This window comes from Pseudophryne corroboree, chromosome 11, assembly GCF_028390025.1.
Source record: "Pseudophryne corroboree isolate aPseCor3 chromosome 11, aPseCor3.hap2, whole genome shotgun sequence".
Taxonomy (NCBI): domain Eukaryota; kingdom Metazoa; phylum Chordata; class Amphibia; order Anura; family Myobatrachidae; genus Pseudophryne; species Pseudophryne corroboree.
Genome location: NC_086454.1, coordinates 142579116 through 143155831, shown reverse-complemented (window position 1 = coordinate 143155831; position 576716 = coordinate 142579116). Strand labels below are relative to the sequence as shown.

At 46.3% G+C, this 576716-nt stretch overlaps 1 protein-coding gene and 2 pseudogenes across 2 annotated transcripts; 2 read left to right on the top strand and 1 right to left on the bottom strand.

Annotated features, from left to right (window-relative positions):
- Window positions 1–68107: 68107 nt before the first annotated feature.
- On the bottom strand, window positions 68108–68226 carry LOC134971208 (5S ribosomal RNA; annotated as a pseudogene).
- A 75980-nt stretch (window positions 68227–144206) lies between these two features.
- Window positions 144207–515732, top strand: LOC134969144 (uncharacterized). 2 transcript variants are annotated; one of them, XM_063944895.1, is made up of 10 exons: window positions 144251–144281; window positions 209233–209330; window positions 233682–233736; window positions 242985–243084; window positions 307504–307763; window positions 311486–311588; window positions 354310–354560; window positions 406587–406686; window positions 442700–442959; window positions 515029–515732. In XM_063944895.1, exons 3-10 carry the CDS (start codon window positions 233725–233727, stop codon window positions 515578–515580), a joined length of 1638 nt encoding a protein of 545 aa, XP_063800965.1. In that variant the 5' UTR covers window positions 144251–144281; window positions 209233–209330; window positions 233682–233724; the 3' UTR covers window positions 515581–515732. The 2 variants fall into 2 exon arrangements, with proteins under 2 accessions (XP_063800964.1, XP_063800965.1); XM_063944894.1 differs by lacking the exon at window positions 209233–209330 and having other exon boundaries at window positions 144207–144281.
- On the top strand, window positions 426438–426556 carry LOC134971387 (5S ribosomal RNA; annotated as a pseudogene).
- Window positions 515733–576716: the final 60984 nt, after the last annotated feature.

Below are 576716 nucleotides of genomic sequence, written 5' to 3'. Positions count from 1 at the left end.
GTCAGTCGTTTAACCTGCTGGGGTTCTTTTGCTACTCTGTGAACCTAGCAAGTTTGCGGCTGTATTCTCAGACTTGCCTGCCAAAATCCTTTCTCACTGTGCAAGGTGTTCAGGTGTCAGTTTAGTGGCAGTAAGCTGAACCAGTGCACTGCAAGTGAAGACTAGGATTGTGGAGACTCTCCTTGTGTCTATTATTCCATCTCTGACCAAGGAGTTTACTGCCACACCCGTTGGTAACCCTTTAGGGTTTTGCTGTTGCCCTTAGCAACAGCATTTTGGGTTCTCTACGTATTAAATCACAACATCTCGCTTCTTTCCATCTGAGCATTCCTAATACTAGGGAGACACCCAGTTTCTTAGCCTTTGGGCTTCTCTGTTCACTTTGTGTTTATTTTGTTACCCTATCACCTTCTGTGTATGTAATGTCATATTCCCCAGTCTGTCTGTGAGTTCATTTGTTTTGCATCCCTCTCCGTTCAGACACCAGTACATTCCTGCAGGCACTGGTGTGCATAACAGTTCAAACACCAGTACATTCCTGCAGGCACTGGTGTGCATAACAATTCAAACACCAGTACATTCCTGCTGGCACTGGTGTGCATATCACTGACCTGGTTTGGGAGTGTTGTGGACTCGGGGCTTCTTCCGATGACCGGGAAGAGGAACCGCCACTGGGTCGTAGTAGAGATGGCCGGATGTAGGTCTTCCTCATGCAGAACTAAGACGGCAGGCGGGAGGCCCAGAGGAATTCTTGTAGGTCTCCTGTAAGACAAGACTTGTAGAAATAATGAAGGCTGGGGTACTGAGATATTGGAGACACTGTGGTATTGAAGGCACTGAGGTACTGGGAGTACAGGGAGTGCTGGGAGACCCTTGGAGGCACGGAGGTGTTTGGAGGCACGGAGGTGCTTGGAGGCACGGAGGTGTTTGGAGACACCGAGGTGTTTGGAGGGACGAGGTGCTTGGAGGCACGAGGTGCTTGGAGACACGGAGGTAACTGGAGGCACGGAGGTGCTTTGAGGCGCGGAGGTGCTTGGAGGCACGGAGGTGCTTGGAGGCACGAGGTGCTTGGAGACACGGAGGTAACTGGAGGCACGGAGGTGCTTGTAGGCACAGGATGCTTGGAAGCACAGGTTGCTTGTAGGCACAGGATGCTTGGAAGCACAGGTTGCTTGTAGGCACCGGATGCTTGGAAGCACAGGATGCTTGCAGGGACAGGATGCTTGGAAGCACAGGATGCTTGCAGGGACAGGATGCTTGGAAGCACAGGATGCTTGCAGGGACGAGGGAGCTCTGGATCATAGCTTCCACAGGAGAAACGAAGATACTCAGGCATCGGATCTCTGCCTGGTATCTGATTTTAAATTCCCCGCCCTAGCCTGATTGGCGGAGCAGGCAGGTGACGTCAGACCTGCTCCGCCTCCTTGCCCTTGCTTGTGATGGCGGCGCCCTTGCTTCCGGGAAGCCGCCGGAGAGCAGCGCCGACCCGCCGCTGAAGCCGGAGACTGACAGGGGAAGAGAGGCGCCGGGCAGACCAGGCCACCCGCAGGGACAAGCGCGGTCGCCGCTGCCCGAGGTTCGTGACAGTACCCCCTCCTCCAGGAGTGGCCCCTGGACACTTCCCGGGCTTAGTCGGATGTCTGGAGTGGAAGATCCGAATCAGACGAGGAGCCGTTACTTCAGTAGCCCCAATCCAACTTCTCTCCTCAGGTCCATAACCCTTCCAGTCCACCAAGTACTGTAATTTTTTATGAAGATAACGAGAGTCCAGAATAGCTTTGATTTCAAACTCCGCTCCAGCTTCTGCCACTACGGACGTTGGCCTTGGGAGTGCTGAGTGGAATCGATTCAGTATGAGGGGACGGAGTAGAGAAACATGGAAGGCGTTAGGTATGCGAAGATGGGCAGGCAAACCCAGTTTACAGACCACAGGATTTAAGACTTGTAGCACAGGGTAAGGACCGATGAACCTTGGAGCGAATTTCATGGTGGGCACCTTCAACCGGAGATTCCGTGTGGACAGCCATACCCTGTCCCCAACTTTATATTGAGGTGCGGCTTGCCGTTTCTTATCTGCAAAGAACTTGTACCGAACAGAAACCTGCTTAAGATTAGCATGAACCTTTCTCCAAATTTGTCCAAAGTGTCGTAGAGTGGACGCTACAGCAGGAACCTCTATTATCGGAAGGCTTGGAAATTCCGGAACACGGGGATGGAACCCGTAGTTGACGAAAAATGGTGATTCCCCAGTGGAAGAATGAAACAAATGGTTATGGGCAAACTCCGCCCAAGGCAACAACTCCACCCAGTTGTCCTGTGAAGGAGAGAGATACAACCGAAGAAAAGTCTCTAGATCTTGATTGACTCGTTCCGTTTGTCCATTTGTTTGGGGATGATAAGCCGACGAAAACTTAAGTTTAATGTGTAGAGTTGAACAAAGGGCTTTCCAAAACCTGGCGGTGAACTGTACTCCACGGTCAGAAACAATCTCTTGTGGCAACCCATGCAAACGAAAATGTTCTCGGATAAACAATAGAGCCAGTTTCGGTGCTGTCGGAAGACCAGTCAAGGGCACAAAGTGTGCCATCTTCGAAAAACGGTCAACGATAACCCAAACGGTGTTGCAACCCTTGGAACAGGGCAAGTCAGTGATGAAGTCCATGGAAATGTGAGTCCAGGGTCTCACAGGGATAGGCAGAGGACGAAGTAACCCTGCAGGAGGCAGACGAGGAGATTTATGTTGTGTACATTGGGGACATGAATTAACGCAATCTTGTACATCCTTCCTCATGGTGTTCCACCAGTAAGACCTTTGCAGAAACTTGTACATCTTCTGAGCGCCGGGATGACCGGAAAACTTGGAGTTATGGACCCACCGTAGTATTCCTGGGCGGAATCTAGCTGGTACGGACATTCTTCCAGGAGGAGGAGCTGGAGTAGTTAAAGCAGCAGAGACAGAAACTGGATTCAGAATTAAACCCCGCTCCGGAGGTTCATCCTCGTCTGTGGGAACCTGTGAACGGGAAAGCGCATCTGCTTTAATATTGAGAGTCCCGGCACGGTACTTGATAATGAACGAGAATCGGGAAAAGAAAAGTGCCCATCTCGCCTGGCGAGGATTCAAACATTGTGCGGATTTGATGTACAGTAAATTCTTGTGATCCGTGTAGATGGTAAACACATGTTTAGCCCCTTCTAGAAGATATCTCCATTCTTCCAAGGCAGATTTGATTGCCAAGAGTTCCTGGTCTCCAATAGAGTAATTTCGTTCGGCTGGAGAGAATTTACGAGAGTGGAAGCCACACGGATGTAATTTCTTATCAGAGGAATGCTGGGAGAGGACAGCCCCCACCCCGACTGAAGATGCATCAACTTCTAAGAAGAAGGGTTCCTCGAAATTTGGTTGTTGGAGAACTGGAGCCGTCGTGAAAGCTAACTTTAAGCGAGAAAAAGCTACAATGGCTTCCGGAGGCCACAAACTAGGATTAGAACCCTTTCTCGTCAGGGCAGTAATGGGTGCAACAATGGTGGAGAAACCTTTAATGAATTTCCTGTAGTAGTTCGCAAAGCCCAGGAACCTTTGTATTGCTTTCAGGGAAAGAGGCTGAGTCCAATCACGAATGGCCGACAACTTTTCCGGATCCATGCGAAGCTCCGTCCCCGAGATGACATAACCGAGGAACGGAATAGATGTTACTTCAAAGGTACATTTGGAAAGCTTGGCGTAGAGATGATTCTCTTGTAAACGGTGTAGCACCTCTTTGACTTGAGTCCTGTGTTCGACAAGATTCTTGGAAAAAATCAGTATGTCGTCCAGATATACCACAACGCTCTGATACAGCATATCACGAAAGATTTCGTTGACGAATCCCTGGAAAACCGCGGGAGCATTACTAAGACCAAACGGCATCACCAAGTATTCGTAATGCCCATCTCGGGTATTAAAGGCAGTCTTCCATTCATCCCCCTCTCGGATGCGTATAAGATTATAAGCTCCTCTCAAGTCGAGTTTTGAAAAAATGCGGGCACCACGAACCCTATCAAATAACTCTGTGATTAGTGGCAAGGGGTATTTATTCTTAATAGTAATGTCGTTTAGGCCGCGGTAGTCGATGCATGGTCTCAACCCCCCGTCCTTTTTCTTCACGAAAAAGAAGCCTGCACCAGCAGGGGAGGAAGAGGGGCGAATGAATCCCTTGAGCATATTGGACTTAATATACTCCGACATGGCTTGAGTCTCGGGAAGAGACAGAGGATATGTGCGACCACGAGGTGGCGTCTTCCCTGGGACAAGGTCAATAGGGCAGTCCCAAGGCCTGTGAGGTGGTAACAGGTCAGCAGCTTGTTCCGAAAATACGTCCTTGTACCCTTGATATGCCTCCGGAATGTGCTCTTCATCCGTTTTGGAGGTAACACGGAGCGGACAAACAGGAGTAAGACAATTAGTGTGACAAAAGGAACTCCAGGACAGAATTTGTGACGACTTCCAATCGATGTGGGGGTTATGACTTTTCAGCCAAGGCATTCCAAGAACCAGATCATGGGGCATTTCTGGGATTACCAAGAGTTCCAAATCTTCCTGATGTAGAGCCCCGACCCGCAGCTTAACTGGCCCCGTGCGCCACATTATGAGACCTTTGGAAATTCTAGTCCCGTTGATAGCCGTCAGTGAAATTGGCCGCTCGATAGGCCGTAACTTTAAACCCAAACTTTGGGCACAGAAGGAAGAAACGAAGTTCCCTGCAGCTCCGGAATCCAATAGGGCTTCACAAGACCTGGAGACTGAATTGGAGACTAGAGTTACTGGAAGCAAGCAGTCCGAAGTTGGAGAAGCTTTTGTCGTAACTCCCAGCTTGACTCCTCCGGAACAAGCTAGGTCTGCCCGTTTCCCGGACGGACTTTACAAGATTTAAGAAAATGATCTGCGGCTCCACAGTAAAGGCAGAGTTTACCCTCACGACGACGCTGTCGTTCTTCCGGAGACAGTCGGGAGCGGTTAATTTGCATGGGCTCATCTGAGCTAGGTGAGGCCACCGGCCTAGGAGTAGGATTCCGGAACCTGGAACGATCCGAACGGTTACGTTCTCTTCCACGCTCCTGCATCCGAAGATCCACCTTGACGCAAAGGGAAATCAAATCTTCTAATGGATCCGGCAGATCTCTAGTAACCAGCTCGTCTTTCAGCCGGTCGGAAAGACCGTTCCAGAAGGCAGCTCTCAGGGCATCATTATTCCAGCGTAGTTCGGAAGCAATGGTCTGGAAATGAACCACGTACTGGCCCACGGAACGGGCGCCCTGCCGAACACGGAGCAAATCGGAAGAAGCAGTGGTCATTCTGCCGGGCTCGTCGAAAATCCTTCGAAAGGACGAGATGAAGTTGGTGTAGTTGGAAACCATGGGATCAGATCGTTCCCATAATGGAGACACCCAATCCAAAGCAGAACCTTCCAACAGAGAAATAATATATGCTACCTTGGACCGGTCTGTAGGAAAGTTGTGTGCAAGTAGCTCGAAATGTACCTCGCACTGGTTCAAGAAACCACGACAATTTTTGGGATTCCCATTATAGCGGGACGGAGTAGGCAACTGAAGGCGTGGAGTGACACCGGCCGATGGTTGAACATTGCTGGCAACGGCAACTGGTGCGACTGCTGGAACAGGAGCCGGAATTACTGAGGCCAGAGACGCCTGAATCTGATCCAGACGCCCGGACAACTGCTGGAGGTACTGCATCACCTGACCTTGTGCTGCTTCCTGACTTTGCACTCGAGAAGCCAGGTTCTGGATGGCACTAGAGTCCGTGTTCCGATCCCCCGAGTCCATGAGGCCTGAGTATACTATCACTGACCTGGTTTGGGAGTGTTGTGGACTCGGGGCTTCTTCCGATGACCGGGAAGAGGAACCGCCACTGGGTCGTAGTAGAGATGGCCGGATGTAGGTCTTCCTCATGCAGAACTAAGACGGCAGGCGGGAGGCCCAGAGGAATTCTTGTAGGTCTCCTGTAAGACAAGACTTGTAGAAATAATGAAGGCTGGGGTACTGAGATATTGGAGACACTGTGGTATTGAAGGCACTGAGGTACTGGGAGTACAGGGAGTGCTGGGAGACCCTTGGAGGCACGGAGGTGTTTGGAGGCACGGAGGTGCTTGGAGGCACGGAGGTGTTTGGAGACACCGAGGTGTTTGGAGGGACGAGGTGCTTGGAGGCACGAGGTGCTTGGAGACACGGAGGTAACTGGAGGCACGGAGGTGCTTTGAGGCGCGGAGGTGCTTGGAGGCACGGGGTGCTTGGAGGCACGAGGTGCTTGGAGGCACGGAGGTGCTTGGAGGCACGGAGGTAACTGGAGGCACGGAGGTAACTGGAGGCACGGAGGTAACTGGAGGCACGGAGGTGCTTGAGGCGCGGAGGTGCTTGGAGGCACGAGGTGCTTGGAGGCACGAGGTGCTTGGAGGCACGGAGGTGCTTGGAGGCACGGAGGTGCTTGGAGGCACGAGGTGCTTGGAGACACGGAGGTAACTGGAGGCACGGAGGTGCTTGTAGGCACAGGATGCTTGGAAGCACAGGTTGCTTGTAGGCACAGGATGCTTGGAAGCACAGGTTGCTTGTAGGCACCGGATGCTTGGAAGCACAGGATGCTTGCAGGGACAGGATGCTTGGAAGCACAGGATGCTTGCAGGGACAGGATGCTTGGAAGCACAGGATGCTTGCAGGGACGAGGGAGCTCTGGATCATAGCTTCCACAGGAGAAACGAAGATACTCAGGCATCGGATCTCTGCCTGGTATCTGATTTTAAATTCCCCGCCCTAGCCTGATTGGCGGAGCAGGCAGGTGACGTCAGACCTGCTCCGCCTCCTTGCCCTTGCTTGTGATGGCGGCGCCCTTGCTTCCGGGAAGCCGCCGGAGAGCAGCGCCGACCCGCCGCTGAAGCCGGAGACTGACAGGGGAAGAGAGGCGCCGGGCAGACCAGGCCACCCGCAGGGACAAGCGCGGTCGCCGCTGCCCGAGGTTCGTGACAGTGCATAACACTCTGATGATCTGAAGTTCAGTCAATCAGTTCTGCAGGAGCCTCCGCGCTCTCCCTCCCGTTCTGGGAGCTTTGGTACATCCCCATGGTAGTAATGTGGACCTCAGCATCCTCTAGGACGTAAGAGAAAATAGGATTTTGGTTACCTACCGGTAAATCCTTTCCTCGTAGTCCGCAGAGGATGCTGGGCGCCCGCCCAGCACTTCGTTTTCCTGCAAATGTTATTTGGTTCAGTACAACTTTGTTTTAGTTGAGTACTGCATTGTTACTTGGTAAGTAATGTTTCAGCGGTTGCTGAGTGTTCAAGCTACGTTGGCTTTACATGCCTTGTATGTGTGAGCAGAGCCGGCCCTAAGCATAGGCAAACTAGGCAAATGCCTACGGCATTTGCTATGCCTAGGGGCACCAGCAGCTTCTGCTGATTAAAATGATATGCAGCATGCATACAGTATATTCTGTGTGAAGCATTTCGTATGCAGATACAGCCACAGTTGCACACAGAATATAGGCATGCCGCATATCATTTTAAACAGCAGAAGCTGCTTGTGTATCCTAGGAACATAGCAATGCAAATAAGATGCATTTTCATAAAAAAAAAGGCGCTCAACGTTAGCAGAGATGCCAGCTGACCCACGCCAGGCATTTCCTGCTGCATGGTGTATTGAGGCAAGATTTATGAGGACACATCTGTATCCAAGCAGAGGCAGAGGTCACAGAGTTAGCGGCCATGTGAGTGCTGTGTGTGAGTGGGTTGGTTGTGCAATAGTATTCGGCATATCTGTAAGGGGCATTATGCGTGTCATGTGTATTAATGCACTAATAATGCGCGGCATATATGTAAGGGGTACTATGTGTGTCATGTGTATAAGGGCATTAATAGGAGCGTCTTGGGCAGCATTTCTTAATTCTTCCCGGGCGGGGGAACATACCCGGACTCCGGGTGTATTCACCCCGCCAGGGCACCACAGCGTCCCCGCTGCGCTCCATCGATCCCACACACCAACGGTTTCCGTGGGTGTGGGGCGCGGGGGGGGGGGGCCTGGGCTGCGTTTTGTATATATAAAGGAATATACAGGGGATTAATCCCTGTATATAAGTCCCCAGCTCAATTTAAGATATGTTTGTGCGGGCTTAAGCGCGCCGGGAGGGGGCGGAGCTTAGCCCTTACACAGGAGTCGGCGCCATTTTCCTCCGGTCCCCGCCAAGATTTACTGTATGGTAAGAAGCAGGGGGGACACAGTGTTTTTTAATGCTATATGGGTGGAATATAGCATTATGTCAAATAATGGACGCATAATCCCTGTTGTGTTACATAAATTCACTGTTTCCCTGTTTATTTACCCACTATTGGTAAGTCGACATGTGTCGACAGGTGTGAGGGATTTGTCGTAAACTCCTGTGGGGATAACTGTCGGTTTCGCAGACGCTTGGCGGTACTTGATTCAAACAACTAAGTATTAGCAGGTTGCTTTTGTGTGCTTAAAAACGAGTAAACACTCTTGGGGAGACACGGTTATCTGATGTTGCCCTGTCGGCATCAACGGTATTTCCTGGGTAAAAGAATTAACAGGCGGTTATTGCCTTGTACCTGTATTTGTATATATATTTTTCTCTGACGTCCTAGTGGATGCTGGGAACTCCGTAAGGACCATGGGGAATAGCGGCTCCGCAGGAGACTGGGCACAAAAGTAAAGCTTTAGGACTACCTGGTGTGCACTGGCTCCTCCCCCTATGACCCTCCTCCAAGCCTCAGTTAGATTTTTGTGCCCGGCCGAAAAGGGTGCACACTAGGGGCTCTCCTGAGCTTCTTAGTGAAAGTTTAGTTTTAGGTTTTTTATTTTCAGTGAGACCTGCTGGCAACAGGCTCACTGCATCGAAGAACTAAGGGGAGAAGAAGCGAACTCACCTGCGTGCAGAGTGGATTGGGCTTCTTAGGCTACTGGACACCATTAGCTCCAGAGGGACCGAACACAGGCCCAGCCTCGGAGTCCGGTCCCAGAGCCGCGCCGCCGGCCCCCTTACAGAGCCAGAAGCAAGAAGAGGTCCGGAAAATCGGCGGCAGAAGACATCCTGTCTTCACCAAGGTAGCGCACAGCACTGCAGCTGTGCGCCATTGCTCCTCAGCACACTTCACACTTCGGTCACTGAGGGTGCAGGGCGCTAGGGGGGGGCGCCCTGAGCAGCAATAAAAACACCTTGGCTGGCGAAAATACATCACATATAGCCCCCAGGGCTATATGGATGAATTTTAACCCCTGCCAGATTCCACAGAAAAAACGGGAGAAAAGGCCGTCGAGAAGGGGGCGGAGCCTATCTCCTCAGCACACTGGCGCCATTTTCTCTCACAGCTCCGTTGGAGGGAAGCTCCCTGGCTCTCCCCTGCAGTTACTACACTACAGAAAGGGGTTAAAAAAGAGAGGGGGGCACTAATTAGGCGCAGTATAACAATACAGCAGCTATAAGGGGAAAAACACTTATATAAGTTGTAACACTGTAGGGGTGCAAGGCGCCTTTTCCTGGGGAATATGGTAGCACGCAGCAGCTGAGGAACAACACAAGTCCAGTTTCTGGTACAACTGACCCCGGCCAGTTTTATTGAAACAGAAAATAAAACAAACCCCAAAATAAAAATACCTTGCCTGTCCGGCACTAACTAAACATAAGATATTCCTAACTGTCACTAAACAAAACACAGAGTTCTTCAGTACATACTGTATAGCTTACTTGCATCAGAAAGCGTGTCTCTCACACACAGATCCCTCAGCCTTCCCAGGCAGTCTGCCCATACTAATCAGGTTAGCAGCACTATAACACACTTACACAGCTGAAACCCTGATTAGCCCTCTGTGAGGCCAAAGACCCGAACTGGGCCCAATGTCTAGAACTCGCCTTATCTCTCTCTCAGAGCCTTTACCCAGCTTTTACAGCAAACTGAAAAGGTTCAGACAAAACAAAAAGCATTTTTCCTAGAAGTTAACATTTTCTAAAACATGTAAGACAAGAACCTGGGACAAATATACCTGCCCTCAAACACTATCCCAGTGTTCTTGTCACATATCCCCCTCCCCTGTTTCGACCTAGGGGCCGGAACACTTGTAGCCCCCAAACAGAAGATGCGAGACAATGCATCTGCGTTGGCCAATTGTGTTCCCGGTCTATGTTCGACAGTAAACTTAAAGTCCTGCAACGCTAGAAACCATCTAGTTACACGAGCATTCTTGCCTCTATTTACATACATCCATTTTAAAGGGGCATGGTCTGTCACTAGTCTGAATTGTCTACCCAAGAGGTAATATCTCAAGGTATCTAGTGCCCACTTAATGGCCAAAGCCTCCTTTTCCACAATGGCATACCTTTTTTCATGCTCATTGAGTTTCCTACTCAAATAAATGATAGGGTGTTCGTCCCCATCTCTGGTTTGGGACAGCACAGCACCTATCCCTATCTCTGAGGCATCTGTCTGTACCACAAATTCTTTTGAAAAATCTGGTGTTATCAACACCGGTTGTGAACACAAAGCCACTTTTAACGCTTGGAACGCCTTTTCTGCATCAGGGTTCCATTTCACCACATTTGACTGCTTCCCTTTGGTAAGGTCTGACAACGGCACCGCTGTGGTCGCAAAATTAGGAATAAACCGTCTATAGTACCCAGTAATTCCCAAAAAAGCCCTTACCTGTTTTTTATTCACTGGACGAGGCCAGTTTTGAATAGCATCAACTTTATTCAATTGGGGCCTAATCAGACCTCTGCCTATGGTGAAGCCCAAGTATTTGACCTCCTCCATTGCGAGGCAGCACTTCTTTGGGTTAGCAGTTAACCCTGCCTCTCTGATTGAGTCCAGTACTGCTTGTACTTTAACCAAATGGGACCCCCAGTCTGTACTGTGAATTACCACATCATCCAAATAGGCAGCTGCATATTTTCTATGGGGCCTCAAAATTTTATCCATCGCCCGTTGAAAGGTTGCTGGAGCCCCATGCAACCCAAAGGGTAACATCTTATACTGGTACAGCCCCTCCGGAACCGAAAAGGCTGTTTTTTCTTTGGCGCTATCAGATAAAGGTATTTGCCAGTAACCTTTGGTCAGGTCCAATGTGGTGAGAAACCTGGCTGTTCCCAGCCTTTCTACAAGCTCATCCACACGGGGCATGGGGTATGCGTCAAACTTGGACACCTCATTTAACTTACGAAAGTCATTACAGAAGCGTATGCTACCGTCGGGCTTCGGGATGAGCACTATGGGACTGGACCACTCACTGTTAGACTCCTCTATGACTCCAAGTTCTAACATGGTTTTAACTTCCTTAGAAATAGCTTCTCGCTGAGCTTCAGGAATCCTATATGGCTTTAAATGAACCCTGACCCCTGGTTCTGTGACAATGTCATGTTTTATTATGGTCGTTCGGCCAGGCAGCTCTGAAAATACCTCCCTATTTTGGATGAGAAATTCTTTAACCTGATTGTTCTGATCAGCTGATAATGTCTCTGACACCTTCACTGCGGGAAGCAACCGGGGTGAAAACACCGAAGGGCAAGGCTCCGCTGACAGAGACAACCTATCTTTCCAGGGTTTGATTAAGTTAACATGGTAAATCTGTTCGGGTTTTCTCTTTCCCGGCTGGTATACTTTGTAATTAACCTCATTCACTTTTTCCCTAATCTCAAATGGACCCTGCCATTTAGCTAGGAATTTGCTTTCCACAGTGGGTACCAAAACAAGAACTCTATCTCCAGGAGCAAATTCCCGTATCTTGGCACTCCGGTTATAGACCCTCTGTTGAGCACTTTGGGCCTGTTCCATGTGCTCTCTGACAACAGGTACCACGGCTGCAATCCTATCCTGCATTTGTGTTACATGCTCAATAACGCTTCTATAAGGAGTGGGCTGTCCTTCCCACGTCTCTTTGGCAATATCCAACAACCCTCTGGGGTGTCTACCATACAACAAATCAAACGGAGAAAACCCCGTAGAGGACTGAGGAACTTCTCTGATGGCCATTAACAAGTAGGGCAACAAACAATCCCAGTTTTTCCCATCTCTCTCAACAACCTTTTTTAACATACTTTTTAATGTTTTATTAAACCTTTCCACCAACCCGTCAGTTTGGGGATGGTAGATGGACGTCCTGAGGTGAGTGACCTTAAATAACTTGCACAATTCTTTCATGATCCTTGACATAAATGGAGTACCTTGGTCAGTCAAAATTTCTTTTGGTATTCCCACTCTACTAAATACCTGCACCAGCTCCTTAGCTATCGCCTTGGTTGTGATAGTGCGTAAAGGGACACCCTCAGGATATCGAGTGGCATAGTCCATAATTACCAGGATATACTGATGGCCCCGAGCAGACTTTAACAAGGGCCCCACGAGATCCATGGCTATTCTGTCAAACGGGACCTCTATAATAGGCATGGGAACTAGTGGGCTCCTGAAATGGGGTCTAGGGGCATGATACTGGCATTCAGGACAGGAAGAACAATATTCAGACACTTCTTTATAAACCCCTGGCCAAAAGAACCTTTGTAAAACTCTTTCAGTGGTTTTTTCTGCCCCTAAATGTCCTGCGGTAACGTGACTATGAGCTAAATCTAGTACCGTTCTCCGATAAGGCTGGGGAACTACCAGCTGTTCTACCACATCCTCACCCCTTTTGACAATGTGGTACAAGAGCTCATTACAGATGGCCATGTGGGGATACGTAACCCTGTCACCTGGTACCACAGGTTCCCCATTAACAATCTTAACATTCTCTCTAGTCTTTATTAAGGTAGGATCCTTTAACTGTTCAGACGCAAACAGATCCTTCTTTACCTCCAGGTCAGGCACGCTTTCAGTTCTAACTACTATGTCTCTGTTCCCGGCAAGAGGGTCCTCACTGGACTCCCCATCTGTCACTTCCCCAGCCAAACTAGCAAAAGGCAAAGGGCCAGAAAGTTCCGAAGACCCACGTACATCCATAAAATCACCGGTATTATCAACTGGCTTTTTACTTCTCACATCTGTTGATAACCGTGATTCCCACAGTTTCCAAAAATGAGGAAAATCCCTCCCTATTATGGCCTCATGCACCAAGGTAGGGACCAGTCCCACTTTAACCATTGCTGACCCACAACAAGTTTCTATATTCACCTCAGCAGTGGCATAATGTTGGGTATCCCCATGTATGCAAGTTACCCCAATAGGTATTTGCTGGACCTTTAAGGGGTTCACTAACCCAGCTTTCACGAGGGTAACTAAACTTCCTGAATCTAGCAAGGCCTCTACCCGGTTACCCTCTAAGAACACATCACACATTTGTTTTTCCAGCTCAGGTGAAGGTACCACAGTACAGGCTAACCTAGCAAAGAAAGACATTCTGCGACATTCAAAGGCAGCATCACATTGCATGGGTTCTTGCATGACTGGGCAATTGGCAACAACATGACCTGGCATACCACATCTAAAACATTTAACCACACGATTATCAACCCGTTTGGGCAACATAGACCGTTCTAGCCCCATTGGCCTGTCTCCAGGGCCAGTGTTTACAGTCTCTCCAGCCTTGCGTTCTCTTAACCGCCCAGCAACGTTTTCCCACGGAACAGTCTTACCAGTCTTTACTGAAGGGCGCTGTCGAGGATCTATGGGTTGCTGGGTGGTCATCAGTAGTTCCTCTGCTGCCAAATACCGCTCTACCATGTCTACTAATTGGTCAGCAGTACCCGGGTTTCCATGGCTCACCCACTTGCGCAGGACCATGGGCAAAGATCTCAAGTAGCGGTCCATGACGACTCTTTCAACCATCTGGGGACCAGTTAATGTCTCTGGCTGTAGCCATTTTTTTGTTAGCTGAATAAGGTCGTGCATCTGAGAGCGCGGAGGCTTCTCCATGGCGTACACCCAACGGTGCACCCGTTGTGCTCGTACTGACAGCGTGACTCCCAGGCGGGTCAGGATCTCAGTCTTTAGTTTATCATAGTCCCGAGCCTCAGCAGGGCTTAAATCAAAGTACGCTTTTTGGGGCTCACCTGACAGAAAAGGTGCCAGCAGACTGGCCCACTGTGCTTTTGGCCAGTTCTCACGCTCTGCAGTCCTTTCAAACGTGGTCAAGTAGGCCTCCACATCGTCAGCCTCTGTCATTTTCTGCAAGAAGTGACTGGCCCGTATAGAACTAGAGCTGGTCGGAGCACTGACGGCCACATCTCCAATCCGGGCTGCAAGGCTCTGCACCACTTCTGTTAAGGCCTCTCTATCCTGACGCTGTTGCCGGTAAAGTTCGTCAATAGCCACCTGCTGCTGTCTCCTATTTTCCTCCATTGCCACCTGCTGCTGTCGGTTGGCCTCCTGCTGAGCCGCTGTAGCTTGCAGCAAGGCTTTAAGCAGATCCTCCATGTCGACAGATTTTTCAGGCGGCTTTGTAGCTGCTTTCACCCAAGACATATATCAAACCCTCAGAGGTGAGTCTCAGTAACTTCACACTGGGCTGTATCTGCATAAACCACCGTTTTCTGCAGGCCTCACAAAGCTGCTGCTTTCACTTATGCGCAGAACGGGTTGCTCGTATTCTCCACCAAGTTGTAACACTGTAGGGGTGCAAGGCGCCTTTTCCTGGGGAATATGGTAGCACGCAGCAGCTGAGGAACAACACAAGTCCAGTTTCTGGTACAACTGACCCCGGACAGTTTTATTGAAACAGAAAATAAAACAAACCCCAAAATAAAAATACCTTGCCTGTCCGGCACTAACTAAACATAAGATATTCCTAACTGTCACTAAACAAAACACAGAGTTCTTCAGTACATACTGTATAGCTTACTTGCATCAGAAAGCGTGTCTCTCACACACAGATCCCTCAGCCTTCCCAGGCAGTCTGCCCATACTAATCAGGTTAGCAGCACTATAACACACTTACACAGCTGAAACCCTGATTAGCCCTCTGTGAGGCCAAAGACCCGAACTGGGCCCAATGTCTAGAACTCGCCTTATCTCTCTCTCAGAGCCTTTACCCAGCTTTTACAGCAAACTGAAAAGGTTCAGACAAAACAAAAAGCATTTTTCCTAGAAGTTAACATTTTCTAAAACATGTAAGACAAGAACCTGGGACAAATATACCTGCCCTCAAACACTATCCCAGTGTTCTTGTCACAAAGGTTATCCCTGTATATATATATAGCGCTCTGGTGTGTGCTGGCATACTCTCCCTCTGTCTCCCCAAAGGGCTAGTGGGGTCCTGTCCTCTATCAGAGCATTCCCTGTGTGTGTGCTGTGTGTCGGTACGTTGTGTCGACATGTATGAGGAGGAAAATGAGGTGGAGGCGGAGCAATTGCCTGTAACAGAGATGTCACCCCCTAGGGAGTCGACACCTGAGTGGATGAGCTTATGGAAGGAATTATGTGACAGTGTCAGCTCTTTGCAAAAGATTGATGACATGAGACAGCCGGCGACTCAGCCTGTGCCTGTCCAGGTGTCTCAAAAGCCATCAGGGGCTCTAAAACGCCCGTTACCGCAGATGGCAGATACAGACGCCGACACGGATACTGACTCCAGTGTCGACGATTAAGAGACGAATGTGATTTCCAGTAGGGCCACACGTTACATGATTGAGGCTATGGAAAATGTTTTTACACATTTCTGATGATACCAGTACCACTAAAAAGGGTATTATGTTGGGTGAGAAAAAACTGCCTGTAGTTTTTCCTGCATCTGAGGAATTAAATGAAGTGTGTGATGATGCGTGGGTTTCCCCCGATAAAAACTGTTAATTCCTAAAAAGTTATTAGCATCATACCCCTTCCCGCCAGAGGATAGGGCACGTTGGGAAACACCCCCTAGGGTGAATAAAGCGCTCACACGCTTGTCTAAACTAGAGATGAGCGGGTTCGGTTCCTCGGAATCCGAACCCGCCCGAACTTCAGCTTTTTTTACACGGATCCGAGCGACTCGGATCTTCCCGCCTTGCTCGGTTAACCCGAGCGCGCCCGAACGTCATCATGACGCTGTCGGATTCTCGCGAGGCTCGGATTCTATTGCGAGACTCGGATTCTATATAAGGAGCCGCGCGTCGCCGCCATTTTCACACGTGCATTGAGATTGATAGGGAGAGGACGTGGCTGGCGTCCTCTCCATTTAGATTAGAAGAGAGAGAGTGAGATTGAGACAGAGACACTTAATTTACTGGAGCTTAGGAGTACTAGAGAGTGCAGAGTTTACTAGTGACTGACCACTGACCAGTGACCACCAGTGCAGTTTTATTTAATATAATCCGTTCTCTGCCTGAAAAAAACGATACACAGTGACTCAGTCACATACCATATCTGTGCTCAGCCCAGTGTGCTGCATCATCTATGTATAATATCTGACTGTGCTCACACAGCTTAATTGTGGGGGAGACTGGGGAGCAGTTATAGGTTATAGCAGGAGCCAGGAGTACATATTATTAAAATTAAACAGTGCACACTTTTGCTGCAGGAGTGCCACTGCCAGTGTGACTGACCAGTGACCTGACCACACTGACCACCAGTATAGTATACTATATTGTGATTGCCTGAAAAAGTTAAACACTCGTCGTGTGACTTGTGTGGTGTTTTTTTATTCTATAAAAAACTCATTCTGCTGACAGACAGTGTCCAGCAGGTCCGTCATTATATAATATATACCTGTCCGGCTGCAGTAGTGATATATATATATTTTTTATATCATTATTTATCATCCAGTCGCAGCAGACACAGTACGGTAGTTCACGGCTGTAGCTACCTCTGTGTCGGCACTCGGCAGTCCATCCATAATTGTATACCACCTACCCGTGGTTTTTTTTTTCTTTCTTCTTTATACATACTACATCTCATTATCATCCAGTCTATATTAGCAGCAGACACAGTACAGTACGGTAGTCCACGGCTGTAGCTACCTCTGTGTCGGCACTCGGCAGTACATCCATAATTGTATACCACCTACCCGTGGTTTTTTTTTTCTTCTTTATACATACTACATCTCATTATCATCCAGTCTATATTAGCAGCAGACACAGTACAGTACGGTAGTCCACGGCTGTAGCTACCTCTGTGTCGGCACTCGGCAGTCCATCCATAATTGTATACCACCTACCCGTGGTTTTTTTTTCTTTCTTCTTTATACATACTGCATCTCATTATCAACCAGTCTATATTAGCAGCAGACACAGTACAGTACGGTAGTCCACGGCTGTAGCTACCTCTGTGTCGGCACTCGGCAGTCCGTCCATAATTGTATACCACCTACCCGTGGTTTTTTTTTCTTTCTTCTTTATACATACTACATCTCATTATCATCCAGTCTATATTAGCAGCAGACACAGTACAGTACGGTAGTCCACGGCTGTAGCTACCTCTGTGTCGGCACTCGGCAGTCCATCCATAATTGTATACCACCTACCCGTGGTTTTTTTCTTCTTCTTTATACATACTACATCTCATTATCATCCAGTCTATATTAGCAGCAGACACAGTACAGTACGGTAGTCCACGGCTGTAGCTACCTCTGTGTCGGCACTCGGCAGTCCATCCATAATTGTATACCACCTACCCGTGGTTTTTTTTTCTTTCTTCTTTATACATACTACATCTCATTATCATCCAGTCTATATTAGCAGCAGACACAGTACAGTACGGTAGTCCACGGCTGTAGCTACCTCTGTGTCGGCACTCGGCAGTCCGTCCATAATTGTATACCACCTACCCGTGTTTTTTTTTCTTTCTTCTTTATACATACTACATCTCATTATCATCCAGTCTATATTAGCAGCAGACACAGTACAGTACGGTAGTCCACGGCTGTAGCTACCTCTGTGTCGGCACTCGGCAGTCCATCCATAATTGTATACCACCTACCCGTGGTTTTTTTTTCTTTCTTCTTTATACATACTACATCTCATTATCATCCAGTCTATATTAGCAGCAGACACAGTACAGTACGGTAGTCCACGGCTGTAGCTACCTCTGTGTCGGCACTCGGCAGTCCATCCATAATTGTATACCACCTACCCGTGGTTTTTTTTTCTTTCTTCTTTATACATACATACTACATCTCATTATCAACCAGTCTATATTAGCAGCAGACACAGTACAGTACGGTAGTCCACGGCTGTAGCTACCTCTGTGTCGGCACTCGGCAGGCCATCCATAATTGTATACCACCTACCCGTGGTTTTTTTTTCTTTCTTCTTTATACATACTACATCTCATTATCATCCAGTCTATATTAGCAGCAGACACAGTACAGTACGGTAGTCCACGGCTGTAGCTACCTCTGTGTCGGCACTCGGCAGTCCGTCCATAATTGTATACCACCTACCCGTGGTTTTTTTTTCTTTCTTCTTTATACATACATACTACATCTCTTTATCAACCAGTCTATATTAGCAGCAGACACAGTACAGTACGGTAGTCCACGGCTGTAGCTACCTCTGTGTCGGCACTCGGCAGTCCATCCATAATTGTATACTAGTATCCATCCATCTCCATTGTTTACCTGAGGTGCCTTTTAGTTGTGCCTATTAAAATATGGAGAACAAAAATGTTGAGGTTCCAAAATTAGGGAAAGATCAAGATCCACTTCCAGCTCGTGCTGAAGCTGCTGCCACTAGTCATGGCCGAGACGATGAAATGCCAGCAACGTCGTCTGCCAAGGCCGATGCCCAATGTCATAGTACAGAGCATGTCAAATCCAAAACACCAAATATCAGTAAAAAAAGGACTCCAAAACCTAAAATAAAATTGTCGGAGGAGAAGCGTAAACTTGCCAATATGCCATTTACCACACGGAGTGGCAAGGAACGGCTGAGGCCCTGGCCTATGTTCATGGCTAGTGGTTCAGCTTCACATGAGGATGGAAGCACTCAGCCTCTCGCTAGAAAAATGAAAAGACTCAAGCTGGCAAAAGCAGTAGCACCGCAAAGAACTGTGCGTTCTTCGAAATCCCAAATCCACAAGGAGAGTCCAATTGTGTCGGTTGCGATGCCTGACCTTCCCAACACTGGACGTGAAGAGCATGCGCCTTCCACCATTTGCACGCCCCCTGCAAGTGCTGGAAGGAGCACCCGCAGTCCAGTTCCTGATAGTCAGATTGAAGATGTCAGTGTTGAAGTACACCAGGATGAGGAGGATATGGGTGTTGCTGGCGCTGGGGAGGAAATTGACCAGGAGGATTCTGATGGTGAGGTGGTTTGTTTAAGTCAGGCACCCGGGGAGACACCTGTTGTCCGTGGGAGGAATATGGCCGTTGACATGCCTGGTGAAAATACCAAAAAAATCAGCTCTTCGGTGTGGAAGTATTTCAACAGAAATGCGGACAACAGGTGTCAAGCCGTGTGTTGCCTTTGTCAAGCTGTAATAAGTAGGGGTAAGGACGTTAACCACCTCGGAACATCCTCCCTTATACGTCACCTGCAGCGCATTCATAATAAGTCAGTGACAAGTTCAAAAACTTTGGGCGACAGCGGAAGCAGTCCACTGACCAGTAAATCCCTTCCTCTTGTAACCAAGCTCACGCAAACCACCCCACCAACTCCCTCAGTGTCAATTTCCTCCTTCCCCAGGAATGCCAATAGTCCTGCAGGCCATGTCACTGGCAATTCTGACGAGTCCTCTCCTGCCTGGGATTCCTCCGATGCATCCTTGCGTGTAACGCCTACTGCTGCTGGTGCTGCTGTTGTTGCTGCTGGTCATCCCAGAGGGGAAGTCGTAAGACCACTTTTACTACTTCCACCAAGCAATTGACTGTCCAACAGTCCTTTGCGAGGAAGATGAAATATCACAGCAGTCATCCTACTGCAAAGCGGATAACTGAGGCCTTGGCATCCTGGGTGGTGAGAAACGTGGTTCCGGTATCCATCACTACTGCAGAGCCAACTAGAGACTTGTTGGAGGTACTGTGTCCCCGGTACCAAATACCATCTAGGTTCCATTTCTCTAGGCAGGCGATACCGAAAATGTACACAGACCTCAGAAAAAGAGTCACCAGTGTCCTAAAAAATGCAGCTGTACCCAATGTCCACTTAACCACGGACATGTGGACAAGTGGAGCAGGGCAGGGTCAGGACTATATGACTGTGACAGCCCACTGGGTAGATGTATGGACTCCCGCCGCAAGAACAGCAGCGGCGGCACCAGTAGCAGCATCTCGCAAACGCCAACTCTTTCCTAGGCAGGCTACGCTTTGTATCACCGGTTTCCAGAATACGCACACAGCTGAAAACCTCTTACGGCAACTGAGGAAGATCATCGCGGAATGGCTTACCCCAATTGGACTCTCCTGTGGATTTGTGGCATCGGACAACGCCAGCAATATTGTGTGTGCATTAAATATGGGCAAATTCCAGCACGTCCCATGTTTTGCACATACCTTGAATTTGGTGGTGCAGAATTTTTTAAAAAACGACAGGGGCGTGCAAGAGATGCTGTCGGTGGCCAGAAGAATTGCGGGACACTTTCGGCGTACAGGCACCACGTACAGAAGACTGGAGCACCACCAAAAACTACTGAACCTGCCCTGCCATTATCTGAAGCAAGAAGTGGTAACGAGGTGGAATTCAACCCTCTATATGCTTCAGAGGTTGGAGGAGCAGCAAAAGGCCATTCAACCCTATACAATTGAGCACGATATAGGAGGTGGAATGCACCTGTCTCAAGCGCAGTGGAGAATGATTTCAACGTTGTGCAAGGTTCTGATGCCCTTTGAACTTGCCACACGTGAAGTCAGTTCAGACACTGCCAGCCTGAGTCAGGTCATTCCCCTCATCAGGCTTTTGCAGAAGAAGCTGGAGACATTGAAGGAGGAGCTAACACGGAGCGATTCCGCTAGGCATGTGGGACTTGTGGATGGAGCCCTTAATTCGCTTAACAAGGATTCACGGGTGGTCAATCTGTTGAAATCAGAGCACTACATTTTGGCCACCGTGCTCGATCCTAGATTTAAAGCCTACCTTGGATCTCTCTTTCTGGCAGACACAAGTCTGCTGGGGTTGAAAGACCTGCTGGTGACAAAATTGTCAAGTCAAGCGGAACGCGACCTGTCAACATCTCCTCCTTCACATTCTCCCGCAACTGGGGGTGCGAGGAAAAGGCTCAGAATTCCGAGCCCACCCGCTGGCGGTGATGCAGGGCAGTCTGGAGCGACTGCTGATGCTGACATCTGGTCCGGACTGAAGGACCTGACAACGATTACGGACATGTCGTCTACTGTCACTGCATATGATTCTCTCAACATTGAAAGAATGGTGGAGGATTATATGAGTGACCGCATCCAAGTAGGCACGTCACACAGTCCGTACTTATACTGGCAGGAAAAAGAGGCAATTTGGAGGCCCTTGCACAAACTGGCTTTATTCTACCTAAGTTGCCCTCCCACAAGTGTGTACTCCGAAAGAGTGTTTAGTGCCGCCGCTCACCTTGTCAGCAATCGGCGTACGAGGTTACATCCAGAAAATGTGGAGAAGATGATGTTCATTAAAATGAATTATAATCAATTCCTCCGCGGAGACATTGACCAGCAGCAATTGCCTCCACAAAGTACACAGGGAGCTGAGATGGTGGATTCCAGTGGGGACGAATTGATAATCTGTGAGGAGGGGGATGTACACGGTGATATATCGGAGGGTGATGATGAGGTGGACATCTTGCCTCTGTAGAGCCAGTTTGTGCAAGGAGAGATTAATTGCTTCTTTTTTGGGGGGGGTCCAAACCAACCCGTCATATCAGTCACAGTCGTGTGGCAGACCCTGTCACTGAAATGATGGGTTGGTTAAAGTGTGCATGTCCTGTTTATACAACATAAGGGTGGGTGGGAGGGCCCAAGGACAATTCCATCTTGCACCTCTTTTTTCTTTTCTTTTTCTTTGCGTCATGTGCTGTTTGGGGAGGGTTTTTTGGAAGGGCCATCCTGCGTGACACTGCAGTGCCACTCCTAGATGGGCCCGGTGTTTGTGTCGGCCACTAGGGTCGCTTATCTTACTCACACAGTCAGCTACCTCATTGCGCCTCTTTTTTTCTTTGCGTCATGTGCTGTTTGGGGAGGGTTTTTTGGAAGGGACATCCTGCGTGACACTGCAGTGCCACTCCTAGATGGGCCCGGTGTTTGTGTCGGCCACTAGGGTCGCTTATCTTACTCACACAGTCAGCTACCTCATTGCGCCTCTTTTTTTCTTTGCGTCATGTGCTGTTTGGGGAGGGTTTTTTGGAAGGGACATCCTGCGTGACACTGCAGTGCCACTCCTAGATGGGCCCGGTGTTTGTGTCGGCCACTAGGGTCGCTTATCTTACTCACACAGCTACCTCATTGCGCCTCTTTTTTTCTTTGCGTCATGTGCTGTTTGGGGAGGGTTTTTTGGAAGGGACATCCTGCGTGACACTGCAGTGCCACTCCTAGATGGGCCCGGTGTTTGTGTCGGCCACTAGGGTCGCTTATCTTACTCACACAGCGACCTCGGTGCAAATTTTAGGACTAAAAATAATATTGTGAGGTGTGAGGTATTCAGAATAGACTGAAAATGAGTGGAAATTATGGTTTTTGAGGTTAATAATACTTTGGGATCAAAATGACCCCCAAATTCTATGATTTAAGCTGTTTTTTAGGGTTTTTTGAAAAAAACACCCGAATCCAAAACACACCCGAATCCGACAAAAAAAATTCGGTGAGGTTTTGCCAAAACGCGGTCGAACCCAAAACACGGCCGCGGAACCGAACCCAAAACCAAAACACAAAACCCGAAAAATTTCCGGCGCTCATCTCTAGTCTAAACAGGTGGCACTACCGTCCCCGGATACGGCCGCCCTTAAGGAACCTGCTGACAGAAAGCAGTAAAATATCCTAAAATGTATATACACTCACACGGGTGTGATACTGCGACCAGCAATCGCCTCAGCCTGGATGTGCAGTGCTGGGGTGGCTTGGTCGGATTCCCTGACTGACAATATTGATACCCTAGATAGGGACAGTATATTACTGACTATAGAGCATTTAAAAGATGCATTTCTATATATGCGTGATGCACAGACGGATATTTGCCGACTGGCATCAAGAGTAAGTGCGCTGTCCATCTCTGCCAGAAGAGGGTTATGGACAAGACAGTGGTCAGGTGATGCTGATTCCAAAAGGCATATGGATGTATCGCCTTATAAAAGGGAGGAGTTATTTGGGGTAGGTCTAACAGACCTGGTGGCCACGGCAACGGCTGGGAAATCCACATTTTTACCCCAGGTAGCCTCTCAACATAAGAAGACGCCGTATTATCAGGCGCAGTCCTTTGGGCCCCATAAGGGCAAGCGGGCAAAAGGCTCCTCATTTCTGCCCCGTGGCAGAGGGAGAGGAAAAAGGCTGCAGCAAACAGCCAGTTCCCAGGAACAGAAGCCCTCTCCCGTTTTCTGCCAAGTCCTCAGCATGACGCTGGGGCTTTACAAGCGGACTCAGGCACGGTGGGGGCCCGTCTCAAAAATTTCAGCGTGCAGTGGGCTCACTCATAGGTGGACCCCTGGATCCTTCAGGTGGTATCTCAGGGGTACAAATTGGAATTCGAGACGTCTCCCCTTCGCCGTTTTCCTAAAGTCTGCTTTACCGACGTCTCCCTCCGACAGGGAGGCGGTATGGGAAGCCATTCACAAGCTGTATTCCCAGCAGGTGATAATCAAGGTACCCCTCCTACAACAGGGAAAGGGGTATTATTCCACGCTGTTTGTGGTACCGAAGCCGGACGGCTCGGTGAGACCTAATTTAAATCTGAAATCCTTGAACACTTACATACAAAGGTTCAAATTCAAGATGGAGTCACTCAGAGCGGTGATGGCAAACCTGGAAGAAGGGGATTATATGGTGTCTCTGGACATCAAGGATGCTTATCTCCATGTCCCAATTTACCCTTCTCACCAAGGGTACCTCAGGTTTGTGGTACAGAACTGTCACTATCAGTTTCAGACGCTGCCGTTTGGTTTGTCCACGGCACCCCGGGTCTTTACCAAAGTAATGGCCGAAATGATGATACTCCTTCGAAGGAAGGGAGTTTTAATTATCCCTTACTTGGACGATCTCCGGATAAGGGCAAGATCCAGGGAACGGTTGGTAGTCGGGGTAGCACTATCTCAAGTAGTGTTGCGGCAGCACGGTTGGATTCTTAATATTCCAAAATCGCAGCTGATCCCGACGACACGTCTTCTATTCCTAAGGATGATCCTGGACACAGTCCAGAAAAAGGTGTTTCTCCAGGAGGAGAAAGCCAGGGAGTTATCCGAACTAGTCAGAAACCTCCTAAAACCAGGCCAAGTGTCAGTGCAGCAGTGCACAAGGGTCCTGGGAAAAATGGTGGCTTCCTACGAAGCAATTCCATTCGGCAGATTCCACGCAAGAACTTTCCAGTGGGACCTGCTGGAAAAGTGGTCCGGATCGCATCTTCAGATGCATCAGTGGATAACCCTGTCACCAAAGACAAGGGTGTCTCTCCTGTGGTGGTTGCAGAGTGCTCATCTTCTAGAGGGCGCAGATTCGGCATTCAGGACTGGGTCCTGGTGACCACGGATGCCAGCCTGCGAGGCTGGGGAGCAGTCACACAGGGAAGAAATTTCCAGGGCTTGTGGTCAAGCCTGGAGACATATAAATATCTTGGAGCTAAGGGCCATTTACAATGCCCTAAGCCAAGCAAGACCTCTGCTTCAAGGTCAGCCGGTGCTGATCCAGTCGGACAACATCACGGCAGTCGCCCACGTAGACAGACAGGGCGGCACAAGAAGCAGGAGGGCAATGACAGAAGCTGCAAGGATTTTTCGCTGGGCGGAAAATCATGTGATAGCATTGTCAGCAGTGTTCATTCCGGGAGTGGACAACTGGGAAACAGACTTCCTCCGCAGAAGTCTTCCACATGATTGTAAACCGTTGGGAAAAACCAAAGGTGGACATGATGGCGTCCCGCCTAAACAAAAAATTGGACAGGTATTGCGCCATGTCAAGGGACCCTCAGGCAATAGCTGTGGACGCTCTGGTAACACCGTGGGTGTACCAGTCAGTGTATGTGTTCCCTCCTCTTCCTCTCTTACCAAAAGTATTGAGAATTATAAGACGGAGGGGAGTAAGAACTATACTCGTGGCTCCGGATTGGCCAAGAAGGACTTGGTACCCGGAACTTCAAGAGATGCTCACGGAGGACTCGTGGCCTCTACCTCTAAGAAGGGACCTGCTCCATCAAGGACTCTATCTATTCCAAGACTTACCGCGGCTGCGTTTGACGGCAGGGCGGTTGAACGCCGGATCCTGAAGGAAAAAGGCATTCCGGATGAAGTCATCCCTACCCTGATCAAAGCCAGGAAGGATGTAACCGCAAAGCATTATCACTGCATTAGGCGAAAATATGTTGCGTGGTGCGAGGCCAGTAAGGCCCCGATGGAGGAATTTCAACTAGGTCGATTCCTGCATTTCCTGCAAACAGGAGTGTCTATGGGCCTAAAATTGGGGTCCATTAAGGTTCAAATTTCGGCCCTGTCAATTTTCTTCCAGAAAGAACTAGCTTCAGTTCCTGAAGTTCAGACGTTTGTAAAAGGGGTACTGCATATACAGCCTCCTTTTGTGCCTCCAGTGGCACCTTGTGATCTCAATGTAGTTTTGGGGTTCCTAAAGTCACAATGGTTTGAACCACTTGAATCTGTGGAGTTAAAATATCTCACATGGAAAGTGGTCATGCTGTTGGCCCTGGCCTCGGCCAGGCGCGTGTCAGAATTGGCGGCTTTATCCTGTAAAAGCCCTTATCTGATCTTCCATTCAGACAGGGCGGAATTGAGGACTCGTCCTCATTTTCTCCCTAAGGTGGTTTCAGCGTTTCATCTGGACCAACCTATTGTGGTACCTGCGGCTACTAGTGACTTGGAGGACTCCAAGTTGTTGGACATAGTCAGGGCCCTGAAAATATATGTTTCCAGGACGGCTGGAGTCAGAAAATCTGACTCGCTGTTTATCCTGTATGCACCCAACAAGCTGGGTGCTCCTGCTTCTAAGCAGACTATTGCTCGTTGGATTTGTAATACAATTCAGCTTGCACATTCTGTGGCAGGCCTGCCACAGCCAAAATCTGTAAAAGCCCATTCCACAAGGAAGGTGGGCTCATCTTGGGCGGCTGCCCGAGGGGTCTCGGCTTTACAACTTTGCCGAGCAGCTATTTGGTCAGGGGCAAACACGTTTGCTAAATTCTACAAATTTGATACCCTGGCTGAGGAGGACCTGGAGTTCTCTCATTCGGTGCTGCAGAGTCATCCGCACTCTCCCGCCCGTTTGGGAGCTTTGGTATAATCCCCATGGTCCTTACGGAGTTCCCAGCATCCACTAGGACGTCAGAGAAAATAAGAATTTACTTACCGATAATTCTATTTCTCGTAGTCCGTAGTGGATGCTGGGCGCCCATCCCAAGTGCGGATTGTCTGCAATACTTGTACATAGTTATTGTTAACTAAATCGGGTTATTGTTGTTGTGAGCCATCTATCCAGAGGCTCCTCTGTTATCATGCTGTTAACTGGGTTCAGATCACAGGTTGTATGGTGTGATTGGTGTGGCTGGTATGAGTCTTACCCGGGATTCATAAATCCTTCCTTATTGTGTACGCTCGTGCGGGCACAGTATCCTAACTGAGGCTTGGAGGAGGGTCATAGGGGGAGGAGCCAGTGCACACCAGGTAGTCCTAAAGCTTTACTTTTGTGCCCAGTCTCCTGCGGAGCCGCTATTCCCCATGGTCCTTACGGAGTTCCCAGCATCCACTACGGACTACGAGAAATAGAATTATCGGTAAGTAAATTCTTATTATATATATTTAGAGGTATATGTGGGGGGAGTGTTATTACATTTGTATATGTATGCTTCCCTCAGACCCCTTGGGGTTCCAAGATTATTATTATTTTTGCCTGCTTACTATTCCGTGATGTCGACATTTACTCAGTTTCTGTCGGCCGTAACGTTCCTGGTAGATTCACATCGGGGGCACGTCAGTACATGGTCATACACATTCACAACACATTACTGTCACTAGGGACCTGACGGGTCTGGACTATCCACTTGCGTATAGGTTGTATCTATATGTATATATATATGTAGATATATTATATATGCATGGTTAGGATATGGGTGTTTTATTGTGTATTACATTATGTATATCCATGAATGCTGAAATAATGGTATTCTTCTCATGTGCTGATCGCTCTGTTGTTAAGCTCTAGATTGGCCGTGACGAGTTGATTTCGATTCTCTCAGGGAGTCCGAATATTATTCTCTTCACAACGCGGAGAGAAAATTATGACAGTCAACTCCTGGTCGACGCAGAGCCGGGTCGCAAAGGATCATACACAGGCAGCTAAGTGATATTTTATTTCTATACTTTGACCTTATTTGCACTGTATGCACTTGAGGGTGTGTGGTAGTCGGGTAGGCATCCGATAGAATTATCCTACCTAGAGTGGGTAGGCTTGCCTATGTTTATTTTTCCTTATAACATTACAGCAGGCTGCCACGTGACAGCAGGTGGTGTGACCGGAAATATGCGGAGGGGGTCTCCGGGAGTTGCTGGTGGGAGGTATACAGCTGTTTGGTGTGGCCTCTGTTCAGTCAATCTCGGAGGTTTCCGCTGGTAAGTCTGAATTCGTGAGTTAGCCTCCTTCACAACGGTTGGTGACGCATTCTTTGTGGGATGCAGTCCTTTTAACCGGTTCGATACCGTTCTTTTTTCCTTTTCTGTGTAGACAGTGGAAGGTGAAAAGGTAAGTGTTCTGCAGCCTTGTTAGGTTCGCAGAAGTGGACGTAGTTTTCTGTTTCCACTACATACACCACTTGTCACTGAGTCTATCTGGCTGGTCCCCACTCCGGTGACCAATTGTCTACTAATTTTCAGTTAGTCCAGGAATAGACTAGGACCTGTGAGTTATTTATAGAAGACAAAGGGGAACATTCTGAGTTACGGTTGTTGCCCCTTACTGTTTTTTCTAATAGATCTTGCCTTTCCCCTATGGTAGGGGAGGTAGTACGCAACGCCATACAGAGGTGCGTCACATTCAGGACATTGTCTGGTTGTCCCTGTATAAAGGTGCATATCGTTGTTTATCTGACTGTTCTTCGGCGCAGGAATTGGCTGTTGTTCCCAACGACGCAGATGTCGGAAGTGGGTTTCAGAGTAGATATTGCCCGGTTACGGTTCAGTGTTTTTTCGGTCTGAGGATCCAGAGTTGGATCGGCTTTGAGGTGACACCTCATCAATAGGTTCCGTTAATAAGACAGATGGGTGCGGCCTAAGAGGTTTTTTTTCGGTGAGCAGGTCTAATACCAGAGTGGTTTTCTAGGGACCAGTTGGAAATGTGGTCCGGGTCTCACCTGCGCATGCACCGGAATATAATCAAAACGGCCAGGACATCGCTCCTGTGGTGTCTGCTCGGTTCTTTCCTTATAGAGGAATGAAGGTTAGGGATCCAGGTTTAGATCCTGGTGTCCGTGCATACAGATCTCCGTAGCTGGGGAGCAGTCCTTTGCAAGGGACGTATTTCCAGAGGATGAGGTCAAGTTGGGAAACTTGTCTGCTGTAAGTTTTCTTGAATTAAGAGCTATTTTAGACGAACGTATTCTTCGTGTTCTGCCCGTGTTAATTCTGCCAGACGACTTGTCAGCAATGGCGTAAGTAAACCGCTAGGGTAGAACAAGGAGCAAAGCGGCAATGGCAGAAGATGCACACTTTGCAGTCGAGTGGGAAGTCTGGTAAACGCTATATTAGCAGTCTTCGTTCCGGAGGTAAACGACGGAGAAATAGATTTCCTCTGCTGACACGATGTCCAGCCGGGAAAAATTCTGTCATCATCGAGAAGCTTTCCCAGACGTGACAAGTCTTTGAGGAGTGTCGCAATTGGACATGTTGGCGTCTCGCCTCAACGAGAGGCCTCGAGGAGATTGTTCCAGGTCAAGGGACACTCAAGATATAGCGGTGGACATCCTCGTGACACTGTGGGTGTTTTTAATCGGTCTATGTGGCCTCTCCGCTTTCACTTTTTTGACAGTGGTAAGCGTAAGATGATCGAAGGTTCCGATGATCCTCTTAAATCCGGTCTAGCCAGCGAGGGTTGGCTATCCAGTTTTTCATGGTTTACTCATAGAAAATTACTGCCCTCTTCCTTTACGTGAGGTAATGTTACAACAAGATCAGGGCGTGTATCAGGACTTACCAAGCCTGCGTCTGACGGCGGGGCGGTTGAATGCCATGTCCTAAGCCGAACGGGAGTTCCCAGTGAAGTCGTTAATTCAATTCTTCAGGCTAGGAAAGAACTAACGGCACAGCATTACCACCGTTGTTGGAGTAATTATGTGTTTCGGTGGGTATCCAGGAAGGCTCCTATGGAGGACTTTCAGCTAGGTCGTGCTTATCCATGCTTTACAAGCCGATGTGGAGGCAAGCCTAATAAGTTTCTTTACGAAATTTCTCTCTTGGAAAGTGGTCAGGCTATTGACTTGACGTCCGTAAGGCGGGTGTCGGAAGTGGTGGTTTTTGTCTCACAAGAGCCTTGTTTGAACTTTCAGGTGGATAGAGAGGAATTGAGTACTAGGTTGGTAGTTCTACCAAGAGTGGTTTCTGGGTTTCGCAGAAATCGGCCTATTTTGATGCCGGTGGTTAATTAGGCATTAGCTGGTTCAAATTCCCTTGATCTAGTCAGGGATTTGAGTATGTAGGTCATCATTTTGGCTCAGTTTGGAGACACAGAGGCTCTGTTTGTCTGGTATGTTCCCAGCTTGGTTTGGGAGACTGCGTTATGCAGTCTGTTACATGCTGAATCTGTGATGCGGTTTGGCTTGTTCGTTCTACGGCTGATTTGCCGTCACCGAAGTCGGTGGAGGTTCCTTCTTTTGGGAAGATGGGTTTTTCTGGGGCGGATGCCCGAGGAGTCTCGGCGGTTCAACTTTGCCGAGCGGATTCTTGGTCGGGATCAAACGCTTTTGCTATGCTTTACAAGTTTGATACCCTGATTTTTGCGGACCTTATGTTTGCTCATTCGGTGCTGCAGAGTCGTCCGCACTCTCCCGCCCGTTTTGGAGCTTTGGTATAAACCCCATGGTCCTTTTGGAGTCCTCAGCATCCTCTAGGACGTATGAGAAAATAGGATTTTAGTACCTACCGGTAAATCCTTTTCTCTTAGTCCGTAGAGGATGCTGGGCGCCCGTCCCATTGCGTACGGTGTTTGCAGTTATTGCTTTTGGTTACACCCTGGTGGTGTGTTTTATCTGTCTGGCGGTTGCTACCGTTGTTCATAACATGGCATGCAGGGTCTTATTTTTGCTTCTGTGGACACACGGGTTGTGTTACATATTCTCTCAGCATGTGGCTGTGTTTTGTTCAGGTCGTTGGCTGGTATTCTACTGAATGCCATGTTCTACGGTGTTTTTGCGGTGTGAGCTGGTATGACACTTACTGTGTTTATAACAATAAATTCTTTCCTCGAAATTGTCCATCTCTCCTGGGCACAGTTTCTAACTGAGGTCTGGAGGAGGGGCATAGAGGGAGGAGCCAGTTCACACACAGTTTTAAGTCTTTATAGTGTGCCCAAGCTCCTGCGGATCCGTCTATACCCCATGGTCCTTTTGGAGTCCCCAGCATCCTCTACGGACTAAGAGAAAAGGATTTACCGGTAGGTACTAAAATCCTATTTAAAAACCCACAACATATAAAATGCTATATAGTATGAGCTTTTGTATATAACACCACTCCCCAGGAGGCTAATTCAAGGATTTGTCCATATAGCAGCAAATATTAATTCTCTAGTTCCAATTGATATTTCCCAGTAGAATTCGCAGTCAATTTCAGATAGGTATTCTCAGCTGACAACAGGTTGTTGATTTCCTTGTTGTAGTCTGTCTTGTCCATAATCACTAAACTTCTGCCTATGTCCGCGGGCTTGATGATTCTTGTTTTATATTTTTTTAGCTTCATTAGTGCTTCTTTTTCTTCTCTTGTCAAGTTGTATTTCAATTTTTATTTTCCTGTAGCTTTAGGTATATATCCTGTTCTACAAGTTTTTCAAAAGTCTCTATGTGAGGACCTTTGATGTTTGACAGAAAGAATGTGGATTTTGGTTTCAGGTTACTATGTTGGAAATTGTTGTCTTCTTTAGGTTTCTGTGTACCTTAACATAGAAACATAGAAACATAGAATTTGACGGCAGATAAGAACCACTTGGCCCATCTAGTCTGCCCCTTTTTTTTTTATCCTTTAGGTAACCTTAATTCTTTGTAAGGATATTCATATGCCTATCCCAAGCATGATTAAATTGCTCTACAGTCTTAGCCTCTACCATCTCTGATGGGAGGCTATTCCACTTATCCACTACCCTTTCTGTGAAGTAATTTTTCCTTAAATTTCCCCTGAACCTGCCTCCCTCCAGTTTCAGTGCATGTCCTCGAGTTCTAATACTTCTCTTCCTTTGAAGAATGTTTCCCTCCTGAACTTTGTTAAAACCTTTGGTATATGATTTGATTTAGAGAAAAATTTCTTTATGCACAGTTTCCTTACAAATCTCTGTGTATCTACGTATAGGTCAAATGAATTCAAATTAGAATGTGGGGAAAATTTTATTAATTTCTCTAACAGTGAAATTTATGCCTGTTAGTGGTTTGCTACTGCCATTTTCCTTGAGTTCAGATGTCTCTCTGGTGTTTTCTTCGGTTTTTACCTTTCTCTTACGTCCTAGAGGATGCTGGGGTCCACATTAGTACCATGGGGTATAGACAGGTCCACCAGGAGCCATAGGCACTTTAAGAGTTTGAGAGTGTGGGCTGGCTCCTCCCTCTATGCCCCTCCTACCAGACAGTTTAGAAAATGTGCCCAGAGGAGCCGGTCACAGCTAGGGGAGCTCTACAGAGCTTTATTAGTAAAAGTTTATTTTAGAGTTTTTATTTTACAGGGAGGCTGCTGGCAACAGCCTCCCTGCAGTGAGGGACTAAGGAGGGGAGTAGTGTCCGCCCTGCGGGGTCTGAGCCACTGTCTCCGCTGACTGGACACTGAGCTCCAGAGGGGTCTAATCGTTCTCCGCCACAGGGGACCGCTCACCACAGCAGCATGCCGCCAACCCCTTACAGAGCTGAAGAAGTGGTGAGTGAGACACCGACCCCCCTAGCAAGCGGGGGGGGGGGGGGGCGGTGTGAAGATAGCGGCAGCGGGGAGGGAGCGCAGTATTAACTGCGCTCCTGGGAAGGCTCAGCGGTACATGGTGCGGTGCTGTGAGGGGCGCCCTGGGCCAGCGCTTACCCCCACACTGGTCCAGAAGCCTGTCGGGGTCCTCGGATCTCAGCCAGCACTAATTCCTCAGGCCAGTATAATCCATGAAGAGCGGGAAGACAGCACCATTAAGGGGGCGGAGCTTCTCCTCAGAGCGGACCCAGCAGCGTTTCAGCGCCATTTTCCTGCCTGCACAGCGCTGAGAGGAAGAACAGGTTCCTCCATAGCAACTCCAGCTATCTGTACACGGTACCAGGGGGTTGTAGAAGGGGGGGGGGGGGAGAGGCTATAATATGACTGTGTGTCCTATTAAGGTGCACAGTCAGTGCTGACAAAGGGTCTCCCTTTGCTAAAAGCGCTGTGTGTGGGTTGGCTCCAATCTCTGTGTCTCTCTTGCCATTCTTAGGGGGGAAACTCTGTCTGCCCTCACCTGTGTGTGTGTAGAGTGTTTGGTGGTCTCCTTTAGCTAGGGACAGGGGCACTGTGTCATATGCTGCAGAGGATTTATCCTCCCAGGATGAGCCCATTCCATGTAATCAGGATAGCACTGGTTTAGCACAGATACCAGCAAGGGAACCACAGTGGTTTTCCTCTATCAAATCTTGGATTTCTCAGATTTCTGATAGGGTTGCAAGTAATGAATCTGCAACCCAGGTTCCGAGGTTCCACGCTCGGACCTTCCAACTGGATCTCCTGGACAAGTGGTCGGGATCTCATCTCCACATGCACCAGAGAATTCGTCTGTTGCCAAGAGCCAGGATTTTGCTCCTCTGGTGATTGCAATCACCTCACCTTCTGGAGGGCCGCAGGTTCGAGATTCAGGAATTGGTCCTTCTATCCACAGATGCGAGCCTTTGGGGTTGGGGAGCAGTAACTCAGGGAGTAACCTTCCAAGGACGGTGGTCAAGCCTTGAAGCCGGCCTGCCCATCAACATCCTGGAACAAAGAGCCGTCTACAACGGTCTTCTTCAGGCGGCCCCTCTTCTAAGAAATCGGGCCATTCAAGTGCAGTCGGACAACGTAACAACAGTGGCTTACATAAACCGACAGGTCGGAACAAAGAGCAGAGTGGCAATGTCAGAGGTCACAAGAATACTCCTCTGGACAGAAAAACACACGTTGGCGCTGTCAGCTATCTTCATTCTGGGAGTAGACAACTGGGAAGCAGATACGATCTCCATCCAGGGGAGTGGGGTCTCCATCCGGAGGTGTTCAAGGAAATAACAGACCTTTGGGGATTACCCCAAATAGACATGATAACCTCTCATCTCAACAAGAAGCCTTGGCGTTATTGTTCCAGGTCGAGGGACCCACAGGCAGTGACGGTGGACGCCTTGGTGTCTCTATGGGTGTTCCAGTCAGTGTACATGTTTCCACCACTCCCACTCATCCCAAGAATCCTAAAGCTCATAAGGAGAACAAGGGTTCAAGCGATCCTCGTTGCCCCAGACTGGCCGAGAAGAGCTTGGTACGCGGACCTCCTGAATCTACTGCAAGAAGAGCCGAGGCCTCTTCCTCTTCAGGAGGACCTGCTGCAGCAGGGGCCGTTCGTCTATCAAGACTTACCGCGGCTTCGTTTGATGGCATGGAAGTTGAGCGCCTGATACTTGCTCGTAAGGGCATTCAGAAGAAGGTCATTCCTACCCTCATACAGGCTAGGAAAGGGGTAACGTCTAAACATTACCATCGTATTTGGAAGAAATATGTCTCTTGGTGGGAATCCAAGGAGTTTCCTACGGTGGAGTTTCAACTTGGACGTTTTCTCCTCTTCCTGCAAACAGGAGTGGATATGGGCCTGAGGTTAGGATCTGTGAAGATCCAGATTTCGGCCCTATCCATTTTTTTTCAGAAACAATTCGCTGCCCTCCCTGAGGTTCAGACTTTTTTGAAGGGAGTTCTGCACATCCAACCTCCCTTTGTACCGCCTACAGCACTTTGGGACCTTAACTTGGTGTTGCAGTTCCTCCAGTCGGATTGGTTTGATCCTCTACAGTGTTATGATTCCAGCACTCTGGTCTGAGGTGGTCCTACTGCAAGGACCGGAGCACTGGAACGGAATGCTGGGGAAGGGAGCGGGAATAGAAAGTAGCCCCTGGCGCCCTAACTCCGTTGTCTCGCCGTGTTGTCAGAAATCCCCTGCGAGACTATGGTTGCTTGAGCCCATGGCAGCCGCGTTTGAAGGGCGGATTATGTCTGCCCAACTCCGATGCCCCCTCAGGTCTTAATGGGAGACAAAGGGAAATCCGAGACAGGGTGATAACAAGGGGCCCTCTGACTAAACAACCAGGCCAGGGGCTACAAGCTAACTGACTAAACCTGAGGTATGTGCGGTAACCCGCCAGGGAAAAGGACAACCAAAATCCACTAGTCCGTACTCCTACCCAGCACCGCTGGATACCAGAGTGGATCTGTGGGAGCGGAATCCTCTGCAAAAGCTCCGAAACACAAATAATAAATGACAAATAATAAAGCGGCCCAAGCCGCAACACACGGCTACGCCGTGACTCACGAACACCACTGGATGTTCAAAAGGTGCTCAGTCAGGACTCCAGGAACAGATGACGACTTCCGAGTACAGGACAACTGAGAACAGGAACGACCGGATACAGCAGGACTGGAAACACTCACAGCAAACAGATTCAGCATGCAGGAAGCTATTACCGGCGTCTGTGAGAAGCCCAGGAAGTGTATTTAACAGGGAGTCCTCCAATCAGCTGTTTGGAGGCTGATTGGATTAGATGCCATACAGCTGCCAAGCTGCATGGCCAGGAAAACAGATATCTATTAATTAAATTGAACCCAGCAACGGGGAAACGCAGTCCGTAAGTGGCGTCCCCGTTGCTAGGGTCCGTGCGGCTCCGTGCGCCCGGCGTCTAGCGTTGCCAGGGAGCCGGCGGCTGTACGCGCACGGCGTCCCTGATTGCTAGGCGCCGGGCCGCACCGACGAGCGGACCCCGGCGCCTAATAGTACCCCCCCCTTGAGGAGGGGTCAAGGAACCCCTAAAGCCAGGTTTCCGAGGAAATTCCCGAAAAAATGCCCTCTTGAGCCTCGGGGCATGGAGATCCTTATCCAGGACCCAAGACCTTTCCTCTGGACCATAGCCTCTCCAGTGCACCAGAAAATAAAGCCGACCCCGGGACAATTTGGAATCGAGAACCTTCTCCACCAAGAACTCCTGATGACCCTGTACATCTACTGGTGATTTCCCCTGAGAGATCTTCCGAGGAAATCTACTGGAAGAAACGTATGGTTTCAACAAGGAGCAATGGAACGTATTTCCGATCCGGAGAGCTCTTGGTAAACGTAACCGGAAAGCAACTGGATTGATTTTTTTAATAATATGAAATGGTCCAATAAATTTGGGGCCCAATCTAGCTGAGGTTTGTCGAAGTTTAATGTTACGAGTCGACAACCATACCCTATCTCCCACCTTAAAAGTGCAAGGCCGCCGGAGCCTGTCAGAAATTTTTTTCTCTCGAAATGCCGCTTTTCTGAGAGCAAGGTGCACTTTTCTCCAAATGAGTCTGAGATGAGAGGTTAAGGTTAGCGAGGAGACAGAGGAATGTTGAAAAAAAGAATTAGCTCTGGGGTGAAAACCAAAAACTGAAAAGAATGGAGACACATTAGTGGAGGAATGACAAGAATTGTTGTAAGCAAACTCCGCCAAAGGAAGAAACTCGGACCAATCATTCTGGAGTTTGGCTGAGTACAAACGCAAATACTGTTTTAATGATTGATTAACTCGCTCGGTCTGCCCGTTGGATTGGGGATGGTAGCCGGACGTTAAAGACAATTTCATCTTTAATGAGGCACAAAAAGACTTCCAAAATTGTGCAATGAATTGTGGACCCCGATCAGAAACAATATCAGTGGGTAACCCATGAAGTCTGAAAACAAGGCGGAGAAACAAAACTGCCAATTCCTGGGCAGATGGCAGTCGGGGAAGAGCAATGAAATGGGCCATCTTGCTAAAACGGTCCACTACCACCCATATGACTCGGAATCCGGCTGACAGAGGGAGGTCTACCACAAAATCCATGGAAATATGAGACCATGGCCTGAGAGGAACATTTCAGGGCATAAGTTGCCCGATGGGTAAGGAACGGGGAACTTTATGCTGTGCACAGACCTGACAAGAAAAAACAAACTCCTTAATGTCTTTAGAAAGACCAGGCCACCATACTGAGCGGGAGACTAATTCCAAAGTCTTAGAGGTCCCCGGATGCCCGGCAACTTTGCTATCATGAAACTCAGTCAAAACAGTAGCTCTCAAAAACTCAGGGACATAAAGACGACCAGCAGGAGTATTTCCAGGAGCTTGATGTTGAAGCTGCTTTAACTGGGTAAATAAATCTTGTGTGAGGCCTGCCCAAATGACTGAAGACGGAAGTATGGGAGTAACAGGACTGTTATTATGAACTGGAAGAAAACTGCGTGACAGGGCATCCGCCTTGGTATTCTTGGAACCTGGCCTGAAGGTGATAATAAACTTGAAACGAGTAAAAAATAAAGCCCAACGAGCCTGCCGGGCATTCAGCTGTTTAGCTGATTCGATGTACTGAAGATTTTTGTGGTCAGTCAATACTGAAATGGTATGTGTTGCTCCCTCAAGCCAATGCCTCCACTCCTCGAAAGCCCATTTAATAGCCAGTACCTCCCGGTTACCAACATCGTAGTTGGATTCAGCGGAAGAGAATTTCCTGGACATAAAGGCACAAGGATGTAATTCTAGAGAGTCCGGATCCTTCTGAGATAGGATAGCCCCCACTCCAACCTCCGAGGCATCAACCTCAACAATGAAGGGCAATTCTGGGTTGGGATGTCTGAGGACTGGGGCTGAGACGAAAGCTTGTTTCAAGGCCTGAAATGATAACTCAGCTTCACGTGACCAGTTGGTAGGATCCGCTCCCTTCCTAGTCAGTGCCACAATGGGAGCAACCAGGTCGGAAAAAGAATGAATAAATCTTCTATAATAATTCGCAAACCCTAAAAAGCGCTGAATTGCTTTTAAGTTGGTGGGTTGCGCCCAACTAAGGATGGCTTGGAGCCTCTTTGGTTCCATACAGAATCCCCGAGGGGAAATAATGTACCCTAAAAAGGATACCTCCGTGACATGAAACTCACACTTCTCCAGCTTGGCATAAAGGTGATTTTCACGTAATTTTTGAAGAACCTGACGCACCTGGGTAACATGTTGTTCTATAGAGTCAGAATAGATCAGGATATCGTCTAAGTAAACGACCACGAATCTTCCAAGAAAATCACGGAGCACATCGTTAATGAGATCCTGGAAAACTGCCGGAGCGTTAGACAAGCCGAACGGCATCACCAGATACTCGTAGTGACCCGACTGAGTACTGAACGCCGTTTTCCACTCATCTCCCGACTTGATTCGGATGAGGTTATACGCTCCCCTCAGGTCAATCTTAGAAAAAATCACAGCCGAACGCAGCTGATCAAAGAGGACAGAAATCAGCGGCAGAGGGTAAGTATTTTTAATTGAGATCTTATTCAGAGCTCTAAAGTCAATGCAAGGTCTGAGTGATCCATCTTTCTTCTCCACAAAGAAGAAGCCTGCACTTAAAGGGGATTTAGATGGCCTGATAAATCCTTTCCCTAGGCTCTCCTTAACATACTCATTCATGGCCGCAGTTTCTGGTCCGGACAATGCATATAACCTTCCCTTTGGCAATGTGGCACCAGGAATTAGCTCAATAGCACAATCATAAGGTCGATGGGGAGGCAGAATGTCCGCATTGCCCTTGGAAAATACATCAACAAAGTCCTGGTATTCCACGGGAATGGGTTCAGGAATGGCAGCAGCTATTCTGACGGGAAACGTAATACATTCCTTATTACAGATGGTAACCCATTGTGAGATCTCCCCCGACTGCCAATCAATGATGGGATTATGAAAGGCCAGCCAAGGGTGACCCAGAACCACTGGAACTGCTGGGCAATGGGTAAGGAAAAACTCAATCTTTTCGGAATGAAGAGCTCCTACCGTAAGTAGTACAGGGGGTGTACAGAGGGAAATAACCCCATTGGACAAGGGACTCCCATCTAAACCATGCATGGTGATACACCTACCCAAGGTTAACTGAGGAATACCTAAGGCCTTGGCCCACGTTAAGTCCATAAAGTTCCCTGCAGCTCCACTGTCAACAAAAGCCGACACCGAAGAACTGAGGCTGCCAAAGGAAACTTTAGCTGGGACTAACAGGGAGTTACTCGAGGAGATAAGCTGCAGACCAAAGTGAACCCCCTCACAATTCACTTGGTCGAGGCGTTTCCCGACTTGTTTGGACAATTACGGGCAAAATGTCCCTTACCCCCACAGTACAAACAAAGACCAGAGTTTTGCCTTCTGGCTCTTTCTTCTGGAGACAGCCTGGAGAGACCCATCTGCATGGGCTCCTCTATGTCTTCAGGAATGGAAAATACACAAGGAGTAGACCTGACAGGTGCTCCTTTTTCAGCCCTCCGCTCTCTGAGACGACGATCAATCTTAATAGAAAGCTCCATGAGTTTATCGAGCGTCTCAGGAGCGGGATACTGAAGGAGACTGTCTTTTATAGACTCAGATAAGCCGAGGCGAAACTGACTGCGCAGAGCTGGGTCATTCCAGCCACAGTCGTTCGACCAACGGCGAAACTCTGTACAATAAACCTCTGCAGGATCTCTACCTTGTCTGAGAGCGCGTAACTGACTCTCGGCGGATGCCTCCCTATCAGGGTCATCATACAAAAGCCCTAAAGACCCCAGAACGGCGTCTACTGACAACAATGCCGGATCCTCTGCTTTTAAACCAAAAGCCCAGGTCTGGGGATCCCCCTGGAGCAAAGAAATAATAATTCCGACCCGCTGAGATTCAGTACCTGAGGAGATTGGTCTTAAACGAAAATAAAGTTTACAGGACTCTTTAAAATTAAAAAAACTGCTTCCTATCACCAGAAAAACGGTCAGGCAAGTGCATTTTTGGTTCAGGGACTACCCTCGGGGAAGTTCGTAAAAGATCTTCCTGCGACTTCACCCGAAGGGAAAGATCCTGAACCATTTGAGTAAGTTCTTGAATCTGGCTAACTAGAAGCTGGCCAGGATTTGGCCCTAAACCAGTGGGATTCATGGGGCCGACAATTCTTACAAAACTGAATAAGGGAAAAAATCAAACCCTGTTTAATTTTAAGTTTTGGTTTGGCCGGTAATAATGTTATGATTCCAGCACTCTGGTCTGAGGTGGTCCTACTGCAAGGACCGGAGCACTGGAACGGAATGCTGGGGAAGGGAGCGGGAATAGAAAGTAGCCCCTGGCGCCCTAACTCCGTTGTCTCGCCCGTGTTGTCAGAAATCCCCTGCGAGACTATGGTTGCTTGAGCCCATGGCAGCCGCGTTTGAAGGGCGGATTATGTCTGCCCAACTCCGATGCCCCCTCAGGTCTTAATGGGAGACAAAGGGAAATCCAAGACAGTGTGATAACAAGGGGCCCTCTGACTAAACAACCAGGCCAGGGGCTACAAGCTAACTGACTAAACCTGAGGTATGTGCGGTAACCCGCCAGGGAAAAGGACAACCAAAATCCACTAGTCCGTACTCCTACCCAGCACCGCTGGATACCAGAGTGGATCTGTGGGAGCGGAATCCTCCGCAAAAGCTCCGAAACACAAATAATAAATGACAAATAATAAAGCGGCCCAAGCCGCAACACACGGCTACGCCGTGACTCACGAACACCACTGGATGTTCAAAAGGTGCTCAGTCAGGACTCCAGGAACAGATGACGACTTCCGAGTACAGGAAAACTGAGAACAGGAACGACCGGATACAGCAGGACTGGAAACACTCACAGCAAACAGATTCAGCATGCAGGAAGCTATTACCGGCGTCTGTGAGAAGCCCAGGAAGTGTATTTAACAGGGAGTCCTCCAATCAGCTGTTTGGAGGCTGATTGGATTAGATGCCATACAGCTGCCAAGCTGCATGGCCAGGAAAACAGATATCTATTAATTAAATTGAACCCAGCAACGGGGAAACGCAGTCCGTAAGTGGCGTCCCCGTTGCTAGGGTCCGTGCGGCTCCGTGCGCCCGGCGTCTAGCGTTGCCAGGGAGCCGGCGGCTGTACGCGCACGGCGTCCCTGGTTGCTAGGCGCCGGGCCGCACCGACGAGCGGACCCCGGCGCCTAACATACAGGAGGTTGAGGTCAAATTTCTTACATGGAAGGCGGTCACATTGTTGGCCTTAGCTTCTGCTAGATGCGTGTCCGAATTGGGGGCTTTATCCTGTAAAAGCCCTTACCTGATCTTCCATGAATATAGAGCTGAGCTCCGGACACGTCAGCAGTTTCTTCCGAAGATTGTGTTGACATTTCATATCAACCAACCTATTATGGTGCCAGTGGCTACTGACTCCTCAATTACATCAATGTTGTAAGGGCTCTGAAGATATATGTGAAGAGAACTTCTCATCACAGAAAGTCGGACTCTCTGTTTGTCCTATATGATCCAAAGAAAATTTGGTGTCCTGCTTCTAAGCAGACAATCTCTCGCTGGATCAGGTTCACTATCCAGCACACTTATTCTACGGCAGGACTACCGTGTCCAGAATCTGTTAAGGCCCACTCTACTCGTAAGGTGGGGTCTTCCTGGGCGGCTGCCCGGGGTGTCTCGGCAGTGCAGCTTTGCCGAGCTGCAACTTGGTCTGGGTCGAACACGTTTGCAAAGTTTTACAAGTTCGATAGTTTGGCCTCTGATGATCTGAAGTTCAGTCAATCAGTTCTGCAGGAGCCTCCGTGCTCTCCCTTCCGTTTTGGGAGCTTTGGTACATCCCCATGGTACTAATGTGGACCTCAGCATCCTCTAGGACGTAAGAGAAAATAGGATTTTGGTTACCTACCGGTAAATCCTTTCCTCGTAGTCCGCAGAGGATGCTGGGCGCCCGCCCTGCACTTCATTTTCCTGCAAATGTTATTTGGTTTAGTACAACTTCGTTTTAGTTGAGTACTGCATTGTTACTTGGTAAGTAATGTTTCAGCGGTTGCTGAGTGTTCAAGCTACGTTGGCTTTACATGCCTTGTATGTGTGAGCTGGTATGAATCTCGCCACTATCTGTGTATAATCCTTCTCTCGAAGATGTCCGTCTCCTCGGGCACAGTTTCTAGACTGTCTGGTAGGAGGGGCATAGAGGAAGGAGCCAGCCCACTCTCAAACTCTTAAAGTGCCTATGGTTCCTGGTGGACACTTCTATACCCCATGGTACTAATGTGGACCCAGCATCCTCTACGGACTACGAGTAAAGGATTTACCGGTAGGTAACCAAAATCCTATTTTTTCTTCTTTCCACCCCGGACCCACCTTCTCCTGGTGAGTTCTCTACCCGTGTCTTTTTTTGTGGGGCATTTTGCCATTCTGGGGGTTTCTCTGGTGCCAGAAGAAATTCTAAAAAATCCTCCTAATTTTCCTCAGATTCTTCTTCTCTGTACTGTATGTCCTTTTTCTTTGAGGCCCAGATATCTTGTTTTCAAAAGGTTTGGAGGTTGTATATTGTTTATCAATGTCCTTAATTCTTTTGAAGGTTTCTTCCTTTGCTGCAATTCTACCTTTCTCAAATGAGTCCTTCATGATTACCTGTGTGGTTTTCTTCTCATGTGTAAACTTCCGTGGGTTGTATGTTTGGAAATCGCTTCTTCTTGTTTGTCCTGTTGGTAATCTTTTAATGATCGGTTCCTTTTTCTTGGGTGGTATTCATGTGACCGGCGGTCGGGAGACCGACAGTCATAGGACTTCCTCTACCATCCCGACCCCTCACTACCCCGATGGTCGGCATGCCGACCAACAGGGACTATTTCCACTCGTGCGTGTCCACGACACCCATAGAGTGGGAATAGAACCCGTGGCGACCGCAGGTCGCTACCGAGCCCATAGCGTGGCGAGCGCAGCAAGCCCGCAAGGGGCTTGATGCACTCGCCCCTCCCCACCGGGGATCCCGGCGTCGGTAAGCTGACCGGCGGTCTCCTGACAGCTGTACTACACCCCGTTTTCTTGTATGTGTATTTATTTTGTTCTTTTACTGTATCCTTTCGCTTTTCTGTATATATTGGTTTGAAATGTTGTGTATTGGCATTGTGTCTGTATTGTTCCTGTTTTTTCCCCTTATTTTATTTGAGATTTCCCCATGTTCCGTCTTTCATGTTGTTTGATGTGCTTGTAGTCATTTATATCTCTGTGAAATTTTCTTTGCATTTGTTGTATAGTCTCCTCTTCTATTTCCTCCATCTTACTGTTAGTCATTTTCATTAAATTGTTATATTCTGACATCTTCTATAATGGTTTGAATCTTTTTTGTATAATGTTAATTTTTTCATTTAAATCGTTGAGAGATTTTTTCCTATCCCATATTATGAGTTTAATTAATTATTTGGAACAATTATCCAGTATAGTGTTCCATTTAAAATAAAACTCTATATTGGCAGGTTCAAAGGTGGGGTTCTTGTGGATTATCAAACCCCTTGGTATAATATTTTGTTCCAAATATTGAGAAAGTGTTTTGATTTCCCACCATTGTTTGATCTCCTGATTATAGTGTTTCTCCAATTTTAGTAATTGCTCACAAAATCTCTCTTCTTCTACCTGTATTTCAGGCGGTGGTTTCTCTATTGAAAAAAAAATCTCCTATATTCTGCCTTAATGAGTGTGTTATGTACCCAGTAATGCTTTTAGCTGCAGTTATTAAAAAACAAGATTAATATAGCTTTAAAATGTGTAAAAACCGCGCTGCAGCTGTGGTCCTGAGATCTACCTATGCCTGCAGCTCTGAGCATTTGCCCCTGCAACTTGTTGATCGTCAAACTACAGGCGCTTGACTGAAAAGGAAAATTGTTGGCGATAAGGGGTACACATAGTACAGTATAAACACAATGTCACCTGATCGGAACACCAACTTTCAGTGCTCCGAGTGTCAATCATTTTTTTTTCTTTATTACTCCTCTCCTGATGTCACATTGAGATCATGCATACCTCAGTTTCTTTCTCAGTCACTAAGCTATACAATAAAGGGCCTAATTCAGTAAGGATTGCAAATTCTGCTAATTAGCAGAATTTGCAATCCTTTAGATCGCATGCTGGGGGCCTCCCCTCGCTGGGCAAGGTCGCCCAGCACGCAGACCACCGCCTCCACCCGTTCAACAAGAAAAAATTGCAAACACATTGCAATTTCTGCTTGTTAGCAGAAACTAAGGATGGTTCCTGCCTGAGCAGCTTAACTGCGCCCGCAGGAGTCCTGCCGCTATGTTCTCGATCGCGGCGGCTGCGTGTGACGTCATGCAGCTGCCGTTATTACGCCTCCGACATGCCCCCGTTCGTGCCGCACAACCCTTATTTGTCCACCTCTGCCTCGCAACGCTTGTTCTTCCTGGAAATGGAGCGTTGCCCCCGCCCTGTGACCGCCTCTGCCTGATTGACAGGCAGAGGCGATCACATTTTCTGTAGCCCACTGCAGAGAATGCGGGCGCATGTGCAGGACAGGCACTGCGCATGCGCCCACATCTTTTTCTCAATATCTGCGGTTGGATCGCACACTGCGATCCAACCTGAATTAGCCTCCCGTGACTTACCAACAACCCTCAGGGACATTATGTCTCTTGTTAAGTTCGTTTAACTTACAGGAAGAAAAGCAATACCTTAAATACACTAATGTTCAGGCCGCTGCGACCATTAAGCGTATGTGTGAAACCCCTATCAAATGCGTACACGTTGCGTAAGCACGCAGTCACGCTGTAAGCACAAAGTAGCTACACGTGCGTCGGAATACACTTTATAACCCCTAACAGGAAAGGAAATGCGACACCAATTGTATATGTAATGTTGTGGTCCAACGCATCAACAACTATTTACTTAAAAAAGGGGCACAACAGAAATACCTTAACACAAGAGAAAAGATACAACCAATGTATACATACGTTTTGTTCGCCTGCGCCACCCAGATCCGGTCCTCAGTCAATCTGGCTTGATGACCTTCAGAGAATTAACCTGAGACCGTCCAGGAGGCCTTGTTTTTATATAATGGTCCAAAACACAATACAATGGGAAATGTGTGCTCTTCTTCCATTGGTCCGGGGTGGGACATATCTTGTGCACTGGAGATCATTGGTCAGCTCAAACGGTGGGCGATGGCTAAGGCCTGAGATGTGATTACTGTTGTTTACATCTGAGTTCCCGCCCCAAGACCAGTTAAACCCACCACATTAATCATACATAAATCCGGTATTACTAATGACTTATTGCCGCAATATGAGACAATATCCTCATACCCACCGGATTACTGCTTATGTGACCCTGAACAATATGATCCCACACATGATATATTTACTTATTCCCATCCTTGTGACATGTGTATGTGTGATATATATATATATATACTCCCAAACAACTGCCCCGGCACTCATCCAAAACAGCTTGCTGTGATGCCCTTCCTTGTGGACCTTGCCGGCCCACCTATGTATAGCAGAGGGAATTAGGTGGCACTCACAGACTTGTAGCTTGTGGAATCAAACTTCACACAGTGAAGATGTTTAATGAAAAAACAGTGACGTTTCGGGGACGTATCCCCTTCCTCAGACAGTGAGACAATGCAATAACAGTGAATAAATACCCTAAAATGACCCCACTTACCCCCATGATCACGACTCCCAGCTGCGTGTACCACGGCGTGTCTCGGTGTCCCCCGGCCCGCACTTCCGGCTTCGACGTCACCGCCTGACCGGAAGTGAGTCATACAGGCTTCGCCGGTCACCATGTCAACGCCCTGGGAGCGCTGCAATGTAAACAAAGCACAACACACTTGTATTATTAATGAAAAGGACTAACAAAGTGTAAAAAAAACACACACACATCTCAAAGATCGCTCGCCTGGAGCTGGAGTGTGTGGATAAAAACCATCATATCTGTGATAAAAAAACAATACATATATATTAGAGATGAGCGCCTGAAATTTTTCGGGTTTTGTGTTTTGGTTTTGGGTTCGGTTCCGCGGCCGTGTTTTGGGTTCGACCGCGTTTTGGCAAAACCTCACCGAATTTTTTTTGTCGGATTCGGGTGTGTTTTGGATTCGGGTGTTTTTTTCAAAAAACCCTAAAAAACAGCTTAAATCATAGAATTTGGGGGTCATTTTGATCCCATATTATTATTAACCTCAAAAACCATAATTTCCACTCATTTTCAGTCTATTCTGAATACCTCACACCTCACAATATTATTTTTAGTCCTAAAATTTGCACCAAGGTCGCTGGATGACTAAGCTAAGCGACACTAGTGGCCGACACAAACACCTGGCCCATCTAGGAGTGGCACTGCAGTGTCACGCAGGATGTCCCTTCCAAAAAACCCTCCCCAATCAGCACATGACGCAAAGAAAAAAAGAGGCGCAATGAGGTAGCTGACTGTGTGAGTAAGATAAGCGACCCTAGTGGCCGACACAAACACCGGGCCCATTTAGGAGTGGCACTGCAGTGTCACGCAGGATGTCCCTTCCAAAAAACCCTCCCCAATCAGCACATGACGCAAAGAAAAAAAGAGGCGCAATGAGGTAGCTGACTGTGTGAGTAAGATTAGCGACCCTAGTGGCCGACACAAACACCGGGCCCATTTAGGAGTGGCACTGCAGTGTCACGCAGGATGTCCCTTCCAAAAAACCCTCCCCAATCAGCACATGACGCAAAGAAAAAAAGAGGCGCAATGAGGTAGCTGACTGTGTGAGTAAGATTAGCGACCCTAGTGGCCGACACAAACACCGGGCCCATTTAGGAGTGGCACTGCAGTGTCACGCAGGATGTCCCTTCCAAAAAACCCTCCCCAATCAGCACATGACGCAAAGAAAAAAAGAGGCGCAATGAGGTAGCTGACTGTGTGAGTAAGATTAGCGACCCTAGTGGCCGACACAAACACCGGGCCCATTTAGGAGTGGCACTGCAGTGTCACGCAGGATGTCCCTTCCAAAAAACCCTCCCCAAACAGCACATGACGCAAAGAAAAATAAAAGAAAAAAGAGGTGCAAGATGGAATTGTCCTTGGGCCCTCCCACCCACCCTTATGTTGTATAAACAAAACAGGACATGCACACTTTAACCAACCCATCATTTCAGTGACAGGGTCTGCCACACGACTGTGACTGATATGACGGGTTGGTTTGGACCCCCCCCAAAAAAGAAGCAATTAATCTCTCCTTGCACAAACTGGCTCTACAGAGGCAAGATGTCCACCTCATCATCACCCTCCGATATATCACCGTGTACATCCCCCTCCTCACAGATTATCAATTCGTCCCCACTGGAATCCACCATCTCAGCTCCCTGTGTACTTTGTGGAGGCAATTGCTGCTGGTCAATGTCTCCGCGGAGGAATTGATTATAATTCATTTTAATGAACATCATCTTCTCCACATTTTCTGGATGTAACCTCGTACGCCGATTGCTGACAAGGTGAGCGGCGGCACTAAACACTCTTTCGGAGTACACACTTGTGGGAGGGCAACTTAGGTAGAATAAAGCCAGTTTGTGCAATGGCCTCCAAATTGCCTCTTTTTCCTGCCAGTATAAGTATGGACTGTGTGACGTGCCTACTTGGATGCGGTCACTCATATAATCCTCCACCATTCTTTCAATGGTGAGAGAATCATATGCAGTGACAGTAGACGACATGTCCGTAATCGTTGTCAGGTCCTTCAGTCCGGACCAGATGTCAGCATCAGCAGTCGCTCCAGACTGCCCTGCATCACCGCCAGCGGGTGGGCTCGGAATTCTGAGCCTTTTCCTCGCACCCCCAGTTGCGGGAGAATGTGAAGGAGGAGATGTTGACAGGTCGCGTTCCGCTTGACTTGACAATTTTCTCACCAGCAGGTCTTTCAACCCCAGCAGACTTGTGTCTGCCGGAAAGAGAGATCCAAGGTAGGCTTTAAATCTAGGATTGAGCACGGTGGCCAAAATGTAGTGCTCTGATTTCAACAGATTGACCACCCGTGAATCCTTGTTAAGCGAATTAAGGGCTCCATCCACAAGTCCCACATGCCTAGCGGAATCGCTCCGTGTTAGCTCCTCCTTCAATGTCTCCAGCTTCTTCTGCAAAAGCCTGATGAGGGGAATGACCTGAATCAGGCTGGCAGTGTCTGAACTGACTTCACGTGTGGCAAGTTCAAAGGGCATCAGAACCTTGCACAACGTTGAAATCATTCTCCACTGCGCTTGAGACAGGTGCATTCCACCTCCTATATCGTGCTCAATTGTATAGGCTTGAATGGCCTTTTGCTGCTCCTCCAACCTCTGAAGCATATAGAGGGTTGAATTCCACCTCGTTACCACTTCTTGCTTCAGATGATGGCAGGGCAGGTTCAGTAGTTTTTGGTGGTGCTCCAGTCTTCTGTACGTGGTGCCTGTACGCCGAAAGTGTCCCGCAATTTTTCTGGCCACCGACAGCATCTCTTGCACGCCCCTGTCGTTTTTTAAATAATTCTGCACCACCAAATTCAAGGTATGTGCAAAACATGGGACGTGCTGGAATTTGCCCATATTTAATGCACACACAATATTGCTGGCGTTGTCCGATGCCACAAATCCACAGGAGAGTCCAATTGGGGTAAGCCATTCCGCGATGATCTTCCTCAGTTGCCGTAAGAGGTTTTCAGCTGTGTGCGTATTCTGGAAACCGGTGATACAAAGCGTAGCCTGCCTAGGAAAGAGTTGGCGTTTGCGAGATGCTGCTACTGGTGCCGCCGCTGCTGTTCTTGCGGCGGGAGTCCATACATCTACCCAGTGGGCTGTCACAGTCATATAGTCCTGACCCTGCCCTGCTCCACTTGTCCACATGTCCGTGGTTAAGTGGACATTGGGTACAACTGCATTTTTTAGGACACTGGTGAGTCTTTTTCTGAGGTCTGTGTACACACTGCGATCCAACCTGAATTAGCCTCCCGTGACTTACCAACAACCCTCAGGGACATTATGTCTCTTGTTAAGTTCGTTTAACTTACAGGAAGAAAAGCAATACCTTAAATACACTAATGTTCAGGCCGCTGCGACCATTAAGCGTATGTGTGAAACCCCTATCAAATGCGTACACGTTGCGTAAGCACGCAGTCACGCTGTAAGCACAAAGTAGCTACACGTGCGTCGGAATACACTTTATAACCCCTAACAGGAAAGGAAATGCGACACCAATTGTATATGTAATGTTGTGGTCCAACGCATCAACAACTATTTACTTAAAAAAGGGGCACAACAGAAATACCTTAACACAAGAGAAAAGATACAACCAATGTATACATACGTTTTGTTCGCCTGCGCCACCCAGATCCGGTCCTCAGTCAATCTGGCTTGATGACCTTCAGAGAATTAACCTGAGACCGTCCAGGAGGCCTTGTTTTTATATAATGGTCCAAAACACAATACAATGGGAAATGTGTGCTCTTCTTCCATTGGTCCGGGGTGGGACATATCTTGTGCACTGGAGATCATTGGTCAGCTCAAACGGTGGGCGATGGCTAAGGCCTGAGATGTGATTACTGTTGTTTACATCTGAGTTCCCGCCCCAAGACCAGTTAAACCCACCACATTAATCATACATAAATCCGGTATTACTAATGACTTATTGCCGCAATATGAGACAATATCCTCATACCCACCGGATTACTGCTTATGTGACCCTGAACAATATGATCCCACACATGATATATTTACTTATTCCCATCCTTGTGACATGTGTATGTGTGATATATATATATATATACTCCCAAACAACTGCCCCGGCACTCATCCAAAACAGCTTGCTGTGATGCCCTTCCTTGTGGACCTTGCCGGCCCACCTATGTATAGCAGAGGGAATTAGGTGGCACTCACAGACTTGTAGCTTGTGGAATCAAACTTCACACAGTGAAGATGTTTAATGAAAAAACAGTGACGTTTCGGGGACGTATCCCCTTCCTCAGACAGTGAGACAATGCAATAACAGTGAATAAATACCCTAAAATGACCCCACTTACCCCCATGATCACGACTCCCAGCTGCGTGTACCACGGCGTGTCTCGGTGTCCCCCGGCCCGCACTTCCGGCTTCGACGTCACCGCCTGACCGGAAGTGAGTCATACAGGCTTCGCCGGTCACCATGTCAACGCCCTGGGAGCGCTGCAATGTAAACAAAGCACAACACACTTGTATTATTAATGAAAAGGACTAACAAAGTGTAAAAAAAACACACACACATCTCAAAGATCGCTCGCCTGGAGCTGGAGTGTGTGGATAAAAACCATCATATCTGTGATAAAAAAACAATACATATATATTAGAGATGAGCGCCTGAAATTTTTCGGGTTTTGTGTTTTGGTTTTGGGTTCGGTTCCGCGGCCGTGTTTTGGGTTCGACCGCGTTTTGGCAAAACCTCACCGAATTTTTTTTGTCGGATTCGGGTGTGTTTTGGATTCGGGTGTTTTTTTCAAAAAACCCTAAAAAACAGCTTAAATCATAGAATTTGGGGGTCATTTTGATCCCATATTATTATTAACCTCAAAAACCATAATTTCCACTCATTTTCAGTCTATTCTGAATACCTCACACCTCACAATATTATTTTTAGTCCTAAAATTTGCACCAAGGTCGCTGGATGACTAAGCTAAGCGACACTAGTGGCCGACACAAACACCTGGCCCATCTAGGAGTGGCACTGCAGTGTCACGCAGGATGTCCCTTCCAAAAAACCCTCCCCAATCAGCACATGACGCAAAGAAAAAAAGAGGCGCAATGAGGTAGCTGACTGTGTGAGTAAGATAAGCGACCCTAGTGGCCGACACAAACACCGGGCCCATTTAGGAGTGGCACTGCAGTGTCACGCAGGATGTCCCTTCCAAAAAACCCTCCCCAATCAGCACATGACGCAAAGAAAAAAAGAGGCGCAATGAGGTAGCTGACTGTGTGAGTAAGATTAGCGACCCTAGTGGCCGACACAAACACCGGGCCCATTTAGGAGTGGCACTGCAGTGTCACGCAGGATGTCCCTTCCAAAAAACCCTCCCCAATCAGCACATGACGCAAAGAAAAAAAGAGGCGCAATGAGGTAGCTGACTGTGTGAGTAAGATTAGCGACCCTAGTGGCCGACACAAACACCGGGCCCATTTAGGAGTGGCACTGCAGTGTCACGCAGGATGTCCCTTCCAAAAAACCCTCCCCAATCAGCACATGACGCAAAGAAAAAAAGAGGCGCAATGAGGTAGCTGACTGTGTGAGTAAGATTAGCGACCCTAGTGGCCGACACAAACACCGGGCCCATTTAGGAGTGGCACTGCAGTGTCACGCAGGATGTCCCTTCCAAAAAACCCTCCCCAAACAGCACATGACGCAAAGAAAAATAAAAGAAAAAAGAGGTGCAAGATGGAATTGTCCTTGGGCCCTCCCACCCACCCTTATGTTGTATAAACAAAACAGGACATGCACACTTTAACCAACCCATCATTTCAGTGACAGGGTCTGCCACACGACTGTGACTGATATGACGGGTTGGTTTGGACCCCCCCCAAAAAAGAAGCAATTAATCTCTCCTTGCACAAACTGGCTCTACAGAGGCAAGATGTCCACCTCATCATCACCCTCCGATATATCACCGTGTACATCCCCCTCCTCACAGATTATCAATTCGTCCCCACTGGAATCCACCATCTCAGCTCCCTGTGTACTTTGTGGAGGCAATTGCTGCTGGTCAATGTCTCCGCGGAGGAATTGATTATAATTCATTTTAATGAACATCATCTTCTCCACATTTTCTGGATGTAACCTCGTACGCCGATTGCTGACAAGGTGAGCGGCGGCACTAAACACTCTTTCGGAGTACACACTTGTGGGAGGGCAACTTAGGTAGAATAAAGCCAGTTTGTGCAATGGCCTCCAAATTGCCTCTTTTTCCTGCCAGTATAAGTATGGACTGTGTGACGTGCCTACTTGGATGAGGTCACTCATATAATCCTCCACCATTCTTTCAATGGTGAGAGAATCATATGCAGTGACAGTAGACGACATGTCCGTAATCGTTGTCAGGTCCTTCAGTCCGGACCAGATGTCAGCATCAGCAGTCGCTCCAGACTGCCCTGCATCACCGCCAGCGGGTGGGCTCGGAATTCTGAGCCTTTTCCTCGCACCCCCAGTTGCGGGAGAATGTGAAGGAGGAGATGTTGACAGGTCGCGTTCCGCTTGACTTGACAATTTTCTCACCAGCAGGTCTTTCAACCCCAGCAGACTTGTGTCTGCCGGAAAGAGAGATCCAAGGTAGGCTTTAAATCTAGGATTGAGCACGGTGGCCAAAATGTAGTGCTCTGATTTCAACAGATTGACCACCCGTGAATCCTTGTTAAGCGAATTAAGGGCTCCATCCACAAGTCCCACATGCCTAGCGGAATCGCTCCGTGTTAGCTCCTCCTTCAATGTCTCCAGCTTCTTCTGCAAAAGCCTGATGAGGGGAATGACCTGAATCAGGCTGGCAGTGTCTGAACTGACTTCACGTGTGGCAAGTTCAAAGGGCATCAGAACCTTGCACAACGTTGAAATCATTCTCCACTGCGCTTGAGACAGGTGCATTCCACCTCCTATATCGTGCTCAATTGTATAGGCTTGAATGGCCTTTTGCTGCTCCTCCAACCTCTGAAGCATATAGAGGGTTGAATTCCACCTCGTTACCACTTCTTGCTTCAGATGATGGCAGGGCAGGTTCAGTAGTTTTTGGTGGTGCTCCAGTCTTCTGTACGTGGTGCCTGTACGCCGAAAGTGTCCCGCAATTTTTCTGGCCACCGACAGCATCTCTTGCACGCCCCTGTCGTTTTTTAAATAATTCTGCACCACCAAATTCAAGGTATGTGCAAAACATGGGACGTGCTGGAATTTGCCCATATTTAATGCACACACAATATTGCTGGCGTTGTCCGATGCCACAAATCCACAGGAGAGTCCAATTGGGGTAAGCCATTCCGCGATGATCTTCCTCAGTTGCCGTAAGAGGTTTTCAGCTGTGTGCGTATTCTGGAAACCGGTGATACAAAGCGTAGCCTGCCTAGGAAAGAGTTGGCGTTTGCGAGATGCTGCTACTGGTGCCGCCGCTGCTGTTCTTGCGGCGGGAGTCCATACATCTACCCAGTGGGCTGTCACAGTCATATAGTCCTGACCCTGCCCTGCTCCACTTGTCCACATGTCCGTGGTTAAGTGGACATTGGGTACAACTGCATTTTTTAGGACACTGGTGAGTCTTTTTCTGAGGTCTGTGTACATTTTCGGTATCGCCTGCCTAGAGAAGTGGAACCTAGATGGTATTTGGTAACGGGGGCACACTGCCTCAATAAATTGTCTAGTTCCCTGTGAACTAACGGCGGATACCGGACGCACGTCTAACACCAACATAGTTGTCAAGGCCTCAGTTATCCGCTTTGCAGCAGGATGACTGCTGTGATATTTCATCTTCCTCGCAAAGGACTGTTGAACAGTCAATTGCTTACTGGAAGTAGTACAAGTGGGCTTACGACTTCCCCTCTGGGATGAACATCGACTCCCAGCAGCAACAACAGCAGCGCCAGCAGCAGTAGGCGTTACACGCAAGGATGCATCGGAGGAATCCCAGGCAGGAGAGGACTCGTCAGAATTGCCAGTGACATGGCCTGCAGGACTATTGGCATTCCTGGGGAAGGAGGAAATTGACACTGAGGGAGTTGGTGGGGTGGTTTGCGTGAGCTTGGTTACAAGAGGAAGGGATTTACTGGTCAGTGGACTGCTTCCGCTGTCACCCAAAGTTTTTGAACTTGTCACTGACTTATTATGAATGCGCTGCAGGTGACGTATAAGGGAGGATGTTCCGAGGTGGTTAACGTCCTTACCCCTACTTATTACAGCTTGACAAAGGGAACACACGGCTTGACACCTGTTGTCCGCATTTCTGTTGAAATAGTTCCACACCGAAGAGCTGATTTTTTTGGTATTTTCACCAGGCATGTCAACGGCCATATTCCTCCCACGGACAACAGGTGTCTCCCCGGGTGCCTGACTTAAACAAACCACCTCACCATCAGAATCCTCCTGGTCAATTTCCTCCCCAGCGCCAGCAACACCCATATCCTCCTCATCCTGGTGTACTTCAACACTGACATCTTCAATCTGACTATCAGGAACTGGACTGCGGGTGCTCCTTCCAGCACTTGCAGGGGGCGTGCAAATGGTGGAAGGCGCATGCTCTTCACGTCCAGTGTTGGGAAGGTCAGGCATCGCAACCGACACAATTGGACTCTCCTTGTGGATTTGGGATTTCGAAGAACGCACAGTTCTTTGCGGTGCTACTGCTTTTGCCAGCTTGAGTCTTTTCATTTTTCTAGCGAGAGGCTGAGTGCCTCCATCCTCATGTGAAGCTGAACCACTAGCCATGAACATAGGCCAGGGCCTCAGCCGTTCCTTGCCACTCCGTGTGGTAAATGGCATATTGGCAAGTTTACGCTTCTCCTCCGACAATTTTATTTTAGGTTTTGGAGTCCTTTTTTTACTGATATTTGGTGTTTTGGATTTGACATGCTCTGTACTATGACATTGGGCATCGGCCTTGGCAGACGACGTTGCTGGCATTTCATCGTCTCGGCCATGACTAGTGGCAGCAGCTTCAGCACGAGGTGGAAGTGGATCTTGATCTTTCCCTAATTTTGGAACCTCAACATTTTTGTTCTCCATATTTTAATAGGCACAACTAAAAGGCACCTCAGGTAAACAATGGAGATGGATGGATACTAGTATACAATTATGGACGGACTGCCGAGTGCCGACACAGAGGTAGCTACAGCCGTGAACTACCGTACTGTGTCTGCTGCTAATATAGACTGGTTGATAAAGAGATGTCGTAGTATGTATGTATGAAGAAGAAAGAAAAAAAAACCACGGTTAGGTGGTATACAATTATGGACGGACTGCCGAGTGCCGACACAGAGGTAGCCACAGCCGTGAACTACCGTACTGTACTGTGTCTGCTGCTAATATAGACTGGTTGATAAAGAGATGTCGTAGTATGTATGTATGAAGAAGAAAGAAAAAAAAACCACGGTTAGGTGGTATACAATTATGGACGGACTGCCGAGTGCCGACACAGAGGTAGCCACAGCTGTGAACTACCGTACTGTACTGTGTCTGCTGCTAATATAGACTGGTTGATAAAGAGATGTAGTAGTATGTATGTATAAAGAAGAAAGAAAAAAAAAACACGGGTAGGTGGTATACAATTATGGACGGACTGCCGAGTGCCGACACAGAGGCAGCCACAGCCGTGAACTACCGTACTGTACTGTGTCTGCTGCTAATATAGACTGGTTGATAAAGAGATGTCGTAGTATGTATGTATGAAGAAGAAAGAAAAAAAAACCACGGTTAGGTGGTATACAATTATGGACGGACTGCCGAGTGCCGACACAGAGGTAGCCACAGCCGTGAACTACCGTACTGTACTGTGTCTGCTGCTAATATAGACTGGTTGATAAAGAGATGTCGTAGTATGTATGTATAAAGAAGAAAGAAAAAAAAACCACGGTTAGGTGGTATACAATTATGGACGGACTGCCGAGTGCCGACACAGAGGTAGCCACAGCCGTGAACTACCGTACTGTACTGTGTCTGCTGCTAATATAGACTGGTTGATAAAGAGATGTCGTAGTATGTATGTATGAAGAAGAAAGAAAAAAAAACCACGGTTAGGTGGTATACAATTATGGACGGACTGCCGAGTGCCGACACAGAGGTAGCCACAGCCGTGAACTACCGTACTGTACTGTGTCTGCTGCTAATATAGACTGGTTGATAAAGAGATGTCGTAGTATGTATGTATAAAGAAGAAAGAAAAAAAAACCACGGTTAGGTGGTATACAATTATGGACGGACTGCCGAGTGCCGACACAGAGGTAGCCACAGCCGTGAACTACCGTACTGTACTGTGTCTGCTGCTAATATAGACTGGTTGATAAAGAGATGTAGTAGTATGTATGTATAAAGAAGAAAGAAAAAAAAACCACGGGTAGGTGGTATACAATTATGGATGGACTGCCGAGTGCCGACACAGAAGTAGCTACAGCCGTGAACTACCGTACTGTGTCTGCTGCGACTGGATGATAAATAATGATATAAAAAATATATATATATCACTACTGCAGCCGGACAGGTATATATATTATATAATGACGGACCTGCTGGACACTGTCTGTCAGCAGAATGAGTTTTTTATAGAATAAAAAAAAAAACACCACACAAGTGAAGTCACACGACGAGTGTTTAACTTTTTCAGGCAATCACAATATAGTATACTACTAACTATACTGGTGGTCAGTGTGGTCAGGTCACTGGTCAGTCACACTGGCAGTGGCACTCCTGCAGCAAAAGTGTGCACTGTTTAATTTTAATATAATATGTACTCCTGGCTCCTGCTATAACCTATAACTGGCACTGCAGTGCTCCCCAGTCTCCCCCACAATTATAAGCTGTGTGAGCTGAGCACAGTCAGATATATAATATATACATAGATGATGCAGCACACTGGGCTGAGCAGTGCACACAGATATGGTATGTGACTGTCTTGTACTCCTGGCTCCTGCTATAACCTATAACTGGCACTGCAGTGCTCCCCAGTCTCCCCCACAATTATAAGCTGTGTGAGCTGAGCACAGTCAGATATATAATATATACATAGATGATGCAGGCATGCAGCACACTGGGCTGAGCAGTGCACACAGATATGGTATGTGACTGAGTCACTGTGTGTACCGTTTTTTTCAGGCAGAGAACGGATATATTAAATAAAACAACTGCACTGCTGGTGGTCACTGTGGTCAGTCACTAAACTCTGCACTCTCTTCTACAGTATCAGCCTCAGGTCAATCTCTCTCTCTCTCTCCTAATCTAAATGGAGAGGACGCCAGCCACGTCCTCTCCCTATCAATCTCAATGCACGTGTGAAAATGGCGGCGACGCGCGGCTCCTTATATAGAATCCGAGTTTCGCGAGAATCCGACAGCGTCATGATGACGTTCGGGCGCGCTCGGGTTAACCGAGCAAGGCGGGAAGATCCGAGTCGCTCGGACCCGTGAAAAAAAACATGAAGTTCGTGCGGGTTCGGATTCAGAGAAACCGAACCCGCTCATCTCTAATATATATGTGCATACATGTTAAAAATTCTAATTTTACAACACCCAGTCTGACACATCTGAACCTGGACTATTCCAAACTCGCCAGTGTTGCTACTTTCTGAATAAAACAATAATGATATATATGGAATGAGAATAAGAATAAAAATCACTGGCGGTGGACAGGCATGGATGACTCTACTTTTGGAAAGATATATTTTATATGTTTATTAGCCAAAAGGTTTATTATGGGTGAATGGTTCTATTGCATGTTGAGTCTTATTATAAAGGCTGCTATTGTTAATCTAACTGCATTAGGCAATGAACCTGAAAAGGCTGACCCATAACGACAAGCACTTAAGAGTCTACAACAGAGGACTGACATCATTATTAGGGCCGCCGATAAAGGCGGCTCTGTTGTCATTCAGGACACTTCCTCATATGTCGCAGAATGCGACAGATTACTCAGTGATAGTAAAACCTATTGCCAGCTTGATCATGACCCTACATTGGTCTTCAAGCAGGATCTTGATTTGCTTTTGAAACGGGCAGTTGGTGAGGGGTTGATATCACAGGTAATTTGTGACAAGTTATCCACTAAATGGCCAGTGGTCCCATTGTTTTACACCCTCCCCAAGATCCACAAGGACGCACAGAGACCACTGGGCAGACCTATTATATCTGCCCGTGGGTCTCTGTGCGAGCCAGTAGCTGTGTTTCTTGATACGTTCCTGCAGCCATGTATTCAAGCTACATTTTCTTACCTCAAGGATACGAATATGCTGTTAGAGAGATTAGCAGGGTTGGGACCAGTGCCAGAGGTAACTACCATGGTCACGTTGGACGTGACCAGCCTCTATACATGCATCCCCCATGAGGCTGGTCTGGAGACGGTCAGACGGTTGATCACGGGCAATAGCCTTTACACGGGTCCAGATATAGATTTGTTTATTGAGTTGCTGACCTTCACATTGATACACAACTACTTTTTGTTTAACGGGAAGTTTTACAAACAACTCACGGGCTGCTCGATGGGGTCCCCAGTGGCCCCGTCATTCGCCAACAGCTTCATGTGGGAGGTGGAAAGGGACTTGTTTTTTCTGGATGGGAGCATTTCAAGTGCAATTCTTCTATATTTTCGTTACATTGACGATCTCTTGATGATGTGGAACGACGATATACAAAAATTGATTGGGCTCATTAATAAACATAATGATTCCAACAGTCCCATCAAATTGACCTTGGTATCTAGCAAATCAGACATCTGCTATCTGGATGTCTGCATTCAACTGATAGAGGGGAGAGTTGAGACATCCCTATATAAAAAACCTACGGACAGGAATACACTGCTCCGGGCAGAGAGCTCCCACCCTAAGGCAATGATACGCAGCTTGCCCTACTCCCAATTGCTCAGGGTCTGCAGGAATAATACTGACCCGAATATACGAGAGGAGCAACTTGAGGAGATGATTCTCAAATTTAGTGAGAGAGGGTATGAACTATCAGAACTCAAAAAAGCTAGAGAGAGAGCCCTCTGTAATTTTCAAAAACAGGCCAAGCAGCGACACCGAACCCTACCCAGGGAGATCATTCCATGGGTGACGGAGTACAATGCCAACAGCCCGGCACTGGTCAAGCAAGTCAGGGACACATGGCAAATGGTCACCTCGGACCCTGACCTGAAATGCTTCCAAAATAGCAAACTCATGGCGAGTTACGCCAGGGGCAAGAACTTGAAGGATTTAGTTGTCAAGACTGATATCACAGGTTTTGACGCCAGGAGTGCACCCAGGCATTTTTTAAGCAAGAAGAATGGCTGTTTTAAATGCCTGGGATGCACGACTTGTTCCTTCTTTATAGTCGGCGAGACCTTCCCCCACCCACACACGGGCCGACGCCTGAAAATTAGGTGGCCATAGACCTGTACTTCCCGATATGTGGTCTACATAATAGTGTGCCCTTGCGGGCTCTATTATGTGGGCAAAACTGAATGTCAATTGAAGATCCGTTTAACCCAACACCGGTCTGCCATCAGAGCAGCCCTGTCAACAGGGACTAGTGATCAACCAGTGGCCAGGCACTTTGCCACACAGCATCACACGTTGGCCAGTTTGAGATATAGGGCCATTGATCATGTTCCAGCATCCATAAGAGGTGGCGATAGGGGGAAAAAACTGCTGCAACTAGAATCCAGGTGGATTTTTCGCCTGGATTGTTTAGCCCCCAAAGGATTAAACGAGTCCTTAGGACTTAGTAACTTTTTGTAGGTCACTATACATTAATGACTAAAAGATATATAATAAAGGTTGTCACTTTTCAATATATCCTTCTTTTTGCAGGCGAGTCCCTATTTATGGGCCAGCCTTTTCAGGTTCATTGCCTAATGCAGTTAGATTAACAGTAGCAGAATTTATAATAAGACTCAACATGCAATAGAACCATTCACCCATAATAAACCTTTTGGCTAATAAACATATAAAATATATCTTTCCAAAAGTAGAGTCATCCATGCCTGTCCACCGCCAGTGATTTTTATTCTTATTCTCATTCCATATATATCATTATTGTTTTATTCAGAAAGTAGCAACACTGGCGGGTTTGGAATAGTCCAGGTTCAGATGTGTCAGACTGGGTGTTGTAAAATTAGAATTTTTAACATGTATGCACATATATATGTATTGTTTTTTTTATCACAGATATGATGGTTTTTATCCACACACTCCAGCTCCAGGCGAGCGATCTTTGAGATGTGTGTGTGTGTGTGTGTGTTTTTTTTACACTTTGTTAGTCCTTTTCATTAATAATACAAGTGTGTTGTGCTTTGTTTACATTGCAGCACTCCCAGGGCGTTGACATGGTGACCGGCGAAGCCTGTATGACTCACTTCCGGCCAGGCGGTGACGTCGAAGCCGGAAGTGCGGGCCGGGGGACGCCGAGACACGCCGTGATCCACGCAGCTGGGAGTCGTGATCATGGGTGTGAAGTTTGATTCCACAAGCTACAAGTCTGTGAGTGCCACCTAATTCCCTCTGCTATATATATATATATATATATATATATTTTTTTTTTTTTTTTTTCCTGCTACTACAATTAGTTATGAAATATATATATATAACCATGGGTTGGATGTATTTAGGCTATATGTATGAGACTATGAATGTTATACCTCTGATATATCATACATCAAATGTCTGGTCTGTAAATGTCTGGTATGTGGTTTTGTAAGTTGTTAATCAAGTTAGGGTTTGGCTTGTGTTCTTGTCTAGGATATATTGTTCTTTTGTTTGTCCTGACTTCTAGTGCAACAATGACAGTCCAGTATCTGTTGTCTCACCATACAACTCTAAAACAATGGGGGCAAACAAAGGTATTTACATTCCCCATAGATCAGGGTCTATTTTCCATAATTACAAAGCTTTGCGTAAACAAGACAGTCTGATACATTCAAGACACTGTTTATATTTGAGTTCTTGGAAGTATCGCCTTTAATTGTGTGTGAGAGTGATCTTATTATAATGTGTGCGCACAGTAACTTGCCATTGAAGAGTGTACAGACTGCGTGTAAATTATGCACTATATGGATAAAATATTGAATATGGCTTTGTGGCTTTTCTATGCAAATGCATATGTTACTGTATTTACTCATACCACGTGCTAATACGCAGGGCTTCACAAGCCAATGTACGCAGCTTGCAGGTATGCGCCCGCACAGAGGCCACTCTGAATAGTGTTTGTATGTGTAGAGTGTAGGTGTAATATTTTCAACTTCAACAGTCTACCCTTTGGCAGTAAACAATAACTGCCAAAATTATTAAAATACAGAAAATATTTGATATACAATATGTACAAAGTTCGGGTGACTGGGGAAGAGTTGTAGGTGGGAAATGTATATCCTAGTGGGATAGGAAAAAGCATGTATGTATGAATTAATGTCTGAGGGGCATGTATCTTTGTGCCGTATATGTTCTAAGTAGTGATGAGCGGGTTCGGTTCCTCGGAATCCGAACCCCCCCGAACTTCACCCTTTTTACATGGGTCCGGGGCAGACTCGGATCCTCCCGCCTTGCTTGGTTAACCCGAGCGCGCCCGAACGTCATCATCCCGCTGTCGGATTCTTGCGAGATTCGGATTCTATATAAGGAGCCTTGCGTCGCCGCCATTTTTCACTCGTGCATTGGAAATGACAGTGAGAGGACGTGGCTGGCATCCTCTCACTTTGTTTCAGGGGGCTGCAGTGCAAATATCTTTATTCTGGGGACCAGCAATATTATAGGAGGAGTACAGTGCCGAGTTTTGCTGACCAGTGACCACCAGTATTATACGTTGTCTGCCTGAAAAATGCTCCATATCTGTGCTCAATGTGCTGCATATATCTGTACTCACACTGCTTTATTGTGGGGACTGGGGACCAGCAGTATTATATAGGAGTACAGTGCAGAGTTTTGCTGACCAGTGACCACCGGTATTATACGTTGTCTGCCTGAAAAACGCTCCATATATGTGCTCAGTGTGCTGCATATATCTGTGCTCACACTGCTTTATTGTGGGGACTGGGGACCAGCAGTATTATATAGGAGGAGTACAGTGCAGAGTTTTGCTGACCAGTGACCACCAGTATTATACGTTCTCTGCCTGAAAAACGCTCCATATCTGTGCTCAGTGTGCTGCATATATCTGTGCTCACACTGCTTTATTGTGGGGACTGGGGACCAGCAGTATTATATAGGAGTACAGTGCAGAGTTTTGCTGACCAGTGACCACCAGTATTATACGTTGTCTGCCTGAAAAACGCTCCATATCTGTGCTGCATTGTAGTATATAGTAGGAGTACAGTGCATAATTTTGCTGACCACCAGTATATAATATATAGGAGTACGGTACAGAAGGCCACTGCTCTACCTACCTCTGTGTCGTCAAGTATACTATCCATCCATACCTGTGGTGCATTTCAGTTTTGCACAGTTTGCTGACCACCAGTATATAATATATAGCAGTACGGTACAGTAGGCCACTGCTCTACCTACCTCTGTGTCGTCAAGTATACTATCCATCCATACCTGTGGTGCATTTAAGTTTTGCACAGTTTGCTGACCACCAGTATATAATATATAGCAGTACGGTACAGTAGGCCACTGCTCTACCTACCTCAGTGTCGTCAAGTATACTATCCATCCATACCTGTGGTGCATTTCAGTTGTGCGCAATATATATAGTAGTAGGCCATTGCTATTGATACTGGCATATAATTCCACACATTAAAAAATGGAGAACAAAAATGTGGAAGGTAAAATAGGGAAAGGTCAAGATCCACTTCCACCTCGTGCTGAAGCTGCTGCCACTAGTCATGGCCGAGACGATGAAATGCCATCAACGTCGTCTGCCAAGGCCAATGCCCAATGTCATAGTAGAGAGCATGTAAAATCCAAAACACAAAAGTTCAGTAAAATGACCCAAAAATCAAAATTAAAAGCGTCTGAGGAGAAGCGTAAACTTGCCAATATGCCATTTACGACACGGCGTGGCAAGGAACGGCTGAGGCCCTGGCCTATGTTCATGGCTAGTGGTTTAGCTTCACATGAGGATGGAAGCACTCAACCTCTCGCTAGAAAAATGAAAAGACTTAAGCTGGCAAAAGCACAGCAAAGAACTGTGCGTTCTTCTAAATCACAAATCTCCAAGGAGAGTCCAATTGTGTCGGGTGCGATGCCTGACCTTCCCAATACTGGACGGGAAGAGGTGGCGCCTTCCACCATTTGCACGCCCCCTGTTAGTGCTGGAAGGAGCACCCGCAGTCCAGTTCCTGATAGTCAAATTGAAGATGTCACTGTTGAAGTACACCAGGATGAGGATATGGGTGTTGCTGGCGCTGAGGAGGAAATTGACAAGGAGGATTCTGATGGTGAGGTGGTTTGTTTAAGTCAGGCACCCAGGGAGACACCTGTTGTCCGTGGGACGAATATGGCCATTGACATGCCTGGTCAAATTGCAAAAAAAAAATTACCTCTTCGGTGTGGAATTATTTTAACACAAATGCGGACAACAGGTGTCAAGCCGTGTGTTGCCTTTGTCAAGCTGTAATAAGTAGGGGTAAGGACGTTAACCACCTCAGAACATCCTTCCTTATACATCACCTGCAGCGCATTCATCATAAGTCAGTGACAAGTTCAAAAACTTTGGATGACAGCAGAAGCAGTCCACTGACCACTAAATCTCTTCCTCTTGTAACCAAGCTCCTGCAAACCACACCACCAACTACCTCAGTGTCAATTTCCTCCTTACACAGGAAAGCCAATAGTCCTGCAGGCCATGTCACTGTCAAGTCTGACGAGTCCTCTCCTGCCTGGGATTCCTCTGATGCATCCTTGAGTGTAACGCCTCCTGCTGCTGGCGCTGCTGTTGTTGCTGCTGGGAGTCGATCGTCATCCCAGAGGGGAAGTCAGAAGACCACTTGTACTACTTCCAGTAAGCAATTGACTGTCCAACAGTCCTTTGCGAGGAAGATGAAATATCACAGCAGTCATCCTGCTGAAAAGCGGATAACTCAGGCCTTGGCAGCCTGGGCGGTGAGAAACGTGTTTCCGTTATCCACAGTTAATTCACAGGCAACTACAGACTTGATTGAGGTACTGTGTCCCCGGTACCAAATACCATCTAGGTTCCATTTCTCTAGGCAGGCGATACCGAAAATGTACACAGACATCAGAAAAAGAGTCACCAGTGTCCTAAAAAATGCAGTTGTACATGTGGACAAGTGGAGCAGGGCAGACTCAGGACTATATGATTGTGACAGCCCACTGGGTAGATGTATTGCCTCCCGCAGCAAGAACAGCAGCGGCGGCACCAGTAGCAGCATCTCGCAAACGCCAACTCGTTCCTAGGCAGGCTACGCTTTGTATCACCGCTTTCCAGAAGAGGCACACAGCTGACAACCTCTTACGGAAACTGGGGAACATCATCGCAGAATGGCTTACCCATAATGGACTCTCCTGGGGATTTGTGACATCGGACAACACCAGCAATATTGTGTGTGCATTACATCTGGGCAAATTCCAGCACGTCCCATGTTTTGCACATACATTGAATTTGGTGGTGCAGAATTATTTAAAAAACGACAGGGGCGTGCAAGAGATGCTGTCGGTGGCCCGAAGAATTGCGGGCCACTTTCTGCATTCAGCCACCGCGTGCCGAAGACTGGAGCACCAGCAAACAGTCCTGAACCTGCCCTGCCATCATCTGAAGCAAGAGGTGGTAACGAAGTGGAATTCAACCCTCTATATGCTTCAGAGGATGGAGGAGCAGCAAAAGGCCATTCAAGCCTATACATCTGCCTACGATATAGGCAAAGGAGGGGGAATGCACCTGACTCAAGTGCAGTGGAGAATGATTTCAACGTTGTGCAAGGTTCTGCAACCCTTTGAACTTGCCACACGTGAAGTCAGTTCAGACACTGCCAGCCTGAGTCAGGTCATTCCCCTCATCAGGCTTTTGCAGAAGAAGCTGGAGACATTGAAGGAGGAGCTAAAACAGAGCGATTCCGCTAGGCATGTGGGACTTGTGGATGGAGCCCTTAATTCGCTTAACCAGGATTCACGGGTGGTCAATCTGTTGAAATCAGAGCACTACATTTTGGCCACCGTGCTCAATCCTAGATTTCAAACCTACGTTGTATCTCTCTTTCCGGCAGACACAAGTCTGCAGAGGTTGAAAGACCTGCTGGTGAGAAAATTGTCAAGTCAAGCGGAACGTGACCCGTCAACAGCTCCTCCTTCACATTCTCCCGCAACTGGGGGAGCGAGGAAAAGGCTAAGAATTCCGAGCCCACCCGCTGGCGGTGATGCAGGTCAGTCTGGAGCGAGTGCTGACATCTGGTCCGGACTGAAGGACCTGCCAACGATTACTGACATGTCATCTACTGTCACTGCATATAATTCTCTCACCATTGAAAGAATGGTGGAGGATTATATGAGTGACCGCATCCAAGTAGGCACGTCAGACAGTCCGTACGTATACTGGCAGGAAAAAGAGGCAATTTGGAGGCCCTTGCAGAAACTGGCTTTATTTTACCTAAGTTGCCCACCATCCAGTGTGTACTCCGAAAGAGTGTTTAGTGCAGCCGCTCACCTTGTCAGCAATCGGCGTACGAGGTTACTTCCAGAAAATGTGGAGAAGATGATGTTCATCAAAATGAATTATAATCAATTCCTCCGTGGAGACATTTACCAGCAATTGCCTCCAGAAAGTACACAGGGACCTGAGATGGTGGATTCCAGTGGGGACGAATTAATAATCTGTGAGGAGGGGGATGTACACAGTGAAAGGGGTGAGGAATTGGACGATGAGGAGGAGGTGGACATCTTGCCTCTGTAGAGCCAGTTTGTGCAAGGAGAGATTGATTGCTTCTTTTTTGGTGGGGGCCCAAACCAACCAGTCATTTCAGTCACAGTTGTGTGGCAGACCCTGTCGCTGAAATGATGGGTTTGTTAAAGTGTGCATGTCCTGTTTATACAACATAAGGGTGGGTGGGAGGGCCCAAGGACAATTCCATCTTTCACCTCTTTTTTCTTTCATTTTTCTTTGCATCATGTGCTGTTTGGGGACTATTTTTTTGAAGTGCCATCCTGCCTGACACTGCAGTGCCACTCCTAGATGGGACAGGTGTTTGTGTCGGCCACTTGTGTCGCTTAGCTTAGCCATCCAGCGACCTTGGTGCACCTCTTTTTTTCTTTGCATCATGTGCTGTTTGGGGACTATTTTTTTGAAGTACCATCCTGTCTGACACTGCAGTGCCACTCCTAGATGGGCCAGGTGTTTGTGTCGGCCACTTGGGTCACTTAGCTTAGTCATCCAGCGACCTCGGTGCAAATTTTAGGACTAAAAATAATATTGTGAGGTGTTCAGAATAGACTGAAAATTAGTGTAAATTATGGTTATTGAGATTAATAATACTATGGGATCAAAATGACCCCCAAATTCTATGATTTAAGCTGTTTTTGAGGGGTTTTTGTAAAAAAAACACCCAAATCCAAAACACACCCGAATCCGACAAAAAAATTTTCAGGGAGGTTTTGCCAAAACGCGTCCGAATCCAAAACACGGCCGCGGAACCGAATCCAAAACCAAAACCCAAAACCCGAAAAATGTCCGGTGCACATCACTAGTTCTAAGTAAGCTTCGAGGTACTCCGAAGTATACATTAAATCTTTCTCATCCTGTATTAAGGGTCTGTACATGGGCAAACAAACACTACCCCGAGCTCTTTTCGGGCAAGGGCCATTAGCCCTCACCTTTCCTGCTTCTTATACCAACAAATGGGGAGCACATTTATCTGATGATACATGGAGGGGAAATGTATGTGTATGCTATGTGGGTAACATTTATCGACTATGTGTGCCATTAATTGAAGATTGCAGAGATGAGGGTAAGACATATAAAAATACATTTACATAAATTTGGGTATTGTTGAAGTCTTTTCCGGTTGGATGTTTCTGGGTAGAGGGGAAAACAGAATGATGGTGAAAGAAACAGGCCGTGAAATTCATTTATAATCCTTATCACAACACTGTTTCTACTGATGGGTCATAAAACAGATCTGCCGCTGTTATAACGCCCTTGCTCCTTAGACTCATCAAATATGTCCTGTGTTTGCGCCGCGACAAAATTCGAACATATCTGAATATCAGACCAATAATTATGACGACACCCAGGATACAGAGTAGAAACTTTCCCACACTTGCAATTACATTTTGCGCCCACTCTCCTAACCCAGAGAACCATTTGAGTGGGTTCAACCATGAGGCCCAGCCGGTCAATTCATTACCCACAGCCGCCAAGGTAAGGTTGTGTTTCCTTCTGAACTCCCACTTCAACTGCAAGATCTCGTCCATTTTTTGATCGATGATCTCCGTTGGGTCTTCGGTGCTGTTCGTAATGTAAGTACAGCACTTCACACCATATTGAGTTGCCAGAGTAACACAGTACCCACCTGTCACAGCCGTGACGTAATTCAAGACCATCCTGTGCTGGACCAGCTCCTTCTTGTAGGCCTGTAGCTCCCTACCCGTATACCTGAAGGTGTCATCATACATCTCGGTGATATTATCTATCAAGTTCGCCAGCGCATGGATGTACCTATAATTTATTATTCCTCTGGCAGTAAGGGTGATATCTAATGCGAGAAGAATTTGAATCCCGGTGGATTCATGGATCAAATCAGAGGCTGCGGGCTCTGTCCTATCTATAAGGTGTCTCTTGACAATGTGTTCATAATGTGTATGAGTATAAGGAGTCTGAGCGTTGCGGTGAATGTCTTTCATTTTGTCGTGTGCAATGGTCATAACCTCTGGTAGTACTCTGCCAATATAACACAACCCTTCAGAACTCGGAGTAAGCCACTTGTACGCTTTCCTTCCACATCTGGAAGAACATAGTGGACAAAATGTAACAAAACCATATCACAGATTTTTCTTATAAAAAAAACGGTCCCCAGTTCTCTCATTTGCTCAGTACAAGTATCAGGCTGGATGATGTGGGCACAATACCCCTGCAACACTTTTACAGCCCACATGGTTTTGATGCCACGTGTATACCTATATCGAAAATACTTCCCACTTGTGGCTATCTTACGTACAAGTTCGGAGTTGATGGGTACTTTATCAGCTCTATGTGAGAAGGTCATTATCTGGTTATTCCATGTCACTTCCCAATTTCCTGGTTTCTGGAAATTGGACACGTTAAAGCACAACAGTGACCTATCTACGTGGTACTGGTGGAGCTTCAAGCTAGGGGGCCTAGATATATTGAATTTCTTGTCCACCGGTCCCCCCCCCCCCCGTAATTCGAGTACCTCATCTATTGTTAAAGGGTATGGCACTAATCCCGACTTACTCTGTCCTTGAAGTACTTGTGAGCACACACAGCATTCTGTTTGGTTTAAGACCATACCCACTAATGAGTGGTAATCACTTAAAGGATGTCCGCTCATGTCAATATTACTGTTTGACTGACATCTCTGGATGCACCCATCTTTGACTATGTTATCGCAATACCTACATATGCAGTATTCCTCAGACAATAATCCTTCACATTGCCTCCGAGCTCCGTGACTACCAGATCTCTTACTGATACCAGCTTTGCAAGAAAGGGAGGGAATACCGCACAGGATATGGTAAGTATAAGCAAATGATATTATAAAACCAAAGTCAAATGATTACAAGAAAACAATGTTTTCTAATTCTAATATTGCTTGGTGGTGCACCCTGAGTCAGTATAAGAACATAGGATAATGTAGAGAAAAGAAGACTCTTTTGTGGGCGCACTCTTTAACTTGAAATGAATATAGAAATTAGTCCAAATAGATTAAAAATTCCAATTTTAATGATTCAACAAAATTAAGATAATAAGTGGTTCATAAAGAAAATAATGGTCAGAACGATAATACATTCAAATAGCACAGAGTGCTGATACAGGATGGAAACTAAATTCTGGCTGATGGAAGAAATTTTAAATGTTTATAAACAAATAGTTTGATTTTTTTGGGCGGTACGTTCTACTGATAAACAAAACACTGTAATATGTTCCCTGTAAGAGTATAATTAATACAAGTAAAGTAGTCTGGATGCTGGGCGTACTTATGGATAGTATAAGGGCGGAAAATAAGATGGCAGTGTGAATCTTCTGTCAGTGTTAGACACTGTATGGGCTAAACCAATAAGCTCTACTAAACTGAGTATTCCTCAATGGTCACCCACTTGAGTACTGACCCAGCCCAACACTGATTAGCTTCCGAGATCAGACGGCTTCGGGCGTTTCCAGTGTGGTATGATAGTAGAGGAAATGAAGAATAATTGGAAGCTCTGGAATCACTGATGAAAGTTCACAAAATTACATAGTTATTAAGATAGATATCAGAGGTAGAGGGAACCAGATGGATCTGCTGCCAATGTTAGACAGGGACGTGGCCCTGAATCAATGGTGAGAGTCCACGAAGTACAGAAAAGAAGGAAATAAGAAGACAGTGCTTGTAATTTTGACAGTATTGTAATTTGGACAGTATTGGAATAAATAGTAGCATCAATTCTTGTAAATGGCTGGATTCTAGTAGTATCGTAATCAGAAATTACCAAGACATAGAAATGTCTGAGATGAAGAAACAAAGAAATGAAAGAATGAAGAGGGATAACAAAATAACTACCCAACTATATTAAAGTATCCAGCTGCAGGATGTTGATATTGAAAGAAACAAAATAGATAACACAAAGACTGTAGCAAAATTACAATGGTGTGTCCTGACTTGAACAAGTCTAAAGGGATTTAGATTGAGTCATTCCCAATATCATAATACATGTATAGTAAATCGTAATATGGAATAAATGAGTGTTATAGATATTAATGTAGTTGAAAATGCTGGAACAAAACCAGCTAATAATCTGAAAAACCGCAAGTGTGACCTTTTTCAAACATAAATTAATACTAATTAAATGTGTAGCGATGGCGGGCCATTAACTGCTGATATGCATTTTGTAATAAAAAAGATATAGAGGTGAAAAAGAGAGAAAAAGGAGCTGATATTACCGCACTGGGTATTGAGCTGAAATGACCCCTTGTATAGTCTTGGACACCGTCTCATTATTGCGGGTGCCTCTGGCTTGGTAGAGCCCCTGATGTCTCGATTGGTGAGAGAGGGGAGGCGCCGGGCGCCGCCGGCCTGGCGGTGATGCTGGCGGGTGCGGGAAGCCGTCCACTACGGGTGCCACTGGCTTGGTAGAGCCCCTGATGTCTCGATTGGTGAGAGAGGGGAAGGCGCCGGGCGCCACCGGCCTGGCGGTAATGCTGGCGGGTGCAGGAAGCCGTCCACTGCTTCGACGGGGACGGGAAAGTCAGAGGAGGCGCTGGGCGCATACAGGTGCTAATGAACGTCCGTTGCTGCAGTCAGCCAGATGAAAAAAAGGGGTGATGTCGGAAAACACGTTTCACCCGTCCACCGGGCTTGATCACTTCCTGGTGAGGGCTGGATCCCAGCGGTGCTTATAAAAGCAGGTTAATCTGGATCATCAAATCAGGCGGACATGTGTTTATCCATTAATTAGCTGCTAGGATCATATGACTTGAGTCCTCCGGATAGATTGCAATAGCACTGGATCAATTGTTGATTGCCAGGAGACGCCATTATACATGTGAACAAAATAAAATGGAAAAAAGGGGGATTATAAAACACAACCAAAGTAATAAACTTAGACACTTTGATATATAAGTTGTAGATAATAACCGAAGAAATGCAAACTAAATTTAATGTACTGTAGGTAATTGCAGGTGATTGATTTGACACTGCAAATGTAAAGGCACAAATAAATCCTAAAAAGCGTGAAGGATGCTGCTTGTTGAATAAATGAGTTTATGGACACAATTCACGGATGGTGTCACCTAATTACGAGCAGTCCTGGTTCATTAAAAGGATTATTTAGTGGTCTAATTTACAGCTGTAGATTATCTCATTAAGGCTGGGTAATCTAGCTGACATCGGCTGATACTGAGACAGTTTTAATAACATTTTTAAAAACATTTAATTGATCCTGTAGAATGCCCTCAGTGGATAGTCTCAACAGGATGAATTTGGGCCGTGATTAGTTGCCAAACAATAGTATATACACGGTAAGTGAATAAAATAAACGCAGTCTGCAAAGAATATACATGCACTGCTTAAAGTTTGACATGAGGGTAGTAGACTCCAATCCGTAGCACTATTACCACACATTAGTTTATACCTGATTAAAATTGGCATAAATCTAGACAGTTCATCTAGTATAGTAATAAACTAGTTGTGCCCATGGCTTATTGTGATAAGGGAACGGCTCTGATATTCCCCTTCTGGGGCTGAGTGTGTCTGCTAATGATGTATTCCTAAATATTAATAATAAATGAATCTGAAAAGGAGGTAAGTATAAGGAAAATAGGGAAGGATTGATTGAGTAATGGACTGGAGCTAGGAGGATTTAAATGATGGCTTGGGTTAATTGATGTTTTAAGTCATAAAGACTACTGTATCTGGGACACGGTAAAGCTATAAATATTAGGGACACTAAAGATACTAAGAAATGCTAATAAACAATAGTTGAAAGAATTGTGAGTAAGTGCATAGGTGATGGTGGTGTCTAGTGGAATTTGGAACCATTTAACGATGAGATAGTGAAGGGTGTGTGCTGTGATGTGCAATAACACAAATGCAGTTGTTATGTATAGGCAATGGGGAATAGGAACAACTAAAGGTTAGTGAACACCTGGAACCTAATTGTGAGTAAAATACAATGGGGAAGGCGAGAATTGATGGTGGGCGATGGGAAGATACAAGGATGGGTCATCACGGTGTTAAGTGACAAAAATAATTATACATGTATAAAGTATGGAGTAATACAGGAATAAATGAAATTATATTGAGGGGGGGGGGGAGTGATTGAGGTGTGTAAGAGGAAGTGAGTAGGAGTGGGATTGTATGGTAATGCTGCCGGATGACCTAGTTAAAGCAGGGTGCATATACCGTAGAACCGTGTACAGGTTTGTCGAAAATATAAATAAAAAGGTTAAAGGTGTAGCCACATTATTGGCTCAATATGGGTGTCATAAGAATACACTATAATTGATATACTCATTTAGACCTGAAGGTTGTAGCCCTCCCAGCTTGAAGGTCCATTCACTTTCTTTCTTGATGAGTTCCTTACTTAGGTCACCCCCACGTATGCCTAAGTGAACTCTGTCAAGACCAAACGCTCGAATTTCACATGGAGAATCATGGTGATGAGCATGGAAATGCCTGGCTACCGATGTCAATTTTTTGCCTTTCTGAAGATCAGATGGGGCATTTCTGATGGTACCCATATGTTCCAGGATTCGGGTTTTAAATTTCCTTGTGGTCATACCGATGTAGCGTTGATTGCAGCTGCAGATTAAGCAATAGACCATTCCTTCTGTGTTACAGTTAAAGAAATGTCGTATTTGAATATCACGACCTAATCTATCTGTAACCTTGTCTGTAATCTGGATCTGAGGACAGGCTTTACACTGTCCACAGGGCAAGGACCCAGTTGTATTACTGATTTTGGTGGGATTACATGTAAAGTGGCTCTGCACGAGCATGTCCTTCACGTTATTTGCTCTCCTCCAGCTAATTTAGAGCGTGGAATCCAATAAAGGTGATAGGTCTGCATCAAGGTGCAGAACCGGTAAATGTTTATGGATTGCATTTTTTATCTGACGCCATTCTGGGCAAAAGGTACCTACAAAGCGAATTTTAGTTTCATCTTTTTCATCCTTTGGTTAGTCTTGGAAAATTAGGGTATCTCTTTTTGGGTTTTTTTTCCACCGTATAACAACAGTCCAGAGATCAAGGTCTTCTTGGATCTGGTGCGAGAGAATTCGATGAGATCCAAATGAACTCCAAGACAAGATGCTGTACTAAAAATCTGAAATATAGAGAGAGACTTGCTCTCAAAGAAATTCAGTCATGGAAGGATATAGTTCTGAAGCCCTCAGATAAAGAACTCATCAAGAAAGAAAGGGAATGGACCTTCAAGCTGGGAGGGCTAAAACCTTCAGGTCTAAATGAGTATATCAATTATAGTGTATTCTTATGACACCCATATTGACCCAATAATGTGGCTACACCTTTAACCTTTTTATTTATATTTTCGACAAACCTGTTCACGGTTCTACGGTATATGCACCCTGCTTTTACTAGGTCATCCGGCAGCATTACCATACAATCCCACTCCTACTCACTTCCTCTTACATATACTTACACACCTCAATCACTCCCCCCCCCCCTCAATATAATTTCATTTATTCCTGTATTACTCCATACTTTATACATGTATAATTATTTTTGTCACTTAACACCGTGATGACCCATCCTTGTATCTTCCCATCGCCCACCATCAATTCTCGCCTTCCCCATTGTATTTTACTCACAATTAGGTTCCAGGTGTTCACTAACCTTTAGTTGTTCCTATTCCCCATTGCCTATACATAACAACTGCATTTGTGTTATTGCACATCACAGCACACACCCTTCACTATCTCATCGTTAAATGGTTCCAAATTCCACTAGACACCACCATCACCTATGCACTTACTCACAATTCTTTCAACTATTGTTTATTAGCATTTCTTAGTATCTTTAGTGTCCCTAATATTTATAGCTTTACCGTGTCCCAGATACAGTAGTCTTTATGACTTAAAACATCAATTAACCCAAGCCATCATTTAAATCCTCCTAGCTCCAGTCCGTTACTCAATCAATCCTTCCCTATTTTCCTTATACTTACCTCCTTTTCAGATTCATTTATTATTAATATTTAGGAATACATCATGAGCAGACACACTCAGCCCCAGAAGGGGAATATCAGAGCCGTTCCCTTATCACAATAAGCCATGGGCACAACTAGTTTATTACTATACTAGATGAACTGTCTAGATTTATGCCAATTTTAATCAGGTATAAACTAATGTGTGGTAATAGTGCTACGGATTGGAGTCTACTACCCTCATGTCAAACTTTAAGCAGTGCATGTATATTCTTTGCAGACTGCGTTTATTTTATTCACTTACCGTGTATATACTATTGTTTGGCAACTAATCACGGCCCAAATTCATCCTGTTGAGACTATCCACTGAGGGCATTCTACAGGATCAATTAAATGTTTTTAAAAATGTTATTAAAACTGTCTCAGTATCAGCCGATGTCAGCTAGATTACCCAGCCTTAATGAGATAATCTACAGCTGTAAATTAGACCACTAAATAATCCTTTTAATGAACCAGGACTGCTCGTAATTAGGTGACACCATCCGTGAATTGTGTCCATAAACTCATTTATTCAACAAGCAGCATCCTTCACGCTTTTTAGGATTTATTTGTGCCTTTACATTTGTAGTGTCAAATCAATCACCTGCAATTACCTACAGTACATTTAATTTAGTTTGCATTTCTTCGGTTATTATCTACAACTTATATACCAAAGTGTCTAAATTTATTACTTTGGTTGTGTTTTATAATCCCCCTTTTTTCCATTTTATTTTGTTCACATGTATAATGGCGTCTCCTGGCAATCAACAATTGATCCAGTGCTATTGCAATCTATCCGGAGGACTCAAGTCATATGATCCTAGCAGCTAATTAATGGATAAACACATGTCCGCCTGATTTGATGATCCAGATTAACCTGCTTTTAAAAGCACCGCTGGGATCCAGCCCTCACCAGGAAGTGATCAAGCCCGGTGGATGGGACAGGATGTAACCCAACCATTCTATTCCTAATCGGCTCACTGTGAGGGGTTACTGTCTCTGCGTAATGAACAGTCTCACACTTACCGGTGGCTGTGATCTCACCCGTCCCTTCAGTGGGAGACACCGTCACTGTTCCTACTGGTTGGGCCATGCCCACCTGAGTTTCCTGCAAGGTGACTGCCTGGATGAGGGCTGAGATTAGGCTGGATCTTCCTCCGACCTATGACCTTTGAGGGAACTTAAGACAGGGTACAATACGTATGGGTTAGGGTTAATACAATTTACATGAATGTTCCTATCATTTGCCGATGTACCATTGGTTGTAGCTGTTTCCTCTTCATCGACATGTGTCGGTGATGGTGTGCTCGCAATCGCATTCCTGTCAGGTTTGGAACTTGCTGTGCGAGCTAGCTCCCTTTGCACATCTCCCTCTTGTTGCCACAGATTTAAACAGTCAGTATGTCTGATCCTTTGTTTCCTAGATTTGATCAGACATATTCTAATACTTACACTCTGCAGTACCTCTGGTTCAAAACTACCCGTCCTAGGGAATGATGCCCTATCATCAGCAGTCATACATACCCATTCGTCACAAAAAGTCTCTGCGTGTGGACCATACTTCCCACACATTATCAACCGAGCTGACCCCCTAGGCCGCAGTTCTGCAGCCTGAACCCTGCCTGCTGAACACCTCCCGCTTGTGCACTTGGCTCCCATTGCGGACTTTTTAAACACAATCCTCAAATGCACAATACGAGCAGACGGTGAAAGTCAACCTAGCGCTTTCACTCGCTCCTGCCTCCGCTGGCCGTACCATGACCCACTCTAATAGTGACCACCGCGTACCCAGTGAGGTTCCCATCAGCTTCTGGTTTCTATTCACTGGAATTTCTGTAGGATGAGAAATACCTTATCAATCACCATTTCCAGCGAATTTCTCACCTAGGAAGATTTTCCTGAGAGAGAAACAGCGAAAACTTCCTTCTACTATACACAGATCACGTTTGCGTATGCTTTACATGACACGTATGATGACGCAATTTACACAAAAGAACGCAAATGGTATCATGTTGCGCCACGTATCGCACACACAAATGCGCGGTCCAATCGCACAGCGTATAGATACTTGTTATCTATCCGCCCTACGATCACTGGAGTCGAATTCACAAGCTGCACTCCACAGCCGGAGCATAACACAAAAACCTTAAACTTCAATTACTTCACAATCTATACTCTATCACGCTCCTGTGCAAGTTTCCTCACTACTTGCGTATTTGTCTTATAACTTAAGGTAGCTGGCCTTACGCCACTGAGCCTCTGCTATCTCAATGTCTCCACGGGATCCCGACTTCCGGGGTTCAATACGTTCACTCCTACTTTCAGCTCACACACATACACAGTGTTTTTCTGTACAGAAAAATATCACTCCCTTTGACTGATAGCCTGTCCCAGAGGTAGTACAGTTTAAACAAAATATTATAATAATTTGCTTTTTAAAATTGGATAGTTATGTGCTATAGTATAAATGTATTCTATCCCGCCTTAAATTGAACTGGTATTGTGCGGTTATAACTTGCGCTCGCAACTCTACACAACCTTGCGTAAACACACGATCGTGCGTGTCCCTACACCACGTGTGCGCTCCTGTACGCTGTCCTCGTGTACCGTACCACGTGTACAAACGTGCGTTCGCAACTCAATAAACCACACTATCTCGATAAATGAGAGCAACAAAAATACTACTGCTCACTAACACAACACACAATTGTCCCGTACACTCGCCTGAAGTCACCCACACAGGCAATCCCCTTTTGAGTGTATACCTTAACGTTTAGGCTAGAACTGCATTTCGTGTTTTTGTTTTTTTTTATAATTACTCCCTTAACACACTATTTCAAATATATATATATATATATATATATATATATTTCAAATAAATGTATCCGATTTCACACAGATCTATAATGACTTTAATAACCTATGGCAACAATATGTGAGAATGTATGCAAAGTATCAGTACGTCTGTGTACGCTTTCGCACCAAAATTACACACAGATAATAAACGTCTTTTTTCCTGTTTGTCCCTCGGGTTACCCCAGCACCTCTAAGACTATACAGAACATATATAAATATTTTCACCCCATTTTATTGGAAAAGTTGTAACTCAATATTGTGTCTGTAATGAACAATAATACATTGTAAAAGTGTTTATCATCTCTTTTTAATGGAAATGAGAATTTAAAATAGTTTTTAGCAATAAAAAGGAACAATTGTTTTAAAGAAAAAGGGTGTTTGTGTAAAGTCATCCTCTCTTTATCAGTATCCAAATATAGGTGGTCATTCCGAGTTGTTCGCTCGTTGACGATTTTCGCTATATTGCGATTAGTCGCTTACTGCGCATGCGCCAGGTTCGCAGAGCGCATGCGGTTAGTTATTTTACACAAAAGTTAGGTATTTTACTCACGGCATAACGAGGATTTTTCATCGTTCTGGTGATTGTACTGTGATTGACAGGAAGTGGGTGTTCTGGGCGGAAACTGTCCGTTTTCTGGGCGTGTGTGAAAAAACGCTGGCGTTTCTGGGAAAAACGCGGGAGTGTCTGAAGAAACGGGGTAGTGTCTGGGCGAACGCTGGGTGTGTTTGTGACGTCAAACCAGGAACGAAACTGACTGAACTGATCGCAATGGCTGAGTAAGTCTGGAGCTACTTAGAAACTGTTAAGAAATTTCTATTCGCAATTCTGCGAAACTTTCGTTTGCAATTCTGCTAAGCTAAGATACACTCCCAGAGGGCGGCGGCTTAGAGTGTGCAATGCTGCTAAAAGCAGCTAGCGAGCGAACAACTCGGAATGAGGGCCATAATTATACCAAATTGTATCTAATCATCAGACAAAAATATATTAATTTATAGTTCAATAAGTGCGCTCCACAGAGATACACATTTTTCTTGGTTTCTATTTAATATTGGTCTCGTTCGACAGGGGATCATCTCTGTGTAGAAGCTTGCCCATCAATAAAAGTGTAGGTTTAAAATAATAATTTTACATTAAAAGGTACAGGTGGTCCAATTTCAGAGCGCAAATAGGGTTTGTTGGGTTTTATTTTATATATATATATATATACTTCTGCTACTACAATTAGTTATGAAATATCTATATATATATATATAACAATGGGTTGGAAGTATTTAGGCTATATGTATGAGACTATAAATGTTATACCTCTGATATATCATACATCAAATGTCTGGTCTGTAAATGTCTGGTATGTGGTTTTGTAAGTTGTTAATCAAGTTAGGGTTTGGCTTGTGTTCTTGTCTAGGATATATTGTTCTTTTGTTTGTCCTGACTTCTAGTGCAACAATGACAGTCCAGTATCTGTTGTCTCACTATACAACTGTAAAACAATGGGGGCAAACAAAGGTATTTACATTCCCCATAGATCATGGTCTATTTTCCATGATTACAAAGCTTTGCGTAAACAAGACAGTCTGATACATTCAAGGCACTGTTTATAATTGAGTTCTTGGAAGTATCACCTTTAATTGTGTGTGAGAGTGATCTTATTATAATGTGTGCGCACAGTAACTTGCCATTGAAGATTGTACAGACTGCGTGTAAATTATGCACTGTATGGACAAAATATTGAATATGGCTTTGTGGCTTTTCTATGAGAATGCGTATGTTACCGTATTTACTCATACCACGTGCTAATATGCATGGCTTCATGAGCCAATGTACACAGCTTGCAGGTATGCACCCGCACGGCGAGTACGCACCTGCACAGAGGCCACTCTGAATGGTGTTTGTATGTGTAGAGTGTAGGTGTAATATTTTCGACTTCGACACTCTTTTTCAATAAAATTGGTTTGCGCTTCCGAGAAAGGAATCACAAGAGATCTCTCCTTGAGAGGCCTAGGCCACTTTTGAATTGCAATATCTTTTAGAAGGAGCTCAATTCCCAATTACCGTCTATACAGATAATCAGAATCTCCTCTTCTTAAATAATTTACAGTGTAGCTCTCCTCGCCAGGCCTGATGGTATCAGTTCTTCTCCAGATTTATCTTCAAACTGACTTACCGATCAGTATCTCAGAATGGAAAAGCGGGTGCCCTTTCCCGCTACTTTTCTCAGGAGGATGTCTCTGAGGACCAAAGTTCTGTTCTCAATCCCACGGTTTTTGCTTTAGCTAAAACATCTCTAGTACTTTCTACAGGGAGGACCTTTGTTGCCCCTAATCTTCGAAAGGAACTTCTTCAATGGGCTCATTCATCTCTTTTTTTCTGGTCATTTAGGAGTACAGAAAACTCTGGAGTTCTTAAGCAGATCCTACTGGTGGCCATCCATTTGGCAAGACACTGAACATTTGTAGCATTCTGCATCAAGTGTGCCCAACACAAGTCCCCATGCCAGACTCCTGAAGGTCCGCTCCATCCATTGTCCATTCCTGTTCATCCATGGACTCACATATCAATGGACTTTGTTACGGATTTACCTGTCTCCCAGGGAAAAACTAATGTCTGGGTTATTGTGGATCTATTTTCTAAAATGGCGCACTTTGTTCCTCTCTCAGGTCTATCTTCTGCTCCTCAACTTGCCAAGTTGTTCATCTCTGAGATCTTTCGACTACATGGCCTTCCCAAAGAGATTGTATCCGACAGAGGAGTTCAATTTGTAGCAAAATTCTGGTGGTCTCTCTGATCTTCATTACAAGTTAAACTGAAGTTTTCTATGGCTTACCACCCTCAAAGTAATGGTCAAACAGAGTGAGTCAATCAAGACTTAGAGACATTTCTGAGTTTGTTCCTGTCTTCGTCTCAAGACAATTGGGTGGATCTTCTGCCGTGGGCTGAATTTTCACATAATACTTACCACTCTTCTTCTGAATCCACACCGTTTTTTACAGTATATGGGCTGCATCCACGAGTTCCAGAATTCCGTGCTGCTCCGCCATTGGATGTTCCAGCAGCACAAAGAACACTCAAAGACTTTATGTTCATTTGGAAAAAAAGTCTATTCTGCTCTAAAAAAGTCTTCCAAGCGCGAAATTTTTTTTGCAGACCAGAAAAGGAAAGCTGTTCCTCTCCATCAAGTTGGCGACACAGTGTGGCTGTCTACTCGTAATCTTCACCTCAGAGTAATAATATTAATAATAATAATAATAATAATAATTTTATTTTTATAGCGCTCTTTCTCCAATAGGACTCAAGGCGCTTAACAGATACATAGCATAATATAGTACAGAAAATAATGAAGTACATTTTCATAAAATACAGAAGCATGAAGATACTAAAAGGGACATTATGGAAATGCTTGAGTAAACAGGAAAGTCTTGAGTCTAATTTTGAAGGATTCTATAGTTGGGGCCTCTCGCACTGTGCGGGGAAGTGAGTTCCATAGAGTCGGAGCCGCATGACTAAAAGCTCGACCCCCAGATGAATTACGGGAGATTCTAGGTACTGCTAAAAATCCTTCATCTACAGATCACAGTAATCGAGTAGGGCAGTATGGGGTCAGAAGCTGTTTCAGGTACCTTGGGCCCTGGTCATGTAATGCTTTGAAACTCAGTAAGCCAATCTTGAAGATGATTCACCATCTTACAGGCAGCCAGTGAAGGGAGTAGAGGATGGGTGTTATGTGGCTAGAATGGGGCTGGTTGGTTAACAGCCTGGCAGCTGTGTTTTGCACCAACTGTAAGCGTTGCAATTCTTTTGCTGGGAGACCAAGGTAGAGGGAATTACAGTAGTCTAATCGAGCTGATACAAATGCATGTATGACTTTTGGCATATCATCTGAAGGAATTAAGTGCTTGATTCTGGCTATGTTCCTCAGGTGAAAGAATGAGGATTTGATTGTGGCTGATATCTGATGTTTAAGTGTCAAGCCACCATCCAGGACAACGCCAAGATTCCGCACACGATCACTGGTCTGTAATTCTGAATCCCCAAGTGTAAGTCCAGTTGGTTGGCTATGCTGCAGTCTTGTCCTTTGATGTTGCGGTCGTATCATAAGGACCTCTGTTTTATCCGGGTTCAGTCACAGCCAACTGGCGCTCATCCACTCCTGTAGATCAGCTAGACAGTCATTAAGGGTTGCTATTGGGTTATCAGTGCCCGGAGCAAAGGACAAGTACAGTTGTGTATCATCTGCATAGCAGTGGTAGACCAGGCCATGGCACCTGATTATTTCACCCAATGGGAGCATGTATACTGAAAAAAGCATGGGGGATAGTATAGAACCTTGTGGGACACCACATGGCAAGGGCACTGGGGGTGATGAGTATAATCCAGATGATACTCTCTGTGACCTGCCTGTGAGAAATGATTTGAACCAGCTTAGGACTGTGCCATCCAGACCACAGAAATGTATCAGTCGCTCAATCAGAAGCCCATGGTCCACGGTATCAAATGCTGCCGAGAGATCCAGAAGGATTAATATTGAACAGTCACCTCTGTCTCTTGCCATCAGATCATTTAACACACACACCAGGGCTGTTTCAGTGCTACGTCTTGTCCTGAATCCTGATTGGAATGGATCATAAATATCATGGGTTGTCAGGCGGGCTTCCAGTTGATTTGCAACCACTTTCTCAATAACCTTTCCTAGGAAAGGAAGGTTTGATAACGGTCTGTAGTTGGTCATGCAGTCGGGATCTAAATTAGTTTTTTTAAGAAGCGGTCTAACAATTGCTTCCTTTAGGGGTCCAGGAAAAATGCCTGTCTGCAAAGAGCATTGAACAATTTTTGCAAAGACAGGACCAATTATATCCATACAACCTATTAGAAGCTTGGTTGAAGCCGGGTCCAGATCACAGGTGGTGGGACGCAAAATCCGAGCAATTTCAGCAGTGTCCTTTACATCCACTGGGTCAAAGCTGGTCCATGAAGGCAGGTAGCTTATATTGGCAGGCTTTGTAGTTTGGCACTCCTTTGATGGCACTGTGGAGATTCCAGCCCGGATGGTGGATATTTTATCTGCAAAGAAGTTTGCAAACTTGTTGCATCTTGCCTGGGAGAGGGTTTCATCAGTCTGCAGGCATGCTGGCTTGCAAAGCATCTCCACTGTGCGGAAAAGTTGAGCTGGCCTATTGTTTGCTGCTGTGATCTCATTTGACAGGAACTGTGATTTCTTACGAGTGATTGTCGATTGATATTCTTCGTTATGCTTTATTAGTTTTATTTTGCCATCCACTAGGTTAGTCTTCCTCCATCGTCTTTCCAGTCTATGCCCCCTTTTCTTGAGCTCACTAACACTGTTGTCGAACCATGGAGCTTGACGTTGTGGTTTACGAGGTCTTATATGCACAGGGGCGATAATATCAATTGCAGCCATAACATCCCTATTATAATAACGGACTAGGGAACAGGGATCTTCACAGGCACCCAGTATAGCAGAGAGATCCAGATTTGCTGCAAGAGCCTGGGGAGTCATACCCCTCCTTGGACGACACCTGGTCAACTCCACGGGCAGAGATCTTATTTGAGGGGTTGCAACTGAGAACCAAAGGGAGTAGTGGTCTGACCAGATGACTGGGTTTATTTTTAGGTCAGTGACTTCTAATCCAATCTGAAAGACAAGATCGAGAGTGTGACCACTTTTATGTGTGGCCGAAGGAATAACCTGTGTGAAGCCCAGACCATTCATTGTGCACAGGAGGTCTTGGCCAAGGCGTGAGAGCTTATCATCCACCCATGCATTGAAATCCCCGAGGATGAGCCATCTTTGATGTTCCAGAACCAGGCCAGCAACAGTGTCTGCAATTTCTTGTAGAAATATCTTTCCATCTCCAGGGGGCCGGTAAATGAGAAGTACTCTGAAACCTAATCCTGTTGAACTCCGGGCAGCAATGCACTCGAATGAGCGAGTAATTTCAATAGGGTGGACCCTAAGTTTAAGTTCTTTTTTGAAGCAAATAGCCACCCCGCCACCCCTGCGGTCCAGTCTTGGGTTGTGGATGACAGAGTAGTTTGTTGGTACTGCAGCCTCCAATATAGGTGCTGCATTTTCATCTAGCCAGGTCTCTGTAATACAGGCTAGATCTGTAGATTCAATAAGGTCAGCAATTGTTGCAGTCTTGTTTCTTATAGATCTGGCATTACAAAGGACTGACCTGATTGGGCATAGCAGAGGGCCTTCAGTTTTCTTTATGTTAAGTGCAAGAGCGCTGGGTATGGGGGTCACAAAGCGAGAGTTGACAGTTCTGTTCTTCCAAGCACAGGGCTGTCTTTTGGGTATCACTTCTATTTGATTGTTCTTTGAATATGGGGGTGAGCAGGTGGGCAAAGGACTGAGGAGGTTACCGGGGGAAATAAATTTCCAGCCTGCTTGCTTCCCACGAATGCGCCTGTGTTTTCTTTTTAAAATGCCAAGGGATTGGAGAATAGAAGCCTGTGATGGTGTGATAGGAACTGCGGAACGTGATGGGCGGAGTGAAAGAATGAAGCTGGAGAAATACGTATACATTTGGTCATCAATGACAGATTACTATAAGTATGAGCTGCATATGATGATGAGAGAGGGAGAGAAAGCAGTGTTTTTTGTTTGTTTGTTTGTTTGTTTGTTTTGTTTTTTCCTTTTTGTGTTTTGTTTTCCCCCAATTCGGTATGTGATCCAAAATTATAATGGGTTTATGAACAAAGTTATTGCTATAACCTATTGGGTATATTTGAAGCAAGTGATAAATAAAATAGCTGCTGATTTAGTCAATTATCCTAGGAAAGTCAGTCTTGTGGAAAAGGTGTTAGAAGCCAATTCCTACTGTGTAGGTGTGAAAAGTCTCAGTGTGAGAGGCCTTTGAAGTAGATTTCTTGTGGGGGTAGTGATAACGTGTCCTGGGAAATGGATCCTGATTTGAAACAGTGAGCCTTCAGCAATTCAGAGCCTGAATATACCGATATTAGTTGGTTAATGCAATAAGTCAGTTATTTGTTGCTCAGAGTACAGTGGTGGATGATCTCTAAGTGAGGGGCTGGATGGAGCCAAAAATAGGTTGTAGTCCACAGTACCTTATCTGAGATGTCCAATGCAGAGTACAGCAGCTGCCAAACTGAAGGACTTGTCAGTGGAGGTATGCAGAGGATTCAATCCAGTGTGTATCTCAGCGTAGGAATGCAATCCGTTGGTTTTGATGAGATGTCCGCGTAGAGTAGTACAAGTTAAAGGTAAGTCCTTGGATATTTATGATGATTCATAGGTCAGTTGTGGTGAATTTAAGCTGATTTATGGAGATGATCAGGAGCATGCAAAAGCTGAGGCAGCCATCTTGGGTGCCATGAGTATCTTCTGTGAAATTTGTACCTCGGTACATTGGCCCGTTCATCATACAAAAGGTGATCAATCCGGTCGCCTATCAGCTGAAGCTTCCTTCATACCTCCGTATTCCGAACTCTTTTCACGTCTCTTTGCTCAAACCATTGATCCTCAATCAATTTTAGTCAGTTCTTTTTTCAGGCCCAAAAGTTCACACTCAACATGGAGTGGAATTTGAAAATGAGAAGATTCTTGACTCCAGTATCCGTTATGGGAGATTGCAGGATCTAATTGATTGAGGGGATATGGCCCAGAAGAGAGATCTTGGATCTTTGCTGGGGACGTACATGCACTTCTTCTGGTAAGAAGATTCCATTCCAGATTTTCTCGGAAACCAAATAGGCGTCCTGAGGCCGCTCCTAAAGGAGGGGGTACTGTTACAAAACGGAGGTTATCTGCGCTCCCTAGCTGCACTTAAGCTTACCTCTGCCACAAGCCTGGGCGCAATCCTTCATTTGGGCGCTCCACTGATGTGTCCCGTCGCTCGCCGCAGCACCTGTGACTGTGGGGCATATTTATTAAGCTCGGTGAAGTGATAAAGTGGAAGGTGATAAAGGACCAGCCAATCAGATCCTAACTGCCATGTCACAGGCTGGGTTTGAAAAATTACAGGATCTCATTGGCTGGTCCTTTATCACCTTCCCCTTTATCACTTCACCGAGCTTAATAAATCTGCCCCTGTGTACCTGCATCTCCCTGTCTGGCGGCTATAGCGGCTGGCTCTGGCCGAAGCACGCTGAAGTTCCTGCCGCTCTCCCCCATGAAGAGCGCCATGACAGTCTTCATCTGATCTCTCAGCAGCCAATCCGGATTCACTTCCGCATCATGGGAGCCACTCATCCACTCAGCTGTAAGCACTGGGTATAATTTCCAGGTCTCAGCACTAGCAAGCTGTCAGTGCTTTGGTGTCTCTCAGTCTGGAGTGAGCTCCAGAATCTCCTGCTGGTAATAGACTCAGTGCAGTTACCATCTACCACACTCCCTGACTTGCAGTCTTGGAACCCATAGGGAAAATCTGCCACTTAATAGGTCCCAAGTCTAAACACAGAATGCATTTATGTTTTATATACACCTTGTACACATAGAGGGTTATTTAGAGATGGACACAGATCCATGCATCCGTGCGTCCATCTCCTCACATGCTGGGGGCCGACCAGCAAAGGGCAAGGCCATCCAGCATGGGGTGGTCTTCAGTATGCCGACTGTCGGGATCCCGGCGCACAGTATACCGGTGCCAGAATCCTGACAGCCGGCATACCAACACTTTTTCTCCCTCGTTGGGGTCCACGAGCCCCCTGGAGGGAGAATAAAATAGCGTGGCGCGCATAGCACGCCACCATGCCCGCATAGCACGCCACCATGCCCGCAGCGTGGCGAGCACAGCGAGCCCGCAAGGGGCTCATTTGCGCTCACCATGCTGTTGGTATGTCGGCGGTCGGGCTCCCGGCGCCGGTATGCTGGTCACCGGGAGCCCGGCCCCGCCCGGCCGCCGGCATACCATACTACCCACCCAGCATGTGTAGCACCATCTCACGATGCATCTGCAATTAAGGTTGACCCCTGCCAGCGCAGTCAGGAAAAGTCAGGAATGGAGTGGGGAGGAGTCAGTATTAGAGAGGGGCGGAGTTGGTACTGGAGAGGGGAGGAGTCACAATTAAACAGTACACCGTCCCCCCTAAAGGAAAAGTCTAAATCCATCCCTGTGTGGACACACCCATTTTTCGGCACCCACCTTCAGCGTGTGGACATAGTTTCGGAGGGGGGTATGAGAGGTTGCCATTCACCATCTTGTCCTGTGTACCGAAGACCCTAGTTATGCCTCTGCCACTTATACCTCTATTAGCTGTAATGTTTGCGATAGTAATGTAGCCCATACACTTGTGAGATATCAGGTACAATCCTTCGATTTCGACCGCTTCTGTGAGAGAAATCAAAGGATTGTATGCACATTTAAGGTACCATGCAACGTGATGCGCGGGCGCGCCGCTCGAATATCGCATCTCATGATAGTACGTGCTAGACTTAATATTTATCACATCGCAGTGCGATCGCATGTGTTTTTAAAAACACATGCAATATATCGCCCTGCGATGCGCGATAGGCACCCGCCGAGATCGGCCAGAGGCCGCTCCCAATCGGCAGTGACGTGCCCATCACGTGATTAACATGTGATCTATTGAATGATCGCATGGTAATCACTTTGGCAGCGCAATGTCGCCTTGTGGGGCATCGCACAAGTGTATGGGCACCATTAGACAGATCATATCAAAACATTAGATACCTATATCCTCCCCCACCCTGAGTGAGTAGAAAACTGCCCTAATTGGAAATCCTTTACCAAAAACATTGAATGGCTTATACATTAAATGTTGAGAATGGTGTACTGGCATGTCACAAAGAGTGCTGCGAATATATTGAAAGTGTACCAGCTCAAACTCAAGGGAATATATGGAAAATGTTTGAAATTACGGAGTGGTTTATACTGTGACAATTCACCTAACATGTTATATACCCTCTTTTCTAGAGGCACGTATCTCACCCCTGCCCTCCCACGTTTTCTCCCTAGTGAAATCAGTTACATTTCTTTGACTATGGCCAGATGGGATTATAAGATTATATTTCACATTTTATATCGGACTGTGCTTTTGTTATGGGTCTTGTATTCAATCTGTGTTTGTCTTCTTACTTTATATTATTATTGCTTATTATATTTCTTTTACCTTATATCTCAATTTTTGCTTTTTTTCCCTTTTCAATTTATGTTTTAATCCTTGTCCCCCCCCCCCCCCGAGACAGTTCCAGCAATTATTGTTAACATGTGGAACAATTACAAATCACAGCCCTCTTGTTTTTGACACAAGCTGGGTACATACTAGACGATGTACCCAGCGTTATCGGGCGCGGTGGGTCCCGGCGGGCTGCCGGCATTGTCAAGTGCATACACACTTGCCGATGTAGTGAACGGGGGGAGTGAGCAACACTCCTCAATTACTGCAGCACTGCGCAAAAGAGCAACTGTATATGGAACTATAAGGGCGGCCTCCTGTTACCATGCACCCAAGATGATTGACCCATCCACCCTAATTTTAAGATAACTACTCCTCACAACAGAAATCACCACTCCGCAGTGTGAAATCTATATAAAAAAAATTGAAAACATTTTTCTGTTAACATATTTATTATATTATGTGTACACAAAGATACTACATTTATCCAGCTGCAGAGACAGCAGATAAATCCACTGTCATATTTCAAAGAGCCCAATATGAGGCTTTTTGTTTATCACTCTCAGCAGGTCCCCAAGTGCTTTAAGAACTGGAAGGAAGAACACAGCTTCTGCATGATACATTGCATTCTAAAAAAAAAAAAAAAAAAAAAAAAAGAACCTTTTATTTATATTTACTGCACAGTTTTAGTGATTTATATTATACAATGTTTCTATCCCAGTAAATGGGAGGAGACAGCTAAATGCCAACTTAAAAAATAATTGCTTTGGTTTAATCAAATAATATTAATTACATTACAAGCCTTAATAAATGGCTTACTATTATGTCATAATTGATTAATGTCTTTGCGGGGGCAGACAATGGTGAAAGTGAGACACAACGCGGTTAGGAATGTCTGGCCTTGGTGATTTCAGCTGCTCCATGACAACATTTCCCAAACATTGTTGATAATATATTAATGCCTCATGTGTAGATATAAAGTTCAGTTAAATATGTTCCAGTCCCAGTTTTCATTAAATGTTTTCTAGTCACAGTTTTCATAGAATGACAACTGAGCTTTTTATAATTGGAGATGCAATTTTTATTATTACAACTAGCTGTTCTACCCGTTCTTCGCACAGGAGTTTCTGATTTTCACGGTTGTACATATACGTGAATGCTAAGCTAACAGGGGCATAGCCAGAACTTTGTGGGTCCCATAGCAACATTTAGAAGGGCCCCCGTCCCAGTGCTTCTAGAGATACACTTCTGTGCAGCAGTTGTTAATTTTATGCACTATAAGTATATACAGGTTGAGTATCCCATATCCAAATATTCCGAAATACGGAATATTCCGAAATACGGACTTGTTTGAGTGAGAGTGAGATAGTGAAACCTTTGTTTTTTGATGGCTCAATGTACACAAACTTTGTTTAATATACAAAGTTATTAAACATATTGTATTAAATTACCTTCAGGCTGTGTGTATAAGGTGTATATGGAACATAAATGAATTGTGTGAATGTAGACAGTGTAACCTCCAAAGTGCGCCCAACATGGCTGCCCTTATGGTACACTTGTGGATGGGATGAAAAATACATAGGCCTGATGGTTTTGATGGAACCCTACTCTGAACTGTAGGACTCTGAAATCACCCCCATTTTGTGTCATCACTTCTAGGGGTGGACTATCCCACCCTGGGTAATCCTACGCCGAGCGCCTAAGATGGCTGCTGCACCTGGTACCTTGTGAGGGTGGAATACACAACCCTTGGAAGTTATTACCCAAAATGCCTGCACCAATCCTGCGTTATGCTTTCTGTGGGCTTAAGGTTTTCTTTTATGTCTGTTGCTTATCAATTGTTGTATTACTCAAATCCTCTGTATCATGTGCATTGTTTTTGATGTCTGTAAAGCGCCTTGAGTCCTGTTGGAGAAAGAGCGCTATATAAATAAAATTATTATTATTATTATTATTAGACACACTTTGTTTAATGCACAAAGTTCTAAAAAATATTGGCTAAAATGACCTTCAGGCTGTGTGTATAAGGTGTATATGTAACATAAATGAATGTTGTGCTTAGATTTAGGTCCCATAACCATAATATATCATTATGGTATGCAATTATTCCAAAATACGGAAAAATCCGATATCTAAAATACCTCTGGTCCCAAGCATTTTGGATAAGGGATACTCAACCTGTAATAGTGCCCTAGTTAATTTTCTGAACCATACTAGAGCCTTATTTAATGTTATGCCCCATAGTAGTACCCTAGTTTCTGCAGTGGGATACACTGGGGTTCCACAGGGATAACATTGGGGTGTAGAGTTGGATCTTGATCCAAGGCACCAACAGGCTAAAAGCTTTGACTGTTCCCAGGATGCTTAGCGCCGCCTCCTCTATAACCCTGCCTCCGTGCACAGGAGCTCAGTTTGTAAGTTGGTGCCTGCAGTGCAGGCAACTAATACCCCTTTCACACAGCCCAAAATTTCCCGGGTTATTGCACATGAACGCGCACCAATCCGGGAAATTTCTCGGTGTGAAAGGGTACAGGGTCAAAATCCCGGGATTCCTGCCCCGGCATTTCAACCCTGCAATCGACCAGGGTTGGTTCTGGGATCCTCCCGGGAACCTGGTCTGTGTGAACGGGAGCCGGGTCAATGCGCCCGGGCTCCCGTTCACTTTCTATGTAGCAGGCGGCGCTTGGAGATCATGTGATCTCTTGCGCCGCCCCCGCCGCGTCACCGCTGACGTCAGCAACCCGGCAATATGCCGGGCTACTGACTGCGGTATGCAAGGGGTCTTACCCGGGAATGTCCCTGCATGATCCAGGGACCGTATTCCCGGGTAAGACCCCTGCATATCTGGTGTGAAAGGGGTATCACAGGGAGGGCTGCACTGAGCAGCCCTGAAAAGAGCTTTTATGAAGATAGAAGACTTCAGGGGCCGCAGCATAGGCACTTAGAAGTGCTATATGTCATTATGACATATCATGCTGCAGATCCCTCACCTCCCCCGACGGCGCTGTATACTCTTGCGCCCTGGTTGCCGGGTACTTACAGCGGAGGGCTCCGGTTCTTCACCTAGGGCGCACACACCTGCCGCAGCTCTCCGGGATCGTGTGGCCGCTTCCAGGGAGGAGGTAAGAGGGTCCCCCAGGCGGGACCCGCTGGAAATCGCGATCCGGCGCGATCTTTAGAAGATGGACCGCACGCACTTGCGTGGAAACTGTGGCCATACAGGGACCCCACTAGACCACCAGGGCAAGGGCACAGGTCGGATTACCTCATAATCCATTTTACTAAGGCCCGCAGTACCCGGTGGAGAAGTCCTGCAAGGGGATAAGGCTCTGACCTGTAGCCCCTCCCCCATCCCCAGGCACCATTTACTGCTAATGTTCCCGCCCCGGAGCTGCTTCTCTCTGTCTCCCTCACTCCCTGTCAGCATTTGGGCGCCATTACACACATGCTGAGCTGACTTTGGGACTGCTGGGCAATGTCTCCTCTGTAAAGCTGCCTGCATCAACAGCGCTGTGCATTTACAGGACACTTAAGTATTCTACATGTCTTTGGACAGTGTTACTTAAGAACAAGAGCATGCATTCAGGGTTATTTAGTACAAGTACCCTATGATATACATCCAGTCTTTACTGTGCATTGTTATATCTCTATTTATACATAGCTTTACTTTGTAGTGCTGTTACTTAGTATTGCTAGTCCAGTGCAGTTTTATTGTTATTTGTGATAATTTCTGCATTGTACATGTGACTGTGTGTGTGTGCCAATAGCTGCTGTGTGATTTCCATTCCGTGTATCTCACATATACTGCTATCCAGGGGTGTATCTAGTGGTCCGAGCGCCTCTGGCAAACTAAGAAACTGGTGCCCTATTCCCCCCCCACATTTGATGTTTGGAAGGCCAAAAAAGGCGCATGGCCACACAATAGTACCCCCAATTCAAATTACACCACGCAGTAGTACCCCTCACTCACATTACACCACATCACACAGTAGTGTCCATTCAGTGCCGTAAACTATACATTTTGGTGCCCTGTGCAAGTCGGTGCCCCCTCCCCCCATATTTGTAGCAGGGATAGAAACAGGGTAGCAAGCACTACCGACATGTGCCAAAAATAAAGGGGTGCGGGGGAAGGGGAGCGAAAAACAATATAGTACCAATTCACCAGCGGTTAAAGTGAGCCTAAACGGGACGGAACTGCATTCTGTCAGTTCCACTTGGAGACGGAACACAGTTCCGCCTCCTCGGCTCACCTAACCCGATGTGTGCCCGGCGCCCGGCTCTTTTTCCACAGCGGAAACCGGCAGCAGGAGCTCACTACTGAGCTCCGGCTTCTGGCTCTGTCAGTGTGCGCTATGGGAGAGAAGTCATGACGTCTCTCCCATTGTGCCGAGGAGCGGACGCCAGGAGGACTGCAGCAGTCTGATGCGGGAGCGGGGCTTGGGTGAGTATGGTGTTTTTGTTTTGTTTTTTTACATATGTGTGATGTATTAGCGGCGTGTCTACAGGGGGCAAGCTACAGGTGGGCTATCTACTGGGGGCTAATTACAAGGGGCAAGCTACTGGGGCAAACTACAGGGGGCATTACTACTGGGGACTAAATTACAAGGGGGCAAACTACAGGGGGGGCTAAATTACTGGGGGCATTACTACAGGGGGGCTAAACTACTGGGGGCATAACTACAGGTGCTAAACTACAGGGGGGCTAAACTACTGGGGGCATTACTACAGGGGTGCTAAGCTGAGGGCATTACTAATGGGGGCAAACTACAGGTGCTAAACTACTGGTGACATAACTGCAGGGACTAAACTACAGGGGGAATTACCACTGGGGACTAAACTAAAGGTAAACTACTGGGGTCATAACTGCAGGAGTTTTACAAATGGGGGCATAACTACTGGGGCTAAACGACTGGGGGCATTACTACAAGCGACACTACTGGGGAAAATACTACACAGGGGCATTCCCATAAAGGGCATTACTAATGGGGGCACTACTAATGACGGCATTGTAAAGGGGGCACTCCATAAGGGGCATCACTCCTGGGGATATAAGGGGCACTACTACTAGGGGCATTGCGTAAGGGGCACCACTATAAGGGGCATTAACACTGTGGTCACTACCAGTACAGTGGACATTGCATAAGGAGCACTACTACTGTGGGCATTGTATAAGGGGTGCTACTACTGTGGGCCTTATGTGTATTAGGGGTGCTACTACTGTGGGCATTATTACTATTGTGTGACCACGCCCCTTTCTGTGGGGGAATACCTTTATTCCATGGACGTCAGGGGGAGAGGGTGTGAGTTCTGCCACCTCTCTAGGACCACTTTAAGCACTGCAATTCACATTACACTGCACAGTGTTACCATTTGTACACATTACACCTAACCACACAGTAGTGTCCATTGCACCACACAGTAGTCCCCTTGTACACAATGCGCATCAGTAGAGCTCCTCATCATCATTCCTCCTCCTCAATCATCATCATCATCATCACTCCATCTTCTCTCCTATCTTCATATAAATGTGGCACACCACTCCTAATCATTTTTACAGCATCTACTCCTGTCTCTTCTTTAAGGAACTATATCTTATTCCTTCGAGAGTTTTTTTTTTTTTTTTTTTACAAATATCGACACTGGCAACAAGCTAGCTTAACAATAGTATATTCCAGATTGTGTAGTAACAATAGTATATACCAGATTGTGTAGGTAACAATAGTATATACCAGATTGTGTAGGTAACAATAGTATATACCAGATTGTGTAGCATTCCATCTTATATTTTACTTAGGATATCCTCACAAAAACATAAAGGTAATATGTATGTTTTCTGGTCAGCAGAGTGAGCGATCTTACATACAGGGAAGGGGGACAACATTCCCATGGCCCCCTCAGGATCGTCTGAGAGCGCCTGCATGGTGACCCCTCACCCACTGGTTATCTTCTCCTGTGGATGTAGTGGTTGTCTTCACACCCTGCCGCTTGTGATGGTTGCCAGCATGGGGAATGGACCCTAGTGCATAGGTCAACCCCTCTGCACCCTTCTGCATTGGCTAACTGACTCAGCATGGCACTCTATGTTGAGATGCTGGTACCCCTCCATTCTGTTTGGGTTGCTGGATGGTTGGCAGGAGTCTTAAGGGGACCGCAGGAGAGGTGCTTCACAGCTTACTGCAAGGCAGTTAGCGTAGATTGAAATGAAGAAGCAGCAACTGTGTCCCCCTGGCTTCTGGCGGTTTTAAGAGACGGTGACTGTTGGGGGTGGAGCGGAGGATGGAATTCCCTGAGTGAGCGGCTGAAGGAAGTTAACAGAGGCTCCCCGCCCACCCAGAGAGGGTTCCAGAGGCAGCTTCATCCCGGAGTGACAGTACCAGACATACACGATCGCAGGTGGATGCGTCCGGTTCCACCCACAGTGAATGTGCAGAGCACCGGTCATACTGCTCAAGTTACGGCCCTGCGTCCATTATTCACGTTATACCACACAGTAATTTTTTTATTAAAAAAATGGAAAAAATTCAAATATAATTAAAATCATCCATCATAAGCAACTGATTGTGAAATAATCAAAACCACCCTGCAGTATCATACGCACCCAAGGTGGACATGCACATACAGTGACTAACACATATAAAAAGGGTACGCTCACATGATTTTAATGTGTAATCCATTTATATCCCTGAAAAAAAACAAATGTTGGATAGACCCATCTAGTGCATTATCTTCCACATTATTTATGTTACATACAAAAACTTATTATCAAAACGTCAATCCCCATAGGCAGTCCCTGTGTAGCACAGCAGATAGCAGCCACTGGAATTTGAGCCGGAGTCCAGCACAGCGCCCGCACTACAGTGAGGAAAGGAGACTCTAAATAAACTATAGTTCCCAGCAGCTAATGCTGCCAGGAGGTCGCGGAAGCAAGGGCTGCTGGGAACTGTAGTTTAAATCGAGTTTCTTCACTCTAGTTCGGCCGCGGTGCCGGACACCGACTCATGTTCCAGTGGCTGCTATCTGCTGTGCTACACAAGTAATGCCTCTATTAATTGATTCTACACCCTGGCTTAGGGGGCACCACTGGGTGGCGCCATTCCTCTCCCGGCGCCCCTGGTGAGTGCCATCCTGGCCAAGGCGTAGATACGCCCCTGCTGCTATCCCTATAGTCTGTACCCTGAGGGGCACTAAGTGCTTCAGGGTTTCATATAATATAGTGTTTCAAAGGATATACTCCTTTGGTATTTTTCTCTGTATTTTACAGTCACCATATATCTCTTAAATTCTCAGTGTGTGCTCTGATTGCAGTCACACTTTACAGGGGGATTTTTGTAAGGTACTTTGTCTGCTTATATTGTACTATTTCGCCCTACAGTTACGCTATCATATCATGTCAGCTACACAGGGTGATAATTCTATGGATAATCCTGCACCCTGCAGTGCTAATGCCATAGATGTCTCTGAGGAAAATATTGCAGCTGAGGGTTCAGGTACAGGGGGTTTTATACCCCTTGGTCAGTCCACAGCAACTGGGGCAAATCATGACCCGCCGTGGTCTACATTTTCTAATTTATTGACTACGCTTGTAACTAGACTTGCGCCCACTATGGGACCTCCTTTGCCATTACAGCCACATATTGGCCCTCATTCCGAGTTGATCGGTCGCAAGGCGAATTTAGCAGAGTTACACACGCTTAGTCTACGCCTACTGGGAGTGTATCTTAGCATCTTAAAAGTGCGAACGAAGTTTACGCAATATTGCGAACAAAAAAAACTTAGCAGTTTTAGAGTAGCTCCAGACTTACTCTGCCTGTGCGATCAGTTCAGTGCTTGTCGTTCCTGGTTTGACGTCACAAACACTCCCAGCGTTCGCCCAGACACTCCCCCGTTTCTCCGGCCACTCCTGCGTTTTTTCCGGAAACGGTAGCGTTTTCAGCCACACGCCCATAAAACGCCGTGTTTCCGCCCAGTAACACCCATTTCCTGTCAATCACACTACGTTCGCCGGTGCGAACAAAAAGCCGTGAGTAAAAATCCTTTCTTCATAGCAGAATTACTTAGCGCAGTCGCAGTGCGAACATTGCGCATGCGCTCTAAGCTGATTTTCACTGCGATGCGAAAAAAAAGAACGAGCGAACGACTCGGAATGAGGGCCATTGTCCCTGCTATTAATCCGCAATGGGCAGATACTCTGTCGTCTCAGATACAGCAATTAAATCAGTCTTTGACCAAGGGGTCGTCAAAATGGTCCATAACTTCCTCACAATCCACTCATGTTTCAGATACTTCATCTGATGAAGATGACGCACATACTGACCCCTCAGACACTGATGCAGATGCTTCTGATGGGGAGTCTACTACACAGGTGGATATTCCTGACCTTTTGGAGGCTATCAGGCTGATTCTTCAAATTGATGATGACGAAAAAGACCCAGCTACCTCTAAGAAACCAGATAAGTTTAAACGTCAGAAGATTACTAAATTAGTTTTACCTCATTCTGACCACTTAGTTGACATACGTCAGGAATCCAGGGAATATCCAGGGAAGAAATTCTCCCTGTCTAAGAAGATGCTAATTCGTTATCCCCTCGCTGCAGAGTTAAGTAGAAATTGGGAAACACAGCCGCCGGTGGACTCACAAGTCGCACGTCTGGTGGTGTCATCTGCTCTGCCTGTCACTACCATCACCTCCTTGAAGGAACCGACAGATAAACGAGTGGAGGGTTGCTTGAAATCTATTTACACTCTTGCTGGAGCTGTGCATAGGCCTACTATTGCGGCCTCTTAGGCTGCTAAAGCCATAGAGGCCTGGGTTCAGGAAGTTGAAGTGGAACTACCATCTAATTTTCCTGATAATGCTAGACAGTGTCTTTCATACATTATTACAGCCTCTCATTATATACAGGAGGCGGCATCTGATGCAGGTATCCTGGCGGTCAAAGCGTCTACTACGTATATTCTGGCTCACCGGATCCTCTGGTTGCGGTCCTGGTCTGTAGATCTGGACTCTAAAAAGACCTTGGAGGTGATCCCTTTTAAGGGAAATATTATTTTTGGGGAAGATCTCAATAAGATTGTTGCTGACTTAGCATCTGCTAAAACTGCATGTCTATCTAGTACTACTCCTTCAGCTCCAAAGGCTACGAGTACTTCCTTTCATTCCTTTTGACCTCCAGGTAAAGCAAAGGGTCAGGCGTACCCGAAACAGGCTTGCACTTCCAAATCCAGTAAGCCCAAACCTAAACGTGCCTGGGCTGCCCGTCTGCCTGCTTCCAAAACAGATAAGCCTGCTGCATGACAGGGTGGGAGGCCGACTTCTAAGGTTTGCTCAGGTATGGTTACAGACCACTTCAGACGCCTGGGTAAGGGAAGTCGTCACTCACGGATTTGCCATCTCTTTCAAGAAATGTCCCCCTCGCCAGTTTTGCTCAACAAACGTCCCTTCACACCCATCAAAAGCCAAAACTCTCCATCTGGTGGTACAATCCCTCCTGGACATGGGAGTGATAGTGCCGGTGCCTCTAACTCAGAGAGGCAGGGGTACTATTCAACGCTGTTCTTAGTTCCGAAGCCGAATGGATCTTCCCGACCTATTGTCAACCTCAAGTCTTTGAACAAATTTGTGAGAGTTTCAAAATTCCGTATGGAAACTCTTCGCTCTATTGGTCTGGCTTTGGAGCCCAAGGACTATATGGTATCCCTGGACATTCAGGATGCTTACCTGCATATACAGTACCTATTGCAGCGTCGCATCAGCAATACCTGCGGTTTTCTATTGGCAACCTACATTTTCAATTCCAAGCCTTACCTTTTGGTCTGACACGGCTCCACGGATCTTCACCAAGGTCATGGTGGTCATGACGGCTCTACTCCGCTGTCAGGGTGTCAGGATCCTGCCGTATCTGGATGACTTGTTGATCCTGGCGAATTCTCCAGAGGTTCTCCTGGAGCTGACGGTCCAATTCCTGCAAGCCCACGGGTGGCTCATCAACCGGAAGAAGTCTTCCCTTGTCCCTGCTCAGAGCATGGTGCACCTGGGAGCGCTATTGGACACCCACAACCAGCGGTTGTTTTTATCTCAGGAAAAGGTCCTGAAACTTCAGGAAAAGATAAGATGCTTCCTCTCTCGCCCACGTGTGTCGATGCAAGTACTAGGCCTCATGGTGTCAGCTTTCGACATGGTGGAGTATGCTCAATTTTAGTCCCGCCCTCTGCAGAAGTTGATACTCTCCGAGTGGGACGGCCTGCCTCACCGGATCAGGACTCACATGGTCTCCTTGATGCCGGAGGTCCGCCTGTCACTGAGCTGGTGGCTACAGGACCAGCAATTGAGCAGGGGTCGTCCCTTCTGGATCTCCAACTGGGTCCTCCTGACGATGGATGCTAGTCTGCGGAGCTGTGTGTGGTGTTGGAGCAACACTCTCTTCAGGGTCAGTGGACCAGGGAGGAATCTCTCCTCCCGATAAACATTCTAGAATTGCTGGCAGTGTTCAATGCGTTGACTCTAGCCCTGCCTCTGGTACAGAACAGGCCTGTTCAAGAACAGTCAGACAATGCCACCACGGTGACGTACATAAATCATCAAGGTGGCACTCGAAGCCGCATGGCAATGATGGAAGTATCAAAAATCCTTTGTTGGGTGGAACGCCATCTGCCAGCCATATCAGCAGTGTTCATTCCAGGAGTCCTCAACTGGGAAGCGGACTTCCTCAGTCATCAGGACGTACACGCAGGAGAGTGGAGCCTTCATCCGGAAGTCTTTCAACTCCTAGTGGACAAGTGGGGCCTACCAGATGTAGACCTGATGGCGTCTCGACACAATCATGAAGGTTCTGGTTTTCGGAGCAAGGACAAGTGGATCCTCAAGCAGCAATCGTGGACTTGCTGGCAATTCCATGGAAATTTCGGCTGCCGTATGTGTTCCCTCCAGTGTCACTCCTGCCCAGGGTTATAAGGAAGTTCAAGCAAGAAGGAGGAATACTACTTCTAATCGCTCCAGCGTGGCCCAGACGGCATTGGCTCTCAGACCTGCAGGGTCTCTCGATAGAGGGTCCTCTTCTACTTCCGCAACGCCCAGACCACCTCGTTCAGGGCCCTTGTGTCTACCAGGATTTGGCCCTGCTGGCTTTGACGGCGTGGCTCTTAAAGCTTCCGTACTGAGGGCCAAAGGATTTTCTGAGGCGGTCATTCAAACTATGTTAAAGGCCCGTAAACCGGCATCTGCTCGGATTTATTATAGGGTCTTGAATTCTTACTTCGCCTGGTGTGCAACTAACAATTATGATGCATATAAGTTTAGTACTGCCAAGCTTTTGGCTTTCCTGCAACAGTGCCTGGACTTAGGCCTTCGTCTGGCCTCCCTCAAGGTTCATATTTCTGCCTTGTCGATATGGTTTCAGAGAAAAATTGCGACATACATTCACTCAGGGGGTTTTTACGGATTCAACCTCCCTATGTGCCGCCTGTGGCTCCTTGGGATTTGTCGGTTGTTCTGGACGCCTTACAAGAGTCTCTGTTTGAACCTCTTGAGTCTGTGGACCTTAAGTGGCTTACTCTTAAGGTTTTGTACTTGCTGGCTATTGCCTTTGCTAGACGGGTTTCAGACTTGGGTGCCTTGTCCTGTCGGTCACCCGTTCTGATTTTTCACCGTGACCGGGCGGTTCTTAGAACTCGCCCTGGTTATTTGCCTAAGGTGGTGTCGTCTTTCCACCTTAACCAGGAGATTGTGGTTCCGGCATTTACCGCTCCATGTTTGTCCTCCATGGTACGGGCTCTCCGTATTTATGTGAAGAGAACAGCTTCTCTTAGGAGATCTGATTCTCTCTTTGTTCTGTTTGGTTTTCACAAACGTGGCTGGCCTGCTAATAAGCAGACCTTGGCCAGATGGATTAGAATGGTGATTGCACATGCTTATGTGAGGGCTGGTCTGTCAGCTCCTGCTCACATTACGGCCCATTCTATTCGGTCTGTTGAACAATTGTGCAAGGCGGCTATGTGGTCCTCAGTGAATATGTTCATAAGGTTCTATGTCTTCGATATTTCTGCCTCCCAGGATGCCTCCTTTGGACGCCGGGTTCTTGTGCCCACTACAGTGCATCCCCTCCCATGAGGAACTGCTTTAGCACATCCCCGATGTTATCCCTATGGAACCCCAGTGTACCCCGCTGCAGAAAAGGAGATTTATAGTAAGAACTTACCTTTGTTAAATCTCTTTCTGCGAGGTACACTGGGTTCCACAGGGAGCCCACCCTGACGCACTTAGCTTCTTTGGGTTTGTATGGCATTAGCCGCTGATACCTTCTCCTGTCGTGAGAATGTGGTGTATGTGGCTACTAACGGTTGTCGTCTCTTTTACCTGCCACTGCATTGGACTGGTTAACAAAACTGAGCTCCTGTGCACGGAAGCGGGTTTATAGAGGGTGTAGTACGGGTGACCAGCGGTCTCCTGACCGCCGGTCACCTTACTGACGCCGGGATCCCGGCAGCATACCGACGCCGGGGAGGGGCGAGTGCAGCAAGCCCCTTGCGGGCTCGCTGCGCTCGCCACGCTGCGGGCTCGGTGGTCGCCACGGGTTCTATTCCCACTCTATGGGTGTCGTGGACACCCACGAGTGGAAATAGTCCCTGTTGGTCGGCATGCCGACCATTGGGATAGTGAGCCGTCGGGCTCACGGAGGAGGTCATGTGACTGTCGGTCAGCCGACCGGCGGTCACATGACTACCACCCGTTATAGAGGAGGCGGCGCTAAGCATCCTGGGAACAGTTAAAGCTTTGAGCCTGCTGGTGCCTCGGATCAAGATCCAACTCTACACCCCGATGTTATCCCTGTGGAACCCAGTGTACCTCACAGAAAGAGATTTAACAAAGGTAAATTCTTACCATAAAACTCATTTTCTTTTGTGAATCGCAGTAGTGGTTAAGTTCACCCTACTGTATTTCAGAGCTGCCAGTACACATTATGCCGCACAGTATCCCCAATTCACATTATGATAAATAGTACTCCCCGTCAATGGCGGATCTAGACTTAACTTTTAGGGGGTGCGGTTTAAGAATTATGACTCCTCCCCCTAATCATAGCCCCTCCCACTTAGTAATGCCCTTCCCGTTCGCTTTTAAATTTCCTATTGTTGCCATTACTAATAAAATGTTGCCAGTTAGTGGAGAGAACCCTGCGCACTGGTGATACAGACTGGCGAATCGCCATTCCTTCCATCAGGGGTGGTAGAGGCTAAGACAGTAGGGCAATTTAAACATGCATGGGATAGACGTAAGGATATTCTTACAAAGAAATAAGGATCAGATAAGGTTAGAGATAAAAAATAATGTAAAAAAAAAAAAAAAAAGGGGCAGACTAGATGGGCCAAGTGGTTCTTATCTGCCGACAAATTCTGTTTCTACAGCACACAGAATGAGCCAAAATTCACATTATAGCACACTGTATGAGCCGAAATTCACATTATAGCACGCAGAATGAGACGAAATTCACATTATAGCACGCAGAATGAGCCAAAATTCACGTTATAGCACGCAGAATGAGCCGAAATTCACATCATAGCACACTGAATGAGCCGAAATGCACATCATAGCACACTGAATGAGCCGAAATGCACATCATAGCACGCAGAATGAGCCGAAATGCACATCATAGCACGCAGAATGAGCCGAAATGCACATTATATCACACTGAATGAGCCGAAATGCACATCATAGCACGCAGAATGAGCCGAAATGCACATCATAGCACGCAGAATGAGCCGAAATGCACATCATAGCACTCAGAATGAACCGAAATGCACATTATAGCACGCAGAATGAGCCAAAATTCACGTTATTGCACGCAGAATGAGCCAAAATTCACGTTATAGCACGCAGAATGAGCCAAAATTCACGTTATAGCACACTGAATGAGCCGAAATTCACATTATAGCACGCAGAATGAGCCGAAATTCACATCATAGCACGCAGAATGAGCCAAAATTCACATTATAGCACACTGACTGGGCCGAAATTCACATTATAGCACGCAAAATGAGCCAAAATTCACATTATAGCACGCAGAATGAGCCAAAATTCACATGATAGCACACTGAATGAGCCAAAATTCACATCATAGCACAATGTATGAGCCGAAATTCACATTACAGCATGTAGAATGAGCCGAAATTCACATTACAGTACACTGAATTAGCCAAAATAATGCAGAGACATATACACTTTAGCTAGGAGCGGAGGGGGGAGACAAGGAACACAGAGGGGGCACACACACACACACACACTTACTTTAGTTTGGAGGGTAGGAGACATGGCATACACACTGACAGTGACACCTGCTGCAGCCAGCAGCATCAGGAGTCGGATGGAGGCCGGGTGGGAACGAGGTGGAGAGCGGTGCAGCGCGGCGGGGGACGGGGATAGAGAGAGAGAGGAAGGAGGGGGCGTGGTCAGAACAGAGGCCGCTCAGCCGCTGTATGCGCGTCAGGACGCTCTCTCTCTCCCCTTCCCCCGCCGCGCTGCACCGCTCTCCACCTCGTTCCCAACACCGCGGCGGGACCCGGCCTCCATCCCGGTGCCGGTATGTGTAGGGGTGGCGTTCGCCCTAATCGCCCCCCCGCTAAATCCGCCACTGCTCCCCGTTCATATTGTGCCTCATTACAGTGCCCTGGTTCATATTATATAACATTAAAATGCCCTACAGTTCATTTTACGCAACACTACAATGAGCAGATCAATGGGCATACCTAGATATATTGCAGACCCCAAGGAAAATGTTTGAAAGGAACTCTACGTACCACCCAATGGCGATAAATGTATAAAACACATGTAACTTTGATAGGAAAGGTGGGACCCTCTCGGCTCTGGGCCACATAGCAGCTGCACTGCCTACACCTATGGTAGCTATGCCCTTGAGTGCTAATAATTTGGTAAATCTATAGAGATGTAAATTTGAGACCTCTTAATGTAAGTAAATATTAATCCATGGTTCTTGGCATTACCCGAGGAGCACCCATAGCATATATGATAAAAAGTGACAGGACCATTTTTGGAGTTCATTATATTCTACCCACTGGAGGTGCAATCCAAATATTGATCCGATTGTCTGGTTGGGCGTTATCATTCACGCAACGCAAGCTACACATCGGTAATGATGTCATTATGTCAAACCCATTTTCATCTCCTTAGGGGGGATTTATTAAAATTCAAATTACGTAGCTTTCCTATTTACCACCTGAAGAATACCTATGTTAAATTTAAGCTTCCTAACTTATCTGTAAGTAAGAGAATTAGTGATGAGTCAGTCAGTCAGTGAGTGAGTGAGTGAGTGAGTGAGGGCTTTCGCATTTATATATATAGATCAGATATAATTTAGAAGTAAATTGTTCAAATGTTGTGGACAAATCTACAAATACTATTGTTAATGGGTTGCAGTAACCCAATGTAGTCTACAGATGGCATAGGTTAGTCGTAGTATAGTGTGTCCTGATACCATTTTATGCCCCACACACAATAATGCCCCTTACAAATGATTCCACACAGTACGTCTTCTAATTACTTTTAAATTACCGCCTGTTGTCAGGGGTCTCGTGCTCGTTGCCAGGGGTCTCCAGCACGTTGGCAGGGGTTTCATGCACATTGTCAGGGGTCTCCTGCACATTGCCAGGGACTTAATGTCCATTGTGAGGGGTTTCATGTGCATTGCCAGGGTTTTCATGCGCATTACCAGTGGTTTAATGTCCGTTGCCAGGGGTTGCATGCGCTTTGCCAGGGGTTTCATTTGCGTTGCCAGGGGTTGAATGTCCATTGCCAGGGGTTGCATGCGCATTGCCAGGAGTTTAATGTGTGTTGCCAGGAGTTAAATGTCCATTGCCAGGGGTTTCATATCCGTGGCCAGGGGTTTAATGTCTGTTGCCACGGGTTTAATGTCCATTGTCAAGGGTTTCATGCGCGTTGCCAGGGGTTTAATGTGCATTGCCAGGTGTTTCATGCGCGTTGCCAGGGGTTTAATGTCTGTTGCCAGGAGTTTCATGTACATTGCCAAGGGTTAAATGTCCGTTGACAGGGGTTTCATGCGCGTTGACAGGGGTTTAATGTCCGTTGCCAGGGGCTTCATGCGTGTTGCCAGGGGTTAAATGTCCGTTACCAGGAGTCTCCTGAGTGCAGCCCCTGTAAAGTATGGAAGGGTGGGTGCATAATTAATTATACTGCTAGCCTCCACAGCCCCCGCAGTGGATTGAGATGCGCTGGGGGCTGCAGAAGCGCTTCCGTACATTGCAGTGTAAAACCCAAAACCTTAAAATGGCCGCCAAGGAGATAGGCGCTAGAGGTCAAATGTGACCTCTAGCGTATATGTCTCCTTCTTGGTGGTGCCCATTTTTGGTGGGTGTTTTAACGCAGCAATGTACGGAAGCGCTTCCGCAGGCCCCAGTGCATCTCAAACTACTGCGGGGGCTGCTGCAGCTACCATTACTGGGTGGCTGGTTCCGTGGGTGTTCCTCGTTGCCCGTGGGTGACAGGGCCGGGAGCACCCACGGATATATTAGCCCAGATCTGTGACTCTGAATCTGCCCAGCATTGTGACTCCACCCAGCTTATACACTGAGTCACAGATCTGGGGTAATATATAGGAGATAAGAGCACTGTATCCCAGCGATTGATAAACTTAAAATTACTGTATGCTAAAGAATGACCTAAACTGCAGGATGTATACTTCAAAATACTTCATATAAAATAATATTTGAATGACAACCTAGTTACCAAAACAAATGCAGTACATCTGTAAAAATATAGTAATATACACTCTTAGTTATCTTACTAAAGGCTGTGAATAAATAGTCAAATGTATCAAAAGAATAAAGGCTCTAATTTAGTACACCTAAAAACTTCTTTTCTCTAGCATCTTAGCTGGAAAAAAGGATTTTTTTTCTCTTCTTCCTAATGTAACTAAAAATTGGAAAACTGCAATGAAAGCCCCAATCTCACTGAGTTTTCATAGTACTTTGTCTACTGATGCAGCTCCCATAGGTCGCAATGGGGGCTGATCAATAATGCTATTTACAAAGAAGAGAAAATATTTCCTGCAAATGGATCTTCTAACCTAATGGTTCAAGCCTCTAATTCCAAAGGACTTTTTAATACATTTAAATCACTTCTCAACCCTCCCTCACCCAACCCACCAGCCACTATATAGGCGCAAGATCTTGCTACCTACTTAAGCACAAGATTGAAATGGTACAGATATGTCCACATACATCTTTGGTATATCCCGCCATGTATGGCACAGTTTTGCATGCCATAGACTCAGAGATTTAGCCATGCCCTGTCATTTTTCTTAATTTGCTTCTTTAATATGTTACTTTATATATATTCTATTATGGCAAACAAAAATTTTAAAATTCATCCACTCGCTACTTGTCAAAAGCAGCTTAGCCGTGTTTTGCATGTTGTGCCAAATTTGTAAAAAAAAGCAAAGATGTAAGTGGACACATCTGTATGCTCTTCCTCAGCTAGTGACCTACTCAATTCCCTACCTGAACCCTGTGGAACTTTCTCTTTGTTTGATTCCACAAATGAAGATGAAGTATCAACACTCTTCTCATCTTGCTGCTCTGCAACCTCTCCTCTTGATCCTATACCTTCACAAATAAGTAAGTTTCTGTCTCCTGTGCTCATCCCAACTTTAACTAACATCTGTAATCTCTCTCTCTACTGGTATCTTTCCTTCAATGTTCAAGCATGCAGTGATTACTCCCATTCTGAAATAAAGAAATTTGACCCTAACTGTCTCTCAAATTACCATCCCATCTCTCAGCTCCCTTGCCTCTCGAAGCTACTGTACTTGAGAAACTTTCCAACCCTTGTGTCACACACTTTCTTAACTCACAACTTATTAGACCCACACCAGTCAGGCTTTCATTTCCAACACTCCACAGAGACAGCACTGACTAATGTAGTAAACGAGCTGGTCACTGCTAAGTCTAAAGGCCATTACTCACTTCTTATTCTTTTAGATCTCTCTGCTGCTTTTGACAAACACTACAATCCCTAGGCCTTCAGCACACAGCCCTTTCCTGGTTCCTATCCTACCTATCTAGTCACTCCTTTAGTGTCCGCTTCTGTGAATCCACCTCCTTTTCGTTACCTCTTTCAGTTGGAGTACCGCAAGGCTCAGTCTTAGGTACTCTGTTTTTCTCAATCTATACCCTATCTCTTGGCAAACTAATCAGCTCTTTTGGATTTCAGAATCATCTGTACACTGATGATACTCAAATCTACCTATGCACCCCAGATTTGTCTCTATCTGTATTGGTCAGTGTCACTGAATGACTCTTCGCTGTTTCATCTTGGATGTCATCTCGCCGTCTCAAACTTAATATTTTCAAAACAGAGTTGATTATATTTCCACCAGCCAATAGTAGTTACCAACCTGATATCTCTTTCACTGTTGAGAACTCGACAATCAATCCTACCCCACAAGCTCACTGCCTAGGTTTCATCTTTGACTCTTAACTGTCCTTTGTTCCCCACATTCACATGTTACATGCATCTAAAAAACATATCCATAATACCACCATACAGTATCTTACACAAGACACTGCAAAAACTGTAATCCATGCTCTCATTATCTTCTGCACTGATTATTGCAAAAGTCTTCTTACTGGTGATGCCAAAAAAGAGACTCACCACTACAATCCATTCTGAATGCAGCTGCGAGGCTAATCTTCCTCGCCAGACGTTCATCAGCTGCAGATCCACTCTGTCAGTCTCTCCATTGGTTACCAGTATTCTTACCATCTAAAAGGCGCTTTCCGATGTATTAAAACCAGGACTTCACGGTTTAGAAATAGTTTTTTCCCTTCAGTAAGAATGAACCAGTTTGGGGAATTCTGATATTTAATCTATGCTGACTGATTTGCATATGCGTTGATCCGGTTGTAATTTCATTGTTCTGTACAAATTTTTGTTTGATCAATGACAAATAAAGTATTTATCTTAGCTTATCTTACTGTATTCAATACAAAATACTTTTACTCATACACAAGGCCATTAACCAAACTACACCTATGCACATATCTTTGCTTATCTCAAAATATCTCCCAACCCGACCTCTTTGCTCTTCACAAGATCTGCGTCTCTCATCCACACTCATTACTCGCTCCCATACATGATTGCAGGACTTTCTTCGGGCTGCACCCACTCTGTGGAATGCTCTACCACACACAATAAGACTCTCCTCTAGTCTATAAACCTTCAAGCGTTTCCTGAAAACTCATCTATTCATACAAGCTTATCAAATTCCAGAACCGCTCACATAATCTTCGTATCCTATCTTATATCCCCACTGTACAGTCGACACATATCCTCCACAAATTTTCTCTTTCATCACATTGCTTTCCTCCTGACCCTGGTTCCTCATTGCCGTGATGTGATCTCATGCAGCCCACTGAGAACCTTTGCAATCTGGTGGACAGCTATGCAATAGATAGCACCTATCCTTGTGTATCAATGCCTATTTCCCTATAGATTGTAAGCTTGTGAGAAGGGCCTTCCTACCTCTATGGCTGGTGCTACATTCTCTCTGTAAGGCTTGGTGTGGATTCTCACACTCTAATACCTATAATCCACTCAATGGTGGGAGACAAAAATTACATATCATTGTGCAGCTATATTTTCAACCTTTAACATTTTCTTCCACACTTCTATATATATTCGTACCAGAATGGATGAAGTATTTAATAGCAATAAACAAGTAAAAACAATTAAAACATAGAGGTAAACGATGGACTCTCACCAGAAAACGATGTCTACACACAGAGTAGACCATAGAGCATGTGCATAAATCTAACAGGCATCCCTGGGTAGATGTTAAATGCAGTCTGATGAGTCCAAACGATCCTTGCGACCTTCTAACAGCCAACTAGTTTCGATACCTACTGGTATCTTCCTCAAGGCATAAGGAGGATTGGCTCTGGGTACTGGTATTTATACCTCAATCCATATATTCATCCATACAATTAAAAATAACCTAATAGCAGACATGGAATCTCCTAACCAGCTAAATCACATAGACCTTATAACATTAATAGGTTCCGTATTCCATATCCGTACTTTCCCAACACGTGCCGCTTATTGGATTACTCACATGTTCATTAATTATGGTCTCCCATCCAGTGTCTGCCAGGAAGTTCCATGTTCTACACATGTTATCCTCCCCGCTTCTGTCTCTTTGGTTCCTGGTGTAACCCGGCCATGTCTCAGTACTCCCAATCATGTGACAATCTCTCGCGGCGTCATTTCCTGTGACGCACTTCCGGGATATGTTTAGATCTATCAAACAGATGGTATAGTCCCCCGTTTTATCACCGTGGCCATTTTGGAGTGGTAAGCTCATTTAAATGAAGTTGTAAATTTAGTTGTTCATTTTGGTGACCCTTGATGTTAGTTTTTCACGAATTTTGTTTTGTATTAATTTCACTAAATTTTCACTTTGAAAGCAAAATTAGTGAAAAGCTTGCATCAAGGGTCACCAAAAAGAAAACTAACTTTACAACAGGATTTCATAGGTTTGGGATGTGTGCTGGCTGTAAGAATGTACCAATACTTTTGGGAAGAAAGTGGTGGAGGTGGATATCAATAATAAGAAGCATACTATCAAGGAGTTCATAACTTGCAACTCAGCAAACATCATTTATGCAATAGAGCAGGGGTGGCCAACCAGACAGAGGCAAAGAGCAAAAAATCTTATTAGGTACGTCAAAGAGCCGGCATCGAGCCGAAGACAAGCATACAAAAATGGGGTGTTTCCTTGTGCCTGTTAGGCCACTCCCCTGGTATAAAATACATTTAAAATGCCAGATCCAACATAAAATACATTTTAAAAAGCCACTTCCACATAAAATAATTGAGGAAGAAAGATCCACATAAAATATATTGAAAAAGCCAGATTCACCTAATACACTCCAATTCCCCCATATGTCACTCCAGCCAGCTCCCTCAAGTGTCACTCCTGCTAGCACCCTCCTATGTCACTCCATCCAGCTCCCCCATGAGTCATTCCTGTCTGCACTCTCCTGTGTCACTCCTGCCAGGTCCCTCATGTGTCACTACAGCTCCCCCCCACCACACACACACCTTGTGCCATTGCAGCAGCCCCTTATGTGTCCTCTGTTTGCCAGTGGGTGTCTCACCTCTAGTATCAGGTTCCCTCAGTTCTCAGCCCCCGTAGTGCTGCTGCCTGTCTGGCTGAAGTGCAGCAGTTTCCGGATCTGTTGTGGTCATGTCAGGAGCCACATTTGAATAAAGAAAGAGCCACATGCGGCTCAAGAGCCACAGGTTGGCCACGGCTGCAATAGAGTGTACCTTCTCTAAGTATTATATTGACTGCACAAGTCGCCCCTTTAAAATCGGATTGGGTGAGCACATGTGGAATATACGGAAAGGGATGGAAACTCATGACCTTTCGTCCCATTTCAAACAGGTCCATAATTGTGACATTAAGTATATAAAGAACTTTTATGGACTTCGGAAAAAAAAAATGATGTGAGGCATCAAGATAGTACATCCAAATTAGCTAGAAATGAAATGCGGCTAATCTATAACTTTGACACACTTATTCCTTCAGGTCTTAATAAGGATTTTGAAATCAAATGGTTCCTGTGATGGTATGCTTTTTAGGGTGTTCCATTTAAAAGTAAAAAACTTTTTAGAATGTTTTTATTATGAATTGTATCTTTATAACGAATGTACTTTTTGTATTCTCATATTTGTATATTGCTAGATGGGTTCATGATGCTCCGTGAAAATAGCTGCCGCTATGTATTTAAAAGAGCTTACCGCTCCAAAATGGCCACGATGATAAAACGGGGGACTATACAATCTGTTTGAGAGATCTAAACATATCCCAGAAGTTTGTCACAGGAAATGATGCAGCGATAGATCGTCACATGACTGGGAGTGCTGAGACGTGGCCGGGTTACAACAGGAACCAAAGAGTGATAGAAGCGGGGAGGATAACAAGTGTAGAACATGGAACTTCCTGGCAGGCACTGGATGGGAAACCATAATTAATGGACATGTGAGGAATCCAATTAGCGACACTTGTTGGGAAAGTACGGATATGGAACACGGAACCCGTTAATGTTATAAGGTCTATGTGATTTTGATAGTTAGGAGATTTCATGTCTGCTATTAGATTTATTTTTAATTGTATGGCTGGATACATGGATTGAGGTATAAATACCAGTACCCAGAGCCCACTCTCCTTATGCCTTGAGGAAGATACCAGTAGTTATCGAAACTAGTTGGCTGTTAGGAGGTCGCAGGGATCGTTTGGACTCATCACACTGCATTTAACATCTACCTATGGACACCTGTTAGATTTATGCACATGCTCTATGGTCTACTTGTGTGTAGACATAGGGGGTAATTCAGACCTGATCACTCGCTAGCGTTTTTTGCAGCGCTCTGATCAGGTCAGAACTGCGCATGCGTATGCAACGCAATGCGCAGGCGCGTCGCACAGGTACAAAGTGGTTTGTTGCTCTGCGATGGATTTGTGCGAAGGATCCAATCGCACGTGCGATTGCAAGGTGATTGACATGAAGAAGGAGTTTGTGGGTGTCATCTGACCGTTTTCTGGGAGTGGTTGGAAAAACGCAGGCGTTCCCAAGCGTTTGCAGGGTTGGGTGTTTGATGTCAATTCCAGTCCCGGACAAGTTGAAGTGATCGCAGCAGCTGAGTAAGTCCTGGGCTACTCTGAAACTGCACAAAATCTTTTTGTACTGCTCGGCTGCATATGCGATCGCACACTTGCACAGTTAAAGTACACTCCCTGGTGGGCGGTGACTATGTGAATGCAGGACTGCAAAAAACAGCTAGCGAGCGATCAGGTCTGGATTAGCCCCATAGTTTTCTGGTGAGAGTCCATCGTTTACCTCTATGTTTTAATTTTTTTTACTTGTTTATTGCTATTAAATGCTTCACCATTGGAGCACCTTTCTCTTTTCTTTACTATGGGTCTTAACTGAATACCTACTGGATACTGATAAAAGGGAGAATCGAGTTTGGCAGTGTCCGCTCCTGTGGGTGTCTATTTGTTTACTTTTTAGTAGACCATCCATTCTGGTACAAATATATATATATATAGAAGTAGGGATGAGCAGGTTCGGTTCCCTGAGAACCGAACCCTACCGAACATCACGTCCCGAGCCTGGCTCAGGACTTCCCGCCAGACTCGGAAACCAGAACGAGGCAAAACATCATCATCCCGCTGTCGGATTCTTGCGGGTTTTGGATTCCATATAAGGAGCTGCGCGTCGCCGCCATCTTCACTCCAGTCCTGGAGAGTGTAGCGAGAGGATGTGTCTCCTCAGTGTCTTTGTGGGAAAGTGGCGTGGTGCATAGGGTGGCAACCTTCTCTTATGTGTCATTCCAGTGCTGTCTTGTGCTGCATCAGTCCAGTGGTGGTGTCTTGTGCTGCATCAGTCCAGTCACAGTGGTGGTGTCCTGTGCTGCCATAAGCCCAGTGCTGCTGTATAAGTCCAGTCCAATGGTGGTGTCCTGTGCTGCCATAAGTCCAGTGGTGGTGTCGTGTGCTGCCATAAGTCCAGTGGTGCTGCTGTAGAAGTCCAGTGCAGTGGTGCTGTGTTGTGCTGCATCAGTTCAGTGGTGGTGTTCTGTGCTGCCATAAGTCCAGTGGTGGTGTCTTGTGCTGCCATAAGTCCAGTGGTGCTGCTGTATAAGTCCAGTGCAGTGGTGCTGCATCAGTCCAATGGTGGTGTCCTGTGCTGCTATAAGTTCAGTGATGGTGTCCTGTGCTGCCTTAAGTCCAGGGGTACTGCTGTATAAGTCCAGGGGTACTGCTGTATAAGTCCAGTCCAGTGGTACAGCCATATAAGTCCAGGGGTACTGCCATATAAGTCCAGGGGTACTGCCGTATAAGTCCAGGGGTACTGCCGTATAAGTTCAGGGATACTGCCGTATAAGTTCAGGGATACTGCCGTATAAGTCCAGTGGTACTGCTGTATAAGTCCAGTCCAGTGGTGCTGCCATATAAGTTCAGGGGTACTGCCGTATAAGTCCAGTGGTACTGCCGTATAAGTCCAGGGGTACTGCCGTATAAGTCCAGGCCAGTGGTGCAGCTGTATAAGTTCAGGGGTACTGTCGTATAAGTACAGTGGTACTGCCATATAAGTCAACGGGTACTGCCATATAAGTCCACGGGTACTGCCGTATAAGTCCAGTCCAGTGGTGCAGCCATATAAGTTCAGGGGTACTGCCATATAAGTCCAGGGGTACTGCCGTATAAGTCCAGGGGTACTGCCATATAAGTCCAGTCCAGTGGTGCAGCCGTATAAGTTCAGAGGTACTGCCGTATAAGTCCACCAATATTGTGCTTGAATTACATCTGGGCAAATTCCAGCACGTCCCATGTTTTGCACATACAATTAATTTGGTGGTGCAGAATTTTTAGAAATTACAGGGGCATGCAGGAGATGCTGTCGGTGGCCCGAAAAATTGCGGGCCACTTTCGACATTCAGCCACTGCGTGACACTCTTAGATGGGCCAGGTGTTTGTGCCGCACACTTGTGTTGCTTAGCAAAGTCATCCAGCTACCTCATTGCACCTCTTTTGCTTATTTGCATGACATGCTGTTTGGGGCCTAGTTTTTGAAAAGTGCCATCCTGTCTGACACTGCAGTGCCACTCCTAGATAGGCTAGGTGTTTGTGCCGCACAATTGTGTCACTTAGCTTAGCCATCCAGCTACCTCATTGCACCTCTTTTTCTTCTTTGCATGATGTGCTGTTTGGGGCCTAGTTTTTGAAAAGTGCCACCCTGTCTGACACTGCAGTGTCACTCTTAGATGGGCCAGGTGTTTGTGCCGCACAATTGTGTCACTTAGCTTAGTCATACAGCTACCTCATTGCACCTTTTTCTTCTTTGCATGATGTGCTGTTTGGGGCCTAGTTTTTTAAAAGTGCCATCCTGTCTGACACTGCAGTGCCACTATTAGATGGGCCAGGTGTTTGTGCCGCACACTTGTGTCGCTTAGCTTAGTCATCTAGCTATCTCATTGCACCTCTTTTTCCTCTTTGCATGATGTGCTGTTTGGGGCCTAGTTTTTGAAAAGTGCCATCCTGTCTGACACTGCAGTGCCACTATTAGATGGGCCAGGTGTTTGTGCCGCACACTTGTGTCGCTTAGCTTAGTCATACAGCTATCTCATTGCACCTCTTTTTCTTCTTTGCATGATGTGCTGTTTGGGGCCTAGTTTTTGAAAAGCGCCATCCTGTCTTCCACTGCAGTGCCACACCTAGATGGGCCAGGTGTTTGTGCCGCACACTTGTGTCGCTTAGCTTAGTCATCCAGTTCAGCTTTTAGGCCTAAATACAATATTGTGAGGTGTATGGTGTTCAGAATAGACTGGAAATGAGTGGAAATGAATGTTATTGAGGTTAATAATACCATAGGATCAAAATTACCCCCAAATTCTGTGATTTTAGCTAGTTTTATTGGGGGTTTTCAAAAATCATCCAGATCCAAAACTAAAACCAAAACCCGAAAGGTTGGTTTTGGCAAAACCAATCCAGATCCGAAACACGAGCGGGGATCCAGATCCAAAACCAAAACACAAAAAGTGCCCGCCGCACATCTCTATGTAGTAGTGGGGAAAACAATGTTAAAGGTTGAAAACATAAGCTGCACTATGATATATAATTTTTGTCTCCCACCACTGAGTGAATTATAGGTATAAGAGTGTGAGCATTCACACCAAGCCTGTCATTAAGTGGTACTTTTTTCCAACTGTTGCTTATTAGGTGTGGGTGAAACCTGTTCCACCGCTGTAGGCTGCTTTCACACTTCACTAGCGCATATCCAAACCTTCCTACAATCTACTTTTATAGTAATACCTCTATGACTGTTTGTTACTACACAGTTTTGTCTGATCATTGTGTCAAATTGTAAATTATTTGCTGCTCTATAAAAGAAACTGTTGTTGTTATTAATAAATAATAATAAGGCCATATCTTGATGGTGTTATATGTAGGAGAGAGCAGTGGGTGCTGCAGCATGTGTTGACTCTTTCCTCTCGTATCAGCATCTGATTATGGGCCTAATTCAGAGTTGATCGCAGCAACAAATTTGTTAGCAGTTGGGCAAAACCATGGGGGTAATTCCAAGTTGATCGCAGCAGAAAACTTTTTAGCAGTTGGGCAAAACCATGGGGGTAATTCCAAGTTGATCGCAGCAGGAATTTGGTTAGCAGTTGGGCAAAACCATGTGCACTGCAGGGGAGGCAGATATAAGATGTGCAGAGAGAGTTAGATTTGGGTGGGGGGTGTTCAAACTGAAATTTAAATTGCAGTGTAAAAATAAAGCAGCCAGTATTTACCCTGCACAGAAACAAAATAGCCCACCCAAATCTAACTCTCTCTGCAAATGTTATATCTGCCCCACCTGCAGTGCACATGGGGGGTCATTCTGAGTTGATCGCTAGTGAAAAATGTTCGCAGCGCAGCGATTAAGTGAAAAAGCGGCACTTCTGCAAATGCGTATGCGGTGCAGTGCGCATGCACGACGTACTTTAACAACGGCTGATGTATTTTTACACAAGGTCTAGCGACGCATTTCAGTCGCAATGCCAGCCGCAAAGTGATTGACAAGAAAAGGGCGTTTCTGGGTGTCAACTGACCGTTTTCAGGGAGAGTTTGAAAAAATGCAGGCGTGCCAGGAAAAACGCAGGCGTGGCTGGCCGAACGCAGGGCGTGTTTGTGACGTCAAATCCGGTACTGAACAGTCTGAAGTGATCGCAAGCTAGGAGTAGGTCTGGAGCTACTCTGAAACTGCACATTTTTTTTTTGTAGCCGCTCTGCGATCCTTTCGTTTGCACTTCTGCTAAGCTAAAATACACTTCGAGGGCGGCGGCTTAGCATTTGCACGGCTGCTAAAAACTACTAGCGAGCTATCAACTCGGAATGACCCCCATGGTTTTGCCCAACTGCTAACAAATTTGCTGCTGCGATCAACTCTGAATTACCCCCTTTATGTGAGGTGAGTCACACAGCCCCCTGTGCATGTGTAGAGTAGCACGTGTTAATGTTAAATGATGTCTTTAGCTATTGTGAAAGACATCTCGCCTTGCTTGCAAGTGTTCGCCAGGACAGACCATTACCACTTGGGGGTAAATTTACTAAGATGGGAGTTCTATTTAAGATGGGATGCTGCCCATAGCAACCAATCATATTCCAGGTATTATCTTCTAGAGGGAGCTAAATAAATGAGAAGTAGAATCTGATTGGTTGCTATGGGCATCTTAAATAGAACTCCCATCTTAGTAAATTTACCCCTTGGTCTGTTCTGGAACTGTCAAATATATAAATAGCGCAGCAATTGAAAAGCTGTGAGTATCTGAGCTTTCTTATAAGCATATATCGCTATTGTCTATAAATTTGGCCCTAAGTGTGATGCACAGCCTAATATACGGATGTGTCCACGCTCATTCACATCTGTGCTGCTAATATTTGCGTCTCATTTTCAGAGATAATAGTGCTCGCAAACGTGTGCTGGGACTGCGTATACAACAGCGATCCATACATAGCCAGATTAAGGGAGGGATGCAGGGCATACTGTACCCCGGGCCCCCCTCTGTCAGGGGCCCCCCCGGCCAGAGCACACTGACACTGACATCACTAGCTTTCCCTCTTATGCAGCAGCAGAACCAGCCAGACAGAATGCGAGCAGGACAGTATGCAGTGCATGCAAAGACACAGGCGTATTAGATTTCATGAACTATGGATGGAGCTTCCCAACAAGAGGAGAGAAAGGAGGGTGGAGAGAGCTGGAAGTGACACAGGGTGGGATCCCTGTGTCACTTACAGCTCTCTCCACACCTGTGTGGGAGCCCTGTGTAACTTGTTATCTAATGAGGGTCTAGAGACACACACACACACACACACACACACACACACACACACACACACACACACACACACACACACACACACAGTCCTGTCCCAGAGTGTAAGTAGTACAGAGTAGGGAGGCCAATCCCGGGATCGGGCGGGTCCCGGGATTTGGGCCCAAAAATGCCGGGATTTGAATCCCGGGATTGGAGCTTCCAATCCCAGGATTCACGGGATTACATTGCGCATGATCGGGAGGGTGGGTGTAAGTAATATTTACTATTATTAGGCGGGCAGCAGCCATGGATACGCTGAACGCGGCGGCACTTCAAATGTAGCGCCGGCCGCCAGACAAACAGGAGCCACTGCTGCGGCTGCTTTCCTGATTGGCTGCCGGTCCGCCAGCTCTGGTTGGCTGGCGGCCGGCCCTTCATTTGAAATGCCGCCGCATTCAGTGTCCATGGCTGCCGCCCACCTAATAGTAAGTAGTATTACTTACACCCACCCTCCCTCCGTGCTAACACCCTCCCTCCCGCGTCCCACGCTGCTACCTACACCCTCCCGAGTCCCGCACCGCTACCTACACCCGCCCTCCCCACTACCTACCTACACCCTCCCTCCCGCACCGCTACCTACACCCTCCCTCCCCGCTACCTACACCCTCTCTCCCGCACCGCTACCTACATCCTCCCTCCAGCGCTGCTCCCTACACCCTTCACTGATCCCTACTGCAATCCCGGGATCCCGGGATTGAGCGTTTTTCAATCCCAAATCCCGCAATTGAAAAAATGGCCAGGGATTGGCCTCCCTAGTACAGAGGCTGCTGCTATTTTTGCATGTGACAAGATAAACATGCTCCCTACCTGGACTACTTAAGTTATGACTGCAATCGCCTGTGCTGAATTACCTTTCTTATCAATTAAATAGTTTAACACTGGTGACTACAATCCTATATTAAGATGGAAGTCCATGTACAGAGCATGTAGTCCCTCCTGGAATGGGTCATGTTGGGAGGCACAGTATGCACAATCTTATATACAGCCCACCCCCCCTTCCACTGGGGACCCCATGTCTAAACTGCCCTGGGCACCCCCAAGGCTTAATCCGGCCCTGGATCCATAGCTATGTAGCACGTGGACATAAACAATCGCACCCGTAATGCGTACGCGTATGCGTCGACCCCTTTCAAACAGAACCCGTGTCAGCCCTGCAATAGACTTGTGTGTCATAAAAAATGGACTGTTTTTATGGCACACAGAGATGAGGTCATGAAAGTGGGTGGTGACTGATCACAGCATTGCATTAGCCATGGCCGATGAGTTACTGCTGAGTAGCCCGAAGTTCATGGCTTAATGCTGTATTTTGTAGAGATGAGCGGGTTCGGTTTCTCTGAAACCGAACCCGCACGAACTTCATGTTTTTTTCACGGGTCCGAGCAGACTCGGATCCTCCCGCCTTGCTCGGTTAACCCGAGCGCGCCCGAACGTCATCATGACGCTGTCGGATTCTCGCGAGACTCGGATTCTATATAAGGAGCCGCGCGTCGCCGCCATTTTCACACGTGCATTGAGATTGATAGGGAGAGGACGTGGCTGGCGTCCTCTCCATTAGAAATTAGATTAGAAGAGAGAGAGAGATTGTGCAGAGTCAGACAGAGTTTACCACAGTGACCAGTGCAGTTGTTGTTAGTTAACTTTTATTTATTTTAATATAATATATCCGTTCTCTGCTATATCCGTTCTCTGCCTGAAAAAAAACGATACACAGCAGCAGCCAGTCACACAGTGTGACTCAGTCTGTGTGCACTCAGCTCAGCCCAGTGTGCTGCACATCAATGTATAAAAGGCAAAGCTTATAATAATTGTGGGGGAGACTGGGGAGCACTGCAGGTTGTTATAGCAGGAGCCCCCAGGAGTACATAATATTATATTAATTTAAAATTAAACAGTGCACACTTTTGCTGCAGGAGTGCCACTGCCAGTGTGACTAGTGGTGACCAGTGCCTGATCACCAGTATAGTAGTATATTGTTGTATGTATTGTATACTATCTCTTTATCAACCAGTCTATATTAGCAGCAGACACAGTACAGTGCGGTAGTTCACGGCTGTGGCTACCTCTGTGTCGGCAGTCGGAACTCGGCAGGCAGTCCGTCCATCCATAATTGTATTACAATATATACCACCTAACCGTGGTATTTTTTTTTTCTTTCTTTATACCGTCGTCATAGTGTCATACTAGTTGTTACGAGTATACTACTATCTCTTTATCAACCAGTGTACAGTGCGGTAGTTCACGGCTGTGGCTACCTCTGTGTCGGCAGTCGGCAGGCAGTCCGTCCATCCATAATTGTATTATTATTATAATATATACCACCTAACCGTGGTTTTTTTTTCATTCTTTATACCGTCATAGTGTCATACTAGTTGTTACGAGTATACTACTATCTCTTTATCAACCAGTGTACAGTGCGGTAGTTCACGGCTGTGGCTACCTCTGTGTCGGCAGTCGGCAGGCAGTCCGTCCATCCATAATTGTATTATTATTATAATATATACCACCTAACTGTGGTATTTTTTTTTCTTTCTTTATACCGTCGTCATAGTGTCATACTAGTTGTTACGAGTATACTACTATCTCTTTATCAACCAGTGTACAGTGCGGTAGTTCACGGCTGTGGCTACCTCTGTGTCGGAACTCGGCAGGCAGTCCGTCCATCCATAATTGTATTATTATTATAATATATACCACCTAACCGTGGTTTTTTTTTCATTCTTTATACCGTCGTCATAGTGTCATACTAGTTGTTACGAGTATACTACTATCTCTTTATCAACCAGTGTACAGTGCGGTAGTTCACGGCTGTGGCTACCTCTGTGTCGGCAGTCGGCAGGCAGTCCGTCCATCCATAATTGTATTATTATTATAATATATACCACCTAACCGTGGTTTTTTTTTCATTCTTTATACCGTCGTCATAGTGTCATACTAGTTGTTACGAGTATACTACTATCTCTTTATCAACCAGTGTACAGTGCGGTAGTTCACGGCTGTGGCTACCTCTGTGTCGGAACTCGGCAGGCAGTCCGTCCATCCATAATTGTATTATATACCACCTAACCGTGGTTTTTTTATACCACCTAACCGTGGCAGTCCGTCCATAATTGTATACTAGTATCCAATCCATCCATCTCCATTGTTTACCTGAGGTGCCTTTTAGTTCTGCCTATAAAATATGGAGAACAAAAAAGTTGAGGTTCCAAAATTAGGGAAAGATCAAGATCCACTTCCACCTCGTGCTGAAGCTGCTGCCACTAGTCATGGCCGAGACGATGAAATGCCAGCAACGTCGTCTGCCAAGGCCGATGCCCAATGTCATAGTACAGAGCATGTCAAATCCAAAACACCAAATATCAGAAAAAAAAGGACTCCAAAACCTAAAATAAAATTGTCGGAGGAGAAGCGTAAACTTGCCAATATGCCATTTACCACACGGAGTGGCAAGGAACGGCTGAGGCCCTGGCCTATGTTCATGGCTAGTGGTTCAGCTTCACATGAGGATGGAAGCACTCAGCCTCTCGCTAGAAAAATGAAAAGACTCAAGCTGGCAAAAGCAGCACAGCAAAGAACTGTGCATTCTTCGAAATCCCAAATCCGAATTCCGAGCCCACCCGCTGGCGGTGATGCAGGGCAGTCTGGAGCGACTGCTGATGCTGACATCTGGTCCGGACTGAAGGACCTGACAACCATTACGGACATGTCGTCTACTGTCACTGCATATGATTCTCTCACCATTGATAGAATGGTGGAGGATTATATGAGTGACCGCATCCAAGTAGGCACGTCACACAGTCCGTACTTATACTGGCAGGAAAAAGAGGCAATTTGGAGGCCCTTGCACAAACTGGCTTTATTCTACCTAAGTTGCCCTCCCACAAGTGTGTACTCCGAAAGAGTGTTTAGTGCCGCCGCTCACCTTGTCAGCAATCGGCGTACGAGGTTACATCCAGAAAATGTGGAGAAGATGATGTTCATTAAAATGAATTATAATCAATTCCTCCGCGGAGACATTGACCAGCAGCAATTGCCTCCACAAAGTACACAGGGAGCTGACATGGTGGATTCCAGTGGGGACGAATTGATAATCTGTGAGGAGGGGGATGTACACGGTGATATATCGGAGGATGATGATGAGGTGGACATCTTGCCTCTGTAGAGCCAGTTTGTGCAAGGAGAGATTAATTGCTTCTTTTTTGGTGGGGGTCCAAACCAACCCGTCATTTCAGTCACAGTCGTGTGGCAGACCCTGTCACTGAAATGATGGGTTGGTTAAAGTGTGCATGTCCTGTTTTGTTTATACAACATAAGGGTGGGTGGGAAGGGCCCAAGGACAATTCCATCTTGCACCTCTTTTTTCTTTTATTTTTCTTTGCGTCATGTGCTGTTTGGGGAGGGTTTTTTGGAAGGGACATCCTGCGTGACACTGCAGTGCCACTCCTAGATGGGCCCGGTGTTTGTGTCGGCCACTAGGGTCGCTTATCTTTCTCACACAGTCAGCTACCTCATTGCGCCTCTTTTTTTCTTTGCGTCATGTGCTGTTTGGGGAGGGTTTTTTGGAAGGGACATCCTGCGTGACACTGCAGTGCCACTCCTAGATGGGCCCGGTGTTTGTGTCGGCCACTAGGGTCGCTTATCTTTCTCACACAGTCAGCTACCTCATTGCGCCTCTTTTTTTCTTTGCGTCATGTGCTGTTTGGGGAGGGTTTTTTGGAAGGGACATCCTGCGTGACACTGCAGTGCCACTCCTAGATGGGCCAGGTGTTTGTGTCGGCCACTAGGGTCGCTAATCTTACTCACACAGCTACCTCATTGCGCCTCTTTTTTTCTTTGCGTCATGTGCTGTTTGGGGAGGGTTTTTTGGAAGGGACATCCTGCGTGACACTGCAGTGCCACTCCTAGATGGGCCCGGTGTTTGTGTCGGCCACTAGGGTCGCTTATCTTTCTCACACAGTCAGCTACCTCATTGCGCCTCTTTTTTTCTTTGCGTCATGTGCTGTTTGGGGAGGGTTTTTTGGAAGGGACATCCTGCGTGACACTGCAGTGCCACTCCTAGATGGGCCCGGTGTTTGTGTCGGCCACTAGGGTCGCTTATCTTTCTCACACAGTCAGCTACCTCATTGCGCCTCTTTTTTTCTTTGCGTCATGTGCTGTTTGGGGAGGGTTTTTTGGAAGGGACATCCTGCGTGACACTGCAGTGCCACTCCTAGATGGGCCCGGTGTTTGTGTCGGCCACTAGGGTCGCTAATCTTACTCACACAGCTACCTCATTGCGCCTCTTTTTTTCTTTGCGTCATGTGCTGTTTGGGGAGGGTTTTTTGGAAGGGACATCCTGCGTGACACTGCAGTGCCACTCCTAGATGGGCCCGGTGTTTGTGTCGGCCACTAGGGTCGCTGAGCTTAGTCATCCAGCGACCTCGGTGCAAATTTTAGGACTAAAAATAATATTGTGAGGTGTAAGGTGTTCAGAATAGACTGAAAATGAGTGTTAATTATGGTTATTGAGGTTAATAATACTATGGGATCAAAATGACCCCCAAATTCAATGTTTTAAGATGTTTTTTAGGGTTTTTTGAAAAAACCACCCGAATCCAAAACACACCCGAATCCGACAAAAAAAATTCGGTGAGGTTTTGCCAAAACGCGGTCGAACCCAAAACACGGCCGCGGAACCGAACCCAAAACCAAAACACAAAACCCGAAAAATTTCAGGCGCTCATCTCTAGTATTTTGCTGTTTCACACAGTAAATGAGAGCCTGATGCAGCTGCTAGCACTGTGCTACCTGTCAGAGAGGGCTAATACTCGACGCTGGTATTTGCACAGGAGGAGAGCCCTGATTTTGGGCAGCATTACATCTACCCTGAGGTTTACCAGCTCAAGTAATCGTTCGTTGTGGGCCAGGGACCGCAGGCATGGACAAGCTTTCTGGGCGACCGTGGAAGCTTATCAGCCAGAGGAGTGGATGGCACACTTTCGGATGTCGCGTGATACCTTTTACTACCTGCTGGAACTTCTCACTCCAGCACTCACCAGGGGAAATACAAACTACCGCAAGACCATCGAGCCGTGCAGGAGACTGGCGATTGTGTTGTGGTGGTATGCAACCCCGGGAGAATACCGCACCATCGCCTGCTTGTTCGGTGTTGGCATATCGACGGTGTGTGTGCTAGTGTGGGAAGTGACCCAGGCATTGCTGGATACCCTTTACCACCGCTTCATCTCCTTACCACAAGGTGCCCGGCTGGATGATACCATCAAAGCTTTCCAGAAACGTAAATATCCCCAGTGTGCTGGAGCCATAGATGGGACCCACATACCCATTATTGCCCCTAGAGACTGCCCAGCCGATTACTACAACCGAAAAAGCTGGTACTCCATCATCCTGCAGGCTGTAGTGGACCATATGTATTGGTAAGTAGTATGGTGTTTTAATGTGATTCATATGCTGGGCCCATGACGTGTATTGTTAAACACAGCTAGGGGGTAATTCCAAGTTGATCGCAGCAGGAATTTAGTTAGCAATTGGGCAAAACCATGTGCACTGCAGGGTAGGCAGATTTAACATGTGCAGAGAGAGTTAGATTTGGGTGGGTTATTTTATTTCTGTGCAGGGTAAATACTGGCTGCTTTATTTTTACACTGCAAATTAGATTGTAGATTGAACACACCACACCCAAATCTAACTCTCTCTGCACATGTTATATCTGCCTCCCCTGCAGTGCACATGGTTTTGCCCAATTGCTAAATAAATTCCTGCTGCGATCAACTTGGAATTACCCCCCTAATACGTATACTATTCTGTTTCACAGATGTCTTCATTGGCTGGCCGGGTCGTGCTCACGACTCCCGGGTACTTGGCAACTCGGAATTGTTCCAGATTGCAGAGGAGAACCAGCATGGCTGGTTGTTCCCTAGAGAGGTAAATATTTCTCTTTTGATGGGTAATATTTTTGGTATATGGGTAATATTACTGCAACTGTGGTAGACAGGGCATGCTGGCATGTCTAGTTCCACAACAGCTGGAGGCTCACAAGTTTCGGCTAGGATTAGGCTGCGGAAAGGGAGGGTTAGTTGTTAGGGGAGGGGTGGGAGGGTTTAGGATACTTATCTCACCCATGTCAGTATTAGATTGTTGGTATTCATAATTATTCCCTGTACTTTACTGAACATTATGTATGTCACCTATACTATATATTAATTTTTATTTCCCATTACAGAAATCAAAGTTTGTTGATGGGGTGGAGATCCCGGTGCACCTTATTGGAGATGCGGCATACCCTTTGAGGCGATGGCTCATCAAGGGCTTCACACAGCATCTGCCACTCTCTCCGGAACAGGAGCATTTCACACACACTCTCAGCTCGGCCAGGATGATGGTGGAGAACGCCTTTGGGAGACTGAAGGGGCGCTGGTGGTGTCTGCTAAAGTGCGATGACATTGCCATCACCCTGAATACACATAAACATCATTCCCAAAAACATTAAAGAAGAAAAAAAAGAGTATTTGCCACTGTAGGCACATAAATAGAGGGTATAATGCTTTTACATTTTGCTAAACTTACACTCCCATCTATAGAAGTGGCTGAGGTAATGGCCAGGTTAGGGCCAGATGGGTGTAGTACTGCTGACCGGCGGTCAGCTTACCGACGCCGGGATCCCGGCAGCATACCGACGCCGGGATCCCGGCGGGGAGGGGAGAGTGCAGCAAGCCCCTTGCGGGCTCGGTGGCGACCTGCGGTCGCCACGGGTTCAATTCCCACTCTATGGGTGTCGTGGACACCCACGAGTGGAAATAGTCCCTGTTGGTCGGTATGCCAACCATCGGGATAGTGACCCGTCGGGCTGGTGGAGGAGGTCATGTGACTGTCGGTCAGGTGACCGGTGGTCACATGAATACCACCCCGGCCAGACACTTGACAGGCCTGTAAAGTGCTAATTGAAGAAGAAAAAAAGAGTATTTGCCACTGTAGGCACATAAATAGAGGGCATAATGCTTGTACATTATGCTTAACTTACACCCCTATCTGTAGAAGTGGCTGAGGTAATGGCCAGCTATTGGCCGGACACTTGACAGGCCTGTAAAGTGCTGAATACACATGAACATTTGCAAAAACACTGAAGAAGAAAAAAGAGTATTTGCCACTGTAGGCACATAAATAGAGGGCATAATGCTTGTACATTTAGCTTAACTTACACCCCTATCTGTAGAAGTGGCTGAGGTAATGGCCAGCTATGGGCCGGACACTTGACTGGTCTCTAAAGTGCTGAATACACATGATTGTTTGCAAAAACATTGAAGAAGAAAATAAGATTTGAAACCTACCGGTAAATCTTTTCTCCTAGTCGGTAGAGGATGCTGGGGACTCCATAAGGACCAAGGGGGTATAGACGAGCTCCGCAGGAGACATGGGCACTCTATGACTTTAGATGGGTGTGAACTGGCTCCTCCCTCTATGCCCCTCCTCCAGACCTCAGTTATAGAACTGTGCCCAGAGGAAACGGACAGTACGAGGAAAGGATTTTTGTTAATCTAAGGGCGAGATACATACCAGCCCACACCATACAACATGGTATATACGAAACCAGTTAACAGTATGAACAAAACAGCATCAGCCAGAGACTGATCTCAACTGTAACATAACCCTTATGTAAGCAACAACTATATACAAGCCTTGCAGAATTTGTCCGCACTGGGACGGAGGCCCAGCATCCTCTACGGACTACGAGAAAAAGATTTACCGGTAGGTTTAAAATCTTATTTTCTCTTACGTCCTAGAGGATGCTGGGGACTCCGTAAGGACCATGGGGTTTATACCAAAGCTCCAGACCGGGCGGGAGAGGTGCGGATGACTCTGCAGCACCGATTGAGCAAACATGAGGTCCTCATCAGCCAGGGTATCAAACTTGACGAATTTTGCAAAAGTGTTTGAACCCGACCAAGTAGCTGCTCGGCAAAGCTGTAATGCCGAGACGCCTCGGGCAGCCGCCCAAGAAGAGCCCACCTTCCTAGTGGAATGGGCCTTTACCGAATTTGGGAACGGCAATCCAACCGTAGAATGAGCCTGCTGAATTGTGTTACAGATCCAGCGAGCAATAGTCTGCTTAGAAGCAGGAGCGCCAACCTTGTTGGCTGCATACAGGACAAACAGTGCCTCTGTTTTCCTAACCCGAGCCATCCTGGCTACATAAATTTTTAAGGCTCTGACTACATCAAGGGACTTGGAATCCTCTACGTCACCCGTAGCCACAGGCACCACAATAGATTGGTTCATATGAAACGATGAAACCACTTTAGGCAGAAATTGAGGACGAGTCCTCATGAGCGGATTCGGTTTTACTCGGTTTTACTCGGTTCTCAAAACCGAATCTTATTGGCTATCCAAAACACGTGACATCCGTGAGCCAATAAGATTCGGTTTTGAGAACCGAGTAAAACCGAGTAAAACCGAATCCGCTCATCTCTAGTCCTCAACTCTGCTCGATCCACATGGAAAATCCGATACGGGCTCTTGTGAGACAAAGCCGCCAATTCGGACACCCGCCTCACAGATGCCAAGGCCAACAACATGACCACTTTCCAAGTGAGAAATTTTAATTCAACTGTCTGAAGAGGTTCAAACCAGTGTGATTTAAGGAACTGTAACACCAAGTTAAGGTCCCACGGTGCCACTGGGGGCACAAAAGGAGGTTGGATGTGCAGCACTCTCTTTACAAAAGTCTGGACTTCTGGGAGAGAAGCCAATTCCTTCTGAAAGAATATAGATAAGGCCAAAATCTGCACCTTAATGGAGCCTAACTTTAGGCCCATATCCACTCCTGTCTGTAGAAAATGGAGAAAACGACCCAGCTGAAAATCTTCCGTAGGAGCATTCTTGGCTTCACACCAAGATACATATTTCCTCCAGATACGGTGATAGTGCTTCGCCGTTACCTCCTTCCTAGCTTTGATTAGAGTAGGGATGACTTCCCCTGGAATACCTTTCCTAGCTAGGATTCGGTGTTCAACCGCCATGCCGTCAAACGTAACTGCGGTAAGTCTTGGAACACACAGGGCCCCTGTTGCAACAGGTCCTCCCTGGGACGAAGAGGCCACGGATCTTCTGTGATCATTTCCTGAAGATCTGAATACCAGGCCCTTCGAGGCCAATCTGGGACAATGAGTATTGTCTGCACTCTTGTTTGTCTTATGATTCTCAATATTTTTGAGATAAGTGGAAGCGGAGGGAACACATAGACCGACTGAAACACCCACGGTGTCACCAGGGCATCCACCGCCACTGCCTGAGGGTCCCTCGACCTGGAACAATACGTCTGAAGCTTTCTGTTGAGGCGTGACGCCATCATGTCTATTTGAGGAAGTCCCCAACGACTTGTTACCTCTGCAAAGACCTATTGATGAAGTCCCCACTCTCCTGGATGGAGATCGTGCCTGCTGAGGAAGTCTGCCTCCCAGTTGTCTACTCCCAGAATGAAGACCGCTGACAGAGCTTACATGATTTTCTGCCCAGCGAAGAATCCTGGTGGCTTCTGCCATTGCTGCTCTGCTCCTTGTCCCGCCCTGGCGGTTTACATGCGCCACGGCTGTGACGTTGTCTGACTGGATCAGAACGGGTAGGTTGCGAAGAAGATTTTCCGCCTGTTGCAGGCCGTTGTATATGGCCCTTAATTCCAGCACATTGATGTGTAGACAAGCCTCCTGGCTTGACCATATTCCCTTAAAAATGTTTCCTTGTGTGACTGCTCCCCATCCTCGGAGGCTCGCGTCCGTGGTCACATGAACCCAATCTTGAATGCCGAACCTGCGACCCTCTAGAAGGTGAGCACTCTGGAGCCACCACAGGAGAGAGACCCTGGCTCTGAGGGACAGGCTTATCCGCCGATGCATCTGTAGATGGGACCCTGACCACTTGTCCAGAAAGTCCCACTGAAAAGTTCTTGCATGGAACCTGCCGAACGGAATGGCCTCGTAGGCCGCCACCATCTTTCCCAATACTCGAGTGCATTGATGAGCTGACACTCTTTTTGGTTTCAGCAGGTCCTTCACCATGTTCTGGAGTTTCTGGGCTTTTTCCATTGGGAGAAAAACCCTATTTGTTTCCGTGTCCAGAATCATGCCCAAAAATGACAGCCGAGTTGTCGGAACCAACTGCGACTTTGGTAGATTTAGAGTCCAGCCGTGTTGTTGTAGAACTCTCAGGGAGAGAGACACGCTTCTTAGTAACTGATCTCTTGATCTCGCCTTTATCAGGAGATCGTCCAAGTATGGGATAATTGTGACCCCCTGCTTGCGCAGGAGCACCATCATTACCGCCATTACCTTGGTGAAAATTCTCGGGGCCGTGGAAAGCCCAAACAGCAACGTCTGAAACTGGTAATGACAATCCTGTACAGCGAATCTCAGGTATGCCTGATGAGGATATATGGGGACATGAAGGTATGCATCCTTTATGTCTAGTGACACCATAAAATCCCCTCCTTCCAGGCTGGAGATCACTGCCCGGAGAGATTCCATCTTGAATTTGAACCTCTTCAAATATAGGTTTAGGGATTTTAGATTCAGAATTGGTCTGACCGAGCCATCCGGCTTCGGGACCACAAATAGGGTTGAATAAAACCCTTTCCCCTGTTGCACTAGGGGAACCCTGATAATCACTTGCTGTTGACACAGCTTTTGTACGGCAGCTGAAACTATTTCCCTCTCTGGTGGAGAAGCTGGCAAGGCCGATTTGAAAAATCAGTGTGGAGGCACATCTTCGCTTGTAGCCTTGGGATACAATTTCGACCACCCAAGGATCCAAATCCGACTGAACCCAGACTTGGCTGAAGAGTCGAAGACGTGCCCCCACCGGTGCGGACTCCCGCAGCGGAGCCCCAGCGTCATGCGGTGGATTTTGTAGAGGCCGGGGAGGATTTTTTTTCTTGGAAACTAGCCGTAGCTGGTGTTCTTTTCCCTCTACCTCTGGCGAGGAAGGAAGAGCCACTCCCCTTTCTGAACTTATGAGACCAAAAGGACTGCATCTGGTATTGAGGTGTTTTCTTCTGCTGTGGGGGAACGTAAGGCAAAAAAGAAGACTTACCTGCGGTAGCTGTGGAAACCAGGTCCGCAAGGCCCTCCCCAAATAAAACTTCACCCTTGTAAGGCAAAGCCTCCATATGTCTCTTTGAGTCAGCATCACCTGTCCATTGACGGGTCCACAGGGACCTTCTATCACAAACTGCCATGGCATTGGCTCTTGAACCCAAAAGCCCAATATCTCTCGCAGCCTCTCTCATATATAACGCTGCGTCCTTGATGTGACCTAAGGTCAACAAAATACTATCTTTATCTAGGGTGTCAATGTCAGATGACAAGTTATCTGCCCAAGCTGCAATTGCGCTACCCACCCATGCCGACGCTACTGCAGGTCTGAGCAGGGCTCCCGTAGTCGCATAAATTGATTTTAAGGTAGTTTCCTGCCTGCGATTCACAGGATCCTTTAGGACCGCCGTGTCCGGGGACGGTAGTGCCACCTTTTTGGACAAGCGCGTCAAGGCCTTTCCACCGTGGGCAAGGATTCCCACCGTACCCTGTCCTTTGAGGGGAAAGGATACGCCATAATAATTCTCTTGGGAACCTGCAGTCTCTTGTCTGGAGTTTCCCAAGCCTTTTCAAATAAAGCGTTCAGCTCATGAGATGGGGGAAACGTTACCTCAGGTTTCTATTCCTTAAACATGCAGACCCTCGTGTCAGGGACAGAGGGGTCCTCTGTGATATGCAAAACATCTTTTATTGCAATAATCATATATTGAACACTCTTGGGTGCAAACTTGCATCATCATAGTCGACACTGGAGTCGGAATCCGTGTCGGTATCAGTGTCTGCTATCTGGGAAAAGGGACGTTTATGGGACCCTGAAGGGTCTTGTGACACAGTAACAGCCATGGATTGACTCCCTGCTTTGTCCTTGGACTCTTCTTTGTCCAATCTCTTATGTAATAAAGCCACATTAGCATTTAAAACATTCCACATGTCCAACCAATCAGGTGTCGGCTGTGCCGACGGAGACACCACCACCATCTGCTCTGCTTCCTCCCTAAACGAGCCTTCCGCTTCAGACATGTACTGACACCCAGAGCCGGATTAAGGGGGGGGGGGTCCCGGGGAGACGTACCCCGGGCCCCCCTTTCCAAAAGGGCCCCCTGCCACACCACAGATCGGATCTCTCTTCAATCCGATCTGCGGTGCTGTGCTCACGAGCCCCGGCTCCCCGCTGCCCTGTCCCTCCTCCTCCTTCAGTTCAGTGTGCGGCGCACCAATGACTGAGCCGCAGGCTTGCTGAGCCGGACAGCAATTGGACAGCTGAGCCGTCGCTCAGCTGCGCTGACTACAGCTCTAAGAAGAGTGCTCTAACAGTTGTAGCCAGGGCAGCTGAGCGACGGTTCAGCTGTCCAATTGCTGTCCGGGTTAGCAAGCCTGCGGCTCGGTCATTGGCGCGCCGCACGCTGAACTGAAGGAGGATTCTTAGTGATGTGTATATATATATATATATATATATATATAATTATTTTTTTTTAGTCTATGGGGGCCCCCTGCTCTTTAGTGCCCCATGCCTCCCGTGGCCTTAATCCGGCTCTGCTGACACCCCCACACACACTGGGATATATGAATATGGGGACAGATCCACAATAAGGCCCTTTGGAGAGACAGAGAGAGAGCATGCCAGCACACACCCAGCGCCACTAGATACTGAAACAAAGTCCCAGCCTGTACAGCGCTTTATATATAGAATTAGCACCAAATAAATGTGCCCCCCTCTCGTTTTTGCCCCCTGTTACTTGTTCAGCAGGGGAGAGTCCGGGAGCAGCTTCTCTGCAGCATGCTGTGGAGAATATGGCGCTGGTTAGTGCTGGAAGATCAAGCTCCGCCCCCTCGGCAGCGCGCTTCGGTCCCGCTATTTTTAATATACTGGCAGGGGATGTATTATATACTGCCTCCGCAGTATCTATATACGTGTGCCAGTCTTATGTGAGGTAAAAATTGCTGCCCAGGGCAACCCCCCTGCGCCCTGCACCCTTGCTGTGCCTGTGTGTGTTGTGGGAGCAATGGCGCGCAGCGCAACAGCTGCATGGTACCTCATGAAGATCTGAAGTCTTCTGCCGCCTTTGAAGTCTTCTTGCTTCCTATCCTTACCCGGCTTCAATCTTCCGGCTCTGTGAGGAGGACGGCGGCGCGGCTCTGGGACGAACAGCAAGGACGACACCTGTGTTCCGACCCTCTGGAGCTAATGGTGTCCAGTAGCCTAAGAAGCAGAGCCCATCAGTCCAGGAAAGTGGGTCTGCTTCTCTGCCCTCAGTCCCACGAAGCAGGGAGCCTGTTGCCAGCAGTGCTCCCTGAAAATAAAAAACATAACAAAAGTCTTTTCAGAGAAACTCAGTAGAGCTCCCCTGTAGTGCATCCAGTCTCCTCTGGGCACAGGATCTAACTGGGGTCTGGAGGAGGGGCATAGAGGGAGGAGCCAGTTCACACCCATCTAAAGTCTTAGAGTGCCCATGTCTCCTGCGGAGCCCGTCTATACCCCCTTGGTCCTTACGGAGTCCCCAGCATCCTCTAGGACGTAAGAGAAAAAACAGTATTTGCAACTGCAAACACTCAAACGCAAACAACAGTAAAGGTGTACAAAAATTATTTACAACTGTCTGTACGAATTGCTGCCCAGTGGATGGGTGAGAGTTGTGACATCTGGATAATTATTCTCAGTGCCATGTGGAGTATTATTCACTGTGGCATCTGGATAGGTATACACAGTGCCATGTGTAGTATTATGCCATGTGCCATCTGGACTATTATGCACTCTTTCATGTGGACTGCTATGCATTGTAACACCAGGACTGGTCTGCATATTGACATGTGGACTGCTATGCGCTGGGTCGTGTGATAAATTATTTGCTGTGCCATCTAGATAACTATGCACTGCGCCATAGTTAGTAGTATTCACTGTGCCCTCTGGAATATTATGTGGAGTAGCAGTATGTTGATTTGATTGGTTTGTTGCCATAAACTGCATGCCTCTGCTATGATGCTGGTAGTTTGCAAAATTGCCCTCAGAATATTGAGGAGGAGTATACACTGGATAAGGGTGTGGAGGGTGCGTATTGTGTAATCTAGACACCAGACCGTTAAGAAAGAAAATTTGAGCCTTTCTGTTCTCCTTAGAAATGCGTTCATGCATACCCACAAGTTGTGTGAGAAATTAATTTTGTAACTCTTTCTCGTTGTCAAAAAAGCGTTGTAGTCGGTCATCCTCCTGTGCCTGCATTTCTGCATCGGATTCTCGCAGCTGATTGACTAGGATTCTTGTCATAACGTGCGTAGCTTGCTCCATCTTTGAAGTTTTTTTCTTCCGTTCTGGTACGTCAAAGACTAGAAATGGAAGTAAAACAACATTTTTAAAATAGCAAATAGCAGTGATGTCAGCATATATGTGCTTGAGGCCTTCTTCCTCATGCACACTAGCTTCACACTGCAACATTACATTTTTTAGTATTGGTCATGACTAGTGATGAGCGGGTTCGGTTCCTCGGAAACCGAACCCCCCGTACTTCACCCATTTTACACGGGTCCGTGGCATACTCGGATTCTCCCGTATGGCTCGGTTAACCCGAGCGCGCCCGAACGTCATCATCCCGCTGTCGGATTCTCGCGAGATTCGGATTCTATATAAGCAGCCGCGCGTCGCCGCCATTTTCACTCGTGCATTGGAAATGTTAAGGAGAGGACGTGGCTGGCGTCCTCTCCGTTTATTGTTGATTGTGCTTATTGCTTAATTGTGGGGACTGGGGAGCAGCTGTATAATATAGGAGGAGTACAGTGCAGAGTTTTGCTGATCAGTGACCACCAGTTTTATCCGTTCTCTGCCTGAAAAACGCTCCTTATCTGTGCTCAGTGTGCTGCATATATCTGTGCTCACACTGCTTAATTGTGGGGACTGGGGAGCAGCTGTATTATATAGGAGGAGTACAGTGCAGAGTTTTGCTGACAGTGACCACCAGTATACGTTGTCTGCCTGAAAAACACTCCATATCTGTGCTCAGTGTGCTGCATATATCTGTGCTCACACTGCTTTATTGTGGGGACTGGGGACCACCAGTATATTATATAGGAGGAGTACAGTGCAGAGTTTTGCTGACCAGTGACCACCAGTCTACGTTGTCTGCCTGAAAAACACTTCATATCTGTGCTGCATTGTAGTATATAGTAGGAGTACAGTGCATAATTTTGCTGACCACCAGTATATAATATATAGGAGTACGGTACAGAAGGCCACTGCTGTACCTACCTCTGTGTCGTCAAGTATACTGTCCATCCATACATGTGGTGCATTTAAGTTTTGCACAGTTTGCTGACCACCAGTATATAATATATAGCATTACGGTACAGTAGGCCACTGCTGTACCTACCTCTGTGTCGTCAAGTATACTATCCATCCATACCTGTGGTGCATTTAAGTTTTGCACAGTTTGCTGACCACCAGTATATAATATATAGCATTACGGTACAGTAGGCCACTGCTGTACCTACCTCTGTGTCGTCAAGTATACTATCCATCCATACCTGTGGTGCATTTAAGTTTTGCACAGTTTGCTGACCACCAGTATATAATATATAGCATTACGGTACAGTAGGCCACTGCTGTACCTACCTCTGTGTCGTCAAGTATACTATCCATCCATACCTGTGGTGCATTTAAGTTTTGCACAGTTTGCTGACCACCAGTATATAATATATAGCATTACGGTACAGTAGGCCACTGCTGTACCTACCTCTGTGTCGTCAAGTATACTATCCATCCATACCTGTGGTGCATTTAAGTTTTGCACAGTTTGCTGACCACCAGTATATAATATATAGCATTACGGTACAGTAGGCCACTGCTGTACCTACCTCTGTGTCGTCAAGTATACTATCCATCCATACCTGTGGTGCATTTAAGTTTTGCACAGTTTGCTGACCACCAGTATATAATATATAGCATTACGGTACAGTAGGCCACTGCTCTACCTACCTCTGTGTCGTCAAGTATACTATCCATCCATACCTGTGGTGCATTTCAGTTGTGCGCAGTATATATAGCAGTAGGCCATTGCTATTGATACTGGCATATAATTCCACACATTAAAAAATGGAGAACAAAAATGTGGAGGGTAAAATAGGGAAAGATCAAGATCCACTTCCACCTCGTGCTGAAGCTGCTGCCACTAGTCATGGCCGAGATGATGAAATGCCATCAACGTCGTCTGCCAAGGCCGATACCCAATGTCATAGTAGAGAACATATAAAATCCAAAACACAAAAGTTCAGTAAAATGACCCAAAAATCTAAATTAAAAGCGTCTGAGGAGAAGCGTAAACTTGCCAATATGCCATTTACGACACGGAGTGGCAAGGAACGGCTGAGGCCCTGGCCTATGTTCATGGCTAGTGGTTCAGCTTCACATGAGGATGGAAGCACTCATCCTCTCGCTAGAAAAATGAAAAGACTTAAGCTGGCAAAAGCACAGCAAAGAACTGTGCGTTCTTCGAAATCACAAATCCCCAAGGAGAGTCCAATTGTGTCGGCTGCGATGCCTGACCTTCCCAACACTGGACGGGAAGAGGTGGCACCTTCCACCATTTGCACGCCCCCTGCAAGTGCTGGAAGGAGCACCCGCAGTCCAGTTCCTGATAGTCAAATTGAAGATGTCACTGTTGAAGTACACCAGGAGGAGGATATGGGTGTTGCTGGCGCTGAGGAGGAAATTGACAAGGAGGATTCTGATGGTGAGGTGATTTGTTTAAGTCAGGCACCCGGGGAGACACCTGTTGTCCGTGGGACGAATATGGCCATTGACATGCCTGGTCAAATTACAAAAAAAATCACCTCTTCGGTGTGGAATTATTTTAACACAAATGCGGACAACAGGTGTCAAGCCGTGTGTTGCCTTTGTCAAGCTGTAATAAGTAGGGGTAAGGACGTTAACCACCTCGGAACATCCTCCCTTATACGTCACCTGCAGCGCATTCATCATAAGTCAGTGACAAGTTCAAAAACTTTGAATGACAGCGGAAGCAGTCCACTGACCACTAAATCCATTCCTCTTGTAACCAAGCTCCTGCAAACCACACCACCAACTCCCTCAGTGTCAATTTCCACCTTACACAGGAAAGCCAATAGTCCTGCAGGCCATGTCACTGGCAAGTCTGACGAGTCCTCTCCTGCCTGGGATTCCTCCGATGCATCCTTGAGTGTAACACCTACTGCTGCTGGCGCTGCTGTTGTTGCTGCTGGGAGTCGATCATCATCCCAAAGGGGAAGTCGGAAGACCACTTGTACTACTTCCAGTAAGCAATTGACTGTCAAACAGTCCTTTGCGAAGAAGATGAAATATCATAGCAGTCATCCTGCTGCAAAGCGGATAACTCAGGTCTTGGCAGCCTGGGTGGTGAGAAACGTGGTTCCGGTATCCACCGTTAATTCAGAGGCAACTAGAGACTTGTTTGAGGTACTGTGTCCCCGGTACCAAATACCATCTAGGTTCCATTTCTCAAGGCAGGCGATACCGAAAATGTACACAGACATCAGAAAAAGAGTCACCAGTGTCCTAAAAAATGCAGTTGTACCCAATGTCCACTTAACCACGGACATGTGGACAAGTGGAGCAGGGCAGACTCAGGACTATATGACTGTGACAGCCCACTGGGTAGATGTATTGCCTCCCGCAGCAAGAACAGCAGCGGCGGCACCAGTAGCAGCATCTCGCAAACGCCAACTCGTTCCTAGGCAGGCTACGCTTTGTATCACCGCTTTCCAGAAGAGGCACACAGCTGACAACCTTTTACGGAAACTGAGGAACATCATCGCAGAATGGCTTACCCCAATTGGACTCTCCTGGGGATTTGTGACATCGGACGCCAGCAATATTGTGCGTGCATTACATCTGGGCAAATTCCAGCACGTCCCATGTTTTGCACATACATTGAATTTGGTGGTGCAGAATTATTTAAAAAACAACAGGGGCGTGCAAGAGATGCTGTCAGTGGCCCGAAGAATTGCGGGCCACTTTCGGCATTCAGCCACCGCGTGCCGAAGACTGGAGCACCAGCAAACAGTCCTGAACCTGCCCTGCCATCATCTGAAGCAAGAGGTGGTAACGAGGTGGAATTCAACCCTCTATATGCTTCAGAGGATGGAGGAGCAGCAAAAGGCCATTCAAGCCTATACATCTGCCCCCGATATAGGCAAAGGAGGGGGAATGCACCTGACTCAAGCGCAGTGGAGAATGATTTCAACGTTGTGCAAGGTTCTGCAACCCTTTGAACTTGCCACACGTGAAGTCAGTTCAGACACTGCCAGCCTGAGTCAGGTCATTCCCCTCATCAGGCTTTTGCAGAAGAAGCTGGAGACATTGAAGGAGGAGCTAAAACAGAGCGATTCCGCTAGGCATGTGGGACTTGTGGATGGAGCCCTTAATTCGCTTAACCAGGATTCACGGGTGGTCAATCTGTTGAAATCAGAGCACTACATTTTGGCCACCGTGCTCGATCCTAGATTTAAAACCTACGTTGTATCTCTCTTTCCGGCAGACACAAGTCTGCAGAGGTTCAAAGACCTGCTGGTGAGAAAATTGCGGAACGTGACCCGTCAACAGCTCCTCCTTCACATTCTCCCGCAACTGGGGGTGTGAGGAAAAGGCTAAGAATTCCGAGCCCACCCGCTGGCGGTGATGCAGGGCAGTCTGGAGCGAGTGCTGACATCTGGTCCGGACTGAAGGACCTGGCAACGATTACTGACATGTCGTCTACTGTCACTGCATATGATTCTGTCACCATTGAAAGAATGGTGGAGGATTATATGAGTGACCGCATCCAAGTAGGCACGTCAGACAGTCCGTACGTATACTGGCAGGAAAAAGAGGCAATTTGGAGGCCCTTGCACAAACTGGCTTTATTCTACCTAAGTTGCACTCCCTCCAGTGTGTACTCCGAAAGAGTGTTTAGTGCAGCCGCTCACCTTGTCAGCAATCGGTGTACGAGGTTACTTCCAGAAAATGTGGAGAAGATGACGTTGATCAAAATAAATTATAATCAATTCCTCCGTGGAGACATTCACCAGCAATTGCCTCCAGAAAGTACACAGGGATCTGAGATGGTGGATTCCAGTGGGGACGAATTAATAATCTGTGAGGAGGGGGATGTACACAGGGAAAGGGGTGAGGAATCGGAGGATGATGATGAGGTGGACATCTTGCCTCTGTAGAGCCAGTTTGTGCAAGGAGAGATTGATTGCTTCTTTTTTGGTGGGGGCCCAAACCAACCAGTCATTTCAGTCACAGTCGTGTGGCAGACCCTGTTGCTGAAATGATGGGTTCGTTAAAGTGTGCATGTCCTGTTTATACAACATAAGGGTGGGTGGGAGGGCCCAAGGACAATTCCATCTTGCACCTCTTTTTTCTTTCATTTTTCTTTGCATCATGTGCTGTTTGGGGACAATTTTTTTGAAGTGCCATCCTGCCTGACACTGCAGTGCCACTCCTAGAGGGGCCAGGTGTTTGTGTCGGCCACTTGTGTCGCTTAGCTTAGTCAAACAGCGACCTTGGTGCGCCTCTTTTTTTCTTTGCATCATGTGCTGTTTGGGGACTATTTTTTTGAAGTGCAATCCTGTCTGACACTGCAGTGCCACTCCTAGATGGGCCAGGTGTTTGTGTCGGCCACTTGGGTTGCTTAGCTTAGCCATCCAGCGACCTCGGTGCAAATTTCAGGACTAAAAATAATATTGTGAGGTGTTCAGAATAGACTGAAAATTAGAGATGAGCGCCTGAAATTTTTCGGGTTTTGTGTTTTGGTTTTGGGTTCGGTTCCGCGGCCGTGTTTTGGGTTCGACCGCGTTTTGGCAAAACCTAACCGAATTTTTTTTGTCGGATTCGGGTGTGTTTTGGATTCGGGTGTTTTTTTAAAAAAACACTAAAAAACAGCTTAAATCATAGAATTTGGGGGTCATTTTGATCCCATATTATTATTAACCTCAAAAACCATAATTTCCACTCATTTTCAGTCTATTCTGAATACCTCACACCTCACAATATTATTTTTAGTCCTAAAATTTGCACCAAGGTCGCTGGATGACTAAGCTAAGCGACACTAGTGGCCGACACAAACACCTGGCCCATCTAGGAGTGGCACTGCAGTGTCACGCAGGATGTCCCTTCCAAAAAACCCTCCCCAATCAGCACATAACGCAAAGAAAAAAAGAGGCGCAATGAGGTAGCTGACTGTGTGAGTAAGATAAGCGACCCTAGTGGCCGACACAAACACCGGGCCCATTTAGGAGTGGCACTGCAGTGTCACGCAGGATGTCCCTTCCAAAAAACCCTCCCCAATCAGCACATGACGCAAAGAAAAAAAGAGGCGCAATGAGGTAGCTGACTGTGTGAGTAAGATTAGCGACCCTAGTGGCCGACACAAACACCGGGCCCATTTAGGAGTGGCACTGCAGTGTCACGCAGGATGTCCCTTCCAAAAAACCCTCCCCAATCAGCACATGACGCAAAGAAAAAAAGAGGCGCAATGAGGTAGCTGACTGTGTGAGTAAGATAAGCGACCCTAGTGGCCGACACAAACACCGGGCCCATTTAGGAGTGGCACTGCAGTGTCACGCAGGATGTCCCTTCCAAAAAACCCTCCCCAATCAGCACATGACGCAAAGAAAAAAAGAGGCGCAATGAGGTAGCTGACTGTGTGAGTAAGATTAGCGACCCTAGTGGCCGACACAAACACCGGGCCCATTTAGGAGTGGCACTGCAGTGTCACGCAGGATGTCCCTTCCAAAAAACCCTCCCCAAACAGCACATGACGCAAAGAAAAATAAAAGAAAAAAGAGGTGCAAGATGGAATTGTCCTTGGGCCCTCCCACCCACCCTTATGTTGTATAAACAAAACAGGACATGCACACTTTAACCAACCCATCATTTCAGTGACAGGGTCTGCCACACGACTGTGACTGATATGACGGGTTGGTTTGGACCCCCCCCAAAAAAGAAGCAATTAATCTCGCCTCTTTTTCCTGCCAGTATAAGTATGGACTGTGTGACGTGCCTACTTGGATGCGGTCACTCATATAATCCTCCACCATTCTTTCAATGGTGAGAGAATCATATGCAGTGACAGTAGACGACATGTCCGTAATCGTTGTCAGGTCCTTCAGTCCGGACCAGATGTCAGCATCAGCAGTCGCTCCAGACTGCCCTGCATCACCACCAGCGGGTGGGCTCGGAATTCTGAGCCTTTTCCTCGCACCCCCAGTTGCGGGAGAATGTGAAGGAGGAGATGTTGACAGGTCGCGTTCCGCTTGACTTGACAATTTTCTCACCAGCAGGTCTTTCAACCCCAGCAGACTTGTGTCTGCCGGAAAGAGAGATCCAAGGTAGGCTTTAAATCTAGGATCGAGCACGGTGGCCAAAATGTAGTGCTCTGATTTCAACAGATTGACCACCCGTGAATCCTTGTTAAGCGAATTAAGGGCTCCATCCACAAGTCCCACATGCCTAGCGGAATCGCTCCGTGTTAGCTCCTCCTTCAATGTCTCCAGCTTCTTCTGCAAAAGCCTGATGAGGGGAATGACCTGACTCAGGCTGGCAGTGTCTGAACTGACTTCACGTGTGGCAAGTTCAAAGGGCATCAGAACCTTGCACAACGTTGAAATCATTCTCCACTGCGCTTGAGACAGGTGCATTCCACCTCCTATATCGTGCTCAATTGTATAGGCTTGAATGGCCTTTTGCTGCTCCTCCAACCTCTGAAGCATATAGAGGGTTGAATTCCACCTCGTTACCACTTCTTGCTTCAGATGATGGCAGGGCAGGTTCAGTAGTTTTTGGTGGTGCTCCAGTCTTCTGTACGTGGTGCCTGTACGCCGAAAGTGTCCCGCAATTTTTCTGGCCACCGACAGCATCTCTTGCACGCCCCTGTCGTTTTTTAAATAATTCTGCACCACCAAATTCAAGGTATGTGCAAAACATGGGACGTGCTGGAATTTGCCCATATTTAATGCACACACAATATTGCTGGCGTTGTCCGATGCCACAAATCCACAGGAGAGTCCAATTGGGGTAAGCCATTCCGCGATGATCTTCCTCAGTTGCCGTAAGAGGTTTTCAGCTGTGTGCGTATTCTGGAAACCGGTGATACAAAGCGTAGCCTGCCTAGGAAAGAGTTGGCGTTTGCGAGATGCTGCTACTGGTGCCGCCGCTGCTGTTCTTGCGGCGGGAGTCCATACATCTACCCAGTGGGCTGTCACAGTCATAAAGTCCTGACCCTGCCCTGCTCCACTTGTCCACATGTCCGTGGTTAAGTGGACATTGGGTACAACTGCATTTTTTAGGACACTGGTGAGTCTTTTTCTGACGTCCGTGTACATTCTCGGTATCGCCTGCCTAGAGAAGTGGAACCTAGATGGTATTTGGTAACGGGGGCACACTGCCTCAATAAATTGTCTAGTTCCCTGTGAACTAACGGCGGATACCGGACGCACGTCTAACACCAACATAGTTGTCAAGGCCTCAGTTATCCGCTTTGCAGCAGGATGACTGCTGTGATATTTCATCTTCCTCGCAAAGGACTGTTGAACAGTCAATTGCTTACTGGAAGTAGTACAAGTGGGCTTACGACTTCCCCTCTGGGATGACCATCGACTCCCAGCAGCAACAACAGCAGCGCCAGCAGCAGTAGGCGTTACACGCAAGGATGCATCGGAGGAATCCCAGGCAGGAGAGGAATCGTCAGAATTGCCAGTGACATGGCCTGCAGGACTATTGGCATTCCTGGGGAAGGAGGAAATTGACACTGAGGGAGTTGGTGGGGTGGTTTGCGTGAGCTTGGTTACAAGAGGAAGGGATTTACTGGTCAGTGGACTGCTTCCGCTGTCACCCAAAGTTTTTGAACTTGTCACTGTCTTATTATGAATGCGCTGCAGGTGACGTATAAGGGAGGATGTTCCGAGGTGGTTAACGTCCTTACCCCTACTTATTACAGCTTGACAAAGGGAACACACGGCTTGACACCTGTTGTCCGCATTTCTGGTGAAATACCTCCACACCGAAGAGTTGATTTTTTTGGTATTTTCACCTGGCATGTCAACGGCCATATTCCTCCCACCGACAACAGGTGTCTCCCCGGGTGCCTGACTTAAACAAACCACCTCACCATCAGAATCCTCCTGGTCAATTTCCTCCCCAGCGCCAGCAACACCCATATCCTCCTCATCCTGGTGTACTTCAACACTGACATCTTCAATCTGACTATCAGGAACTGGACTGCGGGTGCTCCTTCCAGCACTTGCAGGGGGCGTGCAAATGGTGGAAGGCGCATGCTCTTCACGTCCAGTGTTGGGAAGGTCAGGCATCGCAACCGACACAATTGGACTCTCCTTGTGGATTTGGGATTTCGAAGAATGCACAGTTCTTTGCTGTGCTTTTGCCAGCTTGAGTCTTTTCATTTTTCTAGCGAGAGGCTGAGTGCTTCCATCCTCATGTGAAGCTGAACCACTAGCCATGAACATAGGCCAGGGCCTCAGCCGTTCCTTGCCACTCCGTGTGGTAAATGGCATATTGGCAAGTTTACGCTTCTCCTCCGACAATTTTATTTTAGGTTTTGGAGTCCTTTTTTTACTGATATTTGGTGTTTTGGATTTGACATGCTCTGTACTATGACATTGGGCATCGGCCTTGGCAGACGACGTTGCTGGCATTTCATCGTCTCGGCCATGACTAGTGGCAGCAGCTTCAGCACGAGGTGGAAGTGGATCTTGATCTTTCCCTAATTTTGGAACCTCAACATTTTTGTTCTCCATATTTTAATAGGCACAACTAAAAGGCACCTCAGGTAAACAATGGAGATGGATGGATACTAGTATACAATTATGGACGGACTGCCGAGTGCCGACACAGAGGTAGCCACAGCCGTGAACTACCGTACTGTACTGTGTCTGCTGCTAATATAGACTGGTTGATAAAGAGATGTCGTAGTATGTATGTATGAAGAAGAAAGAAAAAAAAACCACGGTTAGGTGGTATACAATTATGGACGGACTGCCGAGTGCCGACACAGAGGTAGCCACAGCCGTGAACTACCGTACTGTACTGTGTCTGCTGCTAATATAGACTGGTTGATAAAGAGATGTCGTAGTATGTATGTATGAAGAAGAAAGAAAAAAAAACCACGGGTAGGTGGTATACAATTATGGACGGACTGCCGAGTGCCGACACAGAGGTAGCCACAGCCGTGAACTACCGTACTGTACTGTGTCTGCTGCTAATATAGACTGGTTGATAAAGAGATGTAGTAGTATGTATGTATAAAGAAGAAAGAAAAAAAAACCACGGGTAGGTGGTATACAATTATGGACGGACTGCCGAGTGCCGACACAGAGGTAGCCACAGCCGTGAACTACCGTACTGTACTGTGTCTGCTGCTAATATAGACTGGTTGATAAAGAGATGTCGTAGTATGTATGTATAAAGAAGAAAGAAAAAAAAACCACGGTTAGGTGGTATACAATTATGGACGGACTGCCGAGTGCCGACACAGAGGTAGCCACAGCCGTGAACTACCGTACTGTACTGTGTCTGCTGCTAATATAGACTGGTTGATAAAGAGATGTCGTAGTATGTATGTATGAAGAAGAAAGAAAAAAAAACCACGGTTAGGTGGTATACAATTATGGACGGACTGCCGAGTGCCGACACAGAGGTAGCCACAGCCGTGAACTACCGTACTGTACTGTGTCTGCTGCTAATATAGACTGGTTGATAAAGAGATGTCGTAGTATGTATGTATAAAGAAGAAAGAAAAAAAAACCACGGTTAGGTGGTATACAATTATGGACGGACTGCCGAGTGCCGACACAGAGGTAGCCACAGCCGTGAACTACCGTACTGTACTGTGTCTGCTGCTAATATAGACTGGTTGATAAAGAGATGTAGTAGTATGTATGTATAAAGAAGAAAGAAAAAAAAACCACGGGTAGGTGGTATACAATTATGGATGGACTGCCGAGTGCCGACACAGAGGTAGCTACAGCCGTGAACTACCGTACTGTGTCTGCTGCGACTGGATGATAAATAATGATATAAAAAATATATATATATCACTACTGCAGCCGGACAGGTATATATATTATATAATGACGGACCTGCTGGACACTGTCTGTCAGCAGAATGAGTTTTTTATAGAATAAAAAAAAAAACACCACACAAGTGAAGTCACACGACGAGTGTTTAACTTTTTCAGGCAATCGCAATATAGTATACTACTAACTATACTGGTGGTCAGTGTGGTCAGGTCACTGGTCAGTCACACTGGCAGTGGCACTCCTGCAGCAAAAGTGTGCACTGTTTAATTTTAATATAATATGTACTCCTGGCTCCTGCTATAACCTATAACTGGCACTGCAGTGCTCCCCAGTCTCCCCCACAATTATAAGCTGTGTGAGCTGAGCACAGTCAGATATATAATATATACATAGATGATGCAGCACACTGGGCTGAGCAGTGCACACAGATATGGTATGTGACTGTCTTGTACTCCTGGCTCCTGCTATAACCTATAACTGGCACTGCAGTGCTCCCCAGTCTCCCCCACAATTATAAGCTGTGTGAGCTGAGCACAGTCAGATATATAATATATACATAGATGATGCAGGCATGCAGCACACTGGGCTGAGCAGTGCACACAGATATGGTATGTGACTGAGTCACTGTGTGTACCGTTTTTTTCAGGCAGAGAACGGATATATTAAATAAAACAACTGCACTGCTGGTGGTCACTGTGGTCAGTCACTAAACTCTGCACTCTCTTCTACAGTATCAGCCTCAGGTCAATCTCTCTCTCTCTCTCCTAATCTAAATGGAGAGGACGCCAGCCACGTCCTCTCCCTATCAATCTCAATGCACGTGTGAAAATGGCGGCGACGCGCGGCTCCTTATATAGAATCCGAGTCTCGCGAGAATCCGACAGCGTCATGATGACGTTCGGGCGCGCTCGGGTTAACCGAGCAAGGCGGGAAGATCCGAGTCGCTCGGACCCATGAAAAAAAACATGAAGTTCGTGCGGGTTCGGATTCAGAGAAACCGAACCCGCTCATCTCTACTGAAAATGAGTGTAAATTATAGTTATTGAGGTTAATAATACTATGGGATCAAAATGACCCCCAAATTCTATGATTTAAGCTGTTTTTGAAAAAAAAAAACCCGAATCCAAAACACACCCGAATCCGACAAAAAATTTTCAGGGAGGTTTTGCCAAAACGAATCCAAAACACGGCCGCGGAACCGAATCCAAAACCAAAACACAAAACCCGAAAAATTTCCGCTGCACATCACTAGTCATGACAAAGATATCATGCAGGGCGTAACTACGTGTGTGCCAAGGGGGCTTGGCACACAGCGCAGTTGCCCTGGGGGCGCAACGGCCAGCGGCATGTAATGAGTCAAATTGACTCATTACATGCCGCCGAAGTCTGCGCCGTGCGCCCCGCTGTGTAGGGAGAAGAGGACCAGCGCCGGGCAGCGGAGAGAAGGAGGAGGAGGGAGGGGGAGCAGGGAGCCGCAGCAGCGCTATTTGATTGGTAGTAAGTGCCGCTGCAGCATCCCCCTCTCCTCCTGTATTGGCTGCCCGGCGCTGCTAAGGATGCTGGGATGCGGTTCCCCAGCATCCACAGCAGCGCCAGGCAACCAATACAGGAGGAGAGGGGGATGCTGCAGCGGCGCTTACTACCAATCAAATAGCGCTGCTGCTGCTCCCCCTCCCTCCTCCTCCTTCTCACCTCACACAGCCTGCACCGAGAGGAAGCTGCACGAGGAGCCTGTCAGCGGGGAGAAGGTAAGTATATCCTCCCTCCCTCTCTCTCTCTCTCTCTCTCACACCGTCTGCCGCAATGTGTAAAATGGGGTCTCGTCTGCCACAATGTTTAAAATGGGGTCTCGTCTGCCGCAATGTGTAAAATGGGGTCCCGGCTGCCGCAATGTGTAAAATGGGGTCTCGTCTGCCGCAATGTGTAAAATGGGGTCCCGGCTGCCGCAATGTGTAAAATGGGGTCTCGTCTGCCGCAATGTGTAAAATGGGGTCCCGGCTGCCGCAATGTGTAAAATGGGGTCTCGTCTGCCGCAATGTGTAAAATGGGGTCCCGGCTGCCGCAATGTGTAAAAAGGGGTCCCGGCTGCCGCAATGTGTAAAATGGGGTCCCGGCTGCCGCAATGTGTAAAATGGGGTCCCGTCTGCCGCAATGTGTAAAAAGGGGTCCTGGATGCCGCAATGTGTAAAAAGGTGGACTGGCTGCCGTAATGTGTAAAAAGGGGGACTAGCTGCCGCAATGTGTAAAAAGGGGGACTGGCTGCCGTAATGTGTAAAAAGGGGGCCTGGATGCCGCAATGTGTAAAAAGGGGGACTGGCTGCCGCAATGTGTAAAAAGGGGGACTGGCTGCCGTAATGTGTAAAAAGGGGGCCTGGATGCCGCAATGTGTAAAAAGGGGGCCTGGCTGCCGCAATGTGTAAAAATAAAAAGGGGGACTAGCTGCCGCAATGTGTAAAAAGGGGGACTGGCTGCTGTAATGTGTAAAAAGGGGGACGCTGTCTATTGTAATGTATAAAAGGGGCTCTACCTGGTGTAGTGGTGCTACTGTGCAGCGTAATTTGAATAATGTAGACTACTGTACACCGTAGTATGAATTGCTATTATTTTGTGGCCACGCCCCTTCCCCATTAAGCCACGCCCCTATGATTTTTTTGCGCGCCTGCGGCGCGCACTGCCCCTGTCTTACATGGAGGGGGGGGGGGCACTATCGTTTCTTGCACACAGCGCTAAAATGCCTAGTTACGGCACTGATATCATGTGTGACTTATGGAAGTGCGCAATTGTACAAACACTGCATGCTATGCACGATGTCTCCTTTCTTTGTGCTATTAGCGTGCAGGTGTGGCCTATGATGTTGTTAGCAGTCGTTATTAGTCATAAATGGGGCAATAAGTAGTGTGGCCTTCTAATATTGTTGAAATACAGAAACAGACAGGAACTGAATGTGTAACGCAGCATTCAAAAATCATAACAAGTGCAAACAACATCATTGTGGAATACGGCCCATACTACAGTATATACTGGATTTTAAATATAAGAAAAATCTTAAGTGTGTGTAAAATAAAACAAAAACAACTTACTGTTCCTCCGCAACTTTGGCGCCTCAGTCTGCGCAGAAGTCGGTGTCCCAGCCGGAGTCACCATGCTGCTTCCACTGGCATCAACCTCGATAGTATTGGTGACTAGGTCCCCCACGGCAGCCATCGGATCGGTGTCACTGATCTCAGTGATGTCATCATACAGCATTGGTGGCGTCAGTGGGATGGATTGGCTGTTCTCTGGGGTAGCGCTTTGTGAGGACGCACAACTGGACGGTGAAATGGCAATGGGATTAACCAGTGCAGAATTGCCAAATACTTCATTGCACTGATCGTAGTAAAGCCACTCCATTCTAGCAGCACCACTTTTCCTCCTGTTGTGGTCGTGAACTTTGTTGTAATATTTTCTGAGAGCTTTCAATTTATTCACTACCTGCTGCTGTGTGCGCTCAATGCCCTTTGAGGTAAGTATCTTGGCAATATTGGTGTACACTGTGGCGTCCTTCACTCTCCCAGTGATCTGCTTCCGGATCGCCTCCTCCCCTCTAACAGAAAGCAGCTCCCTGATCTCTTCCTCCTTCCAATGCGCCATGCTGTCTCCCTCCGTCTCCCCTGCAGCATAAAGATGACCTCAGACACCAGCACCAGTGCCACGCCCGCTCAGCTAATCAGAGAGACCCTGCTGCTCAGCCAATCGCCAGTGCCCCGCCAGCTCAGCCAATAAGCGCTCTCAGCCGCGACCCGTTTCTAAAATACCGGGTCGGACCCTTTCAGACAGCCGGCAACCCGTGTAAGAGCCGGGAAAAACCTAGGTAAATTCCTGGGTCGAATTCCCGGGAACTCAGTCCCGTGTTGACCCTTTCAGACAGAAAAAAATCCCGGGTCGACCCTTCACGAGCCGGGAAATTACCGGGTTCTTTTCTCTATCTGAAAGGGTATTAGTAATATTATTCAGCTGAAGTTGTCTCCTGTGTATGTATGCAAGTGATAATTTAAGATATAAATAATTTAAATATAAATACAATAAATAAACATAAAGTAAACCATTGTCATACATACAAACAAATAAAAATAAACTTTTTTTTTTCTGAGTATCATTTTCCTATTGTGGCTCAGGAACCTCAGGAACATTACAGAAAACATGTTTTTTGTTTGTGAAAATATATTTATAGAAAGGTCAGCTGAGCTGTTCCTTTATACATTTTGCTTGAATAAATATACAAAATGTATGCAGTTGTGAGGAGTGTGGTGGAGAGAGCACAACTATTTATAGGGGATATTTATAGGAAACATATTATTCTTATATCTCAGCCCAGCACACTATTGTACTGTAGCCAATGTTACATAACACAGGGTGGAGTTTGTCCAGAAATGAAACTATGAACTGTATACCAAACGTGAACACACAGTGACACACAGTGTGCAAGAGATCCTGCCGTTACTCAGGTCAGTTCTAGCGTTATAACATTGGAATATTTCATATATTGCTGCAAAACATAATAGCAGAAATAGAAGTGTAACATATTGAATTTCTATGCCAATTACACCTCCCTTTCCTCTGCCCTTACCTGTTCTCTCTCCCTATACCTATCTTTCTCGCAATATTAATACATACATTACTGGGAATAGAACTGTAATATTCTTCTTCTTGTTCTTATATACTAATGTATTGTGTATATATATTTTTTGATTGCTTCACACTACTTTGTGCTGTTATTCAATTTCCTACTGTAGTCCTTTCTATATATTTTCTGATCTATATTTGTCTTGTAATCTATAAGTACATAATGGAGCTCATGTAGAGTTGGACAGAAATGCAATTTGCACTCCCCTTCCTCCCCCAATATACGATTTTTCCAAATGCTATTATGTACCAAAAATGACACACCCTTTCCTTTACCCACTGAGATGTATTTTGCACTTATGGCCAGTTATGTTTAGGGATGTGGAACAGATGATGACCCACCAGCAAAATGAGTCCTGTGAAGTCCCACAAGAAAGACACATTTAAGCGATCACTAGGGGTGCTGAACCACAGGTGCAAACTGTAATCAGATGATGATGACATTCCAAATCCCTCTAACATATGTTAATACTATTATAATATCGCTGCTGCAATCTATTTGTATTATTACAGGAATGCTTTTAAGCAGCAAACAGATTCCCCTTTGCACTTATAAAGAAATGGCAGGGGATTTGTGAATTGATTTAATCTTCATTAACACTTTACATTAATCTTTGCATCTTGCTCTGATTTTTGGGATGCCTAAATGTCCCGGTTTCATGGAGAGGGCGGCTGGAGGGGTTGTCAGATGACATAACCATGGCTATGGAGGCCGGTTGTATGTTATGACATCAACAGCGGCGGCTGTCTTTTACTTTCCACCAGTCGCGGCACACAGGCATTCTATTAGTAGTAGTCATTGGTCTGGAAGGATCAATCTTCCCAGTCCCAGCCAGTGTTAGACCCCAATACATCCCGTCACGTATCGCATGCATAACAGTGTTTATTAACACTATGGGGGGGAATGTGATATAGGGGGTCATTCCGAGTTGTTCGCTCGCTAGCAGATTTTAGCAGCATTGCACCCGCTAGGTCGGCGCCCTCTGGGAGTGTATCTTAGCTTAGCAGAATAGCGAACGAAAGATTAGCAGAATTGCGAATAGAAAATTCTTAGCAGTTTCTGAGTAGCTCGAGACTTACTCCTACACTGCGATCAGCTCAGCCCGTTTTGTTCCTGGTTTGATGTTACATACACGCCCTGCGTTTGGCCAGCCACTCCCCCGTTTCTCCAGACACTCCTGCGTTTTATCCTGGTATGCCTGCGTTTTTCCGCACACTCCCAGAAAACGGTCAGTTTCCGCCCAGAAACACCCACTTCCTGTCAATCACACTCCGATCACTTCAAAGATGAAAATTCTTCGTTCGGACGTGAGTAAATCTACTAAGTTTTGTGCTAAAATACTGCGTACCATGCGCATGCACATTTTTGCCTTAATCGCTATGTTGCGAAAATCGGCAACGAGCGAACAACTCGGAATGACCCCCAGGGTGTGAGAATCAGAAGGTGAGAGATTTTGAGAGAGTTCTCCTGTTTCTCTGACGTCCTAGTGGATGCTGGGAACTCCGTAAGGACCATGGGGAATAGCGGCTCCGCAGGAGACTGGGCACAACTAAAAAAAAAAAGCTTTTAGACTACCTGGTGTGCACTGGCTCCTCCCACTATGACCCTCCTCCAAGCCTCAGTTAGATTTCTGTGCCCGGCTGAGCTGGATGCACACTAGGGGCTCTCCTGAGCTCCTAGAAAGAAAGTTTATTTTAGGTTTTTTATTTTACAGTGAGACCTGCTGGCAACAGGCTCACTGCATCGAGGGACTAAGGGGTGAAGAAGCGAACCTACCTGCTTGCAGCTAGCTTGGGCTTCTTAGGCTACTGGACACCATTAGCTCCAGAGGGATCGACCGCATGGAACTGGCCTTGGTGTTCGTTCCCGGAGCCGCGCCGCCGTCCCCCTTACAGAGCCAGAAGCAAGAAGAGGTCCGGAAAATCGGCGGCAGAAGACATCAGTCTTCACCAAGGTAGCGCACAGCACTGCAGCTGTGCGCCATTGCTCCTCATACACACTTCACACTCCGGTCACTGAGGGTGCAGGGCGCTGGGGGGGGGGGGGGGGGGTGCCCTGAGCAGCAATAAATACACCTTGGCTGACAAATACATCACAATATATAGCCCCAGACGCTATATATGTGATAAATACCCCTGCCAGAATCCATAAAAAAGCGGGAGAAAAGTCAGCGAAAAAGGGGCGGAGCTATCTCCCTCAGCACACTGGCGCCATTTTCTCTTCACAGTGCAGCTGGAAGGCAGCTCCCCAGGCTCTCCCCTGTAGTTTGCAGGCTCAAAGGGTTAAAAAGAGAGGGGGGGCACTAAATTTAGGCGCAATATTGTATATACAAGCAGCTATTGGGAAAAATTCACTCAATATAGTGTTAATCCCTAAATTATATAGCGCTCTGGTGTGTGCTGGCATACTCTCTCTCTGTCTCCCCAAAGGGCTGTGTGGGGTCCTGTCCTCAGTCAGAGCATTCCCTGTGTGTGTGCGGTGTGTCGGTACGGCTGTGTCGACACGCTTGATGAGGAGGCTTATGTGGTGGCAGAGCAGATGCCGATAAATGTGATGTTGCCCCCTGTGGGGCCGACACCAGAGTGGATGGATAGGTGGAAGGTATAAACCGACAGTGTCAACTCCTTACATAAAAGGCTGGATGACGTAACAGCTGTGGGACAGCCGACTTCTCAGCCGCGCCTGCCCAGGCGTCTCAAAGGCCATCAGGGGCTCAAAAACGCCCGCTCCCTCAGATGGCAGACACGGATGTCGACACGGAGTCTGACTCCAGTGTCGACGAGGTTGAGACATATACACAATCCACTAGGAACATCCGTTACATGATCCCGGCAATAAAAAATGTGTTACACATTTCTGACATTAACCCAAGTACCACTAAAAAAGGGTTTTATGTGTGGGGAGAAAAAGCAGGCAGTGTTTTGTTCCCCCATCAAATGAGTGAATGAAGTGTGAAAAAGCGTGGGTTCCCCCGATAAGAAACTGGTAATTTCTAAAAAGTTACTGATGGAGTACCCTTTCCCGCCAGAGGATAAGTTACGCTGGGAGATATCCCCTAGGGTGGATAAGGCGCTCACACGTTTGTCAAAAAAGGTGGCACTGCCGTCTTAGGATACGGCCACTTTGAAGGTACCTGCTGATAAAAAGCAGGAGGCTATCCTGAAGTCTGTATTTACACACTCAGGTACTAGACTGAGACCTGCAGATAGTGCTGCTGCAGCGTGGTCTGTGACCCTGTCAAACAGGGATACTATTTTGCGAACATAAGAGCATATTAAAGACGTTGTCTTATATATGAGGGATGCACAGTGAGATATTTTGCCGGCTGGCATCCAGAATTAATGCAATGTCCATTCTGTCAGGAGGGTATTAGAGACCCGACACTGGACAGGTGATGCTGACTTTAAAAGGCACATAGAGCCTTATAAGGGTGAGGAATTGTTTGTGGATGGTCTCTGGGACCTCGTATCCACAGCAACAGCTGGGAAGAAAATTTTTTACCTCAGGTTTCCTCACAGCCTAAGAAAGCACTGTATTATCAGGTACAGTCCTTTCGGCTTCAGAAAAGCAAGCGGGTCAAAGGCGCTTCCTTTCTGCACAGAGACGAGGGAAGAGGGAAAAAGCTGCACCAGTCAGCCAGTTCCCAGAATCAAAATTCTTCCCCCGCTTCTTCTGAGTCCACCGCATGACGCGGGGGATCCACAGGCGTAGCCAGTTACGGTGGGGGGCCGCCTCAAAAATTTCAGCAATCAGTGGGCTCGCTCACAGGTGGATCCCTGGATCCTTCAAGTAGTATCTCAGGGGTACAAGCTGGAATTCGAGGCGTCTCCCCCCCGCCGTTTCCTCAAATCTGCCTTGCCGACAACTCCCTCAGGCAGGGAGGCTGTGCTAGAGGCAATTCACAAGCTGTATTCCCAGCAGGTGATAGTCACGGTGCCCCTACTTCAACAAGGACGGGGTTACTATTCCACACTGTTTGTGGTACCGAAACCGGACGGTTCGGTGAGACCCATGTTAAATTTGAAATCCTTGAACACATACATAAAAAAATTCAAGTTCAAGATGGAATCGCTCAGGGCGGTTATTGCAAGCCTGGAGGAGGGGGATTACATGGTATCCCTGGACATCAAGGATGCTTACCTACATGTCCCCATTTACCATCCTCACCAGGAGTACCTCAGAGTTGTGGTACAGGATTGCCATTACCAATTCCAAACACTGCCGTTTGGACTGTCCACGGCACCGAGGGTCTTTACCAAGGTAATGGCAGAAATGATGATACTCCTTCGAAAAAACTGAGTTTTAATTATCCTGTACTTGGACGATCTCCTTATAAAGGCGAGGTCCAAGGAGCAGTTGTTGGTCGGAGTAGCACTATCTCGGGAAGTGCTACAACAGCACGGATGGATTCTATACATTCCAAAGTCACAGCTGGTTCCTACCACACGCCTACTGTTCCTGGGGATGGTTCTGGACACAGAACAGAAAAAAGTATTTCTCCCGCAGGAGAAAGGCAAGGAGCTGTCATCTCTAGTCAGAGACCTCCTGAAACCAAAACAGGTATCGGTGCATCACTGCACACGAGTCCTGGGAAAAATGATAGCTTCTTACGAAGCAGAATTCCATTCGGCAGGTTCCATGCAAGAACCTTTCAGTGGGACCTCTTGGACAAGTGGTCGGGATCGCATCTTCAGATGCATCGGCTGATAACCCTGTCTCCAAGGACCAGGGTATCTCTACTGTGGTGGCTGCAGAGTGCTCATCTTCAAGAGGGCCGCAGATTCGGCATACAGGACTGGGTCCTGGTAACCACGGATGCCAGCCTTCGAGGCTGGGGGGCAGTCACACAGGGAAGAAATTTCCAAGGACTTTGGTCAAGTCAGGAGTCGTCCCTACACATAAATATTCTGGAACCGAGGGCCATTTACAATGCCCTAAGTCTGGCAAGGCCTCTGCTTCAAAACCAGCCGGTACTGATCCAATCAGACAACATCATGGCAGTCGCCCATGTAAACGGACAGGGCGGCACAAGAAGCAGGATGGCGATGGCAGAAGCCACAAGGATTCTCCGATGGGCGGAAAATCACGTCTTAGCACTGTCAGCAGTGTTCATTCCGGGAGTGGTCAACTGGGAAGCAGACTTCCTCAGCAGACACGACCTACACCCGGGAGAGTGGGGACTTCATCCAGAAGCCTTCCAACTGTTGGTAAACTGTTGGGAAAGGCCACAGGTGGACATGATGGCGTCCCGCCAAAACAAAAAACTAGATATTGCGCCAGGTCAAGGGACCCTCAGGCGATAGCGGTGGATGCTCTAGTGACACCGTGGGTGTACCAGTCGGTTTATGTGTTCCCTCCTCTGCCTCTCATACCAAAGGTACTGAGAATAATAAGAAGACGAGGAGTAAGAACGATACTCGTGGTTCCGGATGGGCCAAGAAGAGCTTGGTACCCAGAACTTCAAGAAATGATATCAGAGGACCCATGGCCTCTACCGCTCAGACAGGATCTGCTACAGCAGGGGCCCTGTCTGTTCCAAGACTTACCGCGGCTGCGTTTGACGGCATGGCGGTTGAATTCCGGATCCTAAAGGAAAAGGGCATTCCGGAGGAAGTCATTCCTACGCTGATAAAAGCCAGGAAAGAAGTAACCGCAAACCATTATCACCGTATTTGGCGAAAATATGTTGCGTGGTGTGAGGCCAGGAAGGCCCCAACAGAGGAATTTCAGCTGGGTCGTTTTCTGCACTTCCTACAGTCAGGAGTGACTATGGGCCTAAACTTGGGTTCCATTAAGGTCCAGATTTCGGCTCTGTCGATTTTCTTCCAGAAAGAACTGGCTTCACCGCCTGGAGTTCAGATATTTGTAAAGGGAGTGCTACATATTCAGCCCCCTTTTGTGCCTCCTGTGGCACCTTGGGATCTCAACGTGGTGTTGAGTTTCCTAAAATCACATTGGTTTGAGCCACTTAAAACTGTGGATTTGAAATATCTCACGTGGAAAGTGGTCATGTTATTGGCCTTGGCTTCGGCCAGGCGTGTGTCAGATTTGGCGGCTTTGTCATGTAAAAGCCCTTATCTGATTCTCCATATGGATAGGGCAGAATTGAGGACTCGTCCCCAGTTTCTCCCTAAGGTGGTATCAGCTTTTCACTTGAACCAACCTATTGTAGTGCCTGCGGCTACTAGGGACTTGGAAGATTCCAAGTTACTGGACGTAGTCAGGGCCTTAAAAATTTATATTTCCAGGACGGCTGGAGTCAGGAAAATTGACTCGCTTTTTATCCTGTAGGCACCCAACAAAATAGGTGCTCCTGCTTCTAAGCAGACTATTGCTCGCTGAATTTGTAGCACAATTCAGCTGGAGCATTCTGCGGCTGGATTGCCGCATCCTAAATCAGCAAAAGCCCATTCCACGAGGAAAGTGGGCTCATCTTGGGCGGCTGCCCGAGGGGTCTCGGCTTTACAACTTTGCCGAGCTGCAACTTGGTCAGGGGCAAACACGTTTGCAAAATTCTACAAATTTGATACCCTGGCTGAGGAGGACCTTGAGTTCTCTCATTCGGTGCTGCAGAGTCATCCGCACTCTCCCGCCCGTTTGGGAGCTTTGGTATAATCCCCATGGTCCTTACGGAGTTCCCAGCATCCACTAGGACATCAGAGAAAATAAGATTTTACTCACCGGTAAATCTATTTCTCGTAGTCCGTAGTGGATGCTGGGCGCCCATCCCAAGTGCGGATTGTCTGCAATACTTGTATGTAGTTATTGCCTAACTAAGGGTTATTGTTGAGCCATCTGTTGAGAGGCTCAGTTATATTTCATACTGTTAACTGGGTATAGTATCACAAGTTATACGGTGTGATTGGTGTGGCTGGTATGAGTCTTACCCGGGATTCAAAATCCTTCCTTATTGTGTCAGCTCTTCCGGGCACAGTATCCTGAGGCTTGGAGGAGGGTCATAGTGGGAGGAGCCAGTGCACACCAGGTAGTCTAAAAGCTTTTTTTTTTTAGTTGTGCCCAGTCTCCTGCGGAGCCGCTATTCCCCATGGTCCTTACGGAGTTCCCAGCATCCACTACGGACTACGAGAAATAGATTTACCGGTGAGTAAAATCTTATTTTTTTTTATTGTGGCAATCATTTACATGGTAAAATCAACCTGCTTTTGCCATGTAAACTACAAAGTAAAAAATTAACAAAGTAAAAATTACAAGTGCGCTGTCAACAGCAGCTGGTATAGGGATGGTCTAAAATCCCTTAATACATAGCAAATACAAGAAAACAGGTGAGTATACCAGCGCTGGCTGAATTATATAAATAATGAATGGACGGTTGGTTTAAAATTTAAATAATCTGATTTTATTATCTAAGATAACAAAGAGAATAAAATCCCTTCTCTAAAATATGCAGATGCAAAAATAATAAACAGTACATGGATTATTGCCACCAATAGAGATGTATATGTATATTGTAATACAAGAGAAGTTCCACTTCTGTACTCCTGAGTAGTTCAGGAAACTTGGGGGGTAATTCCAAGTTGATCGCAGCAGGAAATTTTTTAGCAGTTGGGCAAAACCATGTGCACTGCAGGGGGGCAGATATAACATTTGCAGAGAGAGTTAGATTTGGGTGGGTTATTTTGTTTCTGTGCAGGGTAAATACTGGCTGCTTTACTTTTACACTGCAATTTAGATTGCAGATTTAACTCACCACACTCAAATCTATCTCTCTCTGCACATGTTATATCTGCCTCCCCTGCAGTGCACATGGTTTTGCCCAACTGCTAAAAAATTTCCTGCTGCGATCAACTTGGAATTACCCCCTAGGTTAGGACACTATCCCGTGTAAACAGTCACTAGGTATGCAATGGGTTTACCGGACATGTTGAAGCATAGATCCCATGATGTAGCATCAGCCTTAGGTGGAGTCCAATTACGGTTGGAGGCAGCGGCGGAACTTGCGCCAGTGCAAGCGGTGCAGTGCACTGAGGCCCAGCGATGTGAAGGGGCCCATTGGCGGCAGCAGTATAATGAGTCAGACTGACTCATTACACGCTGCCACCGCTGAGCTGCGGATCCTAACTGAGGAAGTCTGTACGCGGTCCCCGGCACCAGTGATATGAGAAGGGTGATCAGTGATCACATCACCCTTCATCTCGGCTGCAGCTCTCAGCTTCCTGGACTGAGTCACTGCATACTGGACAGGGGGAGGGGGGGGGGGGAGAGGGGAGTCACGGCAGCAGTGTGTGTGTACACAGGGCCGGTTCAAGCCCGCTCTGCGCACAGTGCAGGAAATGGGGTGTGGCTTAATACAGGGGGCGTGGTCAGTTACGCCCCCTGTACATTAGTAGCACCGCTTGAAAGCTGAGCGGTGCGCGATGATGTCATCGCGCACCGCACAGCAAAAGGTCCTCTCCACGAAGGGAAACTAGACGCGTAGCATCTAGTTCCCTTCACAGGAGGCGGGGACACAGCGGGCAGCGGAGGCGGACGGGGGACACAGCGGGCAGCAGTGGCGGATCTTGCCATGGTGTGGCGCCCTCCGGATGGCGCCAGCGCCCTCCGGAAGGCGGCGCCCCGGGCAAAAGTCCTGCTTGCCCGTGGCAAGATCCGCTACTGTGTGTACAGAAGAGTGAGGACTGAGGAGACATCACGTCAGTGCACTCAGCCCCTGCAGTGAGGAGCCTTGCCGGAGCCAGAGCCAGGAGGTGCACAGTGTGGAACTTGTAGAAAATGAAAACATATGTAAAGTAAAGAGTGTGTGTTTTGCTGGCAATGTGTGTGTTTAGCTATGGGTGTGTTTCAGTGTATACTCTATATGTATTTTCCTCTGTCTGTTTTGCTGTGTGTGTGTTTCTGTATATTCTGTATATGTATTTTGCTATGTCTGTTTAGCTGTGTGTGTGTGTGTGTGTGTGTGTGTGTGTGTGTGTTTAGCTATGGGTGTGTGTTTCTGTGTATATACTGTATATGTATTTTGCTATGTGTGTTTAGCTGTATTTATGTGTTGTGTGTGTGTGTGTTTTCTGTGGATGTGTCTGTGTATATGTGTTTTGCTGTGCGTGTTTTACTATGTGTGTGTGTATATCCATATCTATAGATGTAGCCACACTCATCCAACCCACGATGAGATCGCATCACGGCATGGATGGCGCGACTAGTGTGCCCATGTCTATGAAGCGTGTGTGTGTGTGTACGCATGCAAGCCATAGACTTCTATGGAGTGAACGGAGGCTGCGACTAGCCACAGCACGGCGTTCACTGCAGCTTGCTGTGATGCGTATGCCAGTTCCAACACATCGCGGCAACGATGAGGCTGTCTTCATCTGTATCTGTCTCACATTCCTGGTAGTAAATGTTGACGTGTGCGTCGCTGTACTGTATGGCGTACCGTGTATAAGGCTCTCTACTGTGTGGTGTACCGTGTATAAGCCTCTCTACTGTTTTGCGTACCATGTATAAGGCTCTCTACTGTGTGGCGTACCGTGTATAAGCCTCTCTACTGTGTGGCGTAACGTGTATAAGCCTCTCTACTGTGTGGCGTAACGTGTATAAGCCTCTCTACTGTGTGTCGTAACGTGTATAAGCCTGTCTACTATGTGTCGTAACGTGTATAAGCCTGTCTACTGTGTGGCGTACCGTGTATAAGCCTGTCTACTGTGTGGCGTACCGTGTATAAGCCTCTCTACTGTGTGGCGTAACGTGTATAAAATGTCACGCTAGGCTGGTTTTGAGTTTCCGGCAGCTGAGACTTGCCCAAGGAAGTAGTTGTCTGCGGATGAAGATGTGGGGGCTGGATATAGGGGGTCATTCCGAGTTATTCGCTCGTTATTTTTTTCTCGCAACGGAGCGATTAGTCGCTAATGCGCATGCGCAATGTCCGCAGTGCGACTGCGCCAAGTAAATTTGCTATGCAGTTAGGTTTCTTACTCACGGCATTACGAGGTTTTTTCTTCGTTCTGGTGATCGTAATGTGATTGACAGGAAGTGGGTGTTTCTGGGCGGAAACTGGCCGTTTTATGGGAGTGTGCGAAAAAACGCTACCGTTTCTGGGAAAAACGCGGGAGTGGCTGGAGAAACGGAGGAGTGTCTGGGCGAACGCTGGGTGTGTTTGTGACGTCAAACCAGGAACGACAAGCACTGAACTGATCGCAGATGCCGAGTAAGTGTGGAGCTACTCAGAAACTGCTAAGAAGTGTCTATTCGCAATTCTGCTAATCTTTCGTTCGCAATTTTGATAAGCTAAGATTCACTCCCAGTAGGCGGCGGCTTCGCGTGTGCAAAGCTGCTAAAAGCAGCTTGCGAGCGAACAACTCGGAATGACCCCCATAGTTCCTTCTCATGGGACAGAGATCAATGGAGAACGTAGGCAGAGCAAAGAGCAGTGGGTAGTAGTTCTTGAGAATGAGACTGAGAGAAAAGAACTGGTTCGTGAACATTGACTTGAAGACAAGGTTTGAAGACAAAGAACTGTGGATTGTGACTTGAAAAGACGAGGCTGTGGATAATGAACTGCGGACTGTGAATGGTGGTTCAAAGACGTGGCTGGAGACAAAGAACTGCAGACTGTGGCTTGGAAGATGAGGCTGTAGAAAATGAACTGCGGACTGTGGATGGTGGTTTAAAGACGTGGCTGGAGACAAAGAACTGCGGACGGTGTCTTGAAAGGTGAGGCAGAAAGCCCAGGACCATCCATGCCCTAAGGCTCTTACTGGACCGGTGTTTCCAGGAGCGCTTCCACAGGCAGCAGTAGGCTAGGATCGGCAGGGCTGCAGCAGCAACTGAGACACGGCTAAGCAGAGTTAGGAGTAACCAGAACACGGCAAGAATCCTGGGAGCACAGGGCTAAAGCACCTACAACAGGGTTGTAACTTGAAGCACTGGCCTCCCTGTCATAAACCAGCCCCCTTTTATAAGGAGAACTTACTCTGGATTGGCTGGAAAAAACAGGAAGCCTGCTCTATGCTTCCAAACTTGGTCTCCAACATGGCGGCACCCAGTAAGGCAGACCTCCCTGCATAGCCACACAGCTCACTGCCCCTGGTCTCCTAGCAACCGCCAGGCTAGAGAGACCCGCTGCCGCCTACCGCTGCACATGGACCCGGCACGGCAGCCCTCCTCCGCCGCTGCCCACACGCCGCCTGTACAGCAAGCCCTGCGGCCCCCGGCGTACTGGTAAGACCCCGGACGCTGACAGTACCCCCCCCTTCGTGGGTGGACTCCGGACACCTATATGGTTTGGCTGGAAACTTGGCATGAAATGCCCGAAGAAGTCTTGGAGCATGGACATCTTCTGCTCCTACCCAAGACCTTTTCTCAGGTCCATATCCTTTCCAATCAACAAGGTACTGGAGGCGACCATATCGTCTGCGGGAGTCGAGGATCTTGTGAATCTCAAATTCGTCTCCTTGTGCTGATTGGATCTTGGGAGATTTGGGCAGAGCAGCTCTGAATCGATTAAGTACCAACGGTTTTAAAAGAGGAAATGTATATATATAGAAAAATTCACCCAGCGCCAGCTGATAATATTTAAATATCTGCAGCCTCTAAAGTGGGTTTACTCTTCCCACAATAGATGAAACAAAAAAAACTAAGTTTTTCCCACGAATGGGAAAGGATAGAGGCGCTGATATTAAAATATTATTAATAAATACACCATATACCAATATATATAATTTTTGGTTTATTATTCAAATCTAATAAAAAGATTATTTTTGTTATTACCGGCCGGTAAATATAATAAAATATATTCCACTGTTTAAACAATCACATGCATAAAAATAAGAAAATTAAAAAAACTTGTAGATTAATGAATAAAAATCTGCAATATAAAGTGTCCTTTAGAGTTGTAAAGTATCCAAATACTGATAGTTTGTTTCACCTATACGTGAGCCCAATATTGTTATTGTAGTCACTCTTCCCGTCCGCTGGTAGCAGTTCCTTTATATGCGGACATATCAGGAGGTCAGGTAAAGGCGTTTAGCTTATAGATGTTTAGAAGTTGCCAAAAAATAATACTGGCTCACCAAGTAATGTTTAGTTAATATTTAACTGAGGTGAAGCAGTCTCTTAATCAGTATATCATGGAGGGAACAGAGATTTTCTTTATACGAGGGGCTATTTAGCTGATGATGTGAGAGCTTTTCAGCAATATTTCCAATGGGGCGAGGTGTAATAATGAGTGCTCACCTCGTTCTCTGTGTTAGGCTACACGCCGCACATGGACTGTGCGGCCGGCGCTGCTTCAATCGCTTCTCTTTCCCCAAGCCGCCTCGTAACTTGCTCCCTCTGTGCTTTGTGTCGGGCTGCACGCTGCACATGAGCCGCACGACAGGCACTACTGCAGGTGCCGCTCTCTCCTTGGATACCCGGTAGCTTTCAGGGCATGCAGATCGAATTGATCTCCTCGGTGTAATAGAATGAAAAAAGCCGGCTTGTAATAAATAATTAAGAAGGTTTACGCGTTTCTCCGCCTTCAAATCAGATCGGCGGCTTCCTCAGAACGTTCTGAGGAAGCCGCCGATCTGATTTGAAGGCGGAGAAACGCGTAAACCTTCTTAATTATTTATTACAAGCCGGCTTTTTTAATTCTATTACACCGAGGAGATCAATTCGATCTGCATGCCCTGAAAGCTACCGGGTATCCAAGGAGAGAGCGGCACCTGCAGTAGTGCCTGTCGTGCGGCTCATGTGCGGCGTGCAGCCCGACACAAAGCACAGAGGGAGCAAGTTACGAAGCAGCTTGGGGAAAGAGAAGCGCTTGAAGCAGCGCCGGCCGCACAGTCCATGTGCGGCGTGTAGCCTAACACAGAGAACGAGGTGAGCACTCATTATTACACCTCGCCCCATTGGAAATATTGCTGAAAAGCTCTCACATCATCAGCTAAATAGCCCCTCGTATAAAGAAAATCTCTGTTCCCTCCATGATATACTGATTAAGAGACTGCTTCACCTCAGTTAAATATTAACTAAACATTACTTGGTGAGCCAGTATTATTTTTTCGGCAACTTCTAAACATCTATAAGCTAAACGCCTTTACCTGACCTCCTGATATGTCCGCATATAAAGGAACTGCTACCAGCGGACGGGAAGAGTGACTACAATAACAATATTGGGCTCACGTATAGGTGAAACAAACTATCAGTATTTGGATACTTGACAACTCTAAAGGACACTTTATATTGCAGATTTTTATTCATTATTCAACAAGTTTTTTTAATTTTCTTATTTTTATGCATGTGATTGTTTAAACAGTGGAATATATTTTATTATATTTACCGGCCGGTAATAACAAAAGTAATCTTTTTATTAGATTTGAATAATAAACCAAAAATTATATATATTGGTATATGGTGTATTTATTAATAATATTTTAATATCAGCGCCTCTATCCTTTCCCATCCGTGGGAAAAACTTAGTTTTTTTTGGTTTTAAAAGAGAGATATGAAATGCATTCGGGATTCTTAAATGCGGAGGTAACTTCACCTTGTAAGCCACAGGATTCAATACTTTCTCGATTGGGTAAGGCCCAATAAATCTGGGAGCAAACTTTTTAGTAGATACCTTCAACTTTAGGTTACGTGTGGAAACCCAAACCCGATCTCCCACCTTAAGGCTTGGTACAGCTTTCCGCTTCAGATCTGCATAGGTCTTATACTTCTTGGACATCTTAAGAAAGGCTTTGTGAACTTGTCTCAAAGTTTTAGTAAATTGCCGAAGTGCTGATTCTGCGGCAGGAACCTCGAGCGTAGGTAGAAGTTGGAAGTCAGGAACTTTTGGATGATAACCATAGTTTATGAAAAATGGAGAAGATTTTGTAGCAGAATGGTAGAGATTGTTATGGGCAATTTCTGCAAATGGGAGAAAGTCCAGCCAGTCGTCCTGAGAGGAGGACATGAATAAACTTAGAAATGTCTCCAGGTCCTGGTTCACTCTCTCCGTTTGACCATCTGTTTGGGGATGATATCTGGAGGAAAAATTCAGTTTCACCCCGAGAGCAGAATATAGGGATCTCCAAAACTTGGCTACAAACTGAGGACCGCTATCAGATACAATATCCTGTGGTAGACCATGGAGTCGGAAGATTTCTGTTATGAACAATTTTGCCAACTGGGATGCTGATGGAAGACCATCCAGAGGAACGAAGTGTGCCATTTTAGAGAACCGGTCAACTATGACCCACACGGTATTTCGTCCGCCAGAAGCAGGTAAATCGGTAATAAAGTCCATAGAGATATGCGTCCATGGTCTTTGCGGTACAGGTAACGGGTGGAGTAAACCAGCTGGAAGACTCTTGGGGCTTTTATGTTGGGCACACTTTGGACAAGCAGCCACAAATTCCTGAACATCAGTCCTGAGATGAGACCACCAGTAGGAACGCTGTGCAAATACCAAATTGCTTTCAAACAAATATTTAAAATGCCCGCTCTTATATTGTAGACGCCTGCACATCTTATTACTATGTGCCATGAATGTGCGTTATACATCGCAAAACACTGCATCCCATAAGAGAAAACAATACACCCACACATTATCTGAGTTCCAAAGCTCATTGTTGTATATATTTGTTATTAAAAGGATATGTATTCAATATATCACAATGTACAATATACATATAGTTACATGGTTACAATTCATACAGTAAGCAGTTAATACATACAGTTACATGCCAGCGATACAATTACCATATCTTTCTCATATAAAAGTCTTCCCTCCATATCACTCTCTCTCTCTCTCTGTAAATAAATACAGGAACTGGGCAGACAGCATCTCCATCATCGTCTGGGACAAAACAGCAACTCTCTCCTGTGTGTCTCTGTAATGTGTTATCTAGTTTGGGGGCGTGCACACATCTAGTCTAAGGGAGGGAACTTTCTCATTCATTATGAGTCACTGGTCTGTTCGTATGCTAAACAGGTTCAGCACTGAAGACATCAAAAGGGGCTGGCCTGAGTTTCCTGTCCACCACCTGTTTCTGTAAATGTCTATTGTCCTAATAAGAGTGATTTTAGCTTTTATACATTTAATCATAACTACTTGTTGCAATGTCCTACAACTTAACAAGTATCAAATTAATCTACACATTAATCTGGTTGCTTTAATACCAAATATGACAGGACTATCTTGCTTCGTTCCAATAATACACATTCATGACATTACTCCATTATATAATTTTAAATCATTATGATGTCTGGCGCTTGATATTATTATAATTATGTGCTGTATGAAATAAGTGTCAAATCCATCTCTGTGGCATGTCCGTGTAAATGCGTGTTACCATATATTGCTGTGCTCGCTGCATGTATTTGCAAGCATAGCGACTTATAATGTGTGTAGTCTGTATGTTCTCTCTATGTAATATTTTTGACTTCGACAGTCCACCCTTTGGCAGTAAACAATTATTAACATAAGAAAAAATATTTCAGTCAATAATCGGTGACCTAGACACAAGTATGTATTAATTTCGCAAATCAGACACTTGACTATATTTGGGGAAGACAGGGAGGAGGACGAGACATCCTCTATATGCACTCGGCGGTCACGGGACCACTGGTTGGGTGTGGGACAACATTCAACCTATAGAGTATGCTGGTACAGTGCTTTGGCCTATAATGTCTGATTTGCGACTAACATTTCACACATACATGTACCTACGTCTTTGTACACTGATGTTTGGATTCAATTGAGGTTCTGCTGGGCAGATGAAGAAGACACAAACAAATCGTGAAAGTGACATATAAAATTTTCATGATCTACATATTCCTATCCCTTTCTGAACATTGTTTCCATTTCTGGGACGTATGCTAGGTCTGTTTAATAATTGAACAAGGGTTATAAGTAGTGTCCTTCCTAAATAACATAAACCTTCGGAGTTCGGGGAGAGCCACTCATAAACCATTTTTCCACATATATTAATGAGCTCTTTATCTGCAATGTGTGAATAGCCATTGTCTGATTGTTCCTGATTACCTCCGAACTCCATAACTACTAGACCTTTGAATTTTCTCTGGCTTTAACAAACTGATCGGCTAATCCTGGGATCCTATAAGGAAATCACTCCTTCCTCCAGAACCAGTTCCAGTCCCACACTCGACTCCTCATAATAAAAACCCTCACAAAAATAGAATGTCCTGAAAAAAAATGTTTGTCAGTGGGAAAGAGAGAAAAGAGAAATAGAACAAAACAGCTCTTGTTCATAACAAATCAATTACAATGACTGGTCTTTCTGCAATCCTTTAGTACGCTCAGGTAGTGTTCAACAGTGCCGCCAGGGCCGTAACTACGTGTGTGCCAAGTGGGCTTGGCACACAGCGCAGTTGCCCTGAGGGCGCACGGCCAGCGGCATGTAATGAGTCAAATTGACTCATTACATGCCGCCTCTGCTGTGTGCGCCGTGCGCCGCGCTGGAGGGAGAAGAGACCAGCGCCGGGCAGCGGACAAGGAGGAGGAGGGAGGGGGAGCAGGGAGCCGCAGCAGCGCTATTTCATTGGTAGTAAGCGCCGCTGCAGCATCCCCCTCTCCTTCTGTATTGGCTGCCCGGCGCTGCTATGGATGCTGGGATGCGGTTCCTTCATCCCAGCATCCACAGCAGCGCCAGGCAGCTAATACGGAAGGAGAGGGGGATGCTGCAGCGGCGCTTACTACCAATGACATAGCGCTGCTGCGGCTCCCTGCTCCCCCTCCATCCTCCTCCTTCTCACCCCACTGCCTGCACCGAGAGGGAGATGCCAGCACGAGGAGCCTGTCAGCAGGGAGAAGGTAAGAATATCCCTCTCTCTCTCTCTCTCAGGGGGACACCGTCTGCCGCAATGTGTAAAAAGGGGGCCTGGCTGCCGCAATGTGTAAAAAGGGGTCCTGGCTGCCGCAATGTGTAAAAAGGGGTCCTGGCTGCCGCAATGTGTAAAAAGGGGTCCTGGCTGCCGCAATGTGTAAAGAGGGGGCCTGGCTGCCGCAATGTGTAAAAAGGGGGACTGGCTGCCGCAATGTGTAAAGAGGGGGCCTGGCTGCCGCAATGTGTAAAAAGAGGGACTGGCTGCCGCAATGTGTAAAAAGGGGTTCTGGCTGCCGCAATGTGTAAAAAGGGGTCCTGGCTGCCGCAATGTGTAAAGAGGGGGCCTGGCTGCCGCAATGTGTAAAAAGGGGTCCTGGCTGCCGCAATGTGTAAAGAGGGGGCCTGGCTGCCGCAATGTGTAAAAAGTCGGACTGGCTGCCGCAATGTGTAAAGAGGGGGCCTGGCTGCCGCAATGTGTAAAAAGGGGGACTGGCTGCCGCAATGTGTAAAAAGGGGTCCTGGCTGCCGCAATGTGTAAAAAGGGTTCCTGGCTGCGGCAATGTGTAAAGAGGGGCCCTGGCTGCCACAATGTGTAAAAAGGGGGACTGGCTGCCGCAATGTGTAAAGAGGGGGCATGGCTGCCGCAATGTGTAAAAAGGGGGACTGGCTGCCGCAATGTGTAAAAAGGGGGCCTGGCTGCTGCAATGTGTAAAAAGGGGGACTGGCTGCCGCAATGTGTAAAAAGGGGGACTGTCTGCTGTAATGTGTAAAAAGGGGGACGCTGTCTGCTGTAATGTATAAAAGGGGCTCTACCTGGTGTAGTGGCGCTACTGTGCAGCGTAATTTGAATAATGTAGACTACTGTGCACCGTAGTATGAATTGCTATTATTTTGTGGTCACGCCCCTTCCCCATGAAGCCACGCCCCTATAATTTGTTGGCGCGCCTATGGCGCGCACTGCCCCTATCTTACATGGGGGGGCGCCACTGTCGTTTCTTGCACACAGCGCTAAAATGCCTAGTTACGGCACTGAGTGCCGCCTCTCAGTCTTCACGGAACAGAGTCTCTAGTGATACGAGGTTCTCTTTGCCTTGCTCTTTGGACACACAGTTCACCTGGAACACACAGTTCACTTTGAACACACAGTTACCAAACTACTTTTGTCACGAGTTCTCTTCCGGGTCAGCGAGCTTCTTGCAGTGGGACGAGTGGACCCAAGTCTCTCTTTCGGCGACCTTTAGTGCTGTTGTGCTGGTATGGTCCTTCCCACCTATTAGGCAACCTGAGCGTAAGAACAATCACACAGTCTCTTGGTTCACAATCAAGACAGTTAGTATTTGGCATACCAGCAATCAACAATTTCAAGTTCTTTTGTCAAGTTCTCAAATGCTGGCTCATCTCGATAAAGTACTGTACTGTCACCTCATTGGTGTATTTCTGATCATTGTGCGGATCAATCATGACATGAGGTTGTCTTCCAAAAACAACACAAATACCAAAACAAAAACAAATTTCTAAGAGGGTGATTCGTCAAGTGAAGATCTGGGAGTGGTTCTGATGCTACATAATACTAGTGGCAGTATCTATGATCACAATAGTACAATTTCAAGCTTTGCTCCTACTTCTAGGGGTACCATTATCTACACACAAATTTCTGCGCAATTTGTTTTTTCTACGGTAAACACAGCAGCATCCGTGGCGGCAGGAAATGCCTCTACCCAGTTTGAGAAAACATCAGTGCACACCAATACATAACAATAATTCCTAAAGGGTGTTAACTGTACGAAGTCATTGTGTGTTTGCAATGTAGAGTACCATGAGCATAACTCAAAAAAAAAAGAAAAAGAAAAAAAAAACATCTCTAGAGGAGAGAAAGAAGAAGAAAATGAAAAAGAAAATGTCAGGTTTGCCATTCACCAACAGGCATATCAGTGTCTATACAAAATTTCCCTTCACCAGTATTCTCATCCTTCCTCCACCCTTTGTGCATGACAAGGCACACTGCAGTAATACTGCTGTTATCATGCTGTTGGGATATACTGGGTTTGGGCAGAAATTCTGAAGGACCTAGGCATGTGGAGTTTGAACTGTACTCGGGTCCATGTATTGTACCACCCTGTGTGAACGCAAAAGATGAAGAGGAAACTGTAGAGAAACAGAATAGAGGTTGGTGACAGGTGAGTTTGTAGAGGTGGAGAAGATTTTATAAAAATTTGACAACTGGATTGGGCACTACGGGGAAGTGGTTCTCTGCTTGGTCTACTCCCCTTAAAAAAAATTCTGTGTTTGTCGTATCGCTATTGGGACTATCCCAGCCATCAATCCAGTGTCCTGTCCATCCTAAATTCATAGGGAACCCGGTATCTGTGAGATCATTTCCTCTACCTGTGATGGACATGCATCTACAACAGTGATTTGTAACATTAGTCTTCGTGGGTATCCAACATACTTTCTACTTCCTGAGTGGGAGCACATTATATGTATATCATATCTAACTAAGCTCCTGTTAAGTTAATCATGGGCCATTTCTGCTAGGAAAAAGAAGCAAAAGTTTAGAGGCCCCATCTTAACCCCAGCAAGTTTTGTCAAAGGGTATTGTTGCAATTATTTTGTTCTCCCCATTAGCTGAATCTGTGTTTTCTATATGGCTTGTGATTCCTTACTATATGTCCCTTGGTCCCGTCTATGTGTTTAATAATGTGGCTTGTGTTTTCTGTCTAGGGGGTCTATATTGACTATGTGTCCTACTACTCCTACAATCGCTGGCAAAATGCCCTTCCTTCCTACAAGTGTAACATATTATTGACCATTAGGGATCTGGGGTTTGGACTGATGGGTCTTTCCTGTATGTGCTAGTATACTTACCGTCCTCAACCTCTCCACCTGTTGTTCTCTGCGCCTAGCACTATTCTTGTGATGTTCAATAGCACACTCTCTAAGATTAGCTACTGTGACCCCTTTCCAATTTTGCAAAGAAGTCTGCACCCTGCCCTCAATGCCTTATTGAGCCCGTCCATTAGCACAGAGACAGCCACCTCCCATTTGCTAAATTAGTGTTTACCAGTGATCTTATCCAGATGGAGAGTTTTCTATTACTGCAAAAGACAAAAAAAAAAAAAAGTTTAACAAGCTTCTAGGTCATGCGAAGTATTCATTCAATCCTTCTCCTCCCGTATTAAGGGTCTGTACATGGTCCAACTAACATTTCCGAGCTCATATTGACTAGGGGCATTACTAGGAATTAATACTTCTTATATGGTAACTGAAAGAAATACCCGGGGGTTACCCTGTCTCTTTCTGCTTTCCTACTGGCAAATACTAATGTGCAGACAGGTTTTTCTCCATTTCTGACGTTACTTTCTTGATTTTTGTTTTATTTTTGGGTTTTACTATATATGTACACGAATGATACCATACTTACCAGTTCCACTGGTCTCAGCCACTTCCCCCGCAGGCTACTGCTCTTCTTTTACCGGTTGGATACTCCTCTGAGTGCATGAGAAATGGCTGACAACAATCAGGTCACCTTCTCCTCCTAAATAAAACTTCAACATTCATTAGTACATATATAGGTTACAGTCATATTTTTCATATTTTTATTATTTTCTATAGTTAGTATGCTGGTCGTAACTGCTTCCACATCTACATAAGGTGGTGTACTTGCATTCTCTTTTTTTCTTCCTACTTGTTTATTGTTGCTACAAGTTCAAACAGTTCTTATATTTCCATTCTTGTCTTATATGACTTTGGTTAGACATACCACCTGCAATACCTTAGGATCAAACTCACCAACCCCTCTTGCTGCCACAGGTTAAAACAATTTGTATGTCTGACCTTTTGTTTTCTGGATTTTATCAGACATATTTTAATCTTTACGTTCTGCAGAACCTCTGGTTCAAAGCTGCCCACCCTAGGGAATGATGCCCTATCTTCCGCAGTCATACGTACCCATTCGTCACAGTAAAATTCAGCGTGTGGACCATATTTTCCACACATAATAAACCTTGCTGACCCTCTCGGCCGCAATTCTGACCTTCTCGGTCCCAACTCTTCTACCTGAACCCTGGCTACCATACGTCCCTTAGTTGAGCAATTGGCTCCCATAATTTGTGGGTCTTGCCTTCTCGGCTATTCCCACAAATACCAAAATACTCAATATAAGGCGACGGTGAATGTTCTCCGAGCGCTTCCACCCACTCTCGCCCACGTTGGCCGGTACTACCATACACTGTCGATAGCGAAGGCGATGTACCCAACTTAGGGCCCCTAATTGACCTATATTTACTGGAAGTTTTTATGAGTAACTTACCCTTTCCAGTAAATATCTGTCATTGGAGATTGTCCTGAGAGAGACCAGCGAAAACTCCCTATGCACTTTTTATACACAAATTACGCTTGCGTATGCTCTACACGACGCTAATGATACCGCGATTTTACGCAAAAACTCGTAAAAGGGGTATCAAGTTACGCTATGTATCGCACCCACAAACGCGCAGTCCAATCACACAGCGTATAGTTACTTGTTACCGATCCGCCCTACGACCACTGGAATCGAATTCCAAGCTGCGAAACCTCAGCCGGAGTGTATCAAAAACCTATATGGGTCACAAATTTCACAATTCCCTATCAAGCTCCTGTGTAAGTCTCCTCACGACTTACGGATTCCAATCTATACTAACGTGAGTCAGCCACCTCACGCCGCCAAGCCTCCACTCACTTGGTGTACCACAAGACGGGATCCCGAATTCCCGGGGTTCAATACGTTCACTCTTACTTTCACTCACTCAAATATGCTTTGTTTTTCTGTACAGAAAAATTGTTTTTCTTTTTCCTGAGAGAGACCAGCGAAAACTCCCTATGCACTTTTTATACACAAATTACGCTTGCGTATGCTCTACACGGCGCTAATGATACCGCGATTTTACGCAAAAACTCGTAAAAGGGGTATCAAGTTACGCTATGTATCGCACCCACAAACGCGCAGTCCAATCGCACAGCGTATATGTACTTGTTACCGATCCGCCCTACGACCACTGGAATCGAATCCCAAGCTGCGAAACCTCAGCCGGAGTGTATCAAAAACCTATATGGGTCACAAATTTCACAATTCTCTATCAAGCTCCTGTGTAAGTCTCCTCATGACTTACGGATTCCAATCTATACTAACGTGAGTCAGCCGCCTCATGCCGCCAAGCCTCCACTCACTTGGTGTACCACAAGACGGGATCCCGAATTCCCGGGGTTCAATACGTTCACTATTACTTTCACTCACTCAAATATGCTTTGTTTTTCTGTACAGAAAAATTGTTTTTCTTCCTTTAGGTCAGTAGCTTTATTCCAGAGGTGCTTACAGTTTTTAAACTAAATTTAGAGTAACCTGCTTTTGAAATCGGATAGTTATGTGCTATTGTATTAAATAACTACTATCCCACCTTAATTGAACAAATATCATGTGGTTTTGTTATGCGCACACAACCCTACGCAAGCTTGCGTAATTACGCAACCGTGCGTACCCCTATGCCACGTGTGCGGCCTTGCGCCACGTGCACATTTTTGTAAGCTGTCCTCACGTTCTGTACCACGTGTACCAATGTGCGTACGCAATAAAACAAATCACACAACTCTATAAATGTGAGCAATACTAACTATAATCGCTCACTTAACACAACACCCAGTTTTTTTCTTAACAACCAGGCCAGAACTGCGTTTCATGTCTATAATTACTCCCTTAAATACATTTAAAATTTATCTGTATAGCAAACAAATGTATCCGATTTCACACAGATCTATAATGACTGCAATAATCTATAATTTAAATGATATGATTCAGATTGGATAGCTATCTTGCAGAAAATACACTGATATAAATATACACATAATTACAATAATATTATATATATGTATCATTCACTGGCCTTCTATGAGACACCATAAAGATATGTGCTTTTCACTGCTAAAAAAAAAGCAGCTACACAGGTTAATTTGCATTTCAATGGCAATCCTCCCTAGTAAGCAGATTCTACAAGTCTTGGAAGAAAAAAAAAACAAAAAAAATCAAAACCACAACTCTTTCTTTTTTCTATCTGTGTGCAACCCCCAACTTTATGTAAAGTAATTACGCACAGACAAGAAGGAAAAAAGCAAAAAACACTTATGTCACCATTTACTCTCACTAGGCCCAATTAAAACTATTTGTAATTGACTATGGCATGGGTTAAATAAATTCATTGGTAACTCATAAATGGTGCTATGAATGTGACAAAGGAAACTGATTGTTCTGAGCAGACTGAAAATCAGCTATTTAGAAAGTGACCTTCCTAAAATGGCCACTGCTCCTCCCCCTTCCACATCCATGAGGTTTACACAAGATGGTGGACAGGCCATGTGGTTAGTCCAAAATGGAGGACAGACCATGCGGCTTCCTTTGTCACAAAGAAATGACAAATTATACAAGCACCAGAAGTTATTTTAGGCCTGAGTTTAAAAAAAACAAACTATATCAAGGCTATGCAGCAACTTTTAAATGTACTTTTAAATCTACTTAACAGATAAACAATCCAATCTGAATCAAACACAATATGACTTATTTGAACTTTGTTTTGCAACAATAAAAATATGCTTTAGCATCTTAAATATTATGAGAAACACATTGTCCCTTGAATTTTCATATCATCGGCTTACTGATAACACAACAGAACACACGGATATGATTTTCTCAGCGTCACGATGCGTCCACCACAAGCTGATTGACCACAGCGTCGCGTTTGTAATGTACAGTGCATCATTAAGACCGTGATATCGTGGACGAGCCCCCATCTGTAAATACCAAATTGCTTTCTAACAAATATTTAAAATGCCCGCTCTAATATATATTGTAGAAGCCTGCACATCTTATTACCATGTGCCATGAATGTGCGCTATACATCGCAAAACACTGCATCCCATAATGAAAACAATACACCCACACATTATCTGAGTTCCAAAGCTCATTGATGTATATATTTGTTATTAAAAGGATATGTATTCAATATATCACAATGTACAGTATACATATAGTTACATGGTTACAATTCATACAGTAAGCAGTTAATACATACAGTTACATGCCAGCGATACAATTACCATATCTTTCTCATATAAAAGTCTTCCCTCCATATCACTCTCTCTCTCTCTGTAAATAAATACAGGAACTGGGCAGACAGCATCTCCATCATCGTCTGGGACAAAACAGCAACTCTCTCCTGTGTGTCTCTGTAATGTGTTATCTAGTTTGGGGGCGTGCACACATCTAGTCTAAGGGAGGGAACTTTCTCATTCATGATAAGTCACTGGTCTGTTCGTATGCTAAACAGGTTCAGCCTTGAAGACATCAAAAGGGGCTGGCCTGAGTTTTCTCTATTATGTGGGGTATTCAATTTCGGCTAGCCGAAGAAACAGTACTAATTCGACCATGGGTATTTCATTGCCGGAGTTTTCGCCCATTTTTGAATCCCTTTTCGTCCATGACTTTTCACTTTTTTTTGTCGAATTGGAATGGGAGAAAACAGACCCAAAAAACGGGCAAACATGCCTGCAATTTCGTCAAAACACATGGCTCACCAGGAAATTCACAGATTCGCGTGGTTTTCGTTAGTGCTGGATTTTTCGACCAGTTGAAAAATCCTGCACAGTGTTATGATTCCCGTACTCCAGACCAGAGGAGATCTTTATGGCAGAGGTCTGAGTACTGGAAGGATATGCTGGTACGGGAGCAGGAAAGCCTAGTAACCCCTGGCGCCCTAACTCCGTTGTCTCGCCCGTGTTATCAGAAATCCCCTGCGAGACTATGGTTGCTTGAGCCCATGGCAGCCGCGTTCGAAGGGCGGATTATGTCTGCCCAACCCCGATGCCCCCTCAGGTCTTAATGGGAGACAAAGGGAAATCCGAGACAGGGTGATAACAAGGGGCCCTCTGACTAAGCAACCAGGCCAGGGGTTACAAGCTATCTAACTTAAACCAAAAGTATGTGCGGACAAACCGCCAGGGAAAAGGACAACCAAAGATCCACTGATCCGTTACTCCTATCCAGCACCGCTGGATACCAGAGTGGATTTGTGGGAGCGGAATCCTCCGCAAAAGCTCCAGAACACAATAAACTAAATAATAAATAGTAAGCGGTCAAGCCGCAACACACGGCTACGCCGCGACTCACGAACACCACAGGATGTTAAAGGTGCTCGGTCGGACTCCAGGAATAGATGACAAATTCCGAGTACTGGATCACTGAGGACAGGAACAACCGGGTTGAGCAGGACTGGAAACTCTCTGTAACTGACACAGCAAACAGGAAGCTATCACCGGCGTCTGTGAGAAGTCCTGAGAGTGCTTAAATTTGGGAGCCCTCCAATCATGATCCAGACAGGGTAATCACATAATGATGCCGTGCAGCTGCATGCTGCACGGCCAGAATACACAAGCACTGATTAATTAAGACCCAGCAACGGGGAACGCGGTCTGACCGTGGCGTCCCCGTTGCTAGGGTCTGAGCGGCTCCGTGCGCCCGGCGTCTAGCGTTGCTAGGGAGCCGGCGGCTGTCTGCCTGCGGCGTCCCTAGTTGCTAGGCGCCGGGCCGCACTGACGGGCGGACCCTCGGCGCCTAACAGTACCCCCCCCTTGAGGAGGGGTCAAGGAACCCCTAAGGCCAGGTTTCTGAGGAAATTCTCGAAAAAATGCCCTTTTGAGCCTCGGGGCATGGAGATCCTCATCCAGGACCCAAGACCTTTCTTCTGGACCATAACCTCTCCAATGTACCAAAAAATAAAGCCGACCCCGGGACAACTTGGAATCGAGAACCTTCTCCACTAAGAACTCCTGCTGACCCTGTACATCTATTGGTGATTTCCCCTGAGAGATCTTGCGAGGAAATCTACTGGACGAAACATATGGTTTTAACAAGGAGCAATGGAAGGTATTTCCGATCCGTAAAGTTTTTGGTAAACGTAACCGGAAAGCCACTGGATTGACTTTTTTGATAATATGAAATGGTCCAATAAATTTAGGACCCAATCTGGCTGAGGTTTGTCGAAGTTTAATGTTGCGAGTCGACAACCATACCCTATCTCCAACTTTAAAAGTGCACGGCCGCCGGAGCCTGTCAGAAATTTTTTTCTCCCGAAATGCCGCTTTTCTGAGAGCCAGGTGCACTTTTCTCCAAATGAGTTTGAGATGAGAGGTCAAGGTCAGTGAGGAGACAGAAGAATGTTGAAAAAAGGAATTAGCTCTGGGGTGAAAACCAAAAACTGTAAAAAATGGAGATACATTGGTGGAGGAATGACAGGCATTGTTGTAAGCAAACTCTGCAAACGGAAGAAACTCAGACCAGTCATTTTGGAGTTTGGCCGAGTACAAACGCAAATATTGTTTTAATGATTGATTAACTCGCTCAGTCTGCCCGTTGGATTGGGGATGGTAGCCAGACGTTAAAGATAATTTCATCTTTAATGAGGCACAAAAAGACTTCCAAAATTGTGCAATGAATTGTGGACCCCGATCAGAAACAATATCAGTGGGTAACCCATGGAGTCTGAAAACATGGCGGAGGAACAAGACTGCCAATCCCTGGGCAGATGGCAATCGGGGAAGAGCAATGAAATGGGCCATTTTGCTAAAACGGTCCACTACCACCCATATGACTCGGCATCCGGCTGACAGAGGGAGGTCCACCACAAAATCCATGGAAATATGAGACCATGGCCTAAGAGGAACATTCAAGGGCATAAGTTGACCGATAGGCAAGGAACGGGGAACCTTATGCTGTGCACAGACCTGACAAGAAAAAACAAACTCCTTAATGTCTTTGGAAAGACCAGGCCACCATACCGAGCGGGAAACTAATTCAAAAGTTTTAGCGATCCCCGGATGCCCGGCAACCTTGCTATCATGAAACTCCGTCAAAACCGTTGCTCTCAAAAACTCGGGGACAAAAAGACGACCAGCAGGAGTATTTCCAGGAGCTTGATGTTGAAGCTGCTTTAACTGGGTAAATAAATCTTGTGTGAGACCTGCCCGAATGACTGAAGACGGAAGTATGGGAGTAACAGGACTGTTGTCTTGAACTGGAAGAAAACTGCGTGACAGGGCATCTGCCTTGGTATTCTTGGAACCTGGCCTGAAGGTGATAATGAACTTGAAACGAGTAAAAAATAAAGCCCAACGAGCTTGCCGGGCATTCAGCCGTTTAGCTGATTCAATGTATTGAAGATTTTTGTGATCAGTCAAAACTGAAATGGTATGAGTGGCTCCTTCAAGCCAATGCCTCCACTCCTCAAAAGCCCATTTAATAGCCAGTAATTCCCGGTTACCAACATCGTAGTTGGATTCAGCAGATGAGAATTTCCTGGACATGAAGGCACAAGGATGTAATTCCAGGGAATCCGGATCCTTCTGAGATAGGATAGCCCCTACTCCAACCTCCGAGGCATCAACCTCAACAATGAAAGGCAATTCTGGGTTGGGATGTCTGAGGACCGGGGCTGAGACAAAGGCTTGTTTCAAGGCCTGAAAAGATAACTCCGCTTCACGTGACCAGTTGGTAGGATCTGCTCCCTTTTTAGTCAGTGCCACAATGGGAGCAACTAGGTCAGAGAAAGAGTGAATAAATCTTCTATAGTAATTCGCAAACCCTAAAAAGCGCTGAATTGCTTTTAAATTGGTGGGTTGCGCCCAACTAAGGATGGCTTGGAGCTTCTTTGGTTCCATACAGAATCCCCGAGGGGAAATAATGTACCCTAAAAAGGATACCTCCGTGACATGAAATTCACACTTCTCCAGCTTGGCATATAGGTGATTTTCACGTAATTTTTTTAGAACCTGACGCACCTGGGTAACATGTTGTTCAATAGAGTCAGAATATATCAAAATATCGTCTAAGTAGACTACAACGAATCTTCCAAGAAATTCACGGAGCACATCGTTAATGAGATCCTGGAAAACTGCCGGAGCGTTGGACAGGCCGAATGGCATAACCAGATACTCATAGTGGCCTGATTGAGTACTGAATGCCGTTTTCCACTCATCCCCTGACTTGATTCTGATGAGGTTATATGCTCCTCTCAGGTCAATCTTAGAAAAAATCACAGCCGAACGTAGCTGATCAAAGAGGACAGAAATCAGCGGCAAAGGGTAAATATTCTTTACTGAGATTTTATTCAAGGCTCTAAAGTCAATGCAAGGTCTGAGTGATCCATCCTTCTTCTCCACGAAGAAGAAGCCTGCACTTAAAGGGGATTTAGATGGCCTGATAAATCCTTTCCCTAGGCTTTCTTTAACATACTCATTCATGGCCACAGTTTCAGGTCCGGACAATGCATATAACCTTCCCTTAGGCAAAGTGGCACCAGGAATTAACTCGATAGCACAATCATAAGGCCTATGGGGAGGCAGAATATCCGCATTGCCCTTGGAAAATACATCAACAAAATCCTGGTATTCCACAGGAATGGGTGCGGGAATGACAGCTGCTATTCTGATGGGAAGCGTAATACATTCCTTATTACAGATGGTACCCCATTGTAAGATCTCCCCCGACTGCCAATCAATGATGGGATTATGAAAGGCCAGCCAAGGGTGACCCAGAACCACAGGAACTGCTGGGCAATGGGTAAGGAAAAACTCAATCTTTTCAGAATGCAGAGCTCCTACCGAAAGTAGAACAGGAGGTGTACAGAGAGAAATAACCCCATTGGACAAGGGACTCCCATCTAAACCATGCATGGTGATACACCTACCCAAGGCTAACTGAGGAATACCTAAGGCCTTAGCCCATGTTAAATCCATAAAGTTCCCTGCAGCTCCACTGTCCACAAAAGCCGAGACCGAGGAACAGAGGCTGCCAAAGGAAACTTTAGCTGGAACCAACAGTGAATTATTTGAGGAGATAAGCTGCAGACCAAAGTGAACCCCCTCACAACTCACTTGGTCGAGGCGTTTCCCGACTTGTTCGGACAACTACGGGCAAAATGTCCCTTACCCCCACAGTATAAACAAAACCAGAATTTTGCCTTCTGGTTCTTTCTTCAGGAGACAGTTTGGAGAGGCCTATCTGCATGGGCTCCTCTATGTCCACAGGAATGGAAAAAACACAAGGAGAAGACCCGACAGATGCTCCTTTTTCAGCCCTCCGCTCTCTGAGACGACGATCAATCTTAATAGAGAGCTCCATGAGTTTATCGAGAGTCTCAGGAGCGGGATACTGAAGGAGACTGTCTTTTATAGACTCGGATAAGCCGAGGCGAAACTGACTGCGCAGGGCTGGGTCATTCCATCCACAGTCGTTCGACCAACGGCGAAACTCCGTACAATAAATCTCTGCGGGATTCCTACCCTGTCTGAGAGCACGCAACTGACTCTCGGCGGATGCCTCTCTATCAGGGTCGTCATACAATAGCCCTAAAGACCCCAGAAAGGCGTCTACAGACAATAAAGCCGGATCGTCTGTCTTTAAGCCAAAAGCCCAGGTCTGAGGATCCCCCTGTAGCAAAGAAATAATAATTCCTACCCGCTGAGATTCCGTACCTGAGGAGACTGGTCTTAAACGAAAATACAGTTTACAAGACTCTTTAAAATTAAAAAACTGCTTTCTATCCCCAGAAAAACGGTCAGGCAGATGCATTTTTGGTTCAGGAATGACCCTCGGGGAAGTCCGTAAAAGATCTTCCTGTGACCTCACCCGAAGGGACAGATCTTGAACCATCTGAGTAAGCTCTTGAATCTGGCTAACTAAAAGCTGGCCAGGATTTGGCCCAACACCGGAGGGATTCATGAGGCTGACAAATCTCCCAACAGAATAAGGGAAAAAAAATTAACTCCTGTTTAATTTTAAATTTTAGTTGGGCCGGTGATAATGTTATGATTCCCGTACTCCAGACCAGAGGAGATCTTTATGGCAGAGGTCTGAGTACTGGAAGGATATGCTGGTACGGGAGCAGGAAAGCCTAGTAACCCCTGGCGCCCTAACTCCGTTGTCTCGCCCGTGTTATCAGAAATCCCCTGCGAGACTATGGTTGCTTGAGCCCATGGCAGCCGCGTTCGAAGGGCGGATTATGTCTGCCCAACCCCGATGCCCCCTCAGGTCTTAATGGGAGACAAAGGGAAATCCGAGACAGGGTGATAACAAGGGGCCCTCTGACTAAGCAACCAGGCCAGGGGTTACAAGCTATCTAACTTAAACCAAAAGTATGTGCGGACAAACCGCCAGGGAAAAGGACAACCAAAGATCCACTGATCCGTTACTCCTATCCAGCACCGCTGGATACCAGAGTGGATTTGTGGGAGCGGAATCCTCCGCAAAAGCTCCAGAACACAATAAACTAAATAATAAATAGTAAGCGGTCAAGCCGCAACACACGGCTACGCCGCGACTCACGAACACCACAGGATGTTAAAGGTGCTCGGTCGGACTCCAGGAATAGATGACAAATTCCGAGTACTGGATCACTGAGGACAGGAACAACCGGGTTGAGCAGGACTGGAAACTCTCTGTAACTGACACAGCAAACAGGAAGCTATCACCGGCGTCTGTGAGAAGTCCTGAGAGTGCTTAAATTTGGGAGCCCTCCAATCATGATCCAGACAGGGTAATCACATAATGATGCCGTGCAGCTGCATGCTGCACGGCCAGAATACACAAGCACTGATTAATTAAGACCCAGCAACGGGGAACGCGGTCTGACCGTGGCGTCCCCGTTGCTAGGGTCTGAGCGGCTCCGTGCGCCCGGCGTCTAGCGTTGCTAGGGAGACGGCGGCTGTCTGCCTGCGGCGTCCCTAGTTGCTAGGCGCCGGGCCGCACTGACGGGCGGACCCTCGGCGCCTAACACACAGGCATTGAATAGGGGGAATGTCATTCGCCCTAAAAATGACCAATAATTGACGATTTTTAGACTGGATGAAAAATCCGGCAATAATTGAATACCCCCCTATGTGTTGTAACATGTATAAGCTTCTCTACTGTGTGGCGTACCCTGTATAAGCTTCTCTACTGTGTGGCACACCCTGTATTAGGATCTCTACTGTGTGGCGTACCTTGTATAAGGCTCTCTACTGTGTGGCGTACCCTGTATAAGGCTCTCTACTGTGTGGCGTACCCTGTATAAGGCTCTCTACTGTGTGGCGTACCCTGTAGAAGGCTCTCTACTGTGTGGTGCAACATGTATAAGGCTCTTTACTGTGTGGCGTACCCTGTATAAGGCTCTCTACTGTGTGGTGCAACGTGTATAAGTCTCTCTACTGTGTGGCGCACCTTGTATAAGGCTCTCTACTGTGTGGTGCACCCTGTATAAGGCTCTCTACTGTGTGGAGTACCCTATATAAGGCTATCTACTGTCTGGCGTACCCTGTATAAGGCTTTCTACTGTGTGGCGTACCCTGTAGAAAGCTCTCTACTGTGTGGTGCAACGTGTATAAGGCTCTATACTGTGTGGCGTACCATGTATAAGCCTCTCTACTGTGTGGCGCACCCTGAATAAGGCTCTCTACTGTGTGGTGCAACGTGTATAAGTCTCTCTACTGTGTGTTCATCAGAAATGACCCATATGTTTGTTCCATAGTCCGGTCATGTGTCTGCATCACATGACTGGGAGTGATGGTGCACTGATTAGATAGTACAGATCATAGGTTCAGGGGGCTCGGTCATGTAGAGAGGCAATTCTAGAGCATAGGTCAGACAGCAAACAGAGACATCAATAAAGAATATATAGAAAATATAAACTTATGATCCTTGGACAGAAATGGTTGTTTTTATAATAAGCAAAATGAAACTTATTATGCATGAATTAATTATTCGATTATTCAGATGCATCCTGCATGTATGAATTGATGTTTTCTATACCAGGTGAAAATAAGATTTTACTTACCGGTAAATCTATTTCTCGTAGTCCGTAGAGGATGCTGGGACTCCGTAAGGACCATGGGGAATAGACGGGCTCCGCAGGAGATAGGGCACTTTAAGAAAGCTTTGGACTCTGGGTGTGCACTGGCTCCTCCCTCTATGCCCCTCCTCCAGACCTCAGTTAGGGAAACTGTGCCCAGAGGAGATGGACAGTACGAGGAAGGATTTCTGTAAATCTAAGGGCGAGATTCATACCAGCCACACCAATCACACCGTATAACTTGTGATAAACGTACCCAGTTAACAGTATGAACAACAACATAGCCACGGTACCACTGAAAACTATAACATAACCCTTATGTAAGCAATAACTATATACAAGTCTTGCAGAAGAAGTCCGCACTTGGGACGGGCGCCCAGCATCATCTACGGACTACGAGAAATAGATTTACCGGTAAGTAAAATCTTATTTTCTCTAACGTCCTTGAGGATGCTGGGACTCCGTAAGGACCATGGGGATTATACCAAAGCTCCCAAACAGGCGGGAGAGTGCGGATGACTCTGCAGCACCGATTGAGCAAACAGGAGGTACTCCTCAGCCAGGGTATCAAACTTATAGAACTTTGCAAAGGTGTTTGTCCCCGACCAAGTAGCTGCTCGGCACAACTGTAATGCCGAGACCCCTCAGGCAGCCGCCCAAGAAGAGCCCACTTTCCTAGTGGAGTGGGCCTTAACCGATTTCGGTAACGGCAATCCTGCCGTAGAATGTGCCTGCTGAATCGTGTTACAGATCCAGCGAGCAATAGTCTGCTTTGAAGCAGGAGCGCCAACCTTGTTGGCCGCATACAGAACGAACAAAGCTTCAGTCTTCCTGATTCTAGCCGTTCTGGTCACATAAATCTTCAAAGCCCTGACTACATCCAGGGACTCGGAATCCTCCAAGTCCCGTGTAGCCACAGGCACGACAATAGGTTGGTTCACATGAAAAGATGAGACCACTTTGGGCAGAAAGTGAGGGCGAGTCCTCAACTCTGCCCTATCCACATGAAAAACCAAGTATGGGCTTTTATGTGATAAAGCCACCAATTCGGAAACACGTCTTGCCGAAGCTAACGCCAGCAACATGACCACTTTCCACGTGAGGTATTTTAACTCCACAGTTTTGAGTGGTTCAAACCAAGGTGACTTGAGGAAACGTAACACCACGTTAAGATCCCAAGGCGCCACCGGAGGCACAAAAGGAGGCTGAATATGCAGCACTCCCTTCACAAAGGTCTGTACTTCAGGAATAGAGGCCAATTCTCTTTGAAAGAAAATGGATAAGGCCGAAATCTGGACCTTTATGGACCCTAATTTTAGGCCCATAGTCACTCCTGTTTGAAGGAAGTGGAGTAGACGGCCAAAAGGGAACTCCTCCGTAGGAGCAGCTCTGGCCTCACACCAAGCAACATATTTCCACCATATACGGTGATAATGTTTTAACGTCACATCTTTCCTAGCCCTAATCAGGGTAGGAATGACTTCCTCCGGAATCCCTTTTTCCGCTAGGATCCGGTGTTCAACCGCCATGCCGTCAAACGCAGCCGCGGTAAGTCTTGGAACAGACAGGGCCCCTGCCGCAGCAGGTCGTGCCTTAGAGGAAGAGGCCATGGATCCCCTGCGAGCAACTCCTGCAGCTCCGGATACCAAGTCCTCCGTGGCCAATCCGGAACAATGAGTATTGTCCTGACCCTGCTTCTTCGTATTATTCTCAACACCTTGGGTATGAGAGGAAGAGGAGGAAACACATAGACCGATCTGAACACCCAAGGTGTCACCAGAGCGTCTACCGCTACCGCCTGAGGGTCCCTTGACCTGGCGCAATACCGCTTTAGCTTTTTGTTGAGACGGGATGCCATCATGTCGATTTGAGGCAGTCCCCAACGATCCGTGATCTGTGCGAAGACTTCTTGATGAAGTCCCCACTCTCCCGGATGCAGGTCGTGCCTGCTGAGGAAGTCCGCCTCCCAGTTGTCCACCCCCGGGATGAACACCGCTGACAGCGCGCTTACATGGCCTTCCGCCCAGCGTAGAATCCTGGTCGCTTCTGCCATGGCCATTCTGCTCCTTGTTCCGCCTTGGCGGTTTATATGAGCCACTGCCGTGACATTGTCTGACTGAATCAGAACCGGTTTTCTCCAAAGCAATTCCTCCGCTTGACGCAGTGCGTTGTATATGGCCCTCAACTCCAGGACGTTGATGTGGAGACAAGACTCTAGGCTTGACCAGAGACCTTGGAAATTTCTTCCCAGTGTCACTGCTCCCCAGCCTCGGAGGCTTGCGTCCGTGGTCACCAGGACCCAGTCCTGAATGCCGAACCTGCGACCTTCTAGTAGGTGAGCACTGTTCAGCCACCACAGGAGAGATACCCTGGTCCTGGGAGACAGTGTGATCCTTTGATGCATTTGTAAATGGGACCCGGACCACTTGTCCAAGAGGTCCCATTGAAAAGTCCTTGCATGGAACCTGCCGAAAGGGATGGCCTCGTAGGAAGCCACCATCTTTCCCAGGACCCGCGTGCAATGAGGCACTGAAACCTTTTTTGGTTTTAATAGGTTCCTGACCATGGCTATGAGTTCCTGAACCTTTTCGATCGGATGAAAAAACCTTTTTCTGGTCTGTGTCTAGAATCAGTCCCAAAAAGGTCAGACGCGTTGTAGGGACTAGCTGGGACTTCGGTATATTGAGAATCCATCAGTGTATCTGCAACGTCTTCATGGACAGAGACACGCTGTCCAGCAACCTCTCCCGAGATCTCGCCTTTATGAGGAGATCGTCCAAGTAGGGGATAATTGTGACCCCCTGCCTGCGCAGGAGCACCATCATTTCCGCCATTACCTTGGTGAAGATTCTCGGGGCCGTGGAAAGCCCAAACGGCAACGTCTGAAATTGGTAGTGACAGTCCTGCACTGCAAATCTCAGGAACAATAAATTCATACGTGTGAGCGCACATGTATTAAAAATGTGGTTAATTAGACTGCTGGTTTGATAAATAAAAAATATTTTTATTAATATAAAACAGACTAAGTAAACATTTACAGAATAAAAACCATCATAGTGGAATTCGCAGAATGGATTTATGCATATATCCCCGCTATGGCCAATTGGACTTTGTATGATTAGTATTAAGCATGCATGCCTATAGAGTTAGCTGGTTAATTAGAACAAGTCATGGTCCTTAAATACAGTCTTGATCGTTTGTAACTGTTTAATCCCTCCAGGGGAATTTTAGTAGTGATGTTAGTATTTAGTTGATTAGACAAGAACCAGAAGTTGTCCCTTAATATGAATTAATGGCACAGTCCATTTAAGTGAAACGGCTTCCTCAGATGATATTATATAATGCCAGTTTGCACTGGTTAGAAGTGTGATGCTGATAGATTTTATAATCAGTTAGTCCCCCGTCGTGACACTCATATGGGCAATGCTTACCCTCCCACTCTGCGGCGGTTCTCGTGTCTACAGCTGGGCTATATCACACTGGAGGCAAGGACTTTGTCCGGCTAAGCGGTGACACGCTCCAAGCGTGTGGTGTAGCAGGGAGCGCTCGGCCGCACGTCGCGGCTTCCGGGTTGAGTGGGGCTTCCAATGCGCTCCACCTGCGTTCCACTTGACGTCATTGAGTCACCTGACGCGTTTCTCCGCCTTTTGTGGGTGGCGGTTTCTTCAGAGGTTTAAAGATCTCAAGGCACAGTCTCTATTTATCCCCCTCAGGGATGTTTCTCATTGGTCACAGAATTAGTGATCATTACTGATGGCGTCTGTATCGTCCTTCTCAGGGATACCCTGATTAGACCAGCTGTTTCTAATCATTTATACCACTTCTATGCATAAATCATATGAATAAAAAATGCAAATATATTTCTTTTTTTTTAAAAGACAGATATAAATATAAACATAATCCCTCATGACCACAATGAGGTGTTATCACATGCAAATAACATTTGCTCATATATATGTATATACTTAATTAAGACTCAGATAACTAAAAGCCGTTGTTTAGAAAAACTCTAATTGGTGTTGGGAAGAGATGGTTTTAAGACCCAATTAATTAATGGGATATATATCTCTCGAACCAATTTGGTTCCTAATATAAAGCCCCATATATAGAGAAGAGGAGATATATGATATGAACTTTTATGTGGAAACACACAGGTGTAATTAGAAAATAATAAATAAAATGTGCAATCTTTCTGATATAGAAATCTACTGAGAGGATAGTTATATATATGGAGATCATATTGTGAGTACGTATTCAACACTAAATCTATTCATATACTATATAGTGTAGAATAACTTATTTTCTTATATGGAAGGCTTACCATTTTTTAGAGGAAATATTATTTCATTATTAACGACCATCCTTTCTGGTTTTTCCCAGGGAATGGCATTATCCATAACAATTAGTATTTTCTATATATGGAATCAACATAGAACAACAGTACTTGGATTATAAATTACAAGGGCTACATTAGAAACAGACAATCATACTAAAAGGTTTGTTAGCCCAATATTTACATTCACAGGATTCTTGAGAATAAATCTCACATAAAGGGTCTCATCTTGAGAATAAATCTCACATAAAGGATCTCATCAGGGGGAGTCACTTATCCCTTCTTATTAAATGTTATTAAGTTCTATATTTTCATTTAAGCCCTGAGGTTCCAAAGTCTTCAAACGGAAGATCCAATAGGCTTCTCTTCTACACAGAGCGTTGAATCTGTCACCTCCCCTTTTTGTTAGCCCAACCTGTTCAAGAGCTTTTAGACGAATGTTGGAGATCTTTCCCTGTTCAAACTGATTTGTATGTCTGGATACGCTATGTATATTACTTTTATTTATGATGTTTCTTCTATGTTCAAGAAACCGCACCTTCAGCTTTCTGATGGTGCGTCCTACATATTGATACCCACAACCACACTCGACAAGATATACTACATAGGTGGATTCACAATTCAAGAAACCCTCTATCTCAAAAGATTCTCCCGTCACCCTTGATTTAAATGTCTCACTGCACGAATTGACATTCAGGCAAGTAAGACATTTGGTTCTGGCGCACCTGAAGAAACCCCTGGGTTTCTCACGCAGTCTATCTAGAGGATTAGTATTTGGTAATTCCGGCACCTTACTATTCCTCTGTGTTTTTTTCTTTTTATCAGGGTTGAACATACTTGGTGCTAATTTAACCTGTAATGTCTCCGATTTTTTATATACAGTTCTAATGTTTTTACCTATTACGGGTTCTAACAGAGGATCTATCAATAGAAGTGGGGTGTTTTTCTTTATTATTTGTTTAATTTTGGTAGCATGTGTGTTATACTGTGTTACAAAAATGCATTTTTCTTTAAAGGTACCTCCCTTATATATTTTTTGTTGTTGTTGCTTTTTGAGGGATTTTTTGGTCAAAAGACTATTTCTATCTTGTTTCTCTACATCTTTTAGTGCTTTCTGGAGGATATGGTCTGGGTAACCCTGTTGTTCGAAGGAGGAGTGTACTTTCATTACCTGTTCTTGGTATCTATATTCTCTCAAGCAATTTCTTTTCACTCTTAGAAATTGGCTCTTTGGGATGTTATCTCGCCAGGCCTTAAGGTGACTGCTACTATATTTCAAAAAATTATTTGTATCGACCGGTTTGAAATAGGTCTCTGTATGGATGTTCTCACCATCAGACAGTAAAGCAATATCCAGGAATGTGATAGAGTGAGGGTCGCAAGTATGAGTAAATTTTAATCCATAAGTGTTGGTGTTCAAATGTGATAAAAATGATGTTACAGAGTTGAGATCCCCATCCCAAATGAAAAATAGGTCATCTATATATCTGCCATAGAGGACCAGGCTCCCCCCGAGGTCTGCCCCCCAAATGAGTTCCTCCTCAAGGGCCCCCATATATAGGTTGGCATAACTCGGGGCGAACCTGGTCCCCATGGCAGTCCCCCGTGACTGTAAATAATATTTGTGATTAAACGTAAAATAATTGTGCTCCAATATAAATTTTATGGATGTCACCACCAGGGCCTTTAGATTGTCATCAACCGATTCGTCTTTTTTCAGGATATCGGTTATGACTTGTAGTCCTTTGTCATGTGGTATATTAGAGTAGAGGGATTCTACATCACATGTTAGGAAATGATATGTGTTTTTCCACCTGATTGTCTTCACCATATTTAGAAATTGCGTGGTGTCCTTAATGTATGATTTTAATTGTACTACGTATCCCTGGAGGTGAGCATCCACAAAGTGCGACAAATTAGAAGTGATAGATCCTATACCGGAAATGATTGGGCGCCCCAGGGGTGAAGTGAGTGACTTGTGCAGTTTGGGCAAATGATAATAAACCGGAGTGATGGGATAAGGTGTAAACAAAAATTGCCAGGTGTCCCTGGATATTGCTCCCCTGTCCAACGCCTCATCCAACATAACCTTTAGCTCACCTTGAAATTTTTCGATGGGGTTGGAGGACAAAACCTTATAAAAGAGAATGTTATTCAATTGTCTATTTGCCTCCTTAATGTAGTCTACTGTATCCTGCAGTACTACCCCACCCCCCTTATCTGCCATTTTTATGGTAAGATTTTCATCAGCCATTAAGATTTTTAGAGCTTTCCGTTCTTCATGGGATAAGTTATCTTTTAAGGGTTCTTTTTCTGCGGTCTCACATAATTTCCTAAAGTCCTCCATGGTTACGTTATAAAAACCTTCTATGGAAGGACCCCTGAACTGTAGAGGGTAAAAGTCTGATTTCTTTTTAAAGACTCTATCATTTTCTTGGGCTTTATCAATATTAAATAACTTAACAGTCCCATTAGTTGTACTCTCCAATCTTAACTCCTCCAGAATATTCAATGCACCCTTGTCCTCCTCGTCCAGAAATATAGGTATTAAATCCTCGCCATTAGACAACTTTTTTAATTTTTTACTTGCAAAATAGCGTTTACGGCATAAATTCCTTGTGAACCTATTAAGGTCAACAAACAATCCAAATAGATTTGGTTTTTTTGCAGGAGCATATTTCAGTCCTTTGCTAAGTAACTGTTTTTCTGCTGTTGTTAATTCTCTGGAAGACAGGTTAAAAATTCCCTTGTTGTTTATACTTTTCTTTGACTTTTTTCTTTTTTGTTGTAATCGTCCTCCCCTACATCCTCTAAATCTCTTTCCCTTCCTCTTTTCATATGATTGGTATTCAATCTGTTGGTATGATTGTGTTTCATTGGGCTTATCTCTAAAAAATGGTTTTGTTCATCATCTTTATATTTAGATTTAGCCCCTCTTCTTTCGAGGGTTTCTGGTGAATAATCTACCCTACTTTGTTTGTCATACTTACAATTATCCCAGTGGTGTAATTGTTTTTTAGGTTTGGCCCCTCCCTTTTCAATAGTTTCTGGTGAAAAGTCCTCCCTATGTAGACACTCATACCTATTTTGATGTACATAACCTCTAGGATCTTTCTGAGGGGTATTGCGCTGGGGGAGTCTTTTCCCAGTTGTAATCCATCTATTTTGCTTACTTCTTGATCTATTTCGTGTGTTACTATTCCATCTCTTATTAGAGCGTTCTCTATAGGGTTGTCTGTTTTGGGATCTTGAATAATCCCCTCTTTTCCTATTATAAATCCTCACTGAGTCTGTCTCATAATCTCCTCTATCCCTCTCAAGTTTTTGGTCTTTTGACTGTATGACTGTCTTCTCATACGCCTCTATCTTATTATTCACCCGCTGATCTCTTTCCCTATATTCAGCGGTATTTTCAAAAGGTTTCAAGAGTTCCTGGATTTTCTCTATTTCCAATTGTATATTCTTGACCTTAGTGGTTCTATATTCAAGCAGAAGCTCCATAAGATTGAAGGAGCACTTATCCAATATATTATTCCAATTATCCAGGAACTCTTTGTCATCCTTAAAGGAGGCCGATTTGAAAATACGTAGACCCCTGGGAATAAATTTATTCTTAATATATTTCTGAAGGGTCTGCTGATCCCACCAGTGTCTAGTCTCAGCCATACAGAGTGTTTCCAAATTGTTGAATAATTTATGTACATCACTAGTTTCACTATTTCTAACTTCACTTCCCTCTTTAAAAATGGGATCTTGTATATACCTATTTCTCCTTTCTAACCTTTCGGTTAGACACCTCAGAGTGGTCATTTTATCAAACAAGCAGCCACACAACCAGAACTCCCCCTAATAAGGAGGAACCTTAATAGCAATAAATAATATACAATGGGCGCTAAGTTTATTGTACTGTCGATTAAAATAATTGCAGCTCACATAGGGAGGATCTGGAAGTCCTCCTAAATAAAGGGACACTGTACCTAAACAATAAATTCATACGTGTGAGCGCACATGTATTAAAAATGTGGTTAATTAGACTGCTGGTTTGATAAATAAAAAATATTTTTATTAATATAAAACAGACTAAGTAAACATTTACAGAATAAAAACCATCATAGTGGAATTCGCAGAATGGATTTATGCATATATCCCCGCTATGGCCAATTGGACTTTGTATGATTAGTATTAAGCATGCATGCCTATAGAGTTAGCTGGTTAATTAGAACAAGTCATGGTCCTTAAATACAGTCTTGATCGTTTGTAACTGTTTAATCCCTCCAGGGGAATTTTAGTAGTGATGTTAGTATTTAGTTGATTAGACAAGAACCAGAAGTTGTCCCTTAATATGAATTAATGGCACAGTCCATTTAAGTGAAACGGCTTCCTCAGATGATATTATATAATGCCAGTTTGCACTGGTTAGAAGTGTGATGCTGATAGATTTTATAATCAGTTAGTCCCCCGTCGTGACACTCATATGGGCAATGCTTACCCTCCCACTCTGCGGCGGTTCTCGTGTCTACAGCTGGGCTATATCACACTGGAGGCAAGGACTTTGTTCGGCTAAGCGGTGACACGCTCCAAGCGTGTGGTGTAGCAGGGAGCGCTCGGCCGCACGTCACGGCTTCCGGGTTGAGCGGGGCTTCCGGCTTCCGATGCGCTCCACCTGCGTTCCACTTGACGTCGTTGAGTCACCTGACGCGTTTCTCCGCCTTTTGTGGGTGGCGGTTTCTTCAGAGGTTTAAAAATCTCAAGGCACAGTCTCTATTTATCCCCCTCAGGGATGTTTCTCATTGGTCACAGAATTAGTGATCATTACTGATGGCGTCTGTATCGTCCTTCTCAGGGATACCCTGATTAGACCAGCTGTTTCTAATCATTTATACCACTTCTATGCATAAATCATATGAATAAAAAATGCAAATATATTTCTTTTTTTAAAAAAGACAGATATAAATATAAACATAATCCCTCATGACCACAATGACCAAACAGCTGGTCTAATCAGGGTATCCCTGAGAAGGACGATACAGACGCCATCAGTAATGATCACTAATTCTGTGACCAATGAGAAACATCCCTGAGGGGGATAAATAGAGACTGTGCCTTGAGATCTTTAAACCTCTGAAGAAACCGCCACCCACAAAAGGCGGAGAAACGCGTCAGCTGACTCAACGACGTAAAGTGGAACGCAGGTGGAGCGCATCGGAAGCCCCGCTCAACCCGGAAGCCGCGACGTGCGGCCGAGCGCTCCCTGCTACACCACACGCTTGGAGCGTGTCACCGCTTAGCCGGACAAAGTCCTTGCCTCCAGTTTGATATAGCCCAGCTGTAGACACGAGAACCGCCGCAGAGTGGGAGGGTAAGCATTGCCCATATGAGTGTCACGACGGGGGACTAACTGATTATAAAATCTATCAGCATCACACTTCTAACCAGTGCAAACTGGCATTATATAATATCATCTGAGGAAGCCGTTTCACTTAAATGGACTGTGCCATTAATTCATATTAAGGGACAACTTCTGGTTCTTGTCTAATCAACTAAATACTAACATCACTACTAAAATTCCCCTGGAGGGATTAAACAGTTACAAACGATCAAGACTGTATTTAAGGACCATGACTTGTTCTAATTAACCAGCTAACTCTATAGGCATGCATGCTTAATACTAATCATACAAAGTCCAATTGGCCATAGCGGGGATATATGCATAAATCCATTCTGCGAATTCCACTATGATGGTTTTTATTCTGTAAATGTTTACTTAGTCTGTTTTATATTAATAAAAATATTTTTTATTTATCAAACCAGCAGTCTAATTAACCACATTTTTAATACATGTGCGCTCACACGTATGAATTTATTGTTTAGGTACAGTGTCCCTTTATTTAGGAGGACTTCCAGATCCTCCCTATGTGAGCTGCAATTATTTTAATCGACAGTACAATAAACTTAGCGCCCATTGTATATTATTTAAATCTCAGGAACGCCTGATGCGGGGGGAATATCGGAACATGAAGGTAAGCATCCTTTATGTCCAGGGACACCATCCAATCCCCCATCCCCCTCCAGGCTGGTGATGACGCCCTGAGTGATTCCATTTTGAACTTGAACCTCTTCAAGTACAGGTTCAGAGATTTCAGGTTTAAAATGGGTCTGACCGAACCGTCCGGTTTCGGGACCACAAACAGGGTTGAGTAATATCCCTCTCCTTGCTGGAGATGAGGAACTGTGACAATCACCTGTTGAATATACAATTTTTGGATTGCTGCCAACACTAGCTCCCTCTCTGATGGGGAAGCCGGCAGAGCCGATTTGAAAAATCGGCGAGGAGGAAAGTCTTCGAATTTCAGCCTGTATCCCTGAGAACCAATGTCTAATGCCCAGGGATCCACCTGCGAGTGAACCCAGACGTGGCTGAAAAATCGAAGACGAGCCCCCACCAGATCTGCATCCCCTCGGAAAGCCCCAGCGTCATGCGGTGGACTTTGCAGACGCAGGGGAGGACTTCTGCTCTTGGGAACTAGCTGTGTGCAGCTTTTTTCCCCTGCCTTTCCCTCTGGCAACAAAGGATGATCCACGTACCTTCTTGTTTTTATTGGAACGAAAGGACTGCATTTGATAATGAGGTGCCTTTTTTGTATGTTGCGGGGGGACATAAGGTAAGAAATTTGACTTACCAGCCGTAGCCGTAGAGACAAGATCCGAGAGGCCGTCTCCAAACAACTCCACCCCTTTGTAAGGCAACGACTCCATATGCCGCTTTGAATCGGCATCTCCCGTCCACTGTCGGGTCCACAAGAGCCGCCTAGCAGAAATAGACATAGCATTTATTCTGGAGCTTAATAAACAAATGTCTCTCTGAGCATCCCTCATATACAAGGCAGCATCTCTGATATGCTCTATGGTCATTTGAATGGCATCCCTATCTAAGGTGTCAATTTCCGTAGATAAGGAATCTGCCCATGCTACCACCGCACTACACACCCAGGCCGACGCCATAGCCGGTCGAGCAATAGTACCGGAATGATTGTAAATGTGCTTTAAGGTAATTTCCTGCCTGCGATCAGCAGGTTCCTTGAGGGAAGCCGTATCCTGAGAAGGCAGTGCCACCTTTTTGGACAAATGTGTCAGCGCCTTGTCAACTTTTGGCAAAGATTCCCAGCGTATCCTATCAGTTTGTGGAAAAGGATACGCCATGAGAATCCTTTTGGGAACTTGTGGTCTCCTATCCGGAGATTCCCAAGCCTTTTCGCATAAGTCACTTAATTCAAATGAGGATGGAAAAGTGACTTCAGGCTTTTTCCCTTTATACATGTGTACCCTCGTGTCAGGGACAGGGGGTTCCTCAGTAATATGCAAAACCTCTTTAATGGCCATAATCATGTACCGTATACCCTTAACCACCTTTGGCTGTAATTTTGCATCTTCATAGTCGACACTAGGGTCAGTATCTGTGCCGGTATCTGTGTCATCGATCTGGGATATGGTGCGCTTCTGAGACCCCGAAGGACCTGGCGCCCCAGGGACAGGCATGGACTGGCTACCTGACTGATCCCTAGCTTCTGCCTTGTCTAATCTTTTATGCAATAGATTGACATTTGCATTCAAGACATTCAGCATATCCACCCATTCCGGTGTCGGCGTTGCCGACGGCGACCTGACATTCAAGCACTCCCCCTCCACATTAAGCGAGCATTCCTCGTCAAACATGTCGACACACGCGTACCGACACACTTCACACACACACAGGGAACCCCTTTCCTGAAGACAGTATCCCTGTCAAGGCCCTTTGGAGAGACAGAGAGAGAGAGTATGCCAGCACACCCCCCAGCGCAATAACCATGGAGATCAACACCAATTGTTTTTCCCCAGCAGCGCTGTATAATATGTAAACTGCCAATTATGTGCCCCCCCCCCCACTCTCTTTTAAGCACCCTTTCACCGTGTGTAAGCAGAAGAGAGTCCGGGGAGCTTCCTCTCAGCAGTGCTATGGAGAGAAAATGGCGCTGGTGAGTGCTGAGGGAGAAGCCCCCCCCCCTCGGTGGCGGGCTTCTGTCCCGCTCAAACTTAGTAAAATATGGCGGGGGCTCTTTTATATACATGTACAGAGCCCACCTGTACATGTATATAGTCTTTTTGCCATGCAGAGGTTTATATTGCTGCCCAGGGCGCCCCCCCCCCCCCCTGCGCCCTGCACCCTTACAGTGACTGGAGTGTGTGAGGTGTATGGGAGCAATGACGCACAGCTGCAGTGCTGTGCGTTACCTCAGTGAAGCTGAAGGCTTCTGCCGCCTGACGACTTCTGTCTACTGTACTTCTAGCTCTGTGAGGAGAACGGCGGCGCGGCTCCGGGGGTGGACGCCCAGTAAGAACCTGCTTCACCCCCTCTGGAGCTAATGGTGTCCAGTAGCCGAGGAAGCAGAGCCTATCTTTGACAAGAAGGTCTGCTCCTCTCTCCTCAGTCCCTCGATGCAGGTAGCCTGTTGCCAGCAGTGCTCCCTGTGAAAAAGTAGTAAAAGGTAGAAAGAAAAAATCCAAACAAAAATGCTTCTAGGCAGAGAACTCTGGAGAGCTCTCTGCAGTGCACCCATCTTGCTCTGGGCACAGTGTAAAACTGAGGTCTGGAGGAGGGGCATAGAGGGAGGAGCCAGTGCACACCCAGAGTCCAAAGCTTTCTTAAAGTGCCCTATCTCCTGCAGAGCCCGTCTATTCCCCATGGTCCTTACGGAGTCCCAGCATCCTCAAGGACGTTAGAGAAATACAGATTCAGGAATCCAGATACCAAAGGGCACAATAGGAGGGAATCCCCACAAGAGAATCCCAACTCATTTTATATAATAGAGAAAGCAAGGAAATAATAAATAAATAAATAATTAATGATAATAATAATATATATATATATATATATATATATATATACACAGTATGTGTTATATATCACTCACATATATACTTCAACAGTTGTGAATACCACCAGAACACTGGTTCATATAAGGTGCCACTCATAAACTCCCCAATGGGAATTACCAGTTAGGCCCCATACACTTACGCGACATGTCCGTCTGACATGTCGCAGGTGATCACCCCGGCAGGCAGGTTCGCCTAAGATACATCGTATGCTGTCCTTTTGCATACAATGTATCTTGGGCGATTCCAGCCATGCCTGCGGGGTCAGACATGATTGAATGTGCAGCACATTCAATCTGCCGGATCCGATCCAATGCTCACGGGAACGCGCATCGGATCGGAAACACCTCCAAAATGCCAGATTTCATCCGATATATCGGGCCAAATGCCCAAAATCGTTTGAAATTGGGCATTATCGTCCTATTGTATGGGGCCCTTTAGCCTAATGTTACTGATAAAAGGCAGAGAATAAAGATCATATATTGAGGTGCACACTGAGGTTACAGAAATAGTCCCTGTTGTACTGATGGCTGCTCATTTCTGCTTTTCTTCCATCTCGCCCCAAGGTATAGGATAGAGAATGAGAGAGTAAGAACCAACACAGGAAAAGGATAAGCTAGAGCTGTCTAGCAAGCAGTGATCAGCACCAATGATCCTGTATGCATTGCAGGGCTCATGAGGTGTAATTCACACAGCACGCGGCATGCTCTTGAAAATCTGACATATACTGTGTAGACCTTACAGACATAAAGAAAATGTGCACATAACTAGTTAAAAAATGACCTTATTCAAGGGCAGAATGAGGTATCTTAGAATTGTATAGAGCTGTAGTTCTTTCACAGCAGGTACATATTCTTATCAATAGTCTATGTTTATCCTATTAGAGGTGTATATTGCACAGAGACAAGTGGCAGGTGTAAGTGATACTTACCTACTCTCCCAGAAGCTGCGGGATGGCTCCCGTTTTTTGGGGTAGCCCCCCACACCCCCGGAAGAGTGGGCAGGTCTCCCGCATCCTGCTCGCACCCTAGTGATGCGAGCAGGATGGAGAGATAATCTCCTGTTTTCGCAGGTCCGTCGGGTGGGGAAGGGGTTAAAATGATGCAAATTGCGTCATTTTATCCCCTTCCCGCGGCCCCGCGAATTGCGGCATTTGCCGATGTGGGGGCGGGGCTTGGTGATGTCTGGCATGCACCAGCGCACTGCGGCACATGCGCAGTTCTGACCCGATCGCACTGTTGCGATAAACTGCAGCGTGCGATCGGGTCAGAATGACCCCCTATAAGTAGCAGCTTTTGAATGTACAGCTGCGAAAGAACAAGTGCCCAATGTAACAATGGGCTGATATAACATCAGAGATGTAATTGGATTGTGAATATCCAATATAAAAAACGAGGCTGAAGTTAGCTTCTTATTCGGCCAGCTTCTTATTCACTTCTTATTCACTTCTTATTCAGCCTCCAGCTTTTTATTCATTTCTAATTCAAACTAGAGATGAGCGCCTGAAATTTTTCGGGTTTTGTGTTTTGGTTTTGGGTTCGGTTCCGCGGCCGTGTTTTGGGTTCGAACGCGTTTTGGCAAAACCTCACCGAATTTTTTTTGTCGGATTCGGGTGTGTTTTGGATTCGGGTGTTTTTTTCAAAAAACACTAAAAAACAGCTTAAATCATAGAATTTGGGGGTCATTTTGATCCCAAAGTATTATTAACCTCAAAAACCATAATTTCCACTCATTTTCAGTCTATTCTGAATACCTCACACCTCACAATATTATTTTTAGTCCTAAAATTTGCACCGAGGTCGCTGTGTGAGTAAGATAAGCGACCCTAGTGGCCGACACAAACACCGGGCCCATCTAGGAGTGGCACTGCAGTGTCACGCAGGATGTCCCTTCCAAAAAACCCTCCCCAAACAGCACATGACGCAAAGAAAAAAAGAGGCGCAATGAGGTAGCTGTGTGAGTAAGATTAGCGACCCTAGTGGCCGACACAAACACCGGGCCCATCTAGGAGTGGCACTGCAGTGTCACGCAGGATGTCCCTTCCAAAAAACCCTCCCCAAACAGCACATGACGCAAAGAAAAAAAGAGGCGCAATGAGGTAGCTGACTGTGTGAGTAAGATTAGCGACCCTAGTGGCCGACACAAACACCGGGCCCATCTAGGAGTGGCACTGCAGTGTCACGCAGGATGTCCCTTCCAAAAAACCCTCCCCAATCAGCACATGATGCAAAGAAAAAGAAAAGAAAAAAGAGGTGCAAGATGGAATTGTCCTTGGGCCCTCCCACCCACCCTTATGTTGTATAAACAAAACAGGACATGCACACTTTAACCAACCCATCATTTCAGTGACAGGGTCTGCCACACGACTGTGACTGATATGACGGGTTGGTTTGGACCCCCCCCAAAAAAGAAGCAATTAATCTCTCCTTGCACAAACTGGCTCTACAGAGGCAAGATGTCCACCTCATCTTCACCCTCCGATATATCACCGTGTACATCCCCCTCCTCACAGATTATCAATTCGTCCCCACTGGAATCCACCATCTCAGCTCCCTGTGTACTTTGTGGAGGCAATTGCTGCTGGTCAATGTCTCCGCGGAGGAATTGATTATAATTCATTTTAATGAACATCATCTTCTCCACATTTTCTGGATGTAACCTCGTACGCCGATTGCTGACAAGGTGAGCGGCGGCACTAAACACTCTTTCGGAGTACACACTTGTGGGAGGGCAACTTAGGTAGAATAAAGCCAGTTTGTGCAAGGGCCTCCAAATTGCCTCTTTTTCCTGCCAGTATAAGTACGGACTGTGTGACGTGCCTACTTGGATGCGGTCACTCATATAATCCTCCACCATTCTATCAATGTTGAGAGAATCATATGCAGTGACAGTAGACATCATGTCCGTAATCGTTGTCAGGTCCTTCAGTCCGGACCAGATGTCAGCATCAGCAGTCGCTCCAGACTGCCCTGCATCACCGCCAGCGGGTGGGCTCGGAATTCTGAGCCTTTTCCTCGCACCCCCAGTTGCGGGAGAATGTGAAGGAGGAGATGTTGACAGGTCGCGTTCCGCTTGACTTGACAATTTTGTCACCAGCAGGTCTTTCAACCCCAGCAGACCTGTGTCTGCCGGAAAGAGAGATCCAAGGTAGGCTTTAAATCTAGGATCGAGCACGGTGGCCAAAATGTAGTGCTCTGATTTCAACAGATTGACCACCCGTGAATCCTTGTTAAGCGAATTAAGGGCTGCATCCACAAGTCCCACATGCCTAGCGGAATCGCTCCCTTTTAGCTCCTTCTTCAATGCCTCCAGCTTCTTCTGCAAAAGCCTGATGAGGGGAATGACCTGACTCAGGCTGGCAGTGTCTGAACTGACTTCACGTGTGGCAAGTTCAAAGGGCATCAGAACCTTGCACAACGTTGAAATCATTCTCCACTGCACTTGAGACAGGTGCATTCCACCTACTATATCGTGCTCAATTGTATAGGCTTGAATGGCATTTTGCTGCTCCTCCAACCTCTGAAGCATATAGAGGGTTGAATTCCACCTCGTTACCACTTCTTGCTTCAGATGATGGCAGGGCAGGTTCAGTAGTTTTTGGTGGTGCTCCAGTCTTCTGTACGTGGTGCCTGTACGCTGAAAGTGTCCCGCAATTTTTCTGGCCACCGACAGCATCTCTTGCACGCCCCTGTCGTTTTTTAAAAAATTCTGCACCACCAAATTCAAGGTATGTGCAAAACATGGGACGTGCTGGAATTTGCCCATATTTAATGCACACACAATATTGCTGGCGTTGTCCGATGCCACAAATCCACAGGAGAGTCCAATTGGGGTAAGCCATTCCGCGATGATCTTCCTCAGTTGCCGTAAGAGGTTTTCAGCTGTGTGCGTATTCTGGAAAGCGGTGATACAAAGCGTAGCCTGCCTAGGAAAGAGTTGGCGTTTGCGAGATGCTGCTACTGGTGCCGCCGCTGCTGTTCTTGCGGCGGGAGTCCATACATCTACCCAGTGGGCTGTCACAGTCATATAGTCCTGACCCTGCCCTGCTCCACTTGTCCACATGTCCGTGGTTAAGTGGACATTGGGTACAACTGCATTTTTTAGGACACTGGTGAGTCTTTTTCTGACGTCCGTGTACATTCTCGGTATCGCCTGCCTAGAGAAGTGGAACCTAGATGGTATTTGGTAACGGGGGCACACTGCCTCAATAAATTGTCTAGTTCCCTGTGAACTAACGGCGGATACCGGACGCACGTCTAACACCAACATAGTTGTCAAGGACTCAGTTATCCGCTTTGCAGTAGGATGACTGCTGTGATATTTCATCTTCCTCGCAAAGGACTGTTGAACAGTCAATTGCTTACTGGAAGTAGTACAAGTGGGCTTACGACTTCCCCTCTGGGATGACCATCGACTCCCAGCGGCAACAACAGCAGCGCCAGCAGCAGTAGGCGTTACACGCAAGGATGCATCGGAGGAATCCCAGGCAGGAGAGGACTCGTCAGAATTGCCAGTGACATGGCCTGCAGGACTATTGGCATTCCTGGGGAAGGAGGAAATTGACACTGAGGGAGTTGGTGGGGTGGTTTGCGTGAGCTTGGTTACAAGAGGAAGGGATTTACTGGTCAGTGGACTGCTTCCGCTGTCACCCAAAGTTTTTGAACTTGTCACTGACTTATTATGAATGCGCTGCAGGTGACGTATAAGGGAGGATGTTCCGAGGTGGTTAACGTCCTTACCCCTACTTATTACAGCTTGACAAAGGGAACACACGGCTTGACACCTGTTGTCCGCATTTCTGGTGAAATACCTCCACACCGAAGAGCTGATTTTTTTGGTATTTTCACCTGGCATGTCAACGGCCATATTCCTCCCACGGACAACAGGTGTCTCCCCGGGTGCCTGACTTAAACAAACCACCTCACCATCAGAATCCTCCTGGTCAATTTCCTCCCCAGCGCCAGCAACACCCATATCCTCCTCATCCTGGTGTACTTCAACACTGACATCTTCAATCTGACTATCAGGAACTGGACTGCGGGTGCTCCTTCCAGCACTTGCAGGGGGCGTGCAAATGGTGGAAGGCGCATGCTCTTCACGTCCAGTGTTGGGAAGGTCAGGCATCGCAACCGACACAATTGGACTCTCCTTGTGGATTTGGGATTTCGAAGAATGCACAGTTCTTTGCTGTGCTGCTTTTGCCAGCTTGAGTCTTTTCATTTTTCTAGCGAGAGGCTGAGTGCTTCCATCCTCATGTGAAGCTGAACCACTAGCCATGAACATAGGCCAGGGCCTCAGCCGTTCCTTGCCACTCCGTGTGGTAAATGGCATATTGGCAAGTTTACGCTTCTCCTCCGACAATTTTATTTTAGGTTTTGGAGTCCTTTTTTTACTGATATTTGGTGTTTTGGATTTGACATGCTCTGTACTATGACATTGGGCATCGGCCTTGGCAGACGACGTTGCTGGCATTTCATCGTCTCGGCCATGACTAGTGGCAGCAGCTTCAGCACGAGGTGGAAGTGGATCTTGATCTTTCCCTAATTTTGGAACCTCAACATTTTTGTTCTCCATATTTTAATAGGCACAACTAAAAGGCACCTCAGGTAAACAATGGAGATGGATGGATTGGATACTAGTATACAATTATGGACGGGCTGCCGAGTGCCGACACAGAGGTAGCCACAGCCGTGAACTACCGCACTGTACTGTGTCTGCTGCTAATATAGACTGGTTGATAAAGAGATAGTATACTACTAATATTATATATACTGGTGGTCAGGTCACTGGTCACTAGTCACACTGGCAGTGGCACTCCTGCAGCAAAAGTGTGCACTGTTTAATTTTAATATAATATTATGTACTCCTGGCTCCTGCTATAACCTATAACTGGCACTGCAGTAGTGCTCCCCAGTCTCCCCCACAATTATAAGCTGTGTGAGCTGAGCAGTCAGACAGATATATAATATATATAGATGATGCAGCACACTGGCCTGAGCCTGAGCAGTGCACACAGATATGGTATGTGACTGACTGAGTCACTGTGTGTATCGCTTTTTTCAGGCAGAGAACGGATATATTAAATAAACTGCACTGTGTGTCTGGTGGTCACTCACTATATAATATATTATGTACTCCTGGCTCCTGCTATAACCTATAACTGGCACTGCAGTAGTGCTCCCCAGTCTCCCCCACAATTATAAGCTGTGTGAGCTGAGCAGTCAGACAGATATATATAATATTATATATAGATATTATGATAATAGATGATGCAGCACACTGGCCTGAGCCTGAGCAGTGCACACAGATATGGTATGTGACTGAGTCACTGTGTGCTGTGTATCGCTTTTTTCAGGCAGAGAACGGATTATAAATAAAACTGGTGGTCACTATCAGCAAAACTCTGCACTGTACTGAGTACTCCTAATGCTCCCCAAAATTAGTAAATCAAGTGTCTCTCTAATCTATTCTAAACGGAGAGGACGCCAGCCACGTCCTCTCCCTATCAATCTCAATGCACGTGTGAAAAATGGCGGCGACGCGCGGCTCCTTATATAGAATCCGAGTCTCGCGATAGAATCCGAGCCTCGCGAGAATCCGACAGCGTCATGATGACGTTCGGGCGCGCTCGGGTTAACCGAGCAAGGCGGGAAGATCCGAGTCGCTCGGACCCGTGAAAAAAAACATGAAGTTCTGGCGGGTTCGGATTCAGAGAAACCGAACCCGCTCATCTCTAATTCAAACTCCAGCTTCTTGTTCAGATCATTCAGTTTTGCAAGGTGTAATGAGCCTTGGGCACCAAATTTGACACCTGAAATCAACAGAGGAGGGTCCCTTTCATATGACCCACATGTACTTTGCCTTGCCCAATGCTGGTTTGGGCATGAAATACGCTGGCAAAGTGGGCATATACACCATACCATTTTGAATAAGTAGCTGTAGTTTTGCAAGGCTTAACGAGTCTTGGGCAACAAATTTGACACTTGATATCAACAGAGGGTGGTCAATTGCATATGACCAGCTTGTATTTTGCCTTTCCCAACACTGGTTTGGCCATGAAATACGCTGGCAAAGTGGGCACATACACTATAATTTACCATTTTGAATAAGTATCTGTAGTTTTGCAAGGGTTAACGAGTCTCGGGCCACAAATTTGAATCATAAAATCAACAAAGTGTGGTCAATTGCATATGACCCACATGTATTTTGCCTTGCCCAACACTGATTTGGGCATGAAATACACTGGCAAAATGGGCATATACACCATAATTTTCTATTATGAATAAGAAGCTGTAGTTTTGCAAGGGTTAACGACTCTTGAGCAACAAATTTGAATTCTAAAATCATCAGAGGGGGGTCACTTGCATATGACCCACATGTATTTTGCCTTGCCCAACACTGATTTGGGCATGAAATACGCTGGCAAAGTGAGCACCTTAACACCATAATTTTCTAATATTAGTGACTTGTCCTCTATTGTTAATCTGGGGGATGTCATTATTCTCTAGTGATGAGCGGGTTCGGATCCTCGGGATCCGAACCCGCCCGAACTTCACATTTTTTTACACGGGTCCGAGCGACTCGGATCCTCCCGCCTTGCTCGGTTAACCCGAGCGTGCCCAAACGTCATCATCCCGCTGTCGGATTCTCGCGAGACTCGGATTCTATATAAGGAGCCGCGCGTCGCCGCCATTTTCACACGTGCATTGAGATTGATAGGGAGAGGACGTGGCTGGCGTCCTCTCCGTTATAGTAGAACACAGAGTGACTTAGTTAGTTATAATTGTAGGGAGGATTGGTGACGGGGAGCAGCTGTTAGGGAGTACAGTGCAGGGTTTTGATTATACCACCAGTGAGTTTAATCCTTTGTTTCTCTGCCTGAAAAAAACGCTCCACCATATCTGTGCTCACTCAGTGTGCTGCACTGCTGCATGATATATCTGTGCTGAGTGCACTGCTCTGCTCACACTGCCTAATTGTGGGGACTGGGGAGCAGTTATAGCAGGAGTACAGTGCACAGTTTTGCTGACAGTGACCACCAGTCCAGTATACGTTTGTCTGCCTGAAAAACACTCCTGTGTTTTTTTTTCTTCTTCATACTAGTTTAGCAGTCTGCTGACAGAGTCCACCAGGTCCGTTATACAGTATATTATATATATAAGCAGCAGTACGGAAGGCCACGGCTGTACCTACCTCTGTGTCGTCAGTGCACTCGTCGTCCATAAGTAATATAATACTATACTATCCATCCATCTACATTGTATACCTGTGGTGTTTTTTTTTTTCTTCATACTAGTTTAGCAGTCTGCTGACAGTGTCCACCAGGTCCGTTATACAGTATATTATATATATAAGCAGTACGGTAGGCCACGGCTGTACCTACCTCTGTGTCGTCAGTGCACTCGTCGTCCATAAGTAATATAATACTATACTATCCATCAGGGGCCGATCCAGAAAAAAATGACAGGGGGGGCACCATAATAGGGGAAGGGGAGAATGTCTGTGGTACCAGTTGTATTTGCTCACAGTAAAGGTTGGTGGTATCACTACAAGGAGCATGACCTCACAAGATATGCCATCCCCGTGAACCACACCCCTCATTATAGTCACACTGGGAGGTACACACAAAAAACAAGGCCATTCCACTTACCTGCTTGCTATGCTGTGGGTCTTTTGTCTCCTAGTCGATGACCGATCCTTCCGGATGACTGTTCCAAGTAATGGCGGCCTGGCTCCTCTCCACAGCCCGTGCATTATAGTCAGTTGTAAAAATAAAACGGAGATGTCCAGCTCACAGCCCTCCCCCTTCAATAACCACAACTCCCCTCCCCCCACAAGTCCCTTCAATGTCCACACCACAACACTTTCACGGCCCCTTTAATGTCTTCAGTACAATACACCACCAACCATGGCGCCTTCAGTGTCCACTCCACAGCACAGCACTCTCCCAACCAGCGGCACCTTCCAAGGTCAAACACAGGTTTCTTGAGGGCGTTTTCATTTTCGTATAAATATATATATATATATATGTATATATATGTATAATGTTAATGCCATCCAAGAACGGTGCTCGGAGACAAATAATAGCCAAATATACTTCATGTTGGCACATCTCTGCCTCACTGACAGCAGCACATCCCCGCCTCATTGACAGCAGCACATCACCGCCTCACTGATAGCAGCACATCTCTGCCTCACTGACAGCAGCACATCTCTGCCTCACTGACAGCAGCACATCCCTGCCTCACTGACAGCAGCACATCTCTCCCTCACTAACAGCAGCACATCCCCGCCTCACTGACAACAGCACATCCCCACCTCAATGACAGCGGCACATCCCCACCTCACTGACAACGGCACATCCCCGCCTCACTGAGAGCAGCTCATCCCCGCCTCACTGACAGCGGCACACCCCCGCTTCACTGACAGCGGTGCATCCCTGCCCCACTGACAGCAGCGCATCCCCGCCTCACTGACAGCAGGGCATCCCCGCCTCACTGACAGAGGCGCATCTCCGCCTCACTGACAGAGGTGCATCCCCGCCTCACTGACAGTGGCGCATCCCCGCCTCACTGACAACAGCACATTACTGCCTCACTGACAGCGATGCATCCCCGCCTCACTGACAACAGCACATCACTGCCTCACTGACAGCAGCACATTTCCGCCTCACTGACAGCACATTTCCGCCTCACATCTCCGCCTCACTGACAACAGCGCATCACTGCCTCACTGACAGCAGCACATCCTGCCTCACTGAGCGCAATTTAAATAAAAAATGTATGTGTGTAGTGGGCATGTGTGCAGTATTATGTGTACAAGGGGCATGTGTGCAGTAGGCATAAGTGTTGTGGGCATATGTGTAATAGTGGGCATGTGTGCAGTATGCAAGTGGGCATGTGTGCAGTATGTATATGCGCAGTGGGCATATGTGCAGTGGGCATGTGTGCAGTATGTATGTGCGCAGTGGGCATATGTGCAGTGGGCATGTGTGCAGTGTGTATGTGTGCAGTGGGCATGTGTTCAGTATGTATGTGTGCAGTGGGCATACGTGCAGTTGGCATGTGTGCAGTATGTATGTGTGCAGTGGGCATATGTGCAGTATGTATGTGTGCAGTGGGCATGTGTGCAGTGGGCATGTGTTCAGTATGTATGTGTGCAGTGGGCATACGTGCAGTTGGCATGTGTGCAGTATGTATGTGTGCAGTGGGCATATGTGCAGTATGTATGTGTGCAGTGGGCATGTGTGCAGTATGTATGTGTGACTGTGCAACAAACATGTATGTGTGAAATATATGTATATAGAGCTTCAGCATGTTCTGACAGCCAGTGAGGGGTTAGTTCTGCACCAGAGTGCACACACGCTGCCATCTGGGTGGCTCTGGCTACAGGCTTTCTGCAGCCAGAACACAGGGTTATCAGCCCAGGGTCACAGCCCGTAAAACAGAGCTGTATTATGGGGTCAGCGCACAGACTCACAGTACTACGGAGCTAACACAGTCACACCAAAGTTCCTGTCAGCCAAATACCAGCGTGTGTCATGTATTTACAGCCTCCAGTCCTAACACATTGTAGTGTCACAGCCTCAGCACATTGCTGTCACTGCTACAACTCACCAGTGTCAGTGTGTGTGGCCAGCTCCGCTCCAATTTCATGCTGAGCTGACGCCTCCACAGGGCTCCGAGCCCTGTCAGCATGCATTTGAATAGTCCAGCCCACCTAATGATAGGCACAACAGCTGACCTATCTTCACTCCTGCAGGTGTGTGCCTGCTTCTTCTTGTAGAGGAGACAGAGCTGGAGGCAGACCAGGGGAGAAGCAATCACGGAAGAAGTCAGATAACGCTGCCTGACCGCTGCAGTGCTGCTGCTCACGTTTGAAAAAAAAAAGTGCTAAAAATGACAGGGGGGGCACGGGCCTGTGTGCCCCTCCCCTGGATCCGCCACTGCTATCCATCCATCTACATTGTATACCTGTGGTGGTTTTTTTTCTCTTCATACTAGTTTAGCAGTCTGCTGACAGTGTCCACCAGGTCCGTTATATACAGTATATATTATATATATATATATATAAGCAGTACGGTAGGCCACGGCTGTACCTACCTCTGTGTCGTCAGTGCACTCGTCGTCCATAAGTAATATAATACTATACTATCCATCCATCTACATTGTATACCTACCTGTGGTGGTTTTTTTTCCTTCATACTAGTTTAGCAGTCTGCTGACAGTGTCCACCAGGTCCGTTATACAGTATATTATATATATAAGCAGTACGGTAGGCCACGGCTGTACCTACCTCTGTGTCGTCAGTGCACTCGTCGTCCATAAGTAATATAATACTATACTATCCATCCATCTACATTGTATACCTACCTGTGGTGGTTTTTTTTCCTTCATACTAGTTTAGCAGTCTGCTGACAGTGTCCACCAGGTCCGTTATACAGTATATTATATATATAAGCAGTACGGTAGGCCACGGCTGTACCTACCTCTGTGTCGTCAGTGCACTCGTCGTCCATAAGTAATATAATACTATACTATCCATCCATCTACATTGTATACCTACCTGTGGTGGTTTTTTTTCTTCTTCATACTAGTTTAGCAGTCTGCTGACAGTGTCCGCCAGGTCCGTTATATACAGTATATTATATATATAAGCAGTACGGTAGGCCACGGCTGTACCTACCTCTGTGTCGTCAGTGCACTCGTCATCCATAAGTAATATATAATACTATACTATCCATCCATCTACATTGTATACCTGTGGTGTTTTTTTTTTTCTTCATACTAGTTTAGCAGTCTGCTGACAGTGTCCACCAGGTCCGTTATACAGTATATTATATATATAAGCAGTACGGTAGGCCACGGCTGTACCTACCTCTGTGTCGTCAGTGCACTCGTCGTCCATAAGTAATATAATACTATACTATCCATCCATCTACATTGTATACCTGTGGTGGTTTTTTTTTTTCTTCATACTAGTTTAGCAGTCTGCTGACAGTGTCCACCAGGTCCGTTATATACAGTATATATTATATATATATATATATATATATATAAGCAGTACGGTAGGCCACGGCTGTACCTACCTCTGTGTCGTCAGTGCACTCGTCGTCCATAAGTAATATAATACTATACTATCCATCCATCTACATTGTATACCTGTGGTGGGTTTTTTTTTCTTCATACTAGTTTAGCAGTCTGCTGACAGTGTCCACCAGGTCCGTTATACAGTATATTATATATATAAGCAGTACGGTAGGCCACGGCTGTACCTACCTCTGTGTCGTCAGTGCACTCGTCGTCCATAAGTAATATATAATACTATACTATCCATCCATCTACATTGTATACCTACCTGTGGTGGTTTTTTTTCCCTTCATACTAGTTTAGCAGTCTGCTGACAGTGTCCACCAGGTCCGTTATATACAGTATATTATATATATAAGCAGTACGGTAGGCCACGGCTGTACCTACCTCTGTGTCGTCAGTGCACTCGTCGTCCATAAGTAATATAATACTATACTATCCATCCATCTACATTGTATACCTGTGGTGTTTTTTTTTTTCTTCATACTAGTTTAGCAGTCTGCTGACAGTGTCTACCAGGTCCGTTATATACAGTATATATATATATATATATATATATATATAAGCAGTACGGTAGGCCACGGCTGTACCTACCTCTGTGTCGTCAGTGCACTCGTCGTCCATAAGTAATATATAATACTATACTATCCATCCATCTACATTGTATACCTGTGGTGTTTTTTTTTCTTCATACTAGTTTAGCAGTCTGCTGACAGTGTCCACCAGGTCCGTTATACAGTATATTATATATATAAGCAGTACGGTAGGCCACGGCTGTACCTACCTCTGTGTCGTCAGTGCACTCGTCGTCCATAAGTAATATATAATACTATACTATCCATCCATCTACATTGTATACCTACCTGTGGTGGTTTTTTTTTCCTTCATACTAGTTTAGCAGTCTGCTGACAGTGTCCACCAGGTCCGTTATATACAGTATATTATATATATAAGCAGTACGGTAGGCCACGGCTGTACCTACCTCTGTGTCGTCAGTGCACTCGTCGTCCATAAGTAATATAATACTATACTATCCATCCATCTACATTGTATACCTGTGGTGTTTTTTTTTTTCTTCATACTAGTTTAGCAGTCTGCTGACAGTGTCTACCAGGTCCGTTGATACAGTATATATTATATATATATATATATATATATATATATATATATATAAGCAGTACGGTAGGCCACGGCTGTACCTACCTCTGTGTCGTCAGTGCACTCGTCGTCCATAAGTAATATATAATACTATACTATCCATCCATCTACATTGTATACCTGTGGTGTTTTTTTTCTTCTTCATACTAGTTTAGCAGTCTGCTGACAGTGTCCACCAGGTCCGTTATACAGTATATTATATATATAAGCAGTACGGTAGGCCACGGCTGTACCTACCTCTGTGTCGTCAGTGCACTCGTCGTCCATAAGTAATATAATACTATACTATCCATCCATCTACATTGTATACCTGTGGTGGTTTTTTTTTTCTTCATACTAGTTTAGCAGTCTGCTGACAGTGTCCACCAGGTCCGTTATATACAGTATATATTATATATATATATATATATATATATATAAGCAGTACGGTAGGCCACGGCTGTACCTACCTCTGTGTCGTCAGTGCACTCATCGTCCATAAGTAATATAATACTATACTATCCATCCATCTACATTGTATACCTGTGGTGGCTTTTAGTTGTGCGCATTAAAATATGGAGAACAAAAATGTGGAGGTTAAAAAAATAGGGAAAGATCAAGATCCACTTCCACCTCGTGCTGAAGCTGCTGCCATTAGTCATAACCAAGACGATGAAATGCCATCAACGTCGTCTGCCAAGGCCAATGCCCAATGTCATAGTACAGAGCATGTAAAATCCAAAACACAAAAGATCAGTGAAAAAATGACCCAAAAATCAAAATTAAAAGCGTCTGAGGAGAAGCGTAAACTTGCCAATATGCCATTTACGACACGGAGTGGCAAGGAACGGCTGAGGCCCTGGCCTATGTTCATGGCTAGTGGTTCAGCTTCACATGAGGATGGAAGCACTCATCCTCTCGCTAGAAAAAAGAAAAGACTTGCGGCAAAAGCACAGCAAAGAACTGTGCGTTCTTCGAAATCCCAAATCCCAAAGGAGAGTCCAATTGTGTCGGTTGCGATGCCTGACCTTCCCAACACTGGACGGGAAGAGCTTGTGCCTTCCACCATTTGCACGCCCCCTGCAAGTGCTGTAAGGAGCACCCGCAGTCCAGTTCCTGATAGTCAAATTGAAGATGTCACTGTTGAAGTACACCAGGATGAGGATATGGGTGTTGCTGGCGCTGGGGAGGAAATTGACAAGGAGGATTCTGATGGTGAGGTGGTTTGTTTAAGTCAGGCACCCGGGGAGACACCTGTTGTCCGTGGGACGAATATGGCCATTGACATGCCTGGTCAAAATACAAAAAAAATCAGCTCTTCAGTGTGGAATTATTTCAACAGAAATGCGGACAACTGGTGTCAAGCCGTGTGTTGCCTTTGTCAAGCTGTAATAAGTAGGGGTAAGGACGTTAACCACCTCGGAACATCCTCCCTTATACGTCACCTGCAGCGCATTCATAATAAGTCAGTGACAAGTTCAAAAACTTTGGGCGACAGCAGTCCACTGACCAGTAAATCCCTTCCTCTTGTAACCAAGCTCGCGCAAACCACACCACAAACTCCCTCAGTGTCAATTTCCTCCTTACCCAGGAAAGCCAATAGTCCTGCAGGCCATGTCACTGGCAAGTCTGACGAGTCCTCTCCTGCCTGGGATTCCTCCAATGCATCCTTGAGTGTAACGCCTACTGCTGCTGGCGCTGCTGTTGTTGCTGCTGGGAGTCGATCGTCATCCCAGAGGGGAAGTCGGAAGACCACTTGTACTACTTCCAGTAAGCAATTGACTGTCCAACTGTCCTTTGCGAGGAAGATGAAATATCACAGCAGTCATCCTGTTGCAAAGCGGATAACTGAGGCCTTGACAACTATGTTGGTATTAGACGTGCGTCCAGTATCCGCCGTTAGTTCACAGGGAACTAGACAATTGCTTGAGGTAGTGTGCCCCCGTCACCAAATACCATCTAGGTTCCACTTCTCTAGGCAGGCGATACCGAGAATGTACACGGACGTCAGAAAAAGACTCACCAGTGTCCTAAAAAATGCAGTTGTACCCAATGTCCACTTAACCACGGACATGTGGACAAGTGGAGCAGGGCAGACTCAGGACTACATGACTGTGACAGCCCACTGGGTAGATGTATTGCCTCCCGCTGCAAGAACAGCAACGGCGGCACCAGTAGCAGCATCTCGCAAACGCCAACTCGTTCCTAGGCAGGCTACGCTTTGTATCACCGCTTTCCAGAATACGCACACAGCTGAAAACCTCTTACGGCAACTGAGGAAGATCATCGCAGAATGGCTTACCCCAATTGGACTCTCCTGGGGATTTGTGGCATCGGACAACGCCAGCAATAATGTGCGTGCATTACATCTGGGCAAATTCCAGCACGTCCCATGTTTTGCACATACATTGAATTTGGTGGTGCAGAATTATTTAAAAAACAACAGGGGCATGCAAGAGATGCTGTCGGTGGCCAGAAGAATTGCGGGCCACTTTCGGCGTACAGGCACCGCGTACAGAAGACTGGAGCACCACCAAAAACACCTGAACCTGCCCTGCCATCATCTGAAGCAAGAGGTGGTAACGAGGTGGAATTCAACCCTCTATATGCTTCAGAGGATGGAGGAGCAGCAAAAGGCCATTCAAGCCTATACATCTGGCCACGATATAGGCAAAGGAGGTGGAATGCACCTGTCTCAAGCGCAGTGGAGAATGATTTCAACGTTGTGCAAGGTTCTGCAACCTTTTGAACTTGCCACACGTGAAGTCAGTTCAGACACTGCCAGCCTGAGTCAGGTCATTCCCCTCATCAGGCTTTTGCAGAAGAAGCTGGAGGCATTGAAGGAGGAGCTAAAACAGAGCGATTCCGCTAGGCATGTGGGACTTGTGGATGGAGCCCTTCATTCGCTTAACCAGGATTCACGTGTGGTCAATCTGTTGAAATCAGAGCACTACATTTTGGCCACCGTGCTCGATCCTAGATTTAAAACCTACGTTGGATCTCTCTTTCCGGCAGACACAAGTCTGCAGAGGTTCAAAGAACTGCTGGTGAGAAAATTGTCAAGTCAAGCGGAACGCGACCCGTCAACATCTCCTCCTTCACATTCTCCCGCAACTGGGGGTGCGAGGAAAAGGCTACGAATTCCGAGCCCACCCGCTGGCGGTGATGCAGGGCAGTCTGGAGCGACTGCTGATGCTGACATCTGGTCCGGACTGAAGGACCTGCCAACGATTACTGACATGTCGTCTACTGTCACTGCATATGATTCTCTCACCATTGAAAGAATGGTGGAGATTATATGAGTGACCGCATCCAAGTAGGCACGTCAGACAGTCCGTACGTATACTGGCAGGAAAAAGAGGCAATTTGGAGTCCCTTGCACAAACTGGCTTTATTCTACCTAAGTTGCCCTCCCTCCAGTGTGTACTCCGAAAGAGTGTTTAGTGCCGCCGCTCACCTTGTCAGCAATCGGTGTACGAGGTTACTTCCAGAAAATGTGGAGAAGATGATGTTCATTAAAATGAATTATAATCAATTCCTCCATGGAGACATTCACCAGCAGCAATTGCCTCCAGAAAGTACACGGGGACCTGAGATGGTGGATTCCAGTGGGGACGAATTAATAATCTGTGAGGAGGGGGATGTACACAGTGAAAGGGGTGATGAATCGGACGATGATGATGAGGTGGACATCTTCCCTCTGTAGAGCCAGTTTGTGCAAGGAGAGATTGATTGCTTCTTTTTTGGTGGGGGCCCAAACCAACCAGTCATTTCAGTCACAGTCGTGTGGCAGACCCTGTCGCTGAAATGATGGGTTCGTTAAACTGTGCATGTCCTGTTTTTACAACATAAGGGTTGGTGGGAGGGCCCAAGGACAATTCCATCTTGCACCTCTTTTTTCTTTAATTTTTCTTTGCGTCATGTGCTGTTTGGGGAGTATTTTTTGGAAGGGCCATCCTGCGTGACACTGCAGTGCCACTCCTAGATGGGCCAGGTGTTTGTGTCGGCCACTAGGGTCGCTTAGCTTAGTCGTCACACAGCTACCTCATTGCGCCTCTTTTTTTCTTTGCGTCATGTGCTGTTTGGGGAGTATTTTTTGGAAGGGCCATCCTGCGTGACACTGCAGTGCCACTCCTAGATGGGCCAGGTGTTTGTGTCGGCCACTAAGGTCACTTAGCTTAGTCGTCACACAGCTACCTCATTGCGCCTCTTTTTTTCTTTGCGTCATGTGCTGTTTGGGGAGTATTTTTTGGAAGGGCCATCCTGCGTGACACTGCAGTGCCACTCCTAGATGGGCCAGGTGTTTGTGTCGGCCACTAGGGTCGCTTAGCTTAGTCGTCACACAGCTACCTCATTGCGCCTCTTTTTTTCTTTGCGTCATGTGCTGTTTGGGGAGTATTTTTTGGAAGGGCCATCCTGCGTGACACTGCAGTGCCACTCCTAGATGGGCCAGGTGTTTGTGTCGGCCACTAGGGTCGCTTAGCTTAGTCGTCAAACAGCTACCTCATTGCGCCTCTTTTTTTCTTTGCGTCATGTGCTGTTTGGGGAGTATTTTTTGGAAGGGCCATCCTGCGTGACACTGCAGTGCCACTCCTAGATGGGCCAGGTGTTTGTGTCGGCCACTAGGGTCGCTTAGCTTAGTCGTCACACAGCTACCTCATTGCGCCTCTTTTTTTCTTTGCGTCATGTGCTGTTTGGGGAGTATTTTTTGGAAGGGCCATCCTGCGTGACACTGCAGTGCCACTCCTAGATGGGCCAGGTGTTTGTGTCGGCCACTAGGGTCGCTTAGCTTAGTCGTCACACAGCTACCTCATTGCACCTCTTTTTTTCTTTGCGTCATGTGCTGTTTGGGGAGTATTTTTTGGAAGGGCCATCCTGCGTGACACTGCAGTGCCACTCCTAGATGGGCCAGGTGTTTGTGTCGGCCACTAGGGTCGCTTAGCTTAGTCGTCACACAGCTACCTCATTGCGCCTATTTTTTTCTTTGCGTCATGTGCTGTTTGGGGAGTATTTTTTGGAAGGGCCATCCTGCGTGACACTGCAGTGCCACTCCTAGATGGGCCAGGTGTTTGTGTCGGCCACTAGGGTCGCTTAGCTTAGTCGTCACACAGCTACCTCATTGCGCCTCTTTTTTTCTTTGCGTCATGTGCTGTTTGGGGAGTATTTTTTGGAAGGGCCATCCTGCGTGACACTGCAGTGCCACTCCTAGATGGGCCAGGTGTTTGTGTCGGCCACTAGGGTCGCTTAGCTTAGTCGTCACACAGCTACCTCATTGCGCCTCTTTTTTTCTTTGCGTCATGTGCTGTTTGGGGAGTATTTTTTGGAAGGGCCATCCTGCGTGACACTGCAGTGCCACTCCTAGATGGGCCAGGTGTTTGTGTCGGCCACTAGGGTCGCTTAGCTTAGTCGTCACACAGCTACCTCATTGCACCTCTTTTTTTCTTTGCGTCATGTGCTGTTTGGGGAGTATTTTTTGGAAGGGCCATCCTGCGTGACACTGCAGTGCCACTCCTAGATGGGCCAGGTGTTTGTGTCGGCCACTAGGGTCGCTTAGCTTAGTCGTCACACAGCTACCTCATTGCGCCTATTTTTTTCTTTGCGTCATGTGCTGTTTGGGGAGTATTTTTTGGAAGGGCCATCCTGCGTGACACTGCAGTGCCACTCCTAGATGGGCCAGGTGTTTGTGTCGGCCACTAGGGTCGCTTAGCTTAGTCGTCACACAGCTACCTCATTGCGCCTCTTTTTTTCTTTACGTCATGTGCTGTTTGGGGAGTAGTTTTTGGAAGGGCCATCCTGCGTGACACTGCAGTGCCACTCCTACATGGGACAGGTGTTTGTGTCGGCCACTAGGGTCGCTTAGCTTAGTCGTCACACAGCTACCTCATTGCGCCTCTTTTTTTCTTTGCGTCATGTGCTGTTAGGGGAGTATTTTTTGGAAGGGCCATCCTGCCTGACACTGCAGTGCCACTCCTAGATGGGCCAGGTGTTTGTGTCGGCCACTTGTGTCGCTTAGCTTAGCCATCCAGCGACCTCGGTGCAAATTTTAGGACTAAAAATAATATTGTGAGGTGTTCAGAATAGACTGGAAATGAGTGTAAATTATGGTTATTGAGGTTAATAATACTATGGGATCAAAATGACCCCCATATTCTATGATTTAAGCTGTTTTTTAGGGTTTTTTGAAAAAAAACACCCGAATCCAAAACACAACCGAATCCGACAAAAAAAATTCGGTGAGGTTTTGCCAAAACGCGTTCAAACCCAAAACACGGCTGCGGAACCTAACCCAAAACCAAAACACAAAACCCGAATAATTTCCGGTGCACATCACTATTATTCTCAGATATGTATCTGTTCTATTGGAGTCTGGAATTTAACAATTAACAGCTTACTCCCTCCCCTAAATGATCCATCCAACTTCCTTTATCCTCATCTTCAGGTACCTCAAGATCTTCTTCATCAGGTTCCATGTCTACATTCATATTTCAGTTGGTTGGCTTTGATGGCTTGGTTCTTGAAACCAAGATATTGTGGGCCAAGGGGTTTTCCACTCTATAATCTATTAAATGCACTGTATGTTATAAACTTTAGTGTTCTTAATAATTGCCTATTTATAAATTCTCATCTCCAGGTAAAAAACCGAGAGGAGATGCAGCAAACTACTTCAGGACTCGTGTAATTAAGCCCCACTCACATCAAGATAAAATATTGTGAACTGGGTGTCATTGGGTATGAGAGTTGATTTAAAATGACATACTTTTATTGACATTTCTTACATATGTACCCACCGTTCCCGGTATTGGCCCTCATTCCGAGTTGATCGCACGTAGCAACTTTTTTCTGCTCGTGCGATCAATTTGACGCCGCCTATGGGGAAGTGTATTTTAGCATAGCAGGGCTGTGATCGCTTGTGCAGCCTTGCTATGCTAAAAAAAGTTTCCTGCAAAACAAGACCAGGGTCAGACCTACTTACCCTGTGTGACGGATCCAGCGACAAAGGTCCCGGGATTGACGTCAGACATCCGCCCTCCAAACGCCTGGACACGCCTGTGTTTGGATCTCCACGCCTGGAAAACGGTGAGTATCCGCCCCGGAACGCCTCCTTGATGTCAATCTACTTGCGATCGCGCTAGCGATCACTTTCTTCTCTCTTCTGGTCGTTGCCCGGCGACGGCTGTAGACGGGCAACGACGCACTTGCACATTGCAGGCGCCGTGCATGCGCAGTTCCGACCCGTTCGCACTGCAGTGAAGAACCGCTGCGTGCGAATGGGTCGGAATGACCCTCATTATCTCTTGATCCTGCTCACTTCATAGGGAAGTGGACTGGATGCAGGAGATCTACTCACTAATCTTGGGGTGTGGGTGACTACTGTCAAAGTCAGAAAAATATCACGCTGCACATTGCCATATATGCACCTCATGTGTGTGCCCGCTGCACGTGCATGAGCCCTCCCGTGCGTATACTCGCAGTCGCGTGCACTCGCAGGCGCACGGTATGCGCATTTACGGTAGAGTTTGTGTGCGTCTAGAGGGCGACTCGATCATTACATATTTTAGTCATATAATGTATTTTGTAGATTATGGTCCCTTTGATAGAATCTGAAAGTTTAGTCAATGTAGTATGTTCAGAGACAGAGAGATCCCTCTTTGTTTGATACGAAGGGTCAGACAGGGGTGACACAGTGGTGTTTAGTATCCATCGGAAGAGTATTAAATTAGCAATATTCCGGTGTTGGTTAGAAACGGATTAATCGCTCGTGCGTATAGTTATGGCCATAAGAAGTTTATGGACATTTGCTATATTTGCAGTTTATTACCCATGCGGCGGGAAACCTGAGTTTCCCTCCCACTTGAGCAGTTTGAAATAGTCACAGCCCACCTGTATGAACCAACCTATGACCTTTTGTTATAATGCGGAGACGGATTCCTGTGTCCAATGAACAATAAGAATGTAGGGACCATTGTACTGTACTGTGTGTTAGTGTATATAAAGGCAAGCCGACCTGGGCCAGCTCTCTACTCTTCTCAACGGTTCTCATCACTGATAATCGGGAGCTGGATATCCAGGAAGGCGCATGCGATTGTTTCCCCTTGTGCGTAAGTTCTCTGCAACCAATATTTATCTCCTATTTTGTTGTAAGCCATTTTTCTCTCTCTTTCCCCTTAAATGTAATTGTGCCGCTATTGTATTTTAACGTGTAGTAATTCGGTTAGGTATTTTATGTTAGTTTGGTAGTGTATAAGTTGTAATGTGTATTCTTTTGCAATTGAACGTTCATTCTCTCCCTTAAAAGGTGTTAGACCCTTAGACCGGTATTTGAGTGTTTATTATATTGCTAAGTGTTCTCAGAGCGTCACATACGCTCATACAGCTTTTAAACTAACAAGGTTACACTGTGTTGCATTTACACCATAACACTGCACAAAGGTTTACAGTATAAGTACATTATTTATGGTATAGTTATAAAGGTTTAACTCTGTGAGCGTCAGCGCCGCTTGTGATCTCCTCATGGTCTCGAGCGTCCGCTACGCTGATAGCGTATCGTTACGTTAGTCGGCAGCCTATAGCGTGCTTGCCTCTACGCATTAAGCCGTGAGCGAACGTGCCGCTCGTGCGTCTCGTCCACGGCTAAGCGTCCGCTACGCTAAGTGCGTACCCTTACGGTACCACATACTCCAATAGCGTACTGAGTCTCTTAACCTTTTAGCGTGTTTAATATAGGATATATATTAGGCTTTGTCAATTGGGGACTCGCCCGCTCTTCACATATCTGCACTAGGTAATTTCAGCAGACATTATCGGTCAGCAAAGGGCGGGAGGTAATATTCCTCGTAGTGCTGACCAGATAAGCGTCTGCTTCACTTAGTAAGGAGTGCTGAAGGAATCCGGAACCGGAAGGTAGGAACAGTACGTTATTGTCTTTTAAAACCTGTTTAGTTTCTGTTTTGCGAACGTACGCATAAGCACACACACCTGTATTTCTTGTTTAGTATTATTTGTCCGTACCTCATTCTCCTGATTGCCACACACTAGTGATAACGTGCTGAGACATTTGTTGTTATTAATAGTTAAAAGATAAAAAGTAATATTTAAGGGAATAATTGTAAAAGGCACGCACACAGTCTCGCCTAGAAATACAAGGGAGATTTGGGTGGTGTTCAGTGAATGATTACTGTTAAAGATCATTCACATTGATAAACGTGTAGTGTGTTACTGTGGACGTACTTGGTCTGCGTACACGTGTCCTTACAAGGGCAGGGCGTACGCAACGCAAGGGTCGACGCACGGAGCGTATATTACGCAACGGAGCGTACGGATACGCCCACATAATACAAACCACACGATAGTATTGTTTTAATAGGCGATAAGGAAGTAACGCGAAAGTAACACAAATCTATCTCAAATCCAAAAAGTTTAAAGTTAAAAGAAAAGACTTTCTCTGTTGCAATTCTTCTGGGTTAGACTATTACTGAATGAAAGGAATTCTGTACAGAAATAAGAGTGTTCGAATGTAAGAGTGTGTATATATAAGATTTCTCTTTTATTACGGAAGTGGGAACCATAGGCCAGTAGAAAGAGGTACACCAGCGAGAGTGATAGCGCGGGGTGGCTTGGGAGGCGTCCCTTGTTAGTCTCGACATATTAATGAGCAGTAGAGTCTGCTGTACATAACAGACCAGGAGGTCAAGGACCAGGAGGTTCAGGTATAGCAGACTAGAAGTAGAGAGCACAACCGAAGAGGGTTGGTGCGAGACCCATATAGGCCAAAGAAGCTCATTGCTGAAGGAATTCGCAGACGAAATTTTCGATTCCACTGATCGTTCCGCACATAAGATTAGTTGCTTGTGTGCAGATACGATTGTACCGCATGTGATTGTGTGCATTAGCGTGTCTTGAATTCAGAAGAACGCTACTTGCACATTGTTAACGTGATTTGTGTAATTTTTATTTTATTTTAAGGGAAGTAGCCTGATCACTCAGGGACATTCCAGCGACTGATGCTTGCTGGGGAGGGTAAGACACTCCCACACGCCCGAGCAAGTAGACGTACTTAGGTGCCCTAGGTTGGGTACGGAACCTCTGGGAACTTTGGTCGCCGTATTGGCCAGCGTGGGCGGGAGTTAAGTGGGCGGACTTCGAAGCAAAACCCCCACCGCAGCCTTACCCCGAACATCTTGGTTTTTGTAAGGGTTGCCGAAGACCCTGATTTGAAGTCAGAGGTAGTGAAAGCAGCACCTGCAAAGATGGGGGCCAGTTGTTCAGGTAAGGGGCGATCAACCGAGGTTCAGGTTGATTTGGTAAACCGACCAATCGGGTCGGCAAGGTATATCATGTGTGAGAAATATGGTCATCACACAGAAATGTTGTGCAATGAATGGGAAAGGATGACTGTGCATGACGGGGAAAAGTTTCCCCGGGTAGGTAGTTTTAACCCAGAAGTATTACAGAATTTAAGGAGAAGAGTTTGCCTGATTAAATCTTCAAAAAGGCGTATTAGACATTATGATTATTTAACATTGTGGCAACAGGAAGGTGAAATACAAAGGGGGTTGGCGCAAGCCGCTGGATCTAACCCTATCAGGAAACTGATAGCCACTGCACCCCCACCACCATACATACCTGGAGAGAAATTGGTTGCAGAGAATGGCACTCAGGGTCATGTTAAATGTATAGTTGTTAAAGATAATGTAACCAAAGTAATTAATGCTAACACTAATCCGTGCAAGTTGTACCCTGTTTTGAACTTTCCCCAGGATTGTGACCAAGAGGATGAGCCCACAACAATATCAGCACTCTCCCTAGCAGCCACCATATCAGAAACAGCAGTGGGCACGACCCAACCCATAAGATTAGTATCAAAGGCCCCTAGCGGAGGGACAGGTGAGGTCGTATCGACTGGTAAGTACGGCACCATACACTATGCTGAAACCATTTCACCACATGTTGTAGAATCTACTCAGAATGATGTTATTGGACTTAATCCCGTTAGGGTAATAGCAGTGCCAAATGGGAAAACTGAAGCTTCAGGAGCAACTCCTGTCAGGAACATCGCCATGCACTGTCCCTTTTCCCGAGCAGAATTAAGATCAATGATGTCTGAATTCCCTGATCCTAGGAAAGATTTAGTTGCATGTCAAAAGTATATTAGAGAGCTAGGAAATTCTGCAGAGCCAAATAACAAAGACTGGAGGACAGTTTTGAGGGCATGTTTACCACCCAATGTTGATTCGTTAAAGTTTATCGCTGATTGCAAGTTAGATGAGGAAGTACCACTAACAGACGAGCATAATCAGGATAATGTAAAGAGAATCAACTTACAGTTAGGAGTATATTTTCCTGCAGTTGTAAAGTGGAATAAAATCTTTACAATAAAACAAAAAGAAGGTGAATCCACACCAGAGTATTTTCACCGGGCTCTGCAGGATATGGCTAGGTACACTGGTATAGATGACATTAAAACTAATGTACACCACAGGGAAGTAGCTGTTTCAGTATTAATGGACGGTCTAAAAGAGGTTTTAAGGAATAGAATACAAACCACTAGGCCTGATTGGAGAGGTATGTCGGTGGATGCATTGGGAGAGGCTGCTGCTGGGCATGATCGGAATATCATCAGACACAGGGAGTCACAGAGTGATAAGTTAATGGCTGTGAGCATACAGGCCCTCACTACCCGGCCACCTCAGCCCAGAACTGTGACCCCTGTGGGTAAGTCAACAGGTATAAAATGTTATTGTTGCCACAGAGAGGGACACATAGCACATGATTGTAAAGTAAGACCAATACAAAATTCATATCAACCCTATAGACAACGACCTGATACGAGACATTGGGATCAAGGACCGAAGGGGCGGAGCTATGAGCCACATGCAGGGGAAACCAAAAGGTATCCCCCAAAAAGAGACTGGCAAACCTCTGATAGTTCCCATCTACCCCCACCACAAATAATTGCTGCCAGTGCGATTCAGGGAGGTCACCATACCCAATAGGGGTGTGGCCACACCTGTAATCTGCAGCCAGTGAAATTGATTGCAAGTCTTGGAAGTGAACCCGAGGTCACAATTGATGTAGCTGGTAAATCATTAAATTTCCTTGTAGATACGGGGGCGGCCAAATCAGTGATAAATTCGACAGTGGGCATGAGAACCACTGGTAAGACAATTCCAGCCATGGGAGTAACAGGAGTAGTACAGCACTACCCTATTAGCAAACCAGCAGAGATTACAATAGGGCCTTTACATACCAAGCATTCCTTTTTGCTGGCTGCATCGGCACCGACAAATCTCCTGGGAAGAGATTTATTGTGTAAAATGGGGTGCGTCATATATTGTACTCCTGAAGGTGTATTCCTAGACATACCTGAGAACCACGCCCAGGAAGTACAAGATATGCTAGACTCCCCATCAAAATTAATGTCACATACCCTTATGATAAATAGGAGTCCATCCCAGGTAGAAGAAATGACATCCCAAATACCAGAGTCACTTTGGACTAAAGATGGACAAGACACTGGATTAATGGCAAACGTAGCTCCAGTCGTTGTGCAAGTAAAAGCCAGAGGTGGAGTTAGGAGTGTACCCCGTAATAGAGCGCTTGCAACAACAGGGCATTCTCGTAAGAACATCCAGCACTGCCAATAGTCCCATCTTCCCTGTGAAAAAGAGTGGGGGGAGGGGTTACAGGCTAGTGCAGGATCTAAGGGGGATTAACAAAATAGTTGAGAGTCAGTTCCTCGTAGTGCCAAATCCAGCTGTCATCCTCATGCAAATCCCTCCCACTGCGAAATTTTTCACTGTAATTGACCTCTGCTCCGCCTTCTTCTCGGTACCTCAGCACCCTGACAGCCAATATTTGTTTGCATTCACATACAGAGGAGTCCAATACACATGGACTCGATTACCACAAGGTTTCATAGACAGTCCAAGTATATTTTCACAGGCTTTGCATGATTGTTTACAGTCTTTCCAACCAGAGAGTGGATCAATATTGATACAGTATGTGGATGATTTACTACTGTGTTCAGATTCACTGGAAGCGTCCCTGAAAGATAGGAAACAGCTCCTGTTTCATCTTTTAGACACAGGACACAAGGTTTCCAAAGACAAGTTGCAATTATGCCAGACTAAAGTAAAATATTTGGGACACTGTCTGACACAAGGACTGAGACACCTGACCGCTGATAGAATCCAAGCAATTAGAGACATGACTCTGCCACAAACCCAGCAACAGATCAGAACGTTTTTAGGAATGTGTGGGTATTGCCGTAACTGGATCCCAGGTTTTTCCATTCTAGCATTACCTTTGCAGGAGATGGTCTCATCAAACAAACCTGATCGGATCTCGCATACAGACGAATCCGAGATGGCATTTGAGAGACTTAAACAGTGCCTAACACAGGCACCGGCATTAGGTATGCCTGACTATGGGAAACCCTTTGAGCTGTACGGAACAGAAAGTGCTGGTTGCGCGGCAGGCGTCCTAACCCAAAAGCACGGTGATGCCAGCAGGCCGGTAGCATACTACAGCGCTCAGCTAGATACGGTAGCGCGATCCCTCCCCACATGCTTGCGAAGTGTCGCTGCGATAGCATTGCTAGTAACGAAAAGCGAAGATGTAGTGCTAGGACACAACCTCACAATCCATACACCGCATGCAGTGTCAGCCTTGCTAAATTCGGCTCAAACCAGACACGTCTCATCAGCGCGGTTTACAAGATGGGAATTGGCATTGATGGCCCCCGTAAACATCACCATAAAGAGATGCAGCGCATTAAATCCTGCAACGTATCTCCCAGGTGTGCCTGGACAGGCACAAAGGGTGGAGGATGAGAGTAATGGTGAAGGAGGATTTAGTATAGGAAAAGACATGCATGATTGTATGGAATATTTGACCCAAAATTTCACGGCAAGGCCTGACATCAGTGACAACCCACTGGAAGATGTAGATTTTACTTTCTACACTGACGGTAGTTGTCACAGACAGACGGACTCGGGAGACTTGTGTACTGGATACGCAGTCGTAGATGACCAAGGCACCATAGAAGCAGAACCGCTAGGCCCACCTCACTCAGCCCAGGTTGCTGAACTGGTTGCCCTAACCAGAGCATGTGAATTGGCTAAGGGCAAATCAGCCAATATCTATACCGATTCTAGATACGCATTCGGAGTAGTCCATGATTTCGGAGCCCTATGGCGCCTCAGAAATTTCATGACGGCAGCTGGTACACCGGTAGCGCATGCAGCTCACATCAAAAAGCTTCTAACAGCGATACAGGAACCCGACAGAGTGGCTGTTATCAAGTGTAAAGCACATACATATAGCCAAGACCCGGTATCACTTGGTAACAGCTGAGCAGACGAAGCTGCTAAGCTAGCAGCTGGTATCCCCAGACAGACAGACACCACACAACTGATGGTATTTAATACCGTCAACATACAGAAATTGTGTGAAATGCAAAATTTGTGTTCCACACAGGAAAAGGCAGTTTGGAGGGCAAAAGGATATGGCCAGGAGTCCTCAGGACTCTGGACAGATGGGCAGGGTAAACCAGTGGCACCCAGAGCATACCTTCCAAGTTTAGCAGAAGCAGCACATGGGCTGACTCATCTAGGCAAGGAAGGGATGTGCAAGTTGGTAAGAGCATATTGGTGCGCCCCAGGATTTTCTTCCCATGCGGGAAAAAGGGCAATGACATGCCTCACCTGCTTGAGGAAGAATATCGGAAAGGCAATACCAACAGAACCATCTCATATCCCACCTACAGGCGGCCCTTTTCAGGTAATACAAATTGATTTCATACAATTACCCCCTTGTCGAAATTTGAAGTATATACTAGTTTGTATAGATGTGTTTTCAAATTGGGTCGAAGCATTTCCTGCGGCCACAAATACCGCTATGTTTACTGCTAAGAAAATTATGCAGGAATTTGTGTGTAGATACGGTATCCCTAGAATAATTGTAACCCATTTTACAGGTGATGTCTTTCAAGGAATGTGTAAGTTGATGGGAATTGATAGTAAGCTGCACACTCCGTACCGCCCCCAGGCGAGTGCGAAGGTAGAAAGAGTGAACAGCACTATTAAAAATAAATTGAGCAACGTTATGGCAGAAACAGGATTGACATGGCCAGAAGCTTTGCCCATTGTATTATACAGCATCAGAACCACTCCCAGGTCCCCTCTTAATCTGTCCCCCTTTGAAATTCTGTTCGGTCGACAACCGCATGTTATGATTAACCCTCAGGATGATTTGAAGTGTAACAATGAAGTGACTGTAAAATACCTGGTTAAGATGAGTAAACAGCTAAGGAATCAGAATGACAATTTGAAGTTGGTGATTCCTGATCTGCCAGATAGTAATTGTCATGACATTGAACCTGGGGATTATGTAATGATACGGAATTTTCTACGCTCAGGTTGCCTTATTGACAGATGGGAAGGACCATACCAAGTCTTATTGATTAGCACGACAGCATTGAAGGTTGCAGAGAGAGAGACTTGGGTTCATTCGTCCCATTGTAAGAAGGTTGCTGATCCAGAGAGGTCTCGCGATAAAGAACAGACGGTAGAGGAAGTTGTATCACTGGAGTGTCTGTTTCAGGAAGAGTAAACGGCACCTGAGCATTGAGAATAATAAAGATCGGAGGCAGTTGTCGATTCCCTGTTCCCTTTTATTGTTTTTCCCCACTTCCCATCCCATCTCCCTCAAATATTTCTTTCCCCCTTCTCATTTTTCTCCATTTCCTCCTATAAGATGGACTTGCCCCAAGAGACTGTGATCCGGATTTTCCTGTTGACCATGATGTTGACCAGAGCAGTCTGTTCCGGCGAGAGTACCATGGAGGTCGAGAGAGGTTCTGGAATGGGTTCTGATGACAGAGATGGAGGCGTAGATTTCCAAGAACAACATAATCACCGAGTAAAGGCGAGTATCAGAAAACGATCTGGTAGCATTGACAATAGAAGGAATTGTGAAGGATTGTTAGCTGAAGAAAACTGCATCTGTAGGCATTGTGATAACTTAGTTGAGGATGGGTGCATCAAGAAATGTCAGTCCAGTTTTAACATTAACATGGACCGGCATACATTGGGTGACTATCACTCATTAGTGGGTAAGGTGTTAAACCAAACAGACTGTTGGGTATGCTCTCAAGTACCTCAAGGTCACAGCAAGTCAGGACTAGTACCATTTCCTTTTAACGATAGGGGAGGTACTTGAGTTAAGTGGTGGGAGGCCGGTGGACAAGAGGTTTAATATCTCTAGTCCTCCTAGTTTGAAGCTCCACCAATATCATGTGGATAGGTCCTTAGTGTGTTTTAACATTTCCAATCCCCGAAAGCCGGGAAATTGGGAAGTGTCATGGATTAATCAAACCATGACATTCTCACATAGAGCCGACAGATTGCCCATAGACACAGAACTTATACGCCAGATAGCCGACCATAGGAAATTCTTTCGGTATAGGTACACCTTAGGAAGTAGGATCATGCGAGTTGGAGAAGTATCACCAGGATACTGTGCACATGTCGTACAAACAGATACGTGTACTAAACAGATGGGAGAATTAGGGTTAGGAGATTTCATATGGAAAATTTGTAATATGGTAATGTCCTACTCCGTCCCATATGTTCTCCCCGATGATGCATACTTCATATGCGGGAGGAAGGCGTATAAGTGGCTTGCCCCAAACTCAGAAGGGTTATGTTATATTGGAAAAGTACTGACTGAGGTAATGACTTTATCCCACACTAAAATGAAGGATATTCATCGCAGTGCCCAAGCTCCTTATACTCACACTCATTACGAACACATCGTTAAACGGGCACCTGATAGAAAGAACAGAGCATCCGGCCTCTGACCTGATCCATGAATCCACCGGGATTCAATTCCTAATCGCGTTAGATATCACTCGTACCGCCAGAGGAGTGATAAATTATAAATATATATCTGCGCTTGCAAATTTATTAGACAATATCACTGAAATGTATGATGACACATTCAGGTATACTGGGAGAGAGTTACAAGCCTACAAAACAGAACTGGTTCAGCATAGGATGATTCTCAATTATCTCACGGCTGTGACAGGCGGGTATTGTGTTACCCTAGCGACTCAGTATGGAATAAAGTGCTGCACGTATATTACAAACAGCACTGAGGACCCAGCCGAGGTCATAGACCAAAAGATGGATGACATTTTGCAATTAAAATGGGAGTTCCGAAGGAAACACAATCTCACCCTTGCCGCTGTGGGTAATGAGCTGACCGGTTGGGTGTCATGGTTGAACCCACGAAATTGGTTCTCTGGTTTAGGAGAATGGGCCCAAGGTATTATCATGGATGTAGGGAAATTTCTTTTGTGTATTCTGGGTGTCATCATATTGGTCGGTCTGATATTTAGATGCGTTCGGGTTTTAACAAAGTGTAAACGTAGCGCCCGAGTGATGAGTTTAAGAAGTGAAGATACTGTAATAACAACGACTGATTTGATTTACGACCCAACCATTGAGACAATGTTGTGATGAAAATGTGATTCCACGGTCCGTTTCTTTCACCCGTTTCTCCTTTTGTTTTCCTCCAAGGTACAAAGACATCCGCTTGGAAGAAGAATTTGACAACCTTTTACACAGACAATTGATGGACAATGCCATAGACCCCCAATATCCCTAGCAATTTTAAAATTTTACGATAGCCCAACACTTTTGTAAGTCTATGGACATTGAGAAAGCTTTTTGCTCGCATTTTGGCAAAAGCCCAAAGAGACTACAGTCAACATGTACATCAAGACAAAACATCAGACAAGACTTCAATCAACCAATGTACATTAAACTCACATAGTTTATGACTGCATTTACCATAATTGCTCCTTATCTTCATCTCTACAACCTTCAGGTAATGACACACATAGTCGATAGGGAATATAGGCACAGATATCAGCACTCACATATCCCCCCATTCATGTATCATCAACTAAAATGTGCTCCCCCATTTTGTTGCAACCAAAAGCCGAAAAGAGCTCGGTAAAGTTTGACAGCCCATCCACAGACCCGTACCACGGGATAAGAAGGAATTCAAATGTATACTTCGCAATACCTCGAAGCTTGATTTAAAACACGTACGGCACGATGATACATGACCCCTCAAACATGGACTCATACATACATGCTTCTACTATCTCACTAGGTCATACCTTTTTCCCACCTTCTTCTCTTCTCCCTTACCCAATCATAGAAATGTTTTATACATGACATATATTTTTCTCTTTTTGAACTGTTTTAGGAAGTGGCAGTTATTTGGTGACTGCCAAAGGGTGGACTGTCAAAGTCAGAAAAATATCACGCTGCACATTGCCATATATGCACCTCATGCGTGTGCCCGCTACACGTGCATGAGCCCTCCCGTGCGTGCGTATACTCGCAGTCGCGTGCACTCGCAGGTGCACGGTATGCGCATTTACGGTAGAGTTTGTGTGCGTCTAGCGGGCGACTCGATCGTTACATATTTTAGTCATATAATGTATTTTGTAGATTATGGTCCCTTTGATAGAATCTGAAAGTTTAGTCAATGTAGTATGTTCAGAGACAGAGAGATCCCTCTTTGTTTGATACGAAGGGTCAGACAGGGGTGACACAGTGGTGTTTAGTATCCATCGGAAGAGTATTAAATTAGCAATATTCCGGTGTTGGTTAGAAACGGATTAATCGCTCGTGCGTATAGTTATGGCCATAAGAAGTTTATGGACATTTGCTATATTTGCAGTTTATTACCCATGCGGCGGGAAACCTAAGTTTCCCTCCCACTTGAGCAGTTTGAAATAGTCACAGCCCACCTGTATGAACCAACCTATGACCTTTTGTTATAATGCGGAGACGGATTCCTGTTTCCAATGAACAATAAGAATGTAGGGACCATTGTACTGTGCTGTGTGTAAGTGTATATAAAGACAAGCCGACCTAGGCCAGCTCTCTACTCTTCTCAACGGTTCTCATCACTGATAATCGGGAGCTGGATATCCAGAAAGGCGCATGCGATTGTTTCCCCTTGTGCGTAAGTTCTCTGCAACCAATATTTATCTCCTATTTTGTTGTAAGCCATTTTTCTCTCTCTTTCCCCTTAAATGTAATTGTGCCGCTATTGTATTTTAACGTGTAGTAATTCGGTTAGGTATTTTATGTTAGTTTGGTAGTGTATAAGTTGTAATGTGTATTCTTTTGCAATTGAACGTTCATTCTCTCCCTTAAAAGGTGTTAGACCCTTAGACCGGTATTTGAGTGTTTATTATATTGCTAAGTGTTCTCAGAGCGTCACATACGCTCATACAGCTTTTAAACTAACAAGGTTACACTGTGTTGCATTTACACCCTAACACTGCACAAAGGTTTACAGTATAAGTACATTATTTATGGTATAGTTATAAAGGTTTAACTCTGTGAGCGTCAGCGCCGCTTGTGATCTCCTCGTGGTCTCGAGCGTCCGCTACGCTGATAGCGTATCGTTACGTTAGTCGGCAGCCTATAGCGTGCTTGCCTCTACGCATTAAGCTGTGAGCGAACGTGCCGCTCGTGCGTCTCGTCCACGGCTAAGCGTCCGCTACGCTAAGTGCGTACCCTTACGGTACCACATACTCCAATAGCGTACTGAGTCTCTTAACCTTTTAGCGTGTTTAATATAGGATATATATTAGGCTTTGTCACTACCTGAAAAATCTCCAGCACCATCATGCGAGTATGTGTCTAATATGTGCAATCAGTATGTTTAAAATCTAAAACAAAACACAATAAAACTGCCACTTTAATGTTTTTGATTTATTTTTTTTACTGTTTTCTTTTGCAACTGCTTATATATCCATCTGTCCAAGTATTAAGTACAGTTTGGATGTTCCCAAGATCATCACAACTGTGGAAAATAAATCATAATGTTAATGCTGAAAACGAGTTTTATGGTAAGAACTTACCTTTGTTAAAACTCTTTCTGCGAGGTACACTGGGCTCCACAAGGATAGACATTGGGGTGTAGAGTAGGATATTGATCCGAGGCACCAACAGGCCCAAAAGCTTTGACTATTCCCAAGATGCATAGCGCCGCCTTCTCTATAACCCCGCCTCCCTGCACAGGAGTTCAGTTTTTAGTTAACCAGCCAAATGCAGTAGCAGGAAAAGAGACGACAACAGTTAGTAGCCACAAACACCACATTCTCACGACAGGAGAAGTGTCAGCGGCTAATGCCATACCAACCCAAAGAAGCTAAGTGCATCAGGGTGGGCGCCTTGTGGAGCCCAGTGTACCTCGCAGAAAAAGTTTTAACAAAGGTAAGTTCTTATCATAAAACTCGTTTTCTGCTGCGGGGTACACTGGGCTCCACAAGGATAGACATTGGGGATGTCCTAAAGCAGTTCCTCATGGGAGGGGAGGCACTGTAGCGGGCACAAGAACCCGGCGTCTAAAGGAAGCATCCTGGGAAGCGGCAGTATCGAAGGCATAGAACCTTATGAACGTGTTCACTGAGGACCACGTAGCCACCTTGCACAATTGTTCAAGGGTCGCACCACGGCGGGCCGCCCAAGAAGGTCCAACAGACCGAGTAGAATGGGCCGTAATGTGAGCAGGAGCTGACAGACCAGCCTTCACATTAGTTTGTGCAATCACCATTCTAATCCATCTGGCCAAAGTCTGCTTGTGAGCAGGCCAGCCACGTTTGTGAAAACCAAATAGAACAAAGAGAGAATCAGATTTCCTAATAGAAGCAGTTCTCTTCACATAGATACGGAGAGCCCGTACCACATCCAAAGACCGCTCTTTGGAAGACAAGTCAGGAGAGACCAGGGCTGGAACCACAATCTCCTGATTAAGGTGGAACGAAGATACCACCTTAGGCAAATATCCGGGACGAGTTCGAAGAACCGCACGGTCACGGTGAAAAATCAGATATGGGGAACTGCAGGACAAGGCACCCAAATCCGACACTCTTCTAGCGGAGGCAATAGCCAGCAAAAACACCACTTTAAGGGAAAGCCACTTAAGGTCAGCTGAGCCAAGAGGTTCAAATGGGGACTCTTGCAACGCCTCCAACACCACCGACAAGTCCCAAGGAGCCACAGGCGGGACATAGGGAGGTTGGATACGCAACACACCCTGAGTAAAGGTATGAACATCAGGCAAGGTCTCAATTTTTCTCTGAAACCACACCGACAAGGCAGAAATATGAACATTGAGGGAAGCCAGATGCAGGCCTACATCTAGGCCCTGCTGCAGAAAAGCCAAAAGTTTGGCCGTACTAAACTTGGAAGCGTCATAATTGTTAGATGCGCACCAAACAAAGTAAGTATGCCAGACCCTATGGTAAATCCGAGCAGAAGCCGGTTTCCGGGCCCGCAACATAGTTTTAATGACCGCCTCAGAAAAACCTTTAGCCCTCATGACGGAAGCTTCAAGAGCTACGCCGTCAAAGACAGTCGGGCCAAGTCCTGGTAGACACAGGGGCCCTGAACGAGGAGATCTGGGCGTTGTGGAAGTAGAATAGGACGCTTTGACGATAGGCCCTGCAGGTCTGAGAACCAATGCCGTCTGGGCCACGCTGGAGCTATGAGGAGCAGAATTCCTCCTTCTTGCTTGAACTTCCGAATTACCCTGGGCAGGAGTGACACCGGAGGGAACACGTACGGCAGCCGAAACCTCCATGGCACCGCCAGCGCATCCACGAATGCTGCTTGAGGATCCCTTGTCCTTGCTCCGAAGACCGGAACCTTGTGATTGTGTCGAGACGCCATCAGATCCACGTCTGGAAGGCCCCACCTTTCCACTATGAGTTGAAACACTTCTGGATGGAGGCCCCACTCTCCGGCATGTACGTCCTGACGACTGAGAAAGTCTGCTTCCCAATTCAGGACTCCCGTAATGAATATTGCTGATATGGCCGGTAGATGGCGTTCTGCCTATTGAAGAACCGGTGAGACTTCCTTCATTGCCAAGCGGCTGCGAGTGCCGCCTTGATGGTTTATGTAAGCCACTGTGGTGGCATTGTCCGACTGTACTTGAACAGGACGGTTCTGTATTAAATGCTGGGACAGGTTCAATGAGTTGAAGACCGCCCACAAGTCCAGAATGTTGATCGGGAGGAGAGACTCCTCCTTGGTCCACCGACCCTGAAGCGAGTGTTGCTCCAACACCGCGCCCCAACCCCTTAGACTGGCATCCGTCGTCAACAGGACCCAGTCGGATATCCAGAAGGGACGGCCCCTGCACAATCGTTGGTCATGGAGCCACCAGTACAGCGACAGACGGACCTCCGGAGTCAATGAGATCATGTGAGACCTGATCCGGTGAGGTAGGCCGTCCCACTTGGCCAGAATCAGCTTTTGGAGGGAGCGAGAATGGAATTGGGCATCCTCCACCATGTCGAATGCTGACACCATGAGGCCCAGCACCTGCATCGCCGAATGTATCGACACTTGCGGACGAGAGAGGAAGCAACGAATCCTGTCCTGAAGTTTCAGGACTTTCTCCTAAGACAAGAACAACCGCTGGTTGTGAGTGTCCAATAGCGCTCCCAGGTGCACCATGCTCTGAGCAGGGACCAGGAAGGATTTCTTCCAGTTGATGAGCCACCCGTGGGCTTGCAGAAACCAGACAGTCAGATACAAGTGACGTAGGAGAATTTCTGGGGAAATTGCCAGGATCAACAAGTCGTCCAGATTCGGTAGGATCCTGACCCCTTGACGGCGGAGTTCCGCCGTCATCACCGTCATAACTTTGGTGAAGACTTGCGGAGCCGTGGTTAAACCAAAAGGTAACGCCAGAAACTGGTAATGGAGGTTTCCAACCGCAAACCTCAGGTATTGCTGATGCGACGCTGCTATAGGAATATGCAGGTAAGCATCCTGTATATCGAGGGAGACCATATAATCCCCAGGTTCCAAGGCCAGAACAATAGAACGAAGGGTTTCCATACGGAATTTGGAGATTCTCACAAACTTGTTCAATGCCTTGAGGTTGAGAATGGGCCGGGAGGACCCATTCGATTTCGGGACTAGAAACAGCGGAGAATAGTACCCCTGGCCCCTCCGAGCAAGTGGCACCTGTACTACCACTCCTGTGTCCAGGAGGGTCTGTACCACCGAATGTAGAGTCTTTGCCTTCACCTGATCCGAAGGGACGTCTGTCATGCAAAATCGACGAGGGGGACGGTTTTTGAAGGCTATGGCGTAACCTCGAGTGACGACTTCCCGTACCCAGGCATCTGAAGTGGTCTTCAACCATTCCTGGGTATACCCTAGAAGCCGGCCCCCCACCCTGAGGTCCCCAAGGGGGAGGCCCGCCCCGTCATGCGGCAGGCTTACCAGGATTCCTGACGTATATCCACCAGGTGATCAGAATGAGGTAAAACTTGTTTAACCACCTTCTGACGCTTGAACCTATCTGGTTTCTTAGGAGGGACGGATGGCTTGGGATCATCCGTAATCTGTAGAATCAACTTAATAGCCTCCAAAAGATCAGGAACATCCACTTGTGAACTACCCTCCCCATCAGCAGTATCTGTGTCAGAATCTGTGGGGTCAGTGTAAGCGCCATCTTCATCAGATGATGGTGTCAGTGACAGCAGTGGATTGTGAGGAGGTAAGATCTCGCTTAGAGGACCCCTTGGTCTTAGGCGAGCGAGGGTCAGACTTTTTAGTAGTCAAAGACTGGTTCAATTTCTTCAATTGAGCGGACAAGTTATCTGCCCACGGCGGGTTAGCCGCGAGAACCACATACGGTTGAACTGGCATAGGAGGTCCCATAGGGGGGTGTTAGTTTAGTAACTAGCGTATTCAGAAGTGTGGAGAAAGTAGCCCACGCGGGTCATTATGGACCCCCGTTGCCACAGTCCCACTGGGGGGCAAGGAGCCCCCAGAACCAGAGCCTCAGCTGCTATATTCTCCTCATAGGGATCTGTGGCGTCAGCAACACCGGTAGTGTGTTCAGCCCTAGAACCGTTACCCTCAGAAGCAGACTTGATATAACTTGCAGTATCAGGTAACACAGTACAATTGTCAGCAGCACAATACCTCTTGCCCAAACCCCTGCGCAGCGTAGTCAGCACAAGCAGGGATACAGGAGAGATATGGCGACTAAAATCACAGAGAAAAATACAATTAGAGTATATCTTGTGAATATCCTATATTACAGTATTATAAACCTGATGCACCAAGCCCCCTCAGGTTATAGAATATAGGGATAGCAAGTTGAGTGAGAGACACGAAATGAAATTCACCCAGCCAGCTAATGCACACATATGGGCCCTCATTCCGAGTTGTTCGCTCTGTAAATTTCATCGCATCGCAGCGATTTTCCGCTCAGTGCGCATGCGCAATGTTCGCACTGCGACTGCGCCAAGTAAATTTGCTATGCACTTAGTAATTTTACTCACGGCTTTTTCATCGTTCTGGCGATCGTAATGTGATTGACAGGAAATGGGTGTTACTGGGCGGAAACAGGCCGTTTAATGGGCGTGTGGGAAAAAACGCTACCGTTTCCGGAAAAAACGCAGGAGTGGCCGGAGAAACGGAGGAGTGTCTGGGCGAACGCTGGGTGTGTTTGTGACGTCAAACCAGGAACGACAAGCACTGAACTGATCGCAGATGCCGAGTAAGTCTGGAGCTACTCAGAAACTGCTACGAGGTGTGTAATCGCAATATTGCGATTACTTCGGTCGCAATTTTAAGATGCTAAGATTCACTCCCAGTAGGCGGCGGCTTAGCGTGAGCAACTCTGCTAAAATCGCCTTGCGAGCGATCAACTCGGAATGAGGGCCATAGTCACAGTTGTACAATGCAGAGGTTATTACAAACAATAATACTGCACTGGACTAGCTTATATATAGCTATGTAGTCAATAGATAAAACACTGCACAGTAAAAACTGGATGTATATCACAGGGTACTTGTACAAGAGAACCCTGACTAAATGCACTTTTTCTTAACTATCGCTGTCTAAATGACATGTAGAATACTTAAGTGTCTTGTAAAATCACAGCGTTGACTATCAGGCGGCTTTACAAAGGAGGATTTGCCCAAGCAGTCCCAGGAACAGTGTAGCTGAGAGAAATGGCGCCCAAACACTGACTGGGAGCGAGGGAGAGACAGATATGCAGCTCCAGGGCGGGAACATTTACTGTAAATGGCGCCCTGAGGCTGGGGGAGGGGCTACAGGTCTAAGCCTTATCCCCTCTGCTGGCTTAACCACCTGGTACTGCGGGCCCATATAAATAGGTTTATGAGAGAAAACCTGACCTGTACCCTTGCCCTGGTGGCCTAGTGGGGTCGCCTGTTTGCCACAGTGTCCACCGCCAGCGCGCGCGGCCCGCCTCCCACCGGCCGCACCGGATCGCGATACATCACGGGTCCCGCGAACGGGACCCACCTACCACCTCCCGAAGCGCGGCCACGCGATCCCGAAGAGCCCCAGCCGTGTGTGTCTAACAGGAAGAAAACCGGAGCCTCCTGCTGTAGTTACCCGGCAACCAGGGCACGGGAGTGTACAGCGCCGCTGGGGAGAGATGGAGCTGCAGCAGTGAATGTCTCCTGACATTTACACACTGCTGTTGCCCTTGTAGACTTCACTTTTTCTCACAAAAAGCTCTTCTTAGGGCTGCCTGGAGCAGCGCCTCTGTTATGTGCCTGCTATCTGCAGCACCAACTACAAAACTGAGCTCCTGTGCAGGGAGGCGGGGTTATATAGGAGGCGGCGCTATGCATCTTGGGAACAGTCAAAGCTTTTGAGCCTGTTGGTGCCTCGGATCAAGATCCTACTCTACACCCCAATGTCTATCCTTGTGGAGCCCAGTGTACCCTGCAGCAGAAAAAAATTGACATTTTAAAATCAATTCATTTATTGAATTAGTTACCAGTCCATTAAAAATGACCGTAAATTGTTGTGCCTGTGAAAAGTTCTGTTTGCGCATTTACACGGGTCACTTTTCATTTATTTTCAGCTTGGGGAGCTGTGAGCAGTAATGTCAGTGCATATGGCTGTACAAACCCAAACTGAGCAACAATTGAATTACTTCATTGGGCACCGGGGCAATTCAGGCCTGTTCGTACAGGTCCGAATTTGTCCCCGTCCCCGATGGTGGGGGCCTGCGCATGCGCATAGGCGCTAATGCACATGTGCAGGCCCCTGCTGCGAGTGCCTTCGCCAAAATTTTCATTTGCCGGGGCGCTAGCTGCTTGATTGACAGGCAGGGGGTGTTCCAGGGAAGAGACCCGGCATTTCCTGGTGCGCCCATAGAAACGCTGGGTGCGTCCCAGAGAACGCAGGCGTTCCCCTGCCTGTTCAGGGCGGGTGGATGATGTCGCATGATGTCAGTGCCTGATCTGATTTCGGACAAATACGTCCAACTGTCGAGTGAGTCTTGGCTCATGTGGCAGCTGCAAACGCCGGAGCCAGGAGGAGAAACCCTTCGATAGTAAGTAACCATCTAATGATTGTACGCTGACACAGTGCCGTAACTATACATTCTAGCGCTGTGTGCAAGAAACATCATCAGCGCACACGTGCCCCCCCCTCTCCCCCATATGTAAAACAGGGCCAGTGTGCAACAAAAATATAGGAGTGTGGTTTCATGGGAAGGGGCGTAGCCACATAATATCAATTCATATTACTCTGCACAGTAGTCTCCATTATTCAAATTACACCGCACAGTAGCACCACTTACACACATTACGCCAGGTAGAGCCCCTTTTACACATTACACCAGGTAGAGCCCCTGTCACACATTACATCAGGTAGAGTCACGAAAGAGCTAGAGAGGAGGGAGGGAGAGAGAAAGAAATGTGGCAGGTAGATAGACAGAGAGTGGTGGGAAGGAGAAAGAGAAAGAGTGGGGTGGGAGGAGAAGAGAGGGGGGGGGACACACACACGCACAACGGTATCTATGCGATTACAGCTGGAGTGCAGGCAGTCATGGCGGCGGGGGGATGTCCTTGTGATGGTAACGGCTATAGCTGCTGTACGCTAGGGAATCAGAGCTGCTACTATTCCGTCCTCCCGGTATTCCCTGCGCGTCTCCGGACCGACCTGTATGGTGCATGAACACTGGGCTGCCGCACCAGTCAAAGTGGAGGAGTGGGGCTGAGCTGCAGCACACGGGACGGGTTGACAGATACAGTATGCGCAGCGCTGCCAACTATAATATATATCAGCAGGCAGCAGCTGTGTGTCCGGCAGAGGAGCCGGGTGCAATGCTACTTTTATATGTTATAGCGGACAGCGCTGCAGCTGGCGGTGGCCAATCGGGGTGGATGCAGATGGTGTGCCCCCAAAGCAAATGCACTGGGTGTGAAGCACCATCTGCCCACACATAGTTACAGCCCTGTGCAGACTGCCCCCTCCCCACACACACTCACTGACTGCAAACTGCCCCCTCCCCTACACACTCACTGACTGCAAACTGCCCTCTCCCCTGCACACTCACTGACTGCAAACTGCTTTCTCCCCTGCACACTCACTTGGACTGCTCATCACATATATACACAGCTGTGCTGCCTGGAGTCTGGACTGGAGCCGAGGTGGCGTGCACTGGGCAGTGAGTGACATGTACAGGACCATGGGAGCTACCTTGTCTCCTGCCCTTCTAGTCGGAAAAAGCTGTAGCTGCGTAAAGAGCTGCAGCTGAGATCACAGCCCGACCTCTCTGGGAAAAGGTGATCTGCGGCAATGGATTGGCCTGGGGGATGGGGGGGGGGCCTGCATACTCTGAACTCTGGGGGTGACGGGCATTGCTGTCCGCGGCTCATTGTATCCTTGGGGGGGGGGGGGGGGTAGCTTTTGGGCTGCAATGGGAACTTCGGCGTAGGCGGGAGGGTGGTGGATGGGTCGGGCATTGCTGCCTGTGGCTGTGTATACTGGGTGGGGGTTGTCAGGCCACACACAATGTAAACTACGCCCGGTGGTGTGGGTCAGGCATTACAGTACTGCCCGCGGCTGAACAGTAACCTGGGGGAAAGGGAGGCAGAGGCGTAGCTGACAGGCAGGCACCTGATTTGTTTTGGTGTCCGGTTCCAACCCTGCACGCAACAGGCGACTACCGTGGACAGACTACAGGTGTTGCTGGTGGTACTGCGCCCACAGTGCATATGCGCTGTGTGCCAGGCACCGCTGGCACACACCTAGTTACGGCCTTGCGCTGACACATCCGTTCGCAGCCCTGCACAGGCACTTGGGTGGCGGGGGGCGTGCGTTCGGAGGGGCCGCGTTAACCTGCTTGATATGCTCCGAACACACACAGCCTAGCAAGCAGGTCTGAATCACCCCCACCATGTAGTGTCCACCGGCATGCAAATTATATATATATATATATATATATATATTATTCATAATAGAAAATTATGGTGTTAAGGTGTCCACTTTGCCAGCGTATTTCATGTCCAAACCAGTGTTGGGCAAGGAAAAATACATGTGGTTCATATGCAAGTGATCCCCCTCTGTTGATTTTAGGATTCAAATTTGTTGCCCGAGACTCGTTAACCCTTGCAAAACTGAAGCGACTTATTCAAAATAGCAAATCATAATATGGTGTTTGTGCCCACTTTGCCAGCATATTTAATGCCTAAAGCAGCATTGGGCAAGGCAAAATACATGCGGGTCATATGCAGTTGACCCCACTCTGTTGATTTCAGGTGTCACATTTGTTGCCCAAGACTCGTTAACCCTTGCAAAAATACAGCTACTTATTCATAATAGAAAATTATGGTGTTAAGGTGCCCACTTTGCCAGTGTATTTCATGCCAAAATCAGTGTTGGGCAAGGCAAAATACATTTGGGTAATATGCAAGTGACCCCACTCTGTTGACGTCAGGTGTCAAATTTATTGCCCGAGACCCGTTTACCCTTGCAAAACTACAGCTACTTATTAAAAATAGAAAATTATGGTGTATAGGCCCACTTTGCCAGTGTATTTCATGCCCAAACCAATGTTGGGCAAGGAAAAATACATGTGGTTCATATGCAAGTGACCCCCTTCTGTTGATTTTAGGATTAAAATTTGTTGCCCAAGACTCGTTAACCCCTGCAAAACTACAGCTACTTATTCAAAATAGTAAATCATAATATGGTATATGTGCCCACTTTGCCAGTGTATTTCATGCCCAAATCAGCATTGGGCAAGGAAACATACATGTGGGTCATATGCAAGTGATCCCCCTCTGTTGATTTTAGGATTCAAATTTGTTGCCCGAGACTCGTTAACCCTTGCAAAACTTCAGCTACTTATTCAAAATGGTAATTTATGGTGTATGAGCCCACTATGCCAGTGTATTTCATGCCCAAACCAGCATTGGGCAATGCAAAGTACATGTGGGTCATATGAAAGGGACCCTCCTCTGTTGATTTCAGGTGTCAAATTTGGTGCCCAAGACTCATTAACCCTTGCAAAACTGAATGATCTGAATAAGAAGCTGGAGTTTGAATAAGAAGTGAATAAGAAGCTGGAGTTTGAATAAGAAGTGAATAAGAAGCTGGAGGTTGAATAAGGAGTGAATAAGAAGCTGGCCAAATAAGAAGCTAACTTCAGCCTCGTATATAAAAAGCCACTGTGCTATAAATGGTAGAATGTATTCCCCTCAACCTGAGGTCCATGCTAATTGCACAGCGTGGGTACCAAGTATAGAGGATGATTTATCACAATTAGAATGTAATGTACAATACCAAGATGACACCCCTAATGGTTCCTGCACCCGGATACCTCTGCAGCCTCCCTGCAGAGGGCTGGGAAGATGCGATGGTAAGAAGGTGACTGCCTGGTGTAGTAAGACGCTTGGAATCAGCGGGACGCGTAGACTCGCCGGGACTGGCTGTTCTGGTCACATGTGTGTAACCGTACCTCTGACGTACGTTTCGCAATTAGCTTGATCACAGGTTGCGTGGCAGCCATGGGTTAGGGGTAAATAATGGAGATATCTGTCTCTGATTGGTGGCCACTTTTTGACGGACAGACGTTCAGCCAATCAAGAAAGAGTCTAATGTGATTAGTGTGATTAAATTAATGGACAGGTTCTAGGCCTATCACAGATAGAGTAGGCTTTTACTCACACTTATGAGCAAAAGTAAATATAGTAGTGCCAAGGGTGTTGGACCATGCTATATTTAAAGGTGTGTTTACATCTTATTTGTGACCGTATAAACATTGTGATGTTGCTACACTTTTTATTATATTTTTTATTTTTTTATTACAATTGGCCTGCGCCCACTATGTAGATGCTGGCTAATGATAGTGTACTACATCTGATATAATAACATGATTATTATAATGATTAATAATCATAATATTAATTTGTTAAATGATCAGTTACAAGCTGAGCTGAAAGCTATGCATTATAGAACTATAAATATCACAAGGTTGGTCCACACACTTGATTCTTTCCTTATATTATGACTAGTAATAGTAGTAATAAAACCAATTATTTAATATAGACAGGACAACAAGGTGTTTCAAGCCCTGATTAAGTGAGGTTCATAGGTAATAAATGATAAGGGAACAGTGTGAAGTGATAAAGTGGAAGGTGATAACGCCCCAGCCAGTCAGCTCCTAACTATCATTTTTCAAACGCAGCCTGTAACTTGACAGTTAGGATCTGATTGGCTGGTGCATTATCACCTTCAATTTTAACACTTCTCCAGGCTTAATACATCTGCCCCCATGTGTGGTATGCACTGCAGCCCCATCGCCAGTGACGCCGATGCCATTTTCTTGGTGATTTCAGTGCCTTGCAGATGCAGATTTTCTGGAAAATAGGGCCCACACTATTTCTCTAGTGATTTCTGTGGAGCCAATGGAGGGGTTTATATAGTTAATTGGTGCATGGTGTGCGGAGTGGGTACACTGGTCTCAGGGGCCCATGTACACTGCACACCCTGCACGCATTATTAATACAGCCATGACTGCACCATATATTCAAAGACAGAAACTAACCTGAGCAATGCTTTTTCAGTCATGAATGGCATACTGTTTTGTTTCACCATACTACAAAATGGAATGTATGAGACTGTACTGACTGCAAACACTTCACCATGTCCATTCATAATTGTTATAATATTCTGTTTACAGATAAATACAAGGGAAGGTGAAGAAGTAACAAAAAGCAGGAGCTATGCTTTTACACGTGAGTATATATATTGAGTATATATATATATATATATATATATATATATGTGTGTGTGCGTGTGAAATAGGGGTGTAGATAGCGCTTCCACCTAACAAAATTGCAATAAATACAATAAATAAATCTTGATATAAACAATAGTGCAACTAATTTAAATAGCACTCCATAGTATAGTGCCTGCCAAAAGAGGTTTTCAATTGACTCGTATTCCGAATAAGTCACTGTAAAATGTTCATACGGGGTAAAACCTCTGCGCCTTCAGTGCTTTGAAAATATGACTTTATCCTTGAGTGAAAATCTTAATAAGCTGTGAGCGTGCCAGATACAAGAGGAGAAATTGCCCGTAGTGGTATCTTTCTCAGAGATTCTTCTCCCTTAGTTCTTTTAGGCAGATGGTACGGTCACATAAGCATATAGGGAATTTGTGTCAGTAATAACACTTATTTCATAAAGTGATGTGTGTCATAGTGCAAACTTAAAAAAATAAAAAAACTAGACACTACACTAATACACCCGTCTACTGAGTCAAGTACACCAGATCATCACTATATACAGTATATTACCTTTATAGCATACAAGATTTAGTGTGTAGTGGTCACAGGATGCCCAGGTGTCTGGACTTCCACTGACGTCAGTCAGGTCTGACCTCACCCATTAACCCTTCACCGTGAGACATGACAAGAATCTGGAAAATACTATACAATATAAGTATAGAGAATATTACTACAAGGAGTACTAGTACAACTTAATTATATAGAATTATATAGAATAAACGTTGTACAAATCTAAAATATACAGAATAATAAAAGAATGCAGAATAACAGCAGTAACTCGTGCAGTGGCGGCATTTGGAGATCAGATTATCTCCAAGCGCCCCCTGTTCCTATACAGTGAATGGGTGCCAGGTCACATCAACACGGTTTACTAGTCCACACTGCACAGTGACGGGTTAAAGCTGTATGCAACCATGGTTGCTACCAGGGTTGAAATTCCGGGTCGCTCAACCTGGGTATTTCCCCTGGCCTCCTTCAGACCGCACAGAAACTCTGGTTGCTGCGTGCTCATGTGCAATAAGTTGGGTTATTACTTGCTGTCGGAAAGGGGTATGAATGAACAGAATACACTTGTAGTTTATGATCATGTAACACTGTAGCAATATACAGTACACAGGGGGTCATTCCGAGTTGTTCGCTCGTTGCCGAGTTTCGCTATATTGCGATTAGTCGCTTACTGCGCATGCGCAAGGTTCGCAGAGCGCATGCGCTTAGTTATTTTACTCAAAAGTTAGGTATTTTACTCACGGCATAACGAGGATTTTTAATCGTTCTGGTGATCGGAGTGTGATTGACAGGAAGTGGGTGTTTCTGGGCGGAAACTGGCCATTTTATGGGTGTGTGCGGAAAAACGCTGCCGTTTCTGGGAAAAACGCGGGAGTGGCTGGAGAAACGGGGGAGTGTCTGGGCGAACGCTGGGTGTGTTTGTGACGTCAAACCAGGAACGAAACTGACTGAACTGATCGCAGTGGCAGAGTAAGTCCCGAGTTACTCAGAAACTGCAAAGAAATTTCTATTCGCAATAATGCGAATCTTTCGTTCGCAATTCTGCTAAGATACACTCCCAGTCGGCGGAGGCTTAGCGTGTGCAATGCTGCTAAAAGCAGCTAGCGAGCGAACAACTCGGAATGAGGGCCACAGTTTGTTACATTTGATAACGTTACATTATATACTAAGCAACACTGGAATTTAACGAACACTGCACAAAGGAATACGTTATTCAGAGAAGAGTATTTTAAAGTGTCAGTAAGCAACCCATGATGAAAAAAGATTTATAAATGAGTTAGTCTTCTCTGTTATTTACTAAAACAGGCCCCTTAACCACACCATTTGGAGCAGTGAACTGTGCTGAAAAAAATAGCAGGTTAAGACAAAGCTACATAGCTCATCTGGTGTCGTTCACTGAAGTTGATCCTAGATTGGGTTCCGCTTCTTGGAAGTGGCTACTGATCATTAATTTGCATTTATGCCAATAAATCTGCTACGGAGAGTGGAAATAAGGAAAGTTATCGTAGACTTACCATTGTTATCTCTCTTTCTGCAAGGAACATTGGGTTCCACAGGGAAACATTGGGTGTGTAGAGTGTATCTTGATCCAGAGGCACCAACAGGCTAAAGCTTTAGGCTGTCCCAGGATGCACTGGGGCCACCTTTATAACCCCGTCTCCAGGCACTGTGAGCTCAGTTTCGTTAACCAGTTCAATGCAGGAGCAGGTAAGAGAGAAGGTAGATGTTAGTCACATAGAACCACATTCTCATGACAGGAGAAGGGACCAGTGGCAAATGCCATACAAACCCATAGAAGCTAGGTGCGTCAGGGTGGGCGCCCTGTGGAACCCAATGTACCTCGCAGAAAGAGAGTTAACAATGGTAAGTCTACCATAAATCTCCTTTTCTGCAGCAGGTTACATTGGATTCCACAGGGAAACATCAGGGATGTCTTAAAGCAGTTCCTCAAGGGAGGGGACGCACCTTAGCGGGTATGAGAACCCGTCGTCCAAAGGAAGCATCCTGGGAGGTGGAAGTATCAAAGGCATAGAACCTAATAAACGTTTTCACAGAGAATCATGTAACCGCCTTGCACAATTGTTCTGTGGGCACGCCACGGCGGGCCGCCCAAGAAGGTCCAAAAGACCGAGTAGAATGGGCAGTAATAGCAGCAGGAGCTGGAAGACCAGCCTGCGCATAAACTTGTGCAATCACCATGTTAATCCATCTGGCCAAGGTTTGCTTATTCGCAGGCCAGCCACATTTGTGAAAACCAAACAAAACAAAAAGAGAATATGACCTCCTGATAGAGGCAGTCCTCTCCACATATATACGGAGAGCCCATACCACATCCAAAGACCGCTCTTTGAAGGACAAATCAGACGAGATAAAGGCTGGAACCAGAATCGCTTGGTTAAGGTGGCAGGCTTGTCTTGTGGCAGGCTTGTCTTGTTTAGAAGCAGGCTGCCGGGCTGCCCAGGACTGCTTTGCCTTAGGCTTAGTGGTTATGGGAGCACAAGACTGTCTTGGGTATGCCTGATCTTTTGCATTCTCTTGTGGCCAAAAGGACGAAAAGTGGTACCTTTCCACATTCTAAAGGGGAGGGGCAGACAGGCAACGGTGACACAGATGGGGTAGACCAAGCATGAGACAGAGGGTTAGGATGAGATTTGGCTGGGGTTGGTAAAGAAGTGGGTCTTAAGAGCCCATTTGAAGTTCTGTAGGGAGGTGGAGAGTCTGAGGGGGAGAGGTAAAGAGTTCCAGAGAAAGGTAGCAGCACGTGAAAAATCTTGGAGATAGGGGTGGGAGGAAGTAATCAGAAGACAGGAGAGTCGACATGCATTAGCAGAGCAAAGAGGACGGGTGGGAGAGTAAAGGGAGATAAGGTCAGAGATGTAAATGGGAGAGGAGTGGGTGAGTGCTTTGTAAGTGAGTGTGAGATGTGTGACTTGGATTCTGAAAGGGAATGGAAGCCAGTGAAGGGCTTGTAGAAGAGAGCAGGTGGATGTAGTGCGTTTGGCGAGGAAGATGAGCCGGGCTGCAGCATTGAGGATAGATTGGAGTGGAGAGAGGTAATTGTCAGGGAGGCCAGGAGGAGGAGATTACAGTAATCCTGTCTGGAAATAGTCAGTGAGTGAATAATGGTCTTGGTGGCATCCTGGGTGAGAAAGGGTCTGATCCTGGAAATGTTTTTGAGATGAAAATGACAGGTTTGTGACAGTTGCTGAATGTGTGATTTGAAAGAGAGGGAGGAGTCAAGGATTACGCTATGACAGCGTAATTGGTGCATGTCAGAAGTCTGTAGCTGCGCTACTATCGGTGCATGTCAGAAGGCTGTAGCTGCGCTACTATCGCCTGATTGACAGGCAGAGGCAGTTGCTCGGCAGGGGGGAGGGCAGAACGGTGCTTGGCCGCCGTTTCGTGGGCACAGTTCGGCCAACGCAGGCGTGGCCAGACCGTGCGGGGGGGGAAAGGGGGAGCCGCAGCGGCTGCGTGACGTCACACGCAGCCGCTGCGAGCCGGGGAGCAATGAGTAGTTCCCGGCCAGCACGCTAAAGCTGCGCTGGCCGGGAGCTACTCCTAAAGTGCAAAAGCATCACCGCTGTGCGATGCTTTTGCACTTCTGCGATGGCGGGGGGGGCGGCACTGACATGCGGGGCAGGATAGCCCTGTGCTGGGCGTCCCCCCGCATGTCTATGGTCATGATCGTAGCCCTGTTTTTCAGCAAATATAAGGCTGTAGATGAATTTTGGATACATATAGATGCCTTTTAAGGTAATTTTTATTTTACATTTTTTTTTACGTTTAACGCCCGTCTTCGAGCTTAAAAACACCTTTCCCATAATACAGTATAACACCCCTTTATACCTGTCCCACATAATTGAACACATTCTTCTGTCACTTAGATTGATCAAACCATTTTGTACTGTATGTATCCTATTAACAGCCATGTTAATACCACATTCAATTGACTGTGATGTTATAGCGCCGGGAAGGAGGTCCCAGCGCTATTCATTTGAGTGTGCAGTGACAGCCGATGACGGGATTTCTTCTCGCACCCCCTGGAGGAGTGCGAGCAGAAATCTGACAAAAGTGCCGGAGCGATGCTGATTTCTGCCCTTAGCGGTGCAGAAACAGCATCGCCCCCCGGCACTTAAGTCGGAGAATGCCGGTTCTCCTGAAAAAACACCCTGTTTAGTCCGGGAGAATTGGCATTCTCCGACCTAACATTGTACTCAAGTAAATAGCGTCGGAACCTCCTTCCCAGCACTATAAACATTGCAGTCAATTGAATTGAGCCCATAGACCATTTTGCCATCCACATACACAGATCCCTTTACAACTCACAGTGCAGACAACCCATTGGCAGTCACAATTTTGGGGATTTGGTAACCGCAACGGTCCGAACCCCAGAACGCCAGATCAGACTGGTTCCCTGCAGCAATTTCAGCCATTGTGGAGATAGTACTGCATGTCCCCCGTCCGTCTCGGTCCGGAGGGTGTACGTGTCATCAGTCCACAGGGAGATGGGGAGAGACAGATTACAGCCTCCCCATATGGTCCGGACCATTACGCTTTTTTTTACCACATACCTGGATCATACAGAAAGACTGAAATTTCTCCCTCCCTGTCTCCCCGGTGACTGCTGTCACATACACCCCCTGGGATGAGACACGCCCTGGATGGCGACGCACACTACTATCTGAGTGGCTGAGATTGCTGCAGGTATCTGTTTCGAGATCTGGACCATTCTTGTTTTTACCCATTCCCAAAATTTTGTATGTGCTTTGCATATATTCTCCTGAAAGCAATACTGCTTTGGTAACTTTGTTTGGCACAACTGCTGGGAGGGGCTTAAAAAGTGTTGTGAGGTGAGTTTTCAGCAGCTGTATGCAAGAGGTTAATCCAATTACTTAGAAATATATAAATTATTGGGTTGTCACCCTATCCAAACATGATCAGCATACATTTCACTGGCCCCATTGTCATCCACACTATACTGACTCCTTTGCCATCCACTTTGTTCTCACTCCATTTCAAAGTAATTTGCACAGATTACAGTATCTTACTTTTAATGCAGTAATATAGTGGTGCACTTCAGCAGAAGAACTGTACAGTGCCCAGAAGTCAAACAGGATGCTGGGTTCAGGGGAGGCTGTTCTTGTTCACTGCTTGCTGAGTGCTGATGGGAACTGTAGTTCTACACATAACTACAGTTCCCATTTCTTGTGCATATAAAACTACAATAACCAGAATTCCTAGCCCCTACTCCTCTGAGGAAACAGGAAGCGCTTGAAAGATGAGAGCAGGGGAGGATAGAGGAGGATAGGGAGCTCCTCCTCTCCTATGGCCGGTGCGAATCTCATTTTAATGTTACGGCATACTTGCCTACCTGACCCTCTCCATGAGGGAGAAAATGCTCTGTTCCTGGACTTTCCTGGTAATGTGTGATTGCCATCACCTGTGGTGAGCTAGTTAATTGATAAGAAAGGTGTTTCACTACAGGTGATGGCAATCATACATTACCAGGAAAGTCCAGGAACAGAGCATTTTCTCCCTCATGGAGAGGGTCAGGTAGGCAAGTATGTGTTACGGGCAGCCCGCGGTGCAGCTGTGGACGGCATTTAATGAGTCAGTCTGACACATTATAATGACGCTGGCTATGGGCCCCTTCACTGCGGTGGGCCCCAGTGCATTGCATCGGTTGCACTGCTAGTAGTTCCGTCGATGAGCGTAGGAGACCACAAATAGGTTGAACTCGATGGACAAATTGTCTTTTTTCAACCTCAGAAACTATGTTACTATGTTACTAATCGGTCCGGGGGGAAGATGTACTAAGCCTAGGAGAGTGATAAAGTGGCGAGAGCTAAAGTACCAACCAACTAGCTCCTAACTGCGACTTTTCAAACACAGCCTGTAACATGACAGTTAGTAGGGTACTTTATCTATCTCCATGTTATCACTCTCCTAGGCTTAGTAGAACTCCCACTGGGTCACTGGGCAATAGAGAGCAGCAAGGTTTAGATAGAGGCAATGGGTCTAGACATGCAGATATCCAGAAACAGTGGACAGTAAACATGCAAAAGGGTCAGAGGTCAGGCAGTGGCCAAACAAAGGTCAAACCACAGCAAAGTCCAAAACACTGCAAAGTTCAGCAAGGTAGTACCCAAGGCACACTAACTGGCAAGGAAGCTAATGTGGGTTACACACTTGGCTGATGGATCACCCATCTGGTCAATCTGCTAAATGACTGACTGATTTGGTAAGGGATATGCACAAATTATCAGTTTGTGTCCCGGTCCTGTAGCCACAGGCTTCCTAACAAGATGGCACCCCTGGCTTCACCTCCGAACCTGTGTCTGCACTTTTCTGTGGCAGTCCCTGGCCACCACGCCGCCTGTGTGGGATGTTGTTCACAAGGCTCAGCCATTGACTGCAGGTCCTTAGCTTCATGGTTCTGTGCTCACATGAGCACGCCAGCTGCATTTGGTTGTGATTGGCTGGCTGGGGAACAGAACCCCATCCTCTCAGGCTCTGTGCTGGTGACGTAGATGAGGGTGTGGCAGCCAGGGGCACTTTAAGAGAGGAGGAGGCCCGTGTGCTGCCTCCTCTGTTTGGGCCCCCTCCTCTCTGCCGGCAGCGCTGGAGAGTCTGAGCACTAGAAGGCCTAGACTCTACTGCGCATGCACAGAACACCGTGAAAATGGCCACTGCACAAGTTTCATGGTGATTCCTAAGAACTGCTGACGTCACCACGGGACTCCAGAGGGGTAAGGATTTAATAAATGGGTGCAGCGTGTGTGGAGGTGACCCCCCTCTGGACTCAGGGCCCCGTGTGCACTGCACACACTGTACCCATTATAGATATGACTATGGGTCAGTCGCAGGGGTGCTTTAAGAGAGAAGGAGGCCCGGGCGCAGCCTCCTCCGTTCGGCCCCCTACTCTCTGCCGGCAGCGTTGAGAGTGTGAGCACTAGAGTGCTCAGACTTAACTACGCATGCGCAGATCGCAGTGGCCAGCTTTACTGAGATATCTCTACTGCGCATGAGCAGAACTCTGTAAAAATGGGCGCTGGGCCATTTTCATTGAGCTTTAACACCACCATGGACGTCGGCGCAGGACTCCGTAGGGGTGAGTATTTAGAAAATGGGTGCAGCGTGTGCAGTGGGGGCCCCCTCTGGACTCAGGGGCCCGTGTGCACCGCACACACTGCACCCAATTTAGAAACGCCAGTGGTCGGTCGGTTGGTCAGCCATACACAGACAGATATGCACAATATATCTGAAAAATATATTGTATCTTCCATGCAGCACAGCCGGCTCAATATATCTATGAATGATGTAGAAAATCCTCTCTTGGTAATTGTAGAAAAATAGTAGCCCATAGGCTACTATAGGGTAATGCCATCTGGAGATGGTGTTTGGCCCCTGTATGGCTCATCTCCCACTGTGTAACCTTTCCTTTGTAGTGCGCCCAACATGGTTGCCTTATCTGGTGCGCTTGTGGATGGGATGAAAAATGCGTGGACCTGATATTTTTATTGGAACCCTACTCTGAACTTAAGGACTCTGCAATCTCCCCATTTTGTGTTCTCTTCTAGGGGTGGACTATGCCACCCTGGGTAATCCTACGCAGTGCGCCTAAGATGGCTGCCGCACCTGGTGCCTTGTGAGGGTGGAATACACAACCCCTGGAGGTTATTACCCAAAATGCCTACACCAATCATGCATTATTCTTTCTGTGTCTTTGTCTGTGTGGTTTATCTTTTGATGTAATACTTAAATCTTCTGTATTATGTGCATTGTGTGAGTTCTAGTTGGCGCCGCGGATGGCTGCCTCGGTGCTGCTCTGCCAAGCAGCCTTAGTTTTTAGTCTTACAGTAAATGTATAATATGTCTACTGTACAGTTGCATATGTGCAGTATGAACTCATATGTGTAATGTATGCTACGTTTTCCCTCCTTCATGTTGCTGCTTGGCGATGCATTGTACCACAAAGAATTCCTAGTGTACGCGAGTACACCTGGCCAATAATGCTGATTCTGATTCTGATCCTATCGGGGCTAAGCATTCTGGAGCTTTGTCAATCCGGCAACACTAAAGCCCACATAGAAACCTATGAGGGACTGCATCTTCCTCTTTATCTCTCTCCACTTGATTTCTCTTCAAACTTTGATAAATCTAGCCCTAAAAATGGTATATGAATTTAGAATTTCTCTTCCTATGTGCACATGTAATGTAGCAGTTTCCGATATATGTGGAATCTCACCATACGTGTCTTGTGTTTATCAATGAGATATGACTCATTTAGGGGTACATTTACTAAGAAGTGATAAGAGCAGAGAAGTGAGCCAGTGGAGAAGTTGCCCATGGCAACCAATCAGCACTGAAGGAACATCTATCATTTGCATACTATAAAATGATACAGAGCTGCTGATTGGTTGATGGGGAAATTTATCCACTGGCTTACTTCTCCGTTCTTATCACTGCTTAGTAAATGTACCCCTTAATGTAAGAATGTTTCCATACCTTTACTATCCCCCCCTTAGATATCCTCCTCTTTCCCCATAAGGCATCTGATAGCCTCACAGTCCTAAAGTTTGCAGCCCTTTTAGAGTTCTTTGTGCTATTCACAGTGAAGCGCTTGTAATGTGTATATGTATTTTGCATCTTAATGTATTTTATTACCTTTTGAATCTTTCACAGGGTCCTAATCCAAAGCCAGGGGACGTGATTGAATTTCAACTCTACGGTTACCAACACTGGGGTATATGTGTTGGAAATGGAGAGATTGTACATTTAACAGGTGAGAGATATTATGGGGTATATGCAATTGCGGTCGAATTCCCGAAAATGTTGAAAAACGGGACATTTTCGCCAAAAAAAAAAAATTCGACAATGCAATTCAGTACTTTCCGTCAAAAAAACGGACTTTCCAAATTCGACTTTTTGAAATTCGACATTTGTCAAATTCGACATTTCTGCAATGGTACAAATGCGGCAATTCGCCAAAAGTATATTCAATTGAAGTTTGGAAATTCGACAACAGTGCTTTTAGACAGTAAATTTGTCATTTTCAATCCGCCACACTTTGGTGGCGGAATCTAATAAAAAAAAATTAAAACATGTTTTTTTTTGTATTTTTTTTTGGGTAATGGCATATCTATTTATATTAGAAGGGATTAGGTACTTGGTTTGTTTATTTTGGAGGCACAAGTATTATTTATATATTTTTAAAAATATATATATTTTTTTTAAATGGAATGGTAAAAATCAGAAAAAAAATTGTGTGGGGTCCCCCCTCCTAAGCATAACCAGCCTCGGGCTCTTCGAGCCGGTCCTGGTTCTAAAAATCCAGGGGGAAAAATGACAGGGGATCCCCCGTATTTTTAAAACCAGCACCGGGCTCTGCGCCTGGTGCTGGTGCAAAAAATACGGGGGACAAAAAGAGTAGGGGTCCCCCGTATTTTTTACACCAGCATCGGGCTCCACTAGCTGGACAGATAATGCCACAGCCGGGGGTCACTTTTATACAGCGCCCTGCGGCCGTGGCATTAAATATCCAACTAGTCACCCCTGGCCGGGGTACCCTGGGGGAGTGGGGACCCTTTCAATCAAGGGGTCCCCCCACAGCCACCCAAGGGCCAGGGGTGAAGCCTGAGGCTGTCCCCCCCATCCAAGGGCTGCGGATGGGGGGCTGATAGCCTTGAGAAAATTGAAAGAATATTGTTTTTTCCAGTAGTACTACAAGTCCCAGCAAGCCTCCCCCGCAAGCTGGTACTTGGAGAACCACAATTGCATATACCCCTATGAATTTAATAGGGGTTTATGAATATAACAATAAATCCAACTCTGACAAAAGAGCTGTCCTTAGCTAAATGAATCACATATGTAAGTAGCATGTAACAGTATGTAACACATAGTGGATGCAATGCTTAGTACATTCCGCACAGTCTTGCTTTATATAGATCTACTGTATGCCTGTGGATTATCTTTTCTTTCAAATTACATTCACAACTCAATCATTACATGTTATATTATGCTAGTTCCAGTACCTGGCTTTGGGTACTTCCGGGTGAAAGTCAGTGAAAACGAACTGGTTTAAAATTTTTTTTTTTTTTATAGCTCTTTGTCCTACAAAGAAGTACTAATTAATGATGCATACCTACAAATAAGTATATCACAATACACAGTACACATTTACCGCAATGTTTTGATTGGTCACTATTGAGGCATGTATTCTGTCACAGCTGACTTGTTGAGAGCAGTGTAGGGAACACCTTCCCACAGAGTAACACCCACAGCCTCCTGGTGACCAACTGTGGTGATACTAGGCAGTGCCGTTTCTTGGGGACTCTTGCCTGCCCCGTAATGTGTAAAATGGGGACTCTTGCCTGCCGTATTGTGTAAAATGGGGACTCTTGCCTGCCGTATTGTGTAAAATTGGGACATTTGCCTGCCGTAATGTGTAAAATGGGACACTTGCCTGCCGTAATGTGTAAAATGGGGACACTTGCCTGCCGTAATGTGTAAAATGGGGACACTTGCCTGCCGTAATGTGTAAAATGGGGATTTAATGTATCAAGGGCATTGCGGTGTATGGCATGATATAATTTTTTTTCTTATTTTCCTGTGGTTGCCGTGATCTGTCGGCGCAAGGTCAAAAACTGGGGTTTTAGGTAGTCTTTTCAGATGAGACAAGCCCATTTTAACGACCCCACGCCCACTTTATTAAGGCCACGCCCCATTGTTATACTTTTCTTTCTATATCTATATGGGGGGCGCTTTTTTTTTAATGTCAATGGGGGGGGGCGCATTTTTAAATCTCGCACTGGGAGCGAAATTGACTAGAAACAGCCCTGATACTAGGGATGTGCATCGGGCCATTTTTGCTGGATTTGGTGCTGATTCATCGGCCATTTTGGATTTGCCAAACCGCCGTGACTGGCTTTGGATTTGGATTTTTTTCAAAAATGTACAAGAAACAGTTAGAATCACTTAATTTGGACCTTTTTTTGTCCCTAGAGTATTATTAATCTCAATAACATTCATTTCCAGTCATTTGCAGACAATTTTGACCACCTTACAGCTCACAATGTTGTTTTCATCCACTTTATGCCAAAGTCTGTAGTGAGCTGGCTGGTTTACAAAGCGACAGAGCAGCGGCACAAACACACTGCTTTTATAGCATATCTATGAAACACTGACACACAGCAGTGGGATAAATGATCGATGGTGCAATATGGAATTGTCCTTGGGCCCTTCCCACCCACCCTTATGCCCTCCAGCAACTGGGACTGCAGCTTTTGTGGCTGAAGTGCTTGGTTTGTTTGGGCCCCCACAAAACAAGCTACCAATCGGCTCAAGGCAACAGCTCTACAGTGGCTAGATGTCATCATCATTGCCATCCTCATCCTCACCCTCATCAGTGTGTACATCCTCCTCACACAATATTTTTTTTCCCCAATAAGTGTTTATTGATTTATAACAGAATAACAGAATATGGGTGACTGCATACGGTATCCGGACTCCAGGTCGACAGCACAAAGGTCGACACACCTTAGGTCAACGCCAATTGGTCGACACGCCTTAGGTCGACATGGAAAAAGGTCGACATGAGTTTTTCACGATTTTTTTCTTTTTTTGAACCTTTTCATACTTAACGATCCACGTGGACTACGATTGGAACGGTAAAGTGTGCCGAGCGAAGCGGTAGCGGAGCGAAGGCACCATGCCCGAAGCATGGCGAGCGAAGCGAGCTATGCGAGGGGACGCGGTGCACTAATTGGGGTTCCCGGTCACTCTACGAAGAAAACGACACCAAAAAAACATAAAAAACTAATGTCGACCTTTTTCCATGTCGACCTTGTTCCTGTCGACCTTTTGGCCATGTCAACCTTTTGGCCATGTCGACCTAAGGTGTGTCGACCAATTGGCGTCGACCTAAGGTGTGTCGACCACTGTGCTGTCGACCCTCAGTCCCAGACCCCCGCATACACCTTTTGACTTGTATTACAGGGAAGTACAATCCAATGGATGCGAGCAATGACAGATAAACATAGTTATTACGACCATTAATATAAACTCGATGTCTAAATGGATGTAACAAATCCCCAGTCAAATCAAACATTGCTAGGTAATAAGCTGTCTAAACAAAGCGTTTCACAACATAAGAACATACAAAGAGAAAAGGGGACATAAAAGAAAGCAGAATAAAAGAAATAGAGAATCAGAGGAGGGGAGGGTAAGGGCAGTGTGGACCTTCCAATGTCCGCTCGGACCTGAGAGCAAAAGTGTCATCACCTAGCTCCAGTTAACAATGAAGTAGTTAAAAATCGTAAATGAAGATCCCTGTGAAGGGCCCAAGATCAAGTCACGAGTGTTGGGAATGCTTGTGAAGACTTGAATTCCAACCAAGGGGACCAAATAGACGTGAATCTCCGATGACTATCCGGTGTTCCTCCATAAACATATACCAGTCCATTCTGGTGACCCAGTCCCTCACAGTGGGTGGTTCAGTGGATCGCCAACGAACCGGAATAACCGCTTTTGCGGCGCTATTAAGAAACTTTAGTAAAGAGTTTTTGTAAGCAGACAGGGGCCACGTAATGAAATTGAGAAGCCAGAAGCAGGCTCAGAGGGAACCTCCAAACCCACAATCAATTTCGAGATTGCGATAACTTTGTCCCAGAAGGGACGAAGTGTACAACAGTCCCACCAGATATGCATCGGGGCCCCGTTTCGTTGTTACCTCTCCAGCACGTGTCTGGTACGTCAGGGAACATTTTAGCCAATGTTAGGGGGCACCTGTACCACCGGGATAAGACTTTGAATTGCGTTTCGAGGACTGAATAACTAGATGAACTTGCAAAGGTGGTTTGAAACTTTTTTCCCAGTCTTCCCCTGACAACTCAATCTGTTAGTCATGGCTCCAGTCCCTGGTATACTTAGGGAGATCAGGGAATTTGTTCACAATCAAAAATCTATAACATTTTGATAGGAAGTGCAACGGGCGAGATGGGTCTGAGCACATAGTCTCAAAAATTGTCAAGGGTCTGGTCAGGTTTGGGCGGACATTACTCCCTAGGGCGAAGTGTTTCAGCTGGAGGTATTTCCAGATCTCCGATGGAGGGAGATTCCACTTCGCCTGCAACGAAGGGAAAGGGATCATCTCTCCACGCTCCACCAGCTGGCCAACACGCACCCCCCCCTAATTTCCAGGAGTCAAACCCCCGGCCCGAGACGGCCCCCCTAATTTCCAGGAGTCAAACCCCCGGCCCGAGATTGTCAGGGGAGAGAATTTGGAGAAAATGTACGGGTGAACTCTACGTCTGTTCCTGCGTGAAAATGTAGGGCCAATGGTGGGATGTTCAATGATTGGTACCTTCAAGCGCCACGGGTAGTAAGCAATGGGGGCAGGTAGCGCTGCCTCCTCGATAAGCACCCATTGTTTTGTGTCATGTGGGCGGGACCATTCCATAATCCTATGGAGAACAATGGCATCATAATACAATGAAATGCGGTAGTTGAAGACCGCCCATATGTTTACGGTGGAAAAGTATGACATGTTGGAAACTAGGTCTTTTGTCCCCCCAAACAAATTCCCTAACCAAATTGTGTAGGTCCCATAACCAAGTTTTAGGAATAGAGACCGGGAGCGCCTGGAGGAGATAAAGGACTCTGGGCAAAACGTTAATTTTAATTACACTAAGTCTCCCCAACCAGGATAGTCTCCTGTTACCCCAGTCCCGGAACTCGGAGCGAAGTGTGGCTAGCAATTTTTTTAAATATTCATCAAAAAGGCGTGATAGGTCCTTATTTAAAATGACCCCAAGATATTTAAAGCTAGAGGGGTGCCAATGGAAGGGGAAAGAATGTTTAAGACCATCCATGGCTGGAGAGGGTTCTGATACAGTCACCGCCACTGACTTAGAAAGGTTAATTTTAAAGTTCGACAGGGAGCCATATCTATCTAATTCCGACATCAAGTTAGGAGCGGATACCACTGGGTTAGACATGATAGCTAACAGGTCATCCGCAAACAGCGCTAGTTTGTATTCTCTGCCCCCCACCATGAGTCCCGAAATGTTCGGATTCAACCAAATGGATCCTGCCAGAGCCTCCATGCAAAGAATAAAGATGAGGGGTGAAAGGGGGCACCCTTGTCTAGTACCGTTCCTAATCAAGACTGGGTGGGACAAGTCTCCATTAATTTTGATCCTCGCAGTCGGGAAGTTATATAATGCCAGAATACGGCTCAAGCTGACAGGACCCATCCCCAAGTGTCGCAAGACCCCCTCCATAAATATCCAGTTTACCCTGTCGAAAGCCTTCTCGGCATCAGTTGAAAGCACCACCATCGGGTTATGGCTATGCGAGGCTAAATGCATCAGGTCAATAATTTTGGTTGTGTTGTCACGAGCTTCCCTCCCGGGTATGAAACCTACTTGGTCTGAATGTATAATATTGGGGAGTAATTGCTTCAATCTGTTTGCTATGAGCTTAGCAAACAGCTTGATGTCAGTATTAAGGAGTGATATCGGGCGGTAACTGGCACATTGAGCCGGGTCTTTCCCTTCTTTCGGTATTACCGTAATGAAGGCCTCTAGTGATTGAGGGGAGAAACCACAATTGTCGGAAACCTCATTAAACGCCATTAGCATCTTAGGTAAAAGGGAATCCTTAAAAAGTTTATAGTAAGAATTGGTATATCCATCAGGCCCCAGACTCTTCCCAGAATCCCCGGGCTCCTTGAGAGCCTGTTCCAATTCTGGGAGAGAGAACGGGGAGTCTAGCCAAGCGCTATCGTCTTCTGATATTCTAGGGAGCCCCGCATCACAGAGGTACCCCTCCACCAAATCCCGAGTAATCAACGAAGACCCAGGGGGTCTAGATTCATGGAGGTTGTATAAATTAGTATAATAGGAGTGGAATGCATCAGCAATATCCTTTGTGAGGGTGCGACGGGTTCCCGTCGCATCCTGTATCGACTGGATGAATAGAGTGTCCCTCTGCGCGCGGAGCGCCCTAGCCAGAAGCTTCCCCGGTTTATTGCCCCATTGAAAAAAGCGATTTCTACATAGCCTATAATCCCTCTTGATGTCCTCAAACAACAGGGCATTGAGAGCTGCTCTCGTTTTGTTCAATGCAGTCAGCACCGGTGGAGAAGGACCCGCCTTGTGTATTGTCTCCAAATTCCCTCATCTGCAGAAGTAAAGCAATTTTTGTCCCAAGCTTTTCTTTTTTCAGTATTGAGCCTAGCTGTATAAGCTTCCCCCGCAGAACACACTTATGTGCCTCCCACACCGTGACCCGGGAGACGTCTGGTGTCTCATTTGTTATAAAATAATTCTCTATTGTGTCAAGCAGCTGGGGTTGAAACTACGTGTCCATTAGAATTTGGTCATTCAACTGCCAAGTACACTGTTTGGAGTGCGGATAGGACGTCTCCAGGGTCAGGGAGACGGGAGCATGGTCTGACCAAGTAATTAAACCAATATCAGTATCCCTTACTAAATGCAGAAATCTGTGGGGCAAGAGGAGATAGTCAAGCCTAGAGTAAATGTCGTGTGGCCTGGAGTAGAATGTGTAGTCTCTGTCCCCGGAGTGTTGGAACCTCCACGTGTCAATCAGCTGGTGGTCATGGAGAGAACATAGCACTCTACGATGTGAGGCTAGGGACGGCCTAGCCGGTGACTCGGAGATGTCCACCTCTGGCTGGGGAGACCAATTGAGGTCGCCTCCAAGAACTAGGATACCCTCGATCAAAGGTGCAACCCGATTCAGAGCTGTCATTATGAAACTAGGTTGTGATTGGTTGGGGCCATATATGTTTATAAATGTATACAACTAGTCAAACAATTTACACTTTACCAGGAGTGTTCTGCCCTCCTCTAAGGACATAGATGTCATTTCTTGAAAGGGTAGGTGTTTGGAAAGCAATATAGCAACACCCAAGGATTTACCCTTGCTGTTGTTGTTATAAAAAGGAATGTGGGTAATTACGGTCTTTAAGAACCGGGGCTACTCCCAAATTAAAGTGCGTTTCCTGTAAGAAAGCAACATCATCCCTGAAGGCTAAAAGGTCCCGAAGCACCCTTGAGCGCTTCTCTGGGATATTCAGACCCTTCACATTGAGGGAGACAAATTTTATAGCTGTCGCTTTAAATGTCAGCCGCCATTATCTAAAGGGCAGAGAGCAATACAGAGTCCGACAAGGAAGGCAGAACAATAAGCTAAGGGCCACACATTGGGGGAGGGAAGGGGAAAGCAAGAAAGAGAGAAACAGAATCAAACAGTACATTAGAAGATAGCACAAAGAACCTAACGCAGTAAAAAAATTGACAATTCAAACTATGATTATAGAAATAGAACACACTACCGCCACTTGGGAGCCCGGACGTGACTGTCGTGTCAGAGACCAAGAATACTCGGGCGGTGCAGGGGCGAACCGGGGGTCGGTGCCGATCCCAGCCCCAACAGGAACTTTAATGTAACAGTCAGAGATGGTACTAAGAGTTCAAACACACAGCAATAAAGCATTTTAAGAACAGCATATAGTACGAAACAACATCCTCCACCTCAAGCGAGTCGGGTGAACACTCGTCAAATCAAGTACGATTTCCATGCCGCGAGCACAACTCCAACAAGGGAGTAAGCACATCGCCGCAAGAAATCCCTCAACTCTGCAATTTACCTTTTAAACATAAACAAAAAACATTTGAATATACAAAAACAAATGTTCTAAATCAGAAGAAGACCCTCATTTTGTCACTGACTGCATGAGGGAGCGCCGTTCCCTAGGGGGTTTCGGGTTATGGTGGACGAGATGCCAGTCACCATCAGGATAAGAGAGTTCCGGTGGAACACTGCGGGTTAGGGGATCCTGCCAGTGCGGGAGAGTGACCAGAGGCACTCCAAGCTCTCGACAGAAAGAGGGTAAATCGGAGGGATCTCTAAGGGAGTACTGCCCCATTGATATTTAATTTCTGACTTCCGGAGCTCAGCCATGAGTGGGTGTAGAGCCCTGCGCTTTTGAAGGGTCTACCACGATAGGTCCTGGAAGATTTGAATTCTATGAGATGCAATCTCTATCACGTCCATGTGATGAGTTTTACGAAGGATCTCCTCCTTTTCTGTATAGTAGTGTAGGTGACAGATGATATCGCGAGGGCGATCAGATGGTGCGCCTCTGGGTCTCAGGGCTCGATGGGCCCTATCAAACTCGACTGTCATTAAAAACCGTCGTGAGAAAGTCGATAAGGCAGTTGGGTGAGACGTCCTCCGAGACCCCCCCGAACCCTCAAATTATTTCTCCTCCCACGGTTTTCTAAATCTTCTACATGATCTTGAAGCTGCTGAAGGCTAGACGCCTGTTTGATAACCGTGGCTCTAAGGTTGTTGTGAGCCGCTGCCATGTCTGAAGAGAATCCTTCCAGTGAGGTTTGGCATGATCCGATATGCGATATCTCAGACTGAACAGCTGCAATTTCCGAGTGGACTGTTTCTCTGACCCTACCCTCCAAATGCTCAAAGTCCTGTTTTGTTGGCAGGGCCTGAAGAAGGTTCAAAATCTGAGAGAGGCTTCCCAGATCCATTGCAGTGTGTTGGTCTGCCACAAGGGCACCCGCTTGAGAAGCAGAATCCGGAACTGGCGAGAGACGTGGGGTCGAAGGCAAAGAAATATCTCCCGTGGGAGTGGAGCCCTGGGGAAGGAGAAATTGCCTCATATCAGCAGAAGGCGGAGTATCCATTGCACGTGTCAGAGTGACCTTTTGCGACTTCCTCCCTCTCCCTTGCGATCCTCTTTTACCTCTCACCATGAGGCGCCCAGGTTATATTAGTAGAGCATCCAGACTAGTGCTGTGTGATTAGAGCAGCATCCCATCAGGGCAAGCACTGGCACACAGCCCCCAGAATCGACGTGGCTAGCCGGACATCAGTGAGGGAGTAAACTTGCAAAGAAGGAACAGTAGGCACAGTAAGCCCGTATGGCCCCAGGGGGGCGGCGCAACATCATACATTTACGGACAGCAGATAAATTAGAAAAAATCCATTCTTTGCTGCTGCACAGGTATAGCAATAGAAACATATAGTGGAGGCTGGTCGCAGAGTGGGCGATGAAAGAAGCAGGGGTGACCGCAGCTCTCAGCTCCCAGACAGCAGGCAGCCTGCCAGGCCCGCAATGCAGTGAGTCCCTAGGTGAGATTAGTGTGCCTGTGTGCTGCCCCGGGTATCTCAGAGGGTGAGCAGCTGCAGACCAACAACATCAGAATATCTAACAGTGAGAGGCACAGGGTATGCACAAGGACTGTGGTGAGGCAGGGCATATATGGCGCCAACCCCAAGATGGCCGTCACACTTCAATAATATCGCGGGTCTTCCAGCAGTCAGCCGCCACCAGCAAAGGGGGAATCCTCCCAACTGGGGTGTAGGGGATAAGATCCGGGGCCCCAATATGCCGTGGGTCCGCGCTTTGGGCTGTGCAGGACTTGGGGGCCGAGCGGCACCAACCGCAAGATGGCCGCCGCCCGCCAATCACACGCGGCCCGGCCTGTTATGGATCAACCAACCTCCGGTCTCCTGCAGGGGAGGAAGATCCAGTGGTGGGGAGCGGTACACAGATGGGGGAGAGAGTCCACCTTGCTTGTAGAGCCGGTCCCGGCAGACAGTCTTCCTCGGAGGCCTCCGTCCAAAATCAATGCCCCGGCTGCTGCGGTGGAGGTGGAAGTGAGTGGGCCGCTGTGCGTGTGGGTGTCGCTGCCGAGGGTACGGGGACTCAGCGACAGGCAGTGGGTCAGGCAGTACTGATGGCCACTCCAGCGGTATCTCTGGTGAACACGCTGCAGCAGGCGTCCGCGGGATTCGGGCCTTTCGGTTTACCCCCCGGGCAGGCTGGAAAATCGAGGCCCCGGCATCAGAGAGGAGGTAGGCCGCAACCTGCAGGAGCGTTCCACAACACTCCCCGGCTCCGCAGCACAAACCTATCCACAGCAGGTGGTGAGCAAGGGTAGAAGGGAAGTGGATGGGGCAAAAGGGCAGGTAGCAAGGGGCAGGGAGAGTGTTTTTAGATAGAAGCATCCAGGAGCTCAGGGAATCTGCAGCCTCTCTCCTATGCCATCAGGCCACGCCCCCCTCCTCACACAATATTAATGAATCCCCGTTGGAATCTACCATTACAGAAGCCTGTGTACTTTGACGTAATTGCCGGGAAAGGTTTTCCTCGCTGAATTTCTAGTTAATTTTGATGAACATAGACCTCCTACGCCGAACGTAGCCTCCTACTCCGATCGCTGACAAGGTTCTCGGCAGTGATGAAAACTCTCTCCAAGTACACACTGAAGGGTGGGCAGCTTAAGTAATGCAAAGCCAGTTTGTACAACGGTCTCCAAATTGCCTTTCTTTCCTTCCAGCACTCGAAGGGACTCTGTGACATGCCTATTTTTACAGTGTCATGAAAATAATCCTCAACTATTCTTTGGATGTTGACCGTATCAGATGGAGTTATGGTAGAGGTGTCACAAATGCTGGGCAATTCATTTAGACCCGACCAGATGTCAAAATGTTGTGTTGATCTATCTGCATCACCACTAAGTCTTTTGGGAAAGGTACGTTTTTTCCTGGCTGCTGCCGAAGAAACTGAAGGAGATGTAGTAGTGCCATGTGTCACTTGAGCTGCCAATTTGCTCACCAGGTGCTCTTTGCATCTCTTAAGATCTGGGCAGGGCTGGTGGTAGGGTGTTCGGCGCTCCCCTATAAATTTGTGCCCTCCCATACTTTATAAAGGGACAGCGCGCGCCTTTGGTGCACACCAAAAAAGGGGTGTGGTGTTACAAGAAAGGAGCATGGCCACACAATAGTACCCCCATTTGAAATTACGCTACAGTAGCAAAACCTTATTCACATAACACCGCATGTAGTAGTGCTTTTTATACACATAATACCCCCTGTAGTAGTGCCACTTATACTCATAATGCCCCCTGTAGTTGTGCCGCTTACACAAAATCCCCCCTGTAGAAGTGCCGCTTACACAAAATGCCCCCTTAGTAGTGCCGCTTACACAAAATGCCCCCTTAGTAGTGCTGCTTACACAAAATCCCCCTGTAGTAGTGCCGCTTATACAATATTCCCCATGTAGTAGTGCTGCTTACACAAAATCCCCATGTAGTAGTGCCGATTACACAAAATCACCCCTGTAGAGGTGCCGCTTACACAAAATGCCCCCTTAGTAGTGGTAGTGCCACTTACACAAAATCCCCCCTGTAGTAGTGCCGCTTACACAAAATGCCCCCTTAGTAGTGCTGCTTACACAAAATGCCCCCAGTAGTAGTGCTGCTTACACATAATCCCCCTGAAGTAGTGCCGTTTACACAAAATCCCCCCCTGTAGTAGTGCCGCTTACACAAAATTCCCCCTGTAGTAGTCCTGCTTACACAAAATCCTCCTGTAGTTGTGGCGCTTACACAAATCCCCCCTTCGTAGTGCTGCTTACACAAAACGCCCCCGGTAGTAGTGCTGCTTACACAAAATGCCCCCTGTAGTAGTGCCGCTTATACAAAATGCCCCCCTTAGTAATGCCGCTTACACAATATGCCCCCTCTAGTAGTGCCGCTTATACAAAATGCCCCCTTAGTAGTGCCGCTTACACATAATGCCCTTTTAGTAAGAAACATAGAATTTGACGGCAGATAAGAACCACTTGGCCTATCTAGTCTGCCCCTTTTTTTTATTTACCATATTTTTATCTCAAACCTTATTTAATACTTATCTCTTTGTAAGGATATCCTTATGTCTATCCCATGCATGTTTAAATTGCTCTACTGTCTTAGCCTCTACCAACTCTGATTGGAGGCTATTTCACTTGTCCACTACCCTTTCTGTGAAGTAATTTTTCCTCAAAATTCCCCTGATCCTCCCCCTTTCAATCTCAGTGCATGTCCTCATGTCCTATTGCTTCTCTTAATTTTGAGAATGTTTCCCTCATGGACATTGTTAAAACCTTTGATATATTTGAAAATTTCTATCATGTCCCCCGTTTTCTTCTCTGCTCTAAACTATACATATTAAGATTTTTTAGTCTTCCTGGATATGTTTTGTGATGTAGGCCATGTACAGTGGCATTATACAGTGGCATTATTACTTCTTTCTTTCTGCTGCTGATTCCTCTGCCAATGCAGCCAAGCATCTGACTAGACTTTCTCATTGCTTTGTTACATTGCTTACCTGCCTTTAAGTCACCTGAAATAGTGACTCCTATATCCCTTTCCTCCTCAGTAGTTTCCATTATAGTACCATTAATACTATATTTAGCCTTTGGATTTTTGAGACCAAAGTGCATAATTTTGCATTTTTTTGGCATTAAACTGTAATTGCCACACTCTTGACCACTCCTCTAGTCTACCTAGATCCTCAATCATTTGTTTTACCCCACCTGGTGTGTCTACCCTGTTGCATACCTTTGTGTCATATGCAAAAAGATATACTTTCCCTTTAATGCCATTTGCAATGTCACCAATAAAGATATTAAAAAGCACTGGTCCAAGTACAGATCCCTGGGGTACTCCACTGGTAACATTTCCCTCCTGTGAATGCACTCCATTTACCACAACTCTCTGTTTTCTATCCTGCAACCAAGATCTTATCCATTCAATAATCCTAGTATCCAATCCCAAGCTTCCAAATTTATTTAGCAGTCTGCGATGTGGAACAGTGTCAAAAGCCTTACTAAAGTCTAAATAAGCTATATCCACGGCTCCACCTTTATCCATCACTTTAGTCACACAGTCAAAAAATACGATTTTACTTACCGGTAAATCTATTTCTCGACAAAGTCACTCCCGACTGTAGGAAGTGAAGGAAACGGCCCAGCTGGAATTCCTCCGTAGGGGCATTCCTGGCCTCACACCAAGCAACATATTTTCGCCATATACGGTGATAATGTTTAGCCGTCACGTCCTTCCTAGCCTTTATCAGCGTAGGAATAACCTCATCCGGAATGCCTTTTTCTGCTAGGATCCGGCGTTCAACCGCCATGCCGTCAAACGCAGCCGCGGTAAGTCTTGGAACAGACAGGGCCCCTGTTGCAACAAGTCCTGTCTTAGAGGCAGAGGCCACGGGTCCTCTGTGAGCATTTCTTGCAGATCTGGATACCAAGTCCTTCTTGGCCAATCCGGAATAATGAGTATTGTTCTCACTCCTCTTTTTCTTATGATTCTCAGCACCTTGGGTATGAGAGGAAGAGGAGGGAATACATAGACCGACTGGAACACCCATGGTGTCACTAGTGCGTCTACAGCTATCGCCTGAGGGTCTCTTGACCTGGCGCAATACCTCTGTAGCTTTTTGTTGAGGCGGGATGCCATCATATCCACCTGTGGTAGTTCCCACGACTTGCAATCTGCGTGAAGACTTCTTGATGAAGTCCCCACTCTCCCGGGTGGAGGTCCTTGCCTGCTGAGGAAGTCTGCTTCCCAGTTGTCCACTCCCGGAATGAACACTGCTGACAGTGCTCTTACGTGATTCTCCGCCCAGCGAAGAATTCTGGTGGCTTCTGCCATCGCCACCCTGTACCTTGTGCCGCCTTGGCGGTTTACATGAGCCACTGCGGTGATGTTGTCTGACTGAATCAGAACCGGTTGGTCGCGAAGCAGGGTCTCCGCTTGACATAGGGCGTTGTATATGGCCCTTAGTTCCAGGATATTGATGTGAAGGCAAGTCTCCTGACTTGACCACAGACCTTGGAAGTTTTTTCCCTGTGTGACTGCCCCTCACCCTCGGAGGCTTGCATCCGTGGTCACCAGGACCCAGTCCTGAATGCCGAATCTGCGGCCCTCGAGAAGGTGAGCACTCTGCAGCCACCACAGGAGAGAGACACCCTGGCCCTGGGGGATAGGGTGATCAGACGATGCATCTGTAGATGTGATCCGGACCACTTGTCCAACAGATCCCATTGAAAGGTCCTCGCATGGAACCTGCCGAATGGAATGGCCTCGTATGATGCCACCATCTTTCCCAGGACTCGCGTGCAGTGATGCACCGACACCTGTTTTGGTTTTAATAGGTCTCTGACCAGTGTCATGAGCTCCTGAGCCTTCTCCATCGGGAGATAAACCCTCTTCTGGTCTGTGTCCAGAATCATGCCCAGGAAGGGCAGACGAGTCGTAGGAATCAGCTGCGACTTTGGAATATTTAGAATCCAGCCGTGCTGTTGTAACACCTCCCGAGAGCGTGCTACGCTGATCAGCAACTGCTCTCTGGACCTCGCCTTTATGAGGAGATCGTCCAAGTATGGGATAATTGTGACCCCTTGCTTCCGCAGGATCACCATCGTCTCCGTTATTACCTTGGTAAATATTCTCGGTGCCGTGGAGAGACCAAACGGCAATGTCTGGAATTGGTAATGACAGTCCTGTACCACAAATCTGAGGTACGCCTGATGAGGTGGATAAATGGGGACATGAAGGTAAGCATCCTTTATGTCCAGAGACACCATAAAATCCCCCCCTTCCAGGCTTGCGATGACCGCTCTGAGCGATTCCATCTTGAACTTGAACCTTTTCAGGTATATGTTCAGGGATTTTAAATTCAATATGGGTCTGACCGAACTGTCCGGTTTCGGTACCACAAACATGGTCGAATTGTAACCCCTTCCCTGTTGAAGGAGGGGAACCTTTACCACCACCTGCTGAAGATACAATTTGTGAATTGCAGCTAACACTATTTCCCTCTCTAAGGGGGAAGCTGGCAGGGCCGATTTGAGGTAACGGTGAGGTTGCATCTCTTCGAATTCCAGCTTGTATCCCTGAGACACAATCTCTATAGCCCAGGGATCCACCTGGGAGTGAACCCACTCGTGGCTGAAATTTCGGAGACGCGCCCCCACCAGGCCTGGCTCCGCCTGTGGAGCCCCAGCGTCATGCGGTGGATTTAGTGGAAGCCGGGGAGGACTTCTGTTCCTGGGAACTAGCTGTATTGTGCAGCTTCTTTCCTCTACCCCTGCCTCTGGCAAGAAAGGACGCACCTCGTACTTTCTTGCCTTTTTGTGATCGAAAAGACTGCATTTGATAATACGGTGCTTTCTTAGATTGTGAGGGAATATATGGCAAAAAATTTGACTTTCCAGCCGTAGCTGTGGAGACCAGGTCCGAGAGACCGTCCCCAAACAATTCCTCACCCTTGTAAGGTAAAACCTCCATGTGCCTTTTTGAGTCGGCATCGCCTGTCCACTGCCTAGTCCACAGGACCCTTCTGGCAGAAATCGACATTGCATTTATTCTAGAGCCCAGTAGACTAATGTCTCTTTGAGCATCTCTCATATATAGGACAGCGTCTTTTATATGCCCCAGGGTCAGCACTATAGTATCCTTGTCCAAGGTATCAAGTTCCTCAGATAAGGTATCTGTCCATGCTGCTACAGCACTACACATCCAGGCCGAAGCAATCGCCGGCCTTAGTAGGGTACCTGAATGTGTATAAATGGACTTCAGGATACCCTCCTGCTTTCTATCCGCAGCATCTTTTAGGGTGGCCGTATCCTGTGACGGTAGGGCTACCCTCTTGGATAAGCGTGTTAAAGCTTTGTCTACCCTAGGGGAGGATTCCCAGCGTAACCTGTCCGTTGGCGGGAAAGGATACGCCATAAGCATCCGTTTGGAAATCTGCAGTTTTCTATCTGGAGATTCCCAAGCCTTTTCACATAACTCATTTAACTCATGTGAAGGGGGAAAGGTCACCTCTTGCCTTTTTTCCCCATACATATAAACCCTCTTGTCAGGGACTGGGGTTTCCTCTGTGATGTGCAACACATCCTCCATTGCTATAATCATGTAACGGATGGCTTTAGCCATTTTAGGCTGTAACTTTGCATCATCGCCATCGACACTGGAGTCAGAATCCATGTCGACATCTGTGTCAACAATTAGGGATAGTGGGCGCTTCTGAGACCCTGACGGCCTCTGCGACATAGGATCAGGCATGGGCTGAGACCCCGGCTGTCCCAAGGCTTCAGCTTTATCCAACCTTTTATGCAAGGAAGTGACATTATCATTTAAAACCTTCCACATATCCATCCAATCGGGTGTCGGCGCCGTCGGCGGCGACCCCACATTCATTTGCTCCCGCTCTGCTTCCACATAGCCTTCCTCGTCAAACATGCCGACACAAGCGTACCGACACACCACACACACAGGGGATGCTCTTTTTGAAGACAGTTCCCCCACAAGGCCTTTTGGAGAGACAGAGAGAGAGTATGCCAGCACCCCCCCAGCGCTATATGTCCCAGGAGTCACACAGTAACTTAGTGTTAACCCAGTAGCTGCTGTATATATTGTTTTTGCGCCAAATTTATGTGTCCCCCCTCTCTTTTTACCCTATTCTACCGTGATTCTGCAGGGGAGAGCCTGGGGAGCTTCCTCTCAGCGGAGCTGTGGAGAGAAAATGGCGCTGGTGAGTGCTGAGGAAGAAGCCCCGCCCCCTCAGCGGCGGGCTTCTGTCCCGTGTTTGTGTGTAAAATAATGGCGGGGGCTCATGCATATATACAGTGCCCAACTGTATATATGCTCCTTTTTGCCAAGAGGTTCCTAATTGCTGCCCAGGGCGCCCCCCCACCCCCCCCCCCCCTGCGCCCTACACCCTACATTGACCGGAGTATGTGGGTTTAGTGTGGGAGCAATGGCGCACAGCTGCAGTGCTGTGCGCTACCTCATGTGAAGACTGGAGTCTTCTGCCGCCGATTTCGACGTCTTCTTGCTTCTGACACCGGCTTCTGTCTTCTGGCTCTGCGAGGGGGATGGCGGCGCGGCTCCGGGATCGGACGACCAAGGGTGCGATCCTGTGTACGATCCCTCTGGAGCTAATGGTGTCCAGTAGCCTAAGAAGCAGGACCTATCTTCAGTGAGTAGGGATGCTTCTCTCCCCTCAGTCCCACGTAGCAGAGAGCCTGTTGCCAGCAGATCTCTCTGAAAATAAAAAAACATAACAAAATACTTTCTTTTTAGCAAGCTCAGGAGAGCTCACTAAGTAGCACCCAGCTCGTCCGGGCACAGATTCAAACTGAGGTCTGGAGGAGGGACATAGAGGGAGGAGCCAGAACACACCAGAATCCAAATTCTTTCTTAAAGTGCCCTGTCTCCTGCGGAGCCCGTCTATTCCCCATGGTCCTTACGGAGTCCCCAGCATCCACTAGGACGTTAGAGAAAAGTCAATAACATTTGTTTGACATGACCTCCCCCCAGTGAATCCATGCTGTTTGGGATAATGTAAATTGCTGGATTTGAGATAATCTACAACTCTTTCTTTTAAGAGTGTTTCCAACAATTTCCCTACTATTGATGAAAGACTCACTGGTCTGTAATTGTTTGCCTCTTCCTTGCTTCCACTTTTGTGCAGTGGGACTACGTTCACTCTTTTCCAGTCCTCTGGAATTACTCCTGTAGCTAATGACTGGTTGCATAATTCTGTCAATGGTACTTCCAGCACCTCTTTAAGTTCTTTTAGTATCCTTGGATGTATCCCATCTGGCCCCATAGATTTGTCCATTTTCATCTTTGAGAGTTCTGTTACGACCTTCTCCTCTGTAAATGTACTTGTTTCATATCCCTGCAAATGAACTGTGGCCCCTTCCCCTCTTTCAGTAGTGAATACTTAGCAAAAATAATTATTAAGATGATGTGCTATTACATTGTCTCCCTCAACAAGACTCTCAGGGGCAGATTTATTAAGCCTGGGTAATTGATAAAGTGGAAGGTGATAACGGACCAGCCAATCACCTCCTAGCTGCCATGTTACAGGCTGGGTTTGAAAAATGACAGTTAGGAGCTGACTGGCTGGTGCGTTATCACCTTCCACCTTATCACTTCACCAGGCTTAATAAATCTGCCCCCCAGTCTCTGTCTTTAGTTTTATTAGTCCGCATTTTGTTTTTCTCCTTTCACTTATACACCTCAAAAATGTTTTGCCTCCTTTATCCACTGAAAGGGCCATTTTCTCCTCAGCTTATGCCTTTGCACATCTGATTACCTTCTTAGTCTCCTTCTGTCTATCAAGATATATCTCTTTGTCTTCATTATTTTGTGTCTGCTTATATTTCCTAAAAGCCATCTTTTTTGCTTTCACAATATTTGCTACTTCTTTCGCAAACCACACTGGCTTCCTTTTCCTTGTGTTTTTCCTAACACTTTTGTTACAAAGGTCTGTTGCCTTTAATATTACACTTTTTTAATGTTTCCCACCTCTCCTGCACTGCCTCCAAGTTCCTCCACTTTGCCAGAGAATCGCTTACACATTTTTCAATCCCTACAAAATCAGCCTTCCTAAAATCCAACACCTTTGTTTTTGTATGGGATGAGTCAGTCTCTGTCTTTATGCTGAACCATACTGCTGATAATCACTGGATCCCAGGTTTTCACCCACTTTTACGTCAGATATTCTGCCTCCATTTGTAAGTATTAAGTCTAATATTGCATATTTCCGAGTGGGCTCCCTCACCAATTGGTGGAGGGATGCTCCCTGAAGGGAATTTAAAATGTCCCTACTTCTAGTGGAACTAGCAACAGACACCTCCCAGTTTACATCAGGAAGATTTAAGTCTCCCATGATTATTACCTCTCCTTTTAATGCCATTTTAGTTCTGCCGCTTACACAGAATGCCCCCTAAAGTAGTGCAGTTTATACAAAATGCCCTCTTAGTAGTTCTGCTTACACAAAATGCCCCCTTAGTAGTGCCGCTTACACAAAATGCCCCCTTAGTAGTGCCGCTTACACAAAATGCCCCCTTAGTAGTGCCGCTTACACAAAATGCCCCCTTAGTAGTACCACTTACACACATTATGCCCACACAGTCACACATACACACACACACACACACACACACACACACACACACACACACACTTAAACACACATGCAGATACACACACATACATACATACATACATATACACACACACACACACACACACACACACACACACACACACACACACACACACACTTTCTCAAGCTCACTCACTCTCTTTACACCTTCAAGTTCTTACCAAAAGAACTCTGGCTGGCGGATCTGTTCATCCTCCTATTCCTCTTCAGTCCTCATCATGATCAGCCTGGTCCCGTGTAGCTCCGCCCGTGTGTTCCATGTAACTCCACCGCCTTTTTGGGTCTTTGTTCCTGCACAGTACACAGTGACTGTGCGCTGTCACACAGCCAGGGAGGGAAGAGGAGACTTAAAGCTGCTGGCACCGCTGCCTGTCACAGTGTGACAGGCACAGCAGCTGGCAGCAGCAGGGATGCAGAGCAGGGGAGAGCGCCTCTCCAGCCTGGCGCCTCCCTGCACTGCATGCCTTTGCTGAGCAGGTGACGCCGGGCCTGGATTTGGGTCAGTTAGATAGAAAGACACAGCATATGACTTAAACCTAGGATCAAGTACGGTTGTCAAAATGTAGTAATTCAATTTCATGATATTGGCAACCCTTGGATCCTGGCGAAGCGAATGAAGGACTTGATCTACAAGTCTGGCATACTTTGCGGATTCACTTTGTTTAAGCTCCTTCTTCAATTTTTCCAGCTGATTTTCCAAAAGCCTAAAATCACATGGCTCAAGCTAGCAGTGTCAGCACTCACTTCACAGGTAGCTACTTAAAAGGGTTTGAGCATCTTGCACAAGACAGAGAGTACTCTCAATTATGCTGGGCTAAGATACATTCCCCATCCTCTCCCAAAGTCATGGCTTGTATAGCTATGGATGGCTTTTTGCTGTTCCTCCATCTGCTGAAGCATATAAAGGGTAGAGTTCCACCTTGTTACCACCTCTTCAGTTGATGACAGGGCAAATTAAACTGTTCTTGCAGGTGCTACAATCTTCTGCATGCTGTTGAAGAATGCCAAAAATGTCTCAAAATCTTTTGGGACACAGACAGCATCTCCTGCACACCCCGATCATTTAAAAAAAAACCTATACTACCAAATTAATTGTTTGAGCAAAAAGGGGATGTGTTAGAGTTCACCCGGCCAGCTGTAATGCTTTCACGACATTTGTGGTGTTATCAGAAACCACAAATCCTGTGGAGAGTCCAAGTGAGGTAAGCCATGTTACTATGAGATCCCTCAGTTTTTCTAAGATGTTGTCAGCGGTAGCCTCTTAGTGGAGCCAGGGATACACAGAGTAGCCTGTTTCTGAATGAGTTGGCGTTTGTTAGATAATGCTTCTGCTGCTGATGATGGAGATTCACCTTCCCAGTGGGCTGTCACAGTCATATAATCTTTAGTTTGCCCGCTACCACTTGTTCACATATCCGTGGTTAAGTGGACAGTGGGTACAATGGCATTTTGTAGGGCAATAATTAAATTTTTTTTAATGTCCTGGCACAGCCGAGGAATGGCTTTTCGGGTAAAATGGAACCGAGATGGAATTTGGTACCGGGGACACAGGACTTCAGTTAACTGCGTAAAACCCACTGCATTAATGGCGTATATTGCATGCAGATTTAATACTAGCATAGCACTTATGACATCAGTGATCCGCTGTGCGACTGGGTGAGAACTGTCATACTTGCTCCCCCTTGCAATTGTTTAACAGTCAATTGTTTTGTGGAAGAACTACAGTGGTTCCCAAACTTTTTTGAATCATGCCGCCCTAGAGCAGGGGTGGGGAACCTCAGGCCCGCGGGCCGTATAAGGCCCGCAAAGCCACTTGATGGAGCCCGGCCAGGCTCACCTAACCGAGGGAGATGCCAGGCGCCCGCTGAGATTTTGTTACCAGCGGGCACCCAGCTCCTTCTCCTCAGCAGCAGCCGAAGGCAGGAGCTCACTCCTTAGCTCCGACTTCTGGCTCAGGCAGTGTACATGTGCAGCTGTGCGGCACTATGGGAGAGATATCATGACGTCTCTCCCATAGTTCCGGGGAGCGAGCGACCAAGCGGAGGGCAGCGGTCCGGAAGCAGGAGCGGGGCTAGTGAGTATTGTGTTTTTTTTCCCCTTTAATGAGCATGTGTAAGCGGCGCTACTAGGGGGCATATCTAATGGGGCATAACTACAGGGGGCATATTTAATGGGGCATAACAACTGACTGGGGGCATATCTAATGGGGCATATAAGCTACTGGGGGCATATCTAATGGGGCATAACAAGTGACTGGGGGCATATCTAATGGGGCATAACAAGTGACTGGGGGCATATCTAATGGGGCATAACTAACTGGGGCGTATCTACCGGGGCATAACAACTGACTGGGGGTTTATCTACTGGGGCATAACTACTGGGGGCAGGCTAATTTTTAAGTTGATAATATTTGTATTGCCCCCGATGGATATTTTAAATATTCAAATGGCCCTTGGTAGAAAAAAGGTTCCCCACCTCTGCCCTAGAGTATCAGAATTTTTTTCACAGCACCCCTAGGCCAAATATTTCTTATTGAGAAATTAAGAAAGAAATATTAAGTAAATTATGTTTATATGTCATCCTTAGGTTCAATTATGTGGTGAGGAACAAGATTTGCTTCTGTTTGTTCACATATTTTATTATTGGTAGCCCCAAGCACTAGTTTTGCCTATTAAACTGACAATAGATAGTTTGAATTGGTCCTGGACCACCAATCTGAGGCACCCCTGCAAGTGTCCCACGGCACCCCAGGGCGCGACGGCATACAGTTTGAGAACCACTGTACTAGCAGTCTTCTTTGTCCACTTCTGGGATGAAGAACCACACCCAGCAGCAGCAGGCCTATCGCTCAAGGATTCTAATAGAGAGAAGGGAGCTAGCTGATGCCGGACTGCTTGCTGTTATTTTTTTAGCACCAGTTGTGGATGATATAAAATATCATGAACTCACTGCAGATGCTGTAATAGGGTTGAGGTTCCTAAATGCTTAACATCCCTATGTCTACTTACTGTGGTTCCACAAAGGCTAAAGATGTCAGGATTTAGGTAAAAATACTTCCACAGGTGGTACGTTTAACAACGTGGTACAAATAGGAGGTGGTGGGGAAAGGTGTTCCTCCATTTTAAACAGTTTCCTTATATTTATTCTGCATTGTCTATTATGATATTGTGTACCTTGCCATTCTTTTTATCAATCCCATGAACACTGTGTTTTCACCTGTCGCTGATATTTGCTGTAGACTGTTTTCCCAGTTTGGCTCCATGTTATATTTTCCAATGCTACTTGTGTTTTTTGTTTCAATAAACATATTTACAAAAAAATAATAATTCCACACAAGAGAGGTGGATTTGTTGGTCCTATGCCCAGGCATGACAATGGCCTTCTTCTTATCACTGTCAAGAGATCCTTCCACTGGTGCCTGACTAACACAAACAACATCCTTATCCTCAACATCCTCATTAGTTCCAGTGTCAGTTACACTAATCTCCCCCTCATCCTCTTGCAAATCCACGGTGGCATCCTCAATTTCTATGTAATCAGAAACATTGAATGGGAGAGGGACATTGTATGGGAGATTCTGTTTCAAGAAAAAAATACTACAGAGAAATGGGATGTATTAAAATCACTGCTAGTTAAAAATACTCACAAATTTATTCCCACAAGTAGCAAAAAAAGGAATAAAAATCTCAAACCAATGTGGCTTAACAAATAGATAAAGAAACTAATGGGCAAAAAAAGTCGAGCATTCAAAAAATACAAATCTAAAGGGAATGCGGAGTCATTTCAGCATTATAAGGATTGTAACAAAATATACGAAAAAGAAATTAGAGCAGCTAAGGTAGAAACTGAAAAACTAGTAGCAAAGGAAAGCAAATCCCCCCTTTTTTACACTACATTAACAGCAAGAGATTAAAGAAGGAGAGTATAAGCCCTTTAAAAGACAAGTTGAGAGTCTTAATCAAAAATTATATTGACATTCCCAAGGACTGGCGTATAGCGGAGGTGGTGCCAATATTGAAAAAGGGAAGCAAAGCCGAACCGGGTAATTATAGACCAGTTAGTCTTACATCTATAGTGGGGAAAGCATTGGAAGGTATTCTAAGGGATAGTATTCAGAAGTTCCTTGAAGTCAATAACGTCATTAAAAGGAACCAACATGGATTTGTCGAGGTTAGGTCATGTCAAACCAATTTACAGTACTTGGCTTTTATTACAGTAAGTGTGAACCTTGATCAGGGTAAGGAGGTGGATATAATCTTTTTAAACATTGCCAAAGCTTTCGACACAGTACCGCACATGCGACTTTTCTATAAGCTACAAGAAATAGGGCTAGGGACCACAATATGCACTTGGGTCAGAAATTGGTTAGATAATAGGGAGCAGCAAGTTGTGGGTAATGGATGATTTTCAAATTGGACTGTAGTGCTAAGTGATGTGCCACAAGCAGGGCTGGTTCTGGGGCTTTGCGCGCCCCGGGCGGCAATGGGGGGCGTGGCTTCGTGCAGGGGGCGTGGACATTTACGCCCCCTGTACAGACTGAAATGTGCTGCCCGCTGCCGCTGGCTGCTGTGAAGCCCTTCGTGGAGAGGTCCTTTAATGGCGGTGCGCGATGACGTCATCGCGCACCGCACAGTAAAGGACCTCTCCACAAAAGGAAACTCTAGTTTCCCTTCACAGCGGCCAGGGGCAGCGGGCAGCGGGGGGCACAGCAGCAGCGGATCTTGCCCTGGTGCGGCGCCCTCCGGAAGGCGGCGCCCCGGGCAAAAGTCCTGCTTGCCCGTGGCAAGATCTGCTACTGGCCACAAGGGTCTGTACTTGGACCACTATTGTTTAACATTTTTTTTATTAACGACCTAACAGTAGGTCTAGAGAGCATGGTGTCAATCTTTGCAGACGATACCAAATTGTGTAAGGTTATAAATACGGAGAGGGATGCCGAGTCTCTTCAGAACGACTTAGTGAAACTAGATGCATGGGCAGCTAAATGGAGAATGAGATTCAATACCAACTAGTGTAAGGTAATGCATTGCGGTAGCAAGAACAAAAACAACACCTACATACTAAATTCGGTAGTATTAGGGGATTCTGTACTTGAAAAAGACTTGAATGTTCACATAGATAGCAAACTAAGCAGCAGTACCCAAAGTAGGATTGCAGCAAAGAAGGCTATTAAGATATTAGCATGCATAAAACGGGGAATTGATGCAAGGGACGAGAGTGTTATACTCCAATTATATAAATCACTAGTGAGGCCACATCTAGAATACTGTGTACAATTTTGGACACCATACTACAAAAAGGATATCCTGGAGCTTAAAACGGTTCAGAGGCGGGCGGCCAAACTAATTAAGGGAATGGAGACACTGGAATACGAGGAAAGGCTTGCAAGGCTAGGCATGTTTACACTGGAAAAAAGGAGACTAAGAGGGGACATGATCAACATCTACAAATATATAATGGGACAATACACGGAGCTTGCGCGGGACCTGTTTTTTATAAGATCAGCTCAGAGGACACGTGGACACTCGCTTAGGTTAGAGGAGATTCCGTACAATGCGGCAAAAAGGTTTTTTCACAGTAAGGACAATGGGGGTTATTCCGAGTTGATCGCTCGCTAGCAGTTTTTAGCAGCCGTGCAAACACTTTTGCCGCCGCCCATTGTTATTTTTGCTTTGCAGAAGTGGGACGCTTGTGCAGCAGAGCGCCTGCAAAGTCTTTTTGTGCAAAACACGACCAGCCCTGTAGTTACTCTTTGTGTGCGTTGATTCTAACGACGGTGGGACGGCTTTTGACGTCACACACCCGCCCAGCGTTCGCCCAGCTACGCCTGCGTTTTCCCCGACACACCTGTGTTTTTTTAAGCACTCCCTAAGAACGGTCGGTTGCCATCCAGAAACGCCCACTTCATGTCAATCTTCCTGCGTTGTGCCGTGCGACTGAAAGCTTCGCTAGAATCTGTGCAAAATCACAAAGGACTTTGTACCCGTACGCTGCGCGTGCGCATTGTGGTGCATACGCATGTGCAGAAATGCAGATTTTTAGCCTGATCGCTGCGCTACGAACAACGGCAGCTAGTGATCAACTCGGAATGACCCCCAATACGTGTTTGGAAATCCCTGCCTGAGGAAGTAGTAACGGTGGACACAGTCAACCATTAAGAATGGGTTAGATAAATTCCTAATGGATAAGGATATTCAGGGTTATGGTGCTTAGTCACGCACTATAGTTATTAAAACACAACGACGGTCATTAAAACAAAACAGCTGACATCAGCATGAGGCAAAATTAGTCCTAAAAGAAAACTGCATAGGAGACCACCAATAGGTTGAACTCGATGGACAAATTGTCTTTTTTCAACCTTAGATACTATGTTACTATGTTACTATGAAACACTTATGCTGCTCATCCCCACATATGTAGAGTGAGCAGAAACAGTGGAAGGCAGCTTCTCTGCGATTATGGGTGGTCATTCCGAGTTGATCGCAGCCAGCAACTTTTAGCACACCTATGGGGGAGTGTATTTTAGCTTAGCAGGGCTGCGATCGCTTGTGCAGTCCTGCTAAGCAAAAAAAAAAATCAAGCAGAAGTAGATCCAGCGATGATGGGCCCGGCTTTGACGTCACTCCTCCGCCCTCCGTTGTCCTGGACACGCCTGCGTTTTACTCACCACTCCCCGAAAACGCTCTCCAACGGTTCGGATCCGCCCATCCACACCTCCTTGCTGTCAATCTTCTTAGCGGTCACCACTGACCGCTCCCGACGGTAGCCGCGGAATAACCCGGCGAACCCTGTCGCCAGGCAACGTCGCACACGCACCCTGCGCCCGCCGTTCATGCACATTCCGCACCCGTTCGCACCGCAACGAAAAACCGCTGCGTGCGAACGGGTCGGAATGACCCCAATAATAACAGAAAAGTCAGACTCACACACAACACTCGGGGACACACTTAGACTCTCCTCAAGTATTTTGACATTTCTGTTTGTGATTGCACAGTTTGTTCTACTGCCTTAGTGGTTTTCCGTTTTTTTACATCTCTTGTAGACTCCGAGTTTGAGGCATCATGAAAGGCAGAAGAAGATGCCTCACTGACAGGTGCAAAACCACCAGTCAGAAATAAAGGCCAAGGCCTGAGCCTTTCTTTGCCACAGCGTGTTGTGAATGGCATGTTGGCAATTTTATGTTTTTCTGCACCAAACCTTCCCTTTAGAAGAGGTGTTTTTTCTATACCACTGTATGTTGGGTTTTTGGGTTTTATATGTCCTGACTTAGATCCGCTATGCCTTTCAGTACTGACTTTAGTAGATGCTGGACTATCGTCATTATCATGACTCGTGGCAGCAGGTTGGTGTTCTCTAAACTGATTGTTATCCATTTTAACGGCGTGAATCGCAGGGTTATATGCATGTGAAGAAAACGTACTAGGGTACAGTGCACCAAATAGTACACAAACAATAGAAATTAATTAATTATATAGTTTTTATCAAACTTGCAGCTTCTTTCAAACTTTGATAATCACAGGGTTAGACGCATGTGAGGAAAGCGCACTAGGGTACAGCGCACCAATTAGTACAAACAAAAGAACTTGACTCTAATTTTTTTAATATATTTTTTTAATACCTTACAGCTCCTTTCAAACTGCATGAATCACATGATTAGATGCATGTGAAGAAAGCTCACAGTCGTACAGCGCACTAAATAGTACAAACAATAGAAATTAAAAATATTTTTTTTCTATAACTTGCAGCTCCTTTCAAACTGCGTGAATTACAGGTTTAGATGCACGTGAAGAAAGCGCACTAGGGTATAGTGCACCAAATAGTACAAACAATAGAACTTTACAATATATTTTTTTAACTTGCAGTTTGCAGATCACTGCCTGGAATCACAGGGCTTATAGATGTGCATGAACACAGCTCACCAAACAGTCCATTTTACAGCAGAGTACAGTGCAGCATACAGCAACGCGTCCCTATACACTGGAGTGAACTATAGAGCACAACTCTTTGTGAGTCTGGAGTCTGGACACAGTGCAGTCAAATACAGCAGTGTAAAACACAGCAAACAGTACTGTGCCCCCTATACACACTGGCTATTCAGCACAGCCCCATGTAAGACTCTGGACACAGCACAGTTATACAGCAGAGTGTCAACACAGCATACAGCAGCATGCAGTGCACCCCCTACAGTTATGCACACTAATAGTGCCTTCACGCTGCAAATACAGCCCCTTGTGAGACTCTGGTCACAGCAGTGTATCCCCTATACATATACATAGTGACAGAGTATATGTTCCTTTCCTTCCTATTCTGTATTTTTTTTAAATTAATGAATGTTCCCCCCTTTATGTTTTTTTTAACATAAAGCATGCTTCTATCTCCGGCGCCTTTTATAGAATCCAAATCCCGCAAAACTCTGACGCTGGAACGATGACATTCGGCCTTGCGTTGGGATACGAGTCTGGCAGAAACACCCGAGCCTCAGGCACGGGTGCGCTCAGATCCCGGTGTTCGGAGCGGTTCGATTCCACAGAATCCGAATCGCTCATCCCTACATGATACTTACCCTAAAACCTCCCTCATATACTCTATATTGTGTACATAGGTGGTCATTCCGAGTTGATCGCAGCCAGCAACTTTTTGCTGCTCCTGCAGCGATCAACAAGTACATGCCTATGGGGGAGTGTATTTTAGCTTAGCAGGGCTGCGATCGCTTGTGCAGCCCTGCTAAGCTAAAAAAATGTAATGCAGAACAAGACTAGCCCTGAACATACTTACCCTGTGCAACGATCTCAGCGATGCTGGGGCCGGCTTTGACGTCAGACATCCGCCCTCCGATCTCTTGGACACACCTGCGTTTTCTTCACCACTCCCCGAAAACAGCAGGAAACGGTCTGGTGACGCCCAGGAACACCTTCTTTCTGTCAATCTTCTTGCGCCTTTGCGACTGCTTTCTTCGTTGTCCGCGACGTAACGGTCGCCAGGCAACGACGCGCATGTGCAGTGTGGCCGCCGCGCATGCGCATTCCAGACCGGTTCCAACGCAGCGACAAACCGCTGCGTGCGAACGGGTCGGAATGATCCCCATAGTACACTTGAATGTGGAGACTACTTCAGCTTGGATTGGCACCCCTCCCACCTGCCCTGAGTGTTTTTAACTTGTATAGATCTCTAGCATTCACAGACTGCATATTGGGACAGACACTATGATGTGTGCCATATAAATGTATACAATTTGTCAGTTTTAGGGATGAGTTAGGGGCTTTGAGCCCCCCTGTGAGTTGGTGTGGCTGGGCTGCTTTGGGGTGACACATTATAACATTTAATTTAGCACTTTTTTAGCACTTTAAAAAAATTTTTTTACGAATATAATACCATATATCATTTTAATTAATACCTCTCAGTTATGTAACACTCCTTAACACAATGCTTTTGCTTCTTTCTCATTAACGCTTACTAATACCTTAGCCTAGGGGTGGGCTTGGATCGAAAACCAGCCCGGGAAATTTATGGAAGCAGCCTTAATAGGAGGGGGGAGGATCTGTTGAGGGGGTGGAGTCTGTCAAGTGGGCTGGATTACTACTCAGAAGGCCTGACCACACGTGACAAGACGCACGTATGGAAAATGCTAGCCACAGGCGCGCATCAAAATTTTAGGGTTGTGGCTTCGTGGCGAAGGGGCGTGGCCACATAACAGTGCCAATTCACATTACACCACACAGTAGTGCCGCTTATACACATTGCACCAGGTAGAACCTCCTATACACAGTGTGGCCCTCGAGCTGTTGAGAAACTACACATCCCAGCATGCCCTGACACAGCTTTAGCATTCTCTGACAGCAAAACTGTGTCAGGGCATTCTGGGATATGTAGTTTCACAACAGCTGGAGGGCAACAGTTTGGACATACCTGGGCTAAAGCTTTGACTGTTCCCAGGATGCACTGCACCGCCTCCTCTATATCCCAGCCTCCAGGCACTGCAGCTCAGTTTGTAAGTTGGTGCCTGCAGTGCAGGCAGCTAACTGGGAGTGCTGCGCTAGGCAGCCGTGAAAAGAGCTTTTCTGACAAGAAAGAAGACTTCAAGGGCCGCAGCATAGGCACTTGGTGCTTTATGTCATACTCACATATCGTGCTGCGGCTCCCTCACCTCCCCCAGCGGCGCTGTGTATTCCCGCGCCCTGGTTGCCGGGTACTTACAGTGGAAGTGCTCCGGTCTCATCAGGCACACATACCGCCGCTGCTCTCCTGGATCGCATGGGCGCACAATAGGGAGGAGGTAAGAGGGTCCCCTAGGCGGGACCCGCCGTAATCGCGATCTGGTCGCGGTCTCCGGAGATGGACCGCGCCACTGACGTGGACACTGTGGCTGTGCAGGGACCCCACTGTATCCACCAGCTGTTCCTCCTTGCACAAAGGCGGAGGTAGCGGTCCTGCTGCTGGGTTGTTGCCCTCCTACGGCCTCTTCCACGTCTCCTGATGTACTGGCCTGTCTCCTGGTAGCGCCTCCATGCTCTGGACACTACGCTGACAGACACAGCAAACCTTCTTGCCACAGTTCGCATTGATGTGCCATCCTGGATGAGCTGCACTACCTGAGCCACTTGTGTGGGTTGTAGACTCCGTCTCATGCTACCACTAGAGTGAAAGCACCCCCAGCTTTCAAAAGTGACCAAAACATCAGCCAGAAAGCATAGGAGCTGAGAAGTGGTCTGTGGTCACCACCTGCAGAACAACTCCTTTATTGGGGGTGTCTTGCTAATTGCCTATAATTTCCACTTGTTGTCTATTCCATTTGCACAACAGCATGTGAAATTGTTTGTCAATCAGTGTTGCTTCCTAAGTGGACAGTTTGATTTCACAGAAGTGTGATTGACTTGGAGTAACATTGTATTGTTTAAGTGTTCCCTTTATTTTTTTGAGCAGTGTTGAGCGTCCTGGTTGCCGGGTACTTACAGCGGAGGTGCTCCGGTCTCATCAGGCACACATACCGCCGCTGCTCTCCTGGATCGCGTGGCCGCACGATAGGGAGGAGGTTAGAGGGTCCCCCAGGCGGGACCCGCCGAAATCGCGATCCGGTCACGGTCTCCGGAGACGGTCCGCGCCACTGACGTGGACACTGTGGCTGTGCAGGGACCCCACTGTATCCACCAGGGCAAGGAGCACAGGTCGCATTTACTAAAATCCATTTAGTACAGGCTCCATAGTACCCAGTGGTGAAGTCCAGCAGAGGGGATAAGGCACTGACCTGTAGCCCCTCCCCCAGCCCCAGGCGCCATCTACAGCAGATGTTCCCGCCCTGGAGCTGCATCTCTCTCTCTCCCTCACTCCCTGTCAGCGTTTGGACAGAGCTGCGCTAATTCTGGGACTGCTGGGCACTGTCTCCTCTGTAAAGCAGCCTACCTCATCAGCGCTCTGCATTTACAGGACACTTAAGTATTCTACATGTCGTTTAGACAGTGTTAGTTAAGAACAAGTGCATCACTATAGGGATATTTAGTACAAGTATCCTGCTGTGATACACATCCAGTATTTACTGTGCATTGTTATATCTGTATACATACATAGCTTTACTTAGTATTGCTAGTCCAGTGCAGTTTTATTGTTGTTTGTAATAATTTCTGCATTGTACATGTGATTGTGTGTGTCAATAGCTGCTGTGTGGTTCCTATTCCGTGTATCTCATACATATTGCTATACCTATATTCTGTACCCTGATGGGGGCTAAGTGCATCAGGGTCCTATATATATATATATATATATATATATATATATATATATATATATATACATACACACTACTCAAATAAATAAAGGGAACACTAAAATAACACATCCTAGATCTGAATGAATGAAATATTCTTATTAAATACTTTGTTCTTTACATAGTTGAATGTGCTGACAACAAAATCACACAAAAATTATCAATGGAAATCAAATTTACTAACCCATGGAGGTCTGGATTTGGAGTCACACTAAATATTAAAGTGGAAAAACACACTACAGGCTGATCCAACTTTGATGTAATGTCCTTAAAACAAGTCAAAATGAGGATCAGTAGTGTGTGTGGCCTCCAAGTGCCTGTATGACCTCCCTACAACGCCGGGGCATGCTCCTGATGAGGTGGCGGATGATCTCCTGAGGGATCTCCTCCCAGACCTGGACTAAAGCATCCGCCAACTCCTAGACAGTCTGTGGTGCAACGTGGCGTTGGTGGATGGAGCGAGACATGATGTCCCAGATGTGCTCAATTGGATTCAGGTCTGGGGAACGGGTGGGCCAGTCCATAGCATCAATGCCTTCGTCTTGCAGGAACTGCTGACACACTCCAGCTACATGAGGTCTAGCATTGTCTTGCATTAGGAGGAACCCAGGCCCAACTGCACCAGCATATGGTCTCACAAGGGGTCTGAGGATCTCATCTCGGTACCTAATGGCAGTCAGGCTACCTCTGGCGAGCACATGGAGGGCTGTGCGGCCCCCCAAAGAAATGCCACCCCACACCATTACTGACCCACTGCCAAACCGGTCATGCTGGAGGATGTTGCAGGCAGCAGAACGTTCTCCTTGACATCTCCAGACTCTGTCACGTCTGTCACATGTGCTCAGTGAGAACCTGCTTTCATCTGTGAAGAGCACAGGGCGCCAGTGGCGAATTTGACAATCTTGGTGTTCTCTGTCAAATGCCAAACGTCCTGCACGGTGTTGGGCTGTAAAAACAACCCCCACCTGTGGACGTCGGGCCCTCATACCACCCTCATGGAGTCTGTTTCTGTTTGAGTAGACACATGCACATTTGTGGCTTGCTGGAGGTAATTTTGCAGGGCTCTGGCAGTGCTCCTCCTGTTCCTCCTTGCACAAAGGCGGAGGTAGCGGTCCTGCTGCTGGGTTGTTGCCCTCCTACGGCCTCCTCCACGTCTCCTGATGTACTGGCCTTGTCTCCTGGTAGCGCCTCCATGCTCTGGACACTACACTGACAGACACAGCAAACCTTCTTGCCACAGCTCGCATTGATGTGCCATCCTGGATGAGCTGCACTACCTGAGCCACTTGTGTGGGTTGTAGACTCCGTCTCATGCTACCACTAGAGTGAAAGCACCGCCAGCTTTCAAAAGTGACCAAAACATCAGCCAGAAAGCATAGGAGCTGAGAAGTGGTCTGTGGTCGCTACCTGCAGAACAACTCCTATATTGGGGGTGTCTTGCTAATTGCCTATAATTTCCACCTTTTGTCTATTCCATTTGCACAATAGCATGTGAAATTGTTTGTCAATCAGTGTTGCTTCCTAATTGGACAGTTTGATTTCACAGAAGTGTGATTGACTTGGAGTAACATTGTGTTGTTTAAGTGTTCCCTTTATTTTTTTGAGCAGTGTATATATATATATATATATATATATATATATATAGTGTTTCACTGGATATACTGTTTGGTATTTTTCTCTTTGTATTTCAGTCACTTAAATCCTCTGTTTGTGATCTGCATTGCAATCACACTCCACAGGGGTTTTTTGTCAGGTACTGTGTCTGGCTATATTGTACTGTTACGCCCTACAGCTACATTCTCCAATAATGTCTGCATCACAGGGCGGGAGATCGGTGGCTGATCCTACATCATGCAGTGCTGACACTGCGGATATATCTGAGGAAAATTTTCCCGCTGAGGGTCCAGGTATTGGGGGTTCTGTACCCCTTGGTCAGCATGCAGCACCCGTGGCACACCAAGTCCCACCTTGGGCTGCTTTTTCTAATTAATGACTACTCTAGTAACAAGACTTGCTCCCCCTGTGGGACCTCTTGTGCCTGCACAATCACATATTGTCCCTGTTGTAAATCCACCATGGGTGGATTCTCTGTCAACTCAGTTACAGCAGTTAAATCAGTCCTTAATTAAACAAAAGCCTGACCCTTGCCCCCCTAGTACCAAAGGGTCATCTAAGCGGGCCATTTCTTCCTCACAGTCCACGCATGTTTCGGATAATTCATCCAATGAAGATGGCGTATATACTGACCCATCAGACACTGATGCAGATGCTTCTGATGGGGAATCTACAACACAGGTGGATGCTCCTGACCTCTTAGAGGCTATCAAACTGATTCTTCAGATCGATTATGAAACTGAACCTCCAGATACGTCTAAGAAACCTGATAAGTTCAAACGTCAGAAGGTTACTAAATTGGTTTTGCCACATTCTGACCATTTAGTTGACATACGTCAGGAATCCTGGGAGTCTCCAGGAAAGAAATTCTCCCTGTCTAAAAAGATGCTAGCTCGTTATCCCCTCGCTGCAGAGTTAAGTAAAAATTGGGAAACACCGCCGCCGGTGGACTCATATATTGCACATCTGGTGGTGTCTTCTACTCTGCCTGTTACTATCGTCACTTCTCTGAAGGAACCGACAGATAAGTGTGTGGAGGGTTGCTTGAAGTCTGTTTACACTCTTGCGGGTGATGTGCATAGACCTACTGTAGCGACTTCTTGGGTTGCAAAAGCTATTGAAGCCTGGGTTCAAGAATTTGAAGCGGAGCTACCTTATAATTTTTCTGATAATGCCAGACAGTGTCTTTCATATATTACCACAGCCTCTCATTACATTCAGGAGGCAGCCTCTGATGCCGGTGTGCTGGCAGCCAAAGCGTCTACTACGTCCATTCTGGCTCGCCGGATTCTGTGGTTGCAGCCCTGGTCTGTGGATCTGGACTCTAAAAAGACCTCGGAGGTGATCCCTTTTAAGGGTAACATCCTTTTTGGAGAAGATCTGAACAAGATTGTTGCTGACTTAGCATCTGCTAAAACTGCATGTCTGCCGAGTACAAATTCTTCGGCTCCGAAGGCTAAAAGTACCACCTTTCGCTCCTTTCGACCTACAAGTAAAGCAAAGGGTCAGGCGTACCCGAAACAGGCTTGCACTTCCAAAACCTCTAAGCCCAAACCTAAACGTTCCTGGGCTGCCCATCAGCCTGCTTCCAAACCAGACAAGCCTACTGCATTATGGGGCGGGCCTCCCCCTGGGGGACCCCAGGGTGGGAGGCCAACTTCTGCAATTTGCCCAGGTATGGTTCCAGACCACTTCAGATGCCTGGGTGAGATAAGTCGTCACTCACGGATACACCATTTCTTTCAAGAAATGTCCCCCTTGCCAGTTTTGCACGACAACTATCCCTTCGGATCCGTTGAAAGCAAAAACTCTACAATTGGTGGTACAATCCCTCCTGGACACAGGAGTGATAGTGCCGGTGCCTCTAGTTCAAAGAGGGAGGGGGTACTATTCAACGCTGTTCCTAGTTCAGAAAACCGAATGGATCCTCAAGGCCCATTCTCAACCTCAAGTCTTTGAACAAATTTGTGAAGGTATCCAAATTCTGTATGGAAACTCTTTGCTCTATTGTTCTGGCCTTGGAGCCCATGGACTATATGGTATCCCTGGACATACAGGATGCTTACCTACATACACCTATTGCCATGTTGCATCAGCAATATCTGCGGATTGCTATTGGCAACCTATATTATCAATTTCAAGCCTTGTCTTTTGAACTGACCACGGCTCCGCAAATCTTCAGCAAGGTCATGGCAGTCATGATGGCCCTTCTCCGCCATCAGGGTATCAGGATCCTGCCGTATCTGGACGACTTGTTGATCCTGGCGAACTCCCCAGAGGTTCTCCTCCATCATCTGGAACTGACGGTCCAATTCCTGCAAGCCCACGGGTGGCTCATCAACTGGAAGAAATCCTCGCTAGTTCCTGCTCAGAGCATGGTACACCTGGGGGTGTTACTGGACACACACAACCAACGGTTGTTCTTGTCTCCGGAGAAAGTCCTGAAACTTCAGGACAGGATGCGATGCTTCCTCTCTCGTCCTCGTGTGTCAGTACACTCGGCGATGCAAGTACTAGGCCTCATGGTGTCGGCTTTCGACATGGTAGAGTACACTCAATTTCATTCTCGCCCTCTGCAGCAGTTAATCCTTTCCAAGTGGGACGGCCTGCCTCACTGGATCAGGTCTCACATGATTTCCTTGATTTCGAAAGTTCATCTGTCTCTGAGCTGGTGGCTCCAGGACCATCAATTGAGCAGGGGTCGTCCCTTCTGGATCTCCAACTGGGTCCTCCTAACGACGAATGCCAGTCTACAGGGTTGGGGCATGGTGTTGGAGCAACACTCTCTTCAGGGTCGGTGGACCAGGGAGGAATCTCTCCTTCCTATAAACATTCTGGAGTTGCGGGCAGGGTCTCTCGATAGAGCGTCCTCTTCTTCTTCCTCAATGCCCAGACCTCCTCGTTCAGGGCCCATGTGTCTACCAGGATCTGGCCTGACTGTCTTTGACGGCGTGGCTCTTGAAGCTTCAGTTCTGAGGGCCAAGGGATTTTCTGAGGCGGTCATTCAAACTATGTTGAAAGCCCGTAAACCGGCTTCGACTCAGATTTATTATAGAGTCTGGAATTCTTACTTCACCTGGTGTACGGATAAGAATTATGATGTGTACAAGTTCAGTACTGCCAAACTTTTGGCTTTTTTGCAACAGGGCCTGGACTTAGGTCTACATCTGGCCTCCCTCAAGGTTCATATTTCAGCCTTGTTGGTTTGGTTTCGGAGAAAAATTGCGACTCTGCCTGACATTCATACTTTCACTCTGGGCATTTTACGGATTCAACCTCCCTATGTCCCTCCTGTGGCTCCTTGGGATTTGTCGGTTGTTCTGGATGCCCTCCATGAGTCTCCGTTTGAACCTCTTGAGTCTGTGGGCCTTAAGTGGCTTACACTTAAGGTCTTATTTTTGCTGGCTATTGCCTCTGCTAGAAGGGTTTCAGACTTGGGTGTCTTATCCTGTCGGTCACCCTTTCTGATTTTTCACCGTGACCGTGCAGTTCTTAGAACTCGCCTTGGTTATCTGCCTAAGGAGGTGTCGTCTTTCCACCTTAACCAAGAGATTGTGGTTCCAGCCTTTATCTTTCCTGGTTTGTCCTCCAAAGAACGGTCTTTGGATGTGGTACGGGCTCTCCGTATATATGTGAAGAGAATCGCCTCTCTTAGGAGATCTGATTCTCTCTTTGTCCATTTTGGTTTTCACAAATGTGGCTGGCCTGCTAATAAGCAGACCTTGGCCAGATGGATTAGAATGGTGATTGCACAAGCTTATGTACAGGCTAGTATTCCAGCTCCTACTACTATCAAGGCCCATTCTACTCGTTCTGTTGGACCTCCTTGGGCGGCCCGCCGTGGCGCATCCCTAGAACAATTGTGCAAGGCGGCTACATGGTCCTCAGTGAACACGTTCATCAGGTTCTATGCCTTTGATACTTCCGCCTCCCAGGATGCTTCCTTTGGACGCCAGGTTCTTGTGCCCGCAACAGTGCATCCCCTCCCATGAGGAACTGCTTTAGGACATCCCGATGTTATTCCCTGTGGAATACCAGTGTACCCCGCTGCAGAAAATAAAATTTATGGTAAGACTTATCATTGTTAAATCTCTTTCTGCGAGGTACCTGTACACTGGATTCCACAGGGCGCCCACCCTGACGCGCTTAGCTTCTTTGGGTTTGTGTGGCATTAGCCGCTGGTACCTTCTCCTGTCGTGAGAATGTGGTTGTCTTTGGCTACTAACTATTGTTGTCTCTCTTACCTACTGCTCATAGTTGCCGACTTTTGGGCTGCTCTCTCCGGGAGAGAGCAGCCGGTCGGCTCAGCAGGGGGGCGGGCAGTGAGGTGAAGTGAAGAGGGGGCGGGCCGGAGGCGGGATGGGGGCGGACCAGAGGTTGGGTTGGGTGCAAACCAGAGGCGGGATGGGCTGCTGGATCGCATCATGTAAGCCACGCCCTCACTGTGTAATGCAGCAATTACCGGCATTATATAGCGGGGGGCGTGGCTATGATGATGCGATTCAACAAGAATCGCGTCATCGTCTGTCCGGACTGCCCACTTCACTCGTTAAGTGGGCAGCCGGGCAGGGGGTGACCCCTGAAATCGGGAGACTTGCCTGCTCTTCTGGGGGGCCGGGAGGGTAGGCAAGTATGCTGCTGATGTATTGAACTGGTTAACAAAACTGAGCTCCAGTGCCTGGAGGCGGGGATATAGAGGAGGCGGTGCAGTGCATCTTGTGAACAGTCAAAGCTTTAGCCTGTTGGTGCCTCGAATCAGGGGGGTCATTCTGAGTTGTTCGCTCGTTGACGATTTTACTATACTGCGATTAGTCGCTTACTGCGCATGCGCAAGGTACGCAGAGCGCATGCGCTTAGTTATTTTACACAAAAGTTAGGTATTTTACTCACGGCATAACGAAGCTTTTCCATCGCTGTGGTGATCGGAGTGTGATTGACAGGAAGTGGGTGTTTCTGGGCGGAAACTGGCCGTTTTATGGGAGTGTGCGGAAAAACGAAGGCGTTCTACGTGAAAACGCAGGAGTGTCTGAAGAAACGGGGGAGTGGCTGGGCGAACGCTGGGTGTGTTTGTGACGTCAAACCAGGAACGAAAAGGACTGAGCTGGTCGCAATGGCAGAGTAAGTCTGGAGCTACTCAGAAACTGCGGGGTAATCGTTACGAGAAAATTAGCGAAGCTTTCGTTCGCAATTCTGCTATGCTAAGATACACTCCCAGTAGGCGGCGGCTTAGCGTGTGCAATGCTGCTAAAAGCAGCTAGCGAGCGAACAACTCGGAATCACCCCCCAAGATCCAACTCTACACCCTGCTGTTATTCCCTGTGGAATCCAGTGTACCTCGCAGAAAGAGATTTAACAATGGTAAGTCTTACCATAAATCTCCTTTTACCATTCAACAGTGGTGAGGTATAACTAGGATTGGAAGTCCCGGGTTCATACTATATGCCTAGTGCTACAATATTACAATGACAATGTTTGTCTTAGATATCTGCATTCACAACACCTCTCAGCAGCTGGGTCATGGGGCCTAATTCAGATCTGATCAGAGCAGCAAATTGTTTGCAGTTGGGCTAAACCATGGGGGTAATTCAGACCTGATCGCTAGGGTACGTTTTATGCATCCCTGCGATCAGTGCCAGATTAATGTTGACATGGGCCTGGAGCTGAAATTTATGAAGGGCCTATTGTATGCCGCTACAGGGGGTGGGACAATTGCTGCGGAGAAATGACTGATGTGGGAGTGTGACCAGTACTGGGGGTGTGTGGTCTACAGAGGATGTGGTCTGTGCTGTGGGTGTGGCTATCTCTATGGAGGGCATAGCTGGTGCACACCTTCAACTACTTTATTGCAGAGCTTTATAGCCACTGTATTAAATTAATAAGTTAACTGCCTTCTTAGCTGCTGTCTTTTTAGAAAAATAAAGAGCTGCATTGGAAATACTGGACAAGTGCAGTAAGGTTTAACTTCCTGCATTTCAGATGTGCATGCGTGAGCCGATTTGGGCTCTCAGTTTTACTTTTTAATTAAACACATATAAACATCCATTTTATGGTGTATGTAATATATGTGCTGGATGGTTCCCCTAGGGATTGGCAGTTCAGCGTGTCTCATAGCCGCTGTTCGATACCCAAGACTCGGCTAGTAAAGGATTTGGCTTTACTCTCTGTTTAAACCCCCCTCCCCAACTCCTGTGAAACCTGTAATGTTTGGTCAGCTATAAATGACAAAAAATATCAGTGACCACCATATAATACAGAGTGCATCACAGTGAGTGCCATATAATACAGAGAACATATGATACAAAGAACTCCAACGATCACCACAAAAAACGCAGGTCATCACAGCAAGAAACTATGTATGGCCCCTTGATTGGGATAAATCAGATAGCAAGCTGCAGGCAGAGCTATAAGGTTACATACTATTTACCGGCGGGTGGGATGCCAGCTGTCAAGATCCTGACAGTGGCATCCCGCCCGCCAGAATGCCGGCAGCAGAACGAACACAATTAGTCCCCTTGCGGGCTCACTGCACTCATCACGCTGTGGGCTTGGTGGCTCGTGCAGGTTCTGTTCTCACTCTAAGGTGTCACGATCCGGGTATCTGGACGCCATTACTTACCCTTCAGATGCCTCCTAAGGCGGGCTCAGCGTTCCAGGACCAGATTCCGCTGTTCCTGAGTTTCCACATGTAGAGTGTCAGAGTGGTGTTTTCATCAGCCGCGGCCTCCGCTGTGCCCGCGTGGTTAAATGTGCATCTATCAGCCTGGCGTCTCCTGTCTCCGGTGGCCGGCGCCGCCATTACTGTTTCCCAGACCATATGGATTACAAACCAAACTTCCCTCCAAGTGTCTGCATGGGCGCAGCCATCTTGGATTCTGTCATCTGATCATTTCCACCAATCTGCTGTTTGTATTGTTGATTTGCATAATTGCCTAGCCAACCCCTTCCTTGCTGCAGGTATAAGTAAGCTGTGCCTGAGCAAGGAAGACGTCAGTGCTTTGGTTGTCAAACCTAGTTCCTGTTTGTCTCTCTTCTATGATTGTCTTCCAGGTTCCAGCTCCTGTCTCAAGACTTCCACCATAGAGACCCGCACCAGCATTCCACCTGCGGTGTAGCCTGACTCTCCAATCCATTGTGGATTCATCTGTTTCCAGCTACAACACTACCTGCTTCCAGCCTCAGCTTCCAGCAGAATACAGCTTCCCTTAAAGGGCCGGTGTCCTTTCTACACTTTACCACTCTCCACCGGAATTATTATTTCTCCGCTCTCAAGTTCTACATTTCAGTTCACATTTCATCGCTCCCAAAGTTCATTTATTATTTAACTGGTTCCAGCCAGTATCCACTCCGTGCTAACAACAGTCTGGTTCCAGCCAGTATCCACAGCAGCTGTTTTACCTTCAGCAACCCAGCTCTTCCTGGAACACCAGCTGGTACAATCCTGGGTTATCTCCATTGCTACAGCCGGGCCTGGTAAGGACTTTCCATCTAGAAGATCATAAGAACTATCTCACACTACCAGTGCCCTGTGGCTCCTGCCATGCTGTAGTACTCAGGAACTGTATTTATTCTTTGCTGACTTTTACGTTTTCTTTTATTGCTGCTGTGATGCGGAGTTGTCATAATAAACATCATTGACTTTTATCTAAGTTGTCGTGGTCACGCCTTCGGGCAGTTATTATTCATGTTACTTACATGTCCAGGGGTCTGATACAACCTCCCAGGTTCCGGTACATCTCAGCCCCTACAACTGAGGCTGCCTCCCGTCAGCTCAGGCCCTCAGTTGTGACAGTAAGCACTGACGTGATGAATCCAGCCGGAGACCAGGATCAAGCGGCCAGGCCGATGCAAGAACTGGCAGCCCGACTAGAACATCAGGAGGCTGCACAGGGCCACATCATCCGCTGTCTCCAGGATCTCTCTACTCGGCTGGATGGGATTCAGACCACTCTCCGTGGATCAGGCGCGTCTGGTGCGTCAACCACAGTGACTCCAGCTATAACCCCACCCACCTTACCCATTCCTGCTCCACGTCTTCATCTTCCAACGCCAGCAAAATTTGACGGATCTCCAAGATTCTGCAGGGGATTTCTCAACCAGTGTGAGATTCAGTTTGAGCTACAACCTGGCAATTTTCCCAGTGACCGTACAAAAATTGCCTACATTATTTCTCTTCTCAGTGGCTCAGCCCTCGATTGGGCATCACCGTTATGGGAGAGGTCCGACACCCTGCTATCTTCTTACACTGCATTCGTGTCAACATTCAGGCGCATCTTCGACGAGCCAGGCCGGGTAACTTCAGCTTCGTCTGAGATTCTCCGTTTACGCCAGGGATCACGTACTGTAGGACAATATCTTATACAGTTCCAGATCCTGGCATCCGAACTGGCATGGAACGACGAGGCCCTGTATGCTGCATTCTGGCATGGTTTATCCGAGCGTATTAAAGATGAGTTAGCTACCAGAGACTTACCCTCCAAGTTAGATGAGTTAATCTCACTTTGTACGAAAGTTGACTTACGTTTCAGAGAGAGAGCAACTGAGCGTGGAAGATCATCTGCTCCAAAATCTTCTGCTCCTCCTCCTCGCCAACTGTCACCAACTAAAGATGAACCCATGCAAATTGGCCGTTCCCGTTTAACTCCTGCTGAGCGCCGAAGACGTCTCTCCGAGTTTCTCTGTTTGTACTGTGCAGCTCCGTCTCACACCATTAATGCCTGTCCCAAACGTCCGGGAAACTCCAAATCCTAGCTCGCCAAGGAGAGGGCCGGCTAGGAGTAATGATCTCCTCTCCATCTCCTCAAGATTGTAACCTCCCAGTCTCGCTTCAAGTTGCTCAACGTTATCAGAACGTCATTGCCCTCCTGGATTCCGGAGCAGCTGGGAACTTTATTACCGAAGCCTATGTTAAACGGTGGTCCCTACCCACCGAGAGACTTCCTTCGTCCTTTTCCTTAACTGCTGTGGATGGCAGTAAAATTTTTGATACAGTTATTTCTCTAAGGACTCTACCAGTTCGTCTGAGAGTGGGAGTTCTTCATTCCGAACTTATTTCACTTTTGGTGATTCCAAGAGCCACACATCCTGTGGTCCTGGGCCTTCCATGGCTCCGTCTTCACAATCCTACAATTGATTGGAAGACTACGCAAATCCTGGCATGGGGTTCCTCCTGTACTAAGACATGTTTGTTTAAAGTGTTGCCTGTCTGTTCCTCCTCCCCCAGGTCGTCTGATGTTCCACCTCCTCCATATCAAGATTTCACGGATGTATTCAGTAAAGCTTCTGCTGATATCCTTCCCCCTCATAGAGAATGGGACTGCCCGATTGATCTCGTTCCAGGGAAGGTTCCACCTCGAGGCCGAACTTATCCGTTGTCTCTCCCCGAGACGCATTCTATGGAGGAATACATAAAAGAGAACCTAGCAAAGGGGTTCATTCGACCTTCTTCTTCTCCAGCCGGCGCAGGCTTCTTTTTTGTAAAGAAGAAAGATGGTGGTCTGCGGCCGTGCATCGACTACAGAGGTTTGAACGACATTACCATCAAGAACCGCTATCCTTTACCCCTGATTACTGAGCTCTTTGACAGAGTTAGCGGAGCTACCATCTTTACAAAGCTGGACCTGAGAGGTGCATACAATCTCATCCGGATCCGTGAGGGTGACGAGTGGAAGACCGCATTTAACACCCGTGACGGACATTATGAGTACCTCGTCATGCCCTTCGGATTGAGCAATGCTCCAGCTGTCTTCCAGCATTTCGTCAATGAGATCTTCAGAGACATTCTACACCGTCATGTCGTGGTCTATCTAGATGATATCCTCATTTTTGCCAACAATTTAGAGGAACATCGTTTCTGGGTAAAGGAGGTTCTGTCCCGTCTCCGTGTCAATCATCTCTACTGCAAATTAGAGAAATGCGTCTTTGAAGTCAAGTCCATTCCGTTTCTAGGGTACATTGTGTCCGGTTCCGGACTAGAGATGGATCCTGAGAAACTACAAGCAATCCAGAATTGGCCAGTACCCTTAACCCTCAAAGGGGTCCAGAGGTTCTTAGGGTTCGCCAATTATTACCGAAAGTTTATACGAGACTTTTCCACCATTGTGGCGCCTATTACTGCTTTCACCAAGAAGGGTGCTAACCCGTCCAAGTGGTCTGAAGAAGCCATGCAAGCTTTTCATCTTTTAAAACAGAGGTTCATCTCTGCACCTGTCCTGAAACAGCCTGACGTCGACTCTCCTTTCATCTTAGAGGTGGATGCCTCCTCCGTTGGAGTAGGAGCGGTGTTATCTCAGAGGGCTAAAGATGGTCATTTACATCCTTGCAGTTTCTTCTCACGGAAGTTCTCCCCAGCGGAGCGCAACTATGCCATTGGCGACCAGGAGTTGCTAGCCATCAAGCTCGCTCTAGAGGAGTGGAGATATCTGTTGGAGGGAGCTTCTCATTCAATCACCATCCTTACAGACCACAAGAACCTTCTATATCTAAAAGGCGCACAATGTCTCAACCCTCGTCAGGCCAGATGGGCACTTTTCTTTTCCAGGTTCGACTTTAAACTCCAGTTCTGTCCGGGTTCTCAGAATCGCAAGGCCGATGCCCTTTCCCGCTCATGGGAGCAAGAAAATGAGTCAGAGTCTTCAGACAAGCATCCTATTTTAAATCCGTTGGCATTCTCCACGGTAGGGATGGACTCTACGCCCCCATCAGGGAAAAGTTTTGTGAAGCCGACACTAAGGAAGAAGCTCATGCATTGGGCCCATGCTTCCCGTTTTGCCGGACATACAGGTATCCAAAAAACCCTGGAGTTTATCTCTAGGTCCTATTGGTGGCCAACTCTGAAAAAGGACGTTTTGGAGTTTATTGCATCTTGCCCAAAGTGTGCTCAACATAAAGTATCCCGCCAGTCGCCTGCGGGGCAACTGGTTCCACTATCTGTTCCCCGTCGACCATGGACCCATTTGTCGATGGATTTTATTACAGATTTGCCCATGTGCAACAAGTTCAATACCATCTGGGTGGTAGTTGACCGGTTCACCAAGATGGCACACTTCATTCCTCTCACCGGTCTTCCGTCAGCTTCCAAGTTGGCTCAAGTATTCATACAAGAGATCTTCCGACTCCACGGTCTTCCAGAAGAAATTATCTCAGATCGAGGAGTTCAATTCACAGCCAAATTCTGGCGAAGTTTATGTCAAGTCCTCCAAGTCAAGTTAAAGTTTTCCACGGCTTACCATCCTCAGACCAATGGTCAAACCGAGAGGGTGAATCAGGACTTGGAGGCCTTCCTCCGCATCTATGTGTCCTCCTCTCAAGATGACTGGGTTCAATTACTTCCCTGGGCCGAGTTCTGTCATAACAACCAGTATCATTCTTCATCTTCTTCAACACCATTCTTCACCAACTTTGGATTCCACCCTAAAGTCCCTGAGTTCCAACCGCTTCCAGCAACTTCTGTTCCCGCAGTGGATATCACCTTGCATCAGTTTGCCAATATCTGGAAGAGCGTACGATCAGCTCTGCTCAAGGCATCGTTCAGGTACAAGAAGTTTGCGGATAAGAAGCGTCGAGCAGTTCCTGCTCTCAAGGTGGGTGATCGGGTATGGTTATCCACGAAGAATTTGAGGTTAAGAGTTCCCAGTATGAAGTTTGCACCTCGCTACATCGGTCCTTTTAAAATTGATCAAGTCATCAATCCTGTTGCTTACAGACTCCAGTTACCTCCCTTCTTAAAAATACCCAGGACATTCCATGTTTCCCTGTTGAAACCGCTAATCTTGAATCGGTTTCATTCCTCACTTCCACCAACTCCGAAAGTCCAAACTCAACGAGGCGTTGAGTATGAAGTGGCCAAGATCCTGGACTCACGTCACCGTTACGGTCAACTTCAGTATCTCATTGACTGGAAGGGCTATGGTCCTGAAGAACACTCTTGGACCAATGCCTCGGACGTCCATGCTCCTGCCTTGGTCCGAAATTTCCACGCAAAGTTTCCTTTAAAGCCTAAGAAGTGTCCTGGGGCCACTCCTAAAGGGGGGGGTGCTGTCACGATCCGGGTATCTGGACGCCATTACTTACCCTTCAGATGCCTCCTAAGGCGGGCTCAGCGTTCCAGGACCAGATTCCGCTGTTCCTGAGTTTCCACATGCAGAGTGTCAGAGTGGTGTTTTCATCAGCCGCGGCCTCCGCTGTGCCCGCGTGGTTAAATGTGCATCTATCAGCCTGGCGTCTCCTGTCTCCGGTGGCCGGCGCCGCCATTACTGTTTCCCAGACCACATGGATTACAAACCAAACTTCCCTCCAAGTGTCTGCATGGGCGCAGCCATCTTGGATTCTGTCATCTGATCATTTCCACCAATCTGCTGTTTGTATTGTTGATTTGCATAATTGCCTAGCCAACCCCTTCCTTGCTGCAGGTATAAGTAAGCTGTGCCTGAGCAAGGAAGACGTCAGTGCTTTGGTTGTCAAACCTAGTTCCTGTTTGTCTCTCTTCTATGATTGTCTTCCAGGTTCCAGCTCCTGTCTCAAGACTTCCACCATAGAGACCCGCACCAGCATTCCACCTGCGGTGTAGCCTGACTCTCCAATCCATTGTGGATTCATCTGTTTCCAGCTACAACACTACCTGCTTCCAGCCTCAGCTTCCAGCAGAAAACAGCTTCCCTTAAAGGGCCGGTGTCCTTTCTACACTTTACCACTCTCCACCGGAATTATTATTTCTCCGCTCTCAAGTTCTACATTTCAGTTCACATTTCATCGCTCCCAAAGTTCATTTATTATTTAACTGGTTCCAGCCAGTATCCACTCCGTGCTAACAACAGTCTGGTTCCAGCCAGTATCCACAGCAGCTGTTTTACCTTCAGCAACCCAGCTCTTCCTGGAACACCAGCTGGTACAATCCTGGGTTATCTCCATTGCTACAGCCGGGCCTGGTAAGGACTTTCCATCTAGAAGATCATAAGAACTATCTCACACTACCAGTGCCCTGTGGCTCCTGCCATGCTGTAGTACTCAGGAACTGTATTTATTCTTTGCTGACTTTTACGTTTTCTTTTATTGCTGCTGTGATGCGGAGTTGTCATAATAAACATCATTGACTTTTATCTAAGTTGTCGTGGTCACGCCTTCGGGCAGTTATTATTCATGTTACTTACATGTCCAGGGGTCTGATACAACCTCCCAGGTTCCGGTACATCTCAGCCCCTACAACTGAGGCTGCCTCCCGTCAGCTCAGGCCCTCAGTTGTGACATAAGGGTGTCGTGGACACCCACGAGTGGGAATAGCTCCTGTGCCCCAGCGTTTTCCAGCTGTTGGGATTCCGGCTGTCGGATTCCAGCGTCGGTATCCTGATCGCCGGGGTCCCGTCAGCCGGCAAATTGATTGCATCCTGATCTATATATATAAAGAGATATCAAGTAGCAGTGTTAACTGTAACACACAGAGACTAGAGATGAGCGGGTTCGGTTTCTCTGAATCCGAACCCGCCAGAACTTCATGTTTTTTTTCACGGGTCCGAGCGACTCGGATCTTCCCGCCTTGCTCGGTTAACCCGAGCGCGCCCGAACGTCATCATGACGCTGTCGGATTCTCGCGAGGCTCGGATTCTATCGCGAGACTCGGATTCTATATAAGGAGCCGCGCGTCGCCGCCATTTTCACACGTGCATTGAGATTGATAGGGAGAGGACGTGGCTGGCGTCCTCTCCGTTTAGAATTAGAATAGATTAGAGAGACACTTGATTTACTAATTTTGGGGAGCATTAGGAGTACTCAGTAGTGTACAGTGCAGAGTTTTGCTGATAGTGACCAGTGACCACCACTTTTATTTATAATCCGTTCTCTGCCTGAAAAAAGCGATACACAGCACACAGTGACTCAGTCACATACCATATCTGTGTGCACTGCTCAGGCTCAGGCCAGTGTGCTGCATCATCTATTATCTATATATAATATTATATATATCTGTCTGACTGCTCAGCTCACACAGCTTATAATTGTGGGGGAGACTGGGGAGCACTACTGCAGTGCCAGTTATAGGTTATAGCAGGAGCCAGGAGTACATAATATAATCCGTTCTCTGCCTGAAAAAAGCGATACACAGCACACAGTGACTCAGTCACATACCATATCTGTGTGCACTGCTCAGGCTCAGGCCAGTGTGCTGCATCATCTATATATATTATATATCTGTCTGACTGCTCAGCTCACACAGCTTATAATTGTGGGGGAGACTGGGGAGCACTACTGCAGTGCCAGTTATAGGTTATAGCAGGAGCCAGGAGTACATAATATTATATTAAAATTAAACAGTGCACACTTTTGCTGCAGGAGTGCCACTGCCAGTGTGACTAGTGACCAGTGACCTGACCACCAGTATATAATATTAGTAGTATACTATCTCTTTATCAACCAGTCTATATTAGCAGCAGACACAGTACAGTGCGGTAGTTCACGGCTGTGGCTACCTCTGTGTCGGCACTCGGCAGCCCGTCCATAATTGTATATACCAGTGACCTAACCGTGGTTTTTTTTTCTTTCTTTATACATACATACTAGTTACGAGTATACTATCTCTTTATCAACCAGTCTATATATTAGCAGCAGACACAGTACAGTGCGGTAGTTCACGGCTGTGGCTACCTCTGTGTCGGCACTCGGCAGCCCGTCCATAATTGTATATACCACCTAACCGTGGTTTTTTTTTCTTTCTTTATACATACATACTAGTTACGAGTATACTATCTCTTTATCAACCAGTCTATATATTAGCAGCAGACACAGTACAGTGCGGTAGTTCACGGCTGTGGCTACCTCTGTGTCGGCACTCGGCAGCCCGTCCATAATTGTATATACCACCTAACCGTGGTTTTTTTTTCTTTCTTTATACATACATACTAGTTACGAGTATACTATCTCTTTATCAACCAGTCTATATATTAGCAGCAGACACAGTACAGTGCGGTAGTTCACGGCTGTGGCTACCTCTGTGTCGGCACTCGGCAGCCCGTCCATAATTGTATATACCACCTAACCGTGGTTTTTTTTTCTTTCTTTATACATACATACTAGTTACGAGTATACTATCTCTTTATCAACCAGTCTATATATTAGCAGCAGACACAGTACAGTGCGGTAGTTCACGGCTGTGGCTACCTCTGTGTCGGCACTCGGCAGCCCGTCCATAATTGTATATACCACCTAACCGTGTTTTTTTTTCTTTCTTTATACATACATACTAGTTACGAGTATACTATCTCTTTATCAACCAGTCTATATATTAGCAGCAGACACAGTACAGTGCGGTAGTTCACGGCTGTGGCTACCTCTGTGTCGGCACTCGGCAGCCCGTCCATAATTGTATATACCACCTAACCGTGGTTTTTTTTTCTTTCTTTATACATACATACTAGTTACGAGTATACTATCTCTTTATCAACCAGTCTATATATTAGCAGCAGACACAGTACAGTGCGGTAGTTCACGGCTGTGGCTACCTCTGTGTCGGCACTCGGCAGCCCGTCCATAATTGTATACTAGTATCCAATCCATCCATCTCCATTGTTTACCTGAGGTGCCTTTTAGTTGTGCCTATTAAAATATGGAGAACAAAAATGTTGAGGTTCCAAAATTAGGGAAAGATCAAGATCCACTTCCACCTCGTGTTGAAGCTGCTGCCACTAGTCATGGCCGAGACGATGAAATGCCAGCAACGTCGTCTGCCAAGGCCGATGCCCAATGGCATAGTACAGAGCATGTCAAAACCAAAACACCAAATATCAGTAAAAAAAGGACTCCAAAACCTAAAATAAAATTGTCGGAGGAGAAGCGTAAACTTGCCAATATGCCATTTACCACACGGAGTGGCAAGGAACGGCTGAGGCCCTGGCCTATGTTCATGGCTAGTGGTTCAGCTTCACATGAGGATGGAAGCACTCAGCCTCTCGCTAGAAAACTGAAAAGACTCAAGCTGGCAAAAGCACCGCAAAGAACTGTGCGTTCTTTGAAATCCCAAATCCACAAGGAGAGTCCAATTGTGTCGGTTGCGATGCCTGACCTTCCCAACACTGGACGTGAAGAGCATGCGCCTTCCACCATTTGCACGCCCCCTGCAAGTGCTGGAAGGAGCACCCGCAGTCCAGTTCCTGATAGTCAGATTGAAGATGTCAGTGTTGAAGTACACCAGGATGAGGAGGATATGGGTGTTGCTGGCGCTGGGGAGGAAATTGACCAGGAGGATTCTGATGGTGAGGTGGTTTGTTTAAGTCAGGCACCCGGGGAGACACCTGTTGTCCGTGGGAGGAATATGGCCGTTGACATGCCAGGTGAAAATACCAAAAAAATCAGCTCTTCGGTGTGGAGGTATTTCACCAGAAATGCGGACAACAGGTGTCAAGCCGTGTGTTCCCTTTGTCAAGCTGTAATAAGTAGGGGTAAGGACGTTAACCACCTCGGAACATCCTCCCTTATACGTCACCTGCAGCGCATTCATAATAAGTCAGTGACAAGTTCAAAAACTTTGGGTGACAGCGGAAGCAGTCCACTGACCAGTAAATCCCTTCCTCTTGTAACCAAGCTCACGCAAACCACCCCACCAACTCCCTCAGTGTCAATTTCCTCCTTCCCCAGGAATGCCAATAGTCCTGCAGGCCATGTCACTGGCAATTCTGACGAGTCCTCTCCTGCCTGGGATTCCTCCGATGCATCCTTGCGTGTAACGCCTACTGCTGCTGGCGCTGCTGTTGTTGCCGCTGGGAGTCGATGGTCATCCCAGAGGGGAAGTCGTAAGCCCACTTGTACTACTTCCAGTAAGCAATTGACTGTTCAACAGTCCTTTGCGAGGAAGATGAAATATCACAGCAGTCATCCTACTGCAAAGCGGATAACTGAGTCCTTGACAACTATGTTGGTGTTAGACGTGCGTCCGGTATCCGCCGTTAGTTCACAGGGAACTAGACAATTTATTGAGGCAGTGTGCCCCCGTTACCAAATACCATCTAGGTTCCACTTCTGTAGGCAGGCGATACCGAGAATGTACACGGACGTCAGAAAAAGACTCACCAGTGTCCTAAAAAATGCAGTTGTACCCAATGTCCACTTAACCACGGACATGTGGACAAGTGGAGCAGGGCAGGGTCAGGACTATATGACTGTGACAGCCCACTGGGTAGATGTATGGACTCCCGCCGCAAGAACAGCAGCGGCGGCACCAGTAGCAGCATCTCGCAAACGCCAACTCTTTCCTAGGCAGGCTACGCTTTGTATCACCGCTTTCCAGAATACGCACACAGCTGAAAACCTCTTACGGCAACTGAGGAAGATCATCGCGGAATGGCTTACCCCAATTGGACTCTCCTGTGGATTTGTGGCATCGGACAACGCCAGCAATATTGTGTGTGCATTAAATATGGGCAAATTCCAGCACGTCCCATGTTTTGCACATACCTTGAATTTGGTGGTGCAGAATTTTTTAAAAAACGACAGGGGCGTGCAAGAGATGCTGTCGGTGGCCAGAAAAATTGCGGGACACTTTCGGCGTACAGGCACCACGTACAGAAGACTGGAGCACCACCAAAAACTACTGAACCTGCCCTGCCATCATCTGAAGCAAGAAGTGGTAACGAGGTGGAATTCAACCCTCTATATGCTTCAGAGGTTGGAGGAGCAGCAAAAGGCCATTCAAGCCTATACAATTGAGCACGATATAGTAGGTGGAATGCACCTGTCTCAAGTGCAGTGGAGAATGATTTCAACGTTGTGCAAGGTTCTGATGCCCTTTGAACTTGCCACACGTGAAGTCAGTTCAGACACTGCCAGCCTGAGTCAGGTCATTCCCCTCATCAGGCTTTTGCAGAAGAAGCTGGAGGCATTGAAGAAGGAGCTAAAAGGGAGCGATTCCGCTAGGCATGTGGGACTTGTGGATGCAGCCCTTAATTCGCTTAACAAGGATTCACGGGTGGTCAATCTGTTGAAATCAGAGCACTACATTTTGGCCACCGTGCTCGATCCTAGATTTAAAGCCTACCTTGGATCTCTCTTTCCGGCAGACACAGGTCTGCTGGGGTTAAAAGACCTGCTGGTGACAAAATTGTCAAGTCAAGCGGAACGCGACCTGTCAACATCTCCTCCTTCACATTCTCCCGCAACTGGGGGTGCGAGGAAAAGGCTCAGAATTCCGAGCCCACCCGCTGGCGGTGATGCAGGGCAGTCTGGAGCGACTGCTGATGCTGACATCTGGTCCGGACTGAAGGACCTGACAACGATTACGGACATGTCGTCTACTGTCACTGCATATGATTCTCTCAACATTGATAGAATGGTGGAGGATTATATGAGTGACCGCATCCAAGTAGGCACGTCACACAGTCCGTACTTATACTGGCAGGAAAAAGAGGCAATTTGGAGGCCCTTGCACAAACTGGCTTTATTCTACCTAAGTTGCCCTCCCACAAGTGTGTACTCCGAAAGAGTGTTTAGTGCCGCCGCTCACCTTGTCAGCAATCGGCGTACGAGGTTACATCCAGAAAATGTGGAGAAGATGATGTTCATTAAAATGAATTATAATCAATTCCTCCGCGGAGACACTGACCAGCAGCAATTGCCTCCACAAAGTACACAGGGAGCTGAGATGGTGGATTCCAGTGGGGACGAATTGATAATCTGTGAGGAGGGGGATGTACACGGTGATATATCGGAGGGTGAAGATGAGGTGGACATCTTGCCTCTGTAGAGCCAGTTTGTGCAAGGAGAGATTAATTGCTTCTTTTTTGGGGGGGGTCCAAACCAACCCGTCATATCAGTCACAGTCGTGTGGCAGACCCTGTCACTGAAATGATGGGTTGGTTAAAGTGTGCATGTCCTGTTTTGTTTATACAACATAAGGGTGGGTGGGAGGGCCCAAGGACAATTCCATCTTGCACCTCTTTTTTCTTTTCTTTTTCTTTGCATCATGTGCTGATTGGGGAGGGTTTTTTGGAAGGGACATCCTGCGTGACACTGCAGTGCCACTCCTAGATGGGCCCGGTGTTTGTGTCGGCCACTAGGGTCGCTAATCTTACTCACACAGTCAGCTACCTCATTGCGCCTCTTTTTTTCTTTGCGTCATGTGCTGTTTGGGGAGGGTTTTTTGGAAGGGACATCCTGCGTGACACTGCAGTGCCACTCCTAGATGGGCCCGGTGTTTGTGTCGGCCACTAGGGTCGCTAATCTTACTCACACAGTCAGCTACCTCATTGCGCCTCTTTTTTTCTTTGCGTCATGTGCTGTTTGGGGAGGGTTTTTTGGAAGGGACATCCTGCGTGACACTGCAGTGCCACTCCTAGATGGGCCCGGTGTTTGTGTCGGCCACTAGGGTCGCTAATCTTACTCACACAGTCAGCTACCTCATTGCGCCTCTTTTTTTCTTTGCGTCATGTGCTGTTTGGGGAGGGTTTTTTGGAAGGGACATCCTGCGTGACACTGCAGTGCCACTCCTAGATGGGCCCGGTGTTTGTGTCGGCCACTAGGGTCGCTAATCTTACTCACACAGCTACCTCATTGCGCCTCTTTTTTTCTTTGCGTCATGTGCTGTTTGGGGAGGGTTTTTTGGAAGGGACATCCTGCGTGACACTGCAGTGCCACTCCTAGATGGGCCCGGTGTTTGTGTCGGCCACTAGGGTCGCTAATCTTACTCACACAGTCAGCTACCTCATTGCGCCTCTTTTTTTCTTTGCGTCATGTGCTGTTTGGGGAGGGTTTTTTGGAAGGGCCATCCTGCGTGACAGTGCAGTGCCACTCCTAGATGGGCCCGGTGTTTGTGTCGGCCACTAGGGTCGCTAATCTTACTCACACAGCTACCTCATTGCGCCTCTTTTTTTCTTTGCGTCATGTGCTGTTTGGGGAGGGTTTTTTGGAAGGGACATCCTGCGTGACACTGCAGTGCCACTCCTAGATGGGCCCGGTGTTTGTGTCGGCCACTAGGGTCGCTTATCTTACTCACACAGCGACCTCGGTGCAAATTTTAGGACTAAAAATAATATTGTGAGGTGTGAGGTATTCAGAATAGACTGAAAATGAGTGTAAATTATGGTTTTTGAGGTTAATAATACGTTGGGATCAAAATGACCCCCAAATTCTATGATTTAAGCTGTTTTTTAGTGTTTTTGGAAAAAAACACCCGAATCCAAAACACACCCGAATCCGACAAAAAAAATTCGGTGAGGTTTTGCCAAAACGCGTTCGAACCCAAAACACGGCCGCGGAACCGAACCCAAAACCAAAACACAAAACCCGAAAAATTTCAGGCGCTCATCTCTAACAGAGACCTCTAGATACTAACTTTATTTGCGTAATTTATGACCCACAAAAGATGTGCATAACTACACATAACTTTTTCCCAGATGTGCCTGTTATAGTTGTGCACTCCACTGCATTCCATAAGTGTGGCCCATAAAAGAAATATCTTTCCTGCCCTAATGTTCTGCTCCCCTCTAACAGTGCCTCAATAGTACTACTAGATGTTGACATCAGGCACCTCTTTCTAGGGCCTAGGCCACAGCAACCATTGACAGCAACTGCAGAACACTTCAGAAAGTTCACACCACCAGAGCTGGATTAAGGGTGGACACAGGGGGTACATTCCTCCAGGCTCCTCTATCACAGGGCCTCCCCATGCCCCTGTCGTCCACCACCAACTGCTTTGATACAGCAATGCAGCATGTTTGTTTTATAATTAAATGGAAAAGAAGCATTGGAGTTTAGATAGACGCTGAAGGGTACCGCACCCACGGGAGTAACTATAGTTGCTAATGAGACTCGGCCCCCTCCTTGGCCCTCCTCCCTAGGCAACACACAGCTCATAGCACAGTCTGTTTCAGCCCTACACGGCCATGTTTACATGGCCGCCGTGGCCCATGGAGGGAAACAAATGTCCAGGAGCCTGCCCAGCTTAGTAGTGTGCTACTATATATATATATTTTTAAATAAAAGCACTGATGGCTGCAATGTGTACCATTCAGAGGAGGGGGAGAGCAGCACTGCTTGCTGTGTTACGCCCATCACAGTCACACATGGGAGCTCAGAGACAGCACCCGGAGTTGCTATGCGCCCCCACAGTTTACTGCATGAGCTGTATTTTCGGGTAGGCTAAATCTAGTGCAATTAATTCCATGGGCACTGATGTAATATGCTGATAGTTGACCAAATATATAATTTGGTCAGCATACCAGCATTCGGGAAGCTGACAGTTGGAATCCCGACACTGGTCAGAAGACCAACACCAGGATCCCAACATCGATCACAATGCCGGCACTGGAATCCTGACTGCCGGAATCTCGATTGTATGCCAGGGAGGGTTAGGCTGTGGGGGGGTTAGGTTTAGGCACTACAGAGTGGGTAAGGGTTAGGCTGTGGGGTGGAAGGGTTAGGGTTAGGCCCTAAGGGGGGAGAGTTAGGCTGCAGGAGGGGGTTAGGATTAGGTTGTAGGGAGTGAGGGTTAGGCTGCGGGGAGGGAGAGTTTAGGGGGTAGAGGGTGAGGGCTAGAACCTAGCAAGTGGCGGGATTCTGTGCGTTGGAATGTCACTGTCGGTATTCTGACAGCCGGCATCCTAACCACCAAGATCCCGTTAACATCCCACAGAGCCCAAACTAGAAAAGTTGTCGTTCTGTGCCAGAAGGAGCACTGATGCCCCTCACATGACTAGGGACAGTGCACGTCTACCCAAAAAGGGGTGTGGTCACACAATAGTAATAATAAACACAACAGTGCAACCTTATTCACATTCCACTGCTCAGCAGAGACCCTTATAAACATTACACACCACATAGTAGTACCCTTTGTACACATTGTGCCACACAACAATGATGAATTGGTAGAGAGATGGATGTAGGCGGTGGGCACAGTATAAAGAAACACACAGCAAGGGATGTGGGGGCAGTAGTGATTGGGAACAGCAGGAGACGGGGTAGTAGTGCAGGGGACAGGAGGGAATGAAGGGGGCAGTAGTGATGGGAACAGCAGGAGACGGGGTAGTAGTGCAGGGGATAGGAGTGGATGTAGGGGGCAGTAGTGATGGGAACAGCAGGAGACGGGGTAGTAGTGCAGGGGATAGGAGTGGATGTAGGGGGCAGTAGTGATGGGAACAGTAGGAGATGGGGGGTCAGCTGCCCAGGGGGCAGGAGGGGATGAAGGGGGCAGTAGTGATGGGAACAGCAGGAGACGGGGTAGTAGTGCAGGGGACAGGAGGGAATGAAGGGGGCAGTAGTGATGGGAACAGCAGGAGACGGGGTAGTAGTGCAGGGGATAGGAGTGGATGTAGGGGGCAGTAGTGATGGGAACAGCAGGAGACGGGGTAGTAGTGCAGGGGATAGGAGTGGATGTAGGGGGCAGTAGTGATGGGAACAGTAGGAGATGGGGGGTCAGCTGCCCAGGGGGCAGGAGGGGATGAAGGGGGCAGTAGTGATGGGAACAGCAGGAGACGGGGTAGTAGTGCAGGGTATAGGAGTGGATGTAGGGGGCAGTAGTGATGGGAACAGTAGGAGATGGGGGGTCAGCTGCCCAGGGGGCAGGAGGGGATGAAGGGGGCAGTAGTGATGGGAACAGCAGGAGACGGGGTAGTAGTGCAGGGGATAGGAGTGGATGTAGGGGGCAGTAGTGATGGGAACAGTAGGAGATGGGGGGTCAGCTGCCCAGGGGGCAGGAGGGGATGAAGGGGGCAGTAGTGATGGGAACAGCAGGAGACGGGGTAGTAGTGCAGGGTATAGGAGTGGATGTAGGGGGCAGTAGTGATGGGAACAGTAGGAGATGGGGGGTCAGCTGCCCAGGGGGCAGGAGGGGATGAAGGGGGCAGTAGTGATGGGAACAGCAGGAGACGGGGTAGTAGTGCAGGGGATAGGAGTGGATGTAGGGGGCAGTAGTGATGGGAACAGTAGGAGATGGGGGGTCAGCTGCGCAGGGGGCAGGAGGGGATGAAGGGGGCAGTAGTGATGGGAACAGCAGGAGATGAGGGTAGTAGTGCAGGGGATAGGAGTGGATGTAGGGGGCAGTAGTGATGGGAACAGTAGTAGATGGGGGTCAGCTGCCCAGGGGGCAGGAGGGGATGAAGGGGGCAGTAGTGATGGGAACAGCAGGAGATGGGGGTAGTAGTGCAGGGGTTAGGAGTGGATGTAGGGGGCAGTAGTGATGGGAACAGCAGGATATGGGGGTAGTAGTGCAGGGGATAGGAGTGGATGTAGGGGGCAGTAGTGATGGGAACAGCAGGATATGGGGGTAGTAGTGCAGGGGATAGGAGTGGATGTAGGGGGCAGTAGTGATGGGAACAGCAGGATATGGGGGTAGTAGTGCAGGGGATAGGAGTGGATGTAGGGGGCAGTAGTGATGGGAACAGTAGGAGATGGGGGGTCAGCTGCCCAGGGGGCAGGAGGGGATGAAGGGGGCAGTAGTGATGGGAACAGCAGGAGATGGGGGTAGTAGTGCAGGGGATAGGAGTGGATGCAGGGGGGCAGTAGTGATGGGAACAGTAGGAGATGGGGGTAGTAGTGCAGGGGATAGGAGTGGATGTAGGGGGCAGTAGTGATGGGAACAGTAGGAGATGGGGGGTCAGCTGCCCAGGGGGCAGGAGGGGATGAAGGGGGCAGTAGTGATGGGAACAGCAGGAGACGGGGTAGTAGTGCAGGGGATAGGAGTGGATGTAGGGGGCAGTAGTGATGGGAACAGTAGGAGATGGGGGGTCAGCTGCCCAGGGGGCAGGAGGGGATGAAGGGGGCAGTAGTGATGGGAACAGCAGGAGACGGGGTAGTAGTGCAGGGTATAGGAGTGGATGTAGGGGGCAGTAGTGATGGGAACAGTAGGAGATGGGGGGTCAGCTGCCCAGGGGGCAGGAGGGGATGAAGGGGGCAGTAGTGATGGGAACAGCAGGAGACGGGGTAGTAGTGCAGGGGATAGGAGTGGATGTAGGGGGCAGTAGTGATGGGAACAGTAGGAGATGGGGGGTCAGCTGCGCAGGGGGCAGGAGGGGATGAAGGGGGCAGTAGTGATGGGAACAGCAGGAGATGAGGGTAGTAGTGCAGGGGATAGGAGTGGATGTAGGGGGCAGTAGTGATGGGAACAGTAGTAGATGGGGGTCAGCTGCCCAGGGGGCAGGAGGGGATGAAGGGGGCAGTAGTGATGGGAACAGCAGGAGATGGGGGTAGTAGTGCAGGGGTTAGGAGTGGATGTAGGGGGCAGTAGTGATGGGAGCAGGATATGGGGGTAGTAGTGCAGGGGATAGGAGTGGATGTAGGGGGCAGTAGTGATGGGAACAGCAGGATATGGGGGTAGTAGTGCAGGGGATAGGAGTGGATGTAGGGGGCAGTAGTGATGGGAACAGTAGGAGATGGGGGGGTCAGCTGCCCAGGGGGCAGGAGGGGATGAAGGGGGCAGTAGTGATGGGAACAGCAGGAGATGGGGGTAGTAGTGCAGGGGATAGGAGTGGATGCAGGGGGGCAGTAGTGATGGGAACAGTAGGAGATGGGGGTAGTAGTGCAGGGGATAGGAGTGGATGTAGGGGGCAGTAGTGATGGGAACAGTAGGAGATGGGGGGTCAGCTGCCCAGGGGGCAGGAGGGGATGAAGGGGGCAGTAGTGATGGGAACAGCAGGAGACGGGGTAGTAGTGCAGGGTATAGGAGTGGATGTAGGGGGCAGTAGTGATGGGAACAGTAGGAGATGGGGGGTCAGCTGCCCAGGGGGCAGGAGGGGATGAAGGGGGCAGTAGTGATGGGAACAGCAGGAGACGGGGTAGTAGTGCAGGGGATAGGAGTGGATGTAGGGGGCAGTAGTGATGGGAACAGTAGGAGATGGGGGGTCAGCTGCCCAGGGGGCAGGAGGGGATGAAGGGGGCAGTAGTGATGGGAACAGCAGGAGACGGGGTAGTAGTGCAGGGTATAGGAGTGGATGTAGGGGGCAGTAGTGATGGGAACAGTAGGAGATGGGGGGTCAGCTGCCCAGGGGGCAGGAGGGGATGAAGGGGGCAGTAGTGATGGGAACAGCAGGAGACGGGGTAGTAGTGCAGGGGATAGGAGTAGATGTAGGGGGCAGTAGTGATGGGAACAGTAGGAGATGGGGGGTCAGCTGCGCAGGGGGCAGGAGGGGATGAAGGGGGCAGTAGTGATGGGAACAGCAGGAGATGAGGGTAGTAGTGCAGGGGATAGGAGTGGATGTAGGGGGCAGTAGTGATGGGAACAGTAGGAGATGGGGGGTCAGCTGCGCAGGGGGCAGGAGGGGATGAAGGGGGCAGTAGTGATGGGAACAGCAGGAGATGAGGGTAGTAGTGCAGGGGATAGGAGTGGATGTAGGGGGCAGTAGTGATGGGAACAGTAGTAGATGGGGGTCAGCTGCCCAGGGGGCAGGAGGGGATGAAGGGGGCAGTAGTGATGGGAACAGCAGGAGATGGGGGTAGTAGTGCAGGGGTTAGGAGTGGATGTAGGGGGCAGTAGTGATGGGAACAGCAGGATATGGGGGTAGTAGTGCAGGGGATAGGAGTGGATGTAGGGGGCAGTAGTGATGGGAACAGCAGGATATGGGGGTAGTAGTGCAGGGGATAGGAGTGGATGTAGGGGGCAGTAGTGATGGGAACAGCAGGAGATGGGGGTAGTAGTGCAGGGGATAGGAGTGGATGTAGGGGGCAGTAGTGATGGGATCAGTAGGAGATGGGGGGTCAGCTGCCCAGGGGGCAGGAGGGGATGAAGGGGGCAGTAGTGATGGGAACAGCAGGAGATGGGGGTAGTAGTGCAGGGGATAGGAGTGGATGCAGGGGGGCAGTAGTGATGGGAACAGTAGGAGATGGGGGTAGTAGTGCAGGGGATAGGAGTGGATGTAGGGGGCAGTAGTGATGGGATCAGTAGGAGATGGGGGGTCAGCTGCCCAGGGGGCAGGAGGGGATGAAGGGGGCAGTAGTGATGGGAACAGCAGGAGATGGGGGTAGTAGTGCAGGGGATAGGAGTGGATGCAGGGGGGCAGTAGTGATGGGAACAGTAGGAGATGGGGGTAGTAGTGCAGGGGATAGGAGTGGATGTAGGGGGCAGTAGTGATGGGAACAGTAGGAGATGGGGGGTCAGCTGCCCAGGGGGCAGGAGGGGATGAAGGGGGCAGTAGTGATGGGAACAGCAGCTGATGTGGGACAGTAGCAGATTCTCCTGACTTCTGTATAGTTTATCCCTGGTCTGGTTAATTTATGAGGCCCCCTTGTGGGGTTCAGAGTTGGAAATGCTGCTCAATACAGGAAAGCTTTCTGCAAGCAGCGCTGCCTTCAGCCAGCGAGCAGACTCTGGTGCTGCCCGCTCCCAGTGCAGTAGTAACTGCAGTACTGTCACTCCTGTCAGTGCGACTGATGTCGTCTATTTGATTAGAGTACCTGCTTTCCAGCTGATCACTCCTTACTTCCCCTGCTTCGTGGGTCCCAATGGACATCAGGAGTGCATGGAGATGCTGTGCTGCTCCCCACTCCCTGTTTGTGGGCCCAGCAAAATAGACATTGTGGCAGAGGCTGCCAGTTCCACCCCCAGACGCCCTGCTAGTTACAGTCCTGCATATATATATATTTATGTGTATATATATATATATATATATATATATATATATATATTTTATTTTATTTTTTATTTTTTTTTTAAATGATAGGAGCACCCTTGTGTAAGTGCTCAAGGCCCTTAATTCAGCTCCAAATACTGTTTGCAGGAATATTTTAATCGCTGGAACGACAGTACTCACAGCAGCTGAATTGGCCGGATTTCACACGACCTGAGGGGAGAAAGCTGTGCTGCTGACTCAGTTCACTGTCTAGATCTGCAGGCTTCTCGGGAGGAAAGGAAGGTGGCTCCAGGATCAGTGTGGAAGAAGTGAGGCAGGGGGCGGAGCTTGTTACGATCCGGGGGCGGAGCTTATTATGATCGGGGACAGAGCCTTGGTACACATGGGAGCGCGGAGCTTCGAGAGTCTGAGACAGCACATCTGTAAGCCACCCAGGGGGCAGAGCTTGGCATGACCCTGGGTCTGAGGCAGAGCTTCAGGTAACAAGAGGGGATGGGGGCGGACCCTTGGTCGGCGCGGGTGGGAGGGACTGGAAGGCGAATGCTGTTGATGAGTGATGACAGGGGAAAAGTATTTCTCCTGTTATCACTGGCTGGCTACACTGCCGATCCTGTGGGCCTATTTTCAATGGGGGGCCTGGAGCTGCAGCTCCATCCGCCCCATTGTTAATCCGGCCCTGCCTGCGATCAGGTAGTCGCCGCCTACATGGGGAGGGTATTGGTTGTGTGAAGCTAAGCGATCGCATTTGTAGCAGAACTGCACAAACAGATGTTTGTGCAGTTTCTGCTCAGCCCAGGACTAACTCTGCTGCTGCGATGATCGGGGCCGGACCTGACGTCAGAAACCCTCCCTCCAAATGCCTGGTCCCTCCTGCGTTTTCCTGGACACTCCTTGAAAACAGTCAGTTGCCACCCACAAACGCCCTCTTTCTGTCAATCTCCTTGCGATTGCCGGTTCGTTCGGAATTTTCACCCCAACCCGTTGCTGACCGGTGATCCACGTTGCTGCGGTCCATCGCGCCTGTGCATTGCGATGCATTTGCATGCGCAGTTCAGATCTGACCGCAGGCTGTGTGAAAACGCAGCCTAGCGACCAGGTCTGAATCGGCACCCATGTGCAGTGCAGGAGGGGCAGATATAACATGTGCAGAGAGAGTTAGATTTGGGTGTGGTGTGTTCAAACTGAATCTAAATTGCAGTGTAAAAATAAAGCAGCCAGTATTTACTAGAGATGTGCACCGGAAATTTTTCGGGTCTTGCGTTTTGGTTTTGGATTCGGTTCCGCGGCCGTGTTTTGGATTCGGACGCGTTTTGGCAAAACCTCCCTGAACATTTTTTGTCGGATTCGGGTGTGTTTTGGATTTGGGTGTTTTTTAAAAAAAAAACCTCTAAAACAGCTTAAATTATAGAATGTGGGGGTCATTTTGATCCCATGGTATTATTAACCTCAATAACCATAATTTCCACTCATTTCCAGTCTATTCTGAACACCTCACACCTCACAATATTATTTTTAGTCCTAAAATTTGCACCGAGGTCGCTGGATGACTAAGCAAAGCGACCCAAGAGGGCGGCACAAACACCTGGCCCATCTAGGAGTGGCACTGCAGTGTCAGACCGGATGGCACTTAAAAAAATTGGCCCCAAACAGCACATGATGCAAAGAAAAGAGAAAAAGAGGTGCACTGTGGTCGCTGGATGGCTAAGCTAAGCGACACAAACACCTCAATATCACGGGAATTATTCGTTCTAATCAATGGTATTATTGGTCCAAATCACTGGAAGAAAATGTCAAAATCACTGAAATTATTCGTTCTAATCAATGGTATTATTGGTCCAAATTACTGGAAGAAAATGACAAAATCACAGGAATTATTTGTTCTAATCAATGGTATTATTGGTCCAAATCACTGGAATAAAATGACAAAATCACTGGAATTATTTGTTCTAATCAATGGTATTATTGGTCCAATCACTGGAAGAAAATTACAAAATCACTGGAATTATTTGTTCTAATCAATGGTATTATTGGTCCAAAACACTGGAAGAAAATTACAAAATCACTGGAATTATTTGGCAAGATCACTGTAATTAATAATTATAAATCACTGATATTAATTGGTAAAATCTCGCTGTTGCCTGCCTAGTGAAGTGGAATCTAGATGGGATTTTGTACCGGGGACACAATAACTTTATCAATTGTCTAAATCCCACTGCCCTAATGGCGGAAAACGGGCACACGTCTAACAGCGCACTGATTATACTGAGGACTGATTATACTGATCACTGATGATACTACGGAGAACTGACACTGAGCAGCGAGAACAGCACTGGATTATTGTACTGTAGTATACTGGTCACCACAATGCAGCACTGACACTGAGCACAGATATTGAGCACTGATCAGGATACTAGAAGTGACACAGAGCTGCAAGATACAGCAATGGCCTACTGTACTGTACTACTATATACTGGTGGTCACCACAATGCTGCACTGTACTACTATATATATACTGGTCACAACAATGCAGCAGATATTGAGCACTGATCAGGATACTACAACTGAGTCTGACACAGAGCTGCAAGATACAGCAATGGTCTACTGTACTGTACTATATGTATACTGCTGGTCACCAAAATGCTGCACTGTCCTACTAGATACTGCTCACAATAATGCAGCACAGATATGGATAGTATACTTGACACAGAGCTGCAAGATACAGCAATGGCCTACTGTACTGTACTATATGTATACTGCTGGTCACCAAAATGCTGCACTGTCCTACTATATACTGCTCACAATAATGCAGCACAGATATGGATAGTATACATGACACAGAGCTGCAAGATACAGCAATGGCTTACTGTACTGTACTATATGTATACTGCTGGTCACCAAAATGCTGCACTGTCCTACTATATACTGCTCACAATAATGCAGCACAGATATGGATAGTATATTTGACACAGAGCTGCAAGATACAGCAATGGCCTACTGTACTGTACTATATGTATACTGCTGGTCACCAAAATGCTGCACTGTCCTACTATATACTACTCACAATAATGCAGCACAGATATGGATAGTATACTTGACACAGAGCTGCAAGATACAGCAATGGCCTACTGTACTGTACTATATGTATACTGCTGGTCACCAAAATGCTGCACTGTCCTACTATATACTGCTCACAATAATGCAGCACAGATATGGATAGTATACTTGATACAGAGCTGCAAGATACAGCAATGGCCTACTGTACTGTACTACTATAATTATATACTGGTGGCCCCCACAATGCAGCACACTGAGCACAGATATTTGCAGCACACTGAGCACAGATATGGAGCGTTTTCAGGCAGAGAATGTAGATATTTTCAGCACACTGAGCACAGATATTTGCAGCACACTGAGCACAGATACGGAGCTTTTCAGGGAGAGAACGCAGCCACGTCCTCTCCGTTCAATCTCCAATGCACGAGTGAAAATGGCGGCGACGCACGGCTCTTTATATAGAATACGAATCTCGCGAGAATCCGACAGCGGGATGATGACGTCCGGGTTAACCGATCAAGGCGGGAAGATCCGAGGCTGCCTCGGAACCGTGTAAAATAGGTGAAGTTCGGGGGGGTTCGGATCTCAACGAACCGAACCCGCTCATCGCTAGAAACAAAAACAAAATAACCCACCCAAATCTAACTCTCTCTGCAAATGATATATCTGCCACACCTGCAGTGCACATGGTTTTGCCCATTAGCTAGCAAATTTGCTGCTGCGATCAGATCTGAATTTCCCCCATAGTTACAACAGCTTCAAAGGTGGCAATATCTAAATATTACAGGGGCATTTCTAGATGGGAGGAGGCTTGTGTGCAGGATCCATCTGGGCCCCATCCTCTCTAGCCAGCAGCGCTGTGGCTCTGGGCACTAGGGTCCCACCGTCCCAGAGTCTAGAGCGCATACGCAGATCACCAAGAAAAATGGCCAACGCACTGTTTTCCCAGTGATTTCTGCAGTGCTGCTGCTATGCCGTGGGACTCCGTAGGGTAATTATTAAAAATAATGGGTGCAGGGTGTGCGGTGTGGGCCTCCCAGGGATCCTGGGGGTCGGTATGCACCGCACACACTACACCCATTATAAATACACCTGTGATCACATTGGAGAATAAAACTTATGAATAGTGATTTGAGAATAATATAATTATAAAATCCAACACACCACTGCAATCTCAGGAGTTTTATAGTAATATATTAAACTTTTACATTTCTACATTTTGCATACCCTTCAACATTACTCATTCCATTAGGTACAAAATGCTGTTTCTGGACTTCCTTGCCAGTGGCAGTTACAGAGGTGGAGCTGCTGCACAGTCCAAATTCAACTGGGGGAGCCATACCAACTGCCACCCCAAACACTGCCAGACCGCTATTTGAATTTTGGACTGTGCTGCAGCCCCACCTCTGTAACTGCCACTGGCAAAGAAGTCCAGGAACAGAGCATTTTGTACCTAATAGAACGGGTCATGGCCCTCATTCCGAGTAGATCGCTCGCTAGCAGTTTTTAGCAGCCATGCAAACGTTATGTTGCCGCCCACTGGGAGTGTAGTTTAGCTTAGCAGAAGTTCGAACAAAAGGATCGCAGAACGGCTACAAGTTTTTTTGTGCAGTTTCAGAGTAGCTCAAAACCTACTCAGCACTTGCGATCACTTCAGACTATTCAGTTCCTGTTTTGACGTCACAAACCCGCCCAGCGTTCGCCCAGCCACGCCTGCGTTTTTCCTGGCACATCTGCGTTTTTCCACACACTCCCAGAAAACGGTCAGTTAACACCCAGAAACGCCCACTTCATGTCAAACACTCTGCGGCCATCAGTGCGACTGAAATGCTTCGCTAGACCTTGTGCAAAACTACATCTTTCGTTGTTCTCATACGACGCGCGAGCGCATTGTGCCGCATACACATGCGCAGAACTGCTGTTTTTTAGCCTGATCGCTGCGCTGCGAACAAATTCATCTAGCAATCAAAACGGAATGACCTCCCATGTTGGAAGGCATGCATTTTGTAGGGACATATCCCCAAAGCTTCTAGAGAGAAACCTCTCTCCACAGTTGTTGTTCATTTTATGTCCCATAATATTGCCCTAGTTCATTTTATTCCCTGTCATTCATAGAAATTGGGTAAATCACAGATTTGACCAATTTGTATGAATGACAGGTTTTATCCATTTTCCAGTGTTTGGGAGCAAATGGTCGATTGCCATTTGCTCCCATCCATTACCACATTTTCATTCCAACAAGCCAGATCTGGCAGATTATCTGTCAGATACTGTAATTGAATGTGTATGCCCAGCTTTAGGCAAACCAAAACCAAGTCAAGACTAAGCATTGTCAAAGACCAGGCCAAGTTCACGTACATTCCCTACACATACAATTACTTTTACCTTCTCTACACAGATCAAGATGGTTGGTCCAGTTTATCCTCCCCTTTTGGAGAGACAGCCGTGGTGAAAAAAGAACCTTTGGAGCGAGTTGCAGCTGACTGCATCTATAAGGTCAATAACAAGTATGACACAAAGAGAAGACCCTACCCACCAACAAAAATAGTACGAGCAGCTTTGGAGCAAGTGGGGAAGAGGTTGCAGTACAGAGTCACCAGTGCTATCTGTGAGCACTTTGTGACAGAACTGAGATATGGCGACTACTTCTCTGATCAGGTATAGTATGGGGTAGTGGATAATGGCCCTTTTTCAGGTTTGTTAGCAAACCAAAAAAACACACTAATGGGCAAAACCATGTGCACTGCAGGCGGGGCAGATACAACATGTACAGAGTTAGATTTGGGTGGGGTGTGATATCTAAATTGCAGTGTAAAAATAAAGCAGCCAGTATTTACCCTGCACAGAAAAAATTAACCCACCCAAATCTAAATTTCTCTGCACATGTTACATCTGCCGCACCTGCAGTGCAACAGGGTTTTGTCCATTATGGTGCTTTTTTGTTTGCTAACCTGAATAACCCCCAATGTATAGAGATGAGAGAATCGCACTACGATTGCTTTTTTTTTCTGAAACCATCCTTGCTTTTGGTGTTGGTTTTGCACAGACAAAAGAAAATATTTTGAGGAAAAAAAAAGCCTATTTTTTGTTCCTACATTAGGATTGATATCATTTATAATAATTTGCAGCCTATTTTTAGAAAAACCTCATCACAGTTAGCAACAATGAGCCAAGGAGGCAGTGAGCAGGCTGGCGGAAAATGTTACCTTTATTAAATTAACTTGTGTAACAGGTCAGTGGAAACAAGTGCAATCTGTATTACACACATTGATCTACATTTCCTTTACCTTTAAGGGGGGTACACACGAAGAGATCCGTGCTTAATTTTGAAGCAATCTGACCAGATTGCTTAGAAATTAAGCACGGATCTCTCTGTGTGTATGCCCCACTATAGCGATAGCGATGCACGGCCCGTGCGTCGCTATCGCCGGTCCGAGATTGACCCACAATCTAGTAGATCACTCACTTCACCGCTGGGTGAAGTGAGCGTTTTCCTCCTCGCTCAGTACACATCACGCTGTGTGCTGAGCAGGGGGAGAGATGTGTGCCGAGTGGTCTGTGCTAGATCGCTCTGCACACAAACCCCCCCTTGTGTACCCCCCCTTTAGACTAAGGTGCTGATTCTGAATCCCACGTAAAGTGGCTGTAGTTGTGGGCAGCCACAGAAGCCTGACTTACTACCTTATGCTATCATATGCAAGAGAGCCCTCAGAAACAGGCTTCACTACTCCATATGCCTGCGTCAGAATAGCCCTAAGCTTTAGTAACATGTCCACAACACTCACATAAGTCATGGCTTTGCCCAATTTCTAACAGAATTCCTGCTGCGATCAACTTGGAATTACCCCCCATGTGCACTGCAGGGTGGGCAGATATAACATGTGCAGAGAGAGATAGATTTGGGTGTGGTGAGTTCAATCTGCAATCTAAATTGCAGTGTAAAAATAAAACAGCCAATATTTACTCTGCACAGAAACAAAATAACCCACCCAAATCTAACTCTCTCTGCAAATGTTATATCTGCCTCCCCTGCAGTGCACATGGGGGGTCATTCCGAGTTGTTCGCTCGCAAGCGGATTTTAGCAGATTTGCTCATGCTAAGCCGCCGCCTACTGGGAGTGAATCTTAGCATCTTAAAATTGCGAACGATGTATTCGCAATATTGCGATTACACACCTCGTAGCAGTTTCTGAGTAGCTTCAGACTTACTCGGCATCTGTGATCAGTTCAGTGCTTGTCGTTCCTGGTTTGACGTCACAAACACACCCAGCGTTCGCCCAGACACTCCCCCGTTTCTCCGGCCACTCCTGCGTTTTTTCCGGAAACGGTAGCGTTTTTTCCCACACGCCCATAAAACGGCCTGTTTCCGCCCAGTAACACCCATTTCCTGTCAATCACATTACGATCGCCAGAACGATGAAAAAGCCGTGAGTAAAATTCCTAACTGCATAGCAAATTTACTTGGCGCAGTCGCAGTGCGGACATTGCGCATGCGCATTAAGCGGAAAATCGCTGCGATGCGAAGATTTTTACCGAGCGAACAACTCAGAATGACCCCCATGGTTTTGCCCAACTGCTAAAAAAATTCCTGCTGCGATCAACCTGGAATTACCCCCACTGTGCAAAAGTTTTAGGCAGCTGTGGGAAAAAATGCTGCAAAGTAAGAAAGCTTTCAAAAATAGAAGTGTTAATAGTTTCGTTTTATCAATGATCAAAATGCAAAGTGAATAAACAGAAGCAAAATCTACATCAAATCAATAGTTGGCGTGACCACCTTTTGTCTTTAAAACAACATCAATTCTTCTAGGTACAATTGCACAAAGTCAGGGATTTTGTAGGACTATAGGGGGTCATTCCGAGTTGATCGCTCGCTAGCAGTTTTTAGCAGCCATGCAAACTCTAAGCCGCCTCCCTCTGGGAGTGTATTTCAGCTTAGCAGAAGTGCGAACGAAAGGATCGCAGAGCGGCTACAAAAAAAAATTGTGCAGTTTCAGAGTAGCTCCAGACCTACTCCTAGCTTGCGATCACTTCAGACTGTTCAGTTCCGGATTTGACGTCACAAACACGCCCTGCGTTCGCCCAGCCACACCTGTGTTTTTCCTGGCACGCCTGCGTTTTTCCGAACACTCCCTGAAAATGGTCAGTTGACACCCAGAAACGCCCACTTCATGTCAATCACTCTGCGACGAGCAGTGCGACTGAAAAGCTTCGCTAGACCTTGTGTAAAACTGCATCGGCCGTTGTGAAAGTACGTCGCGCTTGCGCATTGCGCTGCATACGCATGTGTAGAAGTGCCGTTTTTTTTGCTTCATCGCTACGCAGCGAACATTTTCAGCTAACGATCAACTCGGAATGACCCCCATAGTCAGGTGTATGATTAACCAATGAATAACCGAAACAGGTGATAATGATCATCATTTTCATATGTAGACCGGCCAGCTTGATATACCTATTAATTATGATGAAATCCTCTCTTGGTAATTTTAGCAAAATTATAGCTCATAAGCTACTATAGGGACATTTTTTTATTAACAGTTTCTTATATAACGCAGCATATTTTGTTGCGCTTTACAATTAGAAGAGTAATAGAACAAAACTGGGCAAAAACAGAGGTAGGAAGGCCCTGCTCGCAAGCTTACAATCTATAGGAAATGCGATCTGGAGATGGTGTCATCCTATTGGGACTAAGCATTCCGGAGCTTTGTCAGTCCAGCAACACCATACTCCATACCTCCCAACTGTCCCGCCGTGGGGGAGGGGCAGTTGGGAGGCTCTGTCTCTCGCTGCCCTGCTTAGCAGAGCAGCGGTGAATAGACGATGTGCGCATGCGCACAGCGTCTATTCGCTGGAGTCAGAGGGAGAGGGGGCATGCCAGCGGCTCACAGTGCGCTGGGCATACCCCCTCAGTGTCAAAAACAAGGGCGTGGCTCGCGATCGCGGGTCCTCACGCAAAGCCACACACCCTTTTTGTAGTGCACGCGCATGTCCGGGAGCGCGCGCGTGTGTCCCTCTTCCAATGAGGACAAAGTTGGGAGGTATGATACTGTAGAAACTTATGGGGTACTGCATCTTCCTATTTACAGTATCTCTCTAAACTTTATCTCTCTTCAAACTCTGATAAATCTAGCCCTAAAACTGGTATAAGTGTCTTGTGTTTGTTTATCAATGAGATAGGACTAATTTAATGTAAGAATGTTTCCATACCTTTAATATCCCTCCTTAGATATCCTTCTCTTTAACCAAAAGGCTCTTGACAGCCCCACAGTCCCACCGTTTTCAGTCCTTGTGGAGTTCTTTGTGCTATTCACAGTGAATCGACTGTAATGTGTATATGCATTTTGCATCTTAATGTATTTTATAATCATTTGAATCTTTCATAGGGTCTGGAACCAAGGCCAGGGGACTTGATTGAATTTCAACACTTCCTCGGTTACCAACACTGGGGTATATATGTTGGAAATGGAGAGATTGTTCATTTAACAGGTGAGATATTATGAAGTTAGTAGGGATGTATGAATATAACAATAAATCCAAGTATGAAAAGAGGGCAGGGAGATGGTATAAGTGACATAAGAAGCACCATATAAAAGGCGGGATGTACTAAAGGGAAAAAAACAAACCCCAAAATGTCCATTTTAGGGCTTAGGCTGTTATTTATGCATTCTAGGACTTTGATGCAGTGGCCTGCATTACCCGATAAGAGCTGATGGGCTTCTTTCTGCAATTTGTGTCACAAGGCGGGGGCGTAGGGTGCGGCCTTTGGAGGGGGTGACACCAATATGCCAACTCTTCCACAGTGACAGGAGCCTGGTACTGCTGTGTGACATTCTCCTGCAGCTCCTGGCTCCTGTTATAGATGAGGAGCCGACAGTGGAGGCAGACTGTCTCCGAGGGCAGACCAGCATCTCCGGAGATGCTGTGCACACCACCGGAGTGATGGCACCAGGATCCCACTGCGAGGCCACGCCCCATTTATATACAGCCGTGCCCCTTTTTTGGAAAGCGCGTGCCTCCGAGACATGGAGAACCAGAGTGCGCACCGGGTGTCACCAGACCTGGTGATACCTCTGCCTCATAGAATGCCCTGCGGCCACCGAGTTGCTCTGTGCATGCGCAGAGAAACTCCTGGTGCCAATACCCAGAAGTCCTGTGTTTGCAAAGGATAACTGTCCTTAGCAAAACTAAGCGCATATGTATGTGGCGCGATGTAATGCATAGACGATGCAATGCTTAGTATACAGATCTATGCCTTTGGTTTATCTTTTCTTTCAAATTACATTCACAGCTCAATCACAACATGTTATATTATACTAGCTGCAGTACCCGGGTGAAAGTCGGTGAAAACGAACTGGTCAAAATAAAAAATGTATAGCTCTTTGACCTACAAAGAAGTACTAATTAATGATGTTTGCCTACAAATAAGTTTATCATAATACACAGTACACATGTTCCGCGATGTTCTGATTGGTCACTATTGAGGCGTGTATGCCTGTTACAGCCAACTTGCTGAGAGCAGTGCAGGGGACACCTTACCGCGGAGCCCCACCCACAGCTCCCTGACAACCGATCGTGATGATACCTAGCCTAAAACCATATACTCTATATTGTGTACATAACGTAATACACTTGGTGGTGGAGACTCCTTCAGCTTGGATTGGCACCCCTCCAACCTGCCTTAAGTGTTTTTAATTAGTATGGATCTCTAGCATTCATAGACTGCATATTGGGAAAGGACTTGTAATGGTAGGTCCTGTATAAATGTATACAATTTGTCAGTTTTAGGGTTGAGTTTGGGGCACCAGACCCCCGTGAGTTGGTGTGGCTGGCCTGTTTTGGGGTGGCACATTATAACATTTAATTTAGCACTTTTTTTAGCGCTTTCAAATATTTTTTAATTATACAAGGGGAAAAAAGATGCAGGTGCACTATCTCACACTAGCTCAACCTGTAATAACGAGGCATTTAGCATAATCCTGGCCAGGGCTATGAGCTTACCCACTGCACCAAGGTGGCCTCTCATTGCGTAAGTCCCTAACACTAACTACAGGGGTTCAGGGGCGTGGCCTGGCTGGCAATCAAGTAAGCTGTACCTTGCCCGAGCTCTTGCCTGCATGCTTACTAAAAGCCCTATTTATCCCCTTTTTGAGCTCTCATTTACCCTACTTGGGAACCCCAACCCTTTACCTTGTGCCTCTGCATCTGCGGGAGCGAGCTGTGGAGTCGGGAGGCAGCTTTAGCTGTCTCTGCGGATTGCGGCCCTCCTGCACGACTGAACCCGGGACCTGTAGTTTGGAGGAGCTCCGGGGCGGAAGTCGGAGCTGTTGGTGGACGCCCGAGCCTGCCCTCTCTGCCGGACCGCTCACCGGAGCCTGCTGCCCTGCTCCTGCACGCCGCTTGGTCCCCCATCTGGCGGCTGAGCTTGGCGCTACCCGCGGCAGAGGGCTGCCTAGATGTGAGTAGCCCAGAGCGATGGCCATCTTAATTCTCCTCGCTGCGGCGCGGGCAGGCTGTCCGGCGTCGTGGAGATCAGCTTATGCCTTACATGAGATCCTGCCGGCTCTCCTCTCTCTCCCTCCCAATTTCAGCACACCTGCCTGCCTGCTGAATTACTCCCTCTGCCCCCTGCTTTCTATAGATACAGCTATTCATATCAATAGCATTACTGCTTAAATAAAGCTGTACTACATAGGTCCCTGCACTTCCCCCCCTAATCTGTATCACCCCTCAGCTCTTGCCTGTGGCTCTCATTGGTGCCAGCCATCCACTGTGATCTTTTAACACCTCATCACCCCCCACGTCACCCTGTCTGTGCCACATTTTTCTCCACTGTGCAAATTAGTTTCCTCACCCCTGGAGAGACACTGCTGGTCAGGTCTCCCTGGTGAAGGGGATCTTCATGCTTCCCTGTACAAGATAGCCTTGATTTCTCACGTGGAAGTGAATATTTTCTCATAGTATACGGCACACAGAGGTATTTCCGGTATGTGTCTATTCCCCCGCTTCGATGTAACTCATACGATGTAACGACCCTATACCCAGCGGTGACCGTGTATATCTCTCAAGCTGGATGCAGTGCTGCAATCACTTTAACCTGCCTATCTAATATTCACGGGGCTTCTTGAACGTATTATGGACAGATTCCTTACTGTGTCGACCCCTAAACCTCAACGTATCCGGACGGGTGGAAAGAAGCCTGCACCCTCTCCTGAATCTTCCCCCCTTCCAGAGTTTGCCGTGACCCCTGTATTACTGTCCGATAGTCTGGACATCATGCCGCCAAAAGCACGTCCCACACCTCCCTCCTATGCTGAAATTGTAAAAGCTATTAAGTAAACAGTGGAACCTATGCTTCAGTTACAAGCCGACAAGCTTATGTCGGCAGTCTCCGACATTAAATCAGAGTTGAAAACCATGTCTCGCAGGATTTCCACTAACGAGAATCGCATAGGAGCTAATTTCCAGGAGATTGATGATCTGAAGCAACAGGTGTTACAGTTGACGTCTTCCCGACAGCGCATGATGTCTAAATTGGACGATCTGGAAAATCACTCGAGGCAAAATAATTTGAGGATAGTAGGCCTCAAGGAATCTATTACGGGACCCGACTTACTTAGATTTCTACTTTCAGACTTGCCCGACCTACTTGGGATTCCTGAAGAATTATCATCCCTTGAAATTGAACGGGCACATCGCCTGGGACCACCGAGGGAATCTAACCAGGCCCGTCCTCGCCCAGTTATATTTCGTTGCTTAAACTTCCGACACAAGGAACTGACCTGGTCCGCAGCTCGGTCCAAAGGCGCTCTGAAATGGGATGACCAGAGAATTTTTCTCTTTCAGGACTATTCGGCAGAGGTGTCCAGAGCTCGTCGGGATATGGTGACTATTTGCTCACAATTAGTGCAGTCGGGTACTAAATTTGCGTTGCTGTACCCGGCCCGGCTGCGCATATTCTTGCCACAAGGTCCTAAAGACTTTACAAATGTCGATGATGCCAAGGCGTTCCTGCAACAATTGGCAGGACCCCCAGAATCTAACGCAATGGACCAGAATGAATGAGTCCTTATTTGACCTGCTTCTTCTCATTACTTGTCTACGCAGTTAGGGATAAAGCCCCTCATATCACATGCTATTTCATGTTTAATATGTTGTAGAGGTTAAAGTTTCCTGTTTTTTAGACACCGGATGGTTTAGGGTGAGGTCCTGATGCCACGTTTCCGGACATTGCACTGAAAGACCCTCCGCATTTCTTTGACTATTTCCGGTCATATTTCTAAGGGTTTCTCTATTCAATATGTTATTATGATACGCAATGTTGTACTGTATTTTTTCTTGTTCCTTGTTTTCTTTACAGGAGAGTGTTCACGGTTGCTGCTGTTACTTACCTTATGGCTGTGAACTTATTGATTCACAGTTGGTTCGTTTACCTCATATTCTTTTATATTTCCTTCTTCGTCTCTTTTTTCTTTCTTTCTCCATGTTCTTTCCCCCTTTTCTTCTAGGGAGCTGGAGGGATAGTCCCATTGATATCACGTTCTCGGTGCTTGTGAGTATGATTCTGCAGATGTCTTCTATTTGTTTGTACTGGTGTATAGGCCCTGGAGTTTATGCCCCGCACCCATCTCTTTCTACTATTGATTATGGCTGCTTCACTTAAAATTTATTCTTGGAACATGCGGGGTTGGAACGTGCGGGGTATACACTCCCCTGTTAAACGTAGAAGAATACTTACTTAAACAAGGTAAAAGCGGACGTTATTCTGTTGCAGGAGTCACATCTGACACCTGAGGAACACTTAAAGCTTTCCATGCTTAGCCAGAAGCTGGTTGCGTCATCTTCTCACACATCAAAAGCGAGAGGAGTAGCTATCCTCATTTGCAAGGGAATTGCTTTTGAAATACATAGCCAAATCATTGATACGGGGGGGGGGGGGGGGGGGTAGCTATATTATCCCTCCAGCTCCCTAGAAGAAAAGGGGGAAAGAACATGGAGAAAGAAAGAAAAAAGAGACGAAGAAGGAAATATAAAAGATATTACCCTGGAAGGTTCTAGGTACATTTTATGTAATCTCTATGCCCCTGCTGTATATGACAGATCTTTCTATATAAAAATAACTAACTTACTCCGCCCATATAGTAATACTCCTATCATTTTGGGAGGTGACTTGAATCTGGTATCATCTGTGACCCTGGATAGGAAGGCGACATCTCCCCGCAAATACAGCCTTCCGAAGACCAACTTAAAATATCTATCCACCCAGCTTGGTCTTGTGGATATCTGGAGGCTCCATAACCCTATAGAACTTGATTATACGTATTATTCTGCCACTTTTAACTCATTTTCATGATTGGATTATTTCTTTTTCTCTGATTTTATATCAGATAAAATTACAGACACTAGTATAGAATCAATACTGATTTCTGACCATGCTCCCATTTCCATAACTCTCCAAACTAAATATGTACTAGGGCCCTCTTCCCAATGGAGATTCCCTGCCCGCCTGGCGGGTTCTCAGCACTTTCAAACCATGTTAAACGCTGCTTGGGATTCATACTACCTCAACAATTCCGCACATGAATCGGACCCAGCTCTGTTCTGGCAGACAGCCAAAGCGGTATTGAGGGGGGATATTATCTAATTTGTTGCTAGATTTAAGAAGGAGTTAAACTCCACTAATCGTGCTGCCAAATCTGATCTTACTTCTTCTTTCCAAGATTTTAAGGCTTCTCCCACTATGGACAGGAAAATTTTGTATACCAAGGCTAAGCAACACTTTGACCAAGTACTGACACAGTTAAGTAACAAATGTTTAGGCTCAGGCAAACATAACATATTTCATTTTGACAATAAATCCGGCAGGCTGCTGTCCAGTCTCCTTAAGGCTGAGTCTGGTCCCCATCACATAGCAGCCCTGAGGGATAGTGAGAGGAATTGCCATTTTCATGGAAACACAATCTCTGAAATCCTTCACAAATTCTATAGGGATTTATATTCCCAAGATTCTATTGATAAAGTTGACAAACATGACTTCTGGAACGGGTTGTCGTTGCCACAACTCAGTCCTGAAAATTCGAAATTACTCGTAGCCCCTATTACCGCGCAGGAGGTTTCAGATACCATTCGCTCTCTTAAACACCTAAAGACCCCAGGTCCTGATGGTCTGTCTGCAGAATTTTACAAGATTCTTGAGACAAAAATTAGTGGCCCCTTGGCGTCTTTATACAACTCCATAAACTCCCTTCACAAAGCCCCACACTATTTTAACTCAGCGTCGATTAGAGTACTTCCCAAGCCGGGGCGAGACTCGCTATTGCCTTCCTCCTATAGACCTATAGTGTTACTTAACGTTGACTACAAAATCCTCACAAAACTTTTGTCGGAAAGGATGAAAAAAATGCTTCCGGGTCTAATCCATGAAGACCAAACCGGTTTTATATGGGGAAGGCACTCAGTGACCAATATCAGAAAGATTTTTGCTGTTATGCAGGCTTTGGAGTCTGCTCGGGCAGGTGGCCCTGCTTTTCTACTGTCCTTAGATGCCGAAAAGGCTTTTGATCTGGTCACGTGGGATCACCTGTTCGAGACACTCCGGAGGTTTGGTTTCCCTTTAGAGTTTGTTCTCACAATACAAGCCCTCTATCATGACCCCCTTACCCAAATCTTCACTAACAAATTCCTCTCCGCTCCATTTTTTACCCAAAGAGGTACTAGGCAGGGTTGTCCGCTTTCGCCTCTGTTGTTCACAATAGCCTTGGAACCTCTAGCTATTGCCCTTAGGCAACTCCCCACTTTTACTGGTGTTGAAATAGGTGATGTACACATTAAGTTGAGTTTGTTCGCGGACGACATGCTCCTGTTTGTCCGTAACCGTCTGTCTTCCATCCCGGCCATATTTGACACTATAGCTAAATTTGGATCATTTGCAGGTTACCGAGTGAATGCTGCTAAATCTGACCTGCTCCCCATAGGCCCCCAGAAGGACTCTGTAGATCTCACAACCCTCATGCCCCAGCTTACAATTAATACGAAATCGCTAAAATATCTGGGAATACATATCCCCTCACACACTTCTCAAATTTATTCATGTAATTACACACCAATAATCCATAAAATGAAACTTCAATTGGAGAATTGGATTGACCTCCCCCTCTCCATCCTTGGCAGAACCATAGTGGTGAAGTCGGTGACTTTTCCAAAATTAACATACCTGCTCCAAATGTTGCCTATAGTAAAATCTAGGTCAGATGCTATAATCTGCTCTAGATTATTTTCTAGATTTATTTGGAAAAAACGGAAGACCGCGTATGCCCAAATCTCGCATGTACTTGCCTAAACAACAAGGTGGTCTGAGTGTCCCTAATGTTCAGTTGTTTGCTAGAGCAGCCCTCTTCCGATATGCTTCGGATTGGATTTTAAAACAAGGCTCTTATGTTAATCTTTCCCTAGAAGAAGCGCTTTTCTCCCCATATTCTCCGGCTGCGCTTCTGCATTCCCGCCTAAAAGATATCCCGACGGACATTAGAACTAATATTTTATTTAATGACACATACAGGGCTTGGGTATCGATCCATAAAAATCTTAAGAGTGATCCATACCTTACCCCTTACATCCCTGTTTGGGGAAATCATAGCTTCCTACCATCACTGCACAACAAGACATTTTACACGTGGAAGTTACTGGGTATCAATGCCATTAAAGATGTTTTTGATCCAGGTGGCCAACTTCTTTCTTTTTCCCAATTACAAGATAAATATTCCCTGCCGCAGAGACAATTTTTCTTGTACCTTCACCTTAGACACTACATTGCTGCTCTTGAAAATCCTGTAGACCCGTTTCCTTCGCCACATGTGATATTGACTGTCCTAGATCTTTGTCGTTCCTGCCCATTTAAAATTAGATATTTATACTCGAATTTACTAAAAGCCAATGCTCCCTCTTGGACCTCGCTCTCTTTGGCTTGGAGGAAAGAAATCCCTCACTTTCCAGATATTACACACATATTGGATAACACGAAACGGGCTCTTCAATATTTGAGGCCAGCTAAATTACAAGAAATTCATATCAAGACTATTAACAGAATGTATGTGTCTCCTGCACAGAGGAAACATTTTAATACCTCTGAATTAGGGCTATGTGTTAAATGCTCTATGCTTAATGCTAATCTTGCTCATAATTTCTGGTCTTGTTGTAAGATTAGGAAATTTTGGCACAAAATATGTGCCCACTTTAACAAATTGTTTGCACTGTCTTTACCATTAAACATTCGAGCATTGTTATTTGCAGACTTCTCAGATTGGTTGGAGATCCCTGACATTACCCGGATAATTCCTGCCTTGACAGTCATGATAACTATACAATTATACAAACACACAGGCGCACAGGACCAAGCCTAATTACAGGTCCACCTGCGTCTGTGTGTGAATATAAATTCAGGCGCAAATATATTCTCTTTAAATAAAGAATTATTTAAATTCCATACAGTATACTATGCTGATCACCACAGAATAAAAACTAAATGCAGCTCCCACTCAGTATTCTGAAGTATTTATTACCACATTCTAAAACAAAAAATCACTTATGTGAGAGAGCGCATAAAGAATTTAAAAAATTTTATTACACATTTTAAAAAACTATAAAAATATTATAGCATCAACATATGCATAATATCGCTAAAGAGCTCTTGAAACCACGTAGTTATTATTAGCTATAATCTTGCTACACAAAGGACTCTAACAATAAATGGAAAACCTATCAGTCCATAATATTGTGTTTATCATCAGCTGCCACTTATTAATCAAATTGACTTCAGGATTTCTTTTATTTCCACTTTGTAACTAAAATGTAACTTAATGTCCCGCATCAATAGATTCTGGATTCTTTATCCACAAAGCTGGTATGTAAACCACCACTTGAACTTTCATAAATTAGGACTATTGTTAGGGATTGTTGTATCAAAATTCACCCTTGTTCCAAAGTTAGTTCCGACTGTAAAAACTTTTTAAACATGAACAGACTTAAAATATCCAGGGAAAGTTTCCTCTTATCCACTGACACAAGATGATAACGTGTCTAACACCTCAGGGATATATAGTCAATTTAGAGAACTATGTCTCACCTCACCGCAGCCCGGGTGTTATAGCTCTCCCTGGGAGAAGGCCGCTCGCAGCCGTGGCGGATGCCGCTGTATCTTCCCTGCTGACGCTATGCAGACGGAGCATATCGTGGGCCCTCTGCTTTTTGAAAACCTCTCACAATCGGACTGTGTGACAGATTTCATTGCCATACTGTATGCCTGGAGGACCAGCTTTTCTACTGCTATTGCAAAGCTTTGCATTCGCTTAATTGGACCCTGGTGAGGAGAAGTTGGACGGCTCCAGCAGGGGAAATCCAGTGGCACGCCGCCGTAGCTGGGAGCCGCAGTACATCACCACACCACAAATTGGGCCCGTAAGCTCTGGCGGGGGTAAGCAGAACGGCTTCAATAGAAAAAACCTCAGAGGCACACCGCCGCGTCTGGGCGTCTCTTAGATTGACACGATACGCTCCGTCTGCATAGCGGCAGCAGAGAAGATACAGCGGCCATCCGCCACGGCTGCGAGTGGCCTTCTCCTAGGGAGAGCTATAACACCCGGGCTGCGGTGAGGTGAGACATAGTTCTCTAAATTGACTATATATCCCTGAGGTGTTAGACACGTTATCATCTTGTGTCAGTGGATAAGAGGAAACTTTCCCTGCATATTTTAAGTCTGTTCATGTTTAAAAAGTTTTTACAGTCGGAACTAACTTTGGAACAAGGGTGAATTTTGATACAACAATCCCTAACAATAGTCCTAATTGATGAAAGTTCAAGTGGTGGTTTACATACCAGCTTTGTGGATAAAGAATCCAGAATCTATTGATGCGGGACATTAAGTTACATTTTAGTTACAAAGTGGAAATAAAAGAAATCCTGAAGTCAATTTGATTAATAAGTGGCAGCTGATGATAAACACAATATTATGGACTGATAGGTTTTCCATTTATTGTTAGAGTCCTTTGTGTAGCAAGATTATAGCTAATAATAACTACGTGGTTTCAAGAGCTCTTTAGCGATAGTATGCATATGCTGATGCTATAATATTTTTATAGTTTTTTAAAATGTGTAATAAAAATGTTTAAATTCTTTATGCGCTCTCTCACATAAGTTATTTTTTGTTTTAGTCATGATAACTGTGACAAAGCAGACGATACTAGCCCATTGGATATATCCAACGGCCCCGTCAATTCAAGAATGGGAAACTGCTTTGTTAGAAGTTATTCACCACGAACACCACATGGCCACTTTGCACGCTACTAATGGTATTTGACTTTTTTTTATAAGAAATGGGGTTTAGTCTTAAGTAATATGCCTTTACCTACACGAGAGCAGCTACAACGACTTTTTTTACCCTGTCTTGTGGCAGAGGCAACCGTCTCCTCTCACTTAATGACTCTGGTACAATTACATGCCATTTACTATTGGAATCTCTTGTCCGCTTCTCTAATATTTTTAGAACACCGAATTGGATTGTAGATTCCTAGCATTGGATGACATTCCGGCTCCCTATCCCCCCCCTCCTCTCCTTCTTATCCCACCCTCCCCTCTTTGTTCTTTTCTTCTTTCTTCTTTTCTAGTCTGTCTCTTACTTTCTTTGCAATTACTATAAAAAATTAAAAAGGATCAGCCTTTGAGTGTGCTATGTTGCTTTCTGGAGAGGTATTAAACGATGCCATCTGATAGTATGCATTTATGTAATCTCCAGATTTCTGGTTGTTTTCACATCTGTAACTTTGGCTGTTCAATAAACAGAATTAAAAAAAAACTACTACAGGGGTTCAGGTTCGGGGGGCAGTACACACCAGAGCCACCCAGCCAGGCAACCCCAGGGTTGTATCACTCACTTATATATATATATATATATATATATATATAAAAATAAAAAACAAACCACAGTATAAGTGCCATAATGTATTGAAATAAGTATTAGTTTGCAATGCCCCGGGGACGCCCAGCCACGGCAGGTCCAGGGAGCCCTGTGCCCCAGAGAATCCCCCCAATATTGACTGCCATGGTAAACAAATGTAAGAGTCTTACCTCAGTGTGCTCACTCCACATATGCAGGTCAGAGTGCTGGGCTATCAATTTAAAATCAATGAGGGGTGGGTGGTCTGAAACTAGTCTGAAGGTGTCTCATGCCTTCAGAGATATATATATTTTTTTAACTAATATAACACTTTTTATAATTTTTATTACTACACTCCTTAACACAATGCTTTTGCTTCTTTCTTATACAACTTTTAACACCAAAATCCTGGATCCGACCTGGGGTTTGCAGTTCCAATACGGGCTGCACATGGGATTTACCCCCTTTACACTGCGTTGCCGACCTGGGATATTCCCAGGTCGGCACCATTCGCACTGCATATGTGTGTGTCTTTAAGGCCAGCACTAGAAGATGACATCATCTCCAAGCACCAGGAAATCTGTGGATCGGGACCCCCGGGGGACATACATGTCACGTGGGGGGCAAGCGCAACACTCTGACAGGTGCTGCTGGGCTGCCACCAGCCTCCATCTCTGTGCAGTGAATAGACTCTGCACTCATGAGTGTGGCATCCATTCACCTTCACCCCGGAACCACTGCTGTCTGCATAGTACTGCAGATATCAGCAGAGACTGTATGCACCGTGTCCCCCAACCTCCCAAACGCCTGCAGGATGCTGCGGTTGGAAGGTATGAGCTCTCCCATTGCTGTAAACGGCCCCTCAACATGAGTTCTACCCATGTTCAACCTTGGTTGAGACCCGAGTAGGATTGCTGGGTAAATCAATCCAGGTTATTTTGAGAGCCATTTACACTGACAGCTTACCTGGCTCCATCCGGCAATAACTACGTGTTTTCGGCTTGGTGTAAAAGGGGTATTATTAACACTTACTAGTACCTTAGCCTCTTGCTAGTGTGCTGCCCTGGGGCCTTTCCTGGCTTGATAGGGTACTGCGCCCTGGACTTAAACTTTGGGGTAAATTTACTAAGCGCCCATGTTTCTGCCAATTCTAACCGAGGTGAATCTCGGATGTCATCGCCCATTTTTGTATTGTATTTTTCAAACACATATACATTTATTTAATTCGCTTCCGTGTTTGTCTAATTTGTGTTTTCCGATGTCACAGCCATTCATAATCCAGAGCTGTGTTTTATGGGAGAGTTTGATAAAACTCTGTCGAACATGAAGCCTGGATGGATCAATGAGATCTGTGCATTGCTTCCTTGTGTAAATTGTAGCATAGGGTTAATATATAAAAATAAACAAATTGTATGAGTTCCCCCCTCCTACGCATAACCACCGCTGGGCTCTTTGAACAGGTCCTGGTTCTAGTACTACATGGGGAGTAGTACTACTAAATCCCCTAGTATTTTAAGAACCAGCACTGGGCTCTTGGACTGCTCATGGTTCTAAAAATATGGAGGAAAAATAATGTAGGAGTCCCCCATATTTTTAAAACTAGCACCTGGCTCAAGGAGGTAATGCCACAATGGGGGACACATTCACAATGCATCCAGAAAATATTCACAGCGCTTTACTTTTTCCACATTTTGTTATGTTACAGCCTTATTCCAAGATGGAATAAATTCATTTTCTCTTACGTCCTAGATGATGCTGAGGTCCACATTAGTACCATTTAGTATAGACGGGTCCACTAGGAGCCACTAGCACTTTTAAGAGTTTGAGAGTGTGGGCTGGCTCCTCCCTCTATGCCCCTCCTACCAGACTCAGTTTAGAAAATGTGCCCGGAGGAGCCAGTCACAGCTAGGGGAGCTCCATAGGAGTTCTTTTAGTTTTATTATTTTAAATAGCGTTTAGGCACAGGGAGGCTGCTGGCAACAGCCTCCCTGCTTCGAGGGACTAAGGGGGGGAGTAATGTCCACCCTGCGTGGTCTGAGCCACTATCTCCGCTTACAGGACACTGTGCTCCTGAGGGGATCGAAAGTTCCCCGCCATAAGGGATCGCTCACCCCGGCAGCATGCTGCCACCCCCTTATAGAGCCAGAAGATCAGTGGCGAGTTAGTCACCGGCCCCCCTGGCAAGAGTGGAGCTGGTGTGAAGATGGTGGCAACAGGGTATAGAGCGCAGTACTAACTGCGCTCCGGGGCTCAGCGGTACATAGTGCGGCACTGTGAGGGGTGCCCTGAGCCAGAGCCTACACCCTACACTGACCACCAAGCCTGTCAGGGTCCCAGGATCGCTGCCAGCACTTTTCCTCAGGCCAGTATAAGCTTCAGAAGAGCGGGAAGCAGCGCCATGAAAGGGGGAGGAGCTTCTCCTCAGAGCGGACCCTGCAGCGTTCAGCGCCATTTTCCTGCCTGCAGAAGCGCTGTCAGTGAGAGCTGTCCCTCCAAATCAACTCCAGCTATCTTATACGGTACCAGGGGGTTGAAGAAGGGTGGGGGGAGGCTGTATATCTGTACTGTGCAACCTATTAAGGTACACAGTAAGCGCTGGTTAGGGGTCTCCCTATCTTGCAGCGCTGTGTGTGGGTTGGCTCCAATCTCTGTGTCTCTCTTGCCATTCTTAGGGGGGAAACTCTGTCTGTCCTTCCGTGTGTGTGTGTGTGTGTGTGTGTGTGTGTGTGTGTGTGTGTGTGTGTGTGTGTGGAGTGTTTGTGGTCTCCATTGAGCTATGTCCAGGGACTCTGTGTCTTATGCTGCAGAGGATATGTCCTCTCAGGGTGATCCCATTCCATGTAATCAGGATTGCACTGTGTTAGCGCAGGTCCCAGCAAGGGAGCCTGAGTGGTTAGCATCTCTTAAAAGTATGATTTCTCAGATATCTACTAGAGTTGCACAAAATGAGTCTGCAACTCAGGTTTTACAGAACTCTATGGCAGTTTGGTCCGGTTTTGTTACCTCAGGGCCCCCTAATGTACGCTCCCAAAAACGTGCTCTTGCCCAGATTATGCAAGATGACACGGATACCGATTCTGACATGGCAGACCGGATGTGCTGCGGGGGGCAGCATCTCTTGCAAAAGGGGTGCAGTTGATGATAGAGGCCATTAGAGATGTGTTGAATATTGCTGATACAACACCTGAGCAGGTTGAGGAGGCTTACTTAACTGACAATAAGAAATCCTCGCTAACCTTCCCTGCGTCTAAGGAATTAAATGCTATATTTGAGAAAGCCTGGGAAAACCAGGAGAAAAAAATTCAGATCCCTAGAAAGGTTCTGGTTGCTTTCCCTTTCACTGAGGAGGATAGGAAAAAATGGGAAAACCCACCCATAGTTGACGCGTCTGTATCCAGACTCCCAAAAATGTGGACACTACGCTCAAATCCATATACATGGCCAGAGCCGGCCCTAACCAATATGATGCCCTAGGCAAGATTTTGGCTGGTGCCCCCTAGCACCGCCGCTGGTTCCGCCTCTGACCTTGCACCTCTTTCCCAGCACCACCACCCCTCATCCATAGCAGTCCTTATTTTGGTGTTTGTACCCCCTATATTTTAAATAGGAACAGTTCGCACATTTGGCACACAGCCCAAAAAGGGGTGTGTGTTTTGCTGGCAAGGGGCATGGCCATAGAATAATAACCCCAATTCCAATTACGCCACACAATACTGCAACTTTATTCACATTTGATCATGCGATAGTATCCATAATTTATATTGCATCCCGCAGTAGTATCACTTTACCTTATAAACGTTACTCCTTACAGTAGAGACCCTTATTCACATTACATCACACTGAATTGCTCCTTATTCACATTACACCACACCCTATTGCTCTTTATTCACATTAGACGACATAGTAGTGCCCTTTCTATACGCAATGCCACATAGTAGAGCACCTTATACACATAATGCCACACAGTAATGCCCCTTACACATATGAGACACATTATTAATGTCCTTATAAACATAATGTGCCTTACACATTATGACAACCTTTTATTAATGCACTTTTAGACATAATGTCACTTACCCATATGCTGCACATTATTAATGCCCTTATACACATAATGACACACATAGTGCCCCCTACACATTTGCTGCACATTATTAGTGCCCCTATACACATAATGACACACATACAGTAGTACTCTGTTACACATATGCCGCACATTATTAATGCCTTTATACACATAATGACACACATAGTGCCCCTTACACATATGTTGCACATTATTAATGCATTTTTACATGACACACATAATGCTCCTTACACATATTCCGAACACTACTGCACAACCAACCCACTCACATGCACACAGCACTCACACTGTCACTAACACTGTGACCTCTGCCTCTGCTTGGATACAGAAGTGTCCTCATAAATCTTGCCTCAATGCTAACGTCGGGCATATTATTTAATGAAAATGCATCTTATTTGCATTGCTATGTGGCTAGGATGCAGAAGCCGCTTCTGCTGATTAAAATGATATGCAGCATGCCTATATACTGTGTGAGACTGTGGCTGTATCTGCATATGAAATGCTACACACAGAATATAGGCATGCCACATATCATTTTAATCAGCAGAAGCTGCTGATGCCCCTAGGCATATCAAATGCCCTAGGCAATTGCCTAGTTTGCCTATGCCTATGGCCGGCTCTGTACACGGCTTTAGGGGCGATACTTCGTCCTACTATTGCCTGTTCATGGATTTCCAAAGCTATAGTAAAGTGGTCAGGCACGTTACCTGAGGATTTGGCTACAATGGATAAAAGTGACGTTGAATTGTTTTTACGTAACATACAGGATTCTGCTGGATTTATGGTGGAATTCATGAAAAACCTGGGATCGATGGCTGCAGGGATATCTTCCATGTCTGCCTCAGCTCGTAGAGGACTTTGGCTGTGCCAGTGGAATCCAGGAGAGGTGTGGAGACCCTACCCTACACAGGTCAGGCTCTCTTTGGGGAAGCGTTGGATGCGTGGATTTCCACGGCCACAGCGGGTAAGTCACCCTTTCTTCCCTCAGCTGCACCTGCTACGAAGAAACCTTTTCTTCAGCTACATCACAGTCCTTTTGGGCTGCTAAAACAAGAAAGGCAAAGCCGTCCAATACCTTCTTTAGAGGAGGTCGGCCAAAATCCAAGAAACCTGCTGCTGCGGGTTCTCAGGAACAGAAGCCTGCTTCAGGTACGCCAAAGTCTTCAGCATGATGGTGGACAGTGCGGCCTGGAGAGGGGGGGGGGGGGGGGCGAGACTCAGGCATTTCAGCCATGTCTGGGTGTCGTCCGGCCTGGATCCCTGGGTGCAAGCTATTGTGTCCCAGGGGTACAGGCTGGAGTTTCAAGATCTCCCTCCTCACCGATTTTTCAAATCAGGCTTGCCAGCTTTGCTGGCAGACAGGGCTATCCTACAGGAAGCCATCCAGAAGTTGGTGGAATCACAGGTCATTGTACCAGTTCCACCCCATTTGCAAAACAAAGGTTACTATTCGAACCTTTTCGTGGTACCGAAACCGGATGGTTCGATCAGGCCCATTTTGAACTTAAAATCGCTAAACCCCTTTCTGGGGGAGTTCAAGTTCAAAATGGAGTCTCTGAGGGCAGTGATATCAGGTCTGGAGGAGGGGGAATTCCTGATATCCCTGGATATCAAGGATGCGTACCTCCACATTCCGATTTGGCCGCCGCATCAAGCTTTTTTCGATTCGCACTGTTAGACAGTCATTTTCAGTTCCAGGCCCTGCCATTCGGCTTCTCCACAGCACCGAGGGTATTCACCAAGGTGATGTCGGAGATGATGGTTCTCCTCCGCAGACAGGGGGTGAACATAATTCCGTATCTGGACTATCTGCTTATAAAGGCATCGTCCAAGGAGAAGCTGTTACAGTCCATTGTTCTCACGACCTATCTACTCAGGGAACACGGTTGGATCCTGAATCTTCCAAAATCACATTTGGAGCCGACCAGGAGGTTGTCCTTTTTGGGAATGATCCTTGACACGGAAGTGCAGAGGGTGTTTCTTCCGGAGGAGAAAGCGTTGGTGATACAAACAATGGTCCGGGATGTCCTGAAGCCAGCCCAGGTGTCGGTTCATCAGTGCATTCGTCTTCTAGGGAAGATGGTGGCCACTTACGAGGCTCTGCAGTACGGTAGGTTTCATGCTCGACCCTTCCAACTGGATCTCCTGGACAAGTGATCGGGATCTCATCTACACATGCACCATTCACTCCTCTACAATTGCCTCACCTTCTGGAGGGCCGCAGGTTCGGGATTCAGCTCTGGATCCTTCTAACCACGGATGCAAGTCTCCGGGGCTGGTGCGCAGTCACTCAAGGGGAGACTTTCCAAGTCTGGAAGCCGGCCTACCAATAAACATTCTGGAACTAAGAGCCATCTACAATGGTCTTCTCTAAGCGGCCCATCTTCTGCGGGATCGAGCCATTCAAGTGCAGTCGGACAATGTAACGACAGTGGCTTACATAAACCGACAGGGCGGAACGAAGAGCAGAGCTGCAAACAAGAATCATCCTCTGGGCAGAAAAACACGCATTGGTGCTGTCAGCAATCTTAATTCTGGGAGTAGACAACTGGGAAGCGGACTTCCTCAGCAGACACGATCTCCATCCAGGAGAGTGGGGACTCCATCCGGAGGTGTTCACGGAGGTAACAGATCTTTGGGGTGTACCTCAAATAGACATGATGGCCTCTCATCTCAACAAGAAGCTTCGGCAGTATTGTTCCAGGTCGAGGGACCCGCAAGCCATGGCGGTGGACGCCATAGTGACTCTGTGGGTGTTCCAGTCGGTATACGTGTTTCCTCCACTTCCACTCATTCCAAGAGTTCTAAAACTCATGAGAGAGGACCTGCTGCAGCAGGCGCCGTTTGCTTATCAAGACTTACCGTGGCTACGTTTGACGGCATGGCGGTTGAACGCCAGATATTCGCTCGGAAAGGCATTCCGAACAAGGTTATTCTTTCCCTGATACAGGCTAGGAAAGTAGTAACGTCTAAACATTACCATCGTATTTGGAAAAAATATATATCTTGGTGTGAGTCCAAGAAGTTTCCTACGGTGGAGTTTCAACTGGGACGGTTTCTCCTCTTCCTGCAAGCAAATGTGGATATGGGCCTGGAGTTGGGATCCATAAAGGTCCAGATTTCGTCCCTATTCATTTTCTTCCAGAAACAGTTGGCTTCCCTCCCGGAGGTTCAGACCTTTTTGAAAGGGGTTCTGCACATCCAGCCTCCCTTTGTGCCGCCTACAGCACCATGGGATCTTAACGTGGTGCTGCAGTTTCTCCAATCGGATTGGTTCGAGCCTCTACAGGAGGTTGAGGTCAAGTTTCTCACATGGAAGGCTGTCACTTTGTTGGCCTTAGCTTCTGCTAGACGTGTGTCGGAGCTGGGAGCTTTGTCTTGTAAGAGCCCATACTTGATCTTCCATGAGGATAGTGCTGAGCTCCGGATACGTCAGCAGTTTCTTCCGAAGGCTGTGTCGGCATTTCATATCAACCAACATATTGTGGTGCCAGTGGCTACTGACTCCTCAATTTCATCAAAGTCCTTTGATGTTGTAAGGGCTCTAAAAATGTGAAGAGGACTGCTTGTCACAGAAAATCGGACTCTCTGTTTGTCCTATATGATCCCAAGAAACTTGGGTGTCCTGCTTCTAAGCAGACGATCTCTCGCTGGATCAGGTTCACTATCCAGCATGCGTATTCTATGGCAGGATTGCCGTGTCCTACGTCTGTTAAGGCCCACTCTACTCGTAAGGTGGGTTCTTCCTGGGCGGCTGCCCGGGGTGTCTCGGCTTTACAGCTTTGCCGAGCGGCTACTTGGTCAGGGTCGAACACGTTCGCTAAGTTCTACAAGTTCGATACTTTGGCCTCTGAGGACCTTCAGTTTGGTCTCCCTCCTGTTCTGGGAGCTTTGGTACATCCCCATGATACTAATGTGGACCCCAGCATCCTCTAGGACGTAAGAGGAAATAGGATTTTAATTACCTACCGGTAAATCCTTTTCTCGTAGTTTGTAAAGGATGCTGGGCGCCCGCTCAGCTCTTCGTGATCCTGCATTGGTTACTTAGTTCAGTACTGCTTAGTTCTTGGTTGAGTACTGTTTTATTCCTTGGTTAAGTAATATTGTTGAGCTGTTGCTGATGTTTCAAGCTTGTTAGCTTGGTTTGCCTTGTGTGTGAGCTGGTGTGAATCTCGCCAGTATCTGTGTAAAATCCTTCTCTCGAAGTTGTCCGTCTCCTCGGGCACAGTTTCTAGACTGAGTCTGGTAAGAGGGGCATAGAGGGAGGAGCCAGCCCACACTCTCAAACTCTTAAAGTGCCAGTGGCTCCTAGTGGACCCGTCTATTCCCCATGGTATTAATGTGGACCCCAGCATCCTCTACGGACTACAAGAAAAGGATTTACCGGTGGTAATTAAAATCCTATTTTTTCCCCTGAAAATTCTACACACAATACCCCATAATGACAATGTGAAAAAAGTTTTTTGGGGATTTTTGCAAATTTATTACAAATAAAAAACTAAGAAATCATATGTACATAAGTATTCACAGCCTATGCCATAAGCTCAAAATTGAGCTCAGGTGCATCCTGTTTCCACTGATCATCTTTGAGATGTTCCTACAGCTTAATTGGAGTCCACCTGTGGTAAATTCAGTTGATTGGAAATGATTTGGAAAGGCATACACCTGTCTATATAAGGTCCCACACTTGACAGTGGATGTCTGAGCACATACCAAGCATGATGTCAAAGGAATTGTCTGTAGACCTCCAAAATAGGATTGTCTCGAGGCACAAAACTGGGGAAGGGTACAGAAAAATATCTGCTGCTTTGAAAGTCCCAATGAGCACAGTGGCTTCCATCATCCGTAAATGGAAGAAGTTCGGAACCACCAGGACTTTTCCTAGAGCTGGCCGGCTGTCTAAACTAAGCGATCGGGGGAGAAGGGCCCTAGTCAGGGAGGTGACCAAGAACCCGATGGTCACTCTGTCAGAGCTACAGCATTCCTGTGTGGAGAGAGGAGAACCTTCCAGAAGGACAATCCACCAATCAGGCCTGTATAGTAGAGTGGCCAGACGGAAGCCACTCCTTAGTAAAAAGCACATGGCAGCCCATCTGGGGTTTGCCAAAATGCACCTGAAGGACTCTGAGACCATGAGAAACAAAATTCTCTAGTCTGATGCGACAAAGATTGAACTCTTTGGCGTGAATGCCAGGCATCATGTTTGGAGGAAACCAGGCACCGCTCATCACCAGGCCAATACCATCCCTACAGTTAAGCATGGTGGTGACAGCATCATGCTCTGGGGATGCTTTTCAGCGGCAGGAACTGGGAGACTAGTCAGGATAGAGGGAAAGATAAATGCAGCAATGTACAAAGACATCCTGGATGAAAACCTTCTCCAGAGCACTCTTGACCTCAGACTGGGGTGACGGTTCATCTTTCAGCAGGACTACAATCCTAAGCACACAGCCAAGATATCAAAGTAGTGGCTTCAGGACAACTCTGTGAATGTCCTTGAGTGGCCCAGCCAGTGCCCATACTTGAACCCGATGGAACATCTCTACAGAGATCTGAAAATGGCTGTGCACTGACACTTCCCATCCAACCTGATGAAGCTTGAGAGGTGCTGCAAAGAGAAATGGGCGAAACTGGCCAAAGATAGGTGTGCCAAGCTTGTGGCATCATATTCAAAAAGACGTGAGGCTGTAATTGCTGCCATAGGTGCATCAACAAGGAATTGAGCAAAGGCTGTGAATACTTATGTACATGTGAAATCTTAGTTTTTTATTTTGAATACATTTGCAAAAATCTAAAAAAAACTTTCTTCACATTGTCATTATGTAACAGAATTGTGTGTAGAATTTTGAGCGAAAAAATTAATTTATTCCATTTTGGAATTAAGCTGTAACGTAACAAAATATGGAAAAAGTGAAGCGCTGTGAATTCTTTCCAGATGCACTGTATAATGGTCCCAGCGGGCCAGGGCTGAAACCCAGGGATATGCCCAGCATCCCTTTGCAGTGGATGCTGAGTTCATAGTCCACCAAATGTGTAAAATTAAGATTGAATATTGTCTTATACAGTTGAACTACAGGTCCCAGCAAGCCTCCCCCATATACTGGTACTTGGAGAACCACAAGTACTAGCATGCAGGACATTAAAGTACCCACTGGTACCTGTAGTTCTCACACTCACATACTGTACTTACCTACATACCATCCCATGTAGCACTTTAGTCCCCTTGTCCTGTAGGAATCTCTGGCTTCCCACATAGACCGAAGAGGACCGATCTACACTGGAATTAGGTGAGTATGTTTTTAATTTCTTTTCACAGGAACCCTATGGATTCCTACAGGACAAAGGGACCTAAGCAATACATGGGTGTAAGTATGTGTGTGTGAGTGTGTACTGTAAGTATGTTTATTAAAATGCTGTTTTAATAGAACCAGGACTGGCTCATAGAGCTCGGGGCTGGTTATGCTTAGGAGGGGGAACCTATGGCACAGTCCAACCGCTGCTTGAATGCGCATGCACGGATCGCTACCAGGCGATCGCAGCCCGGTCTCGCAGTCCCGGAAAGGAGGAGACGCCTCCAAATGGGATTGTCTGTACAGGGGTTAACTGGCAGGTAAGACTTCTAATAGATGTCACTGCCAGTCACTGTGTGGCTCACTCCCTGTAGTGGCAGATTTTACTGGGTGGGCTGCAGTCCTGCAGCCCATAGGTAAAATCTGTTGAAATATGTACAACAGACTATGGGTTTGTTTATATGCATGTAGTTACCGTACAGGGGCAGCAGATGGCGCTGTATACTTACAGAGGTGTATTGTTTGTCTGCTGTATATGCATGTACTTGTTTGTTCTTCTCTCCTCACGTGTGTGTTCTAGAAAAGTCTCTGAGGAAAGGAGGTGAGCTGAGCAGCTCATGTTACTGACATGTTTAAGTTAAGAAGCTGTTACTGAAACCTAATAATAGAAAGATATATGGATTGGACAATGGCGCCCTTCTGTCTCTATAAAATACGTATTCTCTATGATTATACAAGAATATACGTTCCTTTATATAACCTGTATCATCAGCATGTAATTAGTCAGGCTACTCTTCTGTCCATACAGCATCCCTTCTCTTGTTCGGTTTTCTCTCCAAATGCCCAGAAATAGAGGAAAATGGACAGGCAATAGTATAATACTGTTTTATTCAATTTAAAACACATCAAATATCCAGTCCAAATAAAAACTGACACACAAGTGATGAGAAAAATCCCAGATAGTGGAGGTAATGTAATTACCGGATAGTAGGAGAACCGATCAAAGTTCTCAAACTCGCATAAGATGTAATGGCAATCACAGGCAGCCACCCGGGTAACAGCTCCCTGGAACCGGCAATAACCCACGTCCACAATCGTCTGGATAGTCCTCCTCACGGCACCGACGCGTTTCAGGTCTATTCCAGACCCTTTTTCAAGGTAAGTGTGTCTCCATACAGTCATCCGGTCTATTTATCCCAACATCCCCCAATCAGAGTGAATTTACAAATTTTTAATCCATATCACCTGTTACAAACATGGCAGCTTACATATAGTTTAAACACGTAGTCATAGTAACCACCTCTATCCTCCAATAGTGTGAAGCCTCATAGTCTCATGACCTTTAGTCATGTGATCCCAGGTCATGTGACTTGTGTCCTTTCCCTTTTCCTGTCAATATTGTGGTATGGGCATTTCCGCCCTTAGTTGACGTTTTCCTCCTAATTCACATTTGTAATAGATGGGCCCGTCATCTTCCCTATTATATATATGGTGATACTCTTAATGTCTATGAGGTATTTCACCTCAGTAACATTGTCTCCTCTCTCCACCGGGTGTATATAACGGGCACCATCCCGTTTCTAGTACTTCCGCCCTTACTCCCGGCGGTCCGTATGTCACATCCGCTGACGTCACCTGGCTGTGTTGTTTGTTCTCGGCGGGATGTTAGTGCTTCCGCCATCCGCAGTGTACGTATTGCCAGTCACTCCTTTCTTGACTTCCTGGGGCTGGTAGTGTGTGCACTTCCGCCCTTACATGCTTCAGTCCTATATTCCATATCCGCCCTGGATCTGTGACATAAAAATAGGTTGATGGAGTGGGATCATAGCGGTATCCATAGCCCATAGGGAAGAACTTTGCCATAAATGTGGTGGTTCATTGATTTATCCTCCATTTTCAATGGTGGCATAACGTAATGTTTCTTGATGATTTTAACTACAATGTAAATAAAATACATTTTTAAAATATTATTGATAAAAAAACCCATTAATGGGGATGAAAAATCCTTCATATATATAGATAATAAATAAGAAATAAAATACAAATATCATAATAAAAGAAATTTGATTCCTATATGGAAACCTCAACTTATGATGGGACATGAATATACAATAAAACAGTCTGTACGATACATATCTGCATAATAATACGAAAAAAGGTCTATAAAAACCACTTTAGCTCAAAATCTGAGTTTAAACCATGAGGTATCAATGTATTATATTTATAAATAAATTCCATCTCCATTTTCGCCAGGCACTTTGCCAGATCTTTATGCCTGCGACCACTCTCCACCCTTTTGATGCCTACAAATCTTACGATTTGTTTGGGGTCACAGTTATGGTGTTTTTTAAAGTGGCTGGATAACGCATGGGTTTCTAGTCCCCTTCTGATGTTCCTAAGGTGCTCTCCTATCCGTATTTTGACCTGTCTAGAAGTACGCCCGATGTAAAAAAGGTGGCAGGAACATTCAATGGCATAAACCACATTTTTTACGTTACACGTAATAAAATCACGTATTTCGTGGATGAATCCATTAATCACTAAATTTTCTAATTTCTTCCCACTATCCGTGGTGATTTCCCTACATCCCACACAAGACCCGCACCTGTGAAACCCTTTTGTGCTCCTAATGCCTTCTTTTTTCATTGGAGGTAAATCACTTCTCACTAGTGTGTTTTTCAGGTTGGGTGCTTTTTTATAAATGAACAGAGGTTTTTCTGGTAATACACTTTTCAAAACAGGATCTTTCCTCAGTACCCCCCAATGTTTTCTAAATGATTTTTCTATCATTTTATGCTGAACATTATATTGGGTGATAAAAGCATATTCGAACTTGTTGGATGTTTCTGTTCTCTGTTTATCTTCCAATAGAGTTTCACGTTCCAAAAAAATGACGTTCTCCTTCACTTTTTTTAGCGAGGCCGCCTCATATCCGCTGTTTATGAATCTCTCCTCTAGTTGTTCAAATTGTTCCCTACAGACCCCCTCATCAGAACAATTCCGTTTAATTCGTTTGAATTGGCTATTCGGGATGGAATTAAGCCAATTCCCATGATGGCAGCTGTTTCTGTCAATGTAGGTTTGTGAGTCGGTGGGTTTTGTAAATGTCTTGGTACATAGGACACCATCCTTGATATATAGACTGATGTCCAAAAAATTGACTTCAATATTGCTCACATTGAAAGTAAATTCAATATGACACGGATTGTCGTTAAGATAGATACAAAATTTATCAAGTTCTTCCCTTTCTCCTTTCCACAGAAAGAGGACATCATCGATGTACCGCCTCCACGACACCAGGTTCGCCCCAAATGGGTGGGAGTTCCATACAAAGTCGGTCTCCCATTTCCCCATAAAGATGTTGGCATAACTTGGAGACCGACCAAGACATTTACAAAACCCACCGACTCACAAACCTACATTGACAGAAACAGCTGCCATCATGGGAATTGGCTTAATTCCATCCCGAATAGCCAATTCAAACGAATTAAACGGAATTGTTCTGATGAGGGGGTCTGTAGGGAACAATTTGAACAACTAGAGGAGAGATTCATAAACAGCGGATATGAGGCGGCCTCGCTAAAAAAAGTGAAGGAGAACGTCATTTTTTTGGAACGTGAAACTCTATTGGAAGATAAACAGAGAACAGAAACATCCAACAAGTTCGAATATGCTTTTATCACCCAATATAATGTTCAGCATAAAATGATAGAAAAATCATTTAGAAAACATTGGGGGGTACTGAGGAAAGATCCTGTTTTGAAAAGTGTATTACCAGAAAAACCTCTGTTCATTTATAAAAAAGCACCCAACCTGAAAAACACACTAGTGAGAAGTGATTTACCTCCAATGAAAAAAGAAGGCATTAGGAGCACAAAAGGGTTTCACAGGTGCGGGTCTTGTGTGGGATGTAGGGAAATCACCACGGATAGTGGGAAGAAATTAGAAAATTTAGTGATTAATGGATTCATCCACGAAATACGTGATTTTATTACGTGTAACGTAAAAAATGTGGTTTATGCCATTGAATGTTCCTGCCACCTTTTTTACATCGGGCGTACTTCTAGACAGGTCAAAATACGGATAGGAGAGCACCTTAGGAACATCAGAAGGGGACTAGAAACCCATGCGTTATCCAGCCACTTTAAAAAACACCATAACTGTGACCCCAAACAAATCGTAAGATTTGTAGGCATCAAAAGGGTGGAGAGTGGTCGCAGGCATAAAGATCTGGCAAAGTGCCTGGCGAAAATGGAGATGGAATTTATTTATAAATATAATACATTGATACCTCATGGTTTAAACTCAGATTTTGAGCTAAAGTGGTTTTTATAGACCTTTTTTCGTATTATTATGCAGATATGTATCGTACAGACTGTTTTATTGTATATTCATGTCCCATCATAAGTTGAGGTTTCCATATAGGAATCAAATTTCTTTTATTATGATATTTGTATTTTATTTCTTATTTATTATCTATATATATGAAGGATTTTTCATCCCCATTAATGGGGTTTTTTATCAATAATATTTTAAAAATGTATTTTATTTACATTGTAGTTAAAATCATCAAGAAACATTACGTTATGCCACCATTGAAAATGGAGGATAAATCAATGAACCACCACATTTATGGCAAAGTTCTTCCCTATGGGCTATGGATACCGCTATGATCCCACTCCATCAACCTATTTTTATGTCACAGATCCAGGGCGGATATGGAATATAGGACTGAAGCATGTAAGGGCGGAAGTGCACACACTACCAGCCCCAGGAAGTCAAGAAAGGAGTGACTGGCAATACGTACACTGCGGATGGCGGAAGCACTAACATCCCGCCGAGAACAAACAACACAGCCAGGTGACGTCAGCGGATGTGACATACGGACCGCCGGGAGTAAGGGCGGAAGTACTAGAAACGGGATGGTGCCCGTTATATACACCCGGTGGAGAGAGGAGACAATGTTACTGAGGTGAAATACCTCATAGACATTAAGAGTATCACCATATATATAATAGGGAAGATGACGGGCCCATCTATTACAAATGTGAATTAGGAGGAAAACGTCAACTAAGGGCGGAAATGCCCATACCACAATATTGACAGGAAAAGGGAAAGGACACAAGTCACATGACCTGGGATCACATGACTAAAGGTCATGAGACTATAAGGCTTCACACTATTGGAGGATAGAGGTGGTTACTATGACTACGTGTTTAAACTATATGTAAGCTGCCATGTTTGTAACAGGTGATATGGATTAAAAATTTGTAAATTCACTCTGATTGGGGGATGTTGGGATAAATAGACCGGATGACTGTATGGAGACACACTTACCTTGAAAAAGGGTCTGGAATAGACCTGAAACGCGTCGGTGCCGTGAGGAGGACTATCCAGACGATTGTGGACGTGGGTTATTGCCGGTTCCAGGGAGCTGTTACCCGGGTGGCTGCCTGTGATTGCCATTACATCTTATGCGAGTTTGAGAACTTTGATCGGTTCTCCTACTATCCGGTAATTACATTACCTCCACTATCTGGGATTTTTCTCATCACTTGTGTGTCAGTTTTTATTTGGACTGGATATTTGATGTGTTTTAAATTGAATAAAACAGTATTATACTATTGCCTGTCCATTTTCCTCTATTTCTGGGCATTTGGAGAGAAAACCGAACAAGAGAAGGGATGCTGTATGGACAGAAGAGTAGCCTGACTAATTACATGCTGATGATACAGGTTATATAAAGGAACGTATATTCTTGTATAATCATAGAGAATACGTATTTTATAGAGACAGAAGGGCGCCATTGTCCAATCCATATATCTTTCTATTATTAGTCATTTTTTGGGGGTGAAGGGAAATACCCCTATTGTGCATTGGATATAGGCTGCTCCTACCACTTTGCGCACCTACCGGGGAGTCAAACCCTTTCTTAGTGAAAATGTTACTGAAACCTGTTGTTATATTGATCCTGGTACTCAGTACTATATAAAGAAGATATACATCTCAAGTCTCGTTCTGTCTGAATACAAGGTAACTCCTGAGGTGATCCTTTATCTATAAGACCTCCTGCTGCACACCTATGGTATCAATCCATCGCACTATGCCAACAGGTTATGGGCCCAGACTGGAGTCTATACAAGATAAAGTTTTCAGGAGTACATCCTAAGCAGCATCCAGATCACGAGTTGCACTGCAAGTCCCAGCAGGCGCAGACAGCAGACTGTGTAACGTACACAAGAAACAACCCAGGAGAACCTTGGAAAGAAAACTGTGAGTAAAACAAGTTTAATACCACAGAAGAATAGAGAGATCTATACAAGGAAGGGTTATGGCAAATTACACAGATCTCAGACTAGCTGCTAGCAAGCTTTCTAATGAGAACTATCAGACATGGAAGTTTAAAGTAGAAATGCTATTAACCAGAGATGATTTATGGGATGTTATAAATGCAGACAGACCTGAAGGAGAGGATCAGCAGTGGATTAAGAAGGACAGACAGGCAAGAGCCACTATAAGTTTACTGGTGGAAGATGAACAGCTTATACACATAAGACAAGAGAGTACAGCTAAAGACATGTGGACAGCATTACAGAGAGTGCATGAAGGATCAAGTTTGAACAGCAAACTATTCCTATTAAGAAAATTATACCAAATGAGATTTAATAAAGGCAAGACAATGCAAGAACACATCAGTGCACTACTAGAGATAACCATATAGCTCAGGTCAATGGGAGAAGAAATCAAAAGCAACCACATAGTAGCTATCCTCCTGTGCAGTTTACCAGATACATACAGTGCACTAATAAATGCACTAGAAATGAGACCTGAAGCAGAAATCACACCAGACTTTGTGAAGAACAGGCTCATAGAGGAGTATCAACGCAGAAAGGAGCTTACAGAGTGCAATACTGAAAGTGACACAGAGAAAGCACTTAAAATGGCGGGCACTAAGCCACACACCAGGGAAACAAGAGCATGTTTCAGATGCAAGAAAGTGGGTCACCTGAAAAAAGATTGCACCATATGGAAGACAGAGCAGCACAAACCACCAGAAAGATTACACAAACAAAGAGCCAAAGCCACACTTACAGATACAGGAGCACACAATTGGAATGGAACATTTAAAGCGACAGTAACCCAATTGTGAAAAGTGGTATGTAGACTCAGGAGCGACTAGTCATATGACAAATAACAAGGACTTCTTTACTGAACTTGATTTGAACCATAAAGAAACAATCTACCTAGCAGATGGAACAAATATCATTGCAGAAGGGAAAGGGAATGGTCAATTCCTATGCTCCAAGGGTAATGGCAGCTATGCAGAAATACCCGTAACAGATGTGCTATATGTTCCCAAGCTTGAAGGAGCACTGCTATCAGTAAAGAATCTAGTAGAAAAAGGACTTACTGTAAAGTTTCAGAATAATAAGTGTTTTATCCAAAATGGAAAAGAAACGCTAGCTACAGCCAGAATAAAAGAACATTTATACTGTCTGGATATCGCAGCACAGCAGGCAAAGCTGAGTACACAGAAACACGCTGACTGTATTCACAAGTGGCATAGAAGATTAGGACACAGACACCCAGATTGCATAAAGGAAATGCAGAGGAGAGACCTAGCCAGGGATCTCAAAGTGTCAGACTGTTCGGAAATGATGAAATGCCAATGCTGCATAAAAGCAAAAGCAACAAGGACGACAATTCCTAAGAAAAGTGAAAACAGAGCTTCTAGACCACTAGACCTGGTACATAGTGATGTATGTGGACCTATGAAAACGCGAACCGTAGGAGACAAAAGGTACATGCTGACATTCATTGACGACTACTCCAGGTTCACAGTCACTTATCTAATAAAAAGTAAAGATGAAGTCTTAGAAAAGCTGCAAGACTATGTGACCATGACCAGAAACAGGTTCAAGAGGAATATGCTAACTCTTCGCAGCGACAATGGAGGCGAGTTCACAGGACAGAAAATAGAACGGTACTTAAGAGGACTCGGTATTGAGCATCAGAAGACAGTACCATATACACCAGAGCAAAACGGTGTATCTGAGAGGAAAAACTGATCACTAACAGAAATGATAAGGTGCATGCTTACAGATTCAGGACTACCTGATAAATATTGGGGTGAAGCAGCAGCAACAGCCACCTATCTTCAAAACAGACTACTTTCCAAAGCAGTAAGGAAGACACCATATGAGCTGTGGCACGGTAAGAAACCCAGCTTAAAGCACATTAGAGTTTTTGGATGCAGAGCCTTTGTCTACATTCCCGCTGAAAAACGAAGCAAGTTGCAGAACCGAGCAGAAGAGGGAGTTCTAGTCGGCTACAGCGAACATTCAAAAGGCTACAGAATCTTAAATCCAAGAACTGGAAAAATAGTTATAAGCAACAGTGTGACATTCATAGAAGAAACACGAGATGATGTCATAATTCCAGTAGACTCTACTGAAGAAGAAAGCACTGAATCCAAAGAAACAGATGAAGTAGAGATCACTCAAGAAGTTGAAGTACAACACAAGACAAATACCAGCGACCCTCGTGAGAGTACATCCGAGGGGGTGAGACGCTCTTCAAGAGAAAATAAGGGAAAAGCACCTGCACGTTTATCTTACAAAGCAAAAGCTATTAACATACAAGAACCTGCATCATGGGAAGAAATTGCTAATTTTTCTGAAAGAGAAGCACAGAAATGGTTAGGTGCCGCAAAAGAAGAAATGGAATCAATGGAAGACAATCAGACATGGACATTGACCAGACTACCAGTAGACAAAAAGGCCATAGGATGTAAATGGACTTTTAAGGTCAAGTATGATTCTGAAGGAAAAATAGAAAGATAAAGGCAAGACTGGTTGCTAAAGGATATTCACAGAAATTTGGAGAAGATTATGATGAAACGTTTGCTCCAGTTGTGAAGCACACTACCATTAGAACCTTACTCCTAACAGCAGCCATAAAGGGTATGCAAGTGAAACATTTCGATGTAAAGACGGCTTTCCTACATGGTGAACTAAAGAATGATATATACATGGAACAACCACCAGGCTTCGTGAATTCTCAGAACCCAGATCATGTATGTAAACTTAACAAGAGTATATATGGTCTTAAACAAGCAGCAAGAGCATGGAATACAAAGATAAATGGAGTTCTGACAGAAAAAGGATTCATTAGAAGCAAAGCAGACCCATGTCTCTATACAAAATTGATAGAGGAAAGATGGTTCTATGTATTGATTTACGTGGACGATTTGCTAGTTTGTTTTGAACAAGAAGGGGACGAAATTGAATTGCTACAAGAACTAAACCGTCAGTTTGAAACAAAAGACCTCGGCCACATAACGCATTACTTGGGAATGCAAATCTCAAGAGAAGATGATGGAACATTCACACTAAGTCAGAAATACAAAATTCAGGAAACCATTGAGGAATTTGGTATACAAGATGCAAAGACAGCAAGCACTCCTATGGAGACAAGTTATGAAAAGGAACCAAATGATCAGAGCAACCTGTTACAGGATAACCATCTATACAGAAAAGCCATAGGAAAATTGCTATACATTGCAACCGTCACCAGACCAGATATCTCCACAGCAGTCGGGATTTTAAGCAGAAAAGTCTCTAAACCAACCAAGATGGATTGGAATGCAGTTAAGAGGGTAATTCGTTACTTGAAGGGAACGATTAACAAGAAGCTTAAGCTCTCAGCAAACACAAGTCACAAGTTAACAGGATATGTTGACGCAGATTGGGCTGGAGATACTAGTGACAGAAAATCCACAAGTGGATATCTATTCTCTATCGGAGAAGGATTAATCAGCTGGACAAGCAAGAAGCAGTCTACCGTAGCACTATCTTCTACAGAAGCTGAATATATCGCAGCAGCTCACGCCAGTCAAGAAGTGGTATGGTTAATGCAACTACTATCAGACCTAGGAATGCCTCAAGAAGAACCTATCAAGATATATGAGGATAATCAAGGATGCCTTGCATTAGCGCAAACAGAAAGAGTGAACCCAAGAACCAAGCACATTGATGTCAAGCATCACTTCCTGCGGGATCTACAGGAACAAGGTCTTATAGAGTTGAACTATTGCCCAACAGAAGATATGACAGCTGATATCATGACTAAGCCTCTTACCAGAGAGAGACATTGGAGACTCACGTCAAAGATGGGTCTAACTGAAGAAACCCAGTCTGTTGAGAAGGGGTGTTGAAATATGTACAACAGACTATGGGTTTGTTTATATGCATGTAGTTACCGTACAGGGGCAGTAGATGGCGCTGTATACTTACAGAGGTGTATTGTTTGTCTGCTGTATATGCATGTACTTGTTTGTTCTTCTCTCCTCACGTGTGTGTTCTAGAAAAGTCTCTGAGGAAAGGAGGTGAGCTGAGCAGCTCATGTTACTGACATGTTTAAGTTAAGAAGCTGTTACTGAAACCTGTTGTTATATTGATCTTGGTACTCAGTACTATATAAAGAAGATATACATCTCAAGTCTCGTTCTGTCTGAATACAAGGTAACTCCTGAGGTGATCCTTTATCTATAAGACCTCCTGCTGCACACCTATGGTATCAATCCATCGCACTATGTCAACAAAATCTGCCACTGATTTTGTCCCATAATATTGCCCTGATTCATTTTATGCACCATACAGTAATAGTGCGTTAGTTCATTATATGCCCTATAGAAGGGCCCCATTATACCACACAGCAGGGGCAGATTGGGATGGAAAACGAGTCCGGGAATTTTCTGGAAGCAGCCCTAATAGTGGTGGGGTCTGTTTAGGGGTGGATTACATTACTGATTTCTAGTGTAAATCATAGGTGTCCCAGATTGAAGGGATTTTATGACAAGTATTATTATTATTATTATTATCCTTTATTTATATGGCGCCACATTTGATCCACAGCGCCCAATTACAGAGTAAACAAATAAGCAAAACATGAAGACAGTGACTTACAGTTAAATACAATATAGGACAAGTACAGGGTATATAAACATAGTCAGTAAACAGCACTGAAATAAGTAACAGGGTGGCAGAAAACCGTGGGATTTGGTGGCATCAAAGGGAGTACCGAAAAGAAGATAGCTTAAGTAAGAGTTGTAAAAGCACGTAAGGGAAGAGGACCCTGCTCGTGAAAGCTTACATTCTAAAGGGGAGGGGCGCACAGACAGGGGTAACACAGATACCCCATCTGTGGTTTAGTGAGCGTGGGCCACAGAGGGTTTAGGATGAGAGATGGCTGGGTTTGGTGAAGAGGTGAGTCTTGAGAGCCCCTTTTAAGTTTTGTAGGGAGGGGGAGAGTCCGAGGCGGAGAGGTCGAGAATTCCAGAAAAAGGGAGCAGCACATACAAAATATTGAAGGTAGGGGTGGGAGGAGGCAGGGCTGGTGCTAGGGTGTTCAGCGCCCCCCTGCAAACTATAAATTTGCGCCCTCCTATATTCCTTTGGCGTGCAGCAGGAAAAGGGGTGTGGTCTTACAAGTAAGGGGCATGGCCACACAATAGTACCCCCATTTAAAGTTACGCCACAATGTAGCAAAATCTTATTCATCTTATACGTAATGCCCCACCCATAGTAGTAGCATCCTTATATGTAATACACCCCAATAGTAGTAGCATCCTTATACATAATGCCCCCCCAGTAGTAGTAGCATCCTTATACATAATGCACCCACAGTAGTAGTAGCGTCCTTATATGTAATGCCCCCCCAGTAGTAGTAGCGTCCTTACACGTAATGCCCCCTCCCCCAGTAGTAGTAGCATTGTTATATGTAATGCCCCCCCAGTAATAGTAGCGTCCTTATATGTAATGCTCCCAGTAGTAGCATCCTTATACGTAATGCCCCCCCAGTAATAGTAGCATCCTTATACATAATGTCGCCCCTGTAGTAGTAGCATCCTTATACGTAATGCCCCCCAGTAGTTGTGTCCTTAAAGCACGCGCACACAGACATACCTCACACACACACACACACACACACACACACACACAATTCACACATATACACACACACATACACATTTCTCTCTCTCCCTCCACTTACCAAGTCTGGCTGGCCGTCACTGCAGTGCTTACTCCCCCACTGTTCAGCTGCCTGGTCCCGTGTAGCTCCGCCCCTCATGCCGTCGTAACTCTGCCCCTTTTTCAGGACCCGCATTGCTTACAGCCGCTGTCACACAGGTGATTGAGGAGGGTTGGAGGCTTTTCATGCTGCCGGCGCCGCTGCCTGTCATACAGTGAAAGGCACAGCAGCTGGCAGCAGGGGGGACAGGACGGCGCAGCAGCAGGGAGGGGATGCAGAGCAGGGGGAGTGCCTCTCCGTCCCAGCGACTCCCTGCACTGCATCCCTTTGCTGGGTGGGTAGCTTCCGGGCCTGGGAGGAGGTAATCAGTAGGCAGGAGAGGCGGCGTGCATTAGCAGAGCGAACAGGACAGGCGGGAGTGTAAAGGGAGATAAGGTCAAAGATGTAACTGGGAGAGGAGTGGGTGAGGGCTTTGCAAGTGAATGTGAGAAGCTTGAAATGGATTCTGAAGGGGAAGGGGAGCCTGTGAAGGGATAGTAAGAGAGCGGAGGTCGAAGTAGTGCGTTTAGTGAGGAAGATGACCCTGGCAGCAGCATTGAGGATAGATTGGAGTCGAGAGATGTAGGTATGCCAGTCAGGAGGAGATTACAGTAGTCCAGTCTGGAGATGACCAGTGAGTGGATAAGGGTCTTAGTGGCATCCTGGGTGAGAAAGGGTCTGATACTGGAAATATTTTTGAGATGAAAATTACAGTTTTGTCAGAGGTGGTGAATGTGTGGTTTGAAGGAGAGGGAGGAGTCAAGGATTACTCCAAGACAGCGCACTTGGGGGCTAGAGGAGATAGTAGTGCCATCTATAGATAATTAAATTGTGGGAGGTGAGGTTGTGTGGAAGGGTGGAAAGATGATCAGCTCAGTCTTAGATATGCTAAGTTTAAGAAAGCGCTGGGGCATCCAAGAAGAGATAGCAGAGAGACAGTTGGATAGACAAGTGAGGAGGGCAGGAGAGAAGTCAGGGGTGGAAAGGTAGATTTTAGTATCATCAGCATAGAGATGATGCTGTAAGTCAAAAGAGCTAATGAGATCACCTAATGAGGATGTATAGAGAGAGAAAAGGAGAGGACCAAGAACAGAACCTTGGGGGACACCTACATTTAGTAGAAGTGAGGGGGGGAGATGGAGCCATGAAAGGAGACGGAGAAGGAACGGTCAGATAGTTAGGAGGATAGCCAGGAGAGGGCAGTATCACATAGACCAAGGGAGTGAAGGATTTGCAGAAGGAGAGGGTGGTCCACAGTGTTAAAAGCAGCTGAGAGGTCAAAAAGAATAAGCAAAGAGTAGGGACCCTTGGATTTAGCAGAAAGGAGGTCATTGCAGGCGCCAGGGTTGGAAGACTGGAAGTATATGAGGTTCTTGAAGATATATATATATATATATATATATATATATATACAGTGGGCATCGAAAGTTTGGGCACCCCAGGCAAAAATTCATTTTAATGTGCAAAAAGAGGCCAAGGAAAGATGGAAAAATCTCCAAAAGGCATCAAATTTCAGATTAGACATTCTTATAACATGTCAAAAAAAGTTTGATTTTATTTCCATCATTTACACTTTCAAAAGATCAGAAAACAAAAAATGGCGTCTGCAAAAGTTTGGGCACCCTGCAGAGTTAATACCTTGTACTGCCCCCTTTGGCAAGTATCACAGCTTGTAAACGCTTTTTGTAGCCAGCCAAGAGTCTTTCAATTCTTGTTTGAGGTATCTTCGCCCATTCTTACTTACAAAAGTCTTCCAGTTCTTTGAGATTCCTGGGCTGTCTGTGACGCACTGCTCTTTTAAGTCTATCCATAGATTTTCAATTATGTTGAGGTCAGGAGATTGTGAAGGCCATGGCAAAACCTTCAGTTTACGCCTCTTGATGTAATCCACCGTGGATTTTGAGGTGTGTTTAGGATCATTATCCGTTTGTAGAAGCCAGCTTCTCTTTAACTTCAGCTTTTTCACAGATGGCATCAAGTTAGCGTCCAAAATTTGCTGGAATCTTATTGAATCCATTTTTCCTTCTACTCGTGAAATGTTCCCAGGGCCACTGGCTGCAATACAACCCCAAAGCATGATTGATCCACCCCCATTCTTAACAGTTGGACAGAGGATCTTTTCATTAAATTCTGTGCCCTTCCTTCTCCAAACATACCTTTGCCCATTCCGGCCAAAAAGTTGGATTTTAACCTCATCGGTCCACAGAACTTTATTCCAAAATGCATCAGGCTTGTCTATATGTTCATTTGCAAACTTCAAGCGCTGATTTTTGTGGTGAGGACGTAGAAGAGGTTTTCTTCTGATGACTCTTCCATGAAGACCATATTTGTACAAGTATCTCTTTATAGTGGAATAGTGTACCACAACTCCAGTGTCTGCCAGATCTTCCTGGAGGGATCGTGCAGTCACACATGGATTTTGACTTGCTTTTCTCACAATCCTGCGAGCTGTTCTGTCTGATATTTTTCTTGGTCTTTCAGATCTTGCTTTAACTTGCACTGTTCCTGTTGACTGCCATTTCTTAATTACATTCCGAACAGAGGATATGGGCTTCTGATAACGCTTTGCTATCTTTTTATAGCCTTCTCCTGCTTTGTGAATGTCAACTATTCTCAGTTTCAGTGTTCTACACAACTGCTTAGAGGAACCCATGGTGCTGATTGTTGGAGCAAGGTCAGATGAGTCTGGGCTTTTAAAACCTTTGAGATTGACATCACCTGGTCATTCCAGACGATGATTGAGAACAATCCATGACACTGCCAGGTCTCAGCTGTCCAAAGGGGGCAGTACAAGGCATTAACTCTGCAGGGTGTCCAAACTTTTGCAGATGCCATTTTTTGTTTTCTGTTCTTTTGAAAGTGTAAATGATGGAAATGAAATCAAACTTTTTTTGACATGTTATAAGAATGTCTAATCTGAAATTTGATGCCTTTTGGAGATTTTTCCATCTTTCCTTGGCTTCTTTTTGCACATTAAAATGAATTTTTGCCTGGGGTGACCAAACTTTCGATCCCCGCTGTATATATATATATATATCCTAACCCCAAACCCAACCCTGATACGCTATCGCTAATACCTTAACCCCATCCGTTAAACTAACCCTAATACCCTACCTACAGGAGGATGCAGGGAGGCACAGGAACCAATGTTTGAGGACCAATCACTCTGCCCATGCCTTACTCCATGTGTCAGGGTACTTCAGGGTTACCAGCGGGCACCCAGCCAGCTCCCTGTCCCAATTGCATGGCCTTCCCAAGGAAGTAGAGCTCAGACACACACGCCACCATATTGTTCATCCTGCCCTGTGTACCTTTCACACAGACACTAATATATACATAGTGAGGGGATACACTGGGGACTGGGGATGCAGGGGGCAAGCAGTGGACACATGGAACTCAAAGCTAATTTTCTGGCTTTTTTTTCTAAAGTGGTGAGAACGTGGGAGCTGTGTGGAATGTGCTGGTAGGAAAGCAGAATTGGGTTTACATGGAGCTGCTGTGCCTGGTCTGGAGATGGGAATGTTCTTACTTAATTGTAGAGATGAGCGGGTTCGGTTCTTCGAGAACTGAACCCCCCCGAACTCTACCTGGCTTACACGGGTCCGAGGCAGCCTCGGTTCTTCCCGCCTGACTCGGAAAACACGAACGAGGCAAAACATCATCATCCCGCTGTCGGATTCTCGCGACATTCGGATCCATATAAAGAGCCGCGCATCGCCGACATTTTCACTCATGCATTGTAGAGAGAGCGAGAGGACGTGGCTACGTTCTCTCAGTGGAAAGCTTAATATCAGTGCTCAGTATCAGTGTTGCATTGTGGTGACCAATATACTACAGTACAATAGTCCAGTGCTGCATCTCGCTGCTCAGTTTCAGTTCTAGTATCCTCATCAGTGCTCAGTATCAGTGCTCATTGTCTTGTGCTGCATTGTGGTGACCAGTATACTACAGTACAATAGTCCAGTGCTGCATCTCGCTGCTCAGTGTCAGTTCTAGTATCCTCATCAGTGCTCAGTATCAGTGCTCATTGTCTTGTGCTGCATTGTGGTGACCAGTATACTACAGTACAATAGTCCAGTGCTGCATCTCGCTGCTCAGTGTCAGTTCTAGTATCCTCATCAGTGCTCAGGATCACTGCTCATTGTCTTGTGCTGCATTGTGGTGACCAGTATACTACAGTACAATAGTCCAGTGCTGCATCTCGCTGCTCAGTGTCAGTTCTAGTATCCTCATCAGTGCTCAGGATCACTGCTCATTGTCTTGTGCTGCATTGTGGTGACCAGTATACTACAGTACAATAGTCCAGTGCTGCATCTTGCTGCTCAGTGTCAGTTCTAGTATCCTCTTCAGTGCTCAGTATCAGTGCTCATTGTCTTGTGCTGCATTGTGGGGACCAGTATACTACAGTACATTACTAAAAGTCCAGTGTCTTGTGCTGCATCTTGCTGCTGTAGGGTGCTGTGGTAGTGTCCGGTCACTGTGCATAGGTCATCATCATTCCAGTCACAGCGGTATCTGGTATCTATCTAGTGGTATCTAATTCCAGACATTACTGCCGTCTAATTCCAGATATATTACTGGCATATAATTCCACACATTAAAAAATGGAGAACAAAAATTTGGAGGGTAAAATAGGGAAAGCTCAAGATCCACTTCCACCTAGTGCTGTAGCTGCTTCCACTAGTCATGGCAGAGACGATTCAATGCCATCAACGTCGTCTGCCAAGGCCGATGCCCAATGTCATAGTAGAGAGCATGTAAAATCCAAAAAACAAAAGTTCAGTAAAATGACCCAAAAATCTAAATTAAAAGCGTCTGAGGAGTAGCTTAAACTTGCCAATATGCCATTTACGACACGGAGTGGCAAGGAACGGCTGAGGCCCTGGCCTATGTTAATGGCTAGTGGTTCAGCTTCACATGAGGATGGAAGCACTCATCCTCCCGATAGAAAAATGAAAAGAGTTAAGCTGGCAAAAGCACAGCAAAGAACTGTGCGTTCTTCTAAATCACAAATCCCCAAGGAGAGTCCAATTGTGTCGATTGCGATGCCTGACCTTCCCAACACTGGACAAGAAGAGATGGCTCCTTCCACCATTTGCACGCCCCCTGCAAGTGCTAGAAGGAGCACCCACAGTCCAGTTCCTGATATTCAAATTGAAGATGTCACTGTTGAAGTACACCAGGATGAGGATATGGGTGTTGCTGGCGCTGAGGAGGAAATTGACCAGGAGGATTCTGATGGAGAGGTGGTTTGTTTTAGTCAGGCACCCGGGAAGACACCTGTTGTCCATGGGATGATTAAGGCCATTGACATGCCTGGTCAAAATTCCAAAAAAATCACCTCTTCGGTGTGGAATTATTTCAACAGAAATGCGGACAACAAGTGTCAAGCCGTGTGTTGCCTTTGTCAAGCTGTGATAAGTAGGGGTAAGGACGTTAACTACCTACGAACATCCTCCCTTATACGTCACCTGGAGCGCATTCATCAGAAGTCATTGACAAGTTCAAAAACTTTGGGTGACAGCGGAAGCAGTCCACTGACAACTAAATCCCTTCCTCTTGTAACCAAGCTCCTACAAACCACCCCACCAACTCCCTCAATGTCAATTTCCTCCTTAGACAGGAACGCCAATAGTCCAGCAGGCCATGTCACTGGCAAGTCTGACGAGTCCTCTCCTAACTGGGATTCCTCCGATGGATCCTTGAGTGGAACGCCTACTGCTGCTGTTGCTGCTGGAGCTGCTGTTGTTGCTGCTGGGAGTCGATCGTCATCCCAGAGGGGAAGTTGGAATACCACTTGTACTACTTCCAGTAAGCAATTGACTGTCTAACAGTCCTTTGCGAGGAAGATGAAATATCGCAGCAGTCATCCTGTTGCAAATCAGTTAACTCAGGCCTTGACAACTATGTTGGTGTTAGACGTGCATCCGGTATCCGCCGTTAGTTCACAGGGACTTAGAGAATTGCTTGAGGTAGTGTGTCCCAGGTACCAAATACCATCTAGGTTCCACTTCTCTAGGCAGGCGATACAGAGAATGTACACAGACGTCAGAAAAAGAGTCACCAGTGTCCTAAAATATGCAGTTGTACCCACTGTCCACTTAACCATGGACATGTGGACAAGTGGAGCAGGGCAGACTCAGGACTATATGACTGTGACAGCCCACTGGGTAAATGTATTGCCTCCCGCAGCAACAACAGCAGCAGCGGCATCAGTAGCAGCATCTCGCAAACACCAACTCGTTCCTAGGCAGGCTACGCTTTGTATCACTGCTTTCCATAAGAGACACACAGCTGACAACCTCTTACGGAAACTGAGGAACATCATCGCAGATTGGCTTACCCCAGTTGGACTCTCCTGGGGATTTGTGACATCGGACAACACCACCAATATTGTGCGTGCATTACATGTGGGCAAATTCCAGCACGTCCCATGTTTTGCACATACAATGAATTTGGTGGTGCATAATTAAAAAAAAAAACGACAGGGGCGTGCAGGAGATGGGTGGGTGGGAGGGCCCAAGGACAATTCCATCTTGCACCTCTTTTTTTAATTTATCTTTGCATCATGTGCTGTTTGGGGACTATTTTTTTTAAGTGCCATCCTGTCTGACAATGCAGTGCCACTCCTAGATGGGCCAGGTGTTTGTGCCGCCCACTTGGGTCGTTTAGCTTAGTCACCCAGCGACCTTGGTGCAAATTTTAGGACTAAAAATAATATTGTGAGGTGTGAGGTGTTCAGAATAGACTGGAAATGAGTGGAAATTATGGTTATTGAGGTTAATAATACTATAGGATCAAAAGTACCCCCAAATTCTATGATTTAAGCTGTTTTTGAGGGTTTTTTGGAAAAAAAACACCCGAATCCAAAACGCACCCGAATCCAACAAAAATTAGAAAGGGAGGTTTTGCCAAAACGCGTATGAATCCAAAACACGTCCGCGGAACCGAATCCAAAACCAAAACACAAAACCCGAAAAATGCCCGCTGCACATCTCTACTTAATTGTAATGCAGCACAGTGGGACATATACATGGTTACACTGGGTCATACATGGGGTGACAGTGGGACATGCAAACAGTGTAACAGTGGGACATGCACATATGTTGACAGTGGGACATGTATATTGGGTGACAGTGGGACATATATAGACGAGGAGACAGTGGGACATACTGTATGGGTGTGATATGGAAGGTCAACCACTATTGGTCAACATTAAGTAGGTCGACAGGGTTTCTAGGTCAACATGGTCAAGGTCAAAAGGTCGACATGAGTTTTTTAATGTTTTTTTTTGTGTCGTTTTCACTGTACAGTGACCGTACAGTAATCCCAATTAGTGCACCATGTCCCCTCGCATGGCTCGCTTCGCTCATCATGCTTCGGGCAAGGTGCTATTCCCAATCGTAGTCCACGTGGATCGTAAAGTATGAAAAAGTTCAAAAAAAGAGTTTAAAAAAAAAACCTCATGTCGACCTTTTGACCTGTCAACCTAGAGACCCTGGAGAATGCAGGGATAGGTGCGCCAAATAAACAATAATTACAAAAGAGATGTTGTTGTAATAATAGTCGGACTAGTGACCATATAGTATCAAATTGTATCTTTTATTCAAACTGAAGTTATGTCTGCATCTGCTGCAATCACTAAGAGCTTATGCAGTTCTAAAAGATGGTTGTGGTTAAAAATTGGGAAGGGGACGGGGCGGTGGGGGATGTGGGGGGAGGGAAGGAGATTAAGTCTGTGTATCTGGAGATACAGTATCGAGTCCGTTTATATGAAAAAATGGAGACACTCAGGTCGGTGGCATCCCACCTCTGTAGTGTCTATAGTTCTGTTAGAATGACCAGAGCCTCTGATCGATGTCTGTAACATGTCCAATATGATAAGAGTTCAAAAACAAATAGGGGTACCCCCGGATGGCCGTTAATGGCACGGGATCCTAGTGGTTGCTATTAGTCAGGTAGTGAGGGCTCCGGACATACCGTCCACCCCTGTGCTCTGACAATTCGCGGTGTCGCTCTTTTGAGCGCACCGTAGTTGTCTGTGCGATTGGGGAAGCGGTCACCGTCTTGGAGAGGGAGGAAGACAACTGCTTCTAGCTCTACTGGGCTGTCTGCCGTGTCTTCTCCTCTCCTACAGAGTCCCTTACCTTGTCCTCGTAGCTCCGTCTGGTTTCCTCTTGCCGGCGGCCTGCTCCGTTCTTCCTAAGCGACGCTGTCCTCCTCTTGCTTCCGGGTTGTTCTGGTCACGTGACCGCGATGTTCCCTCGGTGAGGTGGCTGTTCTTTTTCGTCCGTCTTCGTTTTTCTCTCCCTTAAGGCTCTGTTAAAGTAAAAGGAGATGACTAAAATATTCTGTGGTGATGTGGTGATGTGTTTCCAACGCGTATCGGCCCGTTGCGGCCTTCGTCAGGGAATCTATTTCGGCCATGTTTGATGTGGGCTATTTAGCCCATCTTTGGAAAAAATCTCTCTGCCTCATTGGTACTCTGTGTAATTGGGGGCGGGGTAAGGGACGGGTTAGAGGGGGAATGGTGCATTCAAAGGAATACCACATTTGAAAAAGACAGAATAAATGGCACGATGATGTTAGTTATCCAGCAAAAATGTGGAGGATAAAATCCTGATAATCTTATAATAGTGTGCAGGTGCCAAATTAATAATGAGCATCCAATGAGGGGGGATGACTATAAGTACAATATCCTAATATTAAAAATTGATGAAGCTGATCATATATTTATATATACATTTGCATGCATGTGCACATTCCGTTGGACATATGTATTCACATCTGCACATACACCCATCGTATTGTGGTGAGGGGTTTTAATTTACCATGTTCTAAGTGCTTGATGTTGGTATAATAACGGAAGGTGCTATTCCCAATTGTAGTCCACGTGGATCGTAAAGTATGAAAAAGTTCAAAAAAAGAGTTAAAAAAAAACCCTCATGTCGACCTTTTGACCTGTCGACCTAGAGACCCTGTTGACCAAGTTATTGTCAACCAATAGCGGTCGACCTAGTTACTGTCGACCTAGAGACCGGATACCATACTGTATATACACAGGGAGACAGTGGGACATATACATGAGGAGACAGTGGGACATGCACACGTGGTAACAGTGGGACATATATACAGGGGGTGACAGTAGGACATATGTACGTGGGATGACAGTGTGACATATATACATGGGAGACAGTGGGACATATATACACCGGGAGCAGTGGGTCATTCACACGGAGTGACATTGGGACATGCACACGGGGTGACATCGGGACATGAACACAGGGTGACAGTGCATCTTCTCTACAGCGGGACTCAGACTGCATGGCTGTGCAGTCCTCTGTCCCTCACAGAGCTGAATTAAGGGGAGGTCACAGGGGGTACTAGGGGCCCCACAGTTCAGTGTGCAGCTGCAGTGCAAAGTGCACTGCAAGCTGCATAAATTCCAAAGAAAGAAGAGGGAGTGGGACAGGGCAGACGGGTGGAATCCGAGTCTGGGGGGCGGGGCTACACGGCACTGCTTTCCGTTTCACTGCAGGCAGCATGTGAGAGGAGGGAGGGGTGAAGGCAGTAGGAGCAGCAATAGACAGTGTGCCCATAGCCCACCAAGTCAGTATGTGATAGTGTGTAAGGTAAGTGGGAGGAGAGGAGCACACTACAGTATATGTATAATATGTGTATAAGTGTGTGATTGATTGTGGCAGGTGTATATGTTTCTGACTGTGTGTGACAAATATATATATGTGTATATATTGTGCATTCACAAGTTTAAGCATTGCCAAAGGTCAAGTACATTCCCTACACATACAATTACTTTACCCTTATCTACACAGGTTGGTCTGGTATATCCTCCGCATTTGGAGAGACAGCCGTGGTGGAAATAGAACGTTTGGAGCGAGTTGCCCCTGTCTGCACTTATAAGGTCAATAACAAGTATGACAAAAAGAGAAGACCCGATCCACCAGCAGAAATAGTGCGAGCAGCTTTGGAGCAAGTGGGGAAGAGGTTGCAGTACAGAGTCACCAGTGCTAACTGTGAGCACTTTGTGACAGAACTGAGATATGGCTACTGCTTCTATGATCAGGTATAGTATGGGGTAGTCGATAATGGCCCTTTTTCAGGTTTTTTTAGCAAACCGAAAAACACACTAATGGGCAAAACCATGTGCACTGCAGGTGGGGCAGATGCAACCTATGCAGAGAGATTTAGATTTGGATGTGGTGTGTTTAAACTGAAATCTAAATTGCGGCGTAAAAATAAAGCATCCAGTATTCACCATGCACAGAAACAATATAACCCACATAAATCTAAATTTCTTTGCACAACATATGTTACATCTGTCCCACCTGCAGTGCAACATGGTTTCTCTGACGTCCTAAGTGGATGCTGGGACTCCGTAAGGACCATGGGGAATAGCGGCTCCGCAGGAGACTGGGCACAACTAAAGAAAGCTTTAGGACTACCTGGTGTGCACTGGCTCCTCCCACTATGACCCTCCTCCAGACCTCAGTTAGATTCTTGTGCCCGGCTGAGCTGGATGCACACTAGGGGCTCTCCTGAGCTCCTAGAAAGAAAGTATATTTATGTTTTTTATTTTACAGTGAGATCTGCTGGCAACAGACTCACTGCAGCGAGGGACTAAGGGGAGAAGAAGCGAACCTACCTAACAGGTGGTAGTTTGGGCTTCTTAGGCTACTGGACACCATTAGCTCCAGAGGGATCGACCGCAGGACCCGACCTTGGTGTTCGTTCCCGGAGCCGCGCGCCGCCCCCCTTACAGAGCCAGAAGCACGAAGTGTTCCGGAAAATCGGCGGCAGAAGACTTCTGTCTTCAACAAGGTAGCGCACAGCACTGCAGCTGTGCGCCATTGCTCCTCATGCACACCTCACACTCCGGTCACTGATGGGTGCAGGGCGCTGGGGGAGGGGGGGGGGGGGCGCCCTGAGGGCAATATAAGACACCTTGGCTGGCAAATCATCACAATATATAGTCCCAGGGCTATATATGTGATAAATTACCCCTGCCAGAATCCATAAAAAAGCGGGTGAAAAGTCCGCCGAAAAAGGGGCGGGGCTATCTCCCTCAGCACACTGGCGCTATTTTTTCTTCACAGTGCAGCTGGAAGACAGCTCCCCAGGCTCTCCCCTGTAGTTTTCAGGCTCAAAGGGTTAAAAAGAGAGGGGGGGGGCACTAAATTTAGGCTCAGTATATGTATACAAGCAGCTATTGGGGGGAAAAAATCACTCAGTTATAGTGTTAATCCCTGCATTATATAGCGCTCTGGTGTGTGCTGGCATACTCTCTCTCTGTCTCCCCAAAGGACTTTGTGGGGTCCTGTCCTCAGTCAGAGCATTCCCTGTGTGTGTGCGGTGTGTCGGTACGGCTGTGTCGACATGTTGGATGAGGAAGGTTACGTGGAGGCGGAGCAGAGGCCGATAAATGGGATGTCGCCCCCTGTGGGGCCGACACCAGAGTGGATGGATAGGTGGAAGGTATTAACCGACAATGTCAACTCCTTACATAAAAGGCTGGATGACGTAACAGCTGTGGGACAGCCAGCTTCTCAGCCCGCGCCTGCCCAGGCGTCTCAAAGGCCATCAGGGGCTCAAAAAACGCCCGTTACCTCAGATGGCAGACACAGATGGCGACACGGAGTCTGACTCCAGTGTCGACGAGGTTGAGATATATACACAATCCACTAGGAACATCCGTTACATGATCTCGGCAATGAAAAATGTGTTACACATTTCTGACATGAACCCAAGTACCACATAAAAGGGGTTTTATTTTTGGGGAGAAAAAGCAGTCAGTGTTTTGTTCCCCCATCAGATGAATGAATGAAGTGTGTAAAGAAGCGTGGGTTCCCCCGATAAGAAACTGGTAATTTCTAAAAAGTTACTGATGGCGTACCCTTTCCCGCCAGAGGATAGGTCACGTTGGGAGATATCCCCTAGGGTGGATAAGGCGCTCACATGTTTGTCAAAAAAGGTGGCACTGCCATCTTAGGATACGGCCACCTTGAAGGAGCCTGCTGATAAAAAGCAGGAGGCTATCCTGAAGTCTGTATATACACACTCAGGTTCTATACTGAGACCTGCAATTGCCTCAGCATAAATAGTGCTGCTGCAGCGTGGTCTGATACCCTGTCAGATAATATTAATACCCTAGACAGGGATAATATTTTGCTAACATAGAGCATATTAAAGATGTCGTCTTATATATGAAGGATGCACAGAGGGATATTTGCCGGCTGGCATCCAGAATTAATGCAATGTCCATTCTGCCAGGAGGGTATTAGAAACCCGGCAGTGGACAGGTGATGCTGCCTTTAAAAGGCACATGGAGATTCTGCCTTATAAGGGTGAGGAATTGTTTGGGGATGGTCTCTGGGACCTCGTATCCACAGCAACAGCTGGGAAGAATTTTTTTTTACCTCAGGTTTCCTCACAGCCTAAGAAAGCACCGTATTTTCAGGTACAGTCCTTTCGGCTTCAGAAAAGCAAGCGGGTCAAAGGCGCTTCCTTTCTGCACAGAGGCAAGGGAAGAAGGAAAAAGCTGCACCACAGCCAGTTCCCAGGATCAAAAATCTTCCCCCGCTTCCTCTGAGTCCACCGCATGACGCTGGGGCTCCACAGGTGGAGACAGGTGCGGTGGGGGCGCGTCTCGGGAACTTCAGGGACCAGTGGGCTTGCCCACAGGTGGATCCCTAGGTTCTGCAAGTAGTATCACAGGGATACAGGCTGGAGTTCGAGGCGACTCCCCCTCGCCGTTACCTCACATCAGCCTTGCCTGCTGCCCTCGGAGAAAGGTAGTACTGGCGGAAATTCACAAGCTGTACTTCCAGCAGGTGAAATCAAGGTACCCCTCCTTCAACAAGGCCGGGGTTACTATTCCAAAAGGTTGGGGTACCGAAACCAGACGGTTCGGTGAGACCCATTCTAAAATTGAAATCCTTGAACACTTATATACGAAGGTTCAAGTTCAAAATGGAATCGCTCAGAGCGATTATTGCAAGCCTGGAGAATTTCATGGTATCACTGGACATCAAGGATGCTTACCTGCATGTCCCTATTTACCCTCTTCACCAGGAGTACCTCAAAATTGTGGTACAGGATTGTCATTACCAATTCCAGACGTTGCCGTTGGTCTGTCCCCGGCACCGAGGTATTTACCAAGGTAATGGCCGAAATAATTATCCCGTACTTGGACGATCTCCTTATAAAGGCGAGGTCCAGGGAGCAGTTGTTCGTCGGAGTAGCACTATCTCGGAAAGTGCTACAACAGCACGGCTGGTTTCTGAATATTCCAAAGTCGCAGCTGGTTCCTACGACGCGTCTACTGTTCCTGGGTATGGTTCTGGACACAGAACAGGATAAAAAGGGTTTCTCCCGGAGGAGAAGTCCACGGAGTTGTCGTCTCTAGACAGAGACCTCCTAATACAAATACAGGTGTCGGTGCATCAATGCACGCGAGCCCTGGAAAAGATGGTAGCTTCTTACGAAGAAATTCCATTCGCCTGGTCCCATGCAAGGATCTTCCAGTGGGATCTGTGGGACAAGTGGTCCGGGTCGCATCTTCAGATGCATCGGCGGATAACCCTGTCTCCAAGGGCCAGGGTGTCGCGGTTGTGGTGGCTGCAGAGTGCTCATCTTCTAGGGGGCCGCAGATTCGGCACACAGGACTGGGTCCTGGTGACCACGGATGCCAGCCTTCGAGGCTGGGGGGCAGTCACACAGGGAAGAAACTTCCAAGGCTATGGAAAAGTCAGGAGACTTCCCTACACATATATATTCTGGAACTAAGGGCCATTTACAATGCCCTAAGTCAGGCTAGACCCCTGCTTCAACACCGGCCGGTGCTGATCCAGTCAGACAACATCACGGCGGTCGCTCATGTAAACCGACAGGGCGGCACAAGAAGCAGGATGGCGATGGCAGAAGCCACAAGGATTCTCCGATGGGCGGAAAATCATGTGTTAGCACTGTCAGCAGTGTTCATTCCCGGAGTGGACAACTGAGAAGCAGACTTTCTCAGAAGACACGACCTCCACCCGGGAGAGTGGGGACTTCATCCAGAAGTCTTCCAAATGATTGTACACCGTTGGGAAAGGCCACAGGTGGACATAATGGCGTCCCGCCTCAACAAACAGCTACAAAGATATTGCGCCAGGTCAAGGGACCCTCAGGCGATAGCTGTGGACGCTCTGGTAACACCGTGGGTGTACCAGTCGGTGTATGTGTTCCCTTCTCTGCCTCTCATACCCAGGGTAATGAGAATAATAAGAAGGAGAGGAGTAAGAACTATACTCATTGTTCCGGGTTGGCCAAGAAGAGCTTGGTACCCAGAACTCCAAGAAATGATCTCAGAGGACCCATGGCCTCTGCCGCTCAGACAGCAGGGGGCCTGTCTGTTCCAAGACGTACCGCGGCTGCGTTTGACGGCCTGGCGGTTGATCGCCGGATCCTGAAGGAAAAGGGCATTCCGGAGGAAGTTATCCCTACGCTATTTAAAGCTAGGACAGAAGTGAACGCAAACCATTATCACCGCATATGGCGGAAATATGTTGCGTGCTGTGAGGCCAGGAAGGCCCCAAAGGAGAAATTTCAGCTAGGTCGATTTCTGCACTTCCTACAGTCAGAAGGTGACTATGGGCCTAAAATTGGGTTCCATTAAGGTCCAGATTTCGGCTCTATCGATTTTCTTCCAAAATAGAACTGGCTTCACTGCCTGAAGTTCAGACTTTTGTTAAGGGAGTGCTGCATAGTCAGCCCCCGTTTGTGCCTCAAGTGGCACCGTGGTATCTCAACGTGGTGTTGGATTTCCTGAAGTCGCATTGGGTTGAGCCACTTAAATCCGTGGAGCTACAATACCTCAAGTGGAAAGTGGTCATGCTGTGGGCCTTGGCGTCGGCCAGGCGTGTATCAGAATTGGCGGCTTTGTCATACAAAAGCCCTTATCTGTATTTTATATGGATAAGGCGGAATTGAGGACTCGTTCCCAATTCCTTCCTAAGGTGGTATCCGTTTTTCATGTGAACCAACCTATTGTGGTGCCTGCGGCTACTTGGGACTTGGAGGATTCCAAGTTACTGGACGTAGTCAGGGCCCTGAAAAGTATATGTTTCCAGGACGGCTGGAGTCAGGAAAACGGACTCGCTATTTATCCTGTATGCACCCAACAAGCTGGGTGCTCCTGCTTCTACGCAGACTATTGCTCGCTGGATCTGTAGCACGATTCAACTTGCACATGCTGCGGCTGGACTGCCGCACCCTAAATCTGTAAAAGCCCATTCCACGAGAAAAGTGGGCTCTTCTGGGGCAGCTGCCCGAGGGGTCTCGGCTTTACAACTTTGCCGAGCTGTTACTTGGTCGGGTTCAAACAATTTTGCAAGAGTCTACAAGTTTGATACCCTGGCTGAGGAGGACCTAGAGTTTTCTCATTCGGTGCTGCAGAGTCATCCGCGCTCTCCCGCCCGTTTGGGAGCTTTGGTATAATCCCCATGGTCCTTACGGAGTCCCAGCATCCACTTAGGACGTCAGAGAAAATAAGTTTTTACTCACCGGTAAATCTATTTCTCGTAGTCCGTAGTGGATGCTGGGCGCCCATCCCAAGTGCGGATTGTCTGCAATACTTGTTTATAGTTATTGCTTAACTAAAGGGTTATTGTTGAGCCATCTGTTGAGAGGCTCAGTTATATTTCATACTGTTAACTGGGTATAGTATCACGAGTTATACGGTGTGATTGGTGTGGCTGGTATGAGTCTTACCCGGGATTCAAAATCCTTCCTTATTGTGTCAGCTCTTCCGGGCACAGTATCCTAACTGAGGTCTGGAGGAGGGTAATAGTGGGAGGAGCCAGTGCACACCAGGTAGTCCTAAAGCTTTCTTTAGTTGTGCCCAGTCTCCTGCGGAGCCGCTATTCCCCATGGTCCTTACGGAGTCCCAGCATCCACTACGGACTACGAGAAATAGATTTACCGGTGAGTAAAATCTTATTTTTGCCCATTATTGTGCTTTTTCGGTTTGCTAACAAACCTGAATAACCCACAATGTATATGTAGCACTTCGGGGTTGGCGGGTATGTCTAAGTGGTTGAGAGAGGTATCAGAGGTGCTGGGTGGCTATGTGATGGACCTTTCCCCTGAAATGTTTCTCCCCATACCTTTTCATGTGGTACCATTCTTCGAGAGGTAGGATAGATTGATACGAAGCAAGAGGGAGTCAGCAATTCCAACAGGATGTAATTTTATTGAGCCACAATGAACTCTGGATTAAAGATGATGATTGTTGAATTGGCGTTAAATTTGATTAATTACAAAAATAAAAATTGGGCATCAAAGATGAACAAATTCGATACAGTTAACACAACAAAAGAGCATTCAATATGCAAAAGACAATTGATTGTAATCACAGACGAATGGCAGAATATCATTTGAATCACAGATGAACATGTTAATATGAATCACAAATGTTAACATAAGATAATTGGAATCACAATTTATAATGTGGTCATGAGGAGAGTGATGAGAAACACAATCAGCAATAACAAATACTAACTTTCTAGCTTTCCCTAGCCAAGGTATGACAATATTCACTGGCAATAAACATTGAAGCTCTGTAATAATTCTACAGTTGCACAATGGGGGTCATTGCGAGTTGATCGCTCGCTAGCTTTTTTTGCAGCGCAGCGATCAGACAGTTGGGGGAGCGTATTTTTGCTTTGCAAGTGTGTGAACGCTTTTGCAGCCGAGCGGTACAAAAAAGTTTTTTGCAGTTTCTGAGTAGCTCTGGACTTACTCAGCCGCTGCAATCACTTCAGTCTTTTTGGTCCTGGAATTGACATCAGATACCCGCCCTGCAAACGCTTGGACATGCCTGCGCTTTTCCGTACACGCCCAGAAAACGGTCAGCATCGATCCTCTTTGTACTCGTACGATGCGCCTGCACATTGAGGTGCATACGCATGCGCAGTTTTGACAAGTTTTGACCTGATCGCAGCGCTGCAAAAAATAGCAAGTGATCAACTCGGAATGACCCCCTATATGTCAATGGGAGAAATTGGAACACAGATGTAAGGGAAAATCCTGGGTTGTGAGTGTGACAGGGGCAAATGTTCTCTGTTCTATCCAAAGAGGATGTAGCCGAGTGAAGGGATGGTAGAGTCTCTTGACAAATTCAATTTACTTAACAATGAGGGTTTGTTTTTTTTATTAATAAACTCAGTCTCTCTTTCTATTACCGGATTTTACTCAAACTTTTCAAGAAAAGAAATTCAGTCTTTCAGAATAAATGTCTGCCTTGCACTTGTAATAAAACTCAGTCATTGATATGCTCACAGCAACAATGTGGGGGAAAGGGTTTTTCTTAATCATCTCTCTGCTGTGTTTAGATTATGGAATATGGCACTATGTAGTCCGCATCCTTCAAAACTGCACAGTTGATGACAATGATTGCTTAAGCTGAGTATCAAATCTGCCCTGGGCTTTGGTCAGTCAGTTTCCAATGTACTCACTCAGACTCTTAGAACAGAGGATTTCACTTGCTGGACCAGTTTTTGATGGTTCTTCATTGTTCCAAGATGGCCACAGCATCTGTGCCTCTCACCAGGCCTGGTGGTGTGCAGTCTCCGGCTGTGGCATCTCAACACCTGCTCACCTGGCACTAGGCTCTCCAGCAGCACCACCCTGATGCTTACACTGTGCAGGGCTGCTGTCACTGCCTAGCGCACTGCCGCTGACACTCGTCCTCTGCTCCCGCTCTGCTCCTCACTAAGCATACGTCCAGCACCTCCTGGGGCCTATGTATCAAAAATGTGATAGGTTTCGACATTTTTTTCGTCACTTATCATGTGTTTTCCGTGAGTTTTTCGTTTTCCCCCCCCCCGAAGTATGCATCAATTTTTTTAATCGAAAATGTGATAAAAGCAAAAAAATGCGATAATTATCGCTCTACTTTTCGGTCGTTTTATCGTATTTCGAAAAAAAGGAAATGAAATGCACATGCTATGTTTCAGAGCTGGACATGCACAGTAAGTTCCTTGGTGGCATTCAGCACATACCTGACCTACAGCAGTAAAGAATAGCTAGTTTACTTTGGGACACTTATTGGAAAACTGAAAGGGGAGGGAACTTTACAAAGTCAATTTGATTGGCTATTCTAATGACTGTTATAAACATGTTACTAAGATGAAATTCAACTGGCCTTTAGTAGTGTATGCTGTTTACTTCCGACAGAACTATTAAGAGTCTCACAAACAAAACATCTATATACAGTATATATATATATATACACACACACACACACACACACACACACACACACACACACACACACACACACACACACACATGTATCTCTCTCTCTCTCTCTCTCTATATATATATATATATATATACACTGTATATATATATATATGGGAGTTTTTATATGCATATAATATAAATCTCAAGCAAACAACATATAGAAAATATTAGTAAATTATTAGACTAGTTCAATATATATAAGTATATTAAAGATAAAGGGAGATATTTTTAGCATGTTCTATTTGTAAAAAAAAGTTAATTTAGAGGTGGAACTAAAAAAACAATCATGGCCTATTACTAAGCTTGCCAGTAAAAAAAAATTGTGAAAAAAAACCCCCGATAAATAAAATCGAAAAACGTACATACATACAGACGATACTTAAAAAATGCGAAAAGTATAAAATATCTAAACTTATCTAATTTTTTAAAGCAAAGAACTATTGATACATAGGCCACCCTGTCTCCACATTCAGCTCCATCTTCTTCCCACAGGGCTCCCCTGTTCCCAAGCTACCCTGCCTAATCAGCAGTCCATATCCAGACCATGTGATTGGACCGGGGTTCTTGCTTAACTCTTGCTGTGCCAGCGCTTTCCCCTCCTGCTGCTGCAGACTTGCAAGTTACTCATAAAGCGGCACACACACCATTTTCTGGGATACCACATAGAGCAGGGATGGCCAAACCGGTCCTCGAGATCTACCAACAGTTAATTTTTTCCAGGCCTCCTTGAGATCTGTAGAATTTTCAGTTAGGAATGAATGCAGCACATTTTAATTAGTATTGACTACACCTGTAAACCAGCTAGGTGGTCTAGAAAATGTGAACTGTTAGTAGATCTCGAGGACTGGTTTGGCCAGCTCTGACATAAAGAGTTGAGAGAATCACACTAGGATTGCTTTTATTTCTGAAACTAAAAACTACCATTTTTGGTGTTGGTTTTGCACAGACAAAAAAAAAAATTGGAACCACCCCCCTATTTTTTGTTCATACATTAGGATTGATATAATTTATAATAATTTGCAGCATATTTTTACAAACACCTCATTACAGTTAGCAACAATAAGCCAAGGAGGCAGTGAGCTGGCTGGCGGAAAATGTTACAGGCCAGTGGAAACAAGTGCAATCTGTACAGTGGCAGAACTAGAGAGTGGTGGACCCAGGTGCAACAATATGCACTGGGGCATCCCCCCTGCCATATTCAAAATAGGGACAGCAGCACGCGCCATCCAAAAATGTGGCTTGGTCTCATTGAGATTTGCATTGCCACACAATAGTACCCACAATTCAAATGACACCACACAGCAGTGCTCTTTATACATGTTATGCCACACAGCAGCGCTCCTTGGGGGTCATTCCGAGTTGTTCGCTCGGTAAAAATCTTCGCATCGCAGCGATTTTCCGCTTAATGCGCATGCGCAATGTCCGCACTGCGACTGCGCCAAGTAAATTTGCTATGCAGTTAGGATTTTTACTCACGGCTTTTTCATCGTTCTGGCGATCGTAATGTGATTGACAGGAAATGGGTGTTACTGGGCGGAAACAGGCCGTTTTATGGGCGTGTGGGAAAAAACGCTACCGTTTCCGGAAAAAACGCAGGAGTGGCCGGAGAAACGGGGGAGTGTCTGGGCGAACGCTGGGTGTGTTTGTGACGTCAAACCAGGAACGACAAGCACTGAAATGATCGCAGATGCCGAGTAAGTCTGAAGCTACTCAGAAACTGCTACGAGTTGTGTAATCGCAATATTGCGAATACATCGTTCGCAATTTTAAGATGCTAAGATTCACTCCCAGTAGGCGGCGGCTTAGCATGAGCAAATCTGCTAAAATCCGCTTGCGAGCGAACAACTCGGAATGACCCCCCTTATACATATTCCGCCACACAGTAGTGCTCCTTAGAAATGTTATGCCCACAGAGTAGTGCTCCTAATACATGTTACGTCACACAGCAGTGCTCCTTATACATTAAGCGCCACACAGCAGTGCTCCTTATACACGTTATGCCACACACAGTAGTACTTTTTATACACAGTGCCACACAGCACTCTTCCTTATACACGTCACGCCACACAGTAGTGCTCCTTATACATGTTATACCATACTTGCCTACCTGACCCTCTCCATGAGGAAGAAAATGCTCTGTTCCTGGACTTTCCTGGTAATGTATGATTGCCATCACCTGTGGTGAGCTAGTTAATTGATAAGAAAGGTTTTTCACCACAGGTGATGGCAATCATACATTACCAGGAAAGTCCAGGAACAGAGCATTTTCTCCCTCATGGAGAGGGTCAGGTAGGCAAGTATGTGTTATACCCACACAGTAGTGCTCCTTATACATGTTATGCCCACACAGTAGTGATCCTTATACACGTTACGCCACACAGTAGTGCTCCTTATACATGTTATGCCCACAGAGTAGTGCTCCTTATACATGTTAGGCCACACAGCAGTGCTCCTTATACACGTTACACCACACATAGTAGCATACCCTCCAAGTGTACCTTTTTGACAGGTACAGTACCTTTTTTTATGGTCTGTACCGATTTTTGACTGTCCAAATTTCAAATAAAAGTATAGGAAAGGGGATATGGCCATGCCCCCTTTACTCGTGGCCATGCCCCTTTTTCTAATTTGTACCGATTTTTATGTGTAAAATGTTGGAGGGTATGTAGTAGTACTTATTATACACAGTGCCACACAGCAGTCCTCCTTATACACATTAAGTCACACAGTAGGGCTCATTGTACATTTAACGTCACTTGCAGTAATGTTCATTGGGGGTCATTCAGACCTGATCGCATGCTAGGTTTTTTTTATGCGCTGCGAGCAGGTTAGAACTGTGCCTGCGTATGCACCGCAATGCGCAGCGCGTCGCACGGGTACAAAGCAGATCGTTGCTGTGTGATGGATTGTATGAAGAATCCATTCGCAAACCCGATCGCAAGGAGATTGACAGGAAGAAGGCGTTTGTGGGTGGCAACTGACCGTTTTCTGGGAGTGGTTGGAAAAATGCAGGTGTGTCCAAGCGTTTGCAGGGCGGGTGTCTAACGTCAATTCCGGGACTTGACAGGCTGAAGTGATCGCAGCGGCTGAGTAAGTTCGGGGCAACCCAGGCACTGCACAAAACTTTTCTCTTACGTCCTAGAGGATGCTGGGGTCCATATTAGTACCATGGGGTATAGACGGGTCCACCAGGAGCCATTGGCACTTTAAGAGTTTAATAGTGTGGGCTGGCTCCTCCCTCTATGCCCCTCCTACCGCGCTCCTGGAAGGCCCAGCGGTACTACGGTGCGGTGCGGGCCAGCTCCGGACCCAAAACTGACCACAAGCAGCCTGTCGGGGTCTATGGAGCCAAGCCAGCTTGAACTCCTCCGGCCTGTATAATCTGCACAAAGCGGGAAGACAGCGCCATTGAGGGGGTGGAGCTTCTCCTCAGAGCGGACCCAGCAGCGTTCAGCACCATTTTCCAGCCTGCAGCTCAAGTGGATGCCAGGTCCCTCCTGCTCAACTCCAGCTATCTGTACGGTACCAAGGGGGTTGCAGAAGGGGGGGGGGGGGTGAGGCTGTGTATAGGCTGTGTCACCTATTAAGGGACACAGTCAGCGCGGGTTTAGGGTTTCCCTATACTATAACAGCGCTGTGTGTGGGTTGGCTCCAATCTCTGTGTCTCTCTGCCATTCTTGGGGGGGAAACTCTGTCTGCCCAGTACCCTGTGTGTTTGTGGGGTGTTTGAGGTTGTATGTCAACATGTCTAGGTACATTGTTTCATATGCTGCAGAGGAGTTGTCTTCCCAGGAAGACTCCATTCCATGTAATCAGGATTGCACTGTTTTAGCGCAGATCCCAGCTAGAGAGCCAGAATGGTTAGTCTCTCTGAGGGGGACTATTTATCAGATTTCTGATAGGGTTGCCAGGACTGAGCATGCCACTCAGGTCCTCTATGGTGGTATGGTCTGATACTGCCTCCTCGGGGTCCCCTGTGGTACATTCTCAAAAATGTGCGCTGGCAATTATGCAGGATGAAAAAGTGGGATGGTGACAGAAAATCAAGTGCGCTTAGGTTCTATCTAAAATAGGTGTGTGCATGCAACACCCTAAGCGTGGTGTTGATACTTATGTCAAATTCAACTCTGGATTTATAATTGAGGCGGATGTTTCAAATAGATATGTTCCTTGTACACCAAGCATCAATGGACATGTAAATAAATGAAAAACAATGTGCATAGTATAATATTGTTTCAAATATGTTCCATGTAGGTGAGAACAACAGAAAACCATATAGTGTAAGAAATATGCGTATCCCCAATGTTCAATTGGAGGCTTTACCAGACAAATGTAGTTTTCAAGCCCGTAGTTAATGCATGGATCTTCAATATTATTCCCAACGGTGCAATCTGATTCAGATATGTGGGGACAAGAAATCAGAACCCACATAGCGTGATACCGTTTACACAATTTATTTGACAAACACTGGATACATAATACAGATAAAAAAAATGAGGATTGGAGGCGTTTACCAGCTTGAGAATCAAATTTGAGCGTATAGATCTTAAATGGAAGTACCAGGTTCCGGATACTGGGCCTCCTCACTCGAATCGGATTCTAACTGCAGAGCTCTATCCAATCCTGGAGTTTATCCTCCTGTCACAGTCCAACGCGTATCGAGCTGGTGCTCTTCGTCAGGGCAATAGATAATAAGAAGCCCGCCCCTCACTTTCCCGGCATCCAAAGAATTAAATGCTATCTTTGAAAAGGCTTGGGAAACTTCGGAAAAGAAATTCCAAATTCCCAAGAGGGTCTTGGTAGCCTTTCCCTTCCCAGAGGAGGATAGGAAGAGATGGGAGTCCCCGCCAATAGTCAATGAGGCATGAGGTCTCCAGGCTGTCCAATCAGGTGGTATTACCAGTCCCGGGATCTACCGCGTTAAAGGACCCGGCAGATCGCAAGGTGGATGCTACGCTGAAATCCATTTACACGGCTTCAGGGGCTGTATTGCGGCCTACTATTGCCTGTGCTTGGATTGCTAAAGCTATTGCCAGGTGGTCAATCACTCTGCAGGAGGAATCGACTATGCTGGATAAAGGGGACGTTGATTTATTTTTACGTAATATTCAGGATTCTGCAGGGTTCCTGGTGGATTCCATGAAGGACTTGGGTTCCATGGCTGCGGGGATCTCCTCCATGTCCGTCTCGGCTCGCAGGAGTCTCTGGCTGCGCCACTGGTCTACGGACGCGGAATCCAGGAAGTGTGTGGAGGGCCTACCATATAAGGGTCAGGCTCTTTTTGGGGAGGCGCTGGATGCGTGGATTGCCACGGCTACTGCGGTAAGTCTCCTTTTCTCCCCTCAGCTGCTCCGGCTATGAAGAAGCCTTTTTCATCGGCTACGTCACAGTCCTTTCGGCCCGCAAGGTCTAGAAAGAACAAGTCTTCGAACACCTTCTTTAGAGGTGGTCGTGCCAAAGGAAAGACACCTGCTCCCGCAGGTTCCCAAAGCCAGAAGCCCGCTTCTGATACCCCTAAGTCCTCCGCATGATGGTGGACAGCTAGGACTGGAGGAGGGTCAGGTGGGGGCAAGACTCCGGCAGTTCAGCCTTGTCTGGGTGTCGTTCTGGTCTGGACCCCTGGGTCCTGAATATAGTGTCCAGGGGGTACAGACTGGAGTTTCAAGATCCCGCGCCTCACCGTTTCTTCAAGTCAGGCTTGCCAGCTCTGCTGGCGGACAGAACAATTCTTCTGGAAGCCATCAGAAAGTTGGTGGTGTCAGAGGTCATTGTTCCAGTTCCGCCTCAACAGCGGAACAAAGGTGGTTATTCGAACCTTTTTGTGGTACCAAAACCGGATGGTTCGGTACGGCCTATCCTGAACTTAAAGTCTTTGAACCCTTATCTCAGGGAGTTCAAATTCAAGATGGAATCTCTGAGAGCTGTCATCTCAGGACTGGCGGAGGGGGAGTTCCTGGTGTCTCTGGACATCAAGGATGCATACCTCTACATTCCCATTTGGTCGCCGCATCAGGCAGATCTCTGGTTTGCACTGTTGGACGATCACTATCAGTTCCAGGCGCTGCCGTTTGGCCTCTCCACAGCACCAAGGATCTTCACAAAGGTGATGGTGGTGATGATGGTTCTCATCTGCAAGCAGGCGGTGAACATAATTCCGTATCTGGACGATCTCCTAATCAAGGCGTCATCCAGGGAGAGGTTGATGCGATCCATCGCGCTCACGACACAGCTGCTCAGGAAGCACGGATGGATCCTGAACCTTCCAAAGTCTCATCTGGAGCCGACAAGGAGGCTGTCTTTCCTGGGAATGATCATCGACACGGAAGTGCAGAGGGTATTTCTCCCGGTGGAGAAAGCATTGGTGATTCAAACAATGGTCCGGGATGTGTTAAAGCCTACCCGGGTATCGGTTCACCAATGCATCCGCCTTCTGGGGAAGATGGTTGCCGCCTACGAGGCTCTGCAGTACGGCAGGTTTCATGCTCGACCTTTTCAGATGGACCTCTTGGACCAGTGGTCAGGCTGTCACCTACACATGCACAAGAGGATACGCCTGTCTCCAAAAGCCAGGATTTCACTCCTCTGGTGGCTACAGCTTCCACACCTTCTGGAAGGCCAAAGGTTTGGAATTCAGGACTGGATCCTTTTAACAACAGATGCAAGTCTAAGAGGTTGGGGAGCAGTCGCTCTGGGGGAAACCTTTCAGGGAAGGTGGTCGAATCAAGAATCCCTTCTCCCAATAAACATCCTGGAGCTAAGGACCGTGTACAACACCCTTCTGCAAGCAGCACACCTTCTACAGGATCAGGCTGTTCAGGTGCAGTCGGACAACGTGACCACAGTTGCCTACATAAATCGACAAGGCGGAACGAGGAGCAGGGCTGCCATGTCAGAGGTGTTAAAAATCCTCCTCTGGGCAAAAAGGCACGCGGTGGCGATGTCAGCAATCTTCATTCCGGGTGTAGACAACTTCTTGGTGTGAATCAAGAAAATTTCCTGCGGTGGAGTTTCAACTTGGATGTTTTCTCCTTTTCCTGCAAGCAGGTGTGGATATGGGACTGAGATTGGGCTCCATCAAGGTCCAGATCTCTGCTTTGTCCATCTTTTTTTCAAAAACAGTTGGCTGTCCTCCCTGAGGTTCAGACCTTTTTGAAAGGGGTTCTGCACATCCAGCCTCCCTTTGTGGTGCCAACGGCACCCTGGGATCTTGATGTGGTGTGGCAGTTCCTTCAGTCTGCTTGGTTTGAGCCTCTTCAGGAGGCTGATCTCAAGTTTCTCACGTGGAAGGCGGTCACTTTGTTGGCCTTGGCTTCAGCACGACTAGTGTCGAAATTGGGGGCTTTATCTTGTAAAAGTCCCTATCTGATCTTCCATGAAGACAGGGCGGAACTTAGGACCCGTCCACAGTTCCTGCCTAAGGTTGTATCGTCTTTCCATATCAACCAACCTATTATGGCGTCAGTGGCTACTGACTCCACAATTGCTTCAAAGGCCTTGGATGTTGTGAGGACTTTGAAGATTTATGTGAGGAGGACAGCTCGTCATAGGAAAAGTGACTGTCTGTTTGTTCTCTATGATCCCAAGAAACTTGGGTGTCCTGCTTCTAAGCAGTCGATTTCACGCTGGATCAGGTTTACTATCCAGCATGCTCATTCCATGGCAGGAGTGCCATGTCTGAAATCTGTAAATGCCCACTCTACTCGTAAGGTGGGCTCTTCCTGGGCAGCTGCCCGGGGTGTCTCGGCTGTACAACTCTGCCGAGCAGATACTTGGTCTGGGTCGAACACGTTTGCCAAGTTTTACAAGTTCGATACTTTGGCCTCTGATGACCTCAAGTTTGGTCAAGCAGTGTTGCAGGAGCCTCCACACTCTCCCTCCCATACTGGGAGCTTTAGTACATCCCCATGGTACTAATATGGACCCCAGCATCCTCTAGGACGTAAGAGAAAATAGGATTTTGGTTACCTACCGGTAAATCCTTTTCTCGTAGTCCGTAGAGGATGCTGGGCGCCCGTCCAGCGCTGCGTTTTCCTGCATTGGGTTTTATGGTTCAGTGTTACCTGGTTCCTAGGTAAGTTCTGCGTTATTTACTGTTTCAGCTGTTGCTGCAGTTGTTCCGGCATGTTGGCCGGATTTTCATGTTGTGTGAGCTGGTATGAATCTCGCCACTATCTGTGTAATTCCTTCTCTCGAAGTATGTCGTCTCCTCGGGCACAGTTTCTAGACTGAGTCTGGTAGGAGGGGCATAGAGGGAGGCGCTAGCCCACACTATTAAACTCTTAAAGTGCCAATGGCTCCTGGTGGACCCATCTATACCCCATGGTACTAATATGGACCCCAGCATCCTCTATGGACTACGAGAAAAGGATTTACCGGTAGGTAACCAAAATCCTATTTTTTGTACCGCTCGGCTGCACATGCGTTCGCACACTTGCAAAGCAAAGATACACTCCCCTATGGGCGGTGACTATCTGCTCGCAGCAGTGCAAAAAAACTCTAGCCAGCGATCAGGTCTGAATTAGGCCCCTTATCCACAACACCACACAGCAGAGCGCCTTATACATGTTACGTTACACAGTATGTGAGTGCACAATTTGTATAGATAAATATATACACATAGTAAAACATAATCACACAGCAAAACACTCTCACTGCCTCTGGTATTTACAGGGTTTTTGTTTTTTCCCCCAACATACTGTGCCCCTCGTGGCTGGCTATCTCTGACTCCGGCAATGCTCTTCAGGCAGCTGCTGACGTCTCCTGATTCCTGAATCCAAACACATACCTCCCAACTGTCCCGATTTTCGCGGGACAGTCCCGTTTTTTGGGGACTGTCCCGCTGTCCCACCCGCGGGCCACAGTGTCCCGTGGTGGGGGGGTCAGTTGGGAGGGTCTGTCAATCGCTGCTCTGCTTAGCAGAGCAGCGGTGAATAGACGCTGTGCGCATGCGCACAGCGTCTATTCAGTGGAGTCAGAGGGAGAGGGAGCATGCCAGCGGATCACAGAGCGCTGGGCATGCCCTCTCAGTGATGAAAACGGGGGCGTGGCTCGCGATCGCGGGGTCCTCCCGCGAAGCTACGCCCCCTTTTCATAGGCCACGCCCCCTTTTCGGAAGCGGAGTGTCCCGCTACACAGAAAGTCAAAGTTGGGAGGTATGCAAACACAGCATGTTTCCGAGACGCTCCCTCCCCCTTTTCCCAGCATGCAGTGGTGGGCTAGGAGCAGAGACAGAGGAGATCAGAGGAGAGTGTGATAGCCTGCATCGGAACGGTGCAGAGTTCATTATACTGCTGCCGGCCCCTTCCTACGACAGGCCTCGGTGCAATGCACCAACTACTTCATCGGCGCAAGCTCTGCTGCTGAATCTGTATTACACACATTGATCTACATTTTTTTTCCTCTACCTTTAGACCAAGGGGCTGATTCTGAATCCCACGTAAAGTGTCTGTAATTGTGGGCAGCCACGGAAGCCTGACTTGCTACCTTATGCTACCATATGCTAATGCAGTTGTACCAGCCCCATGATATATGTGCAAGATATCCCTCAGAATTGAAACAGGCTTCACTGCTCCATATACATGCATCACAATAGCCCTAAGCTTTAGCTACATGCCTACAAAATTCCCAACAAGTCACAGCAATGCCATGCACTTACATTGTCACCATCCAGTTTCTGCCACTATTTACCCAATTTCACAGATTTCACTCGGAATAGGACAGACATATACAAAAATGCGTATATACGCACCTGTGCATGCGCTATATGCAAAATCTCATTATTTGCGCTTGTTGACAGAGATCTATACGACTCCGAATCAGTCCCTAAATCTCTAAGTTTAATGAAACATAGGGGGTCATTCAGACCTGATCGCACGCTACTTTTTTTGCAGCGCTGCGATCAGGTTAGAAGTTGAACTGCGCATGCGTATGCTCCACAATGTGCAGGCGCATCGCCCCCCAGCGACGGGGATTGCCGAACAGCGACAGGTTTAACGAAGAAAGCGATCGCACGGGCGATCGCAAGAAGATTGACAGGAAGAGGCCGTTTGTGGTTGTCAACTGACCGTTTCTGGGGAGTGTTCGGAAAAACGCAGGTGTGCCCTGCCGTTTGGAGGGAGGATTCCCGACGTCAGCTCCTGGACGGATCATCGCAGCGGCTTAGTAAGTCCCGAGCTGTTTTTGCAGCTCTCTGCACAAGCGTTTGCACCCTTGCAAATCAACTACCCCCTCCCCCTGTAGGCGGCAACTACCTGATCGCAACACTGCAAAATAAACGCCTGCGTGCGATCAGGTCTGAATCACCCCCATTGTGTCTTTCTCCTTCTAGGGGATAGGAGATGCAAATGAAGCAGACTGGCAGAACAGTCCAAGATAGGCAGCTATACAGACAGAACTGAAAGAAAAAGCAGCATCTCCAATGTAATGTATTGTAAAGGAACCAATTATTGGGTGCCATAAGAAGGATTTAAATATGGAAAGAACACAGAAAGATGGAACCACATAAAAAGTGTTGACGGAGGAGAAGAGAGAGACATCCCTCGACCTTACGTGTCCAATATATTAATGTGTGTGTATATATAAATATATATATATATATATATATATATATATTAGAGATGAGCGGGTTCGGTTCCTCTGAATCCGAACCCGCCCGAACTTCAGGTTTTTTACACGGGTCCGAGCAGGCTCGGATCTTCCCGCCTTGCTCGGCTAACCCGAGCGCGCCCGAACGTCATCATCACGCTGTCGGATTCTCGCGAGGCTCGGATTCTATCGCGAGACTCGGATTCTATATAAGGAGCCGCGCGTCGCCGCCATTTTCACACGTGCATTGAGAGTCATAGGGAGAGGACGTGGCTGGCGTCCTCTCTGTTTAGAGAAGAGAGAGACACAGTATTTTCGGGGAGCATTATTAGGAGGAGTACTACTGTATACTACTATACTACTTGCTGAAGTGATATATTATTTATAGATTAGATAGTGTGACTGTAAGTGTATTATCTGACTTGTGGGGGAGACACTGACAGTGGGGAGCAGTTAGAGTCTGAGAGCAGACTCAGGAGTACATATAACGTACAGTGCACACTTTTGCTCAATTTGCTGCCAGAGTCAGTGCCACACTGCCATTGTTGTGACCACACTGACCACCAGTATAATAATATATTTTGTGATTGTCTGCTTAGGCCTCGGAGTACTAGTTGCAAGTTGCAACGTGACCTGTCCTGAAGTGACCACCAGTTTAATAATCAATCACCACCAGTTTAATATATATATATATATATATATATATAATTGTATATAATATATATATATATATATAATATTGTATACCACCTACCCGTGGTTTTTTTTTTTTTCATTCTTCTTTATACATACTACTATAGTAGCTTACTGTAGCAGTCTGCGGTGCTGTGCTGACCTGACAGTGTCCAGCAGGTCCGTCATCAGTCATTACATAATAAATATATATAGTACCTGTCCGGCTGCAGTACTAGTGATATTATATTGATTTCATCTCATTATCAATAATTTATCATCCAGTCTAGACTCTATATTAGCAGCAGACACAGTACGTTAGTCCACGGCTGTAGCTACCTCTGTGTCGGCACTCGGCAGTCCATCCATAATTGTATACCACCTACCCGTGTTTTTTTTTTTTTTTCTTTCTTCTTTGTACATACTACTATAGTATAGTAGCTTACTGTAGCAGTCTGCGGTGCTGCTGAGCTGACAGTGTCCAGCAGGTCCGTCATCAGTCATCATTACCTAATAAATATATTATCTACCTGTCCGGCTGCAGTACTAGTGATATTATATATACATACATATATATATTGATTTCATCTCATTATCAATCATCCAGTCTATATTAGCAGCAGACACAGTACGTTAGTCCACAGCTGTAGCTACCTCTGTGTCGGCACTCGGCAGTCCATCCATAATTGTATACCACCTACCCGTGTTTTTTTTTTTTCTTTCTTCTTTGTACATACTACTATAGTATAGTAGCTTACTGTAGCAGTCTGCGGTGCTGCTGAGCTGACAGTGTCCAGCAGGTCCGTCATCAGTCATCATTACCTAATAAATATATTATCTACCTGTCCGGCTGCAGTACTAGTGATATTATATATACATACATATATATATTGATTTCATCTCATTATCAATCATCCAGTCTATATTAGCAGCAGACACAGTACGTTAGTCCACGGCTGTAGCTACCTCTGTGTCGGCACTCGGCAGTCCATCCATAATTGTATACCACCTACCCGTGTTTTTTTTTTTTCTTTCTTCTTTGTACATACTACTATAGTATAGTAGCTTACTGTAGCAGTCTGCGGTGCTGCTGAGCTGACAGTGTCCAGCAGGTCCGTCATCAGTCATCATTACCTAATAAATATATTATCTACCTGTCCGGCTGCAGTACTAGTGATATTATATATACATACATATATATATTGATTTCATCTCATTATCAATCATCCAGTCTATATTAGCAGCAGACACAGTACGTTAGTCCACGGCTGTAGCTACCTCTGTGTCGGCACTCGGCAGTCCATCCATAATTGTATACCACCTACCCGTGTTTTTTTTTTTTCTTTCTTCTTTGTACATACTACTATAGTATAGTAGCTTACTGTAGCAGTCTGCGGTGCTGCTGAGCTGACAGTGTCCAGCAGGTCCGTCATCAGTCATCATTACCTAATAAATATATTATCTACCTGTCCGGCTGCAGTACTAGTGATATTATATATACATACATATATATATTGATTTCATCTCATTATCAATCATCCAGTCTATATTAGCAGCAGACACAGTACGTTAGTCCACGGCTGTAGCTACCTCTGTGTCGGCACTCGGCAGTCCATCCATAAGTATACTAGTATCCATCCATCTCCATTGTTTACCTGAGGTGCCTTTTAGTTGTGCCTATTAAAATATGGAGAACAAAAATGTTGAGGTTCCAAAATTAGGGAAAGATCAAGATCCACTTCCACCTCGTGCTGAAGCTGCTGCCACTAGTCATGGCCGAGATGATGAAATGCCAGCAACGTCGTCTGCCAAGGCCGATGCCCAATGTCATAGTACAGAGCATGTCAAATCCAAAACACCAAATATCAGTAAAAAAAGGACTCCAAAACCTAAAATAAAATTGTCGGAGGAGAAGCGTAAACTTGCCAATATGCCATTTACCACACGGAGTGGCAAGGAACGGCTGAGGCCCTGGCCTATGTTCATGGCTAGTGGTTCAGCTTCACATGAGGATGGAAGCACTCAGCCTCTCGCTAGAAAACTGAAAAGACTCAAGCTGGCAAAAGCACCGCAAAGAACTGTGCGTTCTTCGAAATCCCAAATCCACAAGGAGAGTCCAATTGTGTCGGTTGCGATGCCTGACCTTCCCAACACTGGACGTGAAGAGCATGCGCCTTCCACCATTTGCACGCCCCCTGCAAGTGCTGGAAGGAGCACCCGCAGTCCAGTTCCTGATAGTCAGATTGAAGATGTCAGTGTTGAAGTACACCAGGATGAGGAGGATATGGGTGTTGCTGGCGCTGGGGAGGAAATTGACCAGGAGGATTCTGATGGTGAGGTGGTTTGTTTAAGTCAGGCACCCGGGGAGACACCTGTTGTCCGTGGGAGGAATATGGCCGTTGACATGCCTGGTGAAAATACCAAAAAAATCAGCTCTTCAGTGTGGAGGTATTTCAACAGAAAAGCGGACAACAGGTGTCAAGCCGTGTGTTGCCTTTGTCAAGCTGTAATAAGTAGGGGTAAGGACGTTAACCACCTCGGAACATCCTCCCTTATACGTCACCTGCAGTGCATTCATAATAAGTCAGTGACAAGTTCAAAAACTTTGGGCGACAGCGGAAGCAGTCCACTGACCAGTAAATCCCTTCCTCTTGTAACCAAGCTCACGCAAACCACCCCACCAACTCCCTCAGTGTCAATTTCCTCCTTCCCCAGGAATGCCAATAGTCCTGCAGGCCATGTCACTGGCAATTCTGACGAGTCCTCTCCTGCCTGGGATTCCTCCGATGCATCCTTGCGTGTAACGCCTACTGCTGCTGGCGCTGCTGTTGTTGCTGCTGGGAGTCGATGGTCATCCCAGAGGGGAAGTCGTAAGCCCACTTGTACTACTTCCAGTAAGCAATTGACTGTCCAACAGTCCTTTGCGAGGAAGATGAAATATCACAGCAGTCATCCTGCTGCAAAGCGGATAACTGAGGCCTTGACAACTATGTTGGTGTTAGACGTGCGTCCGGTATCCGCCGTTAGTTCACAGGGAACTAGACAATTTATTGAGGCAGTGTGCCCCCGTTACCAAATACCATCTAGGTTCCACTTCTCTAGGCAGGCGATACCGAGAATGTACACGGACGTCAGAAAAAGACTCACCAGTGTCCTAAAAAATGCAGTTGTACCCAATGTCCACTTAACCACGGACATGTGGACAAGTGGAGCAGGGCAGGGTCAGGACTATATGACTGTGACAGCCCACTGGGTAGATGTATGGACTCCCGCCGCAAGAACAGCAGCGGCGGCACCAGTAGCAGCATCTCGCAAACGCCAACTCTTTCCTAGGCAGGCTACGCTTTGTATCACCGCTTTCCAGAATACGCACACAGCTAAAAACCTCTTACGGCAACTGAGGAAGATCATCGCAGAATGGCTTACCCCAATTGGACTCTCCTGTGGATTTGTGGCATCGGACAACGCCAGCAATATTGTGTGTGCATTAAATATGGGCAAATTCCAGCACGTCCCATGTTTTGCACATACCTTGAATTTGGTGGTGCAGAATTTTTTAAAAAACGACAGGGGCGTGCAAGAGATGCTGTCGGTGGCCAGAAGAATTGCGGGACACTTTCGGCGTGCAGGCACCACGTACAGAAGACTGGAGCACCACCAAAAACTACTGAACCTGCCCTGCCATCATCTGAAGCAAGAAGTGGTAACGAGGTGGAATTCAACCCTCTATATGCTTCAGAGGTTGGAGGAGCAGCAAAAGGCCATTCAAGCCTATACAATTGAGCACGATATAGGAGGTGGAATGCACCTGTCTCAAGTGCAGTGGAGAATGATTTCAACGTTGTGCAAGGTTCTGATGCCCTTTGAACTTGCCACACGTGAAGTCAGTTCAGACACTGCCAGCCTGAGTCAGGTCATTCCCCTCATCAGGCTTTTGCAGAAGAAGCTGGAGACATTGAAGGAGGAGCTAACACGGAGCGATTCCGCTAGGCATGTGGGACTTGTGGATGGAGCCCTTAATTCGCTTAACAAGGATTCACGGGTGGTCAATCTGTTGAAATCAGAGCACTACATTTTGGCCACCGTGCTCGATCCTAGATTTAAAGCCTACCTTGGATCTCTCTTTCCGGCAGACACAAGTCTGCTGGGGTTGAAAGACCTGCTGGTGAGAAAATTGTCAAGTCAAGCGGAACGCGACCTGTCAACATCTCCTCCTTCACATTCTCCCGCAACTGGGGGTGCGAGGAAAAGGCTCAGAATTCCGAGCCCACCCGCTGGCGGTGATGCAGGGCAGTCTGGAGCGACTGCTGATGCTGACATCTGGTCCGGACTGAAGGACCTGACAACGATTACGGACATGTCGTCTACTGTCACTGCATATGATTCTCTCACCATTGAAAGAATGGTGGAGGATTATATGAGTGACCGCATCCAAGTAGGCACGTCACACAGTCCGTACTTATACTGGCAGGAAAAAGAGGCAATTTGGAGGCCCTTGCACAAACTGGCTTTATTCTACCTAAGTTGCCCTCCCACAAGTGTGTACTCCGAAAGAGTGTTTAGTGCCGCCGCTCACCTTGTCAGCAATCGGCGTACGAGGTTACATCCAGAAAATGTGGAGAAGATGATGTTCATTAAAATGAATTATAATCAATTCCTCCGTGGAGACATTGACCAGCAGCAATTGCCTCCACAAAGTACACAGGGAGCTGAGATGGTGGATTCCAGTGGGGACGAATTGATAATCTGTGAGGAGGGGGATGTACACGGTGATATATCGGAGGATGATGATGAGGTGGACATCTTGCCTCTGTAGAGCCAGTTTGTGCAAGGAGAGATTAATTGCTTCTTTTTTGGTGGGGGTCCAAACCAACCCGTCATTTCAGTCACAGTCGTGTGGCAGACCCTGTCACTGAAATGATGGGTTGGTTAAAGTGTGCATGTCCTGTTTATACAACATAAGGGTGGGTGGGAGGGCCCAAGGACAATTCCATCTTGCACCTTTTTTTCTTTAATTTTTCTTTGCGTCATGTGCTGTTTGGGGAGGGTTTTTTGGAAGGGACATCCTGCGTGACACTGCAGTGACACTCCTAGATGGGCCCGGTGTTTGTGTCGGCCACTAGGGTCGCTTATCTTACTCACACAGCTACCTCATTGCGCCTCTTTTTTTCTTTGCGTCATGTGCTGTTTGGGGAGGGTTTTTTGGAAGGGACATCCTGCGTGACACTGCAGTGACACTCCTAGATGGGCCCGGTGTTTGTGTCGGCCACTAGGGTCGCTTATCTTACTCACACAGCTACCTCATTGCGCCTCTTTTTTTCTTTGCGTCATGTGCTGTTTGGGGAGGGTTTTTTGGAAGGGACATCCTGCGTGACACTGCAGTGACACTCCTAGATGGGCCCGGTGTTTGTGTCGGCCACTAGGGTCGCTTATCTTACTCACACAGCTACCTCATTGCGCCTCTTTTTTTCTTTGCGTCATGTGCTGTTTGGGGAGGGTTTTTTGGAAGGGACATCCTGCGTGACACTGCAGTGACACTCCTAGATGGGCCCGGTGTTTGTGTCGGCCACTAGGGTCGCTTATCTTACTCACACAGCTACCTCATTGCGCCTCTTTTTTTCTTTGCGTCATGTGCTGTTTGGGGAGGGTTTTTTGGAAGGGACATCCTGCGTGACACTGCAGTGACACTCCTAGATGGGCCCGGTGTTTGTGTCGGCCACTAGGGTCGCTTATCTTACTCACACAGCTACCTCATTGCGCCTCTTTTTTTCTTTGCGTCATGTGCTGTTTGGGGAGGGTTTTTTGGAAGGGACATCCTGCGTGACACTGCAGTGACACTCCTAGATGGGCCCGGTGTTTGTGTCGGCCACTAGGGTCGCTTAGCTTAGTCATCCAGCGACCTAGGTGCAAATTTTAGGACTAAAAATAATATTGTGAGGTGTGAGGTATTCAGAATAGACTGAAAATGAGTGTAAATTATGGTTTTTGAGGTTAATAATACTTTGGGATCAAAATGACCCCCAAATTCTATGATTTAAGCTGTTTTTTAGTGTTTTTTGCAAAAAACACCCGAATCCGACAAAAAAAATTCGGTGAGGTTTTGCCAAAACGCGGTCGAACCCAAAACACGGCCGCGGAACCGAACCCAAAACCAAAACACAAAACCCGAAAAATTTCCGGCGCTCATCTCTAATATATATATATATATATATTTATATATACACTGCTCAAAAAAATAAAGGGAACACTTAAACAACACAATGTAACTCCAAGTCAATCACACTTCTGTGAAATCAAACTGTCCACTTAGGAAGCAACACTGATTGACAATCAATTTCACATGCTGTTGTGCAAATGGAATAGACAACAGGTGGGAATTATAGGCAATTAGCAAGACACCCCCAATAAAGGAGTTGTTCTGCAGGTGGCAACCACAGACCACTTCTCAGCTCCTATGCTTTCTGGCTGATGTTTTGGTCACTTGAAAGCTGGCGGTGCTTTCAACCTAGTGGTAGCATGAGAAGGAGTCTACAACCCACACAAGTGGCTCAGGTAGTGCAGCTCATCCAGGATGACACATCAATGCGAGCTGTGGCAAGAAGGTTTGCTGTGTCTGTCAGCGTAGTGTCCAGAACATGGAGGCGCTACCAGGAGACAGGCCAGTACATCAGGAGACGTGGAGGAGGCCGTAGGAGGGCAACAACCCAGCAGCAGGACCGCTACCTCCGCCTTTGTGCAAGGAGAAACAGGAGGAGCACTGCCAGAGCCCTGCAAAATGACCTCCAGCAAGCCACAAATGTGCATGTGTCTACTCAAACGATCAGAAACAGACTCCATGAGGGTGGTATGAGGGCCCGACGTCCACAGGTGGGGGTTGTGCTTACAGCCCAACACCGTGCAGGACGTTTGGCATTTGCCAGAGAACACCAAGAATGGCAAATTTGCCACTGGCGCCCTGTGCTCTTCACAGATGAAAGCAGGTTCTCACTGAGTACATGTGACAGACAGGACAGAGTCTGGAGACGCCAAGGAGAACGTTCTGCTGCCTGCAACATCCTCCAGCATGACCGGTTTGGCAGTGGGTCAGTAATGGTGTGGGGTGGAATTTCTTTGGGGGGCCGCACAGCCCTCCATGTGCTCCCCAGAGGTAGCCTGACTGCCATTAGGTACCGAGATGAGATCCTCAGACCCCTTGTGAGACCATATGCTGGTGCAGTTGACCATGGGTTCCTCCTAATGCAAGCCAATGCTATACCTCATGTGGCTGGAGTGTGTCAGCAGTTCCTGCAAGACGAAGGCATTGATGCTATGGACTGGCCCGCCCGTTCCCCAGACCTGAATCCAATTGAGCACATCTGGGTCATCATGTCTCGCTCCATCCACCAACGCCACGTTGCACCACAGACTGTCCAGGAGTTGGTGGATGCTTTAGTCCAGGTCTGGGAGGAGATCCCTCAGGAGACCATCCGCCACCTCATCAGGAGCATGCCCAGGCATTGTAGGGAGGTCATACAGGCACGTGGAGGCCACACACACTACTAAGCCTCATTTTGACTTGTTTTAAGGACATTACATCAAAGTTGGATCAGCCTGTTGTGTGTTTTTCCACTTTAATTTTGAGTGTGACTCCAAATCCAGACCTCCATGGGTTAATAAATTTGATTTCCATTGATAATTTTTGTGTAATGTTGTTGTCAGCACATTCAACTATGTAAAGAACAAAGTATTTAATAAGAATATTTCATTCATTTAGATCTAGGATGTGTTATTTTCGTGTTGCCTTTATTTTTTTGAGCAGTGTATATACATATATATATATGTGAAACAATAGAGGTAATGGCGCCAAGGGGGTTGTATCAATGCCCTACTTTAAAACGAACCCTTACAGTATCCTCAAGATAAATTTCGTCCGATAGCATATACTAACATAAAAATTTTATTTATAAAAACATACGCTCAACACCAATGTCCATGAATATACAGAGTTGATACATTTACATTTGTCGCAAAATTTGAACAATCAACTTGTAGTGATGAGGAAAGATGTAGATATGACACTACAATCTCCTCCTTCTCCTTATTGTATATTCGGAGGTAACATCAGACAATCGATAGATAAATAAACCAACGCGTTTCGTCTTGTTCCAAGACTTCATCAGGGGTGAAATCTACAATTGTAGAATAAAAAATCAAAACAAATATACAGCAATAAGCATCTTAAACTCAAATATAATATGACATATTGGTATCAGAAGAACATGGCATAGCAACATGAGGAGGAAAACAGGATGGATAAAATGAAGAAAGAAGAAAAAGAGAACCAAAAAGCACAGGTTGTAAAAGACATACCTCTTCAATTCAGTAAACATTGTCTGCACATAAATGGTCATTCAAAGATGCATGAGCAACGTTTCAATATTTCAATGGAACTTGATTGATACAGCAAGGATCAAGCCTAATTAAAAAACATTTAATAACCCTTATTAATTAAGGAGTTCTTCTTGTTTAATCAGGCAAAACTTGGGATTAACCCGATGGAGCGGCACATACCTCATATATCATTAGCTTGAATGTGGGGAAGACTCATAAGGGTATGGAATCTAACCGGTTCATAAGCATAAGAAAGCTAATAAATTAATTAATTGGGTATTAATTACAAGAACACCTATGAGTTCATAAATAGACCCCTATTTAATAGATAGACAACCATAATTGTGAAAAAATCTAGTATCATTAAAATCTGATCAACAGTGAACAGATCAAATGACTAACCAATATGATTTCCATATATAATACAAGACAAAGCCACAGAATTAGTTATAACAGTCACCAAAGCTATCAATCTACACAGTACCCCTACTGAATGATCGAATTATTTTTAGATGGTATCAGCCAACCTTTTATTAATATTTGGAAAAACCCCAGGACTAGCTATATTAACCATCAATGCAGTGAATCAACAAGATACCTTTACTAGAAAATCCAATTCTTTATGAACGGTAACGCTAATCAATGATTAAATGAATTACATTAAATGAATTACCCATAGTACTAGCCATAAAGGGTTTCATTCATTAGTGGCAATAATTGGGAAAATCACTATAATATAGCACATACCTCATCGGCCAACAGCTTGAACCTGACACTCAGAGACTCAGGAGTGAAGGCAATTCATATAGATATAGAGCCTAACCAGTTCAGAACACGTAGCAGACCTGGTAAATTAATTGATTTGTTGTCAATTATACAATCCATTAAAGTACCAGTGGGTACAAAAATTCCCACCCCATGGGAAAACGAATACTCGTTTCACTTAATATGGAGAAGGTCTATCAACAGTGAAATATATAGATGAGTGTATAACTCGTATAACTTAATTTCATATTCATAAATAAATGAATCTGTCATATCTGTGTGGTGAATATATATAAATAGTGCCTATCAAATACTTATTAGTAAATTATGTCAATAAATAATAATAATTAACCAATCAAGTTGATACAAAATATATACTAATAAATGTAGCCACCTACAAAGTGTATATAGTATACTATTGTGTAAATAAAACCTTACCCTCCAATGGTGCAGTGCTAACAGCCAAGTCTCTGTATTATGAGACATTGGACCTGATAGCAACCCTTTTAAAGGGAAAAAGTGATTACATCACTTCCCTTACTATGTGATTGGTGCTCTAAATATATGTTCCAATTTTTATAATAGAATAAAAATTACTTAACAAAAAGTGCCTAGATTTATAATATTCAAGCAATGAAACTAAGTGTATTAACAGTATTCTTATGAAGACAATTCCTTAGGGGGAAAACAACTAATTGATTAATGTTACCCATAATGCCTTTCACTATCTCCATGGTTACAGCTTACTAAATGTAACCAAAATGAAACCAAACCTGGCTGAGTACCGGGATTGGTGTTGTGCATACCCAATCTCATTTTATGGGCTAACCTAGTTCCAGTCTGTCCCAAATACTGGACTGATCCCCTATAGATGATTCCCCCTGGTCGTATTACATGCCGCTGGAGCGAGACCATTTTGCGCTCCAGCGCCATGTCTACTTGCGTTCCACAGGGCCAAAATGCATATCCATAGGTTAAGTTCAACCACGTGATCACGACACGTGATTGGAGCGGATGTATCCTGTTCTGACCTGGTGATGTGGAACGCTTGTATTCCAGCTCCATGCTGGTCTGCGTTCCACGAAACCGGAAGTGCCATCTATTGGTCTCTTCCGGTCACGTGATCGTGAGCACGTGACCGGAAGAGACCAATAGATGGCTATTACAGGCCGGGACTGCTGGCTTTATTCACGTTCTAATACTTCCCGATCATCAATTTAATAATACTAAAATGCTGCTTAAGTGCTATAAGGGCGCCTTCTATCTGACCATAAAAAGCAATACAAAAACACCTCTACGCTGCTGTATAATCTGGTAATTTATAAACGAATAATGCTGGTGAACAGAGATATGTAAAACATACACACATCTGGTGGATATAAATATAGACGTAATGTCAAAACAGTGCATGTGAATAATATTTAAATTAATAATAGTGTTAATGAATAACATAAAATAAAAATAAATATAAAAATAAAAATAAATAATATAAATATATAAAAAGTGAATAAAAATAAATTAAAATTAAAATTAAAATAAAAATAAATAAAAATAATAAAAATAAAAATAATGAATTTATATAAATAAATAAATATATAAATATAATTATATAGATAAAAAAATCATTAAACATGTGCGTGTGTGTATATGTACTCAAAGAGTAATGTATGTATGAAAAATGAATGAATAAGATGAAGTGTCAACTTGAAAATGGCCCCAATTGTACACATCTGTAAGTCAAATGGCAGAATTTAACAACCAAAAATAAATACATTGAGGAGATCTTATGACTTTTGAGGGTACCCCGACATTCAATCCCTCTACATACACATGATATATAATGAAATAACGTAACATCAATATGAGAACTGTGTACTGGCCATTAACTATCCTGACAATGTCTCCATCGTTCGGACTAGATACACTTCATCTACTTCAAAGGATAGCTATCATATCAATATTCTCGTTTAGCCCCTTTGGTATAAGTGTATTTAAAGTATAGATCCAGAAAGACTCCCTTCGAGCTAGCTGGAGGTCCCTATCCCCTCCCCTCTTTTCTTCTGGTACATGTTCTACCACATTAAAAGTTAAGCCCTGAGTTTCAGACCTATGTTTTTCCTGGAAGTGCCTGGGGAGGCTATGATTCTGGACCTTATTCCTGATGTTTCTTAAATTTTCCTGTATTCTAATTTTGAGACACCTCTTTGTTTTACCAATATAGGAGAGCTTGCAGCTACAGTCTATCTTATAAATGACATAGTTGGTGTTACACGTGACAATGGTCTTTAATCTGAAAACCCTTTTCATCTCATCCTTCCAGCAGAAACTCTTTTTGTCAATGAAGCAGCAACAATTACACTTATTGCAGGGAAACAACCCTGCTCTCTTCATAAGTGGATGTTGGTTGGAATTGTCTTCTTTTTTGTGATGTTCTGTCTGTAATTGACTAGGAGCAAGGATACTTTTGAGGTTCTTAGATCTTCTGAAGACTATACTTGGTCTGCTGGGTAGACGAGGCCCTAATACGGGATCTTTAAGCAAAAGGTGCCAGTGTTTATTCATAATACGTTTAATCATCTTGTTTTCTTGATTAAACTGTGTTACAAAAGGTCTCTCTCCCCGGTGTCCATCTCGTGTGCGATCTCTCGTTATGAGGAGGCTGTTCCTGTCAATTTCAGATGCACGGGCTTGATCTGTTCGTAGCATCACTTCACTGTAACCCCTATCTACAAACTGAAGGACAAATGAAGATGACTGTTCCCAATATGCTTCCATACTGCTGCAGTTTTTCCTAATCCATATAAATTGAGAATACGGTACCGTGGTTTTCCACCGGGAAAGGTGGCAGCTATCGGAGGGAATAAAACTATTGGCATCAGTTTTCTTGAGGAAGGTTTTTGTACTTAAAGAACCATCTTCTTCAATGTTCAAAAGAACATCCAGGTAGTCAATGACTACAGGGTGTTGTTTGTAAGTAAACTTAAGGTTATAATGATTAATTTGAATGTCAGACATAAAGCTCGTTAGAGTTTCAACCTCACTGTCCCAGATAAAAATCAAGTCGTCGATGTATCGTTTGTAGAATTTGATGTTAGAACATCTGAACTCTCCATCAGCATACAAGAGCTCATTTTGAGTAAGATTCTGCTCTTAGACCATGATGTCAGCGGAGAAGAGAGAGATTTCCTTCTGGATAGTATTAGGTTTGTACTTAACCATAACTATTTCGAATTTCAAGAAAAATACTATCTGCAGAGACAGGGTACCAAGTTCGCCCCTTCATATGCCAACATCTATATGGACTGTGGGAAAATGAGCTCTTGTATGCTGATGGAGAGTTCAGATGTTCTAACATCAAATTCTACAAACGATACATCGACGACTTGATTTTTATCTGGGACGGAGAGAGATCTCACACGAGATGGACACCGGGGAGAGAGACCTTTTGTAACACAGTTTAATCAAGAAAATAAGATGATTAAACATATTATGAATAAACACTGGCACCTTTTGCTTAAAGATCCCGTATTAGGGCCTCATCTACCCAGCAGACCAAGTATTGTCTTCAGAAGATCTAAGAACCTCAAAAGTATCCTTGCTCCTAGTCAATTACAGACCGAACATCACAGAAAAGAAGACAATTCCAACCAACATCCACTTATGAAGAGAGCAGGGTTGTTTCCCTGCAATAAGTGTAATTGTTGCTGCTTCATTGACAAAAAGAGTTTCTGCTGGAAGGATGAGATGAAAAGGGTTTTCAGATTAAAGACCATTGTCACGTGTAACACCAACTACGTCATTTATAAGATAGACTGTAGCTGCAAGCTCTCCTATATTGGTAAAACAAAGAGGTGTCTCAAAATTAGAATACAGGAACATTTAAGAAACATCAGGAATAAGGTCCAGAATCATAGCCTCCCCATGCACTTCCAGGAAAAACATAGGTCTGAAACTCAGGGCTTAACTTTTAATGTGGTAGAACATGTACCAGAAGATAAGAGGGGAGGGGATAGGGACCTCCAGCTAGCTTGAAGGGAGTCTTTCTGGATCTATACTTTAAATACACTTATACCAAAAGGGCTAAACGAGAATATTGATATGATAGCGTTCCTCTGAAGTAGATGAAGTGTATCTAGTCCGAATGATGGAGACATTGTCAGGATAGTTAATGGCCAGTACACAGTTCTCATATTGATGTTACATTATTTCATTATATATCATGTGTATGTAGAGGGATTGAATGTCGGGGTACCCTCAAAAGTCATTAGATCTCGATGTATTTATTATTGGTTGTTAAATGCTGCCATTTGACTTACAGATGTGTACAATTGGGGCCATTTTCAAGTTGACACTTCATCTTATTCATTCATTTTTCATACATACATTACTCTTTGAGTACATATACACACACTCACATGTTTAATGATTTTTTATCTATATAATTATATTTATATATTTATTTATTTATTTATTTAAATTCATTATTATTATTTTTAATTTTATTTTAATTATATTTATTTTTATTTTCATTTATTTTTATTTTTATTTTCATTTATTTTTATTTTCATTTACATTTTTTATATATTTATATTATTTATTTTTGTTTTTAGATTTATATATTTATTTTTCTTTTTCTTTTATGTCATTCATTAACACTATTATTAATTTAAATATTATTCACATGTACTGTTTTGACATTACGTCTATATTTATATCCACCAGATGTGTGTATGTTTTACATATCTCTGTTCACCAGCATTATTCGTTTATAAATTACCAGATTATACAGCAGCGTAGGTGTTTTTGTATTGCTTTTTATGGTCAGATAGGAAGGCGCCCTTATAGCACTTAAGCAGCATTTTAGTATTATTAAATTGATGATCGGGAAGTATTAGAACGTGAATAAAGCCAGCATTCCCGGCCTGTGATAGCGGGTCGTAGCTCCGATCACGTACTCACGATCACGTGACCGGAAGAGACCAATAGATGGCACTTCCGGTTTCGTGGAACGCAGACCAGCATGGAGCTGGAATACAAGCGTTCCACATCACCAGGTCAGAACAGGATACATCTGCTCCGATCACGTGTCGTGATCACGTGGTCGGACTTAACCTATGGATATGCATTTTGGCCCTGTGGAATGCAAGTAGACATGGCGCTGGAGCGCAAACGGTCTCGCTCCAGCGGCATGTAATACGACCAGGGGGAATCATCTATAGGGGATCAGTCCAGTATTTGGGACAGACTGGAACTAGGTTAGCCCATAAAATGAGATTGGGTATGCACAACACCAATCCCGGTACTCAGCCAGGTTTGGTTTCATTTTGGTTACATTTAGTAAGCTGTAACCATGGAGATAGTGAAAGGCATTATGGGTAACATTAATCAATTAGGTGTTTTCCCCCTAAGGAATTGTCTCCATAAGAATACTGTTAATACACTTACAGATGTAGCCACCTTTATCTTGACTGTTTCTCCGCCGAGACGGGCGTTTAGTCACGCTAATGCGATAGCTGAGTTTCATCACAGGCAGGCGCGTTGAGGCGATCTAGATACTCATCATGCATTACACATCTCCACCACTGTGTCGCTAATGCTCCACTAATCCAGTACTTTCGATCGTACAGTATAGCGGCGGATTGATCTACAGCTCTGGCAATACTGTAGGCGTAACGGGAGGCGGTGGAAAAAGTATGGAGTACTGTACAGTATGTGTATGGAGACGCAACTACAGTAATTGTGTAAAAGGAAGAATGTACAGTACAATGTATAAACACCGTGCTTTTAAAATATATGAGCGTCTGAGTTCGCTAATGCATAATGGGAATGGAGGACTAGCAGGAGGCGGAGGAAAACACCGTGCTTTACAAATGCGAGCGTCCGAGTCCTCTAAGGCATAAACCAACAGCAATGGGGCGGGGGCCGGCCGCTGTTTGCAGTACTTTCACACATGAAATTGGAAATCTCTCATGAGGCGTCGTGGGCTAGGGGTGAAGGCTCCCACCTCCCTCGCTGGGGGTCCAGGGTTCGAGACCTGATGTGCTTTCTTTCTTTCTTTTTTTTTTTTTTTCTGTAATAATGCACTGTATTATTTTATTTACACTGTAAGACAGTCAATGGAAGGATGCACACAGATTTCACATAAATCAAAGTACATCTGCAGGAGCGATTCTTTACGCTAAATGCACCTAAACAGCGGGAATGAAATGAGTGTATTCTGACGCTACCAACTGAGCAAAACAGTACTGTAGATCTTCAGCGTTTGTGTATTGCACAGGACCTGAATTTCCTCCCTGTGCAGGCCCCCAGGGGGGAAGGGCGATGGGGGTAGGGGGGAGACGATGGAAAATACTGTGCCTTTGAAATGCAATTACATGAGCGTCCGAGTACACTACGGCATACTGTAAACCAACACCAATGGGAAGGAAGTGCCAACCTTATTTTTAATGTGTTCCCGTGACATTCACTTTAAAAAAAAAAAATTTCTCTCCAATACAGTACATCCAATGGAAGGATGCACACAGGTTTCACATACAGTAAATCAAAGTACATCTGCAGGAGCGATTCTTTACGCTAAATGCAACCTACAGTACAGTACTGTAAGTGAGCAAAACAGTACTACAGTGGGCGTTTGTGTATTGCACATGACCAGCATTTGCATTCCCTCCCTGTCTACTGCATGATCTGTGCAGGCTCCCATGGGGGAAGGGCAACAGGCTAGCCGGAGGCGGAGGAAAACACCGTGCTTTACAAATGCGAGCGTCCGAGTCCTCTAAGGCATAAACCAACAGCAATGGGGCGGGGGCCGGCCGCTGTTTGCAGTACTTTCACACATGAAATTGGAAATCTCTCATGAGGCGTCGTGGGCTAGGGGTGAAGGCTCCCACCTCCCTCGCTGGGGGTCCAGGGTTCGAGACCTGATGTGCTTTCTTTCTTTCTTTTTTTTTTTTTTTCTGTAATAATGCACTGTATTATTTTATTTACACTGTAAGACAGTCAATGGAAGGATGCACACAGATTTCACATAAATCAAAGTACATCTGCAGGAGCGATTCTTTACGCTAAATGCACCTAAACAGCGGGAATGAAATGAGTGTATTCTGACGCTACCAACTGAGCAAAACAGTACTGTAGATCTTCAGCGTTTGTGTATTGCACAGGACCTGAATTTCCTCCCTGTGCAGGCCCCCAGGGGGGAAGGGCGATGGGGGTAGGGGGGAGACGATGGAAAATACTGTGCCTTTGAAATGCAATTACATGAGCGTCCGAGTACACTACGGCATACTGTAAACCAACACCAATGGGAAGGAAGTGCCAACCTTATTTTTAATGTGTTCCCGTGACATTCACTTTAAAAAAAAAAAATTTCTCTCCAATACAGTACATCCAATGGAAGGATGCACACAGGTTTCACATACAGTAAATCAAAGTACATCTGCAGGAGCGATTCTTTACGCTAAATGCAACCTACAGTACAGTACTGTAAGTGAGCAAAACAGTACTACAGTGGGCGTTTGTGTATTGCACATGACCAGCATTTGCATTCCCTCCCTGTCTACTGCATGATCTGTGCAGGCTCCCATGGGGGAAGGGCAACAGGCTAGCCGGAGGCGGAGGAAAACACCGTGCTTTACAAATGCGAGCGTCCGAGTCCTCTAAGGCATAAGTAGACCTCGCTTATCCCAGTGTAATTGAGCTAGGGGATTGTGACGCTCCTTCAGCATTGCCCCCTGGAGTGTGAAATGTATGCCATATTGTATCTCACTACATATCCGAGCGCTGCCACGTGCTGGGAGTTCACGGTCGGCGGCCATGTTGTCAGGTTGCTAAGCGATCCAGCTCGGTATACCGTAATGTGCATAGACCTCGCTTATCCCAATGTAATTGAGCTAGGGGATTGTGACGCTCCTTCAGCATTGCCCCCTGAACTGTGAAATGTATGCCATATTGTATCTCACTACATATCCGAGCGCTGCCACGTGCTGGGAGTTCACGGTCGGCGGCCATGTTGTCAGGTTGCTAAGCGATCCAGCTCGGTATACCGTAATGTGCATAGACCTCGCTTATCCCAATGTAATTGAGCTAGGGGATTGTGACGCTCCTTCAGCATTGCCCCCTGGAGTGTGAAATGTATGCCATACTGTATCTCACTACATATCCGAGCGCTGCCACGTGCTGGGAGTTCACGGTCGGCGGCCATGTTGTCAGGTTGCTAAGCGATCCAGCTCGGTATACCGTAATGTGCATAGACCTCGCTTATCCCGGTGTAATTAAGCTAGGGGGATTGTGACGCTCCTTCAGCATTGCCCCCTGAACTGTGAAATGTATGCCATACTGTATCTCACTACATATCCGAGCGCTGCCACGTGCTGGGGGTTCACGGTCGGTGGCCATTTTTAGTGTGCATAGAACTCGCTTATCCACATAGGCCCCTGTGTTTTTAACTACTATATTGAGATGCACATTTCTAGGCCTACAGTATTTAATATACAGTAAGCAGCATTGTTGTTAGGCAATAATTGAAGAATTTACATACAGTACTGACATGTACTGTATGTAATGCTTGTACATCATGTCAGTCGACCCTTATGCTGTACACTACTGTAAGTCTCACAGGGCCCATGCACTTCCAAGGAGGGTTATTTACTGTACTGTATCTGTTTCATACAGGAAACTAATTGCAGTCCATAACACTGAAGTTGTATTTTCAGTACTGTACAGTATACAATACTTAAATTTGAACATCAGGTACTGGATAGTAAACATGTACAGTATTAACTTCTATCATAAAACTCTTATGCATTTTCAGATGTGTAAATTTTAGACTACAGTATTCACAAATGTTTTCTCTCCATACAGGAATTATAGTTGGACAACATGCCAGTAACTATCAACAAAACGATGAGCAAGATAATCGCCAACATGAAAAAAGAAAATAAAACCATCAAAGAGATCCATGCATGGCTCAAGGAAAGTGGCATTATAGTCACTTTAGAAACGGTGCGCTATCATGCATTCGAGAGAACAACGCCCAGATTTGTATTTCCTACAAAATGCACATGGTACGTACTGTACACTACTGTAATGTTTAAATGACTTGCTTTATACCATAAACAATTTTTTTGAAATAAAATAAAAACTTCATCAATTGTAACTGTGATTGTGCTGTTCATGAAATCATATTTTTCATACTGTATTGTACTGTAGGAGAGTGCAACAAATTGTGGAGGAACTAACTCGTGAGGATGATGAGCGTACTGCTCTGCAAATAAAACGAATTCTCCATTCCAAGTATGACCTGGACATATCGGCCACCAGCATCAGAAGGATGCGACGGAAAATGGGATGGACCTTTGGCGCAACAAGGTAAAATACTGAAAGCAGTATAAACCATACAGTAAATGCACTGTTAATAATCCCTTGATACGTGATATAATAATGCCATAAATCATTATACAGAGTGTGTACTTTATACTATATACAGTATGTGTGTGTGTATATACTGTATATATTCTATCCCAAAAGAGATACCTACTGTATAGGCACTCAGAGACAGCAATGAAGCATTGCCGGCTTATTGTGATGATTACATACTGTATACTGTGTGTGTGTGTTTGTGTGTATGTACAGTATGTATATATATATTACTCTGTATGTAACTTAATGTACTGTATGTACAGTTTAATGTATACAGTAGGTATATAATACAGTATACTGCACATACAGTCTACTGTATATACAGTAATCTGTAAATCTGTAATTTCATAACTGTATCTGATTTCATTATTTTTGGCTCTTCACAGGATATCTCCAATGATAAGAGATGTGAATAAAGAAAAGAGAGTGGAACAGGCACGGCGATGGATTGAGAGTGGTGAAACATTTGATGATGTCATTTTCACAGATGAATCGTCTGTTGCCCTTGAGCGGTTCTCCAGAATGTCATTCAGGAAACGTAACCATATCTCTTTAAAACCACGCCCAAAGCATCCATTGAAAGTCCATGTATGGGGAGGCATATCACGATTAGGAGCTGGTCCCCTATTATTTTTCGAAGGTACAGTACTATACTTTATTCTGTGCCTGTGTTCTGTAAAAATACATGTTGTACTGTAGAGTACGTGTAACTGCACAATAAAAGGAGTTGCTTATTAATGAACAACATTTTTTGATTTCTGTAGGAATCATGGATAAGAAATTTTTCCAAGAAACAATAGTAGAGAAATGTATGGTGCCATTTGTGAATAAATATTACCCAACTCACCATAGGATATTCCAAGACAATGATCCTAAACACTCCGCCTCAGCCAAATTTATGGAAGAGAAAGGTATGAATTGGGAACGCACACCACCAGAGTGAGTATTCTTTCAACAGTGTACAAGTAAAATTTTGGATAGCACTCTAGTACTGTAAAAAAAAAATTTGTTTAATAAACAGTACAATATTGTATGTTTAATTTTCTCTATTTACTGTAATGTAATTAATTTTTTCTATACGCTTTTTTTTTATTTTTATATAGATCACCAGACATGAACCCAATCGAATTAGTGTGGGCTCAATTGAAGAGGTACGTTAGGAGTGTTGCAAAGCCAACAACAAAACAGCAACTGGTGGATGGGATAAAGAAATTTTGGCTAGAAGTACTCACACCTGAACATTGTAATAATTATATAAATCACCTGTATAAAGTATTACCTGTTGTAGTTGAAAGAAATGGTCAAGCCACAAATATGTAGTTCTGTATTTTCTGTTTAAAATTTTAAATTGGTGCATTATTAAAAAAAATGATAAAATTGCCTTTGTCTGATTATTGCATAAACTAATGTAGAATATTATACAGTAGTAATGTTATTGATGTGTACTGTATGAACAGTTATTTTCAGTTTTATAAGTCCTGAATAAGAGTACTGTACATTTTGATCAGTGCAGTACATGGAATCGGATGTTGTAATACTTTATTTTTACATTAATATTGATGTTTTTCCAATAAATATTCAATTTTACAGTATGGTACGGTACAGTACATGAGGGTACCTGTACAGTATGATACGTCATTATGGGGGAGAAATACTGTATCCACTAAATGTACAGTAAAATGTTTTTTTCTTATTACAAACACACAAATGCATCTCAGATGGAAATATGCTATACACAGCAGACAGCTTATGGTGACAGAACTTCCCTACTGTATCCCCACCCATAGTCGTGGTATATTTTAGATTGCCTAATGAGACACTCCTGCAGCATTGCCAATGATTCATGTAAAACCTGTGTGCAAACAGTATCTGTATTGAATGCAAAGTACAGTAAGAGTACAGTATACAGTATTATCAGAGCCAAACCTGACCAACATGATGCCCTAGGCTAGATTTTGGCTGATGCCCTCTTGCACAGATGCTACGTAGTTCCGCCTCTAACCCTGCACCCCTTTCCCAGCACCATCACCCATTTTGGCGCTCCTACCCCCTATAATCTAAATAAGAACAATGTGCACATTTAGTGCCAGCCCAAAACAGTGTACAGTATGTTCTTGCTGGGAAGGGGCATGGTAACACAATAATACCCGAAGATGAAATGACACAACACAGTACTGCAACTTTATTCACATTATATCATGCAGTGGTGTCTCTTATTCTCATGACATCATATCATAGTACCACATTACTCCTAACAGTAATGCCCCTTATTCACATTACACCCCACCACATTCATCTTTATTTACATTAGACCACAGGTTCTCAAACTCAGTCCTCAGGACCCCACACAGTGCAGGTTTTGCAGGTCTCACAGAATCACAAGTGAAAAAATTAGCTCCACCTACTGTATGGACCTTCTAAAATGTGTCAGTTAGTAATGAATACATCTGTGCACTTGCTGGTTTACCTGCAAAACATGCACTGTGTGGGGTCCTGAGGACCAAGTTTGAGAACCACTGCATTAGACCATGCAGTAGTGCCCTTTCCTTATGTTACACCAGAAAATATTGTAGTACACCTTATACACATACAGTACAGTAATGCCACACATTAGTAATGCATTTCATATTTAAATTTTCTGATTTAATTTCATAGAGCCGCAGTCACTCACAGAATATAGGCATGTACTGTAGCATCTCATTTTATTCTGCAGAAGCTGATTATTCCCGTTTGGCTAGTTTGCCGCCTCTGTACAGTATATCACAATAGAAAAAAGTTATAGTGTCAGTGAAAAAAGCACCTCATGACAGATACTGTACACAAGCTCATGTCTAAATACTGTATACTGTAAGCAGTGACATTAAGGGGTACAGTACTGTATATGCAATTGCAGTCGAATTCCGGCAGGAATACGGAAAAAATGGACACGGGATCCCCCATCTTTTTAGAACCAGCACCGGGCTCTGCGCCTGGTCCTGGTGCAAAAAATAAGGGGGACAAAAAAAGCGTAGGGGTTCCCCATATTTTTTGAATCAGCACTGGGCTCCACTAGCTGGACAGATAATGCACAGCCGGGGGAGACTTTTATACCGGTCCCTGCGGCCATGGAATTAAATACCCAACTAGTCACACCTGGCCGGAGTACCCTGGAGGAGTGGGGGCCCCTTAAATCAAGGGGACCCCCCTCCAGCCACTCGATTATCTCTATCACCCCTGTGTATTGTAGCTAGGGGATTGTGACGCTCCTTCAGCATTGCCCCGTAGCCTGCAAAATCTGTGCTGTTATTTGCTCCATAGCTGAGTGCCTCCTAGGAGCTAGGAGTCACAGGCGGTAGCCATTTCAATTGAGTCTGCCCTGCTATAGAATTGTACAGGTATGTGTACATTACCGTACGGTGCATAGAACCTTTACAGTAGAAACTCTCCTGCAGCTTTGGCCTGCTTTACTGTATGTACTGTAAAACTTGTGTTTTGTCAGTTTGCTATGCGACCGAGCCCGGTGTAACGTACAGTACTGTAATGTGCATAGACCTCGCTTACAGTATCTCTGTGTATTTTGGCTAGGGGATTGTGACGCTCCTTCAGCATCGCCCCGTAGCCTGCACAGCTTATGCCATTTCTTATTCCATACCCAACTGCTGCCTGCCACGAGGTGGGGGTTCAGGAGGTGGGGGTTCATGGGTAGTGGTCGTTTTGACAGTGTGCTATGCGATTGAGTCCGGTGTACCGTAATACTGTATGCAATCCTACAGTAGCTTATCCCTCCCGTGTATTTTGGCTAGGGGATTGTGACGCTCCTTCAGCATTGCCCCATAACCTGCACAAGGGTTCAGGGGCGGCGGCCATTTTGCCAGTGTGCTACAGTATGTCATCGAGTCCGGTGTACCATAATATGCATACTGTGTATTTTAGCTAGGGGATTGTGACGCTCCTTCAGCATTGCCCCATAGTCTGTACAATCTGGACTATTACTTGCTCCGTAGCCTAGGGCCTCTGTGGGGCAAGGAGTCATAGGTGGTAGCCATTTCTATTCAGTCTGCCCAGCTACAGAATTGTATGTGTACTGTGTACGGAGCATAGAACCTTAACCTGCATAGAACCTGCACATTATGGTACACCGGACTCGATCGCATAGAACCGCTCATGCAGCTACTGTATGCCCTGGTTTACAGTATGTGAATAAAAAAAATAATAAAGTGTCTGAAAAAAACTACAGTAACATGCATTCGTACTTAAGGAATCGAACCCTGGACTCTGAGTATAGGAAGCGAAACACTTCACCACTTCGCCGCAGACAAATGTATAAATCCGTTGGTTTTGATTATGCTGTAATGGCTACGGGATTAGGACGATAACATACTGTAGAAAATTCCTAATCTTGAGAGGCAATAGTGAACTTGTAACACACATCCATTTGCGACAGTGTACACTACTGGTTTTACAGTACTGTGTTTTGTCTGCGGGACTTGGACGCTCACATACAGTATTCATAAAGTATTGTAGATGGATCATATACTGTATGCTGTACTATTTGCGTCGGTGTCGTACTGTATATACAGTACTGTATTAAATAATGCAGCGTAATGAGTACAGTATTTACTGTATGCAGCGTAATGAGACGCCTTAGTAAAGTAGTCCTTATTATGTATGTCAGTATTGTATTTTACGGGAGACCACACGCATGCGCAGTGGTGATTGTAAAAAGCGACATCTGGTGGCTGATCGCAGGTATTACACGTAAAGGTAACGCCAAACGTCAAATGTCTGTCTCCGTGCGATTAGATAGCCTCTCTGTGGCTAGGCGCGCCTCGCTACGCCACAGTACGCTGCGTATGGTCGAACGGGACAAACGCCGCGGCCACTCAAGATAAAGGTGGCTACATCTGTAGTTTCATTGCTTGAATATTATAAATCTAGGCACTTTTTGTTAAGTAATTTTTATTCTATTATAAAAATTGGAATATATATTTAGAGCACCAATCACATAGTAAGGGAAGTGATGTAATCACTTTTTCCCTTTAAAAGGGTTGCTATCAGGTCCAATGTCTCATAATACAGAGACTTGGCTGTTAGCACTGCACCATTGGAGGGTAAGGTTTTATTTACACAATAGTATACTATATGCTGAAATATCAACTTTGAAGGTGGCTCCATTTATTAGTATATATTTTGTATCAACTTGATTGGTTAATTATTAATTATTATTATTATTTATTGACATAATTTACTAATAAGTATTTGATAGGCACTATTTATATATATTCACCACACAGATACGACAGATTCATTTATTTATGAATATGAAATGAAGTTATATGAGTTATACACATCTATATATTTCACTGTTGATAGTCTTTTCCATGTTAAGTGAAAGGAGTATTCGTTTTCCCATGGGGTGGGAATTTTTGTACCCACTGGTACTTTAATGGATTGTATAATTGACAACAAATCAATTAATTTACCAGGTCTGCTACGTGTTCTGAACTGGTTAGGCTCTATATCTAAATATGAATTGCCTTCACTCCTGAGTCTCTAAGTGTCAGGTTCAAGCTGTTGACCGATGAGGTATGTGCTATATTATAGTGATTTTCCCAATTATTGCCACTAATGAATGAAACCCTTTATGGCTAGTACTATGGGTAATTCATTTAATTTAATTCATTTAATCATTGATTAGCGTTACCGTTCATAAAGAATTGGATTTTCTAGTAAAGGTATCTTGTTGATTCACTGCATTGATGGTTAATATAGCTAGTCCTGGGGTTTTTCCACATATTAACAAAAGGTTGGCTGATACCATCTAAAAATAATTAGATCATTCAGTAGGGGTACTGTGTAGATTGATAGCTTTGGTGGCTGTTATAACTAATTCTGTGGCTTTGTCTTGTATTATATATGGAAATCATATTGGTTAGTCATTTGATTTGATCACTGTTGATCAGATATTAATGATACTAGATTTTTTCACAATTATGGCTGTATATCTATTAAATAGGGGTCTATTTATGAACTCATAGGTGTTCTTGTAATTAATACCCAATTAATTAATTTATTAGGTTTCTTATGCTTATGAACCGGTTAGATTCCATACCATTATGAGTCTTCCCCATATTCAAGCTGATGATATATGAGGTATGTGCCGCTCCATCGGGTTAATCCCAAGTTTTGTCTGATTAAACAAGAAGAACTCCTTAATTAATAAGGGTTATTAAATGTTTTTTAATTAGGTTTGGTCCTTGCTGTATCAATCAAGTTCCATTGAAATATTGAAACTTTGTTCATGCAGCTTTGAATGACCATTTATGTGCAGACAATATTTACTGAATTGAAGAGGTATGTCTTTTACAACCTGTGCTTTTTGGTTCTCTTTTTCTTCTTTCTTCATTTTATCCATCCTGTTTTCCTCCTCATGTTGCTATGTCATGTTCTTCTGATACCAATATGTCATGTAATATTTGAGTTTAAGATGCTTATTGCTGTATATTTGTTTTGATTTATTATTCTACAATTGTAGATTTCACCCCTGATGAAGTCTTGGAACAAGACGAAACGCGTTGGGTTATTTATCTATCGATTGTCTGATGTTACCTCCGTATATACAATAAGGAGAAGGCGGAGATTGTAGTGTCATATCTACATCTTTCCTCATCACTACAAGTTGATTGTTCAAATTTTGCGACAAATGTAAATGTATCAACTCTGTATATTCATGGACATTGGTGTTGAGCGTATGTTTTTATAAATAACATTTTTATGTTAGTATATGCTATCGGACAAAATTTATCTTGAGGATACTGTAAGGGTCCATTTTAAAGTAGGGCGTTGCTACAACCCCCTTGGCGCCATTACCTCTATTGTTTCACATTTCCACACATTTAGCTCCTCCTAACAGGGAACTTAAAGGATACAGGCAGCCTTATAGTAATTTTAGTGTTTTATCTAAAATAGCGCAGTGGGAGAGTAATTTTTGTTTTATATATATATATATATATATATATATATATATATATTCGTGCCCTTATATTAAGGCTGAATCGAACAAACTGAATTCTCCCATGGGGAACTTCTGAGATGCGGGCATGGTGTTTGAGGGGCTACACCTCAAATTTATTTAGATGTACCAAGCTGAAATTTGGCAGGAATGTGTAGAATCATCATCTGGTGCTGCATTCCAAATTTCAGGGCAAAATAATTAAAAGTGAGCAATTGGGAGTAGTCTAAAGTTTAAACTGTCAGTTTTTTTCTGCCACTTCCTGGTTGGCTTTTTTGCCAGTTTGCTAATGTTGTCTATGGTGGGATTTTTGGGAAGGCATAACTCAGGGTATAGGACGAATTAAGACTAGGGGTTTATTTTATTAGATGGAGCTTGTCCCAGTGTAGTGCCTTTTGGGGGTTAAGGTTTTTCATAAAGTCAGTTTTTTATTTATTTAGTAAAATAGGCCCCATTGTAAAGATGGGGCAGTTCAATTTGTTGTGCCTGCGCAGTAGGGATGGCCATCGCTGGGGTGTCCATCGATGGTTGCCATCAATGGTACCATTGACGATAACCATCGATGGTACACAAACCATCTATGGTGAACTATCTATGGTTTGCACCACTTGATGGTCACCGCTGAAAGGTGCAGGCTGGTCCGCAGACCAATGAAAAACCAGGGGCGGGGATTAGCGGATGTCGGGGGCAGAGCTATGCTCGTGTGACGGCACCACATTTAAAAAAATATGTATTTAATTATACCTTTCCATCGATGGAGGGAAACTATCTGGTTCTCCCCCATTGATGGCAAAAGTATTCTACATCAGCCATAAATCGATGATTTTGAATCATCGATGGTCGATGGCCATCCCTACTGCGCAGTGGCTGCCAGTAGAGAGAGAGGGAAGGGGTCTCGTGCAGGCTGAGGAGGTTATGAAAGGAGCTGCTTTCATGATGTCTGTTGCTGTCCAGGGCCGGCAACAGAAATCTTGGGGCCACGTACAGTGATATCTCTGGGGCCCCCTAGATTATATATATAAAAAGAGCAACAGAGTTTGCTGTGCTATATAAGAAACTGTTAATAAATAATAAAGTATATATATAATATATATATATATATATATATATATAATTATACAGATATAGAAATATGTATATCTCTCCTTCCTGCCCCACACACACCACAGTTTATGTCTCCCTCTCTTCTTCCTCCCACACACCCTGCAGTCTGAGTCTCCCCAATGACTCCATGCTGCATTCCCAGATCCCCCACGGCATCCCAAAGCCCTGTATCCCATCACCAAGCCACTCTTACCACATGCTGACACCTATACATACATTGACATCTAAACATACACACGCTGACACCTATACATACACTGACACCTACACATACACAGACATACACACAGTGACACCTATATACACACCGACATACACATGCTCAGTCTCACACCTATACATACACCGACATACACATGCTGACACCTATACATACACCGACATACACATGTTGCCACTTATATATACACTGACACCTGTACATACACTGACATACACACGCTGACACCTATACATACACTGACACCTATACATACACCGACATACACATGCTGACACCTATACATATACTGATATATACACACTGACACCTATACATACACTGACACCTGTACATACACCGACATACACATGCTGACACCTATACGTACATCGACATACACACGTTGACACTTTATAAATACACTGACATAAACACACTGACACCTATACATACACCAACATACACACGCTGACACCTATACATACACTGACACCTATACATACACTGACACCTATACATATACTGACATACACACGCTGACACCTTTGCATACACCGACATAGACCTTCTGACACCTATACATAATCTGACATACACACACTGACACCTATACATACACCGACATACACACACTGACACCTATACATACACTGACATACACACACTGACACCTATACATACACTGACACCTATACATACACACACTGACACCTATACATACACTGACATACACACATTGACACTTTATAAATACACCGACATAGACATGCTGACACCTATACATACACCGAAATACACACAGACACCTATTCATACACCGAAATACACACGCTGACACCCATACATACACTGACTCCTATACATACACTGACATACACATGCTGACACCTATACATACGCCGACACCTGTTCATACTAGAGATGTGCGGCTGGCACTTTTTGTGTTTGTGTTTTGGTTCTAATTCCACTTTCTTGTTTTGGTTTTGCCAAAACCACCCTTTCATGTTTTGGTTTTGGCTCTGGATGATTTTTGGAAAAAAAACATAAAAACAGCTAAAATCACAGAATTTGGGGGTAATTTTGCTCCTACGGTATTACTAACCTCAATACCATTAATTTCCACTTATTTCCAGTCTATTCTGAACACCTCACACCTCACAATATTGTTTTTAGACCTAAAAGTTGCACCGAGGTGGCTGTATGACCAAGCTAAGTGACAAGTGTGTAGCACAAACACCTGGCCCATCTAGGAGTGGCACTGCAGTGTCAGACAGGATGGCACTTTTCACTGGGTCTCACTCATTGACAAGTTCAAAAACTTTGGGTGACAACGGAAGCAGTCCACTGACAACTAAATCCCTTCTTCCTCTTGTACCCAAGCTCCTGCAAACCACACCACCAACTCCCTCAATGTCAATTTCCTCCTTAGACAGGAACGCCAATAGTCCAGCAGGCCATGTCACTGGCAAGTCTGATGAGTCCTCTCCTAACTGGGATTCCTCCGATGGATCCTTGAGTGTAACGCCTACTACTGCTGTTGCTGCTGGCGCTGCTGTTGTTGCTGCTGGGAGTCAGTCGTCATCCCAGAGAGGAAGTCGGAAGACCACTTGTACTACTTCAACTAAGCAATTGACTGTCCAACAGTCCTTGTACCTCATGGATATGACTACCAGAATTTACTGGCCTTTTTTTGCATTAAAGAAAGAAAAGAAAAACTAAAAGTGAACGAAAGAATCGATGTCCTCAAAGTACTCATTCAACCCTAGAGATATGCTCCCAGTGCCAGGTACACCTGTCCCCCCAGTGCCAGATATGCCCCCAGTTCCCCAATTCCCCGGCACTGTGAGGCAATGTGTATCTGGCACTGTGAGGCAATGTATATCTGGCAGTCTGGGGGCATTTGTGTATCTGGCACTGTGGGGCAATGTGTATCTGGCACTGTGGGGCAATGTGTATCTGGCACTATGGGGCAATGTGTATCTGGCACTTTGGGGGCATTTGTGTATCTGGCACTGTGGGGCAATGTGTATCTGGCACTGTGGACAATGTATATCTGGCACTCTGGGGGCATTTGTGTATCTGGCACAGTGAGGCAATGTGTATCTGGCACTGTGGGGCAATGTATATCTGGCACTCTGGGGGCATTTGTGTATCTGGCACAGTGAGGCAATGTGTATCTGGCACTGTTGGGCAATGTATATCTGGCACTGTGGGACAATGTATATCTGGCACTGTGGGGAAACGTGTATTTGGCACTATTGGGGTCATATGTGTATCTGCCCCTCCCCCCATATGTGTATCACGTCCCCATTTTCATTGGCCACACCCCATGTGGCATTTGGCCACACCCAATTTTTGGCGCGCGTGCACACAGTACATGTAAGACATTTTTTCTACTTGCACCACTGTCCAGAGCACACTGACACCACTAGATTCCCTGTTATGCAGCAATAGAATCAAGCAGCCAGAATGTGAGCAGGACAGCATGCAGTGCACCAGGGCCGGTTCTTGCTGTGGTTGCGCCCTGGGCAAAACTATGGGGGCGTGGCTTCACACGGGGGCGTGGTCAGTTGCGCCAACATTTGTGCCCCCCTGTAGCGCCGCCCTGATCATGCTGTGCTGTGCCGCCCGCCGCCCTGATCATGCCGTGCCGCTGACCGCTGTGCCGCCTGCCACCCTGATCATGCCGTGCCGCCCGCCTCCCGCCCCAAGCGTGCCCTTATCAGTGCTGCCGCGCGCCTCCTTCCTTGATGCGGTGCGCGATGACGTCAGGCAGTGCGCGGAAAGTGGGCGGGAGGGAGGGTCAGCGCTGACTGCGCTGTGCTCAGTCAGGAATCCTTCAGTAACATGGCGCCCGTTAGTACATGCGGCAGCGCCCTCGTAGATGCGTTGCCCCGGGCAAAAGTCCGCTTGCCCGGGGCAAGAGTTGCTCCTGCAGTGCACACAGAGACACAGGAGTATCAGGTTTCATGAGCTACCTACGGAGCTTTCTGACCTAGAGGAAATAGGTTTGGGGAAACAGCTCTAAGTAACACAGGGATCCCAGCTTCTCCTCCTACCCACCTGGGTCACACACACACACACACACACACACACACACACGCTATTCTTTCACGTGACAAGATAGAGTATAGATTTTATTTTTCTATGTGTATTTTAAGGTTGTTTACGTTTTAAGTCTTTGTTCCACTGCAAGAAATTTTTTATAAAATAGTTGTCTCTCAATTAGGTGGAGCTATAAACATTACTCAGGCATTATTAAACCATTAGTTTAAATCTAGTATGTACCATTGGTTTAAATTTTATATACACAATCCATACCTCCCAATATGACCCATTCCAGGAGGACCAAAATGTCCTCTACCTGGACTTCCCTCCTAATTTATGATTTCAATCACCTGCCTTGAAACACCTTTCTTATCAATTAAATAGTTCAACATGGGTGACGCCTATAATATATTAGGAGGGAAATCCAGGTAGAGGGCATCTTGTCCCTCCTGGAATGTGTCATGTTGGGAGGTATGCACAATCTAATAACATACCCTCCAACATGACCCACCCCACTAGGTACAAAATGCTCTGTTTCTGGACTTCCGTCTTGATTTATGATTGCCATCACTTGTGAAGAAACAGCTTTCTTATCATTTAACTAGTTCAACACAGGTGATGGAAATCATAAATTAAGAGGGAAGTCCAGAAACAGAGCATTTTGTACCTAGTGGGGCGGGTCATGTTGGAGGGTCTGTAATAAACACCCCACCACCACCACCTTTCCACAGGACCCCCCTCCTGACTTAAGTGCCCCGGCATCCCCAAGGCTTAATCCGGTCCTGGATATGCTCCTCTTCCTCATAAGCAGTGGCGTAACTACTGCCCCCGCAGCCCCTGTGGTAGCTTGGAGGCGCAGGGCTGCGGGGGGCGCCGCCACTGATTTATCGCAGATTGACATGCAGACGAGCCGTCCACATGTCAATCTGCTGTCTACCTCCTTCCCTCCGCTGAAGATGTTGCTGCTTCTTGAGGGGAGGAGAGCACACAGCGTGCGCCTCTCCTGCCCCTCTGTGTCTACTTTCAATTCGGCGCTGGCCCGTGAGCCAATCAGAGCTCGCGGTCCGGCAGCCAAGGCTCCTGATTGGCTGCCGGACCGCGAGCTTTGATTGGCTCACAGATCGGTGCCTAATTGAAAGTAGACACCCGCACCACCTGAGACTGAGCTGAGGGGCAGGAGAGGATCTCCTCCCCTAACACTAAAACACAGGGCAGCAGCAGCAGCGCGGTAAGGAGGGGGGGACACAGGACATATGTAACTGGCACTGGGGGCATATCTGAATCTGGCACTGGAGGTATATCTGGCATTGGGGGGCATTTCTGTATCTGGCATAGGGGGGCATTTATGTATCTGGCACTGGGGGCATATCTAGCACTGGGGGCATCTCTGTATCTGGCATTGGGGGGGCATTTATGTATCTGGCACTGGGGGCATATCTGAATCTGGCACTGGGGGGCATATCTGGCATTGGGTGGCATTTCTGTATCTGGCACTGGGATCATTTCTGTATCTGGCACTGGGGGCATATCTGGCACTGGGGGCATATCTGGTACTGTGTGGGCATTTCTGTATCTTGCACTGGAGGCATAACTGGCACTGGGGGGACAGGTGTATCTGGCACTGGGGGCATCTCTGTATCTGGCACTGGGGGCATCTCTATCTGGCACGGGGGGCATATCTGGCACTGTGGGGCAATGTGTACCTGGCACTGTGGGGGAATATCTGGCACTGGGGGCATATGTGGCACTGGGAGCACAGCCCTAGCAACAAGCATTACCACCTGGTTACAAGCACAACACCCAGCTCATGAAACCCCTGGCAACGTGTATGACACCCTGAGCATGACAACCCCTGGCACTGCATGGAACCAAGAGCATGAAATCCCTGGCAACGAGCAGGTAATTTAAAAGTCATTAGAAGCCTTACTGTAGGTCTTAATGTGTATCACGGACATTGTGGTGTGTGGTATAATATGTCACAGGCATTACAGTGTGTGATATAATGTGTCAGGGGCATTACGGTGTGTGGTATAATGTGTCAGGGGCATTACGGTGTGTGGCATATTGTGTAATGGGCATTATGGTGTGTGGCATTATGTCTAAGGGCCATTGCAGTGTGTGGCATTATGTCTAAGGGCCATTGCAGTGTGTGGCATTATGTCTAAGGGCCATTGCAGTGTGTGGCATAATGTGTAAGCGCCATTACTATAAGGAGGAAAAATGACAAATAATGTTAGGGACATGAATCAGGATTATTATTTTTACCCCTGTGGTGGCCAATGTCTCGGCGTGCAGGTTGCAAAACTGGGGTATAAGGAAGACTTTAACTGCATTGTCACGCCCCTTTCAGTGAAGCCACACCCATTTTAGTGAGGCCCCTTTTCCGGTGCACGTGCCTACGACGCGCGCATCTTCACTTTTATAGTGCTGTTTATGGGAGGGGAAGGGGGCGGGTGAGGGGGCGCCAGAGAATTTTTTGGCTTGGGGAGAAAAATTCCTAGTTACGCCACTGCTCATAAGGCATCTGACAGCCTCACAGTTCTACAGTTTGCAGCCCTTTTGGAGCTCTTTGTGGTATACACAGTGAAGCGCTTGTAATGTGTATAAATGTTTTGCATCTTAATGTATTTTTTTATCTTTTGCATCTTTCACAGGGTCCTAATCCAAAGCCAGGGGACATGATTGAATTTCAACGCTACGGTTACCAACACTGGGGTATATATGTTGGAAATGGAGAAATTGTACATTTAACAGGTGAGATATTATGAAGTTAGTAGGGGTTTATAAATATAACAATAAATCCAAGTCTGACAAGAGGGCAGGGAGATGGTAAGAGTGACATGAGAAGCACCATATAAAAGGTGGGATGTACTAAAGGGAAAATGCGTCCAAAAACTCCAAAATGTCATTTTAGGACTTTGGTGCTGTTTCCCATATGTACCTAGCTCCGGAATGTGATACATTCTGGGGCTTGGATGCGGTGGCTGACGTTACTCTGTAGAAGTCAAGGGCTTCTTTCTGCAATTCCTGCTGAGAGGGATCCAATCGGATCCCTCCCAGCAAGCAGGCTTGGACTGGCCCACAGGGGTACAGGGGAAACCACCGGTGGGCCCCAATGCTGGGGGCCCACCTCCTGCTCTAAGGATCAGGTTCCAGACTGTGCACTTTAATTATACATTATACATATGTTACCTTATACTGTATTTTCTACAGTGCATTGCTGTTATTAATCTGGTACATGATCATTTGTGCAGCAACTGAATTACTGTATATATTTATGAAGGGCCCAAAACATTGCACTCACTAACGGTTAGTCAAACCAATGGGGTGGCAGGCCACACCCCCTCTGCAGACTGGCCACACCCCTAATATAGGCCCCTACTACTGTATTTCCCCGGTGGGCCCTACATGTCCCAGTCCGACACTGCCAGCAAGTCCCACGGCCGCCAAATTGCCCTGCGCATGCACAGAGAAACTCCCAGTGCTGAAACCCGGAAGATCTGTCCTTAGCTAAACTATTCGCATATGTAAGTGCCGGGATGTACCGCATAGCGGATAACATACGATGCTTAGTACATCCCGCCCAAAGTCTTACTGGATATAGATCTATGCCTTTGGTTTATCTTTTATTTTATATTACATTCACAGCTCAATCACAGCATGTTATATTATACTAGCTGCAGTACCCGACTTTCGGGGTGAACATCGGTGAAAACAAACTGTTTAAAAAAAACAAAAAAATGTGTAGCTCTTTGACCTACATTTATAGATGTTAGTCCAAAGAAGTAGTAATTAATCATACTTACCTACGAATAAGTCTATCACGATACACAGTGCACATGTGCAGCGATGTTCTGATCAGTCACTATTGAGACGTGTATGCCTGTCAGAGTCTACTTGCTGAGATCAGTGCAGGGAACACCTGCCCGCGGAGCCCCGCCCACAGTCCCCTGACGACCGATCGTGATGATACTTAGCCTAAAACCTCCCCCATATACTCTATGGGGGTCATTTCGAGTTGTTAGCTCGTTATTTTTTTCTCGCAACGGAGCGATTAGTCGCTAATGCGCATGCGCAATGTCCGCAGTGCGACTGCGCCAAGTAAATTTGCTATGCAGTTAGGTTTTTTACTCACGGCATTACGAGGTTTTTTTCTTCGTTCTGGTGATCGTAATGTGATTGACAGGAAGTGGGTGTTTCTGGGCGGAAACTGGCCGTTTCATGGGTGTGTGCGAAAAAACACTACCGTTTCTGGGAAAAACGCGGGAGTGGCTGGAGAAACGGAGGAGTGTCTGGCCGAACGCTGGGTGTGTTTGTGACGTCAAACCAGGAACGACAAGCACTGAACTGATCGCACTGGAAGAGTAAGTCTCGAGCTACTCAGAAACTGCACAGAGAAGTCTTTTCGCAATATTGCGAATCTTTCGTTCGCAATTTTGATAAGCTAAGATTCACTCCCAGTAGGCGGCGGCTTAGCGTGTGCAAAGCTGCTAAAAGCAGCTTGCGAGCGAACAACTCGGAATGACCCCCTATGTTGTGCACGTAGTATACTTGAAGACGGAGACTCTTTCAGCTTGGATTGGCATCCTCCCTTCTGCCTTGAGTGTTTTTAACTACTGTAGTATGGATCTCTAGCATTCACACACTGCATATTCGGAAAGGCACTGTGATGGTATGTCCTTTATAAATTGATACAATTTGTCAGTTTTAGGGATGAGTTTAGGGCGCTGGGTACCCGTGAGTTGATGTGGCTGGCCTGCTTTGGTGTGTCACATTGGGGGTAATTCCAAGTTGATCGCAGCAGGAATTTTTTTTTCGCAGTTGGGCAAAACCATGTGCACTGCAGGGGAGGCAGATATAACATGTGCAGAGAGAGATAGATTTGGGTGGGTTATTTTGTTTCTGTGCAGGGTAAATACTGGCTGCTTTATTTTTACACAGCAATTTAGATTGCAGATTGAACACACCACACCCAAATCTAACTCTCTCTGCACATGTTATATCTGCCTCCCCTGCAGTGCACATGGTTTTGCCCAACTGCTAAAAACTTTCCTGCTGCGATCAACTCAGAATTACCCCCATTATTAGCACTTTTTAAGCACTTTCAAATAATTGTTTACTAATTTAACACTTTTTTATCATTGTAATTAATACCTCTCACCTATGTAACACCACTTAACACATAGCTTTTGCTACTTTCTTATTAACACTTATTATTATTATTATTATTAATATTTCTTATTAATACATTAGCCTTTTACTAGTGTGCTGACCTGTGGCATTTGCTGATTTGGTGGGGTGCCGCGCCCTGGACTTAAACTTAGTGTTAGGGCCCCGTCAGATGACGTCATGTGACACTGGTTGGTGGGCCGATATTTTTTGGTCAAAAAGTATGCCAAGCACCTCAATTTTGCTCTGTTACATTGCAGAGTTCATTATAATTTTTCTGATTGGCAATGCTTGGTACTACAGAGTGTGCATCAGCATTATATTTCTCTTTCTATGTGGAACTACAAGTTTCAGCATGATAGCACCTCTCCTTATATTTGTAATTAGGGTGTGCAGTCCAAGGTCCTCCTACCCCCTATTAGCTTAAAACCTGCTTGGGAAAATGATCTACACAATAGTGAAAACCGCATTGCAGTCGGTTCAGTGGTTTCAGAGTTTATCGCAATCAGACAAACAAACAAACAAACAAACACACACACACACAGACTTTCTAATTTATAAGATGTATAGCAGATAGATTATGGGGTATATTCAATTGAAGTCGAAAGCTGCCGTCCGTCGGAAAGACGGCAGTTTTCGACTTGTTTAGGTCAGGAGGGGTTCCGGCCTATTCAATATACCCCAAAATTATCCGACAAGTCGTGAATTCCGACTTGTCGGAAAGCACATGGATTGGCGGAATAGCCGCCGATCCACGTGCTTCTGTCAGAAATGGGGCCAAATCTGACAGGTTTTTGCCCCCTTTCCGACCATCTCAATCCGACTTTAAAAAAAGTCAGGTCCTCCTCTCAGGTCTCTCATCTGTAAAAAAATGCGGATTGAGATGAGGGACCTGAGAGGAGGAGACGGGGGAGAGCAGCGGGGAGATGTGGGAGAGCAGCAGCTACAGCCAGTGCCGGTGCAAGGTTTTTCGGCACCTTAGGCAAAACTACAGCAGCTCCCCCCCCCCCCCCCCCCCCCGCCTCTTCCCAGTGCGTCAGGTGAAAGTAAAGAGGTAGCTTCTTATAAGTTCCGCTCCCAGCCACTTGACCTTCAATTCCTCCTCTCTGTACAGTCCACACATATCCTGACATATTTTGTCTTTTTTCACTTTCACATCCTCCTGACCCTTGGTCAACATCACTGGGTAAAATAGTCTCACCCCCACACTATAAAATATATTTAATGAATTTCTCACCCTCAATGACCGCAGTGCTGACTTGCGGGTCCGAGCTCGGTCAGGCAGATTCAGAATCCGATTCCAGTCTCCCGAGTTCCACTCATCGTCGCCTTCTTGCGGTATGAGACGTCAGTTTGTTATTGTTATTTGAAATTGTAAAGCGCAACGGAATTTGCTGCGCTATATAAGAAACTGTTAATAAATAAATAATAATGTCTCATCCACAGTGCCAGTAGCACACGGTCATCTACCAATCACTGGTACCGCCAGAAGGGGAGAACAAGCAGCACTGCTGGTTTATAGACACAGCTGCGCGAATCGGAGATTATTCTACTTCTCTCCCAGCCAGTGTTAGATTAAGGCTTGTAGGGGTCCAAGATAACCAAGTTGTGGGAGACCCCACTAATAACATTGATGTGAAACCACATTACCCCCCCACCCGCATAATAGTTATACCCCTTTTTCACTAGCTCAAAAAACATGGGTAAATGCACGGGGGTGCGCATTTACCTGTGTTTTTTGCTAGTGGAAAAGGGTCAACCCGGATCAAGTGATCCGGGAATCCTACTCGGGTAGCTTACCGGGTTGAACACTAGTTCAACCCGGTAAACTGTGCAGTGTAAACGGGAGCCGTGTCGATGCGACGCGGCTCCCGTTCAGTCTATGGAAGGGCGGCGCTGGGAGCACAAGTGTCAGGCTCCCGACTGCGACCCGTGCTTTAGTGGTGGAAAAGGGGTATTAGAGGTACATTGGGGCGGTGGGTGCCACAGACGCACGCCCCGCACACCGCCGGCCAGAGACAGAGCAGGGAGCCGCTGGGTGAGGGCACGGAATCCCCTTCATGCTTCTTCTTCACACGAGACTAACCTGGGCAGTGTGAGGAGCTCATCGGCATCCAAAGAGGGGGGTAGAATGGGGACACAACTAAATGTTGTGCTCTGATTTTATTTGCAGTGCTGGTAGCTGATTCGGGAGATATTGTGTTAGGGCCCCAGGACGACTGTCCCTGTTGACCTTTTTATAATCTAGCCCTGGTCCCAGATATAGATATATTGTGTTACATATATTGGGAGTGCTGTCTATTTGGAATTATATATACTGTACCGCAGATCAGATCTGTTATAGAGATCAGATCCGATCTGTTGTGGCTGGTCCATTCAGATGGGGTGGGGGGGCAGCAATCATGAAGGGTGCGTGGGGGGGCTAAGAATATGCGGAATAGCAATCGCAGGGTGAGCCAGGGGGTGTAACATGCGGGATGAGTGAGAGAGGGTGGGAGAGATCGTGCTGTTGTGGTGCGGGGCGACAACATGCCGGGTGCGATTGCGGGGGGGCAGGGGATGGAGAGAGACTCGGAGTATTGCAGAGGGAGTAGTGGCAGTGCAGCTATAATAAGAGTTGGATTATTACCAGCACGCATGCTGCTTAGCTGATGGGGTACATTGACTCAGGGCGGAATGTACTAAGCTCTCCGGCCGCGGAATCTCCCTTCTCTGCGCTCCAGTTGTCTTCTCCATGGTAACTGCTCTCCTCCCACTGGCCAGCGCTGCCCTTCGCTCCCTGTAGTTTCCGCCTCACATGATTTCATTCATCTCCCATAGGAGGTTCAGTGTCCCTTCGCTGGCCCCATATGAAACATAGAAACATAGAATTTGTCGGCAGATAAGAACCACTTGGCCCATCTAGTCTGCCCCTTTTTTTTTTAATATTATTTTTATCTCTAACCTTATTTGTTCCTTATTTCTTTGTAAGGATATCCTTATGTCTATCCCATGCATGTTTAAATTGCTCTACTGTCTTAGCCTCTACCACCTCTGATGGGAGGCTATTCCACTTGTCCACTACCCTTTCTGTGAAATAATTTTTCCGCAAATTTCCCCTGAACATCCCCCCCTCCAGTCTCAGTGCATGTCCTCGTGTCCTATTGCTTCTCTTCATTTGGAGAATGTTTCCCTCCTGGACTTTGTTAAAACCCTTGATATATTTGAAAGTTTCTATCATGTCACCCCTTTCCCTTCTCTGCTCCAAACTATACATATTGAGATTTCTTAGTCTTTCTGGGTATGTTTTGTGATGTAGGCCATGCACCATTTTAGTTGCCCTCCTTTGTACAGTTTCTAATGTATTAATATCCTTTTGAAGATATGGCCTCCAGAACTAAATACAGTATTCTAGATGAGGCCGTACCAATGACCTATACAGTGGCATAATTACTTCTTTCTTTCTGCTGCTGATTCCTCTCCCAATGCAGCCAAGCATTTGACTAGCCTTCCTCGTTGCCTTGTTACATTGCTTACCTGCCTTTAAGTCATCTGAAATAGTGACTCCTAGATCCCTTTCCTCCTCAGTAGTTTCCAGTATAGTGCCATTAATACTGTATTTAGCTTTAGGATTTTTGAGACCCAAGTGCATGATTTTGCATTTTTTGGCATTAAATTGTAATTGCCAGACTCTTGACCATTCCTCTAGTCTACCTAGATCCTCAATCATTTGTTTTACCCCACCTGGTGTGTCTACCCTGTTGCATACCTTTGTGTCATCTGCAAAAAGGCATACTTTCCCTTTAATGCAATTTGCAATGTCACCAATAAAGATATTAAAAAGCACTGGTCCAAGTACAGATCCCTGGGGTACTCCACTGGTAACATTTCCCTCCTGTGAATGCACTCCATTTACCACAACTCTCTGTTTTCTATCCTTCAACCAAGATCTTATCCATTCAATAATCCTAATATCCAATCCCAAACTTTCAAGTTTATTTAGCAGTCTGCGATGTGGAACTGTGTCAAAAGCCTTACTAAAGTCTAGATAAGCTATATCCATGGCTCCACCTTTATCCATCACTTTAGTCACACAATCAAAAAAGTCAATAAGATTTGTTTGACATGATCTCCCCCCAGTGAATCCATGCTGTTTGGGATCCAGTAAATTGCCGGATTTAAGATAATCTACAACTCTTTCTTTTAAGAGTGTTTCCATCAATTTCCCTACTACTGATGTAAGACTCACTGGTCTGTAGTTGTTTGCCTCTTCCTTGCTTCCACTTTTGTGCAGTGGGACTACGTTTGCTCTTTTCCAGTCCCCTGGAATTACTCCTGTAGCTAATGACTGGTTGAATAATTCTGTCAATGGTGCTACCAGCACCTCTTTAAGTTCTTTTAGTATCCTTGGATGTATCCCATCTGGCCCCATAGATTTGTCCACTTTCAGCTTTGAGAGTTCTGTTAGGACCTTCTCCTCTGTAAATGTACTTGTTTCATTTTCCTGAATATCCCTGCAACTTAACTGTGGCCCCTTCCCCTCTCTTTCAGTAGTAAATACTGAGCAAAAATAATCATTAAGATGATCTGCTATTAAATTGTCTCCTTCAACAAGACTCCCAGTGTCCGTCTTTAGTTTTATAATTCCGCCTTTTGTTTTTCTCCTTTTGCTTATATACCTAAAAAAAGTTTTGCCTCCTTTACCCACTGACTGGGCCATTTTCTCCTCAGCTTGTGCCTTTGCAGATCTGATTACCTTCTTTGTCTCCTTCTGTCTAACAAGATATATCTTTTTGTCTTCATTATTTTGTGTCTGCTTATATTTCCTAAAAGCCATCTGTTTTGCTCTCACAATATTTGCTACTTCTTTTGCAAACCACACTGGCTTCCTTTTCCTTGTGTTTTTCCTAACAGTTTTGATACAAAGGTCTGTTGCCTTCAATATTGCACATTTTAATGTTTCCCACCTCCTGCACTGTTTCCAAGTTCCTCCACTCTGCCAAAGAATCGCTTACACATTTTCCCATCCCTACAAAATCAGCCTTCCTAAAATCCAACACCTTTGTTTTTGTATGGGACGAGTCAGTCTGTCTTAATGCTGAACCATACTGCTTGATGATCACTGGATCCCAGGTTTTCACCCACTTTTACGTCCGATAATCTGTCTCCATTTGTAAGTATTAAGTCTAATATTGCGTCTTTCCGAGTGGGCTCCCTCACCAATTGGTGGAGGGATGCTCCCTGAAGGGAATTTAAAATGTTCCTACTTCTAGTGGAACTAGCAACAGACACCTCCCAGTTTACATCAGGAAGATTAAAGTCTCCCATAATTATTACCTCTCCTTTTAATGCCATTTTAGTTATGTCCTGCAATAGGTTCTTGTCAAGTTCCTCTTCCTGACCTGGTGGCCTGTATATCACGCCAATACGAATAATCAACTTTTCCCCTGTTTCTATGGTCACCCAAAGGGCCTCAGTTTTTTCTTCAATACTTTGTATTAATGTAGTATTTATGGCATTTTTTACATACATTGCTACCCCTCCTCCGATTTATCCAATTCTGTCCTTCCTAAATAAAGTATATCCCGGTATAGCTATGTCCCAGTCATGATTTTCATTGTACCATGACTCTGTAATTGCCACAATGTCTAGATCATCCCTTGTCATTATTGCAGTTAGTTCTGGGATTTTATTTCCTAAGCTCCTAGCATTTGCACACATAGCTTTTAGAGTTTTGTTTGTGCTTTTTCTGTTCCTAGCTATGTTCTTCTCTCTGCCTATTTTTATTTGGTTTTGATCTGAATTATCTTCTGTTGCTGTGGATGTGCTTCCTATTCCCTTTGCCTGCAGAAACAATACCTCTGTGTTGGGGGAGCAGATTTCTTTATTCCTGTTTGGTTCACTGCCCCCCTTTGTTAGTTTAAATAGTTCTTGATGAAGCATCCAAACTGTTCAGTTAGTATTCTTGTTCCCCTTGAAGATGGGTGCAGGCCGTCACTTTTGTATAAGCTCCTATCTTGCCAGATGGTGTGACTGTGGCCTATAAATCCAAATCTCTCCTCATTGCACCATGTCCTTAGCCAAACATTGAAGTTTCTGATGCAATGAGTTCTGTCTTCCCCTCTGTGTACTGGCAATACTTCTGAAAAAGATACAGTGGTTGCCACCTACTTCAGACCAGTCCCTAACTTCCTAAATTCATCTTTTACAGCCATGAGTTCAGCATTTGCCAGGTCATTTGTCCCTAGGTGGACAATGACATCCACCTCCCCATCTTTTCTTGCTGCCTTTACAATTCTTAGCATGCGCTCTTTATCCCTTGGAGCTGTGGCTCCAGGTAAGCACCTTACTTGTTTCTCTACTTCATTTGCATTTCCCAGATGTATTCCTCTAATAATGGAATCTCCCAAGAGAAGTGCAGTCCTTTTTGGAGATGCAATTTTTCTGTTCCATTTCCTGTTCCTATAGTTGGTAGAAGTCCCCATATCCTCCTGTTCTGTAGTGCCTCTATTAGTTGTATCTTCCAGCCCTGCAAGAGAAGCATACGAGTTTTGCAGTGTCACCGCTTGCGGGAGGTGTCTGTGTCCCTCTGGAAATCTCTGCCCTTGAGAGCCCACAGTAGTCCAGGCAGAATGTCTTCTGGTGGCTCTCTGAGGCAGTGAAGGCTTCAAAGACACAGACATCCTACAAATCTCAGCATGCAGCTTTGCTATCTCCTCCTTCAGCAGAGAAAATTGCTCACAGATTGGACAGCAGCTGAGTCTCCACGCTGCCTCTTTCCAAACAAATGCTTTACATCCATTGCACTGCACAAGGCCAAACATTGTATCAGATGTTAATGGTATTGCAAATTTGTGTGTCACTTGGTGTATTATATTACAATCCCTATATGGATAGACAGAGAATACTCACCTGCTGTTGTTTCAAACTCACTTAATAAGCCAAGCCTCACTTTATAATGCACGCCTCTCACAATGAGCACGCTCACTAAGTCTGGTCACTGTTTATATAGTTTCTCAGATAGCTGTTCTATTCAGCCCCTCCTCCTAATCACTTCACACCTAGATTCAGCCACTCCTCCTCCTAGTTTCTTTTCACACTCTAAGAAAGCACAAGTGAAAGCACAGAGACAAACACAGCCAAATTCTCACTCCTTTTTCCCACAATATTACAATCCCTATATGGATAGACAGAGAATACTCACCTGCTGCTGTTTCAAACTCACTTAATAAGCCATATATGCACCAAAGTACGGATCCGTTAACCACCCCTTCTTCTTAAACGGTACACCTGTCCCGTACCTAGCAGCAGCCTGTAATTCCCATTCTCAATTGCAGAGTCCTGAGTGGCCGCGGCAGCGAGGATGCGGAACAAGTGAGTTCATTACAGCGAGGGGGAGAGGAGAAAACTACAGGGAGCAAAGGGCAGCGCTGGCCAGTGGGAGGAGAGCAGTTACCATGGAGAAGACAACGGTAGCGCAGAGGGGAGATTCTGCAGCAGGATAGCTTAGAACAATCCGCCCTCACACTGTTAGTGCCGGCTGATGGGAAGTGATGGGCGGCTGCAGCATCCTTGCTCCTCGTCTCTTAGGGAATGGAAGGAGCACACAGCTAAGGGCATAATAAAGGAAGCGTTCATCGGAAGTGTGCAGGGCCGCCCTCCAGTGGCCGGCGCCCATAGGCAGCTGCCTATTGGTGGCGCCGGCCCTGGCTACAGCAGACAGCAGCAGGAAGATGTGGCACAGCCGACGCTCACGGCAGCGTCCACCCGGTATCAGCAAGTGGGTGGATGCTGCCGTGAGGTCTTGTGGCGGTGCCACATCCTCCTGCTATGCTGCTGTAGCAGCTGCTCTCCCCCGTCTCCCCGCTGGTCTCCCCCCTCTCAGCTCCCTCATCTCAATTCGACTTTTTTTAAAGTCGAATTGAGATGGCCATTGAATAGCCCTTGTCGAATCCATTCTGACAAATGCATGTCGGAATGGATCCGACTTCAATTGAATATACGCCTATATTGTGTTATGCTTATGGTGAAAGTTTGATTGTACTAGGTTTAATACTGTACAATAATTATTTTTGGTCACTACTCCAGCAGCCCACATATTAAATAAGAAAAAAGAAAAGGAGAAAACAATAGTACGGTTACGCAATCTTGGATTCACTAGTTAAAGTAAATACACTTTATTCTAATCACTTAAAAAATATTTTATCCTACAAATAACCACATGTAGGTGAAAGGAGAAGACATATAGAGAGCCACATCCAATATAAATGTAATTATAAACTACAGTACAAAGCTTATTATTTACTATTCAACAGTGGTAAGGTATAACCAGGATTGGAAGTCTCAGTGTTCATATTATATGCCTGGTTCTATAATATTACAATAACATTGCTTGCTTTAGATATCTGCATTCACAACACCTCTCTGCAGCTAGGTCATAATTACAACAGCTTCAAAGGTGATCCGGTCAGGTTCCCGACTGCTTGGAATGCCAGTGCCAGCATCCCAAGTGGGATCACAATCCTTGAGCTGGAATCCCAACAGATGGGATCACAAACGAGTGACTACCAGGCCGCCGGAGAGTTAGAGGTTAGGTTTAGGCTGCGGGAGGAGTGTTAGGTTTGGGCTGCTGGGGGAGGGTTAGGGTTAGGCTGGGGGGGGGTTAGGTTTAGGCTGTGGGGAAGGAGGGTTAGGTTTAGGCTGCAGGAAGGGGGGTCAGGTTTAGGCACCACCTGGGAGGGTTAGGTTGCTTGAAGGGGAGGGTTAAGTTTAGGCTGCGGGGAGGAAAGGTTACAATTAGGGGGGCATTGGGGGAAGGTAAGTATACTTACCTTGCCCCTGTCAGGATTATCACCATCAGATATTCTGGCCCCCGGCATCCTGCCCGCTGGCATCAGGGGCGTTTTAAGAGAGGAGGAGGCCCATGTTCAGCCCCCTCCTCTCTGCCCGGAGCGCCGTAAAGTCTGAGCACTAGAGGGCTCAGACTCTACTGCGCATGCGTAGATCTTTGGGAAAATGGTGCGTGGCCATTTTCCCTGAGATCTCTCTACTGCGCATGCGCAGAACGCCGTGAAAATGGCCGCTGGGCCATTTTCACTGTGTTCTTGCGGCGCTGCGGATGCTGGCGCTGGACTTCGGAGGGGTAAGTATTTTACAAATGGGTGCAGTGTGTGCGGTGGGGGCCCCCTCTGGACTCAGGGGCCCGTGTGCACCGCACACACGGCACCCATTATAGAAACGCCAGTGGCTGGCATATCGATCCCAACCCCTTTAAAGGTGGGAATATCTAAATATCACATTGGAGAATGAAAGCTATGTATAGTGGTGTGAAAATAATATGATTATAAAATTCAACACACCACTAGAAACTCCGGAGTTATATAGTGATATATTACACTATTAAGCAAGGGCCCCATACAGAGCTGGATTAACAATTGGGCGGATGGAGCTGCAGCTCCAAGCCCCACCCTCAAAATAGGCCCATAGCATCTGCTGTACTGCCGAGAAAGGGAAAAAAAATCCTACTACAGCCTGTGGCCGTCAAAGTTCCCGCCCCCTCCTGGCCTCCAGTTGTGGCACCCTGCTTTCCCGGTCACGGTGACGGAGGATCAAACATAGCCGCCGGGATAGTTTGATTAAACATGATAGCGGCGCAGTGGAAGGAGTCACTAGACCTCCCTGCACCACGTACTGACTCGGTACCTCCCTGCGACATTGTGATGTCAGAAAAAAGCAGCCCCACCACCACTGCTATCGGAACGAAGCAAGCAGGCATGCTTGACTGCAGTAGTCACAGCTCCTTGCAAGCAGCCAGGCAGAGTGTCAGTGTCTGATCCACCTGAAGGTGAGGTGTCTTGCTGGCTGGCTGCTAATTATAATAATAATGACACTTGCATGCAGGGCAGCCTGAGGCATTTATAAAATTTAATTGTCTGTACATATTTATATGAAGCTGCACACATTGGTGACTATAACCCAGGACACTGTGTTATGAATGTTTATTTGTAGTGCTGTTGGCAAAAAGCTTTACACTGCTGGATTCATTGTTGTATAGACTGTATATAATCACCTGTTTCAAAAAGTATAAAGTTTCCCCCCCCCCCCCTCTCCTAGCCTAAAAAAGCAAGGGGAACTGGCCCATAGGGGTTATTTCTTGAAGCCTGCTGTCTTCCGCTATCCCTCTAACCTCAATATGGAGGAGCTGTTGCGTACACTGACCACTGCAGGTAGCACAGCAAAAGTCCCAAGAGCAGATGGCATACAGTAGTTGTTGACGGATCGGGCGCCTGAAAGTAAGCTGGTCATATTAAATAAAATGACCGCCTCAGATAATCCGGAAGCCTACCTTCTGATATTCGAAGAAACCGTTCAGCGGTTAAAATGGGCGGAAGATACGTGGGCGGACTGGTTAGCACCATATCTGACCGGAGTATCGCAACGGGCATATGCCGACTTGTCTGTGGAGCAAACTAAACACTATGAAATAGTAAAGGCTGCTATCTTAGCTCGGCTGGGCCTAACCGACGCAAGTAAAGCACAACACTTCCAGGAGTGGACTTTTCAGTCTGGATCCTGTGTCAGGATACAATTGGCAGAGTTAGCCAAGTATGGCTTCAGTTGGCTACAGCCTGAAGAGAACAGTTCTCACCAGATAGTAGAGACTGTAATTTTGAACCAGTGTATCCACACCCTGGATCACAACACCCAAAGATGGGTAATCCACGCCGCCACTCAAAATCTGGAGGTATTGGCAATTACCCTGGAGAGACATGAGACAGCTAGCCGAATGGCTAAAGGCCCTGACTGGAAGTCACTGGCTGGGCGGCCAGTGAAGGCAATACCTACGACTCGTTCTCCCGGACTGGGGACAGGACCGCGACCACGGGGGTCTTCCTCTACTGTCCCTGCATCTAGAAATAATGAATTCTCTCCTGAGGAGAGCCCCTTCCCATTATGCTATGAATGTGGTGAAACTGGCCACTACAGACGCATGTGTCCCAGAAGAAGAGAGCCCATGGACTGTAGTGTTGCAAAAGCCACAGAAAAGAACATGGTGTTCTGCTCTATGTTGCCTTCACAAGGGCAAGCTCCTCTGATATGGGAACCAGTGCAAATTGGAGGACGGAAATTGACGGCCTTGGTGGACTCCGGCAGTGATACAAATAAATACAAAAAAAGGATTGCTATAATAGTGCGCTGTTAAAAAAGAATAAGCAGCTGGGAAGATACATAAAATAGGTTTTCATCCAACACCTCAAATACCATGCATAGAAAAAGATCTATATGTCTGACGCTAATCCATTTAAAACATGTGACAAATGGTTATATGATCACTATAAAGAACTGATACACAATGCAAAAACAAAATGTAAGAAGTTGAACTGCGCTCTACCCCTGAGGTTTAAAGTCACCACTAGTCTGAATCGGAGCTACCTGTGTTGTTTCTTAAATAAAGATAAATAATACCAGTGGGTGAAAAAGAGTAAACTACAAGGTGTTTTATTAATTGCTAATGGCACAGGGTTAGGTGTTTCCAAGAAAAGCCCAAATGCTGTCTTTCTCTTAAACGCAAGTCCAGCAGTCTCTTTCTATTGAAAGTGTCCTTTTTGATGCACAGAGTAATGACTTAAAATGTCCTTGTCTTAGTGAAAATTTAAATCGAATAAAAAGTCTTTGATCCTTAGTGAGGAAAGAGACCAGCGTCCTGTGTCTCTGTTGTGGTCTAGTGGATATAGGTCCTTACCGTTGCGGCCGTGTTCGTGAGGAGTCCGGGTGCGGGTCTGCGCCGGGATTCTAGAGGGGCTCTGGACTGGTCAGCTGATGGTGGTCAGCACTAGCTCACTCAGTTCGTCCTTGTACGGACTCGCCGTGAGCCGGCTACCTTCATCGTGCAGATCTTATGTCCGTGGGGTAGAGCGCAGTTCAACTTCTTACATTTTGTTTTTGCATTGTGTATCAGTTCTTTATATTGCATTAATAGGGACTGGACAACCCCTGAACCTGCTGCACACCCCGACCCAACTGACACCTAACACCTCAGTGCGCAGATTACCATCACCTGTTATATGATCACAGTGACAATTAAAACCACAGTGAAGACACACACAATTATAAGTAAATACAAATACTAAGCTTTCTTTTATAAGTGCAGTCGTTATCCAACATCTGCTTCAGGATTTTTCATAGAAGGCAATAAGGATATAGTAAATCCTTTACATCGGAGACCTGAAACAATAATATATGTGCCTCCCTCACATAGGCTTATTCAGCAGTGACAGGGAAGGCACAATAAAAAGAATAACAGTGCAGGAGTCTACACAAAGGGACACAGGTTTAATACAATTTGCACTTACAGGACAAAAAAATTAACATTGGTCTCAGCGGCCGTCGTGCCAAAGAACGTGGAACAACTGCTGGTATCGGCCAATATCCTGTGTGTGCATTGGACTATAGAGAAGTATCCTATGTCACATTGCCTATCACTGTACAAGGCCAGACTTATTACGTTGCAGTGGCAGTTGGACCTAAACTGCCCTATCCGTTAATCCTGGGACGGGATTTCCCAGGCTTCAGTAAGTTTATTGCTCTGATAGAGGACAAATGTGATGACCCTCCAATGCACTCTCATACTGCATCATCTGATGTGGTGATGAGCAGACTTCCCTGAAGGAAGTGCCTGAGCACCCAGTTCCTTTTCCAGAGTGGGCCCAAAACTTACAGCAAGTGGACCTGGAAGACTTTGCAAGGGATCAACAGAATGATGCCGCTATTGATAATGTAAAGGAAAAGGTGGTTGAGGTCAATGGGAGGGTTAATATACCTTATCCGCCTGACGGGACGCCTTATTTCATTTTGAGGAAAGACTTATTATATCAGGTAATAGTTACCCAAGGGAGAAAATTAGAGCAGCTATTAGTACCCCGAAAACATGTACCGCTGGTGCTGACCGCTGGGCACACGCATCTTTGGGGTGGACATCTAGGCGAAGAAAAAACAAGAGAGAGTATATTACTCTGCTTTGATTGGCCAGCCATCCACGCAAATGTAAAGGCGTACTGCCAGCGGTGTCCAATATGCCATTGGACCAGTCCAAAACCCCAGTTCTGGGCTCCCTTGATACCTATACCTATTGTACCCTTTGAGAGGATAGCGATGGACTTAGAGGTTCCACTATTCTCGATTTTGCAACGCGGTACCCTGAAGCCATACCTCTTCGTAACACAAGAACTGCAACCATTGCTAAGGAACTACTGTTGCTATTTACCAGGGTTGGCTTCCCTAAAGAGATCCTTACTGACCAGGGCAGATGGTCAATTTTTGCAGATGATACCAAATTGTGTAAAGTTATAAATGCGGAGGGGGATGCTGAGTCGCTTCAGAACGACTTAGTTAAATTAGAAGCTTGGGCAGCGAAATGAAGAATGCGCTTCAATACAGACAAGTGTAAGGTAATGCACTGTGGTAACAAGAACAAAAATAACACCTACCTACTAAATGGGGATTCTGTACTGGAAAAGGACTTAGGTGTCCTCATAGATAGCAAACTAAGCAGTAGTACCCAAAGTAGGACTGCAGCAAAGAAGGCTAATAAGATATTAGCATGCATAAAACGGGGAATTGATGCTAGGGACGAGAGTATTATACTCCCGTTATATAAATCACTTGTGAGGCCACACCTTGAATACTGTGTACAATTCTGGGCACCTTACTACAAAAAAGATATCCTGGAGCTAGAAAAGGTTCAGAGGCGGGCGACCAAACTAATTAAGGGTATGGAGACGCTGGAATACGAGGAAAGGCTTGCAAGACTAGGCATGTTTACACTGGAAAAGAGGAGATTAAGAGGGGACATGATCAACATTTACAAATATATAAGGGGACAATATACAGATCTTGCGCAGGACCTGTTTTTGGTTAGATCAACACAGAGAACTCGTGGACACTCGCTCAGGTTAGAGGAGAGGAGATTCCACACAATACGGCGTAAAGGCTTTTTTACGGTAAGGACGATACGTGTTTGGAATTCCCTGGCTGAGGGAGTTGTAATGGCCAACTCAGTCAACACCTTTAAGAATGGGTTAGATAAATTCCTAATGGATAATGATATCCAGGGTTACGGGGAATAGTCACGCACTATGGTTATTATAAAAAAGCGGGGTAAAATGTAACGGCAGTCATCAACTTCAGTCAAAATTTTATACAAAATAATCGTGCATAGGAGACCACAAATAGGTTGAACTCTATGGACAATTGTCTTTTTTCAACCTACAGATACTATGTTACTATGTTACCCCATTTATGTCCCAAATTCTTAAAGAGTTATGCCAGAAATGACAAATCAAAAGGCTACATACCTCAGTCTACCACCCGGAAATGAATGGTCTCGTGGAACTGTTCAATAGAACCATGAAGACTATGATAAGATGAGCTGTTAGCGAGAATGGCCGAGAATGGGATGAAGTACTGCCGTTTCTAATGTTTGGCATCAGGGAAGTCCCACAGGCCTCCACGGGGTTCAGCCCGTTTGAGCTACTCTTCGGGAGACAGCCTAGAGGAGTACTGGATATGATAAAGGAAAGTTGGCAAATACAACACCCAGAAGAACCCAGTGTGATACAATTTGTAGCCCGGCTCTACGAGAAACTTCACATGATTGCTCCTATCGTCCGGGAAAACCTTGTTGAAGCCCAAACCCACCAAAGGCGATATTATGATGCTACGGCCAAAGCGAGGCCGTTCCACCTGGGGGATAAGGTACTAATCCTGGTTCCAACTCTGGAGAGTAAGTTGTATGCTCAATGGCATGGACCCTATGAAATCATAGAGGCTGTGGGTCCAGTTAATTACAAGGTCAAACAACCGGGGAGAAGACACCCAGAACAGATCTATCACGTCAACTTACTTAAACACTGGTTAGAAGAGGAATGCACTTCAGCTGTGGCTGCTTCTCGACCAGAGGTGGCCGAAGTGCCTATAGGAGAAACTCTAACTCAACAACAGGTAGCGGAGGTGAGAGCTCTGGTTGCTCGAAATCAGGATGTTTTCTCATCCAAGCCTGGAAGAACAACTCTGACTGAACATGAAATTTATACACCACCGGGAGTCATCGTAAGACAAAAACCATATTGGATACCCGAGTTGAGACGGGAAATGCTGGACCTGGGTGTGATTGAGGAATCACAAAGTAATTGGTCCAGTCCCATAGTATTGGTACCAATATTTTGCAATGATTTTCGAAAACTTAATCAAGTATCACGTTTTGACGCATATCCTATGCCGCGAGTCGACGAGGAAGTATAGAACCTTGCAGGCAGTCGGTACCTTACTACGCTAGACCTAACAAAAGGGTATTGGCAAATTCCCTTAGCCAAAGCTGCGCGAGAGAAAACTGCTTTTGCCACTCCAGATGGTCTGTTCCAGTATAAGATGCTTCCATTTGGGCTCCATGGAGCACCTGCCACGTTCCAACGAGCCATGGACCGATTATTGAAACCACACCGGGGGTATGCGGCGGCATATCTCTATGACATAGGGGTATATTCAATAAGAGTCGGGTCCATTCTGACATGCAGTTGTCTTAATGGACCCGACAACCCCTATTCAAAGAGCGGCCAAATCCGACTGTCGGATTTGGCCGTTCCCGGTGTCCTGTCCTGCTGCTGCTGTCAGCGGCTGTGGGTGCGCTGACAGCGGCAGCGGGGAGGGGATCGGAGGAGACAGAGTGGATGGGAGGAGGAGAGGAGCAGATGGGGGAGCAGCGGCTGCAGCAGCGTAACTGGAGGCTCATGGCAGCATCCACCCGGCTCCAGCAAGCGGGACCTCGCTTGCTGGAGCTGGGTGGACACTGCCGCTGGGTTCCTGCTCTCCCGCTGCTCTCCCCCGTTTCCTGCTATCAGCTCCCTCATCTCAATCCTACTTTTTTTTAAGTCGGATTGAGATTGTCGGAAATGGGGCTAAAACCTGTTGGGTTTGGCCCCGCTTCCGACAATGCACGCTGATCTGCGGCTGAAGCTGACTATCAGCGTTCATTCAGACAAGTCAGGATTCCCGACTTGTCGGAAAAAATGGGACCGTAATGAATAGGTCAGAACCCCTTTCAACCTAAAACTGTCGGAAGCTGCCGTCTTTCCGACAAGACGGCAGCTTCCGACAGTTATTGAATATGTTCCTGAGTCATCTTTACAAATACGTGGGATACCCACCTGGAAAATTACAGGCAGTCCTAACCTCTCTAAGGGAACATGGTTTAACCACCAACCCAGCTAAATACAAGTTGGCACTGACTGAGGCCAATTACCTTGGGTACGTGATAGGTCAAGGAGAAGTCAGACCCCAAGGAAGTAAAGTGGAAGCCATGAAAACTTGGCCTAAACCTACCACCAAAAAGAAAGTGCAAACTTTTCTGGGACTGGTCGGGTACTATAGGCGCTTCGTAGAAAACTTTGCTGCCAGAGCTTTACCCCTTACACAGTGAACAAGCAACCTCCAGGTGAAACGGCCGTCTGTGTATAGTGGTGCTGAACTGTGCACAGTTCAGCCCACTCATCTCCTGGTATCGTATAATACGCCCATTTGGGCTGCAAAATTATTTACCATTTTTCCTAATTTCCTATTGCTATGATCTATCTACAAATTCAGAGGTCAATTTTCTTATCCTAAGTATAGGTACTTCCGTTCACATTGTTGTTTTTTTCATAAAAACGCTTTTATGGAAGTAACCATGTATGATTCATGTACATTATGAGTAAGATATTCACTGTTCTCAGGAATTACTATATATTGCTTTAAATTCTCTGCACTACCGATACTTGCTGAATATCATTGTCATCTAATTCTTGCCTATAAGTTATTTCGTGTATATTCACTTCTCCAGATAGCAATGCTATAAATTTGTTTATCATTTGGGCAATTGATTGTTTACTTTTTCTCAATTTAACTTTGTTTCTATCTATTGTTTCAATTCATATCTACTTCCTTAGTGGATACATAATATTTGAATTTATGATACGGCTCTGGGTACTGATTGTTTTACCAATACTTAAAATATTGTAAAAGTGCCAGTCTTACCCATTAGATTCTTATTTTTCTACTTATCTATTTTCAATAGGCTTAGGCAACCCGCCTCTCTCATCCACTGTCCGCTATATTATTATATGACAGTGGACAGCAGAAGACGGACCCTGAACCTATACATTTCTTTGTATCAATCTTTTCAGTACTCTCTCATCCAAATGCCAGCTATCTCTCTGCAATTCAGAGGTAACAGAGAATCTGTGCATAAACATTGGACAGCAGAAGTACTTCTTTTCTTGGTATGTGCCAATAACCAAACACTCTCTCATTTACAACCCTTGAGACATTACTGCCATATTTCACTGGTTACGCCCAATCTCGTCTGATCTTTGAAGCAAAGCAGTGAGAAGCCCAATTAGTACCCTGACGGGAGACCTCTAGGGAATATTGGGTGCAGTAAATAACACTCTGTACTCTATGTGAAAAGCAGAAGTGTTGGAGCAATATTTGACCCTTACCTATTTCATCAATCTTTCTATTTTGAACAGTAGATTATCCGACTAACGGATCTATATATAACTAATCAGCCTTCAGATCACATATTTTGTATACAGATCTATAAATAGAAAATTAGTTCATACCAGGAGAAAGCATTACAGCAGGTATTCAATATTGGACTATCTCTATAGTCATAATTATTTCAAATATACCACTGTATTATATATTTGAATTTCCTGCTATTTGAAAATGTATTTCTGATATTTTCACCTCAGGTGCTACTGTCACCTTAAATATAAAATTCTTGGAGAGTCTTTTCTTCCAGTTTTGAATAAAAAAATTTACACTATTAGATGTGGAAGGTTAAACCCTGTAACCTCCCTTAGCGTGTTATATGTGTGTGTTGTTTGTGTGTCATACTTTTATCATAAATTAATTAAAAGTTAAGTTTTATATAATAAGAGTGCCCCAACACACACAGAGTCTTTCTTTCTTCTTGTGACATACCCTTACGGAACTCTTAAAGAAGAGTTAACCCGAGAAAGTGGTGTGGACAAAAGCTGTGGAAGGCGCCTGGGAAGATCTAATAACAGCCTTGTGTTCTGCCCCAGTTCTGGTAGCTCCTGACTTCAAGAAGACATTCATATTACAGACAGATACATCAACATCGGGTCTAGGAGCTGTCCTGTCACAGGAAATAAATGGAGACGAGAAACCGGTCCTTTACTTAAGCAGAAAGTTAGTACCCAGGGAAACAAGATATGCCATTGTCGAGTTGGAGTGTCTTGCCATTAAATGGGCAGCTGAGTCTCTTAAGTATTACCTTCTGGGTCGAGAATTCGTCTTGGTAACAGACCATGCTCCGCTTTGTTGGATGCAGTTGAATAAGGAAGTCAATGCTAAAGGAACACGTTGGTTTTTGGCACTTCAACAGTTCAAGTTCAAAGTTGAACATAGACCTGGAACTCATGACAAAAATGCTGACGCTTTGTCCAGGCGCTACGAGACCGTAAAGCCCCTGGAAGGAAAAGTCGCTTTCCCTAGTAAGGAAAAGCGTAGGGGGAGGGTATGTGATGACAGAGACACCAGTCGGTCTGAAGTGGAGTGCCAGACCAGCTGAAAGGAGCCTCGCAAAAAGGAAATGGGATCCGTTCCATATTTTGCAACAACCTGGAAAATGCCTACAGCAGACTTTTTAGAAAAACCCTAGGGAGACAGAAGGAACTATTTTAGGTCCTGTAGTTTGGTTTAGAAGAAAACCAGTAAGGGTCCCTGGGGGTGGATGAGAGAAGAGGGCAGGCCCCATCTACAAAGGTCAGTCCAGGTCATTTGGGTTGTGCAGCCAGGATGGCTGAGTAATTGTGCACCTGTGGAATACCTAGAAAGGGCTGAAGGTTTCACAGGTGCAGGACCTCAGATTCTGACTAGCGGCCAGAAGCTAGGGCCTGTAAGGGGGGCTAGTGTCAGGGGTCTGGAAGACCGTGTATGCCTGAAGGGACTTCAGTACCAGTGGTTCCTGTCAGGATGCATTTCCACTGAAGTGGGACGCTGCACACATTGGTGACTATAACCCAGGACACTGTGTTATGAATGCTTATTTGTAGTGCTGTTGGCAAAAAGCTTTACACTGCTGGATTCACTGTATGCTGTGTCTATAATCACCTGGCGGCTGTGTAATGTTAAACAGCCAGTGAGATTGTTGTTACCCCAAGTTGCGGTGCGAACAACTCGGTTGTGTTTTAGGTAGTAAAGAACCTGTGGTTTAGTAAAACTGTTTTGTTTTCACCATATACCTTGGTGTCAGTTAGAGATGAGCGCCTGAAATTTTTCGGGTTTTGTGTTTTGGTTTTGGGTTCGGTTCCGCGGCCGTGTTTTGGGTTCGAACGCGTTTTGGCAAAACCTCACCGAATTATTTTTGTCGGATTCGGGTGTGTTTTGGATTCGGGTGTTTTTTTCCAAAAACACTAAAAAACAGCTTAAATCATAGAATTTGGGGGTCATTTTGATCCCAAAGTATTATTAACCTCAAAAACCATAATTTACACTCATTTTCAGTCTATTCTGAATACCTCACACCTCACAATATTATTTTTAGTCCTAAAATTTGCACCGAGGTCGCTGTGTGAGTAAGATAAGCGACCCTAGTGGCCGACACAAACACCGGGCCCATCTAGGAGTGGCACTGCAGTGTCACGCAGGATGTCCCTTCCAAAAAACCCTCCCCAAACAGCACATGACGCAAAGAAAAAAAGAGGCGCAATGAGGTAGCTGTGTGAGTAAGATTAGCGACCCTAGTGGCCGACACAAACACCGGGCCCATCTAGGAGTGGCACTGCAGTGTCACGCAGGATGGCCCTTCCAAAAAACCCTCCCCAAACAGCACATGACGCAAAGAAAAAAAGAGGCGCAATGAGGTAGCTGACTGTGTGAGTAAGATTAGCGACCCTAGTGGCCGACACAAACACCGGGCACATCTAGGAGTGGCACTGCAGTGTCACGCAGGATGTCCCTTCCAAAAAACCCTCCCCAAACAGCACATGACGCAAAGAAAAAAAGAGGCGCAATGAGGTAGCTGTGTGAGTAAGATTAGCGACCCTAGTGGCCGACACAAACACCGGGCACATCTAGGAGTGGCACTGCAGTGTCACGCAGGATGTCCCTTCCAAAAAACCCTCCCCAAACAGCACATGACGCAAAGAAAAAAAGAGGCTTTTTACTGATATTTGGTGTTTTGGATTTGACATGCTCTGTACTATGACATTGGGCATCGGCCTTGGCAGACGACGTTGCTGGCATTTCATCGTCTCGGCCATGACTAGTGGCAGCAGCTTCAGCACGAGGTGGAAGTGGATCTTGATCTTTCCCTAATTTTGGAACCTCAACTTTTTTGTTCTCCATATTTTATAGGCAGAACTAAAAGGCACCTCAGGTAAACAATGGAGATGGATGGATTGGATACTAGTATACAATTATGGACGGACTGCCACGGTTAGGTGGTATAAAAAAACCACGGTTAGGTGGTATATAATACAATTATGGATGGACGGACTGCCTGCCGAGTGCCGACACAGAGGTAGCCACAGCCGTGAACTACCGCACTGTACACTGGTTGATAAAGAGATAGTAGTATACTCGTAACAACTAGTATGACGACGGTATAAAGAATGAAAAAAAAACCACGGTTAGGTGGTATATATTATAATACAATTATGGTTGGACGGACTGCCTGCCGAGTGCCGACACAGAGGTAGCCACAGCCGTGAACTACCGCACTGTACACTGGTTGATAAAGAGATAGTAGTATACTCGTAACAACTAGTATGACGACGGTATAAAGAATGAAAAAAAAACCACGGTTAGGTGGTATATATTATAATACAATTATGGATGGACGGACTGCCTGCCGAGTGCCGACACAGAGGTAGCCACAGCCGTGAACTACCGCACTGTACACTGGTTGATAAAGAGATAGTAGTATACTCGTAACAACTAGTATGACGACGGTATAAAGAATGAAAAAAAAACCACGGTTAGGTGGTATATATTATAATACAATTATGGTTGGACGGACTGCCTGCCGAGTGCCGACACAGAGGTAGCCACAGCCGTGAACTACCGCACTGTACACTGGTTGATAAAGAGATAGTAGTATACTCGTAACAACTAGTATGACGACGGTATAAAGAATGAAAAAAAAACCACGGTTAGGTGGTATATAATACAATTATGGTTGGACGGACTGCCTGCCGAGTGCCGACACAGAGGTAGCCACAGCCGTGAACTACCGCACTGTACACTGGTTGATAAAGAGATAGTAGTATACTCGTAACAACTAGTATGACGACGGTATAAAGAATGAAAAAAAAACCACGGTTAGGTGGTATATATTATAATACAATTATGGTTGGACGGACTGCCTGCCGAGTGCCGACACAGAGGTAGCCACAGCCGTGAACTACCGCACTGTACACTGGTTGATAAAGAGATAGTAGTATACTCGTAACAACTAGTATGACGACGGTATAAAGAATGAAAAAAAAACCACGGTTAGGTGGTATATATTATAATACAATTATGGATGGACGGACTGCCTGCCGAGTGCCGACACAGAGGTAGCCACAGCCGTGAACTACCGCACTGTACACTGGTTGATAAAGAGATAGTAGTATACTCGTAACAACTAGTATGACGACGGTATAAAGAATGAAAAAAAAACCACGGTTAGGTGGTATATAATACAATTATGGTTGGACGGACTGCCTGCCGAGTGCCGACACAGAGGTAGCCACAGCCGTGAACTACCGCACTGTACACTGGTTGATAAAGAGATAGTAGTATACTCGTAACAACTAGTATGACGACGGTATAAAGAATGAAAAAAAAACCACGGTTAGGTGGTATATAATACAATTATGGATGGACGGACTGCCTGCCGAGTGCCGACACAGAGGTAGCCACAGCCGTGAACTACCGCACTGTACTGTGTCTGCTGCTAATATAGACTGGTTGATAAAGAGATAGTATACAATACTACTAATATACTGGTGGTCAGGCACTGGTCACCACTAGTCACACTGGCAGTGGCACTCCTGCAGCAAAAGTGTGCACTGTTTAATTTTAATATAATATTATTTATCATGTACTCCTGGCTCCTGCTATAACAACCTGCAGTGCTCCCCAGTCTCCCCCACAATTATAAGCTTTATATACAATACATTGATGTGCAGCACACTGGGCTGAGCAGTGCACACAGACTGAGTCACTGTGTGACTGTGTATCGTTTTTTTCAGGCAGAGAACGGATATATTAAATAAAACAAACAACTGCACTGTCTCTGGTGGTCACTGGTCACTGTGGTCGTCAGTCACTAAACTCTGTCTGCACTCTCTTCTAATCTACAGTATCACAGCAATCTCTCTCTCTCTCTTCTAAATCTAATCTAAATGGAGAGGACGCCAGCCACGTCCTCTCCCTATCAATCTCAATGCACGTGTGAAAATGGCGGCGACGCGCGGCTCCTTATATAGAATCCGAGCCTCGCGAGAATCCGACAGCGTCATGATGACGTTCGGGCGCGCTCGGGTTAACCGAGCAAGGCGGGAAGATCCGAGTCGCTCGGACCCGTGAAAAAAAAAGTGAAGTTCGTGCGGGTTCGGATTCAAAGAAACCGAACCCGCTCATCTCTAGTGTCAGTATTGTTATTTTATGACAACCCCAACAATACTGTTACTATATATATATATATATATATATATATATACACTGCTCAAAAAAATAAAGGGAACACTAAAATAACACATCTTAGATCTGAATGAATAAAATATTCTTATTAAATACTTTGTTCTTTACATAGTTGAATGTGCTGACAACAAAATCACACAAAAATTATCAATGGAAATCAAATGTATTAACCCATGGAGGTCTGGACTTGGGGTCACGCTCAAAATTAAAGTGTAAAAACATACTACAGACTGATCCAACTTTGATGTAATGTCCTTAAAACAAGTCAAAATGAGGCTCAGTAGTGTGTGTGGCCTCCACGTGCCTGTATGACCACTAACGAGTCCCCATTTTCAGGGCCGGAAAATGGTCAGGACCCATTCGCTCAGCAGGCAGTTTTGGGAACTGGGTAGACAACTACATGACCTAGGTTCGGGGCCCCTTATGCCTCTGGTTCCCATAGAGGATCAGTATGGTATCCCAGCGTACGGGATGCCGAATGTCATTATACCGACATCGGCATCCCGGTGCCAGAATGGCGGCAGCGGGGCGAGCGCATCGAGGCCCCTTGTGGGCTCACGCTTCTCATCTCCCTCTATGGGTGTCGTGGACACCCACAGAGTGAGAATCACCTACCTCGGCAATATTCTGGCAGCGGGATAGTACCCTTTTGGGATTACGGCATCGGTATTGCGACCGCCAGGATCCCGATGGGCGGTATTTTAACCACATACTCCCCATAGGAATGGAACCCCCTGCACCTACTATAGCTACACTCATGCTATTAAGCTTTATGGGGGAATTCAATAGGCTGCTGTAATTTACCAGGAGCTAATTGATCCCCTCTAGCTTTTCAATTAGCCCACTTATCGTGTATTTTTATTTTATGCATCTGAACAGATGCAAACCCCCCCATCCCACATATCTAGGGGGTTAATGGTGCCACAACCCTGTTAACACATGAATCCGTAAACTTTTAAGATAGCGGGCGTTAACAAGATGCTCAGGTAAAAAAGGGTGTGGAATTGAATAGCCCTGGGCATTAAAGCCCCAGGCTACCACCCTTTTTGACCTCATGGTAATTTACTGCAGGTAATTGAATCCCCCCCCTCACAAGTGACACAAAATAAGCGGTGACATTGATATTGCAATTGCTAACTGATGCAGTGAAGTAGAATGGATGTAGAGGACAGTACACACGGGGGGAGATGCACACATTTCTCCCCCCGCTCAGCACAGCGCGATGTGTGCTGAGCGAAGGGGGCCGCTAATTTCACCCATCCGGTGAAATGAGCAATGTGCTAGATTGTGCCTGCATGCAGGGGCACAATCTATCGCTGTGGGGCATACACGCAAGAGATCCGTGCTTAAAATCTAAGCAATCTAGTCAGATTGCTTAGATTTTAAGAACGGATCTCTCCATGTGTACCCCCCTTAAGATAATGGAAAATGGAGAGTATAATCAATTAATTTAATACCCAAGTATATTTCTCTAACGTCCTAGAGGATGCTGGGGACTCCGTAAGGACCATGGGGAGAGACGGGCTCAGCAGGAGACATGGGCACTTTAAGAAAGAATTTAGTTCCTGATGTGCACTGGCTCCTCCCTCTATGCCCCTCCTCCAGACCTCAGTTTGATGCTGTGCCCAGAGGAGCTGGGTGCTTTTCAGTGAGCTCTCCTGAGTTTGCTGATAGAAAGTTTTTTGTTATGTTTTTTATTTTCAGGGAGCTCTGATGGCAACAGACTCCCTGCATCGTGGGACTGAGGGGAGAGAAGCAGCCCTACTCTCTGAAGCTAGGTCCTGCTTCTTAGGCTACTGGACACCATTAGCTCCAGAGGGATCGGTACGCAGGATCTCACCCTCGCCGTCCGTCCCAGAGCCGCGCCGCCGTCCCCCTCGCAGAGCCGGAAGACTGAAGCCGGGTGAGTATGAGAAGCAAGAAGACTTCACAGGCGGCAGAAGACTTCGTGATCTTCACTGGAGGTAACGCACAGCACTGCAGCTGTGCGCCATTGCTCCACACACCTACACATACTCCGGTCACTGTTAGGGTGCAGGGCGCAGGGGGGGCGCCCTGGGCAGCATTTGGGACCTGATTTTAGCAAATGAACACATATATACAGCTGGGCACTGTATATATGTAGGAGCCCCCGCCAAAGAAATAAAATTTAAGCGGGACAGAAGCCCGCCGCCGAGGGGGCGGGGCTTCTCCCTCAGCACTCACCAGCGCCATTTTTTCTCCACAGCACGCTGAGAGGAAGCTCCCCAGGCTCTCCCCTGCTGATACACGGTAGAAGAGGGTTGAAAAGAGGGGGGGCACATAATTAGGCGCAAAAAAGTATATAAACAGCAGCTACTGGGTTAACATTAAGTGTCGACATGTCTGATGTGGAAGGCTATGTGGTAGAGGAGCGGGAGCAAATGAATGTGGTGTCTCCGCCGACGGCGCCGACACCTGATTGGGTGGATATGTGGAAGGTTTTAAATGATAATGTAAATTCCTTGCATAAAAGATTAGACAAGGCTGATGCATTGGGACAGGCAGGGTCTCAACCCGTGCCTGATCCTATGTCGCAGGGACCGTCGGGGTCTCATAAGCGCCCACTATCCCAAATTGTTGACACAGATACCGACATGGATTCTGACTCCAGTGTCGATTACGATGATGCAAAGTTACAGCCAAAGTTGGCTAAATCATTCCGATATATGATTATAGCAATTAAGGAAGTTTTGCACATCACAGAGGAAACCCCTGTCCCTGACACAAGGGTTTATATGTGTAAGGGAAAGAAACCTGAGGTAACTTTTCCCCCCTCACACGAACTGAATGAGTTATGTGAAAAAGCTTGGGAATATCCAGATAAAAAACTGCAGATTTCCAAACGGATTCTTATGGCGTATCCTTTCCCGCCTACGGACAGGTTACGATGGGAATCCTCCCCTAGGGTGGACAAAGCTTTAACACGCTTATCCAAAAAGGTAGCCCTGCCGTCCCAGGATACGGCTACCCTCAAGGATGCTGCTGATCGCAAACAGGAGGGTACCCTGAAGTCCATTTATACACATTCAGGTACCTTGCTCAGACCGGCAATCGCGTCGGCCTGGGTCTGTAGTGCAGTAGCGGCATGGACTGATACCTTATCAGAGGAGTTTGATACCCTAGATAGGGATACTGTTTTATTGACCCTGGGGCATATTAAAGACGCTGTCCTTTATATGAGAGATGCTCAAAGAGACATTAGTCTGCTGGGTTCTAGAATAAACGCTATGTCGATTTCTGCCAGATGGGTCCTGTGGACTCGGCAATGGACAGGTGATGCCGACTCTAAACGACATATGGAGGTTTTACCTTACTGGGGTGAGGAATTGTTCGGTGAAGGTCTCTCGGACGTGGTCTCCACAGCTACAGCTGGAAAGTCAAATTTTTTGCCTTATGTTCCCTCACAGCCTAAGAGAGCACCGCATTATCAAATGCAGTCCTTTCGTTCACAAAGAAACAAGAAAGTCCGAGGTGCGTCCTTTCTTGCCAGAGGGAGGGGCAGAGGAAAGAAGCTGCACAATACAGCTAGTTCCCAGGAACAGAGGTCCTCCCCGGCCTCTGCAAAATCCAACGCATGACGCTGGGGCTCCACTGGCGGAGTCGGGGCCAGTGGGGGCGCGTCTTCGGAATTTCAGCCACATGTGGGTTCACTCCCAGGTGGATCCCTGGACAATAGAAATTGTGTCTCAGGGTTACAAGCTGGAATTCGAAGAGGTGCCTCCTCGCCGGTTTTTCAAATCGGCCCTACCGTCTTCCCCCTAGAGAGGGAGATAGTGTTAAATGCAATACAAAAATTGTATCTTCAGCAGGTAGTGGTCAAGGTTTCCCTCCTTCAACAGGGAAGGGGTTATTATTCGACCATGTTTGTGGTTCCGAAACCGGACGGTTCGGTCAGACCCATATTGAATTTAAAATCTCTGAACCTATACTTGAAGAGGTTCAAGTTCAAGATGGAATCGCTAAAATCGTTCATCGCCAGCCTGGAAGGGGGGGATTTTATGGTGTCACTAGACATAAAGGATGCGTACCTTCATGTCCCCATTTATCCACCTCATCAGGCGTACCTAAGATTTGCGGTACAGGACTGTCATTACCAATTTCAGACGTTGCCGTTTGGTCTCTCAACGGCTCCGAGGATTTTCACCAAGGTAATGGCGGAAATGATGGTGCTCCTGCGCAAGCAGGGTGTCACAATTATCCCGTACTTGGACGATCTCCTCATAAAAGCGAGATCAAGAGAGCAGTTGCTGAACAGCGTATCTCTTTCACTGAAAGTGTTACAACAACACGGCTGGATTCTCAATATCCCAAAGTCGCAGTTGGTTCCTACGACTCATCTGCCTTTCTTGGGCATGGTTCTGGACACGACCCAGAAAAGGGTTTATCTTCCGATAGAAAAAGCCCAGGAACTTATGACTCTGGTCAGGAACCTTTTGAAATCAAGACAGGTGTCCGTGCATCATTGCACTCGAGTCCTCGGAAAGATGGTGGCCTCATACGAGGCCATTCCCTTTGGCAGGTTCCATGCGAGGACTTTCCAATGGGATCTGTTGGACAAGTGGTCCGGATCACATCTACAGATGCATCGATTGATCACTCTGTCCCCCAGGGCCAGGGTGTCGCTCCTGTGGTGGCTGCAGAGTGCTCACCTTCTCGAGGGCCGCAGATTCGGCATTCAGGATTGGATCCTGGTGACCACGGACGCAAGCCTCCGAGGTTGAGGAGCAGTCACACAGGGAAGAAATTTCAAGGGTCTTTGGTCAAGTCAAGAGACTTGTCTGCACATCAACATCCTGGAACTAAGGGCCATATACAACGCCCTACGTCAAGCGGAGGCCTTACTTCGCGACCAACCAGTTCTGATCCAGTCAGACAAAATCACCGCAGTGGCTCATGTAAACCGCCAAGGAGGCACAAGGAGCAGAGCGGCAATGGCAGAAGCTACCAGGATTCTTCGCTGGGCGGAGAATCATGTAAGCGCACTGTCAGCAGTGTTCATTCCGGGAGTGGACAACTGGGAAGCAGACTTCCTCAGCAGACACGACCTACACCCGGGAGAGTGGGGACTTCATCCAGAAGTCTTCGCACAGATTGTGAGTCGGTGGGAACTGCCACAGATAGACATGATGGCGTCCCGCCTCAACAAAAAGCTACAGAGGTATTGCGCCAGGTCCAGAGTCCCTCAGGCAGTAGCGGTAGACGCCCTCGTGACGCCGTGGGTGTTCCGGTCCATCTATGTATTTCCTCCTCTTCCTCTCATACCCAAGGTGTTGAGATTAGTAAGAAGAAAAGGAGTGAGAACAATCCTCGTTGTTCCAGATTGGCCACGACGGACCTGGTATCCAGATCTGCAGGAAATGCTCATGGAAGATCCGTGGCCTCTTCCTCTAAGGCAGGACCTGTTGCAACAGGGACCCTGTCTGTTCCAAGACTTACCGCGGCTGCGTTTGACGGCATGGCGGTTGAACGCCGGATCCTAGCGAAAAAGGTATTCTGGTTGAGGTTATCCCTACGCTGATAAAGGCTAGGAAGGAAGTAACAGCAAAACATTATCACCGTATATGGCGAAGATATGTTTCTTGGTGTGAGGCCAGGAATGCTCCTACGGAAGAATTCCATCTGGGCCGTTTCCTTCACTTCCTACAAACTGGAGTGGATTTGGGCCTTAAATTAGGCTCCATTAAGGTCCAGATTTCGGCCCTATCCATTTTCTTTCAAAAAGAATTGGCTTCTCTCCCAGAAGTTCAGACTTTTGTTAAGGGAGTATTGCATATTCAGCCTCCGTTTGTGCCTCCGGTGGCGCCTTGGGACCTTAATGGGGTCTTGGACTTCCTAAAGTCACACTGGTTTGAACCACTGAAAACGGTGGAGTTGAAATATCTCACTTGGAAGGTGGTTATGTTATTAGCCCTAGCTTCGGCTAGGCGAGTGTCGGAATTAGCGGCTTTATCACATAAAAGCCCCTATCTGGTTTTCCATATGGATAGAGCGGAATTGCGGACACGTCCTCAGTTCCTGTCAAAAGTGGTTTCATCCTTTCATATGAACCAACCTATTGTGGTGCCTGTGGCTACACGGGACTTAGAGGATTCAGAGTCCCTTGATGTGGTCAGGGCTTTGAAGATTTATGTGGCCAGGACGGCTAGAGTCCGAAAAACAGACGCACTGTTTGTTCTGTATGCAGCCAACAAGCTTGGCGGCCCTGCTTCAAAGCAGACTCTTGCTCGCTGGATCTGTAACACGATTCAGCAAGCGCATTCTACGGCTGGTTTGCCGTTACCAAAATCGGTCAAGGCCCATTCCACTAGGAAAGTGGGCTCTTCTTGGGCGGCTGCCCGAGGGGTCTCGGCACTACAGCTGTGTCGAGCTGCTACTTGGTCGGGTACAAACACCTTTGCAAAATTCTATAAGTTTGATACCCTGGCTGAGGAGGACCTCATGTTTGCTCAATCGGTGCTGCAGAGTCATCCGCAGTCTCCCGCCCGTTTGGGAGCTTTGGTATAATCCCCATGGTCCTTACGGAGTCCCCAGCATCCTCTAGGACGTTAGAGAAAATAAGATTTTACTTACCGGTAAATCTATTTCTCGTAGTCCGTAGAGGATGCTGGGCGCCCGTCCCAAGTGCGGACTTCTTCTGCAATACTTGTATATAGTTATTGCTTCAATAAGGGTTACGTTATTGTTGCATCGGGCGTGAACTGATGCTATGTTATTGTCATACTGTTTACTGGATTGTTATCACAAGTTATACGGTGTGATTGGTGTGGCTGGTATGAATCTTGCCCTTGGTTTAACAAAAATCCTTCCCTCGTACTGTCCATCTCCTCTGGGCACAGTTCTCTAACTGAGGTCTGGAGGAGGGGCAGAGAGGGAGGAGCCAGTGCACACCAGGAACTAAATTATTTCTTAAAGTGCCCATGTCTCCTGCGGAGCCCGTCTCTCCCCATGGTCCTTACGGAGTCCCCAGCATCCTCTACGGACTACGAGAAATAGATTTACCGGTAAGTAAAATCTTATTATTTCCATAAAGTGTTAGAAAAATGCACGATAAAATAAGAGAAAATGGAATTACTATATAATAAACTAATATATTACTAATGTAAAATTAAACAGAATTTTATTCCACAAAAAAATTTTTTTTTTTTTTTTTTGCACCAATCTTCTTAGTTTTAAACATTTTTTTAATAAAAACATTCTTCATGCATCTTCAGGAATATAAGAATATTATATTTCACATGAATTATAATACAGTTTAGTTTTCTTTTATATAGGAAATAAAAAAGGAGTGTGGAGAATGTTTACAGTATGAATGTTGACAACATGTCCTGATTGTCAACATGGATAGGAGGTTGGCATGTTGTATTTTGGCATTAAAGTCTATAGGCAGGATATAATAGCATCCGAGTTTGCCGGAGGTGCGGCTTGCCAGCCGACCTCTGACATTTTTTTAAAGCGGCAGTCAGTTGCAAGGCAAATTCGGATGCCATTACATCTCGCCTTTTATTGTGAAAGTCCGCAGCCGGCATTTGTTGACCATGTGAATTTGAGTTGGCAAGGTGAGTATCCCTAACCACAGCCAACACAAACTCTAACCACAGCCAACACTAACCCTAACCACAGCCAACACTAACCCTAACCACAACCAACACTAACCCTTACTACAGCCAACACAAACCCTAATTACAGCCAACACAAACCCTAAGCACAGACAATACTAACCCTAAGCACAGACAATACTAACCCTAACCACAGTCAGCATAAACCCTAACCACGGTCAACATAAACCCTAACCACAGCCAACACTAACCCTAACCACAGACAACACTAACCGTAACCACAGCTAACACTAACCCTAACTACAGCCAACACAAACCCTAAGCACAGACAATAGTAACCCTAACCACGGTCAACACTAACCCTAACCACAGCCAACACTAACCCTAACCACAGCCAACACTAACCCTAACCACAGCCAACACTAACCCTTACTACAGCCAACACAAACCCTAATTACAGCCAACACAAACCCTAAGCACAGACAATACTAACCCTAACCACGGTCAACATAAACCCTAACCACGGTCAACATAAACCCTAACCACAGACAACACTAACCGTAACCACAGCTAACACTAACCCTAACTACAGCCAACACAAAACCCTAAGCACAGACAATACTAACCCTAACCACGGTCAACATAAACCCTAATCACAGCCAACACTAGCCCTAATCACAGCCATCAGTAACCCGTAACCACAGCCAACACTAACCCTAACCACAGCCAACAGTAACCAGTGACCACAGCCAACACTAACCCGTAAAAACAGCCAACAGTAACCCTAACCACAGCCAACCCTAACCACAGCCAATCCTAACCCTAACCACAGTCAACAATAACCCTAACCACAGCCAACAATAACTCTAACCATGGATAATGCCCTAACCACAGCCAACCCTAAACCTAACCACAGCCAACCCTGAACCTAACTACAGCCAACACTAACCCTAACCACAGCCAACAATAACTCTAACCATAGATAATACCCTAATTACAGCTAACATTAACCCTAACCACAGTCAACACCTAATCCTAACCACAGACAACACTAACCCTAAAATTGTAAAAAAGAAAAATCTGCTGTCAATAATTTACTGTCACATTCACAATGCTGATATTATGTCAAGTTGACATTGTGAATGTCGGAATGTTGAATGTCGACAGTCTGTAAATATTGACATCCAGACTATGGGGTAAATTTACTAAGATTTGTGTTGCTACTGATTTCATCGGCCGTTTGAGATTGCAACTTTTTGAAAAAAATCACTGTTATTTAGTAAACTACAGTGTTTTTTCAATCCAGTTTAGTAGTTTAGTAAAACACTGCCAGACATGACACAATGAAGCCTGGCATGAGCATGGCTTCGATATGTACAGTATTTAACTAGGTAAAAAAAAAAAATGAACAATTATGTGGGGTTCCCCCTCCTGAGTATAATCAGCCCTGGGGTCTTTGAGCCGGTCCTGGTTGTTAAAATACCAGGGGGGTGGGGTGCGGTGGGTGGGTGGGGGGGATTGGAGAGGGGAGGAAATTGCGTAGGGATTCCCAGTGTTTTAAAAACCAGCAACAGGCTCTTGAACCGGTCCTGGTTCCAAAAATACGGGGGGAAAAGGATGTAGGGGACCCCCGTATTTTTGAAACCAGCCCCGGGCTCCACTAGTCAAGGAGATAATGCCACAGCCGGAGGACACATTTATATAGGTGCCCGCAGCCGTGGCATTACCCCCCCCCCCCCCCCAACTAGTCACCCCTGGGCGGTGTTCCCTTTGGGAGTAGAGACCCCCTAATAAAGGCCCCCCACAGGCACCCAAAGGTCAGGTAGGGATGAAGCCCGGGGCTATGACAGCCATCCCTGGGCTGTGGGTAGCGACTTCATAGCTTTTGGGTAAAAAATTTAATATAAATATTTTCTTTTGCTGTGGAACTACAAGTCCCAGCAAATCCTCCCTGTCCCGTCCCGCATGCTGGTACCAGCATGCAGGGCATTAAAGAACCTGTAGTTCCACGACAAAATATTCCAATAAAGACATTACACAGACACCGTGATAATAAAAGTTTACTAAAACACACTTAAACGCTCACATATACTTACCTACTGTCCCACGGAGCCCCTCGGTGCCCTTGTCAAGTAGAATCCATAGGGTACCTGTAAAAAAAAAAAAAAAAAAAAAAAAAAATATATATATATATATATATATATATATATATATACTCACCTATTTCCAGTGTAAATCGGTCCTCTTCAGTCCATGTAGGCATTCACAGGGTTAGAAGAAAAAAATAACGCATCAACACGAACCATCGGACATAATGGGATCCATGTGTACAAATGGATCCCCTTTTATTGAATGCTGGGTTCCCTCGTGGCTTCTGTCACTTGGAGACCTGGCCCATCAATCAAGAGGAGCGCAAAAAATCCCCAATATAGTCTATGGTGGTAACCTGCGGTCTAGCGCAGACCGCAAGATTAATTGAGGTCACTCTTGTGGGTGACCTCAATTAACTTTGCAGTCTGCGGAAGACTGTATGGACAGAGGGCAACCCTAAACATGTGAAAGCATTGCCGTCGTGCGATGCTTTTGTATGTTTGCGGGTGAGGGGCAGGACTCGGCATTCGGTCGGACTTGCCCTGTGCTGCCCCCCCCTCCCCCTGCATATCAAAGTAAAGAGTTGTAGATGTGCGTTATTCGCCCTATATGTGCTACTGCCTAGTAGAATAGTTATTGCTTGCTTGAAAGATGCTATAGAGCAGGCATGTCCAAACTGCGGCCCTCCAGCTGTTGAGAAACTACACATCCCAGCATGCCCTGACACAGCTTTAGCATTCTCTGACAGCAAAACTGTGTCAGGGCATGCTGGGATATGTAGTTTCACAACAGCTGGAGGGCCGCAGTTTGGACATGCCTGCTATAGAGGATACACTAGCAGAAGATAAATTGGGCAATTCCTGTATTGCTATACAATAGGGGTGTATTTTCATGCATTGGGGAGCTAAATTAACAAAATGTCAAGAGTAAAGATGGGCATACACTATACAATTATCCGGCAGATAATCTGCCAGATCTGGTTGGTTGAAATGAAAATCTGGTAATGGATGAGAGCAAATGTCAATCAACTATTTGCTCCCAAACACTGGAAAAATTACAAAACCTGTCATTCATTCATGTAGTGTATGGCCAGCTTTAGGCTAACCAAATCCAAGACAACACTAAGCATTGCAGAAGACCAGGTCAAGCTCAAGTACATTCCCTACACATATAATTATATGTTTTCCTTATCTACACAGATCAAAATGGTTGGTCCAGTTTATCCTCCCCTTTTGGAGAGACAGCCGTGGTGAAAAAAGACAGTTTGGAGCGAATTGCCGCTGACTGCACCTATAAGGTCAATAACAAGTATGACACAAAGATAAGCCCCTACCCACCAACAGAAATAGTACGAGCAGCTTTGGAACGAGTGGGGATGAGGTTGCAGTACAGCATCATCAGTGCCAACTGTGAGCACTTTGTGACAGAGCTGAGATACGGCATTGGCTCCTCTGATCAGGTACAGTATGGGGTAGTGAATTATTTATAGAAATGAGAGAATCGCACTACGATTGCTTTTTTCTTCTGAAACCATCATTGCTTTTGGTTTTGCACAGACAAAAAAGCCTATTTTTTTGTTCCTACATTAGGATTTATATAATTTATAATAATTTGCAGCCTATTTTCAGAAACACCTCATCACAGTTAGCAACAATGAGCCAAGGAGGCAGTGAGCAGGCTGGCCGAAAATGTTACCTTTATTAAAATAACTTGTGTAACAGGTCATTGGAAACAAGTGCAATCTGTATTACTCACATTGATCTACATTTGTTTTCCTCTACCTCTAGACCAAGGTGCTGATTCTGAATCCCACATAAAGTGGCTGTAGTTATGGGTAGCAGGGCTGGATTAAGGCATGTGGGGGCCCCCACTAATCACACACACACAGCAGGGGCACACAACCCCGCCCCCCCACAGCAGGGGCACACAGCAGCCCCCCACACAGACTGAAGGGGCACATAGCCCCCCCCCCCCCGACACACCCACTGCATGGGCACACAGCACCCCCACACACATACAGCAGGGGCACAAAGCACCCCCACACACAGACAGAAGGGGCACACAGCTGCCACCCCCAGCACACCCACTGCATGGGAACACAGCACCCCAACACACATACAGCAGGGGCACACAGCCTCCCCACAGCAGGGGCACATAGCTCTGGCTCCGCGAACATGGGGGTCTGCCATGACACAGGGAGGAGGGGGAGAGGGCGGCCACTGCGGGGACGGAGGGCTGCAGCTCACTTACATCCATGGGCTGGAGGATCAGGGAGGGCCAGGTCAGCCAGGTCTCTCCAGCTGGTGGCCAGACAGTGCTAAACTGCTGATCTGTCGGAGGTGGGGGAGGCAGAGAGATAGCGCAGCATGTCCTCCTGGAGGGGCTGACCGAGGATGAGTCATGATGGCGACAGGAGTAGTGTATCCACCGGGCCCCGTAGCATACAGTTCTTTTATTGACGCACCCCCATTGCAATTGCAGGGCTGCCCTCCATGTGTAGGGTGGCGCAGGGCACCCCTCCCGCACCCCACATGTGGCTGTGTGGTAATTTGGCTTTGCAGCTGTGCATAAATGTGGAGTACTCCAGTTTAATTAGCAGTATGTGGGGGGGCCTAATGTGTGGGTGCTCCGGAACGATTGTCCCTGTCGCCCCTCCTATAAGCGCCAGGCCTCGGTGCACCGTACTAGCTGCATTGCCATTGCGCCGCTGAATCTGTATTACACACATTGATCTACATTTTTTTCTCCTCTACCTTTAGACCTGATTCTGAATCCCACATAAAGTGGCTGTAGTTGTGGGCAGTCACGGAAGGCTGACTTACTACCTTATGCTAATGCAGTTGTACCAGTCCCATGCTATACGTAGCAGAGATCCCTCGGAACAGGCTTCACTGTTCCATATTCATGCATCATAATAGTCCTAAACTTTAGCTACATGCCCACAACACTCCCATAGGTCAGGGCGGTGCCGTGCACTGACATTGTCGCCATCCAGTTCCCGCCACTAAACACCCAATTACACAGAAAGACAGATCTTACCAAGTTCTGTCTGACTCAGGGCAAACATGCAAAAATGTGTACATTTTCACCTGCGCATATGCTATATGCAATATCTCATCATTTGTGCCTGTTAACAGCAGGGGCAGATTGGGATGAAAATCCAGCCTGGGAAATTTCTGTAAACAGCTCCAATGGAGGTGGGCAAATAGATACAAAACAGCGCTGATAACTGGATATGGTGAAAAACTAGTAGAGAATGCAGTGCATTCACAGGAGGGAAATGTTACCAGTGGAGTACCCCAGGGATCTGTACTGGGCCAGTGCTTTTTAATATCTTTATTGGTGACATTGCAAATGGCATTAAAGGGATAGTATGCCTTTTTGCAGATAACACAAAGGTATGCAACAGGATAGACACACCAGGTGGGGTAAAACAAATGATTGAGGATATAGGTAGAGATGAGCGCCGGAAATTTTTCGGGTTTTGTGTTTTGGTTTTGGGTTCGGTTCCGCGGCCGTGTTTTGGGTTCGACCGCGTTTTGGCAAAACCTCACCGAATTTTTTTTGTCGGATTCGGGTGTGTTTTGGATTCGGGTGTTTTTTTCAAAAAACCCTAAAAAACAGCTTAAATCATAGAATTTGGGGGTCATTTTGATCCCAAAGTATTATTAACCTCAAAAACCATAATTTACACTCATTTTCAGTCTATTCTGAATACCTCACACCTCACAATATTATTTTTAGTCCTAAAATTTGCACCGAGGTCGCTGTGTGAGTAAGATAAGCGACCCTAGTGGCCGACACAAACACCGGGCCCATCTAGGAGTGGCACTGCAGTGTCACGCAGGACGTCCCTTCCAAAAAACCCTCCCCAAACAGCACATGATGCAAAGAAAAAAAGAGGCGCAATGAGGTAGCTGTGTGAGTAAGATAAGCGACCCTAGTGGCCGACACAAACACCGGGCCCATCTAGGAGTGGCACTGCAGTGTCACGCAGGATGTCCCTTCCAAAAAACCCTCCCCAAACAGCACATGACGCAAAGAAAAAAAGAGGCGCAATGAGGTAGCTGACTGTGTGAGTAAGATAAGCGACCCTAGTGGCCGACACAAACACCGGGCCCATCTAGGAGTGGCACTGCAGTGTCACGCAGGATGGCCCTTCCAAAAAACCCTCCCCAAACAGCACATGACGCAAAGAAAAAAAGAGGCGCAATGAGGTAGCTGACTGTGTGAGTAAGATAAGCGACCCTAGTGGCCGACACAAACACCGGGCCCATCTAGGAGTGGCACTGCAGTGTCACGCAGGATGGCCCTTCCAAAAAACCCTCCCCAAACAGCACATGACGCAAAGAAAAAAAGAGGCGCAATGAGGTAGCTGACTGTGTGAGTAAGATAAGCGACCCTAGTGGCCGACACAAACACCGGGCCCATCTAGGAGTGGCACTGCAGTGTCACGCAGGATGGCCCTTCCAAAAAACCCTCCCCAAACAGCACATGACGCAAAGAAAAAAAGAGGCGCAATGAGGTAGCTGACTGTGTGAGTAAGATAAGCGACCCTAGTGGCCGACACAAACACCAGGCCCATCTAGGAGTGGCACTGCAGTGTCACGCAGGATGGCCCTTCCAAAAAACCCTCCCCAAACAGCACACGACGCAAAGAAAAATAAAAGAAAAAAGAGGTGCAAGATGGAATTGTCCTTGGGCCCTCCCACCCACCCTTATGTTGTATAAACAGGACATGCACACTTTAACCAACCCATCATTTCAGTGACAGGGTCTGCCACACGACTGTGACTGATATGACGGGTTGGTTTGGACCCCCCCCAAAAAAGAAGCAATTAATCTCTCCTTGCACAAACTGGCTCTACAGAGGCAAGATGTCCACCTCATCATCATCCTCCGATATATCACCGTGTACATCCCCCTCCTCACAGATTATCAATTCGTCCCCACTGGAATCCACCATCTCAGCTCCCTGTGTACTTTGTGGAGGCAATTGCTGCTGGTCAATGTCTCCGCGGAGGAATTGATTATAATTCATTTTAATGAACATCATCTTCTCCACATTTTCTGGATGTAACCTCGTACGCCGATTGCTGACAAGGTGAGCGGCGGCACTAAACACTCTTTCGGAGTACACACTTGTGGGAGGGCAACTTAGGTAGAATAAAGCCAGTTTGTGCAAGGGCCTCCAAATTGCCTCTTTTTCCTGCCAGTATAAGTACGGACTGTGTGACGTGCCTACTTGGATGCGGTCACTCATATAATCCTCCACCATTCTTTCAATGTTGAGAGAATCATATGCAGTGACAGTAGACGACATGTCCGTAATCGTTGTCAGGTCCTTCAGTCCGGACCAGATGTCAGCATCAGCAGTCGCTCCAGACTGCCCTGCATCACCGCCAGCGGGTGGGCTCGGAATTCTGAGCCTTTTCCTCGCACCCCCAGTTGCGGGAGAATGTGAAGGAGGAGATGTTGACAGGTCGCGTTCCGCTTGACTTGACAATTTTGTCACCAGCAGGTCTTTGCACCCCAGCAGACTTGTGTCTGCCGGAAAGAGAGATCCAAGGTAGGTTTTAAATCTAGGATCGAGCACGGTGGCCAAAATGTAGTGCTCTGATTTCAACAGATTGACCACCCGTGAATCCTTGTTAAGCGAATTAAGGGCTCCATCCACAAGTCCCACATGCCTAGCGGAATCGCTCCCTTTTAGCTCCTTCTTCAATGCCTCCAGCTTCTTCTGCAAAAGCCTGATGAGGGGAATGACCTGACTCAGGCTGGCAGTGTCTGAACTGACTTCACGTGTGGCAAGTTCAAAGGGCATCAGAACCTTGCACAACGTTGAAATCATTCTCCACTGCACTTGAGACAGGTGCATTCCACCTCCTATATCGTGCTCAATTGTATAGGCTTGAATGGCCTTTTGCTGCTCCTCCAACCTCTGAAGCATATAGAGGGTTGAATTCCACCTCGTTACCACTTCTTGCTTCAGATGATGGCAGGGCAGGTTCAGTAGTTTTTGGTGGTGCTCCAGTCTTCTGTACGTGGTGCCTGTACGCCGAAAGTGTCCCGCAATTCTTCTGGCCACCGACAGCATCTCTTGCACGCCCCTGTCGTTTTTTAAAAAAATTCTGCACCACCAAATTCAAGGTATGTGCAAAACATGGGACGTGCTGGAATTTGCCCATATTTAATGCACACACAATATTGCTGGCGTTGTCCGATGCCACAAATCCACAGGAGAGTCCAATTGGGGTAAGCCATTCTGCGATGATCTTCCTCAGTTGCCGTAAGAGGTTTTTAGCTGTGTGCGTATTCTGGAAAGCGGTGATACAAAGCGTAGCCTGCCTAGGAAAGAGTTGGCGTTTGCGAGATGCTGCTACTGGTGCCGCCGCTGCTGTTCTTGCGGCGGGAGTCCATACATCTACCCAGTGGGCTGTCACAGTCATATAGTCCTGACCCTGCCCTGCTCCACTTGTCCACATGTCCGTGGTTAAGTGGACATTGGGTACAACTGCATTTTTTAGGACACTGGTGAGTCTTTTTCTGACGTCCGTGTACATTCTCGGTATCGCCTGCCTACAGAAGTGGAACCTAGATGGTATTTGGTAACGGGGGCACACTGCCTCAATAAATTGTCTAGTTCCCTGTGAACTAACGGCGGATACCGGACGCACGTCTAACACCAACATAGTTGTCAAGGACTCAGTTATCCGCTTTGCAGCAGGATGACTGCTGTGATATTTCATCTTCCTCGCAAAGGACTGTTGGACAGTCAATTGCTTACTGGAAGTAGTACAAGTGGGCTTACGACTTCCCCTCTGGGATGACCATCGACTCCCAGCAGCAACAACAGCAGCGCCAGCAGCAGTAGGCGTTACACGCAAGGATGCATCGGAGGAATCCCAGGCAGGAGAGGACTCGTCAGAATTGCCAGTGACATGGCCTGCAGGACTATTGGCATTCCTGGGGAAGGAGGAAATTGACACTGAGGGAGTTGGTGGGGTGGTTTGCGTGAGCTTGGTTACAAGAGGAAGGGATTTACTGGTCAGTGGACTGCTTCCGCTGTCGCCCAAAGTTTTTGAACTTGTCACTGACTTATTATGAATGCGCTGCAGGTGACGTATAAGGGAGGATGTTCCGAGGTGGTTAACATCCTTACCCCTACTTATTACAGCTTGACAAAGGGAACACACGGCTTGACAAATGTTGTCCGCATTTCTGGTGAAATACCTCCACACCGAAGAGCTGATTTTTTTGGTATTTTCACCAGGCATGTCAACGGCCATATTCCTCCCACGGACAACAGGTGTCTCCCCGGGTGCCTGACTTAAACAAACCACCTCACCATCAGAATCCTCCTGGTCAATTTCCTCCCCAGCGCCAGCAACACCCATATCCTCCTCATCCTGGTGTACTTCAACACTGACATCTTCAATCTGACTATCAGGAACTGGACTGCGGGTGCTCCTTCCAGCACTTGCAGGGGGCGTGCAAATGGTGGAAGGCGCATGCTCTTCACGTCCAGTGTTGGGAAGGTCAGGCATCGCAACCGACACAATTGGACTCTCCTTGTGGATTTGGGATTTCGAAGAACGCACAGTTCTTTGCGGTGCTTTTGCCAGCTTGAGTCTTTTCAGTTTTCTAGCGAGAGGCTGAGTGCTTCCATCCTCATGTGAAGCTGAACCACTAGCCATGAACATAGGCCAGGGCCTCAGCCGTTCCTTGCCACTCCGTGTGGTAAATGGCATATTGGCAAGTTTACGCTTCTCCTCCGACAATTTTATTTTAGGTTTTGGAGTCCTTTTTTTACTGATATTTGGTGTTTTGGATTTGACATGCTCTGTACTATGACATTGGGCATCGGCCTTGGCAGACGACGTTGCTGGCATTTCATCGTCTCGGCCATGACTAGTGGCAGCAGCTTCAGCACGAGGTGGAAGTGGATCTTGATCTTTCCCTAATTTTGGAACCTCAACATTTTTGTTCTCCATATTTTAATAGGCACAACTAAAAGGCACCTCAGGTAAACAATGGAGATGGATGGATACTAGTATACAATTATGGATGGACTGCCGAGTGCCGACACAGAGGTAGCTACAGCCGTGGACTATTGTACTGTACTGTGTCTGCTGCTAATATAGACTGGATGATAATGAGATGTAGTATGTATGTATAAAGAAGAAAGAAAAAAAAACCACGGGTAGGTGGTATACAATTATGGATGGACTGCCGAGTGCCGACACAGAGGTAGCTACAGCCGTGGACTACCGTACTGTGTCTGCTGCTAATATTGACTGGTTGATAATGAGATGTAGTATGTATAAAGAAGAAAGAAAAAAAAATCCACGGGTAGGTGGTATACAATTATGGATGGACTGCCGAGTGCCGACACAGAGGTAGCTACAGCCGTGGACTACTGTACTGTGTCTGCTGCTAATATAGACTGGTTGATAAAGAGATGTAGTATGTATGTATAAAGAAGAAAGAAAAAAAAACCACGGGTAGGTGGTATACAATTATGGACGGACTGCCGAGTGCCGACACAGAGGTAGCTACAGCCGTGGACTACCGTACTGTACTGTGTCTGCTGCTAATATAGACTGGTTGATAAAGAGATGTAGTATGTATGTATAAAGAAGAAAGAAAAAAAAAACACGGGTAGGTGGTATACAATTATGGATGGACTGCCGAGTGCCGAAACAGAGGTAGCTACAGCCGTGGACTACTGTACTGTGTCTGCTGCTAATATAGACTGGTTGATAAAGAGATGTAGTATGTATGTATAAAGAAGAAAGAAAAAAAAACCACGGGTAGGTGGTATACAATTATGGACGGACTGCCGAGTGCCGACACAGAGGTAGCTACAGCCGTGGACTACTGTACTGTGTCTGCTGCTAATATAGACTGGTTGATAAAGAGATGTAGTATGTATGTATAAAGAAGAAAGAAAAAAAACCACGGGTAGGTGGTATACAATTATGGACGGACTGCCGAGTACCGACACAGAGGTAGCTACAGCCGTGGACTACTGTACTGTGTCTGCTGCTAATATAGACTGGTTGATAAAGAGATGTAGTATGTATGTATAAAGTAGAAAGAAAAAAAAACCACGGGTAGGTGGTATACAATTATGGACGGACTGCCGAGTGCCGACACAGAGGTAGCTACAGCCATGGACTACCGTACTGTACTGTGTCTGCTGCTAATATAGACTGGTTGATAAAGAGATGTAGTATGTATGTATAAAGAAGAAAGAAAAAAAAACCACGGGTAGGTGGTATACAATTATGGATGGACTGCCGAGTGCCGACACAGAGGTATCTACAGCCGTGGACTACTGTACTGTGTCTGCTGCTAATATAGACTGGTTGATAAAGAGATGTAGTATGTATGTATAAAGAAGAAAGAAAAAAAAACCACGGGTAGGTGGTATACAATTATGGACGGACTGCCGAGTGCCGACACAGAGGTAGCTACAGCCGTGGACTACCGTACTGTACTGTGTCTGCTGCTAATATAGACTGGTTGATAAAGAGATGTAGTATGTATGTATAAAGAAGAAAGAAAAAAAAACCACGGGTAGGTGGTATACAATTATGGATGGACTGCCGAGTGCCGACACAGAGGTAGCTACAGCCGTGGACTACTGTACTGTGTCTGCTGCTAATATAGACTGGTTGATAAAGAGATGTAGTATGTATGTATAAAGAAGAAAGAAAAAAAAACCACGGGTAGGTGGTATACAATTATGGATGGACTGCCGAGTGCCGACACAGAGGTAGCTACAGCCGTGAACTACCGTACTGTGTCTGCTGCGACTGGATGATAAATAATGATATAAAAAATATATATATATCACTACTGCAGCCGGACAGGTATATATTATATAATGACAGACCTGCTGGACACTGTCTGTCAGCAGAATGAGTTTTTTATAGACTAAAAAAAAAAAACACCACACAAGTCACACGACGAGTGTTTAACTTTTTCAGGCAATCACAATATAGTATACTACTAACTATACTGGTGGTCAGTGTGGTCAGGTCACTGGTCAGTCACACTGGCAGTGGCACTCCTGCAGCAAAAGTGTGCACTGTTTAATTTTAATAATATGTACTCCTGGCTCCTGCTATAACCTATAACTGGCACTGCTCCCCAGTCTCCCCCACAATTATAAGCTGTGTGAGCACAGTCAGATATATACATAGATGATGCAGCACACTGGGCTGAGCAGTGCACACAGATATGGTATGTGACTGAGTCACTGTGTATCGTTTTTTTCAGGCAGAGAACGGATTATATTAAATAAAACTGCACTGTCTGGTGGTCACTGTGGTCAGTCACTACTAAACTCTGCACTCTCTACAGTACTCCTAAGCTCCAGTAAATCAAGTGTCTCTGTCTCAAATCAATCTCACTCTCTCTCTTCTAATCTAAATGGAGAGGACGCCAGCCACGTCCTCTCCCTATCAATCTCAATGCACGTGTGAAAATGGCGGCGACGCGCGGCTCCTTATATAGAATCCGAGTCTCGCGATAGAATCCGAGCCTCGCGAGAATCCGACAGCGTCATGATGACGTTCGGGCGCGCTCGGGTTAACCGAGCAAGGCGGGAAGATCCGAGTCGCTCGGACCCGTGAAAAAAAACATGAAGTTCGGGCGGGTTCGGATTCCGAGGAACCGAACCCGCTCATCTCTAGATATAGGTAGACTAGAGGAATGGTCAAGAGTGTGGCAATTACAGTTTAATACCAAAAAATGCAAAATTATGCACTTGGATCTCAAATTTCCAACCAAAGGCTAAATATAGTATTAATGGCACTATACTGGAAACTACTGAGGAGGAAAGGGATCTAGGAGTCACTATTTCAGGTGACTTAAAGCCAGGTAAGCAATGTAACAAAGCAATGAGAAAGTCTAGTCAGATGCTTGGCTGCATAGGGAGAGGAATCAGCAGCAGAAAGAAAGAAGTAATAATGCTACTGTATAGGTCATTGGTACGGCCTCATCTAGAATACTGTGTTCAATTCTGGAGGCCATATCTTCCGAAGGATATTAATACATTAGAGACTGTTCAAAACAGTGCAACTAAAATGGTGCATGGCCTACATCACAAAACATACCCAGAAAGACTAAAATATCTCAATATGTATAGTTTGGAGCAGAGAAGGGAAAGGGGGACATGATAGAAACTTTCAAATATATCAAGATTTTTAACAAAGTTCAGGAGGGAAACATTCTTCAAATGAAGAGAAGTATTAGAACACGAGGACATGCACTGAAACTGGAGTGAGGTAGGTTCAGGAGAAATTTGAGGAAAAATTACTTCACACAACAGATATTGGACAAGTGAATAGCCTCAAATTAGAGGTGGTAGAGTGTAAGACAGTACAGCAATTTAAACATGCATGGGATAGACATAATGATAGCCTTACAAAGAAATAAGGCTCAAATAAGGTTTGAGGTAAAAATATGCTAAAAAAAAAAAAGGGGCAGACTAGATGGGCCAAGTGGTTCTTATCTGTCATCAAATTCTATGTTTCTATGTTTAAAGAGACAAAAGGAGTGGTCTAAGACCTTGGAGGACACCTACTGTTAGGGGAAGTGCAAGATAAGCGGAGTCATGTGGAGAGACAGAGAAGAAGCAGTCAGAGAGGTAGGAGGACAACCATGAGAGGGCAATATCACACACAGTGCCAGATTAAGGTCCACATGGGCCTGGAGCTGAAAATTATGAAGGGCCTATTTTGTGCCTTGGCAGGATGTGTGACAAGCGCTGTGGCGGTATGACTAGTCATGTGGGGGGGTGACCAATGTGGTGTGGGTGTGGTTTACATAAGGGCCTGGCTATCTCCATGATGAACATAGCTAGCGCCTACCTTCAACTACTTAATATTGCAGCTATAACAAGAAAATGTTTGTGACCACAATATAATACAAAGAATCGGTGATATGATACATAGAGCATCGCAGTGATCACCATATAATACAAAGTGCATCACACAGACTGCCATGTGACAAAGAGAGCACTGCAGTGAATATCATATAATACAGACCGCATCACAGTGACTGCCACATAAAGAAAATAGTTACAGTGACCAAATTATAATACAGAGAGCTTTGCAGTGACTGCCATATAATACACCAATTATTAGAGTGATCTCCATTGCAATGAATGCCATATTATATACAGAACTCCCAAGACCTATTATTCCACCTCCACAGGCACCTTTACTAGCAGGAATCCCCAGTCTCCCCCCAGCTGCAGGGGGTGAAGTGCCTCTGAGTAAAGCGAGGCCTAGGTCTGATCACGTGACTGCACACCCGGAAGCATCAGGCATTCCTGGTCAGCAGCGATGAACAATGGAAAATGTTTAAATAAATTTTTTATATACATTTTAACGGGTACGGGACCCAGGGTCGACAGTGTCTAGGTCGACACTCATAGGTCGACACCTATTGGTTGACAGTGGCTAGGTGGACACTAGAAATAGATCGACACTGCGATTAGGTCGACATGAACAAGAGCGACATGAAAAAAGGTCGACACAAGTTTTTTTATATGTGTTTTTGGTGTCGTTTACTTTGCAAAGTGACCGGGAACCCCAATTAGTGCACCGCATCCCCTCGCATGGGTCACTTCGCTCATCATGCTTCAGCAAGGTTACCGTTCCCAATCGTAGTCCACGTGGATCGTAAAGTATGAAAAAGGAAAAATGTGAAAAACTCATGTCGACCTTTTTGCATGTTAACCTTTTTCATGTTGACCTATTTCTAGTGTCAACCTATTCACTGTCGACCAATGGGTGTTGACCTAAGTGGTGTCAACCCAGAGCTCGGATACCCATTTTAACATATGTTTTTGACACATTAAATAATTAACAATTAGAAACTGTATATTTTTTGTATGGCAAAATCGAGACTCTACATCCGTAGTTATAGTCATAGCACAGGCACACCCAAATGGTCACAGTACTCGCAAAATCCCTTCCCCGTTGCAACCCCCAATGGTTACAGTATCCACACCACAATCCCTTATGGTCACAGTACCTGCATGCACCCCTCCACCCTGTGCTGCAGGGCCGACGAGATATGTCTGTGAATGTCGTCGTTCACAGACATATTGCTGGTACACATGCGCCGATCAGTAAACGATATATATCGGCTGTTCAACTGAATGGCCGATATATCGTCCAGTGTTTACCCAGTATTTCTGACACGGACCACCTTTACTGACAGATACATACTAACATAGATTCCACTAACTGATAAACACTGACAAACTTACTAACACACACACAGCAGATAAACTTACTGACACAGACCACTTACTGACAGACATTACTTACTGACACACACAGACAGATAACTTACGGACACAGATCACTTACAGACAGACATTATTTACTGACACACACAGATAACTTACTGACACAGGCAGGGCCGGTTCCACGGTTTGCAGCGCCCCGGGCGGGCAATAGGGGCGTGGCTGAAATGTGCGGTGCGCGATGACGTCATCGCTCACCGCACAGTAAAGGTCCTCTCCACGAAGAGAAACTAGACGCTAGGCGTCTTGTTCTCTTCACGGCGGGGGACAGCGCCAGCGGGGGGCACAGCACTGACAGCAGCAGCGGATCTTGCCATGGTGCGGCGCCCTCCGGAAGGCGGCACCCCGGGCAAAAGTCCTGCTTGCCCGTGGCAAGATCCGCTACTGGACACAGACCACTTACTGAGAGACATTACTTACTGACACAGACAGATAACTTACTGACACAGGGGACATGATCAACATCTACAAATATATAAGGGGTCAATACACAGAGCTCGGGAGGGACCTGTTTTCTATAAGATCAGCACAGAGGACACGTGGTCACTCGCTTAGGTTAGAGGAGAGGAGTTTCCGCACATTGAGGCGAAAAGGTTTTTTCACAGTAAGGACAATACAAATTTGGAATTCCCTGCCTGAGAGAGTAGTAATGGCGGACTAAGGTGGTCATTCCGAGTTGTTCGCTCTGTATTTTTTTCTCGCAACGGAGCGATTAGTCGCTAATGCGCATGCGCAATGTCCGCAGTGCGACTGCGCCAAGTAAATTTGCTATGCAGTTAGGTATTTTACTCACGGCATTACGAGGTTTTTTCTTCGTTCTGGTGATCGTAATGTGATTGACAGGAAGTGGGTGTTTCTGGGCGGAAACTGGTCGTTTTATGGGTGTGTGCGAAAAAAGTAAAAAACGCTGCCGTTTCTGGGAAAAACGCGGGAGTGGCTGAAGAAACGAGGGGAGTGTCTGGGCGAATGCTGGGTGTGTTTGTGACGTCAAACCAGGAACGACAAGCACTGAACTGATCGCAGTTGCCGAGTAAGTCTGGAGCTACTCAGAAACTGCTAAGAAGTGTCTATTCGCAATTCTGCTAATCTTTCGTTCGCAATATTACTATGCTAAGTTTCACTCCCAGTAGGCGGCGGCTTAGCGTGTGCAAAGCTGCTAAAAGCAGCTTGCGAGCGAACAACTCGGAATGAGGGCCCAAGTCTATACTTTTAAGAATGAGTTAGATAAATTCCTAATGGATAAGGATATACAGGGTTATGGTGGTAGGTCACGCACTAAAATAAAATGTAAAAAATAATAAGAATTAAAAAAAAAATCCTAAAAATAATACAGCGTAGGAGCCCCCAAATGGGTTGAACTCGATGGACAAATTGTCTTATTTCAATCTCAAAAACTATGTAACTTACTGATTTACAGTGCCGTAACTAGATATTTTAGTGCTGTGTGCAATGAACATCATCGGCGCCACCCCCCCCCCCCCCCTTCTCCCCCAAATACAAAATAGGGCCAGTGCGCCAAAAATATAGAGGCATGGCTTCATGGGGAAGGGGTGTGTCCACAGAGCACCATTTTACACATTGCGTCAGGCAGAGCTCCCTTTTACACATTAGGCAGGCAGAGTCCTCTTTTTTACACATTAGGCAGGCTGAGTCCCTCTTTTTAAACATCAGGCAGAGAGTACCACTTTCTTTACACATTACACAGGACAGTCCCCCTTTTTTACACATTACAGGAGCAGAATCCCCCTATTTTTTTTTTACACATTACGCAGGACAGTCCCCCCTTTTTTACACATAAGGAAGACCGAGTCCCCCTTTTTACACATTATGCAGGCAGTCCCACTTTTTACACATTTTGCAGGCAGTCCCCCTTATTACACACTATGCAGGCAGTCCCTCTTTTTACACATAAGGCAGACTGAGACACCCCCCCTTTTTTTTTTTTTTTACCCATTACGCAGCAGAGTCCCCTTTTTTACACATTAGGCAGGATGAGATAGGTAGGAGATAGGTGACCGCAGACGGGAGATAGGCTGAGTCGGCAGTAAGTAGTGAGAAAGCGGCTGTATGGGTGGGGTGTGTGATGCTAGATGGTGCACCCTCAGTGCATCTGCGCTGTGGGCAAAGCACCAATGGCACACACCTAGTTACGGCCCTGCTGACAGACATTACTTACTGACACACAGACAGATAATTTACGGACACAGACCACTTACTGACAGACATTACTTACTGACACACACACAGACAACTTAGTGACACAGACCACTTACTGACAGACATTACTTACCGACACACACAGACAACTTACTGACACAGACCGCTTACTGACAGACATTACTTACAGACACACACACAACTTACTGACACAGACCACTTACCGACACACACACACACACACACACACACACAACTTACTGACACTGACCGCTTACTGACAGACATTACTTACCGACACACACACAACTTACTGACACAGACCACTTTCTGACAGACATTACTTACCAACACACACACACAGACCACTTACTGACAGACATTACTTACCGACACACACACACAGACCACTTACTGACAGACATTACTTACCGACACACACACACAGACCACTTACCGACAGACACACAGACAACATACTGACACAGACGCTTACTGACAAACATTACTTACCGACACACACACTAACACAGACAACATACTGACACAGACCACTTACCGACAGACATTACTTAGCAACACACATACACAACATACTGACACAGACCACTTACCGACAGACATTACTTAGCAACACACATACACAACATACTGACACAGACCACTTACCGACAGACATTACATACTGACACACACAGACAACTTACTGACAGACTTTACTTACCGACACACACACTACTTACTGACACAGACCACTTACTGACAGACATTACTTACTCACACAGACAGACAACTTACTTACACAGACCACTTACTGAAATATGGGGAGAGGGAGATCCTGATGTGTTCTGCGACTCGCCAGGTGTTGCACGTCTGCTCCAAAATACACGACCATGCTTTTCACACAGATAGTGGCCTACTCCCCCAGGACAGGTCTTTCCCCTTTTTCATTGTGCATCACACACTTCAGACCAGCCAGAGAACGATGCTTGCATTGATCTATGAGGATGAAGCTTGAGACTGGTCCAGGGGCGGAGCTTCAGAAAGTCCAGGGGCGGAGCTTTGGAAGGTCCGGGTACGGAGCTTCAGTTGAAAAAAGCTTCTGACTGGTCCGGGGGGAGGAGCTTCTGCGGGTCCTGGGGCGGAGCTTAGACAGGCCTGGGGGCAGGGATTCTGTTGTAATGAGGACTTCACTTTGACTGGTCTGGGGGCGGAGCTTAGGCGGGATTGGGGGCGGAGCTTCGGGTGGCGCCGTGAAGCAGACTGAGCAGAGTATGAGAAAGGCAATGGGCCGCCGGGTGTAGACAGTTCGGCAAGCGGGTGCTACAGTACAGTTGGGCATCTGGGGGGTGAGTGCGGTTGCTGCGCTGGTGGTGACAGGATTTTTTTTTTCCTGTCAACACTGGCTGCACTGCATTGGATCCTGTGGGCCTATTTTCAGTGGGGGGCCTGGAGCTGCAGCTCCATCCGCCCCATTGTTAATCCGGCCCTGATCACACAGACCAATGGAGTGAAGGATTAGCAGGAGGAGAGGGTGGTCCACAGTGTCAAAAGCAGCAGAGAGGTCAAGGAGAATAAGCAGAGAGTAGTGGCCCTTGGATTTGACAGCATGGAGGTCATTGCAGACTTTCATGAGGGCAGTTTCAGTGGAATGGAGAGTACGGAAGCCAGTCTGAAATAGGTCAGCAGGGAGCGGGAGAATAGAAAGCTAGTAAGACGGTTGTAGACAATATGCTCAAGGAGTTTGGAGGTAAAAGGGAGGAGAGAGATGGGTCAGTAGTTGGAGAGAGTGTTAGGCTCAAGGGTAGGTTTATTAAGAATAGGGGAGACAAGGGCATGCTTGAAAGCAGAGGAGACATTGACTGATGAGATGGAGAGATTGAGGAATTAGGCAAGATGGGAACAGGCAGAAGGAGAAAGGTATCTGAGGATATGAGAGGGAATAGGGTCTAGTGGTTAGGGGTGGGGGGGACTGGATTAGGTCCATTACTTCATCTCTAGATAAAGAGGAAAAATAAGTCAGAATTGGTGAGATGGATGGGGAGTCGTGGTCAGGCAAAGGAGGGGGCGGATTGTTGGGGGTCTGTTGGGATGTGATGTCGTGATATATGGAGTAGATTTTGGGTGTGAAGTAGGCGGCAAAGTCAAGGGCAGAGAGTGAAGAAGGGAGTCGAGGTAGGGGTGGACAGGTAAGGGAGTTGACAGTGGCAAAAAGACGTTGGGGGTTTGTAGATTGGGAGAAAATGAGGTTCTTGATGTATGACAGTTTAGAGATGGAAAGGGCAGCAGGAAGAGAACATATAATTTGAAATTTACTTATTAGACACCTCCTTGTCCTGGGCTTCGTCTCACCTTTCGTTGCTCCCAGCCTCCTTCCTTGGACGGGCACACTCAGGCTCCGCCATTCCTGGGAATGTCACAAAAAGAAGTTCTGCAGACTATCGGGAAATGTAGTTTAAAAGGGATACACGTTTCATGCTATTTACAGAGTGTAAATCACAGACTACAACTCTCAGCAGCTCTTACAGAACTAAGTGATGTGCATCCAAGCTGTAATAGCAGCTATGCTGTACTAGAAGCCTGGTTGTTATGGTGTTATTGGTGACAAACTATAACCATACAGTACATAAAAACCAAAGGAGAAAATCTGATTTGTGGTGTTAAAATGCACAAGCGAGACGAGTGATGATTCTATCACTAAAAGAATCTTATTTTAATAACACGCATTTAAAAAAACTCCATCAATTTTGTGGGATTAGGGGCCTTGAAGCTCAAGTTTCATTATTTTTGCAGTAGATCAGCATCCACCCCTGCATATAGGTGGTGCAATTGAAGACATTTTTAATTGTCCTTGTGTTTTGGGAATCTCTGGTAGAAGGGAGGCCATCTGGGGTAGAGGATCTGTCAATGGTGGAAAAAAGGACTGCATTAAAATCACCACCGGGCTGTTTCTAGACAATTTGACTCCCAGTGCGAACACTAAAAAAATGTGCCCCCCCATATACATATAAAAAAACTAACATTTGCTGAAGGCGCATGTGCCCTCCAAAAGGGTGTGCAACTTCACTGTAATGGGCATGGCTTTGCTGAAATGGGTGTGGCCTTGCATCAAAAGGCTACTTTTCACCAACATAGTGTTCCTTACACCATATCATGCCCCTTGCACCATATTAAGCCACAACAGTCATGCCTCTGAAACCATATTATGTACCACACAGTAATGGCCCTGTTACCATATTAAGCACCCACAGTTATGCCCCAGTCACCATATTATGCCCCCACTGTAATGCCTCTGACACCATATACAGGTGAAACTCAGAAAATTAGAATAACGTGCAAAAGTTCATTTATTTCAGTAATTCAACTTAAAAGGTAAAACTAATATATTATATAGACTTGTTACATACAAAGTGAGATATTTTAAGACTAATTTTGTTATAATTTTGGTGATTGTGGCTTACAGTTTAAGAAAACCCCAAATCCAAAATCTCAGAAAATTTGAATATTACATAAAATCAATAAAAAAAGGATTTTAAATACAAAAAAGTCGGCCCTCTGAAAAGTATAATGATGCATATGTACTCAATACTTGGTTTGGGCCCCTTTTGCATGAATTACTGCCTCAGTGCGGCGTGGCATGGATTCTATCAGCCTGTGCCACTGCTGAGGTGTTATGGAAAACCAGGATGCTTCAATAGCGGCCTTCAGCTCTTCTGCATTGTTCGGTCTCATGTCTCTCATCTTTCTCTTGCCAGTTGATTCTCTATGGCAGGGGTGGGGAACCTTTTTTCTACCGAGGGCAATTTGGATATTTATAAAATCCTTCGGGGGCCATACTAAAATTCTCAACTTAAAAAATTACCCTGCCCCCCAGTAGGTCTGCCCCTTAAAGGTACTGTGTGTGCGCGCCGGAGGCGCACACGCGCCAAAAAAATGGGTGTGGCCAGTTAAAATGGGACGTGATACACATATGCCCCCAATAGTACGGTGCCAGATCCACAATTGCCCCCACAGTGCCAGGTATACAAATGCCCCCACAGTGCAAGGTATACAAATGCCCCCCACAGTGCCAGGTACACAGATGTCCCCACAGTGCCAGGTATACAGATGCCCCCACAGTGCCAGGTATACAAATGCCCCTCACAGTGCCAGGTATACAGATGCCCCCACAGTGCCAGGTATACAGATGTCCCCACAGCGCCAGGTATACAGATGCACCCACAGTGCCAGGTATACAAATGCCCCTCACAGTGCCAGGTATACAGATGGCCCCACAGTGACAGGTATACAGATGCCCCCACAGTGCCAGGTATACAAATGCCCCTCACAGTGACAGGTATACAGATGCCCCCACAGTGCCAGGTATACAGATGCCCCCACAGTGCCAGGTATACAAATGCCCCTCACAGTGCCAGGTATACAGATGCCCCCACAGTGCCAGGTATACAGATGTCCCCACAGTGCCAGGTATACAGATGCCCCCACATTGCCAGGTATACAAATGCCCCTCACAGTGCCAGGTATACAGATGCCCCCACAGTGCCAGGTATACAGATGCCCCCACAGTGCCAGGTATACAAATGCCCCTCACAGTGACAGGTATACAGATGCCCCCACAGTGCCAGGTATACAGATGCCCCCACAGTGCCAGGTATACAAATGCCCCTCACAGTGCCAGGTATACAGATGCCCCCACAGTGCCAGGTATACAGATGCCCCCACAGTGCCAGGTATACAGATGCCCCCACAGTGCCAGGTATACAAATGCCCCTCACAGTGCCAGGTATACAGATGCCCCCACAGTGCCAGGTATACAGATGCCCTCCCCCCTCCCCTCTCCCCTCCGTGCTGCTTACCGTGGACAGAGGAGAGCCCGGCTGCCGGGTGAAAGCGGCGGCGTGTAGTACTTCAAATCAGCCGCCGGTTCGAGAGCCAATCAGAGCTCGCGGACCGGCAGCCGCGGCTCCTGATTGGCTGCCGGTCCGCGAGCTCTGATTGGCTCACGGACCGGCGGCTGGTTTGAAGTACTACACGCCGCCGCTCCCTCTCGACAGCCGCGCTCTCCTCCGTCTCCCTGTTCTGACAGCTGAGACACGCTGCCGCCGGACTGAGCGGCAGCGTGTCTCACTGACACAAGCTGGTGGGCCGGACCAAACGGCTTCGCGGGCCGTATACGGCCCGCGGGCCAGAGGTTCCCCACCCCTGCTCTATGGGGTTCAGGTCAGGCGAGTTTGCTGGCCAATCTAGCACAGTAATCCCACGGTCATTGAACCAGGTTTTGGTACTTTTGGCAGTGTGGGCAGCTGCCAAGTCCTGCTGGAAAATGAAGTCATTGAGACATTTTCAGTAGTATTCCAGACGGAATACTGTAACATGCAGTTCGCACGGCTCACCCCGCCCAAGAAACGGCACCGATCACCACCAACTATCAATTCACCTTTCCTGAGATGAGGGTCTAATTTGGCAAAAATAGGATTTTAAATACCTACCGGTAAATCCTTTTCTCATAGTCCATAAGGGATATTGGGGACACATTAGTACGATGGGTATAGACGGGGTACAAAGGAGACTGGTTTCTCCCCTCTATGCCCCCTCTCACAGGCAGTTATAGGTAAAACAGTGCCCGAAGGAGAAGTGACATACTTGAGAGAAGAAACATAACAACAACAAGAGATTGTGAGATTTACACACCAGCACAGCATAACACAACTAGGCCAGCAACGTCTGGCAACATAAACAGCAACAGCTGAACAGGTAACACCAAACAGAGAACCTGCAGAAAGTCACTGCACAGAGGCGGGCGCCCAATATCCCTTATGGACTACGAGAAAAGGATTTAGCGGTAGGTATTTAAAATCCTATTTTCTCTAGCATCCATAAGGTATATTGGGGGCACATTAGTACGATGGGGACATCCCAAAGCTTCCAGAACAGGCAGCAAATGTGCGGAGTCATCTGCAGCACCGCCTGCCCAAACTGGGTATCCTCTTTGCCAAGGTATCAAACTTGTAGAACTTCACAAAGGTGTTCTTCCATGACCAGGTAGCCGCTCGGCATAGTTGCAAGGCCAAGACTCCCCAGGCAGCCGTCCAGGAGGAGCCCACCGATCTAGTAGAGTGGGCCTTTAGAGATTTAGGAACTGGCAAGACTGCCGACACATAGGCCTGTTGGATAGTAAGCCTAATCCAACAAGCAATAGACTGCTTTGAAGCAGGGCAACTTTTCTTTTGCGCATCATAGAGCACGAACAAGGAGTCTCTCTGATCCGAGCTGTACGTCTGACATATATCTTCAGGGCTCGCACTGCATCCAATGCCTCTGGAGGAGCAGAAGTGCCAGAACAGGACGGAACCACAATAGGTTGATTCAGATTAAATGCGGAGACAACCTTCGGCAAAAACTGCTTTCTAGTCCAGAGTTCCGCTCTGTCCTCGTAAAAGACCAAGTACGGACTTTTATATGATAAGGCCCCATATTCCGAGACACGTCGAGCAGAAGCCAGGGCCAGTAACATCAACATCTTCCACGTGAGGTACTTGTCTTCTACCGTCATCAGAGGTTCAAACCAGGAGGACTGTAGAAATGTCAACACTACAGTACATCCAAATCCCAGGGTGCCGTTGGTGGCACAAAAGGAGGTTGTAACATAGTAACATAGTATCTGAGGTTGAAAAAAGACAATTGTCCATCGAGTTCAACCTATTTGTGGTCTACTATGCATGATGATTTGACTAAAATTTCTGACTGATGCTGCTGTCAGCCGTTACATTTTATCCCTATTTATAGTAACTATAATGCATGACTATGCACCATACCCCTGGATATCCTTATCCATTAGGAATTTATCTAACCCATTCTTAAAGGTGTTGACAGATTCCGCCATTACAACTCCCTCAGGCAGGGAATTCCAAACATGTATTGTCCTTACCGTGAAAAAGCCTTTACGCCGTATTGTGCGGAATCTCCTCTCCTCTAACCTGAGCGAGTGTCCACGAGTCCTCTGTGTTGATCTAACCAAAAACAGGTCCCGCGCAAGCTCTGTGTATTGTCCTCTTATATATTTGTAGATGTTGATCATATCCCCTCTTAGTCTCCGCTTTTCCAATGTAAACATGCCTAGTCTTTCAAGCCTTTCCTTGTATTCCATCGTCTCCATGCCCTTAATTAGTTTGGTCGCACTCCTCTGTACCTTTTCAAGCTCCAGGATATCCTTTTTGTAGTACGGTGCCCAGAATTGTACACAGTATTCAAGGTGTGGCCTCACTAGTGATTTATATAACGGGAGTATAATACTCTCGTCCCTAGCATCAATACCCCGTTTTATGCATGCTAATATCTTATTAGCCTTCTTTGCTGCAGTCCTACTTTGGGTACTACTGCTTAGCTTGCTATCTATGAGGACACCTAAGTCCTTTTCCAGTACAGAATCCCCTAATTTTACCCCATTTAGTAGGTAGGTGTAATTTATGTTCTTGTTACCACAGTGCATTACCTTACACTTGTCTGTGTTGAAGCGCATTCTCCATTTGGCTGCCCATGCTTCTAATTTAACTAAGTCGTTCTGAAGAGACTCGGCATCCTCCTCTGTATTTATAGCCTTACACAATTTGGTATCATCTGCAAAAATTGACACCATGCTCTCTAGACCTTCTGTTAGGTCATTAATGAAAATATTGAATAATAGCGGTCCTAATACTGAGCCTTGCGGCACACCACTTAGCACTTCAGTCCAAGTTGAAAAAGATCCATTAACCACAACGCGCTGCTTCCTATTATCTAACCAGTGTTTGACCCAAGTGCATATTGTGCTTCCTAGTCCTGATTCTTGTAGCTTGTAGATAAGTCTCATGTGTGGTACAGTATCGAACGCTTTGGCAAAGTCTAAAAAGATTACATCCACGTCTTTACCCTGATCTAGGTTTGCGTTTACTGTTTCATAAAAGCCAAGTAAGTTGGTTTGACAAGATCTGTCCTTCATAAACCCATGTTGATTCCTTTTAATGACCTTATTGGTTTCAAGGAACTTCTGAATACTATCTCTTAGAATACCTTCCAATACTTTCCCCACTATAGATGTAAGACTAACTGGTCTATAATTACCTGGTTCAGCTTTACTTCCCTTTTTGAATATAGGCACTACTTCCGCTATATGCCAGTCTTTGGGAACCATACCTGATATAACTGAATCCTTAAAGATCAAAGATAGCGGTTTTGCCAGTTCAGAGTGAAGCTCCATTAGAACCCTTGGATGAATACCATCGGGCCCTGGTGATTTATTGATCTTGTATATGGAGAACCCCTTGGAAGAAGGTCTGAACTTCTGGCAACACAGCCAATTTCTTCTGGAAGAAAATGGAGAGGGCTGAAATCTGGACCTTAATGGAACCCAGACGTAATTGTCCACACCAGCCTGCAGGAAATGTAGGAAACGTCCCAAGTGAAACTCTGTAGGTGAATACTTGCGTTCCTCGCACCAAGAGACATATCTCCTCCAGATATGATGATAGTGTTTTGATGACACAGGTTTTCTGGCCTGAACCATGGTAGCAATAACCTTTTTGGACAGGCCCTTGTGAGCTAGGATGTTCCGCTCAACCTCCATGCCGTCAAACAAAGCCGCCGTAAGTCCGGGTAGATGAACAGTCCTTGTTGAAGGAGATCTCTTCTGAGTGGTAGAGGCCAAGGGTCATCGACGGACATGACCAGAAGACTCGCATACCACGCTCTCTGGGGCCAATCCGGGGCAAGCAGAATCACTTGAACTCCTTGATGCCGAATCCTCTTGAGCACCTTTGGGATCAACGGAATCGAAGGGAACACGTAGACTAACCTGTAAGGCCAAGGTGATGTTAGTGCATCCACTGCGCACGCCTGAGGGTCTCTGGTTCACGAGCAATAGCAGCGAAGTTTCTTGTTGGGGCAAGACGCCATCATGTCGACCTGGGGCAACTCCACCAGTCGATGATCTGTTGAAACACCTGAGGATGTAGGCCCCACTCTCCTGGGTGGAGGATCTTGGTGACTCAGGAAGTCCGCTTCGCAGTTGTCCACTCCTGGAGTGAAGATTGCGGACAGTGCTCTTGCATTTCTTTCCGCCCAGAGAAGTATTCTTGATACTTCTCGCATGCAGGATCTGCTTTTTGTCCCCCCTTGTCGATTGATGTATGCCACATCCGTGGCGTTGTCCGACTGGACCTGGATTGCCTGATCCCGGAGCAGAAGGGAGGCCTGAAGCAGAGCACTGTATATAGGGGGTCATTCCGACCCGATCGCTCGCTGCAGTTTGTCGCAGCGTAGCGTTCGGGTCGGAACTGCGCATGCGCCAGCACCACAGTGCGCTGGTTCATGGCAGCTTTAGTTGCCTACCGATCGCCTCGGAGACAGAGGCGGTCACTGGGCGGGAGGGGGCTGAACGGCGGCGTGGCCGGACCATTGGAGGGGCGGGTCGCGGCAGCTGTGTGACCATTGGAGGGGCGGGTCGCGGCAGCAACAATTCACTCCCGGCCAGCCGCAGGAGCTGCGCTGGCCGAGAGTTACTCCTCAAATACAAAGGCATCGCCGCTGTGCGATGCTTTTGTATTTGTGTGTGGGGGGGGGTGGCACTGACAGGTGGGGCGGACTAGCCCTGTGCTCGGTGTCCCCCCGCATGTCAGGGAAGATGATCGTAGCTGTGCTAAATTTAGCACAGCTACGATCAACTCGGAATGACCCCCATAGGCCGAAGTTCCAAGATGTTGATCGGAAGTAAGGCCTCTTGGGCAGACCACCTGCCTTGGAACTGCACCCCTTGGGTGACAGCCCCCCAGCCCCTCAGACTCGCATCCGTCGTGAGGAGGACCCAATCCTGAATCCCGAAGCGTCGACCTTCCTGGAGATTGGAAGACTGTAGCCACCACAGGAGTGAAATCCTTGCACGAGGTGATAGTTGAATCATCCGGTGCATCTGAAGATGGGAACTGGACCACTTGTTCAGGATGTCCAGCTGAAAGGGTCTGGCATGGAGCCGGCCATACTGAATCACCTCGTACGAGGCTACCATCTTTCCCAACAATCTTATTCAAAGATGAATGGAAACCCAAGTCGGTTGGAGAACCATGCAAATCATCTCCTGAAGGGTTCTCACTTTGTCCTCTCGAAGGAATACTTTCTGTGCAACAGTATCCAGTATCATTCCCAGAAAAAGGAGCCGCTGAGACGGTTCCAGGTGGGACTTCTGAAGATTGAGGATCCATCCGTAGTTTGACAGAAGGTGTATAGTGCGATCTATATGGAGCAGTAGGAGCTCCCTGGAATTCGCTTTTATCAGCAGATTGTCCAGATAAGGAACCATGTTGACCCCCTGGACCCTGAGCTGGAACATCATTTCCGCCATCACCTTCGTGAACACCCTCGGAGCTGTAGACAGGCCAAAGGGTAACGCCTGGAACTGGTAGTGATCGTCCAGCAGGGCAATCCTCAGATAGGCCTGATGAGGAGGCCAGATTGGGATATGGAGGTAGGCGTCCTTGATATCCAGAGACACTAGGAATTCCTGACATTCCAGGCCCACAATCACTGCTCTCAAAGATTCCATCTTGAATTTTAAAACCTTCAGGTAAGGGTTCAAGGACTTCAGATTCAAAATTGGTCTCACAGACCCGTCTGGTTTTGGCACAACGAATAGACTGGAGTAATAACCTTGTCCTTGCTGTTACAGGGAAACTGGAACAATGACTTCAGACTGGACCAACTGTGTGATTGCCTGTAGTAGCGGAACATGCTTATTTTCCGAAGCTGGTAAGCTTGATTTGAAAAATCGTTGGGGGGTGGGGAGCACCGTCGAACTCCAGCTTGTAACCCTGAGAAATAAGGTCCCTTACCCAGGCATCCTGGCAGGATTTTTACCAGATGTGGCTGAAGTGACATAACCAGGCTCCCACCACGAGATCCACCTGGGGTGGGCGGGCACCGTCATGATGAGGGCTTTGTGGAAGCTGAACTGGTGCTCTGTACCTGAGAGCCGACAATGGCAGGTTTCTTAGGTTTTCCCCGGGTTCCTCTAGTTGCATTCGATGCACCTCTGGCCCTAGATCGAAACCTGGTGGGCTATCCCCCGGGTCCTTAACTGTAAAGGAAACCGGAGCTGGGAGTACGCCTTCTTAGACAGACGATAGACTGAAACGTCTACAGCCGGAGATTCTTCCCAGGATTTTCTACCCTCAGGAGTATGGTGGCCAATCCCGGGATCTTTCTTATCTGGATTCTTCCAGGCTAGCTTAAATAAATCATCCAATTCTTTTGAATCAGGAATTGTGACAGTCAGTTTGTCTTGAGGGAGAAAAAAATGCTTGCTTATTTGCAGCGTCCTCTAGGAGGAACTTTAGCACATCCCTAATAGCTAAAATCAGGGGTTCAGTACCCTGAGTAGGAGTGGAATCCCCACTCAATCGATCCACACCATCCCCATCATCCTGTATATCATCATCAGAATCCGACAGAATGGCTGGCAAAGCACATTTGTGTACACTTGTATGAGACAAGGGGGGATGGGGAACTTCAGCTTTAGCAGCTAGATCTGCTACTGCTTTTTGCAGTTCTTGTGTTTTGGTGGCATTTGCAGTGAGCTGAGAATGAGATGACATATCAGACATCACAGATTTGATAGCCCCCAGCCAGGTGGGCTCATGATTACCCCCCCCCCCCCCCCCGCATGGTCCTCAGCAGTTTGTGAGGACCAACTACAAAGCTCACATGATATTGACCCAGATGAGCTAGGGGGAGATCTGGTATTACATACACTGCATAGCTTTTGCTTTACCATAATGAAACACAATATACACATACCTCCCAACATTAGAGGTAGAGGGACATCTTTGAAAACGGGGCGTGGCCTGCAAAAGGGGGTGTGGCTTCGCGGGAGAGCCGCGATCGCGAGCCACGCTCCCCGAATCCGTCACTGAGGGGGCATGCCCAGCGCTCTGTGAGCTGCTGGCATGCCCCCTCTCCCTCTGTCTCCAGTGAATAGAGTGTGCATTCTCTCTTGAGGGCATTTTTTTCTAAACTGCTTGTGGGAGGGGCATAGAGGGGAGGAGCCAGCACACCCAGTGGAAGAAATTTAAAGTGCACTGGCTCCTTTGGACACCGTCTATACCCATCTTACTAATGTGTCTCCAATATCCCTTATGGATGCTAGAGAAAAAGGAGGGCCAGCCAGTGTCTGGGGCATAAATATTAGCAAGTGTGCACTGTAATTTATTTAATTTTCTGACCAGGATAATATATGTACCCTCTCCATCGTCATGAATCTTGAGGTGAAAGGCAAACAGGATAGTCACCTCATTCTTGTGTTTGGCATCATGTGCATAGAAAGTAACTGGAAGTTGTTTCAACATAGTGCAGGATGGAGGTGCTTGCAAAAGTGAATTTCCTGAAAGAAGATAAGATGCCCTTTTAATAACTGGAGTGTTGAACAAATATTTGTTTGTTTTTGTGGGGCGTTTCACACCTCAACATTATGGGAGAAGATGCAGAGTGCCACGGTGGAAAAAGATTGGAAACTATTTGTGGAAAAACAGAAATGATAGAGAGATTGAAAGAGATTGACCAAGGCTATTTTGTTAAGTAGGAGTATGAATCGGGCAAGGGTCCAGGAAAGGAAAGTATTAGAGGTTACCCAGAGGGAGGCAGAGGTCCACAAAGGGTAGTAAATACAAACAGTGGGTGGGCAGGATAGCCAGGTGAAGTACATGACGTGCCTCAGTAGCTGGTGGGCAGGGATTAATTCCAAAAGCATTCTGAGGCCAGCTAGGAGCTCGCAAGCTACCGGTAGCTCACCGTAGTATTTTCGGTAGCTCGCAGAGTGGACAGGCTTAGCAAGTCACTGGCACTTCTCCTCCCTTCATTTTTACTATTGCTCCGACCGTCAGCCAATCAGAGCTCGCGGACCGGCAGCGACGGCACCTGATTGGCTGCCGGACCGCGAGCTTTGATTCGCTCACTTACCGGCGCCATATTTCAAATGCCTGTCACCCATCCCTCACCGCAGTGGCGCTGCTTTCAGAGTCCGGACTTCAGAGGAGAGGCGCACGCTGCGCTCTCCTCCCCTTACATCCGTCATACATGAGCACCTCCAGTGCACTGCAGCAGTATAAGAATCCAACAGCGGTGAGCACTGCGGGGGGTCTCTGTATCTGGCACTGTGAGGGGCATTGTATCTGGTACTGTGGGGGGCATTGTATCTGGCACTGTGGGGGTATTGTATCTGGCACTGTGGGGAGCATTGTATCTGGCACTGTGGGGGCATTGTATCTGGCACTGTGGGGGGCACTGTATATGGCACTGTGGGGGGCACTTTATCTGGCACTGTGGGGCATTGTATCTGGCCCTGGTAGGGGCACTGTGGGGGCATAGTATCTGGCACTGTGGGGTCATTGTATCTGGCACTGTGGGGGGCACTGTATCTGGCACTGTAGGGGAATTGTATCTGGCACTGTGGGGGGCATTGTATCTGGCACTGTTGGGGAACTGTATCTGGCACTGTGTGGGGCATTGTATCTGGCATTGCGGGGGGCATTGTATCTGGCACTGAGGGTGGCATTGTATCTGGCACTGTGGGGGGCACTGTATCTGGAACTGGTAGGGGCACTGTATCTTGCACTGGTAGGGGCACTGTGTCTGGCATTGTGGGGGGCATTGTATCTGGCACTGTTGTGGGTATTGTATCTGGCACTGTGGGGGGCATTGTATCTGGCACTGGTAGGGGCATTGTATCTGGCACTGTGGTGGGCATTGTATCTAGCACTGGTAGGGCACTGTATCTGGCACTGGTAGGGCACTGTATCTGGCATTGCTGGGGGGCATTATTTGTTTTCTGGCACTGCTGAGGGGCATTATTTGTGTATCTGGCACTACGTGGGGGGCAAGATTTGTAGTTGTGAGGCCACACCCACTTTTGTGAGGCCACACCCACTTTCACAGGAACGCGCTCGCATTGGGGGTAGTTCTTTCAGAGGTTTTATTTTCCAAAAGTAGCTCACACCCCAATTAAGGTTGGAGATCACTGATCTAGGTGGTCAGATGTTACAAGTTATAAACACATGGTGGAGGAGGTAGACAGCAAGAAACCTCACAAGGCAATAGTAAATACATGGTAGAATGCATTAAACAGTGCAATAGAACATTCCAAAACAACCACAACTAAGAAAAAACATACAAAAATCTTGAATAGGAAAGATTGACTGGTATATACCTAAAGGAAAAAGAAGACATAGAAAAGGAGACGACCACTGCAGAACAATAGTCAAATGAGTTAGTAGGAGTGAGTGTGACATCTTAGTCTAAAAAAGAAAATTTGGTTTCTGAATCAAAGCTCTGCCTATATGGCAGATAATAGGGCAAACAGTATACACTATAACAGTAAATAATATCAGTGAGGAGAGATCACGTCATGGGTCAGTAGTGTTTCATGAGGGGATGCAACTACAAACAAGAACCGTAGAGTCTACAGCAGAAAAAAATAAAATAAAAAAATAAAAATAATAGGTAGGTAAGCTAAACCTTATGGGTCAAGGCAATGCTTTGCAAAGTCAAAGTGGCAGACCTTTTACATAGAGGTACAACTCCAAACTGGAGCTAAGGGTGTCTCCTTCATGGTTTGTGAAGGGAAAAAATAAAGTAAGCTGAAACTTTTCAGATAGGAGGTTGTTGAGGAGCAGTCAGACCAGGGACTGTTGACCATTCTCTCCTAGGGGCTCTTGGAGGTCTTGAAGGTAGTGCAGTAATGGAAGATTGTGAGGAGTTCTGTGAGTCATCGGAAGTCAGGCCAATCTTGTAAAGAAGGTTTTGAGTTTCAGGCAAAGTTTGTACTGAAAGTTGTCGGTCTTGATGCTATAGATATAGGCCCTCATTCCGAGTCGTTCGCTCGGTATTTTTCATCGCATCGCAGTGAAATTCCGCTTAGTGCGCATGCGCAATATTCGCACTGCGACTGCGCCAAGTATCTTTGCTATGAAGACAGTATTTTTACTCACGGCTTTTTCATCGCTCCGGCGATCGTAATGTGATTGACAGGAAATGGGTGTTACTGGGCGGAAACAGGCCGTTTTATGGGCGTGTGGCTGAAAACGCTACCGTTTCCGGAAAAAACGCAGGAGTGGCCGGAGAAACGGGGGAGTGGTTGGGCGAACGCTGGGTGTGTTTGTGACGTCAAACCAGGAACGACAAGCACTGAACTGATCGCACAGGCAGAGTAAGTCTGGAGCTACTCTAAAACTGCTAAGTAGTTTGTGAGCGCAATATTGCGAATACATCGGTCGCAATTTTAAGATGCTAAGATACACTCCCTGTAGGCGGCGGCTTAGCGTGTGTAACTCTGCTAAATTCGCCTTGCGACCGATCAACTCGGAATGAGGGCCATAAACGGGGAAACCCCAATGGTAACGAATGTTATGAACTCAAAGGATTAGATTCAAAGGCTTATGCTCTCAGCATCTGGTGAGAGTAGCTGGGAAAAAATAAGAATTTACTTACCGATAATTCTATTTCTCATAGTCCGTAGTGGATGCTGGGAACTCCGAAAGGACCATGGGGAATAGCGGCTCCGCAGGAGACTGGGCACAAAAGTAAAAGCTTTAGGACTACCTGGTGTGCACTGGCTCCTCCCCCTATGACCCTCCTCCAAGCCTCAGTTAGGATACTGTGCCCGGACGAGCGTACACAATAAGGAAGGATTTTGAATCCCGGGTAAGACTCATACCAGCCACACCAATCACACCATACAACTTGTGATCTGAACCCAGTTAACAGCATGATAACAGAGGAGCCTCTGAAAAGATGGCTCACAACAATAATAACCCGATTTTTGTAACAATAACTATGTACAAGTATTGCAGACAATCCGCACTTGGGATGGGCGCCCAGCATCCACTACGGACTATGAGAAATAGAATTATCGGTAAGTAAATTCTTATTTTCTCTGACGTCCTAGTGGATGCTGGGAACTCCGAAAGGACCATGGGGATTATACCAAAGCTCCCAAACGGGCGGGAGAGTGCGGATGACTCTGCAGCACCGAATGAGAGAACTCCAGGTCCTCCTCAGCCAGGGTATCAAATTTGTAGAATTTAGCAAACGTGTTTGCCCCTGACCAAGTAGCTGCTCGGCAAAGTTGTAAAGCCGAGACCCCTCGGGCAGCCGCCCAAGATGAGCCCACTTTCCTTGTGGAATGGGCTTTTACAGATTTTGGCTGTGGCAGGCCTGCCACAGAATGTGCAAGCTGAATTGTACTACAAATCCAACGAGCAACAGTCTGCTTAGAAGCAGGAGCACCCAGCTTGTTGGGTGCATACAGGATAAACAGCGAGTCAGATTTTCTGACTCCAGCCGTCCTGGAAACATATATTTTCAGGGCCCTGACTACGTCCAGCAACTTGGAGTCCTCCAAGTCCCTAGTAGCCGCAGGTACCACAATAGGCTGGTTTAAGTGAAACGCTGAAACCACCTTAGGGAGAAATTGAGGACAAGTCCTCAATTCTGCCCTGTCCGTATGAAAAATTAGGTAAGGGCTTTTATAGGATAAAGCCGCCAATTCTGAGACACGCCTGGCTGAAGCCAGGGCTAACAGCATTACCACTTTCCATGTGAGATATTTTAAGTCCACAGTGGTGAGTGGTTCAAACCAATGTGATTTTAGGAACCCCAAAACTACATTGAGATCCCAAGGTGCCACTGGAGGCACAAAAGGAGGCTGTATATGCAGTACCCCCTTGACAAACGTCTGAACTTCAGGAACTGAAGCTAGTTCTTTCTGGAAGAAAATCGACAGGGCCGAAATTTGAACCTTAATGGACCCTAATTTTAGGCCCATAGACAGTCCTGTTTGCAGGAAATGCAGGAAACGACCCAGTTGAAATTCCTCTGTAGGGGCCTTCCTGGCCTCACACCACGCAACATATTTACGCCAAATACGGTGATAATGTTGCACAGTTACATCCTTCCTGGCTTTGATCAGGGTAGGGATGACTTCATCCGGAATGCCTTTTTCCTTCAGGATCCGGCGTTCAACCGCCATGCCGTCAAACGCAGCCGCGGTAAGTCTTGGAACAGACAGGGTCCCTGCTGGAGCTGGTCCTTTCTTAGAGGTAGAGGCCACGGGTCCTCCGTGAGCATCTCTTGAAGTTCCGGGTACCAAGTCCTTCTTGGCCAATCCGGAGCCACGAGTATAGTCCTTACTCCTCTCCTTCTTATGATTCTCAGTACCTTGGGTATGAGAGGCAGAGGAGGGAACACATACACTGACTGGTACACCCACGGTGTTACCAGAGCGTCCACAGCTATTGCCTGAGGGTCCCTTGACCTGGCGCAATATCTGTCCAGTTTTTTGTTGAGGCGGGACGCCATCATGTCCACCTTTGGTTTTTCCCAACGGTTCACAATCATGTGGAAGACTTCTGGGTGAAGTCCCCACTCCCCCGGGTGGAGGTCGTGTCTGCTGAGGAAGTCTGCTTCCCAGTTGTCCACTCCCGGAATGAACACTGCTGACAGTGCTATCACATGATTTTCCGCCCAGTGAAGAATCCTTGCAACTTCCGTCATTGCCCTCCTGCTTCTTGTGCCGCCCTGTCTGTTTACGTGGGCGACTGCCGTGATGTTGTCCGACTGGATCAACACCGGCTGACCCTGAAGCAGAGGCCTTGCTTGACTTAGGGCATTGTAAATGGCCCTTAGTTCCAGGATATTTATGTGAAATGACGTTTCCATGCTTGACCACAAGCCCTGGAAATTTCTTCCCTGTGTGACTGCTCCCCAGCCTCTCAGGCTGGCATCCGTGGTCACCAGGACCCAGTCCTGAATGCCGAATCTGTGGCCCTCTAGAAGATAAGCACTCTGCAACCACCACAGGAGAGACACCCTTGTCCTTGGAGACAGGGTTATCCGCTGATGCATCTGAAGATGCGATCCGGACCATTTGTCCAGCAGATCCCACTGAAAAGTTCTTGCGTGGAATCTGCCGAATGGAATCGCTTCGTAAGAAGCCACCATTTTTCCCAGGACCCTTGTGCATTGATGCACTGACACTTGGCCTGGTTTTAGGAGGTTCCTGACTAGCTCGGATAACTCCCTGGCTTTCTCCTCCGGGAGAAACACCTTTTTCTGGACTGTGTCCAGAATCATCATTAGGAACAGCAGACGTGTCGTCGGAATCAGCTGCGATTTTGGAATATTTAGAATCCACCCGTGCTGTCGTAGTAATACTTGAGATAGTGCTACTCCGACCTCTAACTGTTCCCTGGACCTTGCCCTTATCAGGAGATCGTCCAAGTAAGGGATAATTAAGACGCCTTTTCTTCGAAGAAGAATCATCATTTCGGCCATTACCTTGGTAAAGACCCGGGGTGCCGTGGACAATCCAAACGGCAGCGTCTGAAACTGATAGTGACAGTTCTGTACCACAAACCTGAGGTACCCTTGGTGAGAAGGGCAAATTGGGACATGGAGGTAAGCATCCTTGATGTCCAGAGACACCATATAGTCCCCTTCTTCCAGGTTCGCTATCACTGCTCTGAGTGACTCCATCTTGAATTTGAACCTTTGTATGTAAGTGTTCAAGGATTTCAGATTTAAAATAGGTCTCACCGAGCCGTCCGGCTTCGGTACTACAAACAGCGTGGAATAATACCCCTTTCCCTGTTGTAGGAGGGGTACCTTGATTATCACCTGCTGGGAATACAGCTTGTGAATGGCTTCCAATACCGCCTCCCTGTCGGAGGGAGACGTTGGTAAAGCAGACTTCAGGAACCGGCGAGGGGGAGACGTCTCGAATTCCAATTTGTACCCCTGAGATACTACCTGCAGGATCCAGGGGTCCACTTGCGAGTGAGCCCACTGCGCGCTGAAGTTCTTGAGACGGGCCCCCACCGTGCCTGAGTCCGCTTGTAAGGCCCCAGCGTCATGCTGAGGACTTGGCAGAAGCGGGGGAAGGCTTCTGTTCCTGGGAAGAGGCTGCCTGCTGCAGTCTTTTTCCCCTTCCTCTGCCCCGGGGCAGATATGAGTGGCCTTTTGCCCGCTTGCCCTTATGGGGACGAAAGGACTGAGCCTGAAAAGACGGTGTCTTTTTCTGCTGAGAGGTGACCTGGGGTAAAAAGGTGGATTTCCCAGCCGTTGCCGTGGCCACCAGGTCCGATAGACCGACCCCAAATAACTCCTCCCCTTTATACGGCAATACTTCCATATGCCGTTTGGAATCCGCATCACCTGACCACTGTCGCGTCCATAACCCTCTTCTGGCAGAAATGGACAGCGCACTTACTCTTGATGCCAGAGTGCAAATATCCCTCTGTGCATCTCGCATATATAGAAATGCATCCTTTAAATGCTCTATAGTCAATAATATACTGTCCCTGTCCCAGGGTATCAATATTTTCAGTCAGGGAATCCGACCAAGCCACCCCAGCACTGCACATTCAGGCTGAGGCGATTGCTGGTCGCAGTATAATACCAGTATGTGTGTATATACTTTTTAGGATATTTTCCAGCTTCCTATCAGCTGGTTCCTTGAGGGCGGCCGTATCAGGAGACGGTAACGCCACTTGTTTTGATAAGCGTGTGAGCGCCTTATCTACCCTAGGGGGTGTTTCCCAACGCGCCCTAACCTCTGGCGGGAAAGGGTATAATGCCAATAATTTTTTAGAAATTAGCAGTTTTTTATCGGGGGAAACCCACGCTTCATCACACACCTCATTTAATTCATCTGATTCAGGAAAAACTACGGGTAGTTTTTTCACACCCCACATAATACCCTTTTTTGTGGTACTTGTAGTATCAGAAATGTTCAAAACCTCCTTCATTGCCGTGATCATGTAACGTGTGGCCCTACTGGAAAATACGTTTGTTTCCTCACCGTCGACACTGGAGTCAGTGTCCGTGTCTGGGTCTGTGTCGACCATCTGAGGTAACGGGCGCTTTAGAGCCCCTGACGGTGTTTGAGACGCCTGTACAGGTAATAACTGATTTGCCGGCTGTCTCATGTCGTCAACAGTCTTTTGTAAAGTGCTGACGCTATCACGTAATTCCTTCCATAAGACCATCCAGTCAGGTGTCGACTCCCTAGGGGGTGACATCACTATTACAGGCAATTGCTCCACCTCCATACCATTTTCCTCCTCATACATGTCGACACAACGTACCGACACACAGCACACACACAGGGAATGCTCTGATAGAGGACAGGACCCCACTAGCCCTTTGGGGAGACAGAGGGAGAGTTTGCCAGCACACACCAGAGCGCTATATATATACAGGGATAACCTTATATAAGTGTTTTTCCCATCTATAGCTGCTGTATTGATTTATCTGCCAAATTAGTGCCCCCCTCTCTTGTTTTACCCTGTTTCTGTAGTGCAGGACTGCAGGGGAGAGTCAGGGAGACGTCCTTCCAGCGGAGCTGTGAGGGAAAATGGCGCTTGTGTGCTGAGGAGATAGGCTCCGCCCCCTTCTCGGCGGCCTTTCTCCCGCTTTTTTAAGGAAAAACTGGCAGGGGTTAAATGCATCCATATAGCCCAGGAGCTATATGTGATGTATTTTTTGCCATCTAAGGTGTTTTTATTGCGTCTCAGGGCGCCCCCCCCCAGCGCCCTGCACCCTCAGTGACCGGAGTGTGAAGTGTGCTGAGAGCAATGGCGCACAGCTGCGGTGCTGTGCGCTACCTTATTGAAGACAGGACGTCTTCTGCCGCCGATTTCCCGGACCCCTTCTGTCTTCTGGCTCTGTAAGGGGGCCGGCGGCGCGGCTCTGGGACCCATCCATGGCTGGGCCTGTGATCGTCCCTCTGGAGCTAATGTCCAGTAGCCTAAGAAGCCCAATCCACTCTGCACGCAGGTGAGTTCGCTTCTTCTCCCCTTAGTCCCTCGGTGCAGTGAACCTGTTGCCAGCAGGATTCACTGAAAATAAAAAACCTATACTTAAACTTTTTCACTAAGCAGCTCAGGAGAGCCCCTAGTGTGCACCCTTCTCGTTCGGGCACAAAAATCTAACTGAGGCTTGGAGGAGGGTCATAGGGGGAGGAGCCAGTGCACACTAGGTAGTCCTAAAGCTTTTACTTTTGTGCCCAGTCTCCTGCGGAGCCGCTATTCCCCATGGTCCTTTCGGAGTTCCCAGCATCCACTAGGACGTCAGAGAAAGCCCTGAAAAATTAGCAAACTGTTATCTTCATATTTTAGAACTGTTTCCTTAGCTGTGTAGTAATCAAAGCGAAGTTTCACGTTCCTTGATTGACTCTTATCCTTTGATCTGAGCTTGAGGGCTCTATGGGCCCAGTCCAAAAAAAATGATCTTCTGGCATCTGCAGGGCTAGTTGTGAAAAGAGTCTTTTTTAGATATTGATCCAGATGTGGTTGTTCCAGACTCAGGTATGACCTTGATCCTCAAATTATTTTATCTAGCTCGGTTATCCATGTGTTCTTGATGATCTTCAATGGAAATGAGCTCATGTTTAAATTGGGAGATCCTCAGTAATGGTCTGGAACATCACTACCTCCACGAGTCACCGTTCCATCTGATGGTAACCTCCATATGCAGTGAGTGAAGACCAGTTTGGACATCTTCATGATTGATTATTTTAGCTCCTTCATTTCTTTTAGGAGATAGAGAAAAGACACCTGTTTTTGGGACACTCAAGTTTCTTTGCCATTATAGGAGTCTGAGGGCCTGATTAAAAACTGATTGGTGAAGTGAGAAAATTGCTGTTTGATGAATACCACACTTCTGCGCATGCGCGCGGGCTGCTGCGCGCACGCTAGAGGAATCTGCTTAAGATCACACGCAATCACGAGATAAGTCCTGGTGGGGGGCATGAACGGGGCATCGACGCACCGTTTTGTGGGCACAGTCTGGACAATGCAGGCTTGTCCGGACCACTTGTGGAGTGGGCTGCGGTGGCTGCGTGACATCATACGCAGCCGCTGTGAGCTTAGACATGGTGGGTAGCCGTCTACCTTCGCAGCTAGAATGCGTAGGCGGGGGTAACCCTAAATATGCGAGAGCATAGCTGTCTTGCGATGCGCTCGCATGTTTGCAGTGGGGGGGAGGCAGGACATGGCATATCAAGGTAAAGGGTTGTAGGTGAGCGTTTTTTCGCACATCTACAACCCATGCTGAATTAGGCCCTGAGTCAGTAGAAGATTCCAGAGAGTTAATTTTATCTGACACGGCTTCAAGACTTGTCTTTTAAGGGAAATATTTAGGAAGACCTTTGGAATGCAACTTCTTACCCCTGGACATGGTGAAGAGAGGGTGGTGAGCTTGGCAGGAAAAAAAAAAGAGGATTTTAATACCTACCGGTAAATCCTTTTCTCTTAGTCCGTAGAGGATGCTGGGGACTCCAAAAGGACCATGGGGTATAGCCGGGATCCGCAGGAGACATGGGCACACTATAAGACTTTGAATGGGTGTGAACTGGCTCCTCCCTCTATGCCCCTCCTCCAGACTTCAGTTAGAAAACTGTACCCAGGGAGACGGACATTTCGAGGAAAGAATTTATTGTTTAAACACGGTGAGTGTCATACCAGCTCACACCTCAAACATGCCGCAGAACGTGGCATTCAATAGAACACCAGCTGACGGCATGAAAAAAACATACAGCAATATGCTGACCGAAAATGTAACACAACCTGTGTGTCAACACGACCAATAATCACATACCGCATGCCATGGCATGAATAACAGCAGCAACAGACTTGACTGAAAAGAAACACCACATGAGTGTAACGACAACCAAGAGCTGCAGATACAGTACGCACTGGGACGGGCGCACAGCATCCTCTACAGACTAAGAGAAAAGGATTTACCGGTAGGTATTAAAATCCTATTTTCTCATACGTCCTAGAGGATGCTGGGGACTCCAAAAGGACCATGGGGTTTATACCAAAGCTCCAGACCGGGCGGGAGAGTGCGGACGACTCTGCAGCACCAATTGAGCAAACATGAGGTCCCCATCAGCCAGGGTATCAAACTCGTAGAACTTAGCAAAAGTGTTTGAACCCGACCAAGTAGCTGCTCGGCTAAGTTGAACCGCCGAGACTCCTCGGGCATCTGCCCCAAGAAGAGCCCACCTTCCTGGTAGAATGGGCCTTCACTGACTTCGGTACCGGCAATCCAGTTGTAGAATGAGCATGCCGAATCGTATCACAGATCCAGCGTGTACAGTCGGCTTAGAAGCAGGGGCCCCACTATTGTTGGTAGCATACAGGATAAACAGAGTGTCTGTTTCCCCAATCTGAGCCGTTCTGGCGACATAAATAATCAAAGCTCTGATTACATCGAGAGACTTAGAATCAGCCAAGGCTTAAGTAGCCCCAGGCGCCACAATAGGCTGGTTCCTGTGAAACGCAGAAACCACTTTTGTCAGAAATTGTTGCCGAGTTCTCAATTCCGCTCTATCCACATGGAAGATCAAATAGGGGCTCTTGCGAGACAAAGCCGCCAATTCTGACATCCGCCTTGCGGACGCCAAGGCCAATAGCATGACCACTTTCCAAGTGAGAAATTTTTACCCAACTTTTCGTAAAGGTTCCAACCAGTGTGACATAAGAAACAGCAACACCACGTTAAGGTCCCATGGTGCCACTGGGGGCACAAATGGAGGGTGGATGTGCAGCACTCCTTTCACGAAAGTCTGAACTTCTGGAAAGGTGGCCAATTCTTTAATGGAGCCTAACTGTAGGCCCGCATCCACACCAGCTTGCAAAAAATGGAGAAAACGACCCAGCTGAAATTCCATCGCAGGAGCCTTCTTGGATTCACACCAAAACACATACTTCCTCCAAATACGGTGGTAAAGCTTCGCCGTTACTTCTTACCTAGCCTGAAGCAATGTGGGAATGACTTCACCGGCAATACCCTTTCGGGCTAGGATATGGCGTTCAACCGCCAAGCCGTCAAACGCAGCCCTGGTAAGTCTTGATACACACCCGGTCCTTGCTGTAACAGGTCCTCTCGTAGAGGAAGAGGCCAGGGATCTTCTATAAGTAAGTCTTGAAGATCTGGATACCAAGCCCCCCTTGGCTAGACCGGAATAATGAGGATTGCCAGAACCTTTGTTTTTCTCACGCTTATCACCTTCGGAAAGAGTGAAAGTGGAGTGAACACATAGACTGACTGAAAACCCCCAAGGTGTCACGAGGGCGTCCACTGCTATAGCTTGAGTGTCCCTTGACCTGGAACAATATCCCTGAAGTTTCTAGTTGAGGTGAGACGCCATCCTGTCTAATCAAGGAATTCCCCAAAGACTTCTCACTTCTGTGAAAACTTTTTGATGAAGACACCACTCTCCTGGATGGAGATCGTGTCTACTGAGGAAGTCTACTTCTCCGTTGTCTTCACCTGGAACGACGACCTCTAATAGAGCATTTACATGCCTTTCCGCTCATCAGAAACTTTTTCGGCTTTGCTCCTCGTTCTGCCCTAGCGGCTTACTTACGCCACTGCTGTTTAGTCGTCCGACAGAATTAAGACGGGCAGAACACAAGGAAGATGTTCCGTTGTAAATAGCTCTTAATTCAAGAAAGCTTATTGCAGTCAAGCTTCCCGGCTTGACCTTTCCCCCTGGAAAGACTGCTTCCCAGCCTCGGATACTTGTATCCATGGACACCAGGATCTAACCCTGGATCCCGAACCTTCGTCCCTCTAGGAGGTGAGAACTGTGAAGCCACCACATGAGATATATCCTGGTCCTGGAAAATAGGATTATTTTCCGGTGCATGTGCAGGTAAGACCCGGACCACATCTCCAACTGGTCCCTCAAAAACAACTCTGGCATTTGACCTGCTCACCGAATGTCCTTGTAGGCCGCAACCATCTTCTGCATCAACGGAACGTATCAACGGGTTTACACTGTTGCAAATCTGATCTGACTCTGGATCATCAGATCTCTTTCCACAGGAAAAAACAAACTCTCAACAGATCAGTATCTACTCTTATTCCCAACTCCGACCTATGCGTCGTTGGGATCAACAGCGATTCTTTGTGTTGAAGAACTGTCAGAGAGAAACAACGAATTGTACCACTTGTTTCTTGACCTTGCCGTAGGCAGGAGAGCGTCCCAGTACCGAATAATAATGGCTCTTACTATAGAAGGAAAACCATCATACTGCCATCACTCTGGTGAAATGGCAATGACAATCCTGAATAGCAAAACCAGGTAAGCTTAATGCGGATGACACCGCATTTAAACCCTCTTTCTTCTTTTACAGGTTGGAGATCCCTGCCCTGAGAGATTCCATCTTGTAGTTCAATTTCTTGAGAAGAAATCTTTTTTGGGATTGTTCTGACCGAGCTCAGAAGCACGAAAGAGCTTTTTTTTTTTTTTTGTGACAGGGACAGCAGGACAATGTCCTGATCCTGACCCAACTCTTGTATGGCGTCGCATACTACCTCTCCAGAGGAGAATCGGTAGGATCTATTTGAAAACTCAGTGAGTATGACCCACTTTGGACTCTATTCGTAACTCACTGTGTCAAGTCCATTCCAGGACTGACTGAAGAGTATTAGACAAGTTCCCACCAGTGTGGGCCTCCAGCAAGATAGACCCAGTGACCTGTGGTGGATGTGGTAGAAACAGAGGACGATATCAGGTTCTGCGAGTTGAAAAGGCTGCAGACCTCTTACCTTATCACCTTCCTCTACCTACAAAGAAGGGGAATAAAAACGGTATCCAACCGGTCAAAATGACTGCATCCCACAAAAAATGCGTCACCAACCGTTGTAATAGAACATAGCACAAGAAGGTAGACTTACCAGTGGTATCTGCTGAGATCAACTTAACCAAGTCATCCCCAAACCAGATTATCCCTTTATAGGGCAGATACTCCAGTATTTCTCGGAGTTAGTGCATACCTCTTGTAGTCGCATGGCAGCAAGCTGCAATGTTCTAGATAAGACCCAAGGAATATCCCATTTCTCCCCCGGGTAATTATATCGGATAACAAGGTAACCGACCATTTCTGAATACAAGCACTCCTCCATGCGTATGTAATTCAAATATCATCAAAGCATATAATTAAAATATCACTTAGCTTTCTTTGTGACAGGGCCCCGTGCAGACCAGGGGTTTACATTCACTTTATTCTATCCACGGTGGGAGAAGAATAAACACTCGGACTCCTCGTGAGGATTCGAGACCATCTTGTCACGGCTGACCTAGAGCTTCATCAACAGAGCGACCAGCAGATGAGAAGGAATAACTTTACTTCAGCATTCATAATAAATTGAAATATAAATGTACACATTTAAATACACATATATACACATTTATCTATATATACATCTCATATATATATATATATATATATATATATATTGTGACAAAAAAACTAGGATAGTGTTTGAGGGCAGGTATGTTTGTCCCAGGTTCTTGTCTTACATGTATTAGAAAAATGAAAACTTCTAGGAATATGTTTTGTTTTGTTAGAACCTTTTCAGTTTGTTGGAAAAGCTGGGTAAGGGCCCTGAAAGAGAGATGGGGCAGTTCCAGACATTGGGCCCAGTTCGGGTCTTTGGCCTCACAGAAGGCTAATCAGGCTTTCAGCTGTGTAAGAGTGTTATAGAGCTGCTGGCCTGATTAGGGTGGGCAGACTGCCTGGGAAGACTGCAGGATCTCTGTGAGAGAAACACGCTTCCTGATACAAGTGAGCTATACAGTGTTTGCTGGAGAACTCTGTGTTTTTTGTTTAGTGATAGTTAGGATCATCTTGTGTTTAGTTAGTGCCGGACAGGCAAGGTATTTTCTTTTGGTGTTTGTTTTATTTTCTGTACAATAAAACTGTCTGGGGCCAGTTGTACCAGAAACTGGACTTGTGTTGTTCCTCAGCTGCTGCGTGCTGCCATATACCCCAGGAAACGGCACCTTGCACCCTTACAGTGTTACAACTAGAGATGAGCGCCGGAAATTTTTCGGGTTTTGTGTTTTGGTTTTGGGTTCGGTTCCGCGGCCGTGTTTTGGGTTCGACCGCGTTTTGGCAAAACCTCACCGAATTTTTTTGTCGGATTCGGGTGTGTTTTGGATTCGGGTGTTTTTTTCAAAAAACCCTAAAAAACAGCTTAAATCATAGAATTTGGGGGTCATTTTGATCCCAAAGTATTATTAACCTCAAAAACCATAATTTCCACTAATTTTCAGTCTATTCTGAATACCTCACACCTCACAATATTATTTTTAGTCCTAAAATTTGCACCGAGGTCGCTGTGTGAGTAAGATAAGCGACCCTAGTGGCCGACACAAACACCGGGCCCATCTAGGAGTGGCACTGCAGTGTCACGCAGGATGTCCCTTCCAAAAAACCCTCCCCAAACAGCACATGACGCAAAGAAAAAAAGAGGCGCAATGAGGTAGCTGTGTGAGTAAGATAAGCGACCCTAGTGGCCGACACAAACACCGGGCCCATCTAGGAGTGGCACTGCAGTGTCACGCAGGATGTCCCTTCCAAAAAACCCTCCCCAAACAGCACATGACGCAAAGAAAAAAAGAGGCGCAATGAGGTAGCTGACTGTGTGAGTAAGATAAGCGACCCTAGTGGCCGACACAAACACCGGGCCCATCTAGGAGTGGCACTGCAGTGTCACGCAGGATGGCCCTTCCAAAAAACCCTTCCCAAACAGCACATGACGCAAAGAAAAAAAGAGGCGCAATGAGGTAGCTGACTGTGTGAGTAAGATAAGCGACCCTAGTGGCCGACACAAACACCGGGCCCATCTAGGAGTGGCACTGCAGTGTCACGCAGGATGGCCCTTCCAAAAAACCCTCCCCAAACAGCACATGACGCAAAGAAAAAAAGAGGCGCAATGAGGTAGCTGACTGTGTGAGTAAGATAAGCGACCCTAGTGGCCGACACAAACACCAGGCCCATCTAGGAGTGGCACTGCAGTGTCACGCAGGATGGCCCTTCCAAAAAACCCTCCCCAAACAGCACACGACGCAAAGAAAAATAAAAGAAAAAAGAGGTGCAAGATGGAATTGTCCTTGGGCCCTCCCACCCACCCTTATGTTGTATAAACAGGACATGCACACTTTAACCAACCCATCATTTCAGTGACAGGGTCTGCCACACGACTGTGACTGATATGACGGGTTGGTTTGGACCCCCCCCAAAAAAGAAGCAATTAATCTCTCCTTGCACAAACTGGCTCTACAGAGGCAAGATGTCCACCTCATCATCATCCTCCGATATATCACCGTGTACATCCCCCTCCTCACAGATTATCAATTCGTCCCCACTGGAATCCACCATCTCAGCTCCCTGTGTACTTTGTGGAGGCAATTGCTGCTGGTCAATGTCTCCGCGGAGGAATTGATTATAATTCATTTTAATGAACATCATCTTCTCCACATTTTCTGGATGTAACCTCGTACGCCGATTGCTGACAAGGTGAGCGGCGGCACTAAACACTCTTTCGGAGTACACACTTGTGGGAGGGCAACTTAGGTAGAATAAAGCCAGTTTGTGCAAGGGCCTCCAAATTGCCTCTTTTTCCTGCCAGTATAAGTACGGACTGTGTGACGTGCCTACTTGGATGCGGTCACTCATATAATCCTCCACCATTCTTTCAATGTTGAGAGAATCATATGCAGTGACAGTAGACGACATGTCCGTAATCGTTGTCAGGTCCTTCAGTCCGGACCAGATGTCAGCATCAGCAGTCGCTCCAGACTGCCCTGCATCACCGCCAGCGGGTGGGCTCGGAATTCTGAGCCTTTTCCTCGCACCCCCAGTTGCGGGAGAATGTGAAGGAGGAGATGTTGACAGGTCGCGTTCCGCTTGACTTGACAATTTTGTCACCAGCAGGTCTTTGCACCCCAGCAGACTTGTGTCTGCCGGAAAGAGAGATCCAAGGTAGGTTTTAAATCTAGGATCGAGCACGGTGGCCAAAATGTAGTGCTCTGATTTCAACAGATTGACCACCCGTGAATCCTTGTTAAGCGAATTAAGGGCTGCATCCACAAGTCCCACATGCCTAGCGGAATCGCTCCCTTTTAGCTCCTTCTTCAATGCCTCCAGCTTCTTCTGCAAAAGCCTGATGAGGGGAATGACCTGACTCAGGCTGGCAGTGTCTGAACTGACTTCACGTGTGGCAAGTTCAAAGGGCATCAGAACCTTGCACAACGTTGAAATCATTTTCCACTGCACTTGAGACAGGTGCATTCCACCTCCTATATCGTGCTCAATTGTATAGGCTTGAATGGCCTTTTGCTGCTCCTCCAACCTCTGAAGCATATAGAGGGTTGAATTCCACCTCGTTACCACTTCTTGCTTCAGATGATGGCAGGGCAGGTTCAGTAGTTTTTGGTGGTGCTCCAGTCTTCTGTACGTGGTGCCTGTACGCCGAAAGTGTCCCGCAATTCTTCTGGCCACCGACAGCATCTCTTGCACGCCCCTGTCGTTTTTAAAAAAATTCTGCACCACCAAATTCAAGGTATGTGCAAAACATGGGACGTGCTGGAATTTGCCCATATTTAATGCACACACAATATTGCTGGCGTTGTCCGATGCCACAAATCCACAGGAGAGTCCAATTGGGGTAAGCCATTCTGCGATGATCTTCCTCAGTTGCCGTAAGAGGTTTTTAGCTGTGTGCGTATTCTGGAAAGCGGTGATACAAAGCGTAGCCTGCCTAGGAAAGAGTTGGCGTTTGCGAGATGCTGCTACTGGTGCCGCCGCTGCTGTTCTTGCGGCGGGAGTCCATACATCTACCCAGTGGGCTGTCACAGTCATATAGTCCTGACCCTGCCCTGCTCCACTTGTCCACATGTCCGTGGTTAAGTGGACATTGGGTACAACTGCATTTTTTAGGACACTGGTGAGTCTTTTTCTGACGTCCGTGTACATTCTCGGTATCGCCTGCCTACAGAAGTGGAACCTAGATGGTATTTGGTAACTGGGGCACACTGCCTCAATAAATTGTCTAGTTCCCTGTGAACTAACGGCGGATACCGGACGCACGTCTAACACCAACATAGTTGTCAAGGCCTCAGTTATCCGCTTTGCAGCAGGATGACTGCTGTGATATTTCATCTTCCTCGCAAAGGACTGTTGGACAGTCAATTGCTTACTGGAAGTAGTACAAGTGGGCTTACGACTTCCCCTCTGGGATGACCATCGACTCCCAGCAGCAACAACAGCAGCGCCAGCAGCAGTAGGCGTTACACGCAAGGATGCATCGGAGGAATCCCAGGCAGGAGAGGACTCGTCAGAATTGCCAGTGACATGGCCTGCAGGACTATTGGCATTCCTGGGGAAGGAGGAAATTGACACTGAGGGAGTTGGTGGGGTGGTTTGCGTGAGCTTGGTTACAAGAGGAAGGGATTTACTGGTCAGTGGACTGCTTCCGCTGTCGCCCAAAGTTTTTGAACTTGTCACTGACTTATTATGAATGCGCTGCAGGTGACGTATAAGGGAGGATGTTCCGAGGTGGTTAACATCCTTACCCCTACTTATTACAGCTTGACAAAGGCAACACACGGCTTGACAAATGTTGTCCGCATTTCTGGTGAAATACTTCCACACCGAAGAGCTGATTTTTTTGGTATTTTCACCAGGCATGTCAACGGCCATATTCCTCCCACGGACAACAGGTGTCTCCCCGGGTGCCTGACTTAAACAAACCACCTCACCATCAGAATCCTCCTGGTCAATTTCCTCCCCAGCGCCAGCAACACCCATATCCTCCTCATCCTGGTGTACTTCAACACTGACATCTTCAATCTGACTATCAGGAACTGGACTGCGGGTGCTCCTTCCAGCACTTGCAGGGGGCGTGCAAATGGTGGAAGGCGCATGCTCTTCACGTCCAGTGTTGGGAAGGTCAGGCATCGCAACCGACACAATTGGACTCTCCTTGTGGATTTGGGATTTCGAAGAACGCACAGTTCTTTGCGGTGCTTTTGCCAGCTTGAGTCTTTTCAGTTTTCTAGCGAGAGGCTGAGTGCTTCCATCCTCATGTGAAGCTGAACCACTAGCCATGAACATAGGCCAGGGCCTCAGCCGTTCCTTGCCACTCCGTGTGGTAAATGGCATATTGGCAAGTTTACGCTTCTCCTCCGACAATTTTATTTTAGGTTTTGGAGTCCTTTTTTTACTGATATTTGGTGTTTTGGATTTGACATGCTCTGTACTATGACATTGGGCATCGGCCTTGGCAGACGACGTTGCTGGCATTTCATCGTCTCGGCCATGACTAGTGGCAGCAGCTTCAGCACGAGGTGGAAGTGGATCTTGATCTTTCCCTAATTTTGGAACCTCAACATTTTTGTTCTCCATATTTTAATAGGCACAACTAAAAGGCACCTCAGGTAAACAATGGAGATGGATGGATACTAGTATACAATTATGGATGGACTGCCGAGTGCCGACATAGAGGTAGCTACAGCCGTGGACTATTGTACTGTACTGTGTCTGCTGCTAATATAGACTGGATGATAATGAGATGTAGTATGTATGTATAAAGAAGAAAGAAAAAAAAACCACGGGTAGGTGGTATACAATTATGGATGGACTGCCGAGTGCCGACACAGAGGTAGCTACAGCCGTGGACTACCGTACTGTACTGTGTCTGCTGCTAATATAGACTGGATGATAATGAGATGTAGTATGTATAAAGAAGAAAGAAAAAAAAACCACGGGTAGGTGGTATACAATTATGGACGGACTGCCGAGTGCCGACACAGAGGTAGCTACAGCCGTGGACTACCGTACTGTACTGTGTCTGCTGCTAATATAGACTGGATGATAATGAGATGTAGTATGTATAAAGAAGAAAGAAAAAAAAACCACGGGTAGGTGGTATACAATTATGGATGGACTGCCGAGTGCCGACACAGAGGTAGCTACAGCCGTGGACTACCGTACTGTACTGTGTCTGCTGCTAATATAGACTGGATGATAATGAGATGTAGTATGTATAAAGAAGAAAGAAAAAAAAACCACGGGTAGGTGGTATACAATTATGGATGGACTGCCGAGTGCCGACACAGAGGTAGCTACAGCCGTGGACTACCGTACTGTACTGTGTCTGCTGCTAATATAGACTGGATGATAATGAGATGTAGTATGTATAAAGAAGAAAGAAAAAAAAACCACGGGTAGGTGGTATACAATTATGGATGGACTGCCGAGTGCCGACACAGAGGTAGCTACAGCCGTGGACTACCGTACTGTACTGTGTCTGCTGCTAATATAGACTGGATGATAATGAGATGTAGTATGTATAAAGAAGAAAGAAAAAAAAACCACGGGTAGGTGGTATACAATTATGGATGGACTGCAGAGTGCCGACACAGAGGTAGCTACAGCCGTGGACTACCGTACTGTGTCTGCTGCTAATATAGACTGGATGATAATGAGATGTAGTATGTATAAAGAAGAAAGAAAAAAAAACCACGGGTAGGTGGTATACAATTATGGACGGACTGCCGAGTGCCGACACAGAGGTAGCTACAGCCGTGGACTACCGTACTGTACTGTGTCTGCTGCTAATATAGACTGGATGATAATGAGATGTAGTATGTATAAAGAAGAAAGAAAAAAAAACCACGGGTAGGTGGTATACAATTATGGATGGACTGCCGAGTGCCGACACAGAGGTAGCTACAGCCGTGGACTACCGTACTGTGTCTGCTGCTAATATAGACTGGATGATAATGAGATGTAGTATGTATAAAGAAGAAAGAAAAAAAAACCACGGGTAGGTGGTATACAATTATGGACGGACTGCCGAGTGCCGACACAGAGGTAGCTACAGCCGTGGACTACCGTACTGTACTGTGTCTGCTGCTAATATAGACTGGATGATAATGAGATGTAGTATGTATAAAGAAGAAAGAAAAAAAAAACCACGGGTAGGTGGTATACAATTATGGATGGACTGCCGAGTGCCGACACAGAGGTAGCTACAGCTGTGGACTACCGTACTGTACTGTGTCTGCTGCTAATATAGACTGGATGATAATGAGATGTAGTATGTATAAAGAAGAAAGAAAAAAAAACCACGGGTAGGTGGTATACAATTATGGATGGACTGCCGAGTGCCGACACAGAGGTAGCTACAGCCGTGGACTACCGTACTGTGTCTGCTGCTAATATAGACTGGATGATAATGAGATGTAGTATGTATAAAGAAGAAAGAAAAAAAAAACCACGGGTAGGTGGTATACAATTATGGACGGACTGCCGAGTGCCGACACAGAGGTAGCTACAGCCGTGGACTACCGTACTGTACTGTGTCTGCTGCTAATATAGACTGGATGATAATGAGATGTAGTATGTATAAAGAAGAAAGAAAAAAAAACCACGGGTAGGTGGTATACAATTATGGATGGACTGCCGAGTGCCGACACAGAGGTAGCTACAGCCGTGGACTACCGTACTGTACTGTGTCTGCTGCTAATATAGACTGGATGATAATGAGATGTAGTATGTATAAAGAAGAAAGAAAAAAAAGCCACGGGTAGGTGGTATACAATTATGGATGGACTGCCGAGTGCCGACACAGAGGTAGCTACAGCCGTGAACTACCGTACTGTGTTTGCTGCTAATATAGACTGGTTGATAATGAGATGTAGTATGTATAAAGAAGAAGAAAAAAAAACACGGGTAGGTGGTATACAATTATGGACGGACTGCCGAGTGCCGACACAGAGGTAGCTACAGCCGTGGACTACCGTACTGTGTCTGCTGCTAATATAGACTGGATGATAATGAGATGTAGTATGTATAAAGAAGAAAGAAAAAAAAAACCACGGGTAGGTGGTATACAATTATGGACGGACTGCCGAGTGCCGACACAGAGGTAGCTACAGCCGTGGACTACCGTACTGTACTGTGTCTGCTGCTAATATAGACTGGATGATAATGAGATGTAGTATGTATAAAGAAGAAAGAAAAAAAAACCACGGGTAGGTGGTATACAATTATGGATGGACTGCCGAGTGCCGACACAGAGGTAGCTACAGCCGTGGACTACCGTACTGTACTGTGTCTGCTGCTAATATAGACTGGATGATAATGAGATGTAGTATGTATAAAGAAGAAAGAAAAAAAAGCCACGGGTAGGTGGTATACAATTATGGATGGACTGCCGAGTGCCGACACAGAGGTAGCTACAGCCGTGAACTACCGTACTGTGTCTGCTGCTAATATAGACTGGTTGATAATGAGATGTAGTATGTATAAAGAAGAAGAAAAAAAAACACGGGTAGGTGGTATACAATTATGGACGGACTGCCGAGTGCCGACACAGAGGTAGCTACAGCCGTGGACTACCGTACTGTACTGTGTCTGCTGCTAATATAGACTGGATGATAATGAGATGTAGTATGTATAAAGAAGAAAGAAAAAAAAAACCACGGGTAGGTGGTATACAATTATGGATGGACTGCCGAGTGCCGACACAGAGGTAGCTACAGCCGTGAACTACCGTACTGTGTCTGCTGCGACTGGATGATAAATAATGATATAAAAAATATATATATATCACTACTGCAGCCGGACAGGTATATATTATATAATGACGGACCTGCTGGACACTGTCTGTCAGCAGAATGAGTTTTTTATTTTATAGAATAAAAAAACACCACACAAGTCACACGACGTGTGTTTAACTTTTACAGGCAGACATTCACAATACAATATAGTATACTATATACTGGTGGTCAGGTCACTGGTCAGTCACACTGGCAGTGGCACTGCTGCAGAAAAAAAGTGTGCACTGTTTAATTTTAATATGTACTCCTGGCTCCTGCTATAACCTAACTGCTCCCCAGTCTCCCCCACAATTAAGCTGTGTGAGCACAGTCAGATATTATACATAGATGATGCAGCAGCACACTGGGCTGAGCACAGATATGGTATGTGACTGAGTCACTGTGTATCGTTTTTTCAGGCAGAGAACGGATTATATTAAATAATATAAAACTGCACTGGTGGTCACTGGTCAGTCACTAGTATAACTAACTAATACTATCAGCAAAATTCTGCACTCTCTGTCTGAGTACTCCTCCTAAGCTCCAGTAAATGAAGTGTCACTGTCTCACTCTGTCACTAGTATAACTAACTAATACTATCAGCAAAATTCTGCACTCTCTGTCTGAGTACTCCTCCTAAGCTCCAGTAAATGAAGTGTCACTGTCTCACTCTCACTCTCCTATCTATTCTCTAAACGGAGAGGACGCCAGCCACGTCCTCTCCCTATGAATCTCAATGCACGTGTAAAATGGCGGCGACGCGCGGCTCCTTATATAGAATCCGAGTCTCGCGATAGAATCCGAGCCTCGCGAGAATCCGACAGCGTCATGATGACGTTCGGGCGCGCTCGGGTTAACCGAGCAAGGCGGGAAGATCCGAGTCGCTCGGATCCGTGTAAAAAAAGCTGAAGTTCGGGCGGGTTCGGATTCCGAGGAACCGAACCCGCTCATCTCTAGTTACAACTTGGTGGAGAATGCGAGCAGTCCGTTCTGCGCATAAGTGAAAGCAGCAGCTTTATGAGGACTGCAGAAAACGGAGGTTTATGCAGATACAGCCCAGTGTGAAGTTGCTGAGACTCACCCCTGAGGGTTTGATATATGTCCTGGGTGAAAGCAGCTACAAAGCCGCCTGAAAAATCTATCGACATGGAGGAACTGCTTAAAGCCTTGCTGCAAGCTACAGCGGCTCAGCAGGAGGCCAACAGACAGCAGCAGGTGGCAATGGAGGAAAATGGGAGACAGCAGCAGGTGGCAATGGAGGAAAATAGGAGACAGCAGCAGGTGGCAATGGAGGAAAATTGGAGACTACAGCAGGAGGCCAACAGACAGCAGCAGGTGGCAATGGAGGAAAATAGGAGACAACAGCAGGCAGCTGTTGACGAACTTTACAGGCAACAGCGTCAGGATAGAGAGGCCTTAACAGAAGTGGTGCAGAGCCTTGCAGCCCGAATTGGAGATGTGGCCATCAGTGCTCCGACCAGCTCTAGTTCTATATGGGCCAGTCACTTCATGCAGAAAATGACAGTGGCTGATGATGTGGAGGCCTACCTGACCATGTTTGAAAGGACTGCCGAGCGTGAGAACTGGCCGAAAGCACAGTGGGCCAGTCTGCTGGCACCTTTCCTGTCAGGTGAGCCCCAATAAGCGTACATTGATTTAAGCCATGCTGAGGCTTGGGACTATGATAAACTAAAGACTGAGATCCTGACCCGCCTGGGAGTCACGCTGTCAGTACGAGCACAACAGGTGCACCGGTAGGTGTACGCAATGGAGAAGCCTCCTCGCTCCCAGATGCACGACCTTATTCAGCTAACAAAAAAATGGTTACAGCCAGAGACATTAACTGGTCCCCAGATGGTTGAAAGAGTCGTCATGGACCGCTACTTGAGATCTTTGCCCATGGTCCTGCGCAAGTGGGTGAGCCATGGAAACCCGGGTACTGCTAACCAATTAGTGGACATGGTAGAGAGGTATTTGGCAGCAGAGGAACTACTGATGACCACCCAGCAACCCATAGATCCTCGACAGCGCCCTTCAGTAAAGACTGGTAAGACTGTTCCTTGGGAAAATGTTGCTGGGCGGATAAGAGAACGCAAGGCTGGAGAGACTGTAAACACTGGCCCTGGAGACAGGCCAATGGGGCTAGAACGGTCTATGCTGCCCAAACGGGTTGATAATCGTGTGGTTAAATGTTTTAGGTGTGGTATGCCAGGTCATGTTATTGCCAATTGCCCAGTCACGCAAGAACCCATGCAATGTGATGCTGCCTTTAAATGTCGCAGAATGTCTTTCTTTGCTAGGTTAGTCTGTACTGTGGTATCTTCACCTGAGCTGGAAAACAAATGTGTGATGTGTTCTTAGAGGGTAACCGGGAAGAGGCCTTGCTAGATTCAGGAAGTTTAGTTACCCTTGTGAAAGCTGGGTTAGTGAACCCCTTAAAGGTCCAGCAAATACCTATTGGGGTAACTTGCATACATGGGGATACCCAACATTATGTCACTGCTGAAGTGAATATAGAAACTTGTTGTGAGTCAGCAATTGTTAAAGTAGGACTGGTCCCCACCTTGGTGCATGAGGCCATAATAGGGAGGGATTTTCCTCATTTTTGGAAACTGTGGGAATCACGGTTATCAACAGATGTGAGAAGTAAAGAGCCAGTTGATAATACCGGTGATTTTATGGATGTATGTGTGTCTTCCGAACTTTCTGACCCTTTGCCTTTTGCTAGTTTGGCTGGGGAAGTGACAGATGGAGAGTCCAGTGAGGACCCTCTTGCTGGGAACAGAGACGTAGTAGTTAGAACTGAAAGCGCGCCTGACCTGGAGGTAAAGAAGGATCTGTTTGCGTCTGAACAGTTAAAGGATCCTACCTTAATAAAGGCTAGGGAGAATGTTAAGGTTGTTAATGGGGAACCTGTGGTACCAGGTGACAGGGTTACGTATCCCCACATGGCCATCTGTAATTAGCTCTTGTACCACATTGTCAAAAGGGGTGAGGATGTGGTGAAACAGCTGGTAGTTCCCCAGCCTTATCGGAGAACGGTACTAGATTTAGCTCATAGTCACGTTACCGCAGGACATTTAGGGGCAGAAAAAAACACTGAAAGAGTTTTACAAAGGTTCTTTTGGCCAGGGGTTTATAAAGAAGTGTCTGAATATTGTTCTTCCTATCCTGAATGCCAGTATCATGCCCCTAGACCCCATTTCAGGAGCCCACTAGTTCCCATGCCTATTATAGAGGTCCCGTTTGACAGAATAGCCATGGATCTCGTGGGGCCCTTGTTAAAGTCTGCTAGGGGCCATCAGTATATTCTGGTAATTATGGACTATGCCACTCGATATCCTGAGGCTGTCCCTTTACGCACTATCTCAACCAAGGCAATGGCTAGGGAGCTGGTGCAGGTTTTTAGTAGAGTGGGAATACCAAAAGAAATTTTGACTGACCAAGGTACTCCATTTATGTCAAGGATCATGAAGGAATTGTGCAAATTATTTAAGGTCACTCACCTCAGGACGTCCATCTACCATCCCCAAACAGACGGGTTGGTGGAAAGGTTTAATAAAACATTAAAAAGTATGTTAAAAAAGGTTGTTGAGAGAGATGGGAAAAACTGGGATTGTTTGTTGCCCTACTTGTTAATGGCCATCAGAGAAGTTCCTCAGTCCTCTACGGGGTTTTCTCCATTTGATTTGTTGTATGGTAGACACCCCAGAGGGCTGTTGGACATTGCCAAAGAGACTTGGGAAGGACAGCCCACTCCTTATAGAAGCGTTATTGAACATGTATCACAAATGCAGGATAGGATTGCAGCCGTGGTACCTATTGTCAGAGAGCACATGGAACAGGCCCAAAGTGCTCAACAGAGGGTATATAACCGGAGTGCCAAGATACGGGAATTTGCTCCTGGAGATAGAGTTCTTGTTTTGGTACCCACTGTGGAAAGCAAATTCCTAGCTAAATGGCAGGGTCCATTTGAGATTAGGGAAAAAGTGAATGAGGTTAATTACAAAGTATACCAGCCGGGAAAGAGAAAACCCGAACAAATCTACCATGTTAACTTAATCAAACCCTGGAAAGATAGGTTGTCTCTGTCAGCGGAGCCTTTCCCTTCGGTGTCTTCACCTCGGTTGCTTCCCGCAGTAAAGGTGTCAGAGACATTATCAGCTGATCAGAACAATCAGGTTAAAGAATTTCTCATCCAAAATAGGGAGATATTTTCAGAGCTGCCTGGCCGAACGACCATAATAAAACATGAGATTGTCACAGAACCAGGGGTCAGGGTTCATTTAAAGCCATATAGGATTCCTGAAGCTCAGCGAGAAGCTGTTACTAAAGAAGTTAAAACCATGTTAGAACTTATCATAGAGGAATCTAACAGTGAGTGGTCCAGTCCCATAGTTCTCATCCCGAAGCCCGACGGTAGCATACGCTTCTGTAATGACTTTTGTAAGTTAAATGAGGTGTCCAAGTTTGACGCGTGCCCCATGCCCCGTGTGGATGAGCTTATAGAAAGGATGGGAACAGCCAGGTTTCTCACCACATTGGACCTGACAAAAGGTTACTGGCAAATACCTTTATCTGATAGCGCAAAAGAAAAAACAGCCTTTTCGGTTCCGGAAGGGCTGTACCAGTATAAGATGTTACCCTTTGGGTTGCATGGGGCTCCAGCAACCTTTCAACGGGTGGATAAAATTTTGAGGCCCCATAGAAAATATGCAGCTGCCTATTTGGATGATGTGGTAATTCCCAGTACAGACTGGGGGTCCCATTTGGTTAAAGTACAAGCAGTACTGGACTCAATCAGAGAGGCAGGGTTAACTGCTAACCCAAAGAAGTGCTGCCTCACAATGGAGGAGGTCAAATACTCGGGCTTCACCATAGGCAGAGGTCTAATTAGGCCCCAATTGAATAAAATTGATGCTATTCAAAACTGGCCTAGTCCAGTGAATAAAAAACAGGTAAGGGCTTTTTTGGGAATAACCGGGTACTATAGATGGTTTATTCCCAATTTTGCGACCACAGCGGTGCCGTTGTCAGACCTTACCAAAGGGAAGCAGTCAAATAGGGTGAAATGGAACCCTGATGCAGAAAAAGCATTCCAAGCGTTAAAAGTGGCTTTGTGTTCACAACCGGTATTGATAACACCATATTTTTCAAAAGAATTTGTGGTTCAGACAGATGCCTCAGAGGTAGGGATAGGCGCTGTGCTGTCCCAAAGCAGAGATGGGGACGAACACCCTATCATTTATTTGAGTAGGAAACTCAATGAGCATGAAAAAAGGTATGCCATTGTGGAAAAGGAGGCTTTGGCCATTAAGTGGGCACTAGATACCTTGAGATATTACCTCTTGGGTAGACAATTCAGACTAGTGATGGATCATGCCCCTTTAAAATGGATGTATGTAAATAGAGGCAAGAATGCTCGTGTAACTAGATGGTTTCTAGCGTTGCAGGATTTTAGGTTTACTGTCGAACATAGACCGGGTACACAATTGGCCAACGCAGATGCATTGTCCCGCATCTTCTGTTGGGGGCTACAAGTGTTCCGGCCCCTAGATCGAAACAGGGGAGGGAGATATGTGACAAGAACACTGGGATACTGTTTGAGGGCAGGTATGTTTGTCCCAGGTTCTTTTCTTACATGTATTAGAAAAATGAAAACTGCTAGGAATATGTTTTGTTTTGTTAGAACCTTTTCAGTTTGTTGGAAAAGCTGGGTAAGGGCCCTGAAAGACAGATGGGGCAAGTTCCAGACATTGGGCCCAGTTCGGGTCTTTGGCCTCACAGAAGGCTAATCAGGCTTTCAGCTGTGTAAGAGTGTTATAGATCTGCTGGCCTGATTAGGGTGGGCAGACTGCCTGGGAAGACTGCAGGATCTCTGTGAGAGAAACACGCTTCCTGATACAAGTGAGCTATACAGTGTTTGCTGGAGAACTCTGTGTTTTTTGTTTAGTGATAGTTAGGAACATCTTGTGTTTAGTTAGTGCTGGACAGGCAAGGTATTTTCTTTTGGTGTTTGTTTTATTTTCTGTACAATAAAACTGGCTGGGGCCAGTTGTACCAGAAACTGGACTTGTGTTGTTCCTCAGCTGCTGCGTGCTGCCACATACCCCAGGAAACGGCACTTCGCACCCTTACATTGTTACAACTTATATACAATCTGTCAAGAACATCAGGGTCCCTAGTGACATTAATGTGTTCTGAATGTGTATGAACATGTACTGAATGCCAATGTTGTGGATCTAATCAGGAAACATTATGGCCAACATAGAACATAGTATTTGTGTCGACAACAGGGAGTAGTAACTGGGCAAAATAAAATTTTTGTGACCCCGAGGGGTCTGAGGGAAACATATATCTAATTCCACTAGCACTTCCCACAAATACTACCACATCTGTGCTCGAGCTACAGCTCACTGCAAACGTACCATACATATATACACATACAGGTATAGGTTTTTTATATTATTTTACACCCAGTCATAATAGTTGGTGCCGACAGGGACACCCACATATACGTCTGTGTTCCCCAAACAGTGTTTACTTTGGAAAAGCTTACAACTACTGACATGCTGACACTTAATCTCATGAATCAAGTACCATCAGGAGTCGGCAATGCCGACAGAGGGATTCCCATATCTGTTTGTGGTAGAGCACTCACACATGTCGACACACGTGTACCAAACACCTACCAACATTGCTAAAATGGGCAGATTTCTGACAGGGAAAAACACAGAAACTCTAACCAACTCCTTTACACACGCTCATTTTATATACTTATCTATAGTGCTTCATGGTTAAACCTGTATTGCACTAAAATAACTGTGCCCCCCCCCCCCCCCCCCTCATTTCACACGGTGTTTAACAGTGTTTTGGCGGGCCCAGCATCTCTGTGAGGAGAAAATGGCGCCGTATAGAGTTGTGAGGGCTAAGCCACTCCCTCTTCTCAGCGTGTTTCAGCCCAGCTATCTTTTTACATTTTTATACTGGCGGGGGTCTATGCACTGTATACATCTTTGTCAGGCTTATTTTATGAGGTATATTGCTGCCTAGGGTGCCCCCCCTGCGCCCTGCACCCTTGTAGTGCCGCTTGTGCGTGGGAGCAATGGCGCGCAGCGCAACCGCTGCGCGTTACCTCCAAGACTCTGAATTCTTCTGCCGTCACTGAAGTCTTCTGTTCTTCTAATACTCACCCGGCTTCTTTCTTCTGGCTTTGTGAGGGGGGTGACGGCGCGGCTCCGGGAACGAGCAGCTAGGCGAACCAAGTGATCAGACCCTCTGGAGCTAATGGTGTCCAGTAGCCTAAGAAGCAGAGCCCTTAAAATCAGAAGAAGTAGGTCTGCTTCTCTCCCCTCACTCCCACGATGCAGGGAGCCTGTAGCCAGCAGGTCTCCCTGAAAATAATCAACCTAACTTCATGGGGTATATGCAATTGCGGTCGAATTGCCGCAAATGTCGAAAAACGGGGCATTTTCGACACAAAAAAAAGATTCGACAATGCAATACAGTACTTTTCGACAAAAAAACTGCCGTTTCAGATTCGACTTTTTGCAATTCGACATTTACTTAAATTGGACATGTCTGCAATGGTAAAAATGCAGCTTTTCGACAAAAGTATATTCAATTGAAGAATGTCGATTCGACAACAGTGCTTTTCGACAGTCATTTCGTCAATTTCAGTCTGCCTCATTTTGCTGGCGGGATCTAATAAAAATTTCTAAAAACATGTTTTTTTGTGTGTTTTTTTTTACTGCTAATAGCATATCTATTTATATTAGAAGGGATTATGTACTTGGTTTGTCTATTAGGAGCCACAAGTATTATTTATATATTTTTTAAAAGAATACTTTTTTTTTTACTGACTAAAATAATATGTAGAGATCAGAGCATGTTTTTCAGTGGGAATGGGTTAAAAACCGTGAAAAAAAATGCGTGGGGTCCCCCCTCCTAAGCATAACCAGCCTCGGGTTCTTTGAGCCGGTCCTGGTTGTAAAAATAAGGGGGGGAAATGACAGGGGATCCCCCGTATTTTCACAACCAGCACCGGGCTCAGTATCCGGTCCTGGTGCAAAAAATACGGGGGACAAAAGACGTAGGGGCCCCCCGTATTTTTCACACCAGCACCGGGCTCCACTAGCTGGAGAGATAATGCCACAGCCGGGGGACATTTTTATACCGGTCCCTGCGGCCGTGGCATTAAATCCCCAACTAGTCACCACTGGACGGGGTACCCTGGAGGAGTGGGGACCTCTTAAATCAAGGGGTCCCCCCCTCCAGCCACCCAAGGGCCAGGGGTGAAGCCCGAGGCTGCCCCCCTACCCCATCCAAGGGCTGCAGATGGGAGGCTAATAGCCAAGTGACAAAATAAAGAGTATTGTTTTTTGTAGCAGAACTACAAGTCCCAGAAAGCCTCCCCCGCAAGCTGGTACTTGGAGAACCACAAGTACCAGCATGCGTGGGAAAAACGGGCCCGCTGGTACCTGTAGTTCTATTGCAAAAAAATACCCAAATAAAAACAGTACACGCACTCCGTGAAAGTAAAACTTTATTACATACATGCACGCCGACACACACATACTTACCTATGTTCACACGCCGACTCGGTCCATTTCATCAAGTAGAATCCACGGGGTACCTGAAGATAAAATTATACTCACCAAAATCCAGTGTAGATCTGCAAAACCCAGATCACGCACTGAAAGGGGTCCCATGTTTACACATGGGACCCCTTTCCCCGACTGCTGAGACCCCCCGTGACTCCTGTCACAGAGGGTCCCTTCAGCCAATCAGGGAGCGCCACGTCGTGGCACTCTCCTGATTGGCTGTGCGCGTCTGAGCTGTCAGACGGCACATAGCACTATACCGCTCCATTATCTTCAATGGTGGGAACTTTGCGGTCAGCGGTGAGGTTAATGGAGCGTCAGTGCTATGCGCCGTCTGACAGCTCAGACGCGGACAGCCAATCAGGAGAGTGCCACGACGTGGCGCTCCCTGATTGGCTCAAGGGACCCTCTGTGACAGAAGTCACGGGGTGTCTCAGCAGTCGGGGAAAGGAGTCCCTTGTGTAAACATGGGACCCCTTTCAGTGCGTGGATCGTGTTTTCCGGTTTGTTTTTTTGCCAAGTACGTGGATTAAAAGCAGAAGAGGACAGATGCTACACAGGATTTTTGTGAGTATAATTTTATTTTCAGGTACCCCTTGGATTCTACATGGAGAAGTGGACCGAGTCGGCGTGTGAACATAGGTAAGTATGTGTGTGTCGGCGTGCATGTATGTAATAAAGTTTTACATTCACGGTGTGCGTGTACTGTTTTTATTTGGGTATTTTTTTTGCAGTAGAACTACAGGTACCAGCGGGCCCGTTTCCCCCCGCATGCTGGTACTTGTGGTTCTCCAAGTACCAGCTTGCAGGGGAGGCTTGCTGGGACTTGTAGTTCTGCTACAAAAAACAATATTCTTTATTTTTGTCACTTGGCTATCAGCCTCCCATCTGCAGCCCTTGGATGGGGGGGACAGCCACGGCCGTAGGGACCAATATAAAGGTGTCCCCCGGCTGTGTCAATATCTTTCTGACTAGTGGAGCCCGGTGCTGGTGTTAAAAATACGGGGGACCCCTACGTTTTATGTCCCTCGTATTTTTGGCACCAGGACCGGACGCAGAGCCCGGTGCTGGTTGTGAAAATACGGGGGATCCCCTGTCATTTCCCCTCCCCCGTATTTTTACAACCAGGACCGGCTCAAAGAGCCCGAGGCTGGTTATGCTTAGGAGGGGGGACCCCACGCATTTTTTTTCAATGATTTTTTACACACTTTTGTGCCGTCCATGAAGTCGAATCTAGGATGCACACTATCGTCAATTGGTCCGTTTTTCGACAGCGGGACTGTCGAATCCGTTTTTTATTGAATATGTCGAATTCGGGTCCCGGCGGGAGGATGTGTGACTGTCGAATTGTGTCGAATTTAAAAAAACGGTCAAATTAAATTGCATATACCCCAAAGTCTTTTCAGCGAAACTCAGGAGAGCTCCCCTAGTGTGTGTCCAGTCTCTCTGGGCACAGAGTCTAACTTAAGTCTGGAGGAGGGGCATAGAGGGAGGAGCCAGTTCACACCCATTCAAAGTCTTATAGTGTGCCCATGTCACCTGCGGATCCCGTCTATACCCCATGGTCCTTTTGGAGTCCCCATCATCCTCTAGGACGTATGAGAAATTCTGAGGGAGGTCCATGTAAATGCACGCTGTGCATCATGGGAGATGATGTCATGCCTGTTTGTCTCATGTTACTTCCACTTGGTGTCTGACTCATGCTGAGTAAAGACCTGTATTACAGTGATGCTGCAAGTGTCGTCCTGATTTTGTTGTTACACATCTACAGTCCACAATATTTAGTAAAAAATATTATCAAAAGGAGAGGCCCAATACATCGGAGGAATTAGGATGATGAGTTATGACATATCTTAAGCTGGACATCCTTCCCTTGTCATTCGAGAAGGAAAGGTAGGTCACACAGTAATCCAGTACGGGCAATAGTGCCGAGAGGGGGACTGGTACAAATTACTGAGGCCCAGGCCTGATGGAGGGGCCTCGAAGCGCCTGGGTCCGCCACTTGGCCACTCAACCCCCCCTTACCTGTCAGCTTCAACCCTGGGTTGCAGTGACTGCAAAGAGGCAGCAGCAGTGCCGTCCTCTGTGTGGTGACGAAAAGGGGAGGTGGGTAGCGATCATTCTGATCGCGCTCCCTCCTGATCTACTCCTGGCTGGGGTGCGCAATGGCATCCCCCAATAAAGCGTGTGGCTCCGTTATTAATACTAAGTTTAATTATATTTCTCTGACGTCCTAAGTGGATGCTGGGACTCCGTAAGGACCATGGGGAATAGCGGCTCCGCAGGAGACTGGGCACAACTAAAGAAAGCTTTAGGACTACCTGGTGTGCACTGGCTCCTCCCACTATGACCCTCCTCCAGACCTCAGTTAGAATCTTGTGCCCGGCTGAGCTGGATGCACACTAGGGGCTCTCCTGAGCTCCTAGAAAGAAAGTATATTTTAGGTTTTTTATTTTACAGTGAGATCTGCTGGCAACAGACTCACTGCAGCGAGGGACTAAGGGGAGAAGAAGCGAACCTACCTGACTGGAGATAGCTTGGGCTTCTTAGGCTACTGGACACCATTAGCTCCAGAGGGATCGAACACAGGACCCGACCTCGATCGTTCGGTCCCAGAGCCGCGCCGCCGGCCCCCTTACAGAGCCAGAAGCAAGAAGTGTTCCAGAAAATCGGCGGCAGAAGACTTCTGTCTTCAACAAGGTAGCGCACAGCACTGCAGCTGTGCGCCATTGCTCCTCATGCACACCTCACACTCCGGTCACTGATGGGTGCAGGGCGCTGGGGGGGGGGCGCCCTGAGGGCAATATAATACACCTTGGCTGGCAAATCTACACCATATATAGTCAGGAAGGCTATATAGGTGTAAAAATACCCCTGCCAGAATTCCAGAAAAAGCGGGAGAAGTCCGCCGAAAAAGGGGCGGGGCTATCTCCCTCAGCACACTGGCGCCATTTTCCCCTCACAGCTCCGCTGGAAGGACGCTCCCTGGCTCTCCCCTGCAGTGTCAAGCTACAAAAGGGTAAAAAAGAGAGGGGGGCACTAAATTTAGGCCCAGTATATATAATATAAGCAGCTATAAGGGGAAAAAACACTCATTTATAGTGGGATCCCTGTGTTATATAGCGCTCTGGTGTGTGCTGGCATACTCTCTCTCTGTCTCCCCAAAGGGCTTTGTGGGGTCCTGTCCTCAGTCAGAGCATTCCCTGTGTGTGTGCGGTGTGTCGGTACGGCTGTGTCGACATATTTGATGAGGAGGCTTATGTGGAGCGGAGCAGATGCCGATAAATGTGATGTCACCCCCTGCGGGGTCGACACCTGAGTGGATTGTTATGTGGAAGGAATTACGCGACAGTGTCGACTCCTTACATAAAAGGTTTGACGACATACCAAATATGGGACAGCCGGCTTCTCAGCCTGTGCCTGCCCAGGCGTCTCAAAAGCCATCGGGGGCTCTAAAACGCCCGCTACCTCAGATGGCAGACACAGATGTCGACACGGATACTGACTCCAGTGTCGACGACGATGAGACTAATGTAACTTCCAATAGGGCCACACGTTACATGATTGAGGCAATGAAAAATGTGTTGCATATTTCTTGTGTTACCCCAGGTACCACAAAAAAGGGTATTATGTTTGGAGAGAAAAAACTACCAGTAGTTTTTCCTCCATCTGAGGAATTAAATGAAGTGTGTGAAGAAGCGTGGGCTTCCCCCGATAAGAAACTGGTAATTTCTAAAAGGTTACTAATGGCGTACCCTTTCCCGCCAGAGGATAGGTCACGTTGGGAAACATCCCCTAGGGTGGATAAAGCGCTCACACGCTTGTCAAAGAAGGTGGCACTACCGTCTCCGGATACGGCCGCCCTAAAGGAACCTGCTGATAGAAAGCAGGAGGCTATCCTGAAGTCTGTATATACACACACAGGTATTATACTGAGACCAGCTATTGCTTCAGCATGGATGTGCAGTGCTGCAGCTGCGTGGTCAGATTCCCTGTCGGAAAATATTGATACCCTAGACAGGGACACTATATTGCTAACCGTAGAGCATATTAAAGACGCAGTCTTATACATGAGAGATGCACAGAGGGATATTTGCCGGCTGGCATCTAAAATAAGTGCAATGTCCATTACTACCAGGAGAGGGTTATGGACTCGACAGTGGACAGGTAATGCAGATTCTAAAAGGCACATGGAAGTTTTGCCTTATAAGGGTGAGGAGTTGTTCGGGGATGGTCTCTCGGACCTCGTTTCCACAGCAACAGCTGGGAAATCTGCATTTTTACCCCATGTTCCCTCACAGCCAAAGAAAGCACCGTATTATCAGGTACAGTCCTTTCGGCCCCATAAGGGCAAGCGGGTTAAAGGCGCGTCCTTTCTGCCCAGAGGCAGAGGTAGAGGAAAAAAGCTGCAGCATACAGCCAGTTCCCAGGAGCAAAAGTCCTCCCCCGCTTCCTCCAAGTCCACCGCATGACGCTGGGGCTCCACAGGCGGAGCCAGGTACGGTGGGGGTCCGTCTCAAACACTTCAGCGATCAGTGGGCTCGCTCACGGGTGGATCCCTGGATCCTTCAAGTAGTATCCCAGGGGTACAAGCTGGAATTCGAGACGTTCACCCCCCCCCCCCCCCCCGCCGTTTCCTGAAATCTGCCTTGCCAACAACTCCCTCAGGCAGGGAGGCAGTGTTAGAGGCAATTCACAAGCTGTATTCCCAGCAGGTGATAGTCAAGGTGCCCCTACTTCAACAAGGATGGGGCTACTATTCCACAATGTTTGTGGTACCGAAACCGGACGGTTCGGTGAGACCCATTTTAAATTTGAAATCCTTGAACACATATATAAAAAAATTCAAGTTCAAGATGGAATCGCTCAGGGCGGTTATTGCAAGCCTGGACGAGGGGGATTACATGGTATCACTGGACATCAAGGATGCTTACCTGCATGTCCCTATTTACCATCCTCACCAGGAGTACCTCAGATTTGTGGTACAGGATTGTCATTACCAATTCCAGACTTTGCCATTTGGTCTATCCACGGCTCCGAGGGTGTTTACCAAGGTAATGGCCGAAATGATGATACTCCTTCGAAAAAAGGGAGTTTTAATTATCCCGTACTTGGATGATCTCCTGATAAAGGCGAGGTCCAGGGAGCAGTTGTTGGTCGGGGTAGCACTATCTCGGGAGGTGCTACAACAGCACGGCTGGATTCTAAATATTCCAAAGTCACAGCTGGTCCCTACGACACGTCTACTGTTCCTGGGGATGGTTCTGGACACAGAACAGAAAAAAGTGTTTCTCCCGGAGGAGAAGGCCAAGGAGCTGTCATCTCTAGTCAGAGGCCTCCTAAAACCAAAACGGGTGTCGGTGCATCACTGCACGCGAGTCCTGGGAAAAATGGTAGCTTCCTATGAAGCAATTCCATTGGGCAGGTTCCATGCAAGAACCTTTCAGTGGGACCTGTTGGACAAGTGGTCCGGATTGCATCTTCAGATACATCGGCTGATAACCCTGTCTCCAAGGACTAGGGTGTCGCTGCTGTGGTGGCTGCAAAGTGCTCATCTTCAGGAGGGCCGCAGATTCGGCATACAGGACTGGGTCCTGGTGACCACGGATGCCAGCCTTCGAGGCTGGGGGGCAGTCACACAGGGAAGAAACTTTCAAGGACTATGGTCAAGTCAGGAGACTTCCCTACACATAAATATTCTGGAACTGAGGGCCATTTTCAATGCCCTAAGTCAGGCAAAACCCCTGCTTCAAAACCAGCCGGTACTGATCCAGTCAGACAACATCACGGCAGTCGCCCATGTAAACCGATAGGGCGGCACAAGAAGCAGGACGGCGATGGCAGAAGCCACAAGGATTCTCCGATGGGCGGAAAATCACGTGTTAGCACTGTCAGCAGTGTTCATTCCGGGAGTGGACAACTGGGAAGCAGACTTCCTCAGCAGGCACGACCTCCACCCGGGAGAGTGGGGACTTCATCCAGAAGTCTTCCAACTGATTGTAAACCGTTGGGAAAGGCCACATGTGGACATGATGGCGTCCCGCCTAAACAAAAAGCTAGAAAGATATTGCGCCAGGTCCAGAGACCCTCAGGCCATAGCTGTGGATGCTCTAGTGACACCGTGGGTGTACCGGTCGGTTTATGTGTTCCCTCCTCTTCCTCTCATACCAAAGGTACTGAGGATAATAAGGAGAAGAGGAGTAAGAACTATACTCATTGTTCCGGATTGGCCAAGAAGAGCTTGGTACCCTGAACTTCAAGAAATGATATCAGAGGACCCATGGCCTCTGCCGCTCAGACAGGACCTGCTGCAGCAGGGGCCCTGTCTGTTCCAAGACTTACCGCGGCTGCGTTTGACGGCATGGCGGTTGAACGCCGGATCCTGAAGGAAATGGGCATTCCGGAGGAAGTCATTCCTACGCTGATTAAAGCTAGGAAAGAAGTGACCGCGAACCATTATCACCGCATTTGGCGAAAATATGTTGCGTGGTGTGAGGCCAGGAAGGCCCCAACGGAAGAATTTCAGCTGGGCCGTTTCCTGCACTTCCTACAGTCAGGGGTGACTATGGGCCTAAAATTGGGTTCCATTAAGGTCCAGATTTCGGCTCTGTCGATTTTCTTCCAGAGAGAACTGGCTTCACTGCCTGAAGTGGCACCCTGGGATCTCAACGTGGTGTTGGAGTTCCTAAAGTCACATTGGTTTGAGCCACTTAAATCGTGGAATTGAAATATCTCACGTGGAAAGTGGTCATGTTGTTGGCCCTGGCTTCGGCCAGGCGTGTATCAGAATTGGCGGCTTTGTCATGTAAAAGCCCTTATCTGATTTTTCATATGGATAGGGCAGAATTGAGGACTCGTCCCCAGTTTCTCCCTAAGGTGGTATCAGCTTTTCATTTGAACCAACCTATTGTGGTGCCTGCGGCTACTAGGGACTTGGGGGATTCCAAGTTACTGGACGTAGTCAGGGCCTTGAAAATATATGTTTCCAGGACGGCTGGAGTCAGGAAAACTGACTCGCTATTTATCCTGTATGCACCTAACAAGATGGGTGCTCCTGCTTCGAAGCAGACTATTGCTCGCTGGATCTGTAGCACAATTCAGCTTGCGCATTCTGCGGCTGGACTGCCGCATCCTAAATCTGTAAAAGCCCATTCCACGAGGAAGGTGGGCTCTTCTTGGGCGGCTGCCCGAGGGGTCTCGGCTCTACAACTTTGCCGAGCAGCTACTTGGTCGGGGTCAAATACATTTGCTAAATTCTACAAGTTTGACACCCTGGCTGAGGAGGACCTAGAGTTTGCCCATTCGGTGCTGCAGAGTCATCCGCACTCTCCCGCCCGTTTGGGAGCTTTGGTATAATCCCCATGGTCCTTACGGAGTCCCAGCATCCACTTAGGACGTCAGAGAAAATAAGATTTTACTCACCGGTAAATCTATTTCTCGTAGTCCGTAGTGGATGCTGGGCGCCCATCCCAAGTGCGGATTGTCTGCAATACTTGTATATAGTTATTGTTTAACTAAAGGGTTATTGTTGAGCCATCTGTTAAGAGGCTCAGTTATTGTTCATACTGTTAACTGGGTATAGTATCACGAGTTATACGGTGTGATTGGTGTGGCTGGTATGAGTCTTACCCGGGATTCAAAATCCTTCCTTATTGTGTCAGCTTTTCCGGGCACAGTATCCTAACTGAGGTCTGGAGGAGGGTCATAGTGGGAGGAGCCAGTGCACACCAGGTAGTCCTAAAGCTTTCTTTAGTTGTGCCCAGTCTCCTGCGGAGCCGCTATTCCCCATGGTCCTTACGGAGTCCCAGCATCCACTACGGACTACGAGAAATAGATTTACCGGTGAGTAAAATCTTATTTTTTCGTGAAGGTGGCGAGGTCACACCCCCTTTCATTACCTGGGCCCGGCCACACGCTGTCTACGGCTATGAGTATGGGACAAATGGACAAATGTGCCTGAGAGTACATGTGTGATATCATCAATTGCAGTTAGCAGCAGTTCTCTTACAGTCAGACAGCTATGTAATATAGACAAGAACATTTGCCGAATGGCTAGGAGAAAGATAGGTAAAGTAAAAGAAAATTGGTACTTGGGGTAACCACAGACAGAGCCCGACACTCTAAATAGGGGTGCCTTGGTGCAGAATAGGGTGGTATACTGAAGAGCACCATTGGTTTCAAACAGCAGAGAGGTTACTGGGGCAGAAAGGCTGGGTGAGTCTGCTTACCCTAGAGAGAGGCCTTCCTGATAGCTGGTGGAGTTGTGGAGCTGCACAGAAGTTCAGCAGACAGATCAAAGATCTTAGGGGGTCATTCCGAGTTGATCGTAGCTGTGCTAACTTTAGCACAGCTACGATCATTCACACTGACATGCGAGGGGATGCTCAGCAAAGGGCTAGTCCGTCCCGCATGTCAGTGCTGGCCCCGCCCTGCAGAAGTGCAAAGGCATTGCACAGCGACGATGCCTTTGCACTTTAAGAGTAGCTCCCGACCAGCGCATCTTTAGCGTGCTGGTCGGGAGCTACTCATCGCTCCCCGGCCTGCAGTGGCTGCGTGTGACGTCACACAGCTGCTGTGGGCTTTCCCCGTATGGTCCGGCCACGCCTGCGTTGGCCGGACCGCTCCCACGAAACAGCATCCAAACGCCGCCGTTCCGCCCTCCTCCCGTCCAGCGACCCTGCTACAGCCTTCGGCCATCTGGTATGCGCCGGTGCACTATGGCGCCGGCGCATGCGCAATGGGGACCCATTCGCTCGGCTGCAACAAAAAGCAGCGAGCGAACGGGTCAGAATGACCCCCTAGTCCACAGTGGGGAAGGGGCTGCACAGGAATCTTGTGCCACACCTCACCGTGAGACTGGACTGCCACTGGAGTTGTAACCACAGAGCCGGTTTATTCAAGTCAGAATGCAGGAGCCGCTGAGGAGAACCTTGAGGGAACATCTGCACGGAGCAAAGCAGTCATGGCGGCAGCAATGGGCTCTTGAGACAGTCAGTGCCCTCCAGTCATCAAGCAACTGGCCAGTTGAGCTAGGAAGTGACAGAATCTCTGTGTAGGGGATGTGCAGAGGATTTGAGATGAGTGGTAAGCAGCAGGCACCTTGGTCAGGAACTCCTGGCAAAGTCAATTTTTCTGCATTATCACGGCAGCGAAAGGAAGAGCCGCTGGCAAGAATGGCTATCAAGCCACGCTCCCAGTAAACCACTTTTGATGGTGATAGTGTCTCTCAGAATGCTCCCAGCAGCAGCGGCAGCCGTGATGCTGCATGCAGAACTCCTGCGGTGGTGGAAAAGCGTAGCAAGTGGCCACGGCAGGCGATCTTTGCGCCCTAGTGTATCCGTAAGGGGAAGGGCAATGCCGTATGCTCCTGGGGCGGGGTAAAGAACTGGGGGGAGCTCTGCTGCTGATATGGTGACCTGGCTGCTCGATCCTCCTGCTGTCTCTGCCCCCTGTTATTACGGGTCTCAAGCTGCCCTCTGTCCCTTGGTGTAAACGGCGGTGGCTGCACCGCCTTTTTAAATAGTTGCGTGGAGGCAAGATACACCCATGCCCCCTGCGAATCTGCCACCGGGTCATGCTCAATGCTAAGATCTTCCGCCCCCTGTTGCTGCCCCCTTGCCCCGCTTTGATGGACCCCCCTGCCCGCTGAGTATGCCGGGGAGGGGGTATGTGACACTGTCTTTGCTGCTGGGGAGCTGGGGATAAAAGGCTGCTGATCGTTACCGATCTCCTGCTCCTCCCCTCCCGCCCCAGGCACGTCTGCGTCCCTAGCCACGGGCCTCTTCTCCGCTATCCCCGGGGTGGCACTCACCGATTGCTGCCTGGTGCTGCTGGGGGGCTCCCTTGCTTGTCCCTTCTTCCTCGCCGCCTGCGCTCTGTGCTTAACCCTGGACCTCTTCTTCTTTGGGTCCTGCCGTGGATGTTCTTCCCTCCGACCACCAAAGGGAGCTCCGGCCGGCCGAGCTCCTGCTACATGCTGCTGCTGGCTCCTTCGTCTATGGTCCGCTCTGTGCTGCACGCTTTCCTGCCCGGCTGGCTCCCAAAAACGCTGGGGCAATGCTCTCCTCCTTGCTGCCCTGGCTTGTGGGATTCCTTGGGCCTCCATGCTTGCGGTAAGGCCCTCTTTTGTTCCCCGCCTTGTGTGATGCAGCAGCGTGGTGAACGCTGCCCGTGCTGCTGTACGAATCCTCCCGTCCCCCGCCCCCGGCTTCTAACCCCTTCTGGGCCGCCCCCTCCCTTGCGGCTTCCTACTAGCCGCTTGATCCCCAGGTGTGAAAGGGGGAGTGCCGGGCATACCTGCCCGTCCCCCCTTTCTCCCGCCGTTGGCCCGCGGGCCGCACGGCGTCCCTCCCCCTTAGCCTGCTCCGTCACCATTTTGTCTCCTGCGCTCCTGTAAGCAGCAGGTACCTTGGTCAGGAACTCCTGGCAAAGTCAATTTTTCTGCATTATCACGGCAGCGAAAGGAAGCGCCGCAGGCAAGAATGGCTATCAAGCCACGCTCCCAGTAAACCACTTTTGATGGCACATACAAACAGTAACATCCATATTTTATACAAAAATCAGCAAGCAATTTAAAATGCATTTATTTTATAATAATACTCACTAATGATATCTAAAATACTAGTCAGTATATTAAACCTTTGAGTGAGATAAAGTGGAGAAGTTTCCCATAGCTACTTCTAATGATGGGTACACACTGTGCGATATATCCGTTGTTTGGTGGAATAGTGATTTATCGCAAGCAGTTTGTCAGGTGTATATAAACGATATGCCTGTGTGCCACGCCGTTTAGACATATCGCGTTGGCCCTGCTGCACAGCTGGTGCCCAATATATCTTCAGATATATTGGTTCATCTGGCTATATGTACGCTGTACACTTGCTGCAGGGACTGACATCACAGCTGGGCAGCCAAATTCAAATGCCCACGAAGCTGGATGTCGGGACCAACATATTGAGCCGCCACTCTGTAAGTGTATATGCTTACCTGAATCGGCCGCTCTGTGGGTGCGACAGCAGGTCCGCCGTCAAATTGATGCAGTGTGTACCCAACTTTACTGTCATTTTATGGCTGTGCTAGATAAATGTAGTTAGAAACTGATTGGTTTCTAATGGGCAACTTTTTCACTCTATGGGGTAAATTTACTAAGGTGGGAGTTTTTTTTTAGAACTGGTGATGTTGCCCATAGCAGCCAATCAGATTCTATTATATTCTAGAAGTAGCTAGATAAATGTTAAGTAAAATCTGATTGGTTGCTATGAGCAACATCACCAGTTCTAAGAAACTCCCAACTTAGGCCCTCATTCCGAGTTGATCGCTCGCTAGCTGCTTTTAGCAGCCGTGCAAACGCTAAGCCGCCGCCCTCTGGGAGTGTATCTTAGCTTAGCAGAAGTGTGAACGAAAGGATCGCAGCGCTGCTGCAAAAAAAGATTGTGTAGTTTCCGAGCAGCTCCAGAGCTACTCCTAGCTTGCGATCACTTCAGACTATTTAGTCCCTGTTTTGACGTCACAAACACGCCCTGCGTTCGGCCAGTCATGCCTGCGTTTCCCCAGGCACGCCTGCATTTTTATCTGACACGCCTGCGTTTTAACACACACACCCCGAAAACGGTCAGTTACCTCCCAGAAACACCCACTTCCTGTCAATCTCTCTGCGGCCAGCAGTGCGAATGAAAAGCGTCGCTAGACCTTGTGTGAAACTGCATCGGCTGTTGTGAAAGTACGTCGCATGTGCGCATTGCGTCCCATACGCATGCGCAGAAGTGCCGCTTTTTCACCTAATCGCTGCACTGCTAACGAAAACAGCTAGCGAACACTCGGAATGACCCCCCTAGTAAATTTACCCCTCTATCTCCCAAAGGTTTGCTACACCTCCCTCTGTGACTTTCCAAAATGTATCAAACTAATATGTATGTAAATGCTCCCATACATTTAGCAGGCTTACATATAGAAATTGTATAGACATGGAAAACTCCCACAATATTGTACTTCATTTGTGATTTTAGTAAAACCTATTAAAACAAGGCACATTTTAAATTTAGTGGCCCTTAACATTTTAAAAATATATATATATATTTTTTTTTTATAAGAACCACATTATGAGGGCTCAAGATAAACAATAACATAAACAGAAATGTATGACATAATTCATTTTATCGTAACAAATTACTGTTGAAAACGATGTTCTGAGACAGTTCTGATCTACTATGATTATTGGGGGTCATTCAGCCCTGATCGCACGCTAGTTTTTTTGTCTGAGCTGCGATCAGGTCAGAACTGCGCATGCGTATGCACCGCAATGCGCAGGTGCGTCGCACGGGTACAAAGTGGATCGTTGCTGTGCGATGGGTTTTTCGAAGAATACATTCGCACAGCTGAACGCAAGGAGATTGACAGGAAGAAGGCGTTTGTGGGTGTCAACTGACCGTTTTCTAGGAGTGTTTGGAAAAACGCAGGCGTGTCCAAGCGTTTGCAGGGCGGATGTCTGCCGTCAATTCCGGTCCCGGACAGGCTGATTGCAGCGGCTGAGTAAGTTCTGGGCTACTCAGAAACTGCACAAATATTTTTTGTACTGCCCGGCTGCACATGGGTTCGCACACTTGCAAAGCAAAAATACACTCCCCTATGAGCGGCGACTATCTGCTTGCAGCACTGAAAAAAAAAAACCTAGCGAGCCATCAGGTCTGAATTAGGTCCCTTGTTTCCTAAGGGTGTTTTAGTAATTTGTGTATTACATTAAAACGCAGACTCATACATACTAAAGCATATTTGATTAGAAACAATAGCTGGTGTTGGAAACAGTTTTCACGTTGAATTTTTCCCTCCCGCACTCGGGGGGTTATTTAGAGTCCTTAGCAGTTTTGGCTAAATTAGCAAAAACTGCTAAGGATAAATTTGCATGCTGGGGGCCACACAGCCCAGGGAATGGCCATCCCACATGTATGTCGCCTCCCCACGAAGCAATCGCAATTCAGTTGCAATCGCATTGCAGATTCAAAGAATAGAGAATGACCCCTGTATACGCAGACAAGCTGCGTATACAGGAGCACCGTTGCCATGTTTCCCGTCGCAGGAAACGCAGGCTACTTCATCAGACCGCCCGAGAACAGCATGACATGACTGCGTTTCCTGCTCCACTCCTCCCCAACACCGCATTGCCGCCCACAAAACGCCCATCGCCTGTCAGGGTACTGTATTGGGGATCCATGGGGAAGTACACTACTCCACTTTCCTAAATATGCTGTGTCTAAATTGATTCAAATTGTGTGTATGCCAGGGTTGGACTGACCTACAAGTGTACAGGGGAAATCCCTGCTTGGTCCCACTGCCTGAGGATCTTTGGTGCTTAGTTTGTTACTATAGAAAATACACGAAGATTAGCCATCCTGCCAATCAAAGTGGGTGGTCCTGACTACCGCTATACTCTTATTTATGAGGGGGCCCTGTTCTTTGCATGTTTTCTCTGATGGCTAGCTAAATCCCTCTGTGTTGGCTGGCAATACCCCTTAAGCTTGGGCCTACACCAATGCATTCCTTGGTGGGCCCTTCATACACCAGTCTAACACTGCTGTTTGCAGAGGTACATAAGCTATTAGCTGCTAGTGACTAGTTCACTTTATATTTCAAATGTGTATTTATCATATATACACACTCCTCTATCTATATATATATATATATATATATATAGATCTATCTATCTTTATATACATGCATACATGTATATATATATACATACAGTGAGTGTGTAACAGACTTTCTAAGAGTGTCAGTTCCTGAGTTAAGTCTTTTTTTATTGTTGTCTGTAATAGAAGATAGAGTTTTGGTCATTTTTAAACAGACTATGTTGTTTTCTGTTTTATTAATCCTTTCACACCCACATGTATTACCCAGCAGGGCCATCTTTTCGTATGGGCTCAATGGGCACTTGCCCTAGTATGATAGGGTTCCCTTTTTCCAGGGGTACCAGATTTTTTTAAATTGGCCCTGGGGCTGCGGAGATATCCGACTTCAAAGCAGTTGTCCCCATCCGAGCCTGTTAATCATTCTTCCCAGTGAGATACCTCTGGTTCTGTCTGACTTTAGAGTTTTCACTGGCAGCTTGTCTCTACTATGCCCAGAACCAGAGATATCAGCCTTCAAGCAGCTGGTCCCTGCTCCAGCTCCACATGCCTGGTATGCAGTTTTATATTTTTGTTAGTGGATTGCTCTGACTCCTAAACTCTGATCCCCAAGTCCCCAGTACCTCCTGGAAGGTGGGACTCTCTAGTTTTTTTTATCCCATTTAAAACTAAGAAATCTATTTCCAGGAACTGGAGATATCTACAATCAAGCAAGCTGCCCCCCTACCAGAAAATGATGCATATTAAGCCCACTCCACTATCCACCACTGCGTATTCAACACCCCCTACCACCCTGGAAGTCATGTACCGGGGCCCCTTCATTCAGCCCAATGCCCCCTTCTATAGTTTAGTGTTTTCCTCCCACCCCATTTCCCACCATCTGTGCAGTAAAGTAGCAATAAGTAGAAATTACTGATCCAGGTCCTACATGCTGAGCGGAAGATAGAACACCCCATACCGCCAGCAGGACATCAAAGCTGCCGCTGATAGCACCCCCCACCCCTACCACTGGAGGATGGGTAGGGGACCCAATGCATTACTTTGCCCAGGGTCCTACACTGCTGTTAAGATGTCCCTGATACCCAGATCGGCCGTGTGGTGACAGTAGTGTTTACAGATTAGTTTCTGAATGTCTGCCTCTCTGCTTAAACTATAATTATTACAATGCATTATTACATTCGTTGACCTGGGCAATTAATCCAGTTACCATTGCTGAGACCAGGTTATGTTTTCCCTTCCTCCTTCCTTTGTATTGATACCATTAAAATATGTAAGAATAAGTTGAAAGTTTATTTTTCTCAAATGTGCTAATTATGTATGTAACTCTGATTTACAGATACTTATGACCTTGGCGGCTGTCTCAGAGGAAATGGCAGTGACTGCAGCTAAAGGAGTCAAACTCATTGGCACAGGTGTAAGCTTAAGTTCTGGACTTGTGGGGTCAGTGGCAGCCAAGGGAGTTGACCTTACAGGTCAGGGAATGATGGGAATGTCCAGCGTATTGGGCTCAGCTGCTGGTAGGGGCCTAGCTGCATTTGGGAACATGCTTTTTGCAGGTGCACAAATACTGGCTCCCATAGTAGCTGCCAGAGTAGATGAAGTATCTCCTGGGTCTGGTACCACGGTGATGAATGCAGCTGGATGTGTAGCTCCATGGGCAAAGTCCTTAGCTGCACGATCTGGAGATGCAGAGGAAGCCACAGCTCGTAGTGTTAGGCAGTTGGGATCTTCTATCTCTTCAGGTTCAACAGCTGTAGGGTCAGCAGTGTCCACTGGATTGTCTTTGTTAGGGTCAGTATCAGCTGCTGGAGCCTCTAGTCTTATTGGGTATCTCCGGCCAGAAACAGAGTTGACAACTGCAGAGCATGGGGCACAGTATTTCTGGTGATCAGGAGAAACTAGATTCTAATGTACAGAAATAATGATGTGTGGCTGTTCTTTCATCATGTGTAATCAGAATGTGTTTCCACATGTTATACTGATTGTAATAACATTAATACAGAACCATTGTGTATAAAATAAATATCTCTGGCACAATTATTGTTTGTAGTCACCACTGTGCATTTATTTGAACTACGTGACATGAATGTGAAAGCTGTATTTCCTTGTGCAATGTGATCTGTGCACTACAAAACGTAAGCACAACTCTGCATAGCGGGCAATCTCGCCGATGTGCACTCACTGAACTCTACCTAGGTGAGAACGTCTTGCCATGACACAGCCGCACCCCTTCAGCAGTAATGGGAGAAGCAACGGAGTCGTGTGCGGTGCGCTCTGCTCCGGATCATGGTCAGTACAAAAGCACACAAGATACAATAGGCTCTGCAAATGGACTTGGGTCCACTTCTGAATCAGCCACTCGTTCTTTAAAGGAGAGGTTGAACATCAAGAACCAGTCTAATGACACCTTCAGTGCAGGTTCAATTCCCAGGGGATATTGAGTTGTTCTATGTGCACCAATAAACTTATCTGGCCAGGTTGAACTAACTGACTATTACATTATAAAGCTATGTTTATAGAAGTAAATATTTACTGCTTTGAGTGGGGGATGTACAGTATGTGAATGTATGTATTGGGTAACCACAGGCAGTATTAACTGTTGAATACCACCAAAGGGAATTGTTAATTAATTGCTAAGACTAAGAAGGGATACTTTACTATATTTTTGTAATATGATACTAGTGGTCGAGTGGGTAGGTGGTTGGATGGTACCTGAATGTCCCCGGATGCTGTCCACTGATTCGGCCTTCTGGATCCGTTCTCTTCGGAACTCTTACAATATTTAGGCAGTGAGAGGAGAACCTCCAAACAAGTCACCACACATTTGGACAGTGACAGGAATTTTAGTAACAGGGATAGTGGTCACTGTTAAAGGGATTTAAACAGTTGAGGTTTTAAATCAGTATGCACCATAACATACACTGACTTTGCAATAGTAGTGGTTACATATACAGTGCAAGGTGAAATACCATTCACGGTAAGGAACACCACAAATACTTTCAGTATTAACTGATTATTCCTTAGTACTGACACCACTAAACCACCACCAGGTGGTGAATGTAAAGGTCACTGCTTATCTCAGTTCCTGGGCTATGAGCACCATGACTGAGTTGTCAATATGCCGTTAGCTAAATGTTCCTAGTTAAACCCCAGTGTCCACCAGGTAGCAGGGCTGAACCGGCAATACTAGCATGGAACTAACTTTCCTTTGGCTGATCCTGGTATGGATAAAGTTGACAATGTAACCACAGTTCCCCTCGGTTAATCCTAACCAGCGTGAAGCAGTTCTCAGAGATTAGTGTGAGCAATAAGCAGAGTCTCTCAGGCTAGTATAAGCAGGTAGAAGCAGTTTAGTAGCAGAGCATAGCGATAAGCAAGGCAGTTCAGTTTCTCCACAGTAATGCAAACAGATACTAGCAGTGCAGACAGCAGTGAGAGACGGAGCAGTACAGTTCAGTTCCTTAGTGATCATACAAGTAAGTGAAAGCAGGTGTGTGGTAAGAAGCATTGCAAATCAAAGCAGTAAGTTGCACTAAACAGAACAGTTTTCTTAATTTGTGAATTAAGTAAGTAAAGTAGATCCCCACTGCTACTGACTTGTGAGAGCCTCACTGCAGGCCCCTTTTTAAACATGTAACTCAGTTCTTCATAGACTGTAGCTGGGCTGGGTGACTTCTGCACTTAAGAAATCTCAGTAATCTCTTTGATTTGAGGCTACACCTCTGACAACGAGCACAACCCCTGACAATGATCAAGTACTTGCATAATTACTGTGTGGGTGTAATATAGTGATAAGGGCATTAATGTGGAGGCATAATATGGTGTCAGGGGCATTACTGTGTGGGGCATAATATGGTGACAGGGGCATTATTGAGGAGAGTTAATATGGTGCAAGGGGTATAGGAGCTCATTCAGATATGGGCGTAGATCGCTGCTTACGCAGCCACATCTACGTCCATCTCATCACATGCCGAGGGCCGCCCAACACAGGGCAAGGCCAACCAGCATGTGTGAGGCCGCCTCCCGATGTGCCCAGGCAGTGAACCAAATAGGAATAAAGCAATCTGCTCCCCCAACCCATAGGTATTGTTTCTGCAGGAAAAGGGAATTGGAAGCATATCCACAGCAACAGAAGATAATTCCGATCAAAACCAAATAAACATAGGCAGAGAGATGAACATAACTAGGAACTGGAAAAACACAAACAAAACTCTAAAAGCTATGTGTGCAAATGCTAGAAGCATAGGAAATAAAATCCCAGAACTAATTGCAATAATGACAAGGGATGATCTAGATATTGTGGCAATTACAGAGTCATAGGGGGTGACTCAGAGTTGATTGTCGATGTGCTAAATTTAGCACATCTACAATCAGTCCCTGCCCCATCGCACACGTAAAAAAGAATTGCACAGTGGCTATGCTTTTGTACTTGTAGAGTAGCGTGCTGGCAAGGAGCTACTCGTTGCTGCCCGGGTCGCAGCAGCTGCGGCCCGCTACCCCAACGGTCCGGGTATGCCTGCGTTGCCTGGACCGCGCCCCCTAAACGGTGGCCAAACACCACCTGCCCGCCCCCTCCTGCATGGCGACCGCCTCTGACTGTCAATCAGGCAGAGGTGATCGCTACCTTAAGACAGCTGTTGGCTATCTGGCATGCACAGTTCAGACTCGATCGCTGCGGTGCATTTCGATAGTGCAATGAAAATCATGACCGGGACATAGCTATACCGGGACATACTTTATTTAGGAAGGACAGAATGGGAAGAATCGGAGGAGGGGTAGCTTTGTGTGTAATAAAAAAGCATAAATACTACCTTAATACAAAGTATTGAAGAAAAATACTGAGGCCCTTTGGGTGACCAGAGAAACAGAGGAGGAGTTGATTCTTCGTGTTGGCATGATATACAGGCCACCAGGTCAGGAAAAGGAACTGGACAAGAACCTATTGCAGGACATAACTAAAATGGCATTAAAGGGAGAGGAAATGATCATGGGAGACATTAATCTTCCTGATGTAAACTGGGAGGTGTCTGCTGCTAGTTCCACTAGAACTAGGGACATTTTAAATTCCAATTGGTGAGGGAACCCACTCAGAAAGATGCAATATTAGACTTAATACTTACAAACTGAGACAGACTATCTGACGTAAAAGTGGGTGAAAACCTGGGATCCAGTGATCATCAAGCAGTATGGTTCAGCATAAAGACAGAGACTAACTTATCCCATACAAAAACAAAGGTGTTAGCTGGTTCAAATAATTTCTCACAGGCAGGTCACAGAGAGTATCATCTGGATTACAATCATCACCACCAGTGCCATTGCCATGTGGTGTCCCACAAGGTTCTATACTATCCCCCATGCTTTTTGCAGTATACTTGCTCCCATTGGGAGAAATAATCAGGCGCCATGGCCTGGTCTACCACTGCTATGCAGATGATACACAACTGTACTTGTCCTTTGCTTCGGGCACTGATAACCCAATAGCAACCCTAAATGGCAGTCTAGCTGAACTACTGGAGTGGATGAGCGCCAGTTGGCTGCGACTGAACCCGGATAAAACAGAGGTCCTTATGATACGACCGCAACATCAAAGGACAAGACTGCAGCATAGCCAACCAACTGGACTTACACTCGGGGATTCAGAATTACAGACCAGTGATCGTGTGCGGAATCTTGGCGTTGTCCTGGATGGTGGCTTGACACTTAAACATCAGATATCAGCCACAATCAAATCCTCATTCTTTCACCTGAGGAACATAGCCAGAATCAAGCACTTAATTCCCTCAGATGATATGCCAAAAGTCATACATGCATTTGTATCATCTCGTTTAGACTACTGTAATGCCCTCTACCTTGGTCTACCAGCAAAAGAATTGCAGCGCTTACAGCTGGTGCAAAACACAGCTGCCAGGCTATTAACCAACCAGCCCCGTTCTAGCCACATAACACCCATCCTCTACTCCCTTCACTGGCTGCCTGTACGATGGCGAATCATCTTCAAGATTGGCTTACTGAGTTTCAAAGCATTACATGACCAAGGCCCAAGGTACCTGAAACAGCTTCTGACCCCATACTGCCCCACTCAATTACTGCGATCTGTAGATGAAGGACTTTTAGCAGTACCTAGAATCTACCGTAATTCATCTGGGGGTCAAGATTTTAGTCATGCGGCTCCGACTCTATGGAACTCACTTCCCCGCACAGTGTGAGAGGCCCCAACTATAGAATCCTTCAAAAGTAGACTCAAGACTTTCCTGTTTACTCAAGCATTTCCATAATGTCCCTTTTAGTATCTTCATGCTTCTGTATTTTATGAAAATGTACTTCATTATTTTCTGTACTATATCATGCTATGTATCTGTTAAGTGCCTTGGGTCCTATTGGAGAAAGAGCGCTATATAAATAAAATGATTATTATTATTATTAGATTTTAGGAAGGCTGATTTTGTAGTGATAGGAAAATGTGTAAGTGATTCTTTGGCAGAGTGGAGAAACTTGGAAGCAGTGCAGGAGAGGTGGGAAACATTAAAAAGTGCAATATTAAAGGCAAAAGAAGGAGAAGGAAAGGGTTCGAAATCCCTTAAAGTGGTGCACACAATCATTTATTAAAATATAACTTTTATTGTATTATATAGTAAAACCAGCGAATAATAAAAGAACAAATGAAGAAATGTGAATAAGAAAGAAATCGTGATTAAAATTTGAAAGAGCTGCGCACTAGATGTCACCCAAATGACTTCTATATTGTTCATAAGGTATCAGGACAATGAAGAGTGTGTCAGGAGTATGTATTTCCTATATGGCTATATTTCTGCTAGCTGTGAAGGAACTCCTTAGATAAATGTCTCAAATTTTCTGATCCCTCCCAGGGTTCATAATATTAGACCGTTAGGAAAACAGGACTCCAGTTTTCATGGTGTGTGCTTTGGTATAATGATGGTAATGCTCTGATGATTTACTGTATCTAATAGTAGATAAACTTAATAAAATGATCTCCCAATGTTGTGTACTGTGTTTTTAATTGTATCACAGGGATGGTAACAGAACTCTGGCTCAGCTTCAAATATATCTCAGAAGCATCTGAGTGCCCTCCTGAACTCCTTAAATAATGTTACATCCACTAAAAGAAAATCATAAGCATAATGATACAATTGTATCGCATAAGAGAGAAACAGCAGGTGTCAGTTCAGAAATTGAACTCTGGCAGCCTTATATCTTTTGGCTGTTAATAAGTGGTAATCTTATCTTCGTTTTTATTGTGACAAGATAAAGGACTTATTTACAGCTGAACATTGCAGCTGATAGTAAATAATCAGTAGTCCCTTGTCACAAAATTATATAACACTTTATCTCTCAGAATCGCTATATGGCTTTATATTCTTAAGTGATACATACGAGATCAAGCAGAGTTTGGTTTCTCTCTATTGGAGCAGGAGACAGTACAGGCTCACTTAGTTCTCATCTAAACATATACTGATTTAATAATCTGTGCACTGTTCATTCCTCTATTTGTATGACCCAGAGAAGTGCAATAGTAGATTGAGCCCTTATAAATATATTCTGATACCTAAATATCCAGCACCCGAAATTACACAGTTTTAAACATTTGTTGTAATAAATATAGAAAGTATTATTAGTTATATAGCAATTGGGAGATCTTTATACATGTGAACCATGTCACTGGTGTCTTAGTGTGTATTCAGTCCTTTATTTGGCACTTTTCAATATATATGCTCCTACACCGGGTGTCCGATGTTATTCATGTCAGAGCTGAGTACTGTGTCTTTAAGGAGCACTTGACACATATCATTCACTATACACAGTATGTTGCAATATACAATGGAGTCTAACACTGATTTCTAATTAGTCTGTTTCCTATTCACATCCCCGCAACTCGCATGGGATAATACACTCTTCACTCAATTGTAGTCCTTCCTAATCTAACGCATGTCCGGTGACTATCTAAAGTGCACAGCTAGCCTGACGCACGCTTCGCTGTTCGCTTCATCAGAGGCAGACCAGTACTACAGTCACCAATATTAAAGGCAACAGACCTTTGTATCAAAAGTTTTAGGAAAAGCACAAGGAAAAGAAAGCCAGTGTTGTTTGCGAAAGAAGTAGCAAGTATTGTGAAAGCAAAAAAGATGGCTTTTAGGAAATATAAGCAGACACAAAATAATGAAGACAAAGAGATATATATTGTTAGAAGGAGACCAATTTAGGTAATCAGATGTGCAAAGGCACAAGCTGAGGAGAAAATGGCCCAGTCAGTGGGTAAAGGAGGCAAAACTTTTTTTTTTTAGGTATATAATCGAAAGGAGAAAAACAAAAAGAGGAATAATAAAAGTAAAGACAGAGGGGTATATTTACTAAGCTCCCGATTTTGACCGAGATGCCGTTTTTTCTTCAAAGTGTCATCTCGGCAATTTACTAAGCAAAAATCACGGCAGTGATGAGGGCATTCGTAATATTTTGGAAGTCCTAGGAAAAAATCACGAATCAATACACCATCGGTCAAATACGCCAGCAATTTGGTAGAAATCGGTCATTTACTAAAAAGTGCAAATCACAAACACTGCCGACAATAGCCAAACACTGCCGTGCTGAAATACAATTCGTGAAAAAGTGCTAAAAAAAAACCAGACCTGCTTTTTTTTTTACCGTGATTGGATAGGCATGCACGGATCCATGAGATCCGTGCATGTTTTTCAGTGGGAAGGGGTGGGAAATGTTTGAATTTGTTAAAAAAAAAATACGTGGGGTCCCCCCTCCTAAGCCAAACCAGCCTCGGGCTCTTTGAGCCGGTCCTGGTTGCAAAAATATGGGGAAAAAATTTACAGGGGTTCCCCCATATTTAAACAACCAGCACCGGGCTCTGCGCCTGGTCCTGGTTCCAAAAATACGGGGGACAAAAAGCGTAGGGGTCCTCCGTATTTTTGAGACCAGCACCGGGCTCCACTAGCTGGACAGATAATGCCACAGCCGGGGGTCACTTTTATACAGCGCCCTGCGGCTGTGGCATTAAATACCCAACTAGTCACCCCTAGCCGGGGTACCCTGGAGGAGTGGGAACCCCTTAAATCAAGGGGTCCCCCCCTCCAGCCACCCAAGGGCCAGGGGTGAAGCCCGAGGCTGTCCCCCCCATCCAAGGGCTGCGGATGGGGGGCTGATAGCCTTTGTTGAAAGTGTTGAATATTGTTTTTAGTAGCAGTACTACAAGTCCCAGCAAGCCTCCCCCGCAAGCTGGTACTTGGAGAACCACAAGTACCAGCATGCGATGGAAAACCGGGCCCGCTGGTACCTGTAGTACTACTACTAAAAAAATACCCCAATAAAGACATAAGACACACACCTTGAAAGTATAACTTTAATACATACATCCACACCACCATATACACATACTTACCTTATGTTCACACGAGGGTCGGTCCTCTTCTCCATGTAGAATCCATGGTGTACCTGTTGAAAAAATTATACTCACAAAATCCAGGGTAGAAGGCTCTTCTGCTTGTAATCCATTTGTAATCCACGTACTTGTCAAAATAAAAAAACGGACACCCGACCTCGAACTGAAAGGGGCCTCATGTTTTCACATGGGACCCCTTTCCCCGAATGCCAGAAACCCCCTCTGACTGATGTCTAAGAGGGTTTCATCAGCCAATCAGAGAGCGCCACATTGTGGCACCCTCCTGATTGGCTGTGTGCTCCTGTACTGTATGACAGGCAGCACCCGGCAGTGTTACAATGTAGCGCCTATGCGCTCCATTATAACCAATGGTGGGAACTTTGTGGTCAGCGGTGAGGTTACTTTCGGTCAACCGCTGACCACAAAGTTCCCACCATTGGTTACAATGGAGCGCATAGGCGCTACATTGTAACACTGCCGGGTGCTGCCTGTCATACAGTACAGGAGCAGACAGCCAATCAGGAGGGTGCCACAATGTGGCGCTCCCTGATTGGCTGATGAAACCCTCTTAGACATCAGTCAGAGGGGGTTTCTGGCATTCGGGGAAAGGGGTCCCATGTGAAAACATGGGGCCCCTTTCAGTTCGAGGTCGGGTGTCCGTTTTTTTATTTTGACAAGTACGTGGATTACAAATGGATTACAAGCAGAAGAGCCTTCTACCCTGGATTTTGTGAGTATAATTTTTTCAACAGGTACACCATGGATTCTACATGGAGAAGAGGACCGACCCTCGTGTGAACATAAGGTAAGTATGTGTATATGGTGGTGTGGATGTATGTATTAAAGTTATACTTTCAAGGTGTGTGTCTTATGTCTTTATTGGGGTATTTTTTTAGTAGTAGTACTACAGGTACCAGCGGGCCCGGTTTTCCACCGCATGCTGGTACTTGTGGTTCTCCAAGTACCAGCTTGCGGGGGAGGCTTGCTGGGACTTGTAGTACTGCTACTAAAAACAATATTCAACACTTTCAACAAAGGCTATCAGCCCCCCATCCGCAGCCCTTGGATGGGGGGGGGGACAGCCTCGGGCTTCACCCCTGGCCCTTGGGTGGCTGGAGGGGGGGACCCCTTGATTTAAGGGGTTCCCACTCCTCCAGGGTACCCCGGCCAGGGGTGACTAGATGGGTATTTAATGCCACGGCCGCAGGGCGCTGTATAAAAGTGACCCCCGGCTGTGGCATTATCTGTCCAGCTAGTGGAGCCCGGTGCTGGTTTCAAAAATACGGGGGACCCCTACGCTTTTTGTCCCCCGTATTTTTGGAACCAGGACCAGGCGCAGAGCCCGGTGCTGGTTGTTTAAATATGGGGGAACCCCTGTCAATTTTTTCCCATATTTTTGCAACCAGGACCGGCTCAAAGAGCCCGAGGCTGGTTTGGCTTAGGAGGGGGGACCCCACGCAATTTTTTTTTTAAGTTTAAACATTTTTTTTTTTTTTACAAGGTGCACAATGAAGCCCAGCACGGATCTCTCAGATCCGGCCGAGATTCATTGTATTAAAGTCGGCAGTGTTTTACAAGTCACTCACGTAAAACACTGCCTAAAAAAACGAATGACATCGACATCGGAAAAACCGAAAATGCAGAATACGGCAGCTTAGTAAATTAGTCGTAATAAATTCAAAAAGTTGCATATTTACACTTTCGATGTCATTCGTGATTGAACTTTGACCTCAAACGGAAAATTACGAATGTTAGTAAATTTACCCCAGAGACTGGGAGTCTTGTTGAGGGAGACAATGTAATAGCAGATCATCTTAATAATTATTTTGCTCAGTATTCACTACTGAAAGTTAAGTTGCAGGGATATTCAGGAAAATGAAACAAGTACATTTACAGAGGTGAAAGTCCTAACACAACTCTCTAAGCTGAAAGTGGACAAATCTATGGGGTCAGATGGGATACATCCAAGGATACTAAAAGAGCTTAAAGAGGTGCTGGTAGCACCATTAACAGAATTATTCAACTAGTCATTAGCTGCAGGAGTAATTCCAAAGGTATGGAAAAGAGCGAACGTAGTCCCACTGCACAATAGTGGAAACAAGGAAGAGGCAAACAACTTATGACCATTGAGTTAGGCAGGGGCGTCAGAACGTTTTTTGGTTGGGGGGGCCAAGATAAAATCACTATTTGGCACCCCTAGCTTCTGGCCACCATAGATTGGTCACTTGCACCTGTACGGAACTCTATGGAGCAGCTGTGAGTGAGTGGCCCCTTGTACACATTACACCTGGTAGAGCCTCTTTTACACATTATGCCAGGTAGAACCCATTATACATATTATGACAGATATAGCCCATTATACACATTATGCCTGGTAGAGCCCATTACACGTTACACATTACGCCTAGTAGAGCCCCTTGTACACATTACGCCAGGTAGAGCCCATAATACATATTAAGTCAGATATAGCCCAATATACACATTATGCTTGGTAGAGCCCATTATACACATTACGCCTCGTAGAGCCCGTTACGCACATTATGCCAGGTAGAGCCCATTATACACATTATGTCTGGTAGAGCCCATTACACATGTCAATCATTACGCCAGATATAGCCCATTATACACATCTACTAGATAGAGCACCTCTATCTGCAAAGTTAAATCGGAGCATGGAGATATACTGTGCATCCGGCATATTGTGACTTGTGGAACTACAAGTCCCACCATGCACACCCAAGATCCGAATGGAAAGACGTGCAGCTCTGTGATCCTTATTTAGCAGCACATGGACAGCGATACAGTACATTGCCTTCAATGCGGCATGCCGATACTTGTAGACAACCTGTGATGTGGATTGCAAGCTCCCCTGCACCCTTAGATAATATGTATACATGCATCTTATTATTTTCCTTATATACTGTTGACAAAGCTAAATATTTATCTTATTTAAAACCCTTTAAGAGGTCTAAGAACACTGTACGCTATTGACGTATGGAGTACCGTAAGGGTACGCACGTTGCGTAACAATCGCTTAGCCGTAGTCGAGACGCTCAAGCGTCATGTTCGCTCACGGCCAAGAGATCACAGGTAGGCACGCTATTGGCTGCCGACTAACGTAATGATTCGCTACAGCGTAGCGGACGCTCGGGACCACGAGGAGATCACCAGCGGCGCAGACGCTCACAATGTTAAACCTTTATAACTATACCATAAAACAGTGTATTATGCAGTAAACCTTGGTGTAGAGATAGAGTGTGGATGCAACATAGTGTAACCTTAAAAGCGCTCTGAGAATACTTAACACTATAAGAAATACACAGATACCGTGCTTAGGGTCTAACACCTTATATGATTGTTATGCTTGAAAAAGAATAATACAATACAAGTCATACACTACAATATAACATAGACTAACTAACCAGATAACTACACAGTAAATACAATACAATTACGTTTAAGGGAAAATGAGAGAAAGAGGAGAAGAGAGAGAGAGAGAGAGATATGGCCCATAATAACAAGAAAGACAATATGATTGCGGAGAAAACTTACGCACAAAGGGGAACGATCGCATGCGCCTCTGGACATCCAGCTCCCGATTATCAGCAATGAGAACCGTTGAAGAGTGAGAGCTGGATGTGATCGGCTTGTCTATTTATGCCCCACACACAATACAATTCAATGGTCCCTACAATCTCATTGTTCATTGGACACAGGAATTTGTCTTCGCACTAAAACAAAAGGCCATAGGTTGGTTCATACAGGTGGGCTGTGACTACTTCCAACTGCTCAGGTGGGTGGGAAACTAGGTTTCCCGCCGCATGGATAAGTAAGTGCAAATAATAGTAAATGGACATAAACTTCTTATGTCCATAACTATTCGCACGAGCGATTAATCCGCTTCAAACCAACACCGGAATATTGCTAATTAAATACTCTTCCGATGGATACTAAACACCACTGTATAATCCTTGTCTGACCCCCTGTATCAGAAAAAGAGGGATCCCTCTGTCCACGAACATGCTACATTAACTAAACTTTCAGAATCTATCAAAGGGACCATGATCTACAAAATACATTATATGGTTAAAATATATATCGATTGAGTCGCCCGCTAGACGCACACAAACTCTACCGTAAATGCGCATATCGTGCGCCTGCGGGTGCCCGCAACAGCGAGTATGCGCACGCACGGGAGAGCGCACGCATGCGCAGCAGGGACACATATGAGGTGCAAATATGGCAGTGTGCATCGTGATATTTTTCTGACTTTGACAGTCCACCCTTTGGCAGTCAACAATAACTGCCACTTCCTAAAACATTTCAAAAAGAGAAAAATATATGTCAAGTGTAAATACATTTCCATGGTTGGGTAGGGGAGGAGAGGAGAAGGTAGGAAAAGGGTATGACCTAGTGAGATAGCAAAAGCATGTGTGTATGGATCCGTGTTTGGGGGTCATGTATCATCGTGCCGTACGTGTTTTAAATCAAGCTTCTAGGCATTGCGAAGTATACATTGGAATTCCTTCTTATCCCGTGGTGCGGGTCTGTGGATGGGCTGTCAAACTTTACCGAGCTCTCTTCGGCTGTGGTTGTAGCAAAATGGGGAGCACATTTTAGTCGATGATACATGAATGGGGGAATATGTGATTGCTGATATCTGTGCCTGTATTCCCTATCGACTATGTGTGTAATTACCTGAAGGTTGTAGAGATTAAGATAAAGAACACTTATGGTAAAATGCAGTGGTATTCTAGGTCAGGTTAATGAACATTTGTCGGTTGAAGTCTTGTTCGGTGCCTGTTGAATGCAGTCTTCTTTGTGCTTTTGCCAAAAGGCGTGTGGGCAAAAAGCTTTGTCAATGTCCATAGACTTACAAAAGTGTTGGGCTAGCGTAATTTTAAAATTTCTAGGGAAACTGGGGGTCTATGGCATAGTTCATCAAATCTCTGTGTATAAGGTTGTCAAAACTTCTTCTTTAATCCATCCGTTGTCTGTATACAGGATCATCAAATTCCTCGTCAAACGTAGGTCTTGTTACCTTGGAGAAACCGGAAAAACAGGTGAAAGAAACGGACCGTATAATCGCATTTTCATCACATCATTGTTTCTACAGTTGGGTCATAAATCAAATCCATTGGAATTACAATTTCCTCACTCCTTAAACTCATTACCCTGGTACTACGTTTGCACTTCATTAAAGCCTGACCGCATCTAAATATCAAGCCAATCGTTATGACAACACCTAAGATACATAGGAGAAACTTCCCTACATCCATTATGACTCCTTGAGCCCATTCTCCTAAACCAGAGAACCAATTTCGCGGGTTCAACCATGACACCCAACCAGTCAGCTCATTACCCACAGCAGCAAGGGTGAGATTGTGTCTCCTGCGAAATTCCCACTTTAATTGGAGAATATCGTCCATCTTTTGGTCTATGACCTCGACCGGGTCCTCGGTACTATTCGTTATATATGTGCAGCATTTCACGCCGTACTGCGTTGCCAGTGTGACACAATATCCGCCTGTTACTGCTGTGAGATAATTGAGAACCATTCTATGCTGAACCAGTTCTGTTTTATAAGCTTGATGCTCTCTTCCAGTATACCTAAAAGTGTCGTCATACATTTCTGTGATATTGTCTAACAAATTTGCGAGCGCAGATATGTATTTATAATTCAACACTCCTCTGGCGGTGCGAGTGATGTCTAACGCGATTAGAAACTGAATCCCGGTGGATTCATGGATCATGTCAGAGGCCGGATGCTCTGTTCTTTCTATCAGGTGCCGTTTAACTACGTGCTCGTAATGAGTATGAGTATAAGGAGCTTGGGCAACACGGTGTATATCTTTCATTTTGGCATGTGAAAGTCATTACTTCAGGCAGTACTTTTCCAATATAACACAATCCTTCAGAGTTTGGGGCAAGCCACTTATACGCCTTCCTCCCGCATATGAAATATGCATCATCGGGGAGAACATATGGGACGGAGTAGGACATAACCATATTACACATCTTCCATGTGAAATCTCCTAACCCTAATTCTCCCATCTGTCTAGTACACGTATCAGCTTGTACGATATGTGCACAGTATCCTGGTGATACCTCTCCAACTCTCGTAATCCTACTTCCTAGGGTATACCTATATCGGAAAGATTTTCCCCTACTGGCTATGTGGCGTATAAGCTCTGTATCTGTCGGCATTCTATCTGCTCTGTATGAAAAGGTCATGGTTTGGTTACTCCATGACACTTCCCAATTTCCCGGCTTTCGGGGATTGGAAATGTTAAAACATATGAGGGATCTATCCACATGATATTGGTGGAGCTTCAAACTAGGAGGACTGGAGATATTAAACCTCCTGTCCACCGGCCTCCCACCACTTAGCTCAAGTACCTCCCCTATCGTTAAAGGAAATGGTACTAGTCCTGATTTGCTATGACCTTGAGGTACTTGAGAGCATACCCAACAATCTGTTTGATTTAACACACTACCCACTAAGGAGTGATAGTTACGCAAGGGGTGCCGGTCCATGTGGATATTAAAACTGGATTGGCATTTCTTGATGCACCCATCCTCAACCACATTGTCACAGAGCCTACAGATACAGTTTTCTTCAGCTAACAATCCTTCACAATTCCTTCTATGGTCTATGTTATCAGATCGTTTTCTGATACTCGCCTTTGCTTGTTGATTATGTTGTTCTCGGAAAACTACGCCTCCATCTCTGTCATCAGAACCCATTCCAGAACCTCTCTCGACCTCCATGGTACTCTCGCCGGAACAGACTGCTCTGGTCAACATCATGGTCAACAGGAAAATCCGGATCACAGTCTCTTGAGGCAAGTCCATCTTAGGAGGAAACGAAGAAGAATGAGAAGGGGGAAAAAAAATAATTTGAGGGAGAGGGGATGGGAAGTGGAGAAAAACAATAAAAGGGAAACAGGGAATCGACAACTGCTTTTGATCTTGTGATTCTCAATGCTTAGGTGCCGCCTCAGTCCTCCTGGAACAGACACTCCAGTGATACAACTTCCTCTACCGTCTGTTCCTTATCACGGGACCTCTCTGGATCAGCAACCTTCTTACAATGGGACGAATGAACCCAAGTCTCTCTCTCGGCAACCTTCAATGCTGTAGTGCTAGTCAATAAGACTTGGTATGGTCCTTCCCATCTGTCAATAAGGCAACCTGAGCGTAGAAAATTCCGTATCATTACATAATCCCCAGGTTCAATGTCATGACAATTACTATCTGGCAAATCAGGAATCACTAACTTCAGATTGTCATTTTGATTCCTTAGCTGTTTACTCATGTTAACCAGGTACTTTACAGTCACTTCATTGTTACACTTCAAATCATCCTGAGGGTTAATCATAACATGCGGTTGTCGACCAAACAAGATTTCAAAGGGAGACAGATTAAGAGGGGACCTGGGAGTGGTTCTGATGCTGTACAGTACAATGGGTAAAGCTTCTGGCCATGTCAATCCTGTCTCTGCCATAACTTTGCTCAGTTTATTTTTAATAGTGCTGTTCACTCTTTCCACCTTCGCACTCGCCTGTGGACGGTATGGAGTGTGCAGCTTGCTATCAATTCCCATCAACTTACACATTCCTTGAAAGACATCACCTGTAAAATGGGTACCCCTATCACTTTCAATTATTCTAGGGATACCATATCTACATACAAATTCCTGCACAATTTTCTTAGCAGTAAACATAGCGGTATTTGTGGCCGCCGGAAATGCTTCGACCCAATTTGAGAACACATCTATACAAACAAGTACATATTTCAAATTTCGACAAGGGGGTAATTGGATAAAGTCAATCTGTATTACCTGAAAAGGTCAGCCTGTAGGTGGGATATGAGATGGTTCTGTTGGTATTGCCTTTCCGATATTCTTTCTCAAACAGGTAAGGCATGACATTGCTCTCTTACCCTCATGGGATGAAAATCCTGGGGCGCACCAATATGCACTTACCAACTTACACATTCCCTCCTTGCCCAGATGAGTCAGCCCGTGTGCTGCCTCAGCTAAACATGGAAGATATGCTCTGGGGGCCACTGGTTTACCTTGTCCATCCGTCCAGAGTCCTGAGGACTCCTGGCCATATCCCTTTGCCTTCCAGACTGCCTTTTCCTGTGTGGAACACGAATTTTGCATTTCACACAGCTTCTGTGTGTTGATGGTATTAAATACCATCAATTGTGTGGTGTCTGTCTGTCTGGGGGTACCAGCTGCTAACTTAGCAGCTTCATCTGCTCGGCTGTTACCAAGTGATACTGGGTCTTGGCTATATGTGTGTGCTTTACACTTGATAACAGCCACTCTGTCGGGTTCCTGTATCGCTGTTAGAAGCCTTTTGATGTGAGCTGCATGCGCTACCGGTGTACCAGCTGCCGTCATGAAATTTCTGAGGCGCCATAGGGCTCCGAAATCATGGACTACCCCGAATGCGTATCTAGAGTCGGTGTAGATATTGGCTGATTTGCCCTTAGCCAATTCACATGCTCTGGTTAGGGCGACCAGTTCAGCAACCTGGGCTGAGTGAGGTGGGCCTAGCGGTTCCGCTTCTATGGTGCCTTGGTCATCTACGACTGCGTATCCAGTACACAAGTCTCCCGAGTCTGACTGTCTGTGACAACTACCGTCCGTGTAGAAAGTTAGATCTACATCTTCCAGTGGGTTGTCACTGATGTCAGGCCTTGCGGTAAAATTTTGGGTCAAATATTCCATACAATCATGTGTGTCCTCCTTTGTATTAAATTCTCCTTCCCCACCACTCTCATCCTCCACCCTTTGTGCCTGTCCAGGCACACCTGGGAGATATGTTGCAGGATTTAATGCACTGCATCTCCTTATGGTGATGTTTACGGGGGCCATTAGTGCCAATTCCCATCTTGTAAACAGCGCTGATGAGACGTGCCTGGTTTGGGCAGAATTTAGCAAGGCTGACACTGCATGTGGTGTATGGATTGTGAGGTTGTGACCTAGCACTACATCTTCGCTTTTCGTTACTAGCAATGCTATCGCAGCAACGCTTCGCAAGCATGTGGGGAGGGATCGCGCTACCGTATCTAGCTGAGCGCTATAGTATGCTACTGGCCTGCTGGCATCACCGTGCTTTTGGGTTAAGACGCCTGCCGCGCAACCAGCACTTTCTGTTCCGTACATCTCAAAGGGTTTCCCATAGTCTGGCATACCTAATGCTGGTGCCTGCGTTAGGCACTGTTTAAGTCTCTCAAATGCCATCTCGGACTCGTCTGTATGCGAAATCCGAAATCAGGTTTGTTTGAGGAGACCATCTCCTGCAAAGGTAACGCTAGAATGGAAAACCCTGGGATCCAGTTACGGCAATACCCACACATTCCTAAAAATGTTCTGATCTGTTGCTGGGTTTGTGGCAGAGTCATGTCTCTAATTGCTTGAATTCTATCAGCGGTCAGGTGTCTCAGTCCTTGTGTTAGACAGTGTCCCAAATATTTTACCTTAGTTTGGCATAATTGCAACTTGTCTTTGGAAACCTTGTGTCCTGTGTCTGAAAGATGAAACAGGAGTTGTTTCGTATCCTTCAGGGATGCTTCCAATGAATCTGAACACAGTAGTATATCATCCACATACTGTATCAATACTGATCCACTCTCTGGTTGGAAAGACTGTAAACAATCATGCAAAGCCTGGGAAAATATACTTGGACTGTCTATGAAACCTTGTGGTAATCGAGTCCATGTGTATTGGACTCCTCTGTATGTAAATGCAAACAAATATTGGCTGTCAGGGTGCAGAGGTACCGAAAAGAAAGCGGAGCAGAGGTCAATAACAGTGAAAAATTTCGCAGTGGGAGGGATTTGCATAAGGATGACAGCTGGATTTGGCACTACGGGGAACTGACTCTCAACTATTTTGTTAATCCCCCTTAGATCCTGCACTAGCCTGTAACCCCTCCCCCCACTCTTTTTAACAGGGAAGATGGGACTGTTGGCTGTGCTGGATGTTCTTACCAGAATGCCCTGTTGTAGCAAGCGCTCTATTACTGGGTAAACTCCTAACTCCACCTCTGGCTTCAGAGGGTACTGTGGGATTTTTGGAGCTATCCTACCATCTTTTACTTGTACAACTACCGGAGCTACGTTTGCCATTAATCCAGTGTCCTGTCCATCTTTAGTCCAAAGTGACTCTGGTATCTGGGATGTCATTTCTTCTACTTGGGATGGAGTCCTATTTGTCATAATGGTATGTGACATTAATTTTGATGGGGAGTCTAACATGTCTCGCACTTCCTGAGCGTGATTCTCAGGTATGTCCAAGAATACACCTTCAGGAGTACAATAAATGACGCACCCCATTTTACACAATAAGTCTCTTCCCAGGAGATTAGTCGGTGCCGATGCAGCCAGCAAAAAGGAATGCTTGGTATGTAAAGGCCCTATTGTAATCTCGGCTGGTTTGCTAACAGGGTAGTGCTGGACTACTCCCGTTACTCCTATGGCTGGAATTGTCTTACCAGTGGTTCTCATGCCCACTGTCGAATTTATCACTGATTTGGCCGCCCCCGTATCTACAAGGAAGTTTAATGATTTACCAGCTACATTGATTGCAATTTCGGGTTCACTTCCAAGATTTGCAATCAATTTTACTGGCTGCAGATTACAGGTATGGCCACACCCCTATTGGGTATGGTGACCTCCCTGAATCCCGCTGGCAGCAACTACTTGTGAAGGGGTTAAATGGGAACTGCCAGAAGTTTGCCAGTCTCCTTTTGGGGGATATCTTTTTGTTTCCCCTGTATGTGGCTCATAACTCCGTCTCTGTGGACCCTGATCCCAATTTCGTGTGTCATGTCGTTGTCTAGGGGGTTGGTATGATCTTTGTGAATTTTTCGCTCTACAGTCTCGTGCTATGTGTCCCTGTTTATGACAAAAATAACATGTTACCACATTCGACTTACCCACAGGGTTTGGTGATCTATACAAAGGCTGCTTTGTGGTCAGGGCCTGTATACTTACGGCCATTAACTTATCACCTTGTGACTCCCTGTGTCTGGTGATATTCCGGTCGTGATCAATAGCAGCCTCTCTCAAAGTAGCCACCGACAGACCTCGCCAACATGGTTGCGTGGTCTGTACCCTTGTCTTTAATGCTTCTTTTAAACCATCCATTAGCACAGATACTGCTACTTCTTGATGATTTGCATTGGTCCTAATGTCCTCTATGCCAGTGTATTTTGCCATTTCTAATAATGCCCGGTGAAAATAATCAGCAGCTGTTTCTGACTCTTTTTGTTTAATGGAAAAAATTCTATTCCATTTGGCAACAGCTGGGAAATACTCCTTTAACTGTAAATTTATTCTTTTTACATTGTCTTTGTTGTACACATCTGTAAGGGGTACATCCTGATCCAATCCACAGTCAGCTTAAAATTGAGTTGAGTCGACATTGGAGGGTAAACATGCCCTCAGCAATATCTGCCAGTCTTTGTTATTGGGCTCTACAGTATTTCCTAGGTCTCTGATGTATTTCTGGCTAGCAACTAGATCTTTCCTAGGATCAGGGAATTCAGACACTATGGTTCTTAATTCCATTCGGGAAAACGGGCTGTACATGGCAATGTTCCTGATAGGAGTGACTCCTGTAGTGTCCGTTTTCCCATTTGGAACAGCTATTACCCTAACGGGAGCAAGTTTAATAACCTCATTCTGTGTAGATTCTACAGCCTGTGGTGAAATGGTTTCAGCATAGTGTATGGTGCCGTACTTACCCGTTGATACGACCTCACCTGTCCCTCCGCTAGGGGCCTTTGTTACTAATCTTAAGGGTTGGGCCGTGCCTACTGTTGTTTCTGATATGGTGGCTGCTAGAGAGAGCGCCGATATTGTTGCCGATTCGTCCTCTTGATCACACTCCTGGGGAAAGTTCAAAACAGGGTACAACTTGCACGGGTTAGTACTTGCATTGGTTAACTTATTAACATTTACACAGTTGCTAAGTGTTTGTTTGTTACACCCTAGTGCGTCATTCTCCGCAACCAATTTCTCTCCTGATATGTATGGTGGCGGCGGGGCCGTGGCTACCAGTTTCCTGATAGGATTAGATCCCGCCGCCTGAGCCAATCCTCTCTGTATTTCACCCTCCTGTTGCCATAACTGCAAATAATCATAATGTTGGATTCGTCTCTTTGATGATTTAATGAGACATATCCTCCTCCTTAAATTTTGTAACACTTCTGGGCTAAAGCTACCTACTCTTGGGAATTTCTCCCCGTCATGTACAGTCATTCTCTCCCATTCATCACATAAAACCTCTGTGTGTGAACCATATTTTTCACACATTACGTACCTTGCCGACCCGATTGGTCAGTTCACTAAATCAACCCGAACCGAGGTTGATCGCCCCTTTCCTGAACAACTGGCCCCCATAATTTGCAGGTGTTGCTTGCTCTACCTCTGACCTTTATATCAGGGTCTTCAGCGAACCCTTACAAAAAACCAAAATATTCAAAGATAGGTTGACGGTGGTGGTTTACCGAGTACCCCACTTACTCGCCCACGCCGACCAATACGCCCACACACTGCTTTAGCGCTGGCGTACTCGACCTAGGGCCCCTATGAACCTTTGTTTACTGGAACATGTGGGTGTGATCCGCAGAGCATTAACCCTTTCCAGTAACTGTGGGGTTGTTGGATAATTCCTGAGTGACCAGCGAACTTCCCTTTTAAAAATAAAAAATTACACAAATCACGTCAGAATGTACAAATAGCGTTTATGACCCTTTTTTTTTTTTTTATACACAAATGGTACTAGGTCAAGTTACTAACTAATGCACACAATTACGTGCGGTACAATCGTTCAGTACATAAGCAACTAATCTTATGTACGGAGCGACCAGTGGAATCGACATTCAGCAGCTGCGAATTCCTTCAGCCTGAGCTTTATGGCCTATATGGGTTCCGCTCCAACCCTTCTTGGTGTTGGGCTACTTGACTCTATAGCGGACTTCCTTGTCTGCTGTACCTGGACCTCCTGGTCTGTTATGCGACCTCCTGGTCTGACCTCCTGGTCTGTTACAGTATGACCTCCTGGTCTGCTACACTCTAATGCTCTTTATATGTTTAACAAGGGATGCCTCCCTAGCCACCATGTATGTCACTTACACGTATGTAATTTCACGAGAACTCGATGATTTCTGTGGTTCAATCCCCAAAATTGTAAAAACTTATATAATTGCAAACACTCACTCACCACATGTACACTTTTGTTTCTATTTCTATTTCTGCGCAGAAATTTTCTTTAAACCAGATGTGTTGTAAATTTGGAGAAGGATCTGTTAGTCTAAATTTCGGACACTAAAATAAACTTGCGCTATTTATCGCGTTGCCACCTTTTCGCCTGTTAAAATAACACTACCGTGTGATTTGAGTTACGTGGGCGTACCCGGATGCTCCGTTGCGTAATATACGCTGCGTGCGTCGGCCTTTGAGTTGCGTACGCGAGTCTCACCCTTTGTTAGAGACACGTATACGCAAAGCAAATATCCACCGTAACACAACTAACACGTTTATCAATGTAGATGATCCTCGATCGTCTACCGCGCACCACACCAATCTCTCCTTGTACCTTTAGGTAGAGTTGCGTGTGTGCTTTTACACTTTATCCCTTAATATATTACTTTTACACTTTAACTATAAAATAGCGACAAATCTCTCTTAGCACGTTTTATCAATTATAAAATGGCAAACAGGAGAGTGATATGAAAATACACGAATGAAAAAGAAATGCAGATATGTGCGTGCGTACGCAAGACAGAAATAAACAGTTTTAAAAGACACTAGCGTTTTGTTCTTACCTCCGGTTCCGGATTCCTTCAGCACCCTTTACTAAGCGAAGCAGACGCTTATCCAGACAGCACTACGAGGAATATGATCTCCCGCCCTTTGCTGATGGATAATGTCTGCTGAAATTACCTAGCAGAGATATGTGAAGGACGGACGAGCCGCCAATTGACAAAGCTAAATATTTATCTTATTTAAAACCCTTTAAGAGGTCTAAGAACACTGTACGCTATTGACGTATGGAGTACCGTAAGGGTACGCACGTTGCGTAACAATCGCTTAGCCGTAGTCGAGACGCTCAAGCGTCACGTTCGCTCACGGCCAAGAGATCACAGGTAGGCACGCTATTGGCTGCCGACTAACGTAATGATTCGCTACAGCGTAGCGGACGCTCGGGACCACGAGGAGATCACCAGCGGCGCAGACGCTCACAATGTTAAACCTTTATAACTATACCATAAAACAGTGTATTATGCAGTAAACCTTGGTGTAGAGATAGAGTGTGGATGCAACATAGTGTAACCTTAAAAGCGCTCTGAGAATACTTAACACTATAAGAAATACACAGATACCGTGCTTAGGGTCTAACACCTTATATGATTGTTATGCTTGAAAAAGAATAATACAATACAAGTCATACACTACAATATAACATAGACTAACTAGCCAGATAACTACACAGTAAATACAATACAATTACGTTTAAGGGAAAATGAGAGAAAGAGGAGAAGAGAGAGAGAGAGAGATATGGCCCATAATAACAAGAAAGACAATATGATTGCGGAGAAAACTTACGCACAAAGGGGAACGATCGCATGCGCCTCTGGACATCCAGCTCCCGATTATCAGCAATGAGAACCGTTGAAGAGTGAGAGCTGGATGTGATCGGCTTGTCTATTTATGCCCCACACACAATACAATTCAATGGTCCCTACAATCTCATTGTTCATTGGACACAGGAATTCGTCTTCGCACTAAAACAAAAGGCCATAGGTTGGTTCATACAGGTGGGCTGTGACTACTTCCAACTGCTCAGGTGGGTGGGAAACTAGGTTTCCCGCCGCATGGATAAGTAAGTGCAAATAATAGTAAATGGACATAAACTTCTTATGTCCATAACTATTCGCACGAGCGATTAATCCGCTTCAAACCAACACCGGAATATTGCTAATTAAATACTCTTCCGATGGATACTAAACACCACTGTATAATCCTTGTCTGACCCCCTGTATCAGAAAAAGAGGGATCCCTCTGTCCACGAACATGCTACATTAACTAAACTTTCAGAATCTATCAAAGGGACCATGATCTACAAAATACATTATATGGTTAAAATATATATCGATTGAGTCGCCCGCTAGACGCACACAAACTCTACCGTAAATGCGCATATCGTGCGCCTGCGGGTGCCCGCAACAGCGAGTATGCGCACGCACGGGAGAGCGCACGCATGCGCAGCAGGGACACATATGAGGTGCAAATATGGCAGTGTGCATCGTGATATTTTTCTGACTTTGACACTGTATATGTGTCTCTGTGTTATGTGACACTAGTCATGTGACTGTCTCTGTATATGGCTATATCCTGAATACAATGTATGATAACCTGGAATGCAGGGCCAGCTCCAGGCCTACTACCACCCCGAGCGAGAAAATGTCGAAGTGCCCCCTCCCATGCCTACACTGAAGGCGCGCGTGCTCCTTGAAAAATGGCTGTGGCCTTGTAACTTCATATTGTCAAACTATAAATAAATATATTTTCACACTCCCTCTACACACACAATTAGCAGCCTTACACATAACAGCCACAATAGTGTTCCTTACACATGTCTCCAATAAAGCGCCAGATAGACATGATATGCCCCACAGCAGTGCCAGATACACAATATGCCCCCCAGCAGTGCCAGATACACAATATGCCCCCCAGCAGTGTCAGATACACATGATATGCCCCCCAGCAGTGCCAGGTACAGATATGCCCCACAGTGCCAGATAAATATACAGTTGTGCTCATAAGTTTACATACCCTACCAGAATTTGTGATTTTCTGCCCATTTGTCAGAGAATATGAATGATAACTCACAAACTTTTCTTTCACTCATGGTTAGTGGTTGGGTGAAGCCATTTATTGTCAAACAACTGTGTTTACTCTTTTTAAATCATAATGACAACAGAAACTCCCCATGATTTAAGCACCAGGGGAACTTCTGATCGCTGCTGGACAGTTCCACCTGGCAGGAGCCAGCGGGCAGACAGGCAGGCGGGTGGGAAGAGAGGGCCAGATAGAGGAGGATCGTGGAGCCGTTAGGATCTGGCGGGCGGCCGCCCGGCAGCAGTGAGTGAAGGTGACTTGCCCACTATCAGCAGCGGTGCCCTCCATCGACTGGCACTCTACGTGGCTGTGTAGCCCGCGTATGCGTCGGGCCAGCGCTGGGTGGAGCACATGAGGAAGGCAGCTTCAGCGCTGCCCGCTCTGTAAAGTAATATAGTAGCAGTGCCGGACGCACTGCTGCTAATACAGCACGGGCAGCGCTGAAGCTGCTGGTGGCGGCTACACTGGCGTGCAGTTGCTGGTTTGGCTGGATGGCACCTCTCTCCTGTTTTGGGGGGAGCAAGCTGATGCTTGGTTGTATAGGGAGATGAATCAGTAGCAGAAAGAAAGAAGTAATAATGCCACTGTATAGGTCATTGGTACGGCCTCATCTAGAATACTGTGTTCAATTCTGGAGACCATATCTTAAAAAAGATATTAATACATTAGAGACTGTACAAAGAAGGGCAACTAAAATGGTGCATGGCCTACATCACAAAACATATCCAGGAAGACTAAGAAATCTCAGTATGTATAGTTTGGAGCAGAGAAGGGAAAGGGGGGACATGATAGAAACTTTCAAATATATCAAGGGTTTTAACAAAGTCCAGGAGGGAAACATTCTTTAAATGAAGAGAAGCAATAGGACACGATGACATGCACTGAGACTGGAGGGAGGGAGGTTCAGGGGAAATTTGAGGAAAAATTACTTCACAGAAAGAGTAGTGGACAAGTGGAATAGCCTCTACCACCTCTGATGGGAGGCTAAGACAGTAGAGCAATTTAAACATGCATGGGATAGGCATATGAATATCCTTACAAAGAAATAAGGCTCAAATAAGGTTTGAGATAAAAAATATGGTAAAAAAGGGGGCAAACTAGATGGCTCTTATCTGCCGTCAAATTCTATGTTTCTATCGGAACTAAGGTTGACCCCTTGCAGCACAGCCCGACTGCGCTGTCAGTCAGTCTGCTTCCTTTTTTTAAATCGGATCGGCTGCGTGTGACGTCAGACAGCCGCCCCGGAAACGGTCCCGCCACGCCCCCGTTCGGCCCGCCACGCCCCCGCATTGCCACAACGATGCCCCTGATGGCCGCTGCTGTTAATCACGATGGATGCAACCGCAATGTGTGTGTCTGCACATGAGTGATGCAGCTACTGCGATTTCAGCAAACTGCGCTGTGGCTCACATCAGCGGGCAGGACTTAATAAGGCCCATAATATGGTGTTGCTCCATATGTGCATATGAATTTTTCTTTTTAATATATATTTATTTTATTTGAATTTTTAATTTAATTTAATGTTTCTTTATTGATTTTTTTTTTTTGGGGGGGGGCTATTTTGTCAGTCCCAGGCACCACTGTTTCTGATGGCAGCCCTAGGTGGCGCTGTATAAACATAGGAGTTATTTTTAAGGTCATTATGAGTAAGGTACATGCTATCTGTATTATCTGGCCCGGTTCTAGCCCAAATGGGGCTAAAGGTGAAAAGTTCCTTTGGAGGCTCAAACAACAAACCACAACTCTCTTAAGAAGCAGTTTAAATGTTTTGGTTATTGTACATCCTAGTTCTGACATAAATATCCATTATTTAAGGGTATTACATAATGCATGTTCATTACTGATATTGGGCCCGATTCAGACCTCATCGCTCCTCTGTGAATTTGCAGAGGTTTGCGATCACATAGTCACTGCCTAAATACCCGCCCCGTGCAAGTCTGTGTACACCATGCGAAAAGCTTTACGTACGCCGGTTAGCTGCAAATCCGTTTGCAACTCACTATTGAATGATTTTTCCAGTCTGTGCGGAGCCCAGGATTTACTCCTACAGTGCGATAGCAACAAGCTGTTCGGGGCCGGAGCTGAAGTCACACACCCTCCTTGAAAACGCTTGGGAACGCCTGCATTTTTCCTGACACTCCCAGAAAACGACCAGTTACCACCCCCAAACGTCTGCTTCCTGTCAATCAACTTGCGTACATCTAGCGATAAAAAAGACGCTGGATTCTTTTGTAGTTTGGCCTTGCACCTGCGCATTATGATCAGTGAGAACACACAAGACAAGTGTAAAGAATAAATTTAGTACACTGCAGTCCTTTTGGTGCCTAAGTGGTTAAACTATTGCATAACTCTATATTATGAAGTTAATGAGACAGCCACACTAGGGACCTCTGTACACTCCTCAATAGACCATACAGCAAGAAAATACAAGTAACCAAAACACTATAGGTGCCAATTTATTCAAAATAATCTAAATTAAATTGAGCTCAGGAATATATAATAGTCATTTGCAGAATATATTAAAATAACTAAAATATTCTACACAATTTTATTATTCACACCATACATAAAACTACAGTCTCTGTAAAAAGTATTGTGAATGGATTGCAGTAACCCAATGTAGCCTACAGATGGCACAGGTTAGTCAATTCAATTAGCATTCTGAAGAATAAGAGCACTGTATCCAAAGTAGAAATGTGCACCGGAAATTTTTCGGGTTTTGTGTTTTGGTTTTGGATTCGGTTCCGCGGCCGTGTTTTGGATTCGGACACGTTTTGGCAAAACCTCCCTGAAATTTTTTTGTCGGATTCGGGTGTGTTTTGGATTCGGGTGGGTTTTTTTCAAAAAACCCTCAAAAACAGCTTAAATCATAGAATTCGGGGGTCATTTTGATCCTACAGTATTATTAACCTCAATAACCACAATTTCCACTTATTTCCAGTAGAGATGAGCGGGTTCGGTTTCTCTGAATCCGAACCCGCCAGAACTTCATGTTTTTTTTCACGGGTCCGAGCGACTCGGATCTTCCCGCCTTGCTCGGTTAACCCGAGCGCGCCCGAACGTCATCATGACGCTGTCGGATTCTCGCGAGGCTCGGATTCTATCGCGAGACTCGGATTCTATATAAGGAGCCGCGCGTCGCCGCCATTTTCACACGTGCATTGAGATTGATAGGGAGAGGACGTGGCTGGCGTCCTCTCCATTTAGATTATAAGAGACTGAGAGAGATTTACTGGAGCTGACTAGGAGGAGTACTGTTACTGTAGAAGTGTAGAGACTGAGTGGAGAGAGTTTACTAGTGAGGACAGTGCAGTTTACTTTATAATCCGTTCTCTGCCTGAAAAAAGCGATACACAGCACACAGTGACTCAGTCACATACCATATCTGTGTGCACTGCTCAGGCTCAGGCCAGTGTGCTGCATCATCTATTATCTATATATAATATTATATATATATCTGTCTGACTGCTCAGCTCACACAGCTTATAATTGTGGGGGAGACTGGGGAGCACTACTGCAGTGCCAGTTATAGGTTATAGCAGGAGCCAGGAGTACATAATATATTATATAGTGAGTGACCACCAGACACACAGTGCAGTTTATTTAATATATCCGTTCTCTGCCTGAAAAAAGCGATACACACAGTGACTCAGTCAGTCACATACCATATCTGTGTGCACTGCTCAGGCTCAGGCCAGTGTGCTGCATCATCTATATATATTATATATCTGTCTGACTGCTCAGCTCACACAGCTTATAATTGTGGGGGAGACGGGGGAGCACTACTGCAGTGCCAGTTATAGGTTATAGCAGGAGCCAGGAGTACATAATATTATATTAAAATTAAACAGTGCACACTTTTGCTGCAGGAGTGCCACTGCCAGTGTGACTAGTGACCAGTGACCTGACCACCAGTATATATAATATTAGTAGTATACTATCTCTTTATCAACCAGTCTATATTAGCAGCAGACACAGTACAGTGCGGTAGTTCACGGCTGTGGCTACCTCTGTGTCGGCACTCGGCAGCCCGTCCATAATTGTATATACCACCTAACCGTGGTTTTTTTTTCTTTCTTTATACATACATACTAGTTACGAGTATACTATCTCTTTATCAACCAGTCTATATATTAGCAGCAGACACAGTACAGTGCGGTAGTTCACGGCTGTGGCTACCTCTGTGTCGGCACTCGGCAGCCCGTCCATAATTGTATATACCACCTAACCGTGGTTTTTTTTTCTTTCTTTATAGTCATACTAGTTACGAGTATACTATCTCTTTATCAACCAGTCTATATTAGCAGCAGACACAGTACAGTGCGGTAGTTCACGGCTGTGGCTACCTCTGTGTCGGCACTCGGCAGCCCGTCCATAATTGTATATACCACCTAACCGTGGTTTTTTTTTATTTCTTTATACATACATACTAGTTACGAGTATACTATCTCTTTATCAACCAGTCTATATTAGCAGCAGACACAGTACAGTGCGGTAGTTCACGGCTGTGGCTACCTCTGTGTCGGCACTCGGCAGCCCGTCCATAATTGTATATACCACCTAACCGTGGTTTTTTTTTCTTTCTTTATACATACATACTAGTTACGAGTATACTATCTCTTTATCAACCAGTCTATATATTAGCAGCAGACACAGTACAGTGCGGTAGTTCACGGCTGTGGCTACCTCTGTGTCGGCACTCGGCAGCCCGTCCATAATTGTATATACCACCTAACCGTGGTTTTTTTTTCTTTCTTTATAGTCATACTAGTTACGAGTATACTATCTCTTTATCAACCAGTCTATATTAGCAGCAGACACAGTACAGTGCGGTAGTTCACGGCTGTGGCTACCTCTGTGTCGGCACTCGGCAGCCCGTCCATAATTGTATATACCACCTAACCGTGGTTTTTTTTTCTTTCTTTATACATACATACTAGTTACGAGTATACTATCTCTTTATCAACCAGTCTATATTAGCAGCAGACACAGTACAGTGCGGTAGTTCACGGCTGTGGCTACCTCTGTGTCGGCACTCGGCAGCCCGTCCATAATTGTATATACCACCTAACCGTGGTTTTTTTTTCTTTCTTTATACATACATACTAGTTACGAGTATACTATCTCTTTATCAACCAGTCTATATATTAGCAGCAGACACAGTACAGTGCGGTAGTTCACGGCTGTGGCTACCTCTGTGTCGGCACTCGGCAGCCCGTCCATAATTGTATATACCACCTAACCGTGGTTTTTTTTTCTTTCTTTATACATACATACTAGTTACGAGTATACTATCTCTTTATCAACCAGTCTATATTAGCAGCAGACACAGTACAGTGCGGTAGTTCACGGCTGTGGCTACCTCTGTGTCGGCACTCGGCAGCCCGTCCATAATTGTATATACCACCTAACCGTGGTTTTTTTTTCTTTCTTTATACATACATACTAGTTACGAGTATACTATCTCTTTATCAACCAGTCTATATATTAGCAGCAGACACAGTACAGTGCGGTAGTTCACGGCTGTGGCTACCTCTGTGTCGGCACTCGGCAGCCCGTCCATAATTGTATACTAGTATCCAATCCATCCATCTCCATTGTTTACCTGAGGTGCCTTTTAGTTGTGCCTATTAAAATATGGAGAACAAAAATGTTGAGGTTCCAAAATTAGGGAAAGATCAAGATCCACTTCCACCTCGTGCTGAAGCTGCTGCCACTAGTCATGGCCGAGACGATGAAATGCCAGCAACGTCGTCTGCCAAGGCCGATGCCCAATGTCATAGTACAGAGCATGTCAAATCCAAAACACCAAATATCAGTAAAAAAAGGACTCCAAAACCTAAAATAAAATTGTCGGAGGAGAAGCGTAAACTTGCCAATATGCCATTTACCACACGGAGTGGCAAGGAACGGCTGAGGCCCTGGCCTATGTTCATGGCTAGTGGTTCAGCTTCACATGAGGATGGAAGCACTCAGCCTCTCGCTAGAAAAATGAAAAGACTCAAGCTGGCAAAAGCAGCACAGCAAAGAACTGTGCATTCTTCGAAATCCCAAATCCACAAGGAGAGTCCAATTGTGTCGGTTGCGATGCCTGACCTTCCCAACACTGGACGTGAAGAGCATGCGCCTTCCACCATTTGCACGCCCCCTGCAAGTGCTGGAAGGAGCACCCGCAGTCCAGTTCCTGATAGTCAGATTGAAGATGTCAGTGTTGAAGTACACCAGGATGAGGAGGATATGGGTGTTGCTGGCGCTGGGGAGGAAATTGACCAGGAGGATTCTGATGGTGAGTGGTTTGTTTAAGTCAGGCACGCGGGGAGACACCTGTTGTCCGTGGGAGGAATATGGCCGTTGACATGCCAGGTGAAAATACCAAAAAAAATCAGCTCTTCGGTGTGGAGGTATTTCACCAGAAATGCGGACAACAGGTGTCAAGCCGTGTGTTCCCTTTGTCAAGCTGTAATAAGTAGGGGTAAGGACGTTAACCACCTCGGAACATCCTCCCTTATACGTCACCTGCAGCGCATTCATAATAAGTCAGTGACAAGTTCAAAAACTTTGGGTGACAGCGGAAGCAGTCCACTGACCAGTAAATCCCTTCCTCTTGTAACCAAGCTCACGCAAACCACCCCACCAACTCCCTCAGTGTCAATTTCCTCCTTCCCCAGGAATGCCAATAGTCCTGCAGGCCATGTCACTGGCAATTCTGACGAGTCCTCTCCTGCCTGGGATTCCTCCGATGCATCCTTGCGTGTAACGCCTACTGCTGCTGGCGCTGCTGTTGTTGCCGCTGGGAGTCGATGGTCATCCCAGAGGGGAAGTCGTAAGCCCACTTGTACTACTTCCAGTAAGCAATTGACTGTTCAACAGTCCTTTGCGAGGAAGATGAAATATCACAGCAGTCATCCTACTGCAAAGCGGATAACTGAGGCCTTGACAACTATGTTGGTGTTAGACGTGCGTCCGGTATCCGCCGTTAGTTCACAGGGAACTAGACAATTTATTGAGGCAGTGTGCCCCCGTTACCAAATACCATCTAGGTTCCACTTCTCTAGGCAGGCGATACCGAGAATGTACACGGACGTCAGAAAAAGACTCACCAGTGTCCTAAAAAATGCAGTTGTACCCAATGTCCACTTAACCACGGACATGTGGACAAGTGGAGCAGGGCAGGGTCAGGACTATATGACTGTGACAGCCCACTGGGTAGATGTATGGACTCCCGCCGCAAGAACAGCAGCGGCGGCACCAGTAGCAGCATCTCGCAAACGCCAACTCTTTCCTAGGCAGGCTACGCTTTGTATCACCGCTTTCCAGAATACGCACACAGCTGAAAACCTCTTACGGCAACTGAGGAAGATCATCGCGGAATGGCTTACCCCAATTGGACTCTCCTGTGGATTTGTGGCATCGGACAACGCCAGCAATATTGTGTGTGCATTAAATATGGGCAAATTCCAGCACGTCCCATGTTTTGCACATACCTTGAATTTGGTGGTGCAGAATTTTTTAAAAAACGACAGGGGCGTGCAAGAGATGCTGTCGGTGGCCAGAAAAATTGCGGGACACTTTCGGCGTACAGGCACCACGTACAGAAGACTGGAGCACCACCAAAAACTACTGAACCTGCCCTGCCATCATCTGAAGCAAGAAGTGGTAACGAGGTGGAATTCAACCCTCTATATGCTTCAGAGGTTGGAGGAGCAGCAAAAGGCCATTCAAGCCTATACAATTGAGCACGATATAGGAGGTGGAATGCACCTGTCTCAAGTGCAGTGGAGAATGATTTCAACGTTGTGCAAGGTTCTGATGCCCTTTGAACTTGCCACACGTGAAGTCAGTTCAGACACTGCCAGCCTGAGTCAGGTCATTCCCCTCATCAGGCTTTTGCAGAAGAAGCTGGAGGCATTGAAGAAGGAGCTAAAAGGGAGCGATTCCGCTAGGCATGTGGGACTTGTGGATGCAGCCCTTAATTCGCTTAACAAGGATTCACGGGTGGTCAATCTGTTGAAATCAGAGCACTACATTTTGGCCACCGTGCTCGATCCTAGATTTAAAGCCTACCTTGGATCTCTCTTTCCGGCAGACACAAGTCTGCTGGGGTTGAAAGACCTGCTGGTGACAAAATTGTCAAGTCAAGCGGAACGCGACCTGTCAACATCTCCTCCTTCACATTCTCCCGCAACTGGGGGTGCGAGGAAAAGGCTCAGAATTCCGAGCCCACCCGCTGGCGGTGATGCAGGGCAGTCTGGAGCGACTGCTGATGCTGACATCTGGTCCGGACTGAAGGACCTGACAACGATTACGGACATGTCGTCTACTGTCACTGCATATGATTCTCTCAACATTGATAGAATGGTGGAGGATTATATGAGTGACCGCATCCAAGTAGGCACGTCACACAGTCCGTACTTATACTGGCAGGAAAAAGAGGCAATTTGGAGGCCCTTGCACAAACTGGCTTTATTCTACCTAAGTTGCCCTCCCACAAGTGTGTACTCCGAAAGAGTGTTTAGTGCCGCCGCTCACCTTGTCAGCAATCGGCGTACGAGGTTACATCCAGAAAATGTGGAGAAGATGATGTTCATTAAAATGAATTATAATCAATTCCTCCGCGGAGACATTGACCAGCAGCAATTGCCTCCACAAAGTACACAGGGAGCTGAGATGGTGGATTCCAGTGGGGACGAATTGATAATCTGTGAGGAGGGGGATGTACACGGTGATATATCGGAGGGTGAAGATGAGGTGGACATCTTGCCTCTGTAGAGCCAGTTTGTGCAAGGAGAGATTAATTGCTTCTTTTTTGGGGGGGGTCCAAACCAACCCGTCATATCAGTCACAGTCGTGTGGCAGACCCTGTCACTGAAATGATGGGTTGGTTAAAGTGTGCATGTCCTGTTTTGTTTATACAACATAAGGGTGGGTGGGAGGGCCCAAGGACAATTCCATCTTGCACCTCTTTTTTCTTTTCTTTTTCTTTGCATCATGTGCTGATTGGGGAGGGTTTTTTGGAAGGGACATCCTGCGTGACACTGCAGTGCCACTCCTAGATGGGCCCGGTGTTTGTGTCGGCCACTAGGGTCGCTAATCTTACTCACACAGTCAGCTACCTCATTGCGCCTCTTTTTTTCTTTGCGTCATGTGCTGTTTGGGGAGGGTTTTTTGGAAGGGACATCCTGCGTGACACTGCAGTGCCACTCCTAGATGGGCCCGGTGTTTGTGTCGGCCACTAGGGTCGCTAATCTTACTCACACAGCTACCTCATTGCGCCTCTTTTTTTCTTTGCGTCATGTGCTGTTTGGGGAGGGTTTTTTGGAAGGGACATCCTGCGTGACACTGCAGTGCCACTCCTAGATGGGCCCGGTGTTTGTGTCGGCCACTAGGGTCGCTAATCTTACTCACACAGCTACCTCATTGCGCCTCTTTTTTTCTTTGCGTCATGTGCTGTTTGGGGAGGGTTTTTTGGAAGGGCCATCCTGCGTGACACTGCAGTGCCACTCCTAGATGGGCCCGGTGTTTGTGTCGGCCACTAGGGTCGCTAATCTTACTCACACAGCTACCTCATTGCGCCTCTTTTTTTCTTTGCGTCATGTGCTGTTTGGGGAGGGTTTTTTGGAAGGGACATCCTGCGTGACACTGCAGTGCCACTCCTAGATGGGCCCGGTGTTTGTGTCGGCCACTAGGGTCGCTTATCTTACTCACACAGCGACCTCGGTGCAAATTTTAGGACTAAAAATAATATTGTGAGGTGTGAGGTATTCAGAATAGACTGAAAATGAGTGTAAATTATGGTTTTTGAGGTTAATAATACTTTGGGATCAAAATGACCCCCAAATTCTATGATTTAAGCTGTTTTTTAGTGTTTTTTGAAAAAAACACCCGAATCCAAAACACACCCGAATCCGACAAAAAAAATTCGGTGAGGTTTTGCCAAAACGCGTTCGAACCCAAAACACGGCCGCGGAACCGAACCCAAAACCAAAACACAAAACCCGAAAAATTTCAGGCGCTCATCTCTAATTTCCAGTCTATTCTGAACACCTCACACCTCACAATACTATTTTTAGTCCTAAAATTTGCACCAAGGTCGCTGGATGACTAAGCAAAGCGACCCAAGTGGCCGACACAAACACCTGGCCCATCTAGGAGTGGCACTGCAGTGTCAGACAGGATGGCACTTAAAAAAATTGGCTCCAAACAGCACATGATGCAAAGAAAAGAGAAAAAGAGGAGCACTGTAGTCGCTGGACGGCTAAGCTAAGCGACACAAACACCTCAATATTAGAGATGAGCGCCGGAAATTTTTCGGGTTTTGTGTTTTGGTTTTGGGTTCGGTTCCGCTGCCGTGTTTTGGGTTCGACCGCGTTTTGGCAAAACCTAACCGAATTTTTTTTGTCGGATTCGGGTGTGTTTTGGATTCGGGTGTTTTTTTCAAAAAACACTAAAAAACAGCTTAAATCATAGAATTTGGGGGTCATTTTGATCCCAAAGTATTATTAACCTCAAAAACCATAATTTACACTCATTTTCAGTCTATTCTGAATACCTCACACCTCACAATATTATTTTTAGTCCTAAAATTTGCACCTAGGTCGCTGGATGACTAAGCTAAGCGACCCTAGTGGCCGACACAAACACCGGGCCCATCTAGGAGTGTCACTGCAGTGTCACGCAGGATGTCCCTTCCAAAAAACCCTCCCCAAACAGCACATGACGCAAAGAAAAAAAGAGGCGCAATGACTGTGTGAGTAAGATAAGCGACCCTAGTGGCCGACACAAACACCGGGCCCATCTAGGAGTGGCACTGCAGTGTCACGCAGGATGTCCCTTCCAAAAAACCCTCCCCAAACAGCACATGACGCAAAGAAAAAAAGAGGCGCAATGAGGTAGCTGTGTGAGTAAGATAAGCGACCCTAGTGGCCGACACAAACACCGGGCCCATCTAGGAGTGGCACTGCAGTGTCACGCAGGATGTCCCTTCCAAAAAACCCTCCCCAAACAGCACATGACGCAAAGAAAAAAAGAGGCGCAATGAGGTAGCTGTGTGAGTAAGATAAGCGACCCTAGTGGCCGACACAAACACCGGGCCCATCTAGGAGTGTCACTGCAGTGTCACGCAGGATGTCCCTTCCAAAAAACCCTCCCCAAACAGCACATGACGCAAAGAAAAAAAGAGGCGCAATGACTGTGTGAGTAAGATAAGCGACCCTAGTGGCCGACACAAACACCGGGCCCATCTAGGAGTGGCACTGCAGTGTCACGCAGGATGTCCCTTCCAAAAAACCCTCCCCAAACAGCACATGACGCAAAGAAAAAAAGAGGCGCAATGAGGTAGCTGTGTGAGTAAGATAAGCGACCCTAGTGGCCGACACAAACACCGGGCCCATCTAGGAGTGGCACTGCAGTGTCACGCAGGATGTCCCTTCCAAAAAACCCTCCCCAAACAGCACATGACGCAAAGAAAAAAAGAGGCGCAATGAGGTAGCTGTGTGAGTAAGATAAGCGACCCTAGTGGCCGACACAAACACCGGGCCCATCTAGGAGTGGCACTGCAGTGTCACGCAGGATGTCCCTTCCAAAAAACCCTCCCCAAACAGCACATGACGCAAAGAAAAATTAAAGAAAAAAGAGGTGCAAGATGGAATTGTCCTTGGGCCCTCCCACCCACCCTTATGTTGTATAAACAGGACATGCACACTTTAACCAACCCATCATTTCAGTGACAGGGTCTGCCACACGACTGTGACTGAAATGACGGGTTGGTTTGGACCCCCACCAAAAAAGAAGCAATTAATCTCTCCTTGCACAAACTGGCTCTACAGAGGCAAGATGTCCACCTCATCATCATCCTCCGATATATCACCGTGTACATCCCCCTCCTCACAGATTATCAATTCGTCCCCACTGGAATCCACCATCTCAGCTCCCTGTGTACTTTGTGGAGGCAATTGCTGCTGGTCAATGTCTCCACGGAGGAATTGATTATAATTCATTTTAATGAACATCATCTTCTCCACATTTTCTGGATGTAACCTCGTACGCCGATTGCTGACAAGGTGAGCGGCGGCACTAAACACTCTTTCGGAGTACACACTTGTGGGAGGGCAACTTAGGTAGAATAAAGCCAGTTTGTGCAAGGGCCTCCAAATTGCCTCTTTTTCCTGCCAGTATAAGTACGGACTGTGTGACGTGCCTACTTGGATGCGGTCACTCATATAATCCTCCACCATTCTTTCAATGGTGAGAGAATCATATGCAGTGACAGTAGACGACATGTCCGTAATCGTTGTCAGGTCCTTCAGTCCGGACCAGATGTCAGCATCAGCAGTCGCTCCAGACTGCCCTGCATCACCGCCAGCGGGTGGGCTCGGAATTCTGAGCCTTTTCCTCGCACCCCCAGTTGCGGAGAATGTGAAGGAGGAGATGTTGACAGGTCGCGTTCCGCTTGACTTGACAATTTTGTCACCAGCAGGTCTTTCAACCCCAGCAGACTTGTGTCTGCCGGAAAGAGAGATCCAAGGTAGGCTTTAAATCTAGGATCGAGCACGGTGGCCAAAATGTAGTGCTCTGATTTCAACAGATTGACCACCCGTGAATCCTTGTTAAGCGAATTAAGGGCTCCATCCACAAGTCCCACATGCCTAGCGGAATCGCTCCGTGTTAGCTCCTCCTTCAATGTCTCCAGCTTCTTCTGCAAAAGCCTGATGAGGGGAATGACCTGACTCAGGCTGGCAGTGTCTGAACTGACTTCACGTGTGGCAAGTTCAAAGGGCATCAGAACCTTGCACAACGTTGAAATCATTCTCCACTGCACTTGAGACAGGTGCATTCCACCTCCTATATCGTGCTCAATTGTATAGGCTTGAATGGCCTTTTGCTGCTCCTCCATCCTCTGAAGCATATAGAGGGTTGAATTCCACCTCGTTACCACTTCTTGCTTCAGATGATGGCAGGGCAGGTTCAGTAGTTTTTGGTGGTGCTCCAGTCTTCTGTACGTGGTGCCTGTACGCCGAAAGTGTCCCGCAATTCTTCTGGCCACCGACAGCATCTCTTGCACGCCCCTGTCGTTTTTTAAAAAATTCTGCACCACCAAATTCAAGGTATGTGCAAAACATGGGACGTGCTGGAATTTGCCCATATTTAATGCACACACAATATTGCTGGCGTTGTCCGATGCCACAAATCCACAGGAGAGTCCAATTGGGGTAAGCCATTCCGCGATGATCTTCCTCAGTTGCCGTAAGAGGTTTTCAGCTGTGTGCGTATTCTGGAAAGCGGTGATACAAAGCGTAGCCTGCCTAGGAAAGAGTTGGCGTTTGCGAGATGCTGCTACTGGTGCCGCCGCTGCTGTTCTTGCGGCGGGAGTCCATACATCTACCCAGTGGGCTGTCACAGTCATATAGTCCTGACCCTGCCCTGCTCCACTTGTCCACATGTCCGTGGTTAAGTGGACATTGGGTACAACTGCATTTTTTAGGACACTGGTGAGTCTTTTTCTGACGTCCGTGTACATTCTCGGTATCGCCTGCCTAGAGAAGTGGAACCTAGATGGTATTTGGTAACGGGGGCACACTGCCTCAATAAATTGTCTAGTTCCCTGTGAACTAACGGCGGATACCGGACGCACGTCTAACACCAACATAGTTGTCAAGGCCTCAGTTATCCGCTTTGCAGCAGGATGACTGCTGTGATATTTCATCTTCCTCGCAAAGGACTGTTGGACAGTCAATTGCTTACTGGAAGTAGTACAAGTGGGCTTACGACTTCCCCTCTGGGATGACCATCGACTCCCAGCAGCAACAACAGCAGCGCCAGCAGCAGTAGGCGTTACACGCAAGGATGCATCGGAGGAATCCCAGGCAGGAGAGGACTCGTCAGAATTGCCAGTGACATGGCCTGCAGGACTATTGGCATTCCTGGGGAAGGAGGAAATTGACACTGAGGGAGTTGGTGGGGTGGTTTGCGTGAGCTTGGTTACAAGAGGAAGGGATTTACTGGTCAGTGGACTGCTTCCGCTGTCGCCCAAAGTTTTTGAACTTGTCACTGACTTATTATGAATGCGCTGCAGGTGACGTATAAGGGAGGATGTTCCGAGGTGGTTAACGTCCTTACCCCTACTTATTACAGCTTGACAAAGGCAACACACGGCTTGACACCTGTTGTCCGCTTTTCTGTTGAAATACCTCCACACTGAAGAGCTGATTTTTTTGGTATTTTCACCAGGCATGTCAACGGCCATATTCCTCCCACGGACAACAGGTGTCTCCCCGGGTGCCTGACTTAAACAAACCACCTCACCATCAGAATCCTCCTGGTCAATTTCCTCCCCAGCGCCAGCAACACCCATATCCTCCTCATCCTGGTGTACTTCAACACTGACATCTTCAATCTGACTATCAGGAACTGGACTGCGGGTGCTCCTTCCAGCACTTGCAGGGGGCGTGCAAATGGTGGAAGGCGCATGCTCTTCACGTCCAGTGTTGGGAAGGTCAGGCATCGCAACCGACACAATTGGACTCTCCTTGTGGATTTGGGATTTCGAAGAACGCACAGTTCTTTGCGGTGCTTTTGCCAGCTTGAGTCTTTTCAGTTTTCTAGCGAGAGGCTGAGTGCTTCCATCCTCATGTGAAGCTGAACCACTAGCCATGAACATAGGCCAGGGCCTCAGCCGTTCCTTGCCACTCCGTGTGGTAAATGGCATATTGGCAAGTTTACGCTTCTCCTCCGACAATTTTATTTTAGGTTTTGGAGTCCTTTTTTTACTGATATTTGGTGTTTTGGATTTGACATGCTCTGTACTATGACATTGGGCATCGGCCTTGGCAGACGACGTTGCTGGCATTTCATCGTCTCGGCCATGACTAGTGGCAGCAGCTTCAGCACGAGGTGGAAGTGGATCTTGAACTTTCCCTAATTTTGGAACCTCAACATTTTTGTTCTCCATATTTTAATAGGCACAACTAAAAGGCACCTCAGGTAAACAATGGAGATGGATGGATACTAGTATACAATTATGGATGGACTGCCGAGTGCCGACACAGAGGTAGCTACAGCCGTGAACTACCGTACTGTGTCTGCTGCTAATATAGACTGGTTGATAATGAGATGTAGTATGTATAAAGAAGAAAGAAAAAAAAAACCACGGGTAGGTGGTATACAATTATGGATGGACTGCCGAGTGCCGACACAGAGGTAGCTACAGCCGTGGACTACCGTACTGTACTGTGTCTGCTGCTAATATAGACTGGATGATAATGAGATGTAGTATGTATAAAGAAGAAAGAAAAAAAAAACCACGGGTAGGTGGTATACAATTATGGATGGACTGCCGAGTGCCGACACAGAGGTAGCTACAGCCATGGACTACCGTACTGTACTGTGTCTGCTGCTAATATAGACTGGATGATAATGAGATGTAGTATGTATAAAGAAGAAAGAAAAAAAAAACACGGGTAGGTGGTATACAATTATGGATGGACTGCCGAGTGCCGACACAGAGGTAGCTACAGGCGTGAACTACCGTACTGTGTCTGCTGCTAATATAGACTGGTTGATAATGAGATGTAGTATGTATAAAGAAGAAAGAAAAAAAAAACCACGGGTAGGTGGTATACAATTATGGATGGACTGCCGAGTGCCGACACAGAGGTAGCTACAGCCGTGGACTACCGTACTGTACTGTGTCTGCTGCTAATATAGACTGGATGATAATGAGATGTAGTATGTATAAAGAAGAAAGAAAAAAAAAACCACGGGTAGGTGGTATACAATTATGGATGGACTGCCGAGTGCCGACACAGAGGTAGCTACAGCCGTGGACTACCGTACTGTACTGAGTCTGCTGCTAATATAGACTGGATGATAATGAGATGTAGTATGTATAAAGAAGAAAGAAAAAAAAACCACGGGTAGGTGGTATACAATTATGGATGGACTGCCGAGTGCCGACACAGAGGTAGCTACAGCCGTGAACTACCGTACTGTGTCTGCTGCTAATATAGACTGGTTGATAATGAGATGTAGTATGTATAAAGAAGAAAGAAAAAAAAAACCACGGGTAGGTGGTATACAATTATGGATGGACTGCCGAGTGCCGACACAGAGATAGCTACAGCCGTGGACTACCGTACTGTACTGTGTCTGCTGCTAATATAGACTGGATGATAATGAGATGTAGTATGTATAAAGAAGAAAGAAAAAAAAAACCACGGGTAGGTGGTATACAATTATGGATGGACTGCCGAGTGCCGACACAGAGGTAGCTACAGCCGTGAACTACCGTACTGTGTCTGCTGCTAGTATAGACTGGATGATAAATAATGATATAAAAAATATATATATATCACTACTGCAGCCGGACAGGTATATATTATATAATGAGGGACCTGCTGGACACTGTCTGTCAGCAGAATGAGTTTTTTAATTTTTATAGAATAAAAAAAACACCACACAAGTCACACGACGAGTGTACTTTTTCAGGCAGACAATCACAATATACTATACTGGTGGTCAGTGTGGTCAGGTCACTGGTCACAGTGGTCAGTGGTCAGTCACACTAGCAGTGGCACTCTGGCAGCAAAAGTGTGCACTGTTTAATATGTACTCCTGGCTCCTGCTATAACCTATAACTGCTCCCCAGTCTCCCCCACAATTAAGCTGTGTGAGCACAGTCAGATATTATACATAGATGATGCAGCACACTGGGCTGAGCACAGATATGGTATGTGAGTGTGACTGAGTCACTGTGTATCGTTTTTTTCAGGCAGAGAACAAGAACAGAACGGATTATTAAATAATAATAAATTATAAAACTGCACTGGTGGGTCAGGTCACTGGTCATCAGTCACTAGTATAACTCCTCCTAAGCTCCAGTAAGTAAATGAAGTGTCTCACTCTCACTCTCCTATCTATTTTAATTTCTAAACGGAGAGGACGCCAGCCACGTCCTCTCCCTATCAATCTCAATGCACGTGTGAAAATGGCCGCGACGCGCGGCTCCTTATATAGAATCCGAGTCTCGCGATAGAATCCGAGCCTCGCGAGAATCCGACAGCGTGATGATGACGTTCGGGCGCGCTCGGGTTAACCGAGCAAGGCGGGAAGATCCGAGTCGCTCGGACCCGTGTAAAAAAACATGAAGTTCGGGCGGGTTCGGATTCAGAGAAACCGAACCCGCTCATCTCTACTCAAAATCACAGGAATTATTCGTTCTAATCAATGGTATTATTGGTCCAAATCACTGGAAGAAAATGTCAAAATCACTGGAATTATTTGTTCTAATCAATGGTATTATTGGTCCAAATCACTGGAAGAAAATGACAAAATCACTGGAATTATTAGTTCTAATCAATGGTATTATTGGTCCAATTCACTGGAAGAAAACGGAATGGATGGATATTTGCAGTGACACAGAGCTGCAAGATACAGCAATGGCCTTCTGTACACAACGATATACTGTCACGGTCACCAAAATGCTGCACTGTACTACTATATACTGCTCACAAAAATGCTGCACAGATATGGAATGGATACTTGCAGTGACACAGAGCTGCAAGATACAGCAATGGCCTACTGTACTGTACTACTATAAGTATAATTAATTATATACTGGTGGTCCCCAGTCCCCACAATAAAGCACACTGAGCACAGATATTTGCAGCACACTGAGCACAGATATGGAGCGTTTTCAGGCAGAGAACGTAGATATTTGCAGCACACTGAGCACAGATATTTGCAGCACACTGAGCACAGATATTTGCAGCACACTGAGCACAGATTACGGAGCTTTTCAGGGAGAGAACGCAGCCACGTCCTCTCCGTTCAATCTCCAATGCACGAGTGAAAATGGCGGCGACGCACGGCTCTTCATATAGAATACGAATCTCGCGAAAATCCGACAGCGGGATGATGACGTTCGGCCTCGTTCGGGTTAACCGAGCAAGGCGGGAAGATCCGAGGTTGCCTCGGAAACGTGTAAAATCGGTGAAGTTTGGGGGGGTTCGGATCTCGAGGAACCGAACCCGCTCATCTCTAATCCAAACGATTGATAAACTTAAAATGACAGTATGTTAAAGAATGACCTAAACTGCAGAATGTATACTTGATAATCCTTCATATAAAATAATATTTGAATGACAACCTAGTTACCAAAACAAATGCAGTACATCTGTAAAAATATAGGGCCTAATTCAGACCTGATCGCTAGCGTGCGTTTTTTGCATCCCTGCGCCGCCTACAGGGGGGAGGGGGAAATCGCTGTGCAGGGGTGCGATCGCATGTGCAGCAGAGCTGCACAAACAGAAGTATGTGCAGTCTCTGCACAGCCCAGGACTTAAAGCCATACTTACCGACAATCTGGCTGCCCCCTCCGGGAGGAGGCAGCCAGGTCGGAGCAGTGGGGGTGTGGAGATGCGTCTTGATGACGCTTAGGGGCGGGGTTGGGGCGTGGCTGTACGATCACGTCATTGTGGCCCCACCCCCTGTCTAGCAATGCCGTTAATATTGACATTGCAAGGCAGGGGGCGGGGCCAGAATGACGCGAATCGCGTCATCTGACTCCCGGACTGCGCACTTTGAACTGCGCCACCGGGGGTTATGCAGGTGATGCGGGTGGGTTGTGGGTGGTGGGCACTCGTCCGGGAGACTTGCCTTTTCTTCCGGGGGGCCGGGAGCGCCACCCGATTTTCGGGAGCCTCTCGGCCATTCCGGGAGAGTAGGCAAGTATGCTTAAAGCCCATACACACTGGGTGATTTTGAGCTGAAAGCAGCTCAGTTTTGGTGTGTTGAGCTGCTTTCAGCTCAAAGCCGCCCAGTGTTTATGCCCCAGCGATGAGCGCTGATGCACGCTCCCGCTTCATCGCCGGAGGCCGCCATTCATCTGCTGGTATTACCAGTAGATGAACGGCGGGGTGAGCGGCTTTCCATAGCGTCCTGCTATGGAAAGCCGCTCACCCCCGCTGACATCGTTTTTGCAAAAAATACCCCAATAATGCTGCGGAGAGGCATCGCAGGTACAGAGCTTTCTCGTAAGCTCTGTCCCTGCATGCGATAATTGATACATCCATGTGGTGTACTGAATTATCGTATTGCATGTTTGCCCAATATTATCACCTGTCATCCGCATTATCAGATGCGGATGATAATAAATCGGCACTTTAGACAGTAGAGCAATTTAAACATGCTTGGGATAGGCATATAAATATCCCTACAATGAACTAATGTTCAAAAAGGGTTGAGATTACCTAAAGGATAAAAAAAGGGGCAGACTAGATGGGCCAAGTGATTCTTATCTGCCATCAAATTGTATTTTTCTATATTTCTATGTTTAAATAAGTTAAGACTTGTCTCCTGTGCTCATCACAACCTTAACTAACATCTGTTATCTCTCTCTCTCTACTGGTATCTTTCCTTCACTGTTCAAGCATGCATTGATTACCCCATTCTGGAAAAACTAAATTCTGACCCAAACTCTATCTCAAACTACCGTCCCATCTCTGAGCTTCCATGCCTCTCCAAGCTACTTGAGAAACTTGCCTACACTCACCTCACACACTTTCTTAACTCACACAACTTATTGGACCCACATTAGTCAGGCTTTTGTTCTAAATACTCCACAGAGACAGCACTCACGAAAGCAGTGAATGATCTGGTCACTGTGAAGTCTAAAGGCCATTACTCACTCCTTATTCTTATAGATCTCTCTGCTACTTTTGACAAACACTACAATCCCTAGGTCTTCAGCACACAGCCCTTTCTTGGATGTCCTACCTATCTAATCGCTCCTTCAGTGTCCGCTTCTCTGAATCCACCTCTTCTTCGCTACCTCTTTCAGTAACGCAAGGCTCAGTCTTAGGTCCTCTGCTTTTCTCAATCTATACCTCATCTCTTGGTAAACTAATCAGCTCTCTAAGCAGATAATACTCAAATCTACTTATCCTCCCCAGAATTGTCCCCATCTGTATTGATCTGTGTTACTGAATGCCTCTCTGCTGTTTCATATTAGATGTCATCTCGACCTCTCAAACTTAATATTTCCAAAACAGAGTTAATTAGATTTCAACCGGCCAATAGTAGTTACCAACCGGATATCTCTATCACTAATGAGAACTCGACAATCAACCCTACCCCACAAACTCACTGCCTTGGTGCCATACCTGACTTTGAAATGTCCTTTGTTCCCCACATTCAATCTGTCTCAAAATCATGTTACATGCATCTAAATAGCATATCCAAAATACAATCGGTTCCGGTATGAATGGTCGACCATGTCATGGTCGACAGTCATTAGGTCGACCACTATTGGTCGACATTGGCATGGTCAAAATGGACAAATGGTCGACACATGGGCAGGGTCGACACATGGGAATGGTCGACACATGAAAAGGTCGACACATGAAAAGGTCGACATGAGTTTTTTTTTTTTCACTTTTTTGGGTGTCGTTTTCTGCGTAAAGTGACGGGGAACCCCAATTAGTGCACCGCGTCCCCTCGCATGGCTCGATTCACTCGCCATGCTTCGGGCAAGGTCCCATTCGTAGTCCACGTGGATAGTAAAGTATGGAAAAGTTTCCCAAAAGAAAAAAGTGAAAAACTTATGTCGACCATTTTCATGTGTCGACCATGTCGATGTCAACCAATAGTGGTCAACATAATGACTGTCGACTATAACATGGTCGACCAGCCAAATGGATACCAATACAACCATACCTTACAGAAGACACTGCTAAAACTCTAATCCATGCTCTCATTATCTGCAACACTGATTATTGCAATAGTCTTCTTACTGGTCTTACCAAAAAGAGACTTCAACCACTACAATCCATTCGGAAAGTAGCTGCGAGGCTAATCTTCCTTGCTAGACATTCATCGTCTGCGGATCCACTCTGTCAGTCCCTCCATTGGTTACCTGTATTCTACCATATTCAATACAAAATACTTTTACTCACACAAAAGATCATTAACCAAAGTACACCTATGTACATCTCTTCACTTATCTCAAAATATCTCCAACCCGACCTCTTCGCTCTTCACAAGATCTGCGTCTCTCATCCACACTCAATACTTGCTCCCATGCACAATTGCAGGACTTTCTTCAGGCTGCACCCACTCTGTGGAATGCCCTCCCATGCACAATAAGATTCTCCTCTAGTCTATAAACCTTTAAACATTCCCTGAAAACTCACCTATTCAGTCAAGCTTATCAAATCCAGAACTGCTCACATAACCTTCATAAGCTTTCATATCCAATTATATCCCCACTGTAGAGTCCACACATATCCTCCACATATTTTCTCTTTCTTCATTTTCCCTTACTCATGACCATGGTACAACATTGCTGTGATGTGATATCATGCAGCCCATCGAGAACCTTTTCAATCTGGTGGACAGCTATGCAATAGATAGCACCTATCCTTGTGTATCAATGCCTATTTCCCTATAGATTGTAAGCTTGCGAGAAGGGCCTTCCTACCTCTATGACTGTTTGTTATTACCCAGTTTTGTCTTATCAGTGTGTCAAATTGTAAAGCGCAACAGAATTTGCTGCGCTATATAAGAAACTGTTATTATTAATAGAGATGTACTTTCTGGAGGCAATTGCTGGTAAATGTCTCCACGGAGAAATTTATAATTCATTTTGATGAACATCATCTTCTCCACATTTTCTGGAAGTAACCTCCTACGCCGATCGCTGACAAGGTGACCGGCTGAACTAAACACTCTTTCGGAGTACACACTGGAGGGGGGGCAACTTAGGTAAAATAAAGCCAGTTTGTGCAAGGGCCTCCAAATTGCCTCTTTTTCCTGCCAGTATACGTACGGACTGTCTGACATACCTACTTGGATGCTGTCACTCATATAATCCTCCACCATTCTTTCAATGGTGACAGAATCATATGCAGTGACAGTAGACGACATGTCAGTAATCGTTGGCAGGTCCTTCAGTCCGGACCAGATGTCAGCACTTGCTCCTGACTGCCCTGCATCACCGCCAGTGGGTGGTTTTGGAAATGTTATCCTTTTCCTGGCAGCTCCAGTGGCGGTAGAAAATGAATGAGGAGCTGTTGGCGGGTCACGTTCCACTTGACTTGACAATTGTCTCACCAGCAGGTCTTTGAACATCTGCAGACTTGTGTCTGCCGGAAAGAGAGATACAACGTAGGCTTTAAACTTAAAATGTAGTGCTCTGATTTCAACAGATTAACCATCCGTGAATCCTGGTTAAGCGAATGAAGGGCTCCATCCACAAGTCCCACATGCCTAGCGGAATCACTCCGTTTTAGCTCCTCCTTCAATCTCTCCAGCTGCTTCTGCAAAAGCCTGATGAGGGGAATGACCTGACTTAGGCTGGCAGTGTCTGAACTGACTTCACGTGTGGCAAGTTCAAAGGGTTGGAGAGCCTTGCACAACATGGAAATCATTCTCCACTGCGCTTGAGTCAGGTGCATTCCCCCTCCTTTGCCTATAACGTAGGCAGATGTATAGGCTTGAATGGCCTTTTGCTGCTCCTCCATCCTCTGAAGCATATAGAGGGTTGAATTCCACCTCGTTACCACCTCTTGCTTCAGCTGATGCAGGGCATGTTCAGGAGTGTTTGCTGGAACTCCAGTCTTCGGCACGCGGTGGCTGAATGCCGAAAGTGACCCGCAATTTTTTGGGCCACCGACAGCATCTCCTGCATGCCCCTGTCGTTTAAAAAAAAATTCTACACCACCAAATTAATTGTATGTGCAAAACATGGGACGTGCTGGAATTTGCCCACATGTAATGCACGCACAATATTGGTGGCATTGTCCGATATCACAAATCCCCAGGAGAGTCCAATTGGGGTAAGCCAATCTGCGATAATGTTCCTCAGTTTCCGTAAGAGGTTGTCAGCTGTGTGACTCTTATGGAAAGCAGTGATACAAAGCGTAGCCTGCCTAGGAACGAGTTGGCGTTTGTGAGATGCTGCTACTGGTGCCGCCGCTGTTGTTGCTGCGGGAGGCAATACATCTACCCAGTGGGCTGTCACAGTCATATAGTCCTTAGTCTGCCATGATCCACTTGTCCACATGTCCGTGGTTAAGTGGACAGTGGGTACAACTGCATTTTTTAGGACACTGAGGACACTTTTTCTGATGTCTGTGTACATTCTCGGTATCGCCTGCCTAGAGAAGTGGAACCTAGATGGGATTTGGTACCAGGGACACACTACCTCAAACAATTGTCTAAGTCCCTGTGAACTAATGGTGGATACCGGACGCAAGTCTAACACCAACATAGTTGTCAAGGCCTGAGTTATCCGCTTTGCAACATGATGACTGCTGTGATATTTCATCTTCCTCGCAAAGGACTGTTCGACAGTCAATTGCTTACTGGAAGTAGTACAAGTGGTCTTCCGACTTCCCCTCTGGGATGACTATCGACTCCCAGCAGCAACAACAGCAATGCCAGCAGCAACAGCAGTAGTAGGCGTTACACTCAAGGATCCATCGGAGGAATCCCAGTTAGAAGAGGACTCGTCAGACTTGTCAGTGACATGGCCTGCATGACTATTGGCATTCCTGTCTAAGGTGGAAATTGACATTGAGGGAGTTGGTGGTGTGGTTTGCAGGAGCTTGGTTACAAGAGGAAAAAGGGATTTGGTTGTCAGTCGACTGTTTTTGAACTTGTCAATGACTTCTGATGAATACGCTCCAGGTGACGTATAAGGGAGGATGTTCCTAGGTGGTTAACGTCCTTGCCCCTACTTATTACAGCTTGACAAAGGCAACACCCGGCTTGACACCTGTTGTCCGCATTTCTGTTGAAATAATTCCACACCGAAGAGGTGATTTTTTTTTGTATTTTGACCAGGCATGTCAATGGCCTTATTCATCCCACGGACAACAGGTGTCTCCCCGGGTGCCTGACTTAAACAAACCACCTCACCATCAGAATCCTCCTAGTCAATTTCCTCCTCAGCTTCAGCAACACCCATATCCTCATCCTGGTGTACTTCAACAGTGATATCTTCAATTTGAATATCAGGAACTGGACTGTGGGTGCTCCTTCCAGCACTTGCAGGGGGCGTGCAAATGGTGGAAGGAGCCACCTCTTCCCGTCCAGTGTTGGGAAGGTCAGGCATCACACCCGCCGACACATTTGGACTCTCCTTGGGGATTTGTGATTTAGAATGCACAATTATTTGCTGTGCTTTTGCCAGGTTTTCATTTTTCTAGCGGGAGGATGAGTGCTTCCATCGTCAAGTGAAGCTGAACCACTAGTCATGAGGAACATAGGAGAGGGCCTTAGCCGTTCCTTGCCACTCCGTGTCGTAAATGGCATATTGGCAAGTTTACGCTTCTCCTCAGACGATTTTAATTTAGATTTTTTGGTCATTTTACTGAACTTTTGCTTTTTGGATTTTACATGCTCTCTACTATGACATTGGGCATCGGCCTTGGCAGACGACGTTGATGGCATTTCATCGTCTCTGCCATGACTAGTGGCAGCAGCATCAGCACTAGGTGGAAGTGGATCTACATCTTTCCCTATTTTATAGAGATGAGCGCCTGAAATTTTTCGGGTTTTGTGTTTTGGTTTTGGGTTCGGTTCCGCGGCCGTGTTTTGGGTTCGAACGCGTTTTGGCAAAACCTCACCGAATTTTTTTTGTCGGATTCGGGTGTGTTTTGGATTCGGGTGTTTTTTTCAAAAAACACTAAAAAACAGCTTAAATCATAGAATTTGGGGGTCATTTTGATCCCAAAGTATTATTAACCTCAAAAACCATAATTTACACTCATTTTCAGTCTATTCTGAATACCTCACACCTCACAATATTATTTTTAGTCCTAAAATTTGCACAGAGGTCGCTGTGTGAGTAAGATAAGCGACCCTAGTGGCCGACACAAACACCGGGCCCATCTAGGAGTGGCACTGCAGTGTCACGCAGGATGTCCCTTCCAAAAAACCCTCCCCAAACAGCACATGACGCAAAGAAAAAAAGAGGCGCAATGAGGTAGCTGTGTGAGTAAGATTAGCGACCCTAGTGGCCGACACAAACACCGGGCCCATCTAGGAGTGGCACTGCAGTGTCACGCAGGATGGCCCTTCCAAAAAACCCTCCCCAAACAGCACATGACGCAAAGAAAAAAAGAGGCGCAATGAGGTAGCTGTGTGAGTAAGATTAGCGACCCTAGTGGCCGACACAAACACCGGGCCCATCTAGGAGTGGCACTGCAGTGTCACGCAGGATGTCCCTTCCAAAAAACCCTCCCCAAACAGCACATGACGCAAAGAAAAAAAGAGGCGCAATGAGGTAGCTGTGTGAGTAAGATTAGCGACCCTAGTGGCCGACACAAACACCGGGCCCATCTAGGAGTGGCACTGCAGTGTCACGCAGGATGTCCCTTCCAAAAAACCCTCCCCAAACAGCACATGACGCAAAGAAAAAAAGAGGCGCAATGAGGTAGCTGACTGTGTGAGTAAGATTAGCGACCCTAGTGGCCGACACAAACACCGGGCCCATCTAGGAGTGGCACTGCAGTGTCACGCAGGATGTCCCTTCCAAAAAACCCTCCCCAATCAGCACATGATGCAAAGAAAAAGAAAAGAAAAAAGAGGTGCAAGATGGAATTGTCCTTGGGCCCTCCCACCCACCCTTATGTTGTATAAACAAAACAGGACATGCACACTTTAACCAACCCATCATTTCAGTGACAGGGTCTGCCACACGACTGTGACTGATATGACGGGTTGGTTTGGACCCCCCCCAAAAAAGAAGCAATTAATCTCTCCTTGCACAAACTGGCTCTACAGAGGCAAGATGTCCACCTCATCTTCACCCTCCGATATATCACCGTGTACATCCCCCTCCTCACAGATTATCAATTCGTCCCCACTGGAATCCACCATCTCAGCTCCCTGTGTACTTTGTGGAGGCAATTGCTGCTGGTCAATGTCTCCGCGGAGGAATTGATTATAATTCATTTTAATGAACATCATCTTCTCCACATTTTCTGGATGTAACCTCGTACGCCGATTGCTGACAAGGTGAGCGGCGGCACTAAACACTCTTTCGGAGTACACACTTGTGGGAGGGCAACTTAGGTAGAATAAAGCCAGTTTGTGCAAGGGCCTCCAAATTGCCTCTTTTTCCTGCCAGTATAAGTACGGACTGTGTGACGTGCCTACTTGGATGCGGTCACTCATATAATCCTCCACCATTCTATCAATGTTGAGAGAATCATATGCAGTGACAGTAGACGACATGTCCGTAATCGTTGTCAGGTCCTTCAGTCCGGACCAGATGTCAGCATCAGCAGTCGCTCCAGACTGCCCTGCATCACCGCCAGCGGGTGGGCTCGGAATTCTGAGCCTTTTCCTCGCACCCCCAGTTGCGGGAGAATGTGAAGGAGGAGATGTTGACAGGTCGCGTTCCGCTTGACTTGACAATTTTGTCACCAGCAGGTCTTTCAACCCCAGCAGACTTGTGTCTGCCGGAAAGAGAGATCCAAGGTAGGCTTTAAATCTAGGATCGAGCACGGTGGCCAAAATGTAGTGCTCTGATTTCAACAGATTGACCACCCGTGAATCCTTGTTAAGCGAATTAAGGGCTCCATCCACAAGTCCCACATGCCTAGCGGAATTGCTCCGTGTTAGCTCCTCCTTCAATGTCTCCAGCTTCTTCTGCAAAAGCCTGATGAGGGGAATGACCTGACTCAGGCTGGCAGTGTCTGAACTGACTTCACGTGTGGCAAGTTCAAAGGGCATCAGAACCTTGCACAACGTTGAAATCATTCTCCACTGCGCTTGAGACAGGTGCATTCCACCTACTATATCGTGCTCAATTGTATAGGCTTGAATGGCCTTTTGCTGCTCCTCCAACCTCTGAAGCATATAGAGGGTTGAATTCCACCTCGTTACCACTTCTTGCTTCAGATGATGGCAGGGCAGGTTCAGTAGTTTTTGGTGGTGCTCCAGTCTTCTGTACGTGGTGCCTGTACGCCGAAAGTGTCCCGCAATTCTTCTGGCCACCGACAGCATCTCTTGCACGCCCCTGTCGTTTTTAAAAAAATTCTGCACCACCAAATTCAAGGTATGTGCAAAACATGGGACGTGCTGGAATTTGCCCATATTTAATGCACACACAATATTGCTGGCGTTGTCCGATGCCACAAATCCACAGGAGAGTCCAATTGGGGTAAGCCATTCCGCGATGATCTTCCTCAGTTGCCGTAAGAGGTTTTCAGCTGTGTGCGTATTCTGGAAAGCGGTGATACAAAGCGTAGCCTGCCTAGGAAAGAGTTGGCGTTTGCGAGATGCTGCTACTGGTGCCGCCGCTGCTGTTCTTGCGGCGGGAGTCCATACATCTACCCAGTGGGCTGTCACAGTCATATAGTCCTGACCCTGCCCTGCTCCACTTGTCCACATGTCCGTGGTTAAGTGGACATTGGGTACAACTGCATTTTTTAGGACACTGGTGAGTCTTTTTCTGACGTCCGTGTACATTCTCGGTATCGCCTGCCTAGAGAAGTGGAACCTAGATGGTATTTGGTAACGGGGGCACACTGCCTCAATAAATTGTCTAGTTCCCTGTGAACTAACGGCGGATACCGGACGCACGTCTAACACCAACATAGTTGTCAAGGCCTCAGTTATCCGCTTTGCAGTAGGATGACTGCTGTGATATTTCATCTTCCTTGCAAAGGACTGTTGAACAGTCAATTGCTTACTGGAAGTAGTACAAGTGGGCTTACGACTTCCCCTCTGGGATGACCATCGACTCCCAGCGGCAACAACAGCAGCGCCAGCAGCAGTAGGCGTTACACGCAAGGATGCATCGGAGGAATCCCAGGCAGGAGAGGACTCGTCAGAATTGCCAGTGACATGGCCTGCAGGACTATTGGCATTCCTGGGGAAGGAGGAAATTGACACTGAGGGAGTTGGTGGGGTGGTTTGCGTGAGCTTGGTTACAAGAGGAAGGGATTTACTGGTCAGTGGACTGCTTCCGCTGTCACCCAAAGTTTTTGAACTTGTCACTGACTTATTATGAATGCGCTGCAGGTGACGTATAAGGGAGGATGTTCCGAGGTGGTTAACGTCCTTACCCCTACTTATTACAGCTTGACAAAGGGAACACACGGCTTGACACCTGTTGTCCGCATTTCTGGTGAAATACCTCCACACCGAAGAGCTGATTTTTTTGGTATTTTCACCTGGCATGTCAACGGCCATATTCCTCCCACGGACAACAGGTGTCTCCCCGGGTGCCTGACTTAAACAAACCACCTCACCATCAGAATCCTCCTGGTCAATTTCCTCCCCAGCGCCAGCAACACCCATATCCTCCTCATCCTGGTGTACTTCAACACTGACATCTTCAATCTGACTATCAGGAACTGGACTGCGGGTGCTCCTTCCAGCACTTGCAGGGGGCGTGCAAATGGTGGAAGGCGCATGCTCTTCACGTCCAGTGTTGGGAAGGTCAGGCATCGCAACCGACACAATTGGACTCTCCTTGTGGATTTGGGATTTCGAAGAATGCACAGTTCTTTGCTGTGCTGCTTTTGCCAGCTTGAGTCTTTTCATTTTTCTAGCGAGAGGCTGAGTGCTTCCATCCTCATGTGAAGCTGAACCACTAGCCATGAGCATAGGCCAGGGCCTCAGCCGTTCCTTGCCACTCCGTGTGGTAAATGGCATATTGGCAAGTTTACGCTTCTCCTCCGACAATTTTATTTTAGGTTTTGGAGTCCTTTTTTTTCTGATATTTGGTGTTTTGGATTTGACATGCTCTGTACTATGACATTGGGCATCGGCCTTGGCAGACGACGTTGCTGGCATTTCATCGTCTCGGCCATGACTAGTGGCAGCAGCTTCAGCACGAGGTGGAAGTGGATCTTGATCTTTCCCTAATTTTGGAACCTCAACATTTTTGTTCTCCATATTTTAATAGGCACAACTAAAAGGCACCTCAGGTAAACAATGGAGATGGATACTAGTATACAATTATGGACTGCCTGCCGACTGCAGACACAGAGGTAGCCACAGCCGTGAACTACCGTACTGTACTGTGTCTGCAGCTAATATAGACTGGTTGATAAAGAGAAGATGTCTATGTAACTATGTATGTATAAAGAAGACTGAAAAAAATCCACGGTTAGGTGGTATACAATTATGGACGGACTGCCTGCCGAGTGCAGACACAGAGGTAGCCACAGCCGTGAACTACCGTACTGTACTGTGTCTGCAGCTAATATAGACTGGTTGATAAAGAGAAGATGTCTATGTAACTATGTATGTATAAAGAAGAATGAAAAAAAACCACGGTTAGGTGGTATACAATTATGGACGGACTGCCTGCCGAGTGCAGACACAGAGGTAGCCACAGCCGTGAACTACCGTACTGTACTGTGTCTGCAGCTAATATAGACTGGTTGATAAAGAGAAGATGTCTATGTAACTATGTATGTATAAAGAAGAATGAAAAAAATCCACGGTTAGGTGGTATTACAATTATGGACGGACTGCCTGCCGAGTGCAGAGACACAGAGGTAGCCACAGCCGTGAACTACCGTACTGTGTCTGCTGCGACTGGATGATAAATGATATAAAAAATATATATATATCACTACTGCAGCCGGACAGGTATATATTATATATTATATAATGACGGACCTGCTGGACACTGTCTGTCAGCAGAATGAGTTTTATTTTTATAGAATAAAAAAAAAAAAAACACACAAGTGAAGTCACACGACGAGTGTTTAACTTTTTCAGGCAATCACAATATAAGTATACTACTAACTATACTGGTGGTCAGTGTGGTCAGGTCACTGGTCAGTCACACTGGCAGTGGCACTCCTGCAGCAAAAGTGTGCACTGTTTAATTTTAATATAATATGTACTCCTGGCTCCTGCTATAACCTATAACTGGCACTGCAGTAGTGCTCCCCAGTCTCCCCCACAATTATAAGCTGTGTGAGCTGAGCAGTCAGACAGATATATATATAATATTATATATAGATAATAGATGATGCAGCACACTGGCCTGAGCCTGAGCAGTGCACACAGATATGGTATGTGACTGACTGAGTCACTGTGTGTATCGCTTTTTTCAGGCAGAGAACGGATATATTAAATAAACTGCACTGTGTGTCTGGTGGTCACTCACTATATAATATATTATGTACTCCTGGCTCCTGCTATAACCTATAACTGGCACTGCAGTAGTGCTCCCCAGTCTCCCCCACAATTATAAGCTGTGTGAGCTGAGCAGTCAGACAGATATATATAATATTATATATAGATAATAGATGATGCAGCACACTGGCCTGAGCCTGAGCAGTGCACACAGATATGGTATGTGACTGACTGAGTCACTGTGTGTATCGCTTTTTTCAGGCAGAGAACGGATATATTAAATAAACTGCACTGTGTGTCTGGTGGTCACTCACTATATAATATATTATGTACTCCTGGCTCCTGCTATAACCTATAACTGGCACTGCAGTAGTGCTCCCCAGTCTCCCCCACAATTATAAGCTGTGTGAGCTGAGCAGTCAGACAGATATATATAATATTATATATAGATAATAGATGATGCAGCACACTGGCCTGAGCCTGAGCAGTGCACACAGATATGGTATGTGACTGAGTCACTGTGTGCTGTGTATCGCTTTTTTCAGGCAGAGAACGGATTATAAAGTAAACTGCACTGTCCTCACTAGTAAACTCTCTCCACTCAGTCTCTACACTTCTACAGTAACAGTACTCCTCCTAGTCAGCTCCAGTAAATCTCTCTCAGTCTCTTATAATCTAAATGGAGAGGACGCCAGCCACGTCCTCTCCCTATCAATCTCAATGCACGTGTGAAAATGGCGGCGACGCGCGGCTCCTTATATAGAATCCGAGTCTCGCGATAGAATCCGAGCCTCGCGAGAATCCGACAGCGTCATGATGACGTTCGGGCGCGCTCGGGTTAACCGAGCAAGGCGGGAAGATCCGAGTCTGCTCGGACCCGTGAAAAAAACCATGAAGTTCTGGCGGGTTCGGATTCAGAGAAACCGAACCCGCTCATCTCTACTATTTTACCCTCCATATTTTTGTTCTCCATTTTTTAATGTGTGGAATTATATGCCAGTAATATATCTGGAATTAGACGGCAGTAATGTCTGGAATTAGATACCACTAGATAGATACCAGATACCACTGTGGCTGGAATGATGATGACCTATGCACAGTGACAGGACACTACCACAACACCCTACAGCAGCAAGATGCAGCACAAGACATTGTATTAGTATTAGTAATGTAGTATTACTGAGCACCACAAGGCAATGAGCAGTGATACTGAGCACTGATGATACTACGGAGAACTGACACTGAGCAGCACGATTAGCACAAGACACTGTACTAGTATTAGTAATGTAGTATTACTGAGCACCACAAGACAACGAGCAGTGATACTGAGCACTGATGATACTGAGCACTGATGATACTACGGAGAATTGACACTGAGCAGCACGATTAGCATAAGACACTGTACTAGTATTAGTAATGTAGTATTACTGAGCACCACAACACAATGAGCAGTGATACTGAGCACTGATGATACTGAGCACTGATGATACTACTGAGAACTGACACTGAGTAGCACAATTAGCATAAGACACTGTACTAGTATTAGTAATTTAGTATTACTGAGCACCACAAGACAATGAGCAGTGATACTGAGTACTGATGATACTGAGCACTGATGATACTACGGAGAACTGACACTGAGCAGCACAATTAGCACAAGACACAGTACTAGTCTTGGTAATGTAGTATTACTGGGCACCACAAGACAATGAGCAGTGATACTGAGCACTGATGATACTACGGAGAATTGACACTGAGCAGCACGATTAGCACAAGACACTGTACTAGTATTAGTAATGTAGTATTACTGAGCACCACAAGACAATGAGCAGTGATGCTGAGCACTGATGATACTGAGCACTGATGATACTGAGCACTGATGATACTACGGAGAACTGACACTGAGCAGCACAATTAGAATAAGACACTGTACTAGTATTAGTAATGCAGTATTACTGAGCACCACAAGACAATGAGCAGTGATACTGAGAACTGATGATACTACGGAGAACTGACACTGGGCAGCACAAGACACTGTACTAGTATTACTGAGCAGCGCAAAAGCACTCTGGAATTGTCACCCCCCCCCACCCCCAGATACCACTGTGACTGGAATGATGATGACCGATGCAGTCACAGGACACTACTACCAGAGCACCCTACAGCAGCAAGATGCAGCACAAGAGAGACACTGTACTAGTATTACTGAGCAGCAATAAGCACTGATACTGAGATTTGACACTGAGAGAACGTAGCCACGTCCTCTCTGTACCCTCTACAATGCACGAGTGAAAATGGTGGCGACGCACGGCTCTTTATATGGAATCTGAATCTTACAAGAATCCGACAGCGGAATGATGATGTTTTGCCTCGTTCGGGTTTTCCGAGTCAGGCTGGAACAACCGAGCCTGGCTCAGACCCGTGTTTGACACGTGAAGTTCGGTAAGGTTTGGTTCTCAGAGAACCGAACCCGCTCATCTTTAGTTATTAGTGCATGTCGTGCAAGATGCATGCACACCTGGAGCTACCGACCCAGTGTGATTACATCTGCACGAGGTGTGTGCGAACGGTTGCCCTGGAAGCCCAGGTAACTGATCTAGAGCAAACCGTTACGCGACTGAGGGAGATTCACAATCTCGAGCGAAGTTTAGACAGAACGGTGGAGGAGTTGCGGGAGGGGTCACTGGTAGAAGAGGATGATGATCAGGTAGCCAGCTGGGTCACAGTTAGAAGGAAGAAAAAGAGGGGGAGGCTCGACATCTCTGAACTAGCAAACCCGAACAAATTTGCCCGACTGGACGAGGAATCGGAGGATGATAATGAAGAAATGACGGTGCTGGAGGAGACTGCTCCCTCTAGCATCCAGAGGAGCGGTCCTTCTGGCGCGGTTGGGATAAAAGATAGTGAGGTACCTAGTCAGATGGTGGTGGTAGGGGATTCTATCATCAGGAAGGCAGATAGGGCAATCTGCTACCGGGACCGTGATCGCCGTACAGTCTGTTGTCTCCCGGGTGCTCGGGTACGGCACATCGCAGACCGGGTAGATAGATTGTTGGGAGGGGCTGGGAAAGACCCGGCGGTCTTGGTGCACGTTTGCACCAAGGACAAAGTTAGCGGAAGGTGGGATGTCCTTAAGAAAGACTATAGGGACTTAGGAAAGAAACTGAAGGCAAGGACATCTAAGGTAATATTCTCGGAATTATTACCCGTGCCACGCGCTAGTCCAGGGAGGCAGAGGGAGATTAGGGAGGTAAATGTGTGGCTTAGGGATTGGTGCAGGAAAGAGGGGTTTGTGTTCCTGGAACACTGGGCGGACTTCTCAGTCAAGCGCCATCTATTTTGTCGTGACAGATTGCACCTGACTGAGGAGGGGGCAGCGGTGCTGGGGGGAAGGATGGTTAGAAGGTTGGAGGAGATTTTAAACTAGGAGCCTGGGGGGAGGGTTTAGCTAGAAACCACGGGTCATGCAGTGAGAATAGTGGGGATGGCGGTAGTAAACAAAATGGGGGAGAAGTTGGGGGGATGGTAAGAGCAGGCGGTAAGGTAACTAACATGGGTACTAAAAGAGATTTTACCAAAGCACTAACCAATGACGATTACAGGTCATCATTGCTTCATAAGGTGAAAGATGTCCCTAACGCAAGGGAAAATACTTATCTTAGTTGTATGTATGTAAACGCCAGAAGCATTACTGGTAAAAAGGGTGAACTAGAAATACTTGCAGCAAACAAACAGTATGATATTATAGGCATTACTGAAACTTGGTGGGACGAATCTCATGATTGGACAGTCAATCTAGAGGGCTATACACTGTTTAGGAGAGACAGACTAAATAAAAAGGGTGGAGGGGTGTGTCTTTACGTAAAGCCGTTTTTAAAACCTGATATACGGGAAGATATTCAGGAGGGGACTGTAGACACTGTCGAGACATTATGGGTAGAAATTGCATGCGGGGAAAAAGGAATAAAAAAGTTAGTATTGGGTGTATGCTATAGGCCGCCTGGTATCAACGCATCTGATGAGGAATTGTTACTAAAGCAAATTGAAAGAGCAGCAGGAGTAGGAGACATAGTAGTGATGGGAGATTTTAACTATCCAGAGATAAACTGGAAAAACGATTCATGTGATACTGCTAGGGGCAATATGTTTTTAAACACACTTAATGATAACTACTTAGTTCAACTAATTGAGGAACCAACTAGGTACAATGCAATCTTAGACCTGGTATTAACAAACAATGGGGATTTGGTATCAGGTATTATAGTAGGGGAACCCATAGGAAACAGCGACCACAATATGGTCACATTCAGTATCAGTTTCCATAAACAGCCCTATACTGGCTCAACTAGGACTCTAAACTTTAGCAAAGCGAATTTTGATAAGATGAGGGTATTTTTCAGGGATATTGAATGGGAAGGTTTGTTTTTAGGAAAAAATACTACAGAGAAATGGGAGGTACTAAAATTCCTGCTAGCTAAAAATACACTCAAATTTATTCCTACGAGCAGCAAAAAAAGGAATAAAAATCATAAACCGATGTGGCTTAACTAAAAGATTAAGGAACTTATGGGCAAGAAAAGGCGAGCATTTAAAAAATACAAATCTGACGGGGAAGCAGAGTCATTTCAGCACTATAAGGAATGTAACAAAATATGCAAAAAGGAAATAAGAGCGGCTAAAGTAGAAACTGAAAAACTAGTAGCAAAGGAAAGCAAAGCGAATCCCAAAAAATTCTTTAAATACATTAATAGCAAGAGATTAAAGAAGGAGAGTATAGGCCCTTTAAAAGACAAGTTGGGAGTCTTAAGCAACAATGATAATGACATAGCGGACACACTAAATTAGTTTTTTTCAACAGTATTTACTAGAGAGGACTCAATTCAGGGACTAACATATAATCTCAATAATGAGAATATCCCACTGATAGGTACTTATTTAAGCGAGGAAGTAGTCTGTGATCGATTAAAACATTTAAAGATTAATAAGTCACCAGGTCCCGATGGTATTCACCCAAGGGTTCTAATGGAGCTTCATTCTGAACTTGCAAAGCCGCTATTTTTGATCTTTAAGGATTCAGTAATATCAGGTATGGTTCCCAAAGACTGGCGTATAGCGGAAGTAGTGCCTATATTCAAAAAGGGAAATAAAGCTGAACCAGGTAGTTATAGACCAGTTAGTCTTACATCTATAGTGGGGAAAGTATTGGAAGGTATTCTAAGAGATAGTATTCAGAAGTTCCTTGAAGTCAATAAGGTCATTAAAAGGAATCAACATAGGTTTATGAAGGACAGATCCTGTCAAACCAACTTATTTGGCTTTTATGAAACAGTAAGCGCAAACCTAGATCAGGGTAAAGAGGTGGATGTAATCTTTTTAGATTTTGCCAAAGCATTCGATACTGTACCACACATGAGACTTATCTACAAGCTACAAGAATCAGGGCTAGGAAGCACAATATGCACTTGGGTCAAAAACTGGTTAGATAATAGGGAGCAGCGCGTTGTGGTTAATGGATCTTTTTCAACTTGGAGTGAAGTGCTAAGTGGTGTGCCGCAAGGCTCAGTATTAGGACCGCTATTGTTCAATATTTTCATTAACGACCTAACAGAAGGTCTAGAGAGCATGGTGTCAATTGTTGCAGATGATACCAAATTGTGTAAAGTTATAAATGCGGAGGGGGATGCTGAGTCACTTCAGAATGACTTAGTTAAATTAGAAGCTTGGGCAGCGAAATGGAGAATGCGCTTCAATACAGACAAGTATAAGGTAATGCACTGTGGTAACAAGAACAAAAATAACACCTACCTACTAAATGGGGTAAAATTAGGGGATTCTGTACTGGAAAAGGACTTAGGTGTCCTCATAGATAGCAAACTAAGCAGTAGTACCCAAAGTAGGACTGCAGCAAAGAAGGCTAATAAGATATTAGCATGCATAAAATGGGGAATTGATGCTAGGGACGAGAGTATTATACTCCCGTTCTATAAATCACTTGTGAGGCCACACCTTGAATACTGTGTACAATTCTGGGCACCTTACTACAAAAAGGATATCCTGGAGCTAGAAAAGGTTCAAAGGCGGGCGACAAAACTAATTAAGGGTATGGAGACGCTGGAATACGAGGAAAGGCTTGCAAGACTAGGCATGTTTACACTGGAAAAGAGGAGATTAAGAGGGGACATGATCAACATTTACAAATATATAAGGGGACAATATACAGATCTTGCGCAGGACCTGTTTTTGGTTAGATCAACACAGAGAACTCGTGGACACTCGCTCAGGTTAGAAGGTTAGAGGAGAGGAGATTCCACACAATACGGCGTAAAGGCTTTTTTACGGTAAGGACGATACGTGTTTGGAATTCCCTGCCTGAGGGAGTTATAATGGCCAACTCAGTCAACACCTTTAAGAATGGGTTAGATAAATTCCTAATGGATAAGGATATCCAGGGTTACGGGAATAGTTACGCACTATGGTTATTATAAAAAAGAGGGGTTAATCGGAACGGCAGTCAGCAACTTCAGTCAAAATTTTATTCAAAATAATCGTGCATAGGAGACCACAAATAGGTTGAACCCGATGGACAATTGTCTTTTTTCAACCTTAGATACTATGTTACTATGTTATTATTATTAACAATAATAATAATAATAATAATAATAAGGCCATATCTTGATAGTGTTATAGGTAGGAGAGAGCAGTGGGTGCTGCAGCATGTGTTGACTCTTCCCTCCCACTTCGGCATCTGACAATATGTGAGGCGAGTCACACAGCCCACTGCGCATGCGTAGAGTAGCACGTGTGTTAATGTTAATGATATCTTTAGCTATTGTGAAAGACATCTCGCCTTGCTTGCAAGTGTTCACCAGGACAGACGTTTACCACTTGGTCTGTTCTGGAACTGTCAAATATATAAATAGCGCAGCAATTGAAAAGCTGTGAGAAGCTGAGCTTTCTTATAAGCATATTTCGCTATTGTCTATAAATTTGGCCCTAAGTGTGATGCACAGCCTAATACACGCTCATTCACATCTGTGCTGCTAATATTTGTGTCTAATTTGCTGAGATAATAGTGCTCGCAAATGTGTGCTGGGACTGCTTATGCAACAGCGATCCACAACTGTGTCGCGCGTGGACATAAACAATCGCGCCCGTAATGCATACTTGCCTATTTTTGAAAAAGCATTTCAGGGAGATTGTGAAAGTGACACCTATCAGCGCGGGCGTATACTGCTACACCTGAGAGGCGTGTCATGAAAATGACTTCCATCCACATGTAGATGAGCCCCAGAGTTGGTAAGATCTATTTGTTGAAGAAAAGACACTGATATTTTGCATGATTTGTTTGTGTATTGTGTTTTACAAGAGCTTCCATACACTGTAAGTGGCCATAGGGATCAATGGGGGTCATTCCGAGTTGTTCGCTCGTTACCGATTTTCGCTATATTGCGATTAGTCGCTTACTGCACATGCACAAGGTTCGCAGAGCGCATGCGTTTAGTTATTTTACACAAAAGTTAGGTATTTTACTTACGGCATAACGAGGATTTTTCATCGTTCTGGTGATCGTACTGTGATTGACAGGAAGT

Excerpts from the sequence above, each read along its gene's own strand:
- LOC134969144 (XM_063944894.1), top strand. Across the intron at positions 307,764-311,485 it reads GCGACTACTTCTCTGATCAG|GGTCTGGAACCAAGGCCAGG; the intron begins GTATAGTATGGG and ends AATCTTTCATAG. Across the intron at positions 406,687-442,699 it reads AGAAATTGTACATTTAACAG|ATCAAAATGGTTGGTCCAGT; the intron begins GTGAGATATTAT and ends TTATCTACACAG.